Below are 576716 nucleotides of genomic sequence, written 5' to 3'. Positions count from 1 at the left end.
AAGGCCACTAAAGTCATTTTAAACACTGACAGCATAAAGTAATTTTATCCTGATAAGTGAGCAATTTAACAAAGTATTTTAAGAAGAAATAGAATTTATGGTTCACTCTATCTACACATATATGTATATACGTACATTAAATTGTTTTAACTTTCCAGAGTCACTGTAAATAAATCATAGAAAGTAATAGAAATATTAAAATTTATTCCAAATTTCCGAATAGTCATTATGACTAATTCACTGAGATTAATAGAAATCTTCATTCACAGAAACTGTAATAAGAGGACTAGATAGAGTAGAATATGTTAACTGTTGGTTTAAGTTTAGACCTGCTCAACAACTAAAAGTCAATTATTTAGTGGGTAGGTAACCATGTAAGTATTAGGTGGGCAAAGAATAAATTAATGACTAAAACAAATAACTGGTAAGCATAAAAACTGTCTTAAATTTCTCTTTTACTTCTTTCTATGTAATCCCAAACCACTTAAATTTATTGTCATGGAAACTATTAATACAACTTGGTACAACCAGATTTCAAGTCCACTGTCTTAGTCATCTTTGTAATGCCTAATTCATACTTGTTGTATACACAGTATGTACCCAATAAATATTTATTGAGTAAGCAAATGAATTATACACAGTGGGGAATAGTGCTTTCCAAGTTTTGTTTTTTGTTTTCTGTAGCTGACAATCTACTATCTTAGGTAAGATACCTGCGACAGCCTTTCTGGACCCTGTGCTAAGCTCTGGACTAGTCAATGCAAAAATCCATGTTCACCATCTACACTACAGATTTTTCTTCCAAATATTTTGATATTTAATGATTCCTAAAGTGAATGGTATTTCTTCATGCAATATTGCTTTTTCTTAATCAGTGATTAAGAATTGGCAGTTTATGTTCATCTTTATGGTAAAAGAATAAGACTATTGGAAATAAAATTGACACCTTTAGGCATTTATACTTATATATTTATTTCATCATACATGTATCTATATATGTGTGTATGCATGTGCATTTTCTCAGTATCTCCATCTATCATCATATATCTAATCGCCTTAATGGGGAAGGGTCCCTGCAGTAGATGAGCTGCCCCAGCCCAGCCCTACACCCTGGTTGTTATACTCCTTCTTCAAACTCTTTACAAGAAAATTCAATATAGAAAACAGATTAAAAAGGAATTGCTTTAACTGGAGTGGTTCAAAGCCAGAGGTGAACAAAAAAGATCTTTCATGGGAACAGAAAAAATTAAGAAGGAATTCTAGACCTAGTTCTGACATTAACTGCATGTGCAACATTGAGGACATTTAGCAACCTCCCTGGCCTCAATGTTAACACCTATAAAACAAAATGTTTTCTAAAATCCCTTAAACCACTAAAAATGTTCCGTGATAGAAATAAATCAATCTTACTTAAAAATTTTTAGTTTTAAAAATCATAACTATTTTCAACTTAACTTTTAATGTCTGTTTTGGGTTAACTTATGTTTCAAAAAAAGATATGTTGAAGTCTTAACTCCCAGCACCTCAGAAATGGCAATATTTCAAAATAGGATCATTTGCAGATACAATTAGTTAAGATGAGATCATACTTCAATAGGGTAGGCCCTTTATCCAATATGACTGGTATCTTTATAAGGAGAGGAGAAGAAAGAAAGAGACAGAGACACACAGGGAAAATTCCAAGTGATGACAGGGGTAGAGATTGGAGTGATGTATCTACAAGCCAAACAATCCCAAGGATTATCAGCAAGGACCAGAAGCTTGAAAGAGGCAAGAAATAGATTTTTAAGAATTCCCAGAAGGAACCAGCTGAGCAGACACATTGATTCTAGACTTCTAGCCTCCAGAACTGTGAGAGAATAAATTTGTGTTCTAGAACATTCAGTCGTGGCACTTTGTTATAGCAGCCCTAGGAAACTAATATAAATATTAGTAAAGAAATATAATGCTTTGCATATGAATTGTATTTTTAGCCTTATGTATTATATGTATGATATGGCTGGTTAAATAAGCATTTACAACAAGGCATGACCCATTCTCAATTATTTTTTCTTAAATCACATTTTATTCTAATTCATTACAGATGCATTGCGTAACTAATTCAAGTTTTATTTTATTTTATTTTATTTTATTTTTGAGACAGAGTCTCACTTTGTTGCCCAGGCTAGAGTGAGTGCCTTGGCGTCAGCCTAGCTCACAGCAACCTCAAACTCCTAGGCTCAAGCAATCCTCCTGCCTCAGCCTCCCGAGTAGCTGGACCTACAGGCAAGTGCCACCATCCCCGGCTAATTTTTTCTATATATATTAGTTGGCCAATTAATTTCTTTCTATTTATAGTAGAGACGGGGTCTCGCTCTTGCTCAGGCTGTTTTCAAACTCCTGACCTCAAGCAATCCACCCACCTTGGCCTCCCTGAGAGCTAGGATTACAGGCGTGAGCCACTGCGCCCGGCCAAGTTTTAGAAGTCTGAAAATATCTTCAGAAAAAATATCAATCTCGATAATAAGCATTTTTTTATAAAATGTATCTGCCTTGAAATGAAACACAGCTGCTGAAATAGTCCCATTTTCTCTTGCCTCTAGTCTTTAGAGGCAGTAAAGGGTAAGGGTTTGCCTTAATAGATCAGGGTATAACCCTATCAAATACTGATTCTACTACTTCCTAGCTGGGACCTTGGATGAGTTATTAGCTCTCTCACCTCAGTCCCCTGAATAACCAAAGCGTTGATCTCACAGTTGTTGGGTTAATTAAAAGAATTAATATATGTCAAGGTCTCAGATGGTGATTGGCACATAAAGAATGCTATGATCAGAATGTTGGTGTTCTTCCAAAATTCATAAGTTGAAATCCTAACTCCTTAGGTGATATTACTAAGAGTTAGGGCTTTGGGTAGGTGATTAGGTTATGAAGTCAGGGCCCTCATGATTGAAATTGTAAAAGAGAAGGCAGAATGCCACCTAGCTCTTTCTACTATGTGAGGGCTCAGCAAGAAGACCCCTTCTATGAACCAGGAAAGGGGCCCTCCCCAGACAGTCAATCTACTGGCACCTTGATTTTGGACTTTCCAGAATCCAGAACTGGAATATATTTCCACTCTATTTAAACTATCCAGTTTATGGTATTTTATTAAAGCAGCCTGAATGGACTGAGGTATTCTACATACTACATGTTAGTTTCTTCTCTTTTAGTGCTTCTAACCCACTGGCATAAATTGATCTCATAAAGCAACTATGACAGTAAAATTTATCTGGCTGATAAAGCCACTTGCCTCCAAAACATTATGTGGTCCTCCACTGCATCCATGAAAATGTTAAACACCATCCAAATGCCATCCCCATCTGACTTTCTGTTTTTTTCTACCCTATTTTGTAGCTATTGATATTGCACCCTCCTTTAAAACCCAGCTCATATTTTATGTTCTACTGATAAGTTTTCCCAGATCACCTACATCAGATTTATTCTCTCTCCCTCCCCCCATCTTCCCATAGCACAGGATGGAGCTCTTAAACACAGCAGGCCTAAGAGTTATTTGTGCATGCTATGTCCCATTTGATAGATTATGACCTCCAGGAGGGCAGGGCTTGTATCTTTTCAACTTGTATCCCCCATAATACCCAGAAGAGAGTTTTACACTTAGTAGATACTCAATAAATGGTTGTTAAACTTGGTTGAACCCACATAATTTTTTTTTCTTTGTGGCAGATGCCCTAAGAAAAACATAAAATAAATGAATTACTTTTCTTCTTCCCATTGCAATATATATGCCCTGGGCTAGTGGGTATTTGCAAGCCTGGTTTAGAATTTAGGGAAGTTATCAATCTAAAAAAGGAGAGGAAATGCATTTTAAATCACAAGAGCAATATAGCCTTATATAAGGCCTTCTAGCAAAACAATTATCGATGGCTCAATAACCCAGGTGCTAGTGTTATTATGAACAAAAGTCTCAGGTTGAAAGAAAATGAGTGATCTTAACTTTTATATTCCATAGGTATGCAATTCAATGAAACATGTACAGATGGAAGTTTAGATCTGAGAATCATATGTGGATATCATAATGCAAATAATTGGTTTTCTTTCTAAAGAACATCTGTTGAAACATCTGAAAGCAGTTGTTTATACTGCTGCCAAAATGCTGAAAAATATAATAATTCTCCAATGAGGTTAGAAATATCCGGAGGAAGAAAAATACTTTTATGTAGCTCTGCTTTTATTAAATCTTGTTGTTTCTCTAATAAGGCACATAGGAGATGCTCAATAATACTTCTTGAATGAATAGCAGAAACTCATTAAACAGTTGTTGAATGAATCATTTCTTCTTTGTTCAGACTTATAAGATGCATTTTCAGAAAGTAGTATGCCTGAGTTTTACCACATCAAATACTGTTTTTATTTGGCATAAATTCAGGTAATGCTACTCTTTCTCTGAACATTTTAAGATATAATTGGCATGTATATCTTTAAGAAAAAATAGCCCTAGAGAAAATATGAGTAAATTTAGATATATGATTGCAATGTTTTAATATCTTGATATGTTACTTTTATTTATTATTATGAAACACTTGAAATTTCAATTGTGGGCATGCATAATCATGTTTGCTTCAACAAACAAAATTTGAAAATACTGTTAATGTCTATAGTGGATAGTTGTCGTACCTCTAAGAAGATTCTAATTTGGGATTTAAAAGCACCACAATATTCTGGGGTGGGAAGATGACTGCAGAAGATGAAGAAGCCATTTCTCCCCATACCTCCTTTCTTGAATTTCCAGCAACTCTCTCTTCTTTCTATACTCCTGGGTAAGTGAGGCGACTGGGATCCCCAAAGGCTGCCCAAATTTTACTCTGCCAAGTTTCAGTACAGAAAGAGCATGTTAAATAATAAATGTGAATTTGAGTGTAACTAATAAAATTGGAATGTTAAATAGCAGCATGCTTTTGAAAACCAGCCTCCTTGTGAGGATGCTCCCTGTGCAAGTCCATGGGAAATAATTCTAAAGGGAGTGATATTAATTAGTAATATAATTTATCTTCTGGAAGCCCTCTCCTTTGATGACCGCTGTGGTATGGTTTATATGCCTTCAAATAAGTGCTCAAAGAAAATGGTTCAAACCACAATTTCAGCTTTGTTTTCCATCCTTGAACAGATAAAAGAGATTTATTTCAGTATATCTAAATTTTATATATGCATCTGGATGATGGAGGATTATGGAGTTATAAAAATGAATTTATAAAATGTTTTCAATGAAATGGTAAAATACCTGTGATGTAATAAGAAGAAAAAAAGAGCAGAATCCAAAATTAAATTCGTGTCTTCAGATCCCAGAATTCTTGGTTTCAGTTCTCACTGCCATATACAAGGTATGCAATCTTGGCAAGATACCTAATTGTTCCGTGCCTCAGTTTCCTCAATGACACTATGAAAATAATAATTAAAAAATCATCTCAAAAGGATATAAAGTGTTTAGAATAGTGCTTGGCACCAGCAAATAATAAATTATTATTTATTCACAATAATTTCAAGTTTATAAAGGAATAATGAAAGGTGAAAAGGACTACCTGGAAGGCAATAGCTAAAATGTTAATATTTGCTTCTAAATGATATGCTTATGGGGAGTTCTTTTCTATTTTGTATACTTTTCAGTATGCATTCTTTTATAATAAAGTTGAAAAACTAAGTTTGATGAATACTTGGGTAGAAGGAAATTAAAGGTGGAAATCTGGAATAGGTTAAAATTTATAACTGATTATACTAAAGCATTAATGAAATATTAATTAAGCCTATTGTGCTATGACAGAATTTACATTTACCTTATTTTACTTAATTCTAAATCCAGTTTAACTAGAAATTACTTTTTAAAGTTTAACCAATGTCAATTTTACATTCAGAAATAAAGACAAATTTTATTATAATGTCAACATTTCGACCTTCTAAAACTAAAAATATTTTAATTTTTGATTTAAAAAATCCCACACAAAAGTCCCAAAGGTGCCTTTCATGTTTAAGCTTTAATTAGCAACCACTTTGGTCTATGACACATATTGCGCAGATATTGAAGTGTTAATATTACTGCAGCTTGATTACAAAAGGCAATGATTAATTTTAAAGCAGACAAAAAAGATATGCCCTGATTACAAAGGAATGATTAAGGCGGAATGTCAGACATTGCACATTTATAGCAGCCTTTGCCATCGTCAAAGGATACGACTTCGCAAAAGTTTATATTTAGAATTCTGAGTGCTTTGTACTTTACAATGCCAAAGGATTTGTGCCTTGCACACTGAGCACCCCAATCCTGATAGGGCCTAAGACCTTGGGGGGGTGGGGGAGGGATGAGTCACGTGGCTCACAGGAAACCACCCTGACCACCCGAAGGGCCCAGCCAGCCGCCATAGTGTAATTCTCACAAGGCAAGGCCGACCTGAGTTTCTGGCTATAGCCTTAGGAAAAGTTTCTCTGGAGAGGTATTGTTAGCAAGTACCCTTTTGCTGAGAGAGCACTTTGAAGACCTTCTCCCTAAAATGAGAGGGGACTGGGATTAAAAGCCTGCTGGGAAATGGCTGCTGCCTAGACCCTTAGCCAAGATCCTGAGCCTCCATTTTTATTTGCCCTCAGAGCAAAAGACAAACCCACAGAGAGGCGAGGCCGAGGCCGGGGGAGCTGCGTTCCCCTACGAGAAACGCAGAGCCTGAATCTGTCTCAGGGCGTGAGAGAGAAAAGCCGGGTTTTGTAAATTGGACCTGGGAAACAAGGGCCAAGGGCACGCGCGTCCCTTTGACGCGGGGCTTTGACCGGGTCCGGCTCCGTCCTCGCTGTGGAGAGGCGACAGGGACAAAGACTGGTCCATCTGGGAGTAGTCCTTGAACAATCCTTCTTCTTTATTGTGCTTTCCAGTGTACTCAGGCTTGGTTATAAAATATTTAACCACGAGAGAAGGATCCGCAGGAGCCCAGGGCCTGAGATGAGCTTAGAGTCCTTATTTCAGCACATCATCTTCACGGAGCATCGGGCTGAGGAGAGTCGCCGTTTGATGCGAGAAGGTCGGGGCGCTTCTGTCCTTTGCCTGGGGGGCCTTTTGTCTTCTGGAGCTGGGTGCTTGGAGCAGAGGGAAATCCCAGAGGTAGTAGTCAGAGCAGTTAGGGCAGCTTGCTTGCCCTTTGGAGGGAAAGACAGATGAAAGGTATCTTATCAAATGCTACCGAAATCTGGACGTTAGAAAGATTAATGTGTTTAAAGATTGAATTTGTATTACAGTAAGATCCGAAATAAATAGATGTCGTGAAAAAATTAAGAAAGCAACAGAGAAGCTGAATGAAGAGAAAATGGAGTTGGAATCTCAGGTATTGACATGTAGAGCATGCTGATTATCACTTGGAAAAAAAATCTGTCTTAACTTTTTGGGGATATTTCACTACTTCACCAGTTGTCCTTATAGTAAGAAGCACACTACTACTATGCTGGCTAGCATAGTTCCATGTTACCTGATCATATTTAAAGTTCTGAATCCAGTGACACCTTCAGTTCTAATATGAATTTTCTCTAGAGAAACTAGTTGAATAATGAAGAATTCATCATCCATTCTGTGAGATGGTTAAGGTTTTAAAAGAGTAAAGTTGTCATTGGAGGAAGAATTATTTAATAAGTAGTTGATACAGTATATAAATTTTGAATAATAATGTAAGTGTGCTATGTTGATGTAACAATTGAATGAAATTTTCAAATGAATTTGTGCCTTTTGTTTTTCAGTTGTCTGCCACATTTTGGACATGTCTTTCATCTAAAATTATACCTTTTCCGCTAGCGTTTCTCTCTTTTTTGCAGCATTTGTAAAGTTCTGTGTTTTAGATAGAAGCAGGAGAGTCTGATGGCTTCTTGAAGAAGGATTTTGAAGGGTGGGTAGAATTTTGGAGAGGCAAAGAGAAGTGGTAGGAGGAAAGCATTCCAGAGAGAGGGAGAGGAATCTAGTCAAAATAAAGGGCTGATATCTGGGAATAGGAGGAAACCATTGTGGGTTTTCGATCTGGGAGCAGTGTGATAAAAATGGTTTTAGGTAGCCATGTGCTTTTAGTCCCAGCTACTCTGGTGGCTGAAGTGGAAGCATGACTTGAGATCTGGAGTTTGAGGCCAGCCTGAGCAACATAGGAAGACACTGTCTCTACCAAAAAAAAAAAAGAAAAGTGGTTTGAGAAGATCATTCTGACTGCTCATGGGTAGGATGGGAACAGACAGGAAGCTAAGAACGTCATTTAAATGTGTCACAATTAAAGCCTTGCTATTATGGGTAACATAAATGGGTAGTTTTAAAAAATATTTATTCAACACCAAACAACGTACTAAACAAGCAACGTGTAATGGGAATTCTGTTTGAGGAAGTCTGTTTGCTTCAGATATGTCTATTTGAATTTAACACTATGAGGAATTTCCATTTTTTTTTGTTTGTGAATAAATTAATCATAGAACCCTTCTCCACCTGGTGAGCTTCAGCTCTTCTTTCCAAGTCTTAATCAAACATCACTCATAAAGCCCTCCCATGGACATCTTGGTGAAATTTTTAAATTAAACAACAAATACATACTTGTGCTTTTGTTTGTATCCCCCACTATTTTGTGAGCAACATGTCTGGAATTTGTTTCTGACCATCTTTTATTCTCACTGCCTGTATCCAATACCTAGCATATAGTATACATTAGTGGATTGAATGAATTGAATACTAATAGTGTGATAGATAAAAGAGAGAGTGTTTTATACTAGAATTTGGAACTATTATTCGGCAAGGCCCTAGCTCCTATTTTGCCTGTGAATAGCAGATAAACTAGTTGCTACCAGCAATGCTAAAAGGTGGTAGGATGGGCAAAGCAATAAGAATGTCATGACTTAGCTTTCTTTTTCTTGAAAAAGAGTTAAGATACTTTCAGTCTTGGTAACTAGAAGCTAATAGAAGTAATATGTAAAATATGAGCCCTTAGTATATGCTGGACACAGTTGTAAATACTTCACTTATATTAACTCCTTTGGTCCTAAGAGGCATCTTATGATGAGACACCATCATTCTCCCTTCATTATAGGGGAGGAAACTGAGAGGTTAAATGACTTGTCCATGACATATAATTGAAAAACAATCAAACTATCATAGTGAAAGTAGCAATCAAGTAATGGCAGCATATTTTATTAAAGCCGAGTTCTTGAGCTTATCTTAAACTTTTTTGTTTATGACATTCACGTATAATAATAATATGAAGCTTTGCCTCTAGTTTAGGGCAATATTTTTAAAAGATCACTTAGTAAGTTTTTGCACAAAATATATTTTTCTTGGATTGGTGAAGATATTGACCTGACAGATAATAAATTTTTGAAAAAATGTTTACTCTTTGTAATATTTTTTTCTGTTTTGCCTGAAAATGGAAAAGTAAATTGTTGACATATACACATATTTAAAAAAAGAATGTTGATTCAGTTGTTGTACTAGAGAGAAGACAGAGCAAGTCCGTAACATTGTTTAGAAACATTTGCTGAAATTACTAATTAATATAGGCTCATAAATGTGCATTGCTTTTTAATCAGCTCATATACATGGGTAATAATACATTTGTATCTTACTAATAAAATTAACATATGAGGTTCACAGTTCACACAATACTAATTTGTAGTTGAAGTAATTTGATTTATAATTATAGTCAAGATGTGTGTGTGTATAAAGATTTTAAAAGTGGAACAACAATTATAATGTAAATGACTAATGGGAAGAACTAAAGAAGTAATCATAAATTGATTTCTTGTTTCTTTTATTCTCAGAGTTAATTATATGTCTGCCAATAACAATGAAAATATATTTACTTGAATATTTGACTTGGCATTTATTGACCAATTTATCAAGTATAAGCAGCATCAGGAGAAAGAAGAACATAATTTGAATGGAGCAGTGCTTGAATTATTGTACAATGATACATTCAGAAAATATTTTGGACATTTATTTTGGTCAAAAATGTATTTAGGAAGTAAAGTATTCATTTATTTATTTATTTATTTTTTCTGTTCTGTAAAACCCAGGTAGCATGTAATTAGAACTTGAATGATAGCATTTGCCTTTCAGGGCTCGATGAGTCCTTTAAAATATATGGTTGCAGAAGTCTCAGATTATACAGTAACAGTACTTTCTGAATTGGACAGCTACAGTATGCCTGGTTAGGTTTGGTAATATGAAAACAGAAAGAGGAGAACATGCCCTGGATTTGCATTACTGCTTAACAATATACCGAAAGCTTCTGATAGTCACAGAAAGGTTTTGTAATATTGATGACAGAGCAAGCCAAAAGTAAGTACTCACAAAGCAATTGTAGTTTCTTTTAAGCATCTAAAAGAGTTTCTTCTATTTAAAAAAATGGCATATAATTAAAATTTGGGCATTTAATTTTTATAAACATATTACATAAAATCCAATATAATGTCATAGTCCCTTAGGAAGGCGTAAATCAAGGAAAATTGGAAGCTATTTTGTGAATATTTTGTTTATTTTTTCTTTTTTCAATTTTAACTTATTGCATAAACATTATAACAATAATAAAAGAATATTTCATGAATTTTTAAAGGAAAGTTATATTGAAATAACAAAGTAATGTAATGGCTCCATTTATTTCTTTACTTCAAAATCTACGTGTTCCTTTTTTTAATTGGTAAAAGTTCAGAACCCTCCCAGAACAGCAGGCAAAGTCATATCCTTTTGCACTGCATTACACAATTAGAGAAAGGATAAAACCACAAATTATTATCATTTATAATATTGAAATGGAGTTTTGTAATCAAGGTGTATCCTTTTGTTTATATTTAACCAAAGAAAAATTTAAATCCTGCCTAAATTTAATCTTATTGTTGATTAAAAGTGACTTAAAAACATGGATAAAAGAAAGGCATTATTTCTCTACTCTAATTAACACTTGTTTAAATAGCATGTGAATTATTTAATCTTAATTTTAGAAAATAAAGTGGAAATTCTGTTCCCCAAAATTTAATACATACCTATATTTCCATTAATTTTGACTAAGCCAATTTTGGGGGTAGTTACACTTTGTTGCTTATAATCTCTATGTCTTTACATGAAATTCCTTCAAGCCATTTGTTTTAAAATGTTGTAAGTCCCTGTGGAAGTAGAAGGGGGGTGGGATCCAGAGGTAAGGTAAAAATTAGCCTTAGACAAGAGAAAGGATACCTCTTGTGCTGTACACTACAAATAATAGGTAACATTTAGTAAAGAATTACTATATATTATACATGTGCTTAGCATTTTACAAACATTATCTCTGTTAATTCTGACAAGAACCCTCTGAGGTTTGTATTGTTTACCTCCATTATGCATTTGAGCAAAATTGAGGCTCAAAGAAATTAAGTAACTTGCATGAGGCCACATAAATGGTGGTAAATAATAGATCTAAGATTTGAATCTGTATCGGTAGACTAGAAAGCCCTCACTCTTAACCACTCTAAACCACTCTACTATAGTGTAAAAGGAAGGAAGAAGGAAAGGGTGAAAGCAGTAGATATACCTACATTTGAAGATTTGGTGACAGGAAGTTGAAGGCATGATATGCTAAAAGTAGTTTCTTAGCTTTATCATGTCAATGAATTTGGTCAGTATGTGTCATGTATGTTTAAAGAAGAGTAAGAATGTGTCATTTCTTATTTCCTCTGATTTATCAGTTGAGTAACCTTATGCAAGTGAGATAACACTGTTAGTTTGGAAAGATTTCTCTATAATTGTGGTTACTTGTTATTAAAGATTCATAAGAATTAGGCAGCAGGTTATGATGAATAATACATGGTCCTTGCCCTTTAGGGACTTAAGCCATAGATATTACCCCTTCCTTAGGAAGGAAACTCCATCAGCTTACGGTGCTTGCCCTTGGTTGCAAGAAATAGAAATTCAGTTCAAAATGGCTTACCAGCAGTCCCCAACCTTTTTGGCACCAGGGACAATTTTCATGAAAGACAATTTTTCCACGGATCGGAGAGAGGGGGGATAATTTTGGGATGATTCAAGCACATTACATATATTGTGGACCTTATTTCTATTATTATTACATTGTAATATATAATGAAATAATTATACAACTCACCATAGGTTGGGGGACCCAGGCTTAAACAATATAGGGAAATCATTGACTTATGTAATTGAAAACCCAGCATTTGATTCTGACAGTTTTATCAGTTTGAATTGCATTAGGTTGCTTATAACAAAAATATGCATGGTGGCTGTTCCAAATAAGAGTTCATTTTTTCTCATGTAATATGAAGTCTGAAGGTGGTCAATCCAGAGCTATTTATTAAAGCTGCTCTAGGAAATCCTGAAAAGCCCCAGCACATTCTATCTTTCGTTCCACTATTGTTAGCATGTGTCTTTCATCCTCATAGTCACAGGTACTATTCCATCCCCAGGCATCATATCTGAATTCCTACTTGAAAAACAGGAAAGCATGGAATACCAAAAGGCTTCTCTTCACATGTTATTTTAGGGAAAGAAAAGTCCTCTTCAAGGACTTAGGCTTGCATCTCAAGGATTAGAATTTTGTCATATGATCAACATTGGCAGAGGAGTCTGGGGTTATGAGTATTTTTAACTGAGTATGTTATTGCTTGGATCAAAATTGGAATTCTATTAGTAAAGTAGAATGGTGTAATGGCCTATTGCTCTTGTGTCCCTAAATAATTACTAACAACTTGTATGGTCATATGCTTGCTTGTTCAAAATCAGAAAGAGAGAGAAGGGTGTTTCCAGACACTTACTCTGAAAAGCAGAGAAATTTCTTTCCTAGAACCTCGTTAGATAATTTCCTCCATCTCATTTCCAAGAATTGTAGCATGTGACTATCTCTGAATCGATAACTGTTGTCAAGGGGTAGCGACTTCTCCCATATTCAGTGGGCTGTCTGGATATGTTTTAGGATTCTAAAAAATATTAACTAGTTACCAACGAAAAAGGAAATGCATATTAAAGAAGCAACCACAAGGTCTACAAGAAGAGTTTTAGTGGTTAAAACTAGAATGGCCATGTAGGGGAGTCCCTATAGTTGGTTTAAATATTGCAGGTTAATTATTGATTAGGCTTATCATTTATTCTTAGTATGATTTACCATATATGACAATATAATGCAAGGTTTTCCCCTCTAAATTATCCTCAGTTAAGTAGGAGTTGTTTTATGTTGGAGTCCTTACCTTAAAAAGCCTGTCATATTATAAAATGCATTTTAAATTCCTTCATTTTGAACAAGACTCAATGATGGTTTGGGATGCTTAGAGAAATCTTCTGATTAAATTGATTAAAAAAAGGAAGCGAAGACATTTCATAGACTTAGTTATTATTCTTGGGAGTGTGACCTCATAATTCCAAGTGCTAGATGTCATTGTAAAAAAGCCACTTAATGATAACTTACAAATAATTAATAAATTTCTAAAACAATATGATTTAAAAAGCAACCTATAGAAGTTACATGATACCATTTAAAAATATGTAAAACAAAAATATGCCTTGTGAGTGATATATAAATATATAGAAAAGTTTAATGACATGCATGGGGATGATAAATAGCACATCAAGATAGTGATTATCTCTGATAGAAGTAGAAGATAACTAATCAGGGAAGGGTATACAGGGAACTTAAGCTACATGTAATGCTTTACTTCTTAAACTGGTGGTGGGGACACAGCTGTTAGGTCACTTTAAAAAATAAAAATACATTTAAAAAGTTACAAAGCAGTGATTTTTAGTCTTTAAAAGGTTGCGCAACCGTCACAATCTAATTCCAGAATATTTTCATCACCTCCAAAAGAAACCCTACATGCATTATCAGTTACCTTCCCATTTTCCCCAAAGTCTACCAGCCTAAGGTCACAACTAATCCACATTTTGTCTCTGGATATTTTATATAAATAGAATAAAAAATATTTAGCCTTTTATGACTGGCTTCTTCCAACTAGCATGTTTTCAAGGTTCATGTTGTAGCATGGATGAACATGAATACTTTATTCCTTTTTATTGCTAAAATTCCAGTGTATGTATCACATGTTGTGTATCCCTTTAAGTCAGTCATCTATGTGATTTCCACTTTTTAGCTATTATGAATAATGCTACTATGAACATTTGTGTATAAGTGTTTGGATGAGCAATATGTTTTCAAGTCTCTTGGGTATTCCACTAGGAGTGGAATTGCTGGGTCACATAACTCTAGGTTTAACTTTTTGAGGAAATGCCAGTCTGTTTCCATAGTGGCTATGCCATTTTTTATGTATGAGGGTTCCAATGCCTCTGTGGCTTTGCTAACACTTGTTATTTTCTGTTTTCTGAGGTTTTTTTAAAAAGCCATCTTAGTGGGCGTGAAGCCATCTTATTGTGGTTTTTATTTGCAGTCCATAAAGACATTGATATTGAACATCTTTTCAGATACTTATTGGCCATTTGGCACATATATTCTTAACATGAGCTCCTTGACTAATGGTCATATTTCTGTTTACAATTATTTTGTGGGGATACCTAGTCTCTGAGAAGTAGTGATCTCTCTTCATATTAATAGAACTAAAATGATTACATTTCTAAATGAAATGAAATTATTATTAAATATATATAGCATTTATTAGATTCTTTTTTCTCAACTTAGTTTTCATGATTTTAAGGAAGTCTGGAGAATGTTTCATAGTAATATCAGTTTAGAGCAAACTCTGCAATAATATACCAGATAGCCTTTCTGTTTTCTAGTATTTATACATCACAAAAGTTGCATATTTCCTGGCTTGGATCAACAAAGTGGAAAATCTACTACACTGGTTCTAATTTTAAAATCTACCATTGCCTCCATTCCTTTTATTTTCTTTTAAGTGCTATTCTAAATAAATAGTTAGCCTGAAATGTTAAGAAATGTTTTGAACAGAAAAAACAAAAATGCTTCCTTTCCAGGAACTGAGAGAACAGTCCTCTAATTAAAAAAGAGTAAATTTATGGTTCAGTATGCAGATAGCATGAGATTAAAATTTAGTTTTCTAGCCTTATGAAACTATACAGCACAAAAGAATCTCTTTTTAAAAGTTTACTCTTTGATTTAGGATTTCTCAGAAAATCAGCTGAGTTCCTCACTTCCCCTGAATATCTCCAGTTACACGTTGGATAATCACTCAACAAACATTCATTGAGCAACTTCTAAATTACACCATGAATAATTGGCAAATAAATTAAATAATACCTTTCTTCCTTAGAGGATTGACATCAACTTTGATTGTATAAACCTAACTGTAAACTCAAAATTTTTAATGTCCTCATTTTAAAATAGTTTGTAATTGGTTTTAATTGTCTCTGTGTAACTCTTTGGAGAAAGCCTTATCACATTTGTCATGAATAATTTTCCAAAACTTGGAAATAGGCAATAGGAATCACTGAGTGTCCATTGAGTATTGAGTTGGACATTCTCCAGTAGCTAAACTACCTGGGGACAAACAAATTTTCTAGGGGTGTGTGCCTTTGTAATGGGTCTTTTGTTCTGGAATATACTAACCATTCTTTGACTTTAGGACCTTTGCACTTGCTGTTTCCTCTGCCTGAAATGCTTCTTCTCTAGGCTATTATTCTGTCATGCATGCTCACTTCATTTATGTCTCTCCCTATAGGGTGACTAATTATCCTCCTGGGATGCAGGACTTTCAGTGCTAATACCAGGACAGTCTCATGCAAATCTCAATAGTTGGTTACCTTAGCTCTCTGAGGCTCAGTTGTCACCTTAGACCATTGATTTTTGAGTATAATCTATGGATTCATAGGAGTCCCCAAGACACTTTAAAGGAGTCTGTAAGGTCATACTATTTTCATAATAATACAGGAGTACCATTTGTTGTTTTCACTATACTAACATGCACATTGACGGTACAAAAGGTGTATGAAGTAAAACTGTTAACATAAATCATGGCAGTGGCACCAAACTGTACTCATAGTCGTATTTTTCCCTGCCATGCACTCACAATAAGAAAACAAACACTACTGGTTTACATGCTCTTGATTAAAGTGTAAAAAATATTAGTTTTATTGAAACTGACCATTGAGTATATGCATTTTCAATACTGTGTGTGATGTAATGGAAGTTCACCTAAAATACTTATTCCAAAGTATAGTGATTGCCTCCAGGGACAGCATGTGTGCAATTGTTTGAGTTGCAATATGAAGTAGCTATTCTTTTTCTTTTTCTAGAACATCATTTTTACTTGGATAATTGACAGTCAAAATTATAGTTATTTAGACTTGGGTATTTGGCAAAATTTTTTCAAAAATAAACACATTGAGCCTATCATGTCAAAGCAAATATCTGACATCATTAATTTTTTTATTTTGCCAATAATAAATTCAAGCTTTCAAACAAAAATTAGAATTTTGGAAGACTCATATCTGTCACTATATGTTTGACAGCTTACCAATACTTAAAGATATTTCTGATGAGTTTGTAAGTATTAATGAATATGAATGTTATTTTTGATATCATATTATGAAATGTATCAACATTTGGAGGATCTGCATAATTCAATGAAACAATATTTTCCAAATAACTACTTTTGTAACTATTGTTACAAAACTGTGCATGGATAAAAGATAAAAAGTGCAAGATAAACCAATGAATTTTATTACAACAGAGAATGAAAAGTTCATTGACATAGATTCAGAATCCACATTGCAACTAACCTTTAAGGAACTACCACTTGTGGAATTTTGGTATAGTATCAAAAAAGAATATGCACAATCATTTGAAAACAGTATTAAAATACTCCTCTCATTTCCAACTCTAATACATATCTGTTCACTTCACATACTCCAACCAAAATACATATTGGAAAAGATTGAATAGAAGCAGATATGAGTACAGCTATCTTCTATTAAGCCAAACATTAAAGAGATTTGTAAAAAATGTATATGGAGCTCTTCTTTCTAATTTTTTTGTCTTAGAAATATTTTTCATCAAAATATGGTATTTATTTTAGCAGGTAATGAGATTACTGATATTCTTAAATGATTAAGTGTTTTAAAATTTTCCCAGCTTTAATATTTAATGCAGAAAATACTACTAGACATAACTCACAAAAACAATAAAACGAAAAGAAATACAAAATATTCCTATATACTCAATGTCATAAGACAAAAAAGTTTGAGAAGAGCTTCTGTAGAGGCCCCTCTCTGCCCTTTCTATATAAAATAGCATTAACTCATCCCATATGTCTCTGTCTCTGTCCTTTATTCTATGTTATTTTTCTTTGTAGCACTTAGTACCTCTTGGCATAGTTCATATTGATCTCTTTATTATTTGTCTCCCCCAGTGGAATGTAAGCACCATGAAGGATAGAAATTTATCTATTTTGTTCACTGCTATTGTTTCCAGCATCCAAAACAGTGCCTGAATCACAGTACTTGTTAAACAAATATTTATTGAGTGAATAATTTAAAATTTTTCTCATAGAATTCTCTGTTCTCTGTTTTCCTCGTCTATGAATTCTGCTTGTTTCTCCTTTCTTACTTGGTGGTAGATTTTCTTATGAATTTTAAGATTTTTTATTGTGAACTTATTTTTAGCAGAGCTTATCTTTCCTGGCAGTTCTACACATTCCCTTGATAGAACAATGTCCCCAAGAAGCAGTCTCACCCCTGCTGCTGGGGCCTTGCAGGTTTCCCCTGTTTAGGACCAGTTTTTACGTGAAATTTCTGTACTCAGGATTTCTGCACTGAATGGAATAAGAAATATTTGTCACATCTATGAATAGTTCAGGCTTGGGGTTCAAGTTTATGGAGTATGACTCTTCTTCAATACGTGGTTCAGTGGGATGCAACTCATTTAAATGCTTCATATCCAAGCCAATGGGTGGAGTTTTGTTACTTTTCTTTTGTAGCTGGCATACTTTTCAATTCCTGACTGTACAGTGAGCCTAGTTCTGGCTCCCTTTGGCCTTGACCTTTGATCTTATGTGGACATTTAAAACCCTAGCCCCTAAGGCCCATATCCATTGAATTTTAGCACACCATTCTTACCCTGTTTCTGGCATGATTTCCCTCTCTTCCATTTGACTTACGTATGTAAGTAATGTATATTCTAAATGTAGTTATATTTTATCTGGCATTTGTCTGCATTTGGAATAGAAAGGGGGTACTTTCCACTTTTGCTTATTCTGACATATTAACCAGAATTCTCCACCCTAAAATTCTTGAATGACTCAAATTCTTCATTCTTGAGTGCTTATTTTTTTTGATGAGTTTGTGTAATTGTTTAAGTAATTGCGCAGGAGGAATATGTGAGTGACAAATTTTCTAAGCTATTAATTTCTAAAATTTCTTTTTGTTGTCTTCATACTTGTATGACAACTTGTCTGTGTACAGAATTCTTGACTAAAACTGTTTTCAGAAAATTTTATAAATCTGGCACTATCATCTTCTGAAATTTATTAATACAGAAGAGGAATATTGAAATCAGTCTGGTTTAGGTAACCTGCTTTGCTGCATTTTTCTTTCCTGTTTCCTTTTAGAATTTTTTTTTACCTTTATAATTCCAAATTTGTGTACAGATGTATCTATCAATTTTGTCCGGAACAAGGGTGAGCCTTCCATTTTAATCTCAGCTATTATGTTCTAGGTTCTTTTTTAATATTCCTATTTCTTATAGTTTAAATCTTTGTTCTTTGTTCTCTGACACTACTATCCAGCAGTTTGGGAGAACTTTTTATACTTTGCATCACTGATTCCATCTTTTGCAGTGTTAGTTTAGTTAGTTATTTCATGCTCTCTGCTAATTTAAATTCAGTGTTGCTTCTCTTTTTTTTCACATTTCTTTAATTTTCTGCCTTTTTATCTCAGCTTGTTATATTTTTAATTTATTCTCCTATGTCCTTGCTTGCTATTGTGTTTTAGTGGACATATCTTTGTTTTCATCCTCTTGAGGACATCAAGTAATTGATTAACAATTTTTTTTTTTTTGCATCCTGTAGTAAAATATTATGGAGGTGTACTGTGCTTTTCTCTGTAATCTTTCAAATAATTCTTTTTCTCTTCTGTTAATAGTATTTTTCAGAGGGTTCATATTTTCATTCTGTGAAGTCTGTTCACACCTGTACTTTGCCAACAGATACAATATATAAATTGTTCTTTGTCCTTTTTCTGTGTTCTTGAGTTCTTGAAGAATCAACTATCTTAGAGCTAAAACCTGTTGCCAATTGATATGAGTATACCCAACCCAATTTCTATTGGTCATAGTTTTACTTGACTGACGTATGATCATTTCTTGCTCATGTGCCAAGTTTTCTTATTATGAGGAAGAAAATGTATGTTTTAAAGAATCAGTGACATTTTATAGTTCTTCCATTAAAAGCAGTAAGTGAAAAACCACTACCTCAGCATTCCATTGTTTTATATCCTGACAGAATAGGAAGATATGGTGATAGGTAAGGTAAAGTACTGCCACCTGAGTTGTCAAGTAACACTGAAGTCTCCTATTTCAAAGTATCTCCCCAGGAACCATCTTTTAGATTAAGAAGTATCATTATAAAATGTTTGGGACCTATCAGTTTCTGTGTTTTATTGCTCTTTCCCTAATCAGATTAATATCTAGATCAGCAGCTTTTGGGGAATGGGAATTTTATTTGAGAAGAAGGAGAAGAATAATTTTGTTGTGCAGGAGTTATTTTGAAAAGAGTAGATTTAGGTTGGCTATGGCCTTTGGAACAGCAGGTAAGTTCAGAAAAGGTGAGTGGAAGGGATCAAAGGCAAACTGGCTGCTTACAGCTGTGCCTGTGATCCTGCTGCTGCTGAAAAGAATTCTCATACAGGCATTGGTGCTTATATGGTCTTATGAATTGTTATTGCCTGGATTAATATTTCAGGATAAGTTGAAAGTCTGCATACCTCAGCTTCTTTGATTCAGATTAGTTCCATGGCTTCAAATATAGTCCATTTTCTCCTAGTTAAAATTCTAATCAATTCTTCCCAAGAGAAGAGAGAAACGAGGAAAGAAAGGGAAATATGTGACTACTGCAGTGGGAAAACAGATTGGATTTTTATTCTAAAATGCTCTTGTTATTATAAGTTCCTGCTCGTCTCTGTCTTTAATAGAACTGTTTGCATATGTCCCCACTGGAAGAGTGGGTGATAGTCCCAGGAAATTCTGAGGGCCTTCTATATTATATTTGGTGAACATGCTGTAGATTTTTTGAAAAAATTAAAACAGCTTTATTGTTCCAGCTATTTACAAAAGTAATACATATTTATTGCAAATTATTTCAAAACTAGAGTTAGGCAAAAAGCAGAATGAAAATCACCCATTATTCTACTACACAGTTAATATTTTCATAGGTTTTCTTTCAAAATTGTTTAAATGCAGGTATATTTTTTCTTAAATAATTTGCTTTTTTCTATTTACTATATCCTGGACATCTCAGTAAACATATATCTAAATAAGCAATTTTAATGGCTATATAGTATTCCATTAAATACTACACCATATTTTATTTAATTTCTTATGACAAATATTTACTATTACTGTAAGTTAGCTATCATTAACATCATTGTGATGACAATATTATACATATAACTTTGTGTACTATTTTAAGATAAGGTTTTAGAAATCAAATTGTTATGTGGTTGGGTATATAATTTTTAGGACTTTTCATAATTCCTAAATTGTCCCCCAGAAAAGTTGTTCTAGGTTGTATTCTCACAATTTCATCACTCATACTCTAGAAGTTATCGATATTTTTCGACTGTAAGAAAAATGGCATCTTTTATAATTTTACTTTGAATTCTTATTAACATAACTTTTTTATTTATGTTTATTTTGTGATTTACCTGTTCATATAATTTGTCCTGTCTTACTGTCCTCTAGCTTTTTATGTATTATAGATATTACTCTTTGTCATTTGCTGCAAGCTTTATTATTTGTGTCTTAGGTTTTTATGTTATGTTTTTCTAATCAAAGTTTAGAATTTTTGTGTTGCTAGAATTTTTAATCCTTTTATTTGTTTTTTTCTGAATTTATTCCAGGCTTGGGAAAGCCTGCTCCACTTAAGATTTTAATCAGTGTCTTTTTCTAGTACTTTTACAGTGTTTTTTGTCTTTAATATTTTAAAGAAAACATGAGTATCATTCCTATGTAAATGTCACATGTTACCCATTGATTGGAAGCACCAGCTTTATAGTAATGTGTGTGTGTTGATGTATATGTGTGTGTGTATGTATGTGTGTGTATATATATTTGTGCCTGTTTTTAGATATTCTGTACCATTCTACTATTAATCTTTTTTGGCACCAATATATTGGCTTAAGTTTATTAGCTTTAAAAATATAACATTTTTGACTCTCTGGAAGAGTCATTTCTTTTTCAGAATTTTCCTGATTATTTTCACAGTTTGTTTTTTTAGATAAATTTGAAAATAATTTTATAAAATTTAAAAAGCTATTAATAAATCATTGGGATTTTAATTATGATTATATTAATTTCATGTGGTAATTTGGGAAGAATTGATCTACTTACAACTCTGAATCATATTCAAGAATACAGCATATTTTTCAGTTTATTTGGATCTTCTTTTATGGTCCCCAGAAGAGAGTTTTTAATATAATTCTCAGATATTTCTTATGAAATTTATTTGTGTATTTTGTTTGATTTTGCTGTCATGGAATATTTCCCCTACTTATTTCTATTTATTGTTGGTAACTAGAATAGATTTTGGTATTTACTTTGTTACTAGCCTCTTTACTAAACTCCTTTTTATTTCTAACAGTTTCTCAGTAGATTTTCTTGGATTTTTTATGTATGTAATGATGGCATTTGCCCCAAACAAACAAGAGAAAGAATTGTGTGTCAGCATTTTTAACAATTATATCTTTTATTCCTTTTTGTTGTTGTTGTTTTGGCCATATTACATTAACAAGAACTTCTAGATCAAACTTAAATAGTCGTGATTCTCATCCTGATAACCCATAATGAAAAGGGAACACTTGACTGAGCTGAGGAAACAAACCATGAGGAATCTGGGTAAAGAGATTTCCAGGCAGAGAAAACAGAGAAGGTACAAAGGCCTTAAAGAAAGAGTGTGCCTAATGTGTCCCAGGAACAACGAGGAGGCCCTGTCTGTGGGGATGGAAGGTCAAGTGAGGCAGAGACTGGTTGGAGATGGGAATGAGAGGGTGCAGATCCTAGAAAACCGTAGGAACCATTGTAATGCAAGTGTTTCCTAATATTGAAACTTCCTTGCTTACCATATTAGGATTACTATGTCAAAGTCAGTTATTCTTTAAGCATTTCATCTGTGGTTTAGAAAAGTATTTATAAAAATAGATCTATTTTTAAAAAATCTTAACATCTCTTATCAATCAATACAGTATTCACTGGCATACTCCAGTGTTTAAAATGTCTTTTTATCATAATTGTAACAACCACATTATTTTCCCTGATTGTTATGATTTTAGGATGGTGAACATAACTCTTTGTTTTTTTATGTAAAGTTGCCTATTATGCTATTGGGCAGAGCATTTAATCAGCAAAATGTCAGTTCCTCAAGGCTGAGGTTATTTTTAACAGCAGCAACCATAACAAAGAGTAGCTAGCTCTGTACTTTGTGTACTTGGACCCAAACATTAATTTAAAATCCTCAGTCATTTTCAGTTTTTAAGTTCTTCTGGTAGAAAAATACCTAAAGGCACCCAGGCAGCAAGAGTAGTGAAAAGTCACAAATCATGCCTTTGCTGAAAACTGACCTAGTTGACCAGATAAGTCAGCTCACTGGGAAAAGTATAAGCTCCATTAAAAAAATCAAATATCCCAGGAGGAATAAAACAGGGAAAGGAAAAAACAATCTTTATTGCTGAGAGAAGCAGAATTAACCAGGGAGTTGGCACTACTATAAATTAAAATTTTCCAAAGCAGCAATATTTTCTGACAAAGCTTGGCTATTTGATTCTAGAATTCTACTTTTAAGGATATATGCAAATATATTTTTTCTTTGTTTCTAGTCAGAGGACAGGGAGAGATGAGAAAGAAAAATTTGTATTACTGCCATTAGGGACTTCCCACCCTTTTCTTTATATTGTTCATAGCCTCTTGGGATCTTTGAATAACTCAGGAGACAGAGTTAATAGTTTTTAAAGTTTTTATTTATCATAAAGTAAATAATTCAAGCTACCATGGATATAAGATAGAACCTCAATTCAAACCTGGTGAGAGAGATGTTTAGAAATATTTTTTATGTCATGATTTCATATCTCATGTAGTATCTTCCCAACTCTGATTCCCACTCATCACCTTTGTAACAGAAGAGAGATGAGAGAGATTTCTGATGATTATTCATCTTTCAATCTCATCAGTATGTTCAAGGTTATATTTGGAATATTTACTTAAATTTTACACAGTAGTAGGTCTGGTTTTCAAACCACAGGAGCAGAAAAATAACTTAAGAAATTAGTTGGGACAACAGAAAGAACAAAAGGAACAACCCAAAGCATTCTATATATAGTTAGCTATGAAAGCTATTCTGTTTCTGAAGAGCTAATAACTTAACACTTGGCAGAAAGGAACTGGACAAATCCAAAAGTTTTTATCCCTTTAGTTCCATCAAAATATGAAGATTCTATATTAGTAATACTAGGCCTCATTTACCTTCTACAATCTTAATCTACTGATGTCTTCAACAATGTGATGAATCAGCAGATTCTAGGCATCTATTCTTGTTCTCCCTGACTATAGCTTTCCCAAACTCCTGTCCTTTTCTCTATCATGCTATTTTCCCCTACATGCCAAGGCTTTCTTGTATTACATTTTTTTTTATCATAGATCCTAAGTAAATTTGAAAATTAGTGTATAACTATAACTTTCTGCAGTTGTTGACTCTCTGGGACTTTTTAGATCTTGATTAAAAGAGGAAAGTACGGACCAGGTTTCATGGCTGATGTCTGTTAATATTAGCATTTGAGAGGCTGAGGCAGGAGAATCAATTGCTTGAGACCAGGAATTAGATAGATAGACACCAGCCTGAGCAACATAGTGAGAACCTGATCTCTATGAACATAAGAAAAAAAATTAGCCAGGTGTAGTGGCATTCACCTGTAGTCCCTGCTAGTAGGAAGGCCAAAGGAAGGTGGATCACTTGAGCCCAGGAGTTTGAGGTTACAGTGAGCTATGATGATGCCACTGTACTCTAGCCTGGGCAACAGAGCTAGACTTTGTCTCAAAAAAAAAAAAAAAAAAAGGAAAATATGGAAATATAAGATATAAAGCCAAAAGATAAGGTAGGAAATGAGAATTGAAGAAGAGAGAGTCAAAATAATAAAAATAAGCAGAGAAGACCTCAAAATGGATAATTTGCATGGAATTTTACAAAGAGGCAGATTATAGATATACTCTTTTTATAAATCTTTAGAACAGCTGTCTACTTTTTAGTTTTTGGTATATAGTTTTCAATTTTTAGGTTATGGTAAAATATTCCAGTTAAGTGCCAATATGTCACATAGCTCTTTTTAATATTTGTTATTCTCCCATTTAAGAAAAAGGACATGGCTCAGTGGTAATTTCAGCCCTTAGATTTTGTTAGCTGAGACAGAGAACCTTAATTTCTGAGTCCTTAACATAAAACTTTTCTGAATTTGAATAATAAATTTGCTTAAGGCTAATTTAAACCTTTCTTAGTTTGATAAGTAATATTATCTTCACTTTTGGGTTTTGACTTGGATCTTTTTACAACAGATAAATGGTAGAAACAGAATTCAGGAATTCTGATTCTGATGGGCATAGTACTTGAAACATCTTCACAGATTAAACCAGAGTTTATGCAGCCCAATATTTGGTCTCTAGAGCATTTTTGTTAGTATTCCTGATTACTGTCCATAGTAGCAACTCTCAGAATTAGGTATTTACTACAAGCAACCTTCTCAGTAAGCTGTGATGGATCCAGTATATGATAATTTTTCCAAATGTGTTTTAAATTTATATGCTTTCCACTTACACTATTATCAGAGACTGAAGTCCCTTTTTAGCTCCAGAATTACCTTTTCATTACTTTGAAATAGTTCTGATATTTCCAGGGTAACATCATGATTTAAAAGAAAGGAAGTCAGAAGAACCAGGTTTTAGTCCTGGGGTTGCTCCTATTATATTAATAGTTATATAACTTTTGTTAAGCTATTTGACTTCTATGGACTTCATTTTATTCTTATTAATACAAGCAATACTGAATAGCCCTGAAGTATTTTCTTATTCTAAATAACTGCGGCATAATTCATGATCATACTCTTGTTTGCCCTTGTTATCAATTTCTATATGATTTTATAGATTTGGGCATATGTTTTCTAATTTCTGACTTCTCGGACAGTAAAATACTAACTTCCCTATTCTTCCTTTCCCCAACTTTTAAAAATTATTTCAATTCCTTTGGTCATGTAAATTGTACCTCTCTGATCTTTCTCTATTGTTGTCTTTCTTAAAACAGGGTTAATGAGAACAGCATCAAGTACTAACTAAAGGTGTGGGTAGATAGTCCATGATCTTATAAAAATGTAAGATCACATTTTCTGTTTTATTTTAGCTACTTTTTTTTAATGCCAATATTTCTAGGACTTTTTAGCTATAATATTTCAAACTGTCTTTTAAGGCAACCCTTTGCCTCTGGACTAGACTATATCTAAACTCTTTACTATTCAATATCTTCTGGGACAGAAATTTCACAACCTGTCTCTCACCTTGAGGAAGTTTCTTATAACTAACATAAATCTTGCTTTCTGCAATTTAACTTGAATTTATATCCTTTTTCTTTTCTCTGCAGAGATGGGAACAGCCCCAAACTGGAAGTGATGCTTTCTTATGATCTCCAATACTAAACACAGTAGAAAGATTACAGTATTTCCAGTCCAGCATCATTTTTAGTTTGTATATATTAAGCTTTCTGACTTTTGTTTCAATATTCATGTCTCAGGAGATGCTATTCTTTAAGATCCAAATGAAATAACAGTTACATGTCTAATATTAATGTTTATTATATATTTTGCTATTTAGAACCAAATAAGGTACAAAATTTAAAAAAAATGAATTCTCAAACCCCATCTCAGTTTTATTTGATATAAGTGTAGTCATGGGACTAGGGTTTTGCCTATACTTTGTAGATTTTGTCTCATTATTTTATTAGTCACATTGTGTACACGATTTATTCATCCATATTCTCCTTATAAGTTGTGAGAATAGAAACTTATTCTTTAAAACAAGCTGTCTTGAAGCAGATTTCAGTGGATGTACTCTATAAGTGTTAGTACCTAAGCTAAGAACTGTGCTAAGTATGGAGAGGTAAGAAGAAAACACATTCTCTGCCCTTGAGGAAGCTGTAGTCTTACTTGGGGAGGAGCTTATAAAATTATAATTTTAAAGTACTTATAAGGTAGTACATATAAAATAAGATATTTAATGTGAATTTTGCATTTTAAAGACTAATACAGAAAATGTTTTATACTGTACAAATCTCTCCTATTAACTACGGCAGCCTAAAATGCCTAATTAATTGTTTCATTCTGATTTCTGATGGTTTTTTTACTTTGAAGGTTCAGCAGTTTTCTGAAAAATCCTTCTTCTTAAACCTTTTGAAAACTCATGAAAATGCTTTAGAAAGACAATTCAGTGAAATTACAAATGAAAGGAATATGCTTCTCCAAACCTTTGTAAGTCTCCAGTCACTTAGAAAAATCTATTTTATTAACTGTGTCAAAAGTATTCAGATATACTTAGGTGTACTTTTAGAAAATTAACCATATGCATATTGGCAGATAGTACTTTTCAGATACAGAAAAGTAATACGTGCTATTTAAAACCAATTGGTAGAATAATATAGTTTGAAAGAATTCTACTGGCAGGGATGCAATATAGAAATTATTTGCAATTGTAATAAGCACAAAAGAAATAGTGAAACTGACTTGAATTGCTCAGACTTTAAGACCTTGATTTTAATGTTTCTGAAAGGAAGAGAGGTTCACACTTTAGGCATATTTATGGATGTGAGTAAAAGCATGGATTTTGTTTACCTTTTTATCTTAGTCAGAGCCAACAGTCTGAGCAATAGTTTTGAATGACAGGGCCAGTTTAGAAATATTAATTGACATTTTAAAGAAAATACATTTAAAGATATTGAAATACATATCAAAAGTCAGAATCAACAGATTGGGTGATTTTGAATGACATGGCCAGTTTCAAAATATGGCTCAAAATTCATTGACATCTCTTAGAAAAAATAGAAACATACAATAATATTTAGGTTCAAGCATTGTCCATAGTTTTGGAAATTCTTATTCCATGTCATGTTGATATTTCATAAAATGTAAACTGTCACTCAGAACTGATTTTGAAATGCATATATAATTTTACCTTCATTGTCTATATTTTAAAAGGTCTTCTTAGATATCCTTATTTGTTTGTTTGTTTCCTGTAAAGTGGTAATTCCTTTGAGTGTAGATTTTAGTTTTTAAGTTTGGCCTCTTAATTATTTTACCATCTAATTTTATATTGTAATGACAAAATGGCATATATGATTATGAAGTTTAATATACAAATAAACATAGATATAATGATGATTGGTAGGATTTCTAGCTCAATAATTCTCCCAAAGCTTTAAGGATATATCTTACATCTGAAGATAGTTGCTTGTTAATATATAATAGCTTCAGGGTTTTTTCATATTACTAGAAGAAAAAAGCATTTTTCCAGTAATATCAGGAAGTATAATTTTATACTTTCATTGTTAATAATTCCAAATGGTTATATTTTGAATCATTAAAGAAAAATATTATTGCAACTAACACCTATATTTCATCTTTTCTGTTTTTCAGGAGGCTACAAAGAAAAAAGTAATGGAGGAGGAGGAAAAATTTATGAAAGAAATTACAGACTTCAATAATGAGTATGAAATAACAAAGAAAAGAGAACTTTTGATGAAAGAAAATGTCAAGATTGAAATATCTAACTTAGAAAACCAGGCAAACATTTTGAAAATGGGTATGAGTACATAGTAACACCTCATTTGTCTTGCATTAATGAAATAACTTATTTTGAATGAATCAGTTTTTTAGAAATTTAACTTTTTCATAAGCAAACTGGATTATTATATATCTATCCATTTACTTTTATCTTATTTATCCTAATGGATATGTATCTTTTATTGCGAGCAGTCTTAAATGCGTTAGAAGTACATGTGGAATGAGCATTTGGTCATTCATTCAGTAAACAAATACCTGTCATGTGATGGCCACTGGTCTAGGTCCTGGGGATATAAAAGTAAAAAGTGGAGGAATTAAATCTGTAAGCAGATATTTATAGTACAATGTGATGGAAACTACAATATGTGTTAGGACTGGTGCTAGAATCCTCATTTTACCATCAATCCAATATAAGCTAGGACATAAGGTTACACAGTGAGATGGTGAGAGTTTTATTTCAGAAACACTAGTAGGTGGATTATTGTAATCTATGATAAGATTCTGAATTAAAGCAGTTGCCAAAGAGAGGAGGGGGTGAATTAAAGAGATGTTTAGGAAGAATGATAGGACTTTGCTGCTATTTAATGTGGACAGAAATAGGAAAGTCAAGGATAAATCAGTTTTCAAACTTCAGAGATTCTATTATAGCATTAGCTTAAAATTCAGTATATTTTCACCTAAATCAGGTTCAGTTGCAAATGACATTCCTTAATTGTAGTTCCTTATGTAACTCCTTCAGTACCATTCCTCTTTTTTTTTTTTTTTTGAGACAGAGTCTCCCTTTGTTGCCCAGGCTAGAGTGAGTGCCTTGGCGTCAGCCTAGCTCACAGCAACCTCAAACTCCTGGGCTCAAGCGATCCTACTGCCTCAGCCTCCCGAGTAGTTGGGACTACAGGCAAGTGCCACCATCCCCAGCTAATTTTTTCTATATATATTAGTTGGCCAATTAATTTCTTTCTATTTATAGTAGAGATGGGGGTCTCGCTTTTGCTCAGGCTGGTTTCGAACTCCTGACCTGGAGCAATCCGCCCGCCTCAGCCTCCCAGAGTGCTAAGATTACCGGCCACGCCCCGCCAGTAACATTCCTCTTTATCTGAAGGCCTCAGATTCAAGAAACTAGCTATTTGCCCCTCACATGCCCAGCGTACTGTGGTGAGATAAGCATAAGATAATCACTAGAGACACTTCTGTTCAGAAAGCAGAAACACAGGAGTCATTGTTCAATAGCAATTCTGAAATTGAGCCAGCCAGATATTGGGAATTCCTTGATAAGACTCAGTCATCCTCCTTGTTGGGAATGATGATCCATTGTTCTTGGTTCTACCCTCTGTGCTTTTGTTTTCCTTCTCTGAGTCATTCCTTTTTTGTAAAAGCTAGCTTGTGTTCACGGGTGCTGGTTTTCTCAGCCTCATTTCATCCTCTAAAAGTTTGAGTATTTGGGGGCTCATTTTTTAGTTTTTTCCTGTTTCTGTCCATTTCAGTCCAAGCTCACTGAGTTTATGCAAATATAATTCTCTTAAAAAATGTGTAGGTCTCACATGAATCTTATTGAGGTTCATTCTGTTAAGGAAAAACCTACAACTACAAAGCCCTTTGAGATAAACCATTTTATTCTTTGGGCTGCTTCTAAAACTACTGAGAGACAGTATCTTTAAGATTCTTAATGGCCCTGTGGTTTGACTGAGTGGTTCTCTTAGGCATCACCTTGGATTTTTTTAAGGTCTTTGAAAAGGGTTTTAAATTTACATTCTAGATTTTATATTTAGACTTTGACTTCTTAAGAATATTGGATTTTATCTTTGCCCTCACACTATTTCTTAGTGCTGAGAATCAGGGGGAGGGCATCTTGTAGAAAAACTACCAAAAATATTTATTTTAATTCCTAGAACAACCATTAAGGAAAAAAAGCAAAGATGAATAGCTAAAAGGACAATATAGAAATTGAAAAGAAATCCTAAAAAATATTTACATAATCTGAAAAAAAGGAGGGGAGGAACAGAGGAGCAAAAACAGACAGAAAACAAATAATAAAATGGTAGACCTAAATCCATCTACAGTCACATGTCGCTTAACTACAGGGATACATCCTAGAAATACATTGTTAGATGATTTCATCATTGTGCAAACTTCATAGAGTGCATTTACACAAACCTAGATGTTGTAGCCCACTACACACCTAGGCTATATGGAAGAGCCTATTGTTCCCAGGCTACAGACTGATACAGCATGTCACTGTACTGAATACTGTAGGCAATTAGAATACAATGGTAAGTATCCATCTCTCTAAACATATCCAAACATAGAAAAGACACAGTTAAAAAAAAATACAGCATAAAAGATAAAAAATGGTACACCCATTAAGGCACTTACCATGAATGGAGCTTACAGGACTGGAAATTGCTCTGGGTGAGTCAGTGAGTGAGTGGTCAGTGAATATGAAGGCCTAGGACATGACTGCACTAATGTAGACTTTATAAACACTGTACACTTAGGCTACACTAACTTTATAAAAAATATTTTTCTTTCCTCAACAATAAATTAACCTTATTAAGTTAAGCTTGCTGTAACTTTTTACTTCATAAACTTTTTAATTTTTTAAAACTTTTTGATTTTTTTAAATAATAAAACACAAATGTTGTACAGCTATACAAAGATACTTTTTCTTTATGTCCTTATTCTGTAAGCTATAAGGTTTTCTGTATTTTTAAGTTTATTTATTTTACTTTTTAAACTTTTTTGTTAAAAACCAAGTCATAAACATATACATTATCCTAGGCCTACCCAGAGTCAGCATCATGAATATCACTGTCATCCACCTCCACGTTTTATCCTACTGGAAGGTCTTAGGGTTAGTAACACACTTGGAACTGTCATCTGTGATAACAATGCCTTCTTATATGGAAATGCAAATGACTTAGAATAGCCAAAACAATTTTTAAAAGAAAAAATTTAAAGGTTTATACTCCTTGATTTCAAAATTTACTAAAAAGCTATAGTAATCAGGATAATGCATCACTGACTTTAAAAATAGGTACATAGATCGCTGGAACAGTAAAGAGTACAGACAGAAATGCATGCAGTCAACTGTATTCAACAAAGATGGTGAGGCAGTTCAGTGGGGAAAGGAATGGCTTTTCAACAAATGGTGCTGAGACAGTGAGACATTCATTGCAAAACAATGATTCTTAAGCCCTACTTCACACCATATTAAAAACAACTCAAAATAGACATATACCTAAACATGAAATCTGTAATTATGAATCTTCCAGAAGAAAACATAGTAGAAAATCTTTGCCATCTTAGATTAGGCAATGATTTCTTAGATGGAACACAAGAAACATGAACTGTGAAAGACAAGGGACACTGGATCTAAAATAAATTGAAAAGACACTCAAGACAAACCGTAGCTTGGAGAAAATATTTATAATAAATATATCTTCTGATGGACTGTTATCCAGAATGTAATAAACTCTAAAAACTTAAAAAGGGAACGAAGCTAATTATAAAAGGGAGAAAATATTTGGACTTCATATGAGAGTACTAATGATCAATGACATGTGAAAAGATATTCAATGTCATTAGTCATTAGAAAAATGAAAATTAAAGCAACAGTGAAATTTCACTGTGTATTTATTTATTTAAAGTTAAAAATACTGACCATACCAAGTATTGCCAAGAATATGGGGCATCTGAAACTCACATGTAGTGATGGGAATTTGAAATGAATGGTATAATCACTTTAAAAAATTGTTTTGCAGTTTTTTAAAAAACTAAACATAAATTTACCATATAACCCAGGCACTCCACAACTGGTTACTCCAGAGAAATCAAACCCAACCCATGCTTTAAATTTTTGGCAGTTTTATTCACAATACCAAAACCTAAACATAAATGTCTATTAAGAGGAGAATGGATAAACAAAATTGATATGTCCATGCAGTAGAATACTCAGCAATAGAAATGACAGATCTGCTGCCACAGCATGGATGAATCTCTGATACGGTGAGTGAAAGAAGCTAGACACAATGCAAACCAATTGTGGTGACAAGAAGCAGAGCAATGGTTGCTCGGGTCAAAGTGGAGGAACTGTGAAGGGTTCACAAGGAATCTTTGGGGATTGATGGAAATACATGGATTAATGCTTGTGGTGGTAGTTTCACAGATGTAAATGACTGGCAAAACTCATAGAATTGTATGCTCTAGATGGATATACTTCACATAAATTTTTCCTCTATAAATCTGGTAAAGGAAAAAAGTTCCTGATATCACAGATACTATAGGAACCCTCTACTTTGTGTCCCCTTTTCCAGAAATATGGGTTTATTTTAATAGCTTTGCTTCCAGGGAATCTGGTACTGTTGGTTCTTCATACTTTCAGAAAGTCTGTCTCTGTCTCTAAAATTTCATAATATTTCCATACAAAACTTTAGTCTCCATAATGGAAGAGACTTGTTTTGCTTAATGTTCCATCCCCAACAGTGTAAATGAAATAATAATAAGTTGATGACTGCTTCACAAGGAGAAGCACAAGATGATATGAGAACATGTAATAAGTGGACCTAACCTGGACTAGATAGTTAAGGAAGATTTCCCTGAGCAAGTGAGATCTGAAGTATGTTAGCCAGATGAGAGATTTGAGTATAGATGTCAGTTAGGTAATTGCATATTTTTTTTTTTTTTTTGAGACAGAGTCTCACTTTGTTGCCTAGGCTAGAGTGAGGGCCGTGGCGTCAGCCTAGCTCTCAGCAACCTCAGACTCCTGGGCTCAAGCGATCCTTCTGTCTCAGCCTCCCAAGTAGCTGGGACTACAGGCATGCGCCACCATGCCCGGCTAATTTTTTCTATATATATTAGTTGGCCAATTAGTTTCTTTCTATTTATAGTAGAGACGGGGTCTCGCTCTTGCTCAGGCTGGTTTTGAACTCCCGACCTCGAGCAATCTGCCCGCCTCGGCCTCCCAGAGAGCTAGGATTACAGGCGTGAGCCACCGCGCCCGGCCGATAATTGCATATTTAAGTTAGGAGCTCAGAGAGAGGTCTGGTATGGAGCTCTCCAGGATAAGGACTAAGAAGCAGCAATTGGAAGTCACTGGTGACCTTTAGGAAAAGCAGGAGATTGAGGTAATAAGAAAAGGGCAGAAGACAAGTTGTAATGAGTTGAACAGTAGAAAGAGCAGAAATGGCAACCATGAGCATAGACAAGTCTTTTAAGAACTTTCTCCATGGATAAAATAGAAAGTCCAGTAAAAAGAAGGGATGTGACGTCAGGGGAGGGTTTTTAATCGGGAAGTGAGATCATTCTTTTTTCATTTTTCTTTTTGAGATGGGAGATATTTGAAAATTTTAATGCTGGTAGATTGGAGCCAGTAGAGGGGAAAAGTTGCAGATAAAAGAGAGAAGCAAAGTTCCCAGAGAAGATAGGAAATGGTGTACAGGTGGCAGGTCTAGTAGTGGTGTTTAGGGAAGAAGAAAACAAAACAAAGTAAAAATAAAAATCAAGAAACAACCTACATGACCATCAATAGGGGACTCTAACTATTTTGAGTTTATATCTCATTATACTTTTGTGAATATATTTGTGTGATAAAAATCTAATGAAACTGCTAAGTCAGAGGAAAATATTTTTGAGACTTAATGCCAAATTATGCTCCTTAAAGCATTGAATCACTTATTTTTTCTATCAGCTGTGTAGGACAGTGCTTGTTGTTTTCCTATATTATTATCCCTTACCATTACTGATCTGGGCATTATCAATAATTTTAATCTTTGCCATATGACAAGTAAATATATTCTTATTGTTGATTTAATTAGCATTTCTTTAATTTTGCCTGAAGTTTAATTTCTCTAATAGTTCTCTTATATTTCTTTTTCTGTGAACAGAAAGAATCTGTTCGTATTCTTTGTTCATCTATTTATATTTTTGCTGATTTATAAGAGCTTTTGTAGATTTAGGAAGTTTGCCCTCTGTCATGTGTATTATAAATATTACTTTCTAGTTTATTGTTTACCTTTGACTTATTGTGTTTGTGTGCCTGAATGCCTGAAATTTAAAATTTTTGCAGTCATCTTAATCATTCTTTTCCTCTATGACTTCTGGATTTTTTTTCAAGCTTAGAAAGGCTTTCTCTATGTAACATTAATTTAAAAAAAGGTTTCATTTTTCCTATGTATATTTTACATCCATCTAGAATTTATTTTGGTGCAAGGGATTAGGGATTCAGCCTTTTTTCTTTTCCAAATGGCTGATCAGTTATTTAACACAGTATTTATCTGTTTCCAACCAATTTGAAATTATACATTTATCATATATTAAATTCATATTATTTGTGTGTATGCACACATGCATATGTGTCTTTCTGTACTCAACCTTTTCTATTTTTTTTTAATTATTTATTTTCATAGTATGATTTAATAGCTAGCAGGACAGTCTTCTCTCCTTACTCTTCTTTATTGATTCTCCTGTGTGTATTTTCCTAGATAAAATTGTCTCATTGCTCAAGTTCAAAGGATATCATATTTTAATTAGAATTTCATCAAATTTATTAATGAATTTAGAGAGAACTGATACCTTCACAATCTTGAGTTCTGTTATCCAAAAACAAGGTATTTCATTTAAGTCTTTGCCTTTTTTTTCTCAATATTTCTGTATTACTAACTTAGAGAATGTAAATAGATTATTTTCCTCCATTATATTTTCTTATTGGTTATTGATTATTTACAGGTAAATTACCTTTCTTGACATACTCTTTCTAACAAACCACTTTACTGAATCTCTTATTATTGATAATTTTGTCTTTATTTTCCAATATTTACTGTGTTTTAAAATATAATTTATTGGTTTATACTTTTAGTGTACTGTTAAATAATAGTGACAATATTGGATACCCTCCCTTATTACTAACTTTTATGGAAATACTTCTAGTTTTACTATTAATCATGATGCCAGATTGAAGGTCTCTATTTCTCTCCTCCATCTCCCTCTTCCTCCCCTGCACCCTTCTTTCCTCCCTCTCTCCTTCCCAGAACCTACTCCCTTCAAGATGATCATTTGCTTTTCCTAGTTTAGTCTATTAACATAGTGAATTTTATTATTAGACATCCTATCATTAACTTTCCTTAGTTATGGCCTCAGTCTTCTAATGTATTACTGAAGTCTATATGATAACATTTTCTTTAGGATTTTTGCATCAATGTATAAGTAAGATTAGTCTTTTGTTGTGTGGTGTATATTGATTTCACAAAAAGAATGCAAAAGCTTTTTTCTTTCCCTAGTTGGAAAAATGCAAATACTAGAATTATCTGCTCCTTCAAGGTTCAAGTTCACCTGTGAAACTATTTCTGGTGACCTTTTCTCCTTGGTGTGTGGTGGTGGTGGTGGAGAAAGAAGTTGTTCAAATTTTAAGCAGATATTGGAGTCATTTTCTTCCCAAAATATTTTAGTTTCCATTTGTCTTCTTGCCTGTCAGTGTTTGCTCTTCCATTCCATCTTCTAATTCGTGCCACCACATGTTATTTCCTGACACTTGATTTTTCTCCTTTTTCTTCCTTCTTTCTTCTAACCTTGCCTGCTAAGATTTTAGTCCATAACTATTAGTTAGCCAGTTTCACTGGGCTTGGAATAATTTCCATCTTTAACTCTTCATAGCTATTTTTATTATTTTCCTACTATTCAGTGGAGTTTTTTTCCACCACAAAACATCTTTGATCTATTATTTTTCAACCCCAGAGTTGGATTCTTTTCACCCTCCTTGAGGTTGCCAAAGAAGTAACATCCATATATTTTAAAAATATATTATTAGTACTGTATTATTCTATTGTGCTTCTTAATCGATATGTTCTATTTAAAAATATCACGATAAACATAGCAAACCAGGCTTCTCAGCATGTTTTGCCATCCATGCGCAACCCAGTTCCTCTCCAGCAGCTTCTTTGTGCTAATGGCCTACTAGCCTCTTTGTTTCCTAGATTGTGCCATGCTTCCTCCTGCCTCAGGACCTTTGAAAATGTTCTATTTGGAATACTTTTCTTATCCTTTATCTAGTCAACTCAGTCATTATTCTGATCTCAGCTCAAATGTCTTTCTTAGGAAATCCTTCTCTGATCCTCCACCCTCCCAATCTCATATTAAGTCAGTTCCTCTGGTTATACTCTCTCATTGCTCTCTACTTTTTCTTCAAATCATTGTGATTACATGCTTCTATTATTATTTTATTTATGTCTCTCTCCCCACTAAAGTATAAACTTTCACAGAGACAGGAAGTATATTTTGCTCATAAATATATTTCAGAAATGTTCTTAGTACATTCTTTTACTCATTTATTTAATAACACTTATTGTGTACTTTTTTGTGTCAGGCATTGTTATAGGTATTGGTGTACTGTAGTGACCAGAAAAAGAAGAAAAAAAAACCCTGCCCTTATGGAGCCTACATTACAGTAAGGGAGACATAAAGGAAGGAAGGAGGGAAGGGAGGAAGGAAAGGAAGGAAGAAAAGAAAATGGAAGGAAGGAAGCAAGGAAAGAATGAAAAAAGAAAGGAAAAAGGAGAAAGGAAGAAATGAAGGATAGATGAGGGGTAGGGTTGGAAGTTAGGCAAACAATTTCATGATGGACTAGATATGGGGTATAAGAGAGAGAGGTGTTAAGGTTGACTTTGACCTAAGCAATTAAAAGTATATAATAATTAGTATTCATTATATATTTGTGAAGAAGTAGAACATGGTAGGTTTTAGGCAGTTGAAGAAATTAAAGTGATCACCACATCAATTATACCTCAATAAAGCAGTAAATAAAAATAATAATAAAATAAAAAGACAATAGTAAAGTGGGGGAAAGTTATTACCATGAAATATTGATTCTATTATATAAGCTTAATAGGGAATTGACACATTGTTTTATTTTTTCTTCAAAGAATGAATCTTCAGTATGTCTTTCCCACTTATCCTAAAGGATCAGGACTAAGAAAAATAATATACTTCAGAAATATTAAAATCCAAAACTTCTCCATTATTCATGCCTAAATTTTATAATGATATTTTATCATAGAATGTCTGATAAATTAATTAATAATGAATAAAATATTGTATGTATTTTAATCTCTTAAAGATTATGTTATGGTATCCTGGAATATCTCTCTTAATTATTGGCATGTAGTTATATTTATATTTTAAAATTTCATTTATTTAAGGAGCAGAAGCACAAATGTGAGCCTATTAATTTTCTTTTTAGAATTGTCCACTTTTAACTACCTACAGTAGTGGACAAAGACATTGTGAATAACAAAAAATACTTAAAGCCAATTATATAAATTATTTTTACTCAGGTCAACACATTTTCTTGAGTAATTACAATGTGCTCTGTATATATTATGCCAGGCACTACAAGAATTGGAATTTAATGATGAATGAGGCATAGTTCCTGTTTTCAATGAGCTTATAGTCTAACGTGGAAGAGGAACATGTAGTAAAAGGATAATTTAAATATTATGTGGAAAACTTCCTCTTATGATCATGAGTAGTAATTTTATGAAATTCACCCCCTATCACAAACAACTAGAAGACTGGAGAAAACAATATGAAAAATTACTTTTGGATATTGAGGGCAAGAATTAGTGCAGAACTGTGATCCCTGAGAGAAGGGAAACAAATGAGGTCAGCCCTGATTGCTGCAGCTTTACTACCTGGATGCAGTTTTTGGACAGTAGCACTGGGAGTAGGAACTTAAGCAATGCAAAGTAGTCTGACTAAGTTGAGGACACAATGATTAGAGTCCAGGGAGACCAAGTCAACTAGAATATTCAGGATAATGTACTTGAGAGGACAGATCTACATATAGAAAAAGCTCTAGGAATTTGTATAAAGGTCCTCTTGAGCCTTTGGATGTATATTAACCTGTACATACTAAGGAGAAACTCCACTGGGCTGAGCAAAGAAAAACTACTGGAGACCAACAAATGAACAATTTTAAGAGCTCCTGTGGGACTGGGAGACATTCATGTTCCATCGCATCATAACAGAAATATTTCATTAAGTAGAAGAGTCCTACCTTAATAGTAAGATTAAATTAGCTTTAGAGTAAATGCTCTTCTAGATGCACCCTAAAGAAAATTTTATAAACAAGACTTGAACCTAATCCATAAGTAACTTAACTGCCTGCTAAAACAAACATCAACATGCTTTAGGGGAAAATAGCAAATTCATTCAACAAAATAGTAATAACAATATCTTGTAGCCAATCAAAAATCACTAGAAATGTAAAGAAGCAGCAAATTATAACTCACAGAAAGGAGGAAATTGGCTCAGTAGAAACCCCAGAAATAATAGAGATGATACAAATAGAAGAAAAAGAATTTTTTAATTCTTATAATAAATATATTCAAGAACATGGACATAATGAGGAGCTAAATGGAAGACATAAAAAATAATCAAAGACACAGAAAAAGAATTTGACAAGATCCAACACCCTTTCATGAGAAAAACATTCAATAAACTAGGGATAAAAGGACTTCAATTTGATAAAATACTTAGGAATGCATACAACAAAAGTGCAAAACTGCAAAAATACCAAAAACTACAAAAAACATTGTTGAAGGAAATTAAGGAACTAAGTAAATGGGAAGACATCTGTGCTTATGATTCGGAAAACTTAATATAGTTAAAATGGCAATACTCTCAAAAGTGATCTATAGATTCAATGCAGTTCCCATCAAAATCCCAGCTGGATTTTTAAAAAATAGACATACTGACGCTAAAATTCATTTTGAAATGCAAAGGACCCACAATAGCCAAAACAATCTTGAAAAAAGAAGCATTGAAGGACTAACACTTTAATTTCAAACCTACTACAAAACTATAGTAGTCTAGATAGTATGATACTGGCATAAGGATAAGCATATAGATCAATGGAATATAATTAAGAGTCCAGAACACATACATCTATGGTCACAAGGATGCCAAGAAAATTCAATGGGAAAAGAAGGGTCCTTTTAAATAATGATGCAAAGATAACTGGATATCCACATGCAAAAGAATGAATATGAACATCTACCTCATACCACACACAAAAATTACTAAAACAAATCAAAGACCTACATGTAAGAACTAAACATTTTCCCAAAAAAGATAAATAGCCACATAAAAAGACACTCAGGATCTTTAGTCATCAGGGAAATGTAAATCAAGATCACAATGAGATACCACTAATGTGGCTGTAATAAAGGTGGATAATAATAGTGTTGGCAAGGTTATGAAGCCTAGGCTAATGTGTGTCTTTGTGTCTTAATTTTGAACAAAAAATATTAAAAAGTAAAAAAATAAATGAATAATTTTAAAAATATAGAAATGCTTATAGACTAAGGATATAAAGAAAAAATATTTTTGTATAGGTGTACAACATGTTTTGTGTTTTAAGCTGGGTATTATTAAAAAAAGTTAAAAAGTTAAAAAAATTAAAAGCTTATAATTAAAAAACTTATGGTAAGCTAAAGTTTATTTATATTGAAGAAAGAAAAATATTTCTTATAAATTTAGTGTAGTCTAAGTGTACAATGTTTTATATAAAGTCTATAGTAATGGACAGTAATGTTCTAGGCCTTCATATTCACTCACCACTCACTGACTCACGCAGAGCAACATCCTGTCTTACCAGCTCCATTCATGGTTAAGTACCCTATATAGCTGTACCATTTTTTATCTTTTATACTGTATTTTTCTGTACCTTTTCTATGTCTAGATATGTGTAGAAATACAAATATTTACCATTGTGTTCAAATTGTCTACAGTATTCAGCATAGTAACATGCCATACAAGTTTGTAGCCTAGGAGCAATAGGCTATTGGTGGTGTGGTAAGCTATACCATTTAGGTTTGTGTAAGTATACTCTTTGATGTTCACACAATGACAAAATCACCTGAGGACACGTTTCTCAGAATGTATCCCTATTGTTAAATGACGCATGACTTGCATGAATATTTATAGCAGCATTATTCCTAGTAGCCAAAAAGTGGAAACAACTGAAATGTCTATCAACTGATGTATACAAAAATGAAATATAACATATCTATACAATGGCATTTTATTTAGAAATAAAAAGAATGAAATACCAATACATGCTACAACAAGGGTAGTCCTTGCAATTATTATGCTAAGTGAAAAAAGTCAGACAAAAGACCACATATTATTCAATTCAGTTTTTGTGAAATGTCCAGAATAGGCAAATCCATATATTCAGAAGGTAGATTTGTGTTTGTCTAGGTCTGGGGGAACTGGAGGAAATTGGGAGTGACTACTAATGGGTATGGAGTTTTGTTTTGGGGTGATAAGATGTTCCAAAATTATATAGTGGTAATGGATGCACACATCTGTGACTATACTAAAGCCCACTGAATTTTATCCTTTAAAAGGGTGAATTATATAGTATGTGAATTATATTTCAATTAAAATTGTTTTGTAAAAAGAACCAAAGGAACTCTAGAGACTAGAAAATACAATATCTGATATGAACAATTCCCTGGAAGGGATTAACAGCAGATCAGAGACTACAGGAAAAAAGGTCAGTGAACTTGAAGAGATAGCTTTAAAAACTGAAACACAGAGGGAAATAAAAGACTTCAGAAAACCAAAGAGCTCCTCAGGGACATGTGGAATAGCATCAAGCAGTTTAATAAATGTGTAATTGGGGTTCCAGAAGGTAGGGCAGAAGAGAAAAAATATTTGAAAATTTAGAAGATGAGTCTTAAGGGATGAATAGGAATTCGTTGTGGGAATAAAGGGAGGAAGGATATTTTAGTTGAAGAGCAGTATTAGCAATATTGTGAAAGCCTGTAGCCATATAGTTAGTACTATGCAATGTTATTTTAAATACGCTTTTGTTACAAAGGAGAGAGTTTTATTATTATCTCACAAGGAAGTTTATTTTACTTAGTGATATTACATATTTTGAATTTTCTTTTGGTTGCCTAACCATCAACTAACTTATCTTTTTCCATCTTATTAATCAGTGGTAATTAATAAGTGCTGGTCAATTTTTTAAAAATAATTCTTAGGTGGCCAAGGGAAGCCAGTTGGGGCTTAAAATTGACCATAAGCTGCTTAAATTTTTACTACATAAGGAAAAGTTAATAATTGCTGACATATTTAAGGCAGACTCTAAATACTTAAAATATAGTTTTTTGTTTGTTTATTTTTTTCTAGATTTTTTAGGTGTGGTTTTTTTTCTATTTCGGTTATGAATACCATTGGAATTTTGATGGGGATTGTGTTGAATCTGTATATTGTTTTGGGTAGTATGGACATTTTAACAATATTGATTCTTCAATCCATAACATGGATATCTTTCCATTTATTTGTGTTGTCTTCAAATCTTTCATCAGTGTTTTGTAGTTTTCAGTGTACATATCTTTTACATCCTTGATTAAATTTATTCCTATTAATAATTATTTTATTTTTTATGCTATTTGTTTCTAGAAATGAAGTCAATGGAACGTGACAGTGACCCATTAAATGAACTCCAAAAACAAAAGAGTGAATTGCTACAAGAATTATTTACTCTCCAGAGAAAACTTAAAGGTATTACCTTCATGAGTTAGTTTATTTTGCCAATAAATATAGTTATATACAGATAATAGGGTCATATCATTATTTTAAAATGTATTAACCTGTTGGAATATAATGCTATTATTGGTATAAGAAATAGATAAAACATATATCAGTGTTAAAGCTTGTATTTTTAATGTCACAAATTTTGTTAAGATCTTTTGTGTTCCTTTAGTTGCTATGTTAAAGTAGAAAATAAAAATCATTATTATGTACATTTTACATGCAGGCACCAAAAATTTGAGTATTGTTCTTATGAGTGAATAAGAAAACATTTATGTTTGATTTTTAAAAGATTGTAAGAATTTTTTAACTGTTTAGCTTTTGAAGATGAAGAAAAGGAATCCATTTGTACTACCAAATACCTAGAGGCAGAAAAAATAAAAATCAATAAAAAGCCTCAAAATGATGCAGAATGCTTAAGGTAAGAGCTGCCTATTATATTATACTTTGGTATAAAATCTGGTAATTTTTCAAGTTAAATAGATTTTAGGGTAAAGCTGAGTGCATAGATTTTTTTATTTTATTTCAGAGTGTTACAGGGGTACAAACACTGGTTACATAAATTGCCTTTGCATCACCTAACAAGCATGCCCATCCCTCAGACAAGCTGCAAGCATGCCCATACCCCAGACAGCATGCACTGCATCCATTAGGTGTGGATTTACCCATCCCCTCCTCCCCCCTCCCACCTGCCCGACACCTGATGAATGTTAACTACTATTATGCATTTAAATGTTGGTCAGTTAAGTCAGTTAATAGCAATTTAATGGTGAGTACATATGGTACTTCTTTTTCCATTCTTGGGATACTTAGAATGGGCTCCAGCTCTATCCAGGATAATACAAGAGGTGCTAGATCACCATTGTTTTTGGTGGCTGAATAGAACTCCATGGTACATATATACCACATTTTATTAATCCACACACGTACTATGGGCACTTGGGTTGTTTCCACATCTTTGCAATTGTGAATTGTGCTGCTATACACATTCTGGTGCAGATGTCTTTTTTATAGAATGTCTTCCTTTTTATAGAATGTGTTCCTTTGGGTAGATGCCCAGTAAGGGGATTGCTGGGTCAAATGGTAGTTCTTGTAGCTCTTTGGGGTATCTTCATATTACTTTCCACAGAGGTACTAGTTTGCAGTCCCACCAACAGTGTATGAGTGTTCCTATCTCTCCTCATCCATGTCAACATTGTTTTGGGACTTTTTGATAAAGGCCATTCTCAGTGAAGATAAGTGATATCTCATTGTGGTTTGACTTGCATTCCCCTGATGATTAGAGATGTTGAGCACTTTTTCATATGTTTGTTGGCCATTAGTCTATCTTCTTTTGAAAAGTTCCTGTTCATATCCTTTGCCCACTTTTTGGTAGGGTTGATTTTTTCTTGCTGATTTTCCTATGTTCTATGTAGATGCTAGGTATCAGCCCTTTATAGAATGTGTAGCATATGAATATTTTCTCTCATTCTGTAGGTTGTCTGATTGCTCTTGTGATAGTTTCCTTGGCTGTGCAGAAGCTTTTTAATTTGATTAGGTCCCTTTTCTTATACCTCATGGCCTCAGTGTTATTCACATCCCAGTAGACAAGACGACTTTCCTTTCTGTTATTCCTAAATTTAATTTTGGGGGTGGTAAATAATTGAGATTATTTTTAATCTTTTAGATTCCAGGGGAAAATAAATCACAATCTTTTTTACTTGAAATTTGTTATGCTGATTTTACTCCTGAAAAATGAAAATGTAATTTCTATATGGAATATTTAGATGCTTTTTATACATTTGGAAAATGAAATAATGGCTGATGTTTGAAATTATAATAGTCATAAACACAAGGAGTGGTGACCTCAAGGTTTTAAATTTGACTATTAATTTATTAATAATTCAGTGTTATATTTGCTGGCTTAATTTTAAAGAAGTTTCTATACTTTCTAGGCTTCATATAAGAAAAGGAACCCAATTACTGAATCTTTGACAAAGTAAATGAAGCCTTCTTTCACATAAATCACATAGGAAATATGTCCACTAGAGCTGAACAAATGCTTCATATTAGCAATGTATTGCTTTAGGCCATAATTTTAGTAGATTGTGAGAAAATATTTGCAATTTATTTTTATGTTAAGTTTTACAAGAATAAAATATCAATCTCTTGGGTGATATGTGTGATGCAAAATGAGTTTCTGTAATGACAATCTGCTCATTGATTTTTTTTTACACTTTTAACAATGGTGATGCCCACTGGTATCATTATAGTTAATAGCGTAAGGGCTTCCCATACCAACTCCAGTTTTGAGGGTTTATCATTCAGTTATAAAAATTTGCCCTGGGTTAAAATTAAACACACAAAGTCTATTAGTGCTTTTTGCTTCACAAATGGTGATAGAATAAGTTTGGATAGAAAGAAACATCAGTCCATGTGCGTAGTCCATTCATTGCATATTAACAGTTATTAAATGATATGTCAGTATTTATCGATTTCCACTTTTAATTCATTGATACATGTACTTAATTCTCCTATTACTGTGTTTCATAAGAGTTTTCCCATGTGTAAAGAACAAAATCAAAGTACTGGGTGTAAAGATTTTAGGAAAGAGGACTATATCAGTCTTACGATTAGTGCAATAACATAAAGCTAATCATGGCAAGAAATTATATGGTATTTATTCAACTTCATCATAAAGGCCAAAATTAAGTTGATTTTATCCTTAAATTTTGGAGAGTAGTCTTTTTCATCTCTGTGTTCAAATGCATACTAAATTCTATAATAGTTGCATTTTTCTTGAAATTTCAGGTTTGATCTTTACTAGAGTGGATGTTAGTTTTATACCAGAATTTCTCAAACTTGGCATTGTTGACATTTTAGGTCAGATTATTCTTTGTGGTGAGGGGGCTGTCCTCTGCATTGCAAGATGTTTAGTAGCATCCTGGTTTCTACCCACTAGATGCCAGTAGCACCCCACCCACTTCCTAGTTGTGACAACAAAAATGTCTCCAAACATTGCCAAATATCACCTGGGGCTGAGGAAGGGGGATTAAAATAGAGTCCAGTTTAATACCAGTTTTATTTTAAGGTTGTTATCATTTACTTCTACTTTTATTAAACTTTAACCATTAAGAAAGCAATTATAAAAGAAAACTTTAATATTGGTTCATCTTTATGTGCTTATTTTTTCTACTTTTAGTAATTGGACAATTTTAATACATTTTATTTTGTTTGTATTTTGAAATTCTTTTATAATGATTATGGTTGTTTTTTTTTAAAAAAATTAGTCTTCAGGGCTCAGATTATTTGTTGGACTCTATCTTGATGTTATACATTAATGTAGAGAACCAGTGGTTCACAGTGGTTTAATGGTCTCTGCTTTAAGTAATCCTTACATATTTATAAATATGTTGTTTATTTAAAAGATTCTGTTTTGAAGAGTGTGAGATTATTAACTACTACACAGTAAAGCAGTTAATTTGTAAAATGTTGCTATGATTAACACTTAATCCAGAGGTCTGATTAAATTCATCAGAAGTCACCTGAAGTTTTGTGTAACTATGACTAAGCTGATTTTTTCATACAGTCTAGGAAGGACAGAAATAATTAAGATCAGAATTTTTAGAGGCAATAAGCATAATGATTAAAATTATAAACCCTTCTGAATCCTAGCTCTGTATCTTATTATTTTTAGTGGGCACAGACAAGCATTGAACTTGTCTTTGCCTCAGTCTCTACATCCATAAAATGAGGTTAATAATAGTACCTACCTCACAAGATTATGGTAAAATACAAATTATTTAATATATATGTTGTGGTTTGGATATGGTTTGTTTGTCCCCATAAAATCACATGTTGAAATTTGATCCCCAATGTGGCAGTGTTGGGAGGTGAAGCCTAGTGATGGTGTTTGAATCACAGAGATGAACCTTCATGAAGGTTGGTGCTTTTCTTGTGGTAGTGGGTGAGTTCTCCCTCTTGTGAGACTGGATTGGTAATTGGCCAAATGAATTAGTTCCTGTGTGAGTGGGTTGTTATAAAGCCAGGACACCCATCAGGTTTGGTCCTTCTTCACATGAGCCTGCACAAAAGCCCTCACCAGAAGCGGAGCAGATGCTGACACCATACTTCTTGTACAGCACGCATAACCATGAGCTAAATAAAACTCTTTGCTTTGTAAATTACCCAGTATTTCTTTATAGCAACACAAAATGGACTAAGACAATATAAAGTCCTTAGAGCAGTGCTTTGCACACAGCAAATGCTCTATAATTATTAGCTGTAACTACTTATGATTTCATTTTTATTTCATACTGTCCATGAGGATTCTGTGCCTTTTGAGCTGCTTTCTCATTTCTCCTTCTGCCTGTTCTTTAAGTGCCAAGACTCCCTAAAGGTTAATCACTGATTTGATTGTCTTCTTACTTTCTACTTTCCGTGAGCTATATCACCTTGTTCAATGGTTTTGATCATCACCTCTAGACGATTTGTCCCTAATCCCTCTTCCTTAATCTCCCATCCTGAATTCCCAACAGTCTAATATAAAAATAGATCTGAAATGATGATGCTCTGATTAAGTAAACAAATAAAAACAAAAACCCTTATCACATGTTCAAGGGCCTTCAGGATCTGTGCCTAGCCACTGTCTTCCTGGGTACCCTATACTACTAGTCCATCAAAGTATGATTTGTGATATTCCAAATACGCAACAGGCCTTTATACCTGTGTCTTTCTTCATCAGCTAAAATTTAACATAGTCTTCAAGGCCCAGCTCACATGTCATTTTTTCTGGGTTGTTATTTAAGTCTGAAATGTAGCAGGCATTTTTGACATATTCACCAATCTCACCATCCTCACCCTATCCCAATCCACCACCAAGTTTTGTTGCTTTTACCTCCAAAATATTTATTGAACCTTTCTACTTCTCTATGTCCATTGCTTCTACCCAAGTTCTAGCCACCACCCTCTCTCATCTAGATCTCAGTAAGAGTCTCTTTTTTGCCCCCCTCCCACTCTTACACCCTCCAATCCATTGTGAATTGAATCATGTCATTCCCCTTGCTAAAGTCATCCAGTGGCTTCATAATGAACATAATTGAACCTTAAGTCCTTAATGTGGCCTACATGATTCTTCACAGTATGACCTCTGACCACCTCTCTGATGTTATCTTCAACCATGATCTCCTCCCCACTCTTATCCTACAAACACTCCAAGCTTTCTTCCACCTAAAGACCTTCATACCTGCCTTGACTTCTCTTGAAATTATGTTTGCCACTCTGCCTATCTCCTACATGGTGGGACATACACCGTCCTTAGGTCTCATTGAAATAATTCTTCAGAGAAGTCCCCCTACCTTCCTTCCCTGTGATCTAAATTGTATAACCTCTATTGATCACAGTGGTTACAGAAAATAAATAAATAAATAAATAAAGTAACCTCTGGTATTTTCCTTAACAGCACCCTCTATTTTTTCCTTTATAGCACATATTCCATTTTTTAATTACATATTTAGGTATTTATTTTGTTAATGCCCCTCTCCACCGTATGCTCAATAAGAGGAAGGATTTTGTCTATTTTGCTCACCGTTGTATACTTATGGTCTAATACTTATGTACAGAGCTTGTCATACAATAGATGTTAAATAAATAAATAGAGGAATAAATGAATACAATAAATTGTGAACACTTTACTGTTCAGTTTTCTATGTTTATAGAGAATGTATTTAAATATGCTATATCATTAATCACATTCTATGAGAGCTATGTGTATCAGTCTATCCCACCAGACTGGGAACCCCTACACTTCTTATTCATCTTTCAGTCTCTGCATCTAGTACAGTCAAGGGTATATTGTGTTCAGTAAGTATTTGCTCCAGTAATTTATCTACATATAATTGAATTTTCACTACCAAAATGATAAAAGTTCTATATTTATTTTCAGTGTTACCTGCAAAGACATGGTATATTCTAACCACTGAGATAGTCCCACTTTGAAATGGAATTACTTTCACTACTGATTTTTTCTTCAATATGGAAAAAGCTTTGCTAGTTTAACCATTCTGGCCTCCCCTAAGCCCCTGACCCCCTTATCCTGAAGTGAGGAGGAGTAACTCAGCCCAGTTAGGGAGTGTGAGAGGGTAAACTGGGCCATGTGGGGCCCAGCCCCTTCTGTTTCCCCATCTCTTGGGAACCTGGCCTGCCTCAGTTTGTTCCATTCTGCTCATCTATCCCTTAAGTTTTATAGTGGCAGGATTCCATGAGAGAAAGCTTTCAGGCTCCACTACTACCTTTAATGGTGTGAGTTAAGTTAGTCTAATTCTGGAGTTCAATACTAGAAAACCTTTGCCTGCAGATATAAGCCATAGTTTCAGTATCTCCTGTATCAGTAGTAAATGAGATATTTTTGCCTCCCTTCTGCCTCCCTTATTTTTTAATTGATCATATTTCGGACAGGAAAGAAGAGTGTTATATATTGGGCGCCCTTAAGCTCCCTAAATCTATTTTTTTATTATTATTACCCAACCCCAGGGTTACCAAAATACAGTTCTTGATCATGATTTTTTATTTCCTCCAGATAGTAACATAATAGAGAACTTTAAACATTTCAAGCATTTTCTTTAGTCACAAAACTTCTTTCTGGCATGGTTATACATCTTGTATAACCAATATTTGTGCTTGTATAGTGCAACAGGAAGCTTGTTTCAGAAATAAATCTGCAAAGTCAACAAAATGAGATTTTCATTCTGAGCACTTAAAGATAGTTTGGTTTTGTGAAGAGCATATTTGCAATGTAAACTGCACAAAAGTTAATATATACCTGCTGCTGAGATACTTTAAATGCATTAATGTGAAGTAGTAAAGCAGTGCAGTGGCCTCTTCAGTGAAAAAGTCATTCAGTTAAGTTGGTCATAGAGGGCACTTTGATGGTCCTTAGATTTATATGAAGGCATAAATGCATTGTGGTATTAAAACACTTTCAACCTCTTTAAAAGATACACACAAACACATTTTTAATTTTACCGAATATGTATATATATTTAGAGGATGACAGTAGGCTATATTGATGGAATAAAAACTTCAAACACTACAAAGATATAAAATGCCAAATTCTCCCTTCTCATCAGCTTGGTTTGAGGCCCCCTAGGTGGGACCATTGTTCAGTTTGGTGTGTAACCAGTCAGGGTTTATCTGTTTCTCTGTGTCTGTATTTGTGCATGTATACATACATGCATGTGTGTGTCTGTGTGTTTAGCAAAAATGGGGTCATAGGATCACACTTACTGGTCTGCAGTTTGCTTTATTGCTTAGCAAAATATAGATACTTCCCACATTAATTTTTACTGATCAACTTAATTCTTCTTAATGCCATTGTATGGAGATGCCACATTTATGTAATGGTTCTTCCATTAATGGATGTATGAGACAGTTTCTAAATATTCACAATTAGACAGTTTTATAAATGTATCCTTAAATGATTTCATAAGTGTTTCTGTAACATTATTTATTAACAGAATGAGCATCATTTAGTAGAGTAATAGGAATTGTTAGACGTTTAGAAAGTAGTCTATATTTACTTCAATCTTTGTTTTCAACAAGAATTAACTCAAAGTGGACAGGTATAACAAAATCTCAGTTCTAAAGTTTCTGTAAAATACTAGTCAAATAATTATATATCTATACCAAATCCATATTATCTCTTTTAACATTTATGAAATATGAAAATCTCCATTTAATTCCAGGATCATTCTTAACAATGTATTTTGTTGGATATTTCTGTTGACTCTGCATCTTTTCTGGGAAAACCTCATCATTTATTCACTAACAGAAGTGTCTCTACAGCATTGATTATGTAGCCTCCAAGCTAATAGAGATCCCCTATTTTGTGAATTCTTGGCACATACCATAGTTATTAAAGCTTGTAAGTAAATACAGGGGAAATTTTGATGGTAGACTCAATCGATTATTTTAAAAGTTATATTCTGATATAAATGTACCCTAGATTTGTCCCCTAGATTTTGAAATAATTTTGTTTATTATACAAGCCCTCTACAGCATTACAGTGACTATTTTCTAAATTCATTGGTGTCATTGATGTAATAATACAAATTAAATGACCATAGTCAAAATTGGCAAGGGTGTGGTAAAGAGATGATACATACACTGCTTGTAGCAGTAGATATTGCATATACATGTTTGGAATATATTTTAACGTATATAAATTATTGAAAGCATCTTAAAAAATGTTTATGTCATTTGACCCAATAAATCCACTCATGAGCTCTACCTTAAGGAAAACAATTCTAAGTACAGAAGAAGCTTTATGTACAAAGGTATTCATAGTAATATCGTTTATGGTGAAAAAAATGGGAACAGCCAAAATGCTCTACCATAAATGAATGATTAAGTCAACTGTGGTTAACCATTTGGACTACTACATATTTACCTTAAATGGAATTAATTGGCATGCATAGTTAGCTGGGGGAAATGTATATAGCATTAAAAAAAATAAAAACTCGGAAGCAAAATTATATAATCACTATTAAATGGAAACTAAAGACTGCAATGAAATATACCTAAATTTTAATAGCATTTGAGTTTGAGTACTAAGACTTTGGGTGAAATTTGTCCTTTCAACTGAAATAGTAGCTGTGTACAGTTCTACAGCTAAAAAGAGTATGCTGTTAGTTAAGGTTTTTTATGCCTCTGAGAGGTAACTGCAAAAATAAATTAGAATGGTGTAGGAAATCATAAAAATACATGGAACATAAGTTTTGTTTAAACTAAGTAGCAATGTTGGCTCATCCTGGTCATTATTTGATGATTCAGAGAAAGGTGACAATAACCAATGCAAACTGCCCTTAGTTATTGTGCAGTGGGTGAGGGAAGTCCTTCTTGACTCCTGTGGGCAATCAGTCTATGCACTGAAGCGTGAGATCTGCTTACCATTATATTGCTTTGGCTAGCTGCAAATGTATTAATATTCATATCATTATCATCTAGCCTTTTAAAGCTAGCAACAGCAATCTTTTCTTTAAGTGCAGATCTAAATTCTACAGTTTGATTATATGCTGAATAGAAAAATACTTCCTATAATTTGCTCTGAATGCCCTCCTTAATTTCAGTAGTCATTCATTCTTATTATTAGGTAAATAAAAGGGAGAGTGGTCACCACCCAGTTCTGATGGAAATGAAAGATCTTACAGAATCTGTAGTCCATCTGAACTGAAGAGGAACATGGGCAAGTGGTGGGAAGAAAGATCTCTATTATTTTATTTGAAAAATATAAATATATTAAAATGAAGTCTTATGTACTTTTTAATAGCAGCATACACAGTATATTGCAACTCTGCACTTAACCTTCCACTTACTCTTTAAAAATATTTATTAAAAGATTTTTTATGCATATATAAACATCTAAGGCTCAAAATTAATAGCTTGTTCTCTCTCCTAATTAGGCATTTCTTTAGAATTCCTACTTACTATTAAATTCCTAAAAGTTCAGAACACAATGAACTTCACATTTACAGGTATGCACTATATAATGACATTTCAGTCAATAGTGGACCTCATAGATGACCATGGTCCATAAGATTATAATACCATACTCTTACTCTACCTTTTCTATGTTTAGATACACAAATACTTACCATTGTGTTATCATTGCCTATAGTATTCAGTACAGGTAACACACTGTACAGGTTTGTAACCTGGGAGCAATACCATATACCTACTAAACACCTAGGTGTTTAGTAGGCTACATCATCTAGGTTTGTGTGAGTACACTTTATGTTTGCACAATGATGAAATCGCCTAATGATGCATTTCTCAGAATGTATCCCTGTTGTTAAGTGGGACATGACTGTATAGGATATTGCTGCCCCATCCATCCTTATTATCAGTATTATATTTTTCTTTCCTAGTTGATCTTAAAATAATATATGTAAACCCTATGTACTTTCTGAAGTACAATGAGCACCTGGAACTAAACTAGAATATGACCAATAGCTTACATTAGCTATGGCTCCTCTTTTATCCCATGCTCCCTTCCTTACCTCAGTTGTCATTAATGTCCTTTGTTATATTTCTTCTTCTTGTACATGTGTGTTACATAACTTATTTGATTCATTTTTTGACTAACATGTAATTTTCTTTACTGCATTATATAATTATTTTAATTTATGCCATATATTTATATATTAATATAATCTATCATATATATGTATGCTCGAACAATCTATTGGTTATTTTTTATTGTTTTTGAATTTTGTAAATGGTATCATACTGTCTGGGACTTATTTTTTATTCAACGTTGTTTCTAAGATTTGCCTATGTTGGTGAGTGTAGATATGTGAATATACCACAATTTTTTCTCTTTTTAATGGACATTTGGGTTGTTTCCAGCCTTTTGCTATCACAGGCAGTGCTAATGTCCACAGGTTGGTGCACATGTGCAAGAGTTTCACTAGGATATATGCCTGTTGGAATTGCTGAGTGTAGGGTATGTTAATGTTAAACTTCACAAGATAACAACAGACTATTTTCCAGAACGATTAAACCAATTTATACTCCCATTAGCACATTCCTAAATCCTAAAAATATCACAAAATAATTTTAGAATTACTAGCTTTATGCCTCCACTAATAACAAACCTACTTTGTAATTCTTATTGTCTTACTACATATCCCACTGAAGGTGTATAGACTACTGTGTTCAAATATTACTCAAATTAATTACTTTTTATTTTTCTCTGTGATTATAAATTTGAAATGTGGTTAGGTTTATTTGTTTCTCTTTAGCTCAAGTATTCTTTTGTGTCAAATTTTAGGATTCTTTTCCTCAGCTTCATTGATTAAATCTTATTTGATGAATATGTAAGACATCAGCATAATCAAAAGTATATAAAAAACACACCCAGGGGATTTTCATTCTATTTTGTATCTATTCCACTGCATTTTCACTCACTGCTATAAGTAACCATTTTCACTAGTTTCTGGTCTCTCCTTCCTATGTTTCTTATTACATAAATAAATGGATAAACATATTTCTTTTTCCTTTTTTTTTTTTTTAAGATAGGGTCTCCCTTTGTTACTTAGACTGGAGTGCAATGGCCTGATCATAGCTCACTGGAGCCTGGAACTCTTGGGCCCAAGCAATCCTCCTGTCACCATGACTGGCTAAGTTTTTAAAAAAATTTTTGTGCAGAAAAGGTCTCACTATATTGCTGAGGCTGATCTCAAACTCCTACCCTCAAGTGATCCTCCCACCTTGGTCTCCCAAAGTGCTGGGATTGCAGGTGTGAGCCACCATGCCTGGCCAAAAATAATGAAATAATAATGAAATACTCTAAAGCACAAATACAAGAAGCTCAGAGAGCCCCAAGCAGCATTAAAAAAGAAAAGAAAAGAAAAAAAGCAAACATGTATACACATCATATTTGAACTTCTGAAAAACAAAGATAAAGATAAAATCATGAACGAAGGCATAGAAAGAAAGGATATAAAGACACATTACACACAAAGGATTGAAGATAAGAATTATAGTAGTTTTCAGGTGAGAATCAAAGAAGCTAAATGTTTTACCCAAGTTTATTCAGCTTATTAATAGCCAGGACTAAAACAGAGGTCTTTAGACATATTAATAGTGCTATTGTTTTTTCCCAGGAACCCATGTTGCTCTTTTAATTTTCATATATTATTAAGTGTCTATTATTTATTCGGTATACCTTATTTTTCCTTATGAAAGATTTCTTTCTCAAAATTTTATATAAGCCGGGCGCGGTGGCTCACGCCTGTAATCCTAGCTCTCTGGGAGGCTGAGGCGGGTGGATTGCTCGAGGTCGGGAGTTCGAAACCAGCCTGAGCAAGAGCGAGACCCCGTCTCTACTATAAATAGAAAGAAACTAATTGGCCAACTAATATATATAAAAAAAAAATTAGCCGGGCATGGTGGCGAATGCCTGTAGTCCCAGCTACTTGGGAGGCTGAGGCAGTAGGATCGCTTGAGCCCAGGAGTTTGAGGTTGCTGTGAGCTAGGCTGACGCCATGGCACTCACTCTAGCCTAGGCAACAAAGCGAGACTCTGTCTCAAGAAAAAAAAAAAAAAAAAAAATTTTATATAGTGTTTATTGAATTTTAGATAATTGAAATTTCCAAATTCTTTGGTTTTAACTTGAAATTCTGATTATAGAAGCTACAAACCTGCCACTCTCTATGCAATAAAAATTTATAAAACAATGTATTATTGAACTAATAGGGTGAATTTTTACTTTTAAAATAGACTTAAAAAAGAATTAGAACTTTATAAGGAAGATGACTTGGAAAGTGTTTATGAAGCTCTCCAAACAGAAATAGAATTTTTGGAATTGGTAAGCCATCGTTGATTATTTTATTATTATTATTTTATTAGTATTATTTTATCTACTGGTAACAATGATTTTACTGGTATTCATATCATTGAACTAGTGCTTTGTCCCTCTGCAAAAAACAAAAATTAATAATAAACAAAACTAAAGTCAGGATATAAATCCATGAAGTGTTTTCAGTTCCTGAGGAGTTGGTACTACATAAAACAAATTATATTCAAAGAGAATATGTACAATTTCAAACTAAGTTAAAAAAAATCAGATCTGACCTTGCAACATTTCCTTCACTGAAACTGTTATTAGAGAATTAATGCACTGAAGGAGTTTAAGTATCATAATGCTTAAAAGCTTTTTGTTTTTGATAGGCATAAATTATACTTTTATTATATTTGATTCTAAAACTTTCTTATTACATATTTTTATGATCTGAAAAACCTTGGATTCAATTATTAGAAACTTATTTTCTAATTGTGTAGGAGCACTTTAAATTGCTTTAACCTCTTACTTTGGTTGTTTATAAAATGAACACAGTATTTTCCATGATCTAATTTAATAGAAGACATACATAGCTTTAAAGTATGTTAAAATATACTTTTAAATTTTAATTTGATACATTTTATTTCATGTTTATTTTCAGTAAATTTTTTTTGCTCAAAATGTTCTAATAGGTGATATTTGAATTTATATTTTTAATAAAACATTTCAAAAATATAATTCAGAAATGCCCAGAGTTACTATTCTGCTAAATTTAGGTAAATTTTATGTAATTCTTTCATTAAGAATTTAATTTTCCTTATAAATATAAGGAAATATAAATATTAATATTAAATATTAAGATAAATAATTATTGTATGTTTTCTTTTCAGACATTAGCACAGAAAGATCTTCAGAAAAACAAATAACAGACAGAATTGATCAACCATCTGAGATCTGATCAAAGCATCTTAAAATCCAATCTTCGTGCTAGATGCATAAATGGTACCCATTACAACAGATTCTTGTGGTTCAGAGTATTCAAAGTTGTTGATATCTAGAATTTATTAGCACTTTAAAATAATAACATTTTTGTCTTGTTGCTCACTAGAACTTGAAGGGTTCTTATGTGGTTTGATTTTGTTTCTAAGGGGAATGGAGAAGTAGTAGATATTGTGTTCCCAGGCTTCTTGTATACCCCTGATCCTTAAGTGGATCTATCCTTTCTGATCCACACTTTTCATTCTTTGTTGTAGCTTACCATAGGTCCAAACACATATAGGAAGAAATGCTCAGATTATTGACCCAATTGTGTTGGTGCCATTTCTACCAGCAGAAGTACCTACTAACAAAGGTGCTTACTTTCATTTTAATCCTTCTGTAATTATAAGATGTCTGTTGACAGAGGTCCTCTGAGGCCTTTCATCTGCAAAAGCCAGTTTTCTCTACTTTTCGCTATGTGTCTATAAAGTCTGGGGCACCTGCAGCCATTTTCCAGGAGTTTGTGCCTGCCAGTTTTCTTCCTAATGGCAGTGTTGGTTAGAATGAAATAAGTTATCTCCTGGGGAGGTACATAATTTCCTTATAGCCATCAGGATTCATTTTCTCTGATGGCCTAAAACACTGTAACTGTAAACAGCATATTTATGGTTGGATCAAACTTGGTATTGCTACCAGATTTCCAGCATTACTTATCTTTTTGCTGTTACCACTCCTGACTAGATAGAAAGTCTGTTGTCTAAAATTTAGTATATTGAAATGGTTTAACAAGGCCCTAGATTGGCATAGGTCAGGGAGGAAAACAAAACTTACTTGGGGATATATTTCAAAATACTGAGTGCTAAAGTTAAAACCATGTTTTTTGAGTGTGTTTGTAGCTGAATTATTGTCAAATATGAAATGTTTACAAATGCCTTATATCTACTGATGTTAAGGTACAGTAGTTAGGTATATCTAAGTTTCAGAGCAGAGCCTGTACAAGCCTTATTTCAGAGCAAATCTTATTTTGACATAGCTTTTTTGTATAAGTTGTTTTATACTCTTATTTTTTAAAAATTAGCAAAGTTAAAACCCTCCTTTGGGATGTGTAGCAATTGCTGTCTGTTTAAATAATTTGCATTTTCAGAAGTAATTTCTATTTTTATTTTTTAAATATTTAAATTAATAATAAATTATTTTTGCTTAAGAAGAAAAGATTAATGGTGCCAAGGAATTGCAACTTATTTTATATGCAAATATAGAGTGGGAAATGGTTATTATTGGGATTAGTCATGACTTCAATTCTGTCTAAGACTTATGAATCTCTATTATATCTATATATTGTTAATATGCAGATTGAGTTTTCACATAAAATGTTCTTCACTTACCAGTAATTTTTGTTCATTATTGGTTTTGTAGCTAAAATATTAATGTGAACTAGAGATCTGCCACCTATTTGTATAACTACCACACAATGGCATATATATAGAATAAACTATTACTCATACAACTGTTCTTTTACATGTGTGTCATATAGATTATCTGGATTAAATATTCAGTAATAGAATCAGGATTCATATGAATTGAATTTGAGAAAAAACTGAGGGTTCAGTATTTTCATTATTTCAAAATCCTTAAAATGCATAGTTTAAGATTTAAACTAAGTTTCATATAATCAAATGAATGATTATTTTAGCATTGCATGTAGAGTAATACAAAGCATTATCCATGTGATACTTATCAAAATAACTGGAATTATTAGAATCAGTGTAATCAAAGGGTCAACTTCCTGAAGCCAAGTAAATACAGCAATCAGTAGAAATAGGTGTATGAAGCTAAAGTGTGTCATTAATATAAAATATCCATAGTGGATTGTCTGTTTTTATTTTGTTAGGAATTAGTCACAACACTCAAGTAGGAAAATTAAGTAAAATTATCTAGGTAAAAATATGTCTCAGATTGAATTTAACTACTCTGGAAGTAAGACTTAAGCTATACAGAAAGAGAGTTTTTAAATGAATACCCATTCATTAAGTAAATTCATTAAATTTGCCATATGCTTAGTTATAACCAAAACACGAACTAACGCAAAGTAACACCAATACTGCTCTGAGATTTGTGGCATGCCACCATAGTTCTTTAATGTAACAGAAGTTCTTTCAGAAGCAACTTTCTAATTCACAGTTATCCATTGGGAATAATATTAGAATGTATAGATAGTTTGCTGCATATTTTTCCTGCTGATTAATGGAGCTATTTGGCTAGAGGAAAAACAGCAACAAAATGATAAGATGTGGAACATGACCACTGGACTAGAAATTCCTTTCTTCCTTCCCTGGCCTAATTATTGAAATGGGAGGAAAAAGCAAAGAAAAGGAAGAGCTTTAAGGTATATACAATCTGAAAGATTTCTATGCCATCATTATTTTTTAATAGTTGTGTTTTCTTCTGTAAAAAAAAAAAAAAAAACACGAAAATTAAGGAGTACTTTGCCTGCCTACCTTTTTTTTTTTCTTGGAACTTGAAAAATCATCATGAGATTCTGAAAAGTCTAAGATAAGGTGAAGTCATTGTACTGTAATGGATTGGAATCTAGAAATGTCTTAAAACAGAGTCAATTGAGATTCATAATTTCTTGTAGAGTGGAAATTATGCTGTGAAAAATCCATTGAGTCTCTTACCAGAAGGGCAAGCAGTAATTGAGCCGGCTAGCTGTAGATGGACAGACAGCACGCACTGGACAGCCCCTGTTCTAAGCTTTTGCTGAGGACAAAGTCTCTTTCTATTTTATACCAATCAATCATACAGGACTGTGTCACACTATTATGAATAAATCATTCATTTGCAGCCCAGAAAACAGTAGCAGTTCAGTGATATGATTAGAAATAAATATGAGACCATTTTAATTCTTGATATACCAGGATAAGGTGTTATGTCATTCAAATATTTATGTATAGTATAAAATTTGAAGTTTGAAGTTGCTCAATGTACTAAAAAGTGTTCTAACATTTGAAGCTGATCTATTTTAGGATAACTTTTTTATTTCTTTTTTGACCCCTTCTTCTCTCTTCTCTCCTTTGTCATCCTGAAAAACTTAAGTGAAGAAAATGTATTTGCCTCTCAGAATCTAGTTCAGAACATTGTCCACCAAGGGAATTTTTTCAGGATGTGAACTAAAAATGAAAAATATTTTTTTGTCATTAGCCTGAAGCAGAGATTAAGTCTTGGATTTTTGTGGCTCTTTTATCTTAAAACAACAGATTTTCTTTTTAGTGTAAGAATGGAAAGAATGAAGTTATCTTTGAAAATGTTTGAGGTAGAAATATATAGTCAGCTGTATTAGTGCTTTCTGAACGTTATATTTCCAAGTTAAGATTTTGTTTGTTTGCTAATGGCAAACGATCATGCCTGAAGAAGCTTTATTTTCTTCTTTATTTTACTGCCATTTGACAAAACAATAACATCGAGACAGCATCAACCACTACGTGAAGGAAATAATGTAATAACTCTCCCCTGCTCTATAAAGAGAATAGGATTTTGTTTGTTGGTTGGTTATTGTATAGAGGGTCACATTTATTAAACATGAGAAAAAAGGTTGTGGGATAATGCTTGTTGCAGAACTTATACTTTGAGTGGAAAAAGAAAGTACAACAGAGAAATACATGACTGATGGTCAGATGCTCTCCCAGCTGCTACTGTGGAAAGTATCAAGAGCAGAGCTGTCAGAAGTGAATGCTTAAACAACTGTTTTTGACACACAGTGACTTTGTCTTTAAAAGAGTTTTATGAAATCAGTAACACCAGAATTTCAATATCTGGGAAAATAAAGAGTAGGTAAAAATGTGAAATTAACAACAATGACTGATATATAAGTAGCTGTTTCAAACAAGGCCCATTGAGTGGGAGAAAATGATTGTATTGTTTTCTTACAACCAGAAGAACTACGTTACTTTAATAATTCTAAGTTAATTATTTTCATACTTGTAATAAATTTTCATTTTAATTAGTTGGTAAATAAGATCTCGTTAAAATAAGATCCTCTTAATCTACATTTAATAGATGCAAATACAATTACTAATGAATATTTCTGGATATGGCTTTGTGATTAGTGAGAGAAAGTATTTGCAATTTCAAGCCAACATTAAATGGCATGGTTGTTGAAACAGTTTTTGTGGACTTTAGACAGAGAAGCTTCTGAAGCAATGGGTGACATAAGGGCAGTCATAGGGTCAGTGTAATGTCAACTCTAAACTCTGGAGCCAATTAAATTTTTGAAATATCAAGGTTATACTTATAAAAATGATTTTATTCAATAAAATCAAATCTCCATAGTTCTTTATTGAGATTCTAGTTGGAGGCCAAGCATATATTCCAGTTTTTACAGAAGGAATTGAGATTTTGATTGATGATCTGATTTGTGTGAGGTCACAGAGAGCAGTGGGCCTCTTTATTTGCAGTTTAATTGGTTGAGTTTCAGTTCTAACATGTCTTAAAAATATATTGCTTTTGAAAATTTGCTTATAATAAAATCTTACACAACCGGTAAATATTCGAAGATAAACGAAATGTGAGAATTATTTAAATAATTCTTTGGCACCAGAAAACATTGATTAATCAGAGTCAGCAAATATGAATCTTTAATTAACTAAGAATACCTTTCCATACTCTTTGAGAAGAAAGAGGCAAATCAGTACAAAACAGATTCAAATCAAGTATTATTGAAAATTCACTTTTTGGATGTCTCTTGAAAATAACATATTCATCCTACTGTATTACACTTTTTACACATGTATTGTTTTCAGTGCTACCCCATGGTCATTTATATTTAAGGTAATAACCTGGGAGATGGTACCTTCTTAAAATATTAAATAATAAATGTTATATTCATTCCTCAGTCCTTGCTAAGGCAGGAATGTGAGCTAATAGAAAACTTCCAGAAAGATCAACACACAAGAGAATCTCTGATTAACCTCAAATTAGCACTCATGCTCATTTTTCTCTTTCTGGTCTTCCTTCTATCCATTCTTTCATCCATCCATCCATCCTGGCTCCTGTCTACCTCTTGGAACTTATGCCATGTTACTCTTCCCCTTACTCTCCCCCATGTTACACTCCTCTCTAGCCACACAGGCCTTCTTTCTGCTCCCCAGATAAGCCCAACTTTTTCTGGCCTTAGGATCATTTCATGAGCTGTGCTCCTTCTGCTTTGGTTGCTCCTTCCCCGATGTCTGTATGGCTGCCTGCTTCTGTCATTGAGGTATCAGGTGAAATGTCACTCAGGGGTGGGCAACTTGTGGCCTCAAGACCAAATGTGGCCTTCTGGATCCTTGGGTGTGGTCTTTTTACTGAATCCAAATTTTGTTCTGTGAAGTTTGGATTCAATTGGGGGGCCACACGTTGCCTTGAAGTCACCACAGTTTCCCCAATCAATCTAAAGTAATCACACTGTCAAACTATCATATACCCTAGTCAAACTCTTTTCATATACTTAGCATTTCTGATATCTTTTTTGTTTGTTTTCTTTTCTGTTTATCACCACTAAAACATAAGTTGCACGAAAGCAGGGATGTGTTTATCTCGCACATCACTTTTCCCTTAGAGCCTAGAACAGTGCCTAGCATAATGGAAATATTCAATAAATGTGTGTTGAAATATGATTCGAATTAACAAGTTCATCTAACCCATAGTTATTAACGATTTGCATTTAAATTATTGATTCTCTAGCTAACAAAACTGGATTTATTTATTGTTCTTTATCTTTCTTTGTGAATTACCCTATCCTCTCATTTTTTTACTCTTTCTGAGCCTGTTTACTTATCTGAACAATGGTAGGAACAATGCTTGCTAATTCAGAACCTATCTATGTAGAACAACCAATAAAATAAACTGAAATAAAATAAAGATCCCACATCCCATCATGGATAAAGTTTATGGGTCTCTCAATGGTCACTTACAGCTTTCTGTTATCAAGCTGTTGATTGGCAGATAATGGTTATAAATGCTTACTTTCCACCAGCTGCTAGAATAAGAAGTGAAAATTGTAAGTTACTTGCAAGCTATGAATGTGCATTAGAGTACCTTAAAAGCATTATTTCTCCATGGTAATAGAAAATTTTGAAATGTATTTGCGTCTGTGATTTATTCAGTCTTTCTGGACTGAAATACAAAGTGTAAGCAATCCTATTAATCCAACACCGTATTTAGAAAAATATGAGTGCCATCTGGTGGATGTCTCTGGTACCACATTGAACAAGAGGATTTAACAAAATTGAAGGGTTTGTTTTTTGTGCTCAAGTTTGGGAATGATGAATCCTTATAAAAGAGCTTTCCTTTTCTCCTCTCCCTCTCTCTCCTCCTCCCCGCTTCCCCTCCCTCCCTCTCCCTATCCCTCTTCCTCCCCCTACCCCTCCTCTCCTCCCCTCCCATACCCTCCCCTTCTCCTCTCCTCTCTCCTCTCTCCTCTCCTCTTCTGCTCTCCTCCTCTCCTCTCCTCCCCTCTCCTCCTCTCCTCTCCCCCTCTTCTCCTCTTCTCTACTCTCTCCTCTCCTTTTCCCTTCCCTTCCCTTCCCTTTCCTTCCTTCCTCCGGACATAAAAATGAAATTTTTCTGATATTACACTAGTTTCCACTTTTGCTAACCTTAAAAGAGCCTAATTGTTTAATCATTACATTTTCTTTATTTTTTAATTACAAATGTAAGTAACAGACTTTCAGTCTGTTTTTCGGTGTTAGTCTTTAGTTTTTAAAGATTCATTTATGAGTTGTTGCTCCAATAAGTGAGGGTACTCTGCTTGGATCTTTGATAATTGACCTGCCAATCAGCTTTGTAACCAGATATTTGTTTCCTTTAAAATTTTATTTAAAAATTCCCCTCTCTTCATCATTTAACATCTGCAGAATTCACATTTTTTATGAGTTAAGTCGCTGAATTATTTTCTAGTGCAATTCTCTTGATGAAGGGAAATTGGGACTCTCTGTTTATTCTAAGAATATCCTGGTAGCTGAATATTGGACAGTACTTCATGCATCCAACCAATCAACAAATCCTATTGTTTCTACTTAAAAATATGTGCAAAATCTGAAACCTCTTCTCATTATGGCATGAGCTACTACCTTGGTGTAGAACCCCTGATACTTCCTGTCTTACTTTTCTGCTTTGTTTTTCTTCTTAGCATTTACACATTTTACTTATTTATCAATTTTGTCTTATTTGCTGTCTGTCTTTCAGACTAGAATGTAAGCTTCATGAGGGCAGGTATTTTTGTCTTTCATTCACTGCTATATCCTCAGTTCCTGGAGCAGTGCCTGATACATTGTATGTACTCAGAAAGTTCATTTTTTGAATGAATGGGTTTGCTTTGAGTGATTTTCCTTTCTCAAATAAAATATTTTCAATTTTATTAGTAGGAACATATTCTTGGTGCTTCTATCAACTCTAAATTATCATGTTCAAATCAGTATAGTCTTTTCATGTGTACACTCAGTTTGACTATAGCTCAACTACATTTTTAAGTGAAAAATGAGCACCTAGTACACAAGCTACCATGATAATTGTGGTTTGAGACCAAAGGTGACTAAGGCATGGTTCTTGTGCTTATGGAACTTAATAATTCTTCTTCATGAGACTGTTAAGGAGTTGTGAGGTGACAGAACAATTCAGACTCAGAGCTACTAGATTTATTCTTCAGTGAAATGGGAGGTAGTTTTTGTTTTGTTGCATTTTGCTTTATTTTCCTACAGGGCATCAGTTAAACCTGGCAATGATTCTTGAGTTCTGTATGTATCCTGACCTATAAACACTGTATAAATATATACATATGTATATATTTTGTGTTAGAGAGTCCAAATTCAGAATTTCATCCTTGATCTCTCATGCTAGGTGCTTTATATTAATCAACTCTGATGTTCACCATTAACCTGAAAGGTGGGAATATTGGTGACTGTTTTATAGTCAAAGAAACAGAAGCTATAAGGCTAAGTAAACTGCCATGATAATATACTATCAATTTCAAAGTAGATTTGAACCCAGGACTGTCTGAACTCAAATACTCACTAATAAATGCTATGTTTCTCAATTCAGAATACCTAAGGACTGGTTTCTCTGGGTTTAGAAATGCAGCAAATAGCCATTTCTTTCACAAATACAGAGAGCAGTTTGCTAGGTGATGTTTAAATTCCATTCTTCCCAAATGGAGGCAACTGCTTACTCCTTCCCATCAAATGTGGAGGTAATTAGAATGAAAATATCCATTCCTTTCCTATTTTACACATGTGTTCCTTCCTCTGCTAAGTGTCTTCTGGTACCAGGAGGCAAATTGAGTATCCCCTCTGTACCACACAGAATTTTTTGTGAATGTGCATTATAGTATTATCCAGCAGTGGTATAATTATTGGTCTCCTCTGAATTGTGAACTGTATGAGGGCAAAAACGTTCACTCATTTATCTTTGCATTTCCAATCCCTACCAAAATGCCTTGATCATAGCAGTTTCCCAATAAATGTGGAAGACTTCATGCATATGATTAACTTACACTTCATGTACTTAATGGGTTAAAAAGGAACCTAATTATTTTCAGTGCCTCTGGTGAGAGGAGGTATATTCAAAGATTTAAATAACCTAATTAATATTAACTTTTGGAGACTAGGGACCTGAATTTATGTCTTTTACAGATGCTTGTTCTGGTTATTTTTCCCTAAAAAACTCAAATTTGCACTCAATACAACAAACTGCCATTTGCCATTCACAATAGCACCTTATAGTATTGAAAGGGAAATTAGGAATACTCACTAGTATGGAAACATTTCAAAAGAAAAGGAAGAAGTGTCTAGAAGGAATAGCTGATGCCAGATTTCCAGAATTAAATAATTAATTTATACATGTAGGTCAGTGGAAGAAGTTCTTCTTAGGAAAAGATGCTTTGATTAACTCCATTTTGTGAATGTGGAAAGAAGCAGACTTGGCTAAAATAACACTGTATTTTGCAATAGTGATGATGTGTCAAATGGGTTATACACTTGTTTGATTCAGTTCTAATTTCTGTTTTCATAAAGCCTCATTAATTCAGTTTAACTGAGAATATACCTATTTGAAATTGAGGGAAACTGAGTTAATTTTTGTTCTAAGGAAAAAATGTGATTTATTTTTACTTGAACACTTAGTTAAATGAGGATCTACTGGCTCGCTTTAAAGAGTAACATGACACTAACAATGAGTTTACATACTTTCTTTTAAAGTCAACTGAATTAGTTTCCTATTGCTGCTGTGACACTACAAACTCAGTGGCTTAAAACAACACATATTTGTTATCTTACATTTCTAGAAGCCAGAAGTCTGACGTGAGTCTCAATGGGCTAAAAGGAAGGTGTCACCAAGGCTGCATTCCTACTGGAAGCAGATAATCCAGGATAATCTCCCCATCTCAGTGTTAGCAACAGTAATTCTATCTACAGCCTTAGTTTTTCATTGCCATGTAATAAAACATATTTATAGGTTTAGGAGAATAAGATGTAGACATCTTTGGATGGGGGTATTATTCCTACCGCATCAATGAAATGTTTGTGTTCTTTAAGCCTGTCTTCCTAAATTCAGTATTACTTATTATTTTACTTTTTATGATTCTGTGGCCCATCTTCTAGCCTGCAATAAAGTAAAAACGTGCTGTAGTTGAGTGATTTCCCTACCTCAGAAAATAGGGTCCTCTTGTTCTCTTATAACAAAGACAAGACATTTCACGGGGAGTTTTAAGTTAGCATTTTTTCTCTCCTGCTGCCTTCTCTTCTTCCTCTTAATTGTTAAAATTTCTCTTTTTCTTGCTGAGCTTCCCCCAAACTCACTTCCATGGATTTTTCCCCCTTATTTTTCACCTCCACTCTTCTGACACTTACCTTGTTTAACTACTTTGCTGGATTACTTCCACTTTTGAGTAGTAAGTAAAGCCGTGTTCCATTTGTTTTGTTTTTTTGTTTTTGTTTCAGATTTTAAAACATTATGATTACTCCCTAACTGAATCTCCCCTTTCTGGTGAATATCTTTATTTGGAAGTCACCCTAAATAACACATTACCTCAGAGTGAGCTATATAAACTAAAGCAAGAATGGGAACCCTCAAAGTATCCTGTAGGAAAACCACCTTGTTGATTCAAATGTTTAGAATCTGTTTTTATTTTAAAAGATAGAGGATATTGCAAAGTAATGTTATGTAACAAGGTCACTATGCCTCTGAAGGGTTTTCTGTGGTGTTGATTTCCTTGGCAGAAATCCATGTAGTGACCTACCATATCTCTCTGTGATAATCTTGAATGAACTTGTTCTTGTGCAATATTCGCAAAGCTATTAAATATATGATAGTTTTTATTGAGTATTTCTCGAAGTTTTGTTCTGGTAGATGCTATATGGGCAACAAAAAATAAGAAGATGTAGTTCAAATCTGTAAAAAGCTTAAATTTAAGTAGTCTATGTTACCTACAAAATCACCTTGAGTTTTGCATTCAAAATCTATGTATTGGCTTTTACCTCACCTTATTCAAAATGGGCATGCGGTGGCTTTAGCATGAGACAGACTTGCAGTTCCATTCTGTCTTTGCCTTTCCTATATTGCCCTGGGCTAGTTACTTAACTCTTTTGGATTTCAGTTTTCTAATTGGTAATAAAAGAATAAAATAACATCCATCTTTTTGGGCCATTGTAAAGATTCTGTGAGACAATGTATGAGCTGTAGCATAATTCTGACACTCAGTATATGCTCAGTGAATCATAGTCATTTTAATTGTTGTCGGGCAGAAGACAGTATAGAGTAAATAGAGTACCTTAGTGTGGTATTAATGTTTTTGGTGTTGCTCTTTATATACTAAATGAGCTTGCTAGTTCATATACCTTGTTGATCTCTTGCTTTCAGCCACCATAATTTCATGTATCCCAAACCCATGATACACTTGGCTGTGGTAGAGGTACAACCTGAAGTTGTGAAACAGATTTTCTTATGCAAACATAATTGGCATCTTTTACCAAGCATGAAACAACTGAACAGACCAGGCTAGAGGAACTTCTGGGGATAGTTCAATTTGCTTTCAAGAAAATCCTATTTATTTTATACTCTGAGATATAATCAGAGTCTGAGACTCTTCTAAATTCCAGCTGAAGATAGCAGAACACTTTACCTCTGTTCCTTCCTCCAAAACCCACTCTGCTAATTTTACTAACATGACAGTACAATTATTTTTTTTAAACATCTAAAGGGCAAAGAGAAGATGATGTTGAGGAGTTGATAGCAATACCATTTTGGAGCTAGGAAGTAGAGACATAGGTGGAGGATGATTTAGCAGATTTGAAAAAGTGGATTCCAGACTGATAAAGGAAAATCATTTGGATTCGTCCCTATAGAACCCTTAACACACACAGGAAGTGGCAGCTGAGTACCTCTGGAAGGGGAGCAGAAGGTGGGACTGAAGACAAAGGGACTGCTGTGAATATGGGTTTAAGGAACACTGAACTGAGATCCTCAAATCCTGTTTCCCACTCCAGCTGGGGAACAGCCTCTCCCCAACTCTGGCAGAAAATTTTAGGTTTATTTTCTGGAGAATATAAAACAGAGGGTCTCTGGATAGAAGGCACCAGGCACTTTTGAGAATAAAGTATCATTACTGAAAACAGAGCCATTAATAAAAATTTACATTCTGAATGTTGTAATTCCCAACCCTTTAAACTCAGTTTTCATTTCGGGCATTCAAATTTATATCATCTAGGCCAGCATTCTCAAAGTGTTGATTAGCAGCATCAGTATCATCTAGGAACTTGATAGAGATGCAAAATTTAGGGCACTATCTCAGACCTACTGAATCAGAAACTCTAGGTGGGTCCCAGCAATATGTGTTTTAAGAAGCCCTCTAGGATCCTTCCTGAAGAATCTCACAAGCTCAAAAGGAAAGACTTATGCAAACATAATGGAAAGTATAGGATGCTATGAATAAGTGAAATTTAAAATATGTTGGTAGAAGTTTAAAAAAAAACAAGAGTTAAAAGAGAAAGTTGAGGAAATCTCCCAGAAAGTATAGCAAAAGGACAAAGAGAGGAAAACTGGGAGAAAAAGATAAGAGAATCGGTTCATTTTGTTCTATATTTGAATAATAGGAGTTTAGAAAGAGAAAGCAGAAAATACAGAATAGAAAATTTTCAAGAACTAAAAGACACTGAGCTTTTAAATTCATAGAACCCATTAAGGGCCTGGTGGAACCAATGTATTAGACCAACTGTCTAAGTGACATCATCACAAAATTTCAGAATATGAAGGACAAAGGTAAGATTCCATAAACTCGTGAAGTGAAAAATAGGTCACCTCTAAAGGATCAGGAGTCACAATAGCTTTGGTCTTCACAACAGTAATACTTCGATGACTAATCCAACAACTGGCTTACCAATTTTCTGGTGTTTGTCGAGAAGAATGACATCAAAATAGTTTAAGGATGAATTCTAATAGCTTAATATAGATGTAATAAGTGAGTCTTGTAATGTTGCCTTAAATATTTTCATTCATGACACAAACAAAATACATACCTTTCTTTGATCAAAACTGGACAAGCCACTCCTTTATTATATAGTGTGATTCTTATGTATGGCAATAAGAGATGAAGAAGGAGCCTTCAGACAGGTGCTTTAAGAGACACCAGAAATCTTACATCTGTAGGCTGCTGAGAGCAGAAATATATAGACTCTTCTCTGTTTTTGAGAAAGGTTTAATTAAGCTGTATAAAACTTAGTTACTTTCTCAGCTTGTGCTGTTTTCTTTCTACCTGTTAACTTTTTATTCATTTTAATAAATATTTATTGAGCACTGAATAAGATGGGACACTTTTATTTGCAAATGATCAAATGTTCAACTCAAACTAGTTTTAAAAACCAAAAAAGAATTGTACTATCTCACTTAACTAGGAAGTCCTAGAATGCATCTTGACCTCAGACACAGCCAGATCCAGGGTCTCAAAGTCTGACAGGTTTCTCCTGCCACTCCTAGGGTGGTTCTTCTGGCTTCTCTGCCCATGTAGTGGCAAAGGTGGCTACTGGTAGCTCCAAGCTTTTCTCATACACATTTAACTATCCCATGGAAAGAGAGTACCTTTCTCCAACAGTTCTAGCAAGTATCTGAACTGGCTTTCATTGGCCTACCTAGGACTAAATACCTATACCTGAACTAATCTCTGTGATTCTGATTGGCAAGGTCAGGCTGAAGGGAGGCAAGGCATAAGATCAGCTTAATGCAAATCTCATTCTGGGAAAGGGGAAGCATATTTCTCCATGAGAAAATGGGAGTGTTATAACCACGAGAAGGAAGAATGAGTGTCAAGCTTTACCAGCGTTTACTACATTCCAACTCTGAATGCCTGTTCTCCAAGGTTTGGTTAAGGTGTCATTTCCTCTACAAAGCTTATTTTTATGTCCTATTCAACTATAGGCAACATTAACCAACATTTAAATTCCCTTTTAACTTTTATGTATATCTACATAAAAGTTATGGCACATCATTTGTGTTTGATTATAATCAATTTTTTGTCTTTGTTTCTTCAGTGTCCTTGAGGGCAGAGACTATTTTATTTTTGTTTTAATCCCATTTATTCATTTATTTAGTCAGCAAATACAGTCCTGTGTCGCTTAACAACAGGGATATTTTCAGAGAAATGCACCATTAGGCAATTTCATTATTGTGCAAACATTGTAGAGAGTATTTACACAAACCTAGATGGTATAGCCTACTACACTCCTAGGCTATATGGTATAGCTTATTGCTTTAAGGCTATAATCCTATATAGCATGTTATTTTACTGAATACAGTAGTCAATGGTAACACAATGGTAAGCATTTTCTATTTCTTTCTTTCTTTTTTTTTTTTTTTGAGACAGAGTCTCACTTTGTTGCCCAGGCTAGAGTGAGTGCCGTGGTATCAGCCTGGCTCACAGCAACCTCAATCTCCGGGGCTTAGCGATCCTACTGCCTCAGCCTCCCGAGTAGCTGGGACTACAGGCATGCGCCACCATGCCCAGCTAATTTTTTGTATATATATTTTTAGTTAGTCAATTAATTTATTTCTATTTTTGGTAGAGATGGGGTCTCACTCAGGCTGGTTTCGAACTCCTGACCTTGAGCAATCCGCCCGCCTCGGCCTCCCAAAGTGCTAGGATTACAGGCGTGATTCTATTTCATTTTGATGAAAAACCTTTTATCCATCTTTTTTCTTTATGGTTGGTACTTTTTGTGCCCTGTCTCAAGTACTCTGTCTGACCCAAATTTGCTAAGATGTTCTCCTATGTTTTCTTTATAAAAGCTTTCAGGTTATGCGTTTTATATATACATCTATAATCCATCTATAATTAATTTTTGTGTATGTAGTGAGAAAGGGGTTCATTTTTTATATGGATATCCAGTTTTTTTAGCAATATTTATTTAAAATGACTTTCCATTCCCCCGTTTGATTGCTTTGGTCAAAAATCAATGATCATCTATAAGTAAGTCTCTTCCTGCCTCTCTATTCTGTTCCTTTGATCTGTATGTTTATCTTTATATCAATACCACAGTATCTTGATTCCTACAGCTTTAAGTAGTAAGTCTCAAAATCATGGAGTGTAGTTCTACCAACTCTGCTTGTTTTTCAAAATTGTTTTGGCTATTCTTCCCAAAAGCCTGCTGGTATTTTGACAGGTATTTCATTGAGTATATAGACTAAGTTGGAGAAAACTGATATCCAATCATACTAATTTATAATCCATGAATATAATATATATCTGCATATATTTAGGTGTTTTGTAATTTATCTCAGTAACAATTCATACTTTTCAATTAGTAATCTTGTATATATTTTTTTGGATATTTATAAGATATTTTTTAAAGTATTTGATGTTTTGGATGCCTTTGTGTTTAGTATCATTTTAAATTTAATTGTATAATTGTTGATTGCTAGTATATAGAAATACAGTTAATTTTAATGTTGACTATTTTTTCCCCTTAGAACAAGAGATATACCGTGTTTCCCTGAAAATAAGACCTACCCATAAAATAAGCCGTAGCAGGATTTCTAAGCATTTGCGCAATATAAATCCTACCCCGAAAATAAGACCTAGTAAAGGGTGTGGCTATGCAGTGTATCTGCACAACCCATGCATTTCGTTGCGGAGCAGTAAAGAAGACAAGCAGCCCTTCTCATCTGCCCCATGAGAGCTATATTGCTTGACATGAGAGATTGGGGTCAATGGTTCTAAAGGAAATAGAGTCGCAAGAAATTCAGGATGGAATTCAGGGTTTGGAGAGTTATGATGATGTTCCAGAAGACGACGACTTAACTGTATTTGAATAAATGTAGATTGTTGTACCGTACTTAAAAAAAAAAATAACACATCCCCTGAAAATAAGCCCTAGGGTGTCTTCTTGAGGAAAAATAAATATAAGACCCTGTCTTATTTTCAGGGAAATACAGGACTTTTTAGCTCTCAAGTAAATTCTGATCTTGCTAAATGTACTTGTTAAATTTACTTTTTAAATTAAATACTTTTTAGCTTTCAAGTATCTTGTGATCTTGCTAAATTTACTTGTTAATTGTATTAGATTTATAAAGATTCCATAGGATTTTTTACTTACCTACTGACATCATTTATAAATAAATGACAGATTTATAACTTCTTTTCCAATTTAGATATCTTTTGTTTCTTCTTCTTGCCTTAATGCACTAGCAAGAACTTCTAGTTTACTAAATACAAATGATAAGAGCAAACATCCTTACCCTGTTTTCAGTCTTAGGGGGAAAGAATTTCAGTTTCACCATTAAGTATTAGCTTGTTTTGTGATGCCCCTTATGAAATTGAGAAAGCTCCTGTCTATTTCTAGTTTAGTGAATGTAAGCATTCTAATAATTTGTATCCTTACATGTTTTATTTCATCTTTAAGCATCCTCATCTAAATTTTTAACAAAAACAAAATGAAACAAAACAAACAAGCAAACAAAAACTGATGCCAAAGCTTTAAAGCTCCCCAAGTCATTCCAATACTCAGCTAAGACTGGGAAGTGCTCTTCACAGTTCTGGTATTATTAAGCTCCTTGGGGAAAAGATCTTGCAGTTGGCCAGTCTGTAGCTGTTGGCCCATCTTCACACTGTACTGTGCATTTCAAAGTTGGATTCCTTGGTACTTGGGGCAAAAAATGACACAGGTCCAATCCAGTATTCTTTCCAAAGTCCAACTTGTTAAAAAAGGGTAGATGCAGGCAAAGAAGCCCTCAGAATTGTCTTGTGAATTCTCTGAGCTTTGGGGGGACAGCTGAAGTAAGGCCGAGGCACCATCCTACTTGTCTTCACTGGACAGACTCTGATTTTTAATATGGGAGACGTGAGGCTATAGAGACAAGAATCCTGGGGAGTCTTGACGGCAGTCTTCTTCAAGGTGATCATCTTTGTTATCTGCATTATCCTTTCAGCTCCACCATTGGCTAGAGGCAACCCTGGGAGCAGTTCAGTTAATCCCTTAGTTCGCAGACTGCTGAATGTCAACTGAGGCAAACATTCTTTCACTCATACACAACATTGGAAATGATAATATTTTATCTAGTGATCTGTCAGTTGCAAATAAGTATAATATAACAATGATTGTACTGTAAAGGTCTGTTTGTTGCTGATGGCTCAGAGCCAAAGATAATTATTTTATTTTCCACACCTTTGGATTGCTATTGTGGAAATTAGAAAGGTATATATGATATTGCTGTATCTCTGTCAGCTGTTTTTTAGTTTCTTTTTTAAATCTCCAGTGCTTAGTTTTCTTGCCTCTTCCTTGTCTCCTTTCTACAGGAGCAGGAGGGAGACACTGGACATTGTCCTAGCATCCAGGCCACTAAGGGATATATCCTTGAACTTAGACATTCTCTTCTGGATCCTTCCTCTCCATTAAGCACTGACATCTGCCTCCACATGAATAAGGCTGAAATTCTCCTTGCCATTCCTGTCAAAAAGTTCAAGTCCTATTTGTCCAATCTCCCTTTTCCTACTCCCCACCAGGCTTGCTACTCACTGTAAACCTTTCTCAATGGCTTCATTCAGTCCACAAGTCCAAAGTGTCCATATCCTTCAGAAAGAAGCTTATAATCAAAGTAAACTGATAGACATAATTGTAGACATGATTCTGGAACTTCTTGACTCTAAGATAGAATAGAGGGCCTTTTTTTGGTTCCATTTAGTAGATGATATTGTCCTTTAAGAATGAGTATTTGCTCTCTCAGCACTCTCTGATTTCTTAAGGTAAAGGAGAAGAAATTATGATTTGTATTTGTAATGTTCTGGCACAAAGTTCAGAACTCAGTACCTGCTTGATATTCCAGAAAGCATCTCTGTGATGGTGAATTTAATATCTTGGAGCAACATTTTTCTAGTGAGCTATAAAATAATTCAGCAGTAGTTCACATTTACTGAAAAAAAATATGGCAAAAACTGAGTAGCCTGTAAGTCCTAAATATGGATGCTTAGGTTCTTATTTGATGGGTCACTAGTGGCCTCTCAAAATGCTCCCGATGTTTTAGGTTTGGGACCTTTTTGAAAGAACTTGTAGCACACTGGGGCTATCCCACTAGCCTAAGCTCCTGTGTTTTCATTATCTTAATTGGTTTTCAGATTTTTCCCCTCATAACAAGAGATATACTTTTTAGCTTTCAAGTAATTTGGGGTAGTGTCTGAATCCAGATGGAATTAGACTGGCTTCTATATGTAAACTCCCAGTTTCTCAGATTTTAGGAAACTTGCCGACAACTTGCTGAGGTCATATTATCATTTATTGAACTTGGATTCTTAATGGTACGAATCACTTCTTTCCCCAGTTTTCTAAGCTCTCCTGCTGCCACAGTTGCTGTAGTTTTCTGCGCTGTTTCTAGCTGCCTCAGCTATGATGCTGATCAAAGCAACAGACTATGTGAGGAAGTACTCACTATTGACTGACTCCCAAGAACTGCAATAGACCTAGCTCAGCCAAGGCCATTTCTAAGGATTATTGCTAATGTTCTCCTGTCCTGAATGAAGCCTATTCATTATCTAAACTCTCTGAGTAAGACACTTTTATAGTCAAGATAACATGAATATTCACATCCAGTCATGAATGTTATAATATTACTAAGTCTTCACTCTAATGGCAGGTTCAAAGTAGCACTTCCCAAGAAAATGTACATACTGCACATTTATTTGGGGATGAAGTATTAGATACTTCACAGCCAGAGCCAGAGTTGGCTCTTCTTGTATTCTGATACGTGAATTTCCTGTGTTCTGCCAACTCTGTGGGCAACAGCTTTCTGTGAGTGTAATATGGACAACATTAGTATTAGAATATGTTTATTTACTTATTGTGATGCTTGGTTGTGTGGTCTCACTGGCTGGGGATTTTACTTGGGCTGAGATCAGTCAGAAAGATTTTATTGGTAACTTCATATTAGATTTTGCCTTATGTCATCTAAGAAATGCATGAAATTGAAAAGTTGAAACAGATATACAGGTCTTTACCATAAGCAACATATTTTTGAAGAGACATTTTCTGAGCAATGTCTGATGTTATGACTCTAATAATCAGTGGTGCTACTCTAAGTGAAGCAATAATGATCTTATTAAAATATATGAACAGGTTCTATAAACTGCTTAGGGACATCAATTTTTTTTTATGCAATGGAAAGTAAGCAAGGAAATCCTGGGACATGTACTGATCAATATCAAACTCATCAATGTGTCCCAAAGTGCTCATTTTAAAACAAAAGATAAACTTGAGTACTAGGATGGAGATCAGGAATATGGAAAATAAGTTTATTTTCTTTCTTTTCTTATTCAGTTTTCTTTTCAATAGAATCCCACCTTTGTCTCTAGAAAATAGATGGAAAATAAGCCTATTCTTCCCTGTAGCCCTTTATTGGAGGAAAACCAATTCTAGCCCCACATTGTTCTAAAATATTGAATATCTGTATATATGACACAGGAATTCAAAAGGAACAACAATTCCAAAAATTGATCAAAATAGTCCTTGATATGCAAATCTTTTTGTTTTTTTCCTGATCTCATGGTATTTCTTTCATCCTATCCTGTAGTCAACCATACACCAACCCAACATTTCAGATCTCAATTGATGGATGCAAATTTTAGGGTGACCTTCATTAATTATCTTCTATATTTAAAATAATTAATAACAATGACTCTTCTTATTTCTTCTTTAGAGGCTACCTACCCTACAGTCCTAGCTAATTAGATGTCTTCATTTCTCTTCTAAAGAGATTTCTGACCATGTCTACAAATATAATCTTAACCATTAGCCTCTCATCCATCCATTCATTCATTCCTTCAACATTTTTACAGAGCTCCTCTTCCTTCTTCTCATTCTCTTGCTCTGTGCAAGGTGCTAGAGGTAAAAAGATGAGTAAAATGAGGCCCTGCCCTTGAAGAACTCACAGTGAAATAGGAGAGTAAGACTTGTGGACAATTTGGTTCCTACCATTTAGGAGCTTATAACCGAGAAGTGACAAGAACACATTATATTGTTATTTAAAAAGAAAAATCAGCTGTGGAAATAATATTACTTTCTAGAGTAATAGAGTTGGGGGAAATCTGTTCACTGTTAGATCCACACTTGATTTTGTAGAGCCAGAGAAAGAAAATCGGTAGAAATTATTACAGTTCAGTATTTTTAAAATGATAGAATATTAATATATTTTCATCTTGTATTTCTTTAATGATGGAATCACCTTTCCTTAGCATTTGGTATTTGGGCTTTTTCATTTGCATATTTCATAAATGAACATAAATGCAAAATTGGATAGAATAACTGGATGGTATTATCTATAAGCCCAAATTTCATTTTTGAGAATTTATAGTTTGAAACATACATAAACATTTAAATCAATTTACATTCTAATCACTTACATATAAATTAAAGCATTTATTTTTTTAAAAATCTCTATACATTTTTGGTTTTATGTAGGTAGGACAGAAACTAAGGTAGAGAAAGAGAAGCCAATAGATTATATGATACAATATTCCTTTTCAAGAAAAATAAAATACAAAAAAAGCTTAGCAACAGTAGCTAAGCAACACATTAAAGAGCACATTGATTTTGAGGAAAGAGACCTGTTCATTGTTGTATTCATACAACATACAAGATTTAAAAATTTTAGAATACTATTATTTAAGATTGTGTATTATGTATTGATGATACATTGCTGTTTTAATTATTTGGTACTTACTTTAACTAAAGGTCTAAGTTTATCCTCTAGGTTAATGAAAGAGAAAAACAATCCCATTAGAATAAAATGTTATTTTAAGCAATGTTCAGAAATATCCATGTTTCTCTAGAGCAAAACATCTAAAAAGTATAAATTTTCATATTTTTTCAGCTTAGATTGACTAATTAGTTTGTCTTTACACAATGAAAATTTAGATGTCATTATTTTTCATTTTCATGCATTAACAGTTTGATATTAGTTGATTATGAAATTATAAATTAGGAAAAAATATCCTGGCTGTAGTTGATTTCTTTCCCCTAGAAAGCCTTTGAACTAGTTTATTTTTATTTTAAGATGAAAAATTTCATTACTGTGATTACTTTTAAAACAAATTCGGATTATTTTGTTAAGCAAGCTAATTCCTAATACACATTGATCATTATAAAAGCTACTAAAAGCTTCATTAATAATGTTATACTTTTTTAGGAATTTAAAAACCTATGTACCCTACATATTCACTATTTCATGTGATACTTTAAAAAATGTGTAGTTCGTTCAATAGGTAATATTTTCTCCATTTTATGTGTGAAAAAAGGAGCAGTTAAGTGAGTTGCCTGAGACTACCCATTGAGAACATCAATCATAAAACTGGATGGTTGGCCACCCAACTTACAGGGTAGAACTTGTGCTTTTGAATGCAGTAGTCCCCCCCTTATCTGCAGGGACACGTTCTAAGATCCCCACTGGATGCCTGAAATCTCCAGTAGTACTGAGTCCTTTACCTACAGTGGTTTTTTTATACATACATATTTATGATGAAGTTTAATTTATAAATTAGTCACAGTACTCTGTGGTTTGTGACCATTATTAAGTAAAATAAAGGTTAGTTGAACACTAATCTATCAGGACAGTAGACCCAGATAGCAACTAAGTAACTAACAGGCAGGTAGCATTTACAGTGTGGGTCTGCTGGACAAAGTTATGATACACATCCCGGCTGGGACAGAGTGGAGCAATGGTAGATTTCATCATGCTACTCAGAATGGCATACAATTTAAAAGTTATGAATTGTTTATTTCTGGTATTTTCCATTTAATATTTTCAGACTGTGGTTGACCACAGGTAACTTAAACTGCAGAAAGTGATGCCATGGATAAACAGGGTCCACTACTGTACCTTGATTGGTTTTAGTATGCAAGTTTGGAAGTAGAAATTGTGAAAAAAGAGAAAAGCAATCTGCATGATAAAAGGAGAAAAAGTTGGGGTTTCCTGGACAATTCCTGAGGGAGGTTGTGAAGAGATGAGAGAGGGACAAAGAAGGAGCCAGAGAAATAGGTAGTAGCTTCACACTTCTTCAGGATCCTTAAAACTGTAACAGTTTCTACTAAATTTCCAAAATGCTTGGTGTGATTGTATTTTGGGGGAAAATTGAATTTTCCATAATCTTGATTTTCTTGAGTGTTCATTTATTCATTCAGTAATTAATTAGTGATAATCTATTGTATGCAAGGCATTGTCCTTTGGTGCTGGGAAGCAATGACAAATGAGACTCATGCCTTCCTGTATGGAGAAGATAATCTATGCGGTGAGGAAACTACAACCCACAGGCCAAATATGTCTCACAAGCTAAGAATGATTTTTAAGTGGTTAAAAAAAATCAAAAGAATAATAATATTTTATGACATGTGAAAATTATAGAACATTCAGATGTTAATGCCATTAATAAAATTTTGTTATAATATGGCCACACTTATTTGTTTACATATTGCCTATGGCTGATTCTGTGCTATAATGGCAGGGTTGAGTTAGTTCCAACAGAATCCATCTGGCCCACAAAGTCTAAAATATTTACTATCTACCCCTTTACAGAAAAAGTTTTCCAAATTTAATTGGTAAAATTGATGTTAAATAAGAAATTACAAGAAGGCATAGGAAATCACAGTGGAAGAATATTCAGGATTATATGGGACCATATAGCTTATCAAACAAGACAGGCATGATGGGTAATATTAGTTATCTATAGTAGCCAGATAGAGTCAGGCCCCTTTGCATGTTACAGAAACCCACCAGCTCAAGCCAAAAAGAGAATATATTGGTGTATATAACTACGAAGACCAAGGAAACTTCTGGCTTTAGAAATCACTGGATTCTGCAGTTTAGATGATATCATGACCAATTTGTCTCTTTTCATCTGGTTTTTCACTCTGCTGTCTTCCTCCATATTGGCATCACTTTGAGGTAGATTCTTCCCGTGTGTTACCAAAATGATCATAAACAATTCTAGACTTCTTGTACTTTTAAGCAGTGAGCTTCAAGAGAAAAGAGTATCTCTCAATTGTTTAAACAAAAACCTGAGGAGGATTCTGACTGGCCTGGTTGGGTCAGGTGCCCATCCATAAAATGCAGATGTATGTCTAGGCTACATCCACATGACATTATTTCTGTGATAGTAGACGCAGGGCTATGCAACTGACATCTCTACCAATAGAGAAAACCTATTTGGATAACAAAAATAAGAGACTCACACTATACCATATATAAAATTTTTTGCAGACATTTGAGGTATTAGGAAAGATAAAGCTTTCCATTCAAGGTGATTGGTATAGTTTCAGAAAAGTAAAATTCTATTAATATGAAAATATGGTATAGTTTAATACAGAGATTGCTACTGATTGTCTACAAGGCTAATCTATCTTGCTGATCTATTCTGCCTGGACTATTAACTTATAGTGCTTTTTTTTTTAATTGAACCAATCATTTTTCAGCTTATGTTTTAAAAAGTCAATCTGACAATAGTGGAACTATATTCGTACATAGAAATAATCACCCATCTCTTTTATATGGAGCATCAGCAGCCATTCCCTTAGACAGCATTTGCTCTCTCATTAGCCACAAGTGCCATCACTCCCTATTGTCTCTAATACTGAGGCTGATTTCATTTGTCATTTGCATTTGTTTCTCCTATAATAGAATAGAGAATTGCTTCTGTATACCCATATCTGGAAGAAAGAAGCTTGATTCAGGCACAGGGGAAGAGATCATTTTTCCTTGATGAAGTGAAGAATATTCCTCCATGTGTAATATTCAAATAAAAGATGAATGTATGAAAAGAACCACAGTTTTAGAGGCCATTATGAAATAAACCACAATAATATCTATGGCTGGTATATCAAAAAGATCAGAAATGAAGACTTCAGACTGAAAAAATGACTAAAATTTCAGCAAGCAATTGTTTTTAAATAATAAAATTTTAATTGGATAAAATATCTAACACTACTATAAATGAAGTTATATATTAAGTGAAAATATTGCCCAGACATCAAAGCTTTTGAAGATGGCAAGTTTATAAAAGAGCATCACAGAAGGCAGCAGAAATTGTGTGTTCTGCATTGAGACAAGCATTTGTAAATTTAAGTCTTACTGGAAATACTGTTGACCAGTATATTGATGTTATATCTGAGCACTTGCAGAAAAGTTGTTTGAAAACAATTTGGTTGTAGCATTTTTATTGCAAATGATGAGATCACAGACATAAATAAATATCACCTAGTTAGTTGTATTTAGTTGGTGATATTGACAAGAATTTTTCTATGTAAAAGATGATAGGCCCTGATTGAAACTCAGCAAATGACTTATCTTCATTGGTAAGAACATATTGCAAAATGTAATATAGTTGGTTAAAATTAATCAATGTGACTCACCTCCTGCAATGGACAATGTTAATGTGAAAACTTAAATTCAAGAAGCGTACATTTTCCCAAAGACATAGAATTTAGTCTCCTAATTACATCATTTGCCAGGAATTGCTTTATGCCAAAGAAGTTAAAATGTCGTATACCATGAATATGTAGTAATTGACAATATGTACAGGGTAAAATCCCATGGCTGAAATCCAGATGCTTCAGGGCTTCTTTTTATGAATGAGATGTATGGTAGCTTGTTGGAGTACATGAATTGTTGGGCTGAGTGCTGACAGCTATTTCTGGACACTTGATGTCATTCAAGAGAAAATCCCTACTCAATCCCTAACAATTAAGAGTGGATCAAAGTCTTGGTCTTTTTAGTTGATATTACATCCTCTAGACTTTGCATATTTCCCTGCAAAGGCATTTACAAACAGCTACACAAATGAATGATTCAATTTGCTCATTTTAAGTAAAATTATGCCTTTGAGAAACTAATTTGACAAGGAATAATCAGGCCCATTAGCCTATACTGCAATTCATTTTCCTGAAATGAATGTCACAGCCTGAACTACATTACCAAAACTATAGAGTTAAAGATGAAATTCCAAAAAGGTTCCCTGATTTTAAGCTTTATGAAAACAGCTGAGCATGGTGCCTCACACCTATTATCCCAGCATTTTGGGAGGCTGAGGCAGGAGGATTACTTGAGCCTAGGAGTTTTCAGGTTACAGTTAACTATGATTGGACCACTGCACTCCAGCCTGGATGACAGAGCAAGGTCCTGTCTCAAAAAACAAAAACAAAAAAAATTTATGCAAATAAACTAACATTGCTTAAATTTACTTTTCTAGTTTAATATTGATAATATGAACAAAGGGCTAAAAAATGAAATTTTTTAACTGCAAAGAAATAAGTGACTGAAAACTAAATACAATGACGTTGGAATGCCAGAACTGAACACTCATCTCTGGATATTAACTGTTGTATAAAGAGAGTCTATACAAGGTAAGTAGCACCAATGTTTGTAAACTCCATTTGGCATATGAAACTGAGTAAATCAAATTGTTGTTCCAAGTTGAAGTATTTGTGGTTTAGGTTTTATGGCCTGATAGTGATATATCAGATTACAATGACAAATCAATGAGTAACAAATTATGAAAAAAAACCCTTAGTAATGAAATATTTCTATTTTTTCAATGTTTATTTTAAAATTTCAAATATCTCTAATGTTATACACGCCTGTTTATACTATGCTACATGCTTGTATCACTGTTCAAGAAATATACAGTAATTTTCGTTGTTTTTCTGGCACTTGAGTAGACTGGCATCTAGTCTGCTCCACTTATTTATGTGACCAGCTGGCCCCTGTAGGCATCTGAATGAATGACCTCTGCCTAGACCTAAGCCTCTATATGGTGCTCTATCATCCTTTGACAAAAGACTGCATTAAAGAGAATAGTCCATATGATGTTTACAAATAGTCTAAAGAGCAGGAATTTGTCCATGTGTCTCTAGCACTGTCTAGGGGAAAAATGTACCCAGACCAGTGGCTTCAAGGATATTGTTACTGTGGAGATAGATGCATTGTCTTTTTCTAGATTGATAACAGTGGTCATAAATCTCATTTAACTAGTTGTCCTTGATCAAATGTGACACTCACCAAGTAACAGGAACAATATTAATCTGGCCTGGGGAAGAGACCATAATTATGGGCACGAGAGTAACTTTTCTCCTCAGAAGTGAATTTTTTCCTTATACATTGATATATTTGCTTTCTGGTTTATATAGCAGCCTCTTGTCAGTTTGGGTAGCTAAATTAGTCATGAAAACCTAATCCCACTGCATCCTGATAAAGTATCTCAACCTGTAAACAATGGTCCAGATCCTGCTACTTGTTTATTTATGTTAATAACACAGTGTTCTAAAAATGGTTAGACCACACCATTACAGTTCTACTGAACTGATGTACGAGTATTTGGGAATAATATTGATATAATATTGATAAAATAATTTAGGTACAAAATTACTATTACTTTTACTTTGAAAGCTCACATGAAATGGATGAACTTAGGTATTGGTGAATACTTTTGGAGAAATTTTGGGACTATTCAAAGTGCTAATCAAAGTTGCTAGTAGTAGTTCAAGGAAAAGACATTTCTACTGATTCATTTTTAAATTTTATTTTAAGCTAATCCAGTGGCATTTCATCTTGAAAAATTTACCCAGTAGACTAGTTGAATATGAGTTTACTGTGAACAGGAGCCTGCATTGAAGCAGAGTAGGCTGAGGCTACAGTGCTCATGCTCTCAACCTCAGCCTATAGCTGCTGGCACTTTGCTAGGTAAAGCAAAGGCAAAGTGGTTAATGGCCCTGATAGGATTTTCCACAATAAATTCATTAATGTGGGTTTACATTCTTCTCAGAGGTGAATATGCATTCTCTGACATGCCCCCATTAATATAAGTTATGAGACAAATTATTTTAATTATATATCATGCCACATAAGACTTTATAACTTGTACCAAGTCCGTCAATATTGAAGTCAATAAAAGTTGAGTGACTGTGAAATAAGATTCTGAACAATTAATCTTAAAACTAAAATAGTATGAAGAGCGAATGGAAATTATAGATGTATGTAAGTTTATTATATTAGTCCCATTTTTCTGGTTCATATTATAAAAAATAATTAAGTTTTCCTTTAAAAAATACATCATGATTATATTGAAAAAAATGTTTGTATTTGCCTTTTATAAATAGTTTTAAATATGCTCTATTGGCTTTTTCTAACTGATTGAATTCTTAGACATGTTTTAAGTAAATTAATTAAGAATGTTTGTTCTAAGAACTCATGTTTGAAAATGAGTATATAATAGAGGTACACTTCTGCAGAAGACAACATCTAACTGAGATGTGAGTGGAATAGAAAGTCAGACAGTCCTTTTTTTAAAAAAATCCTTCCTATAGTGATAGTCTTAATAAAACCGCAAGGCATTTCTTAGAAAGAACAAATCTTGAAGGTCATGTCATTTTACTTCCTACCCAATGTATAAATCTCTCTTACACCACCTCAAATAGTCATGCAGCCTCTCCTTGAACATTGCCAATGACATTGGATTTATTACCTTTCTACTCAGTTCATAAATTTTACCTTCTATCTGGTTTTAAAGTTCTTTATGTATGTGCCATACAACTTCTACTAGACTGTAGTCTCCTTGAAGGTAGAATCAATATTTAAATCCCTAAAGCACTGTTTATAACCAGAGTCTTCCCCGTAATAATATTCTCAAATATATCATTGAAGTAATCAATTCATAAGTTCCAACTTAGGAACATTCTACCTATGGGAAGATTCCTTTTTAAATTGAGCCCTTTATCTTTTGTCAGCTGATCCAATCTCTTTCTTAGGAGTCTCCCAGCCCAAGGGTGGGCCTTCATCCTTTAAGGTGAAGCTGAAAGGTCTTTAGCTCCTCATAATGGCTTTCAGTACCCCCTTCCACAGTGGGGAAAAAGGCTGATCTCAGTTTCTGGTGTTTCAAAATAGCAGTAGTATTCATTGCACTGCAAGGTCTCAGGTTTGATTGGACATAAATCAATGCCTTCACTTGTCAAGACACACTGATTCTTTGGTTAATTTAGTTACAATTCAAGTCACTCTCCATTCCTAAAATTATTTAATAATATACTACTTCAAGAGAGAAGCTTCTGGGTGGTACCAAGAGTTACCACCTGAGTATGATAAACATGGAGGCAGCATAGGTGGCAAGAAATAATTGCACTTTAGGATGTTTTATGGTTATACACCAGCATTGCTGTGAGATAGAAAGCCAAACTGGTCAATTTTTTTTCTCTCAGAAGAGCTTACTCAAGTATCTATGAAAGCAATCCTTAAAATCCACTGTTTTAGAGCCACAAAAAGACCTTAAATCACCATGTTCAACTTTCTTATTTTATAAACAAGGGAGTCAAGACTCAGAAAAAATGTATTGGACCGTGGCTACCTGGTCAAGTACTGTAAGTAGAGACAAAGACCCTTTATTTCTATTTCTATCTGCAGAGATCTCTCTCTTTCACTACTCTCTTCAGATGTCAAATCAGGTTGTCTTTTCTATATCAGGTCCTGTTATGTAAAATTTAAATATAAAATCTCCTGGAGGGAAATAAGTGCTTTTGTTAAAAAGGGTTTTGTGATTTATCATGTAGCAAGCTAAGGGATACATATTCAATAAACCTCAACTAGTAGCATGCCATTCTGTCTATAGCAGCCCAAGTACCGGCTGTCTTGTAAAAAGAGAAAACTCCTTCAAGTTACTCCCAAGTCATCTTTTCTTCAGAAAATTTAAATTCATTAAATTGAATATGCCATTATAGAAATATGGAAGCATAAATAATATTGAACTAGTTGATGAAATGGTCCAGTATTTGACCTGATTAGAGGTAAATGTTCATCAATTCCAATGTTGAATTCTTGACATTATTTGTTATGGTAACATATATTTATTACATTGGAATACATGTACCTATTTTAGTGTAGCAAAGAGAACAATACATAATAATCTTTGTACTTCAGATAAAAGGAACCAGGCATGAAGTCAATTTTTAAAAAAAAAATCTGTCTAGATGTACTAGAAACATGAAGAATGAAATGAATAAACTTATAGGGTTGCTTCCTTTCCTTTGAATCACTAAGGGTTATAATTATGGAAATTTGGTCCCATAGACAAGAATTTTTATGTTTTGATATGTTTAGCCAAATCAAGATGAGTCTGTTTATTATTTACTTAGGTCTCTCTTTCTTTCTTTCCTTCCTTCTCTCTCTCTCTCTCTCTGTCTCTCTCTCTCTCTTTCTCTCTTTTTCATTAATTCACTAAAATATTTGTTCAATAAGTACTGAGTGTCACCAAGTGAAGGCCCCTTACCTGGTACAGGGAAACATAAAGATGACTCAGTCATCTAGGAGGCATTGATTTCCTTAATCTCAAGGAGGTGGTCTGGTACAGTCCAACATGTGACTGATTCTAATGTAAGCACATCAGTTAGAGATATGTCTAAAGTGTGAGGGAGCCCAGAGTAAGTGATAATTTCCAGTTTAGGGGCTGGGGATGATTTTACAGAGTGAGTGATACTTGAGCTGGATATCTTACCATAGAGGAGGGGGAGGGAAAGGTGTTGTAGAAATAGCACAAATGAAAGCCCAGAGGCATAGGTACAACTAACTTGTTTGCAGTGTTCTGAGTGGTTCTGCTTAAAGGGCACTTAAAGTGAGGAGTGGTAGGAGAAGCACAAGCATGTGGGGGCGATTTGGAAAAGGCCATGCATAAAGGCTGATGAGTTTGGATTTTACCTCATAGACACGATCAGATCTGTGTTTTGGAAAAAGCCTGTAATAAACAGGTATTATAACAAGCATACAAATACATACTCTTGGCCTTTAAGCTTACAATTTAGTAACAGAGGTGAAAAAATAAGCAATATAAGATTTTTTAAAGATATAAAAAAATTAAAAATAATACAAGATCTAGTGCATAGTTAGAAACTGCAGAAATCTTATAGTACTGATAGTAATCAGAAAAAACTATTTATGAAAGAGATTATCACATTTGAACTGAGCCTTGAATTTATGAGGGTTGTTCAAAGACTACTTTCAGGGATTATTTTTATAGTTCATTATAAGGGGGATTCAGGTATATAGAGAAGGGTAGGGAAGGACTGTCAAAGTAGAAGAAACAGCATGCTCAAAAAACTCAGGACTTTACAGCTCAGATGATAGACTGAGGAGAAGAGAAGGAAATCCTTGATTTAAGTTAAATCGTTTGTTTCATTGAATAGAGACGTTTGAGGAGAGTGTGATTAAAGACGTGATTCCAGATGGTTTATCTGTAGATAATGTCTAGGATGCATGATTGGGGACACAAAAACCTGGGACAGCAGCAGTATTTCAGGAAAGAGATGAAGTTCTGAGTAGAGATTGTAACAATGAGTCTGACATGAGGAAATGAGCAAAGGGGGACACCATTGAGGGAGGATCAACAGTGGCACAACTCACTGAATGGGAGGTAGGGACCTTAAGAATGTCAAAGATGATGTGGACATTTGCTCATGACTCAGTGAATGGCAGTTGCAATAACAGGAACAGAAAAGGCATAAGGAGCAAGCAGCTCTTTGGAGATAAAATAGTTTCTTAAGACTCAGATATGCTGACTTTATGATTCAGTTAAAACACCCAAAAGGCGCAGAAGACATTGGCAATGCTGGGCTAAAAGCTTTGAAAAGAGGATAGATTTTGTGATGAACTTTTGAAATCTATCATTAACTCCTCTATGTGACATTTTTCAGGCAGAACTGCCACGATTTCAGCAAGCATCTATGGATTCATTGCTATCTGATCCTCATTAAATACAATTGTTAAAGTATAAGTCTTCATCTCTTAGAAAGATAATCTCTCTAGAGGAAGAATTTCCTTGGATGATGTAAGATCAATGAAATATAATGCCACTCTTTTTTCTTTCAAAAAATACTGATCAAGTGTCTATTATGATAGACCTATTGCCAGGTGTTGGGGGCCCAGAGATGAACAAAATCCAGTCCTTGTCCCAAAATGGCTCAGAGTAGGGAAGGAGATTAATAGGCAAATGCCTAACAATTCTATAATATGCTAAGTGCTATAGTAGATTCATTAAAAATTGCTGTAAAAAACATACAAGATGGGGTGATTTTAAAAAAGTCCTGTATTATCCTTGTATTGTAGATCTTTGTACTTTTTAAATTTAAAAATGTTTACTAAGCCAAGTGAGGCAAAAACAGCAGAGATGTCCAAGATGTATACCCAAAGAGTGGTTAAAATTGACCATGAGATTTAAACTTAGTGAGAAGGGAATTGAGGAAAGAGCTGGCTGCCTAATAAAATGTATTTTTAACAAAATATAGTTATATAAAATTTCGATAAAACCCACATTTTTACAACACACATATGTCCATTACACAGCTGCCATAAATTAAATATCAAATGTGATAATTAAATATATCACATTTGTATTATTACCTATATCTCATCTATTAGATTTATAACAGAGTCCATTTGCACTCAATCTTCTGGTACCTAACATGTATGCTAGTAACTTCCAAATTCAGTACCTCCAGCTGAACTCTCTTGAATTCCAGGATCATATCTGCAACTGCCTCTGTAACATCTCCACTTAGGTATCTAATTCATATGGTATCTATCTATCCAAAACTTTATTCTCAACATCTACCCCCAAATTTATTCCTCCCAAAGTTTTCCCCATCCCAACTAATGGCAACTCCAGTCTTCTAGGTGGTCTATCCAAAAACCTTAACCTCATTCTAACTTTTCTTTCTGTCACACCTCACTGTCAATTTGTCAGAGAGTCCTTTTGAATCTTCCTTCAAAATATATCAAGAACCTGAGCACTTGTAACTACCTCCCCAGCTACCACCCTAGCCTTAGCCACCATGGTCTTTTATATAGTTTGTTAGAACAGCCTCCTGGCTGGCCTTCCTGCCTCTATCCTTGCCCAGCTTCAATCTAGTCTCCACCCAGAAGCCACCCTCAGTCAGTCCATGTCACTTGTCTGCTCAGAGCCCTCCATGGCTTCTCATCTCATTTCAGGGTAAAAGCCAAAGTCCTTCCAGGGCTCTACAAGGCACTTTAGCCCTGTTCCCTCTCCAGCGTAATTCCCTGCTACTTGTTCTTCATACCTTATTCAAATTCCTTGAGGCCAGATAAATTTCAAAATTAAGATTTCTTTTTGGATTTTAGAAAAGTACTATGGTAAATATACTATATATCACCCCCAGAAGGATCTTGGGTAGCACTCCTCTTATAACCACATGAATATTTCTGTCGTAAAATTTATAACTATTCCCAATAAATGGGATGAATGCAATAATAGTCTCAGGTCAGTTTTTGCTGCCAAATGAATTACTGCAAACTAGAAAACAAATGAACAAAGTAATCAAAAACCAACTTTTTTCCCCAGAGATTTTGATATTGTGGCATAAGGTATTGACTCTTTCTCTTCTGCCTTTCCTCATTCCCTGGACCCCAATCAGGGTGGCCTCCTCATAATTCCTCAGTCATAATAGGCTACTTACAGCCTTGCAGAGTCTTGTGCTTTTCTTCCCTCTGCCTGGACTACTGTTCCCCCCAGATATCCACATGGTTTTCTCCTCACCCCTCAGGTCTTGATTCAAAAGCCGCATTCTCAATGAGGTCTTCCCTGGTTATCCTGTTTGAATTGCAGACCCCTCCTCACCTAAAGGCACACATATCCCTTCATCCCTTCTGTGCTTTATGTTTCTCCCAGCACCATCGCTATTTAACACAAACCACATGTTATTTATTTATTCCTATTTATTGTCTGTCCCTACATCCCCTGCTAGACTATGCACTCCGGGAGGACTAGGACTATTTTTTCCACTGCTGAATTCCAGTGCTAACAGTATCTGGCAAATAATAGGCACTCAAACAAATAAATATTTCTCAAATAAATTATTGAATCTATTTCCCAGCATTTCTGTGTCACTGGAAAAGGCTGCTCACAGTAAGATAGAGAAATGACTCCTCTAGAAAGTAGAAATTAGGAAAACATGAACTAATATGTCAATTTACATGATTTCTTAACCAATTAAAACTAGCTTTATGTAATGTGCTATATATCAAATGTTTCTTTAAAGTACTCTTAGGCCAAAGAGGAAATAAAACATTTCAACTGCAGAATGTATTAAAATATGATAACTCAAGAACTGAAGAAACTAGAAAAAGAGCAAGTAAGGTCAAAGGAAAAATTTAATTAATAAAGATAAAAATAGAAGTTAATGAATTAGGAAAACAGAAAAAAAAATTGAGTTGGTAAATCTCAACTGTGGCAGTTGCTTAATAAAACTAATAAAATAGAAAACAATGATGGCAAATTTAAATAAAGTAAACTAAACTCAGATATGGAGAAAGTCAAAATGACTATATTTTGCATAAATTTATGTTAAGAGAATTAACATTCTAGATGCAAATCTTATGCCTTACACCAAAATAAATCCCCTAGGGGTAAACATTTAAAAGTAAACAGTGAAACAATAGAAGTAAGAAAGAAAAGAGTGAAATTATTAATAATCTTGGAATGAGGAAGGCTTTTCTAAAGAAGATAAAACCACTAAGCTATTAAGAAAAATTGATAATTTTGATTGAATAAAATGTAAAACCTCTTTAGGGCAAAAGTGAAATAAAACAAATATATAAACAACAAATGAGCAAATTTGCCAGATATTGGACTGAAAGGAAACAAATTCCTCCACTATTCGAAGAATATTTACAAATAAATAAGAAAAAGCAAACTTTAGAAAAATACACACAGGACACAAAGATCTCATCCACAGAAGATATACAAATGGCCAGAAATGTACAAAGGTATATTCAAAGCTTCTGGTAATTAAATAAATGCAAATTGAAATAACAAAAGCATTTCATTCTGGTGGAGTATATAAGGTTTTCATTTTGGTGGTACTTATAAAAACTGAAAGCTGCATACCCTTTCATAGTAGATTGCATTATTTTTCCCCATTATTTACTCTCCTTCCCTTTAAGATCATTATACATGCTCACCCTTGACCACATGACATTTAAAAGAGTATGTCAAGTTTGGACACCTCTAAGAGCCTTTGCATGGTTCAACTGTTACATCCTTTTCCTCTGCCCCAAAGATAACATGTACAGAACAGAGCCTACTCCTTTAGCTTGGATTCTGCAATGAAGAAGACTGGTAAATCACAGCCAGAGCCAGCCTAAAGCTGCTGTAGCCAAAATATAACGTTAGCAAGAAATAAACTTTAATTTTTGTACGACTATGAGATGTGGGGGCTATTTGTTACCACAACATAACCTACAAAAAGATAAGATAGTATACCTCCCAGTTCAACTTAGTAATAGAATAACCTGCTTGATGGTTCACTTGTTTTTCCTGCCACTTAATAGCAATGCAACCTTTCACTTACATCATCAGTTTTGCTAAGTTTTCATTTCTTATATATGACACATAGGGATCAATCTGTTTTTGGTATTTTATTAGTATTAATAAGAAAAAGAAACCAGACTGGGCATCATTTGGTAAAGAAGCACTCTTTTTTTCCTTTTGTGACTTTTTTATTATTATAAAAATAGTTTGTATTCATTATTGAAAATTTGAGAACAGAGATAAATATAAAGAAGAAAATAACTACTGTGATATCACTATTATTAATATTTCAGTACAGTTTCTTTGAATTTTATTTTTTCCCCATTACAAATATCATTACAAATTCTCTATAAACATTTTTGATGGCTGCCCAGTATTTGTCAATGCCATAGTTTTAAAACTATATCCGTTATTATTAGCCGCTTAAGTTACTGGCCCCATTTTAATTTTATAGCAAATGTTATTTTTAGAGAACTATTAATCTTTTAATTTTCTCTTAAGTAGCTTTAATATCTTATGATGTTGCTCAGTCTGCTTTATCACATCTAGTTTCTTCAAACTTCATGTTTTTTCTGTGAGTATTTTCTTATTGAAAAGAGCACAGTGGCAAATGCCTCTGGTAAATTATAAACATAGAAAATAGGGAATAGTTATAAAAATATTCATTTCAAAATCAAAACTTTCTTCCATAGACTGAATAATGTAGTTGATATCTTGGAGGGAGGAAAAAAAGCCATAGAATGGAAAAAATAAAGGTACCTGGATGTTCTAGGAAAAACAGAAGGTTGTATTAGGAAGCTATGATCCAAATAAGAAATCATTGATTCAAATTAGAACAGGATCAGAATGGATTCCAGGCAGGAGCAATGTTAAGAAGCTGCAATATACTGGATATACTGAAGAAGGCACATATTTATCCTTTTGACAAGAGAAAAAAAAGCAACTAGAGAATCCAAGAAAACAAAAACAGCACACTAAAGACATGATCCAAATATGAAGTAAACTAAAATGACACTGATCTTGAGTAATTCAAGTATTAGAAGAAAGAATTCATTTGAATAGTCTCCTTTGAAGGGAAGGGGGTGTCTGAACAATGGAGTTGCTGAGAAGGAAATATTTAATATAATTACAGCATGCTAGTTGGCTGAAGGCAAAAATATTTATCTAGTCCTAATAATATAAATTCTGTTTATTGATTTTCAACTTTTTAGAGCCAGCATACAGACAAAGCATGGAAGACTTAATTATGATTATAGAACAAAGTCTGAATATTATCCATCTTGACAGCACAAAAGTGAAACTGCAGCTGACAGACCTTGGAAAATGGAAAGGAGGAAGAGGAGAGGCGGGTTCACTAAAAACTTCCTCTTGCAAAGGTAGGGAGTCAAGTTATGAGGAAGGAATATGAGGTATGGATCAAAAATAGAAGATTATTTAAATTTACAATTGAAGCCAATAAATGAGCTAAAAACAGAGTAATTGACTATATTGGAGGAAAAGGTGAGACAAAGTGGAGAGCAGGCCATGCTGGGTTATGGAGTTGTTGTCTCTCACCTTCAAGCCGCCCTTCTAGCTGGGCTCTGCAGGGGCTGGGATACAGTCAATGCCATCCTAACAATTGTGGGTTTTTTGGTTTCTTTTTTCTTTTTCTTTATTCTCTGCCAAGACTCAGAAAACGCATTGTGGTTTTGATTTGCATTTCCATGATGATTAGTGATGTTGAGCACCTGTTGGCCTGAAAAACATCTATTCAGTTTCTTTGCCTGTTTTTTAATTTGGTTATTTGCTTTTTTGCTATTAAGTTGTATGAGTTTCCTGTGTGCTCTTCTCACAGATATAGAAAAAACAATCCTAAAATTCATATGGAATCACAAAGGATCCCAAATAACCAACAAAGCAATCTTGAAAAAGAACAAAGCTGGAGGCTGTACACTTCCTGATTTAAAACTGTATTACAGAGCCATAGTAATAAAGACAGTATAGTACTGGCATAAAAACAGATACATAAACCAGAACAAAATAGAGAGCCCAGAAACACACTCATGCATATATGGTCAACTCATCTTTGACAAGGGTGCCAAGAATATACAGGGGGAAAGGATAGTCTCTTCAATAAATAATGTTAGGAAAACTAAACATCCACATGCAAAAGAATGGAATTGGACCCTTATGTTATACACAAAAATTAACTTGAAATGAATTAAAGACTTAAGTGTAAGACCTGAAGCCATAAAACTCCTAAAAAACGATAGAAAAAATTCCTTGACACAGGTCTTAGCAACGATTTTTTGGATATGACACCAAAAGCACAGGCAACAAAGGACTACATTAAACTAAAAGCACAGCAGGGAAAATAATCAACAAAATGAAAAGGCAAACAACAGAACAGGAGAAAATATCTGCAAGTAATATATCTTATTAATGTCCAAAATTAAAGACTAATTTAACTCTCATAGTGGAAAAGACAGCCTCTCTCGGGGCCTGCTTCCTGTATTACTGACACTATGTCTTTTTACTACAGGAAAAGAAGTTTGCTGTGAAAGGGTAGGGTGTTTTAAGCATGATTTACCATGGACTGGGATTTTGTCAACAAAGTTGGGAGATTTACCCTGGTCTCCAGAGAAGATAAACACTAGCTTTCTCCTCTACAGTATATATAATCCCAAAACCTATCGGGTAAGCAAACTTGCTGCCTTCACACATATATTATTCTATGACACAAGATGTAGTAGCTATAGATACAGAAAACAGATACAGTAACCTATTCTGGCATAAACTATTGATTTAAAGGCAAATAATTCTTTTTATCATTATAATCAAGAATTTTTCCCATATTATTCATCTTAGTATTTAAATGTAAAGATTGCTTTGAATATGTTGCTTTATATGAGATGAATTTGATATTATGTTTAGTTAATATACTGATTGAAATTTTCATGGGTAAGATTGTAAATAAGCAACAGCACCTATTATATATTGAATTGAATAAACAAGACAATGTCTTAAATTTATTGTGTTAGGGGAAATAGGTTATACAAACAAATACCTTTATTGCAACATGAATTATGATCTATGGTATAAGATGCAAATAAAAGACTTTGGGAACAAAGTGAAGAAGAACTTGCCTTCACCTTGGGGCTAGTGTTGGGACCAGGCTTGGAAGAGGACACATATTTGAGGTGTATCCTGAAGGATGGGGCAAGAGTTTCACAAGCAGAGACAAGCAGGGACATGGCAAAGGAAATGGCATGAACACAAAGGTGAGGAACTGCAGGGCCTGTCTGATGAATGACAATAGTCTGGGTTTGAGACAGGGAGGAAGGCCTTAAAAGTAAAGTTAGAGAAGTAGTTTAAGGATAAATTGTATAATTCCTTCCTGTGGATTTTGTACTTCATCCTGTGAGCCATAAGGCACCACTGAGAGCTCTTAAGAGATGCTTTAGGGTATTTACTCTGGCTGTAATGTACTCTCTTGCCCAGAGCTGGAAGAGAGTAAAAGTGACTCCAAGACCATATAAAACTGTGATGTCCAACACAGTAGCCACTAGGTACATGTGACTATCAAAATTACAATAAAATTTAAAATTCAGTTGATCAGCCACACCACTCATATTTCAGATGCTCAATAGCCACATGTGGCTAGTGGCTACAATATTGGACAGTGTCAGTATAGACTATTTTCATCATCACAGAAAGTACTATTTGATAATGTTAAATATAAAGCTGTAGTGCAGTTTGGATCAGACATGGGGAACCAGCCTAAACTAGAAGAATGAAGGTGGGTATGATAACATTATATAAAATTGACATGATGAACATCATAAACTATCCTGAGATTTTATGTATGAATAATTGGAAGAATGATGACCCTCTTATCAAAAAACTGGGGATGTAAGAGAATTAGTTAAATTTTGGACAGATGAGGTTTGAGCAGGCTATTGGAGATATTAGTCTTACAGCTAAGTGGGCAGTCAGAGCTGGGGAAAGATTGAAAAGTCTTTTGCCTAGAGTTGAAAGCTGAAAACCAAAGAGTTCCTGAAATTTAAAGAGCAGAGAAACAAATATAAGACTCAGCTTGGGTGGAAAATCTATATATAGGTAGCAGGAGAGAAAGCAGGCCAGAGAAGATCATTTCCAGTCCTTACCTGAATCCATAACCTTGCTTATAGATTGCTTTCCTCAGACCCTTCACCTGCCACTGGGCCTCCCCAACCAAAACAGTCTTCTGCTCAGCCTCCACACCATGCAAACATAGTCTGATTTGTACCTGGCTGTTCACCAGACACAATACGTATGTAAAAACAACTCTTTACTGTTTTTTGACAACTAAGATATAGGATGAGTCAAGATGTATACTAGAACCAGGATTTCGAGAATTAATCAATATGGCGGACGAGAAACACCACCAGAGTGTCTCTGCAGAAAAGAAAGATGCTAGGAGAAATTAGAAGAAAGAAGCAAGGAGATGAGCATATATCAGACGAGGGTTGGAAGGAGGGGTGCCTGAGACCACAGGAGACTCCACGGGAGGAGGTTGTGGAGGAGAACTGGAAGGAGAGACCTCTGGAGCAGCCTGGAGACCAGTGGCAAGGATAGGTGGAGGAGTTAACTTTCCCCTCCCTTGCATCTCGGACTGCTGGTGGGCTCCACAGCAGGTGGAGAGACCTGTGGACACCAGCCCAGAGATGGCCACCACCAGCAAGCAGTAAGCCTATAGTGGGTGCGGCACCAGGCTCCCAACTCCCGCGGGCACCTCCCTTTGCACAGACCCAAGATGAATGGCAGGTGCCATATTGCCTCCTTCTCCCCTCTCCCGTACCTATCCATGGCTGCCGAGAGAGACAATATAGCCACCAGCCGGCCTGCCTCCAGGGAATGGGACCTTCCCTTTTGGGGCCCTACAGCTGACTGAGGGGAACTCAGACGGTGAGCTCCCTATCCCCCAGCCCTCCCAGGTGCTGCTGGCCCGGTGATCCCTGGAGAACGGGGCAGTCCCTGAGGCTGAAAGGCATAGACCCAGCTTGGGCTCCCCGTGGGTGAATTGAGACTGGCACTCCTCTCCCTGGTGGGGTTAGGGATTGCACTCTGGGGCCAGAGGTCAGACCTGCAGACCAGATCCCATGCACCCAGGTCTCGCCTTGCCTGGGGCACAGAAGGGATATACGTGAACAGCCTACTGACGTGTGTGTGCCTTCAGAGGCAGATCAGCATCTTAGAGGGCAACCCTCCTCCCAAAGGGAGGCCGTGCACCCAGCCCAGGCGGTGTTCCTGCGAAGGGAACCTCCCGGCCGGCATCACAGCCAGAGGAGGCCCAGTGGCCTCAGGTCTGGCCTGCTGGCAGAGGCCCAGGAGTAGCCGTGGAGTTGGGGAGGATGGAAAGGAGCGAGGCCCGCTCCAGACTGCAGGTGTCAGACAGCCCCACCCCCACACGCAGACCTTCTGACTGAGCGGGGCCATTCCAGCTCCTCACTGACAACTTTTCCTGGAAGCAAAGAACAGAACTTTGACCCCTTCTAATGGCATTTGTGGTACCTGAGGGCAGGCTTACCCAACCCAGCTCCACCCAGACTCACTCCCAGACCAGCCCTCACTGAGGGGGAGAAAAGGGCTAACCTGGAAGTCCTAGGGCCCCACCAGCCACCTGAGGCACTAGAGTGCCTCTCTAGAGGAACAAGAGCTGGTTACAGGACACAAAAACAACAGCATAGCCTGTTCCCCCAGGCAAGTGCCACCAACTGACAAGGAGGACACCCTGCACACCCTTTTCACAGCACCTACTGGCTCATCATAGAGGGTGTGGTCGACTCTCACCCACAAACACCACCTACCAGCTCAGAGACTAAACAAGGTGTGTCAATACCCAAACGAAAACCTAAAGGAAAGAAGTAACAACTGACTGAGATGAGAAGAAATCATGAAGGAACTCCAGAAATATGAAGAACCAAATGGAAACCACACCCCCAAAGAGGAGCACCAGCCCCTTAAAAATGGACACTCACCAAAATTAGGCAACCAAAATGACAGAAGAGGAATTTCGAATGTGGATCATAAGAAAATTCAACAACCTCCAAGAGCAACTGGATAACCAACACAAAGAAAACACAAAAAGATTCCAGGACCTGGAACACAAATTCACTAAAGGAATTGATACAATGAAGAAAAGTTTAACTGAACTCCTAGAAATGAAGAATCAATTCAAGGAACTACAAAATACAGTGGAAAGCCTCAAGAACAGGGTAGATCAAACAGAATAAAGAATCTCAGAGATTGAAGATAACACCTTCCAATTAAATAAATCAGTCACAGAGATAGAGCAGACAAACAAGAGAAAAGAGCAAAGCCTACAAGAGATGTGGGATTATGTGAAGAAACCTAATGTGAGGATTATAGGGTTACCAGAAAGGGAAGAAGAAAACACCCAAGGGTTGGACAAGCTATATGAAGATATAATAAAGGAAAATTTCCCAGGCCTTGCTAAAAAATCTCAATATACAAGTTCAAGAAGCTCAGAGGACCCCTGGAAGATTCAGTGCAAATAAGAAGACTTCATGACATGCATGAAGTCTGACTGACCAAAATATCAACTAAAGAGGCCCTTCTAAGAGCTGTAAGATGAAAGAAGCAAGTAACATACAAGGAAAAGCCTATTCAAATAACACCAGACTTCTCTACTGAGACTCTACAAGCAAGGAGAGACTGGGGCCCCATTCTCACTCTTCTGAAACAGAACAATGCCCAGCCTAGAATCTTATTCCCTGCAAAACTAAGTTTTGTATATGAAGGAGAAATCAAGACATTCTCAGATAAGCAAAGACTGAGGGAATTCACCAAGACAAGACCAGCCCTTCAAGAAGTACTCAAAACAGTGTTACCCACGGATCAGCCCAATAAACACGAATGTAAATCTACTCAAAGCTAAAGATCAAAGCCCAGATACCACAATGGCTCAAGAGAGAAAACAAAGCAACAAAATTCAACCCAACATAATGAACAGAAATCTGCCCCACCTATCAGTTATCTCAGTAAATGTGAATGCCTTGAACTCCCCACTCAAGAAATATAGGCTGGCCGAATGGATAAAAAAACACAAGCCAAGTATCTGCTGCCTTCAGGAAACACATCTAACCTGCAAGGATGCATATAGACTAAAGGTAAAGGGGTGGAGAACAATATTTCAAGCAAACGGAAGCCAAAAGAAAGCTGGCGTGGTGGTGCTGATTACAGATAACTTAGCTTTTAAATCAACAAAAGTAATAAAAGACAAAGAAGGTCACTATATAATAGTGAAGGGTACAGTTCAACAAGAAGACATAACAATTCTAAATATATATGCATCCAACCTTGGCACCCAGATTCATAAATCAAACTCTACTGGATCTAAACAAATGGATAAACACCAATGCCATAATAGTTGTAGACCTTAACGCCCCACTGACAGCACAGGACAGATCCTCCAAACAGAAAATCAACAAAGAAATAATGGACTTAAACAAAACTCTAGAACAAATGGGCCTGACTGACATTACAGGACATTCTACCCCAAAACCACTGAATATACATTCTCATCAGCTCATGGGTCATTCTCTAAGATTGACCATATGCTAGGACAAAAAGCACGTCTCAAACAATTTTAAAAAAATAGAAATTATACCATGTATCTTTTCAGACTACAATGGTATAAATATAGGAATCAATCCTAACAGGAGTTCTCATTTCTACACAAAGTCATGGAAACTAAACAACCTTCTGCTGAATGATCACTTCATAAATGAGGAAATCAAGATGGAAATCAAAAGATTCTTTGAACTAAATGACAAGGTGACACAAGTTACCAAAACCTGTGGGACACAGCTAAAGCAGTCCTGAGAGGACAGTTTATCTCCATAAATGCCTATATCCAAAAGTCGAAAAGATCACAAATAGACAACCTAATGAATTATCTCAAAGAGCTAGAAAAAGAACAGACCAACCCCAAACCCAGCAGAAGAAGTGAAATCATTAACATCAAATCAGAACTAAACGAAATTGACAATAGGGAAACTATATGGAAGATTAATAAAACAAAAAGTTGGTTCTTTGAAAAATTAACCAAATTGACACACCATTGGCTAGACTAACAAAAAGCAGAAAAGAAAAATCTCTAATAAGCTCCATCAAGAACAATAAAGGAGAAATTACAACTAATGCCACAGAGATACAAGATATAATTTATGAATACTACAAAAACCTCTATGCACACAAACTAGAAAATGTGGAGGAAATGGACAATTTCTTAGAGACGCAAAGCCTCCCTAGGCTCAACCAGGAAGAAATAGAATTCCTGAACAGACTGATATCAAGTACTGAAAATGAAACAGTAATAAAAAACCTTCCTAAAAAGAAAAGTCCTGGACCAGATGGTTTCAAACCCGAATTTTACCACACCAACAAAGAAGAACTGGTGCCTATCCTACAGAAATTATTCCACAACATTGAAAAGGATGGAATCCTCCCCAACACATTTTATGAAGCAAACATAACCCTAATACCAAAACCTGGAAAGGATGCAACAAAAAAAGAAAACTACAGACCAATATCCCTTATGAATATAGATGCAAAAATTCTCAACAAAATCCTAGCCAATCGCATCCAGGTGTTTGTCAAGAAAATAATTCATCACAACCAAGTGGGCTTCATCCCAGGGATGCAGGGATGGTTCAACATACGCAAATCTATAAATGTAATTCACCATATAAACAGAAGCAAAAACAAAGACCATATGATCCTCTCAATAGACTCAGAGAAAGCATTTGACAAAATTCAACACCCATTTATGATAAGAATGCTCAACAAAATAGGTATAGATGGGGCTTACCTAAAAGTGATACAAGCCATATATGAAAAATCCACAGCCAATATCATACTGAATGGGGAAAAAAATGAAAGCATTCCCACTTAGAACTGGAACAAGACAAGGTTGCCCACTATCTCCACTTCTGTTCAACATAGTGCTGGAAGTTCTCGCTACAGCAATCAGACAAGTGAGTGGAATTAAGGGCATCCTAATGGGAGCAAAAGAGATCAAACTCTCACTCTTTGCTGATGACATGATATCATACCTAGAATTTGGTAAAGTCTCAGGATACAAAATCAATACACAGAAATCAGAGGCATTCATATACGCCAACAACAGTCAAAGTGAGAACCAAATCAAAGACTCAACTCCCTTCAAAATAGCAACAAAGAAAATAAAGTACCTTGGAATATATTTAACTAAGGAGGTAAAAGACCTCTACAGGGAGAACTATGAAACACTGAAGAAGGAAATAGCAGAGAACGTAAACAGATGGAAGAATATACCATACTCATGGGTCAGCAGAATCAACATTGTTGAAATGTCTATACTACCCAAAGTGGCCTACAGAGTCAATGCAATCCCTATCAAATACCATCATCATTTTTCACAGATATAGAAAAAATAATTTTACTCTTCGTATGGAACCAGAGAAAACCTCGTATAGCAAAAGCAATCCTAGGCAATAAAAACAAAATAGGAGGTATCAATTTACCAAACTTCAAACTATACTACAAGGCTATAGTAATTAAAACAGCTTGTGATTGGCACAAGAACAGGGACATTGACCGGTGGAACAGAACAGAGAACCCAAATATAAAACCATCCTAATTTAGCCAACTAATCTTCAACAAAGCAGACAAAAACAAACACTGGGGAAAAGAATCCTTATTCAACAAATGGTGATGGGAAAACTGGATAGCCACATGTAGAAGACTGAAACAAGGCCCACACCTTTCACCTCTCACAAAAATCAACTCACGCTGGGTAACAGACTTGAACCTTAGGTGTGAAACTATTAGAATTCTAGAGGAAAATGTTGGAAATACTCTTCTAGACATTGGCCTAGGCAAAGAATTTATGAAGGAGACCCCAAAGGCAATCACAGCAGCAACAAAAATAAATAAATGGGACCTGATCAAATTAAAAAGCTTCTGCACAGCCAAAGAAACTGTCAAGAGAGCAAATAGACAATCCACAGAATGGGAGAAAATTTTCACAAGCTACACATCTGATAAAGGGCTGATAACTAGAATCTATTTAGAACTCAGGAAAATCAGCAAGAAAAAAATCAAAAAACCCTATCAAAAAATGGGCAAAGGACATGAACGGAAACTTCTCAAAAGAAGACAGAATAATGGCCAAAAAACATATGAAGAAAATGTTCAACATCTCTAGTCATCAGGGAAATGCAAATCAAAACCACAATGAGATATCGCTTAACTCCAGTGAGAATGGCCTGTATCAAAAAGTCCCCAAACAATAAATGCTGGCATGGATGCAGAGAGAGAGGAACACTTCTGGGACTGCAAACTAGTTCAACCTCTATGGAAAGCAATATGGAGATACCTCAAAGCGATACAAATAGATCTACCATTTGATCCAGCAATTCCACTACTGGGCATCTACCCAAAAGATCAAAAGTCACTTTATGAAAAACACACCTGCACTCCAATGCTTATAGCAGCACAATTCACAATTGCAAAGCTGTGGAAACAACCCAAGTGCCCACCAATTCATGAGTGGATTAATAAAACGTGGTATATGTATACCATGGAGTACTACTCAGCTTTAAGAAACAATGGTGATATAGCACCTCTTGTATATTCCTGGATAGAGCTGGAACCCATTCTACTACGTGAAGTATCTCAAGAATGGAAAAACAAGCACCACATGTACTCACCATCAAATTGGTATTAACGGATCAACACCTAAGTGGACATATAGGAGTAACATTTATAGGGGGTCGTGAAGGTGGGAGGGGGGAGAAGGGGATGGTTATATACAACCAAACGAGTAAGATGTGCAACATTTGGGGGATGGACACACTTGAAGCTCTTACTCAAGGGGAGAGAGGGGCATGGGCAATATATGTAACCTTAATACTTGTACCCTCATGATACACTAAAATAAAAATAAATAAATTAAAAAGAAAGAAATGTAAAATATGAAATAAACAAAAAAATAAATAAATAAAACCAGGATTTCCCCAGGCCTGACCCATATGCTGCATGAATATGACTGTCTTTATTTATAAGAAATCAGATGTAAACTCTATGCAATGTACATACTTTTTTCTCCAAAGGAGGAATCATCAAAGGTAAACATGGTGTGGTGCAATGAACTTGGTGTTGTGCAGGTCATAGTCATTACAGTTACCTTTCTGTGAGAATAAAACCAACCCACTTCCCCCTTGAATCCATGACTCCTTACCTAGAGTGACATGTATCAATAGTCGCTGGTGGTAATGCACAAATTGCACACTTCTGGTAATTTCTGTATCTGCAGCTTTAGTCAAGGCCTAAACTGGTGACTAATTCTGACTTACTAGAGATGAGATTGCCTGGAGTGTAACCATCAGAATTGGTTGATCAACCATTAATTAGGTTCCATGTCTAGTCAGTTAAAGGATATTAAAAGAAAAGGCCCAGCTACACCTTGATACTTTAATTAATCCTTCCTCTGAGTGACCTATTTTGTATGATATTGACATCATTTTTGTTTTCTATCCTTGTGGCAGCAGAGGCCAAGCTGTCTTCTTTTGATCCCATGATGCTGTATGGATTTCCCATGTTTCGTTGGTAAACTACTCTAGAAGTGTGTGCCAGAGTGAATGTGAAATGAACCAAAATATTTTTTCTACCTTTCTTACTTTATTAAACTCCTCAGTGGCTTTTGTGACAATGGAGGATGCTTGGATTCCACAATACTTGTCTGATTCCCACTTTGAGGATTGAGCAAGGTCTCACTTCTTCAAACTATTCTCATTATGAGGAAAGAATAAACAGACTTTTTCTACTAAATTCCCTCTAATAGGTTTTTCTCATGTTGAAACAGTACTATAGTAGGTGTATGAGGGGCTCCAGCTAGGTCTAAAAGAGTTGGAATGAGTGAGCATCTGGATTCTTTTAGATACATAGATAGAATGATGTTTTTGCACTTGGGTTGTGTTATTTAGCAGAGAAGTACTTCCTAAAAGGCCTGCATACAATTGATGTTATTGCCTGCCTCAGCAAATCCCACATGTGGGTTGGGTCCTATCAGTAGAGAATGCTATGAGCAGAGCGCAATCTGAGAACCCAGTGGTTAAGTACATCACTTCAAAAACTACATGGGTTTGAACCTGGGCTTCAGAACTCAGCTATCGTACATTTGGATGAGTACTTGACCTCTCAGTTTCCCTCTTTCCTAATTTGTAAAATTAATACCCACATCATAGTGTTGTGAGGGTTAAATGAGCTACTTGATAAAGTGCTTACAACAATGGCCAGCAAACAGGTAGGAGTTTTAGCTATTATAATTACTGTGTGAGCCAACTTATGATTCTCATAGTCATCAGCTTACAGTTTTGGAGATACTTTACTAGCCAAGCAAGTTTTAAGATTAATTATATTACTATCATACACAGGTAGCTAGTAATAGACTTTTCATTTGAATTTTGTAAATATTTAAATATTTTGCTTCCTATTATAGTTAAAAGATTCACAATTGTCAAACTTGCTATTTGTTGATTATTTCCTTTTCCCCAATGGAATGGCTTATGCTTGTGCCTTTTAATTTTTTTATAACAAAATCATTTAAATTCATAGTATTCTGATGTCTTTGAGAGTTTGGTTATAAAAGCAATCCAACAAAATAAAAGAAGTATAGCAAAGGATATTTGACATAATCATATAAAAAACTTATTTTTATATGATTATATGATATAATCAAATAAGATAATGTGCATGAATCACATTGAAAACTGGGGAGTACTGTACAAAAGTAAGAATTTCTGAAATTCTGATGTAAGCTTCCCCATATTTTCTTGTAAACATTACTTTAAAAATCAAAGATTTTTCCTTATGATTAAATTTGTATATTACATTTATAGTGAATTAATAATTTTTGGTACTTTTATAAAACGTAGCTGTAACTATTTCTTTAGTAAAATTGTATTAAAGATGGTTGTTAAATTTAGCAAAAGACTTTTGAGCACCTTTAGAATAAGCCCACTAAATATTAAATTCTTTTTAGTTATTATTTTACCTTAATCTCTTTCCACTTGAAATAGGAGATTGGTGCAGTTAATTGGTTAACCATCCAAGCCTCACATTTTGGAACAGACAAGATCACCTGTATCAATGTACCTGAATGGAGAACAAGTGGCAAATGGCAGAGAAACATATATAATGTATGATATGAATAAATTCTTCTTTACACTAGCATGAAAGCTTTGTGTCTAACATGAATGTACTTTGCAAGGTATTAATGCATATTTATAGAAATCCTCCATTTAGTTATCTACATTATCTGTGTTCTAAGGCCTCAAATGAGTTATCCATTTTCCATTTATTTTTATTTATTATGAATTGCATAGATTATAATGGGAGCAGATTCTCACAATCATTCTTGTGTAAATTCTTCCCTTACAGAAGATTAAATGGTATGATCAATTTCTCATTTAACTTAAGAAGTCCCAAGTTAATTCCATGAAATTAATCTTTCTCCCTTATACTCAAGATTAATAGATTGCTAATATCATAAGCAATTAATTGTTTATAAGACCATATGGTGAAAACAACTTATCTATCTCATTGAGTAAGGATTAAATAAGTTAATATATATAAAAGGGTTAGGACACAGCCTAACATATAGTAGATTCTCAATTAATACTTATTAATATTATTTCTTATTATAGAATCAAGTCTTGAGACACTTTGGTTTTCTTTAACACTTATTTCTTTAGTATTCATAATAAATCTTTGTACCAGTCACTGCTACAAGTAGAAGATATAAACTGCATTAATTTAGACTGGATTAATGTTTCACTGGAATAAATCTATGCTATAAACAATCTACACATTATTGGTGGTGAGGTGGCTTATTTTATTGATGTTCTCATGGTAAGAAGAATTATTTTATTTAATTGGTTTTGGATCATAACACCCAGAATTCCAGACAATTTTCTGTCCTTTTTATTTGCTTAAGCAACTACTGAACATATGAAATAATAAGCATTTGTGCACAGTAGTCAGAAAAGGAGAGTTTCTGCTTAGGAAAAGAAGACCCTGTGGTTATATGAAGGAGCACTTGGTGGCAGAGTATCTACACAGACTCATCACCGAAAAGTCCCTTCAAGGTCATTGCTTTGGTCAGCACATTGGACCATGTTGGTTAGTTTTCATCACATTGTAAATCTATCCTTAATGATTATAAACTGTTTCTATCTTATGAATGCTGTTTAGAGCATAAAATGCATTTTTCCACAAAAAAAGGGTACTATGGCAATGAGTTAGTTAGGTCTATAAGCCAGTCCAGATATAACTATTTAACCTACATATTTTCTAAAAGAATAAAATAGACCTTGCTATTTATGAGGCCTATACTGTGAGACATTTATTAATCTCCAAATGCTTTGCCATGGAGAATGTAATTTCCCACCCTAAAATGCAGTGAAATAAAATCTAAAGATGTGTGATCTTTTCAGATTTTAAAGGAGGATTCATTCAAGTATAGAATAAAATATTAAATATTATTAAATATATTTTAATTAAATAATATTAAATATTTTATTCTACCCTTGCTGTGGGCTGGACACTATTCCAGCCACTGAAGATAATGACTTGTGAGCAAGACAGTGTTTCTTCTATGACTCTAGTAGGCAATGGAAGCAATCTATAAATAAATGAACAAGAAAATGCCAGGTGGGGGCAAGTGCCATGTAGAAAATGCAACAGGATGTAGAGTGGCAGGAACAGAAGCAAAGTGGGTGAGCAGCCAGTGGAGCTGATATTTGAACCTTGACCACAGTTAGTAAATAGCCTGAAGAAGGAATCAGGGAGTCAAATATTCACTTGTGGCCACATACTTCTCTATCTTCTCTTCTCTTTCTGTCAGGAAGACTAGAGTACAAGGAAGTCCTTAGAGTACAAGAAATTTTTTTGCATACAAAGGATGAAATCAGATTCATTTCCTCTTTGGAGAAAAACCAACTGTAAGCTTTTGGGAATTTCTTCATTGATCCTAGGGCCTAAGTCGTGGGCTTTTATAAGTGCAGTAAATAAACAGTAGTGACTTATAGGAAGCTGGCAGGAGATGTGTGCAGAAATGAAGGGAAGTGTTTGCTGAATTAAATATTCACTGAATTGAACAGGCCACCTTGGAGGCTAAAAGTGAAGAAGGGGAGAGGGTTTAGAGTGAGGAGGGTCTGGAATGCCCTGAGAATAATTCATGAGTCAAGCTTAAAGAAGGAGCAGCTAAAGAAACAGATGAGTCTCTTCTCTACCTCTCTATCATCTCATCAGAGGTAACTAGGTCACCACACTTCCCCACCTGCACTGGTTCTGGGCCACACAGGTGCTTGGGAACAAGATATTAATTAGGTTGATGGGGAAGAAGGAGAAAAAGAATGAAGGGGAGGAGGGCTGAGAGCTGATCTCTGATACCAGCCTGTACAGGGAGACAGGAAAGAAAATAGAGATGTAAAATAGTGGGAGTAGTGATGGAAGTGATGCCTTAATGACCATGTGTCACTCACTGGCATCCATTCACCTACATAAGTGACACAGAAAAATACTCTTTGTAAAGGGACATATATATTACATATGGTAGAAAACATAACTGGTAGAAAAATAGAACATTTGATCAAATGACAAATGTTTGCAAGTGCAATCAACTGCTTGATTTTCACCATAATCATGAAAACCTGAAACTTAGATGAAACTGTTAATAAAAATGCTTGCTCAGGAGTGATGTCATCAAGATAGCAAATTAGAAAGCCCTGGGCCTTTTCTTTCCCCACAAACAATAATACACAGAAAAATTCTTTTTGTGAGAAGTCCCAAAACTAGTTGAGAGGCTCCTACACCCTGGGTAAGTATAAGACCAGCTTCATTGAAGCCAGTAGGATAATTTGAGACACCTTTTTGCCATTACTTTTGTTCCTGGCACAGAGTCATATGATCTGAAGGAAACTCCTAGCTTCCAGCTTCACCTTGGAGATGGAAAAAGCTGAACTCAATGTTCAATATTCCAAATTTTCTGGGGGCTGCTTGAGGAATTCACTTCAATCTTGCATGTCTCGGACCACTGATGAGACCCAGCATCTTTTGAACCCTGAGAGCCAATGAGAACAAAAATGGCAGAATGAACTAGCATGCAAGCAATTTCCATAGTCCCTTCCCCTGAAGTGCAGAGTGAATGGGCAGAAAATCCTAGATTCCATGTTCTCCTTGGGATGGAAAGAGTTTGACTACAAATCAAAATTTCTAATTTTTCCATGGGCTGCCTAAGGGACTAGATTCTGTCTCATCTGTCTTGAACCACTTACATCACCCAACTTACTCTATATACCTGGGGGCTACTAAGAACAAAGACAGTGGTTTACATTAGCACAAAGGTTTGAGAGGTCTCCCACGACCCCCCACCCCCAGTATCTCTGACTAGGCTGATTCATGAGAGTATTCTCCTATATAGGACAATCCATGAACACTGAGAGAGATGGTCGTTTTTCTAATGTGCAGATATCAACATCATGAGTCAAGGAAAATGAAGAAACAGGAAATATATCCCAAATAAGGGAACAGATTTATCTTCAGAAACTGACCCTAATGAAACAGAGATATATAATTTGTCTGACAGGTAATTCAAAATAACCATGATAAAGTTGCTTAATGAGATCAGGAGAATATTACATGAAAAAAGTGAGAATTTCAACAAAGAGACAGAAAATATAAAAAGAATCAAACAGAAATCTTGGACCAGAAGAATATTTTCAGTTCAGAAATGAACTGAAAATTCACTAGAGGGTTTCAATAGCAGACTAGATCAAACAGAAAGAAGGATGAGAGAACTTGAAAATATATCATTGGAGAGTATCCAGTCAGAGGAGCAAAAAAAACCAAAACAAAACAAAACAAAAAACCTAGAAAGCCTAAGGGACTCATGGGACACCAACCAGGTGGACCAATAAATACACTATGGGAGTCTAAGAAGGAAAAGGGAGAGGATAAAGGGGAAGAAAGTTTAAATAAGGAAATTATGTCAAAAAAAATTCCCAAATCTGGAGAGTAAGATTGACATCCAGATCCAGGAACCCTAACAGATCACAAATAAGATGGATGCAAAGAAATCCACTTTGAAACACATCATGATCAAATTATCAAGAGCCAAAGTCAAAGAATTTTGAAAACAACAAGAGAAAAGCAATTTGTCACATATAAGGGAACCTCCATAAGACTATCAGTGGATTTCTCAAGGAAAGTGAAGAAAGAGAAAAACACTGCCAATCAAGAATGCTGCACCTGTCAAAACTGTCCTTCAAAAATGAAGAAGAGATAAAATTTTCCCAAACAATAGCTAAGGGAATTCATCTCCATTAGACATGTTTATAAGAGATGCTCAAGGGAGTTCCTCAAATTGAAATAAAAAGGACACAAAACAGTATTATGAAAGCATATGAAAGTATAAAATTCTCTGGCAAAGGTAAACATACAGACAAATACAAAATACAATGATACTGTAACCATTGTAGGTAAATCACTTTAAATTCTAGCATAAAAGTTAAAAGATAAAAGTATTAAAAATAACTATAACTGTACAAATATGTTAATGTTTATACACAATATAAAAAGATGTAAATTGTGACAATAGTAACATGAAGTGTTGGATATGAAGAAGTAAAAGTGTAGATTTTTGTATGTAATTGAAGTTAAGCTGTTATGAACCTAAAATATACTATTATAACTATAAGATGTTTTATGTAACTCTATGGTAGCCACAAAAAAAGTACCTATAAAAGATACACAAAGGAGAAGAAAGAAAGAAATCAAAGCATATCAATACAAAAAAAAAAATCAACAAAACACAAAGGAAGACAGCAAGAGAGGAAAAGGGGCAAAAGAACAATAAAAAATAAATTTTTTAAATGAGAACAGGAAAAAAATGAAATAAAATAAAATAAAATGACAATAGTATGTCCCTCCCCATCAGTAATTAGTTTAAATGTAAATGGATTAAATTCTCTAAACAAAAGATATAGAGTGGTTGAATGGATTAAAAAGTGATCCAACAATATGCTGTTTATGAAAGATTCACTTTAAATTTAGGGACACACATAGGCTTAAAGTGAAAAACAGAAAAAGATAATCATGCAAATGGTAACCATGAGAGAGCAATTCTTACATCAGACAAAGTAGCTATTCTTACATCAGACAAAGTAGACTTTAAGTCAAAAAAGTTATCACAGGAGTCAAAGAAGGTCATTATAGAATAAGAAGGTCAATTCCTCAGGAAGATATAACAATTATATATGCACTCAACATCAGAGCATCTAAATATACAAAGCAAACACTGACAGAACTAAAGGGAGAAATAGACAGCAATGCAATAATAGTAGGAGCTTTCAATAATCTTCTTTCAATAATGGATAGATCACCCAGACAGAAAATTGATAAGGAAATAGCAGAATTAAACAGCCAAATGGACCTAACAGACATTTACAGGATATTCCACCCAACAACCACAAATTACACATTCTTCTCAATTGCACACATGATATTCTCAAGGATAGATCATATGTTACGTCACAAGTCTTAGCAAACTTAAGAAGACTGAAATCATACGAAGTGTATTTCCTAACCACAATGGAATAAAACTAGAAATCAGTAGCAGAAGGAATTGAAATCAGGATCTTGAAGTGATATCTCCATTCCCTTGTTCATTCACAATGGCCAAGACATGGAAACAACCTAAATGTCCATCGACAGATGAATGAATGATGAAGAAAATGTGGTATATACATACAATGGAATATCATTCAGCCTTTAAAAAGAAGGAAATACTGTCATATGCAACAACGTGGATGAACGTGTAGGACATTATGCTAAGTGAAATAAGCCAGTCACAGGACAAATACTGCATGATTCTACTCACATGAGGTATGTAAAATAGTCAAACTTATAGAGAATAGAATGGTGGTTTCCAGGAGCTGGGAGGAAGAGGAAAGTAATGGGAAGTTGCTATTCAATGTGTATAAAGTTTAAATTATGCAAGATGAATAAGTTCTAAAGATTTTCTGTACAACATCATGCCTATAATTAACAATACTGTAGTGTACAATTAAAATTTTGTTGAGTATAGTTCTCATGTTAAATGTCCTTACCACAATTAAAATATATATACATAGTCTGATATTAACTATTAAAAAATTCTTGCTCCTTTTTTTGTTATTACATTGGTTTTTTGTTTCTTTGCTAAACTTTAGGCATATAATCTATTTGTGTGTATTATTTTTTATTTAAATTTTTGTTTTTAATTGACAATTATATATATTTATAGGGTACAATGTGAGGTTTTAATATATGTATACATTGTGGAATTATATCAAGCTAATTAACATATCCATCACTTCATATACTATCAATATTTTGTAATGAGAACATTTCAAATCTATTCTTTTAGCAATTTTGAAATATATAATACATTATTATTAACTATGGTTATCATGCTATGCAATAGATCTCAAAAACTTATCCCTCCTGTCTACCTGAAATTTTGTACCCTTTGATCAGTATCTTCCCACCCTACCCCTCAGCCTCTGGTAACCACCATTCTACTCTCTACTTATATAAGTTTGACTTTTTAAAATTCTACATATAAGTGGGATCACACAGTATTTGTCTTTCTGTGCCTGGGTTATTTCACTTGGCATAATGTCCTCTAGGTTCATCCATGTTGTCACAAATGACAACTTTTCTAAGTCTGAATAGTATTTCATTGCGTATGTATACTCCATCTTCTTTATCCAATCATCTGTTGATGGACACTTAGGTTGATTCAGTATCTTGGCTATTATGAATAATGTTGCAATTAATATAAGAGTGCAGATATCTTTTCAACATAGTGATTCCAATCACTTTATATATATTTCCAGAAGTGGTTCACATAGTAGTTCTATTTTTAATTTTGTTTTTTTAAGAAACAAGGTCTCACTCTGTCACTCAGGCTGGAGTGCAATGACATGATCATAGTTCACTGCAGCCTCAAACTCCTGGCCTCTACTAATCCTTCTGCCTCAGCCTCCCAAGTAAGCTGGGACTACAGGAGCATACCACCACACCCAGGTAAATGTTTTTTTTAGAAACTGGGTCTTGCTGTGTTGCCCAGATTGGTCTTGAAATCCTGGCTTTCAACAATCCTCCCACCTCAGCCTTCCAAAGTGCTGGGATTACAGGCATGAGCCACTATGCCCAGCTATTTTTAATTTTTTGAGGACTATCTCCACACTGTCCTTCATAATGGCTGTACTAATTGACATTCCTTCCAATAGTATACAAGGGTTCCCTTTTTCCACATCCTTGCCAACATATATCATCTTTTTTCTTTTGATGATATGTTCTGATATATGTATACATTGTGGAATGATTATATCAAACTAATTAACATAACAGATATAAGGTGATGTCTCATTGTGGTTTAATTTGCATTTCCCTGACAATTAGTGATATTCATCATTTTTTCATAGACCTGTTGATAATTTGTATGTCTTTTGAGAAATATTTTTTTCAAGTCCTTTGCTCATTTTTTAATGATGTTATTTGTTTTCTTGCTATTGCATTGTCTGAGTTTGTGAATATTCTTAAAAGTTCCTTCTACTGTTGCCTTACCTTGAAGGAGACAGACACAAGCAAAGTGGATAACAGTGTAGGCATGAGCTAGCTGCTTTTGACCCATGTTAGCGATGTGCTGAAAGGGTTTGGCCTCAGGAGGGATAGGCATGGATCTGGAAGCCACAAATATAGCTGCTGGGGCTGTACTCTTATTCCCAAAGACTAGGAGGCCAGCTCCTTAACACAAGAAGAGCTCCAATAGAGGGCATTCTTCCAGGCCTCTGATTCTGCCCCTTGATCAGATAAAGATGTAGGTGCCCAGAGGTATCACTTTGTCAGTTTACCAGTCTCCATCTTATGTGCAAGAGAGAGAACAATGTTGCTTCTGGCTTTTTCTTTTCTAAAGCATATTTAAGCCATCCTACATATTCTGTTTTCCTTTAAAACAATCCTTTCAGAAAAAATGTGGATATTCCCCTTCCAAAGCGCACTTGAATGGCCACAGCTTAGGAGCACATTTGGCTGGGGAAGCTGGGTCCAGGATACCAGGCCTTGGAAGAATGACCAGTAAGGAAGGATGCCCTGGAGTTGGGCTTTATGTTTGTTTACACACAATATCAAGTATCTGAACACCAAATAAAGTAGCAGAAGCAAGTGTAAGATACTACTAAATGTGACTCATCTAAAATAAAACATGAACTATTTTCAAAGTGTGAGTATGTAGATACACATTCAAGGGTGTCACTGCAGCATTGTTTGTGGTGGCAAAGTAATGGAAACTATGTGATCTGCCACTTGTAGAGGAATGGTTTAAAAAATGCAACTGGTGAATCTACAGGTACTCAAATAAGAATTAAAATCAATTTCACCTAGTAGAGATAAGCAAAATTCATTCAAAAAAAGCCTATTATAAAACTTATTTCTCTCATTTTTCATATTGTGGCCTTAAATCCTTTCAATTAGGATAAAATACAGATCAAAAGACTTCTTCATATAACTATATTAAGTGTTATACACAGATCATATGAAATTCTGTAAAGGATTAATTTAAGTAAAACATACATTTATCATAAGCTACCATTTTGAAACATTATGAGATTTCCTACAATTTTATTAGATTAAAAGTACATTTATCCTTCACATTAAGTCTTCAGATGAGTTTTAAGACTTCAAGATATCCTATTTTAAATTATATTTATTACTAAGGAACCATTACTTTGAAAATTAATAGTTCACTATATTCTAACGAACTGTCTTGTCTAGATCACAATTAATTGTGAATATAAATCTGTAGATTTACAGAAACCTAATGTAAGAGAAATCCTTGTTTTAAAAAAGGATGATGCCAATTATTGATCTCTGCTGACTATATTACATTTCTGAAATTATGCTGTCTCAGTTATCTATTGCATCACAAACCATAGTTTCTTACAAGAGCAATTATTTTTTTGCCCAGGGTTCTGAGGGGTCAAGATTCAGAGTTCTGGTGAGACTCTGCTTTGTGTGGAGTCAGCTGGGTAATTCAAAAGTTATATCCAGCTAGGGGCTGGGCTGGGCTAAGTTGGATGGGAAAGTCCAAGATGACCTTTCATGTCTGGGGCCTTGGGACTGGTTTTCCTCTGTTAAGTGGTCTATTATCCTCCAGGGCTTCTCTCCCCAGCCAGTGAGCCTGGATTTCTTAACATGGCAAGTGGGTTCCAAGAGAGCAAGAAGGGTGCTGAAAGGCCTCTTAAGACTGAGGCCCTAGACTTGCACAATGTCAGTTCTTTCACATTCTATTAGTCAAAGCAAATCACAAGATCAGCCCATAATCCGGGGGGGGGGGGGGGTGAAAAAATAGGCTCCATTTCTTGGGAGGAGGAATGATAACATGTCATTGCATAGGGATGAGGACCTAGGAAAGAGTTATAGGTTTCAGGCCATTGTTATAGAATAATGATCTGCTGCATACACTAAAACCAAAATCTAGTTTCTCAAAGATCAACTAAGCTGGGTAGGAGTTGGAAGAATATAGTCTATGCCATTCAGTAAAAATGTTGTTATGCAAGATAAAGAAAGCATAAATGACCAGAATGCTATGAAAACTTCAGAGTGTGCAGATGTATTTAGAGTTCTTATTATTGCAATGATCCTAACTATTGAGGGCAGTAATGTCATGCTTGACAATAAAAAACTAATTTGTCTTTAACATTTTGTATAATACCTTCCATCTGTCACCCTTCTAAGTCAGTTCTAGTTAACATTGCTTGCTGTTTTGTGGTTGAATAGGAGGAAGTTCAGTCCCTCCTGCAGAAACAGAGAAACAGAGACTTGGTCTAAGGTGGAGAAACTGTGTGCACAGGGACACTATGTCAGAGATCCCAGGAAGTGTTCGGGGATATTGGTGTCAAAGGCCATCTCCGTTTACTTTTGTTTATTTACCCTGCTGGAATGTCCCTTTTGAGTCAGACAAAAAAATCAAAGAAAATGAAAGAAATTGTCATTTAAAGTTACTCTTTCTAAAAAATGGTTCATGCTACCGGTTATCAATTAAGTGCTATCAGTTAATTGGCAATTGTTTTCACAGAAGTAGCTTCCTTCTATGAATGTAGCCATGCCCAAAATCATTGCTTTTATGGCAAAAGCATTCTCAATCCAAAACATTTCATTGCTTATCCTTATAGATCCTATAAATCTTTTAAAGCAGTAATTAAGCATTTTACTTAGAATTTAATTAGAAGTAATTTTTTGAAACATGATCAACTAGCTAAATATTAGGGCTTTGAGTAGATAGCAAAAAATGCACCTGCCATTTGGGAAATAATGGCTTGTTTCTCTGCTGAGTACTGCACAGTAGCTAGAATTGCTGTAGGGTTGAAGTAACTAAATCAATGATTTGTATTCTGGTTGTTTCGGGTCTTTTGAAGATTATATCCAATTTTGCTTCTTCGGCCATTTGTTATGCAGTAATTAGATGCTACTGTGTAACAGGCATAAGTCCAGGGCAACAATTTTTGTGTATATGTATATTTAAATGTCATCTTCAAAGATGCCCTGAGAAGGTTGAACCAATCAATAGCTACAAGCAAACATATTACTATTTACTAGGAACATGAAAATTATTTTATTAAAATTTAATTATTTATACAGAGTGGAACTAAGGCATAGCCAGCACACAGGAGTTCCACACAGATCAATACGTGACAAAATATCAAATCTGATTTTGCTTGCATCATAAAGCATGCCGTGCTTTATTTTTCATTCGGTTATCACTATGAAAAGGAGAAAGAAAATCTATTTTGTAGTGGGAAGTAGAAAAGATTTTTATCCTTGTGCTTTAGAGATCTAACCCTTATTTTATCAGCTGGGCTTTCCAGTTTGAAGTGTACTGTACATAATAGCACTTTGGGAATATGAGTGGCGTTGGGAGCGGAATAAGCATTTCCCTCCTGCTGCAGAGCGTGTGGGTGCGCTCAGGCCATCCTCTGGGTTTCATACTGTTCTCAGAAAGCCTGACAGCAGAACACTGGAGCTATCCATACAACCTCCTTCTTCTCAGCCTTTCCCTTCTTCCTGCCATGGATGTTGTTCTGAGTGGCTAAGGGATACTGGCATTTACTTTTAGGGGAACAGGCCCTCAGAGTCATTGTATATTCAGAAATAATGGGGTTAATCTGCAGGACTGGAGAGCCTTTAGGAGATGGCTCATGCCACTTGGATGCTAATTTTGGTTACACACTAGAGAGCGAGTCAATTTCCTTGACATGTTTTATTGTATTTTACCCAGATAGTAATACAATTAAATTAAATTAAATTAGATTGGGCATAGTCCTCTACACCTATAGTCTCAGCCACTCAGGAGGCTGAGACAGGTGGATCCCTTGAGCCCAGGAGTTGAAGGCTGTAGCCTACAGTGATCATGCCTGTGAACAGCCACCGCACTCCAGCCTGGGCAATATAATGAGACCCTGTCTCTTAAAAAAAATTTTTTTAAATTAAATTAGGAGGGGTTCTAGTGCCAAGCCACTCATGTTCACATTCTTGCTGCAACACTTACTAGATAAGCAACATTGGAGAAACTGACTTCTGTGTGCCACAGTTCCCTCATCTGTAAAACTGGGAGAATAAAAGCATAATGAGGGAGTTTGTGATTACTGAGTTAAATGCAGACAAAATTCTTAGAACAGTGTCTGGTACATAGTAAGCACTCAATAAATATCAGCTCTTACTATTTGATTAGAATTTCCCTTCATTAAAAATGGAGTTTTAAATGGGGTGTGTTACTGTAGTCCTAGCCTAAATGTCTATGGTTTATTAAATTAAAAGTTCAAAGCCTAAAATAGCAAATACTCAAGCATTGCTACCCAAATTTTTTAAAAGTTAACATTTTGTTAGTTTTGCTATAGATTTTAAAACATATAAATAAAATTAAAGAATTGAAGTGCCTTATTTAAAATGCATTTGATGTATATCAAGTAAGTGGTGTTATATTGTAAGTGTCTTTCTGGATTTGCTGTCTTCATTAAATATTAAAATTCAAGATTTACATTGATGTGTATAGATCTAGTGTATTTATTTTTTAGGAATCAGCCACAATTTATTCATTCCCCTACTAATGTGAGTTTGGGTTGCTTCCAGTTTCTGTTATTAAATACAATTGTGCCATACACGTCTCTTTGCATGTCTTCTTATATACTTGAATGAAAGTTTCTTTATGACATATAACAGAAATAAAATTCTCAAGGCTATGTGCATTTCCATCTTTATTAGACATTACCAAATTGCTGTCTAAAATACAAATTGTTAAAAAAAATAAAAATGAAAGCCACAGTTTAGACATAACCCAAGGCAAACTGCCCATAACTACGTAGTTAAAAACTTAAATCATCCTGATTTCTCAGAAATACTGGCTCTAATCATAAGCAAAACACAGAAACATAAACTTTACCTCCTTGTCAGCATGATTCACTGAAATTAAACCAATCAGCTATAGACAAATAATCCTGAACAGCTCTACTTGCCCTAAAAAAAAAAAAAAGAACGTTACTGCATAATAGCCAATCACAAAAATGGTTAAAGCACTTCCTCCTTTACGCTTTATAAACTGTGCTGTTACTGCTACAAAGGAGGCTTCTTAACTACTTTCAGTTCAAGGTCTCCTGGTTCAAGAACTGTTCATTTGGATGTACAATAAACTTTTTTAAAAATCAAAAATTTGATCCGATTTATTTCTGACAGTTTATATTCCCTTCAGAAACCAATGTGAATTCCCCAACTCCATGTACTTGGTATTGACAGTTGTTTTAATTTTTGCAAATCTGGTGAATATGAAATCATGTCTTGTTTTAATTGGCATATCTCTGATAACTAGTAAGACTGATCATCTTCTTGCAAAGTTATTGACTATTTGAGTTTCCTCTTCTGCTGACCGTCTATTCATATTGTCTACCATTTTTCTAATGGGCAGTTTTTCTTTTTCCCTTAATTGCTTTTGTTTTATTTTTGAAGACAGGCATGGTGACCTATTAGGCAATTTAGTAATTTTTTAGTGTATATGCTTTATTTAGATTCCAAAGATTTATTATCATTTAATTACACAGCATGAGATTATTGAAGGGCAGCATTTCTAACTGCGTAAGTAACTACCTCTTATTTTCTGTCACCGGAGAGATTGCTTCCATTGTCCTAAAGAAGGATGCTCAACAATGGGTCATTTCACTGATAGATTTCACCTCAAAAATATGAAGACTAATAGATCATATTATTTTTTAAACACTGGATCTCTTTCCCCATATGCCCATAAGTATTATAGCTAAGTTTTATTGTAATGCTTTAAGGTACTTATCTTTTAAAATTCAACTGTTTTTATTATGTCTACTAATCAACTGGGCACTGGGCCAGACTGGGGATGCAGTGAAGAACAATGCAGTGAGGTCCTTCATTGCACTGAGGCTTTTGGGGAAGACAGCAAATAAAATCTGTTTCAATCCCAAGTAATAAACTATCTGTCAGGACACATTCAAGGTGCATGCAGAGCAGAAAAGTCAGTGGAACTTTTTGAGGGAAAGTGATTTCTAGGCTGACTCCTGAAGAATGAGTAAGGGGGAGCAGTAAATGGGAGTGTTTTAGGCAGGAGGAACTGCATCTGTAAATGCCTGGAAGGAAGAGAGAGCAGAAACTGAAAGAGGAGGCCCTCTGCCAGGATTGTAGAGACCAGGAGGACAGAAACAGGAGATAAGGTGGGAGAGACAAATTGGGTCAGATAATGAAGGGAGAGCCTTGTGTTTCATGTGGACAATTTGGGCTTTATCTTTGGGTGAATGGAGAGCCATTGAAGGGTATTAAGGATTACTAATTGGTTTTTTAAGAAAAATCATTGTAGCCTCTGCATGGATTAGAGGAGCAAGATGGAGGCCGAGTGCCTGTTAGACAGTTGTTGCAACAATTCAGGCAGAAAAATAAAGAGAAGTGGAGTGATTGCAGAGGTGGCTAGAAGATAGAAGCAAAATGGAACTGGATGAATGGATTTGAAGGATGCAGAAAAACCGGGGGTCAAGGACGATTCTTGCTGTGGATCATGCACCATTTGCTGAGCTTGGTCACAGAAAGAGATTAGTTTGGAATAAGATGATGGACTCAGTTTCTAATGGGTTTGAGGTATCTTTAGGGCTTGGGCGTGTGCTTCCCCCACTAGGCAGCTGGAGATATGGGTCTTAGTCTCTGGAGATGGATGTGGTCTACAGATAGAGATTGGGAGTCACTTGAACTGTAATCAGATGTGAAAGCAGATGATAGGATTACCTGAGAAGAGCAAGATGAGAAGGAAAAAGAGCCAAGAAAGTGGCCCCTGCAAAGAGCTTGAGGAATGGGCAGAGAGAGAAAGAAAATCGTTTGTGGGGTTTTGGTTAAAAAAAGAGGCAGGGAGGAGGCATTCACTGTATCAGATACACTCAGAGGTCAAATGAGACAGGAGCCAAAGAGGCTCATTAAATGGAGAAACAGCTCAACCACTGGTACATGTTGTGTGGGTGGTTTCAATGGGGAGGTGACAGTGGGAGCCACATTCCAATGAACTGGGTTGTGGAGGGAAAGAGAATTCTTTGGCAATGATTAACTTATGAATTCAAAATACTCTCTGATAGGTTCTTTCCCCTTTTCAAATTCTTTTCAAATAATTTTATGAAGAATTGCATTTTTTCAATGTATTATTAAGCATATAATAATTTTGGAATTCAAGACAAAAGATCGGTTTAGTTCCTAATTTTTTTAAAGTTATAGTTGACCATTTGCAAGGGAATTATCCCTTTGGCAGATATCATATTGGCCTATATCTATACAAACTGGACATTCTTAGCACATATCCCTGCAGGAAAGAAAGGATGATTTACTTTGCCTCTAAGTAATTATAACACCTTCTTACTTTCTAAATTTTTTTCTGAACTAGTTGTCAAACTATGGCAAATAAAAACTTGGCTGTAGAAAGTACACATGCAAAGGAAATAGACAAGAGAAGACATATAACTTCCATTTTTTAAAGTCATAAAAAATGCCTGGACAACTAAAGAATTTTCTTTTTAAAATGTCATTTAACTATTTGACTCTGAAAATTAAAATTTGAACCTTAATAGTATTTTTGAATGTAGTTTTCCACCAAATTCACAGAAACTAAACTTGCATTTTTTCATGAATATGTGCAGCACTGTCCAAATACAACCCTGAAAATTGTATTTACAACAAAGGACCCAGGATGTCATGCTCTTGGTTTTTTTAACCCTTTCTCTTCCTATCTTTTCTTGTTTCCTTCATTTCTAGGTTGGAGACACAAATTGTCTGTAAAACTCAGTGGAAGTAAAATCACTCAAGGGACCGAATTTCTCTGTGTAGGCAGGACAATTGGGAGATAATTTCTAAGTAGTATCCACAGACACAGGACATGTGTTAGAACAGTCAAACGTCAGAATAACTAGTACAGATGTTCACTGTGTATCTTTTGCTAGAGTCTCCTTTTATCTTGAGTTTTCCTTAATCTTGTATTTGATCAGCCTTAGTTAGTATTTCTATATGACATATTACACTTCCATTGTTTAATTCTGTCATTTATTTCAGAATTAACATTATACATACTAATTAGTTGCTACTTTTTTGCAAACAGATGAATGGATTTGGTGTTTTAGTCTATGATTTCCATTATCTTCAAATACTGGGCACAGGCACGAAAAGCAAAGATTTTGTGGTTATTTTTTCAGTTAAGATGTATCAGTTGAATCACTGGCAGAGTTTTTGTACATCATCTTGCCTGAGTGCAGCTGCCAATGAGCGTAAGTTCAGTCAGTGATCATCTGGATCCTGGGGTGCCCAGGCACCCACCAACCTCTCTAGCCACGTTTCCCACCACTTAGCTTTGTTCACCTCCAGTTCAATGGGGTTACACTGTTTACACTCCCCAACATTGAATAGATCCCACCCTCTCCTCTCTTCTGGACTTCACCGATGCTGTTCCTTTTTCTAAACACTTTTCCCTGTCTGAGCATATTTCATTTCTACCCATTCTTCATGGCTCTGGTAAGCATCTGTCTGTGAACAGTTCAACACAACAGTGTCCCTGTGGCTCTGAGGCTCACAGGACAGTGGGAAAGTCTGTGTGGTTTGTGCCCTGCACAAAGGCACCTGGCCGAGGGCAAGTGATGATGAATATGCAGTTTGTGCCTCTTTTAAGATTTGTGGGAGTGTTTCCGCATTTCTGTTTTTCTTTTGATAACATCTAAAGAAACTGTGTGTAATGTTGTTGTTGCATAGTTGCCCAATCCTCTTTTTAGCAAATTTCTCATCTTGAAATGAAGTCAGCTAGATGAATTTGTATGCTAGTCTATTCTTATTTTTGTCCAGTTTCACCATAGGTTATAGCTTAGTTAATTGGGCTTCTAAGGACACTTTCAGGAAGGGCTGCATTGTATGGGTGCTGAGTAAAGGCAGTTCATGCAATGACAGGAAGATTACTTTTAAGAAGTTGGGAGAAAAGTTGCCCTCTGGTAATTAAGTGAATTAATTCTACTTGTAATAGACTAAGACAGATCCTAGGAGCAACAACATTCATTTGTTCATTCAACAAACATGTAAGTGCCTATGCTATGCCAGGAACTGTTCTACTTGCTGGGGATACAGATACAGGTCCTTCTTTCACAGAGCTTATATTGCAGTTAGAGGAGACAAATAATTCATTAATAAAAGAACAGTGATAAGTTTGGGAGAAAGTAAGGCAAGATGATATAGTAGGGAACAACAGTGGGATAAGTTTAGATTGGACTGCAGCTTAATCAGTTACTAACTGTAACTTAATTTATGTTACTGACACAACCAAATAAGGGACTGTATCATCAGAAAGTGAATAGGTATCAACGGACGTAGAAAACGGGAGTCAGGTAACCTTTACAGGGGTAAGATATATTGGTTTGGGTGCCAGTAGCAATCTGAACCACAGAAAAGAGTTTTTGCATTGTGGGGAAGAAATATTTTATAAAGTTTCATTTTGGCTTGTATGGAATATGCATTATGCCTAAATATAATCCCACATCTCTGTTCTGTTGCCATGATCACCAAAACATCTTTCGATCACTAGTTTGATTACCCAATTCCTTTTCTATAGATAAAGAAGGAACCAGGGAAAGGGTAGGGGAGCATTCTGGTTAACAAAAATGAAGAATTTCTCCATTGTGAATTGATAAACAGGATTCTGGCTCATAGATCAGTCTTGTGTAAATTTAGTCCTAAATTGACAGTTTCTTGATTTTCCAATGTCAGTATAATAATCTTGTTTCTGAAACTACAAAGATCTTTCACTATGGAGAACTCATCATGATAATGCCTCTCTAAGCATCCCCTGAAAATCAGCTCGCCACGCTTTCCGTTTACCTCACGTTTCTTTCAAATTTCAGAACCATGCTCTTCTGGGATACTGATCAATGTGAATGGAAAGAATAAATCTACAAGCAAATTCCAGAAAATATGTTTTTCTTCCACAGTACTCACACAGGTGTGTTTTCTTTCATTCAGCATTGTGAATACCCAGTGCAAGCTTATTAGTCTTATTTTTGTTTACAGTGGAAAACTTGAAACAGTCATGACTTACACAAAATTAATTGATACAGACGTTAACATTGGAAACATTACAGGTATTGAATTCATTTGGAAAAAACATTTGTTTGGATATTCTTAGAATAACTTGGGAGCAGAAATGGTGATAGATATATCTAGAAAATATGGATGTAAGTGTTCCTTTTCCCATTTCATTTCCAAGCATAGTTTAAATTTTATAAATGATGTTTAAATCCATATATAATTTGAAATTTGCAACTAGTATAAAAATTTACACATCTTGAAATTTTGCAGTTAAAGAAAGTGAAATTATTTAAGAATCAATGTTATATTTGCAAAAGTGTTTAGAAAATAATAACTACTCATTAAATTGGAAGATCTGCCAATGTCTTTTTCCTCCCTGTAATCACATTAAAATTGGTTTTTTTTTTTCCCCTTTAAAATTTTCAGATCTATCTTCTGTAGCCAGGACATTATAGGACCTAATATTGCCCAGATCCTGAAACCATGTTAATCCCAGACACAGTCCTATTGGGTTTATTTAATGGGAGCAGTGAAGAATAGAGTTGCCTCCCATCAGGTATCCAGACCAAACTTGGCCCTTAAATGAGACAGAAAAGTACAGGTTTGTTGGGAGACTTTTTTCTGTATACGATGTTCATCTCATTGATAAATGTGCATGTGTGCCCTAATAACGGACTGAGCCCTGGGACTGAAAATAATCCCATGACTTGCAGGAATCTGGATACAAGTGGCAAAATAGAGGAATATTGGAATTTCCTGAATAAGATGAGGTAATGCAGAAGTATGGTGGTCTAAACTCACCGGGAAAAAGTGAGCCTATGGCTGGCTGACTTTTTGAAGTACATTTAGAGTATTTCCAGGTAGAATAATCATTGCTCTAAAATGATGTAAAGAATATTTAGAATATTGTTAAAATCTTGCTGAGATAAATTATGACTATAGTGCATGATACATAGATTATAACCTTGTGGTTTGATGCATCTTTCTATTAATAAAGAAAACTAATGAGAGTACACTAGTATTAGTATTTCCAAGGTGTTCTTTGGTCTTTGGGGGTATGTGAGGTAAGAGCAATTTGGGAGCTTATCTACTTTGTGTACATCAATTAACAAGGGGCCCCTAGGATCATCAGCCCACGATGTGGCCCTTCCTATAAAAGTCCTCGGCCACAGGGGAATTACTCCTCTTCCTGGGTGTTGAAGGCTCTACTGAAAATGTGTATTTAGCCTACAGGCAGCATTTCATTTGTAATGCACTTGAATAGCCCTTTTGTGTTTGCAATAACAATACGATACTATTTAAATGTGTCAATTGTATTTTTTCTTTCTTTTTCCTCATTTCTTCTAATTCAGTTGTCCTTGTCCATTGACAGGGAAAGATTTATGTTTTTATTTGCTCTGTTTTTTAATCACTAGGCTCAGTGTTTAGCTTACAGTACTGTTATAAATATTGTTGAAAATAAATGATGACAAATACTCTGCAGAGGGTTTCTTGATTTTCCTTGGTGCCTCACTGCCAACTGAACCTTCAGAAGAGACCAATGGATGTACATAAATAAACCTGAGTTGTGGCAGAAAGTAGAGAAGCAAGTGGGGAGACTCTCTCATTGTGCAAGTAGAGGATAGAAGATTGATTGGAACACAAGGCAGACTGGAGGAGAAAAGGAGATGCGGGCACATTTTGCATGAGTGTGGCCGGGCACATTTAGACCTAGGACTAGGTCAGCCCAGGAACAGGGTGGTTGTGAGCAGGCTGGGTAAGAGGGACTGAGCCATACTGTAACTGTGTCACAGTCCCAGCATTCATTAGCAATGTGCTGGTGGAGTCAGGCCATGACTCCAGTGGAGGGAAGGCATGCTGGGACTGCAGGTGTCCTAAGCCTCTGCCCGCCAGCTAGCGAGAGGAAGAGTTATGGAGCAGGTCGTGGCATTAGGCTCTGTGAGTCCTGGCCTGCCTCTTGTCCCAGAGGTCTCCAGGCTGGCTCTTTCTAGGCTTGAAAAGACAAATGAAAGTCAATTAACTTCTGAGAACCCTATTTTAATAAAGTATAGACTTTCTGTCCCATAGTTCTTCATATCTGTCCCCTTTTTGCATTGTAAGAATGTTGTGAGGATGAAAAATAGTGCATGAGCTATCTGGGCAAAGGAATTCCAAAAGTTCAAGGTGACACCATTATTTTCTGGGTGTGTTGTTCCCTAGGAAAGCTCTAAAAAATGATTCTTTCTCTCTGAGTGTCCTGCATTATTATAGTGTAGTAATTTTGGTCTATGACTATTGGGCAAAGACTTCAGCTTCTTGATGGAATGCTGAAAATGACTTCCAATCCAATTATCCATTTGCTTCCTCTACTCTCTGCTGCCGTTGACTCACACTCATACCTTGTCATCACATCACCCACAAATGCCCATCTCCTCCCTCTCTGACTACAGCTGCCTCCCCTTGAAGCTTACTGCGGTACATTCTCAGACCTTACAACTTCTGACCCATTACTCTTTTACATTCTTGAAATCTCCCAAGCAACCAACCCATTTCCTTTCTTACACAGCTTAGGTAGCATGATAATTTAGTTCAGTAATACTCCTATCAATATCCTAAACTCCCTTTGTTTTGTTTTGTTTTGTACTCTGTTAGGTGAAACTTCAACCTAAAACACTCCCAGATTTCCTCTTTCTCTGGGCCAGCATCTGAGCAGCTCAGTGCTGCTGGAGCAGTCACACCACAGAGGGGACTGATATCACTATAAATTGCAATCAACACTGTGCTGAAATTCTACCTTTTATTTTTTTACACCACCTGTAAGAACTCTGCTCCTACTTTATAGAGAACACAGAAGCCATCATCAGGTTGCAACTCTCTCCTCTTTTGATCCAAACATATCGACTTCCTATGTCTGCATCCACTCTATCCTTTCTCTGATAAGGAAGCCGCCTTTTCTCCTCTTCCAGACCAATCCCTGCTTCTGTACATTGGATCTCACTCTTCCTTGCTTTCCTGGGAACTCTACCCTATTGGTTACTTTTTCTTCCTTTTGTATATTCAACTCCTCATTGCATCAGTTTTGTTTTTTTGTTTGTTTGTTTGTTTTTGAGATAGGGTCTGGCTCTATTGCCTAGGTTAGAATGCAATGGCATCATCATCACTCACTGTAACCTCAAATGCCTGAGTGCAAGTGATCCTCCTGCCTTAGCCTCCTAAAGTACTAGGATTATAGGTATGAGCCACCACATCCAGCCACATCAGATTTTTAAAATTTGAAGTCTCTCCCATTAGGAAAAAAAACTCTTCAACTCTAAATTCCCCTCTACTCCCACCTGACCTTAGAACAGCTCTCCAAGATGTCCAGTGACCACGTCACTAAGTCAAGTGGGAAATCTCACTGATTTACTGTTTTACCCTCAGTTGCTGTCAGCTGCCTCCCACTCTCTCTCGTTTTAAAATTAAAAACATTTTTCTTTCTATTTTTTATTTGTAGGAAATTTCAAATGTTCACCACAGCAGAGAAAGTAGTAAAATAGCACCCCCAGGTGACTGTAAACCAGTTTAACAATTTTCAAATGTTGCCAATCCTACTTTATGAGTGTGCACATAAGCACCAACTTCCTGTTTTTGTTTTGTTTGTTTTTGCTGGAGTGTTTTAAACCAAATCCTAGATATAATACTATTTCTCCTATTTATATTTCACTATATATCTGTAAACAATGAACCTGCTTAACATAACTACAAAATCAACTTTATAAAAATTAAAAGTTATCATTTTAAAATGAATTTAACGTTAATTATAAAATCAACAGTGAAATTTGACAATTAATGATATTAACTTAAAAATTAATATCATTTTATACTCAGGTTGTACATAAATTCTCAGATTGTTTCAAAATGTCTTTTGGCAGTAGTTTGTTTAAACTGAAACTGGAGCAAGGTCCACACACTGCATTTGGTTGACATGTCCCTAAGCCTCTTTTAATGTGTGACAGTTCCCCTTCTCCCTTCTTCCACACCAGTTTGTTATTATTAATAATAAACAAAGCAGGTCACTTTTCCTATGAAAGTGCTCACATTCAACTGATAGAATCCGCTTGGTGTCATTTAGCATATTTCTCTATCTTGCGTATTTACTGTCACTAATATTTAGGTTGAGAGACTTGATGAAATTCAGGTTCCTCCTCACTAGGTGGGGGGGAAGGGGGACTGGCCACATCCATGGTAGCCTACAGAGGGGCAATTTCCACACCTTGCTTACTGCTCTCAAGTTAACTGCTAATCATTTTTTTTCTTAAAATATTATGTATGGAATAGCACTGTATAAATTTGAGAGGGCTGTACCAATTAGAGTTGTAGGTAAAATAGAATATCAGATGACTCAGAATCCAGTTGTTCAATGGCAAGCTGAGAGGAGAAAGATGCCAGGGAGAAAGTTTCCCAGGGTTTGTGGTTGGGAGGACTGGAGGAAAGGGGCAAATGGTTGTATAAAGGTCCAATTATGGGAGAAGCATTGGCCTGTGCCTGTGCCTGTGCCTGTGCCTAGGGCTGCGGTTGGTAAAGAATAATCTCTCCCAAGAAGCTAAAGGAAAATTCCAACACTTGATAGAATTGCCCAACTCCTTCCCCAGGCTCCTCAGATGAGAGTGGATAATAGAAATTCCCCTCAGGTTTTGTTGACTCTGCACCTCTCCAGAACAAGCAGGGGACCGCAGGAACAGAAGAATAATTTATGCCAAATTATTGTTTCCCAGCCTTTTAAAACCTAAGCTCATGTTAGATAAACATAAAAATTCCATGTCCCTCCTGGGGTCTTTACTCTTCCATTTGGGAAAATCAATCTTTTTTCATAGACCTTCTGGCCAAGAAGATTTTGTAAATCTTTACTTTCTGAAAATGGTATAATAAAAATGATAGTTGTGGTTTGCATTATGTTGTGTTTTGTTTCCCCCCGAAAAATACATACTTATAAAACCAGATGGGCTTCTTTATTTTAAGCATGCTTTTCTAGGAGTTCTGCTTTTAATGACTTAAGTGTTATACTCAGGAGAGTGGAGTCTTTCTACTAGATTTTATTCCAATAAGGGAGACTGAATGTCTTCTGTATAGGCTGGGCCAAAGATTTTTGGCAAATGTTTTCTTCCTTATACAACCTATTTGCTTTGTTTGAATTTTGCAAACATTTAGGCTTCACATAGTCGTATATTTTTCTTTTCTATTATAGTCTTATTTTTCCATTCATTTACTTAAGGAACATTTATTGAGTTATACTTTTGTGCCAAGTATTGTGCTAAGTAATGAAGTCATATGTAAAATAAGATAAAGTCCTTGCTTTCAAAGTATGCACAGCATTGAAGATGACACCAGAAAGGAAATCGCTGATTATAACACAGCATGACAAGAATTGTAACAGAAGCAGGCTCAGGGCTGAGAGGAGTGTAGAAAGAACCAGCTTACTTGACTACTCCTAAGACCTCCACCTTCCACTCATTGATCTCCTATGGAAGCAATAACTACAGAGAGAGAAAATAGTAGGTTTTCATTTCTGAATTCTGTGGTTACCACAAATATATTTTCATAAGCAATCCATTTTGGAATTCAGTGTATTTTATTTTTCCAGTAGCTATGATTCTGGAGAATAGAACTGACATTTCACTCACCCATATGCACATACATCTATCCATCAAGGATGCATTGACTGTCAACTGTGGCTAAAGGAGCAATAATTTCCTCAAGGGTCTTAGACCAAGGGATCAAAGGCCATGCCTAATAGATTTAGGACAAAATCAACCACAGCATGACTAATCCACTCATCTTGGGCTCCTCTCTGACACAGTCCACTGGCCCTAACCAGTCAATTGCAGAACAGTACTCATTGATCATGAAGACAGATGCAATTACCAAATTTCAATCCATCAATTAAGAATAACTACAACAAACCTAACATTTAAAATAATTTAAAGCTAGAGATGTATGTGGAGGAAAAAAACTGCCATTTAAGAACAGAAAAAACACTATCATTTCCTCTCTCTTAGCTCAAAGAGCTTGTGGGCAGTGGGGAACGCTTCTGGACACTGTTCATTTATGTGAAACAAGACTCTCAAGCTTTTTAAGTAAGAACTCAATCCAAGTCACTATCCTGCCTACAAGTATGAGAACATGGAAGCATTAGTGATTCCCTTCTTGCTTAAAAATGAAAATGTATGCATATTTGTGGCTTCTGGAGAGCAGAAAGGAATTTAAACTTTATTTCCAAAGCAAAACATTAAGTCGAACAATTAGAATTAGACCTCTTATAGGCTGAGGGTTACTTTTATAGAATATAACATCAATATCTAAAGTCCAGGTATTTTACCAAACTCCTTTTAGCATTTAGAAATAGCATTTACAGCAACATTTTTATAATACATGATGCCATTTGCTTTTTCTCTGAAGCTGCAGGGAAAATATGCAATGTTTTCTTCATCTTATTTACAGAGGTTTCTTTCACAAACACTTATAAAGGTCCATGGATTTTCAAGGCCAAAAGCTGTATTTCATTAGTTATCAAAGAGAGAAAGACACAGGTCCAAGATGTCCAAACAACTAACCTTGGAAAAAGAAAAATATAGAATACAAATGGAACATGGAGCACATACTATTTTATACCAACAATACAGGTGGCACTTCTGAAATCTCAGAAACAGAAGTTTGTTTCTTTTTTAATTTCCACAATATCTTAAAATTGAATGTAGTAAATAGAGCATGGAATTGTGAATTAGAGAATCTGGGGTCTAGTTACCAATTAATGAAGAAGACTTGGACAAATCTATTCTTCCCTTTGAGCCTCCATGTGTTCATCTATAAAAGGAAGATAGTATTCACGATTTCTGGGGTTAGTATCTCATGCTGAAATCCTCTGGGGAATCAGATGAGGGCGTGTGTACATGAATGAGTGGATAGATGGATGAATGGATGAATCAATCAATCAATCAACACAAAATTAACTTTGGATTTTCTTGTGTGGTCATAATTCTCCCCAACCATATACAGCTCAAATGAGGTATTTCTGTGTCTTTATGACATTTATCAAATAAATTTACATATTCCAAAAGTTTGGTTTGTCTTTTTTTATTGTGGAAAGCTTGACTTTCTTGAGTTTAGTACATTTATTAAGGTGCCCTCTAGTGGAAGAATGAGCATTTTGTGACATCCAGTGATGTGACAACCAGCTTTAATAATCAACAAACTACTGCATAATATTCATGTATTTTTAAAGAATTAAACCTCTATACTTTGTGCAGAAAAATTTTTAGTTTTTAATATCTCACTCTGGTTAAAATTCTGGTTTGAAACTAATTTTGAAATTTAACAATAACAACATGTATAAAGGTAGAATATCATTAAAAAAAAAAAGACCTTCCTGATTACTAATTGTTGCTCTTGGCATAACAGTATATATTGGGTTATATAAAACATGAAGGACATCCCATCGAGTTCTCCAAAACCATGATTACAACCAGTAAGGAAAGAAGATTCTGGGATACTGAACTCTTTGCTGTTTTACTGTATATTTCCCCAGCACATGTGTCAGCTAGGGCAGGGACAGTACCTGTGGAATGGAAAAGGGAGCAGTTACTATGATAGAGATGCTCCAACCTTACAAAGTATCCAGCATAAGGGAGCATGAGTGGCTCGTGTTGGGGTGTCCTTCAGATGTCTCTCATCAAGTTATATAAGAACTTACCATCTCACTCACCAGCCTCTGTTTCAGTGTAATTGCTATTGGTATAGTAATCAATAAAGACATTTCTCTCCAGAAATTGAACTTTCCCCTTGGGTGACCAGCAACTGAAAGCATGTGAGAGCAATGTTTAAGCCATGTCTACAAACCAATTTAACACAATTAACTGGTCAGTTTTGTTGTAAATGAGTGACAAAGGCATTTTAGTCAAGAAACAAAGTCAATTTTTTTTGGAACAGAATTTCTCCAGTTATTGATTTGTATTTTAATATATCCATATATCAATTCATCCAAACTATCACATTGGTTGTGTGTACAGAGAGTGTCATGAAGTAAATAGAAAGCTAGAAAGATATGTGGCAACTTGAATGTCATGGGGTTAAATAGTTACTTTGATTAGTACTTTATAGGACAACATTTGATGTGGTAAGTTTCTATAACAACTCTTCATATTAAGTTTAGATCACTCCTCATAGCAAAAGAACAATAAAAATTTCTATGGAACTGATTTAAAAGTTAGATGCATTTCTATTTTTTAATGTAACTATGGGAAAATTCCATGAGTAATGAATTTTGGGGGTACTGATACTTCTTGCAATGAATGGGGAAAAATCCTGCCATCTCTCTGCAGCTTTTGTCATCTGATTAACTCTGTTTCCAGAGGTTCTCTACATCTTTAATCCTGACACTTCATGTCCTCTTGTTCTGTTCACACCGTTGACAACAGGCCGGGCCCCCACACCACTGAGGAGGTTAAAAGGAGGATAAATAGGGCCAGTAGGTAAATCACAGGTCAGTGAAAACAATAAGATGTGGAAAATGTACTGTACCAGCTTACACAGTGTAACCCAGGCCACTTTATAGGAAGAAAGCCCCTAGAAGAGGGCCTGGCACAGTTTTGTTTAATTTAAACTTATTTTTATTAAAGTGTAATATACATATGAGAAAGTGCACAAATCATTAGTGTATAGCTCATTGAATTTTTTAAAAGTGAACACACTCATGTAAATTTTAAAAAAAGAAGAAGGGCATTAATGGCATCCTAGAAGTCTCCTTTGTGCCCCTTCTCAATCATTACTCACCCAAGGGTAACCATTATTCTGATTTCTAGCATCACAGGTTAGTTTTGCTTGTTTTTTAACTTGACATAAATGGAATCACACAGTATTCATTCATTGTTAGTTTATTCAACATTAAGTCTATAAGGTTGTTGCAGATAATATTAATTTGATCTTTTCCACTGCTGTATAGAATTCTTTTGCAGGACAATTTCTTTATCCATTCTACACTTCATTGACACTTAGGTTATTTCTAGTTGGGGGCTACAACAAATAATTCTTCTATAAACATCTTTGTATATATGAACATTTTTGAACATATATTTTGTATGCATTTATTCTGAGCATAAACCTAGGGATAGAATTGCAGATTCATGGACTATGCACATACTCAGCTTTAACAGGTACTACCAAGAAACTGTACAGGGGGGTGTATGATTTATAATACATCAGCAGTGCTGAGTGTTTTTTTTTTCCCCCCACATCCTCACCACACTTGATATTGTCAATTTTAATTTTACCCATTCTCATATGTTTGTAATTATATCTCATTTTGGTTTTAATTTTAATTTCTTTGATGACAAATGATATAGACAGCATCTTTTCATATCCTTAATGGACATTTAGATACCCTTCTTGGTAAAGTAATGTTTTTTATTTCAAAGTTTTATGTGGGTACAAATGTTTTTGATTACAAGGATCACTGTTGTAATGCTTGAATTAGGGTTATAAATATGCCTGTCACCCAGATAGTGTTTGTTGTACCCACCTCTCCTACCCTCTCCCTTCGATTGATTTCCATTGAGTTATACTTCCCTATATGCACATGTGTGCTCATCATTTAGTTCCAATTTAATAGCAAGTACATGTAGTGTTTGATTTTCCATTCTTTAGATAATTCACTTAGGATAATGGTCTCCAGTTCCATCCATATTGTTGGAAAAGGCATTAAGTCATCCTTCTTCATGGCTAAGTAATATTCTATGGTATACATATAGCACATTTTTTTAATACACTCATGAATTGGTGGGCATTTGGGTTGATTCCACATCTTTGCAATTGTGAATTGTGCTGAAGTTAACATTTGAGTACAGGTGTCTCTTTGATAAAATGATTTCTTTTCCTTTGCATGAATACCCAGGAGTGGGCTTGCTAGATCAACTGGTAGGTCTACTTTTAGTTCTTTGAGGAATCTCCATACTGTTTTCCATAGAGTGGTACTAATTTGCAGTCCCACTAATAAGTGTTCCTTTCTTTCTGGATCCACATCAGCATCTACTGGTTTTGGACTTTTTAATAAAAACCATTCTAAGTGTGGTAAGATGATGTCTCATTGTGCTTTTAATTTGCATTTCCTTGGCAGTTAGTGATGTTGAACATTTTTAATATGTTTACTGGCCATTTGTCTATCTTTCTTTGAAAAGCTTCTGTTCATGTTTTTTACCACTTCTTAATGGAGATGTTTGATTTTTTTTCTTGCTGATTTGCTTGAGTTCTTTGCAGATTCTGATTATTAGCCCTTTATTGGATGTATGGCTTGTGAATATTTTCTCCCATTCTGTAGGTTGTCTATTTGCTCTGTTGATTATTTCCTTGGCTGTGCAGAAGTTATTAACTTGATCAAATGCCATTTATATATTTTTGTTGTTGTTGTGATTGCCATTGGGATCTTCTTCATTAAATTCTTTGCCTAAGCTGATATCTAGGAGAGTTTTTCCAACAGTTTCTTCTAGAGTTCTTATGGTTCTATACCTTACATTTAAGTCTTTTATGCACTTTTATTCATGCAGATATTTTCTCATGTTATCTTATAAAAGCTTCAGTGTTTTATTTTTAGAACCAAGGAATTAATGTTTGTGTATAGTGTCAGGTAGGATGAAGACTCATTTCACTATGAGTATCTGGTGGATCCACTTATTGAAAAGATCATCCTTTTCCCTACTAAATTGCATTGGTACCTTTATCATAAATAAAATGGTTTGTATATTTGTGGATCTGTCTCTGGACTCATTGATCTTTTGGTCTATCTTTTTGCCAAACCCATACTATTTTAATTACTGTATCTTTATAATTTATATTGATATCTGACAGTACAAGTCCTTCCAATTTTTAAAACAACTTTCAAGGTTATCATTATTCTTCTTTTCTCTTTCTCATTTTCATATATCAATAGCTTGTTTGGGACAAATTAACATGTTCACAATATCAATCCTTCCAGTCCATTATCATGGTATATCCCTTTACTTCATTGTCTTTAATTCCTTTCATAATGTTCATATAGCTTCTTGACCTGTGCCTTAATGTTTTTCATCAGTTTTGAAAAATTCTCAGCTAGTACATTTTGAAATATTGTTTTTACTTCATTCTTTCTCTTTTCTCCTTCTGAGACATCAAACACATACATATTAGAGTTTGTCTTTATGTCCCATATGTTGTTTATTCTCTTTTCTATATTTGCCAGCTTTTAGTCTCTCTGCTCTTTTAATCTGGATACTTTTTATTGAATCATCTTCCCGTGTGTTAATCTCTTTTAACTGTCTCTGATCTGCTATTTAACCCATATATTGAACTCTTAATTTCAGTTATTCAATTTTTTGTTCTAAATTTTTCTGCTTGGTTCATCTTTATAAAGTCCAGTTTTCTGATCAAATGCTTTATCTCTTCATCTACTTTCTTAAACACTCTAATCATAATTACTTTAAAGTCCTTATCTAATCACTCAATGTACTCAAAATATGTTTTTATATGAGTATTTTTATACGAGAGTTATGCAAACTTCTCTTTTAAATGAAATTAACTTGAAAACTGCTTTGTCTGAAATTCTGTATATAAATCTACATGATTTGAGACAAAATTGTGGTATCTATACAGATGATAAATATAATTGCCTTATATTTAGTGTAGAACCTATAAATATTGAAAATGAAATATTATTCACATGTCACTTATTTTTAAATGTTTATTAAACTCAAGTTTGGCAATATATCCATTAAATAAATCAATAGATTATTTGTCAAGTAGGTGATATTGATCAGATTAATTGCATTGGAGGAGGGAAAATTATTAGGCTTGGGTTAATAAAAGTAAAATAAATCTCTTTAGGAAATTTAAGAAAGATTATGCAGGTTTATATGACCTCATATAGAAAAAAATTAAATCAGGGTGAAGACAAAATAATATTTTAAAAACCCTGAAATCCACTGTACATACACTGTATGCCAGCTACAATTCTTTTTTTTTTCATATTATGGGGGTACAAATATTGTTAGGGTTACATATATTGCCCCGGCCATTCCTCCCCTGCCAGCTACAATTCTGAGAGATCTGCACATTTTATGATTCAGTTTTCACAGCAACCCTATGAGTTTTATACAGATAATGCATCTGAGACACAGGAGTCTCTCAGTAACTAGCCAAAGATCACATAGCTGGTCAATGGCAGAAACAGAGTGTAGACCCAGGCAGTTTAGCTCCAGAGTCAGAGGTACTGCAAAAGAGTTAATGCTTTACACATTTTGGACCAGAAGAGTGTTGGAAACCAAGAATACATTTGGAATTTGACCAAATAGAGCATAGGGTCCTACTTAACCTAAAATGAGGGTTCACCATTTCCAGTTGCCCTGGCAAAGAACTGCTTTAATGATGACACAGGCAAAATAAGGAGCTAAAATGATGTGGAAATGAAGTAAGTAGTAATAAGGCAAAGAAATGGGGGAGTGGAAAAATCCACTTGGCAGGAAGGTGTGTGGAGGCATTTAGGAAAGAATGTGCAGCCAGCATAGCATGGCAGCATTATAGAGAATTATCTGGATCCTAAACAATAGAGCTAAAAAGAACTGTGAGACTCCAAAGCATATATCTATTGTCTCTCTCACTGATTTGGTCAACACAGAGTCAATAAACCAAAGAGCAAAAATCCACCTTGTTTCTTGTTTTCTTTTTTCTTTTTATTTCGGCATATTATGGGGGTACAGATTTTAAGGTTTCAATAAATGCCCATTCCTCCCTCCCCCCACAAGTCTGAGTCTCCAGCATGACCATCCCCCAGATGGTGCACATCTCACTCATTATGTATGTATATACCCACCTTCCTCCCCCTCCCACGTGCCCAATACCCTATTACTGTAGTACCTATGTGTCCACTTAGGTCCTGCTCAGTTAATACCAGTTTGCTGGTGAGTATATGTGGTGCTTGTTTTTCCATTCTTGGGAAACTTCACTTAGTAGTATGGGTTCCAGCTCTAACCAGGAAAATATAAGATGTGCTATATCACCATTGTTTCTTAGAGCTGTATTTCTTGTTTTCTACCTCACATCTTATATCTGGAAGGGATAACTGCAGAATTCATTCTCCAGGTGCCCTATGCAAATTGGCCTTGTTTTTTGTTTTTGTTTTTGTTTTTTTGAGACAGGGTCCTGCTCTGTTGCCCAGGCTAGAGTGCAGTGGTGTCATCATAGGTCACTGCTACTTAAAACTCCTGGGCTCAAGTGATCCTCCTACCTCAGCCTCCTGAGTAGCTAGGACCACAGGCGCACACCATCATGCATGGCTAATTTGCTTATTTTTTGTAGAGACAAGGTCTCGCTATGTTGCTTAGGCTGGTCTCAAACTTCTAGCCTCAAACAATCCTCTTGTTTCAGCCTCCCAAAGTGCTAGGATTACAGGCACGAGATACCACATTCAGCCCAAATTGGCTTTGTGTATGGCTCTCCTTGCAATGTCACTGTGTGCCTATGCTGTCAAATGGCAAAGTTGCTGAAAAAAATTATATAGACACATATATATGTAATATAGCCAAAAGAATATGCATTTTATATTTTCAATTTGTGGGTTAATTTTTATAAAACATATTAATAATAAAAGGGCATAAAATATATACATCTATTTAACTATTTAAAAAATGAAAGGATAAATTTTTAATTTTTTTTTTAATGATTACCAATGGCAAGGAGGGAAAGGACAGAGGCAAAGCTTGACTTTTCTGAATGTACTTTGTTTGGTAGATTTGACATGTAGACATTTTACATGAGTATATAACAAAAGAAACTAATATAAATAAATATATAAATATATATTATATATATAAATAAATATAAAAACAATCCCTAAATACTGAACTCCAGTGTGTATCCAGCTGATTTGCCTAACCATATAAAGATAAACTACTATAAGTAATTTTAGAACCGCTTTTTGACTTATATCCCCAGTGGGATAACCCTTAGGATAAAAAGAACTCGTTAGGGTGGGAGGAACACATAAAGTGTTTTCAATATTCATATTATTATTGTTAGTATTGATGTTGCTATTTTGAGACTGATATGTGTATTGTTATTTTTGAGACCATTTGGGGATAAAACAAATGAAAAAGTCAATGTCATTGAGAGCTTGTACTTTTGGCATGAGAGAAAGGATATACAGATGGAGGATTAATGAGATTAAGTAATTCTTTTAGTACTGAATTTGAATGGAAGCTCCAGTGTGAACTCATAATCTATTTTATATTTTTAAAGTGATTTTATTTACTTACTTATTTATTTATTCATTTATTTATTGTAGAGATGGGGTCTTGCTACCTTGTTCAGGTTGGTCTTGAATTCCTGACCTCAGCCTCCCAAAGAGCTAGCATTACAGGTGTGAGTCAACACTCCTGGCCTTTTAAGCCATTTTTTAAAAGTCCTAGACACAATAGCCAGTCCAGTAGTAATGAACACCATAGCACTCAAGACTGCGACCTCTAAATGCCATTTACCACTAAAAATAACCAAAGCTCCTTGGAGACATGGCTGATTCCAGGTAAAAGATGAGGCTGGCACCACATCTTGTCAAATCTGACTGCAAAGAAACTATCAAGGATTACTAGGGTCGTGTCAAAATACTAAGTCACTCACTTAAGGAGGCTCCTACTGATTGTAGGTGGGACACTAAGAGGATCAATAGGCAGTAGTTAGGTGGCAATGGATTGAAACATTTTAAATGTTTTTTATTCATGAATTCAAATTGATACCAAAAAAACAAAACAAAAACCTCATGATCACCTTTGAAGGATGTTAAACTCATTACTTTGAAAATTGACAAATGGTAAGTCAATGATTGATCCTGCCTTTCCTATATGAATTGTAACTCAAGGTAATTAGTTATTAAAGGGGGAAATAATAGTAATTACAGAGGCAAATATCTGTTTATAGAAATATCCTAGCTAATAAATGAAAAAGAAGTGATATAATTAGAATATCATTATTTTCAAACCCTAAAGAATTAAAGGACCTAGGCAATGATTATCAATGGCTGCTAACATCACAAAAAACACAGACAACCAGATATCTGGACATCGGAGATGTCTGGGAATACACCAGGAAGCATTGTGTAGAATCCCTAAGGAGCAGCTTTGGCAAACAGCTTCCTAGTCATCCTCTGAGAAAGATTCAGATTTCAGTTCTCCCCAGTAGATTTTTATCACTGTTTTCCAAACTTACATGTGCCTGTGAGTCATCAAAAATTATTAAAAAAAAAATACTGAATCCAAAATACTGCCCCTCAGCATATGATCCAATAGGTCTCAACTGAGGAATTGATTTTGTAAAATTTCACAGGTATTTCTGATGCACAGCCAGGTAAGGAAACTATTGACTTGTCTCTTATTGTCCCCAGAGCCTCAGCTAGTACCCTATATGGAGCAGGCTGTAAACAGGTAAAGCTTTGGGATTTTTGGAGAATCCATCAAAAGGCTGGTGTTACATTTTCCATCACTCCTCCACCTTATTGCTGGCACCTTCAAATCTGTTTAGCTTTTACTGTCAAAATAACGCACTAAAGATAAGAACACAAAATGCATAGCCAATGTAATACCATTTTTCACTCCCAACCCATAGCCCCACTACTAATTGATCAACATCCTCTTTCCCATTGAAATCAAATGTGACCTCAGAATCCTTCTCACTCCAGTGCTCCAAGCAGTCACTACCAGTTAATTATTGTTGACACACAATAAAAATAGATTTGTCATCCTTGGCTCGGGCATTACTGTTATCCCTTGTGCGCTCTGAGTAGGCAGAAAAATATGATGTGTTTGCATCTACTTTTTAACATGCAGTAGGGACCTAAGAGTGGAAGATGATGATAAAGTAAGAGAAATCAAGAACACTTCATGTATCTGAGGCTCACCCTGGGGGGGGGGGGGTGCTCATTCCTTCAGTAAGTATCTATAGAGCTGCTCATGTGAAAGTCCCAGGCTGGGCAGCAGGGTTTAAAAGGAGAACATAGGCATGGTCCCCAGCCACATGGGGGCTCCTGTCCCACACTTCTCAGCAGGGATCTGTCAAGGGGTGAACATGTACTTTGGCAGTTTTGGAGGAATAAAGGGATGAAGCAATGTTATTCACATGTATTTGACAAACATGAAACAAAACATGTAGTATGATTTGCATGGATCTCTTTTTTCATTCTTAACAATGGTAGCAGGTGCTGTGAGGATGGAATTCATCCTTTGGCCTTGGTAAGCATTTTACTTAGGAGCAATCCTCAGCTAATATATTCTCACACCATTTGTGGGTTTATTCTTCACAATTTTGCATGATTTGTTGTGACTCTTGTGTTTGTTACCTCCTCAACTTCACTTAAAAGGCTCAGTGGCTCCAAAGTTGCACATTGAGATGGGAAATCATAGATGCCAATAGCAACGTAAATCCCTTAGCACAGAATAATGTGATAAACCTAAAACCAGCCTTGAGTCAAATGAATCTGAAACTTTGAGAGAAATAAATTGAACAGCAAAACTTTCTCCATCTTCCTTCAGGTCCCTGGTGTATAAACATTTCTCCAAGGCCGGGCGCTGTGGCTCACGCCTGTAATCCTAGCTCTTGGGAGGCCGAGGCAGGCGGATTGCTCAAGGTCAGGAGTTCAAAACCAGCCTGAGCAAGAGCGAGACCCCGTCTCTGCTATAAATAGAAAGAAATTAATTGGCCAACTGATATATATAAAAAATTAGCCGGGCATGGTGGCGCATGCCTGTAGTCCCAGCTACTCGGGAGGCTGAGGCAGGAGGATCGCTTGAGCCCAGGAGTTTGAGGTTGCTGTGAGCTAGGCTAACGCCACGGCACTCACTCTAGCCTGGACAACAAAGTGAGACTCTGTCTCAAAAAAAAAAAAAAAAAAAACATTTCTCCAGATGTGGCATAAAATTTTTGACATGTTCATGACACTTCAAGCAAAACGTAGTCACCTCTGTAAGTATATTGAGTATTTTTTAAGACAAGCAGGAAATAATACCGTCCAGTATGAGGTTTGTTAATATGAGATGAGCTCAAGAGCACATAGGCATCATTTAGTGTTGTGTTCCTTGTAGCAAAAACAGGTGCAAGTCTCAATATCACAGAGGAGCTTGTAAAAACAGTCTCAAAGTCAGTGACAAATATTTTTGAGCAATCATAGAATAAGCTATCAAATTCCTTGACCAGATAAAATTGTTGGATGTTGCATCATATCACTAGTACACTATGTGGAATTACTATCACCTGTGCCTGCCAAGAAGTTTATATGGTTGTATAAAACCATGGATATGTAAAGTGGTTAGAGGAAGAAGTATGTGGTGATCTTTTGTCTTCTTGGTCACTGAAAGCCCATGCAAAGAGTAGCAAAGATTTCCATCCAGCAAAATGATTGGCTTGTGAGCTGTAGATAAACTAGGAAAGGTGCACTGGGATCCACACAGACAAGACCAGCTGTGTCTGCAGCAAAGCAGCAGTGAGGACACAACTGAAAAATGTGGCATCAGAGTGCCAGTTAAGGCATGGCTGAATGCACAAAGAACAGTTGGTCCACAAAATGCCTTCTGATCCTGACATGGTGTTGAGAGTACTGTGAAATTTTAAATATGACAGTATCATGCCCACTGTATACGTGTGTAGCATGCTGTATGAAGAAAAGAGCTCTATTGCTGAGGGGAAGTGTGTTCATGGTGAAGGAGACGAAAGCATTTTCAATACCCCTGATACTCTATGTTCTGTGTTTTCCAGTGAAGTACCTCAGCAATATATTTATTTTCTTGAATAGACTGAACCTCTCACTTTTTGGATAAAATATCCCAATTTTTAATGCTGAAGAAAAAAATTAGAATTTCTAAGAGCAAACTGTAGTGAAAAATTGCTTGATGTCCAAGACTATATTCTTTCCTATCACTCACTAATTCTCCCCTCCACTTCCTACACCCCTTACCCTGCTGCCAAATAGGCACATTTTTAAGAATAAAGAAGAAACCTGCTTAACATCCCCAATTTAGGATGTTAAGAATGACTGGATTCTCAGATACTCTTCACTCTCTTTGTAAAACATACTAACAGGTGTCCACAGCACAGTGGCTCAACTGTGACTCAGTATGATTGTTCTCAATTATACTTCAATATAGGCATATAATCTAATCAATTGTACTTTAATATAGGTATGTAATCTAACCAAACATTACACCACCTGATGATATAAAGTTATACACCAGATTCTCTTGGGGAGCTTTAAAACTACCAATGTCCAGGCCACCCTCCAGCCCAGTCACATCAGCATCACTGGGGATCAATCCCAGGTAGCAGAATTTTCTTCAATGATCTTTAAGTGATTCTAGTGTGCAGCCAAGCTTGAGAAACAGAGATTGATCATAAAGCTACCTTATGTACCCAACAAAAGAAACAATTTGGCACAAATTATTACTTTAGACTTTTTTTTAGCATAGCTCACAACCTATCTTCATTGATTCTCAGGAATTTTACCTCTTTCCTTTTTGGTCCTTTTTACTATGTAGTGCCATTTAAGAAGTCTGATTTTTTTGAGATATTGTGAAAGAAGGCCCCTTCTCTCTGTCCCCCACCCTCCACCAAACACACACAACATCCTGACTGGATAGGCAGATTCAGATCACCTCTTAGCCTTTTGGCTAAGATCAAGTGCAGACACCTTGATACCCCACTAAACAGACACAGACTACTTAAAAGAAGGTTGAAACCAGGCACAGTGATGTGCACCTGTAGTTCCAGCTACTTGGGAGGCTGAGGAAGGAGGATCACTTGAGCCCAGGGTTCAAGACCAGCCTGGGCAACATAAGGAGACCCCTTCTCAAAAAAAAAAATTAATAAAAAGAAGGTTGATTAAAAATAGCACAATGGGGCTGAGCTGAAGAGCAGCAACAAAGGGTAAGATTTTGTGCCCAGAAGGGAATGGCTTCACTGATAGATGATACCCACTGAAGCCCAGTGTGGCTGAGTGGGCCATGGGAGAGGGAGGCTCCCCAGTGTTGCCAGGTATGGGGGAATGGGGGCAGGATGTAGGGGCTGGGGCAGGCCAGGACATAATGTTCTTACTTGAGCAAGAGGAAGGTGAGAGGAGAGCTGAGAGACTGTCTGCCCTGAGTGCCCCATGCCCTTGGGAATTCCACTGCTCTGCTGAACATCACGCTTGAAATGTCCTCACTGCAACCTCTCTGGCGGCCAGAGGGAAACACACAAGAACAATTGTTTCTCTGCAGGTCCTTGTTTCTCAGACTTTCAAACTCATGCTCATCTATTCATTCAGCAAATATTTACCTGAGGTAGGAGCCTCCTGGGCATCTTTGAAAAACAGCCAGTGTGGATGGAGCCAGAATGCAAGGCAGAAAATAAGAGGAAATGACGTCAGGTAGCAAAATGACCAGGCAGCAGTGTGAGTGTGATGAGGAAGTTGGAATACATTCCAAGGAAGTTGGGAAAACAGTGGAAGATTTTAAGCACTTCCTGTAAGTTAACTCCCTAAGAGGAAAAATTTTATCCTGAATTTTTAATGTTCCCCAAAGATGTGTACCCATTTTTAAGAATATAATCACCATTAAAAGACTAATGTAAACCCGATGGTAATTTTATATGTTTTTTCTTTGAAATACCTGTTGGATGTTTTATTTAATGGACCAGTTTTTCTAAAGAATGACTTTCTTGTAATTTCTTTGCAAGGAGATTCTTTTCTCTCCTAAATGCTTTTGTTTCTGAGTCTTGTTTTCCCACAACCCACAGGCAGGATCTCTGGGCTCAGAAAGGAGAACAGATTTATGAGACCTGCCTTCCCTGCTGTTGGCAACTGTGACTATTAGGGACCTGGCAGGGAAGGAGGGATCATAGTTGGGCTGTCTTGAGGTGTGATGTGTGTGGTAGAGATTGGAGGAGACTTAGTCTTGGTGGCGGGTTCAAGCAGCTCACCTGTGAGATGTGAATGTCTCTGTGTACTGGCCCATTGGGCAACTTCAATCTCACATATTTGGTGTCTGGGACCCACACAGCACTGGGTAAATCTATGCTGGGATTTTGAGTTTCACTCAGGCTGCGTAGAAATCACAATTCCCATCGGGATGATAAATAACTGTTCACCCAGGCAGCACTAGGTATATCTATGCTGGGATTTGGGGTTTCACTTGACCTCAGGCTGCCTGGAAATCACAATTTCCACAGGTATAATATATAACAATGGTTATATTCAAGAACCTTACCAAATCATGAATTTTAGATATTAATAATTTAGGGATAGCAAATTAAAAAGGATTTTTAAAAAATATTTAACAATATAGAAAAGCTCTTTCATATTAGGGTTATGCCAAAATATTATTTCTTCAGAAATATTCATAAGTACTGCCCAAGTCATTGAGGATGTTTGCAGACCAGATTTTTTTCACTTGAACTTTTAGTGGACTTTAGAGGGAAATCAGAGACTAATGAAATACTGAAATCCAGCTACTTTTCTACTGGGAAATAAATGGCACCCTGGAGGCCTAAATAAATCATTACAGCTACTAAAATTTCCTGGTATTGCCTCTAGTAAATTTGTACTAGGAATATTGAATTTGTACAGATTTATATAGTCAAACAAGGTCAGTCTATGTAAAGGAGAGCTGTTTATCCAGCATTTGGGCAACATAAATTTAGACTATTCACTATGTAACCACACCTGCAGTGGGTGCCCTTTGTAGCTTTCCTATGAGATTGGAGATGAGAAGGCTTACATTGCCATTAATATTTATGAGTGCTAATGAGAGAGGTCACTGCACAATTTGTTCTCAGGCTATTTGACTCAAAAGTCTGTGTCTTCAATCATTGAAGGATTTTGGTTTTATTTCTTGCCAAAATGATATCTCATTTTAATTTGCATTTTTCATTGCTATAATTAATTATATTTTATGTGTAATTTCCATTTTTCATTATCATATATTTCTTTTTTAATTTCTGAATTTCCTGTTTGTGTGATTTGCCTATTGTACCTGGATGGTTTGTCTTTTCCTTATTGATTTGTAAAAACTTTTTGTATATAAGGGATTTTTTTTTTTTGTCTGACGTATATATTACAAATATTTTTCCGAGGTTGCAGTTTGTATTTTGTCTTTGTTTTTATGCTAGGGAGATGTTTTTAATTTTTATGCACTCATTGGTGTAAGAAATTAGTTAGGATTATCTTTACTTTTAAAAAAAAATCACTGTCTAAAATCCATCATTTTCCACTGATTTATTGGCATCTTTATATTTAGATTATATTTCTATAGATACTTAGGTCTAATGCTAGATTCTCTATATTATTCTGTTCATTTGTCTATTTTAGTTTCTCAACCTTGGCACTAATAACATTTTGGGGTGGGATAATTCTTCATTGTTGGGTTGGGAGAGGAGGGCTGTCCTGTACATTATAGAATGTTTAGCAGCATGCCTGGCCTCTGCCCACTAGATGCCAGTAGCACATCATCCCTCAGTTGCAAACCAAAAAAAAAAAAAAAAAAGATGTCTCCAGCCATTGCCAAATGTCTTTGAGGGGTAAAATTGACCCCAGTTAACCTTGCTCTATATCTACCCCGATACCTCATTATTTTAATAACTATGGCTTTCTAGTATATTTTAATATCAGCTAGGGCAAATACCTTTTTTTTGAATTTCCATGATTAGAATTCAGAACTCAAGAATCATTTGGTGAATTAAGGAAAAAAATCATGATGCAAATTATATCTCAGTAAAGTGGTTATATTTTTTAAAATCCTGTCAGGATTTTATTGGATATCATTTAATTTAAATATAATTTGATAAGAACTGATATCCTTCATGATAGCAACCACCCTGTTCAAGACATATCTCCAGAAAGTTACATGTTTTTATGATCTGTTAGTGGAGTTCTATAGTGTTCTTTGTAAAAATGGAGTGGCAGTCTCCAGCCATAAAGACCACAAACTTTGGTTCAAATCCTGACTCTGCTGTGTTCTGTAAATAACTTTGAAAGGCTACTGAACCTTTCGGAAGCTCTGTTTTCTCAATTACAAAATGGTTGTGATAATGCCAATCCAGAGCTCACTTTGAGGATTGAGTGACAATGTAAAAAAGTCCTTAGATTATTGTTATTAGCTACTATTACAATTTCTATTTATGTTGCATCTTGTTGTTTTTGTGAGGAGAACTTCCTCTTTCATGATGGTCATTGTTTCCATAGAATGAAATCTGTTGATTTTTGCATATAAATTTTACAACTAATCACCTTATAGAATTCTCTTATTGTTTTCAATGATTTTTCATAAATATAGGGATAGCATCTGGAAATAAGAGAATATTGCCTCTTCCCTTCCAGCTGCTATACCGCTTAGTATTGAATTGTTGCATTATTTAACTATTTCAGAACAATTTAAATTATAACAAATGATGAGCATCCTGGTTTTATCTGGTGTAAATGAAAATGTTTCTAGCCTTTCACCATTAAACATTGGTTTCTGAGAATCATTTTTATATTGAATAAGTAGCTTTCTATTCTTACTTTCTAAGGTTTTGTTTGTTTTTTAATTAAAAATAAATATCAACAGAGAGTAGAATGGTGGTTACCATTTTAGTATGGCAAATGGAGAGCTGCTAATCAGTGGGCATTAAGTTTCAGTTATGGAAGATAAATTCTAGAAATCTGTTGTATGACATCATGCCTACAGATAACAGTACTGTATTGGACACTTAAAAATCTGCGGAAAAAACAATAGATCTCATATTAAACATTCTTGCCACAATAAAATAAATGTATAGAAAAAATATTGAGTAAACAAATAGGGAAAGAGACCAATGAAATAAAGGCAAGACACAGACCCATACAAATATATAAATAACACATGGAATTGGCAGATGCAGATCGATGGGGACAGATTGGACTTTTCAACAAATAGTTCATGGAAAACTGGTTACACACATGAAGCTAGACCCCCTACATTAGTCTGTACATAAAGAAATCAATTCTAGTCAAATTTGAGATTTAAATGTAAAGAGAAGAACTATAAAACAATTTGAAGATAGTATCAAATATCTTCATAATTTCTGAACTGAAAAGTATTTCTTTTAAAAGATACAAAAATACATACCATAAAGGGAAAAAATAATATATTCAATTACACTAGCAGTAAGAACATCTGTTCATGAAAAGAAAACATAATGAAAGTGAAAATCCAATCCTATAACTAGGAGGATATATTGCAACACATACAATTGGCAAAATTAATATCTGTATCCAGAGTATGTAAGGGATGCTTACAAATTAATTTTTTAAAAAAAGAAGAAACACAATAAAAAGGGTAAGTGGCTCTTACAGAGGAAAGGAGTCCAAGTGGCCAAAGGAAAAAGGCTCAATGTCATTGGCAATTGAGGAAACACTAATCAAAACAACCAGGCTGTTTTACTGCCAATAGATTAGCAAAAATTTTAAAAGTCTGATAACATAAAGTTATTGTAAGGAAGTGGAGCACTAAAACAGTTACAAAGTTCTTATAGGAATGTAAACTGGAACAACCTCTTTGGAAATAATTTGACACTATCCAGTAAAGACTAAGGTTAACCTATCAAGATCCTATAACCTATCAAGTCCACTCCTAGATATGTAATCAGAAAAAAACTTACACAATTGCACAGGGTCATGTATAAGAATATTCATAGCAACCATTGTGCCAAAAACTAGACACTATCCAAATGTCCACATACACCCTGGAAAAAGAATAAATTAATTGTGGCATAATCATACAACCTTATGCTGTATAGTGGTAAACACTGAATCAAAGCCATGTTATACAACATGGATGAATTTCATAAACAAAATGTTGAATGAAAAACATCACAGAAGAATGCAGATAGTATGATTCCATTTATAAAAAGTCAAAAATATGCAAAACTAAACAGTATATTTTTAGAAATACAAACACATATTGTGTATGAAACACACAAAGTATAAAGAAAGCAGGATAGATATAACCATGTTTGAATTTGTGGCCACCTCTGATGGGGGAGGAAAGTAGATGAAATAGAAGAAGGTCACACAAGGAATCTGCCCTGATCCTTCAATGCAGTTGGTAGGGTTATGGGTGTTTGATCAGATATGCAGTCAACAAGTATTTACTCAAAGCATCTCCTGTATCAGGAGAGATAATAGATGCCCTGCCCACTGGAGATGACCTCTGAGCTGAGAGGTAGTCAACAAATATGACTAATGAATAATATATGTTCTATAATGATAAATGCTAATGATTTTTTAAAATGAAGCCTGGAAGGAGGAGAGGAAGTCTTGGCTGGGGGTGAATTTCTCCCCAGGAAAGGGCTCATAGTTGAGATGGCATTTGGGGTAAAGCCCTGAAGGAAGGGAGGCTCAGCCCTGGAGCTGTGTGGAGAAGAGAGCTACAAGCAGAGAGAGGTCCAGGGCAAAGGCCAGAGACAGGGCAGCTGGCTCTGCTTGAAGAATAGCAAGGTGTTTTATAAGCATTTTTATAAGTATTTGCTATGGTCTGAATGTTCATGTCCCAGAAAAATTCATATATTAAAATCCTAACATCCAATGTGATGGTTTTAGGAAGAGAGATTATGGGGAGGCCATTAGGTTGGGGGGTGGAACCCCTATAAATGTGATTAGTGCCTTTATAAAAAAGGCCCAAGAGAGACCCCTCACCCCTTCTGCTATGTGAGAACACAGCAAGAAGATACCACCTATGTGCCAGAAACCAGTCCTTCACCAGACATGGAATCTGCTGTCACCTTGCTCTTGGACTTTCCAGCCTCAGAATTGTGAGAAATCAATTTCTATTGTTTATAAGCCACCCAATTTATGATATGTTGCTATGGCAGCCCAAATGGACTAAGACAGTATTCTTTTCTGACAATGCAACATTAATTTTTCTCTTTTCTTTTTCCCCTCCAAATCTCATGCTGAAATTTGAGGGTTTTTTAAAAAGCTATTTAAAGACTAAAGTGGATTTCTCTCCCACTCCCACTCCATGTGTTACTCTGACGCATTTACAGAAGAGGAAGTAGGTGAATTTACAATTCCAGTGTTTCAATTAGTAAATAAGTTTATATCATGACAATAAATAGCAAAGGTTGCAGTACTTAAGGATTCGATTTTGTGTTTCTTAAATAGCAGCCAGGAGCTGCTGTTCAGACTTAGTCTCTGGCTGTGGCCTAAGGGTTAACTTGACATTTACATGAGCAAATATCTTGAAGAATTAGGACTCTGGTTTTTAGAAGTTTCTGTTCTCTGATGTTTCAACACAGTTTTGATATAATGAGAGCTCATGAAAAATCCCAGTGTAATATTTTACCGCAGCTGATTTGACGAGGAACACTGGACAAGATAATTTGCTCTTCCATATCCATAACTAATCTGGTTTTTATCTGAACTAGTTCTTTCCTCCATATTGTGTCATCACAAGCACATCACTCAGCAGACCTCTTGATCAGTCATACACAAAGGTCTCTGCCCTTTTATGTATCTTGCTTTCTTTTTTTGCACCCATCTCATCTGAGCACTGAATATCTCTTTTAGGGACACACAGGCAGGCCTCAATGGCACTGCACTGACCTTTTTTCTTCACACTGTACCACAAAGCCCTGCTCCTGGCCTCATGGAATTTACAAACTGGTGGACAAGACAGACCCTGTACATGTCATCTTCAGTTCTCAAGAAGATCTTTTCGGACTCTTTTTTTTTTTTTCCTAGAAGGAATTTTCCAAGTTGGATCTTAGCTTACTCTCTTTCTCATAGTTTCATCAGGTGGCCTGCAACTTCTTCCTCCCGTAGGCCTTCACCACAGCCACCCTACCCTGTTAGCTCACTTTTTCTTCCACATTAAAGATGAGAGGTAAAAGGGCTGGTCATACTTTATTCTAAGCCAAAATAACACCCATTTTTCTAGAATGATGGAATAATCTTGTTAAGTTAGTGGTGAAGAATTTCTGTTCATTTTCTGTCTCTATCTTTACTGTGGATAAGCTATTCATAGGAAAGCTACGTAGGCAGGTAATTTTTTCATATTCATTTGCCAGGCTTCCTTATTAGGCTCTGTGGTAACAAAGCCCTTTCAGCCACAAGCATGTCTATACCCAGAATTGTGGAATAAAAAATAACCACACTGAAAAAATGACTCATGTAAGCATGATTATCCAGTTTTTAAAGATAAATTTTATGTATGCCCTTATGACCCTCCCTCAGTTGTTATTGCTATAAGTATTTCAATGGTTAAAATTGGAAGGATATCCTCAGAATATTCTCTTTTTTCTCATTCCTTTTCTATGGAATTAAAGGCAAAAGTGAACATTTACTTATGAAAGGGCATTTATACTCTGGCATGATATGTGAAATCTCCTGGAGCTACCTGGTGAGTTGAAAAATGCTCCCTATTTAATTCGATATTACAAATGCTTTTTAAATATATAAAATTTATTTCATACCTATCTGTCTATATTTAAATTTAATTTGATTACAGTTATCCCTTGGTATCCATGGGGAATTGGTTCCAGGCTCCCACCCCAGGGTACCAAAATCCTCAGAGGCTCAAGTCCCTGATATAAATGGTGTAGTATTTGCATGTAGCCTATGTACATCCTCCTGTATATTTTAAATAATCTCTAGGTAACTATGATACCTAAAACAATATCAATTAATTTAAAAATATGTTAAATTTTTAAAAATCTGAATAGCTTTAAACCCTGAGGTTTGTATATTTAGATATCTTTAGAATCAGTGAGTTCAAGTATCATGTTATATAATTTAATTTGCATTGATATATTATGTTGGTATTATTCTTGTTCTTTCATTTAATAAATACATCCCATTATCAATTGTTTTTTTCTATGAAATGGGGATTTTGATAGCATCTGTCTCATCAGATTGTTTTCTAAATCAACTTTGTTATAAACTTTATTATTTAAAATAAACTGCACTCATTTAAAGTGTGTAGTCTGATAGGTCTATAAGCCTGTGAAACTATAATAACACTGTAATCAGATTCACCCCAGAGGTCTCCTTTCACCCCTTTGCAGTCCATTCTTTCGTACCCTGGCTCCAGGCAACCATAAATTTTCTTTTTGTGTGAAAAGATTAATTTTCCTTTTCTAGGATTTTAGATAAATGGAATCAGACAGTATGTGTTCTTATTGTCTGGCTTCTTTCATTCAGCATGATGATTTCAGAGGTTATTGTTGCATTTATCAGTAGGCCATTCCTTTATATTGGTGAATATTATTCTATTGTATGCCACATTTTGTTAATCCATTCACCTGTTGATGGACATTTGGAGAAACATGGAATATAACTCAAGGCCAGAGGTCAGTGGCAGTAGGAGCACAATTCCACCGAACGGTGAAGAAAACAGCAGCGTTACGTATTGCTCAGCCCAAAAGTCAGGTGGCATGGGGACTTTCACTAGGACTCGAGAATCAGAGGTATAACAACTTATTCTAGATAGATAGATAGATAGATAGATAGATAGATAGATAGATAGATAGAAGAAAGAAAGAAAGAAAGAAAGAAAGAAAGAAAGAAAGAAAGAAAGAAAGAAAGAAAGAATATTGGAATATGTCCCAATAGGGAGCAGTGGGAAAAGCCTGGAACTGGGGCTTGGGGCGCCTGACTCTGCCATAACTGGTGCTCTTGCCCTGGGCAAATTATTTCCTCTCCTGAGCCTTGGTTTCTCCATCTGTAAAATTGAGAATGTTTAGGATTATTGCTAAGATTACTACATTAAAAAAATAATATTTTAACTAACGTAAGGGTATTTCTAAATTAATTATTTTGTTATTCTTTTAAATGGTTCATTTAACATTAACACTAAGATTCTAGTTTTTATTTTGCTTCTGACATTATATTCTGATTATGGAACCCATACACCTTATAAAGCTCTAATTGAATACCTTCATGTTTTCCTATGAAATAACTTTCCCTTTATATACAGTAATGGTACAGGTTTAACGTTTTTATTTTTAAAAAATTAATCTTTTCATCATGGAAAAAAAACATCTTTCACGTCCCTGCAATATCTTTAGTTGAGGGGCCCTCTAGTGGAAGAATCTGCATATAGCATGAGAACAGTTGCTGCTTACAGATTGAATAGCTCATATACTACATTACAATAAATATATTACAGTAAAATTCTCAAGATTTGAGTTCTCATTGAGGTTAAACTTCTAGTCTGGATCCATATTAAAATGTATAATGTCTACATATATAGGATTATAAGACTAATTTTTTCTATTGCAATTATTATTCACTGTTAGATTAACCTTACGTTAGAGTCTGAGAGTAGATGTGGATAGTGTTCAAAGATATATGAATATAAAATGTCCCTGGAGATTGTGACAAAGAATTGATGAATTCATTAATTCAATAAGTACTTACAGAGTGTTGACCATGTTCCAGACACTAGTCTAGGTACTGGAGAGCTAAAGATGAAAATATAGAAATGATCCCTATGTTCAAGGAGCTTTTTCTCACAGTTGATATTTCTCAAAATGTGATCAAATAGAAGACAGGTAGTGCTACATAATAAATCACACAAAAACTCAGTGACTAGAAAAAATAAGCATTTATTATGCTTATTGTCAACTGGACAAGTAGCTGCCAGGTTGGCAGAGGGCTGGCTGGTTTGGTTGACTGTCCTCCACATGATCTGCTGTCCATCAGCAGACTAGCCTGTGCTATTGAACTTGGACTCTCAGGGGTCCAAGGAAATGAATATAATCAAAGACGACCTCTTGAGGCCCAGGCTCAGAACTAGCAAAGTGTCATTTTCACCACATTTTCCTGGATAAAGCAAGTCACATGGCAAGCCCAAATTCAATGATTGATAGATTGATTCTACCTCTTCAGGAGAGGACCTAAAAAGTCATATTGCAAATGGAATGTATAGAAAGAGGGGTAAGGAATTGAGACCATTTTTGTAATCAATCTAGGTGGTTTGTTAGTTTTAGTAAAGAAAGGGATAAAACCATTTTGTTCACCTATATTTGATAAATTTGAGTTGTAAAATTAGGAAGTCCACAGAAATCCCTTTCCCTTTTTAATAATTGTTTTAATACGTCGTGCAAGTAGCCCTTGACCTCAGCACCATTTCCTTACCAGAGGACAGTTCTGTGATTAATGTATTTTCACATCATTTGTGTGTAGTTGTTCACTCTCATGTGTGAAATATGCATCTTATATTATTTGTATTTTGTTGAATTATATTCTCATTCTGGGTTTTAAAAAAGGAATAATGGCTTAAAGTGGTTCATTGAAATAAAAAACAATGATGAAAATGGTAACACAAATATAGTATCTCAGAATAATCTCATTATCTAAATTGTGGACAGAACTCCAATGAGAATCCCCCATATGAATCTTTATGTCCATAAACAAGTGGAAAAGTGATGGTGCTAATATAATACACAATAATGATCAGCTAAACTCACATTAGCCTAGGTCCACATTCATTTGTCCTGCCCAATGTCCTGTATACTACCCTCAGTCCGCATTGCTTTCGGTGATGAATATTTGTCCAAAGTGAAGTTGATGATGCTGCTGTCTTCATAATATTCTTGAGTAATAATCAAGTCTGCTCAGATAAATAAATTTAGTCAGCTTTTTTTTCCAGAACAAGCAAACAAGACTGCTTTTCAGGAAAAAGCCAATTTGTTTTCTTCTACATTACCCATTTATTACAAAAGATATTTTAAAGAAGACAAATGAAAAGCCAGATGAAGAGATACACAGGATGAGATTCTGAAGGGTCCTAAGCTCAGTGAAATCAATTAATTTTACAGCTAAAGGTGGAAATCAACCTAAGACAAAACAGGCATTAGTAAAAATTACACTTCTTGTAGTCAAAACAGTTGCAAATCATACTATCCCAGAAGAGCCTATAACACCAGCCAAAATGATAATGACACATATTATTTTTAGAAAGAAAACAGAGAATGAGCTATCAGCCAAATTCCCTTATCAGATGACATTGTTAGATGTTACAAAGCACTGTCAGCATATTATGTGAAATTATTTTCCTGAGTGTGCTAGAGTCGCATTACAGTCAGAGGGCCCCTCTCATGGACAGAGTAGGAATTAGTTTCTGGCACACATGACACAAGAAAGAGTGCTGTACACATTTTTTTTGCTGCTCAATCACAGGATTTTCACAGTTAATGTTTATTTTGTGAGCCATAACCAGAAAAGATGTGCTGGGATGAGTAGGGACAGAACACCAACTGTGTCTGCATCAGGGAAGGGTATGGCTATTAAGCTATTAAAGGTGGCTAATCTCAGAGACCAGCTGGTGGCCAAATAAATGTTTCATGTTCCCAATTGAATGTTGAAAGGCATAATGAAAATTGTAACTACAACAGAAATCTCTCTTGCCCAGCCTCCACCTGGCCAGATCACTGTTTTCACTCATGTTCTCCATTCTTATGGGCAGCTCTCATTCTTACCTCTGAGCCTTTTGGTCATCTCACCTCTTTGAAAAAGTTTCTTCTCTGGGTGTCCTGGATCCCACTTTCTCTTGCTTCTTCTCTATCTTCACTGGCTGCTCCCTTTCAAGTCTTCCCCAGTTCCTTGAGCTTGTAACATTGTAGTGCCTCAGGGCTTAGTACTCAAACGTCTAAGTGATCTCATTTCAACTAATGGCTTTATACAAGATTGATAAACCCCAAGTTTATATTACTTACCTGGATCTCTCCTCTGAACTCTGGAATAACTACCTACTCTCCATCTTCTCCACTTATACTCTAAGAAGACATTTCATTTTCAACTCTAGATTAATTATTAGGTTGTCTCATTTTCAAAGTGTAAGTGTTTTTTTTAAATATTCTGGGTACAAGTCGTTTGTTAATAGTGTATTACAGATATTTTTTCCTAGTCTATATCTTGCCTTTGCATTTTCTTAATAATGTCTTTTGAAGAGTAGGATTTTTAATTTTCTTGATGTCCACTGAACCAGTTCCACTGAAATACAGCCTTCCCCATCTTAAAGCAACTCAAGCTGTCCAGTTGCTCAAACCAAAATTTTGGCATCATCCTTATCTCCATTTCCCATAATCCCATCCAAATGCCATCAGTCTTATCTTCAAAATATATCCAGAATCTGATATGTCTTACCATTTCTACTGTTGGCTTGAAAAGGTTCTAGGTCTTCATTATTCCCAGGGCCGATGATAATAACTATGCAGAAAATAATCACCTGACGAAATGAAAGAATGCTTGAGTGAATGAATGAATTGCCAGGATCAAGATAGAAGAATAATTTAACTGGCAGAATCATCCCCTTGTCAACCATCATTAATAAAATTCAATTTAACAAATAGTTTCTGAGCACATAACATAGGCTAGGCATGTAAATTTTTTCAATGTTATTGAAGTATACTTTGCATACAAGAAAATGCACTCAATTTAAGAGTACAGTTCAATATGTTTTCACACACACACACACATATATATATAAACAATGAAGATATAAAACATGTCCATTGTCTCCAATAAGTAATTCCATAATTAACCCCCAATCCTAGGCAGACACTGATATGTTCTGTCATCAATTAGTTTGCCTGTTCTAGACTTTATGTAAGCATAATAACATAGTATGTGCTTGTTTTCCTTTTGGTCTCATATCTTTGAGATTGTCCATGTTGCTACATGTATGTGTTGTTCATTTCTTTATATAACTGAGTAACATTCCATTGCATACATATATCATAATTTTTTATTCCATGTACTAGTTGATGGACATTTGGGTTGTTTCCATCTTGGGGCGATCATGATTAGAGCTATTATGACCATTCATGTAAAAGTCTTTTTGTGGACATTTGCTTATAACTCTTGGACAAATACCTAGTTGTGGAATTGCTCATTTGTATGTAAGTGATGCAACTTAATAGGAAACTGTCAAACTGTTTTTCAAAGTGCTTGTATACTTGATACTCCCACTGGTGGTTTACAAAAATTTCCAATTGTTCCACACCTTTGGAACTGTCACAGTTTTGCCATTTTACTGAGCAGTAATGGTATTTCTTCGTGATTTTATTATATATTTCTCTGATGGCTAAAAATGTTGGGTATAGTTGTGTATGCTTATTGGCCATTCACACATCTTTTTTGTGAAGTGAATATTTTTCTATTTTTTATTAGGTTTGTCTCATTTTTAAAGTGTAAGAGTTTTTTTTAAATATTCTGGATACAAGTTCTTTGTTAATAGTGTATTGCAGATATTTTTTCCTAGTCTATATCTTGCCTTTGCATTTTCTTAATAATGTCTTTTGAAGAGTAGGATTTTTAATTTTCTTGATGTCCAGTTCATTTATTTTTTATAGAGTTATTTTTTTTTTTTTTTTTTGAGACAGAGTCTCCCTTGTTGCCCAGGCTAGAGTGAGTGCCATGGCGTCAGCCTAGCTCACAGCAACCTCAAACTCCTGGGCTCAAGCAATCCTGCTGCCTCAGCCTCCCGAGTAGCTGGGACTACAGGCATGTGCCACCATGCCCGGCTAATTTTATATATATATTAGTTGGCCAATTAATTTCTTTCTATTTATAGTAGAGACGGGGTCTCGCTCTTGCTCAGGCTGGTTTCGAACTCCTGACCTCGAGCAATCCGCCCGCCTCAGCCTCCCAGAGTGCTAGGATTACAGGCGTGAGCCACCGCGCCCGGCTTATAGAGTTATTTTTATGTGCTAGCTAAGAAATCTTTGCCTACCCTAAGGCAGCAAAAATTTTCACCTATTGTTTTCTACAAGAACATTTTAGGCTTAGCCTTTACATTTAGGTCTGTGATTTTCAGCACTTACAGTAGTACCCTTTATCAATGTTTTCTCTTTCTTCAATTTGAGTTACCTGTGGTCAACCATGGTCCAAAAATACTAAATAGCACATTCCAGAAATAAACAATTCATAAGTTTTATTTTTATTTTTTTAAGAGATGGGGCCTCACTATATTTCCCAGTTTGTTCTCAAACTCCTGGGGATCAAGTGATCTTCCCACCTGGGCCTCCCAAAGTGCTGGGATTTATAGGCATGAGCCACCATGCCCAGCCTAATTTGTAAGTCTTAAAATGCACACTGTTCTGAGTAACATGATCAAATCTCATACTGCTCTACTCCATCCTGCCCAGGATATGAATTACCCTTTTGTCCAGAGTATCCAGGTTGTTTATGCTACATACCTCTTAGGTACTTAATAGTCATCTTGGGGCCGGGCGCTGTGGCTCACGCCTGTAATCCTAGCTCTTGGGAGGCCGAGGCGGGCGGATTGCTCAAGGTCAGGAGTTCAAAACCAGCCTGAGCAAGAGCGAGACCCCGTCTCTACTATAAATAGAAAGAAATTAATTGGCCAACTGATATATATATATAAAAAATTAGCCGGGCATAGTGGCACATGCCTGTAGTCCCAGCTACTCGGGAGGCTGAGGCAGAAGGATCACTCGAGCCCAGGAGTTTGAGGTTGCTGTGAGCTAGGCTGATGCCACGGCACTCACTCTAGCCTGGACAACAAAGTGAGACTCTGTCTCAAAAAAAAAAAAAAAAAAAAAAATAGTCATCTTGGTTATTAGATCAAATGTCATGGTATCCCAGTGCTTTTGCTCAAGTGACATTTATTTTACTTTATGTCCCTAAATCACAAGAGTAATTATACCTATATCATTCATCTCACTTTATTCCCTCAAATAGACATTGTATCATCTCACATCATCACAAGAAGAATTAGTACAATATAAGATATTTTAAGTGAGAGAAAGAAACATTCACATAACTTTTATTACAGTATATTGTTCTATTTTAGTATTATTGTTGTTAATCTCTTACTAGGCCTAATTTATAAATTAAACTTTATCATAGGTATGTATATATAGAGAAAAAACAGTGTGTGTGTGTGTGTGTGTGTGTGTGTGTGTGTGTATGTGTGTGTAAGGGTCAGCACTATCTGCAAGTTCAAACATCCCTTGGTGATCTTGAAATGTCTCCCCTATGGATAATGGGGGACTACTGTAAGCCATTCCATTGTCTTTTAGCTTGCTTATTTCCACTAAAAAGTCTGCAGTTGTTCTTGTCTTTGTTTTCCCTGTATGTGATGTATCTTTTTTCCCGTTTGCCTTTAAGATTTTTTCCTTATCCTTAGGCTTCACAATTTTACTATTTTTTGCCTTTGTGTGATTTACATTGGATTTATATTATTTAGGATTGGTAAGCTTGTTGGATATATGGTCCATTTTTAAGAATCAATATTGGACATTTTCAACCATTATTTCTTAAAATATTTTACTTAGTATTTGCCCATGATTCCAATTATGTGTATGAAACTGCTGATTATTATTAACAAGGTCACCCAAGATTCTATTCAATTTTTCAGCCTTTTTTTCCTCCTCTGTACCTCAGTTTGGATAGTTTCTATTGCCATGTCTTCTGTTTTCTGATCTTTTCTGTAGTGTGTAATCTTCTGTTAAATCTATGCTAAATAGTTTCTATGCCTCTCCTCATTATGTCTGTTTTCCTTTACATCTTGAATATACTTATAATAGCTATTTTAAAGTCTTTGCTAATTTTATCATATCAATTCTGAATCTCTTTCTATTGACTGATGAATCATTTTCCTGCTTTCATGCCTAATAATTTGTTTCTGAGTGCTGAAAACTAATAATTTAACATTATTCAATACATAATTTTCTTCTATTAAATACAGATGTAGAAGAAAAATTTTGATAATGTTGTTGTAGGTAGCAGGCAGTTAATTTACTTCCAGATCAGCTTGATGTTTTGAGGGTTGCATTTACACTTTGTTAAGGCAGGTTGAAATTAGCCTTTACACTAGGGCCATTTTAGTCTTCCTCCTAAAGCATGACCTATTTGAGGTGTCTATTATTAAATGCTCTGATCATTCAATAAAATGTCTATTCTGTTGGACTGAATGTCTCTCCCAATCATGTGTGTAAGCTCCAGATGTTGTTCAGATTACAAGTTCTCTCAGCAATTGTTCTTTCTCAGATAGTTGTTATTTAAGCAGCCTCATGGAATTTTACTCTTTGCATACTTAGTTTTCATTCAAGGACTAAAGGTGGATTCCTGTGCCAATTTCTGGAGCTTTTCATCTTTGTAGCTTCATCCTCTTCAGTACTCTGCCAATTCCAACTACTTTGGCTTCCCTGACCTCTGATCTTTGTCTCCTCAGCTCAGTGAGTCTACCTTGCTCTGCTTAGATTCTTCCTCACTGTATTAGGGCCCAATAAATACCTCCAGGCATATAGTTAGAGCAATTGGAGCTCTCACGTCATTTGTTTTCCTTGTTCATTTATTACAGTCTTGCACTGCCCATTTGTCAATCTTGGAAAACCATTGCTTCATATATTTTGTCTAATATTTTAATTATTTATGGTACAAGAACAAGTCTGACCAGAAGTTGAAATCCCTCAGCTTATAATTTGTGAATAGACTTTGCTACTTACCTTACAAGACTAGTTGTGAAATACACATGCTATGACATTTTCTGGCTTAGCCTGCCCCCTGTTAGGATCTATTGTTTTGAATTGTTTGATTCCCAAAACATCTTAGTGTGGGAAAAAAAAAGTGTTTGATACAAATTATTGGTTTAGTCCAATTTTTTTCTTTTGTTTTAGGATTTCCCTATATTTTTCCACTCTCATTACACCTACCAATACCCATGCTGTGTTAGCCTGGTTTGTTGAATCATGCATAGTGACCTATTTTCTCTCTCTCTTCCTGTTCAGTGGCACCTAGAAAATCTTGTAATTCTGTTCTTCAAGTATCCAATAGCCTCCCATTCCAAAACCCTTGAAAGTTTATATTTTGAAAGGAGTTCAGAGTGGCTAGAAAATGGTCCAAGTGGGTATCCAACAGAGTTCATCAGTATATAAACCTTGGTTAGGCCAATCAGAGCTATAAAGCCTTATTTGTGATCCAAAGACAGCAAACTTGATCTAGAATTGTGCAATCCAATACAGTAGCCACTAGCCCATGTGACCATTAATCATTTGAAGGGTGGCTAGTGTCAAATGTTGAAATAATAATATTTTAGATATATTAGATTACAAAAATTGTTTTAATTAATTTCATTGGTCTCTTTTTACATTTTAAAATGTGGCTTATATTCCTTTTTTTTCTTTTTTGAAAAATTCTTCCACTTTGTCCATATATATTCCTTTTGAACAGTGCTGATCTAGAAAACACAGGGCATGAGAAGGAAGGCTGGGGTTTTAAGGGTAAATAGTATGACCAGTCTATATTTTAGAATGAGCTGTCTGGAAGTGTGTAGAAAACAGACAAAAGAGGAACAGCATGAGGGCAAGAAAAGCAGTTAGAAGACTATTCTGATGGCCCAGGAAAGAAACGATTGTCACATTCAGCATCACAAAAGTATTTCTATTTGATAAAATTGTCATTTACTTCATTAGTGGTAGGAAAGCAAAATACAAATAAAACAACAACAACAACAAAATTAGGGTATCCAAAGTGTATTTGTGTAAATTTGTTTGGAAAGAAAATACCCAGTCTTATAAACATGAGTGCAGACACATCCTAACACCTCCTGCTATGCTTATTCTTCACCATATTTTAGTTCAACACTAGACTAACACAGCCTGTGAGAACATGGCCTTCTATGGATTGACACAAACAAGTCATTTGGGGATGGCAGGAAGAATTTGTCCCTCCGGACTTAGCTCTGCTACTTAACAATGGTGTGTTCCTGGACGGGTTGTTTAAACTCTCTAGGTCTCATTGTCTTCATGAGAAAAATAGCTAATCCTTCAACAGGTCCAATGGGAGATTAAATTCAAAAACTTAAAAAGTCAGAAAATTTGAATAATTGATGCTATAAAATTGCAGGTATTCTTGTTGTTCTGTTCCACAAGTAAACCGTATTCATGCATGACAGGAGTTTTGACTGTGATATCACTCCCTGGGCCTGAGTGAACTCAACCCGCTGACATTTGGCAGGATTCGTTACTCTGGACCATGTGAAGTAATAACACCCAGATCTCCCCAGTATTTTCTGCTCAGGGAATTTGGGGATGCTCAGGACAGCACATCCTCCTTCCCTTTGAGGGCTCTGGCAAGAGGCTAAGCTAGGTAAGTGCAGTCAGGCCAGGCTATCTGAAGGTTAAGTAAATGGGCTAACAGGCTGGTCATCTGGCCACACAGGTGCTCCAGGCCCTTTCTTTTTCTCACCTGGAGTTTGTTATCACAAGGTTGCCAAGATCAGAGCCTAAACTTAGATCAATACTTAACTCCTCTGCCAATATAACTACTTGATTGGAAGCTCACAAGTTTGGCATTGTTATTTCTAAATGTCCAAGGTTTCAGAGTCAAAGTTGAATCAATCTTATGCAATGCTCTGATAAATCCAGGACAGATGGAATTATTTCTCAGTGAGAGCCTATTTTGGCTTTCAATGTCATGAGGTATCTAGCTAGGTGAGGACCGCCAAGGCTCCATCACCATCAAAAAGGCTTATCGTCGAATCTGCAGTCCCGAGATGTGTGGAGCAACAGAAGCTGGTGGAAAGCAGGGCTTGGGTGGTAGCTCCACTCCACCTTTGGTCTTTGAGATTCACCTGTGTACCCAGAACATCGAGCTGCTCCAACTTCACATAAATTGTGTGTGGGGCCCAGGTAACATTGGGTGAATTTTCACTGAACCCTGGGTACCTTACGGCCTCAGATTGCCTGTGGAACAATAGTCACCACCCAGGACTGAACTGAAAAATACCCATTAAAATTAAAATTCTGCCAAAATGAAGTGAAGACTTAAATAGTTGTTATCTATAATATGAGAAGTATTAGGAAAGTGGATTTTATAAACCAAGTATTAGAAAAAAATCTGTCCATGTATTAGTGTTATGCCTAAGTATCATCTAGATGTCATGGTGAAATTTACAGCCCAGCATTTGGTACCCATACTGTTCATGGAAGTAGGAGAAACGGTACAAAATTAATCTCTATTTATTAAGGTAATGCTAACTGCTATACATTCAAGTCAAAGGACTTAAAGTAATAGAAGTTTATTTCTTGTTCATGTACAATTTAAAATGGGAGTTCGTGATTGGTGGGTGGCTTTCCTCTATGAAGGCTCCTTCCATCTTGTGGTTCTGCCAGATTCAACACATGGCCTTCAAGGTTTTGTGCTTGTCTGCATCAAGCCACAGAAGGGAAGGAACATGCAGGACCATGTGTGAGTTTTAATGAACAGGACTGGAACTTGTGCACATCCATGCACTCATATGTCATTGGCCAGAGTTGATCACCTGGCCCCATATCCCTACAATGGAAGTTATGGAATCAAATCCAGTTCTATTTCCTGTATGAAGATGCCAGGAAATCTGATACATACTATGTAAACAGATACTCCTAGATGGCACCTTAGTGGTCTGAATGAACTATATGGTTTATAAAATTTCACAACCCAACTAAAGAGTTCGGTTGAATTGGATTTAGGTGAAGTCATTCATCCAGAGCTGACATGGTAGACTGGTGATTCTATACCATTCCTTTGTTCATTTTTATAAATTTGAGAAATTGAATTAAAATTTGAATATATAATAGTTTACAAAATAATTCCCTATAGACTCTACTCTGTGTTTTATAATATGGTGACTTTTTATGCTAATTCTTTAGACCATATTAAACAAAGGTTGCCCTAATTATGGATTAAATTGTGTACCATCTAAAATGTCGGCTTAGAAATGTGGGAGCTACTTGGTAATTCCCAAAATATATAAATTCCTCCACAGTGAAGACTTGCTTCCATAGAATATGACTCTAAGGTCCATATAACATTACCATGCCTAAATGCTGTAGAAATGCAAGACTTCAGTTCCGAGAAGCTTCCGGATAGTTTTTTTAACTTTCACTAGGATTTTTTTTCTGTTTGTTTGTTTTCTTGTTTTCAGTAAAAGAGGCTTCACAGTTCTTTACTGTGAGATGGTAGAGGCAGTTGTTACTATAGCAGTTATACAAAATATTAACAAATTACATTTCAAGGCCATTCCCTCATCTGTTTGTTCATTCATTCAACAGGGAAGTGTTGAAGGCCTGTTATGTACCAAGCACTGGACTGGATGCTAACATGTGACCCAGAGAATTCCAGCCTTCTCTGAGTCTATGACCCATCAATGATGGTGATGGCTCTCAAGTGAGAGAAGTTCTAATGGAAGACTTTTTTAGAGGCAACTGCAGAACCACCTTAATCAGGGCTGGAGAAGACTCCCAAAGAGAAGCATAGACTGAAATATGAAACATTGGGTGGGAATTTGCCATGGCTCCCATCCATGGAGTTCTTTCCTTGTTATTTCTGCCTTTATTTTAACATTTCCCTTGCCAAAAATTCCTCATATGCAAATAATTTTATTGCTATTTCTGTATACCCATAAACTTTGGTAGGTGGCTGAATTATTTTTGATGATTTTTGACCTACAAAGGTGACAGCTGTATATCATTCAACCTATATCTGTGAAACTGTCTAGCTAAATGGCCCTGCTTTCTTAAAAATATAGTGTCATTGTAGTATTTAAAATTTATTGTAAGAAATCCATCACACACTAAAAACATCCCAGTTTCCTTTAAACACTTTTCTTTCAGATAATTTTTCCCAAGTTAAATCTTATTTTTTATCTTATTCATAATTTCATCTGGTAGTGGGGTCACTAATTTCACCCTTATGCACTACACCAGTACCCCTAATCCTTTTGTTAGCTTGTTTATTCTTTCATCCATGTTATTGTTGAGAAATAAATTAGTTCTATGTACTATCAAAATAAAATATCAGCTGCTTTTTGGGAAAAAAGGCAAGGTTATACAAAAACTTCATGAGTTGGTAATACATTCTTGGTATTTGTTTTCAAGACTGCTCTTACATATCTATGAAAATGTTTCAGCTGCATGCAAGCCCACAGATCTTCACAGGGAATTATAAACTGAAAAAGGGGCAGGAACACTAGAACCTTCACTACAAGAAAATTATGGTAATTCTGAGCATTACATACTCAAATATCTACCCCTTTCTCATCTTCCTACAAGTACTGTGGGAAACTTTACCTACTCTGTCAACTTTGGTTTACCTATGATAAAAATTAGAAATATATCCTTGGAACTTTCTCTCTTTTCATGCTGTTTTTCCATGGTGCTGCTCAAAAAGATAAGGATTGCCTATAAAAGGACCTTTCAGTGCTAGCTGCTTGTGTGCGGAACCTGACGGAACTGCCACGGTGAGTCAGGAACACGATTTCCAGGCCCAATTTATCAGAATCTACCCATTTTCCCCCAGAAATCTAAATGAACTTGAACTATGCCAATCTTTTAAAAAACTTTTTAATCCAAACTCAATCATGTTTCTAACTTTGTGTAGATGCTGCTACTCTGGACACTTCCACTGCTGCTGGGAGCAGTAGCAGGTAAGAAAACAGATTTATGTGGAGCTGGGAGAGATTCACGGTCCAATCCTTTCAAGAAGGACTGCGACAGCTGAATTTAAGCAACTATGGGGATAAAGTGAGGGAGTTGCCTGATAAGGAGCACATGTGCTTGGAGTAGGGTTGCCAGATCAAATCTAAGATACTCAATTAAATTTGAATTTCAGATAAACAACAAATATTTCCCACAATGAATATGTGACATGTTGATGGTTTATCTGAAATTCAAATTGAACTTACATTTTTATTTGGCAAACCTAGCCCCCTAGCTTGGGGTCAAGTTAGGGGTTTGAACCCTGGTTTTACCACCTACAACTGCATCACCCCGAGCAAAATCCTTAACTCCTTGGTGCTTCTGTATCTTTCTCTATGAAATGGGGATAATGATATTATTATTATTATTGTGGAATCTCTCATAGGATTATTATAAGAATTAGGTAAGATAAGTAAACCATCTTTCCCAGCACCTAGCACAGTAAGATTTCAAGAAATGCTGCACCCACAACAGCTACTACTCTTACTCCTACCATTTATATAGTTTATCCTCCTCAAGTAGGAAAGAGAACCCTCCCTTTAGGTTGTTCCCATATGGGGTTGTGTCAAACCCTGGATTTGTTTGTTTCATTGTCTGTGAGCAGCTTTTTCACCCCAGGAATGGCGATGCCTTTCATCACAGCAAAGATAGAAATATACAGTTCTAACCTTTCCAAGAAACTTTAACTCTCCATTCGAAGCCCAAAGCCAGTGGTAGCTACAAGGAATTGAGATCCTCACTCCCTCATCAAGGCCTGGGGATACACAGCTGCTCCTTTCTGGGCACCAATGGCCCAAGGAAAACATCTGAGTTTAGAGGCTAAAATGAGTCCCAGATGGAGACCGGGCAGAGACACAGGGAGAGTGAGGTGATGCTATGTGGCAGAAATGAGGAACAATGGCCTGTCTGTAACAGTGGTGTTGTCTTTTGAAGCTCTTTATAAGTGTGTAGCTAGGAGGTTTTTTCAGAAAAAAAAGAGTAAAATCTCCCATTAAATGCGATTAAATCGTATTTGGCAGAGAGTCTATTAAAAAGAGCTTTCTGGTTTAAACAAATACCCTTAAAACTCTTCTGGGGCATTGCAGGAAAAGAAGTCTGCTACCCAAGACTTGGATGCTTCAGCGATGATTCCCCGTGGGCAGGAATTGTGGAAAGACCCCTCAAAATATTGCCCTGGACTCCAAAAGATGTCAACACCCGCTTCCTCCTATACACTAATGAGAACCCAAACAACTTCCAAGTAAGAATGCTCACTGTTTTCAGGACTCAGTCCTAAATGTTTTATGTAATAAGGATACTGAATACTCAAGTCTTCTAAAGACAACAAGTCAGAATGGAATTTGCATCTTTGTAGACTTTCAGGGCAGAGAGCTTAAGTATCATTTTATGTAAATTGTTTCTAAAAGGTCCATTAACCTCATATTATTATTGTCCTACTACCATGGCACCATTTAATAAATATTCTAAATATGAGGAGATATTTATATATATATATATAATGTATAAACTCTTCCAATATTATATATATGAAATCTCCCAAGATTATATTTATATGTATCTCTAATATAGAGATACATATATGTGTAGATACACACATATACACACACACATACACACAGCCTTCCACTGTGTGAAGACAAGATCTTTACCAACAAGACTACAGCAGACATACAATCCCAATTGAACAACTGCAAATGTGATGACTGGCAAACAGTAATGTGATAAAGATTATGAATAGTGTGGCTGTAACAGAAGTATCCTTATTCACAAGGATCCTAATCTCAGCAATCTTTTCCTACCTACCACCTCCCTCCATGTACACTTGGTTCTGTTGGATACTATAAGAAATAATATGAAACACTTTTTTGTCCAAAATAGGAAATTGTTGCAGATCCATCAATTATCAGTGACTCCAATTTCAACACAGACAGAAAAACCCGCTTTATTATTCATGGATTCATAGACAAGGGAGAAGAAGGCTGGCTGGCCAGTATATGCCAGGTAAGACATGGTAATCTAGAAAGGAAAGGTTGTTTCCAGAGTGACAATTAACAACCTGTAAGGCACTGACCATAACCAATGCAGAAAAATGCTGGTCATTACAGCACTGGAGGATCCTCTGACCCCTGCTGGGCTTGAGGTTCCTAGGGGAGGTCCCAGAGGTGGTGGTGGGATGAGGGGCCCTGGGATGGTCAGGGCAGCTAGGTTAGCAGGCATTTGGTGGTTCCAGGCAGTGGTTATTCAATAACTAATACAGAGATATTTCAAAATGTTAGCAACAGATACTGCCATACCAACACATACCAGCTGGTCATAGGCCTCTGTTTTTTCATTACCTTTTAATTTCCATGTGAAGAGCTAAGCAATCTCATTTTGCCTGAACTCATTCTTTTCCTCTGATTTCCACTTGCTACTCTTTGATCTTCTTTGGTAACAACATCTAGGAAAACTGCAGATTTTCATTTCTGGCTTCTGTTATTTCAACACCAGTGATCCTATTTTCTTTAATTTGCCTTTGGCTAGGTGCCCTTTGATAATGAAGAATTAAAAGACAGAAAATCAAATAGAATAAATTATGCTAGTAACTTCTAGTTATTATTTCATCTATTTGTGTATTTATTCATGTATGCATCGAATTTCTTTCACCGTCTGTGGAACAAAGGAGTAGCCATTTCCTCAGAGGTATCAATAAGAAAGACACAAAGGTCCTCCTAAACCCATTCAATTTTAGGCCCATCTATGGCTCAAACCAACAGCTGAATGAGTCAACTGCAGAGCTTATCCATTAGTCCTGAAGAGAGATATAACACACTAGAGTCCATTCCCTTCACAAGTTTTAATAAACTTGTGCAGTAAAACCACAATTTGTCTTCCAAAATAATTTAAAGCTGATGATTACTGGGGGGAGGGTAATAATAAATTTCTATACAACAGTGAAGAAAAATGTGATTTTTTTCATTCAAAAGGAATATAGCTTTGTTAGATATGTGTATAACATTTGCTCCCAAGATCCTGGAAGCAGTTGTGTTCTTCTTTTACTTGGTTTGGCTTTGACAAAACTGTTGCTTTAAGATGGAGAAACAAGCAGATTAAACTAGAAGGACAAACATCCTAGATTTCAGTCCTGACTTTCTCCTTAGCTAACTATGACATTCATTCACCAACCCTTTCCTTTCTTTGGATTTTTCCTTTGGTAAAATGAAGGAGATGAAGATGATTTCTAAGATTTCTTCATTATTCTCCAATTCTTTCAGGAGAAAGTTGGGGATATGTTTAAACACCCACTCAAACAAACAAAATTTCTACCAGAATTAACATTCATAAAATGCCCATCAAACAGGGTTTCCAGTAGATTACCTGGTACAGTATGTTTTTTATGTGAAATAACTCCTCAGTGATGTACAATACAACATATTCATCCAAAAAGTTTGATTAGTCTTTCTATCACAGAAAAGCTTACTACTTTCAACATATTCATTTAAGTGGTCTTAACATAGTCTTTCCTTCATTTAGCAAATATTATTGTGCACCTGCTATGTTCCACAAACTAGACACTGCTGATATAGCAGTGAATAAGACAGAAAATGTCCTTGGGTGCATCCTAGTAAGGGATGATGTAATTTTATGCCATTTAGGATGACCTAATGAACAATCCATTGTATCACATGGGTTGTAATACATTTTATTTCAAATTAAATGTCTATGTATCTTTTTCAGTAGAAATCCCAAGATTCCAGTTCCCACTACAGCCAAACCTTCAGCTTAGAGCCATATCCATAAGAGACCAGAAGTTTTGTTCATTGCTTTGGGGTTAAAAGTGACATGATATTATGTAGGTCAAGAAGGGAATTGATTTTTGTCCTCAAATGTGTTAATTAATAAAGATCCTATATTATTTACCTATTTATTATGTCTCTTCCATCAGAAACTGTTCCAGGTGGAAAGTGTGAACTGTTTCTGTGTGGACTGGAAAAGTGGCTCCCGAACTGGATACACACAGGCCTCACAGAATATCCGGATTGTGGGTGCAGAAGTGGCTTATTTTGTTGAAGTTCTTCAGGTAACTACCCCTGGATTGCATAAAAAAACCATACCCATTGCTCTTTGGATTCACTTCCAAAACAAAGCTGTAGGTATGATCTTTTATGAAGACATAATTTCACTACAAAGACTTGGCTTTCCCCTGGGTTGAAAAGAAAACCGCAAAAAAAAAAAAAATGTAGTTTGGGGGCATTATTAATAACCCCAGTTATGTCACTAAACTAGTTTTTTTTTAATTAACTTATTCAAGCAACTGAGTAGTTTGTTTCTACTGAATTCAACTACTATTTGTTTCAATTTTACCAGTTATTACTAAGTTGACATGACAATGTCAACCTCGAGATTAAACTAGTTTGTTTTTATTTTTGTTTTTTGAAGAGAAGCACAATGATACTAACCTAAACTGATTTGGTTATCAAAAAACACAGAAAATATTATACTTGAATGGTCTTAAGTAATTGCCTTCATTATTATTTTCTAATGCAAATACTTGCTTCATCATCTCTGGTTAACAACTCCTCATGTCTATCAAGAGTTCTCTCTACATAGTAGAAAAACAAAATAGATCCCCTTCCACTACTTTAACAGTTAAGCTCATTTCCATTTTCCATTATAACTGTGAAAAAACCCATAAAAGTCATTTTCTTTTAAGGATTAGAGTGCCTTTTTAAAGTTAAAGTTTTTAGAGGTTCCCTTTCTCTGCCCATCTTGAATTCTGCAATACAGTCAAGTACCACATAATGATGTTTAGGTCAATGACAGGCTGCATATATGATGGTGGTTCCATAAGACTATAATGGAACTAAAAAATTCCTATGGCCTAGTGACATCACAGCAGTTGTGATGTTGTGGCACAATGTATTACTGACATGTTTATGGTGATACTGGTGTAAAACTTATTCTGCTGCCAGTCATATAAAAATATAGACATTCAATTATGTATAGTACATAGTACTTGATCATGACAATAAATGAGTATGTTACTGGTTTATGTATTTACTAGACTATACTTTTTAATCATTATTTTAGAGTATACTCCTTCTACTTATTTTTTTTAAAAATTAACTGTAAAACAGCCTCAGGCTGGTCCTTCAGGAGATATTACAGAAGAAGGCATTGTTATCATCAATGACAGCTCCATATGTGTTATTGCCTCAGAAGACCTTCCAATGGGACAAGGTGTGGAGGTGGAAGACAGTGATATGTGTATATTTATGTCTTAATTTTTTTTTTTTTCTGAGACAGAGTCTCACTGTGTTGCCCGGTCTAGAGTGTCGGGGCGCCAGCGTAGCTCACAGCAACCTCAAACTCCTGGGCTCAAGGGATCCTACTGCCTCAGTCTCCCAAGTAGCTGGGACTACAGGCATGTGCCACCATACCTGGCTAATTTTTTTCTATATGTTTTTAGTTGGCCAATTAATTTCTTTCTATTTTTAGTAGAGACGGGGTCTCGCTCTTGCTCAGGCTGGTTTCGAACTCCTGAACTTGAGCAATCCTCCCTCCTCGGCCTCCCAGAGTGCTAGGATTACAGGTGTGAGCCAGCCTATGTCTTAGTTTTTAATTAAAAAGTTTGAAAAGTAAAAAAAATATATTTTAACAATAGAAAAAAGCTTATAGATGAAGGATATAAAGAAAATATTTTTGTACAGGTTTACAATGTGTTTGTTTTAAGCTAAGTATTGTTATAAAAAAAGTCAAAAGGTTAAAAAAGTTAAAAATTTCATAAAAGTTATAGTAAGCTAAGGTTAATATTGAGGAAGAAATATTTTTTATAAATTTATTGTAGTCTAAGTGAACAGTGTTTATAAAGTCCACAGTAGTGTACAGTAATGTCCTAGGCCTTCACATTCACTCACCATCACTCACTGACTCACCCAGGGCAACTTCCAGTTCTGCAAGCTCCATTCATGGTAAGTACCACATGCAGGCATACTTTTTTTATCTTTTATATGGTATTTTTACTGTACCTGTTCTATGTTTAGATATGCTTAGACAGACAAATATTTACCATTGTGTTCCAGTTGCCTACTGGAACCATTGGCTGCATCACAGGTTGGTCAAAACAGTGAAAGCTGCCAGGCATGGTGGTGTGCATGTAGTCCCAGCTATTCAGGAAGCTGAGGCAGGAAAAGAATTTGAGCCCAGAAGTTCAAGGCCAGTCTGGGCAATATAATGAGACCCTGCATTCAGTACAGTCACATGCTGCACAGGTTGATAGCCTAGGAGCAATAAGCTATACCATATAGCCTAGGTGTGTAGAAGGCTATAACATCTAGGTTGTGTAAATTCACTTTATGATGTTCACACAACAAAATTGCCTAAGGATGAATTTCCTAGAATGTATCTCTGTCATTAAGTAATGCATAACTGTACTTGAAAACATTCTAAAGAGGTCCTCTTTCCAACAGTCTTCATTTGGATACTCACCTTCCAATGTTCACATCATTGGCCACAGCCTGGGTGCCCACGCTGCTGGTGAGGCCGGAAGGAGGACCAATGGAACCGTTGGACGCATCACAGGTTGGTCAAAACAGTGAAAGCTGCCAGGCATGGAGGTGTGCAAATAGTCCCAGCCACTCAGGAGGCTTAGACAGAAGGATCATTGGAGCCCAGGAGATTGAGGCCAGTCTCTGTGTCCAGGCATAACACATGATTACAGCCAATACTTGCACTCAGGACTGTAACTGTAATGAAGAAAGGAGATTGTGCATGAACACTGACAGATAATTAATGATACATCCTATTTACTTTAGGGTTGGATCCAGCTGAACCTTGCTTTGCGGGCACACCTGAGTTAGTCCGACTGGATCCCAGCGATGCCCAGTTTGTGGATGTAATTCACACAGATGGTGCTCCCATAATCCCCAATCTGGGTAGGTTCCTCAATTGTCCACCTAGAGGGTTTTCATGTCTTAAGTCTAAACATTAACATAAGCCTTCCTTTATTTTAAAAATTCTTCAGGTTTTGGAATGAGCCAAACTGTGGGCCACCTAGATTTCTTTCCGAATGGAGGAATAGACATGCCCGGGTGTCAGAAGAACATTCTCTCTCAGATTGTTGACATAGATGGGATCTGGGAAGGTAAAATTATTATGAGTTCAAAGATATTTTCTTGGGAGAACGTTTGTGTTTGGTTTTACTAAACTTACTAAATACTTTGGAATTACACGGTTCTCAGATTTTATATAACAAAAGACTTTTAATTATATCCCTGAGATGTAGGTTTTCATTGGGAGAAATGGGCATGAGGAGACCATGGGAAAGAAAGCATAGTTGCAGTCAACTTTCCAAGAATCCAATTCAAGGAATACCTTCTTAAGTTACACTTATATCTATGTGGAGCATTCTTTTCCTTCTAAAGTTATTTTTCATTTCATTTAGCTATAATGCTACCTATTCTAGTCTTAAAGAGTCCTTCTGATTGTATCACAAATCATAAATATACTTCATAACTTACTCTGTGACCTGTGAGTTCACACTAATTAGAGAAATCTATTCAACAACTATATTCTGATCATGACATTAACTTGGAAAAATAAAGTCTGTTATTAATGTATAATCATGTCTGATTTCAAAGGAACTCGTGATTTTGTGGCCTGTAATCACCTAAGAAGCTACAAATATTATGCTGACAGCATCGACAATCCTGATGGCTTTGCTGGATTCTCTTGTTCCTCTTACAGTGTTTTCAGTGCAGTAAGTAAACTCCACCTTCCACTTAAAGAATTTCATGACTATCACTTCTCATGACTGGTGTGATTCCTTGTACATAACATCATTCAATGAATGGTTTATACTTTCCTACTTACTATACCTTTAATTGTAGATATGTGTTTTATTAATAATAGTGATAAATTTGAGGACTTTAGAGAAATGGGCTTATAAATAGAAATGTCCCATGTCTGTTTTGTCTCTATCATGTCTGTACACATCAGGTAAGAGTTCAAACTTGTTTTAGAAATAATCCTAAGTAAACAAACAAAAAATAGCCAGTCTATGGAAATCTGAGCTATGTCAATAGGATGCTGATGAATATGGAGAAAATTTCATAAGTGCTGAACTTTTAAACTATATAAGTATGGACATGTGGACATTTTTGTGCAATCTCAAAATTGCCAAGATTTTTTTGAGTTTTCATCTTATTTGGTATCCTCTTGATATTTCAGTTGAGTTCTTACATGTGATTCCAAATATGACATCTATTGTCTATTGTTTTTCTTTTCACCATAAATTATTCAAATCAAAATTTGAAACCAATGCCATTTATTGAAGAAAATTTTCAGTAACAATGTGCCAGGTAAAATCATAACTACCAAGGAGATACACCTTAGTGAGTAAGAGAGAGTACTTGAACCCTGGTTTCACCACTAAATAGCTGAATGATTTTAGGCAAAATACTTCTCTAATGAAGTTTCATCATCTACATAGATAAATAAAAATGGTAGACTCAACATATTTTGTGGGAGGAATTAATGAAAACAGATATGTTAATTGCTTAGCCCAGAGCTAAAAATATACTAATTAGCATTCAAAAATGTGAACTATTATAGGAGAGGAGGTACAAATTTTATTCACACTACTGCTTGCATATAAGTTAAAACAGAAGCCCCCTGCTCTTTCTTTGTTTTAACTTTATTTTTATCTTCTTGCCTGATATCCAACACTAGGGAATGAGGAAAAAAAAATAAAGAAACAAACTAAAAACCTTTAGGTCTCATCCTGTTAAAACTTAGACTGATTCAATAATATACAGTTCTCCTAAGTGATACTCAGCATTTTTATAAGAAAATACAGCTGGGCGCAGTAGCTCATGCCTATAATCCCAGCACTTTGGGAGGCCAAGGCAAGAGGAGTGCTTGAGGCCAGGTTTTCGAGACCAGCCTGGGCAATATAGTGACATCCTAGCTCTATAAGAAAAGAAAAGAAAAAAAAAAAAAGTCTCACTCTTGCAGATTTCTCCACCTTTGGGACTTCTAGCTTCTCTCCAAGCCAGTCCGAGGGCCAGGTGATCTTGCTGATGATGGTCCATGTGTGTTCAGAAGAGGGAAAAACTTGGGGGTGCATTCACCCAGGGTCTGATGGAAGCTCTGGTCTCTGGGCAGTATCAGTTCTGCCTTATTGATGGGCACACTCCTGGCATTTAGAGATGAGGTCTAGGGCTCAGCTACTCTTCTGGTTCCAGCAATGCCCTCAGAGAACTTTGGCCATTTCTTCCTGCCTGGCTCCCCTTGGCTTTTGTTCAGTGCAACCCCTGAGACTGTGCTGAGGCCATGATTGGGTCCACTGACCCAGGAGTGCACCACTTGCCTGGACTGTGGAGTAGCCTCGCCCCTCACAGTGGGAAGTGGGACACTTGTCCTGCCACCTCTGCTCCTCCCTCTCCATCTCTTCTTCCCACAATTCCTTGGTTAAGAAAAAGAGGACATTTTCCTATGTTATATCTGTCTCTTCCAGACATCAGCCTCAAGGTTAAACCACAGGCCACCTGGGGCATTTTCTCTTCATACTGGGAGAATGCTGGGATCTGAATCCGTCAGATCTTAATATGCTAAACGTGAGCTAAAGGAATTATTTTTAAAAGGCTGACATTTGAGCCTATTTTCCTCCTAATAAATCCTATTTTGCATATCACTTTTACTATCAGAACAGAATTGGCCTTAGAATATTTGAATTGCAACGTGCAGGGGGGGAAATGGTGTACTCTTAAAAGACAGGCATCCTCATTCATCATTTATTTGTTTTCACTAGAACAAGTGCTTCCCCTGTCCAAGTGGAGGCTGCCCACAGATGGGCCATTATGCTGATAGATTTCGTGGAAAAACAAATGATGTGGGCCAGAAATTTTATCTAAACACTGGTGATGCCAGTAATTTTGCCCGTAAGTTTCTATTTTCTTTACTTTATATTCTGAATGCTATGCATTTTATCATGTCCACTGAAAACATATGAAATTGCTTTTCTATATAAAAGCTTTAAACACTCCTCTCCAGTGTGGAAAAATACTCAGTGCTAGGCTCAAGGTAATCATGGCTAATCATGGTGGCAGAACAGAGTTTGGAGCCTGAATTCTTAATGACATAAAAATAAAATTAATTATATTTTATTCTGATGCTGAATTCAGAAGTCTTCCTCAGCTCCAGCCTCTTTGTAGTCAGTCAAAAGATTTCACTGGGCAAAATTCTGAGGATTTTTACAAGCAGAAAGTTATGCAGGAGAAAGAAATGACAAAGGTTGTGGAAACAGGAAGAAGTTGGCAGATTCAAGAGCTATTTAGAATTGTAGACTCCATGGGTGATAGGAATTAGAGGATGTAGGAATGGTGAGGGATGGGATAGGCTCTATGTTTCTTTTCTGGGTAATAGAGAAACAAAACTATTGGGATGGAAGTTAATGGGTTAACTGTATAATAAAGCTAAAGACAAATTTCCTCCCCTATTCAATTTGCCCAGATTACCCCTAAATGACAAAAATTGGTAGTTCACTATTGGCTAGTCCCAAGGGAACATTCTTTTGGCTTTCATAAATTAATATATTTCCAATGGGCAAAAAAAAAGTTGAATTATAGAATTTTTAAAATAAACAAAAAGATTGCATTAGTTTAAAATTTGGTCATCTATGAAAATAAACTGAAGAAAATATCACCCACTACTACTTTAACACTATCTTTGAATATAAAGTTCTTGTAACATTCAATAATAAACTATTAGGTTGAAAATTGGAAGCAAAAATGTATTACACTTAGTCCCTTGACTTGAAAAAAATCATCTATTAACTTTGGAAAAATTCTACACAGCCCCCACTACCCAATGTCTATCCCCTGAATATTTAGATAAAGGAATATGGAATATCTATGACTATTTTATTAGAAAAAAATACCAACATAATATATAAATTATTCAAAATTCAGCAATATTGGGATCCAAATGATCCTGCTTTCAGTGTCTCTTCCCTACAAGGTGACATTTTGCAAATTTTGTCCCCTTGCAGGTTGGAGGTATAAAGTAACTGTCACACTGTCTGGAAGAAAAGTTACAGGACATGTGCTGGTTTCCTTGTTTGGAAATAAAGGAAACTCTAAGCAGTATGAAATTTTCAAGTGAGTAATATATCACTCTAAGCTTCTTCAATGTTGGAAAACTGTGTATGTATAACATGTTATCAGCATAAGAGTTTGTTGATTCATTAATATATGGGAGTCAAGTACTGTTATGAATAAAAAGGAAGAAATTTTGTCACACTTGCATCTTAATACTATTCAAAATTCAGTTTCTGATTTTGTTCATGTTATTTTCTGAGAAAACTATTAATGTTTACATTGATGCCTAGCATCTGATTTATAATCAGTAGTTATTCTGCCCACAAAACAGATGGTAAAAGATAATATTATTATCTGTTAAATTGTGGGAGGATTGTGACTTACCATGTTTGAAGTTTGATTAAGGCAAAGGTGACTTTAAAGTAATATAAGTCATTGATGGCAAATGGACTAGCTCTGAGTTAACAACATGTCTGAATTTATTTAATACATTAGAATGACAAATGGAGTACCAATCAACTTAGCTAGAGATGCAACGTAAGCTGATTTTAGAAATATATATGCATATATGAGATTATATGTATGTTTATTTATATGTATGTTTAAATATGCTCATGTATGTTTTTGTTAACTTCTTTACTCCTAAGGGGCTCTCTCAGACCAGAGAGTACTCATTCCAATGAGTTTGACGCAGATGTTGAGGTTGGGGACGTGCAGAAGGTTAAATTTATTTGGTATAACAACGTGATCAACCCAACTCTACCCAGAGTGGGAGCATCTAAGATCACAGTGGAAACAAATGATGGAAAACTGTAAGTAATGAAAATCCAAAGGGATTTATAATTCTGTTGCTACTAAAAGTCTACTTTAAGTTAAACCTCCCACGGTGGCTCATCCAGTCCCCAGTCACAGTTGCTTCCCAGTGCCTTTTGTTCTTTTAGGAGAAAGTGCAGAACTTCAGGAAAACACCTTTTACAGATTTGCAGATAAATGTTGTGCTGTCTGATACAAATTAAGTGTTAGAGTGAGAACCAGCTGCATGATCCTAAGGTGAAAAGAATGTTTCATTTGGCAGCTGGGCCCTGCACTATGTGTATGCTTAATGTGTCCATCTTCCCCAAACTTCTTGAGCTACCAAATTGTCACTTAATTTGTCATGAACACATTTCATTTAGGAAGGAACAGAAATAGGCTGCTCTGTGTCACTGGTTTTCTTTTAGTGACATAGAACACAAAGGTCCAGGAGGTCAATCCTTACTTCTAACCAGGACTAGAGTGTGTGGGAGTCAAAACATGTTTATTATGGGGAACTACCAGAAAAACGAACTAAGGGTAATCATGATAATACCAATATTAACCCAAGCATGTTTGAGTATTAATCCAAGTTCTAAGGCAAGCACTGTGCTGCTTCTGTCATCATGTCATTTGGTTCTTACTTTACATAAAAAACACAAATAAATTTCACAAGATGAAAGAACAGAAAAAGATATACTGTTAGTCATTAGGAAAATGCTAATTAAAACCAGAATGAGATACCACCATAAACCTATTTAAATGGCTAAAATTAAGAAAAATTAAGAAGATTGCCAATATCAAGCATTGTTGAGGATATGAAGAATCTTGAACTCCCATACACTGCTGATGGGAATATAAAATGTTACAACCAGTTTGGAAAGTAGTTTGGCGGTTTCTTAAAAAGCCAGACATACTCACACCTATAATCCCAGCACTTTGGGAGGCTGAGGTGGAAGGACCATTTGAGGCCAAGAGTTAGAGACCAGCCAGGGCAATAGTAAGACCTCATCTCTACAAAAAAATTAGCCAGGTATGATGGCATAGACCTATAGTCCAGTCCTAGCTACCAGGGAGGCTGAGGTAGGAGGATCACCTTGAGCCCAGATGTCAAATGTTTCAGTGAGCTATGGTCATAATTGTACTCCGCCTGGGCAACAGAGCAAGACCCTGTCTCAAAAACTAAAAAAAAAAAACACAACATCAACAAAAAACAGACATACACCTACCTATGATTTGATGCAACCATTTCACTCAGACATTTACCAAAGAGTTAAGAAAGCATATGTGCATATAAAGTTATATACTGAATAGCCATAACAGCTTTTATTTTAATAACCAAGAACTGAAAACAACCCATATGTCTACCAAGAGGGGAATGGATAAACAAACTGTGGTGTATCCACACAATTGAATACTACTCAGCAGCACAAGGAATGACTAGTGATATAAGCAACAACATGGATGAATCTCAAAATAATTATATTGAATATGGAAATTAGACAAAAGACCTTAGATTCTATTCATATAAAACTCTAAACAATTCAAACTACTCAGTAGTGTCATCAGACCAGTGAGTGCCTTGGGGAGAGAAGACTGGAGGGGTGAGAAGAAGGAATTACAAAGACTATAAAGACACAGGAAGAAAATTTAGGGGTGATAGATATGTCTACAGTCTTGATTTTAGTGATGGTTTCAGAGGTGTATGTGTGTTGTGTGTGTGAGAAAAGTTAGCACTTTAAATATGTGCAGTTTATTCTAGGTAAATTAAAGTTCAATAAAGCTGTTAAAATAAAAATATATACCCTATGAGGAAGGTATTTTTATTATCCTGATTTTAAAATAATTAAATGAAGGTACTATGCCAGAAGTTCAATGCAAGGAGTTTTACTCCAGCAAGTTCTTTACTACTACAAAACAAATTCAGTTCAATTTTAATAATATATAGAGTCTGGGTGGCCTTCATTTCTTGGGTCCTAATTTTTAATTTCCTATTTGTGATGCTGCCAGTCATCAGAACACGCAGAGGAAGTGAACACGAAAGGGAAAAAAGCATTTTCTGAGCATGTTTTGTGTTTCAGTTGCTTTATGTATACTAAAATATTTTACTAAAGAAAACTATCTCCAAAGCATTCTAAGTATTATTCAGTCTTAATGAGAAAAACTAGTCAATTATTTTCAAATATTGAATTAAAGTAAGAATGGTTAGCCAGCTTAACACTAGCACCTTGGAATTTTTTACCAGTTTTCATGCTAGTGACCCTAGTTGGTCTTCCTCAGTTGCATTGGTACACATGTGCAAAGTGTTTGGTAACAGCCCTTCCTGTTCTTTGGGGTGTCTATTGACAAACTCCTCTCTCAGCTATTGCACAAGCAGAAAACAAAATTTTAAATGAGAATTCAGCTTTTTAAACAAAAGAGGTCTTCCCTTAGCCATTGTCCAATCTCAGACACAGGGTGTGCCCTTGCTCAGACTGAGGGGAGAGCAGATGCTCTCTTCATGCTCAAGACTCCAGATGTGTGCCAGGAAGAGGTAACGTTTTATTGTTTTTGCTCCACAGGTTCAACTTCTGTAGTCTAGAAACTGTGAGGGAGGAAGTTCTGCTCACTCTCACTCCATGTTAGGAGGCTGCTGTCATTTGACCACTGAGTCTTACTGCTAATAAAATCTAATGGTAATAAAATGCATTCCTTGCTTTTATCATCATTGTCAAATATCCAATAAATCTTTTGTATATGTTGATAAAAATCTAAAATTTGGAGTTGGCCTAGAGAATCACAAATGACTGTTGAATTTTGCTACAAATTTGAGCTTGGAAATATTGTTTACATGACACTGTCATCATGTCCATTATTAATCCTGCTGATGTCATTGTGATCATTTAAGCAGACATCAAGGCCCATGAACAAAGTACCAACAATTACTGCTTTTTCTATCATCTTTAAGTTCTGTATCTGCTCCTAACCAGATATGGCAGGAGAGATGACAAACAAGGAGATGAGGACTGAACAGTTCTGAAGCTTCCAAACTGGTCTTCCTCCTCCCAGTGGGGTCCCCCAGACCTGTCACCTCTCTTCAATCTCCTTGATCTTTCCAAAGTACAAATCAAACAAGCATTCTTCAGTGGTCCCCAAGACAGAATCCACCATCCTTAGTGAGCCTTGCCAGGTCCCACTTGGTCTGGTTGTCTCCTTGGACTCCAGCCTCATCTCTCACCATGCTCCTTCTGGAACTCTACAGTCTGGCCTCTCTCCCAAGAGGGCCCTGATTTCTGATGCTGCTGGATGCTGGCACAAACTCTTCCTCTTCCTGGGATGATATTTTCCCTATCTTCCTGTCTGTGTAACTCCTATTCATTCTTAAATCTCTGTGTAGACATCAATTCTTCCAGGAAGTCTTTCCTCACTCCCATTATCCACACCCCCTAAGACTTGATTTGAGGCTTCCCCACTATTCTCCCACTCACCCAGGACCTTTCCAATCTCAACACTTGCCTCTCCATATGGTAATTGCTGGCTCACTTCTCTATATATTCCATTTGTAAACTCCTTAAGGGGGTTGCATGTCATATGTGCCAGGCACATGCCTGGCATATAGTAAAAGAGCAAATAAATATTTTTTTAACAACCATCACACTACTGGGAACAATGCATGAATACACTAACATCAGGTATTTAACCACTTCAGTACCAGCGTTGACTATAGTCGATAGCCACAGATGAACGCGCACAGCGACTTTAGCCGACAGCCGGGATATGAAGGTGCACGGCCAAGTGTTGACTTTAGCTGACAGCCATGATATGACTTTTCTAATTTTTCATTTATCAAAATAAAATTGTGAACATTTAAAAATAACGTAATGAAATCATATATGTGTATGTTACCTATTCTGATTAACATTACAAGTAAAGCTGCCTGTAAAGTAAAATAAGCTTTCAGTGCTTTAAAGCTTTCCTCATCACATAAGAGCAAAATGGATTTGTTGGTTTTTTTTGAGACAGAGTCTCACTTTGTTGCCCAGGCTAGAGTGAGTGCCGTGGCATCAGCCTAGCTCACAGCAACCTCAAACTCCTGGGCTCAAGCGATCCCCCTGCCTCAGCCTCCCGAGTAGCTGGGACTACAGGCATGTGCCACCATGCCCGGCTAATTTTTTCTATATATATATATTAGTTGGCCAATTAATTTCTTTCTATTTATAGTAGAAATGGGGTCTCGCTCTTGCTCAGGCTGGATTTGAACTCCTGACCTTGAGCAATCTGTCCGCCTCGGCCTCCCAGAGTGCTAGGATTACAGGTGTGAGCCACCACACCTGGCCTGGATTCGTCGGTAATGCACAGCACAAACTATCCTGCAGACTATGAGTGCCGGCTGTGGGCAAGGTTTCTCGGCCAGTGAGCACGGTACCAAAGTGGTTAAAACCAGGCCCTGTCCAAACAATAACATCCTAAAAAAGAAAGGGGTATTTGTGTTAGATCTTAAAAAATAGGTAGGGAATTACCAAGATGACATGGTGAAAAGGACACTCGTGAGAGAAGGAACAACATAGGCAAAGGCACAGGGGTATGAAAACATGAAAAATTAAAAACATTATTCATTCCATGTTTTGCCAAAATATAAGCAAGTTGATCAACACATGAAGACTTGTCCTAAAGACCATCAATCTGCATCAGTTAGGATGCTTTCACTTGCATGAACTAAAATCTCCAACTCAAACTTGCTCAAAGAAGGAAAGGCAGTGGCTCAACATGCTTAGAATGCTTAGAAACGCTCCTCTGTGCCTTACCAGTTTCCCATGAGTTCTACTTTAGACTCTGGTGTTCTTTCCTAGATACTCTATTCAAGATATGATTGTCAATTCAAAATGTTGATTCTTCTTTCTGGAAAAGAGGGATATCTGATGTCTCTAGTCAGCCATCTGGAACTGGAATCTCCCAGTCTGCTGGGAACTGCTGGGAACTATCTAAAGATAGTTATTTAGATAGAACTATCTGACAGGATGCAGAAGACAAAAGAAACAAGGAAAGAGTCTGAGGGTAAAGGCAGCAGTGACAAGACTACTGTGATGGCCTAGGAAAGAAATGATTGTCATATTCAATATGACGAAAGTTGTATTTCTACTGAATAAAATTGCCATTTACTGCATTATTGGTGGGGAAAAAATACAAATAAAACAAAAAATAAACTATCCAAAAAATATTTGTATAAATTTGTTTTGGAAAGCAGATTCTCATTTTTACACACAAAATACAGCCAGCTGTACTCATCCTTGACCATATTTTAGATCAATGCTAGGCTAACACAGCCCAGGAGAACATGGCCTTCTGTAGATGGACACAAGCAAGTCAGGTGTGGCAGGTAGAAAGAACTTGTCCCTCTAGTCTTAGCTCTGCTACTTACCAAATGTGTTTCCCTGAGCAAGTTGCATAAAGTATCTGCATCTCACTGTCTTCATATGAAAAATAGCTAATCCTTCAACAGGCTTACTGGAAGACTAAATGCAAAAACTTAAGAAATGTGGAAAACAATCATTAATTCTACAAAATTTTAGAGATTGCAATGGTTTGGATGCAGTCTGTCTCTGCCAGAACTTATGTTGAAATTTGATTACCACTGTTGCAATGTTGAGAGGTAGGGCCAGGAAGAAAGTGCTTGGATCATCATGGGTGCAGGTCCCTCATGAATAGATGAATGCCTTCTCTCAGATTGAGTTATCCCTTTGGAGGGACTGCATAAGTTGCAATGAGAGTGTGTTGTTTTTCCTCCTTTTTCTTCTTTTACCACATGCCTGTTTCCACTTTCACTTTCAATCATGAGTAGAAGCAGTATGACACCTCACCACATGGGTTGCGTGATCATGGATGTCCCAACCTCCAGAATTGTAAGTCAAATAAATTTCATTTCTTTACAAATTACCCTGTCTCAGATATTCTGTTATAACAACACAAAACAGTCTAAGACAGACAGGTATGCTTGTTATTCAATTCCACAATGTAAATCATCTTCATGTATGACAGAGGCGGGTAGACTATGATTACATGTTTTGGGTCTTGATGAGCTATATCCCCTCACATTTGGCAGGATGGTTTCTCTAGAAGATATGAAGCAATAATAACACCCAGATTTTTACATGATTTTTCTGTTCAGGGAATTTTGGGAAGCTCAGGACAGCACATCCTCCTTCCCTTTGAGGGCTCTGGCAAGAGGCTAAGCTAGGTAAGTGCAGTCAGGCCAGGCTATCTGAAGGTTAAGTAAATGAGACCTTATTTGACTAACAGGCTGGCCATCTGGCCACACAGGTGCTCCAGGCCCTTTCTTTCTCTCACCTGGAATTTGTTATCACAAGGTTGCCAAGATCAGAGCCTAAACTTAAATCAATATTTAATTCTTCTGCCAATATAACTACTTGATTGGAAGCTTACAAATTTGGCATTGTTATTTCTAAATGTCCAAGGTTTCAGAGTCAAAGTTGAATCAATCTTATGCAATGCTCTGATAAATTCAGAAGACATGGAATTATTTCTCAATGAGAGCCTATTTTGGCTTTCAATGTCATGAGGTATCTAGGTGAGGATCGCCAAGCCTCCATCACCATCAAAAAGGCTTATCTTTGAATCTGCAATCCCGGAGATGTGGAGAGCAACAGAAGCTGGTGGAAAGCAGGGCTTGGGTGGTAGCTCCACTCCACCTCTGGTCTTTGAGAGTCACCTGTGTACCCAGAACATCAAGCTGCTCCAACTTCACATAAATTGTGTGTGGGGCCCAGGTAACATTGGGTGAATTTTCACTAAACCCTGGGTATCATATGGCTTCATATTACTTGTGAAACAATGGTCACCACCAGGGACTGAACTGAAAAACATCCATTAAAAATAAAATCCTGCAAAAATGAAGACTTGAACAGTTGTTTTTTAAAATTTGGGAAATGACAGGAAAGAAGTTTTTTAAAACAAAGTGTTAGAAAAAATCTGTCCAAGTATTTGTGTTATGTCTAACTACCATCCAAATTTCATGGTGAAATGCATAGCCCAGCATTTGGTACCCAAACTGTTCATGGAAGTAGGAGAAACAGTATGTAAATAATCTCTATTTGTTAAGGTAATGCTAACTGCTTTATATTCAAATCTTAGGGCTTAAAGTAACAATTTATTTCTTGCTCACATATAACTTAAAATGGGTGTTCATGATTGATGAGTGGCTTTCCTCTATGAAGGCTCCTTCCATCTTGTGGTTCTGCCAGATTCAACACATGGCCTTCAGGGTTTTGTATTTGTCTGCATCAAGCCACAGAAAGAAAGGAACATGCAGGACCATGTGTGGGTTTTTATGAACAGGACTAGAACAGGCGCACATCCATGCACTCACATCTCATTGGCCAGAGGTTGGTCACCTGGCCCCATCTTCCTGCAATGGAAGTTGGGGAATAGAGTCTATGCAATGTCCTGTATATAAACACACTAGCAACTCTGCCACATACAATACAGACATTTCTAGATTGCACATTAGTAGTCTCAATGAAACAATATCATTTATAAAATTTTACAACCCAGCTACACAGTTCAACAAAATTGGATTTAATCATTCATCCAGATCTGACACGATAGTCTGCTGATTATGTACCATTCCCTTGTTAGTTTTTATAAATTGAAGAAATTGAATCTCCCTGAAACATTCTAAACTTTGAACCTATTTTAGTTTACAAAATAACTCCCCAAAGACTCTAGTCTTTTTCAAATTTAGTCACTCTTGGTTCTAATTATATCATCTATATTAAACAGGTCACCTTAATTATGGATTACATTTTTGTGCTATCTACATTCCATCTTATAAATTTTGTGTGGATTGTTCGTTAATTCACAAAATATAAATTACTCCATGGTAAAACCAAAGTGAAGATTGGTTCTCACAGGATATGATCATAGAGTCAATATAGGAATACCATGACTAAATACTACAGAGATACAAGACTTCAGTTCTAAGAAGCTTCTGGATAGCTTTTGTTTTTGTTTTTTGCTTGTTTCAAGTAAAAGAGGCTTCACAGATCTTTACTGTAAGATTGTAGAGGTAGTGGTTACTGTAGCAATTATACAAAATATATTGCTTTTCATATTCATTCCCTCATTTGTTTGTTCATTCATTCTACAGGGAAGTATTGATGGCCTGTTATGTATCAAGCACTGGGCTAGATGCTAAGATGTGACCACAAGACCCAGAGAATTGTAGCCTTCTCTGTGTTTATGACGTGACCCATAAAAGATGGTGATGGGTCTCAAGTGAGGGAAGTTCTAAGAGAACCAACTTAATCAAGGTTGAAAGAGACTCCTTCAGAAGCAGATTCAAGGCTGAGAAATGAAGGATTGGGTGGTAATTCCCCATGTCTTCCACTCAGGGAATTCTTGCCTTGCCCCTTCTGCCTTCTGTCTTTATTTTAACATTTCCCTTACCAAACTTTCTCAGACTTTTTATGTACACAAATAATTTTCTTGCTTTGTTTCTGTACCCGTAGACTTTGCCAGGGGACTGAATTCTTTTTTACCACTTTTGACCTATGAACATGGCAATTGCATATCTTTCAACCTATATCTGTGACACTGTCAGGATAAATGGTTCTGGTTTCTTAAAATTATGGTATCATATTGCAGTCTTTTAAGAATTTATTGTAAGTAATTTATCATAAAAACATCCCAGTTCTTTTCCATCAAACATTTTTCTTTTCAGATTATTTTCCCTAGATTATTTTTTCAAAGCTGAATTGTATTTTTCTGTCATATTCATAATTTCTGTTTTCACTTTTTCACTATTTTTTATTTTTTAATAACAGCTTTATTGAGATATAATTCATATACCATAAAATTATTTTTAGTATATTTGCAGAATTGTTTAGTCACTATCAATTTTAGAAATTTCCATCACCTATCTGGACTCACCCTAGCCCCAGGCAACTGCTAATCTACTTTCTGTTTCTGGATCTGCATGTTCTGCACATTTTATGTAAACAGGGCCATACAGTATATAGTCTTGTGTTTGTCTTCTTTCACCTAGCATAATGATTCCAAGATTCATCTATGTTGTAGCATGCACCAATACTTCATTCCTTTTTGTGGTCAAATAATATTCATTATAGGCATGCAGATATATTTGAGACCAGAATTGTTTTGATTTGGATTTTTTCAGATATTGGAAAATTTGCTTTACCATATAGATATGAAAATATGTGAATATTTTCACCAATATCTTGACACCAGAGAGCAAAAAATAAGCAAAAGGTACAGTGTGTAATGCATGTAGGTCTTGGCCCCTTAATTTCATCTGATAGTGGAGTCACTGATTCCACCTCTATACTCTCTGCAGTATCTCCAATTCCTTTTGTTAGCTTATTTATTCTTTCCTTCATTTTGTCATTGAGAAATAAATTCGTTTTTGGACTATCAAAATAAAATGTCAACTGCTTTGTAGGAAGAAACGAAATATCTTGAAGGCTTGTTTCTGTTTCACTGTATGTTAGAGTAAGGCAAAGTTATACAAAAACTGAGTGAGTTGGTAAGTTCTTGGTATTTATTTTCAAGACTGTTGTCATCAAGTCTGTGAAAACAACCTTAGCTACACATGTCCATGTAAACTAAAAAACGGGCAAGAAGACTAGAACCTTCGATACACAGAAACTATGGTAATTCTGAGCATTACATACTAAAATATCTACCCCTTTCTCGTCTTCACACAAGTACTGTGGGAAACTTTACCTACTCTGTCAACTTTGGTTTACCTATGATAAAAATTAGAAATATATACTTGGAACTTTCTCTCTTTTCATGCTGTTTTTCCATGGTACTGCTTAAAAAGATAAGGTTTGCCTATAAAAGGACCTTTCAGTGCCAGCTGCTTGTGTGTGGAACCTGACGGAACTGCCAAGGTGAGTCAGGAACATGATTTCCAGGCCCAATTTATCAGAATCTATCCATTTTCCCCCAGAGGTCTAAATGAACTTGAATTATGCCAATCTTTTAAAAACGTATGTAGCCAGACTCAATCATGTTTTTAACTCTGCAGATGCTGCAACTCTGGACACTTTCACTGCTGCTGGGAGCAGTGGAAGGTAAGAAAACATATTTATGTGGAGCGGGGAGAGATTCACAGCCCAATCCTTTCAAGAAGAGCTAAGGTGGCTAAATTCAAATCATTATGAGGACAAGGGATAAAGCGAGGGAGCTGCATGATAAGGAGCACAGGTGCTTGGAGTAGGGTGGCCAGATCAAATCTAAGATGCCCAGTTAAATACAAATTTCAGATAAACAACAATATTTCCCACAGACAATGAATATGTGACATATTTATATGAAAACATATTGTTTATCTGAAATTCAAATTGAACTTCTGTTTTTATTTGGCAAGAGAAATGCAAATCAAAACTACAATGAGATATCACCTTACCCCAATTAAAATGGTTTTTATCCAAAAGACAAGCAATTATGAATGCTGGCCAGGATGTGGAGAAAGGGGACACTGGCACACTGTAGGTGGGAATATAAATTAGTGCAACCACTATGGAGAACAGTATAGAAGAGCCTCAAAAAACTAAAAATAGAACTACAATTTAACCCAGCAATCCCACTGCTAAGGTATATATCAAAAAGAAAGGAAATCAAAAGGGTATCTGCTAAAAGACCTCTACAGGGAGAACTATGAAACACTGAAGAAGGAAATAGCAGAGGATGTAAACAGGTGGAAGAATATAAACACGTTCATGGGTTGGCAGAATCAACATTGTTAAAATGTCTATACTACCCAAAGTGACGTACAGAGTCAATGCGATCCCTATCCAAATGCCCCCATCATTTTTCACAGATATAAAAAAAAATAATTTTACACTTCATATGGAACCAGAGAAGACCCCGTATAGCAAAATCAATCCTAGGCAATAAAAATAAAATAGGAGATATCAATTTACCAAACTTCAAACTATACCACAAGGCTATAGTAATTAAAACAGCTTGTGATTGGCACAAGAACAGACACATTAACCAGTGGAACAGAACCAAGAACCTAGATATAAAACCATCCTCATATAGCCAACTAATCTTTGACAAAGCAGACAAAAACATACACTGGGGGAAAGAATCCTTATTCAATACATGGTGCTGGGAAAACTGGATAGCCACAGGTAGAAGACTGAAATGAGACCCACACCTTTCACCTCTCACAAAAATCAACTCACACTGGATAACAGACTTGACCCTTAGGTGTGAAACTATTAGAATTCTAGAGGAAAACGTTGGAAATACTCTTCTAGACATTGGCCTAGGCAAAGAATTTATGAAGGAGACCCCAAAGGCAATCACAGCAGCAACAAAAATAAATAAATGGGACCTGATCAAATTAAAAAGCTTCTGCACAGCCAAAGAAACTGTCAACAAAGCAAACAGACAACCCATAGAATGGGAGAAAATTTTCGCAAGCTACACATCCGATAAAAGGCTGATAACTAGAATCTATTTAGAACTCAGGAAAATCAGCAAGAAAAATCAAACAACCCTATCAAAAAATAGGCAAAGGACATGAACAGAAATTTCTCAAAAGAAGACAGAATAATGGCCAACAAATATATGAAAAAATGCTCAACATCTCTAATCATCAGGGAAATGCAAATCAAAACTGCAATGAGATATTATCAAAAAGTCCCCAAACAACAAATGCTGGCATGGATGCGGAGAGAGAGGAACACTCCTACACTGCTGGTGGGGCTGTAAACTAGTTCAACCTCTGTGGAAAGCAATATGGAGATACCTCAAAGCGATACAAGTAGATCTACCATTTGACCCAGCAATTCCACTACTGGGTATCTACCCAAAAGATCAAAAGTCACTTTATGAAAAAGACACCTGCACTCGAATATTTATAGCAGCACAATTCACAATTGCAATATTGTGGAAACAACCCAACTGCCCATCAATTCATGAGTGGATTAATAAAATGTGGTATATGTATACCATGGAGTACTACTCAGCTTTAAGAAACAATGGTGATACAGCACCTCTTGTATTTTCCTGGATAGAGCTGGAACCCATTCTACTAAGTGAAGTATCTCAAGAATGGAAAAACAAGCACCACATGTACTCACCAGCAAATTGGTATTAATGGATCAACACCCCAGTGGATATATAGGAATAACATTTATGGGGTGTCGGGCAGGTGGGAGGGAGAGGAGGGGATGGGTATATACAAACATAATGAGTGAGATGTGCAACGTTTGGGGAATGGTCACGTCAGAGCTTGAGGCTCTGACTCGACGGGGGACGGGGGGCATGGGCAATATATGTAACCTTAACACTTGTACCCCCATAATACGCTAAAATTTTAAAAAAATAATTTTTTTAAGGTATCTGCAGCACTACTGACAATAGCCATGATATGGAATCAACCTAAGTGCCCATCAACAGATGAATAAAGAAATCGTGGTATATATACATAATAGCCACAAAAAGAACGAAGAACATTAGTGAAACTAATGAAGAACATTAAGTGAAATAAGCCAAGCACAGAAGGACAAATCTCACATGTTCTCACTCACATGTTGGAGCTAACTATTAAAACAATTGATCTCATGGAGACAGAGAGTAGAATGATGATTACCAGAGGCTGGGAAGAATAGTGGGGAGTGGGAGATAAAGTGGGGATAGCTATTGGCTGCAAAAATATAGTTAGATAGTTAGAGAAAATGTTTGATATAGCATAACAATGTGACTATAATCTGCAATAAATTAGGGTATATTTTAAAATAACTAAAAAAGCAGAATTGGAATGTTCCTAACACAAAGAAAGGATAAATGCTTGAGGTGATAGATGCCCCAATTATAATGCGTATTGATGAATACACATTGTTTCACTGTATCAAGACATTAAAGGTACCTTATAAATATGTACAACTATTAATTATTTTTTAATAATTAAAAATTTTAGGCTAGGCATGGTGGCTCACGCCTGTAATCCTAGCACTCTGAGAGGCCGAGGCGGGGAATCGCTCAAGGTCAGGAGTTCAAAACCAGCCTGAGCAAGAGCAAGACTCCGTCTATACTAAAAATAGAAAGAAATTAATTGGCCAACTAAAAATATATAGAAAACATTAGCCGGGCATGGTGGCACATGCCTGTAGTCCCAGCTACTTGGGAGGCTGAGGCAGAAGAATTGCTTGAGTACAGGAGTTGCTGTGAGCTAGGCTGACGCCATGGCACTCTAGCCTAGGCAACAAAGTGAGACTCTGTCTCAAAAAAAAAAAAAAATTTGTTTTTAATTAAAGATAAAGATAAAATAAAGACATTTCAGACATACCAAAACCGAAACAATTCATCACCAGTAAGTTAATCCTACAAGAAATGATAAAGGAAGGCCTTCAGACAAGGGAAAATGATACTAGTTGGAAAAGAATCTACAAAAAGGAATTAAGAGCACAGGAAATAGTAATTACATTGATAAATATATGAGACTTTTAATTCTTATTATTAAAATTTCTTTGAAAATAACTGACTATTTAAAAAATAATTCTGGGAGGCCAAGGCAGGAGGATCACTTGAGCTCAGAAGTACGAGACCAGCCTGAGCAAGAGCAAGACTCTGTCTCTACTAAAAATAAAAACAATTAGCCAGGCTTGGTAGCTGGCGCCTGTAGTGCCAGCTATTTGGGAGGCTGAAGCAGGAGGATTGCTTGAGCCCAGGAGTTTGAGGTTGCTGTGAGCTAGGCTGACGCCACCACAGCACTCCAGCCCAGGCGACAGCGCAAGACTCTGTCTCAAAATAAATAAATAAAAATAAATAAAATAAAATAAGATAATGAAAATATTTGGGGAAGTTTATAATATATGTACTATATAAGTAAAATATATGGTAACAATGTTGTAAAGGGCAGGAGGGAGAAATAGAAATATGTTATTGGAAGATTATGATACCATATGTGAGTTGGTATAATATTACTAAAAGGTAGAATGTGATATGCTAAAAATATGTGCTATAAATTCTAAAGCAACTACTAAAATAATTAACCAAAGGACTAATAATCCAACAGAGCAGGTAAAATTGAACCAAAAAAATCCAAAATAAAACATAAAAAGAGGTCAAAGAGAACAAAGGACTTGGGGGAAAGACAATAACCTTATAACTAGCCACATCAATAATTGTATTAAATGAAAACAGTCTAAATACCACAATTAGAAGGCAGAGATTATAACAATGAATTTTTAAAAATCAATATCCAATTGTATTCTGCCTACACAAAATGCACTATAAATACTAAAAAACACAAAAAGATTTTAAGAAGTGAAAGAATAGAAAAAGGTACACTGTTAGTCATTAGGAAAATGCAAATTTAAACCACAATGAAATACCACCATAAATCTATTTAAATGGCTAAAATTAAAAATTTGACAATACCAAGCATTATTGAGGATATGAAGAATCTTGAAATCCCATACACTGCTGATAGGAATATAAAATGAGAAAAACACTTTGGAAAGCAGTTTGGCAGTTTCTTAAAAAGCCAAGCATACACCTACCTATCATTCAAGCATTTCATTCTTAGGTATTTACCAAAGAGACAAGAAAGTATATGTTTATACAAAGATCTGTACGTGAATATTCATAGCAGCTCTTATTGTAATAGCCCAAAACTGGAAACAACCCAAATGACCACCAACATGAGAATGGATAAACAAACTGTAGTCTGTCCATACAATGGAATACTAATCAGCAGTGACAAAAAATTAACTAGCAACACATGCAACATGGACGGATCTTGAAATAACCACACCGAATGAACGCAGCTAGAGAAAAGAGTGTGTACACATTACATTACATTCATATAAGATTCTAGACAATTCAAACTACTTCACAGTGACAGCAGATCAGTGGTTGCCTGGGGGGAGGGAAGGTGGGATGGGGTGGGTAAAAGGAATTACAAAGAGGTAGGAAGAATATCTGGGGGTGACAGATATGTTTACAGCCTTAATTTTCAGTGGTGGTCTTAGAGGTATGTGTACATTATGTGTGTATATGAAAACTTACCAATTTAAATATGTGCAGTTTATTCTAGGTAAATTAAAGCTTAGTAAAGCTGTTAAAATAAAAATGTATACCCTGTGAAGTAGGTATTATTGTTATCAACACTTTGTAGATTTTACTCCAGCAAGTTTTTAACTACTACAAAACAAATTCAATTCATATATATATATGTATATATATATATATATAGAGAGAGAGAGAGAGAGTGCCCTTCAATTCTTTAGTCCCTTATTAATATTAGATTTTAATCTTTAATTTGCCATTTTTAAGGCTGCCATCCATCAGACCACATAGAAGGAAATAAAGGTGAAGAAAAAAAAGCATTTTCTGAGTACTTTTGATGTGCCAGGTGATTTACACATGCTAATATGCTTTATTAAAGAAAATCATCTTTAAAGTATCCTAAGTATTATTCAATCTTAATGAGAAAAATTAGTCACTTCAATTCAAATATGAAAATAAGAGTGGTTAGCCAGGAGGCGGAGCAAGATGGCGGACGAATAACACCGCCAGACAGAGGGTCTCTGCAGAAAAGACCGATTCTAGCAGAAACTAGAGGAAAGAAGCAAGAAGACGAGCATACAGCGGACAAGGGCCGGAAGGAGGGGTACCTGAGACCCCGGGAGACTCCACGGGAGGAGGCTGCGGAGGAGAACTGGAGGCTGAGACCACCGGAGCAGCCCGGAGACCAGCGGCAAGGGTAGGTGGATCTGCTGTTACCCCTCCCCTGCATTCGGGACTGCTGGTGGGCTCCCCAGCGGGTGGAGAGACCTGCGGACATCAGCCCAGAGACTGCCGCCGCCTGCAAACGGTGAGCCTGTAGCAGACGTGGCACCAGGTTCCCTACTTCCTCCGGGCACCTCCGTGTGCACGGAGAGCCGCGCGGCAGGCGCCATATTGCCTCCTCCCCCCCTCCGCCGACCCTACCCGCGGCTGCCCAGAGAGACAATACAGCCACCAGCCGGAGGCACCTCCAGGGAACGGGACCTTCCCGTTTGGGACCCCGCCCGCCCTCCCAGGTGCTGCTGGCACCGTGTTCCCAGGAAAACGGTGCCGACTCAGAGGCTGAGAGACATAGACCCAGCTTGGGCTCCCTGTGGGTGAATTAGGACCGGAAACCCTCTCCCTGGTGGGAATACAGTTTGAACTCTGGGACCCAGAGGTCGGACCTGCAGACCAGATCCCCTGCACCAAGGGCTAGCATTGCCCGGGGCACAGAGGGATTATACGTGAACAGCCTACTGAGGTCTGTGTGCCTCCAGGGGCGGATCGGCGTCCTAGAGGGCCACCCTCCTCCCAGGAGGAGGCCGTGCGCCCAACCCAGGTGGCATTCCTGTGCAGGGAACCTCCCCGCCGGCATCACAGTCCGGGGAGGCCTGGTGGCTTGTGGTCTGGCCTGCTGGCAGAGGCCCAGGAGTAGCTGCGGAGTTGGGGAGGGTGGAAAGAAGCGAGGCCTGCTGCAGACTGTGGGTCTCAGACAGCCCCACCCCCACACCCAGACTTTCTGGCTGAGCGGGACCATTCCAGCCCCGCCCTGACAGCAGAGAACAGAACTTTGACCCCTGCTAACGGCCTGAGGGCAGGCTTACCCAACCCAGCTCCGCCCAGAACGAGAGCTGATAACAGGACTCAAAATCAACACCATAGCCTGTTCCTCCAAGCAAACGCCACCTACTGACAGGGACGGCATCTTGCACAGCCTTTCCACGGCACCCACTGACTCAATATACAGGGAGTGGTCCAATTTCACCCACAGGCACCACCTAACGCCTCAGAAACTAAACAAGGTGTGTGAATACCCAAACAATAACCTAAGGAAAGAAACAACAACTGATCGACATGGGAAGAAATCAGCGAAAGAACTCAGGAAATATGAAGAACCAAACGGAAAACACACCCCCAAGGAGGAGCACCAGCCCCCTAGAAACGGACACCAACCAAAATCAGGCAACCGATATGACAGAAAAGGAATTTCGTATGTGGATCATAAGAACACTCACCCAGCTGCAACAACAACTCAATAACCAACACCAAGAAAACACAAAAAAACCTCCAAGAAATGGAACAAAGGTTCAACAAAGAGATTGACACAGTGAAGAAAACTTTAACCGAAGTCCTGGAGATGAAGAATCAACTCAGAGAACTACAAAATACTGTGGAAAGTCTCAAGAACAGGGTAGATCAAGCAGAAGAAAGAATCTCAGAGCTTGAAGATAACACCTTCCAATTAAATAAATCAGTCACAGAAATACAGCAGAGAAACAAGAGAAAAGACCAAAGTCTACAAGAGCTGTGGGATTATGTGAAAAAACCTAACGTGAGGGTCATAGGTTTAGCCGAAGGGGAGGAAGACAACACTCAAGGGCTGGACAAGCTTTTTGAAGATATAATAGAGGAAAATTTCCCAGGCCTTGCTCAAAATCTCGATATACAAGTTCAAGAAGCCCAGAGGACCCCTGGGAGATTCAATGCAAACAGGAAGACGTCACGTCATGCAGTCATCAGACTGACCAAAGTATCAACTAAAGAGGACCTTCTAAGAGCTGTAAGACAAAAGAAGCAAGTGACATACAAGGGAAAGCCAATTCGAATAACATCAGACTTCTCTAATGAGACTTTACAAGCAAGGAGAGACTGGGGCCCCGTTCTCACTCTTTTGAAACAAAACAATGCACAGCCTAGAATATTATTCCCTGCAAAACTAAGCTTCATATATGAAGGAGAAATAAAAACATTCGCAGACAAGCAAAGGCTCAGAGAATTCACCAAGACAAGACCAGCCCTACAAGAAGTACTTAAAACAGCGTTATGCACGGAACATCATAATAATAATCCACGGATATAAAAACAACCAAAACCCAAAGATATTAAAGGCCAGATATTACAATGGCTCAAGACAGAAATCATAGCAACAACATCCAACCCAACAGAATGATCAGTAATCTACCTTACCTATCAGTTCTCTCAATAAATGTGAATGGCTTAAACTCTCCACTCAAGAGACATAGGCTGGCTGAATGGATAAGAAAATACAGGCCAAGTATATGCTGTCTTCAGGAAACACATTTAACCTGCAAGGATGCACATAGACTAAAAATAAAAGGGTGGAGATCAATATTCCAAGCAAATAGAAGCCAAAAGAAGGCTGGTGTGGCAGTTCTAATTTCAGACGATTTAGTTTTTAAACCAACAAAAGTAGTAAAAGACAAAGAGGGTCATTATATAATGGTGAAGGGCACAGTCCAACAAGAAGAGATAACAATTTTAAATATATATGCACCCAACTTAGGTGCACCCAGATTCATAAAGCAAACCTTACTGGAGCTAAGCAAATGGATTAATAGCAACTCCATAATCGCCGGGGATTTCAACACCCCACTGACGGCACGAGACAGATCCTCCAAACAGAAAATTAATAAAGAAATAATGGACTTAAACAAAACTCTAGAACAATTGGGTCTGACTGACATCTACAGAACATTCTACCCAAAATCCACTGAATATACGTTCTTCTCATCAGCTCACGGGACATTCTCTAAGATTGACCATATCCTAGGACACAAAGAAAATCTCAAGAAATTTAAAAAAATAGAAATCATACCATGTACCTTCTCAGATCACAGTGGAATAAAACTAGAAATCAACCCTAACAGAAACTCACATTTCTACACAAAAACGTGGAAATTAAACAACCTCCTACTAAATGATTACTTCGTAAATGAAGAAATCAAGACGGAAATAAAAAACTTCTATGAAGAAAACGACAATGGAGAGACAAGTTATCAACTCCTCTGGGACACAGCTAAAGCAGTTCTGAGAGGAAAGTTTATCTCCATAAATGCCTATAACCAAAAGGCAAGAAGATCACAAATAGACAATCTAATGAAACGACTCAAAGAGCTGGAAAAAGAAGAACAGACCAACCCCAAACCCAGCAGAAGAAGTGAAATCAACAAGATCAAATCAGAACTAAACGAAATTGAAAACAGGAAAGCTATTCAGGAGATTAATAAAACAAAAAGTTGGTTCTTTGAAAAAATAAACAAGATTGACACGCCGTTGGCTAAGCTAACGAAAAGCAGAAAAGAGAAATCTCTAATAAGCTCCATCAGGAATAAAAAAGGAGATATCACAACTGATCCCAAAGAGATACAAGATACAATTTATGAATACTACAAAAATCTTTATGCACACAAACTGGAAAATGTGGAGGAAATGGACAAATTTCTAGAAACACACAGCCTCCCTAGGCTCAACCAGGAAGAAATAGATTCCCTGAACAGACCAATCTCAACAGCTGAAAGAGAAACAGCAATTAAAAATCTCCCTAAAAAGAAAAGTCCCGGTCCAGATGGCTTCACACCTGAATTTTACCATACTTACAAAGAAGAACTAGTACCTATCTTGCAGAAACTATTCCACAACATCGAGAAGAACGGAAACCTCCCCGACACCTTTTATGAAGCGAATATTACCCTGATACCAAAACCAGGAAAGGATGCAACAAAAAAAGAAAACTACAGACCAATATCCCTAATGAATATAGATGCAAAAATTTTCAACAAAATCTTAGCTAACCGAATCCAGACACTTATCAAAAAAATAATCCACCACGACCAAGTGGGCTTCATCCCAGGGATGCAGGGATGGTTCAACATACGTAAATCTATAAATGCAATTCACCACATAAACAGAAGCAAAAACAAAGACCACATGATTCTTTCAATAGATGCAGAAAAAGCTTTTGACAAAATTCAACACCCTTTCATGATACGAACACTTAAGAAAATAGGCATAGAAGGGACATACCTAAAAATGATACAAGCCATATATGACAGACCCATAGCCAACATCATACTGAATGGGGAAAGATTGAAATCATTCCCACTTAGAACTGGAACCAGACAAGGCTGCCCACTATCTCCACTTCTGTTTAACATAGTGCTAGAAGTCTTGGCTACAGCAATCAGACAAGAAAATGGAATCAAAGGTATCCAAATAGGGGCAGAAGAGATCAAGCTTTCACTGTTTGCTGATGATATGATATTGTATCTAGAAAACCCCAAGGATTCAACCAAGAAACTCCTGGAACTGATCAATGAATTTAGTAAAGTCTCAGGATACAAAATTAATACACAGAAATCAGAGGCATTCATATACGCCAACAACAATCTAATTGAGAACCAAATCAAAGACTCAATTCCCTTCACAATAGCAACAAAGAAATTAAAGTACCTAGGAATATATTTAACCAAAGAGGTAAAAGACCTCTACAGGGAGAACTATGAAACACTGAGGAAGGAAATAGCAGAGGATGTAAACAGATGGAAATCCATACCATGCTCGTGGATCGGCAGACTCAATATCATCAAAATGTCTATACTACCCAAACTGATCTACAGATTCAATGCAATACCTATTAAAATCCCATCAGCATTCTTCACAGATATAGAAAAAATAATTTTGCGCTTCGTATGGAACCAAAGAAGACCCCGAATATCAAGAGCAATTCTAGGCAACAAAAACAAAATGGGAGGCATTAATATGCCAGATATCAAACTATACTACAAGGCTGTAGTAATTAAAACAATATGGTATTGGCACAAAAACAGGAATATTGACCAGTGGAACAGATGTGAGAATCCTGATATAAAACCATCCTCATATAGCCATCTCATCTTTGACAAAGCAGACAAAAACATACGCTGGGGAAAAGAATCCCTCTTCAATAAATGGTGCTGGGAAAACTGGATAGCCACCTGTAGAAGGCTAAAACAGGACCCACACCTTTCACCTCTCACAAAAACCAACTCACGCTGGATAACAGACTTAAACCTAAGATATGAAACTATTAGAACTCTAGAGGAAAAAGTTGGAAACACTCTCCTAGACATCGGCCTGGGCAAAGAGTTTATGAAGAAGTCCCCAAAGGCAATCACAGCAGCAACAAAAATAAATAAATGGGACATGATCAAACTACAAAGCTTCTGCACAGCCAAAGAAATAGTCATGAAAGTAAACAGACAGCCTACAGAATGGGAGAAAATTTTTGCATCCTATGCATCCGATAAGGGACTGATAACTAGAATATACTTAGAACTCACGAAAATTAGGAAGAAAAAATCAAATAACCCCATTAAAAAGTGGGCAAAGGACTTGAACAGAAATTTTTCTAAAGAAGACAGAAGAATGGCCAACAAACATATGAAGAAATGCTCAACATCTCTAATCATCAGGGAAATGCAAATCAAAACCACAATGAGATATCACTTAACCCCAGTGAGAATGGCCTTTATCAAAAAATCTCCAAACAATAAATGCTGGCGTGGTTGCGGAGAGAGAGGAACACTCCTACACTGCTGGTGGGACTGCAAACTAGTTCAACCTCTGTGGAAAGCAATATGGAGATACCTTAAAGCGATCCAAGTGCATCTACCATTTGATCCAGCAATCCCATTGCTGGGCATCTACCCAAATGATCCAGTGACACTCTACAAAAAAGACACCTGCACTCGAATGTTTATAGCAGCACAATTCATAATTGCAAGGCTGTGGAAACAGCCCAAGTGCCCATCAATCAAAGAATGGATTAATAAAATATGGTATATGTACACCATGGATTACTATTCAGCTCTAAGAAACAATGGTGATATAGCACACCTTATATTTTCCTGGTTAGAGCTGGAACCCATACTACTAAGTGAAGTATCCCAAGAATGGAAAAACAAGCACCAGATATATTCTCCAACAAACTGGTATTAACTGAGTAGCACCTAAGTAGACACATAGGTGCTACAGTAATAGGGTATTGGGCAGGTGGGAGGGGGGAGGGGGGCGGGTATATACATACATAGTGAGTGAGATGTGCACCATCTGGGGGATGGTCATGATGGAGACTCAGACTTTTGGGGGGAGGGGGGGAAATGGGCATTTATTGAAACCTTAAAATCTGTACCCCCATAATATGCCAAAATAAAAAAAAAAAAAAATTGAAAAAAAAAAAAAAAAAAAAAAAAAAAAAAGAGTGGTTAGCCAATGTAACAGTGGGACCTAAGAATTTTTACACTGGGTTGATTTCTTAACATGCTGATGAACCTGATTTTCCTCAGTTGCATTGGTAGATGTACGCTAAGTGTTCAGTAACAGCCCTTCATGTTCTTTGGGGTATCTGTTGACAGATCCTCTCTCAGCTACGGCACAAGCATAAGCAAGATAAAAGGAGAATTAAGTTCTTTATACAGAAGAGGTCTTCCCTCAGCCAATGTCCAGTCTCTGGCATAGGATCTCCTTTCCCAGTGTCAGACTGAGAGAGATAGCAGAGGTGTCCTCAGGCTCAACATGCCAGCTGTGGGCCAGTGACTTTTTGTTGTTTTCTCTCCACAGGTTCAATTTCTGTAGTCTAGACACTGTGAGGGAGGAAGTTCCGTTCGCCCTCACTCCATGTTAGGAGGCTGCTAAACTTTGACCACTAAATCTTATTGTTAATAAAATCTAATGGTAAATGCAATACATTCTTTTGTCATCAATTTCCATTTATTTTCAATGAAATGTTGGTATAAGTTAATTAAAATCAAAATTTGGAGTTGGTCTGGATAATTACAAATGACTGTCGAATTTTGCTACAAATTTGAGCTTGGAAATATTATTTACCTGATACTGTCATCATGTCCATTATTAATATTGCTGATGTCATTCTGATCACTTAAGCAGACTTCCAGGTCCAAAATTATCTCCTCCTGGTAGGCCCATGAACAAAGTACCAATAATTGCTGCTTTTCTATCATCTTTAAGTTCTGTGTCTGCTCCTAACCAGATATCTCAGGAGCGATAACACATAAGAAGATGAGGACTGTATACATCCAAAGCTTCCTAACTGGTGGTCTTCCTGTTCCCAGTGGGATTTTTCCTGATACCATGAGAAATTGAAAAAGTCATTCATTCCATGTTTTAACAAAATATTGATATATGCAAGTTGATCTACACATGAAGACTGGTTCCAAGGACCATCAGTCAGTTATTAATTAGAATATTTTCATTTGTATGAACCAAAAACTCCAACTCAAACTGGTTTAAACAACAAGAAAATGTAGTAGCTCACATGATTGGAAAGTTCTGAGGTGAGGGAGCTTCAGGTTTTATTGATCCTACAACTCTATTATCTCTTCAAGGGCCACCTCCTTTCTGTTTTCAGGCTCAATTATATATGGTGATGGTTTTATACCAAGGCTGGCTCCCCTCCAGTTGAAGGATATCCCTCTGCCACAATTGGGGTTATAGACCTTATCTTGAGTAAGAGAGAGAAAATGTATCAAAAACTTTTGAGATGTAACAAATGTAACAAAACTTTTGAGAGTCACTCTGATTGGCTTGTGGCCAGGGAAGTGGAATGAGCTAATTGGCTTTAACCAGACAGCACACACTCCTGGACAAGGATGAGGCCAGTATCTCCAATGTACATGGACAATGTGAAGGAGGAATGAGTATCTAAATGAAAAAGGAAAGTCAAGTATGACTTCTGGGTCATCCCTGCAACTGGAAGGATGGAGTTACTATTGACTGAAATGGGGAATGGTTTGGGAGGAACTGGCTTAGGAGGAAGATCAGAAGGTCAGTTTTAGTCATGTCAATTTTGAGAGCTTCATCAAACATCCAATTGGCCATGGCAAGCAGGCATTTGGATATATAAGCACGGCATTGAGGACAGAGGTCTTGGTTCAATATATAAACTTTGGCATCTTCGCTATATAGATGAAATTTTTTTAAGCCTTGCATTTCCCTACAAAGAGTAACACAATGCTTACCACATGTAAGTGCTTAAGAAATGTTTAAAATTATAATTACTATGAGGACTTCACGAAACTTTCCTATACCATTAATCAATGAATAAAAGGGTTATGTTCAGGCTGGGCACAGTGCTAGAACTCTGGGAGGCCGAGGGGGGCGGATCGCTCAAGGTCAAGAGTTGGAAACCAGCCTGAGTGAGACCCCATCTCTACATAAAATAGAAAGAAATTAATTGACCAACTAAAAATACATATACAAAAAAATTAGCTGGGCATGGTGGCATATGCCTGTACTCCCAGCTACCCGGGAGGCTGAGGCAGTAGGATCACTTGAGCTCAGGAGATTGAGGTTGCTGTGAGCTAGGCTGACGCCACGGCACTTACTCTAGCCTGGGCAACAAAATGAGACACTTTGTTGTTTTTTTGTCTCAAAAAAAAAAAGGGGGGGTTATGTTCAAACTTACATAAGATGAAACAAAGGAGTTTAAAATAATTTAATTTTTAAAGATACATCTGTTAAAAACCCTTTTGTTACAAAGGAAATTTATGTTAATCATAATGAAGCATTTACAAGTTGGTTTAATTGTTTCAAATGAATGATTTCCTCAAATTATTTTCCTATTTCTGAACTCAATGAAATTTTTGAAGATATTATTTTAGAGCCCTAAATCAAATTTTTTCTCCCCTTAAAGGATGAGATCTATGTCAGCTTGAAAGGACGCCATTGTTGCCCCCACTCCTCTTACCACTCACACACACACATTTCAGCCAATGGAAAGTGGGGAGAAATTTGATAAGGGAACTTCTCAAATGATGGCAAGTAAAAATTTAACATGCTTTTGCCTACTATACATTGTGTCAAAAGACAAAATTACACAAATATAGATTAAAGATTTAATTGGCTTTTATTTGCAATTCTACAATTGAGCAACATCTTATTCTATAAAACAGAGTAAGTTTTCTGATGAGCTAATCAGAGAAGTTTGGCTTTATAGACAGAAAAGCAGTGAAGAAAGTACAAACAAGGTTAGCAAAAAGCATATTGGTCATTTCAAAGATACTTTCTTTACAGGGTTAAAACAGAGGGGACTGGACTTCCTTATTAAGCTAACTCAGGTGACTGGAATCTCCTTGTTTTTTTCTAAAAACTGGTCTGTTTCAAAGTTCATTTTGATTAATGTGGCACTTAGCACAAGTGACTCTATTCTTGTTTGGTCTGGTCTTCTGGGGTCTAGTGCATGAGGCTAGTTCAGAATAAAATGGCCCCCCACAAAATTAGTCTAACAATTCCGCTCTTGAGATCAGGCGACTGCGAGACCAAATTTTGGGCATCAGTACTGCTCTCAGTCAAATCATTTTGGGTTTTTGGTCTCAACACGTCAACCATAGTTTACAGTGCCCTTGTTATCATGTCATCATCCCAGCCAGAGAGAGAGAAACCAGTTTATGTTCAGCAGATGGCTGCATGGAGACACTTAGGCTTTTTGAAAGGATACAGTGCACCAAGGAGACTACTATTACCACTTTCAGGAGGATAGTGCCAAGAGTTTGGGTACACCCCTTACCCAGGATCCCTTCAACCCAAATGAACTAAAACTGAACAGATCAAAGAATGAGCTAGACATGGGATCTACCCATTTTAAACAACCAGACTGTTCTATTTATTTATACGCAACAAAAAGTATTAGCAACTACACAGATTCCTCGAGGTTCAGCCAGGAGGTAGCAATTCTATTATCTGTCATCCCATGATGGGGTTAAATTAAATCAGGAAGTAAGAAAAAGTGGTTCTAGAAGTTTGACTCTATAATAGAGACCACCAGTACAATTTCAACAACAGTAGCACTAGGAATGTTGCTGAAGTCAGCCACTGGGTGGATTAAAGGATCCCTTAGATCATGTAAAGATCTGGTTTAGCATGACACAGCCCACATTCCACAGAAGCTACTGATTTTGAAATTCTAACTATAGCATTATCCTGCCATATAAAATAGGTAGGCATAGGCAAGCAAAAATTAAGAGAGTTAAGAATCTTATTATTATAGGGAGTCTTGTTCTGACAGCTTGGGAAAAGCTGTCCACAGAATGAAGTCAACTTCTTGTTCTGGTTTGTAGTTTAAATGTTTATGGTTATGGCCATAAGAATTTTGGTGAACTGTCTGTGTGTCTCACACATTAAAATTTTCAACAAGTGTCCAGCTTCAGCTTATAGTGCTTCAGGAACAGAGCAATTTTTGTTCTTAGTTGAAGAGCTATAGGCAGATATTGGAGAATCTATATCTATCTATCTATATAGATATAGATATAACATAGATATAGACATCATATAGAATATCTCTAGAAAGACCACAAGGGCCTGGTAAAGGACCATTTTTAACTTTATATTGTATCATATGTATAAAGGCATATATTACCTATATAAAAAGATGAATAAAATCTTAAGAAAGAAAAACTACCTCCAAGTGCCCATGCCCCTACCCTCAAGCATCTGGCGCCCATACTCACTATCACCACCAGACCCAAGTAGCTGCTAAAGACATTAAACCCCCCTTCCCTACTTAGAGGACACCCAAATCGGCTATGACCCCCTTTAGGCAGTTTTGAACACTGAACCCCCATGGGAGGGGCCTTTCCCTCCAGAGTAAGCTTGGAGCCCACAGATGAACCGCAATGAGGTGAGATGAGGAGGAAGACAGACACAGGGGCCTGACCACTGGACAAACTGTGACAGATCATATGATGATTATATTTCTCCCAAATCTAATCTCAGATGTTCATGTTCTTCCTGCTTTTCTGAAGAACATCTCTCTTACCTCCTTAAAACTGTGCTTCCTCATACTTTCCAGGCCTGGAATTCACTGAGAATAAGGGAGAAGTACCTACAAACTCTTTATGTGTACATTCACCCTCTCATCAATTCATAGCCACTTCAGTGCCAGGCTCTAGAGCTGGGGGAATAGCAGTGGACAAAACAGACACACTCTCTACCTTCATGGTATTACATTCTAGATGGGAGAAACACAACTGCAAATAACTAAACAGGTGAATGACTTGTTGTAACTATTGTCAAGTGATCTGAAGGAAGCAAACAAGGTTCTATGGAATTGGGGTCTTGGACTAGGCAGCAGGGCTGACAGTGGGGGTGGGGGTTAAGGGTAGTCAGTAAATGCCTCACTGAAGAGGGGACATTTAAACTAATTGTTGAATGGCAAGGAGCCAACCCAATGGAGGTCCAGCAAAGAGAGCTTTAGGCTGTGGGAATAGTGAGTACAGAGGCCCAGACATGGGAAAGGACTCGGGGTGTTGGATGGAGGCAGGAGTGGCCATGTGCAGAGGGCAAAATGAAAAGTAGCATTCCCTATGCATCCACCATTATATTCTCACAAATCTCCCTGTGTCCAGCATTATAATGTCCAAAAAGAGAAAAAATAAATAAATGCCTGTGACTTCACTACAGGCTTTGTCAATGGCTCTAGCACCTTCCTGGACCCCATTAGCAGACTTCCAAAGATTAAATACCTCATCACCTAAACAGGCCAATCAGATGCTTCAGGCTTGGCAGAGTTTAAGGGAAATGTATTTTCTATTTTGATTTATTCTGTGTAAGTATCTCCCTATTCTGTGTGGTTGACACCCCAACAAAGCTTGCTGATTACTTAACTGAATATTCACCAATTCCTTATTTCACTCTATACAGCCTGGATTCAAATCCTACCTCATCATTAGCTGTGTGGCTTTATAGGCAATTTACTTATCTCTCTGTGCCTTGGTTTCCAGATCTGTAAAGGCAGGCTTATAATAGTACCTAGCTCATGGGGTTGTTTTAAGACTAAATTAGCTAATACATGTCAAGTGCTTTGAACTCTGACTTTACTTGGCAAAGTTTAATAACTGATGGCTGCTATTTTTTACTACTCCACAAGATGAGAAATCCTTTCCATTTTCTTAAAGAGGGCCCTTGGGCCTGTACCACAGTGTTTTGGTTGTTCGAGATTATGAACTTTGACACTGAGACATATTTAACCTGGCAGTGGGGGGCACACACAGTGTTTTCCAAGGGAAGGCTTATCTATCTTGCTGTGTGAACTGGCCAGGCTGCTCACAGATGTGCACGTTTGTGAGTAAATCATGAGAGTCTCACAGGGGCTGAGTCTTATCTGCAGGTGTGCAACCTTCAGAGGATCTGGGGAAACTCAACAGATGAGGAGTGGGCTTTTGGAGCCTCCTGAACACAACTATTGAAATTATAGTGACATAATGCAATAATTGCTGCTGTTTTAAACCATATGTTTTATATTGGGGTTCACTGTATAGTAATAGATAACTGGAACAAACAGTTAATGGGAAGATCTGTCTACAAAGCTCATGTGCCCAGGTATGGCTAGTTTGTCAGAGACAGAGAAAGAGAGAGAGAAGAGGTTTTCTTAATCAGACACTTCCCTTTACTTTCAGCTATTTGAGGGCATTTCCATCTATTGTAAGTGAGAAGTAATGCCCTCCATTATCAGAGTTTGATGCTATGTCCTTATTGAGACCTGTAAACTACTTGGAGATGAAATTGAAAATTGAAAAGTAGGGCCTCTTCAGCTCAAGAGTGCCTACATAGTTACATAAGTACAAAGTTAGTGACTTTTCCCCCCTTTAACCAAGCATTCTTCCATCTTCCTAGACTTGTGAAAAGATTTGACCATTATTATTAATCTTGTTTTGTATATTTGTGCAGATTAAAACATTAAGTGCACACAGCATATGCTATCATCACCTGCTGTTTTCTTGAAGTAGCGTCCAAATGATAAGGCTGGAATATAAAAAAATTAAAAAGGCCTGAGGACTTGATCCAGTGAGAGGGAACACCTGGCACACTGGACAGGGTAAGCCACCTTTGCCACTCCTTTCACCTTCCTGCTGGGAAATAGAGGCAAAGCAAACAGCCTTAGAAGTGCTGAAAGTCTTTACTCATTGCACTGGTAATACCCGGTGAGGCTGAGCATGTTTAAATTTATTACAGATGCTGATCTTCTGGACAATCACGCTTTTCCTGCTGGGAGCCGCCAAAGGTAAGAAAAATCACTCCTGTCCCTTGGGAAGGGCTTAAATCCAAGATCTCATCACTAGCTAGAGGAAGCTTTAGCCACAGCAGGGCTCCCAGCTTCTCCTGGGTTCTGGAGAGAGGCAGGTGGAGCTGACACTCTCTGCCTGGGAGAGTTGGCTGGGCAGTTTGAGGAGGCCCCGTTTAGAGCATCTCCTCACTGGCCTGCCTTCCTGCCCGGGTGCCCATGGCCAACTTTCATAGGTAAAGCATTGAACACTTCCTAGATTAACATATTGACTTATCAATGCCTGTTATCACATTAGTGAAATAAATATATCAGAAGAGCTAAGGTTGAGACTCAGAACTTTTAAGTTTTGAGGGGGGTTCTAAGCAAAGGCACCATTGGTGTCCCTGTGGGATTCAATGGAACTGGTCCCAAGCCAGTGGGTGGGCACTGGGGCCAAGAAGAAAGTGGGAAGGGCAGAGATGGGTGCATTTATTGTCTTCAGACTATCCCGGACAGGAGAGTGACCAGGCCTGGACAGCAGTGACATCCAAGAGCCCAGCCTCAGGGGGCAATCCTTGAGCAGATTCATCCTTTCTCTGTAGGAAAAGAAATTTGCTATGAGGACCTTGGGTGCTTTTCTGACAACGAGCCCTGGGCCGGGACTGCAATCAGGCCCTTGAAAATTCTCCCCTGGAGCCCTGAGAAGATCGGCACCCGCTTCCTGCTCTATACCAACGAAAACCCAAACACCTTTCAAGTGAGACCTCTGTCATTTTAACATCACTGTAACTGGGTGAGGGGCTGTGCCCACCTGGCAGACCACAGGTTCCTTATCTCTGTACCCTCCTCCTCCATCATGGCCTGCCCCACCACATCCCTACAGCTGCCCCCTGGGCTAGCCAGACCTAGTCTAAGTAGGTCTTCAGCAAATGTTGGTTTGAATGAATGAATGGGTCACATTTGCCAGACCTCTAGCTATTATGTGATTCTGGTCTGGGGCAAAGAGCCTACTATTTAACAAGAACCACAGGGACGGTAAGACTGTGAGCCACAGTCCAGACTCAGTGAAGGCAGGGGTTACTGGCCTGGGGAGATGGGGCAGGGAAAGGGAGATCAGAGTGGACTTCATGGAAGACATGGCTTTGTGCTAAGCTTTGAAGAGTCCAGGCACTGGGACAGGCAAAGATGAGGAGGGGTAGAGACAGGCCTGCAGGGCTGGGCTGCAAAAACATGCAGCACTTCTGCGTTTGTCACAGACTCTCCTCCTCTCGGATCCATCAACGATTGAGGCATCCAATTTTCAAACAAACAGGAAGACTCGGTTCATCATCCACGGCTTCATAGACAAGGCAGATGAGAGCTGGGTGACAGACATGTGCCAGGTAGGAGCCCACTCTGATCCCTGCGCCTGTTGCAGCCACAGCTTCCCACTAAAGTCTCCACCTCACTTTACACACTCACAACAATGAGTTTGACAACTGGAAATCCTTACACATTGGGTAACTCTATATAATTAAAATGTCTCTCTTCACAAAATTAAAAATTCCTTTCAATGTTTCTGAACTACATGTGAAAAATACTCCCACTATCTCATTTCTGCTTAAACTATGGCTCAATGTTTTCTGCTTCCATTTTTAGTGAAGGTACTTTGTATTCCCAGAAACAAAGGATTATGTTCCTTTTGTTCAAATCTTTCCCACCTTCCTGACAGTCAGAGATGTGTTCCTATGACCATTTTGGGTGACTAAACAGGCAGAATAGAAAGTGCCCCACCTACCTACATGTAATATTAGTCATAAGGACAGTAACAGAAAAATACATGAGCACACACATGTGCAGAGACATATATGCACAGACCCACACACACACATATGTACACACACAATATACTATCATCCTTTCTGTTTATGAGTACACTGGTTCAATCTATTTTTCTGTCACCTTCAAATTTACCCCAAGAGGCTGCTTTCCACACATATATCAACAATGCCAGTAGGTAATGTCAACAGGAAAAATTACAAACACGGAAAATTAAAGTCATTCTGCTTTTGGACTTGGTTTACCAGGTATTTCACTTGTATTTCACCTTTCCTGTCCTATCATACATAAGCATCTTATTGATACAGTTATAGCCCAAATTCTCCAGGGTTATGAGAGATTCCTTAGGGTTGCTTTGAAAATAAAAGTCCTGAGGAAAAAACTCTCAGTATCTCTGTATATGTGATTATACATATTAGCATCCTATATGTGAAATGACTCCAAGTGGATTTTAAATTCAAAGTACCATTTTAAACTCAAGCTGGTTACATGTACTGCTTAACAGAGCTCCTAAGGATATATCAGCTCCTTTGACATCAGGAAGAAGTTTTCCTTCTCCTTCTCTTTAAATCCCTGCAGTTCTATTTTTCAAATACCTGCAGAGTATGTTTCCTCCATGAAATACTGTACTGTCCTGACTGTGAAAGTAGTGAAGCTTCCTTCCCACTTTGAAGCTTAGTAAATGCCTAGGAGGCTGGGCCATTGCCAAATGGCTGAAAGGACCTCTCACAGTCAAATCTACAAGGTCATTTAGACACTGGACACTGGAGATTTCAATTAAAGCCTTTCCTTTTCAAAGTAGGGCTCTTTTAATGATGCAATTGTTTTCCCCCTCCTAATCAACCTTATTGAATTGGGTTGAAGAAAACCAAAAAGTGGCCAGATTTTAATTAATCTGCAAGCTAGAGAGGGAATTGATTTGCCTTTCTCATAATATTGGCCCTGAAGGACAACTCCTAACTGACAACAGGATTCCCTAACAGAGTCTAATTTATCTCAGTGCCCCAACCAGGAGAATAGAGTAGTAGCCATTTCTGAGCCCTGCTAGATGGGGTTTCCTGTGCCCTCATGATAACACCCTGGTATCTCCCCAACACCAGAACATGTTCAAGGTGGAGGAGGTGAACTGCATCTGTGTGGACTGGAAGAAGGGCTCCCAAACCACCTACACGCAGGCCGCCAACAACGTGCGAGTGGTGGGCGCCCAAGTGGCCCAGATGCTCAAAATCCTCTCGGTGAGTCAGCCAGTGGGGCCACGTGAGGAGGAAAGCAGTGGCCACTGGTCTCTGTTGGGTAAAGATGAAGCTGAGAATTATGGATTAAAGAAGAATTAGAAAGAATTGACATTTCTTTCAGGATCTTACTTCTAAAACTGAAACTTGCCTTAATAATGACACACCAGTAGAAGAAAAAATAATAATTGCTAACACTTAGGAGGTGGGGGCTTTTATTATCATCTTCAATTTATAAATAAAGAAATGGAGGCCCAGGAAGCTTAACTAGTTTGCCAAAAAAATCATAGAGCAGGTGAATAGAAGTGTTGTCTTTTGGGCCCAGACCATCTAGCTTCAGGGGCCACCTATGACACCAGGTGAGCTCTGTTTGAGACAAAACACAGCATTGCCAAGGAAAGACAATTGGAGCCAAAGGGTAGTATATGCAATGGGCATGTACCAACTCTGTTGGCCTGTTGATGTGGGTTCTGTTGATGTTGGGGAATTTCTTCTGCCACAGTGATTTTGATTGTTTTTTTCCTGCTCTGGTCTTTCATTTTAGCTAATTCTTTAAGTCTTTAATTCTTTAAGCCAAGTCAGTAATTCTTTATGACTATTTTCTATACCAGGTAAAGGGCTCAGTCATTTCTATGTTATATTTAAAGGGTCTACAAAAGAACCCACTTCTGTACCCCTGCAGAAATCAAAACCCTTGGTGTTTGTACAAGATGCACTGTAGACCAATACATGAGGTGTCTTTGTGTGAACGTCTCTTGAGAACATTTGCAAACACCTCCTACTTCTATTTGATTTGAGTTTTTGTTTTGTTTTTTGGTATTTTTGGAGCACAGAATCAGGAGTGCATGAGAAGGTAAAGAAGATGAAGGAGGTCCAGCCTCTCAAAGTGTTTGCAGTGAAAATTTGCAATGACAATAGAGTGTGATCTATTGGGGGTTCTGATGGGGAGAGCACAGGCTTTATGGGAACACATAGGGAGCAGCTAATCCAGACTGGTGTGGGAGTGATTAGGGAGGTCTCCACAGGAAGAGACATCTAAATTGAGAGCCAAAGACTAGGCTATGTTGATTGCAGCTGGGCAAGTGTTGGGGGGAATGGACAAACAATGGGAGGAGAAGAATACACCAAGCCCAGAGGGGAAAGACTACAACATATTCAAGGGCCTGATAGTTCAACAAAGAATTTGGTAGGAGAAGAGTCTAGAAATATAAATCATGAGTTAGGAAAGTTCTGAGGACCCTCGCAATGAGTTTGGTTTTGATCCTGAGGGCAGTGGGAGGTATAGAAGATTTCAGCTGAGTGATACTATCAGGTTGGCATGTTAGAAAACCACAGCACAAAAAATTATCCTGAAAATACAATTTCCCCTCTCTAGACAGACTACAGCTACTCACCCTCCAATGTCCACCTCATTGGCCACAGCCTGGGAGCCCACGTGGCTGGAGAGGCAGGGAGCAGGACCCCAGGCTTGGGCAGAATTACTGGTAAGGCCTCAGGGGCAGGGCCCCATGTTTTATCCCCAGTACCCCAGAATGTGGTCTCAAGGATATAGCCCAGTTTAGAGTTGCCCTGAAGGAGACTGTCCCCCTGGGAGGTGGTAGAGCTGGGTAGAGCCTGCACAGAACATTTTAGGATGCCCCCAGGAAGCCCATGAATCACTGTGGCAAGGAAGGAGTGGCTTTGTCCCCCTTTGCTTCTTCCACCTCTGTCCTGGTCTTGCCTCTCTAGGTCCAAGTTTTCTGGTGGTATAGGTCACCCAGCAAGACTGAGTGCCCAGGAAAATGCAGGGTAAGGCTAGTATGAACATGAGCAAAACTTAATGTCACTTCTTTCCTCCCTTCTCTTTGAAATCAAGGGCAGAATTGCCTCTGCTGATAAAAGGAACCCATCCACCATTATGGCCAAAAGCATCCTATTAACTCAAGAAAAGCATTTCAATTATAACAACTAAATATACTAACATAACATAATTATTATAGTAAGTATAGATTAAGTACCTGCTTATCCCCCAAATACTGCAAAAATTGCTTTATGTTTTCTCATTTAATCCTTAGACCTAAAGAAGCAGGCTCAGGGAAGCAAATAACTTGCCCAAGGTCACACAACTAGTCATTGGTGGAACTGAGATTCAGACATGATTTTGCTGATGTTTGGCTTAAGCAACTCTCTCTTTGTAAGAAACCTCCCCTTTATTTTCAGCAGATAACTACATTGATATTCATACTTTTTCAGCTGCTCTGACCAAATCTTCAAAAAACTACTAACAAATCTAGGAGCCCTATAAAGAAGGAAATACAGTCAAAAATATTAATAATATTTTACTTATATGGCCATAACTATATGCCAGGCACTGTGCTAAGTGCTATATACTAACTCATTTAATTTATAATAATCATATAAAACAGATTCCATTATTACCCCATTTTATAAAGTAGGGAAATTGAGGCACAAAAAGATTGAGCAACTTACTCAAGGTCTTGCAACTTGCCCCAAAAGTAGTTTAGTAGGGATTTGAAGCCAGATAACCCAGCCCCAGATTATGTGTTCCTAACTATGATACCATATTGTGCCTCTCCCCTTTTTTCTTCAAACTTGGGAAGAAAAAGATGATGTTGAAGAAGAAAGATATACAAGTAAATGGGAGAATTTGATGTGGAAAAAAACCCTTATTCAAAAAATAATCTCAATTTCTTGGCTTATTTGCCTTCTTCTATCCATGTCACTGGGGCCCTCTTGTAATGAGCTACATTAAGACTCTAGGCCCTCACATTCAGCACCCAGGGCCATTGCACTGCACAACTCCAGCACATGGCACCCCTTGAGTTGGGCATTGCATAGCCTAGGCAACTATACACCCCCATCCTGTTGACATCTATAGTCAGGCCTATTGTTCTACAGTGCTGACCATCTCTTTTAGGGTTGGATCCCGTAGAAGCAAGTTTTGAGGGCACTGCTGAAGAGGTGCGACTTGACCCCTCTGATGCTGCCTTTGTTGATGTGATTCACACGGATTCAGCTGCCCTGATTCCATTCTTGGGTGAGACCCACAGTACTCCAGCTTCAAGCATGTGCAACTGTGTTTTAACCATGATAGCCCTGCATTACAAAAAGCTCATTGCTGGTTCAAACATTTCAGGTTTTGGAACAAACCAACTGGTGGGTCACCTTGACTTCTTCCCCAATGGAGGAGAGAACATGCCAGGATGCAAGAAGAATGCCCTGTCACAGATCGTGGACCTTGATGGCATCTGGACAGGTACAGCTCTGGTGGAGATGAGGGGAGCAGGGAGGGCATCACTTGCCTGGGGTGAGCAGTGCCTTTCCAGAGCAAATCTTAGGAATGATAACATATCTGTCTTTAAAAATATACAGTTCCCCTTCTGAACACTATTTTGGAAAAATGTAGCTACATATCATTTGTTATATCTCAGCTCTACTGATTTTGTACTTGCTTAGAACATTGCTGTTGATGTCCTGGAGTGTACAAAAAACAAAGCATTATAAAACTGTTGCTTAAAGCTACAACTCCAACAATCAGTTGGTAGTGAACTAACAGAAAAAGGAAATACTGGAAGAGTAAACATCCTGAGTATAACTAGGAGAATTTTTCTGCAAATTCTCCCTTAGGAGTCAATGATATGGTTCAAACTTATGTAATTAGATCTAATTCGGTATCCAGAATAAGAATATCCCCAATGGTTTCCATGGCAAAGCCATTTGCACAATGAAGCCATTGCTCACCTATGCTGAGTAGGAATAAGGAACAATCCTAGATAAGGAAGGTTACAGTGGAGTCTGCTATTCCAACTCTTTCTTGTTGATCTAGCACATCTGGGAATAAAGGCAATCCTTCAGATACACCCTGACTCTATATCTAATGAGGTCAAAAGGATTATGGACAGGTGAAATTTTATGCCAAACTTGTCATGTGACACCACACAGGTTAAAATACTTATGGGTTTTTCTAAGGAGTAATGATTTTTATTGAATTTCATCAAAATGGCTTGACAAGTATGGATGCCATCAAAGTAATCATTAAGAATGAGGACAAATGCATTTTGTCTTTCACAGCCTTACGGGGGTTTGCATGGATAGGGTAGCCTAAATTCTCCACCAGTAAAGCAAGTTCAAGCCAGGTCAGGAAGGTGTGCTGTGACATTTGTCACTTGGCAGGAGTTGCCAGGAGCCAGGGAAGATTGCAAGGAAGATCAAGACACTATAAGAGTGATGCTCAGACAAAGTTACCTAAAGTTATTTAGCCCTCCTTTCACTTGCATAAACGCAGCATGAAAATGTCCTTGCACTGGCTTTGTCATATCTGGGAGGTCATGTCACATCTGGTCATGTGTTTGAGGACCTCCAGTCTGGTGTCTACGACACAAGATGGCACAGCGGTTAGAGGGATGGGCTTGGGTTTAATTATCGGCTCTCCCACTTACTAGCTATGATCTCTAAATCTGAGGCTGCAATATGTAGATTTTCCTGTAAAATATGAACTATATGGCAATGAATGGATGTAAATAGGGATGATATGGTACCCACCTCCTAGGAAAGGTGAGGATAACATGGACAATGCATGTAAAGTGATCAAAACATTGCCCAGCACACAGAAAACACCCTCTATATGTTAATTGTCATTACTGTGGCTGGATTTGGGACTTTTCTTAAATTTCTGAAAATATGGTCCCACTTTGGAGACAGAGGCAGAAAAGATATTCTAACTCCTCCCCCCCCCAAAAAAAAAAACCTATGCATGTGTCCTCATTTGTTTCCCCAGGAACCCGGGACTTTGTGGCTTGCAATCACCTAAGAAGCTACAAGTATTACTTAGACAGCATCCTCAACCCAGACGGATTTGCTGCATACCCCTGTGCTTCCTACAAGTCCTTCCAGTCTGTAAGCTGTTGTTCTGACTTAAGTGATGGGCACCACCCCACTGTGGGACAGCTGTCCTACTATGTTTGAGATCTGCAATGCCTTCTCACTATGTGTTTTGCATTGTCTCTCAGAGTTCATGGTCCTGTGGAGTGCAGAAAGAAAAAAAAACTTAAGGCAGGAAGTGGCTAAAATTCTACATTACTTTAGTCATGTGGGAGAGAAAACTCTGGGAAATCAGAGAGAAAAGCAGTTAATTCGATGACGTAGAAAGGCTGCATGAAAAAGGCAACATTTGAATCTGGATTGGAAATGATAGAGTTTAGAAGGAAGAGGAGTGCACATTTCTGACAAGGGCAGAACCAGAACAAAAGAATGTGTGAGAGAAAAGCTCACACACCAGAGAGAAGGCAGGGTGATTCTATGTGCCAGGCTGGCAACAAAGGGAAAGCTGGAAGAAATGACAGGCTGGAGCCTAACTGTTCTGGCTCATAGGAGCCAGCATGAGCATCCCTTCCCCACTCCACATTCAGGGACATCATATTGGTAGTGTGAAATCGGCCACTGTCAGAGGATTTACACCATGGAAATTGGTAAATGCTATGATCAAGGCTTTCTGTCCCAAAGAATGGGCTGCTAATCATTCACCAGCATACTACTCAATAGAAGGTATAACTCATCTAACCTGCATCCTGGGCATCAGTATTTTTAAAGCTCCCCAAATAGTTCTAATGTGTTATGCATAACGGTTGGGAACCCTGCCCTGGATGAAAATAATTTAGAAATTACTTGTTCTAAGTCCCTTTTGGTTACAAACGAGAATGCTCAGGCTATAGGAAAATTGAGTGTGTGCTCCCCCACATGTATTAGTCATAAAAAGACAAATCCACCTTACAGTCTCATCTACCTCTTCTCATTAGAACAAGTGCTTCCCCTGTCCAGATCAAGGGTGCCCACAGATGGGTCACTATGCTGATAAATTTGCTGGCAAGACAAGTGAGGAGCAGCAGAAATTCTTCTTGAACACAGGAGATGCCAGCAATTTTGCTCGTAAGTTGTACTTTGCCTACCTGTCCAGGTAAAGAAAATATAGTTTCTGTTACAAATGAAGGGCTTGCCTCTAACCTGAAATATTTGTGGGTACATCTTGATTATCTTAGAAAAGAACACATCCACCCAAAGTATCTCATTTAAGATGCAACTGAAGATTTAAAAAGAGTCTTCATTTCTTCCATTTTATTTGTATGGCATGAAATGAGCGGAAGCAAATAGTATAATTGATGGGATCATGACAATTTGCATGTCCTTGTGACTAGCTACCCTGAATTTTTGCCACTCCACAGTTTATTGTTCCTTTTATTTTTAAGATTGTGTCAGATACATCTGTTGCTCTATTGACTCAGTAGACATTTATTTAATACCAACTCTTTCCTGGGCTGTGCCCCTTAAGAATCTCAATTCCATTCTCCATTTTCCCTGCTCTGTCTATGCATTCCTGATGTTCAGGGGCTGCCTCTCTGATGGAGTAGGGGTGAGATTCAAGGCAAGGGTGATTTCTCTACAAAACCTGCTGAATGGACTAGTGCATAAGGTAGAGACTGGGCATATTTGGACCACTTTGTACCAAACTGCCCTATGACAGCTCTATAAAATATGGCCCAGTAAAAGCACAGGCTATGTATCTATATGAATATATAACTATAAAATATAATAGATGTCTTATATGGTTTTATGTATCTATATAAATATATAAATGTAAAATATAATACACATCTTATATAGTTTTGAGGCCAAATTTAGTGAGGTATAATTTATAGTCAGCAGAATTCACCCTTTTCAGTGTATAGTTCTATGAGTTTTGACAAATACTTGTGTAACCACCTCCAAATCAAGATACAGAATGTTTCCATCACTACAAATATATATATTTTGTAAGAAGACATCGCATATCAATCCTTCCACTTATGTAGTGATGCATAAAATACTTGCCCATGTTTTAACAACAACAAATTTAACATTCGAAAACAATGTATTCATTCCTCAAACAACATTTATTGATGGGCCACAGACTATGCTAGACACTGGGGATGCAGACACAAACAAGACACTCTACTCATGAAATTTATAATCCAGCAGAGAAGACAGAAACTGAACAGGCAACTATAAGTATGTTAGGTTTGGTGGGCTTCTACCATGGCATTATGGGACAGGGGACCTGGCCCTGACCAGAGAGAGGGTCCAGAGCAATGTCTCTGAGGATACAAAAGATGAATAGGAGTTAGGCAAAGAGTGTATGTGTGTGTATATGTGTAGGTATGTGCATGTATATGTGTATGTTTATGTGTATATCTTTTTGTGTATCTGTGTGTGCATATGCATGTTTATGTATGTGTGTTTGTATGTGGGCATTTATGTGTATGTGAGTGTGTGGTATATGTATATAGGTTTGTAGATGTGTGTGTGTGTTTTTATGCAGTTATATGTGTGTGTGTCCAGGCACTGGGACAGCACTCCAGGTAGAAGTCTAGGTGACAAGTGCCACTGTACCTACTCTGTGCTGGAGACTGTCTAGTGCCCTAGGACTGCAGAAATGAGACACAGCCCTTGCTCTTGAGGTGCTCCTGAGCCACCTTCCCTCGTTCCTTCTCTTTTCACCCTAACTCATAGTACTGCAAGTCTGGAGCAGAGCTGTCCAACAGACTTCCTGCAATGAGGGACATGCTCTGTGCTGTCCAATACAGTAGCCATTCACCTCCTGTGGCAATTTAGCACTTACAATGCAGCTAGTATACCTGAAAAACTAAATATTTAATTTGGATTTAAATATAAGCAGCCACATGTGGCTAAAGACCCCCTTACTGGGCAGTACAAGTTTATAAGGGGCTATGGCTGAATATGTACTTCCCATTAAGGCCTAGTTTGAATTATAGATTAATAAGTAGAATTTCTTATACTTTGATGCCTCAGTGTAAGGGAAGGAGACAGAAGTCTGGGATTTGGTTCACCTATTTTGCATGTGAATAAATTGAACTCTTCTATCCTCTGTGCAGGCTGGAGATATGAGGTTTCCATAACATTGTCTGGAAGAACAGCCACTGGTCGGGTCAAAGTTGCTTTGTATGGAGATAAGGGAAACACTCACCAGTATGAGGTGTTCAGGTAATTTCTTATTTTAGTGTTACATCTCATTTGATGATATGCGTAGCCTTCAAGCCATACACTTAATTTGAATTCTTATCATCTTTTTATATATCAATGGATTTTAAATTATAGCCATGTACCATATAACAACACTTTGGTCAACAAAACAGACCAAATATACAGTGGTTGTGCCATAAGATTATAATACCATATTTTTACTGTATGTTTTCTATGTTTAGATACACAAATATTTACCATTGCATTTCAGTTACCTACAGTATTCAGTACAGTAACATGCTGTACAGGTTTGTAGCCTCAGAGCAGCAGGCATTATACCACACAGGCTTGTGTAAGTACACCCTATGATGCTCACATAACAAAATCACCTGACAATGCATTTCTCAGAAAGTATCCCTGTCCTTAAGCAATACATGACTGTACTTAGTTTATGTACTGAATTGCAAATTTCTGCTAACAATTTTTCTTTTCTCTATTATAAACCCAGGTATTTAGTTCTTTCTCTCAATAGATCAAATTTAAAAAATAAATAAATCTAGACTGGGTGAGGTGGCTCACACCTAATGCTATAATCTTAGCATTTTGGGAGCCCCAGGCTGGAGAATCACTTGGGCCCAGAAATTCAAGACCAGCCTGAGCAACATAGAGAGACCCCATCTCTACAAAAAAATATTTAAAATTAGCCTGGCATAATGATGAACACCTATAGTCCCAGCTACTGGGGAGGCTGAGGCGGGAGGATCACTTGAGCCCAGGAGTTGGAGGTTGCAGTGAGCTATGATAACGCCATACTGCACTCTAGCCTGGTGACAGAGAGAGACCCTGTCTCAAAAGTAAATGAATAAATAAACAAATCTAATATTAACTCAGATATCCTATTTCCTAATTAACATAATAACATATACTTGTTGTGTTAAACTCCGTGGCTCACTTATTTTTGTACAAATAATTCTCCCAGAAACAAATACAAAATAATATGAAGGAATTATATTTTTTTTATAAGAAAGTTTTGAGGAAAAATTAACTAGAGTTTAAAAAACAATAAGTAATAGTTTGAGGCTGCTGGCATATAGTTGGCTTTTCCACTTCTACATCCTTTATTTGAAAATTAATTTGGAAAAATACTCCTGTTTATCTAGAATTTAAAAAAGCAGCATGGCCGTATATGGTCATTAGAACTCATTTCTATAAACATGATTGTTTCTGTTTCTTTCTGTCAAGTGGAATTATCAAACCAGGCACAACCCATACCAGTGAGTTTGATGCACAGCTTGATGTTGGAACAATTGAGAAAGTCAAGTTTCTTTGGAATAACAACGTGGTAAATCCAACCCTCCCCAAAGTGGGTGCAGCCAAGATCACCGTGCAAAAGGGAGAGGAGAAGATAGTGTAAGTATCTTTGCTGGCTTATGCCTAAGGAGTTTGGAGAGATTCAGGTCATAATGGAAACCCACCCCAGAAAGCCCAGATGCTACCAGTTCTCCAGGAACTGGTTGAAGCTACAGCCCTACTGCTCTCCTCATTTCTTTTGAATTGTAAATCAGTAATTACCTTTGCTTAACAACTCAAATCACCGGGGCATTCGCTAAGGATACCCAAACACTTAAAAAGCGCTCATTTCTCTCCGCAGGTACAACTTCTGCAGCGAAAGTACCGTGAGAGAAGACGTGCTGCTCACTCTCACGCCCTGCTAAACTCCAGGCAGGAATGCCTGCTGTGCTCCCATCAATAAAATCCACTGATGCATCAGTCTACTCAACACGTCTATCTCTGGCGTCAGCTGCCGCCTGTGGCGACAAGAGGGACTCGAACATTTAAAAATTTCATGAGCATTTCCGTATACTTATGTTTCTAGCCATTGACTTCTGATCACACACCACTTTTCCCAGCTCCCTTGGTCCCCGTGCCTCCTGTTCTCTCTTTACCTGAGAGGGTGCCAATTGGCAGCAGAACTAGAGCTCTGCCAGCCTTTAGCCCCGCCTCTCATCTTTCAGGGGGAAACTGAGGCACAGTGAGGGGAGGCAGCTGTTCAAACTTGGCGTTCCAGTCAGGACGGAGGGTCTGGCTCCTGACTCACCTTGACCAACTTGAGGGAAAGGTCCAGGGATGCTGAGGCCTCTCTGTGGCGGCAGATTTGGTGGTGATGGGACCACTGGGCGGCCCTGGCCCTGCGTGAGGTATGCAGAGCCTGTGGCGGGCCCCTGTGAAGAGCGCTGACAGGCTTCCAGCCCCGACTGGGCAGGGGGCAGTCTCTGGCCGGCTATACGTCCCGGGAGTAGCAGCCCCTCAGGGCAAGGCTGGCTGAGGAGGGCTGGGAAGGATGGCTTCTAGAAGGAAGTCACCGAGGGGGCCTTTAGTAGGTGGGACTATTCTGTCAGCCAATCGGCTTGGGCCCATGGTGAGCCCCTGGCCAATCAGTCGTCACCACTGATCAGGGGCCCCACCCACATAGACTCTGGGAGACAGGAGCGTTCTTTGAGGTGACCCAGCCTGTCCTGAGGTCATCCGGGAAGGTCACTGCCTCCTCAGAGGGTCTCCTCCTGCGTCACCAGGCCCCACATCCCACCACGGCAGTTCCGGTGCCCGGCCTCTGCTTCTAACCAGCAGTGCCACGTCAAACTTGAATGAGAGTTATCCCTCAAATGCAGTGTTGTGGCGAGGATGGAAGGAGTGACTGTAGGCCTCCCACGACAGGGCACAGGGCGGAGTGCTCGGTTAAACAGTGGTGATGATGAGGGTGATAAAGATGATGGCGGCGACAGGGGACACCTAGCACCGAGCGATAGAGAACAGAGCCCAGGCTGAGGCCCTCTGTCACGGTTTTAGCACACCCCAGGCAAGGCTGGCCGTATTGGCAGAGCTCAATCAATGCAATGTAGATTCTGCAAACATCAAACACCAACTCTGTTCCCACCCCTATGCCAGGCACTGGGGAGAGCAGAAAGCAGAAGACACCAATTCTGGGCCCTCGGGGAGTGCACAGTAGTAGGGGGTGCTGCCCCTCAATAAGCACTACCATGCTGCCTTCTAGGAACAAAAAACAAGGTAAGTCCCAGGACAAGGTGTCCCAGAAGAGGGAAGGAACAAGATGGGAAGGCTCCACAGAGCCAGTGGGTTTAGGCCCAGGTTTGAAGGAAGATGTCTTACAGAGACTGCAGGCTGAGAGGCCAGCAAGGGGAGGTGGCCCCTGCGTATATCCAGGCAAGAGGTGATGAGGACCTCTGAGGGTGGCGAATGGAACCTAGGTATAATGGAGAGGGTGTGGCTGGTTGTCCGTGGGTAAGAGCCCTGCTTCTTGCTCAAGGACAGCCTGTTTCACTGCACTACTCAGGTATAAACGATGATTTGGGGAAAATGATTTTAAAATAAGGAGAAAAGTGAGAAAAACACACAGCCATGAAAGAAGGAAGCCAGTTGGGGAGGCTTCCCAAGGCTCTTAGCTACACTATAAGAACTCAGCTTAGGTACTGCCCTGAGCCTCAGGGTGACCTGGAGTGACCTGGGTCCCAACTGCAGGGGCAGGGGAGGCAATGGATTGAGACCTGAGCTGGAGCAGAGTCAGCTCACTCCTCCCACATCCTTACATTCCTGTCCTGGAACTTGTGTCCTTTTATCAGATATGCAGCTGGAGAAAACTCCCAGGAAGGCAAAGAACAGCAGGTTCTAAGACTGTGGACCTTGACTACCAATCAGTGTGTCACTTCCTGACACCCTGGGGAGTCCACGCTTAACCTCATAGATCCAAAACCCAAACACACTGACTTGGGGAGTTGGGAAGTCTGGGGCTTTCTGGGGAGGGTGTGATCTACTTCTAAAATCATTTTGGTGATCCAATTCCAATCTCTATCCCGACCAATTAAAGAGCAATCATAAGCCACAGACCTTTTTATAAAGCCACCTGGTGATCCCCAGGTGCAGGCAGGTGACCATCTGCCATGATGCAAGTGCATTCAGCTCCCAGGGCTCCCATACACACTCTTCTCTGAGAAATTACAAATTTTTTGTTTTCATTTCAATGATCATCTTTTGTTTTTTTACTAGCAATACAAATAAAACTTTTTCTTTGTTAGGATAGAGGACATTTGTCTCTCGAGTTGGTGCTTAATAAAATGAAATCAATAGAAATATTCCAGGAGGTTTTGAGAATTTTTTAGAAAAAATAGAGTTCATATATTTATCAATGTCTGAGAAATCTTGGGCAGTATGATGTGGAACTGAAAATGTAGAAGAGACATCCAGTGTCACAGGCTTTGAGAGCAGAGGGAGTTTGCCCTGGGACCTGGAATGAAGGAGCAGGGAGAAATGAGCCGGAGAGGAGGGAAGGTTGGGGGGAGATGTGGTGACATTCCTGGCAAAAACTCAGAAGAGGGGAAAAGCAGGCTCCTTCCAGAACTGTGAGCCCTTCAATACAGGCAGTTATCAGCTGGGAAGGCATCAAGGGAGTGGCAGAAATTAAGTCGGGCACAGGCCAGATGGTGGCTGTTAGTTTACTGGGGCTGCCATAAGAAAGTTCCATAAGCCAAGGGGCCTAAACAACAGAAATCTATTGTCTCAGAGTTCTGGGGGCCAGAAGTCTGAGATGAAGGTGTCAGCAGAGTTGCTTCTTTCTGAGGGTTGTGAGGGACAATCTCTTCCAGACCTTACTCCTAGCTTCTAATGATTTGCTGGCAATCTTTGACATTCTTTGGCCATCTTTGCCTTTATATTCACAAGGCATTCTCCCATGTGTGTGTGTCTGTATCCAAATTTCTCCTTTTTATAAGGACGCAAATCATATTGGATTAGGGCCCACCCTAATAACCTCATCTTACTTGATTACCTCTGTAAAGACCCTACCTCCAAATAAGGTCTTGTTCTCAGGTATTGGGGGTTAGAACTCCAAAATATCTTTCTGGAGGAACACAATTCAACCACAGCAGTGTCCAGCTACTATGGTCTGAATGTTTGGGTCCCTTCAAAGGTCATGTCAAAACTTAATCCCCATTGTGGTGGTATTGAGAGGTGGGGCCTTTGAGGAGGTGATTAAATCATGAACATGCTCCATTTTCACGAATGGGATCAAGGCCCTTATAAAAGAGGCTTCAGAGAGCTTCCTGGCCTTTCCATCTCTTCTGTCCCATGAAGATGTGTTTGTTGTTTGTCCCCTTTCACTACGTGAGGACACAGCAAGAAGGCACCATCATGGAAGCCAAGAGCAGCTCTCACCAGACATCAAGTCCTTGATCTTGGACTTCCCAGCCCCCAGAACTGTGAGAAATCAATTCCTGTTTTTTATAAATTACCCACCCTCGGCTATTTCATTATAGCAGCACAAACAGACTAAAACACCACCCTCACATGCCCAGCTTAGGCACTTGGACTCCACATAAATTCTGACCCCTCTCCACAGAGTTATTCTCTTTAGACATAGCCCAAATTATGTGGTAGCCCATATATAAGTCCTCCTCACATGTTTTTTTCTTCTTTGTGCTTTTGATCATTTGTAATTATGTATTTGTAGGTAATCACTGCCTGTGCCCCATGGGACCATCAGTCGCAGGAAGGCAGGGAAGGAGCATGTTCTGTTCACTGCTATACTCTCAAAGCTGGAAGAGTGTCCAGCACATTGTAGCCACATAAAAATGAATGTGAATAAGTGAACCAGCATGTGAATCATGTATCTCTCAGCAATGAGGAGCCAACTACAGAACTAAGCTTGGAGGGACTTTGGGAAGTGGAAAGAGGCTGAGCTGGAGGGGGAGATGCAGTGGCCTAGAAAGAGGTGATGCCACCCACAGGAGGGCAAGAGCAGGGAGAATGAGGGGAAGGGACAGATGCAGGAAGTGTTAAGGGGCAAAGGTACAAGCAAAGGAAGACCCAAGCCACCCCCATCCCCTGGGTAGCTGCTGTGCCAGCTGGCAAGGCTTGCCCAGGCCTTGGCCCTGCCACCTGCCACCTGCCAACCATGTGGTCAGCAGATGAGTTTTCCCACAGGTGCTGTCCTTCACTTTCTTCCCACATCAGACAGTTGGCAGAGCCTCGGGCCTTCTGGATGCCCCAGACAGGAGAGAGAAGCTGAGCTAGTTTTGCATGGGCAGGTAAGTGGAAGTGAATGAGTGCCCCTGGGGGCCCAGCTGACTTGCTTTGGGCCACCCTGTGGAAGAGACCAGGCAGGCTCTGGACTGCTTGGGAGCACCCAGTGTGTCTTCCTCATCTTCCCCCAATCCCCAACTACCAGTAAATATAACAGGGTTGTCCAGCCCTCTCTGGGGGGCAGCTTGGTGCAGGGACAATTTTCCTAGATCAGCCTAGATTCCATCCATTTCACAGATCAACAAACTGAGACCTGGCAGAGGACAGACAATAGCACCACAGTAGGAAGTAGAGGCCTGAGATCAAGGCCCTACTCTTCCATTTGCCCCTATACTAAGCCCTTTAACCTTTCTGGTCCTCTGTTGTCTCAGCTATAAAATGGGAATTAAACAAGACTATTTCTTGAGTGTCTTATAAATCTAAGAGCTTGGATTTGATCATTGCCATTTATTCAAGGATACCTTTTGAACAACTGCTACCTAATTCCTTTCCCATACTCAGCTGTTTCCCATGGCCCTTAATACCTGTCCTTGATATTGTGTTCCCCAGATGTGTTTGTTCAGCTTATGTCTTATCACTTTTAGCATCGTTACCTCTTATGTTATTTCTTACTCTCTTTAAAAGTGTGTTTAAATGATGGACTCCTTCAGGATGACTCTTAATTGAATAGAAGACAGCATCTGGTCTCCAGGTTGTAGTTCCCAAAATTTCTTATAGTATCCCAGATTTGAAAATGACCTTGGCAGTAGATCACCTTACCTGATGCTTGACTTCTGTCTACCTCTTCACAAGTTTCAATGTCATTCAAGGGAGGCAGAGAGCTAACTTCCCACTAACTCCCACTAACTCACTTCCCACTAACAAAACCCTGTTCTACTTTCCACTGAATTGAGCCTTTGGAAAGTTTCCCTTATATTGAGCAAATCTGCCTCAGTGACCCCCTTGAGGACAAGCATGACCATGGCCTGCCTTGGCATTTATTATAGAACAGAGCCTTGTGACCTGGAAATAATAAGAATTACTTCTTGTCTAAAGGAACTATAACCTCCTTCCCCTTCTTTCTAGCTCTGGGATGGATGTTGACCAGATAGATGAAACACCACTGGCCACTCAGGTAAGAAGTTTTCCCCAGATTCATTAGCTAATCTGTGGCTGGAACAGGTGAGTGTGGATAGTAAGAACCTGCCAGACTACCTGAAAGTACCTTAGCTAAACCTCACCAAAGGCTACAATCAAATCACAGAATGGGTTAGCTGCTATATGGGTGGCAAAACCAAAAATCAAAGAACTACATGATCTGAAACCCTCTCCTAATAAAGACAGAAATCTTCATTAGGAATATAGAGTTGGAAAAGGAAGATACAAAATGGACCACAGGCCACAACTGTGATCATTCTCTCTTAGGGAGAGTCCAGGGGTCAGCTGCACCTGTCAGGGCCTGGGGAATAAATAATCCTCCTCCCCCACTCTGATCTTCTGCTGGTGCCTCCCATTGGCTGAACGCAACCAAAAGGCCAAGGGCCAAGCAGCTCTGTGAGGCAGTCTACAGAGGCAGTCTCAGGGCACAGGGCAGGAGGAGGAGGCAGGAGACTGAATCTGGAGAGGCAATGGGTGTTATCCAGCTCACCAACCCAATGAGTCATTAACTTCTAATTCCTCATTCTTACATCTGGAAAATGTTTACTAATCATCTCCCACTGCTAGGTGCTAGGCCCTGGCGACAGGGAAATGGCTATACAGACCTTGACCCTTCTATCAATGCAAGATCTAAACAAATAATCATGGAAATATAATCATCAATTGGGATTTTTTCTATGAAAGGAAAGAGAAAGAACATAAGAGATATTAAGGAAGGTCTAGTTTCAGTGTGAGGGTTGAAAAAGACTTCTTTGTAAGCTGAGCCCTGAGGGATGACTCTGACTTAGGCAAGGAAAAGGGAGAGTGTGTGAGGAAGAGGAAACAGAATATGCAAAGCCCCTGAGATGGACACTTTCCAGAGACACCTGGAGTTTAGTGAGTGAGGGAGAGACACAGGTGAGGCCAGGGAGGGAAGGAAGGTCCAGATAACACAAACCCTAAAGGCCACAGTAAGGAGTTCAGATGTTTTCCCAAGAGCTACAGGCAGCCATTGGTCCCATGTCATGGGCCTAGGGCTTCATTCAGCCTAATACTGTCATTCTCGCATCCTCACTGGGGTCCTTTATGAGCATGAGAGTCAAGCCTTAGATCAGGTCTTATTCCTCAGCTGCTGAACACCTGCAATTTCCTAAGGGTTTCAAGTGTAGAAAAATAGCAGGGTTTTTTTTGTGAAACTCCCTTCTGAGAATTCTGAGGCTGGAGGTGAACAGTGTGGCACTGAGGGAAGCCAGGGAATGAACTTCCCTATCTCAAATGGGCTTAAGTAAAGTGAAGGTTTATGGAACTGGTAAAGTAATGATGAAGATTGAATAGGGTCACCGATGTCTCACAGAATCCCAAGCTTGATGTTAGCACCTGCTGCTCCTGGAAGTGTTCAGCAGCTGACGGATGAGACCTGATCTAAGGCTTGACTCTCATGTACTCATGTACTCTCATGTAGCTTTCATGATAGCCCCAAACTGGAAAGAACTCACATGTCCACCAACAGAAGAATGGATAAACAAATTGTGATATATTCTCACAGAAATATACCAATACTAAACAGCAATAAAAAAAAAAAAGAACCAACTAGTGATATACATAACAACATGGATGAATCTCAAAAACATCTTGTGTGAAAAAAGCAAGATAGTAAAGAGTACATACTGTTTCATTTATATGACATTCTAGGACAGACAAAGCTATGTCTGTCATCTATGGTGACAGAAATCAGAGTATGGTTAGAAGGATGGTAGAAGGATCTGTCTGCTGAAAATATTTTACATCTTGATCTGGGGCATATACATAGGAATATGTATTTATCAAAACTCATTAAACTATATTTATGTTTTAAACTTCTGATCTATGCACTTTGGTGTATCTAAACTATATGCCAATTTAAAACAAGGAAAGAGGTCACCTGGCTATTCTCCCAGGTTCTCTTCTTGCAATGAACGAAAGAAAACACCTCTACTTCTTATCTCTAGGTCAAGGTACAGCCGGTGCAGCTCAGAAATGATTTTAAAATAAAGTATATTATTTCTAAACAAAGTTGTCTGCAAACCGTGTTCATTTTCCTTTTGAGCTTTTCCGTCTGTGAAGTTACCTTTAATTTTGTCCTCTGTCTAGGTTCACTGGGTGGGGAGGGGACTACTCTCCCCCAATCCCAGCCCCAAGATGAAGAAGGCATATATCTTCACAAACTCTCACTTCCACTGAGCAGCAAGTCTTCAAACTTCCCCTCTCTGCACCGTCTGTCAAGAGCAACAGGCAGTATGATGGGTTTGGGGTTCATGTGTCCAAAGGGATTTTGATCCAAAAGTGCTATGTACAGCTTGCTGTTTCCCAGTTATCACCTTGGGAACACAATCTTTTGGCAACAGAACCTGTAAACTCAGATTAACAGAGCCCTTTCCCATCCTCAAAGTCGGTTTTGCTTTCCATGAATCTTACTTTATAAACAGTCCTGCTCCCTGGGTTGAGGCAGCTTTATGTGTTTATGATAACTTAGGTTCAAAGTACCCACATGCAGTGCCCTATCTAACCTGCCCCAGCCTCTCCTCTAAGGAGTCCAAAGGATAAAGCCAGGTTATAAAAGGCCAAAGCCAAACTGCTGGGCCTAGAGTGGAAGCTCTGGTGCAGCACAGTAAGTCACAGCCCCATGTGGGGAGGGGACTTGGCAGGGCTAGGCAGCCCTGGCTGCCAGAGGGACATGGCCCAGAGAAGAGAAATTCCTGCAGTGGAAGCCCCTGAGCCTGGGGTTCAAGTATGCTGCTGTATAACTCTGTGTGTTGGGAGGCCTCAGCCTCAGGGTCCCCACCTCAAGGGAGACACCTGTGGGGCCCAGGCCACTGGGCGTCTCTTCCACTCACTCTCCCTTGTGTGCCCCAGGCCTCCTGCCCTGGGTGGGTCCTGCCACAGCCAGCCTCACACTGTGCACATGGGTGTCTGAGTGTGTCTGTTTTTATCCATGCAGATGCTGCTGTATTGGGCAATTGGCTTTCTCCTCCTGGCCACAGTCAGAGGTGAGTATGCTGCCACCAGACTTAGTCGTGGTTATTTGGGTCATAAATTGCATGCATTGAGCCCCTACTACATACAGTGTGGTACACAAACAAATCATTCCTGTTCTTAAGAAATTGACCTCTTCAAAGAGCAACTGGGAAAATCTGAAATGGCAGAGAATAATTTGAAAAAAATGTGCATAAAAGAATGACACGTGAATGGGACAAACACCAGTGAATGGCTACTCTGTGCATGGCCTGTGCTGGATGCAATGGAGATTTCAAGATGAATCAAGTAGCGTCTCTGTACTATAGTGTTCATAGGCACTTGTTAAATACTTGATATTGGATGAGTATATGTAAAGGGCCAGCTGGGACCTTCCTGAAAGAGGCCATGGTTTAAGGCAGCAGGTTGTAGATCAGGGATTCCCCAAGTTGCCTGATGATAAGGGGCATTTATTAAATATGTGTTTCTGGGGCCCTGACCCAGACCCTCAGAATCTCGGAAAGAGGGAACTAGGAATGTGTATATGCAGTGTACATGCTCACTCCACCCCTGGGTGATTCTTATCACCGCAGAAGTTTGATGAACCAAGAAAGACCAGCATTGGCCTTAGCCAGAGCTGGGCTTGGTCCTGCACAGTCTTCCTGTATAGATATGGCATTGCTCCTTTCTAGAACCTCACAAATGTCCTGTTTGTGGCTTTTTCTGCCTTAGGGAAAGAGATCTGCTACCAACCTTTCGGCTGCTTTTCTGATGAGAAACCATGGGCGGGAATCACTCAGCGACCTTTCAAGTTATTTCCCTGGGCCCCCGAGGACATTGACACCCGCTTTCTTCTGTACACAAATGAAAATCCAAACAACTTCCAAGTAAGAGTGGGCATGTAATGACTGCATGGGGGTATATTTGGGCCCCCACACTGGAGTTTTCACTTGGCTGTCAAGGGCATAAGTCACTGCCTTGGAACTTTCCAGATAGTGCTCTCTCACCAATGTTAGACCTAAAGCTATCTTAGTTTTGGGGGTCAAAAACCCTTAAGTATCTGATGAAATCTGTGAATGTCTCACCTAGAAATATACATTCACACACACTGGGGCATAGAACTCCAGGGAGTTCCCCAGCAAAAGCTCCTTGTCCCCTGGGAGGAGGCTGGTGGGCACAGCATTTATGGGAAAACCCAGACCCAGGGTATCCCCAACAAAGTCTATCTCCTTTCTACACCCAGAAGTGGAGGGAGAGAAGCCCCACTCAGGAATTGAGACCAAGGGGATATAAATCCTTTTTGAGGAACTAGAAAACAGGTGGGGGAGAGGGGACATTTAACCACAAACGAGAAAAGGTGAGACCTCTTGGAGCACCCTTCAGTTCCCAGAAGGCCTGCCAGGTGGCAGCTTGCTCCAGGGGGTCAGAAGTAACCGGGAGACAGTTTCAAGGAAGATCTTGCTAAGAATTCAAGCAGCTCATAGCTCTGGTCCCTGACAGTATAGAGAGTCAGGTATCTGTTTCTAGGTCCCTGAGGTCACCCACTGTGGGGTTTTACATGACACATTTCCATTTAGTGCCTGTAGCCTGGAATCTGCTTGGACATGGTTACTGTGCTATTTCTATTTTGTGATCTTCCTTTTGGTATGTTGTCCATGGGGTCTGTGGAAGGGGCAGGCCTGTGGGCATTTAGGAATGTGTTCTAAAGTTGCACAGCTCCACTGAGCTGAATTTGCCCTCAGGCCTAATGCTCTAGCCCAGAGGTTCTTTACCTTTTCTGTGCCAGAGACCTCTCTGGCCACCTGGAGAAGCCTATAGGCCCTTCGCAGGGCAATGTTTTTAAATGCATAAAATAAAATATATTGGATTACAAAAGAACCCCATTATATTGAAAAACAGTTATCAAAACATTTAAAAATATAAATATGTGATATATTATTAGTACTATTTGTGCTGCTTTATTATCTCACTAACAAGATCCAGGAGTTGGTCTAATAACTACTGTAATTTAAAATAGTGATGAGTATAAATGATATTTTGAGATATCTTCAATAAGTATAATGTGACCTAAAAAATGTCTATGACTGCTACTGGGACAGAGTCACAGGTGTTGCTAATACCACAGTGGGTTGTTGCTTAATTTCATAATTAACAGAGATGCTAGATTTCGGTTAGGAGTTAATGAAAATAGAAGTCCATGAACTTGGACTTTCTGAATTCTATCCACAACCCCAGGTCAGGAGCTCCTTCTAGTCTGACTCAACTTCATGGGAGTTGAACCTGTAATCTCAGGTCCATGGCTCGGAAAGGCCAACATTCAAAATCATCTTTTTTAATTAAACCAGCTAATCACTGCCACCGACCCAGACACCATCGAGGCTTCAAACTTCCGAATGGACCGCAAGACACGCTTCATCATCCATGGCTTCACAGACAAGGGGGAGCAGAGCTGGCTGTTAGACATGTGCCAGGTAGGAGCCCCTCTCCTCACCTGGCCACTCGCTCATGAGACCAGCACCCAACACACAGATTCCAAAACAGCACCCCCAACACCCCAGAGCCCAGGAAAGGAAATTCTCCAGGGAGGGCTGGATCCTTCCTAAAGCCACCAAGGAATGCCTGGTTCTCAAGGGCATCCATTGCCGAGTTCTCCCTACCTACCAATTCCTAGCCCACCATGTCCTCTGAGGCTGGAGAGACCCAGAGTCCAGTCAGAAAGTCTGGAGACTACAGCAAACTTGCTGGCAATTGGGACTGATGGTTTATATAAAACCCCTGCATGACATAAAAAAAGAAAACTTAAATTTTACCCTCTAAAGCACCACTATCTGTTAGAACGTTTTGCAATGATGAAAATGTCTTATATCTGCGCTGTCTAAATCAGCAGCCACTAGTTGCATATGGTTATTGAAATGTGGCTGGTGCCACAGAGGAGCTGAATTTGACATTTTGTTGGGTAGTAGTTTGTTCGCAGATCTATTAGGTGGTCTGTTTGACCTGCCTGTGTCAATAACCACCTGCAAGACCTCAAACAAATCACTCATCATTTCCAGGTCTGTTTTCAGTTTCCACATCGATTAAGCAGGTGTTAGTATAGCCCGTTCATAGCGTTGCAGAAGGATGAAGTTATAATAGGTGTAAGGAATATTAAAGCTCTGACACAAGCCAGTTGCCTGATGGATGTGAATTCCTATCTCTGTTTATAAATTGGTTTCCGTCCCCTTTTTGTCTTCCCCAGAAAATGTTTAAAGTGGAGAAGGTGAACTGTGTCTGTGTCGACTGGAGACGCGGGGCCCGCACAACATATTACCAGGCGGTGCAGAACACTCGGGTCGTGGGAGCGGAGATCGCTTACTTAACACAAATTCTGTCGGTAAAACCCTGCCTGGGGCCGGGGACAGAGAGAGGGGGAGGGAAGCAGCGTTGCACCCAGAAGCAGCCTGGGGACCGGTGGGAAGGGCAGGGCTGGCAGCAAGGAGTCCGGGTTCTAACCAAGAAATGTCCTTTCTAAGATGAAGCTGCGACCTTCCTCCCCTTGCCTATGGCCCTGAAGACACCGCGCCACATCATTTCCTAGCGCTGGGGCCTGGGATAAAATAGCCCCTGAGCCTCAGTTTCCCCTTTCGAAGTGAGGCCTTCCTCCCAGGCTGTTAGGGTTATTAGAGCACAGGTGGGGCTGCCCAGCAGGTCTCAGCCAGCCGGTAAGGGGAGGCCCTTTCCACGGTCTCGGGGAAGCCCAGGCCGGGGCCACTATCCACGCTCTCCCTGCCAGGGAGAAGGGAAGGGAGGAGGCGGCAGAGTGAAGGTGGCCGCCTGCAGTTGGCGCGGTGGCCGCTGGTCAGCACTGTTGCCGCGCGCATTACCCGGCTCTGGGACGTGCAGACCGCAGCCCCGTGGCCTGTCGCGCCGTCCTAGGCTGAGTCCCCAAGCCGGCGGTTGTTCCTCCCGAGTTTCGAGCCCGGTTCCTGCCCCCATCCCTGACAGGGGCGGGCGCCCCCTCCCCGACCAGCAGGTCCCCACGCAATGCGCTGGGATCTGATGTGCCGTCCCTCCGCAGACCGAGCTGGGGTACAGCCCCGAGGACGTGCACCTCATCGGCCACAGTCTGGGCGCGCACGCGGCTGCGGAGGCGGGCAGGAGGCTGGGGGGCCACGTGGGCAGAATCACAGGTAGGGGGCGCAGGGGCCGGGTTGGGGTCCCAAGACCCAGGGTGCACGCAGCTGAAGCCTCAGCCCGTGCACTTCCGGGACGAAGGGCGCCCCTACTGGTCCTCCGGGAGCGGATTTTAACTGATGCTGTACTTAAATTTAAAAATAATTAATGTGTATTATTAATAGAAAATGCATGGTTATAAATAAAAACACATTAATTTTTAAAAAGAAAGATTTAACTAGCACATTAAATCCATGACTTAAGGGTTATTATTGCTAGGCAAAGTTTTAAAAAAAGTAAGATGATAAAAAATTCATCAGTTTCACAAAATTTATTGAATGTCTTCGCTGCGCCAGGAGAAAGCAGAAAATGAAAGTGGCTAGCTGAGACCTTCCACATAGAAGGCACTCAGTAAATAATGAATGAATGAATGAATCACTAGGCAGAATTAATGTATACAAGACAAAGACACAGACAACTATTTTGTACAGCCAAATCAGTATATAACTTTAGCAAACAATTCAAAATCCCTTTGCTCAAGGCACTAGGTGAAGGATGGGGGATAACAGTTGATATTTAAGTAGAATTTTGCAGTTTTCCAAGTGCTTTCTCTTACATCTTTTCATGGGGGTTTCACAATGACCCTGTAAGGTGGGCTGTTGTCTTTATTCCTACTTTCCGGATAAGGATGCTGTTGCTCAGAGAGGAGAGACATTTGGCCTGGAGCAGAAGCAGAGCAAGAATACAGATCACTGTGTGGCCCACTCTTGGGCACAGATGACCTGGGCACAGCCCCTGCTTCAAGAAACCCACAGTCTAGTCCAGGAGGCAGACAATGGAGTAGGCAAATAAAATCCACAGCAGAATTAACAAATGCAAAATAATGCAATGTGGATGGAATGGGCCGAGAAAGGAGTGGGGTTAGATTTTCCACTTAACCATGCTGAGATGGTGTTTGCGCTGGGTCTGGGAGGAAAAAGATTTAGATAAAGGAAGAATGTGGGGAAGGGCACAGCAGGCTGGAGAACAGCATGAGCTCAGACACAAAGGAATAGAAGTGTGCAGGACCTGGGGACTGGGGAGTAGTTGGGGAAGGCCAGGGCGCTTTGGGTCTCTCAGAGCAATGGCCAATGGTAACATGTGAGGACAGAAAGAAAAATGGACATGTGGGTAGGAGGCAAGGGTGTTCCCCCATCCTCCACAAGCCAGGCACTAGGGATTTCCAAATGTTCTTCCACAGGCAACAACCCCACTCCTGGCCTTTCCTGTCCCAGCTTCTCTCTCCCGAGCAGACCGGGAGCTACAGACCCAACCCCTTAAACCATAGCTGCTGGAGTATGGGGCCCTTTGCCCAGGAATCCTTCCTGTTCAGTTTGCGGGTACGGGGTTTAGATCCCAGTTTTTCTTAGAGTGCAGCTTGTCCACTCCTCCCTTTCAGGGCTGGATCCGGCGGAGCCATGCTTCCAGGGCACACCCGAGGAGGTTCGGCTGGACCCATCCGATGCTGTGTTTGTGGATGTGATTCACACGGATTCTGCTCCTATAATCCCTTCGCTAGGTGAGTTCCTCAATCCCGTCTCCTGATGACCAGGGCTAGAATTGATGACATTAGGTCCACGTCCACCTCCACACATATACACACAAACTTTGGTTAGCTATCCAAAATGGTTAATTACAGGAAAGGCTTGGGCACCGACCATTCAAAATGGGTACCAGCCTCAAATAAGTAACTAGTACAGTGTCAGTGGTATCAGCCTGCAACCTCAGATTAGACAAAAAACAATTTTATAGTGTATGGTAGGTTTTCACTCAATCCTTAACCCCTATATACTTCCCCAGCCTACAAATACCTAAAGTGGCAGATGTATAATTTTTGATGCTTGACCAGTACTTGCAAAATACAAAGTTAACTTTTGCATTTTTTTTCTTCTTTTGTCAAAGCTTTGGTTACAATTTGTTTTGTTAGAAACTAAATCTATTATTTATTTAGTTATTCCAAAATTGATGTTATTTTTTCAATATTTTCTTATATAACTACTCATGAAACTTGCCAATAAAGGGTATGTTTTTGATGAGGATGGTGATAATGATGTTATCACTTACTGTTTACCATGTGCTGCTCTCAACATTTTGCACGCATCAGCTCATTAATCTGGTAACATCCTAAAAAGTGAGTATATTGTCACCATTTCATAACTGAGAACTGAGGCTCAATGAGGTTAAGTAATTGCCCAAGATCACTAAATCTGTAAGTAGAACGAGAGTTTGATCACAGACCTGTGGGCCTCACAGCCAAAGCTCCTAGCTGTTATGCTATGGCTTTCAACATAACAATGTAATATAGAAATCAGAATTTTAAAATGAATGAAGTCATAAAAGTTGCACTATATCCTGATAGGTTTCTACTGGTGCATAATAGTATCAGGGCATATCAGTATTGTCCAGGGCTTTCCCAAGACAGATAGACATACATACTAATATATGTGTGTACACTCACCCAGAGCCCAGCTTCCCCATCTCACTTCCTCTGTTCTCTTTCCTGTCCTCATCTTGCCAAGTAGCCATCTCTGAGAACTTTCTGCAGAGCTGGAGGTGGTGGTGGCTGTGCTGAGGGGAGACTCTGCCAAGAAGGTTCTTTCTGATTGGAACAAGTTGAACATCTTGTTATGGCCACGACCTAACTTGGGACCACTTAGCTTCCTGCTCACGTCTGCTTCAAATATTTCAGGTTTTGGAATGAGCCAAAAGGTGGGCCACCTGGATTTCTTTCCAAATGGAGGAAAGGAAATGCCTGGATGTCAGAAAAATATCCTTTCAACCATCATTGATATAAATGGAATATGGGAAGGTATGTAAATTCAAGAGACGGCAATTGCTCTATTTGGGGAGGAAGTAGAATGCATGATCCGGCCTTCCTAATACTGAATTTGATACCACTTCTGGGGACTTATTCTGTACCAGGCATTTTCACAACAATGCTATGTGATGGTTACTATCAGAAAAATTACACAGTTTGTCTAAGGCTACACTATATTGAAGCCCAATTTCTGACTATAAAGCCTTGATCTCATGTCCCAGCCTGTGCCATCTCCTTAAATTGAATCCATGGCCTTGTGTGGGATTTTAATATTCCATGTGCTTGATGTCAAAGAGCATAGTTGATAATGCAACACCAGCTTCCACTGACAAGTAAACAGAGCTCTTGACCTCTCAGCTCCGTACCAGGTAACTTCTGGGAAGATGTGGCTGTTCCCTGCTCCCTGTAAGAACATCAGTGTCACAGTAATAGCTGCCCCCTCCCACAAATGACAAGCAAGGCGCACATAATAGGAACAAGCCCAGGTTTAATTAGAGAGGCAATTTAGAGCGAACAAGCCCATGAACACTGGAGTGTGTTTCTATTGTGTTGAGCTCTGAGTCACCCAGGCGCTGGGCACTGAGGAACAATTAAATACACTTTCTCCCCTATTATGGGGTCCCTGGGCAGCAATTTTGGATGAAAGAAACAATTAAGTTTGAAATAGGTTCTGTTTTCTGGTGAAGAGCGCCAGCATGGGACACACAGAACTCGGCTTTGGCCGGAAGCCGTGGAGAGCGGATCCACCCGGCACCAGAGAGGGTGCTCCTTCCACAGTAGGCGGGAGATGCAGCCCACCCAACCTCCAGGAGTGGCCCAGCTGTGTCCGAGGTCACTGTGAATGACTCCATAGGAAGTTTTGTACCAAGTAGCCAGAATGAAAAAACAATTTTCCAAACAAGAGGGCATGAGTTGAAAGGGGATTAATGCAGTGAAGTGGTGACTAATGCACTGAAGGAGTAGCCGGTGGCCACGGCGACCTCACTGTGCACTCCTGGTGCCTTGTGCCTGGCATAGCAAAGAGGACGGATTTCTCAGCCTGAGGCTGAGGCACAGAAGAGGCTGGGTCTGTCCTGATGGTCTGCAGTCCTCACACGTGTATAGAGTGCGATCCACAGCAGCGCTGCATGGGCCTGCACAGCCACTATTATGAAAACGGGGATGCACTGCTACCACTGGAGCATGGGAAGATTTTCATGTAGAAGTTGAGATTCTCATGAAAAATTAGAAGACCAAGCAATTTGGGCCTTTAACATGCAACAACTGGCTGAGCTGTGTAGGATCCCTTTTAAAAGCTGTTTCTCTCTCTTCTCTTAGTCTCTCTGACTCTCTCTCTCCCCCTCACCATGATCCAGATCCCCAGCCCTCCTCATTCATTTACGACACATTCCTGGCCCCTAAAGGAGTGAGTGGATCAACATGCTTGTTAGAACTTGTCAACAGTTGAACAGTTCTAACAGCTTGTTAGAACCTCAACAGTTGCCTGGCCCTGACTAAGTCCTCTTTGGCCAATCCCCCAGCGTGTTCAGAAGTGCTGACACCCATCAGTGAATGTGGAGGTGTTTCCTCACTTGGTCAGAATGGCTTACACTTCAAAGGTGAAAGGCTTCCTTTGAACTCCTTTGGCCTTTGCTGTTTCAGGGACCAGCAACTTTATAGCTTGCAATCACCTGCGAAGCCTCAAGTATTATTTGAGCAGTATCCTCAACCCCGATGGCTTTCTGGGCTACCCCTGTGCCTCCTACAATGAGTTTCAGGAGGTAGGTCACACCAGGGAGGCTGGGGAAGATATTGGTGGCCCTGTTGTCCACGTTTTTGTCACTTTGGCTTACAGCAGAACATACAGGGGTAACTCTGCAACTAATGGGGAGATACTGGAAATGCTCACAAAGACTTCTTCTTCCAGGAATGGGGGGTGGGAAGGGAGAGGCACACACCGTGCTGGACCCTCCCTGGGTTCCCCAGCTCTTCCTTTAGAAAAATTTCCAATCTACACAGAAGCTGAAAGAAGGGCCTAGCACGGTTCTGTGGACAATTCTGGGAATGGATGCATGGATGCATATGTAGACAAATAATTGCATGTATGGAGTAGTGGGTGGGTGGGAGAATGGATGGATGAATGGAAGGATGGGTGAGTAGTAGATGAGAGGCTGGATGGAGAATGGATGGGTAAATGGATAGATGGTTAGACAGATAGATAGATAAATGCATTGATTGAGTTAATCAAAGGCCTACCACTAACGAAAAAAATTATGTTTTTTCCACTAGAATGGCTGTTTCCCTTGTCCACCTGAAGGATGCCCCAAAATGGGCCACTATGCTGACCAATTTAAGGGGAATACCAGTGCTGTGGGGCAAACATTTTTCCTGAACACAGGAGAAAGTGGTAACTTTACTCGTAAGTTTTCACTTTACTCACTTAAAATGCTTGCAAATATTAAGAATTTAAAAAGGTGTGCCAGCCATATTAGGCAGGACCCTTGGTAGCAACTAACAGAAACTCAACTACAACCAGTAAGCTGTAATGTAAGGACAGTAGAATGGAATTTGTCTTGGGTCTCATGTTTACCCCTTTACTCAATAATCCTGATTAGGAGAGTAAAATGTCCACCCACCCCTGTTGCAGGAAGGATGCATCTACTAACAGAACAAGAGGGTAACATGAGGCAAAGTCATTGTAAGTCAAGAAGTCACTGCAGTTATGATTATCTGTCATAGTAGACCCACTACACACCCACACACATATACATACACACACACACATCTTGTGTTGTGTTGTGTTGTGTTGTGTTGTGCTGGCAGAAGGAGAGCAAGACAGCTCTCTGGGGTCCCTTTTATAAGGGCACTGATCCCATTCGTGAGGGCTCTACCCACACAACCTAATTATCTCCCAAAGGCCCCACCTCCTAATACCATCACTCTTGGGCTTAGGATTTCAACATATGAATGTTGGGAGGACACAGACATCGGTCTACTGCACCATGTATCGGTCAGGACACACGTGTGCAGTAACCGGCTGCCCTTCATTTGTCCAAGGGCACATGCCTTGCTGTGTTGGTAAGGGGTTGTGCTTAACCACAATATTTACTGCTGCCTGAGTCCCTCACCCCCACCTAGAATCTGAATTCTGGGTCCCAGGAATTCAATTAAGTCACATCCCTCCTTACCTCCCACCCATGGGGGATTCAGAGCTTTGAACAATAATGCTTCCATTGGGTCACTTTTTTCAATAAGATGAGTTCATTGACTGATTGTATTTCTTTGGACAGGCTGGAGATATAAGGTATCAGTCACACTGTCTGGAAAAAAGAAAGTGAGCGGGTACATCAGGATTGCTTTGTATGGGAGCAATGGAAACTCAAAACAGTATCAGATTTTCAAGTAAGTTCAATAATCATACTTTCTATAATAGATTATTCATAAAATATTGGGTATAAACTCCTTATAATCTAGGCATTTATTATACAGAACAATTAAATCTTAGAATGTCTGAACTGGAAGGAAGTCTTAGCATCTAAGAGTTCAATTATCCCATTTTACACATGAGAAGAGTGAGGCCCAGAGAGAGGGAACTCACTATTTAAAATGAGTCATGTGCTAACTCCTTTTGGAATGTCAATCACCTGACCTGGCTTTTATGAACATCAAACTCTCCTTAGGCAATGCACATGTATATGGCACATTTCCAACACATTGTTCATCCTCACACACAGGTACACATGAAACCTGGGGCCATCTTCTCCTTGCTGTGTGGCCTAAGCACTTGGCTTTGCTGGGCATGTGGAGGTGCTTGGTAAATATGTGTTGGACAAATACATAACCTGTGTGGTAAAATTAGATTCTGGTTTTGCATTAACTTTGCATAATAATTTTCATGTTGAGGTAAATTTCTCTGACAACTTTCTGTGCTACATATGAGATGCTAACAGATGGCATTGGCTGAACCACATGCCATCTTTACCTAAGACATTACATCAATTGGTCCTGTAACAAGAATTTATAGGGTTAATATGCCACCCCAAATATTTGACTTTTCCTTAGGGACAAAGTAGAATAGTGGAAATCTGGGATACAATATTTTTAAAAGGTGTGTTATGCACAAATACTCTTGTGTTTGGGCAGTTCCTGGATGCATATGAAGTCATTTGAGGTATTTGTAGAAAACCAACAACAGCAGTGTTTGGAGAAACAATGGATTACTATCATCTTATGTATTCATATACCCAGCTGATATAACATTTATGTTATATTTTCAGAGGCTCCCTCAAACCAGATGCAAGTCACATACGTGACATTGATGTGGATCTGAATGTTGGAAAAATCCAGAAGGTTAAGTTCCTCTGGAACAACCATGTGATAAATTTCTTTTCACCCAAACTGGGGGCTTCCCAGATCACAGTGCAAAGTGGTGAAGATGGGACTAAGTACGTATCTTTTATTCCATCTAGGTCTGATTATTTATATTTATGTATCAATATATCCATCTGTCTATCCATCCAATCACCCACCTACCCATCTATGTGTCCATTTACCCATCCATTCATCCACCCATCTGTCCATTCTTCTATCTTTTTCTGTGCATCCACTGAACTACTTACCTACCCACTCATCTATCCACCCTCCCACCTAGACATCTGTCTCTCATCCTTCTGGACATCCAGCCATCCTTTCATCTTCCCATTCATCCCACCAACTGTTCATCTCAACTCTCCTTCTATACATCTGATTTACTTTGAAAAAATCAAACATTTTCCTTAGACAAGATTCAACTTGACAGAGGCAAGGCAGTGGCTATAGGCATAGATTCAAGAAACAGTCAACTGTGACAGTGTTTTATCTCAAACAGTAAGGACAACACCTAGGAAGTACATGAGGAAACCTCTGAGTTGATTTCAGTTAATGTGCAGATATTAGTGTAAATTGGTTTGTATGGCATAAGAGGGGTATAGACTGTTTTGGGAATCACAATGGCAAGCTCTTCTCATTCTGAGGGAATAGAATCTCATGTTGGGTTAGAAGAGAACATAACTGTTTTAAAATATGCAAAGAAAGAAGGACACTTTAAAAGAGGGTAGTTGGGAAATGGGATGTTAGAAAATGAAGGAAATGTCACCTCTCAACTGCTCTTATTTAAGATGAGGAAAGTGAGAGTTGGAGCGTTGAATAACTTGTCTAAGATCACACAGGAAAGCTAAAGGGAAAAAATATTGGGCTTCAAAATGTTTTCAAAACACACACTAAGATTTTATTGAGCTGCATGCCTTAATTTTACTGGCTGTAAAAGCAATAATACTCCAATTCCTCAGCGTATTGTTGGAATGATCAGATGACATAGTCGCTGTGCCATTACTTCGTACACCGTAGTTCTCCCCTAACCACAAGTGATATGTTCCAGGACCCCCATCCAGCGGAGGCCTGAAAGTGCAGCTAGTACTGAACCCTATATATATACTAAGTTTTTTCTATACATACACACTGTACAGTGTGCATATGCTAGACAAAGGCATGATTCACGTCCCAGGTGGGACAGAGTGGATAGTGTGAGATTTCATCATGCTATTCAGAATGATGTGCAATTTAAGACTTATGAATAACTTGTTTCTGGAATTTTCCATTTAATATTTTTGGACTATGGTTGACCACAGGTAACCGAAAGCAAAGATGGTGAGGGGCTGGGGTGCTACTGTACTCAAGCACATTACACGGTGTGAGGCACAACAAGGACGGGACCTGGGTTTTCTGATGTCCCGTCCGTGCTCTTTCCACAGTGCCCACTGGCTCACCCAGCCGGATGGGGAGCTGAGGATTCTAAGAGATCTGGCAGTGAAATGCACTGTGGAAGTGTCTGGATTTCACGTTATTTAGGATTAGGGGTGTAGTTCTTATTTTTAAGTATAATATAGAACACACTCTATATATCCCAAACACCAGAGTCCCCATGCCACATAAAGCCTCCCTCATCAAGGAGCTACATTGTGAAGCTAAGCCCTGAGGGAGGGCTGGCGCGGCCACACTGTCCCCCTGGAGCTGAGACACCTGCAAGCCAAGGCAGAGACCAGAAGTGCCCTGAATCACTGATAACCCTCCATGATCTTATTCATTTTTAAACAATTTGAGATATAATTCTCATACCGTACACTTCATCCATTTAAAGTATATATTAAATGGCTTTTAGTATATTCATGAAGTTGTGCAACCATCACCACAATCAATTTTAGAACATTTTCATCACCTGAGAAAGGAACCCCCTGCCCATTAGCTATCATCCCCCAATCCACACATCCCATTTCCCCAGCCCTGGACATCCACTAATCTACTTTCTGTCTCTATAGGTTTTCCTATTCTGAACATTTCATATAAATAGAATAATACTACACACACACACACACACACACACACACACACACACACATACACACCCCTTTGTGACTGGCTTTGTTCACTTAGCATGTTTTCAAAGGTCATTCATATAGTGTTTGACAGTACTGGATTCTTTTTTATTGCCAAATAATATTCTACTGGATGGATATACCACATTTTGTTTATCGGTTTATCAGTCAATGGTCATTTGGGGTTGTCTCCACTTTGGGGCTGTTATGAATAATGCTGCTATGAACATTCATGTACAAGATTTTGTTTTCATTCTCTTGGGTATGTACCTAGGAGTAGAATTGCTTGGGCCATGGGATAACTCTAACCTTTAGAGGAACTGCTAGACTGTTTCCAAGTGGCTGCCACATTTTATTCCCAGAAGCTGTGTATGAGGGTTCCTTGGTGATCTTAACTCCACAGGGAAAGTCCCCTCTGGGCCATCTGGGGTACCTCGACCCCTGAAACTCATTGCTGGGCCAGAAGCCACAGACCCACTGGAAGACCCCTCAGTTTTGTAAAGCTTTAGTTTGACATGGCTCATTCACTTTTAACCCACTAAGAGCCCACAAGGAGAAGAGGATGTTCTTTAAGCAGGCTGACTTAGTAAAAAGTCACTTGGACCCTGCCTGGTGTAGCAGAGCTTTTCAGTCAAAGGATGCTGGATCCAGGGGGTTGGCTAAATGCTGTTTACTCACCTGATGTCATATTTTCACAAGCTAAAGAGCCTCATGCTAAAATGTTTTCTTCCACAGGTACAATTTTTGTAGCAGCGACACTGTGCAAGAAGATGTTTTACAATCTCTTTACCCTTGTTAAAAATGTGGCACAACTCTTGTCTCTTTGTTGTAATAAATTTTTTAATGCACTTGGTTTGAGGTTGAGGTGTTAGTTTGACATTCTGCATGTTCTGGGGTCACATTTCAGAGATGATTATTGACACTGGAGCCAAATTTGCCACAGGTAATGCCTGGAACTTCCCATCCACCCACTTCTACCGCTATCTCTGTCTTTCTGGGCACTTTGTGTGGCCTGTTCTAATGTATTTTATTTCCTTAGAAAATTAAGTTCTGTCCTATTTGAAAAGGTCATTGCTGCTCCCATGTGCCGCCCTCCCAGCTTTTAACATCCTAGGGTAATAGGGCAGAAACCACATAAGAGCAGTTCATGGCATGTGTAACTCCAAACTATTAAGGGTTAGGTTAAAATCCACCTGTGGCATGGAGGAAGAAGGGCTTAAAAAAATTAATACATGCATGTGGTACAAAATTCAAATGATACAGTAGTGTATACTTATAAAATGTGAATCTCTTTCTACTGTTGCCTTCAAGTCTTTCAGTCCTTCCCAGAGACAACTTGGATTTTTTTTCTAGAAATATTCTACATATATATGTATGTATCTATCTCACGCACCTCAGCCCAACCACACCCTTTGTCTCTAAGCACAGATGGCAGTATACTATATGCACTGTTCTGCATCTTGCTTTTTTCCCTAACAGTAAATTGCATATTAGTCTCTAATGGTACAGAAAGAACTTCTTCATTCATCATATGGCTTCATAGATTCCACTAAAAGAGGTACATGGTATGTATGGTTAGACCTATTTTCCTATTACAAATATTCATGCAATTAATGCCCTTTTATGATATTTTATATGTTATATATATTTAACCAATAACTATTTGGAATAGGTTTATTTTTATCAATATTGCCAAATTGCCCCCTATAGTAATCATACAGATTTACAATTCAATAAACAATAGGTTGAGCCGTATGAAATTGCCACTTTTGCAGGTCAGAAAAGTCAAATATTGGCAATTTCATATAAGAGCACTTCACCCTCTCACCAGTGTGGTATATTGTCAAACCTTTTGCCAATTTGATAGGTAAGAGGGCATTTCCTTGTATTGTAATTTGCATAGATTTTATTATGCATGAGGGTAAACATCTTTTCTGAGTTTAATGGCTCTTTGTATTTCTTTCTCTGAATTGTCCAAATTCTTTGCCAATTTTAGGCATCTTTTTAACATAATTTTCACTTTAAAGAACTCTTTAATATTAAGAAAATTAGAATATTCTGTCATATGCAAATATTTTACTCAATTTATCACTCACCCTGGGAGGGAATGGAAAATCAGTTTGGAGGGCCTGGAGCAGCTGCTCACAGGGCCTGTACCTGGCTGGCCTATGCCCAGCTCATCATACTTAGAGGGTTCTGGGGGTACCTATGACCCCAGTGGCTTCCCCAAGGGCTCTAACCACCTGAACTCATACCTGGTCAGGGCCAGGTGAGACAGCCAGGACCAGGTTTCCAGCTTTCCTTTCTGAGCCTGATATTCCAGCCTGCATATCTTTTGTCAAGGCTGTGCCCAGCATTGGGGCTTGGTGCCTCCTTAGCACAGAGCTGCTGGGGCCCGTGCAGAGTGTGGACGTGCCAGCCTGGGCTCCTGCCCACCCCACCACAGCCTCCCAGGTGTCCCCAGCAGAGCCACCCAGTCATTCCTGGGGCCTCTGGTGGGTAAATGGGCAGGTGCCAGGTAGAGGATGTCATTTTCAAGGCCCGAGGCAGGGTGGAGTAGCAGGGTGCACCTGTTGGACCACTATGGGGTTATTCAGTGTTTGATTCTTAGAATACAAAAATGGCTTCGTCTAACAGATAGAGGGAGTGGCATCGTGACAGCAGTGGCTGGTGCTTGCAGGTGATTTGTCCACTGAGATTCAGAGATGGGGGTAAAGGAGCTCTCGCTTCCCTTTACAGAGAGGCTTCTAATCCTCCCTCTAATCCTCCCTCTAATCCTCCTTCCTCTCTCTAATCCAGGCGTCCTCAAACTACGGCCCATGGGCCACATGCAGGTGTTTTTGCCCGTTTGTTTTTTTACTTCAAAATAAGATGTGTGCAGTGTGCATAGGAATTTGTTCATAGTTTTTTTTAAACTATAATCTGGCCCTCCAATGGTCTAAGGGACAGTGAATTGGCCCCTTGTTTAAAAAGTTTGAGGACCCCTGCTCTAATCCATAATGAAACCAAAGTGCTTGAGCTCAGTATATTGGGATTTTTGTTGCATTCTCCTTTTTCCCTTTTCTTTCCATTTATTTCTAAATTCTTTTTCTTAAAGCCCTATTTAATATGTAAAATCTTAGACTTGTACAATGAAATAGCTCCTTGTCTGAAACCTGAGATATTCTAGATCTCAATAAAACCACAAACTATAGGACAGAAGTTCTCAGTCCTGGCTACATGCTAGAGTCACTGTGGAGCTTTAGAAGAAAATACCAGGTCTAGGCTGTATCCAATTATGATTTCTGGGTTAGGACACCAGTACTTTTAAAGCTCCTTAAAGCTCTTCAGGAGATTTATACCCAAGGTCGAGAACCACCACATATGTTTCCCTCCAAGAGATGATAATGACACTTTCTATCTTTATTTGTACAAAATCCCATAGGGTGATATAGGGCCTAAGTGCTCAACTCCACTGTGAGGCCAAGCTGGACTTGAATCCCAGCTTCGTCTGCTTCTACCCGTACTACAGTGCTTGGCACATAACAAACAGTCACTAAATGAGCAGGAAAGGCTAGCTGACTCGAGTTATTCTTTAAGAGTAACAGAGACATCAAAGCCAAAAAGATAAGACAAGACTCAGCTTCAGGAAGCTATTAGATGTAGATGCAACAAAGGATTAGTATTCAGAATTCATAAAGAAAAACATAACCCAATAGGAAAATGGACAAAGAACATGAGCAGGCAAGCTACACAGAGGAAAACTAAATAACAAATGTCTCAAGATTCAACCTCACTGGTAATCAGGGGAATACAAATGAAACCAGCAAAATAACATACATCAGTCAGATTACCCAAAATAGAAGTTTAGCAATGAAAAAGAATAAACTAGGATCCATTTGTATCAACAAAGGTAGATTCCCCAAAATGTCCTACTGAGGAGAAAAGCAAGTGTCAGGCAGGTATCATTTCGATACAGAAATTACTACTTGTATCCATTTTTATTTACAAAACACTAATACTCACCACATGCGTCATACAAAATATCAAAACATGGCTTAGAAGACCATTTAGAACCCCTGGTTACCAGAAATGTCATATTTATTTTTCATTACAAAAAGATTTGAAGTAAACATGATAAAAGGTTCATCTTTGGTAATTCCAGGTGCTAATAGCTGGAATATTATTTTATTTTATTTGCACTGTAATTTTTTATCTAAATTTAAGCGGAGGAGGAGGAGAGAGATTGATTGATTGATTCTAGGGAAGCTGAGAGGGCTGCCCAGGAGCCCAGATGGACAAGGTTTGCAATGTTTCGGAGTTCACGATCTGCAGCTGGTGAAAGATGACTGAGTGGGTTTCTACGGCTGACTCCCTCCAAGAGTGCCCCATGTCTGTATTTAGATTCAAATCCTGACTTACCTGCCACTATTCCCAAAAAACACAAGAGCCTCCCTCCTCTTTCTCTCCATCGTCAGTTTCTGACATTCTTGCCACATGTCCCTAATGTCATATTGTCATCCCTGCACCAAATAGCACTACTATTGAGGACCAAACCTGGGACCTAGGCGGTAGTAGACCTGTGGAAGCCAGCCAAGACCACAAGTGTGTAGACATCTTTATTTTATAGCATTAACCTGCCCAGGCACAAACTGCATAATTCCACAAAGTTCTTACTGAATCAAGATGTTAACAGCAACAAAGGAGTGATAAAAAGCCCTCTGTTGAGAATCAGGCATCCTCATCCTGTCTTCTCAGCCTCCATAGGGGGAAAAAAATGAATACTTTACAAAGCTATTTCATGAAATGTTATGTTAAATGAACAACAAATTACTTTTTCTTTTACTAGCTTTTAATGCTAATAGTGCCATTTATTTCTGACCTTCAGAAATATGAGATATTTTAAATGACAACATAAAAAGAGTTCTTGTTTGAAAACCCAAGCTACTTTAGACTGCATATTATTACTCATAAGTATAGCATGTGCCAGCATCACTCATTTCAGCATCCCATTTATATCTAACTGGTGTATATTTCAGTTGACATTTATTGTTCTCCCGCATACGTGTCAAATTCCTTAATGCTGACTCTGACAAAGGCGTAGCGCTTGGTATATATAAATTACCTTTACTACCATATAATCAGTGTTATCTATTAGAATGCTATTTGTGACAAAATCATGTTCAAAATAAAAATTGAATTGATTTTTCCGTTATTTTAATATTGTGCCGCTCACAGCAAGCCTTTGATTGAATCTTAAACACTTTAATGCTCTATTTTTGTTTGAGGCAGATCAGAAATGGAGTTTGTACTATTCACAAAGCTAAAACAATTTGTAAAACAACAAAATCAAATTTCAAAAAACATCTTTATTTTCAAGCCAAGGGAATAAATTTAGTAAAGCTATCATTACTGTGTATACAACTTAGCGACGAAAGCCACGCACGCACATTTAATTTCTATGCATCCATTTTGGTCTAAATTAGATTTTAACTTTAATGCAGAGTATGAAAAGCCTCTATAAGGCCTTTGTTTCTACCTTTTCTCTCAAGCAATTGCAGGCTTTTTCCTGGCTAATACAAGCTCCAAATCATACTTTGCCCACCTCCCTCTCACCTGTGGATTTGGGCTGTATTCTCTGTGTTCTGTACGGGAGATTCTGGTTCTAGATCGTGCAAGGGGGTGTCTCTCAACAGGTTGACCCATGCTGCTTACAAAATAAATCACTTATAACTAGATACTGGCCAGCTCCATCCTCTTGTGTTAATTGATGGTTTAGAGCAAGGGTGGGTGAATTAGAGCCAATGGGCCACCTGTTTTGTATGATCAGCTAAGAATGGTTTTCACATTTTTAAATGGTTTAACAATTCAAGAGATAATATTTTTTGATACATGAAAACTGTATGAAATCAAAATGTCTATGAAGTTTTATTGGAACGCCGCCACCCATTGTTTACATATTGTCTATAGCTGCTTTCCTGCTTACACGGTAGAACTGAATAGTGTGACAATAGGGACCTTATGGCCCATGAAGCCTGAAGTATTTACTCTCTGGCTCTTTATGGACAGAATTGTCAACCTCTGGCTTAGAAAGAAGGGTCTTAGTAATTTATGTCCTATTAAAGGGGTTGGTACCTTCTAGGCAAGGGGCTGAGGTAGTACTCTAATAAAATACTGCATTCATGACAATAAATCTAATAGAAAGGTTTTGTGGACATATTAGTTAAAAGATCCTCAAAATGTTCATAAATGGATAAAATGAGGGGACAAAAGAACAATGAAGGGAAATAAAACAACCACAACCTTCACAAAGCTGCAGATTTGATAAATGTATTCATAAATTATAAAATTGTCAGAAATGCCCTTAGGCAAATAGGTTGAAAATACTTTAAATGCTCACAAAAATTGGGTTGAGTTTAAGCAAATGGAAGTGATTTCAGGCAAACTGTCATTGGGCGAGGGGTCTGTTGTAGCTGACAGATCCCAAACCCTGGAGACAAGGTCTGGGATTACAGAGAGCAGAAGCATCCATAGCCAGGCAGAGAGGCCTGGGCCCTTCCGCCTTCTTGTGACCTTCAGGAGAACACCCATCAGAAGCAAGATCTGAAGGACGTTGGGCTGGGTGCCCAGTTCCTCCAGGCCATGGAGTACCTGGTACCCCTTTCGGATGGTGCCCCAGGCTGGTCAGGAGAGGTGAGATGTATGCTCCTTCTCAGCCTTTGGAGTATCCAAGCAAATCCTATTTGAATCCAAGTATGGACGGAGGCTGGTGTAACCCCCTCCCTGCCCACCCCCACCCATACCTGCTCCATCAGCTGGAAACTAGAGGCTGCCAAGGAGAGGGCAGAGGGATGGGGGCTCTGCCTGCGTGACAACCTCACCTAAGGACAGCTCACACTCGTGGGTGGCTCACCCTAGGCCAGGCACCAAGGGAACGTTGAATGTTTTCAGGAGAGGTCATTTACTTAAGGAACATGGGGACCTTCAGGAAAGGAGGCAAGACCCCAACTCTTGAAACTCTTGGGTGGGACAGGGAGCTGATGAGCAAGGCCTCAGAGCAGAGCAAGGACATGAGGGTGTCCAGTCTCCATCCTTAATTGAACCTTTCAACCTTTAACTTTCAAGAAAGAGGAAACAAGAGGCCTGCAAGTTGTATGCCTGCGCAATGCCATGCCAAGCCCTTTGTGCTCAGTACTTCATTTAATCCTGCAGAATAACCTCACAAAGAAGACATCGTTACCATTTCATAACTGAGAAAAAATGGGGGCTTGGAGCACTTAGGTTTCTTGCTCAAGGTCACCCAGCAGTTATATGGCACAAACAGGTTCAAGGACCCCAAAGCCCAGCCCAGAACACCTTTAACCCTGGCACACTGGCTCTGCCACGTTTGTTATGCTTTTGTGTTCCTCCCGTTTCTCCCTCATCTGATTTCTTTCTGAATTGATTCAGTGTTGGAACCATGACTCATTCAGAAGTAGCGCATGCTGCTGTGACAGTGGCCACCGAGAAGACCCATGGAACATGGCAGCATGGCATGAAGATTAAATGTGCATTCCCTGGCCTCAGACTGCCTAGGTACAATTTCTGGCTCCACCACTTATTGTCTGTGTGACCATGAGCAAACTGCTTAACCTGTGTGCCTCAGCTTCCCCACCTGCAAAATGAGAATTATTTATACTAATTAAATAATCTATTCCAGGTAAGGGCTTAGAGTCTAGATAAGCAAGCACTCTATCCTCATTAGCTGCTGCTGTTGCTGTTTTCATTGTTGACTGATCATACCTGTTCTGTCTGCCTCACAGGATAGAATCCCAAGGGGAAAATGCTATGTTAAATAGAGCACTTCTTTAGGGGCCAGGAGCTCCGGGTTCTGAAGCCTGTGCTGCCAGTAACTCACTGTGTGGACTCAGAGACATCACCTCCCTACCGCTAACAGGTATTACCTATAGCCAGTGTTCCAGGTCCCTTTATCCCAATGGTAAACGTAATTGATAATATTTACTGGGCACACGTGGGCCACATTTACTTGCCTAATCTCTTAATCTTTATACTCACACTACTGGGTAGATGCTTTTATTATCTTCATTTCACAAAGTAGGAATTTGAAGTTCAGAGAGGTTAAGGAAGGTGTCTAGAGACATGCAGCCATAAAAAAGCCAAGCTGAGATACGAACTCAAGGAGTCTAACTCCTGCCCATGCACTTTACAGCTGTGCTTGAGCAGCATTAACTTAAAGCCGTGATTGAGATCCTATTAAGAGTCTGCTGGTCACACCACTCTGGGTCAGGGAGCAGGATCAGAGAACCTTGGCAATGCCTCCCAACACCAACCTCAGGGAGAACTGTCAACTCTTGCACAGAAAGAGAAAAAAGTGGCCCTAAAGGAGCACTTTATTGCCATGGAGTCAAACTATCCCAACAAAAGGCCCAGTGAATTTTGTCTATCAGGTAACAAAATTGATTTTAGTGGCAAGAATGAGCTCATTACGGATGCAGCTTGTGCTAATAATGATAATTTACTGAGCAGTAAAATCACCTCTCTACCTCCCCCGCCAACAGACAACGCTCTAGAAATTATAGGCTAGGGAGAAACAGAAAGGATAAAGATTAAGGAAAAGAATTACAGTGCAGAACTGCTTAAACAAAAGAGTTACAGATTTGCACATGGAACTTGGTAATCTTAATCATAAAGTTGTAAAAGAATTAGATACTATTAAAGAATTTTTATAATTGTCTTTATTTAATTTTGTTACTGCTGTCACTAGGTGGTTGTTTCTTGTTTTTGTTTCACTTTTATAGCTCAGGCCATTTTTTAGAAGTTGGTGCAAAAGGAATTGTAAATGACTTAAATATTGATGCACGATATGATCCCATAGATGAGAGTAAGATCAGCACAGTTGCAAGGAATCATTGCAGTCTGGCACACCCCCCTTAATTTCATGGGCAAAGATCCCAATAATCTTGAGCCGCAAGCAGCCATTTGCTAACTCTGTGGGTTAGGGAGAGGGGGCCAGGCAGACACGAATTCCATGTGGCTCATTCAGAGATGCAGCAGGCTGGGCCACTTGGCCCACAGGTGAGAGATCTAGCTGGTTTCCTTCTTGGGATTGTGGATCACTCTTGCAGGGTTTTAAGAATGCTGGAAGAAACCCTGACTTTTCTGTGAGTTTTACCCCAGCCTTTTGAAGAGAATGCCAGCTAGCTTCTATTAAGATGTGACTTTTGTCTTTAAATACATAATCTCTAAAATACTAAAATATCTTTTAGCCAATTCAAATAAGGATTTTGTAAATGACACTTTTTTCTGATTACGAAAACAATGCCTATTGGCTGTGGAAAATTGGAAAATGCACAAATAAGAAAATAAAAATGACCAATAGCACCAACATCCAGGGGGTTAGCACTCCCTGCTTTGTTTAACAAAAAACAGGATTATTGTGTGTGTGAGAGAGAGAGAGAGAGAGAGAGAGAGAGAGTGAGAGATACACATAGGTTACTATTGTATAGTTTTTAGGACCTTTTCCACATACTGTATCCTAATATTTTTTCACAAAAGTATTCTTCCATCACATAACTTTTTTTTTTTTTTTTTTTTTAAGACAGTCTCGCTTTGTTGCCCAGGCTAGAGTGAGTGCCATGTCATCAGCCCAGCTCACAGCAAGCTCTAACTCCTGGGCTCAAGCAATCCTTCTGCCTCAGCCTCCCGAGTAGCTGGGACTACAGGTATGCGCTACCATGCCCGGCTAATTTTTTTATATATATTAGTTAATCAATTAATTTCTTTCTATTTAAAGTAGAGACAGGGTCTCACTCTTGCTCAGGTTGGTTTCGAACTCCTGACCTCAAGCAATCCGCCCACCTCGGCCTCCCAGAGTGCTAGGATTACAGGTGTGAGCCATCGTGCCTGGCCCACATTATTTTTTAATCATGAGATTTGCTGTAATCTCAAATCCAGTAGGGATGGGGTCATTGTTTTGTTTTGTATGACAATCACCTTTACATACATCCTCGATTGTTTCTCTGGACAAGGGTTCTCAACCAATTCTATGCTAGGAACCCTCTGGCTATCTGGTGAAACCTGTGGACCTCTTCTCAAAATGTTTTCAAACATATAAAGTAAAATAGAGAAGATTACAAACAAAACTACATTAAAATATTATCAAAATATTATAAAGACCAAATTTATAAAATAACCATTTGTTTCTTTATTCATATATTGAATAACAATGTTAGAGAGTAGTTATAGTAGCCCTAATAACTACTATGATTGTAAAGTAGTGATGAGCTTTAACATTGTTTTAAGCTGTTTGAAACAACTGTCACATGATATGAAAAGATCTGCGATGACTATCGGGCTGAGTGACAGGTGATGCTGTAGTCTGTTGCTTACATTCATAAATGAAGGAAATACTAAATTCCACTTGGAGGTTAATGAAAACAAAGATGTAACTTTTTTCTCATCAAAGTTCTCCCATCTCCTGGTTTCTACCCTTGGGAGCCCAGGTAAAATTCTTGCCTTGGGAAAAAATCGCAGGAGGAGCTTGCTGCATCTTTCAGCTGGGCACATCTTTGAGCTTCCTGATGCCAACAGCCTGGTTGTCCCAGGAACGGCTTTTGATTTCTTCTGGGAGCTGATGGCTGCCCAGGGAGGTCAGAGTGCCTGTCAGTGGCAAGAGGATGTTATCCAGCATCGTGGGCTCAACTGTGTCCCTCAAAAGAGATACATTAAAGTTCTAGTCCCCAGTAGCTCAGAATGTGATATATTTCGAAATAGGGTTATTACAGGTGTCACTAGCTAAGATGAGGTGACTGGATTAGGGTGACTCCTAATCCACTGCCACTATTGTCTTTGTAAGAAGATGGCCACGTGAAGGCAGAGAGACTCACAGGGAGATTAAAGCTATGCAGCAAGAAATGCCGAAGTTGCCGAAAACCATCATAGGCTAAGAAGGGGCGAGGAAGGATTCCCCTACAGGCTTCCGAGAGGCGTGGCCCTGCAAACACCCAATTTTGGATTTCCAGTCTCCACAACTGTGAAACGATAAATTGCTATTGTCTTAAGCCACCCTGTTTGTGGTACTTCATTAAAGCAGCCCTGGCAAATTAATGCAGCTGGTATCTGCCAGCCACCTCCCCCCAAACCCCACAGACTGGGATTTGAAAAAATCAGGGCTGGGGAAGGCATGGCATCTGTGCCAGTGTTGGGGACATGCCACGCCAGGACCCAGGACTACCTAGTTAGAGGGCTGAACTAGGTCTTCAATGAAAAGAACAGATGCGCCCCCTCCCCAACACCCTGGCTCAAAGTCAATATAACCTAGAAAAATACTGCTCAAAAACCTGTAGCATGCTGGGAAGTAGCTTCTGTATTCCACATGATAATAAAAGGTCTTTGTCATTAATGACATGCTATTGCCAACAGCTCAGGATACAGGCAGTAGTTAAAAAATTCTTTTTTTTTTTTTTTTTTTTTTTTTTTGAGAGAGAGAGAGTGTCTCACTTTGTTGCCCAGGTTAGAGTGAGTGCCCTGGCGTCAGCCTAGCTCACAGCAACCTCAAACTCCTGGGCTCAAGCAATCCTTCTGCCTCAGCCTCCCAAGTAGCTGGGACTACAGGCATGCACCACCATGCCCGGCTAATTTTTTCTATATATATTAGTTGGCCGATTAATTTTTCTATTTATAGTAGAGATGGGGTCTCGCTCTTGCTCAGGTTGGTTTTGAACTCCTGCGCTCAAACGATCCGCCCACCTTGGCCTCCCAGAGAGCTAGGATTACAGGCATGAGCCATCACGCCCAGCCTAAAGAATTCTTGTTATTAAATTTCCTTATTGCCCTTTGGGGTGGGGGTGAGGGACTGATTTGGATGCAAGAATGGCAGGTTTTTTAACCTCCCCTTAAGGTTCACCTCTCCTTGGGAGATTCTGGGTTTCTAGCCTCTGCATGCTTTGCTGAACAGAGTGGCTCTAGATAAATCTTCCTGTAGGATGGCAAATTTGGCCTCTGAGTACAGCCACACATCGTCAGAGATCTGGGGTCCTCTCCTAGGGGTCTTTCAAGACCAGGGCAGCTTCCATCTGAAATAGAAACCATCCACTTAAGTCATAGGCAAGCAGCACCACTAAGCAGAGAGGCCATCACAAACATCTCATCCCTTTTTAAAAAAACAGTAAGAAGGAAAGAAAGAATCCTTCCTTACCTGGAACAGAGAAATCTGGATATACTGGCAGCAGCTCTTCATGTGGCAAAACTCTTGGAGAAGGAGCAGAAGGTTGTGTGGAGGTAACTCCATATGTTCTAAATTAAGAACAGAAGTCATACAGTTACTCCTTTTATTGAGAATAAATATAAGAATTTATATAATATATGCAGGTGAACATGGCTATGCTTATTTCTGTGTGAACATGGCTATGCTTATTTCTAATCCTTACAATTTATCCTGAAGGTAAAGATCATCATCCCCATTTTGCAGAATAGAAAACTGAGGCCACAAGAGCCATCCTACGCAGTGCCCTGGTGTCCCCTGCCTTCTCACCCACTTAGCACCCTCGGGCATCAGGCTGCTGCCAGGATGGGGAGCCCTGCGGGTGTTTACTCCCAACCCTCCCTGCAAACCCGCAGAGACCCCAAGCAGGGCTACTGGGCAATGCTGAGCACAGGTGGGGCGTGGAGGGTGGCTGCCTCCGGGGAAGGCCCTGCAACTACACCTCAGGCACTTTCTCTACGACAAATCAAACACAGAAACAGTCACAGTACTGGGATGGGGACATCTGGTAAAGCCCTGCCCAGGTCTGCTTTTCTCCCTTGATCTTGTGCCCGGGATTAGGACCCAAGCCAGACTTACTCCTCATATGGTTTCAGACGCGCTCTCTCAGCCCGCTCTATGAGGTCCAGGAAGTCCTTGTAGCAGTTTTTGGCCATGACCGTATACCTTGTGGCACAGCCAAGTTCAGTGACCCTGGCTCTCGGCAGGTAGCCCCCCCAGCCAGGGATCGGGGGCTCCTGGAGAGGTTTCTTTAAGTATTTGCATTCTGTGAAAAAGACATCATGCTTCCTGAAGGCTTTGGAAAGCCACACAGTGGGCAGGGCTCTTGAATTAGATGGCACCTCAACACTTAACCTAGGGTGAGCCCTCGGCCTGTGGACGTACTAAGGGCAGCCACCACTCACCGGTTGATTCTCCGTGCCAAGCACCTTGGTAGGGGCTTTGCAGGCAGTATCTCATTTAATTCTCTCACAAACCCTAAGAGGTTGGAACCCTTATGACCTCCACTGTATGAAGGAGGAGGCTAAGACCTTGAAGAAGTCACATAGCCAGGAAGGGGCAGGGCCAGTATTCAAACCTGCCTCTGTCTGATCCCCAGGTCCTTGGTCTTAAACAGATCCTGCTTATTTCCCAGGTTAATGACAAAGCTTCAGATATCCCTCTGTGAGTCACAGAGTCCGAATCTGTGACAGTTTACGTAAGGGAGGAAATCAAGAGATGCATCCAGGTTTGGAGAAAGCATATCAGACTCAGCACAGGAACTGACCTCCCAGTCCTGGCTCTGACTCTGGCTGGGGCTTCACTGCCCCAGATGCCACCTCCACTTGTGTAAGAGCCTAATTAGGCCACTGAGTCCCAGACCTTCAGAGCCGGAAAGCATCTAGGAAGCACCTAGTCCATCCTTCCCTGCCATAGATGAAGAAACTGGAACCCAGAGAGGTGAAGCAAGCTGCCCTAGATCCACAGCAGTAGTCACAGGGCTGGGCTATATCCGAACTCTTTGGCAAACATCCTTGCTATTGCTTGGAGTAACGCTTGGAAAATCTTAAAGCACAGCAAACATGTTAATTATCATGCATTCTTGAAAAGCCCCCAAACAATAATAATGATAGTAATAACAATAAAGGCATTCAATCTGTCACTTTTCCTACAAGCCTTTAGACCCTTATAAATGATATAGGTCAAATCATTGTTGTGATTATTATCATTATATAATCATGTCATCAATTGTTATTCAATAGGACACCCCTTCCCACCCAGCTAGCACCTGGAAGAGCTGGATTCAAACCCAGGTCTGACTTCAGAGTCCGTACTCGGACCTCAGCCAGGTGACACTACCTCTGGAAGCCTCACTCCCTCGAGATGGGAGTAACAGTCTTGAGCCCATAGGGTTATTGTGAGTGGTTAGTAAAATGATGGTGCCTGGCACAGAGAAAGCAACCAAATTATGGTAATTATTTGTTACTGATGCCTGAAAACTAACTGTGACTTGCCTAGGGTCTCTTAGTTCTCAGATCAGCACCCTTCTTCCCTGACCAGGACAGGGCCCCTGTCCCCGGGAAATGGATCTTTCTCATTTTGAAAAATGGAGCCTTTCCATTTCATGCTGACTCCTGGGGATTTGGAACTGTGCTGGATTCTAAGGGCTCTGTGGCAGCTCAGCTGGCCTGGGAGGATCTGCACTTGGGGTGAGAGGTGAGGGGAAGAGGGTTTAGGCAGCCGGTACCCAGGACCATGGGGTGGTACTGCCGGTAGTACTGGTGCAGCGCCCGCAGGACCGTGTTCTCGGAGTTGACAGGCTTCAGTTTCGGGGCGGTGGCCACAGAGCAGCGAAATTCCTCCAGCTGGTCTTTATAGCGCTGGGTGTTCTCCTGGAAGGTTTTCAGACAGTGGCCCATGTCATCTTCCTTGGCGGTTCCCTGGCAGCTAAGGAACGGCACAAAGCCTGCAAGAGCCGATGGGATCGCAGCCTTCAGCAAGGCAGCCAGCAAGGAATTTAGAGCCTGCCTAGACTGCCCAGAATTTCAGCCCACCACTTGGCCCCTCTTCCTCAGCCAGCAGCACTGCCATTTCTCCAAAGGCCATTAATACAAGCAGCGCCATTGTTTCCATTGTGGCTGGGCCCTCCCAGGGCCACAAAAAATGACCTTGGAACTGTGGAGGGAAGGCCCATTTCAATAAAGGCGATGACAGTAATATTCTTTGATGGCAAAGCCCCTGACGTCAGCCCGAACGGCAAACGGGGAAAGCATTTAATGGGACAAAATGATAGTCTGAGGAGTAATTGAAATTATTCATCTTTTTAGAGAGAAAGCTTATTTTCCTCAACACTTCCCAAATGCAATTTGGGATCTTTCTTGCTGGACCATCAGGAAATTGCAGGCTTATTAAAAGCAGAGACCTATTACACAAAAAGGTAAATTCATTATCTGCAAGACCCACCCCCAGAACAATTTTTCACCATTTCCCACAAAATAACATATAATCATTACAATTAGTGTGGGTAAAACACACAGCTATTTATTTAAACTGGATGCTGAATCCTAAGTACTATAATATTGTCACAATAAAACCATTTTTTTGAAGAACAAATGAGCAAAACTGGTTAAGAACTTGGTTTTAAACTGCAAATAAATAAGTGGCTCTCATTATTGAAGCCCAACATTTTTGACTTTGCCCCTAGGAAAACAAAACTTGGCTACAAAGTTGAAAAAAGCAACCCCAATCCCCCTACCCTACAATAAGCTACCTCTGGAAGAATCTGATTACTAGACTGATCTTGACAGCGCCGGAAGTCCTCCACGAACCAGCAAGTCTCCCCTAATGTCATGGTGAGACCACAGAATCCCAGGGTTCCTGCCATAGTGGTTTCCCTGCCATCAGGGCCTGCTTTGATCTGCACAGATTTTATCTCAGTGTATATATACCTGCGCACATAGGAATTGGGAATACAAGTGTCTTGCTAAGGACTAAGGCATTTAAACTAGGTTATGTGTGCTAGCTCCTTTAATCCTCACAACAATCTTTTGATATCCCATGTAGTGATTGAACTATATCCCCAAACAGAGATCTTCAAATCCTAACCCGATACCTGGGAATGTGCTCTTATCTAGAAATGGGGTCTTTGCAGATGTAATTAAGTAAAGGATCTAGAAATGAGATCGTCCTGGATTTAGGATGGGTCCTAAATCCAATGACTGGTGTCCTTATAAGTGAAAGAAGAGGTGGATTGGAGTCATAGAGCCACAGGAGAAAAGGCATGTGAAGATGGAGACAGCAACTGGAGAGATGCTGCCACAAGCCAAGAACACTGGGGCCTCCAGAAACTGGAAGAGGTAAAGGTAGGATCCTCCCCTAGAACCTTCAAGACACCTTGATTTCAGCCTTCCAGCCTCCAGTACATTTCTGTTGTCTTTAAACCACCCAGTTTGTGGTAACTTACTACAGCAGTCCTAGAAATTAACATATCCATTTTATCAAACTTTTATTTACTATAGAGAGGTAAGTCACTTACAGGTGGTAGTCAAGCAGATTTGAATCTCAGTTTGAACCCAAAGCCTGTTCTCTTAACCAGCCAGTAGGACCAGGGTGAGGCTGGGCAGCCTTGGCATATTCCCCAAGCACCACCCCTCCTGAGAATAGCTGTGTGGGACAGCTGAGGGCCTAAGAGGACCTCTGAGTTTGTCACCCACAGGGATGTGACTTAGTAAGTTCTCGGTTGCCCAGAAGCCTAAGTAGAAAGAGTCTCTAGGTAGGGCAACTAGTTGTCCTGGCTTGCCAAGGACTGAGGGGTTTCCTGGATGCAGAACTTTCAGTGCTAAAACCAAGACAGCACCTGGCAAACCAGGGCAGTGGGCCACCCTCCCTTTAGGAGACACAAGAAGGAATGGGAGCATAAGAATGACCTTTTTGGGAGACTTGAGAAAGCCCAACTTGGGAAAGACAGGGCCCCCCTCATTCATGTATCTGTCCTCATTGCACTGTCTATCCTAGTCCAAATTCATTCAATAGGCATTAAGTGCTTCCTGCATACTAGGCCATGTCCTGGGAGATCTGGCCTAAGTTCTCTCTCTCCATTTATAGAACCTGACTATCAGCCATCTTCAGGAATAGAGTGCTCTCAATGTGTGTCTTAAAAGCTAGAACTGCCAAGAGCAATGGCTCATGCCTGTAATTCCTACACTTTGGGAGGCCAAGGAAGGAGGACTGCTTGAGGCCAGGAGTTTGAGACCAGCCTAGGAAACACAGCAAGATGCTGTCTCTACAAAAACTTTTTAAAAATCAGTGGGTTCTGGTGGTGCATGCCTATAGTCCCAGCTACTACAGAGGCTGAGGCAGGGAGAATCAAGATCTTGAGTCTATGAGTTCAAGCTGCAGTGAGCTATGATTGTGCCACTGCACTCTAGCCTAGGCAACAGAGCAAGAACCTGTCTCTTAAAAAAAAGAAAACAAAAAAAGCTAGAGCACCTATACTGTCCCAGTGGGCCAGATAGTGACCCAAGGTAGGGACAGAGACCAAGACCAGGGTTTTCCTGCCAGGCATGGCTATACATGCCATCCATACTTACCACTGTAGCCTGGTGTGACTGGCAGCTTTCTCATGAAGGTCTTGGAAGATTCCATGGTTCCTCTCTCTGTTAATGAAGGGAAGGAGGAATGAAATGTTATCATCAAAAGTCCCTACCTTGGCCGAGCGTGGTGGCTCACGCCTGTAATCCTAGCTCTTGGGAGGCCGAGGCGGGCGGATTGCTCAAGGTCAGGAGTTCAAAACCAGCCTGAGCAAGAGCGAGACCCCGTCTCTACTATAAATAGAAAGAAATTAATTGGCCAACTGATATATATATGTAAAAAATTAGCTGGGCATGGTGGCGCATGCCTGTAGTCCCAGCTACTCGGGAGGCTGAGGCAGAAGGATCGCTGGAGCCCAGGAGTTTGAGGTTGCTGTGAGCTAGGCTGACGCCATGGCACTCACTCTAGCCTGGGCAACAAAGCAAGACTCTGTCTCAAAAAAAAAAAAAAAAGTCCCTGCCTCAAGTACTTACTACATGTGTGTGCAAGCCCTGGGAAGTGGAAGAATGACTTGTCAGGGGTTGGGACAGAGGCAGCACCACCATCTTACCCAAAGCCAGTGGATGTGGCTGGCTTCAGTTATGAATCAATAATCTGGTTCCACCAGTGTCTACCTTCCCATGGAGACCCTCTCCCCTCCATCCAACCTTCCATCCATCCATCCATCCATCCATCCTTCCATCCAACAATTATGAACTATACACATACTATGGCCATGGAATGTAACAGAGGTTGGCAATATAAAGATGCACAAGGCCCAGGAGCCCCCATGTAAGGACAATGAATCTTGGGGCAGGGGAGAGACAAGGCACTCACACCTCCGGAGCCCTTTCTTTGCCCAGGTGATTTTTGCCAGTCCCCAATCTCACCCCTGGAATATCTGGAGACATTTTTGATTGTCACATCTGGGGAATGGGATGCTACTGGTGTCTAGTGGCCAGGATGCTGGTAAATATCCAAGAAGGCACTGCACAACAAAGAATTAAATTCTGCTTGAAGGGGTCAGGAAGTCCCAAAAGACTAACATAGAGTCCTAGGTGAGTGAGCAGAGTGTGTGTGTGTGGGGGGGGGCGTCCACTGAAGCGTGAGTTTATGTAGATGCTGTTTCTGGAGCAAAACCCCTTCCCTCTTTGGGCATCACCGGTAGTCCCCCCAAATGGGCCATGGCCTTGCCACTTCCTACCCTGCCAAGCTAGTTCATCTCCTTAAAGTGATGCCCTGGAGGCCAGGAGAAGGAAATTCAGGGTGGAGGGGAGGGCCACAGTCATGGGTTAGTCAGTAATGATGTGAATTGTTAAGACAGTTCAGCCCCCATCAGGCTGACAGCGGTGAGGACTGCACCATGTCTAGGCCACTGATCTCGGACCCTGATCTCAGGTGCCTGGCTCCTGAGAGCAGACGCTGGTCCTGCAGTCACAGACCTGGCTCTGAATCCACATCCAACACATCCAGACCACCTGCTTCCCAAGAATTGTTCTGAAAGCTTTACATGTATGTGTTAACTTATTTAATCCTCTCAACAGCCCCATGACAAAAATGCTATTATTATACCCATTTCCAGAAGAGGATTAAAAAAGGCAACAGGTATTTATAGAACACTGGCTGTGCCCACATGGCTGAAGCAGAACGGTTCTTGTTTAATCCCCACAGCTTCCCTAAGAGTTAGTTTCTACTGGAGTCCCCATTGCATAGATGAGGAAAAATAAGGCCAAGACGGTTCTAGAGTAAAAGGGGATATGAACAAATGACCTCTAAAATCTTCCTGGAGGAGGTGTCCTGAGGGAGGGACCAGGAGGGGGCTAGAAAGCCAGAACAGGACCCCTTCCCGCTCCCTAGCGCTCACCTGGGCCGGCCTGGATCATGCCTGGTGGGGCCTCCTGCCCACCCCAGCCTCTGTGCCAGCCTCCCGGCCTCCACCTCCTGCCAGGCCTTTGTGCGCTCACCCCGCGGGGGAGGGAGCGGGAACGCCCCACCCCGTTCCTTCCCTGCCCCCCACCGGGAACGGGGAGCGGTGGGTGAACAGGGTGAGTTCGCGCACGTACCCCAGCTCAGCCCGGCCCCCGATGTGAAAATGGGCATTTGGCCTCGAAGCTGCCCCCCGTGCCCTGCCGTGTCCCCGCAGCGGGGCTCAGGGGCTCGCAAAGCGCTGGGCCGAAGCCGCCATCTTGCCGGTGTAGACTGGGGCGTCGGGGCCTGGCCGCCGCCTGGAAGCCGGAGGCCTTGGGGGGAAACGGGGGCGTCTGAGCAGGGCCAAAAGTCAGGGCTGTGGGAGGCCGGGCGGCCGCGGGAAATGGCCCGGGGAGGAGGCGAGGCCCTGCTGCCCGCCGTGGTGGTCTCCGGACCTGGCAACCCCCGTCCCTCTTTCCATCTCCCATGATTAGAGGCCGGATTTTCAGGTGGCCGGGGCAGGGCACCAAACTGAAGGGCTGCCTGGGGAAGGCGAGTCTTAACGCCTTTCTCATCATCCTTAAACCAGGTGGAGAACTCAAGTTTGCCTTTACAAACGGCTGGCCCGGGCACAGCTTCCCAGCGGACGTGTGGTTTGCTGCACCTCCCAGCCTTTCCTACCTCTGCTGTCCTAGAAATTGAACTTCTGATAAAGCCTGGTGGAGCAACCATCATTTATACCCCTCTTAAGAGCCCTAGGACTCCACTTCAGGCCCGCTTATAGAGCCAACTTTGGGGAGTGACCCTTGTGTGGGGCCTGGAATTAACCCAAGGCTCTGGACACAGCTAGTGTTTGGTGCCTGCTAGGATGCCCAGGGGCACACACTTGTCCCAGGCCTTCGGCATGTTTTCAATGACTTTCATTAGGGGCCAGCAGAGTTGTCAGTGGCCACCCAGCTTAGCTTGTTTCTCTCTGGCTGCACTGCTTTCTTCTAGCTTAGAGGGAAAGGGGCTCTGTGGACACCAATGGAGCCTTGGTTCCTGGCAAACAGAGAGGCTAGTCTTGTTGGAATGACTGTTAATAAAACTTAACAACACTTGGTAAAGGACCCGAAAATCAGTCTCCACCTGAGATGGGGTGGAAGGGGAGGTCAGTAATCACCTGTCCATAATTCCATTTGCAAACCCAGAATGGGGAAAAAAATGTCTGGGCCACATGAGATCCAGAGTTTTGCTTTATTTGACATCCGTGAAGACAGTTTGCAGATACAATCCTGTCAAGTTGTGAACTGCTGCAAAGTTCTGTGAAATTTGAATTTATCTTGTAGTGAACAAGACCCCAATAGCTGTTTATTTTAGAATTCAAGCAGATGAGAGGTGTGACATTATGGCCAACAACTTTTATACTAGTCACCCACTTAAGCCATTTCCTAGCATACATATGCAGCTTAATCACAGCTATTACATCTCTACTATGTGAAATTCGATCTTCAACTAATAATGCATTTTGACTCCTGTATATATTGGTGCATGCGATTCTTTGCTACCCTGGCAATTAACCAGACCTGGTCTCTAAAAGCTAAACTTGGTCTAAATAACATTCTAAAGGTAGGGCAGCCTTTGTAATCTGGACTCATCTCAGCCATTACTTTGCAAAATCACTTGTGTGGCTCCTTTTTTCCCTTATCCTGTCTGTAACTTGTCTGTTATTCAGCATTTATTAATAATGCCTACTGTGTACAGAAAAGGTAGTTACAAAGGAAATCCTTGGCAGTCTGCTTCCAAGAAACGTGGATATTAGATAATATGCCCAGGGGCGATTGAGTAATGGGTCAAAACATTTTGAAAAATTTCCTAAGATTAGAAAATGTGAACAAGTGTACTTATCCAGTGCTTTCATTCTAGAATACTTTAGCAGGGGGTGGGGGGCGTAACAGATGGATTTGGGGGTTTCTTTTAAGGAATTTGACTACTAGGGCTGCATATCTGTAGCCAGAAGAAAGTCCAGTAAGATTATCCCCCTCTCTGTCTATCTGCTAACACTGCAGATTCCTATCAGCTTATTTAAGAGAATAGTAGACAAGGAGACATCCTTAATTCAAGGTGGGAAAGGCTTTATGTTAGCAAAAAAAAAAAAAAAGCGGGGGCTTACCTATATTGCTCAGACTTACATTTAACCCAGGAGAAAAGCTGGGTATACGTACCACTTGGTTCCTTTCCAGCATAAAAACATCACACATAGTGAACCACACTTTGCCTTCAGAGTAACTGCTTTGCCCCAGAAGAGAGGCTGATGACAGGACGCAGAGCTTTCTAAAGTCGTTCTGCACAGTCATATTGCTTACAGAACCAGAATGTTCAGCTCTCAAAGTCTGTACAGGAGAACTGATAAAATATGCTCCTTTAAATATAATCTGTGAATCTTTGGGAAGGGTGTACATGTAGAAGGTTCTAATGAAGTTGTTGATCCAGGTGGTCTGTGTGTTCAGAGTGTTCTGACCCTAGGCACCTCTGTCTATTGCTCAGTCTTGCAAACATAGTCCATAGCTTGGTATCGGCACAAATGGATGCTTAGTGAGCACAATTAAAAAATGAAACTGTGGAAAATTAAGGACAGCAATTAAAGAGCATTTCCTCTTTTTTAAAACAAGAAAAGCACATCGTAGAAATAAAGATTCTGTACAATATTCTAACATTATATATACACAAAATTATATTACTCATAACAACATTGAAAAGTCTCATTTGTAGAACATAGCTGGCAACATCAAAGAAAGATCCATAACATACAGCTTTTGAAGCAGCACGGGTAGCGGGAGAACACTAGCAAACACACCTTTGTGCCTGGATAACAAAATCCTGCAACCAAGTTATGTGACCAGCGTTCTCTAGTTCTGTGGTTTGCTTGTGTTTTACATTCTAGTAAGGAATTCTGCAGCAGGCAATGTAAAAAGATGTGAAAATGAAATTGAAAAAGCTATTTAAAATCTGCATATCTGCCATGATATGGGGTTTGTGAATCCAACTTGCATTCGAAGTTCATTTGCTCATTCTCTATTCATTCATTATGCATGCCTCCAGTGATTTAAAATTGGAACGGCTTCCAGCAGGTGGAGAAGACAGCTTTGAACAGGTCAGATGGGCTGTGAGTCAGATTCTTGATTCTTTTTCCTCAATTGGCTCTGGAATGTTGGAGAAAATCGGTTTTGTACAGTGGGGAAGGAGAGAAGGCAGACCAGACCCTCTAGCTGGTTCATCAGTCAGCCCTGTTCTTAGGGTTCCTTTCTAGCATTCTTTTACCCCCTTAGGCCCTTCCTATGAGGGCTAAAAGGGCCATTCCCATGCCAGGTGGAGCCTCAACCCCACTGACGAAGGGGCAAGATGCAGGATCACCTTCACATGCAAATCCTCTTCTAAGGTGACGTAAGGGGAAGATCAAAGGGGGCTGTGGTCTGTGCTTCAGCTTCGGCAGAACCTGAAGTTAGCATTTGCCAGATTTCAGTTGAACCTGGTCCCCTCTCCAAGAGTGACTGCAGTTAAAAAGGGACAGGATCCAGGAACCTGTTTTTAACAAGCACCCAGGCAATTCTGATGCAGGTGAGCACAGAACTGCTTTGAAAAAAAAATGGCTTAATTCATCAAGTACAGGTCTACATGTTATTTGTAGACAGGCTTTAAAATCTGAAGATACGAATGACACATTTCATAGAACAGATGCTCTGCTCATATTTCACCAAGTATTCCTTTCAAAACGTGGGAATAAATGGCCAAAACCCTTAGGGGGATGAAGGTGAGCGGGAAGGAGGGGGTTAATTTAAAAGCTAGATGCTTTTCAGGGTGGGGGCTGCCCTGGCCTTCTGTGAACAAGGCATATGGCAACCTCATTTTCTCACACAGAATCTCTACTAAGATTAACTAGAATTACTTATGAACTTAGAAAGCAGGACTTGGCATTCTGGGAATTATATCACAGCATATAATTTGGGATCTGTCAGTAACTCTTTAATATCCATTTCCATCAGAGCAACTTTTTACTTGCTGAAAAGGTGAGATATCAGCTCTCCTACTCATGAAAATCAGAGTGGATTAGCCAAACTACGGTTGTTCCCCCCAGAACCTCCTCGTTATTTAAATGATATGAGAACCTAAAACAGCACCCACCCGGTGTAGGCAGTCTTCTATCACCAGCTAAAAACATTCCAAGTTCCCACTGAATCACCACTTTCAATCACATAATGATGAAAAGAAATTAAATGCAGATGGGTGGTATTTTATACTGACTGCCATCCAAAAAAATTTAAAAGTCTCAGATGAAGATCTCCTCCTGGCTCAAAGATCTCATTTTAAATCTAGAAAGATAGCAAGAGGGCATCGTAAATCCTACTTAACAGAGATCTATTCCAAGCAGGCTCAACCACTGCTGCAGAAATGTACTGATTCCCTTGTCGGTGGCTATTTTACCACGTTTGTACCTATGAAAACTAGCTGCTCTTCTAGGATCCTTTAATTTCCTATGTCCAAACTGTATTCCTAATTTCTGGCAGTTTTTCTGACTCCAATGTGCCCGCAAAAATCCCTAATTGTTTCTAGCCTTGATTGTTCTCATCTTCCCTGCTGAAATTCAGGTGGGCAGTGGCATGGGTCAAGGTCAGGGAAAGAACAGTCAAGGTTGAGGTCAGCAGATGCAGGTAAGTCGAGTCGAGGGGGCAGGCGGCAGGGGGGAGTGGTTAGTAATTTAAGAAGTCGATCCCGACTTTGACACTCTTGGAGGTGGCTATATCAACGGCTGTGGCCTTGATCTCAGTGTCCCCGAACTGCATAAGGGTCTGGATCTCCCTCCGGGCGGGCACTGCCACACCACTGGTCCCCGTCAGATCCAGGCGGAGCGTGCCGCACTTCTTCACCCCGGGGTCGGTGATGAAGCTGACGTTGTCGTGCTCAGAGCTGTAGATGTTGATGACGATGACCAGCTGCGAGGGCTTGGCTGGGGTATAGCTGCGCTTGACCAGCTCACCCAGGGCCACCGACTGGTCGGCAGAGATGAACTTGTCGAAGACGTCGGTGCACCAGCGAGTGCCGTCTTTCACCAGCAGCTTCTCGGGAGGGTGCTTGCCCTCCACGTAGCGGTTCAGCACGCCCACCCCATAGGTGAGTGGGGACCGGCGCACCTTGATGACGGCGGGGTCCAGGCCAAAGAGGACAGCACCCTTGAGGATGGTGAGGCCCACATCCTGGGGGATGATGATCCGGCACTTGTCCCCGAAGGCAGCCTGCACTGCCTGCTGCAGGAGGGGTGCCTCGGCAAAGCCGCCCACCAGGAAGAGGAACTTGACAGTGGACACCTCGGGCTTCTGAAACAGGTCCCCTGAAAGGGAAGGGGAAGGGAGAACATCCTGTCACCAAGAGTCAGCAAGCAGGGGGGAACAGGGCTGCCCAAGTCTGTGGAGGGTAGACAAAACCACTTGGGCCAACGAGGAGGACAGGCTTAATCTGAGCTTCTTGAACAGAATTTTTAGAAAGCTGATCTTTTAAAGAAAGGGAGTTTGCACACCAATATGTTCAGGAATAAGAGCCAGAGCTGCTACTTAGTAGAAACCCATCTGAACAGATAAATGGTAGTAATTTTAAATAGAATTTGTTATGCATAAATGAATATTCCTAAAGCTCTCCAAATGTGGTTCTGTTGAGTAAGTCAAGGCAGGCTGTTATAAATAGAATTCTTGGATTTTCATAAAAATCCCATCTGATTTGGTAGGTGAGGGGTGGGAAGTGGATTGGGGGTGGGGGTTGGGGTGCTTGGATACTGCGAAAGGTCCCTGGTGAGTCTGCTATGCGTCCCTAGGAGAGTGCCACCAACAGAGCAGGACAAAGGCATTGCCCTCTTGCACACTTTCCTTTGTTTATACAACAGTTCCTTCTCCTCTAGCAGGGTAAGGATTCCCAGTTTGTCCTGATAAAGCAAGGAATGTGCATTTCCTAGGGCCTGTAACTTTCAGATAATAATATTGCTCTAGAGCTTCCAGCTCTCTGACTTTTAAGGGCAAACAGAAAGCCCGGGTGAGACAGGCTCTCAGTGGCTTTCTGTGCCCAGCAGCCTCCCTCGTACATGCTTGAGCCCTGTCCAGTCCCAGCCCTGGGTCCCCTGCCGGCCTGGCTTCACAAGCACTCACTGGTGATGCAAGAAAAGTCGCTCCCGGTCCTCAGCTCTGTGTCACCGAAGGGGCCAAGCCCTGGCAGATACTTACGCAGATGCTCAATGATGCTGTCGATGGTCGGCTTAAAAAGGGCATTCATGGCGTCCGGACTCATCCTCAGCATCCCCTGCGAGGACCACTTCACGAAATCCACACTGTGGGAGGGTGGCAGAGAGGAACAGGCAGTGAGTATCTACACGATACCCAGACTTCTCTGCAGAGACAGGTGCCCTGGCAGGATATCTGTCACACCTCAGGGGCATAAAGGGGTTGAAAGTCAAAGGCACCCTTGGGAACCCCCTAAATTGTCATGGCCTGGAACCTGAGGAGCTTAAAAGCTAAATGTAACCTCCTCTGTGTATCTTAGCATTTGGCTGTGGCTGACTTGCCCTGAAATAGGGGAGGCCAAAGCCTAGCACAAAAGACAAGGCGATAAAGGGCTCTCTCTCTCTCATGGAGCACCACACTGTGAGTCAACAATATTTGGGTTCGAGCATGACATGTTCCTTGTCCTGCTATGTAAAGCTACAAACATCTGTGCTCAAATGCATGTCCTCAGCGCTCCAGGCACCTGTCACAAAACAGGGATAAGCCTGATTCCTACTGGATGGCCCTCATGGTGTCTCTGTCAAAGGGGCAGCGTGTCCAGAAGTGGTGGCGTGGGGCAGGAAGAGCCTGGACAGAAAGCCAGGATTGAGGGTGCCGGGACTGTGGGGCTCTGGTGTGGCCACCACCACTGAGGAGCTGTGGGACCTTAGGCAGGTTGGCCTCCCTTTTCTCTGAGCCCCATCTTCACATCTGGAAGTCAAGGATAATAGCACTTGCTTTACCTCCCTCGCAAGGGTTGTTGTGAAGATCAAGTTAAATACCACATCTGTGAAAACACTTTGGAAACTTTCTGACACTCAATGAAAGCCAGGGACTGTTTCTTATCCAAACGCACAGTGAGTACCCCACCTGTTCTAAAGTTCAAAAGGGCAAAGCAAATGGTGTCTCTGTCCCCGACACAAAGCACACACCAGCTGCTGCCCAGCAATGCGTTCTAGATGCTGCCAGGTCTCCCAGAGCGGGAATTCTTTCCACAGCATTGGCCACAGGACAACATGGTGCGGTGTGGAATGACCCCATGGTTGGCCATGGCTATTTTCCTTAGTAGGAGGGTTGACTGGCCCCAGAACTGTGCAGATGCCCTCAATGGGGCAGAGAGAACACAAACTCAGAAGAGGGTCTGGGTTGGCCCTGCTCCAAGGGCAAGAAGACCTGGAATCAAATCTACTTTGTTTCCCACTAAAAGGAACCAAAGGCCAACTCCAGGTCTGGGGTAAGGAATGTACAAAATGGGCCAGGAGTGTCTTCATGTATCAGAAGGCAAAGACACTGTCAAAGACCATTAATGTCATTGTCAAAAGGACTCAGAGCCAACCTGAAGAAGCTCCTACTGGCCAAGATGGGATAATTTGAGTGTCAATAAGAATATAATTTGGTTTCAAGTACACCAAATATGCTTAAATCCATGAATTCTCAATGATACTGCCTTTGTACCCTTGTAAAACAACAACAAAAAAAATCCATTAGCCACTTTGGAGGATGTTGAGAAATAACTTTTTGGTTTTTTTTAACTTATAAATGGATAGGAAAAAACAACCATTTATCCTGTCTTTCCTATATGAACTGCACTCCAGGGCAACCAAACCACAGAGGAGAAAAGTTTCTCTCTGTTGAAGTAGTCTAGCTAAAATAAATGAACAATAGACTAAGACGATAACCATGTGGCCACGCTAATGAACCTAATGAATTCATGGACCTAGGCAATGGTCATCGATGACTGCTAACATCACACAAGGAGAGAGAAGCAGACATACTATGTCCCCTGATATGCCTCAATAGGAAAGACCATGAAGTGGATTTGCCAAAAATTCAAACTTGAATCTGATTAAACCTCTAAGTTAACCTGCCAATTTGCAAAAAAACAAAACAAAACAAAACAAAAAGGGATAGAATGTGCTATGTAACACTGTAAAACCCACAGTGTAGGAAACTATAGAACTATAGGATAAACTACCAGTTTGAATATCTAGTAAATTGTGAAGGAGAAAAACAGGAGAGGGACCTATACACTAAGTAGGACCTGAGAGGCATATCCTTTAGTTGCTGTGTATAGCCCTCATTTGGATGCTGACTCAAACTGAAAAAAAAAAGTATGAGACAATTGGGAAAATGCTGATGTTAATTGGATATTTGATGACACTGAAGAACTAATTTTTAAGTGTGATAATGGTATTATGGTTATGATTTTAAATTTAAGGCTATTAGAACAAGGTATAATAATTATGGAAAGTTAATAGATATGTAAATGTGTTTATAGTAATCATTTCACTATGGATATGTATCAAACACATTTTTAAGGTTATTAGAAATCTATGATTTTTATCTAATATTTTAAAATTCAGCTTTAAAATGTTTATTTTGCAAGAAGCTAAAAAATAAACTCTTGCCTGCAGCCAACAGACCCACTAGGAAACCTAGACTCCCACGGGATTCATTCAACAATTAGTTACAGAACACCTACTATATACCAGGTTCCCTTCTAGACACTGTGCATGCAAAAGTGGCCAAAACTCAACTTCCTTGTTTCCATAAAGCTTATATTATTAGTGACTCTTAACCAACACATGGATAATTCTTGCCAGGTCCCATGCACTGTGCTAAGCACCTAATGTGTATGAATTCATTCTATCCTCACAACAATCCTCTGCGGTAAGTGGAATTATTATCCCCATTTTCCAGATTTAAAAAAACTGTGGAATAGAGAAGTTGAGTCCCTTGCCCAAGGTCACACCGTGAGTGTAGGATTGGAACCCAGAGTCCACACCCCCTTCCTCTCTCCCACCAACACAATCCACCCGAGACTGCCCTGAGTCAAAGGTAAACCCAACTCACTTGCTTTTCCTAAGCGCGTGCTCCACGCTGTGCCCACGGAACTTCTTGTAGTAGTCAATGAAGGAGAAGGGCAGGGTGATGTTCAGGGGGTTAGTTCTGTCTGGGGCAGCTGCTCTTTTGCGAGATTCAAACGCAATCATTAAGTCAACCCAGGCAGCAGGCCGTTTGATTTTGAATTGTTCGATGAAATCCTCTCCAAAGATTTTACACAGAAGTTTTTCAAATTCATAATCTACTCCTAAGGATCCATAGGGTCCGCCTGAGTGGAGAACAAAGTGGGAACCCACGATGTTAAAAACCATCTGAAGCTGAATCCAACCTCTGAGAAACAGGCCTACCCATTGTCCATCTCTGAAGCACAGAGTGAGGCAAACTTGGACCCACTGAGCAAGCAGACTACAGCTCTAAGTTTTCACTTACACTTCAAAACCCTTAGTTTCTTGTCATTCCATATGGAGAAACTTTTTCCTACAGAAATTTCTCTTCAACCATCTGTTGTAAATCAATTACATTTTAAGTAAAGTAAACATTTTTGTCTAATGAGGAGCATTATGGTATTCCCACCCAAGAAATCCAGGGGCAGGGTCTGGAAAATCAGCCTCATCTAGCCCCTGTGTGATCCACTAATCAGCCCCCTCCCCAAAGAGAAAGAGCATGTTCTTTGGGTTGGAGATCTTCATGCAAGACAAGATATCCTGAGACCTCCCTAGAAAGCTGACCTTAGCACTATGTCATAGGCAACATTGAATTACAATCACGTCCTTCCAGAACTTTCAGAAAGCAGGCTTGCTTTATGCCAAAACCCAAGTCGTGGTGGTTTGTGTTGTAAAGAACATCTAATTGCATTTTGCTTTCCAGTTTCAAACAGGCGTTGGTATCCTCTCCCGCCTACGATCCCACATGCTAGTGGCATTGAGAAGGGAACTCTGAGAGAGACCGGAAACAAGTGAAACAGAACTGCCAGGAAATGGCTCAGGTATGAAGAAATTAGCCAACAGCTCACCTGTTGCTTTATACAGTTCCTTAAGGTGTCCCTCCGGTAACCGTATCTGATGGACTGTCAGGTCTACGGTGCCACCGCCACTGTCCACAACCACATACTTGTCACCTGGCACAAAAACAGCCATCTTTTACACAGACTGTGGGTCAACCCCATTTGAAACAAGCTGGTAGGTGATGATTAGGTATGCCCAGCTAAGTGACTAGTACAACGGTTTTGCAGCACGGGGAGTCATTCACGACTACAGAGAATGCAGTCGTATCTGCCCAGGAGGGCGGGTTAGGCATGGATGAGGGAGAACCCAGATGAGGGAATCTTTAGGAGTCACACAGTGCTGCGTACCCGGCACATACTATTGGGCAACTTCCTGCCATGTGAACAGCGCCCTGGAATTACCTGCTGTTTAACACAAGACTTATTCTGGAACTGGTGAGTTCCAAGTCCTACCTTTCTTCCAAAGAGTCCACGTGGTTTTACAACATGCAAAATTATAGCTCCCCAAACAGCTCTCCCTGTGTGAGTGGTCTTTAAAACCCACTGGTTCTGAACGTTTTCCAAAAGTGCAAAAGGGACAAATGGGAATGCTTTTTTGCCAGCAGCACAAAAAGATCCAGCAAGAGCAAAGGACATTGAAGGACGCTACCTTCCTCCAGCTCGGACCAGATTTCTCCTATGACATTCTCCACCAAAAAGGTCCGACTCTGCCGATTACGCCGTATGTGTTCCTTAGCTAGTGGCCGACAGAAAGAAAATGACGACGGGTAAGAAAGCATGAAAAAGCGGACAGTCATCTGCAGTCAGTGGAGGCAATAGCATGAGGAGATTTAGGGATGGAACATTAGTGACACTTGACCAAAATGAGTAAATAAATACAATGTCAGGAAATCACAGAGCCAGATCTTCTGGGAGGAAGTAGCTATTTCCACCGGCCTTCATCTATTCATCCCCTCGGCAGCTTTGGCCTGTGCCCGCCACAAAGCCCACCCTGACAGGAATTCCCTCCTCCCAGTGACATTTTTTGGGGAACAGGTTAATAAAATCGGCCGGTTTCCCAGCTCTGCTGCCCCAGGGAGGAAGCTATCTGCCAAGCTGCCTGCAGTGTGCTCTGGTTTAACAATTTCACATCAAGGAGCCTTGTCTGATTCAAGGAATGCGGGGTATGTTTTCCTAATGTGGATCCCAGATAAGGGCTTGGGGGCCATTTCCTGACCCTGTTGAGGCCGATACGCGCGTCCGCCACAAGGTGGCGCGTCGCCACAAGCTCCGCACTCTGCAAAGCCCGCCCCGCTCTCTGCACGAACACGGAGGGACAACCTCTGCTTCCGTCCACAGCTCCGGCCCCGGCGTGGGGTACTGAGTGGCCGGGACGCCTGGGAGGCGGACAGGGCACAAATCACTGTCCTTCTGTTCAGGAGGAAACCAGGTCAGGCGAGGTTAAGGGACTTGCAGTTCCCACGACTCTTGCCTCCTAGCCTGAAATCAACCCTAGGACCACAGACCCTCAGGCCTCTGAGATTTAACAGGTCACAGGGAGGTACGACAGAGCAGCATTGTGGAATGTTTAGACGTGAGAAAGGTGCTGCGAGGGGTACCTGGGGAGGAGCAGGACACAGCCACGGTGGGAGTTCTGGCAAATCACTTAACCCCTCTGGGCCTGTTTCCTCACCCATAAGACAGAACAATAATAGTTGGCCTAAGTCCCTGGCGGGCAGAGCAGGGACTGGTTCTCCAATGTTTCCCCAGGGTGACAGCCAGCACATAGTGGGTGAGAACGCAGACAAAGCACCCAATAGGAGGCCTGACAGATGAGACTACTGTGAGTGACAGAGCAGCCCTGATGCTACAGGGGTAGGCCCTGCTGTCCCTGCGCCCTGCCCTCCCCTACCTCACACCTTGCTCCCGTTTTGGTCCCTAAGCTGGTGCTGCTGATTTTGAATTGCCCTACAAACCCCTCTGTTGCTGACTGTCCAATAAAGCACCTTTGACCTGCTAGTCTCATGCAGCAAAGAACGCAGTGTTTACAAAACATTCTTCTCTGGGAATTGGAATGGCAAACAGCCACCAGCTCTGAGTTCTTCAGGGCCTGGTTCACAGTGAAGAGGGAGGTGTCTCCCAATTAAAGAGTTCCTGCAGGCCTGGGAGGCCTCCCCCAAATTCTGGGCCTCTCTTCTGTTCTCAGCACTGGCACCAAATGAACTTGGGACAGACCTCATAATGGGCATTTGGTTTTCTAAAACCATCTGGATGGCTAACGAAAAAATGGCATTCATAAAACACGGTGGCGAGAGGCTAATAAAATTTGTACTGAGCTCTCAACAAATGAGCCCATGTTTCAGGCAAATTAAGCCCAAGATTGTGAAAAATGTATCCTTTATTGATCACATTCAACCCTTTAGAAGTAAAATAATCGTGATGGCAAAACTTGTGCTGGCACCAGCTCCATCGCTCCCCAGCGGCGTCCTCTGGGCCTTGATAACAAAGGCCCATCCGAGCCACCTCAGGTGCTCCTGATTAAGTGCTCTGCCAGGCTCGCCCCAGACAGCCCCCGCCTCCTGATGGGAGGGATGTTCTCGTTGTGAAGTGAGGCTGACACCAGAGCCCCTGCCTCTCTGCCCCTCGGAGGCATGGTGGCCAACAGTTCGAGGATTTCAAAATCCGAAAAGACCCTCTGAGCACACGGAGACAGCAGCAAATTCCACGAGTCACAGGACACAGACACAGAGCAGTGTAGGGGCAGATATGATGTGTCACAGGAAAGGACACCAAACACTGAGCTCTCAGGGAAGGCAATCATTCGAAAACAGATCCCCCTCCCCTCCAAATGTGAGCGGTGTATCTGCAAACAGTTGAAAAGAGCTATGCTAGAATTAGCTGATTCTGACATGAACTTCTGTTTATGAACAACTAAGAATCAGTACGTAAGGTAGAAACCCAATCATTCCTCTTTTTCCCAATGGAAACAGTGAAGACAGAAATTTAAATAAATATCATGCTGAGTATTTAAAACATCAGTGCCTCTGTTAGCAGTGAGGCTAGCTTGGGGAGGACGAGCATGGGTAGAAAAGGGCTAATCAAGCCCTCAGATTTCAAGGGAAACCTGGTTTCATTCATTCCAGGTAAATCTGATCTAAGGCACTAACAGCCACTGGCAGGCAGAGGCAGCCGCCAGGTGACAAGGGAATCTTTTCTAGCCCCACTGCCTGGGGGCTAAGGTTCACAGACTCCTAAATCTTAGGATTAAAATGCAGAGAGGTGACCTCTGGGGCAGAGTGGCCCCTGTGAAAAGGAGGAGGAGAAACCTGCCTGGAGGAGACGGCCCGGTACCCTCTGGGCAAGGATGTACACCTGCTCAGGGTGAGCCTGGCCCAGTGCCTCGCCAGTGCAGAGACAGGCTCTGGGCATGAGGACCAAAGAAAACTTTCGGAACAAACTGTGGCAGGGACAACTTGGCAACAGTTTTCACTGATGTCTTCCCTCTCTTCTTCCTAGGCCTGCCTTCCAGGGGGCCATGGGTGACAGGTGGGTGTTTACCCTCAGGGCCTCCACCTGGGAACAGAACGTGGAGCACAGACAGCACCCAGGGCTGCGGTGCCCGGCGCCACCCGGACAGCACTCCCATCCGCGCCCATGCCCACGTGGGTGCTTTGACCCTGACCTACTGTGTCTGTAAACCCTATAGCCCTGGACAGACCCACAGAGCCCTGGATACTGGGGAACCAAGTTCTGTGACCAAGACTGTGATGAGCTTGCATGCAGGTAACTACTTAAGAGGAAAAGCTCTTTAAAGTCCTCATCCTGGGTCTCCCTACACAGTGCCCCTCCCACAGCTAAATGAGCATCACCCGGGTCAGGAAAAGTCAGCCCGGTTCATCTGCATTTTCAGCTCTCAGCTAAAACACACAATGAGCTCATCACACATGAAGTGGCCCCAATGAGTGAGTCAGCAATAAATCAACAGTCTTAATGGAAGAATTAATAACAGGCGAATGGGATTAGATTAAGAATCAGTTAATAGACAGGAAAGATTAAGAGCCTAGTAAAATTCAAGGCTAAGAACTGCTCTCAGGCTACCCCCTCAGGTCCTTGGAGAGAAGTCTCCTGAAGGCCGTTCCCCCCACCCCCAGGCACTTGGTGGGTGATGAACCAGGGTAACATTGCTTAGTTTATGGGTCCCCTGGGGGCCAGGCATGGGGGCTGAGCACAGAGGTGCTGAAAGCCAACCTCTTCCTGCAGTATCTTGACTCTTCATTACAGCACCAATTGCCTTTCAAGTCATCAGAGGCGGAGAGACACCCAGGGGTCAGGTGGGGGAGGGAGCAGGAGCGGAGAGAGAGAGCAGAGGTACCCTGTGCAAACCCAGCTCCTACTGTGTCCCTGCCGCTGTACCCATTGACGGCCGTCTTGCCACTCAGCTCGATCATCTGGTGCAGCCGCAGCTTCCGGCAGTAGATGGAGGCCGCCTCGGGCTCCAAGGCAATGATGAGCTGGTCCGAGTTCTCCGGGGAGGCCAGGCCTGCCTGGAAGACAAAAGCAGAGGCTGGGACCCGGGGCTCCCGGGCAGGTCTGCTCAGAGGACACCCACGCCTGGACTACCATCCATAAGGAGGGGCACACGCAGGCTCTGCTTTGGTGGGACATTCCCTACACAGTCCTCAGCAGAACTTGACGTCAGGGATGCTTGGGCCCCAAGCCAGGAACCCAAACATCTCAGGGTGGCCAAAGAAAATGTACAAGGACCCTTGGGAAATGCCAGGCTCTCCGGCCATGGGGCCTCTTGCACTTGGGGCTTGCTTGGCCCAGAACTGAGAGGCATGAGGGGGCAAGGAGAACATGGACTGTGGGGTCCAGATGGGGTTCAACACTTGAGTGGTGGAGGGACAGAGTTGCAAAGGCCCCAAAACTTTCCATTACAGGATGGAAGGCAGATGATCTGTCCCCAGTTACAATGGGCCACACACGGCCTGACCAAGTCGGAGCCAACCCCAATCTCTTGTGGCCTTGGAAACAAATGGGTGCCCGCCGGAGCTCAGCTAGACAGCATTTGATTTTGCTGTATGGGAATCTGACCTGCTCTCTCCAGAGCTCTAAGAGGGCTATCTGCCTGCTGGGAGTGATGTATGAACAGCAACTCCAGGAGGAAGCCACTCGTGGAATCCCATGTAGTCCCTTTTCTACAGTGTGGGTTGAAATTCAGCCAGGAGGTATCTTATTCAAAGCCTTTACCCTTTAATAGTTTCTAGTATACATGTTCTATCACATATAATAATAAATATCCCTTTAACAATCCAGTCCCCAAGTGCCCATCTCTGGCTTCCATCTACAAACATTTGGGACCTTGACCTGCAGCAGGCAGAATGCTCTGTGACATCTGATGTGTCCCAGGCACAGCCCATCTGGGCCTGGAGAAGGGTCAGCCCAGGAGGCCCAGGGACCACCTTCTGAGGATGCTCAGCTAAACAAGCTTGACCTGGCTTGACCTCTAACCAGGCCCTGCCCTCCTCCCATGCTCTTGAGCTGGAGCAGGTCTCATGTCTCACTTGCTTCTGGGAGCTACGCAGGTGCACGGGGTTTCCTTGGTCACCAGCACAAGGGAAGACAGAAGCACACTTCACTCCTGCCACCAGTGTGCTTGCTGGGGTTTTTTTGCCACTTCTTGGAGAATCTTGGGATGCTGCCTTCGTGCCCCTTCTTTGGGAGGAGTCCCCCATCCAAGTTCTATACCAGACCCTTGATGTTCAGTGATTCTTCCTGTAGACCAGGTACAGAAGGTCTTCTAATGTCACATACACACAACCTCTCACCGAAGGAGCCAGCCTAGAGTCCTAGGCAGAGGGGCTTAGGAGGCCTGATCATTGGGCAAGGAGGGGAGAGGGATTCAGTCTGGCATATTAGGAATGGAAAGGACCCTCAGGGCCCTTTGTCTCACTCCTTCACTTTATGTAGGAAGACACCAAGGCCCAGAGAGGTAGGGTGACCCACTGTCCCGGTTTGCCCAGGATAGAGGGATTTCCTGGGATGTAAGCCATTCAGTGCCAAAACCAGCACAGTCTTGTTCAAGGTACCCAACCACTATGGGGCAAAGCTCAGGTCTCTCTCATTCACTCCCGGCTCTCCTGCTCTTAGCAACTCCAGTCGCTGGGGCTGGGCCCAGGCTGTGGCAAACAAGTTTCATCGCTCCTCTACCCACATCTTCCCTGAAGCTCTGAGCGGGAACTCTGACATACACGGGGAATCTTTACATGGAAAATCCAATCAAGAAGTCCAGGGGAGTGGAGAGCCTTGAGTAAAATTCTGTGACTCGCGGGTGTCCAAGTGCCTGGTGTGTGACTGCCAATCCAGCAAAACAGTCACACACACACACCCCGCCGGGCGCTCCCACATCCTGAGCTGGCTGTGTAAGAAACACTCAAGCTGACCAGAGTCTGCCCCCGACAGCTTCGTCTGTCCCTCCCCAGCTGGGCTGGCCTGGCCCGAAGCCAAAGCTTTACTGTTTCTAATTTCCATAGGAGGTTCCCGCTGTCCCAGGAGAGGATGCAAGTGAGGAGTGGGGGTGAGGAGGGCCCCACTCCAGAGGGGAGGAGAAGGCAAAGTCAGAGAGGGGCCCGGCAGTGTCTGGGAGGCCCGGGACAAAGCACCAGCAAGAGCGCAGGGCCGTGTCCCACCAGCAAACTCCCACGGAGCCCACAGAGCAGAGCTGACCTCCCGAAGAGAAGTCCCAGAGCTGCTGTGGACTCCAAGAAAAGGAGGAAATGCTAAAAAGTGGCCCAGACTCCCCAAACCCAGACGTCTCTATGCCTTGGCTGGAGGACCCGGTGCCCGGAAGTGCCGCCTTTGCTTCTGCATGAACACTTGCGGTCACCCTCGACAGGAGCCCTCTGCCTGGCAGCCGTCAGGAGACCCGTGGGGCCATTTGCCTGGGATCAGGCCAGAGGCAACTGGAGCAGAAGAACATTCTCTCCGCCTTTACTACTTCTGCCTTCGGAGCTGGCACCTCACAGCTCCTATTCCGATGTGAGCTCTCCCTCCTCTGGGCCCCTGCGGGGCACCTAACATGTTCTGTCTCCAACTTCACAGACAGTGCAGACATGTGTGGCCTCCCCTTGCAAGACGGTATGTTTTCTAGGTGCAGCCATTGGGCCTCTTTGCCCCTAGCACGTAGGAGGTGCTCGGGAGACAGCGGCTGAGCGAGCGAGCCCGGCATTCCTCCGGCGGCCTTATCCTGCAGTTTCCTGGCCCGTGTCCCTGCTGAACTGAACGCTAGCATTCCGCAGATGTGGCCTGGGAATTCTACAAAGAGAGAGTGTCTGAACCACGAGCATGCTACCCTATTTGACACACACGCACACACAAGAATCTGAGCAGCAGGAGAACCATCGTAGTAGCTTTTTGGAGCCTTCCTCTGTGATCGCAGCTCCAGGCAGGAGAAGCAGGTGAGAAAACCACACTCAGGGAGCCCGAGGAAGTGAGGAAGTGGTGTTTACCCGACTGCTCTGCTCCTTAGCCCTGCAGCCAGCCAGGAAGATCTGCCAAGGGACTGTGTCCACAGCTGAGAACAAATGGCCAGGCCAGTTAAGTGCTCTGCTGGCCGGGCGTCAGCCTGCAAAGGGGCCACAGCTGCGCCACTTCTGGGGTTGTGCAGCGTTTCCTGGTGGTCATTTTTCACTGCAGCTTGTTCGGAAAGGGAGGCAAATGCTAGCTGCGTCTCCATGTGAGATGAGATCATCATACATATGGGAGCATCATGGATTTAACAGGTTTCTGGAACCTACCAGAGTTGCACATTTTAGGCAAAATGCCTTTAGAAATAAACTGCACTATGTCCTTCCTACCCACGATTCCCCCACCCCAGACTCAGTGGAACTATCTTCCAGTGCTAGGACTTCTCTGAAGACCTTAGAAGAGGGATCAGGTGTTCTTTCTGCTACCATCTTTCCACTGAACGCTCTTAAAGGGCCTGAAGGTGCCCTGAGTCTGTGAATTGTAAAAGATAGAGATTTAACCCCTTTCTTCAACAGCACTTGGCACAAGATGAGTTTGGGGAGTTTCACAGGGGAAACTGTCTACCCTGTCTATCCTTCTGTCTACCCTGCTTTGCAGCCCTTGTGGTCAGCGAGTCATAGACTGTCTGAGCGGAGGCCCCAGAACTCCAGACCCGCTCCTCATGACGGAAGATGCCACCCAGAGCATCAGCTCCCAGCCCGGCTTCCAAGCCTCTTTCACCTCCACCTGGCAGGTGGGAGGCTGAATGTCAGCCCCCACGTGACTATGCCACAAACTTGTGCTCAGGAGGCCTCTGCTAAGCCTGGGAGGAGGGCTCAGTTTTTCCCATGCAAACAGAGTGGATGTGACCAGTTTCTCAACTGCCCCGATGATGTAAGACCACCCATTCTACCTCATTCTTCCCGCTCTTCTCCCTGAAGTCAGCCAATGGGACGCACTTTGGGTGGCAGGGTCGGTGGGCAGCCACCACCTTGTAGAAGCAAACAAATACCCACCTGATCAAACGCCTTTTACACAGATGGATGCCTGGTGAGCATGCTCAGAGCTACTGGGCTGAGAGCTATATTTTGTGGTCAGGTACTGTATTGGTCAGGGTTCCCCAAGAAACAGAACCAATAGAGATCTCTCCCTTCCTCTTTCTTTCTTTCTTTCTTTCTTTCTTTCTTTCTTTCTTTCTTTCTTTCTTTCTTTTCTTTTCTTTTCTTTTCTTACCCTCCCTCCCTCCCTCCCCCACCTCTCTCTCTGTCTCTCTCTCTATTATAAGGACTTGGCTTGTGCAATGATGGAGACTGACAAATCCCAAGATCTGCAGTCAGCAGGCTGGAGACTCAGGAGACCTGATGGTACAATTCCTGTCAAAAGCAGGCAGGCTGCAGACCCAGGAAGAGCCAATGTTGTTCGAGTCTGAAGGCAGGAGAAAAATAACAATGTCCCATCTCAAAGGCAGTCTATAGGGAGAATTCCCTTTTTCAGGGGAAGATCAGCCTTTTGCTCTATTCGGGCTTCAACCGATGGGTTCAGGCCCACCCTTGTCAGGGAGGGCAATCTGCTGTACCCAATCTATCTACTTAAATGTTCAACTCATCCAAAAATACCCTCACAGGAACACCTAGAATAATGTTTGACCATATATCTGGGTACTCGATGGCCCAGTCAAGTTGACATGTAAAATTAACCATCACAGGTACATATCTTTTTTATTCAGTGTAATAATAAGGGGTGGGGAGGGAGAGTGGAGAGATGTTAATTTGGGCCACAGAGTCACAAGCTTCATTTCAACTCCATCCTAGGACTCTTCTAGAAGACAGGCTGAAGAGACTACAGAGAAGTCCACAAAGCAACTGTGCCACTAATATACCCCTGTCCCTAACCCAGAAGTATGAAAGGCTTCAGTGAACCACCCCCTCAGCTGTGAGCAGCCCAAGAGCGGGGCCCTGCCTTGGTCAGGTATAGAACCCACTGCCTACTACAGTCCTGGCACACAGAAAGCCGCCAGTATAGGTTTGTTCAATGAATGAATGAATGAACAAAGGATAGCTGAATGGTTGCTGCCATTTTTAAATCCAATTACTGTTTTTTTCTTTGTGTTTTTTTTTGTTTTGAGACAGAGTCTCACTTTTTTGGCTAGGCTAGAGTGAGTGCCGTGGGCGTCAGCCTAGCTCACAGCAACCTCAATCTCCTGGGCTCAAGTGATCCTACTGCCTCAGCCTCCCAAGTAGCTAGGACTACAGACATGCACCACCATGCCTGGCTAATTTTTTCTATATATCTTTAGTTGGCCAATTAATTTCTTTCTATTTTAGTAGAGATGGGGTCCTGCTCTTGCTCAGGCTGGTTTTGAACTCCTGACCTTGAGCGATCTGCTCACCTCGGCCTCCCAGAGTGCTAGAACTATAGGCCTGAGCCACTGCACCTGGCCAAAATCCACTCACTCACTGTTAATGTAACACAAGTGTCAAATCAGAATTACAAAGCATCAAAAGTTAAGCTGCAGAAACACTGTACCCAAGTTACCCAGCATGAAAAAGACAGTCCCTGTCTGCAGTGTTGTCTGTGGGCTTCGGAAGGCAAATTCCCCACGTCCATACCTCCTCTGCCTGGTTCCCTGCTCAGACCGCCTAGTGTGAGGGGCCCACCCCTCCTATCCCACCGGCTCAGGGAGACAGTCCTTGCAGGAGCCAGCCTGGGGCTCCAACAGCCTTGACAAATGTACTAGTCTCTGCACCTCTTTCCTTTTCAGGCTAAAAATAAGAATTGACCCTTCTACAGGTCACGCCTTTGTTGCTGAGGTCTTCCTGTGGGCGGGGAAAGGAAAGTCCAAACCATGAACCTTGAATATCCTCCCTGGGAAACACGCAGGACGCTGGGCAGCGTCTCCTGGGCAGCCCTGTCCCGTCTGTGGACACGGCCTGGAGGCTGACGCTACAGAAAGGCTCCGCGATGCCCAGGGCTTCCGTGAACGGCTACGCTGCATTTTCTTTCCTTCCTTTTTAAAAGAACTTGCCTCTTTCTGGAACTTCCACCCTCTTCCTTCGTCCTCACAAAAACAAATCTATTTTTGGCAGATGCATCCACTGAGCTGGATTCTCACGCTGCGCAGAGGAAGGGGAGAGCAGGGGAAACTGCCCGGGAAGGGGAGAATGGGGGGAGGGGACACCCCACCCTTGACCGTGCGCCGGCTGCACTCTGTGGGCAGCGAGGAGTCAGGCCCGAGTGAGCGCGGAATAAATTCACGACATGAAGTTTCCCGGGGCCATTTTACTATACTCTGGAGCTCAAGGCTGTTTCCATGGGTGTTTGGCTCACACATGTAACCACACACTCAACATCGGAGCGGTGCCCCTGGGAAAGGTGGACAGGACGCCTCCTGAGAGGGGTGGCAGGGACAAGGGGACAGCTATTACCTTGGTGACTTGCCACAGCCCAGCCTCAGGTGAAAACTCAGAAAACTGACTCTCAACACACGGGGGGTGGGGGGGACCCAGGCCCCAGGGGTGGGTTTTCATAAACCCAGGGCTTTAAGCACAGCAGGAGCCAGCTCTGGCCTGGGGACCAGAACAGCAGTGAGCACGGCCAGCCCTTCCTGCCTTGAAGTTAGGCCTTCACGGAAGCCCGTGCTGGCACAAGTGGTCTGCAAACAGCACGTGAGAGCTGGAGGCCCTGAGGGTGTGTGGAGAGATGTCATTTTGGGCAACAGAGTCCACAGTGGAAACATGACCTGGAAGCGTACAAAGCCAGGAAGAGAACCGAGCCCAGCTCTGTCGTTTGCTGGACTGGGCCCTGTTTCTCCCCCAGGAGGAAGCTGAGGGATGAGAAGGATCCTTGGCCCCCAGCCCCTCCTCGCTGCCTCCTGAGGCGGCCTGTGAATGCTGGGAGGTACCTAAGCTGGGCTCAGTCCCCACCGAGAGTGTCCTTGTCCTCTGGCCCATGCCTGCCCTGCCCCCTGCCCTCACCTGGTAGGCAGCTTGTCTCATGAACTGCTTGGCGGGCTGTTTCCAGATGGCAGGCACCGTGATCACCCATCTGACATCAGAGTTCTCGAACTCCGAACCTGCCTGGTCACTCAGCTCCTGAAGCCAAAGAAAATAAACAACGAGGTCAAGTGGCACCACCATTTGCGAGGGCCTGCCTCCTGTGGCTTCGCCAAGAACCCAGGCTTCCTGCTGCAAGTTCCTGGGGTGTCTGTTCCCCAGCCTCCTGAACTTACCAGCGTCAGGGAGCAAGAATCTGCTTTCTGAAAATTTAGCAAGCAGGGAGATCTAGCTCCTTTCACTCACTAACTAACCGTGGGCAGGAGAGAGGCAAATCAGAGGCAAATCCCTTCAGCCACTTCCTACTCATGTGACTTTGAACAAGTGATGACATCTCAGGCCTCAGTTTCCATATCTATACAATGGGAATAATAATACCTAGCTCATGAGGTTGTTGAGAGGGTTGCTAATTTACTGAGAGCTTGTGTGTTGACCACCTTATTAAGTACTTTGTTTACCCTGTCTCTATGAACCCATTGAAGAATCCTGTTAGGAAGGGATCATAATCCTGCCCATTTTCTACAGATGGGAATACTGAGACTTAGATATCTCTTTTGACCGTCATGCAGCTAGAGAGTGGCAGAGCCAAAATTTACACTCACACTCAGGTCTATCTTGACTCTAAAGGCCAAAGTCTTAACTAAACTGTTACTTGTGGTCTCATATCTAGAACAGTGCCTAGCCCACAGTAATGCTTAACAACTGGTGGCAGTTGTAGCCATAGTTGTCATCAGAGTCATCTACCTTATGCAAGCCCAGCATATGGGGGGGGGGAGGTTCTGCCAGAAAGGGAAGAATATGGACATGAACTAACCAAGAACCATGCTGCCCTTAATTTTGGGTTAATGTTAAACCACATCGGTAGAACCCATGTGGAAAATGGGATGGGCAGGAGCATCAGAGGTTTCTACTGGATCCATGTAGACAAAATTATGTTGCTGGACTAGTTCTCGGACTCAGTGTTCCTATCTGTAAAATGGGGACAATAAAACTAGCATTATTGGCAAGATTAAATGAAAATGCACGAGGAATGTCTGGCCCAAAGATCTCTGGGCTTTCTAGCGCAGGTGAGCGGGGTAAAGGGAAGGCTCCTAAGCGCAATGCCAATTACCAGGCAACCGACTGTAAACTCTTTAAAAGGAAACAGGCTCAAAACATGAAGGACAAATGACGGGCTTCCCTGGGCTGTCCGGAGGGTTTGGAGAAGCTGTCTGTCCCCCAGTGTGTAGGGAACAGCTTGGAAGGGAAAGGCGCTGACACTATCTGTCTCGTGTATCCGGCACTTTCACTGACTGTCCTTCACTAATGGCTGGGCCACTTCATTTCCGTGACTGCTCAGACGTTCCACTCGAGTGGACGTTCTGCCTGTGCCTATTCTTGTCAAATGCGCAGTAACCTCCACCCTCTGAACCTGCTGGCCCCTCAACTACCAGCCAGCACCCCGTGAAGTGCTAGTTCCCACCCGTTGCCTCACATAGCTCTTTCTCCTGGAATTTATTCGTGGCATGTGCCCTGCTGGGAGGAGCTGGAAGGTGCTAGAAGGTTACCTGGAGCCTCTCTGGCTGAGCTGAGCTCACAAACAATCACCCATGCCCCTGCTTGACCTTTGGGGCCATTCCCTCCACCTCCCCCCTCCCCTTCTGCACTCCTTTCCTGCTGGCAAACTTGAAACACACGCCAATGTCATGGACTCTCTCCAGTCCTCAATGTTCCCGAGTGCCCATGGCTCCTCCACACTCTCATGTGGCCTCCTGGGCCCCCAGGTACTGGCCCTGACCCTCTGTGACATTTGATCTTTGGTCCTCGGCTGACATAGGCCCACCTCAGCGTGCTCCTCCTCTTCTGCTTCTCCACCGCCTGGATGACGGGCCCAACCCTCCCCAGCTCCCGGCGCGCCTCCCAGGGCTCGTGCCTTCAGCTGGTGCCACCTTCCCGAACACATGCCAGCCCTGCTCTGCCCCTAGGACCCTCTCCTTCCCCTTTCTGGGGGCACGATGCTCTCCAGAACCCACTTCTTCCCATCCCAGCCACTCTTTCTCCTTGGTAGTCGTGATCCTTGTTCATGTTCCCCGAATGACCCCCTGGCCCTCCGAGGCTCAGGGCCCCCCTTTCGCCCTTCAGACACAGCCTCAGGATCCGAGTCTGGTGGCTCCACGTGGCTCTCCCCCACCCTGCAGGCTCTCGGGACCGCTGGGGTCTCCCGCTCTGCACTCCGGTCTGAATTCAGGTGTTGGAAACACTCCCCTGAGCAACAGTGTCGGGAGGCGTTTAGGTCATGAACGCCCTGCCCTGGTAAACGGATTGACGCTGCTCTGAAAAGGGCTGACAGGCGTGAGCTCGCTCTCTTTCATTCCTCTCCCATGTGCGGAACAGCGCTCCTCCCCCCCCACCTCCCAGAGGACTCGGCGTTCAAGGCTCCATCTTGGAAGCAAAGACCAGGCCCTCAACAGACACCAAACCTGCTGGCACCTTGATCTTGGACTTCCCAGCCTCCAGAACGGTGAGACATAAATTTCTGTTCTTTATCTATAAAGATACCCAGGCTGTGGTATTCCATGACAGCAGCACAAACGGACTATGACACTCCAATACTGCCCCAGTAGCCACGTCATTCCCCCACCAGAAATCCTTTGATGGCCCCCATTCCCCAAGAAGAAGTGCCTATGCGTGGCATCCGTGGCTCTGTATGGTCCTGTCCTGAGCTCGGTGTTCTGGCTCTACCCGCAGCCTTGCCCTTCTTCCACCCACACTTTCTCCCCACAGCTGTTTGCTGTGCCCTCTTTCCCCGGAGCTGATCTTGTGCCATTCTGTTCCACCAGCTTGAAACGCCCGCCCTTCTAGCTGCTGCCTGGGGGCCCCCCACCCCCATCCGCTCCTCCAGGGAGCCTCCCCTGATGCGCCCCACGGGACAGAATCTCTGCCTCCACCGACACCCACAGTCCCCTCGCCCGGACCCTGACCTCGCACTCCTGCAGACCGCGTTGAATTCTACACGGCCGAGCTCATTTAGGACCTGGCACATCAAAGATACTCAAAAAAAAAAACAAAACAAAAAAAGGTACTCGAATGGACGAAAGTAGTCTGGCTCTATTTCTAGAATTCACTACATTCCTCCCAGTAGTCACATAATACCAAATGCTTCTGAAGTGCCCAGTTCTTCCTGGATAGAGCTCCACGCGTCACCCGATTCCCACCCACTCGTCCCCATGCCTGTGGGCGGCCGCACAGAGTGGACAGCTGGATCCCACTTTGAGATCAGCAGTTTTCGGTGCTCTGGGCGGTCATGATCACAAAGCTTTGCAAGGACCATCCACGGGGGCTCCCACCACCAGCCTCTCCCATGGGGTCTGCTGGGGCACAGAGGAGGAGGAAGAGGAGGAGGAGAAACCGCAGCCGCCATTTCCCAAGCGGTTACCTGGTGAGGGAGGCACTGCGTGTCCAGTACTTCACTTAATAGCCAAGGACCCACAAGGTGCAGTTCCCCACCCTACTCTTCATGTTAGGAAAGTGGCCATGGCAGAGATTAAGTATCCTGCCCGAGATTGTAAAGCTGTGAAGTATGTTTCCTGGTTTTTTGGTTTTTTTTACTGTGTTATAACTCACATACCATCAAATTCACCCTTTAAAGTGTACAGTTCAGTGGGTTTTAGTATATTCACAAGGTCGTGCGACCAACCCCACTAATTTCTTCATCCCCAGAAGAAGCCCATACCTGTCAGCAGCCAACTCTCATCCTCACTCCCGAAGCCCCTGGCACTGCTGCCCTGCTTTCTGTCTCTAGGGGTTTGCCTGGTCTGGACATTTCACACAAATAGAACCTATAAAATGTAGCTTGTTATGTCTGGCTTGTTCCTTCATGTGGCATTTTCACGGTTTAGCCATGGGGTGGTATGCATCAGTACTTGTAGCTGAATAATAAATATTGCTCTGCATGGATAGACCATGGTTGTTTTTTAGCTTTTTGGTTTTTTTTTTTTTTTTTTTTTTTTTTTTTTTTTTTGAGACAGAGTCTCACCCTGTTTCCTGGGCTAGAGTCAGCCTAGCTCACAGCAACTTCAAACTCCTGGGCTCAAGCGATCCTCCTGCCTCAGCCTCCCGAGTGGCCGGGACTACAGGCATGCGCCACCATGCCCAGCTAAGTTTTTCTCTATACTTTTAGTTGTCCAGCTAATTTCTTTCTGTTTTTAGTAGAGATGGGGCCTCACGCTTGCTCAGTGTGGTGTCGAGCTCCTGAGCTCAAGGGATCCTCCTGCCTCGGCCTCTCAGAGTGTTAGGATTACAGGCGTGAGCCACTGCGCCCGGCCTAGACCACGTTTTGTTTATCCATTCCTCCGAGGATAGACATGTGGGTTGTTTCCACTTTTTGTCGTGATGAATAATGTTGCTATGCACACTGCATGTGTTTGTGTGGAGGTGTTTTCATTCCATGTGGGCATATACCTAGCAGTGGAATTACTGGGTCATATGGTAACTCTGTGCTTAACTTTTTGAGAAATTGCCAAACTGTTTTCCAAAGCAGCGACGCCCTTTTGCATTCCCACCAGCAGCACGTGAGGGCCCACCCTGCCGTTCTGACTGCAAGCCCACGCTTTCCCCCGCTCTCCCCCTCCCGGCTGCAGCTCCCACCCTCATAGGCAGGTGGAGCACCCCAGGGATGGAGCTGGCACGGGTGCCACCGCCTAACACAGCTGCCTGGCCTCTGTCATCGGTCCTACCTTCAGCGCCTGCTCCTTAAAGTACTGCAGGGCATAAGCAAAGATTTCAAGAGCTTTGACTTTCTTGCTGTTTGCTGCCGTCAGGTCTGTATCCATGGTGAGGTCCTGGCAGGGGGAAGAGGAACAAGACGGTAAGACGGCGACACAGGAGAAACATGTCTTCTGACTCTGGGGACTGCTTACTTGGAGATGTGGAGAATCAGTGAGCCATGTCTGTGTCTCCCGTGCTTGAGGAGGCAGGCTAGGATGGAGTGTGCCCCAGAAGGGGGCCTGGCAGCACTGTCCCTTTACTGTGTAGGAGGCCCTGGCTGTTCCCCCCAGGCCCCATCTGTACCGCTCCCTCCTCCCTTCCCCCCTCTCTCTTCTGGATCCTCTGTGAGCAGAGGTTTCGGGGCGGCACAGGTCAGGAACAGAAAACAGGCGGCAGGCACCACTCCCGATGCGATTTACACGCCATTTCCACATTTGGACACACGCGGTCACACTCAGGAGCCCCCCTGGTAGAGAGAGGCCTAGATTGTGCCAGCTCACCGGCAGGCATGATGCTAAACAGACATGAAGCTTTCACTCCCTGATAAGCTGCCAACCAAGTCACCAAAATAGAAGAGCTCCTATTTTAAGGCCTGCCCTGTCTAATCCGCTGGGAGCCCGGCATCGCTGCCTTCCTTCCTCCGCCAGAAGCTAAAGCAGACGCTCAGTGTGGTCCTCGGGCAGAGGATGCTCTGCAGAGCCCGGAGGCTGGGTGGACAGAGGTCATTAACAAATGATGAGAAAAGTCCCTCTGGAGTAGGGGCAGCGATGGGCAGAGAGCAAAACTCAGAAGGAAGCCCCCAAGTCTCTGAGCCACAAGCTCTTACTGCCAGGGGAAAAAAAAAATCAGCGTGGCCCCCAGATTGATTCAGGCTGGGTAATTATGCCTTTGGAGGAAGAAGGGGCGTTGAGTCACTAACCCGGCCACGTGGAGCCTGTGGATGGTGTCCTGACCTATCTGCGCTTGCTCGCCCCTCCCAGCCAGCCACCTCCTGCTCCCGATGCTCAGCAAAGACACCGCAGCTCTGGGGCGGCGGCCCCCAGGCTCGGAAATGTGACCGAGCACCAGAAAGCCATGACTCTGAATTTAAAAAATTAAATTGAAAAAATTCCTGTGGGTCCATGAGCCATCCTGATACTGAGCACTGAATCCCATCAGGTGACACGGGAACAGACCACACCCCCCAGAGGTTGCGCTGCATCACAGAAAGACAACCACAGCAATAGACGAGCCTTGGAGAGCAGGGCGCTGGCCGCTGAGTTTCCCATTAACATTTGTTTTGTCATCTGCAAACGCTTAGATGACAAATGACAGCAATTATAATAGGAGCGAGCGCTTGACTAGAACTTACTAGGCACCAGGCGTGGCTCTGAGACCTTTGTGTATCTTGATTCCTTTAATCCTTAGTATCCCCATGAAGAAGGCACTGTCTTTGTCTCCATTTTACAGAGATGATAAAGCAAGGCACAGAGGGGTTAAGTAACTTGGACTAACCATCTGGCTTCAGAGTCTGTGGTCTTAAATGTTATCACCATCCTGCCTTTCTAAGTACTGAGAGTTAAGGAAAAATTTCTGAGATAAAATGCTTACATGGAAAAAATTCTATCCTATTCCCCAACCTTTTCTATGAACTTCAGGGAGGGGGATGTCGATTTGACTTACAGGACGCCGGCTTGCTGGGAGCCGAACTGAGGCCACCACTCCGGGAGTTGGACCTCCACTTACTGAGCCCTTGATGTCCTGAGCTCCCCATCCCCACGGCTGTGACTTCCAAAGTGGTTTGTTAACAGCCACTGCCCTGAGCCCCCCAGATGCCCTGAGCCCCCACATGGCTCCTTCACGATGGCCGGATCTCCCAACAACCTGGCGACTGAAGCAGCAACTCCTGGCCCGGCAGAGGCCCCAGCACCCTATGCCCCTGCCCCAGTGAGGGCCCACTCTGATTGGTCAGTTTCCAAGACAAACAAGTCATTAAATATTCTGAACCTCTGTCTCCCTGCCCACATGTACATCAGAACGCAGTGCATAGTCCCAAAAAGGGTTATGTTTTCCAGGATGTTTCTAAAATCAAGGTAAGTGGAATTCATCTCTGCTTGGGAGAAATCTGAGGGCCCCTTGGGTGGGAAAGACACCCCTCCCCACCCAAGGCTGGGGGGACCCTGGCTCTACAATGCGGAGGACTTGGGGCCAGGGCAGAGGCTCACTCACCCCCGTAGTGTGCAGCTTCATCTTGAACTTCTCCAGGTACAGCCACTGCTTGGCCTCGTTGGGATCCAGGTCGTGGTAGAAGTCCCTGGCGGCATACCCGAAGCTGTGGAACTTCCTCTCGGGGGTCAACAAGATGGTGGTCGGAGTCTTCTGGTTGGACACACCAGGGTCACCTCCCTCCCATCGCCTGCCACCAAGGGAGGGCAGAGGTTATAGGGCCTTCTCCCAGTTCAGGCAGCACGGATTTGAGTACCTACTGTATGCATGAGTGTCAGCGATGTGGGTGCTCAGACGCACCCTGGTCTAGTTGATTGAGTAGTGACCAGAGACACAACTTTAGTTAAAAAAAAAAAGGGCAAGTGCCAAGGTCTTGCTTGATAACAAGTCTGCCTTTATCTTTTCATTCAGTGTTTACTGAGCATCTACTGTGTGCTGGGTGCTAGTGACACAGACATGAAACTTACGTTTCTGCCTTCAAATAACTCATGATCTGGTAGGTAATGTATTATTTTGGTTTTTTAATCTGCAAGCACTCAATAGCAGAAATACAGCTGGGTCAAATGCTTTTGCAAACAAGTTAGGCATAAACAAATACATAAATACTTGCCTTATTAGAGAGAAATGAAGCGCCCAGGGTCAGAGAAGGCAAGGTGCCAGTTGGTCAGGCAAAGAAAGTGCAGGGCACAGGGGAGACTTGAAGTAGCGACAGACAACTGGATCTCAAAGGAGGGAAGGACACTCCAGGCTGCTCAGAAGTGGGCAGGCACGGGGCATGCGTGGGGAATGCTAAGTGGCTGTGTTGGCTGGAGAAAGAGTGTGTAAATGAGAAGAGTGATTGTGTAAATGGGAAGAGTGATTGTGTAAATGGGAAGAGTGAGAAATGAAATTCAGAAAGTGATTAGAATTGGGCTGAAGACAACCCTGGGGACTCAGAGATTTAATCTGTGAGTAATGGAGAGCCACTGAAGGTCTTAGAAAGAGGCAAGACAGAATCAGAGCTGCCGATCATGAGAGCAAACTGAACTAAAGGGAAGGAGTGGAAAGGGAGGCCAGGGGCCTGATGAGGAGGTCCAGTCCTACCCTGGAAGCAGAGGTGAGGGTGCCATAGGCAGAGAGAGCTGGGGACAGAGAGGTACCCTCCTCTCCAGGGGCAGAAAAGCAAATGGACTGGGAAGGGCAGGGGACTCAACACTTTTCCTTTCCTTTGAGGCCACTGCAGAAAGCCCAGGCTACCAAGAGGCCAAGCTGTTCCCTCCCCAACCAGGCCCTGGCTCCGAGTCTGGCTCCTGGCCTGCTGCCGGCCACGTGACTCCCGTGCGTGGCCTCAGGTGGAGCCGCAGTGCGCCAGGGGAGATGAGCTGTTCCAGCCCGCTCCCGACACCACAGCAGTAAGCAGCAGTGGGGCCATCGGGTCCAGATGGAGCTCCAGCCTCCCCGGGGACCTGCTGCTCAGACGGGTGTAGAATCATCCCTGGCAGCTTCTCCCCCAGGAGCCAAAGTCCCCGAGATGACCACACTGAGTCACAGGGACGGCCCCTATGCTGAGTAGCAGCTCCACCCACTGCCCTTCACAAACGCGCTTGTCATTACTATGCACTGCGACGTATTCACTAGATGACCCCATGAGCTTGTTCCCTTCTAATGTTTATTCCTTCATTCCTCTTTAAATAGAAAAAATTAAACTTTCTCATTCATAACTTTGTCAGTCTGTGTCATTATTATGTTAAAATGTTCTGACTGAAATAAACTTCAGTAGAACCAACCTCCCTCTAAAATCTCTACCAGGACTAAGATAACACCTCTAGGCACCCTAAACTGTGGGTATTCCTCCCAGTCAAGTTCAAAGTTATTTCACTCTCTTTTCTATTCACATTACATGACTACCCTGTGGAAATAACATTTCTTAGAACAACAACGTAGAATCTGCCCAACACTGAGACTAGGTTTGAATGGCAAGTTCTCTTCCACCCGGGCTTTCCATCTCGGGGGTCTGTGACGGTCGCACAGACCCTCACAGCATCTGTCTGGCTAACTGGAGGCAGCATCCTGGTGGCAATGAACCCTAGGGGCTACGCTGACATCAGGGTTCGCTGACACAGTACTGGCTTTTCATTATTTCCTGAGGAGACATCAGCCAGGGGTCTCTGGACCCTGTTACGACAGATGTGGCCTCAGGCTGAGCCACATCTGGTTTTCAAGGGAAAAAGTGGGGCCTAAACCATGACTGGAGTGGGAGTCACTTTTATCATGACTTGTGTCTTACATAGCACTTCATAAAAATGCCTGAAATCTTACTGTGGAGCAATACTAAATTCCCTGATTACTCAGTGGAAGGAGTTGCAAAGCCAATGACAACATATCTTCAAAGTCATCCTTTGCAGTTGGAAAACTGGGGTGATAGATCCCAGGCTTCTAAAGCTTTGAGGGGCCACGGACTTTGCAGGAAGGTCATGACTTGAGATAGCTGACATCAGAGCCAGGACAGACCAGAGTCCTCATGGACACTGGATCCCATGGGAGGGTGGGGGTGAGGGCCTGCTCTGTGCATGGGAGGGAAGGGAAGGTCTAGCACAGAGGGACTTCCGGAAGGCCCAGGGCAACTCTGCCTGTAGGGTCACTCGGCTGAGATTCACCCCATACTGCTTTCTGCTCTGCCTACCATTACCCCATGACTTCTCTTCACCAGAAAGAATGGGCACCTTCCCTGCTTACACTCCACTATGCACTAAGCACTTGACAGGCATCTCATTTGCTCTGCACACACACTATCCGTCAGGTACTGTTATTATCCCCATTTCGCAGGTGAGGAAACTGAGATTTAGCAGGTTCAGCAATTGCCTAAGATCACGCAGGAAGTGACTGAGCTAGCACCTGGGTCACCTCCATTACAGATACCCCATGGGTCTACGCCTTTCACCTCGGTCAGGCTTCAAACATGCTGCATGGGCCCCTCCCCACACCACCCAAATCAGAACTAAACCAACGCTTTTATAGACCAGGAACCCACAGGCCAGAAATGGCCTGCCCCCAGTGGCACAGTGGGTTTGGGCCCAGCTAGGCTGGAGTCCTGGGTCCTCCCCCTCAGCGCCATTCCCGGGCTCACTGCCTAATCCCGCCCCTGAGTCCCCACAGGTGCAGTGACTGGCGCCGGCAACGTGCTCCTCCCTCCCACAGCACTCGCCTCATCACGTGGATGCATTCTGGCTCCTTGGTGAAGCTGTAGGCGTAGCCACTGGACGTGGTCCCAAAGTCGATGGCCACCACTACGAGAAACGACTGCTGTTCCGAGACGTCGGGGTCGGCGTCGTTCTGCGGATATACAGAGAAGCACTGGGGGTGGGGACCGGGCCTGGCTCTCAGGAGGACACCCTGGGTGGTTCCACCCTGCCCAGCTGTGTACCCACTGCAGACAGAAGGACACTCCACGTCCCAGCTCGAGTCTGCCATCTGGAGAGCCCTGGGAGAGGGCAGGCCAGCCTCAGCCCCCACCCGAGAGGCACAGGGAGGAATGGAGGCGCCGAGCGGAAAGCGGGGGCACCTGCCTGCAGTGAGCATTTGCACTTCCCTCAGTCAACCTGTACGTACATAGGACTGCAGAAACTCTGCCGTCAGGGCGGGCGCCCAGTACTTCCCTGAGCAGACACACTCCCCCCCAGCGCCCACCCTGCCCCAGTCTCCTTGCAGACCTCCCATCACCGCCTAAGCACTTTGCCAGCTGTGTCCCTTGTACCTGCCAGATGACCACTCCACCAGGGCCAGCATTTCGTGCCCGTGAGTGAGCAGTAACTGCAGACCCCTTGAGTCCTTCCCCTCGGGGCCCAGGGCCTTTCCTCATCTGTCAAGTCACTTGGTCAGGCCATGCCACATTTCCAAACCTTTTTTTTTTGAAGCAGTGTAGATTTTTTTCTTTTCAATTCCCACAGAACTCTGAATTATAGAACCAACAAACTTTGAAGTTGTCCTGTTTTAGTTAAAGTGGGGGTGAGAACGCCACCTGTCTGGCCTCTCCTCCCACTATCCTCCCTCCCCACACACCCTGAGGCTCTCACAGGGTACCCTCAGGGTGCAGAGTTTGAAAACCACAGGACCTGGCCCAAGGGGACGAACCCTCCCAGTGTGTCCAGGACTGAGGGAGTCCCCAGGATGCAGGACTCTTGGTGTAAAGCAGGACAGTTCCAAGAAGCCAGGATGAGATGGCACCCCTACCTAGTGGAGCTCCCAAGCCCTCAGCAGGGTCTTCTTCGTGACTCTGGGGAGCTCATGCAAAGCTGCTCTCTCCTCCAGGTACAAACTCGGTGGGCCACGTGTGCACCCCTTGGGACACCTCCCACAACACCCGTCTCCTCTCATGGCGCAGGGAGTGGTGGGAGCAACGGCCTCCTCCCCAGGCCCCTACATGGGGCAATTACACGGCCACACGCTTCTGGACAGGGCAGTTAGGTGCAGTCTTGATGGCTGCTTCCTTCCAAGGGGATGCCGCGCAGCCCTGAGCCCTGTGCCATTAAGGGCTGCTCCTCCCTGCCCAACCATAGCTCCAGAAGCACCAGCCGCAGCACGGAAGCCTTTTCAGGCCCAAAGTCAGGAAGGGGCATGGCAGGGCTCAAGTGGCTCATCCCAGGTCAATTTATCTCCACCAGCAAAGGGGAGGGGCTGCCCAGCAGCCTCGACTGTGAGATCAGACCCAGAATGGACAGTTAGCGCGCATGCACACACACACACACACACACACACACACACACACACACACACACACACACACGCTTCTTACCACGATATGGGAAGGGGACAGAGGCGTTATTCCTGTGTCTCCAAGACTCCTCGCTGGAGACGAATATGCAGATGTGGGAGCCGTTTCTGAAATGAAAGACAAAGTCCACACCTTAGAAGTAGCAGAAATGAGGGCAGCTTGGCCTTGTCCCTACTGGCACTGTGGCCTCTGGAGAGCCACCTCACCGATGGGCAACGCCCCATCCCAGCCAGGATGGTGGGGACATCCCTTCCAGCACCCCCTTGTATTTGATATTTAGAACTTGACCAAATGAGATACTCATTTTCTCCCAGCAACCACCCGGCCTCTCTGTGCCACCTGCCCCTGCTAAGCGGGAGATGCTGCTCGGTCCCCAAAAGCCCCTCGCTCCTGGCTTCGTCCGTCTTCTGGGGAGCCAGCTCTTAACCTGGACTCCATGATGGACTTGAAGAACCTGCGGCCACCTGAGATGGTGTGTAATTTTTGTGTGCATTTTCTTGGAAGAGTATCCGCAGCTCTCGGGTTCCCCAAGGGGTGTAGGACACTCTCCCCAAAGATTAACAACCCCTATCCTAGGAACATAGGGTAGGAGTACAACTTCTGGAAAGAGTGTCCTTCCCTAGTGGATGGCAGAGCATGGTGAACTCACCTCTCTTCAGTGATACCGAAAGTTTTGGACATGGAGTAAGAAAAACCCCAGCAAAAAGGCAGGTGGATTAGCATTCCCGGCCCCTGCAGACGTGGCCCGACAACAGGCACGAGGTCAAATGGGAGAAGGGCCAACTGCTCAGCAGCAGGACATCGTTCTGCCCACTGTCCTGTTGCTCTCACCATTATTCAGGCATAGCACCTGTTCTGAAGCCTTCCCAGTGCCCAGGGGTCTTCCCCCTCCCGGGAGTGGGACCCCAAGGAAGTCTCGCTCTCCCTGATCAGTGCTGGAATGCTCCTCAGTGCTCTCCCTGCCCGCTGCCCATCACAGTGGGTACCAAACAGGCCGAGGGAACGAAATGAGTCACGCCAGAGAGGATGTGAACTTTGTATCTGCACTGTCGCTTCCCTCTCTGCAGGCTCGCGGCCTCGCTCCTCCTGGGGAGGCTCAGTTCCAACCTCGGGGACAGAGATGCAACAGGCACAAAATCAGCTCACTGAGCAAAGGACTCCAATAGACATTTCCCCAGAGAAGATACACAAATGGTCAGTAAGCACATGAAAAGATGTTCCACATCATTGGTCTTTAGAGAAATGCAAACCAAGACCACAATGAGATACCACTTCACACCCACTGAGATGGCTGTAGTTTTTTAAAAAGGAAAATAACAAGAGTTGGCAAAGATTTGAAGAAATTGGAACCCTTGTGCATTGCTAGTGGGAATGTAAAATGGGGCAGCTGCTATGGAAAACAGTTTGGCTGTTCCTCAAAAAGTCAAGTATAGAATTACCACACAACCCAGCAATTCCACTCCTGGGTCTCCATCCCAAAGAACTGAAAACATAAAATCAAAGAGATACTTGTATGTGAATGTTCATTGCAGCATTATTCACAAAAACCAAAAGGTAGAAACTATCCAAGTGTCTATCAACAAATGAATGGATAACAAAACCATACCATGGAATAGTATTCAGTCATATAAAGGAATGACATTCTTATACACACTGCAGCCAAGGTGAACCTAGAAACCATTTCGCAAAGTGAAATAGCTGGACACAAAAGGACAAATATTGTATGAAATACCCAGAATAGGCAAATAAATAGAGGCAGAAAGTAGATTGGAGGTTACCATGGGCTGGAGAAAGGGAGGAATTGGAGAGTTTTTGCTTAATGGGTACAGCATTTCTGTTAGGGGTAATAAAAAGTTTCAGAAATAGATAGTGGTGATTGTTGCACAACACTGGGAATATAATTCATGCCACTGAATTGTACACTTAATAGTTAAAGTGGCAAATTTTATGTTATACATACCATGATAAAGAAAAAAAAACTTATTAAAAAAAAATCAACTTGCTCATCTGGGAGGGGAAGTGATTTCTGATTCCTATTAGCACCCAAGGCCCAGTGCTCTTGAAAAGAGAATGGAGAAGTAGCTCAGTTCCTGACCAGCATGCTAAATGCCACCATCTTTGCTAATCTCCCAGCACAAAGCCACAAAGGCAGGGGGAACTCTGCCTCTCCACTAGGGGGTCCAGCAAGATGGTCCTTCCACCTGTTGACAGAGATCCTCGCTGCCCACGGCTCTTGGGCAGCCTGCAGAGACATGCACCAGGAGCCACCCTCTCCACCTGCTACCTGGAAGGCCTGAGGCCATGTGTCCACATTTGCACAGACGGTCTTGGAAGAAATCAAGTGTCTAATTGCCCAGAAAATCTGGTGTTGGCAATTAGCAAACAAGCTATTATCTGCAGACAAACTATCCACCCCGCTGCTGTTTGGTTCTAATTATCCCATCACTCAGCCCTTCTCGGAGCATGTCCCAGGCCGTCCCACTGATTTGCAAACTAGCACGGGTCAGGCCACACATTGAACACATGCCTTGGGCCCTCAGGGGACTCCAGGATACTCTGAAGGCAAGAACCAAGGATTTTTTTGGTTCTCTCTGAACTTCCCTCCCCCACCACAACTGGGACAGTTTATACAAATCATTTGACTTGCTGATCACTCAGCCAGGCCTAGAAGCAGCTGATCTCCACGCACTTTCTCCACCAGAAATTACAATGTAGCTACATTATGTGATGACTTAAAATTGATCTGCATAGAAGGTATGGAAGAGGAACCTTTTCATAGATACTTTCACATCACGCCCACCAACATCTATATATCTACATATTCCAGATCAAAGATAATTTACCAGTTAATGTCCAGCAGCCCAGCACAGGAAATTGCAAAACCTGTATAGCCACACTAACAAATTTTTACTTCACTACTTAATTTATGATGTCAAAGTAGTGCTCAAAAATTCTCCAGGAAAAGAATACAGAAAAGCCTACCTTACCTATCACCCGAGGGGTGCAAATGAGGAGCTTAATTCTGGCTTGCAAATAGTCCCAACAAGGCTTGAGATCTTTCATTGAACAGGTAAATGATTGGGAATAGACACAAAAGGGCCAGTGGAATATTGTCTATTCATTTATGGATATTGGACAGACATAAGCTAACAGACAACGGGAGAGAGTTGATACATGGGGAATGTCTCTATGTACAAGGCATATGCTGCGTGTCCTGCTGTCACTTATACGGAGGCCGTCATCCACAGCAAGCAATACCGAATGCCATTTACTGTGGCTCTGCCTGGGCTCCTTCTGGAAAGCCCCTGCAACATCTCCCCTGGGGTGACTTCCACCCACGGGATGGCCCGGTTCAGCACCCACAGGATGACTTCGGCACGCTAGGAACAGAAGAGAAAGGCTAAGCCAACACCTGGAGGCAAAGAGAGGCTTGGAAGAAAGGAAGGAAGCCGGACAAGAGAAAACTCAGACCCTTTTGTGGAGGCAGGGAAGGTAGAGTGCCGAGAGATTAAAGGAAAATGCTTTACCGGGAAATGTGACCAAGGGCAGCGCTGGAGGAGCTGGGAGTTTTAAGAACTACCAACTGCACTGTTCCAGCCAGATTAAATAAAGACCACTCAAAGCGTCTTCCACTTCAACACTAAGTGACCCCGAAGTCCTGTAACCCAGGGGGATTCGACAATGTCACATCACAGAATCAGGAAAACTGTGACCATTTCACGAATGCAAGCTGCCAGCCACAAAACCGAGGTTCAACTGAGCGGAAAGACACTCGGGGGCTTTCTAGTGAACAAACAAAAATCAGTCACCAGGTCTCCTTAGTTACGGATAATTTAACGTCACTTAGGTCTTGTATGGTTAGTGTGCAGATGACCTTTTTGTTTAGTGAATATAAAAATAAATTGACAAGGGTGGATACAGGTTCATTCATAAACTGGAACCCTCCCACCCCAACACATTAAAGCATTTTTGCCCCAAAAGGGGGGTATGTAAATAAATGAAAATATTTTTGCAGCAACGTAGAGAACAGATACATAAATCATTTGACCAACAACTCTCCTGCAACAGGACTTTTTTAGAACCCCAAAGCAGATAGTTGAGGAAGAACTAGTTTAACTTGTTAATTTAATCCTCATCCCTTGCCTTAGTAGTATAAGAATCAAAATACAGGCTTCATCTGGGTTCCTGCTATAAAATGCAACACACATAAAATTCAGACACATTTTTTATTTGCTCCCAGCTCTAATGGCCTTAATCAAAGCAGACGTTCTTAAAATAAAAAATAGTCTTGGAAGAGAACCTCAAGGAGACCCATAATTCATGAACTTGCTTGTTGCTCTTCTCTGCTGGAGACATTAGTCAGCAAATGGCCGTGAGCAGAATCGTAGGCATTCTCGGACACAGAAAATCAATCCTGCTCCATAAATACAACATTTTTAAAGACAAAGACAGAAGCATAAGGCTGCCTTTATTCCACAAGGTCCCAGGCTCACGTAACATGTGACAGGTGGCCTCAACAATAGTGACATGCTAACTTCTCCAAATAGTCCTTGTTGCTAGCGTTTGGATTTATGTATCTATCAAATAAATGCCCAATTTCAAAAGGATTTTCAAGGTCTTTTCCTTATGATTTAAAGGATGCAATATATATGTTTCTTTTTGTTTTTATTTCTTTTTCTCCCACTGGCTGTGAGACAACAGGTCTTTGCTGACAACTGCCTAAAATCAGGTTATTTGATAAAAAGCTCTCTTTCTTTGTGTCCTTATACACCCTCCCTGCAGCGTCATCTTTGAAAATTGATGAGATCAAGGTCATGTGTAGGTTACTGGCAAATATCTTTTAAGAAGGAAAATAAAAAATATTTTATTACCCTATAACAGGCTTCATGGCTAGCTGAACTAATGCATTATTACCATAAGCTGAACTTCCATTTCAGTAAATAATTTATGGGCTTTTTTTTTTTTAATCACCGTGGTTGATGTCCAGAGTAAATGGAAATTTTATTGGCATGAACCGAGAGACCCTCTCACTACAAAGAACACTGAGTGTAAAATAACCACTCTCCAAATGCTAAATAATAATTATGGAAATGAGCATTTACTGTGGCAGAGACACAGCACCAAGCCCAGGCTGAATAGAGGGGCTGCCCCAGGCCCATCCTGACACTGGCAGCATCTTCCCATGACCAGTCCTGTTTCCCTGAATGGTCCAGGACAGGAGATACCCCAGTGAGAAGTGAGAAAGACTGGGGCAGCTGGGTTTCCCCAGAGGAAAAGAAATCCCCAAGTCCCTGCAACCCCAGACGGTCAGTGGGGGCGGTCCACATTCTCTCTCCTAACGGCAGGTTCACGTGCTGGTTCGTGGGCCTCCAACTTGTGTCTGTGTGTGTCCAGGCAACTGCTGAAAGAGGTGAGGAAATACTTTCCAAACCAAAAGTTTTCCTAATTTTCATGAATTACTCTCAGCAACCTGGCAGCATATGGAGGGCTCCACCAGATCAGATACTGACATGCTTCTGTTCACCTGGGGCAGGACCGTGTCTGCCACCATCTCTGACTACTCAGCTCCTGATATGTCACAGACACTCAAAAAATGTTAGATGATGGATGGATGGTGGGTGGGTGGATGGATGAGTGGATGTTTCCATGTGTGCCCAAAAGTGGACTCAGTGACCATCCACGGGCTTGGAGAGCCCGTAAGGTCTTTCCCAACTGAGGCATCGACTCCTCCAAGCTGGGATATTGGTAACACACATGCTGAGTTGCCTCCAACGATGTGGGATTAGCTCTCAAATCACCCAGATCTGCCTCTCTCCTCAGACACCCCTGTCACCAGTGGCAGCACCATTGGCCCCAGGTGGGAGATTTCCTAGACATTCTCCCTTCTCATTCCATCTGCAAGCCCTGTCACTCCTACTTCCTAGCATCTCTCACAAGCATTCTCTCCTCTGCAAAGTCACCACCACAGCCTTGGTTCAGATCCTTCTGACCTGTTAGTCTCCCTGTCCCAGGCCTGTCCTCTCCAAGCCACACTCACGCTGTAGTCAGAGCCATCTGGTCAACAATGAGGTCTGTGTGCATTACCCAACTCAACCTGGTCAGGGTCTTCCCCTGCCCACTGTCCGCAGGACAAAGTCCCACACACTGCAGCACCTGTGCCCTTCCAAGTCCACCCGCCTCCTTGTGCAGCCTCTTCTCGATCCATTGCCCCCATCCCTGGCCATACCAAACCTTTCTGTCTGTGGAGCACCTGTGCTTGATCCAGCCTCCCAGCCTTTGCACATGCTGTTCCCCTGCCTAGAGTGCGCCCCGTTTCTGCAGCAGGCCAACTCTGCATCATCCCTGGGGACTCACACCTCTAAGAGTCAGACCCCTCTATTTGAGAGAGGAGAGCCTTCTCAGCTCCCTTGGTGCAGGGGCCAGAAGACTTGTTAATGGGCATGTGGTGGTCAACTGGCAAGATGGGGGGCATGGCTACAAGATAATAGCAGGTTTCTCCAATAAATAATCACATGGAAAATAGGCAGGAAAGGAGGGGAAACCTATAGACCAGAGGTTCTCAAACTCTGATGCCCATCAGAATCCTCTGGGGGCTTGTTACCACACAATCACTGGCCCCACGCCTAGAGCTTCCAATCCAGTAGGTCTGAGGCTGGCGGAGAATTTCCATTTGTAATGAGTTCCGGGGCCAACCAGGCTCTGCCCCAGACCAACTGCTATACCTTACGAGACTTAAAACACACATCAACTCTGGTAACTGCAACATGTGGACCTTTATCGGGTCCTCATTCAAATAATCGAAAACTGTTACATATATGAGGCAATTAGAAACGTAAATATTGATCCCAATATTGATAGTGTTAAGCAATTATTATTAATAGTGTAGTTATAAAATTTTTAAAAGAGCCCTTGTCTTATAGGGATACATTCTGAAATGTTTACAGATGAAACCCATATGATTCCTGAGATTTAAATCAAAATAATGAGAGGATAGGGGCAGAGATTAAATAAGTTTAGCTACAAGTTGATAATGATTGAAATTAGTGGCAGATTCATAGGGATTCAATACATTATTTGCTCTGCTTTTCTACGTTTTAAATTTTCCATGATAAAAAGAGCTGTGATTTTAATGTGCCAGTTCCATGGCAGCTGCAGGAGGGCAAAACAGTGTTTTTCTTACGCTCTCTCAATCAGAGCACCTGGCCCATAGGTATTTGTCAAATGAATGAGTGAACCAGTAAGAAAGAGTTCATTTGAACCTATACACATGGACTTGGAAGACTTGGGAAGGTTTTGGGTCTCGGGGTGGCTGAGGGGTACACATCCAGCTGGCTTCTCTGGAGCTGAGGCTGTTGGGCCAAACAGACCAAGACAATCCAAAGGAGTCTGAATTTCAGCAGGTCCCACCCGACCCCCTTGCAGATGACAACACAGATGTCCAGCCACCAGCTGAGCAGCTCCCGCTCCGGGACAGGCTCCAGCCAGGCCTCAGATACAGGGGCCTCCTGGTAATCAGCTGACAGCTCCTAGACTTTGGAACCTCTCTGTAAACCTGGGACCTCAGAGGAGGCAGGGGGTTGTCCACCACTCACTGCTGGGCCCCTCCACATCTGAGAAACAGGGGAGCTACCCCTGCAGAATGGCAGTATCACTTAAAGGACCATGACATGCCCATTTTGCTTTGTCCTTCAGACTTGCTAAGATCCCAATGTCACAAGGAAAGGACAAGGAGTCTCAGTCTCAGTGGAGACTGAGTCTCAGTCTCTTGGCATCTTCCTGTGGTTTGTACTCCAGAGAGGAATGGTGAGCTGAAATACTGATGTCACATGTAGTACTACAAGCGCAAGCTCTGAGTCCTCCCAAAAGGTGGGGGGTTGGGGAGGTATTCCTGTGGCGGCCAAGGGTGCAGGCAGAGCATACTCCATGCTCAGGCCCCAGGTTGGCCTTGGCTTTGGGGCAAGCAGAGGGGTCAGGCCAGGTAGCCAGCTTGGGCTGCAGGGCCAAGGGTGTGTCTCCTGAGACCCAGGAAGGCCCTGGAACAGGAGCAAAGCCAGAGTTGGCTCTTTGTGCATCTCATGAAATCCTGCTTGGTGAGTAAGGTTGCTGTGAAGCGCTGTCACTATTTCCATCCTATGGACAAGAAGACGAAGTCTAAAGGTTAAGAAAGAAGCCCACACCGTCAGTCAGCAGCCCCCCAGCTGGAGTCAGAGCCCTGTGCTGAACACAGCGCCGTTTCTCATGGCAGACGCAACCATGAGATAGATGAAAATCCACATTTCACACAGGAGCAAATGATGTGGCGGAAGTCAGGAGGTCACGATCACAGGGCATTCCCAAGTCCCAGCCTGCTGTCTCTACCTCCAGGCCCATGAGGCTCTATGGCTCATTCTTCCCTGGGCTGCACAGCTGAACAGCTGTCTCCATTTTGAAAGCCATAATTCTTCAGCTCCAAAGATCAAGGCAGGGCAGGCACATATTGACAGCACAGAGGTGAGAGATACAAGTGCAGAGTCAGGGAAGCCTGATCTCAAATCCCAGCATGGCCACTTCCCAGATGCACACCATTGGGAGCTACTTAACTTCTCGGAGCCTCAGTTTTCTCACCAGGAAAATGAGAGGAGAAGAGGGAGGATGATATGCTTTTTAGGAGTGCTCTGAAGAATAAAGGAAATAATACCTATAAAACCTGGTGTGTGGCAAGCACCCAATAAATCATAGGTGTTATTTTGTTATTTATTATTATCATCATTATAAAATTAGTCCAAATGCTGCTGAGAAAAGAGTAGTGAAAAATTAAAGAGCGTTAGAGGAAGTAGAAATGGAGAGTGATTGCTAATGGGTATGGGTTGCTTTTCAGGGTGATAAAAATGTTCTGGAACTTGATAGTGGTGATGGTTGCACAATCTCGTGAACACTAAAAACCACTGAATTGTGTACTATAATGTGGTGAACTGTATGATATGTGAATTATATCTCAATAAAAAAAATCAAGCCAGGCATGGTGGCTCATGCTTCCATAATCTCAGCTACTGGGGAGGCTGAGGCAGGAGGATTGCTTGAGCTCAGGAGTTCAAGGCCAGCCTGCACAACATAGCGAGACTCTGTCTCTAGAAGAAAAATATTAAATAAATAAATAAAATCAAAGAACTGGTAGAATCAGCCTTGTAAGGAAAACTGCCACCATCCCACCTGCCTTCAGGAGCACAGTGGGAATGGACATAGCCACCCCCACCCATCCTGGGCTCTGCTCCTTCCTTCCCTGCCTCCAGAGGGGACCAACCTCCCTGCTTGGCAGAGCTGGCAACAGCTCTCACAGGACTTGTTCAGTGGTGAGTCTAGCTGCTGACTTCAGACTGTCTGACCAGGGCTGGGGCAACAGCTGGCACTGCCATCTCCTAGTCACCCTGTTCTTGGCAACATAAGAACCCAGGCACAGAGCGTGAACGGCACCCTAGTTACTGTCACTTTTCCCCTAGACACTTTTGCTCTAGACACTCTAAAGCTGGCTGGCCAGAGTGAAACAGCCCGGCTACTCCCAAGGGCCAGGCGTGTCATCCTGATGGGGCACTGTGGACTGAGGATGTGCAGGTGCTCTTCCCGCAACAGGTAAGCAGTTCAAGGTATCCTGGAATAAATGCTAGGCAAAGGTGCCTAAAAACCTGCAGCCATAACTGGCCCTCCGCAGGAGTCCCGCCCCTGCCTGTGTCAGGAGGGCAAACTACACCAGCATTAAAACATTCTGCAGTGTGACCGTCTGCATGTGCCAGCTGCGGCTAGCCAGGGGCCTGGGGCTAGGAGGTGTTCAGGAACCTGCCTGACAAAATGCTGCTTCCAGAAGACAAAGGAAAAGAGAAGGCCAATGCCAGAAGAGGCTCCAAAGAGCCCTTGGGGGGCACACGCCAGGACTGCCCCCTGAAGCCTGGAGGAAAGCATCGTAGGAGCTGCCAGCATGTGGGGACACCCCCAGGGGCCAGTGCCCACTCAGAGCACACAGCCCGGGCACTGCACACAGCACATTCCCGGCGTGGTAAGCAAAGACTTCCACGTTAGGAGAAAAGAGAGCAAGTAAGTCCTTTCAGAGATTTTTTAAGACCTTGTAAGTTTAAAATCCCTAATAACTTCTTAATTTAGTAATACAAAATCTTCAAAGATGGACTTCTATTCTTACAAGAAGGAATTAAAGTGGATTAAGTTATTGATTAACCTTAGACTTTGCTAAGTTAAGTACGCATGGAAAAATTTCAAAAGCAACTGCTCGCGAAAGGAGATGAGATAGAACATCTAACTTCCAGAGCAGGAAAAGGAGATCAAGACAAAGAACACTGAATGGATAATTCCTACTGAAGACTGAATTTGCTCAGTCGTTTCCCAAGGAATCTCTGGGCCGTGGAAAGTCACTCCCCAGGCTCTTCCACAGAGCGGGGGAGAAACTCCAAGCCAAGGGACCCAGAGGGGCACCCAGAGCAGCCCATAGCCCACCCAAGGCCAAGCACAGCACCCCTCGCCCTTTTCACAATGTACCCAGCACAGCTCCTGGCCCAGAAAGGCAAACACTCACCACCCAATTTTCATAAGCTTTTAAATTTGAACTTAAATCAACCTCACTAAAAACAAAACAAAAACCCTGGTGTGAATGACTATGGCAGGATAAGAGCAAACAAGCTACAGACTCCTCCTAATCACCACTCCCTCCTCTCCCGCCACCACAATGAAAGGCAACAATGAGTCCCTTCAAATCCTTTCCTGAGCTGAGGTGGGGACGGCAGACCTCAAACCCACGTGAACTCCAGGAAATAACAAACGCATCATGTTTAGGGGGCACGGAGAAGCCATACAGATGGCCCCAGTTGCCAAAATATTCAGACTCACCATGGTTGCTCGCATACCCTGGTGTGTACATGTTATGCACACAGGAGGGGCTTGAGGACACGTGGCCTCCCAGGACCCCTTGTTCCAGCCGACATTCCAGTCCCTGCAGTGCTCGGGTCCAGAGAAGGGGACTTTGCACCCTCACCCTGTGCACAGATGGACAACTGCCCAAGCACAGGCCCAGGGAGGTCTCAGCAGGGTGGTCTGTCTCTGGCCTTTCACTGCTGCTGTCCCACAGGCCTGTCCCTCCTGGGGTGCAGGCCAGCCCACTACATTAGGCCTGATGGCATTCAAGGACAGCTTCTCTGACATCATTGTTATCTTTAACAGCTCCGTCTGGAACTCAGTCCATCAGCGGCCATCTCCTCTGCAGAGAGGAATGCTCCAGACAGTCACAGAGTGACCAGCCTGACCCCCTCCAGGCACACCCCCATGGAGCCAGGAATGTCTGTGCCCGGGGTGCTGACCGCATGCTGGGAGGTGTCCACAGGAATGCTTCAGGCTTGGGAAAGTGGGGGCTGGTCCCAGGGACACCTGCGCAGGCCCACTCCCCCAGCCTGGTGCCCTGCCTCTCGCTCTCTCCACAGACACAGTCTGGGAGGGTCCTGAAGGGCGTGGACACAACACTGAGGACATTCTGGGACATAGAATAGTGGACAAGAAGCTAAACATGCAACAGGACACAGGCAGCATTACCCGGAGGCTAAACAGCGGGAACAACCAGGGCCGACGGGAAATATCCCGTCTCTCACATGCCCTGTGTGACTGTCCCATGTCCCCCTAGGCCCATCTCCGCTGGGCTGCAGTCAGTGGACATGCATCACATGCGTACTTAATTCATGAGAATCTGAATATGAGTTTTCAGGCCAAAACAAGTGATTATTATTTAAAACAATTTAACTATTAACTTGAATATTATCAGTATTGTAATTAAAATCACTGCGAAATTCTATTTTGCACATGGACTCTTCATTAGGCACTGCGATGATAAGGGGTGTTAGGACACACTGATGCCACTGAAGGGCGGGAGGTGGAAGCAGCCCCAGGCAGGTGATGCTTGACTGGCTTCTGGAAGGGCAGGTTTGCCGAGTGAACAAGGGTGGGGGAAGGGAACACCAGGTCAAGGGAACAGCAGGCAGAGTGGCGTGAAGACCTTCCCAGAGGCCTTACACCCTCCCAGCTGGTTTCGCTGCCTTCAGGCTGGCCCCCTGGATCACGTCACAACCACACATTTCATCGTGTCACTCCTAGCCTCAAGCATCTGCTGTAGCTCTCTATTGCCCTTCACGGCAGATCCAGCTCTTTAACCAATCAGACACCTCCACTGGCCCTAACCATTGCCCCCTCATCATTACTGCCCCCATGCAACCCCCTGCACCATCTGGGCTGTCTTCTCTGCCATCTGGGAAGCCATCTGCCACCCCTGGGCCTGTCCTGGGTACCGTCTACAGGGAGAAAGACCCCACTGTCCTTCACATGGGAGGAATTGACCCTCTGAGCGCCTTCCAAACAGGCACAGCCCCAAGCTGCTCTTCCAGGGTGGGGGGTGGGTTTGAGGACCCAGAGTTAGGGTACCAGGGTGACACCCAGTTCTGCCCTCCCCAGCCCTGTCACCCACACGACTCTGCCCCAGATGTCAGTTCTACAACTACAAGTCCTCACCAGTCACCGAATTCGCCAGCACCTTAATCTCAGACTTCTGGGCTGTGCACGGCAGGTAAGTGGGACGACTGTATGGCCCCCAGCAGGCTCCGGCCCTGGGAGGAGGGGGAGGCGGGCAGGGGAGGACACCGTGAACCATACACACATTCACTGATGGAAAGGAGCTTACACGTTCTCTCCCAGGAAGAAACCAGTTAGGAGCACGGGGCTGGGGAGAGGGGTGGCAATGGTGACAAGACAGGAGCTCGGCTGGGAGGAGGAGGTGGGGGCTGCTATCTGGGGACACAAAACCCTGACTACTCCCCAGGGAGACTTGGGGTGAGCAGGCCACCCCGCTGCCACAGTAAGTGTATTTTTTTACTTCTGCCCTTGTATTTTGCAGTTTGTTTCAGCCTCACTGCCAATATTTCAACAGAAAGTGGCTCCTCCCTTCCGCATTGCCCCACACTAAGATTTTGGGATAGAGAGAAACTGAAAAGGACCCCCGCTGCATTCTTCTGCGCATTTGTGTGCTGTCTTAAGGCCTTATTCTGTGAGAAGACGACTCCATTTTCATAATGCAACTCAGTGACAAAGTCTGGTTTTCAAGCTAAGTATTCATTCAACATACAAGTTCTAGATATAAAAAATAAGCAAAGTAGGACCCAGTGAACTCTGATATTCCTACGGGTCCTTACTAAAGGCCATCCCCACACTGGCCTTCTTCCCCAAGAACCTCAGGCTCTGTCCGCTGACATGCAGCACTCTGGGATCTTATTAATGGATGTTCGTTGATGGCCCCAGGAGTGCGGTGTTGAAGCAGAATTAGCATCCATGACCAGCCATGTCCTTGTGGGTACTTGTGAATAAACTGTACAAACCCCACGGGAAGGTCTACCAGAAGCTTCTAACACCTCTCAGCCTCTTCCTTCCTCTGTCTCTCTTCCTCCTTTCCTCCATCTCGGTTGCTCATTCTCCCTCTCTCCCCACACACGCGTGCACATGAGTAGTTACTTGTGCACGGGTAAACACACACAGATGCACACTCCCAGCGCTCTCCCCTGAGCCTGGCCTGGCAGGGACCCATCAGCCCCAGCAGTGTGAGGTCCTTGCTGGGTCTTTGGTACCACTGTCCACCACCCTCCTTGTGAGTGCCCCCAAAAAGGCTGGTGCCCCTGGGCAGACAATCCCCTACTACCCACAGTCCCCTCAAGCCACCAGGTCCACACTGGGTGCTACCACCCAGTGTTCCTGTCCTCAGCCCCTGCCCATCCCCATTCTCCCACCCAGACAGAGTCTTAGCTGGCTCTGGGAAGCAGCACGGGCCCTTGTTAACAGGTGTACCCTTAGGCTCACTGTCACTTTCTAGGATTCTGTTTCTTCATCTGGAAAATCAAGAGGTTGGCTTACGGAACAGTGAAAGCCCTCACCTCCCCCCTTCTGCTTTAACCATTTCTCTCTCTGATAATCTAAGTCTCACTAACTAACGTGCTTAAGACGGGTAAGACCCAAGGCCACACGGCAACTGCTCCCTTGGAATGTGGTGGCTCCAAGATGCCTCTGTTTACCAAGCAGTAAAATCCACCCCCTCCACCCAAAAACTTGTGGACCTGAAAAAGTGTTACCACATTTTTATTTTGCCAAAAACTGACATTAAAACTTTTTTTTTATTAAACCTGTCATCTGTCACTATATTTAATTCATAAAAGAATGGGAAATAGGATATCATTATCCATTAACATTTTAAAAAATGTCTTTAACTCCAAAATTTAGTGGCTTAAAAGAACAATCATTTATTTGCACAGAATTTTGCAGTTTGGGATTTTCCAGGCTAGGGTCAACTCATGCGGCAAACGTCATCCGAAAGCCTGCCAGGCGCTGGACAGTCCCAACAGCCCACTCGTGTCTGATGCTCAAGAGGCGCCCTGCAGGCTCCTCCCTCCCCTCTCCAGGCTGAGGAGGTCACTGCAGCCCACGCCCACCCCTGGCTGGTGAGAGCTCCAGGGGACAGGCTGAGATCCTATCAGTGAGTGGACCCCTGAGGTCCCTGCCTCGTGAGGCATGCATGGTCCAGATCTAGGGGTTCCCCACCACCGGACGTCCTTCACAAACCAGAAGGATCCTGCATGCAAAATTCTCTGACAAAATCCTCGAAGTTTATAGTCTATTGTATTGATGTGGTGGTTACATGACTATATATTTGTCAAAACTCACAGTACTGTGCACCTAAAAAGTGTGAGTTTTATTTTATGCAACTTAGACCTCAATAAACTTATCTTTAAAAAAATCTCCCCAGCAGGGAGCCCCACCTACTTAGCCACCTCCACCCCCTGATCTGACCTTTCTGAGCACCTCCTGCGTGCCCAGCGGGTGCTTAGAATAATAAAGATAACGCCTAACACGGACTACACGTGTTTTGTGTACAGGGCAAGTTCTTTATATACTTGACCTCATGGAATTCTCAGGATCATTCTATAAGGTGCTATTCCCTACACTTTTCAGATGAAGTCACAGGGGTTCAGAGAGGCTGAGGAACTTGCTCAGGTCAAGGTCAAGTGTAGGAGCCAGGACGCAAGCCAGGACTTTCTAAGTGAGCTATGCCCATTTCACTCTACCAAGCGCCCATCCAACACCAGCTGCCAGGCACTGGTATTGATTAATTTTTACACTTAATTAAGGCCCAGAGAGGCTTGCCTGAGGCCACACAGCTTGTAAGAGGTGACACCAAGATTTGAAGCAAGCACTGTCTGGTTCCAAAGCCCACTCTGCTGCCCACAAAGGTGGCCTATTGTCCCTCACACCCCATACCATCTGCTAGACCCTGTCCTCAGGTACTTCCTGGCCCTGGGGGACTCCCCTTCCCACCCCTGCCCACCCATCACCTGTCCTAGCAAGTGTCCTGGCCAACACTACCAGAGGCTAACCCCAAGGGACAGACTGTCACTAATACCTTCAAAGATCTCTTGCCTCGGCTGGTCTAAGACAAGAAGATCCAGGCTGTGGGCTAAGGGACTTTCAAAGGCATCTGTGTAGCTCCATGAACCTGGCCATGAAGGAACTTGGCCCACCCAGTATCCCCAGGCCTGGACAAACACGACTCCTACCCTCCCAGCACATCCTGGGGCAAAAGCTGAGGAGCTGGGGCTGGGAGGAAACAGTGCTCCCAAGGTGTGGCCCGGCTCTTCCGAGCAGCCCTGTTCCCATGGTCTGCTCCAGTGTCCCGCTATGTGGACCTTGGTAGACTCAACCAATGATACATCCTCAACAAGCCCTCCCACTGGCCATTCGGGCCTTCCCTGGAGGGCCCTTGAGTCAGTCCTTGTGCTTAGACATAACTGGTGCTGAAGCAAATGTATTGGATGATGAACTTGGCATGGTCCCTTCTGCTGCTCTAACTACTCACCCAGAGAAACCACCACCTGGCCCATGTTCCCTTCAAATGGGGCCAGTGGCCACGTGGACTGACCACAGCCCAGCATGCAACAGGGGAACATGCCATGGGTCTGTCCTTATTCTCACAGGAGGGACCCAGTGGTCTATTACCCCATGCAGCATGAAATACTCATACGAGAGGAAGTAATTGTCTCCAAGAAAGAACAAAAGAGCAAAATTTCCAACAGGTTGTCCATTTCTTCTCCATGCATGTACATCCCTCACCAAGAAAGCACTTACTGCTCAGAGCTCACCTGGTTACCAGCACTGTATTTGTAGGAGACAATTATTCTCTGACCACCAGATGATGCGCCCCCCCCCCAACTCCCTGCTCCCAGCAAGGTAACACTTCCTCTGACCAGGGGTGACTATTTCAGGGTCAGGTCCTAATCACACCTGAACCTAGGGATCTCCTCTGGGAATCTGGCTTTGGGAGAGAAAAACAGAGAAACAGACAGACAGCAGACCTTTTGTGTAACCAGAACTTATCACTTCAGTGTGTGTGTGTGGGGGGGCGCATTGCTAGTAGCCACATTTGCCCTAAAGATGGGGAGCACATAAAATGGGCCTGCAAGGAGGAAGGGTGGGTGGCAATCAGGGCAAAGCAGAGCGAGGGACAGGGGAAAGAGAACTGCCAGGCTCCTGACATTTTCCCCTCCTAGGCGTGGCAGCAGGTTTTGTTCTGGGAGCCACCCCAGGATCCCCTAGCTACAGAAGGTTTAGTTACCTGCCACCAAAAGCCCTAATTCATGCCCTTTCAAAAATAGGCATTCTTCCAAGAGCCAAGGCTCAGGGAGATGGGCAAGTGCTAATGTCAAGTGCGGGAGCGTGCGAGGACCTGGGAGTGAAAGCTGGGCCTGGGGTCCAGCTGCGGCAGAGTCTTTCATTCACAGCAGTTTGATCTGGCACTTGGTTCCTTTGCATTAAGGCATTCTTTAAACACTTTCTTAAAATGTAACTCCTGCAGGGAGGGACAAGTCATTCATTTACTAATGATCCTGGTGCCATTTCTGACTGGTTGGGAGTGGCTGGCTGGACCGCCGTGTGGAGAAGGGTTCTGAGGCCATCTCTGAGCTCATTGGAAGGTGTGCAGCAGGGGTCAGCAGACCTGGGTTCTTATCCTGGCTGTGCCAGGGCAGTCTCCTCCCCATCCTGGCCTCAGTTTGCTCAGCTATAAAACAAGAGGGTGGGCCCAGCCCAGATATTTGCAACCTGGGTCCCATTTGGCTGTAGGTGCCACCCCATGAGCTGTTTTCTGACAATGACTTTCATCTGCCTGATGTTTGTGCTATAGACAGTTTCCTATCTAAACCTTCAGAGAAGGCCCCTCAAGGACAATGAGAAAAGAAAAAGAAAGGAAGGAAATGACCAGAGGGATTTAGCCTTTGGCCCAAGGAAACCTGGGGGACAAACAAAGGGAGGCCAGCCTGAGGCCTTAGTCAGCAGGCTTGAGCCCAAATACTTGCACCTTCCACATTCCAAACAGAACCAGGAGCCTGGGTACAGGACCCATTGCCCCTAGTCACAGAGAAACCAACAAGACCACAGGGTCTGGTTCGCAAAAAATAGGAGGCAATAAGGGACATCATTTAATTGCCAGTTTACAGGAGGCTAAGGACCCTGGCAAAACCCACTTCCCTCTACAATTTCAGAGTGCTAACAGGAACTCCATCCTGTAGAAATTACTACCCTCGGCCGGGCACAGTGGCTCACGCCTGTAATCCTAGCACTCTGGGAGGCCAAGACAGCCGGAGGATTGCTCAAGGTCAGGAGTTTGAAACCAGCCTGAGCAAGAGCAAGACCCATCTCTACTATAAATAGAAAGAAATTAATTGGCCAACTAATATATATATAGAAAAAATTAGCCGGGCATGGTGGTGCATGCCTGTAGTCCCAGCTACTCGGGAGGCTGAGGCAGGAGGATCACTTGAGCCCAGAAGTTTGAGGTTGCTGTGAGCTAGGCTGACGTCATGGCACTCACTCTAGCCTGAGCAACAAAGCAAGACTCTATCTCAAAAAAATCCAAGAAATTACTACCCTCTTGGAGCCTCAGTTTTCTGACATTAAAATTGGAACATAGTAAAAAAAAGCCTATCCAATGAGTATGCAAACACCTAGAAGTAAAGCAGTCTCAGAAGCTCAGTTAATGTACTCAGAAAAGAGGCAAAGATGAGAGAAGTGACCAGAGGCTCTTCCTGTTGGCTGAGTCATTTGAGGCTCCACACCCCCAATATCAGAGGAAATAGTTTTAAATGGACACTCACCCCATATCAAATATAAACACAGATAGTCCTTGACTTAGGATGGTTCAACTTAGGATAATTTCAGCTTTACAACAGACATAGCTCTATTGCAAGTCAAGGAGCATCTGCACAAGCATTTCTGCTGTAAGCAGTAAATTTTCCTGAAAATCTTTGCATTCTGCAAAGCCACGCCCTAAAAATAACAGGATTCATGGGAAAAACAGAGTTGGTGCATATCATTCAACACCTGTGGAACCTTGTTGCCAGAAGTTTTCCAAAAACAGTAACAGGGGCACTCACTTCTTAGGAGACCATTCTCATCAAAATTCAAAACACATGCAGGGTGTCACCTGCACCTATTGTCTTCTTACAGGACAATGCCCTTGCAGCTCCTTCATCTGCACTCTCAGCTGCCCCTAGACTTGCACTAAGGAAGTTGCATCTGTAGCTTTTTTTTTTTTTCTGGTTCTTCATATATTACTCTTTAATCATGAGAAAGTGCATCCTGATCTATCAAAATACAAACATACTGGGAAAAATTGCAAATGAGCCAACACAACTTTTCCATATACCAACATCATTCCTCTGTTTATCACTTACAGAGATAAATGTTACAGCACAACAAATGAATAATATGAAGCATAAGACAATCATTATGTGCTCACAGAAAGTCTTAAGAGGTCAGAAGATCTAACTTACAAGTAGTTTTAAAACATAAGATAGTTTTTCAAAGTTTGTACTTTTAACATTTGAGTCAAGCTCATTCTATTAATTAAAAATAGTCACACATTCTTTACAGCTCCTCTCATTAAGAAGTGGAATTGATTTCTCCAGCCCTCATATCTACGCTGGCCTTGAGACTTGCCTTGACCACCAGGATGCAGCAGAAGTGATGTTAGATGGCTTCCCGGGAAGGCCTCAAGAGACCCTGCAGCTCCCCTCTCACCCCCTTGCTGCCTGGAGATCACCACATAAGGAGGCCCAAGTTGGCCTCCTGGGGGGTAAAGGACCACGCGGAGAGAGAAACCCAGCTGACAGCCAGCACCAAGAACTGGACTGGTGAGTGAAGTCACCTTGGACTTTCCAGAGGGCTGCAGTCACAATGAGTGACCACAGGTAAGACCAGCCAAAAACCACCCAATCATGAGCACATAAAATTACTATCGTTTTAAGCCATTAAATTTGGGGATGGTTTGTTACATAGCAAAAGCAAATATAATGTGACATTTTGTAGACATTTCACTAATTTGTTAACACTCTGATAGTTTTCCCAGCTTGGGAGCCAATAAACCTTTTATGTAGGTCTTAATGACTCTATGGGCCCCAGAGAAGGGGCGAAACCAGCCCTGAAAGTGGCAATGTCTCCAAGGACCCCACTGGGATGGAATTAGTCAGGGACTGATGAATAATCCAAACTCTGGGGAAGGCAACATGTAGCAGCATGTACATCATAAGACTATCGTCCGATATGTAAGACCAAGGAACTATTCCTAACATTCAAGCATCTCTTGAGGGAGACAGAAGGCTCTCTAACACTCCTAAACCTAGGCAAACCCGGGTCTTTCTGGCTATGGTAGACTCAATAATAGTCCCCTGGGACCTATGAATATGTTATGTTACCTTCCATGACAAAAGGGAGTTTGCAAAGATGATTAAATTGAGGATCTTGAGATGTGGAGATTATCCTGGAATATCCAGGCAGGCCTTATAAGAAGTCCTTCTACAAGGATCCTTACAAGGTGGAGGCAGGAGAGGAAGGGACAGTGTCAGAAACAAAATGTGATGGTGGAAGCAGAGGCTGGAATGAGGGGATCTTAAGATGGAGGAAGGGCCATAGCCAAGGAACGCAGGTGACCTTGAGAAGTTGAAAAAGGTAAAGACATGGAAGCTATCCTAGAGCTCAGAAAGAGCACAGCTCTGCCAACACCTTGGTTTTAGCCCAGAGAGACCCATTTTGGACTTATTTCTGACTTCTAGAAATGTAAAATAATAAATTTGTATTGTTTGGGGCCACTACATTTGTGGTCATTTTTATGACAGCAATAGGAAATGAATACACTGGATAATTCCTCCTGCCTATGAGAATGTAATTTGGGATGTTTATTCATAATAACAATAACAGCTAATAATAATAGCTTCAGTGTCTAGTTCATGCCTGACTCTCAGTATTTTTTTAATAAAAACTCATGTAATCCTCACAAAAACCCTATAAAGAAGACACTACTATACTCCATAGTTCACAGATGAGAAAACCGAGCCAGGGGCACACAACAGGTAAATGACACAGCCCATATGTGAACCCAGGCAGTCTGGCCCCAGATCCCACATTTAACTACTACACCTCCCAAATCAACCTAACAATGGGAATAATAAAATGACTGACACTTACTAAGCACCCTCTGTGTGCCAGGCTCATGCTAAGCACTTTACATACACTCTCTCACTCAATTCTCACAGCGCCCCAGTGGAGCAGGGATTATTAATTACCCTTGTTTACAGCAGAAGAAATTGAGATTCAGCAATGTTAAACCCAGATGCTAAGCACATCTGAACCCAGAAGTGTCTGAGCCCCAAACGCAGGTTTAACCACATGCCCTACGGCCTCCCTCGTCCCCCTTGAGGCCCAGATGGCTGAGAAGAAGACAAAGATAACTAGCGCAACCACGTAATTCATCTTCCAAACTGGGATACTTGGAAAGTGAAAGGTGTCACTGTTAATAATTTCACTGGGACAGGAGGTATAAACTAGAACTATTCCAGCAAATCAGGACAGATGGCCACCCTAAAAATAAGGGGACTAAAATCAAGACCCAAACTCTGCAGTTCTAAGTTTCCCAGAAGGGGTGCCATGGAGCAGCTGCCAGCCCCACAGGACATCCCCAGCTGCCAGGTCACGGTCAAGGCTGAAAGAAGAGGGGTGGTCCTGGCAGAGCTCAGAGCAGCATCTGCAAAGCTGCAGGCTGGGAGTCATTTGCAGCAACAGGAATGCAGCAAGGCTCCACAGAACCTCCTTTGGTGGGGCCAGTCTCATTTCTGGGCATTGCCTGCACTTCCTTGGTCATCTCCACTCTCCCTGCTCTCTCGGGGATGCCCAGGCCCTGGCATCCCTGCCACATGCTGCTCATTCATTAAAAGCCCCTGATTCCTCCCTGCCATTCTAATTATGCACAGAAGTAATGAAGAAGCTTTCTCCCTTACCAAAGGGAACTATTTATATGACAAGAGAGCATTTCGCCCCCACAAGATTGAGTCGTCACTCTAATCCGTGTTGGAATCAAAGCTGCATCTCTTCCAAGATTGCCTGAGCTCTGCCCACCTCCCCTCCAGCTTGGCCCACTCCTGAGCATCCATGTTTCTAGAAGCGCCAATCTGGAGTGGGCAGAATGTGGATGCCATTCCCCACTGCTGTGTGCCCTCATGTCTTGCTGACTGATACTCAACAAACAGTTAAGACATGTATTGAACACCTACTGCATGCCCTTACTAAGAATATGGAAATGGAAGACACAGTCCCTGCCCTTCTTGGGAGAAAAGCATTGAGAGAAACAACACAAGGTTTTAGGCTCCATGACTGATTCATATCACAAGTGCAGCATCGACTGGCTGGGCAAGTTCTGGAATTTGTCAAAGCCCTCAATTGTCTCATTGGCCAAACGGGGTAATAAAAATACCAACCTCATAGGGTTGTTGGAAGAGTCAATGCGAAACACACATATAAAGCCGGCATCTAATAGGCACTCAATAAACACTAGTTGCAATCAGCAACAGTTAAGTACCAAAGGCTTTGGGGCCACACTGGCAGATCTTGCCCAGATGGATGAGTCCATGAAGGCTTCCTGAGAAGCAATACTTGAGCTGAGTTTTGAAGGATGAGTAGTAGGAGTTTGCTAGACAAAGGAACAATGTCACGGGCAGAGGGAACTGCATGTGTTGAAGGCCAAAAGCGGTAACAGGGCTCTGGGAAACACAAGACACTGTGCAGGGGCATGCACAGGGGAATTTGGGGACTACCATGGCTGCAGACAAGCTGCAAAGGCAGGTGCTAACTCAGAAGTGGGTCCCATGGCCAGAACCCTAACCAGGATTACCCAGAGCACTGCCTTGACCTTTTCTTGGTTTCTTTAGGGGCCACAGTCAGTGCCCCTCTGCTTCCATCTGTAGGTTGGTGGCCATGGGAAGTGGGGCAGCCACACTCTCCCTGTCAGCCACAGGCTCACGCATTCATTCAACACGATTCCCGAGGGCCCACGATGGGCCAGGCATGTGCTAGGAAAGGCTGCACAGCTCGACCCCTGGGCCCGAGTCCAATAGCCTAGGTCCCAACCCTCATTCAGCCCCTTGCAGCTGAGTGCTGCTAGGACTGGCAGCCGTCTCCTCGCCGAAATGGGGGTAACAGGGCCCCTTCATAGAGTCATCACTCAACAACAAACAAGGTCAGTGCTAAATCAGATAACTCAATATTCCCAGGTTTCAGCATACGCTAAGTCTTCAATAAATGTCAATGTTTAAAATGTTTATTTTTATTAGGATTAACCACCAGCATGGTAAAATATCCCATCACCAAAGCTCGATGCAGAGGCACCCTCAACCCAGGCAAAACTGCATGCCTGCCATCCCTCTCCTCAACCCCCCGCCCTGGAGAAAATGACACAGTTTCCACTGCCCACACTGGTCACTGCACCGACTTGGTCACCAGAGGGGCTACCCCAGTCAGAACCGCTCTGTGCCTCCCCCAGTTGACCTCATCCTTCTAGGGCTCCCATGTCAACCCACTCGGGTCATGGGGGAGGAGCAGGATTGAAGGTCGTCTCAGCCTTTGCTGTCTAACACTCCAGAGACTAAAGGGGATTCACATTTTATAAATTAACTTATTTAAATATCCTATTAAGGAAATTTACACACACACACAAAATAAACCGAATAGTAATTGAACCACCACGTCCCATCACCCAGATTCAACAACTACCAAAATTCTGCCATTCTTATTTCATCCCCGTCTCCACCCACTCACCACCCCTCCCCCACTCAACTTGAGGGGGAAGATCTTATAGCCAGCCTTTCCATTGCACCCCCCTCTCTGGACCCCCACTGCTCGCAAGTCTCAACACAGTCTGATATCTATGCCACATATTCTTCTGCACCAGGAGCACCCTGGAAATCCACCCCTGAAGCACAACCGTTTTTATGTCCCTAATAGGATGGTGACCACTGACCACATCCACAAGGACTGTAAAGGGTGGTGCCCTGGAATCAGATGGCCTGGGTCCCAGTCAACACTTCCTAGATGTGTGACCTTGGGTAGGTCATTCAACCTGTGTTTAGATTTACCACCCAGTCAAAGGGGAATGCTGGGAACAGGTTTGTTGTGAGGTCAGACAAGTGAAATAATGCATGTTCGCTGCCCAGCACAGACCGTGCAATGCGAAGACCTTAGAAATAGAGGTGTTGGGGGAGGGGTGAGCAGACTTTGCTCCTAGTGATACTATTAATATTCCCCATTTCACAGATGGGAGCCAGAGACAAGTTGAGTTGGCAGGGACAGCCTGTTCTTCAGGTTGTTCTGTGTCCGAAGTCTATACACCTGGAATTCTCACCAGCCACCTTGAACTGCAAGTGGAACTTCACTGGAAGTGAAGAAACACACTCTAGAACAGACCCAGGAGAGCAGTGACAGGTGGCCCAGCACACCCAGTATGTGCTTCCTCATCCTGCACGGGCTCTCTCCCAGTACTGAGGAGAGACAACCACACCATGCTCCAGCGTGTGTGTGCGTGTGTGTGTGTGTGTGTGTGTGTGTGTGTGTGGCGCAGGCATGCTGAATTTGATTTTACAAGACAAAACAGTATTGGGGGGTGGGTGCACATCCCTGTTCACTCTTCTAATGTGACAAATCCTATGCTCAACCGTGCATTTGATACAACCACCCACTCTTTATCTCAGCATGAGAGACAAGAAACTGGCTCCCTAACTCTCAAGCTTTAGCAATTCAGACGCCTCTACTTATCCTAATTTCTTTTTTCCAATTTAAAGAAAAAAGTGGGAAAAAATGAGTCAATTCAGTTGCTGAGTGATGTTCAGACAAAGACAGCTGCCAGTCCATCACCGGCGTTTGCCAGCTGAGGAAGGGCAGGGAGGGGGGCAGATTCGGTGCACATTTGGGCAGGGCCTGGGCTCTCGGTCTCCACCGCCTCTCCCAGAGTGAGCCGTGTCAGGATCCCCCAGCCCCCACCCTGCACTCCCCTACCACTGCAGTGCCGCGTGGGGAGGCACCTCCCAGATCCGCAGGAACAATGGGGCTGGGGAGGGGGCAGGTGCGGCTCTGAGCGCAGCAGAGGGTGGGGGCCGCCAGCACCGACAGCAACACAGGGAACGCAGCACGGCTGGTGACAGTAAAGCCGCTAGACTCAGTTTCTCTGGCTTTGGAGTCCCCGCAGAGCCGAGCGCTCCTTTCTTGGCTGGATCCCCCTTCCGTCCAGGCATTTTAATTTCATCCTCCCCAGGCGGGTCGCTCGGGGAAAGCTGCCGGGCCGCGCTCCCCTCCGGCCGCCGCTCCCGCCGAGGCCCTGCAGGTCAGGGACGCGCGGCGCCTCGGTGCGCCCAACTTTCCTCACTTGGGACCCACAGGAAGACCGGAATCCTGGCCAGCCCGTCCCCTCCGTGGACGAAGCTTTGATTTACAGCCCGGGCTCCGAGACCTGCTCCTCCTCTTCCCGCAACCGCCTTCCCTGGTCCTCTCCGGCTCCCCCACCCCTCTGAGCTCTACCACGCTCCCCAAAGAAAGCGGCCCTGGCACCTTTGCAAAATGTGAGTGTCCGTCCTCGCACTGGGCCCCTCCCCTCGCCCTCGGCAAGGAGGGGACAGTGGAGCCCCCGCCGCTTGTCCCTTCCCCGGCCCAGAGAATCCCTGGGGATGGGCGGGGAGGTGGGTGGGATGCCATTTGGCTGCAGCCCCCACTGTTGGCGAGTGTCGGGCCCGGCAGGATGGGATGAGAGGACAGGTCCAAATCTCAGATTTCTTCCAGGCGACCGCTCGCACCTCGCTGAGTCACGAAAATTAGTCGCTAGGTGTACCCGGCCACCCGGCCGCCGGCCCTTTACCGGCAAGCGCTGGCTGGGCGGTTCTCACCCGCACTCGCACCCGGCCCCGCAGGAGGCGCCACCCCGCGGCAGGGACGGCCAGCGTGCCCCAGCTGGGGCTGCGGTCCCCGCTGCAGTGTCCGCACCCCGGGCCAGGAGCGCAGCACGTAACCGGCGGGCCGTCCCCTGACCCCCCAGCCCCGCCGCGCTGTCGTCCCCAGTGTCCCCCCGTGACAGCAAGATGGGGCGGGGGCGCCCACTTTTGCACAGCCCGTGAGGGGGCCGCTGGCGCGGGGCCGAGCGCGCCTCATCCCTCTCCTGCCCCGCCAGCCGCAGCCGCAGGACCCGCACCCTGCACTCACCACGGGGCCCCGCGTCGCTGCCACCAGCCTCCTTGTCCGCCATAGTCGCGCAGCCCGGCCCGCGAGAGGAGCCTCCGGCGCAGCGCCCGTGCCCGTGCGGTCCCTGTCCGCGTCCTCGATGGCGCTCGGGCCGGGTCTGAGCCGCCGGGCAGCCAGAGCACTGCTCTGACGCGGCCGCCGCGGCAGCCCGGGCTCCTCCCCGCGCTCCTCCCCGGCCCGCCCCGCGCCCCGCCCGCCGGGCCCGGGCCGGCTGGGGAAGGCCGGGGAAGGCGGGCGCGGCGAAGGGCCGGGCGAGAGCTCCGCGCCCCGCCCGCCGGGAGCCGCCCCTGCGAGGCCCGGCCCCCTCCTCACACCGGCTGGGGGACCGAGCTCCTGCCCGAGCGTCCGCCGCGGGAGTGGTGGCGCGCCCGGGCCCGCGGCTCGCCCAGCTGGCCGGACGCAGGCGCGGCGGGGGGCCGATTTCAGGCGCTCAGGCCCCCTGCGCGTCCGCTCCTAGGGAGGCGCCGAATGGCTGGGCCTGAGCCCTTCAGCAAGCACCGCACACACGCCGCACTCTCCCGGGGACGCCCGCTCCAGTCCCCAGCAGTTTCTCTCTCTCTCCCCCAGGGGAGCGGTCCAGGGCCCGCGCAAAGGCGCGCTGGGCGGACCGGCGCCAACAGCATCCAGGCCGCAAACCCAGGACCTGCGCGGGGGACCGTGCCCAGGGCATCGCCGCGGGATCCGCCTCCAGGCCGCCTGCGGGATTCCATGGCAACTCCCGACCCAGGGAGGCGCTTGCCTGGGAGGCTGAGTCGCGCCTTCCATATATGGGCTCTAGCCGGGCCCTCCTTAGGAGTCTGAGAATAACGGCATCAATAATGCAAGGCTTTAGCGGTGAATGATTCATAACCCTTGTCCTCCGGCTCCGCCACACACACGCGCCGCTGGCACCTGTTTAGGCTCGGCCAGCCTGTCTTGGTAACGAATAACGACCACCGTTATTGGGTCCTTTCCAAGTGCCTGGCACTATGCCTGGTGCTCCAGTGTTTGATCTCCGTTCCTCCTCATAACTAACCTGTGCAGACGAGGAAACTAAAGGTCGGTAGAGTTAAGCCACCGTCCCAGTATCACACTGCCAGCGAGTGACCCAGCGGGCATTCCCGCCCAGGTGTAACCACCAGCTATCCCGCACTTCCTAAGATGGATGGCATCTCCCAAAGGGCACCGAGGGGAGGCTTCATTGTGCAGCCCCATTATGGATGACAGGGTGGGCAGAGAGCTGCTTGGGAGAGCCCAGGGACCAGTCTCTGCTCAGAAGTGACAAGTTCAAAAGATGAAATTTGTCTTCTGGCTGCCTGCCTTAAAAATCCCAGATACAGCCCCTGACTGTGTGTGAGACCACAGTCAAGTTACTTGACCTTTGTGAGCCTCAATACCCTCATCTGTGAAATGGGTACAACAGGAGAACCCACTTCATAAGACTGAAGAGGATTAGATGAGATGATGCGCATAGCACACTTGGGATCTAGCACACACAGTAAACAGTCGCAGGCATCTTTGTAACAGCGGACAAGGGCCAGTTGTGCAGGGCAGTGGGCAGTGGAGGGTACATGGGAGGGGAGACAATGTGTTCCCACAGAGCATCCTCTCCCCACTAAGGCTGCTTGCTTGCTGAAACGACACTCTGCCATCTCCAAGGAAGGCCCAAGAAATATTTTCAGGGAATGGCCTGGAGGCCAGGAGCATGCGGCCCCAAACACAGACCGGAGGAAGGGTTGACGCCGTTGTCGCAGGCAATAGCCGGGCAGGCTCGGGATGCAGTGGGAAAGGGCTGGTCCAGCCCTTCATTGACCCCACAGCTGCCTTCCCAGTTCTGCTCACATCTTCCCACTGAGTGGAGCTGGCCGGGCTGAAGCCACATGGGTTAGAACAGGAGAGGGCAGGGACAGCCACTGGCGCTCTGTCCACTGAGTAACAGTGTCACATGGACACACTCGAACAGCAATGCCACAAAGAGCTTGTGATTAAACATGGTCACTTGAGTCTCTCTGTGCTCAAAACCACGCTGGGCTTCCCCTGTCTACAGGAAAAAGCCCTAACTCTTTAGTGTGACATGCAACACCTTTGACAATAGTGAGCCCCAGCCTTCCTCTTCCGCAGGCTCTCTCCCAAGAAGCCTTCCTCTGCCGTGGTTACAATCTGCTTCTCTCTCTATGTTTGGCACCCCCTTCACTTCCCTCCTCCACCTGCCCACATCTGGGCATCCTTCAAGGCCCCTGTCCAACGCCACTGGCACAGGAAAACCTTCTAGAATTCCGCCCCCAGTGCCGGGCTCCCATGGTATGCTACGCACCCACACACCTTTGTTTTCTCCTCTCTACACTCTCTGCTGCCAGCTCAGCACGCAGAAGGCTCCTCTGTCTGCCTGTGGGGACGGCCACCTCCACACCCATGCTGCACCTTTCTCCAGGCTTCCAGACCTCCTGGGAGTCTCCTCGGGATGTCCCTCCCCCAAGCCCCTCCCACTCAAGGGAGGCCCAGCCCGTCCTCTCCTGCCCTCCCTCCTGGGGGCCGCATCTCTGTAAAGGCAACGCCACCCACCAGCAGCCGAGCCACCTGCCTGAGCCTCAGCGCAACACTCCTCCGTCCGGGGTCCAACCAGGTTCGGTCAGTCTCCAAGTCAAGCGTTGCCCAGCGGGCCTCTCCTCTCCCTCCTCTGCATCCTCACTGCCACCCCCATTGTCCAGATGCCTGTCACCGCTCCCTGCCCATGTGTCTGCCCCAGCCTGCTCCCTGCTCCGCTGCCCTCCTGTCCCACCCTTCCGACAGACTTTGTGAATCTGGTCTGCCCTGGCCTTGCTCCAGCTCCAGCTCCCGCACCCTGAATCCTCCCCGCCTCCCCCACACCCCTGCCTCTCTGGGCTGGAATTTCAAAGACATCGAAAGTCACTTGATGCCTGGATCACCCATCCCTCATCCCACCACCCCAACAACCTGGGGTGCACTTCTGCTCCTCAGCATGGACCACCAAGTCCAGGAAGCCTTTCTTGCACCCCCACATGGGGCAGGGCGCCTCTCCTCAGTGTCCTGGTGGCACCGCGTTCCTCCCCATCATGGATCTGACCCCGGGGTTGGCCTGTCAGCCTGTCAGAACCAGCAGGAACCCCACAGCCCCCCGCCCCTCAGCTGCCTGCTGTGCAAAGGCCTTGGGCGCCATCTGCCCCCACGGAGCCCCTCCCCTCAGCTGCTGCGGCATGAGGGCGTGTGAGGATGGGAGATGGCATGCAGTCCCCAGTGCTGGGGACAGAGAGATGAACAGTTGTGATTTTCAGGGGAGCATGAAAGGCAACACACACTGTGCCTCGAGTTTGCCCTCACAGTTTCACCCTTGTCGCACTAATTACCGTGTGCCCTGCTGAGCACTCGTTCCACCAGCAAGGGGCTGTTGTGGTCTCACCTAACTCTCAGGGTGGCCCTTGCCACCTCTTATTCAGACATGCTCTGGCCATCAGCAGCAGGGCTGGGGTTCAAGGCCAGGCCCAGTTCCACGTCACTTTCATCGGGGAAGGGCTCCCGCTTTCCTCCCTGGACCCAACAGCAGCCAGAATGAGATCATGTCACTCTGCTGCTACCAGCTGCTACATGAACTGGCCTCCTGATTCCCAGTGACCTTGGCTCCCTCCACCTCCCATCCCCCCAGCCCAAACACACTCAGGCAGCCCTGATTTGAATGTGCCAAATCAGGTCACACCTCAGGGCCACTGCCTGGGACATATCCCCCAAGACAATCATCACGTGGCTCACTGCCCCCAGACCACCTTATCTGAAACTGCTGCCTCACCCCACTAGGAAGGAGGCCCCCGAGAGCAGGGCTGTGGCCGCAATGCACCTCTGCACAGTGTGTCTAGAACAGCACCCGGCATGTGGCAGGCACTCAGACGCTTGGTGCCCGACTGGCTAAATCAGTCGGTGACACAGGAACACAATGGGCTTTGCCCAGGAGGGAGGACAAAGCCCCCCAAGCGGAATTCTGGCTGACACTAGGGGACTCACATGCCTTTCTGCCACCCCAGCTATCTCAAGGTGTGCCGGACTCGCATGAGGATGCCCTGCACCAAGTTCCCTCAGGATCCCCTCCAAAGACTCCTCTGCCCAGTGCTCTCTGTGGACACACCACAGCACTGTCTGTGCAATGTCCCCTCTACCCTCTGGGCCATCGGGGCCCAGGCTGTGGGCTGTGATGGTGGGTGGTGAGACTGTTACACATCTTGATTAGACACCTGAAACCCAAAAAGTGACCCAGCCCAGAGCCAAGTCACCACCTTCTAGTCCCCTGCATGCTGGTCACTCCAGGCTCGGGGGCCTGCCATCAGGACCCTAAAGAGCCACTGGTTTTGCCAGGTAACCCTATCTCCTCCTACAGGTCTCGGCTTGGATGCCACTTCCTTCAGGACACTACCTGGCCCTCCAGGACAGCATGAGGCCCTTCCTCTGTCCTCTGTGCCCACCCCCTACCTGCCATGCACTCCTATGGTAGCCCTGATCACAACTCTGAGGTCAGCATTATCATTAAGCCCATCGTACAGATGACAAAACTGAGGCACAGAAAGGTCTCTGAGCTAAGAAGCTACAGAGCAGAGACCAAACCTCCGAGATGAGAACTCAGGCCTTTCCAACTTCAGGTTGCCCATCTCCCCCTCTAGCCGCGTTGTCCATGCAGTGCCTAGCACAGAGAGCTAAATATGGAAGGAAAACAGCTCCCTCAGCTGCAGGCTGTCCTCATCCTCTCCGGGACCCTCTCCACCCACTGACCTATACACACTCCCTGCCAGCAGACACCCTCCCTGCAACTCCCACCTCCGTCCTGTCAAGCCATGCGACAGAAGCCAGAGCCCAGAGGCAGGCCCGGCTAACTCCACCAGCCATGACACACTGTCCCCTGTACCAACTGCCAACTGTGGAAGGGGCAGACACACTGGACCCTCTGGGTGGTGGGGGCGGCAGCCGAGTCCTCTGGCTCCCAGCTCAAAAGACACTGAGAAACACTTGCTGGTCAGGAGCAGGTACACGCAAGGTACAGCAGGAGGGAGCAGAGTGGAGGAGAGCATGGGCTCGGCTGCTCCCTGCCCCTCAGGGGACCTGGGGACACACCTCTGTGAGTCTGTTTTGTCACCTGTAAAAAGGGCCCAATAATCATAGATAAGATAATTATGGGAGATAACATATGTTAAACATTCTGTTTAGGGCTGGGCTACATAGGCGGCAATTAATATGACTTACTTAATTTACATATATGGACCACAAAAATTCCTTCTCCTTGTGTGCTATGAATTACAGAATGGATCTAGGTAAAATTGCCTTAGCTGGTGAAGATACATAGAAGACAAAGGAGTGAGTAACTTTTTCTTTTTCATGATAATTTTTAAAAAAATTTTTTAAGTTTAAGAAACACTGATACTAGTTCAAATCTGAACCTCTACAAAGGAAGCATCCTATAAAAGCTGCCTTGCAATTTATGCTGTGCCACCAGAATCCTGCCTATCAACCGCATATCATAAAAGTGAGTCCTTTATAACACGACCAATATTCAACATGTGCTAAAGCAACATAAAAACTAGCAGGGAAAGCCTGGACATAGGTCAGACCCCTTCATCTCCAAACGTCAGTACATTGCAAATATCAAACCTTTCAGCCGGGTCCTGGTGGCCAGTGTATACATCCTCTCCCCGCCTTGGTTTTCCACCCCATCTGGTGTGAATCAGCCTCTCCATTAACATTCCAAAACACACTTCACATATACAACATGTGCCGCCGCGTGACTCTTCCAGGGAAAAATGCAAGGGCCAGAGGAAATTATTTCTCCAAATATCACAATCACTCAGGCCTGCAATGTAAACTTAAGAGATGCCTTCTCAGGTAATGGAGGGTTATCCAAATATTTTTCGTGTTTCTAACAGCAAAAGATTGTCTCTGCTTACTTTGTCAGCAGCATTCTCAGCCTGCTCAAACTCTGGCCCTGTAGACCTCTGGTTCATTAATAAGACAGGACATTCCAGGAGCCACATCTCCAGGAGGACAATGCAAAGGGAGGCAAGGTTCAGAGAAGGAAAACTGAAATGATCGCATGGCCAGGAGAGCTTTCACACGGGCTGCAGCGAACCACAGACTACAAGGGCCAAAGGTTTCATATTATAGAGAAAAACTACTTGCCTATTCTTCAGCCCACAGCCCAGCGCCTGGCTCATAGCGGGTGCTCGTAAATGTCTGTGGAAGAAATGAATGAATATTCCAGTAAAATAATGGAACTGGACTGGAAACCGGGGCCCAGAGAAGCTAAATCTCTTGTTCAAAGTCACATTGTGACAGAGCTAGGGCCAAACTCCAGCTTGACTCTTATTGTCCCTCTCTGCAGAAGGCCAAGTGGGAGATGGCTCGTTCTAGCTGCCATGGATTGGTGATGACTGCTAGGGCCCTGCACAGATAGGGCAGGAGGCCCTTTCCAGCTCCCCGGATGTGAATGTGAGGATGGATTAACAATGCCTGCCCCCAGGAAGGCGTGAGAACTGTGGTATCCAGGGCATGGTCTTGCCCTTCCTGGGACCCCTTGGCCTCTGTGATCCCCCCTCTCTAGTTTTCTAGAATTCCGTAACAGGCGAAGACAGCATGGTGCACCATGCAAAAGTAAATCTGAGTGCATCCGGCCACCTACAGCTTCAATCAAATGCCAGGAAAGGCCTCTGAAAAATCAAATCTCCCTTAATCATGGCACTGACCTGGTCACTTGCAATCCTAGAGCTGCCTATCTAGATGGTTCTATCCCATCCCAGGGGTGTTTGTGCATCCTAGATAGAGGCAGGCTGGTGTGCCTCTGGGGCTGCACAGTTGTGTGCAGTCTTCCTGGTGGTAAGAGCATCGTCACAGGGTTTGCCTGGAAGAGAGATGCAGGCAGCACTCGGCTGAACCTGGAGTGACAGTGTTATCTGGGCCAGAAGGCTGAGAGCTTTGGCAGCATCATCAAAGAGCAATGCTTGAACAAGTCTCCAAAAACAGCAGAGTTAGGAATGTACCAATAAGACACCATCCCATTGCTACACTTCTCAGGGAAACCAGTACTACTGGGGGTGACCCCTGCAAGAATGAGCCCAAATGTTGTCTCTTTGGGGATCACTGGGTCACAGCCCTGTGGAAGCTGGGGCCAGTCACTTGTCCCTGGGCCTCAGTTTCCTCATCTGTTAAAGCAGGTAAGCTCTTCCCTGGCTTACCCTTTGCTGTCGTCTACTTCTACCCTGTATCACCTGATTCACCTTGAAGGGCAACGCCCTGACCCCACCTATGATTTCATGTCATATCATGCCACCCTGTTTGTCCATAGCACTTACATACTTCAAAATCATTTTGCATATTTATATTCTGTGAGCCTTCCCACTAGCACTTTCCACTGTGGGCAGTGGGAAGAATGAACATTTATCAAGTGCCTGCTGTGTGCTAGACATTGCTCTGGGACCCTCACATCTATTGCCCCATTCATTTTCGCAGCAATGTAGATGAAAGAACTATACTGTTGTCCCCATTTTACAGATAAGGAAACTGAGGCCTGGAGATAAAGTACTCAGCCATAGTTATCCAATGAGCAAGTGGAGAGAAAGAATTTATCTGATCTCAGGAGAACCATGTACTGAGCCAACAGATCCATGTCTGTCATGCCTCCATCTGTGAGGGGCCACGTCCCCAGCACCTCACTCGGCACTTAGCACATAACAGGGCCTCAAGAAACGTGCTGAGTGAAAGAATGAATGAGCAAATTGGGAGATAGAATTACAGTTTACAAAGCACCCTCACACCTCTCCTCTTGCTTGAATCATATAACTGCACTGGGAGGGAAGCATCACTACTCCTGACTTTTTTAAGATGAGAAAACTGAGACCTTGAGCAACCTTGCCCTGATGTGGTAATTCTATGGGGCTGCCTTAAGCCATTCAGTTTTTTTCAAATCTTCTGCTTTATTTAAAAGTTGTATATACATTTTATATTCTATTCTACAATATAACTGCGCTTGTTTTCGAAACAAACCTAACATATTATTAATAGATTTCTATTATTTTTTTTAAATGTTTTATTGTGAAAAAAATGTCAAGCATCCACAAAAATAGAGAGAATGTAGCAACAATGAACTCACAGGTACCCATCACTCAAATTACTTAATTTTTAAAAACCAACTATTGAAGTGAAATTGACTCTCCCAGGAAGAAATAACAGTAGCTGTCATTACTTAATTTTCACAGTCCTCCCTAAGAAGTACACACTCACACTGGCATCTGTTTCAGATGGGGATGTGGAGGGAGGTGAGGTCCAGTCACTTGCTTGCAGTCTTGGAGTCCCAAGGGGCAGAGCCAGGAGTCACCCAGGGCTGGTCTGCTTAACCACCAAGTGGCCCTGCTAAGAGCCCTGCAGGTGGGAGTAAGTGCTCTAAAACCAGTCAAGAAAATGGGTCCATTTTTGTCCTCTTTCTTTTAAACCTAAAGTTTGCATTAAAGCCACACAGTTTCCAGAAGCATCTTACTCCTAGTCAGCCAGGACACCAGGTCAGCCCTTCATCCTCTCCCTCATCATTCTCATTCTTTCTCTCCTTCCATGAGACTGTGCAGGCCCCCCACTGTGCTGGGACTTAGAGTCTGACTGGCCCAACCCTCAAGGAGCAGCCTGCCTTGGTGAAAAGGAGAGAAACCAGGAAGATCTCAACAGCGGCCGTCATGTCTGAAATTTACAAGGAAATCGCTTTGGGCCTCACCTACCCTCTGTCCCAGCCATCAGGAAGCAAGGGAAGAAGGCAGGGAGCAGAGTGGTTCAGGATGTGGGCTGGGGAATTAGATTTAATACTTGGGCTTGAATCCCAGCTCCATCCCTCCCCTAGCTGTGTGGCCTTGAGTGAGTCACCAAACCTCTCTGATTCACTTGTAAAAGAGGGTTGGTAAAACTCCCATATACTGGAGCCATTGGAACATTACTTTAGATAATGCTTGGCCCAATTTCTACAGCAAAGTGAGCTCCCTATCAACAACGGCCATCATAATTGGCATTACCCATAACCCAATCTCTAATATTAGAGTCCCGGCTTGCCCGAGTGTGGCAGGAGCTTTGTAAAAGAGTGTACGCATTTTCTAGCCCACTAGGATGGTTCTCTTAACAGGTATTATTACAATATTTCCTTGGAAAGTCTGTAAATATGGTAAATAAAAAAATAAAAATTCTCAGCCTTCCCTGCTCAGCTGGCCGAGGGATGCTGGCCATGTGTGAGAACAATCTGGCAGTCAGTGGAGCAGAGACAAAGACGCCCTGTTGTTTCTCAGGCCAGGGCTGGCACGCTGGCACGAATTCCACGATCCTACAGGGCAAACCCACAGGCAGCACAGCCAGGATGGCTGGAGCAGGGGCTTCGGTCTCGGACAAGGCTGGGTGTCGCCCAGCCTCTCTCCAGGACCTCCTCCCGGAAGGGTGCAGACCAAGAGGACCCCAGACGGACACCAGGCACATAGCAAGCACTTCATGATCAATGATGAGAGACCACACCTGGTCTCAGGATCCCTGGCTCCAAGACCGGGCTCTGTCATTCGCCGTGTGGCCTTGGGTGGGTCACCCCGCCTCTCTGAAGCCCAGTCTCCCCATCTGTACCATGAGGATAAAAATCATCCTTATTTTTCTCGCCTCATCCTGCCTGTCACAGACCTGGCGTGGAATCCCAGCTCTGCCACTTCTTAATTTGTGATCTTAATTATTCTTAGCCTTATTTTCCTCATCTGTGAAATGGGAATAATTATTGTACTGACCTCCTACAGCTGTTATGAAGATTGAATGAGGTAATGTGTGTGAAATGCTTGGTCTGGAGTCTGGCACATAGTAAGTGCTCGATGACAGAGAACAGGCACTCCTTGGTAGAGACTGGCTGTGCCACTTACATTCTAATAACCCTAATAATCAGTTCCCTTCTATGTCTGCTCATTTTCTGCTGGACACTAAGCCAAGCCCTTGCCTACCTCATTTCACCTTCCCAAGAGATCCAGCCTTGCGCCCACGACAGGGAACATCCCTCTTGGGCAATATGGTAAGTCCATGAGCCAGGCCTTCCCTGCCTCCCCCTAGCAGGGGTCAGCTACATGCAATTTTGTCTCCAGTGGCTACATAGCCAGGTAATGGCCCAAAACTGCTCTCCCAAAAGCCTGGACCTGCACCTGAACAGTCTTCACCTGTAAAATGGAGTAAAACATGCCATCCTAACCCCTTAGCTTGCCATGAGGATGGACAGCACTAAGATCTGGACAGAGGTAAGAGGGTTAAATTAAAAAAAAAAATTTTTATTTCATCCCTAAAAAGGTTTGTAATTTTCTCCATTTCCTATTTTGTCTGATATCCTGATAAAGTTCTGATAAAGTATGGAGCAAAAGAAGAATTAGAGAAAAAAAATCAAAATATTAAACTTAAAAAAGTTAAGTTTCTGGTTTTCACAAACTAAAAGAATTGAGGACAAGAAGAAAACTAGACAAAGAAATAGGTTGCATCAATGTGATCTAACAGTTGTGTGTGTGTGTGTGTATGTGAGTGTGTGTGTATGGGCATGTGTCCTTGTGTCTCAAAGTTCAAGAGCTGAATACTCAAGCCACACAGAAATATTCCCAAGAAGAAATAGATAGTTAAATAAACACATGAAAAAAAACGATCAATCTCATGAGTAATTTGTGTGTGCCTATATGGTTAAACACATAGTAATAGTGTTTAACTATAGTGTTAATAAACTATAAAACAATATCTAATGATGAGATAAATGGTGACATTTATACTTCCCATACATACATAGATAGTTCCATCCTAAGCTAAGTGGCTTCATACTTTGGAAAATCATATGATAACATTTAAAATGCTTTGACCAGTTAGTCCTTTTCTTAGAAATTTCTTCTATGTCAAAAGGAAACAACTTTATTTATCTACATATTTTAAAATGTTAACTGATGCAAGAGTACCATTGAATAAAATTACCAAACATAAACATGAAGGTGGCAACATGGGAAAAAAGCAGAAAAAGTATCCGTGCACAATGACTGAAACCACTGAGAGTATGCCTGCATGTGGGCAGATACCGGAAAAATCAAACAGTTGTGCTAAGGTGGAGGGATAAGGAGGGAGGCTTTTGTCTTTTCTGGGTTTCCTTTAAGGCTTTACAATTCTTTTCTATTTTATCTCCCTTTTCCTCTAAAGCTTGTCTGGAGACCCACGTCTCTCACCCCCAGGGAAGGACAGGGAGCTGTGCCCTGCCTCAACCACTGCACTGGCTCTTGCCATCTGATTTGGTTCCTAAATTATGTGGTTGTTTCTTCAAACTGCAGCTCTGAAAATAAACTGGATGGTGTGCTTGTGAGATCAGAGGCAAACAAGCTCAGGCAAATACTTGATTAGAGCAAACACATTAAACTGCGTGCTGGGGCCAAGGAATTTCACATTTGGACACGAAATGTCAGGCCCCACAAAAGGCCTTCTGAGGCCCCAAGAGTGACCTCAGACTGGCTGCCCTTCCCTGAGGTTGCTTGCCTTGGCACATGGACACTCCCTAGGCACTGCCCCTGTGGAGTGGGGCTCATTCTACCCCCATCTCCCAAGGCCTGTGGCCACCACTCAGCCTGTTCTGGGTCTCATGCCCCTTTGGGAATCTGATAAGTGCTCAGACTTTGCAAACCCATTTTGAGGGGTTTATAGATCTACATGGTGAAGGTTCATTCACTATTCACTCATCTGTGCACTAAAACAAGCATGGATTAATGGTCTATTATGGACAAGGCCATAAGGATAAATATTAATACAATGGGAAAACACAGTCCCTGCCCTGAAGGAGGTCACCGTCTCAGGGGAGACAGAAAACAAGAGAATACAACTTCCAATGAATTGAGGTTGGGCTAGTCCTGGTATAAAAGTGTGCCAATATCCAAAGCTAATATTTATTGAGCACTTACTAGATGCCAGGCATGTTTCTAGGCCCTCTCCACAGAGTATGTAACTCATTGTGGATTAAGGTTAATTCACTTAATCTTCCAACAACCTTAGAGATAGGTAGTAGCATTGTGCTCATGTTACAGATTAGGAAACAGAGGCACAGGAAAGGTTCGATAACTTGTTCAAGGCTGATCAGCAAAGGAGTTCGAGACCTGGGACTCTGATCAGACCTGCGCACACTGGCGCACAGCCTGCTAACTGCTTAGCCAGGGCGTGGGGGGAGGGAGCTGACCAGCAAGTGGGAAGAGGCCCCCAGGCCTCCTGGGTTCTCCGTGTCGATCAGCACGTCGGTGTTCTGGGTTGTGCCTGTGTTTCGTGAGCTGAGCAACAGCATGAGTCTCCCAGGGGAAAGCGGCTCTCGTGTGGGCTGACCCTTCCAGGTCTGAGTGACAGGGCTGGGGGTCAGACTCGAGACACCGGAAATTGTTTGCTTACGGCCATGCCGCGTGCACCCCCGTAGACAGCCTCTACCAGGGTCACCTGACCTCCCTCCAAATGCCCCTTCCCTCCAACAGCAAAGGGTGACAGGGAGGCTCTCCAGCGTTGGATTCATCAAGTCCACACACACTGGATGAGGTCAGACAAATGCAGAACCACATTAAGAGACAGATTGTCTGTTAGGCTGAACCAAGAAGAAAGAGACAGTAGAGGTCAGGGTTAAAAGCACTAGCCTAGGTTTGATTTCTTGCTATGTGACTTTGGGCATTTCTTGACCTCAGTTTTTCCTCTGTAAGATGGGATAATAACTGTACCCACTTTATGGGGATGTTACAAAGATTAAGTGAGTTAATACATGTGTGTAGACCAATAGCTGACACATAGTAAATGCCAATGAATGTTAGCTACTATTGATTATAGACTGAATGATCTATTAGCATAGCTATATATTCAGATAAATACAAATGACACCTATTATCTATTCCTCTGTCTACTAATACTTATATATGCATTTAAAAGACTGGAAGGAAATACACTAACATATTAGTAGTAGTAATCTTGGCATAGTAAGATTATGAGTGATTTTTATTTTTTCTTTGTACTTCTCCCCACCCCACCCCAACATTTTCAACAGACCACATGTTTTTCTTTTGTAATGAGAACAGAATCAATAAATGATTCTTTAAAATCAAATCAACAGAAGTGGGAGAGGTGAGTTAGAAACAGAGGATGAGGTCAGAAAGGCATGTTTCAATGCTAGGTGCCTAATACCGTTCTGGGAAGTTACCTCAATGCATGGATTCCAGTCTCTTAGGAAGCCTCCAAATCACCCTTCAAATCAACACTCGCATCTTCTTGCCTTCTGAGAAATGTTGCTGCCTTCACTCACCATTGCCCCTCACTTGGTCCCTTCCACTCTGCACATCTGGGCCCCCTCCAGGCAGTGCCCTGTGACTTCTGGCTGCTATGTATGGACCATCTACTACGTAGCCAGCTCTGGGATAGCTACTTCACTGGGTGACCTCTGAGCTGAGGTCCAGGAAGTCAATGACTTGCCCAGGACCACTCAGTCAGGAGGTGACATGGCTGGAATTCAAACCCAAATCACTTATCACATCAAGTCCAGAGCTCATCTTACAGGACAGCCCAATGACACACAGAAGTCAGGGGTTACAGGCATATGGTCTGAGGCCAAAGGAGATGGTTTCTATTTTCTGGTTAGGATCCTTGCCTGTGGATCATTTGGGGTGCTAACTGTGTGTAAGTGTGTTTGTGTGCACATGCGTATATGTGTGATAGTGTGTGTGAGAGAGAGAGAAAAAAAAAGAGAGAGAATATATTTATAAAATAAAATGTTTTTCACAAACTCTGAGAATAGATAGCAACACATAGAGCTTGCTCGGGTTTTTCGAACAATCAGAGAAACTGAATTTAAAGCCAAGATAATAAAGAAGATGAACTCAGATGAATAGAAAATAGAAAAGTCTGATCCTGTGGGATGCTTTGGGATGGAAGCAGACCTGAGCTGATTCTAGATCCTTGTTATTGGCCATGGAATCCTGGAAGTTCAAGGTCAGAAGGAACTTTGAGGTGATGTTGCTGAATCTTCAGCTCCATGTGGAAACAAACCCCTTCTGTCACACCCCAGCCAGCCAGGGTGTTTCAGTATCTCCCCGAGAGGAACTCAGTACCTGACGAGGTAGCTCATTCTCTCATCTCAGAGTGATGTCAGCAGCTCCTCCTCTCATACGTGCCTTCCCTTTTATCTTAGTTCCATCCTCTGGAGTAATGCAGGATAAATTAGCCCTTCTAGCCAAGAAAGTTTCTGTATCCATTAGGATATCTCCAGCTGCAAGTAATAAATAATCCTGACTCAATAACAAGCAATTTCAGAGGCAGTTCTACCTAGTTCCACTGTTAGCTTGACCTCAGCAGGGCAGCAAGATGGCGGCTGCAGCTCCATGTGTCTTGTGGAGCCAGGAAGCGTCCAGAGGAAGAAGACAATACATCTTCCTGTGGGTCTTTCTTCCCAGAAGCCCCCAGCCGAGCTCACCTCAATGCTCATTGGACAGGACTAGATCACATGACCACTCTAAAGTCTGAACCAATCGTGGGTAAGAAAAATTAGCTTAGGAGGATCTGGTTTTATCTCTGAACTAGGGGCACAGTCACCATCCATGAGGACAAACAAAATCAAGGTTCTTTCAGCAAGGAATAGGGGGAAATGTCGAATAAACAACAGTGACTTTGACAGTGTCCAATTCCTGGTTTACAGAATGGAAGGCATTTCCTGAGGTAGACATTGGTGGTTTGTGTCTACCTACAATCCATTCATTCCCCTTCTGCTGTGGCGGCATCTAGTTTTGCTCTGAGGAAATCACTTCTCCTTGAGACCCTCAGTCCAGGAGCTCTCCAAGGCCTGGTCGATCAATTTCTCTAATGATTGTATAAGCTGCCCCATATCCTTCTAGTACATTCTTCTTTATAGCATCAATAGCCAGACCTCCTCTCTGTTATTTGCAGCCAAAGAACTCTAACCAGCCCATCAGATTCAAGGGCCCCGAGAGCTTCACGGCCCACTCTCCTGGGTTAGTAGCAGCCTATGACAGTGCACAGGGCCCTGGAGTTTAGAACCTAGAATCGAGAGTCAGAATCTGGATTCTCAGCAATTCTCTGACCAGCTGTGTGACCTTGGATAAGTCACTCAACATCTCTGATCAGTCAGTCCCTGGAATCTCCTTGATCTCAGCAGGGATTGGCAATAAAAAAAACACATGAACGTGCCCATCCAAGTCAAGAAATCTCACTGCATTTGGGGGTCTTGATCATAAGCCACAAGTCTACTTGCTCAACAAACTATCAAATTTGAAATCACGTCACCTCTCAACACCTCAGTTCTTTCATAGCATCACCCAGGGTTTTTTTCATAATTACACAGAATTATATTTGTGAAATACTTTCTACTCTGTTAGTGTCACAAAATGCAAGGGATCGATATTCTCAGTATCTGCTGGAAACATTAGCTTATTTACCTACATGATAACTAAATAACTAATATTAAATTATAAACATATGTAGTGGTCCCCTCTCCCTCTTTCCATAAGGATACTTCTGCATGCACACTTGGTGCTTGGGTTTCTGTGATATTTATGGAGATAAAGGATTAAACATATGCAAACACACACAACTGGATAAGCTGGAGACTAGGTGGATATACTGGGGAAAGAGAGCTAACTCTCATAGAAGTTAAAAAAGAAAAAATTAAATAAATTTTAAAAAACAGCCTCCATCTAAAAGGTGAAGGTAGAAGGGAAAAAAGGACAGACACTAAAAAAAAGTTTGCACATATGGAAAGAGGGGAACAAGATGTTGGAGGCGGCTGTCATGAACGTCTCCCTTTGCATTTTCTTAGAGACTGCAGGAAAGTTCTAATTTACTTCCCTTTGTTTTGAGATGTTGTGCTGATCTTTGGAGGCAGCACTGTACTGAGGCTGACTTGAGTGACAGCCCAGTTTTCTACCAGTTACATACAAATATTTCCTGAGCTCCTCCTGCGTGCCAGGCACTGTGCTAGGCTCCAGACACGCCCTGGCTCTTGTCCCCGTGGAGCTCGTGGTGTAGCGTAAGCAGCTTGGCCAGTCCCCTGCCTCACTCTTGCAGCCTGGCAGTTGCCAGACCCTACAGACCCCCAGAACTGCTCCTCTGTAGCCCACAGGCACCTCCTCAGGTCTTAGTTGCACCCTCTGGAGTAATGCAAAATAGAGAAATCAGTTTCTCACCAGGATTACTCTGTCAGTTGGTCTCCCTGCCCCTGGTCCCAACTCCTTACCCCCAATCCATTTTCTACACTGCTGCCATAGTGGTTTTTCTAAAATACCTGATAATAATCTGATCATGACTTGCCCCTATTTTGCATCTTGCTCTCCTCCTCCTCCCTTACAGGGTGAAGTCACAATGCCCTTGCTCTCCAAGAAGCCCGCAGGGCCTAACCCGTGACCCTCCTCCCACATCCTCTGCATCCAATAAGCCTAAATTTCCTTCCGCTGCCTACAAAACCCACCATGGTCCTCTTTTTACCTTAAAACCTCCTCTTGCTCTTTCAAAACTCAGCTGGGCATCCCTCCTCCAAGAAGCCTCCCCTGGGGATCTCTCGCCCTCGCCCCTACCTTAGACAAAGCTCTCCCTGTCCCCTTTAGGGCATTTCTCTCTTTGTACTCGGCAGTGGCTTGTGTCTGTCTGTCCCTGATACTCAGGTGCCACCATCTTAAGGACAGTAGCTGCATCACGGTCACCTCTAGCACAGCTCCAGGCACGTGGTAGATGCACAGAGAAGTTTTGTTGCTGATGGGGACAGAGTTGACGGGATGGAAACACACATCCTGCTGTCGAGTGGGGGTGGGGCTGGCACCACCAACTTAGTATTCAACTTCAGCTCAGGCATGCTGGAAACTTGCTGCTTCTCAATGGACCTATTTTTTTTCTATCTCATGGCACATGTGGGCTCGGAGAAGCCAAATGATCTTTTCTTTTTAGCTGTATTTTAAGATAAAATATTTTCAAACGATACCAGTGAAATATGACCATTTTCAAACAATAATAACAAATGACAATAAATGTAAAGAAGAAATGAAAATGTCTTGTGAACACTGCCTTCCTCCCACCCCCGGTGACATTTTGATGGTGGTCCCTGCAGCCCTCTGTCCCGTGCATCTGTCTGCGTGGTGGGCTACGGTCCAGTCTTCCCATGCCCATGGGGCCCCAGCTTCCCAGAATCTGGGTGGGACCACCCCCAGCAGGGTGGGGCTGGGGGGACCCTCTATTTGGGGCCTTGGCCCTGGGCAAAGACATAGCTGGCCCCGGTCCCAACTAGAGGCCATCTCCAGGCAGACACAAAGAGGTCATTTTTCTTTTTTCCCTCGTGTACAAAATGTGCTCTGGCCTGGGAGTGTTTCTGGGTTATGAGATTCAACTCAATTGGAAAAGATCATCTGAGGTTTTCTAAGAAAGTCAGATTTAAAGACAGCATAGACTGTCTTCAGCATAGACTGAAGCTTTATTTTTGTCCAAAATAATCATGAATTATGAAAGGCATTGGCTAGAAGCTGGGGCACAGCAGGCTTTTGTGGAGAAAGGAAAAGCATGGCTAAGAGGTAGGCATTGATAGGACATGGAATTATGGGAGGGCCCAGCCACCAGCCTCTCAGTTCCCTGCACCCTTCATCAGGGCGTTTGTGCCAGGAAGCCTGTGACTAGAGGCTACAGGTGAGCTAATGTCAGGACTTACCAAGTGCCAGGACTGAGTCTCCTACCAGCAGGCCTGTGTGACGGCTGCCAAGGCAGCAGCGAATGCCTTTCTAACCCACTTCGGGGAAAGCCCATCCACTGGTACTACCCTATGGAAGCCATAACTACATGCGGATTTATACTTTGATCCAACCCCACATCTAGGAATCCACTTACAAATATAAAACAATGCAAAAGGCTATCATTATGAGATTAATTGTAATTGAAAAATATTGAAAGCAACACAAATGGTCATTCACAGACAAGTTGAATATACACTGTAGTACATTGATTTAATGAAATTCTAATGAATGAAGAAAATACCTTTGAATTGAAAAGGAGCAATTTCTGGGATATATGTTATTTTTAAAAAGCAAGCAAAATACAAAAGACCATATTAAAGACAATTTCTACATTTTGTGTAAAAAAATGGGAAAGGTATATCTACATATGTATGCTCAGTTTTGCAAAGAGAAACACAGAAGCAATAAACTAGAAGCTAATAAAATGGGGAGCGGAGCAGAGAGAAGGGGGTAGAGATGAGCGTGAGACATCTATGAAGTAACCTTTCTATATAGTTTTGGCTGGGAGTGTTTACGTATTCAAAAATAAAATTAAGCCCAAAAGATTGTTAAAGCACAAACCCTAGATTTGATATAAATAGAAACAAATAAACCTTAATAAATCTTACTGTCTATCATAAGTGAAAAATATGACAAAACCACACAGAAAATCATTAATTCAAGTAATTTGGATATAGTACTCTAACTGTATAATATTAATATGACATTTTCTAATGATAAAAAAACACAAAGAAATCTTGAACTTAATTTAGGGGGTTTGTTGATGGTAGAAGTCTTGGTGCTGTAATTCTGAAACTATGTTTTTGTGTAGTGAGGGATTGAACAAATGAACAAATATTCCATGTTGGGGACCAGAGTTTTGATTTTGGAGACCCTATGAAAATATAGAATGGGGGAAGGAGAGGGAAAACATGTCTATTGGATATATCAGTGTGTACTCATGGTTTAAAAAAAAAAAAACAAAACAAATTCTGTTCACCGGAAAGACCTGGAAGCCATGACACTCCAGGAGCAAGAAGCACACCCAGCACCCAGATTGTGGTTTCTAAATATCATTCCCCACTAAAAGGAACAAGGTGACATAGCTGATTCTAGCACTGAAGTGGGAAAAGTACAAGTTAAGCCTGAAACATCTTATCGTGGCAGAAAGTAAACATGAGCTCAAAGACCAGAGGTAGTATTAATATTAAGAAGACCCAGGAGCCAAATGACGGAGTTCCCTCGCCAAATTTGGGACAACAGGAGCAACAAGAAAAGGGGTGGGAGGAATAATGACAGTAATTTATTACAACACACTAAATTTTAAAAATAGATCTAGGAGTCCGTAATAATATTAAAGACAAAATATATTTACAGAAAGAAAAAAGAGGGGGAAGGAAAATTTTAAGGATCTGTGAGCATTTATTGTACTATTCTTACAGTTTATCTGTAGGTTTGAGAACTTCCAAGATTAAAAGCAGAAGGAAAAAAGAAACAGGTATGGGGAAGGACACATGGGCTAGATGCTGAGAAACGGGGTGGAGACCCCAGCACTGGTCTTTCTCGATGGTGGTGATGGTGCCCCAAGGGAGGGGTTATGGGGAAATGCCTTTCAGTTCTCCCAGCCAGTGTCACCAGTTTTGCCCTGTCATAGACAAGACATGCATATATTCTTTCCATTTTTTGCCCAACAGGGACACCCTATATGCTGTTCCACATCTTTGTTTTTGTCCTTGCAGCCTGGTACTTGGACTTGGTTCCGTGGCTATGGAACTGTGGCATTCCTTTTTGTAGCTACTTGTCACTCTGGTGCATGGAGACCATAATTCATGTGACAAGGTCCTGTCTGCGGGCATCCCCTCCCTCTCGCTGTGTGGCCATATCCTCCCCCCCAACTACCCTTGTCCACCTGCAGTGCTGGGTGTGATCACATATAGCAGGCCAGGCACTGTAGCGTGAACAACTCGCCCAGCTTTGCTTGAGACTTTTCCACTTTGGCCACTGAAAGTCCTGTGTCCCAGGCCTCTAGTTAGGACAACCAATTCATCCTAGTTTGCTCAGGGCTGTCCTGGTTGAAAAACTGAAGTTCTTGCAGACCAGGAACTCCCTCAGTCCTGGGCCAATAGGGACATTTGGTCATGCTACCTGGGAGCAAAGTGGCTGCTGGCTTGGAGAGGAGACAAAATGTGCTCCTAGGGGACTTCACTCCTCCAGAAAGCTCCTCCAGAGGCCTCAGCCAGGCCCCAGCACCTGGCGGGCGGTGAGACAGGAGCTTCCTGTCCGTCCGCATCCTCGGACGAGGCTGCCCCTCCTCAAAGCATTCAGAAGAAAGTTCATTGCTCCCTCAGTGGTTTTAAATGCCTGGGAATAACATAAAACATTAACCCAGATTGTCATTTCCTCCCCACGATTCAATCAGCTTGGCCTGGCTCATGGGAATGCTGTTCTTTTAATCATGTTTCTCTTCAAAATCACTCCTGCCAGGAACAAGGAATGCCATTCACGTATCTTTGGTTCAAATCATCTCTTACCTACTCTGGCCTCGTAATTTAATAAACTAACAATTTTTTTTTTGTCAAAAGTGCTCTTTGTTAAAGGCACTTTTTTTTAAAGAAAATGCCAGGGACTTCAGAGAAAAAGCTAACATTGGCCCATGCAGGGCCCTCATGGAACTGCTGGGTGTGTATTCACCAGTGTCTCCAGAAAGATCTATCAGGCTGCAGTCAAACCCATCCTGGTAGGGTTGGGGGGAGCGGAGATGCAGTCCCCCCTGCTCCGGGAGACTGGAGAAGACACCGGCTGCAACCCACCCCAATTCATGACCCTGAGATGGGCTAGGCCGGGAGCAGAGGGCTGCAGACCCCCGGGGCTGGACCAGGGCGCCTGATCTGGTTCTAGCAGGTCCTGATGAGGCCTCATCCCAGGGTCTCCATCTCTCCTGATCAGCCTGGAAGGAAAGTTGACCCTGGGGACACAGGCCCTGGGAGGACATAGCAAAGAGGCAACCAGGGGACCAGGCCCTGGGCCACCGAGGCTGGAAGAAGGGAGAGGACCGCATGGAAGAAGGCTGATGCACTGACTCCTCCCCCTCGGACCAGGAGGGGGACCAGCAGCCCAAGTGAGGATGGACAGAAGAGGATGGTCCCCCCTCCAGAGGGGCGGCGGGGCTGGGGAACCCTCCAACACTTCTCCCCTCCCCACCCTTCCCTGTCCCGCCAGCCTCAGCCAGCTGGGCGAGCCCCACATTCCTGCTGGGAACAGCCTGGGGTGGGGCGCAGTAATCATTTTATTTGTCTGCAGAAACCCACAAGGGAGGAGAGGTTGTTAGTGAACTTTATCAGAGAGCTGGCCTCTGCAGAAGAGCCAGGAGTTGGCTCAGAGTCCAGGCCGCAAGAGGGCTCTCCCCAACATCCCAGGCAGAAGACCTCTTAGTTGCTGCTGCCCAGTGCATGGCTTCCCCGAGAGGCCACCAAGCTTCTCCCAGCAGGCATTGCTTCTCCTGTCACCCTCCACCCCCGGGGCTCTGGTTGCAGCCTCAGGCTCAAGTCTCAAGTCTGGGCTATTTCCTCCGGGCTCTGTGAAGTCTCTCCCAATTCCGTGTTCCCTAACTGCACCCTCCTTCAGAGCAAGTAACCACCTCTTCTAACAGATACCCTAAATACCTCACAGGCAGGGCTACAGAAGCAGCCCATGAAAACTGTTTGGCAGTTCCTCAAAAAGTTAGACACAGAATTACCAAATCACTCCACTATGCCACTCCTAGGAATATATCCAAGAGAACTCAAAACCTAATTTTACACAATAACTTGTACACAAGTGTTCACAGCAGCACAATTCACAACAGGTGCATACAACCCAAAGTCCATCAGTGGATGAGTGGATAAACAAAATGTGGCCAAGCCACACAACGGAATATTATTTAGCCATAGAAAGGAATAAAATACTGATATGTGCTACAACATGAATGAATCTTGAAAATATTATGCTAAGTGAAAGAAGCCAGACACAAAAGACCCCATATAAATGATCCTGTTTACATGAGCTGTCCGGAGTAGAAACTGACAGAGGCAGAAAGCGGATTTGCGGTTGGCAGGTACTGCTCCCAGGTATGGAGTTTCTCCCTGGGGTGATGAGAATGTTCTGAAATTAAATAGTGGTGATGGTTACACAACATAATGAATATACAAAACCCCACTGAATTGTACACTTTAAAATGGTGAATTTTATGTTATGTAAATTATGTCCTAATTTTTTTTTTTTTAAATAAAAGACCGCTGGAGCCACCTGGCTGTGACCCTGGCACAGCCCATATCCCCGGCAAGCTCGTTCCTTGAGTTGTCTTTAGCTTTGAGTCCCTGCATTCCCGGCCTCGCCCGCTCTGTGCTGCCCTCTGCTTCCCGTGGGCACGCGCTCTCACGCTCCCGTCCACACTGGCCCGACCCGCAGGACTGGACGTGGAGACTCTTCCCCGCCCCTAATGCCCCCACTGCACGGGGAGCAGACTTTCAGGGCAGGTGTGAGGAGAAGGAGGGGGTGACATCTGACACAGGATAGTGAGACATAAAATCAGACCATTCAACGTCCTTGGAAGTAAGTCCCTTGGAAGTAAGTCCCTTAGCCAGGCTGTCACCAGGGTCTTCTCCTGACCAACTGTCACCTTGGCCTCCCCTCCCTCCAGCCACCAGCCTTCTTGCAGGCAGACCCTCATGCTGGACCTTGAGGGCCCCTTCCTTGCAATCAAACAAGCCTAAAGCGTGGCCTCCGTGGGCACTTCTGAAGGAACGCTTCTCCCACCTCCCTGCCACGTGTCACCACCAGACCCTCATTCCTGCTGGGGAAATGGAGCCTTAGGGGAAGTCAGGCACCCAGCTGTCTCCCACTAGAGCCCTGTGGTCTCCCTTTCCAGGGATCTTGCCCTCGGGGGCCATGTCACCCTGCCGGGCTATTATTATTACTTTTACAGGAATGAGGCCCCCACCCCCACGGCCTTGCCTGCCTGGCCCAGGGCAGCTGCGTGCTCAGCCCCCACATCTACTCGCAGGACGTGAGCACTTTGTGGGTCGGCAGTATGCTAATTAGGTTTGGGCAATAGAGCCCAATAAATTAGAGCAAAAACAGCTACTGATTCGGTTACCCACTCTCCTGGAGATGCACACAGCAGGCTCCACAGACAACAGGGAGAGAAACACACAAAACACTTCAGCAGCGCTTTCCTCTCCAAAGGTTTGGTTCTCATAGTAATTGGGGTTTTTTCCCCTAAAAAGTGTCGGTTGGGGGAGACACCTTAGCAAGTGCAGGCCTCCGGTCCTCAGGCTTAAAATCCATCCCATCCCCCATCTCAGGTGCCTCCCTGGGGGGGGGGGGAGGCTCTCTGGGGAAAGCTGCAAGCGGTGAGGGCCACAGAGCTCCGAGGTCATCTGGGCCATTCCCCCGCCTCGGGTAGAGCTGAGCTCAGACCTCTGCCCACCTCACTGAGAGAGAGGTGAACATGCAGAGAGGTGCCACTGCTTTTACTGTGTCCCCAAGGCCAAGTGCTCAACATGTCCTCGTACCTCAGCTGATCCTCTAAAGACCCTGGTGAGGTTTGATAGGAACCCACAGCATGGATGAGCAAACCAAGGCTCAGAGAGGCTGGCAACTGTCCATGGTCGCACAGCCACCAAAACAGAGCAGGGTCCCTGGCTCTCCAATAAATACCAAGAGTTAGCTTATGAGGAGCCCTGTGAGTGCTCCTGGTGAAGTTCAAAGGCGTCCCGCAGACCCGTCAACACAGGCCGCGGTCCTGGCCAGAGGCCACCCTTGTGTGTGCTTGTGACGTGGTAGATCAGAGGCTTGGCTGACAGCCAGGCCCTGGGTGGCCAGCGTCCGGCTGGACCAGTCAGATGGTTTCCTTGGGTTGCGAGGGTGCGAGATGCTCAGGGGCTCGCAGATGCAGAATGGTGGGGGCGCTGGCTCAGAGCTAGGAGCACATGGGCAGCAGGAGGCAGGCCCCAGGAGGCTGTAAGGCGGGGTGGGTGGGAGGGGGCCAAGGCAAAGTGGGTGGAGGAAGGCGGCAGGGGGAGACGCCAGCCCACGCTGGAACCACAGGGGTCCCATTTTCCTGGAGGCCCACTGGCTACCTGGCTGTCCCCACGATGATCTCTCCTCCTGCCTCCCCCTGTGTGCTCCGCTCGGTGCAGCCCTCGTTCCCACAAACCAGGGGCCCAGCCTCCCTCCCAGCAGCCTTCCCCGACTTGCTTAAACCATAGAATCCTCAAACACCAGGAATCCTTTCCGAGGACATCTTCAAGTTGCTCACGAGTCTCTCTGGGGGGAGATTTTTATTTTTAAAAGGAAGAACTACATTTTGCCACGGGCTGCGTGTGTGCTGGGGAGAGAGGGCCACAGAAAGCAGGGTTGGGGGTTGTTCTCAAGCGTGCTCAAGGGGCCTCAGTGTGCAGTGCTCAAGGGCCTCAGTGTGCAGTACTCAAGGGGCCTCAGTGTGCAGTGCTCAGGGGCCTCAGTGTGCAGTGCTCAGGGGCCTCAGTGTGCAGTGCTCAGGGGCCTCAGTGTGCAGTGCTCAGGGGCCTCAGTGTGCAGTGCTCAAGGGCCTCAGTGTGCAGTGCTCAAGGGGCCTCAGTGTGCAGTGCTCAGGGGCCTCAGTGTGCAGTGCTCAGGGGCCTCAGTGTGCAGTGCTCAAGGGCCTCAGTGTGCAGTGCTCAAGGGGCCTCAGTGTGCAGTGCTCAGGGGCCTCAGTGTGCAGTGCTCAAGGGCCTCAGTGTGCAGTACTCAAGGGGCCTCAGTGTGCAGTGCTCAGGGGCCTCAGTGTGCAGTGCTCAGGGGCCTCAGTGTGCAGTGCTCAAGGACCTCAGTGTGCAGTGCTCAAGGGGCCTCAGTGTGCAGTGCTCAAGGGGCCTCAGTGTGCAGTGCTCAGGGGCCTCAGTGTGCAGTGCTCAAGGGCCTCAGTGTGCAGTGCTCAAGGGGCCTCAGTGTGCAGTGCTCAGGGGCCTCAGTGTGCAGTGCTCAAGGGCCTCAGCATGCAGTGCTCAAGGGCCTCAGCGTGCAGTGCTCAAGGGCCTCAGTGTGCAGTACTCAAGGGGCCTCAGTGTGCAGTGCTCAGGGGCCTCAGTGTGCAGTGCTCAGGGGCCTCAGCGTGCAGTGCTCAAGGGGCCTCAGTGTGCAGTGCTCAGGGGCCTCAGTGTGCAGTGTTCAGGGGCCTCAGTGTGCAGTGCTCAGGGGCCTCAGTGTGCAGTGCTCAGGGGCCTCAGTGTGCAGTGCTCAGGGGCCTCAGGGCTGCGGCTCCCAGGAGGGCGTGAGTAAGGGCACGCAGCAGCCGTGCGTGTGGAGACGCAGACAGAGGCTGCCCAGGCACAGATGACCTAAAGACGGCCCGTGTCCACGGCTCAAAGGCCCCATCCCTGTTGCCCCCACAGAGGGCCTGGGCGGGGTGCCCCACTGACGTGCTCTGAACAGAGACACACTCACAGAGAAAATAAAACAAGGAGCCACCGGCTGGGGAAGCCAAGCAACGGGGTGGGGAGGACAGGGGCCCTGACGGGACACTGGGGACGGAGGCCAAAACTGGAAACCCAGGGCTGAGTCCAGAAGCAAGGATAGCGACAGGCCTGGGAGGGCCTGACCTTCTCTCCAGGAGCTGAAGTGGGAAGTGAGGGAGGAAGAGGAGCCACTAAAATATGCAAGAGGCCAGGGCACAGCCTGGGTCTGAGTCATTTCCAGGGCTGGACAGAGGGGCCCCGGGAGGATGTTTCCAGAATGACTAGATCCAAAAGGATGGGACTGCAATTGCGAAATCCCATCACGGGAAGTCCCAGCCGGCCAGTGTACTTAACAGGGGCTCGTGGAAGCGGGGAGGAGGCGGCAGCTGGCAGTTGCTCTCTCAGTGGAGGGAGGTTTCCCTTCCAATTAAGGAGGACTTGCCTGTCAACCCTTAAGGGGCCCAGTCCAGGGGGCTGCCTCAGAAAGGGATGATGGTGAAGGGGTGCCGCCCCCAAGGAGCCCCGGGTTCCAGAAACAGACATGAGAGGCCCAAAAGTGGGGTTGTCTCTTTGGGCCCACACTGATGCCACCTCCAGCCCAGGCAGGCTGCTCCAGGCACCTTTCAGCCACGGCTGCACCTAAACGTTCCCCACCCCCACACCGTATTTCCCATCTTTCCCATTTCCAGGTGAGCTACACTTGATGAACTTGGTGATGGATAACGTGGGAGACACTGGAGCCAGGATGGAGCTGCTCTTTGGGCAAATGGGTGGATGCCAGGCCGTTCCCAGAGATGAGACACAGGACGGGAGCAGGGTATTGATGAGGACAATGGTAGCCACCTTGGGACACCAAGCTGACTTGGGTGTCTCTGGGCTGTCCAAGTGGAGATATCCAGACAAGGATGGATCACAGGGGTCCAAAGAAAATGGGTGCAGGGGCTGGGGGTGGGGACTCTGAATCTGTTGAGCAGAGGAGCCTATCCTGGACCCCGAGCGCAGAAGAAGAGCAGCAGGCCCAAGACAGAATCCCAGAGCCCTGACACTTACATGGTGGCAAAGAAGAGGCCCTCAGAGTCCACCCCACCTGCCCTGGGGACCAGGACCATGGGGCCAGCAGTCCTGTACCTGTGGTGCCAGATGCCAGGCCCTGGCCTCATGCTTTGTCTACTGAATGAACTTTCAGGGGACATCTGCTACAGTCCTTTTGCAGATGTTAGAACTAAAACCCAAAGAGGCGAAATCACAGCCAGAAGGCAGGAGACCAAACTGGGCCCGAAGCTGTCTCTAGGCCCAACTGTCTCAGTTCTAGGGAGGCCTGCAGTTGTTCAGAGAAGGGACTCACTCCAGCCAGGACCAAGGCCAGACTGGAAGAGTGGGTGGGCCAAGGCTCCCTCAAACACGTCCAGTCCTAGCTGCTCCTGTCAACCCCCGCCCTGGGCCCTCCTTTGTCCCGCTCCTTGTCCTCTGCACAGCAGCCGAGGTCCCAGCAAGGGATGAGCAGGCCACCCTGGGCCCATGCATTTCCCCAGCCCCAGGAGGAGCCCAGGAGGAGCCTCAGGCCTGGCAGGAGGCTCTGCTAACGAGTCAGCTGAGCAGCTCATGATGGTACAAAAGCAAGCCCGGCGCACAAACAACAGAGAGTATCTTCCTTCTCAGAAACCTCAGCTCTGCTCCAGGAGCACCAGGCAGACGGGACAGGAGGCCTGGGAGCTGCGCCTCGCTCAGAGCCGGCATGGAGAGTGAGAACCGCCTTCCTTGCACCCAGGGGTTTTGGAGAAGGGTAGCACTACCAGGGTGCGGTCCCACCTCCCTCTGTCACCTCTGAACCTTGCCTGGCCCACGGCCTCCCCACCTCTACTGATATAAACAGCAAACAGACAAGCTCTTCTCCTCCTTATGCCCTGGCCAAGCTGCCAAGCTCTTGGGGGTGCCTCGGCCATGGGCTGCCAATGCAGCTGAGGAAAGTCCTTCCCACTCACTGGCCCCAGGACGGGACTCCACTCAGCGGACAGTTAAGAAGCCCTGGCTGGTCCCTGTCCCTGGACAAGGGCAAAGCTACAAAACAGCCCCCAGGGAGCTCACAGTATCTGTGATGATGGTGACAATGATGATGATGATGGTCTTTATCACATGAAGGAGTGGAAGACTTGAGCCAGCAGATCTAACTCAAGTTATGACTCTACTACCCTTCAGCTGAGTGACCTTGGGCAGGTTACTTACCCTCTCTGATCATGTGTGTCATTAGCTGTGACATAGAGAAGGAGGAGCATGCTCTGTGGCACATATTTTTTAAATAATTGCCATAGAGCACACTGTGAGGATTCCAGGAGACACTGGACTGAACCCCAAGTCACTGGTTCTCAAAGTGTGGTCTCCGGATCAGCAGCATAAACATCTCTGGGAACTTCACAGAAATGCAAATTCTCAGGCCCCATCGCAGATCTGCTGAACCAGAAACTCGGGGCCCAACTCCACCCTGCAGCTGCGACACCCTCGAGGCCTCTGCAGGCCCTGCCTCACATCCTGCTGCTAGTGTTGGTGGCACTGCCCACAGCACAGGGCCAGCTGCCCTCCCGCCATTCCCGCCTCCCTCCCTCAGGGCCCCAGGCCACCCCAGCCCCAGCCTGCTCCCCAGCAAGACCCTCCACCCCTCCCCCAGACACAGCCCAGCGCTTCTCCCCACCCACTGCCGCACCCAACTGCGCTGCTCCTTGGGAGACCCCACCCCCCTTTGCTCCCTCCCGCACATCCCGTGGCCGTCTCTGCTGATTCACTCTTCGTCAGTGTCCTCCCCAAAGCCTGGCACAGGTCCCCCCAACAGACTGGGCCAGAAGCCAATGACAGCGACTGCTGCCATTTACCCAGTCCTCGCTCTGTGCCAGGAGTATGCGCAGCCCTTACCTCAGCCATGTCCCCATTAGCCATCGCCCCAGTGCACACCTGCAAGGGAGGCCCCGCAAGCCCACTTCACAGATGAATGAACTGAGGCCCAGAGAGGGCTAGTCCCAGGACCGCACAGCCAGCGAGGGGGAGCCTGGGGTCTGAGATCCCGCCTGCAGGGCTCCAAAGCCAGCTCTGTCCGCCTGGGTCTTCTCTGCTACAGAGCCTAGTGGGGGCAGGGAGTGGGCGGGGAGGAGGGGCGGCCAACGGGCAGCCTGAGGAGGGGGGCTCAGCAGCTGGAAAGGGCCAAGATATTTCCTAGAAACGGGAAATCTAACTTGACCAGGAAGTTATTTCCTGCCCTGTTCTGTATTAGTTCACCTTTTCCCCAAGTCTTCAGGACAGGTCTGTCCCTGCTAATGGCCTGTGACACTGGACTTTCAGGGCACCCGACAGAGGAGATGGAGGAAGGGCCTCCCTTCTCTCCCCACAGGACGCCGGGAGAGCCCTGACTGCCCTCGGTGCTCGACGGGGCGGGATGGTGCTGGGGCCACCTCACTTGCTGCTTAAAGGAAAAGCTGAGGCCAGAAGGCCAGAGCACTTGGGGACATCAGGACGCTGAAGTACTAGGGAGATATCAAACCTGTCCCAACCTCTCCCTGAGGCAATAACCTAACCCTGCAGCCCCCGAGGCCTCTCCGGCCACGGCAGCTTGTGTCAGTAACTTCTCAGAAGGGCTCTTGCGCCATGCAGCTGTGACTTCTGCTGTGGTCCTCAGCCTGGGACAGACCCTCTTATGTGCTGACTCTACCAAGGACTAGACTGGGGGCAGCTGAGTGCCACAAATGAAGTTAATGTGGCCTCCGGGTGGTGGCGGGTGAGAGGCTTTGGGTCCACCTGCTGTCCTAAATCCAGCTGAGTGACACATCCCACTCATCTCTGTCCTGCTGAAGTGACTGCCCCTTCCTGGCCCTCACGTCCCCCCATTACCCCAGACAAGTGCCACTGTCCCTGGCTCTCAGGTCCCTGTCCTCAGGGGCCACCTCACCCCCCCGTCCCTATCTCAGTATCTTTATGCCCCACTCCTGAGACTTTTGTAGGACGCAGGCAGGTCTCACGGGGGGACAACTGGCAGCAGTGTCTCAGGCCCGTCTACTTGGACACCTCCCTCTGCCTCAGGATTCCTCTCCAGCTTCTCCCCAGCTTTTGGCCACTTCCGTCTGCAGAACTGATCACCCTGAACCTCTCCCAGGCATGGCAGAATGCCTTCTTCGCCTTCCTGTCTCCTGGGAGACATCGCATCCACTGTAGCCTGAGTTCTTTCCATCCATGGCCCATAGTAAAACTCCACAATCGAACTCAGCTGGGACTGACGCTTCATAGTTAGAGGGAAGCTCTGGAATTTAGAAAACTTTTGATTTCTTAACAAAGACTATTGTTTTGCCAAGGGGACAAAACAAAGTCTAATTTCATTGTCAACACCAAGCAATGAATTTATGCCTCCAGCAGAAACCTGCCGCTTCCCTGCAGTACTTATGCCATTGATTCGATGGAGGCCACAGAGCATGATGATGTGAGGGCCATTAAAAATACATGAGTTTCATTTTTCAAAATTGTTAACTCTATACATGATGCTTAAAAATCTAAAAACTAGTACAGCATGGAATTAATGTAATCTTGTTTAGTGAGAATCATAAACGCTATTTGGGAATGCATCTATTTTATACAGCTATCTCTAAGAGTGTGGTGCAAGTATGATCATTTAGGGATGCGAAGCAGCATAGAAAACGCTTAACGTCTGTGCTAGGAACCTGGACTGGGTTCAAGAACGGGCGATATTGACAACTTGGACTTGGTCCAAGTTTGCTTTTAATTTGATTTACTCCCAAAGCATCAAGGCAGCAATGCAAAGGGCAAACAGGAGCTCGGGAAGCCTCTGGGGGGACCGTCACTCTGTTCATCCCACTGGGCTGCTCTCTGACATCCAAGTGGTGAGAGACGACGCCAAGCTGGAGGGCCATGGAGCTTGGACTGGCTCCCTCTGGTCCCCACCTCCTCACCCCTCGGGGGTTAAGTTCCCGCTGAGTGGCCCTGGGTGCTGCCCCGCATCCAGGCTGCACTGCAGTCCTTCCCACGTATGCCCTCTGGGGCACTGTCCATGAGCAGCTCAGGCACAGCCTGTCATACCGACAAGAAGCCAAAATAATCGAAATAATAAAAGAACTATTAATTAAAAACAGTAACTTTCAGAACAATTATTGTCGTGTGTTTTTTGCAAAATCTGCATTTTCCAAACATTAGGGGTCCTCGGGTGGCCAGAGCCACAGAGCAGCTGCTGGCCTCTCCCTCCCCCTTCCCTCCACGCTTGCACCCGGTTCCCTGTGCCCGAGCCCGTGGCTCAGGCGTCCTCATGCCCAGACCAGACAGGGATATTTGCAGATTTCTGTGGTGCCCATATTCCCAACACAGCAGCCGGCTTTAAGCTAGCAACAAATACGGAGTTGGAAAGAGATACACACCATTACGTAGCATTTCCATCACAGAGCTACAATAGACATTAACAACCTCAAGTGCGTGGATAACAGTCAAATGCACAAAGATAATTAGAAAGTGCTGAGTTTTTGTTATTAACTTTGGTTTGAATATAATTTATTCAATTGTAACATTCTATCATTTAATTTTTAATAATGGCCGCGCTTAACAACTGGCTCACAAAATTCCTGCAAATTTAACAACTGGCTCCTGGGAGCTGCTGCGAGCCAGCTTCCAAACATTCTGGGGCATGCCTTAGTGGGCCACAGCAGGCTGGGAAAGGGAAGATCATGCCCCTGACACTAGCCCCAAGAAAAATAGAGCCTTTAAATATGCACATGCTTTTGCTGAGGGCTTATAGGTTCTCCTTCTCCTCTCCAACCCAATGCACCCAATCTTCCCCAGAGTGGTTAATTTGCAAAAGGTTGACCGGATACTGACTACTCCCACTGCAGCCTCGAGGTGGCGCTCTAACGGTAGACATCACATAGAAGGTCCTATGGAGGAAGTTCTTCAGCGCCCTTAGGAACCCAGTTCAAAGGAGCTGCACTCTGACTGCAGCTTTGCGTGGTCCTATTGACACATGGACAAGAGATTCATCTTTCTTGCCCCATGATTCCCATAGCTCAGGCTTGGGCTTGGGCTTCATCAGAAAGCCCATGGCAGAATGGAAGGGTCCGTCTGCCCTTGGGTCACAAAGACACTTCATTCTGGTGCAGGTCAGTGAACTCCTTTCAAGTGAGGCAACAAAACGTCCTTCTTCAGTTCTCAACCCAACCACCATCACGCGTGGCACGAGGTTCCAAAGCCGTCCCAGGGCCTTCAGCAGCTGTTGCTTCCCTTTGCAACACCACAGGCCACCACCTCATGGATGACCTTCAGGGGCTGGGGGCAGGACGCGTACCAACCGGTAACAGCTGAGTGGCCGCCTGCCGACACTAAAGGTCCAGCACGATTTGGATCTGAAGCCGATCTGGATGCACAAACCAAACACGAGAGTCTGGGGGAGAGAGAGACAAATCTCTACCGGAGACCAGGGCAAAGCAGGTGGCAGCTAAGTCCCCAGGGAGGATGGCATTTCCCAGACAAGCATGGGAAGGTGAGGGCAGGGCACCTGGGGCAATGGTCCCTCCCTCAGAGAGAACCTCATCCCTGCTCCTCTGAACTCACATGTGGCCACGTGGCTCCAGCCCAGTGAGACGCGAGAACAGGTGAAACTCAGTACCTGGTCACCACGTTCTTGCTCCCCTGCTGGAGACTGGAAAGGCCCAGTGCCCGGAGTGAGACGACCTGGGTCAGAGTTGCACCCAGCCCACAACAGACTCTGGGGGTTGTCGGTTCCTAAAGCTTTACTTTGTCTATCCTGACTGATGCCTGGCAGATGGGAGAGGGTGAGCAAAGTTCCAGAAACCAGGTAATGCGGGGCATGCCGGAGAATGGCACAGAGCCCAACGTGGGTGGGACACGGGGCAGGGGCTGTGTGGCCAGGGCAGAGGAGCCAGCAAGGAAAGATGGGATCCGAAGGGCTTTGGGCATCACATTCCCATAGCACCCCCGACGCCCACCCCCTCCGGGTGGGCCCTCAGCACCACCCACTTGGGGAGCTGCCGCACCCCATTCCCCCAGAACATGGACAGGTGCTAGCCTGCCCCCATGGGGCTTAGCTCTACTGAGAGAAGGCAGACACCCAGCCAGACCCTAAGTTAGAGACCACTAATCAGACCAGAGCAAGTTGTTTCAGCACCAACTCGTTCTCACCCACGGTGTGGGGACCCACAGCGTGGGGACCCGAGCCATCCACGGAGAATGCCCAGCACGGACGACTAGAACAGTGGCAATTCCTCGCATACGTTTTCAAGTTGTGATGTGTTTCTTCATTAGTACATTAAATAACATAGATCTAGTACAAGCATACAACCACCATAATTTTGAAGTAGATATTTCAAAATATCTACAACCAAAGTAATGTCATGTAAAAAGACCTGTGATTTCTAGGGGTGACAAGTCACAGGCATTGCTAACGCAGGTTTGTCGCCTACATTTATAATTGAAGGGAATGATAAATTTCAGCTAGAGATTCATGAAAATGAGGACGTAAACGTCTTTCTGTCCAAGTTCACTGACCCTTTGAGTCCTGATCTGTTAAGAACCCGGGCTCTGGGCTGTCCCGTGGCCACCTGTCCACTACCCAGTCAGTCCTCAGTGAGCCCTTCAACGGTTATCACCATCGTTACTATTAATGCCACTTGGTCAGCCCCGAGAGACTTTGCACTGCACATGCTCAGACGCTCTCCTGGGTCTCTGCAGTTTACCCGTGCCAGGGAAGCGCCTCTCAATGTCTGTCTCAATAAAGGCCAAAGTGGAGGAGGAGCGGGAGGGGGAGGGGATGGGATGAGGCAGCACCAGAGTGTGGCGGCCACCGTGGGTCCAAGGTTAGGCCAAGGGCGTCCTCTCCTGCAGCCTGTCTCGGGCTCTCAGGAAGTCTCTTCCTCTGCCCTGTCCATGATGATTGCTTAATTGTTGCTAAAAGGATCAAATTCAAAGCACTCAGCCTCTCTCCCGTCATTCTCTCGCCTCACTCCGATTTTAATGAATCTCCCAGCTGTCGGCCACGCCAGCACCCCAGGGCCGCTGTGGGCTCTGCCTGTCCTGGTGGGCCTAAGCTGCCTGTGCTGCGCCTGCTCAGGGGTCCCCAGGGCCACTTATTGAATCTGACTCAACAAAGAAAGGATTTCTCCAAACATGCAAACCATAGGAGAGAAGACTGATGCATTCTACGATGTTCAAATTAAGAATATAACGTGCATCAAAAGACACCATCAAGATAGGAAAAAGGAAGTGCCAAACTGGGAGAAGATATTTCTTACACTGATAACTGACAAAGGGCTTGTATCCAGGATGAATAAAAACTCCCCTACAAATCAATCTTAAAAAGACAATGCAATTAAAAAAAAAAAAAGAGGAAAAACAGTGGCCAGGTACTTCACAAAAGAGGCCACAGGAAGGGCGAAGAGACGTTTGTGGAGATGTTCAACCTCAGCTGCGAACTGGAAAATGCAAAGTGAGAACATAAAAAGATGTAATTTTGAACCCAATAGATGGGCAAAAATTAAGAAAGGTGACAATTGCAAGGGCTGGGGAAGACATGGGTGAGCACTAGGGATCTTTATGCAGAACCGGTAAGAAGGTTCTGCAGTTGTTTTGGAAAGAAAGTTGGCCATCTCTGAAAAGCTAAAGACATGTGGCCTGTGGCACAGTAATTCTACTCTTAGCGTAGTAGAGTAGTAGTAGTAATTCTACTTGTGCCTGTGAGCCAGGCAGCATGGCATGTACAAGAAAGCTCATAGCAGCACTTTTCAAAACAGCCAAAATCCAGGAAAAAAAAAAAAAAAACAGGATGTCCTTTGATTAGAGAATGCGTTAATAAATTGTGGCACAGTCACCCAGTGGAGTAGTATCTGTCATTGGAAAGGAGTGAGCTACAGGTACACACAGCAACAGGGGTCGTGATGGGCAGCAAAAGGAAAGCAAGTCACAGAAGAATGCACACCACGAGATACCACTCTCAAAAAGCTCAAAACCAGCACAACTAAGTAGATTGTTCAGGTAAGGATCACACAGATGCCATCAACTATCTTTCAAAACCAAAGGAATAAATAACACGCTATTCAGAATAGTGGCTACTTGGTGGGGGATGGGAGGGGATCACCAAGGCTACGCAGGTAGATTCACAGGTGTCGATAATATTCTACATCTTAAGCTGGGTGGTGGACTCATGGTGTGTGTTGCAACAAAATCACTGAGTAGACACTGTGTCCTCTTCCTACAAAGTCCAAGAGGACACAGGGTCACCCTCAAGAAGTCGGTACTGAAAGCATTGGAAGTAACCCCACATAGGCAGATGGGGCTCCAAGATGGATGGGCTGCCCAGAGGATGCCATAACCCTCCCACGTAATCCACACATGCAACATGTGACATACACAGCAATCATGCCCAGTGCACAAATGAGCGAGCTGAGGCTCAGAAGGACTAGGTCATTGCTCAGGAAAGTACTGCTGGGAAGTGCTGAGGCTGAGACACCTCCAACCTAGGTCCCTCTTTCTGCTGCCCCCACAGGGTGCTGTGGGGATCAGGAGAGGCCTTGATGAGCAGGTGGCTTTGGAGACATATCTGGAAGAGCAGGAAGGGTCGGCAGCAGAGGAGCCTGGTGTGGAAGGCGTGGCGTGAGCCCGGCGGAGGCTGCAGCTGTGTGGTTCGGGGAATACTGCTCGGGGAAAGGAGTGGGGTCTGACTCACGCAGCCCAGTGTGTGGCCCAGGGTCTACACAGGGTTACTGACTGCCAAACGCTGCCTGAATGCGCCTGTGGGTGGGCGTGGCCGGAGCACAGGCTGCTCACGGAGAAAGGGCCACGGCCTGTCAAATGTAGCAGCTGCAACAGCCGCCTAACCAGTCTCCTGTCCCACTACCCTCCCTCCCCATCCGTCTTCTCCCACTAGCCAGGGTGAGCTTTGTAAAATATACACTGGAGCATGCTATTTCCCAGATCAAAAACCTCCCATGGTGTCGATGATATATTCTTAAGTGGGGGGGAAAAAAAGCAAGTAACAGATCAATGTGTATGGTATACTACCATTTCTGATTTTAAAATTATATAATTACATATATATTTGCTTATATATTCCTAAGATCCCACTGGAAGGACACATCAGGACCTGATTACAGTGGTGGCCCCATGGGGAACGAGGTGCTGAGTGGGGCAGAGGTTGGTCACGTGTTTGACAACCCACTTCCTCTTCCTGGGCACACAGGAAGTCCACAGTCCCCACCCTCCCGGTGGTCAGGTCGGGGCCATGTGCCCAGCTCCAGTCAATGGACGGTGGCGGAAGTGATGCTTGTCTCTCCAGGCCAGGTCCCTCTTCCCCAGGTGGCCCCTTGTCATTCACGTGGCAGCACGAAGAATCTCTGAGCAGTTGCTACAGTCCACTGCCCTATTTCCTTGTTCCACAGAGCATTTCTCACGCCTTGATATTTTTCATTTATTGGTTTATGGCCGTTCTCTTCCCACTAGAGTGCTTCCCTTCCCACTACAGCAATCACACCATCTGCCTTGTGCGCTAAGCCCAGCACTGACTGTAGTGCCTGGATTCTGTCGGTGCTCAATAAATGTTTGTTGAATGAATGAATGCATTTCTAACAAATAAGATTGTAAAGTCAAGTTTAGCTTGGGGCTGACATTTGTGAAACTGCCTCCCCAGCACTCCTCTAGCAAGAATTCTCCTACGCCTCCTGCCACATGGTTGCCCTCAGTTGCCACTTCTTAAAACAGGCACGTGTGCTTCCGGCCCCAGCTGAAGGGCTGAGGGAGTCCCTTCCTTGGAATCTCTGAATTCAGATGAGATAAGCAGAAATCAACATAGTCTCTCCGTGTGGGCTGAACCTGTGACACTGAACTCAGAGCTGCAGTCCGGGCTGGAGCTGCCAAGCACAGTGTCTACACAGGCAGGGGAAGGGGGCAGCTCCCAGGCAGGAGCCAACGGGAGGGGGGGGGACAGAGAGGCCCTGCTGCCTTGCCTTCCTCTTCACACCATGCCCTAAAAACAAGTCCTCCTTTGCATACACTGACTCAAGATGAGTGCCTGGTAGTCCTAACCCAGACACTCCTAACTAACTGAGGACCGACAGAAGGCCCTGGAACCCAGAATCGAGAGGAGATGTTTTCCGACTTTGGGGAGGGGTGTCCTCATCATGCCCCATCTCTGAGCTGGCTTTGATCCCTTCATTTCCTCTCCTCCCCCATCCTACCCCTGCCATCATTAGAATCTTCAAAGCCTTGGGGAGGGGAGGGGGGCGGTGGAATCTGGAACAGGCAGGGACTGCTGTCCTGCCCAGGCACCATCCAGCCGCACAGCCTAGTGCTGCCATGGGAGGAGGATGAACGGCCCAGGCCCAGACCTGCCAGAGGAGGTGGCAGCAGCACACACAGAGAGAGCCGTGAGCCGGGGGCAGGACTGGCTGCTGGCAGAGCGTGGCACCAGGGCAGAGAGCAGCAGAGAAGGGTTCCTGCAGTCCTGCCTCTCTGCCCTTGGCTCCAGGACTGCTGCCTCCCACCCAGGCGCCTGCCTGCCTCCTTGGTTCTCCCTCTAAGATTCCCCTTCAATGCAGGCGTCAGCAGATGCTCACCCACGAACGACCCGCTGTCTCCCCAGCTGTGGGGAAGTGTGCGCTTGTGTTGTACCGTCCACCCGAGCTCTGCTGTTTATGGTCTCTCTCCCAGACAGACACACACACAAATGTCACATGCCCTCTGAACACTGTCACCCTTCCCACCCCAGTGTATAACCCCCACCATCCACTGGTTGCCCCGGCCAGAAGCCAGGTGCCCACTGGACCTGCCCTTCCCCACTGAGCCCTTCTGAGCCGCACCCCCCACCCCCGCCCGCCTTAATATCGCGAGATTCAGCCTGTCCCTCACCCTCCCCTCTCTTCCCCCCCCCAACCACAGGGTGACCCCACGGCCTGCCCAGACCCTGCCAGAGTGCTCTAACATCCTCCCTTGCTTAGATCTCTTGTGGCCCTGGACACATCCAAACTTATTTGTCTACATCACGGGGCCTTTGCTGATCTAACTCCCAACTGTTTGCCCCAAATCTTTGTAGCACCTTGAGGTTCACCTGCGAGATTGGCATCAGAGAAGCCCCATGTGGAGCCTCTCAGGTTATCCTGCAGGTGACAGAGGGGTTCTGGAGAAGAGACTTCCAGTGGATCTCAGCAGTGGGGGTGCAATGTGGGGGCCAGGGCTGGGCCAGGTCCAGGGGGCTCCAGGGAGAATACCTGAGGCCTGAGGAGCTCGGGTGGGAAAGGGCCAGAACCGCCCTGGGCTCATCCTTAACCTGGGCTTGGGGCTCTGGGGGCAGTCTGAAGAGCAGCTCCTGGGGGCTGTGACTACTTAAATTGAGGCATGTTTGTGTGCACACATTTTTTCTGGAAAAAAGATCCAGTGCTTTTGTCAGAATCTCAAAGGGGTCTATGATCCAAGTAATGTCTCAATCACTATTCTCACAGAAACATGGGAGATGATAGTAATAATTAAAGAAATATAAATTTACATGAATGAGATATTTTTCAGCTGTCTCAATGGTTGTCCACCTGGACCTACCCATCAGACTTTCTGGGGGAAATCTGTTAAACGCCACTGCCCCGTCCCTTGCTGGGGGACACACAGGCGCGCGCGTCAGATTCTGCTGTAATTGGTCCAGGATGTGAAGTATGGCCCAGGAATTGGCATTTTTAGAAAGGTCCCCAGGTAATTCTGACCACAGTCAAGATTGAGAACCAGGTGACCTGTGAGATCGGCAAAAGGCAAAACTTCAATCGCATCTCATGCATGCCGGCTGGGAGTGTAGACTGGTTAAAAAGTTATTTGCGAGCAATCTGGCAATGAAGATCAAAGCTGAAAGTGCCTCTACCCTCCGCCCAGCGATTCTACTTCTAAGAATTTAGCTGGCAGTGTGCTTAAAGCTGTGTATACAAGATGCTCACTGCCCCTAATAAGCATAAGATTGGAAAGAGCCCAACGTCCCCTAATAGGAATGGTTACACCAAGCCGCGGCACATCCACCTCAGCAGAATACTCTGCAGTCAGCAAAAAGCACAGGCAGGCAGCGCCCTGCGAAGCCACGGGGAAGGCTTCCAACATCACGGGTAAGCGCAAGCAAGGAGCCGAGTGCAGGGTGTAGCTTGAACCTGTACACGCACACTTGCGTTTGTATACTCTTCCAGAGCATGTACACGCACGCCTGCGTCTGTACGCTCGTCCAGAGCACGTGCACGCACGCCTGCGTCCGTACGCTCGTCTAGAGCGCGTGCACGCACGTCTGCGTCTGTACGCTAGTCCAGAGCTCATACACGCACACCTGGGTTTGTATACTCGTCCAGAGCGCGTGCATGCACACCTGGATTTGTATACTCGTCCAGAGCGCGTGCACGCACGTCTGCGTCTGTACGCTAGTCCAGAGCTTGTAAACGCACACCTGGGTTTGTATACTCGTCCAGAGCGCGTACATGCACGTCTGCGTCCGTACGCTCGTCCAGAGCACGTACACGCACACCTGGGTTTGTATACGCGTCCAGAGCGCGTGCACGCACGCCTGCGTCCGTACGCTCGTCCAGAGCACGTACACGCACACCTGGGTTTGTATACGCGTCCAGAGCGCGTGCACGCACGCCTGCGTCCGTACGCTAGTCCAGAGCTTGTACACGCACACCTGGGTTTGTATACGCGTCCAGAGTGCGTGCACGCACGCCTGCGTCTGTAAGCTCCTCCAGAGTCTCCAAAGGACACACATTTCTAACACCTCTTAGCAGTGTGGCCTTTGGGGGAGAAGAGGGGAGAAGGCTGAGGTGGGAGGAGGGGAGACTTGTTTGTCACCTGATTCCTCCTTTTTATCATGAATATGTCTTGGTTTTTCACACACACACAAAAAAAAAAGTGGGAGGAGGAGCAGGAGAAGAAAGGAGCACCTGGTCATGGGGCGGGCGGAGCGGGACCTCCCGCAGCTCCAGCCCGGCTTCCGCGAGGGGCGCCCTACACGCCCCAGTCAGGTCAGGCCTGGAGGCCGCGTGGTGGGCGTGGATGGGGGGCAGTGACTTGGCCCCCACATCCACCTGAGGGGGTAGGAGGACTTCGAGGGGCTGCAGGCAAATCCCTCCCTCGAGCCAACCCCACGCCACGCCCGTTAAAGTACATCTTAAGATGCTCCACCAAAATCAGAGGTGGGAACAATACCTGTGTCCGGGTGCAAACTGGAAGTCAGAGCACACACCCCGGCTCCGCCGCCGAGCCTACTGCTGCCCCGCCGCAAAACTCCCGCCCGCCAGCGGCGGAGCGGCCGCGCACAGCGCCCGCGACACCGCCCTCTTGTGGTGCGGGCCGTGAACTGCGCCCAGGTGAACGATCATACCGCTTACGAGGTGAGAACCGGGAGGACAAAGTACTATTTCATTCTGGGGGGAAAACAAGGGCTCAACTTAAAAAGTACAGATCCAAACGCAAAAACTGGCTGCCAACTAACTCTTCTCCCAAAATAAAATAGTTTTGTTTTTTTCCTCCAAAATATATATTCTCATTTTTAAAAATAATTATACTTAAAGCAGTAAGAAGAGACACCCCCGCCCCAGTCACCAGGCTGGGATCCACAGCTCCTGTTAGCATTTGCTGAGCATCACTCCAGACTCTCTATAAATACACACGCACACACACACAGATATGCAAACTTACAGCAACGTGACCGTGCAAACACACACTATTTTGTAGCCTGATTTTTTTTCTCTCAATAATAAATTGTGCACATCTGCACAATAAATACATGACACATCATCCTTTTTAATGTTTTAAATTGCAAAAGTTATAGCTGTGAAAACATGCCCACAGATAAACTCATACAAATGGGAGAAACTATTCATTAATAGTGAACTCACTGAGTCAATTATGATATAGCCACCCAGTGGAACACTATGCAGTTGTTAATATAATGTATTGGTGCAGATCTATCTCAAAGATATATCATGTAATGAATTAGGATTATATTTCAAAATAATATGCACGGAATTGCCCAATTTTAGTTTATAAAATATATGTTTTATATATATTATATATAGAGAGAAATTATATATATGCCTGTATCTTAGGAGAAAAGTTTCTTGAATTCAAGAAACTCTCTTAGGAAATAGGATTGGGAAGGTGAAAGATGAGTACAAATCATACCTTTCACTTTTTCTCCTCTGTATTGCATGATTTTTAAAAATATTATCTTCTTGATATTATTTCCAAAGCCTGAATGGACCATGACTTAATTAAATAATCCCCTGTTGAGGAACACTCGGGCTGTTTACAATTTCTGTGCTAGGAGCACGAGGTTAGAAAGGTCCTCAGGGGCATATGGTGCAGAGCTTCGTGGGCCGTGGGAGGACCTTGGCTTGGCTGAGTGTGAGTCACTGTGCACTTGTCCGATTACCTCCTCTGGGTAAACCCCCAGGCGTGGAATTACCAGGTCAGCTTTTAAAGGTCCATTATCCATGAAATTGACCATCAACATGTCACAGAGTAAATCTGATGCGACTGCTCTCTGTTAACATGGGTGTTTGAAGTGCCTGATGCCTGTTTACAGGTAAGGAGGGCGTCACCTCTGGCCATGCTTTGTATCCCTGGAAGTTCCCTCCAGATATGGGTGAGGTTCACCAGATCTATGCCCAGATGTTGCTCTTAATGACTTCCTTCCACTTATGGCCACACCTCTGCGGCCACTGTCATCCTTGCTCCCCGCGGTCTATTGCCCCCAGAGCAGCCAGCGTGAGCCTTTTCCACCACCCTGCTCACACTCCACCAGCAGCTTCTCTGCACGCTGGAAACCAAGCCAAGGTCCTCCCATGGCCCATGGAACTCTGCACAATATGGTCCCTGATGATCCTTTTTTTTTTTTTTTTTTTTTTTTTGAGACAGAGTCTCGCTTTGTTGCCCAGGCTAGAGTGAGTGCCGTGGCACCAGCCTAGCTCATAGTAACCTCAAACTCCTGGGCTTAAGCAATCCTGCTGCCTCAGCCTCCCGAGTAGCCGGGACTACAGGCATGCGCCACCATGCCCGGCTAATTTTTTTCTATATATTTTTAGTTGGCCAATTAATTTCTTTCTATTTATAGTAGAGACAGGGTCTCACTCTTGCTCAGGCTGGTCTTGAACTCCTGACCTCGAGCCATCCGCCCACCTCGGCCTCCCAGAGTGCTAGGATTACAGGCGTGAGCCACCGCGCCCAGCCCCTGATGATCCTTTCAAGCTCACGTCTTCCTCCTCTTCCTGCCCTCAGCCCACTCAGGCCTCACACTGGCCAGCTTGCTGTGCCCGACATGCCAAACACACTGCAGCCCCAGGGCCTTTGCATGTGCCGTTCCCTCTGCCTGGAATACCAGTCCTCTAGCCATGAGCCTCCTTCCCTCAATTCACTCATATTTCAGCTCACATGTTTCCTCCTCAGAGAAGTCTTCCTGACCACCCTGCCTTACAGGGCACTTTCCCTTCCCTGAGGCACTCTCTCATTGTCCTGTTTTCCTTTTTCTTTACAGCCCTGAGACTGTATTCGACATCTAAGTGTTTATTTGCCTTTGATGTTCTTCCCTCACTAAGCTATGATAAAAGCTCCACAAGAGCAGGAGACTGTCTTGCTTGCGCTGTGTCCCCAGCACCCAGGACAGGGCCTGGCACGTGCAGGCCCTCACAAGTGTGTGTGTGCGGCTTGAGCGAACGAGAAGCTAAAACAGGGACATCTGATGCTTGAATAGCCCAGATAGGCTGTTTCTCGCAACTGCTCCGGATTGAGGTCAGTTGTGTTTAAATCATCTTTTCCATGGATGGAGCTTTATCAAGAAAATCTGACAGCACCTTTTTAATGCAACAATTTGGGAGAAAAAATTGCAAATAGGTTATTATGCAGGAAAAATGCCTTCCCTCCAAACCGGAGCAGCACATCTCCCCAACACACTAGCTCCTTTAGAGAAAAGCAGAAAGGCTAATATCGCCCCGTCAGAGTAAACGAGCCAATTAGTGCAACTGCAATTCAGAAGAAGAATAGAGGTTAATTGCTTGGAGTCCACATGTCTCAAATGCCTAATGCTATATCATTATTTTTTAGCTACATATTATTCATTTCATACACTTAAGTATTCCACCTTATTACTAATTAGTAATTCCTTATCCTTAAATTTTACCCAATTCAGGTTGTCATCATAGGGCCCTCTCCAGCTCCCATTTTCCCCAAGATGTAACAAAATTGTTAAGAAAAGGTTGGCATCTCCTATTCACTACCTCCCACCTCCAGCCCCCACCCGCACCCCCTGGGTTCACCTTTCCTCTCCCTTAAGCATGTGGCCTCCCTGCCTGTAGGATCTTCTGTCTCAGCAAACAGACTTTGCTCCCACCCCAGGGGTTGCTAAGTAAATACCACATCCCAGGCACGTTTCTAAGCTTATCTGTTAATTGGGCAAAAAGACACGAATTCTTCCTGCTCTCTTGAAAAGGTATCCCTGTTCTCTTGAAAAGATCCACACACTTGGCACCTAGGAAATGTTAATTCAACATATCAGGATTTCCTGGGAATGTATAATATTGTAATAATAATATTAACAAGAAGAAGAATGATGGCCCTAAATACTTTTTGAACAACGTTAGGTCTCAGGCACCATGCTAATGAATTTTACATGATTTTGATCTATAGGAAGCCATGTACATGCCTGTACGTTGATGATCTAAGCACGTGAGTGGGGCAACCCCAAACCCAGCCTCTGGTCTCCAACTACCCAGCGTGGCAAAGTCATTCTCTCATTCAGGTTCCTCTTCCATCGTGTGGGTTGTCTGAGCCTGTTTCCTAAGGCTCCTGTCCTCTCTCTCATCTTCAGAGGCTCCTAGGTGGCTAGTACGTCTTCGGAGCACCCCTCCTCTTTTCAGCTGCTCTGTCTGAGAGTGAAACCATGTGCTTCCTTCTCATCATACAGACATAGGTGGGAATAAATGCAAAAGAAGCCAGAATCCCAGCCCCACCTTGAACTTGCTGCATGGCAGAGATTCTGTCCTAGAAGGACGCCCTTTTCAGGGTTGTCTGTGGAGGCAGGGCAGCAGGACCGGGTACCTGATGTGGAGGCCTGTGTTTCTTCTCCTCTTCATGGGGTAAAGATGCTGCTGGTAAAAGGAATTCGGGAAAGGTCCCTCCTTTTCTGGAATTAACAGTCATAGATAATAAATCAATTATAGCTACTAAAAGACAAGCTTGGAAATAGATGTAGGAGACAACAAACTATAAAGAAAGACCAAGATTCAAAAAAAAAAATAGAATGTCCAGAACTGAAAGATATAATCATCAAGGTTAAGATCCCTTGAATAAGAGAATCAGTAAGTGGAAAATAGATCTGAATAAATTATCTATCAAGGAACAAGAATTCAAGAACGGGAAAATATGAAAGAAGGTTAAGAGACAAAGAGTATAGAGTGAAAGGCTCTAGAAGGAAAGGACAGTGGGTAAAGCAGAGGTGATATAAGAAGAGATAAGAGCTGAGAACCTTCTAGAACTGATAAAAATTATCAACCCCTGGGTTCAAAATCCAATAAATCCAAAGCAAGAAAGATAAAAATAAATCTATGCCTGACACATGAGAGTGAAAATGCTGAATACCAAAGACAAAGGGAAGATTTCAAATGCAATCAGAAGGAAAAGATAGATAACCATCAACAGAACAATACACTGGCCGCTGATTTCTTATCAGCAAGAATGGAAGTTAGAAGAATGGTAGGGCACATCTGATGTACTTACAAAAAAATGACTGTCAACCTAGCATTCTGTGCCCAGTGAATAGATATTTCAAGAACAAGGTGAAACACAGACATTTTCAAACCACAAAAACTAGAATTTCCCACCAGAATACCACAATAAAGGAAACTCTAAAGGATGAATTTCAGGCAGAAGGAAAGTGATCCAACTTTAAAGATCTAAGATGTAAGAAAGAATGAAATGCACAAATTTTAAATAAACATTGACTGCATAAAACAGCAATCCTAATATCATGGAGTTAAAGAAAAACAAAATAGAATTAAAAAACACCACAACAATAGCATGTAAATAAAAAGAAGGAGAATGACATTAAAGTGTTCTGAGGTCCTTATATTGTGCAGAAGGAAAGTAAAGGTGGTGTAGATTTAATAAATTAATATTGTAATTTCTTGGATAACCACTAAAATAATGGGTGACACAGCGAGACCCAGTTTCTAAAAATAAATAAAATGACTAAGAGGATAAAATCCAAAGGAAAATATTAAATAAATAGTAGTATAATATTTATAAATTATTATATAATAAATTCTTATTTATAAAATGGAAATATTATAATAGTTCCTGCTTCATAGCATTTTTATGAAGATTAAGTTATATATAACATAAAATAATACTTCACGAATTAATTATATTATTTGTAAGGCATCTGAACAGTCCCTGGTACTTAACAAGAATTCAGTGTTAGTTGTTAGAGTAATAATAATAACATTACTTGAATGACTAAAATTTGGGAAACACGATTCCAACTAAGGAACCAAAATTCAGCTTTAGACCCATGACAAACCCTGCAGGGCAAAAGCAAAGGCTGGAAAGGCTGGTCTTTGCAGCGCCCCTCTCCGCTTCCACACCCTCCTGCCGGGCCCCACCCATGGGGCTGGCTGCTCCAAGTCTCTGGGTCCCAACCTGTCCCTTCCCCAGGCCTGAGCCTGTCCCCATCCAAACAGAGGTGGCCGGAATGCAAACAAACTCAATCATACCATGGAGCAGTGTGCAGGGCTGGTGGGGCTCAGCATGTTGCCCCTTCCCCAGAACCTTCCTTTAAAAGGGCGAAAGCCTTTAACTCTGAAAGGAAAACGCCCAGCTGTCGCCTCTGCAGCACCCTGGCTGAGCCACAGGGCAGAGATTTGGAGGCCACGTGCCCGTCCTGAGGCATCTCCTGGAGCTGAGACCCTCCACCCAGCCCACCTTCTGCTGGAGAAGACGGAGCCATCCAAGGACAGCCCTGTGCTGAGGGCAACGGGCCTGTCTGATTTGACAAGAGTGGTACTGTGGGTATTTGAGGTCTTTCCACACCGAAAAACTTTCAATCTGTCGTTTTCAAACTCGCACTACATCTTTTCCCCACACTCTTCAAAGATGATTAGCAGAGTTACTTAGGGCCGTCTCCGTTGCAACGTCTTTATTGTCCCTGAACAATTTTTCCTGCCCTTGGGAAGTCTTCCTGAGGTCCTCCAAGTAAAAACCAGAGAAGTGAAACCCACCAGGGCAGGTCCCCGCATTTCCCGTCCCCAGCAGCGGCCCGACAGCGCTGACTCCCTGTGGCCACCAGGGGGAGCTACAGCTTTCTCTTTGGAGCCCCAGAACTCAGCGGCCTCAGGTCCCTTGTCATCTGCTAAGCAGAGGGGCTCCTGGGACTCTAACTGACAGACAATAGGACATGTCTGTGTAAATCCCGCTTACTCCACTGGCTGGTGCACAGGGCTGACAGGGCCTTGCTGAGGGCTGCCTCGGCAAGGCCACCACCCTTGGCCCCAGAGGGCTACGGTCTAAGTTGGGCAGAAGGACACACGGCTCAGGAGTCAGACACTGGGTTCCTTGTCAAATGCGTGCTATGAGTTAGGTGCTCCCGCTCACTCCGGGAGCGTAGCGGGGACGACAGACATGCATGGACCACTTGAAATTAAAAGTGTCACAGGGACACACGCTTACACGGCTAAAGCCCTAAGGAGGGGAACTCCATCAACCCCCTGCAAGGACTGGCATTGGGGAAGGCTTCCCAGAGGACCAGAGGGATGGCTGGCCTTAGCCAGAGCCTCACAGGAGGACGCTCCCAGCAGAGGGCACAGTGTGGGCAAAGACAAGTGGTGGAAACTTCTGAGCAGCTTGCATGTGGGGAAAGTTTGGTGATTTGGGAGGGAGGCATAGCAGAGGCTGGGACCAGATCGAGCAGCGTCTTCTAAGCCGGGCTGGAGGGTTTGGCTCTGATGCTGTGGCGGAGCCATCACGGGCGTGCGTCACTGGGGGAATGACACCATCAGGCTACTAACTGGGCTTCTTGCAATGTGAAGGGTAGGTCAGAAGGCCACTGCAATCTTCTGGAAGCCCTCTAACATTACACAGCCACCAAGGCGACCAACTGTCCAGGTTTGCCAGGGATGAGGTAGGGGGTATCCCAGGACTTGACGCTTTTAGCTTTAAAACCAGGAAAAACCTGGCCAAATTGGTCTCCCTACTGGCCACTAGCATGGCCATGCCCCTCACTTAACCTCTCATAATCTGACTTTTCTCATCTGTGATCACAGCCCAGATCAGCCATGTATGCGTGAGTTTTAGCAGCACAACACCATCTTTAGACAAGATCTTACATGGAAAACTCGGGATAGAAAACACACAAAGGTGGACCGCTAGGATGAGGTAGAGATGGGATGGGGAGTGGGGTAACGACCCTGCTCATGGCCCCCAGGCTCCAACTCTGCAAAACCACAGCATTTGACAGCCACTGACCCAGAGGATCAGAGAGTCCCACCCAGATCTATGACCTCATTCAATTGTTGAACTGAAAACCCAACTGAATTCAAATCAACATTCTGTTTTAACTGCAGGATACACTAAAGAGTAAAACTTAAACCCACTCCAAAACTGGTCCATCTCTTTGAACTGGAACTAAATCCATATTGTTTCTTCAATTATTGTTTTGGAATAAAATCTAATCCCCCTGTGAACTGACCTTGGAGCAAGGGTCATTTCTCTCTGCTTGGGTTCCTGACACTACACTGCCCAGCCTGACCCATCCGGGACAGTTCTCTTCCGCTTGGGTTGTGAGCAAGGGTGGCAGGCAGGGCCGGCTGGCAAGACACCCACCATGCTGCTAACGCTTACTGAGCCCCATGTCACCTTTGGAGGCCTCACTGCCCCCTCCCACAGCCTGTCAAGACGCCTGTGCCAATGACCCACGTTTGAAGGCATCTCCCACTCCTCAGCATGGATATGACCCTCAGACAATTGGCCAGCTCTGACCCTTGACTCATTGCCATCCACCCTCACAGAGCCATGGGCACAGCTCTCAGCAGTCTACAGCTTCCCTGGCCACCTTCCAACCTATTTAGGGCTTTTCCCAGGAAGCAGGGGCTTCTGTCGTTTCATCTACTAGACGGCTTCTCTGGGGCCCAGCTCGTAGATGAAACGTTGCATCTGGAGGCAGGAGACGTGGGTTCACAGTCCAGCTTCCCACCTCTTACTGAGCGACCATGTCTCTCTGTTCTTACAGACCTGATCCAATTTAAAGGGAACTATTAGAAGCTTCTAACAGAGAACATATTAACCTTCTCAGCTTTTGGAAATCTCAAAACATGTCACCCTGCCCTCCAGAGGCGGCCCTGCTGCGCCCACACCTGCACTGCGACTCTCCTGCAGTGATGACCATTGCTGGGCGTCTCTCCTCAACAGCGAGTTTGCATGACTGTCCCCAAGTGCCTGACCTGGAGCAGGTGCTCAGCGAGTGTCTCGCTCCCCTTCATCCACAAAGATTTAGTGAGAGTTTAGTATGGCCCAGGCACTGTCTCAGGTGCCAGAAATATAGCAGTGACCAGAATAGACAAAAATCTCCCCACGTGGTGCTTATATTCTAGTGGGTGAATGGATAAGAGGTGGGCGAAGGGTTCTTGTTGCAGTTGGTTTAGTTTTCTCCAGGGTAACCATGAGGAAACCCACTTTCTCCTGCACGCTCTCTCCTTCCTAATGCCCACGATGGAAAAGGATGAACTAGAACCCCACTTCTCCAGAAGATGAAAATAAGACACTGTAAGCGACAGCATCCCTGCTGAGACAGGGTTCCAGGTGGGGGCTCTGGATGGCGCTGGCTTCAGTACTAGCCAGCTTCATTCCCTGAGCAACACGCTGGCCTTGGAGAGGAACAAACGCTTCCTGTGTGGCCCCAGCCTTTCCACCCACTCACCCCCAGCTCTGAAAGCTGACGCCCCCAACCCCAGGTCTGCTTTCCTCTGGGGCAGCTCACAGAGACACGGTGAGGGGCTGTCCCAAGTCACAGGATGCCATCGTGAGACTCGTAGGTTGGGGGCTTCTCCAGTCCTCCCAGTTCCTAGATCCCACTGGGTCCTAAGAGCAGGGGTCTCAGCTGAGGGCGGAACCCTGGTGCCCACTGTGGGAAACTGAGGCAGCCTTCAGAGGGTAGGGAGCCACAAGCTGCCCAGCACCCCCACCCCTCCACTTTGCAACAACCCCTGCAGCCCCACTGGGTGCCCCCACATGTTTCTCAGTCTCTCCTTTTCTCATTCGAGTGCTAGCCGATACCAAGAAACTCAAGGTTGCCTTGTACTCTGCTTCCAGGGCGGATTCATGGCTGGAGGAAATGGGGGAAGTTACAGGGTGCTTGGCACCTCGCCCCACAGCCCAGCGTGCCCCGGGCTCAGCGATGCCCTTCACCTGATAGGTCTCACGTCCCCACCGACACTCTCTCCATTCAAATGCAAGCCCTCACGAAGACCCTGTCTGAACGCAAACAGCAAGAGAGTCATCTAAAGATGCAGCCTTGAAAAATTCTCATTTCCCTTCTAATGCACCAGACCTGCAGCTAGGAGCGAGTGAAGCAGGAGGCGGCAGAGCAGAGGTGCTTCAAAAATCACATCTCCTTGCCAGGAACTCTGCCTGCCTGCAATTTGCTCCGACTCTCTGTCTTTCTGTCTGTCACAGAAGGATATGAATCACAGTTAAATTCTCCCAAATAAACAAGCCATGTTTTAAAGTTTTGTAAAACCTACAATTTTAGAAAGGCTTGATGTGGTTGACACTAAATTGATTTCAACACATCCTATTTCCAGTCTAATGCTGGGTTCCTTTCATCAAGAACAAACATACTCATAATGGCTTGATTCTAAGTGGATGGACTCAGTATAAATACATAGGAAGCACAGGCACTCACGTTAATTTTCTTCCTTTTTTAAATAAAAAGAGATGATGTGTTTTACTCCTCAAAGATTCATTTCCTGTAAAGTTTTCACGGCACGCCCCTGGGAGGTTTTCAGGTGTAAGCAGTCAACCACATTGCAAACCGAAATCTCACTTTGGGGTTTTCATTTTAATCAGCAGCAGAAAACTGATACTTGTCAAGGTTAGGAGATTGGTCCCAGGTGTCAGAGCCCCCATCCCTAGGGTGCTCCAAGGAAAGGTAGAGAAAGGGAATCTCCAGCAGCTGGTCACCCCACACGGAAAAACCAGACAGCCTGTCTTGCGCTAGATCTAGCACCAAGCATTTCCACCATCCCAATAGCTCAGAAGTGGGAGGGAGGCAACTGCCACAAAACCAATTGCACAGTGAAAAAAGTGTATTCCCTATAAACAAACCTAATGTGTGTTAAGTTTAAAAGCTTTGTGGCAAATTTATACATGGGATAAAATATCATAGAACTGGCCGGGCGCGGTGGCTCACGCCTGTAATCCTAGCACTCTGGGAGGCTGAGGCAGGAGGATTGCTCAAGGTCAGGAGTTCGAAACCAGCCTGAGCAAGAGCGAGACCTCATCTCTACCATAAATAGAAAGAAATTAATTGGCCAACAAATATATATATAGAAAAAATTAGCCGGGCATGGTGGCGCATGCCTGTAGTCCCAGCTACTGGGGAGGCTGAGGCAGGAAGATTGCTTGAGCCCAGGAGTTGGAGGTTGCTGTGAGCTAGGCTGACGCCACGGCACTCACTCTAGCCTGGGCAACAAAATGAGACTGGGTCTCAAAAAAAAAAAAAAAAATCATAGAACTATTCGCCAAAAGAAAAAACAAGGAGTGCATATAAAAACCAGCAAAAATCCCAATAAGGTTTAGTTAATAATATTGCACACAGCCAAGTTCCCGGCTTAGACCTTTGCACCGTGCTGATGTAAGAAGCTGTCTTTGGGGGACACTGGGTGAAGGGTACAGTGATTATCCCACTTTCTGCGTACAAAAAGTGTACCACCACTGCTTATGCTAGGTTTGCAACTTCTATGTGAGCTTAAAATTATTTCAAAATGGCAAGTTTAAAAAAACGTGTGGGCTGACTAAAACAGAAAAAGGCATGAAAGCCACCCTGGGGAGGGCATCAACTGTTTCGGGAGAACAATCTGACAGTATCCAGCGAAATGTAACATGTACTCACCCAGCAGTTCCACTTCCAGGAATCCAGCTTACAAAACTACCCGTATACATGCATACAGAATGTTCTTTGCGGCATTGTGGTCATAGGAAAAAACTGGAAACAAATTAAACCTCCAGGAGTCGGGCAACGAGTCAGTGCCGGATGCCACCCCAGGGGACACTGCACTCTCGGAAGGAGTAAGGCGGCACCACGTGGAGACACACTGCTAAGCACAGACGTGGCCACAAAATAGCGTGTATGTGGGTAGGAAGATCCCATTTCCTTAAGATCTTGTGTCTACACAGGCCGTATGTGGTTCTGTGAGCGTGGAAATACTGAAATGGCACACCCTCAGAAGGTCACGGTGATTGTTTTCTGTGATGGAACGTTCTTAGTGGGGATGACAAAGGGTCACTTTCACTCCGTTTAAAAGACTAACAGTGGGGATGTGTTACTTTTTCAATTAGAGCAATAACCACAGGAGCAGAAAAGACAACGGCGGTGTGGCGGGAGACCCCCAGAGGAGTGCGAGGACCGACCTGGGCATCCAGGAAAGTCCACCGGGCCGCAGGAAGGGGGCCACTTGGCAGGAGTGGGGACAGGCTGCCCCATCCCAGCCGGCTCGCCCCTCCCCGTGAGAGGCTACAAGGACAGGCAGCGCCTTCCCAGGGAGGAACACCCTTGCGCCCACTGTCAGGCGCGGCGGATGAGATCCGCCCGGTCTGAGCAGAGGTCGGAACAGCCGTCCCGTGGGGCCACCAGCTCTGTGGCCCTTCTCCCTTTGCATGTCCCCGACAGGGGTTACCCCTTCAGCCTGGGTCTCAGAATGGAGGACACACGTGGGGCCACAGCACACTGGCAGCCACCACATAACAAGGGCAGGTGTCAAGCATGGCCAGAAATCAAGCCGCTTGAGGGCGGGATGTTTGTCGCTGCAGCCTCACCCCACGGAGCTGAGACGGGCACCATGAGGTGCGCACATGCACACACACACTCACGCACACACGCATACACATACACACACGCACCATGCTCGGGCGCTGATGAGGAGCTGGTATTTTTGAGGGTATACCGTTAGAAGAGCATACATACACTCGCGGTAGGGGCCGAGGAATGTGCAGAAAGAATGTAAGAAGCAGACAACCGACTCCTTGGAGATCAGCACTCACACACATACACACACTCACACACACACTCACACACACATATACTCACACACACACACATATATACACTCACACACACATACACACACATATACTCACACACAAACACACTCACACACATATACTCTCACACACACACTCACACACATACACACACTCACACACACTCACACACATACACACACACACACTCACATATACTCACACACACATATATACACTCACACACACACATACACACACATATACTCACACACAAACACACTCACACACATATACTCACACACAAACACACACACATATACTCACACACACACACATATACTCACACACTCACACACACACTCACACACATATACACACACACATATACTCACACACACACACACACTCACACACATATACTCACACACATACACACTCACACACATATATTCACACACACACACATACACTCACACACACATATACTCATACACCCCCACACACATACACTCACATACATACACACACGCGCGCACGCACACACACACACACTTGCACTGAGCTCACAGGGGCGATGCCCTGTGCTGAGAAAAGCGGGGCGTGGGGCAGGAAAGGGACGGCTGGGGATAAAGACCCCCCAGGCCGAGGCCAGGTACGCGCCCCTGCGCCCGCTGAATCGGGGCTTTCTCATGAAGCCCCAAACAACCCCCACAGTGTGGTCCCGCTCCCTCTAAACCACACGTTCCAGGAAAACACCGGCTGCCTGGCGGTTCCTCGTGGCCTTTGTTCCCGGGAGAGGCCCTCTCCCCACCACACCCCAGCCCTCCCTGGGCGACGTGTTCTGTGTCTCATGGACATGATCGCAGCGTGAACTGTGTTCCAGAAACCAGCTGTTTCTCTTTTGAATGAGGCACAGCTTTGTGCAAAATGCGTTCTCGTGAAGGGGACAAAGGACGTGAGCTCGATGAAGGGTGTGAATGCCAAGTCTTCCCTCCCCTCCTTCCACTGGGCTACCCGGGTTCCTTCATAATCTGTGTCACACAAACAGACCACTTGTGATTTTCTCCTCCAAATCTGGACATTTCTGTTGAAAATCCCCCCTACCACCACCCCTTTTCAGAAATGACACAAGTAAGCCATTATTAGGCCCCTTGGTAAAAGATTCAACCCCTAAGTACCTGGAGCAAGGTGTGAAGCCCTCACCCCTCTCTCGCAGGGCGCTCTGGGGTTCCCTGCCGTGGAGAGGGCGTGTGCATGCATTTATACCCTTTCCCTTCCCCCCTCTCCTTCCCTCCCTCCCTTCCTTCTTCCCTCCAGAAAGGAGATGCCTGTGTTTCTCTTTCCTGTTGTCTCCTCCTAGCCATTTCTAGGACTGATTTCCTGAAGTATTTGCATTCTCGGGTGCTGTTTTGGGGATTGTAAATGCTAGATTCATAAAAATGCCCCATCGTGTTGAGTTCTGCCAGGGAGACCAACAGGAAGGAGAACGGAGGTTTTGCCATGAGGTCATTAAAGTCTGCCTTGGGCAGAGGTGGCACCTAACTGTAGCACCTTAAGATTTGAGGGTAGGCCCTTGGAAAAGCAAAGCCCACGGTGTCCTATGGGTCCCACGTTTCCAGAAGGGGCTGGAGAACCTTCATTCTGTACCAGGTGTGCCCACCCTCAGCCCTGGGCTTGCCTGCCAACTCTGCCGTGGCCTCCCTACCCTCCCCTGCACCCCTCTGCCTCCCACCCCTCCCTCCCCCGGGCTTGCTGCCCCTGCCCCGGCCCCAGCAAGCTCTCTGGGCATCAGGAGGGTCTGTGGGAAGAAATGTTCCCGAGTGTTCCCATGCAACGAAGTCAAGTGTATGTGTAGGTGTTCTGTGTTTTTACAAACTCGCCTCTTTGGTTGTTATAAGATTAAAACAATTTTCCCCCTCAGTAAATGCTTCCCTCGGAAGCACGGGAAGCATGTAATCTGCTAGACCATTTGCGGCTCCTATTTTCTTGGGGCTGGGAGGAAATCATGATTGTGAGGCCTGTTTCCTTGAGAGAGGCCAGAGTTGAACGAGTGATGGGCAAGAAGTAATGTTTCAGTGACAGCGCTGATCAATGTTTCATTTATTTTGAAGTTCAAAAAAGATAGGTGAGCATCGCAGGTCCTTCGGGAAGACACAGATCGTGGGTTTTGGCGTAAATTACTCTCTTATCCTCAGTAAATTTAATGGACACTTTCATTAAAACTGCAGGGAATTTTAAGGTCATTCTATTCCTATTTTAAATCGAGAGTCCAGGGTTTATTTTTTGTTTTCTTAAATTCGTGGATCATTTTTGCTGCTGAGAAATCTAAACATTTTAGCCATGTGGCACGCTTTATTAATATTTTCTTTCACAATGACAGGAAATTCATACACACCTGAGGACACAGAAACACTACTTAAAATCACAAAAGATTTCAAGGAAAAATGTATACAAAAGGAGAAAATGACAAAGCTGGCCTGGCTGACGTTGGGGGGGGGTGGTACCAACTTGTGTTTGTCCTTGAAAAAAAAATAAATTCACCTGTCACTTATCAACGCCGCCAGCTTGCCACAATGCCACCGCAAAAGCATCCCTGCTGACTGCAAACGGCTCTGTATATGCGCCTGTTTACATAATTACACAGCGAAACATTGCAATCCTTCCGATTTAATACATGTTTTAACAAGCCCTTCAACCACAGTGTAGGCTTCTACAATCACATCAAGTCTTTTCAATTAAAACACAATTAGAAAAGGTGTCGTGGTGTCTCTTTGCCACATGAAAGGATTCAAGAATCGCTTGGCTGGAAATCTGAGCTAAGCCAGGACGCCTGAGGGTAAAGACCACGTCAGACCCCCCCGGGAGGCCACGGGGGGGGGGGGGGGGGGCTCTGGTCCTACATGACAGATGCAGACCGTTGTCCTTGCGCCATCTCTTTGTGATCGACAGAAGGCAGAAGAAGAAACCTCAAGGCAGCCCAGAGAGCCTGAAGGTGCCTGTGGCTCAGAGCCTGACCTCCCGGTGCTGGCACGTGTGTCGGGGCTAGGAGGGCGGGCACAAAGACACCGGAGAGCTGTTGACTGCACCCTGGCATGACTTACGACGGCACAATGGGATTCTAGAGGTTAGAAGCTATGGTAGGCATCACTTGATCTCACTGCCTCATCTTCAAAATGTGAAACAGAGCTCCCAGAAGGTACAGAAGTTGCTACAGGCCACAATGTTAATCATTTTTTGAAACAAAGCAAAATGTGCACCCCTCTTTGCTTCTCCCAACTGAAAGCACAGAATCTTTTTAGAGCAGATGGACAAAGGAACTCAAGCTCACAGCGCTAGGGGAGGCCCTTGTTCCAAGAGGCCTGAAGGAGACAGAAGGTTCTTTCTGTTCCATCTCAGCACGTCAGCAACAAAGGGCAGATGTGGAAGGTTGAGCAATGCCCCCCAAGTCCCTGGAACCTGTGAATGGTATCGCATTTGGATGTAATTTAAGGATATTGAGATAAGGAGATCATCCTGGATTAGCTGCTTATAAGTCCAACACAAGCATCTGTACACAAGACTCCTATAGGAGAAACACACAGGTATGGAGGAGCAGGTGATTTGCAGATGGCGGTGGAGACTGCAGTGGTGCAGACATAGGCCAAGGAATGCCTGGAGCCCCCAGAGGTACTGTGGCGCTGCCAACACCGTGATTTTGAACTTCTGGCCAACAGAATTATGAGCGAATGAATGCATTGCCGTTGTTTTAAGGCACCAGTTTGTGGTAATTTGTTATGGCAGCCACAGGAAACTAACGCAGTTGGCAAAGTGCAATGGCCTTGTGCCTGCCCTGCTCTCTGTCCAGGGAGCTGCATCAATGGGCCCCTTTGGTGCTGGCTGGGCCACTACAGGGCTCAGAGGGAAGGAGGAGAGAAGCCAGACATGAAATCTCCAGCTCCCTTCCAACGGGTCGCCATGAGCTGGCTGTAGCCCTCAACTGGAAAGCCACAGCCCGTGCTGAGGCAGCCCTCTCCACGGGACCCTCAGCTCTGGGTCCCAAAACTGGCTCCCTCCTCTCACCCCTGCAGAGTGGAGGTGCTACTAGCTAGCCCGTGTCCTCCCCAGTACCTGCCCACACATTTGTAAACATGCTCTGTATCAAAACAACCTCAAGGTAACTTGAGCTGAGCCTGCCATGTGTATCCTGCCAAGAGCCTGACAAACGTGCTCTGCTGAATCGGTGATACTTCTGTCTTGTGGCACATTTGTTCTATTTCATGGCAAAGCTACTCCTTCAGGATGTTTTGTTCCCAGTAGGTCTGAGGAATTCTGATTTCTCTATGAAATAGGGGTGGTGGGGGCATCTGTGCCGCTTGGCCAATGAGGGAAGTGAGGCTCGCAGGGGTGAACTGCGCTTGTGACTGTCACACTGCACGTTCGGAGCAAGGATCGCAATGCACACACTTCACTCCCGATCTTTCCCAGCGTGGCTCTCTAGGAGGCCAGAGTGCCCTCCCCTCTGCAACCTCTCAGGCTTTCCTGCACACCCCCTGGCCGTCCGCTCCACCTGCTTCTCCAGGCCATGATGCCCCAAGGACACTAGTCCTCTGGGTTCCAAGACAATGCCGTCTTTTTCTTTGGAGAGACCCTGCAGGTTTAGGGGTTAGCTGAGGGCCCCCAGTGCTCATGAAGGAGTACTTAAAGCTTGGCTAAGGAGCCTTCAGTTTTACTGAGGAGGAACCCAAGCTGAGGGTGGTCGTGGAGGGAATGGGGGGGGGCAGAGGTGGACAGCCAGGGAACTTAAAGAGGATTTTTAAGAAGTTTAGATGCAAGCTGGGTGATGTAATTTCCTTGTCTGTAGATCCCCCTAGAAACCTTCAGTAAAAATCCACATCACTGCGATTCTTTCACAGTCTGGTGTGTGTGGGTGTGTGTAACATCATACAAGGCTGACGTCCAACGTGAGCATTTCAATTTCCCCATGAGCACATTAGAGCCTCTAAAAAGTCCTTGGTCAAGAGACCTGCTGGACTTCAACACAGCATTTCCCTAAACCTGTTTATTTCCAGAACCGGTTGTCCATGGTTTAATCTATTAATGTCCAGTGAGCATCCTGTTTCCCAGAACACCCTGGCATAATTATGACAAGATCCACAATTTCACTGCCACCTTCCTGTATGCAAACCATGGTTCAAGGGTCCCTGCTTTGAAGGACAGAGGGCAGTGGTCCTTGACTCCTGCACATCTGGAGTTCTGCAACTCACACACCTGTCCAGTATGTATTCGTGGCTGGCCCCGCACCGCCCTTCCTGAGTCAGGTTCAAAATTCCCTGCGGCAGCCCAGGGCTTGGGCACGGTGGTGCCACCCACCAGGCAACAACTTAGTATCATTCCCCCCTGCCCAGGGGGGAGGTGGGAGGCTGATGAGGAGGGACTTCCTTCCAGAGGCTTCTCTTCCTCAGCTCCCTCTTCTAGAGGGCTGTCCCCTAGCTCCAGCAGCAGCCCGGCAGGGCTCCTGCTTGATGGGAAGCCACCATCTCTAGAGGCAGGAAGGAGTGAGGGTGAGGCGCAGCAAAAGGCTTGGGTGGGGACGCAGGGAGGCACCTTGCACCCTCAGTACAGCAAAATCTCTGGAGTCAGACACACCTGGATTCAAAGCCAGATCTGCCTCTTTCTAGCTTGGGCTTGGTCAGCTTCCTAAATTTCTTGAAGGCTTAGTGTCCTCATTTCTAAAAGTAGGGCTGAAAATGGCATGTGTGCTCTCAGTGTGAGAAGAAGATTCAATGGAAGAGTCCAGTAAAGTGAACAGCTCCTTGCCTGGCACATAGGAAGTGCCCAACTGATGTTGGCAATGCTGCCGTTGCCGCTGCCGCTGCTGCTGATGATTATGATGATGTTTTAGCAACACATTTCAGCAATGCAGGGAACTGTCTGCAGAAGAACCGCTGGATGCCGGGACCTGGCAGGATCAGGTGGTTTAACTACTTGCTGTGCTGAGGCTTGACCTGAGTTTTGCTCTCTGGCGCCTCTCCAGGCCTGCCCCTGCTACTGCACCCGCTCTGGAGGACCCGCGCCCCTGAACAGACAGGTGCAAAGATGCTCCTGTAACTGCTGCTTCCTCTTGGTTATAAACAGAACTTAGAAAGCACTAGAAAAATCGAGACCTTCGGAGCGAAAATGGACAGCTACCTAAAACCTTTCACGGCAGGAACCTTAGAGCCTTCCAAGGCCCTCCATTTGCAGAGGGGTCCTTAGGGAGGGACGGAGGGAAGCACACTGGTTGGCTTGTGGAAGGCGGTGTGCACCAGAGACGTGGAAAGCAACTGAAGCCCACCGAGGGAAAACTCCAAAGAATGTGGACCCTGAGCAGCGCTTAACAAACAAAACACCCAGCCAAGTCACGAGGTGTTCTAGGGTCACAAGTGTTTCTTCTTTTGTTTTCCTCCTGGTTTGGCCTCCACACATCCCTTATTAATTGTGATTCTCTGGTTTTACCCTCCAAGGTGGAGAGTAAATGCTGAGCTGGCGGGAAGCGCTCTCGAAACCTCCCGGCTGCAGCCGCCGCTTCATTTTCAAGCATTGTTCCCAGAGGCCGGCTCAACCCCTCGCCCTGGTCCTCCGGCTCTTGCATTTAACTGACCTTTTGCCATTATAAACCCCGTCAGTAGGTGTTAATCCCTCCTGATTTGGAGCAGGGTTTTTTCTTTCCTTTCCTTCCACCACTCTCCCCAGCCTTTTTCTTTTTGAAGGTAAAGTTATGTTTCAAACATCGCTTGCGTTTATATATATAGTTTTTATAAGTGCATTACTTTTATACGCATTGTGCCAATTATTGGAAAATTAGAGACGTGTGCCTGAGCGCACCTGCAGATGGTCTAACCCAGTGGTTCTCAAAGTGTGGCCCCCGGACTGGCAGCATCAAAATAACCTGGAAACTCGTTAGAAATGCAAAATTTCTGGCCCCCTCCAAATGAACTCAACCAGAAACTCTGAGGGTGGGGCCAGAGCTCTGTTTTGGAAGCCCTCCAGGTGATTCGTGTGCATGCTCAAGTTGAAGAACCACTGTGCTAATCAAATTGCCCCTATAGTTCCTCCTCATTTGTCAGATTAGACAACTGAGACCCATGGTAATGTGGTCAAGGTCATTCATTCATTCATCATTCATTCAACAATATCCCTATGCAACACCATGCTAGGGATTAGGGATACATTAATGAAAAAGAAAAACGTGGGCCTGCCCCCATGGAATTCACTTTCCACAAAAAAAAAAAAAAAAAAAGACAATGAAACAAAGAAGATAATCCCAGGTTGGAGTTAGTGCCACTAGAGAAACAAACATGGGGATAAGACTGAGATGAACTAGGGAAGAGTTACCTGGGATGAGGTGGTCAGGGAAGACTTCGTGGAGGAGGTAACATTTCAGTTGCAGCTAATGGACGAGCAGGAGTTGGCCAGGTGAACAAGCAGCCACAGCTTGGGCAAAGGCCTTGGAGTGAGAAAACACTTGGCCTCTTCCAGAAAGAGAAACTCTGGTGTGGCTGGAGCTTGGGGAGTGAGGAGGAGAGTGAGGCTACGTGGGGCCTCTGAGGCCTCACACCCAATTCCCGTAAGAGTTATGCGAGGATTCTCCACCCTCCGCACGCCTCTGCCGTCCACGCTCATCCAGCCTCTTAGACCCTCCCGGAGCAGGGAGCTCACTCCCTCCCTCTCACCAAAGGCAAGACACCTGGTCCAGCTCCAGACAGTTCTAACTGGTCTGACTCGGATTCCTCCTTCCCTTTGGTAAAGAAATGATCAGCCTCACCGTCCCCAGCCCTCATCCCCTCTTTGTCAGGCTAAGCATCCTCACATCTACTACTGGCTGGGGTGGAGGCATGGTGGCGAGGCTGAGTTCTGGAATCAGGCTGCCTGCACTCAGCGCAGCTCTGGCCATGACCTCTGCATATGTCTACTAGTCATACTATTAATAGGAATAACCCCTACTGAGTGGGTTTATTGTGAGGTTTCGATGTCTTAAAACACGTGAAGGAATCCAGTAGGCATTCAGGGAGGGTCACTCATTATTGTGGCACCCCCCGGGCTGGCTTTCCATTCGCTGCACCACCTGTTGTCTCTCCCAAGATGGGCACCACTGTCCCCATGCGACCACAGTGACCAGAATTCAGTGGGATTATTCCCTCCCAGTTGGGCCATTTGCCTTCCGGAATAAAATCAGAGTCTGCATGGGAGAGGCAGAGGTTTGTCACTATATTTACCTGGCAAAAGTGGCCCTTTTTGTTATGCCTCCCACCTGTGACATAAGCACACTTTGTATGTTTGCCCCTTGCCTTAGCAAAAAAATAGGTCCCTACCACCATCGGGAAACTGACATTGTCTCTCTTATCCAATGGAGTGGCTTGTGGCAGACCATGGCTCTCACTGAGACCAGCAAGAAAAAATGAGATCAAATACAAAAAACCTTTGTATAAAGGCACTAGAGAGCTGCCGAGGTAACCAGGACATAAGGGGACAAAAGTCTCAGAGGAGAGGCAAGTGGATGGGAGGTGCGCTGACACTCTGCTGCCACATTTTAGTGCAAGGAATTTGCTAATTCTGGATGTGAAGCCAGAGGCTGAGGATCTGGCAGAGGACCTAGGCCGGTGGCTGCCACAAAGGAACAAAGGAACGAGCAGAGCTTCTGGCAGTCTCATGGGGATAGAGGGACAAAAATTAGGGGTTTGTGGCCTAGGATCCCCCCGAAAAGAAGGGGCAAGTGAGTCAGCGCAACATGTGCCCACTTTCCGCCATGAGTCATTTGTCAATTTCTGAAACTATACAGGGCAAGAGGAGGCTAAGAAGCTAACTGGGAAGCTTTCGAAAAATGAAGAGGAGTTTCCAGCCATCTTGGGAAGCTACAGCAATAAGGATTAAAGTCTGGGACTTGCCAGAAAGGAGTGGCCTGGTGAACACTCTGGGCTCAGTTGGAGCACCTAGAACGCTATGACCTTCCAACAGGCGAAGCTAAAAGTGGACAGAGCTAAGTCCCCGAGGGGAGTAGAGTGACCAGCTCATATTTTACCTGCCACAAAGGAAAGGGACCATCCAGAGCTTCTTCACATTTTTATGCATAATGTCTTGCATTGAATTAAAAATTCTAGATATGTCTAATAATAGAATAGACAGACAAATAAAACTAAATGACCAAAATCGCAAAGAAAAAAAAACCAGATTATAGAAACCAGACTCTTAGGTAACCCAGACTCTGGAATTAGCAGAGAAGGACTTTTTAAATAGCTATGATAGGAATGTTCAAGAACACAGGGGAAAAGATGGAGGAAACAGATTAAAAGATGGAGAATTTCACCAGAGAATTAGAATCTATTTTTTAAAAGAATTAAATGGAAATTCTAGAACTCAAAAGTATAATAACTAACACTAAGAAGTCAGTAGGTGGTTTTCAGAGCAGATTAGACACAGCAGAAGAGAAGATTAGTGAATCTGAAGACATGTCAATAGAAAATATTCAGACAGAAGCACAGAGGGAAAAAATACAGGAAAAGACAGAAAAGATTATACAGTAACACGTGAAAGTTCTAACATGTAAGTGGAGTTCCCCAAAGAGAAAAAAGATATCTGTCAATGAGGGTTCATATGGGGACACACGCCCCCTTTTGCTTCCTACCCATTCACTTATCTTTGCTTACCTGTGATAGAGCTCAGCAAGTAAAAAGCCACATTTGCTGTCTACATTCACCTGCAACCAAAAATGAGTTTTTTTCCCCCCACTCAACTTTGTACTGAATTCCAGCCAATACTGTTTCCAAATTTTTGCTAAACCATAAAAGTTAGAGTTTCTCTGCTGGCAGAGTCATTCCTCCCGACCCCAAACCTGAGGACCCCTTTCCACATCGCCCCCTCACCTTGCAGTTATGCAATCGACTTTTGAACCTAAGTACAGGACTTTAAATTTATCCCTTTTTAATATTTTTTTTTTTTTTTTGAGACAGAGTCTCACTTTGTTGCCCAGGCTAGAGTGAGTGCCGTGGCGTCAGCCTGGCTCACAGCAACCTCAATCTCTGGGGCTCAGCGATCCTCCTGCCTCAGCCTCCCGAGTAGCTGGGACTACAGGCATGCGCCACCATGCCCGGCTAATTTTTTGTATATATATTTTTAGTTGGTCAATTAATTTATTTCTATTTTTGGTAGAGATGGGGTCTCGCTCAGGCTGGTTTCGAACTCCTGACCTTGAGCAATCCGCCCGCCTCGGCCTCCCAAAGTGCTAGGATTACAGGCGTGAGCCACCACGCCCGGCTTAATATTTTTTTTATTAGCATCAGCTCTTTGCAGAATTTTGGGATCTCTGCGAACCCCAATCCATCATCCATCCTCTCCCAACTTTGGGTCACCTGTAAATCTGGACAGAATAGTAGATTTCCTCTGCCTCAGATCCAAAAGATAAAATAAATAAAAACCCTGGGAAGGAACTAAGAGGCACTTGGTGCCCTGTTTTACAGAAGGCGAGTGGACTTTCTGGGACAGCGTTGGCAGGGCCAGTATTCTGCCACGTTCCTTTGGATGGCTCACTCCGACTCCCACTAATGCTGCCAGCCACAGTCTCTTCTCTGCAGCACGTTCCGCCTGTGGCTCGACATCTGCTGTTGACCAGGCTCAGAAACAGAAGGCTTGTTGTCGGGAGGGCTGTATTCCTAAGCAATGCATCTGTCAGACGAAACATGTGTCTCCGGAGGACTCTTGGTCCTGCTCTGGCTCCCAGCTTCCACACCCTGAGAGGAAGGTGTTGGGCTACCGATGTGAACACACACTCATTGAGCATTCACCGTGGGCCACTGTGCCGAGCTCTTTACATGTGGCGTCTCCATCCAGCCTCTCACACACCTCTCAGGTGGAAATCATTACCTCGTCTTACGACAGAGGAAACCGAGGCTCAGAGAAGTGAAGTAACTTGCATGCTGTTGGTCGCAGAGTTAGTGAGTGGCGTATCCAAAACTTGAGTCTCAGCCATCAGCCTGCACTGCCCTCATGCATAAAGCCGCTGGTTCGCCCTGCCTGAATGGTCCCGGAAGCTCCTTCCAGCTCCACATCATCTATTCTTTCTGCCACATTTGCATCATCTGGCCGCTGACAGAGAAGTGACTGTATAAATGCCCCAAACCATCGTTCTCCCCACTCGGCTGCCATCTTGGCCGGGTCTCCAGCACCCGCACCCAGTGGAGAAGGCTGGCCCTGTGCCAGGCCAACGGCGCTCCAAACTATGGTTGGATCAATGCACTCTCGACCTCTTGTCAGCGGCCCGCAGTTTGCAATAGCTCCAACCCCTGACTTCACGGCGCCTAGACCAGTTCCCTGAAGGAGCCAGTGGAGAGAGAAGGCACTTTGTGGCTCACGCTCCTGACTCACTAACCCAAAGCCAGCGTGCCAGGTAGCTGGTGAAAGCAGAAGAGGGGCCACCTTGCCCGAGTGACGCAGTTCTGATGTCTGACTCCAATGGCCTGAGCTGCCGTGGTCTCTCCCAAAGTCTGCCACGCATGATATTTTTTAAATGTGGGTTTTCCTTCTTTTCAGGGTGATGTAAACCTTCCTAATGAGAAATGCCAGAAGGTTAAAATTGCCTGGAATCCTCAACAGAGTTTTTGGTACTCTGGTTTAAAAGACTTCTTTTCATGCTCTGGGTTACAAAACTGCTTCCAATGACAAATTTGCTCAGCTATTGTATTGAGACTGGGATTTGTTTTTCTGATGGGGAAATCCATCCCTGGGCTGTGTTAAAACAATCCCCTAACTGGCCAAGGAAGGGTGGACATCCAGTCACCTGAAGAAAACAGAGTCCAAACACTATTTCAGCAACTTAAGCCATGACATCCATGTTTGGTATCTTTCCTAATATATATATATATAAGCTATTCTGTTGAGTGTTGAAAAAATGAAATCTACAGTTTGTCAGAATCATTTGGATTGTTAATTCTAAACTGTATTCCTTAGGCAGAAATAAAGAATTATTGCAGCCTACTCCCCTTTCCCCATGCAGATTTATTTCATTCCTTTTTTTTCCCCCCCACAATTCACAAAAGGAGAAACTCCATCTTCCATTTTTTCCTGGGGATCTAGAATTGAAACTTCTGTTTGCAATTCCTCCCAACTCTCTAGAAGCTTCTGTGATCTAATTTTTTTTTTCTAACAAAGGCTTTGTCTGTAGTGAATGAACCCTGGCTACAAAGTCAGCTTGCTTAAAACAATGGAGTTCCTGAGATAATAGGGAACAAGGTGCCGGCTTAACGTGCTGGGCACTAACCCCCAACACGGCCATCTGCAATGACCTTAGCTGAGCTGCTCCTGATGCCACCAAGTTCAGGGACAGGCTGGCCATCTATTCAGTCCTTCCACAGCCCCGGCAGGGGAGATCCAGTGGAGGTACAGCATTCTCACACCTACACATACGCATCCTCTCTTTGAGATATCTCTGTGCTCCAGCTACCCCAGCAATATAGCCAGGGAGATGCAGAATCACGACTATTGTTAGACTATTTCAGGCTCGTTGCCCCCACCCCACCCTCTCAAAAATAACCTCCAGCCTCAAGAACCTGGGTCATTCAAGACAACTTGCAAACCATGAAGACAATGCAAGCCTGTCTCGCTGCTTTCCATGCGCAGGCTGAGAGCAGCAGTGGTGTGGCCACCCAGGTCACCCCCCTGGCAGGCATCCTGGATCCACACCACATCCAATTGGGCACCGATCCCTGCTGCCTGACCTCACAACGACACTCTCATCACCAGCTTCCTCTTCCTCTCCAGGGTCTCTGCCCTGGGTGAATGCATCAGCCTCCTGCCCGGCCTCCCTGCCTCCCACCTTCCCTCGGCCACACACTGCCAGTGGGTCTCTCCAAACAGGAACATACCTGATCACACTGTCCTCTTCTTAAGAACTTGATGGTTCTCCTGGAGCGACAGAATAAAGTCTAAACTCCTCATCCTGGTATATGAACTCCGTCACCTGAGTCTGCCCTCAAGCCAGCCCCGGCCCTTGAGGGCAGCCCAGGTCATCCCCCGGGTCTTGTCCCTACTCTGCTCAGCTGCTCAGTGCCAACCATAATGGCAGTGATGTGGGGGAGAGGGGACACAGATGCGTCTCCACACACCATCCTCACCAAAACAAATGCCACAGCATGTCCCTAAATCAACACAATGGCTTGGTGTCCCCGAGGGAAAAACGTAACTGTCAGAGATAAGAAATATTAGAACAAGGGATGGGAAGTACGTGATCTATAAATCATGGTTCTCTGTTCAATCAGTGAGTGTCAAATTCAAAATCTGTCTTGTTGAGATAGAAACTAAAAACAAAGGGGAATAATGGATGCCAACTGGTGACGAGATCTGTCTCCACCACATCCCACCGTGCCTCCAGAGTGGCCCTGGTACGGCTGCTTCCTGGCTTGTACCTTGCCCTGGTGTATTAACCCCTCGCAGCCCTAGCTGCTCTCTCAGGCTCACTTCCTGTCTCTAGGCCTCTCTCGTGCTCTCAACAGACTGGTTACATTGGTCCCAATCTCCCTGGGACAGAGGTACCAGGAAGGAAACCCCTAACTTTTCCTCTTCTTCACAAGTAGCTCCCCCTTGGGCAGCCTGAGCCTTGTGTCCCATGAGTCCATATTCCAGTCTCCCTGGTTGGTCACTGGTCCCAAACCCACTTGCACTTTCCCAGCCCCAAGATTGTGCTTTTGCCTTCCTTTCCTCCCCAGATGCTCCTCATCCACCTGGTGCACCCTCACACCCCTTGTATCTGTATGGCTCCATTGAGATCTCCTGGGTCCCCCACCCTCTACCCCAACAGACAGGGAAGAATAGATTCCCTTACACAAGATTGCATTATGGTCTGAATATTTGTGTCCCTCTAAAATTCACGTGCTGAAATCTAACCCCTAATGTGTTGGTATTAAGAGGTGGGGCCTTTGGGAGGTGACTAGGTTATATGGGTGGCATCCTCTCGAATGGGGTTGCCACCCTTACAGAAGAGGTCTGAGGGAGCTTGTTTATCTTCTCTGCCATGTGAAGACACGTAGAAGGTGCTATCATGAGGAATGAGCCCTCACCAGGCACCAAAATAGCCGGCGCCTTGGTCTTGGACTTCCCAGCCTTCAGAACCATGCACAATAAATTTCTGTTGTTATCAATTACCCACTCTAAGACATTTTTTACAGCAGCTCCAACAGACTAAGATACATGGGCAAGAATGATCCAGAGAACAATGATAATAACAGGAAATCAATGTATCAAATGACATATGTATTGGAAATGCAGCTTGTGAGAGAATCTATATGTGACCATACATGTCTGGAAATAATTTATGTACTTTTAATTGGAACAAATCGGTTGTATTTATCAGCAAAATATAAACAAATCAAGGAAAAACAAGAGACAATATTTTCTGCACTTTGACGAACATCCTGGACAGCACGGTGCTTGTTAACACGAGGATATCAAATAGGAAGAGACTCATTTTGCTGCTGCAGGGACCAGGGTGGAGGTGTGAGTCTGTGCAGGAGACAGTCCCTACGATGGTCTGGACAGGCCTGTGGGAGGGGCTCGGGAGGGCCACCTGCCTTTCACTCCTGCCCCTAGTGTGGCCACAAAGACCACAAGTACACGTCAATCCTCAGTCCTCCTCAGACGTGGCCAGTCAGCACCACGCGACACAGCAGACATGGAAATACCTTCTTCCTGTGCCTTCCAGGACACCACGGTCTCCTGGCTGTCTTCTTCCTCCACAGCACCGAGCGCGTCTCACACTTTTTCCGCATCTCTGTGAGCTCTGAATGTGACAGTGCTCCAGGCTTTAGCCCAAGACAGCTCACTCCACCTACGTTCTGCTCGGGGATCTCTGCTGGTTCTTGGTTCTCAGTGCCGTCTACATGCCCACGAGGCCCACGCCGACATGCCTAGCTGGAGCCCAGCGCAGCGCCACCTGCAGGTCTAACAGCTGACCCTAATAACAGGCCCCAAACCAAACACCTGCTCTCCTTTCACCCTCAACCTTGCCTTCATCGCACCTCCACCTGTCGTGACATGTGTATTGAATCACTGGAGGACAGTCTGAGAGCCTCACTAACTTACCAGCACCATCAAGGGACCCGCTGGCTTTCACTATTGTCCCCCCAGAACTTATCACTGTGCCCGGCAGAAAGGAGGTGCTTAATCAGTATTTGTTGGATGAATGGATGAGTGAAGCATAAAGGCCAGAAACTCCAAGCAGAGTCTCTAAGGAAAAACCTCCTGAGAGTCCCAGCTGTCTACAGAGCGGCAGCCGGGCCGTGTGGGCACCGCCGCACCTGTCCGCGTGGGACTTCCTCGGCACACGGAGGACAGAGGTGTCGCGGAGCCGAACAAAGCACCAAGGGAAGTGCAAACGGGATTGTTTCCCCTTCTGTTTTAAAATCTCACAAACAGTTCACGTACATGGAAAAAAAAATCTTAAAAAGCAGATAAGTAATCAAATCAAATCACCTACAATCTCTTCCCCACGTGACAGCCACGGTTAACACGGCACAGGCTTCAGGACTTTGGCTGTGCACGTTCCCTGTGTGGACAAGTGATACTTTGGTTCATGGGGGCTTGTGTCACTCTGTACATCTCCTCACATTTATTGGATGCTTAATTCGTGCCAGGCACTGTGCTAAACCCTTCACGTGCACTCAATCCTCCTGAGACCCAATGGGGCAGACACTTATTCGCATTGCGTATTACAGACGGGGAACTGGAGTATAGAGAAATCACATAACTTGCTCAAGATCATAGACTAGTAAGTGACAGAGCCAGATTTAGATCCCAGCAATCCGACTCCAGAAGCCAGCAGGGCTCCCACAGATGTTTGCCGAATGAACCACTGAATGAATGAATGACATGTGCTCAGCTGCCTGCACTAGGGACAAGCCGAGCTTCTCCTTGCCAGCTGGTTGCCTGCTATCTTACGAATGCTCTCAATCTCACGTCACTCCTGTCTTCATGGGTCACCATATCCTAAGGCTAAAAATAGGGACATTATAACATAAATGCATAAAGTGCATGTCTTTGGCTCCAATTTCCTGCGACCATTGGGAAGTCTTCCTCAGGGGGAGCCTCAAACACCTCCTGGGATGGGATTTTCCAGGCGTCTCTCGTGTCCAGGCTTCCGTCACCCACAGAGCCATTGGCAGGGCCCCTGCTGGGCCACTTCTGGCCACTTGCCTCCCACACTCGCCGAAGCCCATCGAGCCCTGCAGCCACTGTGATGCCACCACATCCACTTTGAAGGTGCCGGTGCCACCTCTCCTGCTGGGACAGGTGCTACTAGTGCTGGTGCCACCGCCACTGCCAGTGCTGGTGCCACTGCCACCACGCGAGTGTCACCAACACTGCCAGCACCGGGCTCACCGCCGCCACCACTGCTGCCATGTCGCTGGAGCCACCGCCTCACGCAACGCTGCAGAGGACCAGCGCAGGTGCACGGAGGGGTGAAGAGCAGTATGTGTCATCTGCTGAAGTCCTACTCAGTTTGTAGGCAGAGGAGGGACAGGCTGGGCAACGACATTGTCAAGTGCTCAAAGTGACCCCTCTCCTCCAAGTAAAGCTTCACCCTGGGCTATCCTGGGATTTCCAAAAGAAACATGACGTGGTCCCTCAGGCAAACAGATTTCTGGAAAGCCCCACCATACTCCCAGGACACTCTAATCCTCCACCGGGGCCACTGGAAGGCAAGCCGGGGCCTGCCTCCTGCCCCCGCCCTCGTCCTGCTGCGCACCCGGCACTGACCCCCGGTCCGTCTTTGTTCTGCTACCAGGCAGCTTGGGGACATGCCGTAGCCCATCTTTTAAAATTCAACCAGACCTCATGTTACGTACTCGTGAACTAACCCTGCCCTTAACTTTGCCCTAGTTTCCCTTCAGTCCTGTCTCTCAAAGGTACCATTCTTATCATTTTATTTTATGTCTGCTGAAAGTCCCCTTCTGGAATACGACATGGGGTTATAAGAGTGAAGGGAAATAAAATGACAAGCTAGAACAGGAACTTACAGATACACATCTTTAAAAAGAAAACTCCATTTTCAAACTTGGTGTGTTTCACCGGGGATTTTTTTCCGTAGACTTCAAACAAGTGGAAAATCTTCACCAAAGGGCTTGGTGAAGTCTCTCTCAAGCAGCTTCACTGCACGTGAATTACGGAATGACCGTTCCCCTCCTCGCTTTGGCAGACTCGAAGACCACCACGAGGCAGGGCTGATCCTCAGCAAGGCTGGCGTCCAGGTCCCCAACCCTTCCTGCCCCACCGGCTCCTTCAGCCCAGACTCCTCTCTTAAAGAGCACCCAGCCTCCCGTGCTGCCCTGGGTGGGCCATGACAGACGACGCCACGTTAAGCTTTAAAACCGTTAAGTCCATGCCTCACAGTTGGGGGCGGGGGGGTGTTGCATAGCCCCAAAGGCAGGACCACTGACATGATCTGCTGGGCCCAGAGTGAAATGATCATGCAGGACCCCTCGCTCAAGGTATTAAGAATTTCAAGATGGCGACAGCAAGGCATTAAACCATGCACAGGGCCTCGCGTGACTGCACGGGTCACAATCCCTGCACCAAGGACACACAAAGGCACTCTCTAGAAAATCTTTTTTATGTATAACCACAAACTCCAATTTTTATGGAAGAACATTAAATATCTGTGGATATTAAAAAAAAATAAAACAGAAAATATCAAAGACATTCCACTCCTGCAGAAGCACCAGTTGACTCGGCTCTGCAATTTGTACTACTTTGATGCAAAAGCGTGAGAAACAACATCAGGATTTTTACCACGTTGCCATCCAAGCCTCCACGCGCTGCCAGAGTTCTGCATCTTAAGGCAGAGGTTTGAATGGGTAATAAGACTGTATGTGCCACAGCAAACTAGGAAGGGGTAAGGTCACATAAGGGCTTCTGGAAGGGTGGGTAGGATTCGGCAAGGCCGAGAGGAAGGGGCCCAGGAAGGGGAGCACAGGGGTGGAGAGAGGAGCAGGGGGATCAGGACAGGAGGCATTCAGTGCCACTGAATGACTTTGGAAAAACAGAGAAGAACCCAACAGCTTTTAAAGTTCTAGGATCTGATTTTAAAACAGGGATTTTATGCTCATACAGGGTAAAATAAATGTGACCCACTCAACGTCAAATAGGCACTTGCACATAAATGACACATGAACTTCTTCCCTCTACAAGCGACAGCATGAGAATACAATCCAAAGGGTAAACACGAGGGTTGGCTGTCCTGGAATTGGCTACTACTGAGCCTTTGCCCAACCTTCCAGATCTCACGGCTGCCTCTGAGCTCCAGCGGGTTTGTGCGAGGGCTGTCCTCAGCGCTGGGGCGTGAGTGAGGCCCGACCTGAACCCCCTGCACAGCGCATCGCGGGAGGGCGCCGCACGTGCTCCTGGCAGAGCAGGAAACCCGTGTTCACCACCATTGACCAGCTCAGGCTCAAGGGACTGAACGGGGAGGAATAGTGCATGGACAAACGAGGACTGTCGCTATGCCTGAGATGACGCAGGGGGAAAAAGTTCAAGCACACTCTTCTAGCCAGGCATCCTCCCCCTCAAATGAGCTCTCTGACCTCAAGGTACCATGGCACGCCCTGGCAGGACTTGGAGAGCTTAGAGCTCTGTCTTTAGGAACACGTAGGCCAAGGTGCATGCTGTCTCACCCACACTACAAGGAAACTGGATTTGATGCAGAATTCAAAGTGAAAGACACCATGTAACAGATGCCTATTCCTTCAGACTGTAAGTGATTCTCTCTCTCTGTCTGCTTTTCTTGCTTTCTTTATAGATATAGAAAATATATGTTAATTTATATATATCTATATACATATGTGAATTTATGTGCATATATCTATATATGTATATGCATATTTATATGTTTATATATGCACATATAAAAAGATCAAGAGAGGTGGGGAGAGAATGTATACACATTTACATACATATAAATGTTATAGTACAGTACAAGTCAATGCCATTTTATTAAATTCAGTCAACATTTAGAGTCTCTGCCATGTGCTAGCCCAATGTCAGACACCAGAACACAAGGTCGTAAGACTGCCACCAACCTCAAGGAGCTCCCCACCTAGAGAAGATGAACTGAAAACCAAAACGCTCTCTCTACCATGGTGGCTGTTGACAATGGGAGGCAGCGGGGTTTGGTGCTTCTACATTGAGGGTGGTCAGTTGTGTGTACTCGAGCCATGCTGGCTGGGACTTCAGCTGCAGGGTCCTCGTTGGTAAAATAAATACAGTCAGATGCTATATAACAACGTTTTGACAATGGTGGTCCCATAAGATTGTAATACCATATTTTCACTGTACCTTTCCTATGTTTAGATATGTTTAGATACACAAATACTCACCATTCTGTTACAACTGCCTACAGTATTCAGTAGTCGCAGGCTGTACAGGTTTGTAACCTGGGAGCAACAGGCTGTACCATACAGCCCTGGCGTGTAGTAGGCTATGCCACCCAGGCTTGCGTAAGTACACTCAGCGATGTTCATACAAAGACAAAATCGCCTAACAATGCATTTTTCAGAACATATCCCTGTCATTCAGTGGCTCAGGACTGTACCTACAGTAGTTAGTGCCTTCTTCATAGGGGGACAAGGCGTAAATGAAAGTGAAAACACTTACTGGCACCGAGAAGGCACTTGATGGAAAGTCATTGCCATTATTATTATTTTTATTGCTGAGAAGAACATAAGGTTCTATGGGGGGATACAAAAGAGAAAAAGGTCAAACCAACTTGGGAGGTGTCAGGAGAAGCTTTGTGGAGGAGGTGGTATGGAGTTGAGAATCTGTCCTAGTAGCAGTTATTTGTCCTAAGAACAAGAGGGAGAAAAGACAACTCATTCCAGGATAAGACAAAGTCTGTTCAAAGGCCCTGAGACATGAAACATCCTAGCATGTCCAGAGAACTGCTAGCAGATCAGCACAACCACAGTAAGGTTCAAGGTCAGAAAGAAGCCAGAGCCAGATCTGGAAGGGCCACCAAAAAGCTCTAAATAAGGGAATAACAAAATCAGATTTGTCTTTTAAAAGGTTTAGGTAATATTTGATTGAATAATTTCACCTTTCCAGGGTCACCATTGTACAAATGTTATGACAAATACCACCAGTGTGTACTAATGCCACAAAACAGAGGACTTGTAATTCACATGTTCTTTCCTCTGTTCATAAGTCTTCAAAAGGTTTGTGTTTTAGTAACTAATTGGCTTCTTTTTCCATGCTGGTTGAGTTGTTGAGGAAGGTTTTCTTTACCACTAATCCATTCTAGAATGATTTTTAAATACTCATCTTCCTGACCACAAGGAGAGTCTTAAGTGGCCACTTTTTAGCACTCAGAAAAGACACATGACAATCGTACCCGCCTAAGTGCACAGACAGCAATCGAAGCTTTGCGGGTCAGGACTCGGACACAGAGGTGGGTGGGGAGGCAGAGCCGAGACAGGGGTTGGAAAAGGAACTGGAAAAGAAATGAGACCCCAAAATAAAAGCATCATGAGTAAACAACAGGCAACAGGAGCAGCAAGAAAGACAAAGCTCACCAAAGAAGAGGAAAAAGAATGTATACTGTGGCCTGAAAGGGACAGAGAAAAAGCAGATAGGATAAAAATGCAAAGTAGATCTTTTAAGAGAAGTTAGTAACAGAAGGGATCCCTGGGATGGAAGTTTGAGACAGTCCACTAAACTGTTTGAATATGTCTAGATCAATTTTCCCCCCTACCATTCATGAGGTCAGCCTATTAGTCAATTCTATTAATTCTCTGTTCAAATATGTCCTGGGAAACTTCCATGCCGGGCACTGAAGAATCAGAGCCCATCAGTCTCTAGTCTCTGACTTCACTCAGCAGCTCACCTGCTACCAGACTGGGAAATAACACCACAGAACAGCACACGGTCTCCAACCATGAAGGACTCATGGCAGCAGGGAGAGAATTCACCACTACTAAACACCTGTTCTGTGCCAGGTATTGTCCTAGGTGTGCTTATATACTCTGTCTCATTTCATCTTCATAACGCTCCTTTGATAAAATCAACAGGCACGAACAATAGATTTATTTTTCTGGCCCCAATTTTGCCTGTCCCATACTAGAGAAAACAGAGGCAGCAGGTGGGAAAGAGGTCATCAGACTAGGACAGGAAAGTGCAAAAGCAAAGTTTCATTTTGGACACCTCATTTCCACAACTGTAACCTTTGGATCTGGTCTTAGATTTTCATAAAACAAATATTATTTTTTTAGCTCACTTTTCCCCTTCATTATAACACAACATCGCCCCCAAATGCCCATGTGTTAATCCCTGCATTCCTTGTCTAGCAGACCTACCATGCTCTGTCCACGCACGCATGTGCACTTGTGTGTGCCTGAGTGCTGGCGTGTTCAAATTCAGGCACAACCAGGGAGTGCCATCATTCCCATAGGACTTGCCTGTTGGTCAAATCCAAATTCGGGACACGGATGTCCTACCACGGCCATGGGACTACCTCTTTGTGTGGCAGCTGCCACAGCCTGGACGTGCCAAGCATTAGTGGTATTTTGCTTGTTTTAAGTTGTCAAAAACAAAATGAAACAAAAACCAAGATAACCATATCAATCCATAAACGCGGGACTTCAACTTAGCATGTACTTTATGGTCAACTGAGAATTTCAAAAAGTGTTATAGAATAGTTAAAGCAAGCACGAAAAATAGCAGGATTTCTAGTAACCACTCTTTGTTTCTCAGACAATAATTTTCCTCCTGAAAAATCAAATCAAACAATAAATTACTTATTGAGCATCTAGTATATGACAAGTACTATGTATCCCATAGAACATTATAGGATTTCATTATCATCTTTTCTTCTTTAAAATATTTAAAGCGTTGATCAGGTTGCTTTAGCTGTTTTCTCTTTAAGCAATTTTATTATTATGAATATCTTCAGTAGTTTAACACTTTGATGGCTACTCAGTTTTCTGGTTTTTTTGTTTTGTTTTGTTTTCTTCCTACTATCCTTTTTTTCACCTAAAGCATTCCCTTTCCTTTCCTACTCTGATTTTTAGGGAGAAAAACAAATCTAGCATCTGGGGTCCAAGACCACTTGAAATGTCTGGGCTGGGGATTGCTAATGACCTCCCAGAGATAACCCAAACTGCTGATTTAGCAAAGCTCATTCTTGACCTTGACACAAGACAGGACAGGCAAAGGGGAAGGACTTGGAAGGAGCAGAGAAAGAAAAAGGATCACAGAAGCGCTCAGATCTCGCCAAGCCCCTCCCCCATTCAGCAAACACCTGGCTGAGTTGGAAACCATGACCAGCCCAACCTTCCTATTGGCACCAATTGAAGCTGTCAGCTCTAGGCTTGTCACCAGTTGCACTGGGAGGCCCCCGGGCAGCCACAAGAGCCCTAATTAGGCAGAAATGACACTTCTACAACTGACCTGCCAGGACCTTTGGCAAACCATTTAACATCATTAGTTAACATTTTTTAAAAGTGTGAATGTAAATGAACAGCCAGTGGCTTTCAATGGAGTTTGTCGGTGGCATCTCCCCCTCCCTTTCTCACTCTTTCTCTTTTTACATGAATAGTCCGCTTGTTTTCTCCAGAATTGGAGGGAGGAGCTGAGGAAGGAGGAGGAAGAGGACCAGTCCTCTGAGAGGAGAGACACAGTAAAGCAAAAACAAGCTCAGGAGAGCGAGAGACCATCTCTTCCTGCCTTTGTATGGGCCTGCACAGAGACAATCTCCCAGGGCCACCAGAGCAGGGCAGGAAACAGCGTGAGCCCCGCAGGCTAGACTGAGGCTAGGTCTATACTTGTGAGCATGGCCTGCAGGATTTCAGGCTTTGGGTAGGTGGGAAACGATTTTGTCCCCTGACTTGAGGGTGCCTCAGAGATACTCTTTCTCTCAAACCTCTTACCCCTTGTTGGCATTCTGAACAAGCAGATGTCGCAGCAGCAGTCTGGCAAATATCTTATGTGCACAGAAGCTTAAATGTCCCAGCTTTAAGCATATCTAGTCCCTCTCCAAAGGAATGAAGTTCTAGGGGTAAGTAATTATTTCAGATGCCAGTTTGATACTTACACACATTGGTTCATTTCCTACCTGAAGCGCTTATTTCCCACTTTGAATCACACTTCATTTTGTTCTTTGCTTTACACCCACAGAATCCGTACACGCCAACACTCTCCATCTGTAGGAGGGGGGAAAAGAGTTTTACTGTGAAAATGTAGCTGTGTCTGTGTCCACGTTGCTTAAGTTCTTAAGTTGCACGCTCAAGCATGCTCGTTGACAGTTTGAAGAGACAGTGCCAGGTAGAGAAAGGGAAGAAAGGGTTAGGTGGGCGCAGGGGAGCTGGGTCCCTGGCAGGCCTTTGCACTTACCACCTACTTGTTGTGTGGCCTTGGGCAAGGTGCTTAGCCCTGAGTCTCAGATGCTTTCGTCTGCAAGACAGAGATAATGCCTTACTATGTCGGTTCAAGTGAGAAAAGAGTAGATGGGAATACCATGAAAATTGGAAAGTGTCCTTTAAATGTAAGGACTCATGGACAGGAAAGAGCTGCCAAAATTGAGGAACAGGGTCAGGTTCTCTCTGTCATTTATCATAGAGAGAAGACATTGAGAGTTTGCCCTCTTGTTTCCCAAGGCATGCTCGAACGACAAAGCCATGACACCTCCAGCACATCCCAGGGCCCTCCCTGTCCTCCCTCTCTTCTCCTGTTTATTCTCAAAAGGGCCGTAAATATCGCAAAGACAAGTGCATGGGTGCGAAACCAATTCCTGAAACCCACAGTTACGTTAGCTATCTAGTCTCTCCACTGGATCCTAACCAGTGCGACGGGGAGAAACACGTCTTGTCCATCTCTGGATTTCTGGAAGCCCTGTGAGCGGCAGTGCGTACACAGTAGATGCACAATAAATGTTTACTGAGCTGAAATGCAAGGATTCAGCTTTCAGGCATGTGCTTAAAGCAATCAGAATGTGAGCTTTACAGAGGCAGCACTGATCCTAAATTTGGAGAGCTTTACTAGTCCCTGAATGAAAGATGAGTAAAATCAAGCCGGCGGCGTGTGGTGGGGAATGCCTGCAACTAGGCACAGAAAGAAGCAAAAGAAAACAATCTTAGTTTGGGGCAGAAAGAGAGTGAAAATACTGGGAAATGTCCTTAATGACAGTAAATGGGAACAGGGAAAACTGCTCATCATGATGGAGCATTTAGTGCTTTTAAGCTAAATACCTCAGCATATTAAGCAAATAGAGAAAAGCCAGCTAGAAGATGTCAGCAAATTGAACCGAACAGTGCTCAGAAAGCCGATAGGAGGTGTGTGTTTTTGACCCCCTTCCCTGTCACATGCCTGGGCCCAGCCCGTTGTTTAGTGTGGCCTCTCCTCTCCAGCTGTGGAGCTTATTGAAAAGCTCTTGCTCCCCGCCTGGTTTTGGCACATTTTCTGCAGGTGCCTCCTACTGTGGCCACAATGGGCTGCTAGGGAGGTTTAGACCTGTCAACAGCTACAGGGAGGGGGTGGCGATGGCGGAGGGAGCACAGTCATTGTCTTAAAGGGCCAATGACATTGTGTGCTGCCAACGAGCCTGCAGCACTGGCACCTGCTAATGAGATGAACCCTTTCTCCCACTCTCTTTCTCTCTTTAATGATTTAACTTGATTGCTTTGGTTCCTTTCTGGAAGGGGAATTGCTCCATTGATCATATAAAGTAATTGCCTGTAAAACATTGCTCCGCAACAACTACTACTTCCCGGCTGAAAATGTCACTGCAATTGAAAAGCTCTTAGCCCCGTTCAAGAATGAGGTTGCTAAAGAGAACAGTCTTTGCATACATCCCCAAGTACTTGTGTGTTCCTGGACTTACAAGTTTTTGGCGCGGCTGGTGAATTTTTAGGACAGAGACTTTCTTTCCTGTAGTATGTAGGGTATGATTTGGGGGTCAGATTGTAGAAAACTAACCAAACATGTTTAAAAAAAAACTCCCTGAACCCTAAAATTAGACATATTCGTTCAGAGAGAAAAAAATTATTTTCTTAGCCACCCATGCAATTCTTTCCTCAGAAGCCATGAATTTGGAGGGACACCCACAGAGGTTCGAGGTGATTTAGGAGACAGTCTTCGTTTCTCCTCACAGAAGAAGACAATATCCTTGTCTAGGAGGTAGCAGGGTTTTGGCAAGAGGAATTGATGCTTTGATTGTTTAGGATTTGCTGGTTTTTCAGACCTGTCACTTGGCGGCGGCAGTGACACACTGTGGGAACGTGGACCACACACTTACCGGAGTTTTCATAAACAGCTTTATTAAATAGTCACTGCCACACCAATGTGAGGGAGTAATTCACCTGGGGGGAAAAATCACTTTGTCGTAGGCATGAACCTGCCAATAAAATAAAAAGCCGTTAGGGACGGTTTCATTTTCCTCTGACAGGTGAAGGCCTAAGTTTGTATCTAAATATGAGACTTTTTCAATTTCATTTGTGGGAAGCGCCACTAGCAACATGCCGTGCGGCCGCGAAGCCAAGCTGGGAACAGAACTCAGGTGAAGCACCTTCCATCGGGATGCGCCCTGGATATTTTTTTGTAGCTCATGAAGTAAAGGCAGTAGATGTGCCTGTTACTGCACTTTTTTTTTAAAGGCAAAAACACCTGCCTGCTTATTAACAAACAAATAGTATAGAGAATAAACAGAAGTAGAAAAAAAAAGACCATTTACAATTATAATCCTGAAAACACCCTAGAACTTGTTACATCTAAACCCTCTGGAAGGTCATGGTACAAGTTTCATAACTGTACACAGGCATAGCATTTTTTTCTTGGAATTTACAGATTTGGGACTTTAGATTTTAAAATCTTTTAATACTATCAGAATATACATGATATTCGGTCAGGCCACTTACACATCCGACACCAAAATACATTGTCTATGATAAAAGGGATTTTTCCTTTATCGACCTATTTAGAACACAAAAAGAGTTCTTTAAATGTAATCCCATTAAAAAAAACTGATTCCTGGATATGAAGAATTATGTTGACAGCCTTTTAACCAGCAACTTAAATGTTTTTCTATTTGATTACATTGGAAACTCTTTTTGTCTATAAAATGAGACATATAATTACATATATAATTAGATAATTGATATAGAACTAAATAAAAATATGGAATTAAATAACCTAAAAGTTCTACCTGGCTCTGAGGCCCTTATCTAAAAAGCAGATTCATAAACCGTCACAGGAACGGATGAATGAACGGTAAATACAAAAACACTGCGATTTCTAACAGCTTTGCCTACTAGAGAGGCCGTCAAGACAGAGCAAAGTGGATTGAGTTAAGCCGCTGCAGCCAAGAATAGGAGAGCCTGGACTATAGTGGCTAGAAAGAGAAACCCCATTCGTAAAGAACAGCCGGGAAGCCAGGTTCTGGGGGACGGCCTGGGAGGTGGCATTCTGTGTGGCAGGGAGCCGGGAGGTGGCTCGCCTGCTGCAGGTCCTCAGGCCGGGTGTCCTCTCCATGAACTCCCAGAGTGAGAGTGTGCGTGGACAGTTTTAACACCGTTTCACCATGTTTCTGGAGGGGGGGAAAAAAAGAACGTTTGAAGAGGAGAGAAACAAGCCAAACAAGCACATCACCCGCGGAATGAATGTCCAATGTGACAGCAGCCACAGGACTAGTTTCACTTTTGCATCCCCTCTTTGGTTTATTTGCACATGATGCAAGAGGTCTAACTAGAATCCCCAAGTTCAGAGACAACAAAATCATGCTGCACATCTTATTACCCATGTGGATCTCCACAGCACATTTTAAACCACCTGACTTCACAAGGTATACATTAACCTTTACTTAAGTTTGTTTGAACTTCATACTAAACAGGATTTCTAAAAATGTTGGATGTGCTTTTAAAAGTAAAAGAAGCATTTTTTTAAAGTGTTGCATTATTCCTATATCCATGCACAGCTGAATCAGTATACACAGAGTGATGGGCATTATAACCTGGGCTAGTATGTGATTGTTCTGAGTGGTAACGGCTAACATTCTTCATAATTCAGATTTGTAAATCTACTTGTGTAGTGAGAAACATACTTCAACCTGACCGCTTTATTTACTTAGTTAAATCCATGTGTTTACATTTGTTACCAATGTGTATCTCATCCACTAAAAGTTAACACACAGAAATGTTAAGATCCCTTATACTTAAATAAAAAGCTAACATCAGGCTGAGGAGTAACAGGACCTGTTGAAATGTTTGTATTCAATCTATAATACTTAGTGTACATACTTAGCAGTTAGAAAATGGTGTCAATCTGAATTTTATCTTATAGCTCCTGAATTAATATAAAACCACTGGCTAAGGGAAGAAACAGATTTTTATTATTTTATGTCTTTTCAGAATCCACAAGATCATTATAAGTGAACATTTCAATCGCAGTGTTTATGTTCAAATTAGACATTACATACAGAAACTATACGAGCACAGACTTCACTTCCCTCCCCCATGAAGAGCTTTGCTCTACTTTTTTTGTTTCCTACAATTTTCTTGGAATTACATGTTGTAAAGTCTCCTTTCTTTTAAAAGTTGGAAAGCATTAACTAGCCAAAGGAGTTTTCCCATACCCTGTTTTTCTCAGTTTGATACAGATCACAGCCCCTTTCCTCCATATCCTTCCAAAGTTACAGCTTATTTTAAAACTGAAATAGATGTACTTTAGCAATCAACACAAGTATGACTGATTCCAAAGGACTAGTTGTAGATGCCCACTGTAAACAAAACCTAAAAATCTTACCGACACATTTTGTCGAAAGTAGAAGAGATAAGATGGCATGAGGTGTATAATTCTAAAGTCTCAATTTGGAGAGCAAGGTGAGTCTTTCATAAACATGGTAATGGTACAATCACAAACACAGTAATTGTAGGGACTGATTCCGATGTGACAGCTGAGCCTTAACCCCAGAGGGTACAGGCATGTGTGTGACATGTCTGATGCAACCAACAGCCAGTGTTTAGTCCTGTGGCAAGAAGGACAGTGCTCTCTTTCTTAGCATAAGGGCTTGAAAAAGAGTGTGAAAAGTTCAAGGCATGCCCCTAGTGAGTTAGAGTCAAACCCAGAGAGCACGCATACAGACGGGAAAAAGTTATTTGTAGTTAAGAAAAAAAAAAAAAAAAAACCACACAGTGATTCTTTTTGTTGTCATATAATGAATAACATTTGGAGATGGAGTCTATTGTAAATATAAATTAAAAGAGTTTTTATAATTTTGAATTCTTTATTTTGATTGCATCTCCTACCTTTGAAGATATATATTATCTCCCCCTAAAAAGCCAACTAATTATCCCAACATTACCTTTATAAGAAGCATACAAAAATTATTGAGCGGATAATATTTTTCTTGCAAATATTAGTTACTTAGTTAAGAATTTAAAATGGCTGTATTTTCTAGAGGGTAATAAATGATGACACATAGGACAATTTTCACTCCAAAACTTATAAATTGATAAATGCACATTTTATTTTTTTCAAATATCATACTTTAAAAGTTATGATTATAACCCTTAAAGATTCTTACCCTAGAAAACACAGTCTTTGATTTTATACTCTCAAAATCGGCATAGGAACTTTATTTTTCCTGTCAGCTTGGCTATAAAGAAAAGAAAGCATTTATGATTAGGCAGCCACACTTCAGGTCAGATCTACAAGTTAATGTAAATCCCAACAAGTGTTGGCTCAGAATAATTATACATCAAAAAGAAACTTGGTACTAGTTCTCTCAAACTGGAACTCTACTTTTAAAATTTAGAGGTAGAAAAATTCTTTAGGAGGTATAGAGATCTAAGGTTAACTGAGATGGCTCTTTTCTCTGAAATTCCCTGAATTTTCCTGAGTTTATTTCACAATCTTCTCTAGATTCAAATCCCCACAAAGTTTCTAAGACTAGAGTGCAAATATCTGGTCTTCCCACTTTGGGAAGAATGATTACCTAGGATTGCTGAGGGGTATTTTAAATCAATCAGTTGTTCATAAATCAACTCTGATTTTTACAACCATCCAACAGCTGTTGAGCAAGTACAGCTCCTTCAGGGAGCTTTGCTAGATCTGCGAGGGCGGTGGGAGAGAGTGAACCCCGGATTACTCATGCTGCTTCCGTGGCCGGATCTCTATGCGCACAAAAAGAAACGGGGGTCAGGGCAGGCACCCAGATACTTCTATTCAAAACCTCACTTTTGCCTCAATTATTTATCTCAAGTGAAAGTACCTTCACTCAAAATTATCCTAATACACATCGGCTCTTTATTCCACTCTCAGTACAACTGTATATGAGATTCTCTTGCATTTTCCTCTTCTGTCCGATCCCAAACTGTAGCAGTGAACATACAGTTGCTGACTATAGCCCAGGCCAAAGGTTAGCATCAGAAATGACATATTCAAAGCAATTTCCACTTTAGAAATAATATTTCAGTCTTTTATCCTTACTAAAGGATACCTTTTATCCTTCAAGTATTGATGGAAACATTATTTTTTTCTAAGAAATTGATTCCAATCAGTAGTAGTTTTATTTCTATAACATCCACCTAAGGTGTTGAATGCACAATCACAAAATACAATAATTGTATTATTTAATTAAAAACAGGATCAACCATGCATTATCCCTTGTTAGCATACAACATAATTCAGTGTATTTTTAAAACTTGTTACAGAAATTTAATCTAACACATTAGAGACTAACTGACATATGTCACCTTAAATAATTTTGGAGGTACATAGTGCTCCAATGATGCTTGGATGATTGTCATATATGAAACAGATGCAGTTAAATAAAATCAATATTGAGAAATATGCTCTAAATGATTTTTATTCACTAAAAATGTCCTGGGAATTTACTCCCCCCAATAATAATTCCTCAAAAAATAATTCTCATTCTGCATTTGTGACTAGTGTTTAGTTTTTTTAAAAAAAATGCCCAAAGAACTAGAATTCTCAAACTTCTTAAACTGGACAAAATAGCAATTCTGAAAGGCAAATCAAGGCAGAAAAAGAGAAAATAGACAACTACAAAAAGAGAAAATAGACAACTACAAAAAACAACCACCATCCTCCACTTTGCCAATAACTAAAGAGTCAAGTCCAAAATTTTTGACAATTTAATTTTTTAAATCCCCCAAATAATTTTTTTGAAGGTTTAACATCACCATAAGATTCATGGCCAGGCCTACAGAAACCATCAGGCCTACGGGCAGAGATCGTCTTCTGAATTTGCTAATAAGAAACAGATAATTCCTCTTAAGCAGATTAACTTAAAGTACATTTTCAAGAAAGTTAAAAATCCCCTTCAATCGGGTTCTTAAGTTTAATTACAAAAGTCAAACAATTTATTAACTCTCATTGAAGTGCAACAACAAAATAGGCACAGAACTCTCAGGGCCAGCAGACAAGCCAAATCGATATTTGCAACAGCAACAGAGAAAAACATGTGTAGCCATAACTTCATAAAACATCTAACTGGTCCTCTTAACTAGGATTCTTCCTCTCTTCTTTGCTGCCCCCTATGTGGGAAATGCATTTAACATTTTGATCACTCACAATGAATGCAATTCCAATATCTATATTGCTACTTTTATAGTAAGAAAAGAAGTACAAATTAGAAAAGCTGGCTTTTGCAGGACATTTTATATGTATTCCTTTTGCTTCATTAGCCCCATAATTATGCTACAAAAATACCTTTTAAGTTGTATCTACTGCTATAAAGTTAAAAAAATTATCTATTTAAAAATGCCAAAATAGCTTGCTTAAAGAGTTTCTTTTGCCTGATCTTTTCCTTTTCTCTTTACTGTCTGAACTCACTGGATAATTGCCCTACTTCCAGTTTCATTCTGCCCATATAGATATTGTGTGTCTATTCCCGGAAAAATACCAATTAAACTGCCAGCGGTAGCATCTCCAACAGTATCTTTTGGTCTTCAGTGTCAAAGGCCTTTGAACAAATGACCGGAAGGCTGAATCTAAAACAGCCTTTGACAGGATGCCAGCTTTGAACACTCACATTATGCCTACGGCTCCAGCTTTCTGCTTTATTTGGGAAGCAAGAGAGAAATAACACATCAACTTTATAATTTGGCACAAATGCTAAAGGTTAAAATAAAAGTGATAGGTTACCAGGGGGCTTAATCACCTCAAAAGGTCACTGATATTGTTTTTAAAAGAGGGCTCCATTTTATTCAAGTCAGACTGGATTCCTGTACAAAGCTAAATAAAGGTCTTCAGACAAATACTGCAAAACTGCTAAAATGCTACATTTTCCTTCGTCTTCATTTCTTTGGTTACAATAACATCATTTACTATGTGTTACAGTAGAAAAAACATTTACATGGATTTTTAAATTTAATCTCATAATAATCCTGTGAAATCGGAAATATTCATCAGTGAGGAAATAGGCTCAGAGAGGTTAAGTAATTTGTACAAGGTCACACAGCTGGGAACTAGAAGAACCCATGCCCTCTGATTCCAAGACCCAATACCCCTAAACCTGGGTGAGGCCTTAGTCATTCTCTTTCTGACTTGATCCATGAGAAATCTTTTAAAGTAGTGATTCACAACCTTGGCTGTACATTGATAGCACGGATTTTAAAAATATCTATGTGTGGGCTCCACCAATGGAGATTCCCATTTAATAGGTCTGGGGCGGGGCCCGAGCATCGGTATTTTTCAGTACTATAGCAATGAATAATATAGACAATATGTCTCTTCATGGTACATAAATGCTAATAGTGCTTAGATTCTAGTAACATCTGCAGGTGATTCCGATGTGCAGCTCAGACTGAGAACCCGTGATCAAGAGATTAACACACTTACTCAGAGGCCTTTCTCCAAGACCTCAGTGTGAGCAACTCAACTGGCTCCTCCAGAAAGGGTGGACAAGAGTCTAGCAGCAGCTGACAGGAGAGAGCAGAATCTAAGACAGTTCTAGCTTTCAGAGGCAGCAGTGCGCAAAGGGAAATTCACGGGCAGTGGAGTCAGCGAGACCTGGGTTCAAATTCCATCTCTGCTATTTATCAACTGTGTGACCTTGGGCCAATCACTTACCTTTTGTGGCTGTTTTGCAGATTTAATGGGATGATGTAAGTAAAGCTCCAGGCATATAAAAGTGTTCAAAGTAGTTGATGCTGTGGTTTTGGTTGGTTTTGTTGTTGTTGTTATTACTACTAAAGTGGCAATGATTATTGCTGGGAGATATCAGTAAAGGAAAAAAAAAAAACAAATTAAAAAAAAACTCTGTTTTTTATTAGTCATATTATTTCTACTTTTATTACTTAGCATTTAATTTACAGGTATTTATATTTGCAATTAGCTTGGCAGTCATATTTCTCATTCACGACAACTGGGTGAGGATGGTTAACATTATTATTCCCATTTTCTAGATGAGGAAAAGGCAACATTTTCCATCTATCCTGTCTCCAGCTTATGATTAAAGGCACCTGCAATCATGCTCATTAGTTCCCTATGAAAAATGATATTCAACACAGGTGTCAAATGCAGGAAAGGAGAATTAACAAGCACTTGATAGCAACCCCAAAATAACATCTAAATAATCACTTCTGAACATCAAAGTCATGGCAAACAAGTTCCAATTTAAATAAAGGTGTTGGATAGGATTAAGGAAAAATGAACGAATACATTTTCTTTATCTGCGTTCATTTAGGAAATGTCTGACATAGCTTAGAAATTCTTTTTGAAAATGCAGAGACTGCAGAATGGTTAATTTCCTCTATGAAGAGTCTTCAATTAGCAGGATGGAATAGACTAATGTGTCCTGACATTTTATCTTGAATCAGAGCTACAGAGTAAGAGCGATTTAAAATGAAAAGACCTGGTTCAGGGTTTCTCGACAAAGTTTACCAGGAAGCCTGCCGACTCTGCACAAGGGGCCCACCACGCCAAACACACACCTAGCACTGAATAACGGCTTGCTCCTGAATGCATTCCTTTTCATATGCACAGAATTTCCATGAACAAAATACAAATGCCTTTAAAAAGTACTAGTGAATTTACAGTCATTATATATAACTACTATTACCTGGAGAGGGGGCCTCAATTGCTTTTGTTGTTAAAAGGAGTCTTCACACTCAAAAAGCTTAGGAAACAGTGATCTAGTCCAAACTTCTCTTTTTACTGATAAAGTAAAGATCTTGGGGACAACTGAGATTCTAACCTAGGTTTCCTCATGGCCCTTGTCTCACATCATACACACCTTCTAGCGCAGTCACGGATTCAGGGGGCATTAGCAGTCATGGCTATCTTCTCTCTCTAATATCACTTCCTCTTTCTAAAGGAGGGCACAGTCCTACCCTTTCTCTGTGGACATGTTCCTGGAACTTTCTACATCTCCTGAGGCCCTTCTGAGCCTCTCCTTTCCCCTTCCTTCCCTCCCATCCTCAACACCCCAGTTTGGTACCTTTGGTTAGCAACACACTCAACCCCTCTCAAGTTCTGATGCTCTGGAAGTGCCTTTGGGCATTCATTCTCAATATGAAATGGAAATATAGTCACCAAGTTATGTATTTTAAAGTTATGTATAAAATCTGCATATATGCAAGTGCCTCTTACAGCTAAAACCCCAGTGTTCCTAATATCTATAGAAAATAAGAAAGTGGAATATTCATGAATAATCATTTTATCTACTCTGGATCTGTCAACACCAATAGGCTATTAAACCCCTAGCACACTAACTTTTCAAAATGCTTTCACGTCTATGATTTCAGTTTATTGTCCTGATGACTCACTCAGATGTAAGTACTACTGCAGTGCCGTTGGAAACTAAGAGATATGAGGAGAAGGAATGTCAGCTATATTATTCACTGCTCTTTCTCCGGCACCTAGAACAGTGCCTGGCACATGGCGGGCAGTCACTGAATATGTGTTGATTGCGTGAGTGACAGAAGTAGACTGGGATGGTAGTTTTATTTCTTGCCTTCACACAGTTCTGAGAAGATGAAATGAGTTCCTAATAACCTCTTCTCAGTCTTCAACCCTCCTATAACCTTTGACTTAACATCCTTCCCTCAAATATTTTTAATGTAATTTTTCAAAGTTATATAAGTAATATATTCATTTTAGGAGAATCAGATACTACCAACATATAAAAAAGGAGAAAATAAATGCCCCTTATGACCCTATCACCCCAGGACAACACAACATGCTGATGTACATCTTTTCAGACTTCATTCTATACACACACACATACCCCTGACACCCCTAGACTTTGTGATCTGGATTTCTTTTTCCTTTTCATTTGTTTCCTGTTGCAGCTCACTGCTCTCCTCCTTTGTCTGAAATATATTCCTTTCCCAATATTTAGGTCCTTACTTCAAGACTTTCCCCCTTTCTCCCTTTAGAGAATGTGTCTGTTCTTCCTTCGATGTTAAACTCTATGTGGATGTCTTCTACCTGTATCTTCAGTCCTCCCTCTTCTCTGGGATATCAGTGCTCCTCAAGCTCTATGAGTCTAAAACCCAATGCCTCACGTTCCCTCCACAATTGGATGACTCACTGATCCCACTTCTGTCAACGATAACAGGTTACCCTCAGAGGTCACCTTTGCTTCCCCAGTCCCATACATAGCCAATCACTTAAAGCCTTCTCCATCACGCCTTCCAATTCTCTCTCCATCTCTTCCCTTTGCTGCCATTAGTGTTCAGGCCTTACACGTACGCTACTTTCACCTCTCCCATCGTGCCCTTCCTCTATTCAGAAATCTGTGGTTGCTTCCCTCTTTCAGAATGGGATTCCAGTCCCTTCACAGACTCACCTCAGACTACTTTTCCATCCTTAGTTCTCATTATTCCTGAAAACAAACCCTTTGCTCCAGCCAGGCTGGTGTACTCATTATTCACCCAACTCCAAAACATCTGATTTTAAGTATTAAACACTTATTATGTATAAAACTCATTCATTCGACAAATATTTACTGAGCATCTATTTTGTCAGGTAACATACTGATGCTGCAGATACCACAGTGAACAAAGCAGACCAAGTCCCTGTTCTCATGGAACTTAGAGGCCAATGGGTTACACGGGAGATTCTGAGAAATTGTGATCCCAGCCCAGGATAATTTCAACCTTCCATTAAAGTGTCAAATGAATCAAGACATCCCTGAGGGCTGATGCAACCCCGGCCACAAGTAGGGAAGAACTTCAGAAATGAAGGGCTGCCCAGAGAGAGCTGGACTGTGGAGCATGGCTTCTCTGAAGATGTGGGACTCAATCCGGGCATGCAAGGATATGCGTTCAAAAAGTGGGTGTCTCCCCTCCAGGGGGATATGAGGAAAGGCACAAGGGTGGAATGGAAACAACAGCAATATTTTGTATTAATATAAAGGTTCACTCAACACCTATTCAGCAGAGCACACACCTGGCCCCTACACGGGCCTTGGCTCTGCAGTGGACGTGGGGATGATTCTGACTCAGCTCCTACTGTCAAGGGATTTCCATTTAGCAAGGAGGGTAAGGCAGGCCTGTGATGATCTATCACACACTCACTGAGAGACATTCAAACACAGGCTGAAGGAATTCCTGGTGCCTCCACAGCTCATGAAGGATACCCTGAGTTCTTGCATTTCTCCCCTGTCTGAATGGGCCTGCCTGGCACGGGCCGCCCTCGCAACCCGGAGGAGCTCACTAATCGTGAAGAAGGAGGGGATGGGTGGGGACGGCCAGAGGGCCCGAGCCCTGGGGTCAAGGGGAACGCAGCAAAGCTCCCACGCACTTCAGGAGATCGCTAATTGTTTCCCCATCTGGAGAATCATCGCGGGAAAGTGGTGAAAAACTAAGCTGGGAGAGCGCAAGTCTCGGGAGCCTGGGGGCCCAACCCCTGCACCGAATGCGTCGGGGAGGGAGGGAGGGAGGGGGGCGCAGGGGCCATTCGCAGCTTCGGGAACAGGGGGCTGCTTCTGTAGCAGGAAGAACCTAGGGCTGGAAACTCGCGAGATCTAGGGTCTGGATCTCGTTGCGTTGCCTAGCGACAGGGAGGACGCTCGCAGGCCCCCAGGCTAAACCCCTCAGTAGCCTTAAATCTCCTACCATGGGGGAAGAAGGTCGCGGCTGCAGCAGTGAGACCACTAGGGAGCTGCAGAAGCTGAAGCAGCAGGCGATGAAGTACTACCGGGAGAACGACGTTCCGCGCAGGCTGGAAGAGCTGCTCAACTCCACCTTCTACCTCCAGCCTGCCGACGTCTACGGGCACCTGGTAGGGACCTGGGACCAGCACCCTCCTCCCTCCAGCCCCTCTGCCCCCGCCCTGCGCTGCGGCAACGCCGTGCGCCTGCGCCGCAGAGCCGCGCCTGCGCGCCACGGGCCGGGCCCTGGCCCAGGTTGTGAGGAGGGGCGACTCCTGAAGGGAAGAAGCGGACAGGGAACCTGGGGGCGAAGGAATCTCGAGGGAGGAAGTGGCAGGAAGGAAGCAGCTAGAGGGAAGAGGCCTCAAGGCGGATTTGGAGCTGTGGCGACAGCTCAGGGCCTGCCTGTCCATGGCTGCCAGCTGTCCTCTAAACACAGACCTTAACACCCCCTAGCTCGGCTTTCCAACCTTCAGCAGCCCCCTTTTGACCACTGGATGAACGCCTTGGCATTTGCTACAGCTTGGCCTCAGCCTGCCCTGGGGCCTCGTGTGACTGCCTTTCCCTGCATCCAAGTGTCACTCCGGTTTCACGCTGTGGGCCCCCTCCTCTGCCTGGATGCCTGTTCCCACCTGAACAGCCCCTCCCCAAACTTCAAAATTCTGACCAAAGCCTTGCCCACTTCACCCTGGACTAATCGTCCTATGTTCCTATGGCTTTTCCTACGTGTATTGGGATCCTCTGAGGCAGCCTCTCTAGGCAGCTTGTGAGCTTCTGTTGAGGGCAGGGGCCTTTTCTTACCACCTGAGCCCCTGTGCCCAGTCCTGAGAGCTGGCACATACCTTAGCCTTAAGCAATGAGCAATTGAAACAAAGGCGAGAGTTTTCTCGCTTCCAGATCCTTAAACACTGACCATGTGGAAGGCTGCGGGATCGGGGCTGGTATGGGTTTGGCTGTGCGCAGGGAAAGCATGCAGGCAATATGACCGCACCAAGCAGAATGGTAAGTGCTGTGAAGAAGCACAATGTGCTGTAAGGGTTCAAAACCACATCTTGTGTTGCGGCAGTTGATATAGAGGATGCTGCAGGAGTGTTTTTTCCCCTCAGTCATGGCCTATCAAAGGTGGAGGGCGTGGTGTTTACTGAGCCCCTCGTGCTGTGTGTTTTATCTCACTCCTCAGAACCACTGCGGGGTAAAAATTACGACTCCCATTTTACAAATAACCTGTGGACCCGTTAAATTTAAATGATTTTCCCAAGGCACACAGTAACAGAAGAAAACAAATCAAACCATGTCTGTGTCCCTGCAGAGTGCATGGTACACAGGACACTCAAGAACTATTTGTGGGATGAATGAGTGAATGCTTGGCTCTGATTTCATTCTCTTTCTGCTGTCTCTTGCTAGAGGAATTCTTGGATGCTGTCTAGTCTAACTTCCTCATTTTACAAAAACACTAAACGATTGTCTCACAGGCTACTTAGTGCACAAGACTAAAAACGTGGACTCTTGTTTTCAAGGGTAATGTTCTTCCTAGTCTGTTAGGCAGCCAGGACATTGATTTGCAAAGCTCTCTGGGAGCTTATAGCTTACTTAGGGACAAAAGCCACTGATACATAAAATCATTAAAACAAAAGATAAGGTGACTGTGTGTTAGATCGAGGGAGACATCACTATATATGCCTATTAAAGGAATTCAGGGATGGAGGAGATCCCTGTAGGCTATAGTATGCAGGAAAGCTTTGGCTTGGAGTTTGAAAGATGCATTAGCAAAAAGGCAATCTCTTTTTCATTTTCTGTGTCATTGCCCTAGTTTTGGCCATCCTGTTCTCACCTGGTCTCTCCCTCTATTGAGTCCATCCTGCAGAGTGCTGCCAGAGCAATGTCCTAATACTCAAGTCTGACCATAATTCTCGTCCTCAGAAACCTCCAGTAGCTGATCCTTGCTTGCTGGCCTTCATGTGCATGGTTTGTAGTGCTCACAGCCCTACCTCTGGTGACAGCCTCATCTCTCACTTCCCACTTTGCTCCTCCGCACTGGATCACTGACTACCCCCTAAAGCCAGAAACTTACCACTTCCCTCCCTTTGCTTATCCTATTCCTTCTACCCTAGGTATCTGCTCTCTATTCCTCCATCCTTATCTGCCTGTTAAAGTTACACCTTCTCCAGTGTTCAGCTCAAATGCTGTTTCTTCTATACTTGTGTTATATAATAGAGGAATTCAGGCTGTAAGGTATTTCAGTGGCGGCGAAAAGACAGAGAGAGAGAAAGAGTGGGACCAAACAACGTGGCTTTATTTAGTGCTCCCGGATGAGGTTCTGGGGCACCAAGAGGGGGGGGGCCCAAGAGAAGGGGGGCCCCAGAAGTCACCTCCGTTTGAAGGGGGTGCAGCCTTTTATACTGTTTGGGTGGGCTAGGGACTTTTGGCAGGAAGAACTGGGGCTACCTTTGGTGGTCATTGAGAAATAAGAGGGGCTGGTGGTATTTGCAGAATCCAGAAGCCGAAACGTTCTTATCTGGGTGGACATCTGGGTGTGGTTTTTCTCAGCGGGGTCTGACAGTTTGTCCTTTATGGGTCTGGTCTGGTGAGTCTTTTTGATCTAGGGAGAGGAAGGGGGGGGGCGCCACCAGCCTTACGCAGGCAAGGGGATGATCCTTGTAGGCAGTAACAATACTATTTATTCCTTCATCATAAAACTTACTATTGAAAGAGTTTTGGATTGGAATCGGGCAGAAGTGGGTTTGATTCTTAGCTCTGCCACTTAACTAGCTGTCCCTCAATGAACCACACCTCCAGCGAACGCTCTTATGTAAGTCCCTCCCACGTCGACTCTGGACTTGGCCCTGTAACTTCCTTTGATCAATAGGACCTTGGCAAGCGTGACACAAACAGAGGCATGATGAGTGCTGGCGTATTGAGGCTTGTCTTCGTGGAAGCTAGTCATCATGCTGTGAGGATGTCTCAATTACCCTGCTGGAGAGAGACAGCATGTAGAGAGAGGCTCCAGCAGATGCAAGGCCCCCAGGATATCCTGTGAGAAAGACAGAGGCCCAGCCAGCCCAGCTGAGGCACTGGACTTGTGGGTGAAAACACCATGGATATTCTGGCCCTAGTCAAGCCTCCAGATGACCACATCTACATAAGAGACCCCAGGCAAGACCAGCAAAAGAATTTCCCAGTTGAGCCCTGCCCATACTGTAGAATCATTAGCAAATTAATGGCTTAAGCCACTGTGTTTGGGGGTGGTCTGTTACAAAGCATAGATAATTTAAAAATTGGCTATGTAATCTTGGACAGTTAATTTCTCTGGAATTCAGTTTGTTCATCTGTGGAATAGATGATGGTATCACCTACTTTAGAGGGTTGTGTTGAGAATTTAATGGCATGATGTATACAAAGTTCCCAAGGATGGGTGTGACATTCATTTATACAAGATTTAATTTAGGGAATCCTAAATATGCCAGGCACAGTGGGATGTGCTACAGTGATAAGGCATAGTCACTCCTTCAAAGTTCATATTAAACACTTAAAAAATGTTAGTTTCCTTCCCCTTCTAACACAATATGTTACACATGGTAGGTGTTCAGTGCTTGTTAAATTGAACTCACTATAACACACAAAGTAAAAGCTAAATAACATTTTTCTTCCCCAATTCTATCAAATTCATTTAGGCACTTACCCTGTAACATCCAAACCATTGTTCTTAAAATGCACAGATGGCTTGAAAATTGGCTTTTGCTTTCATTCTGCTCGGGCCTTACCTCTGAGCTGGCACATTGTGTTAGATGATCTGTTGTTTAAGTTGAAGTCACTAGATTTTGAACTGAAAGATCAGAAACCTGGTCTGCTAAATGAAAGCAAGGAACCCAATACTATAATACAATATCCAATACTAGTAATAAAGAGAGCAAGGAGGGTGCGCCTTCACTTTTCCTTCTTGGAGATCCTCCTAACTCCTGCTCCTCTGCATAGAAACACCAGACTCCTTGGTGGCCTTTCTACCTCAGCTTCATTCTGTTTCTTCAGTGTCTTTATTAGATTACCTCCAAATGGCTTCTGCTTTTCTATGTCAATGAAACTGCTATTACTGAGGTTCCCCAAAAGCTTCTCTGAACAGACAGGACTATGCATGAGTTGATGGTGAGTGAGATACAGCCACTGCATAAGTCTTCACCATTAGAATATCAGATGCCTTGCTGGGAGGAATGAAAATGGGTCCACTTTAGGTTTCTTAAATTTGAATGCATCACAGCATTATAGAGAACAATTGACTTCTGCATCTTGAAAAGAGGGTTAGTTTAGGGAATTGAGTTGACTATAAGGCCTCCAAAACAGTTACACAGGGCCTTTAAATTAAGAAACGTATGCAAGTTTCTGCTTAAGAGACCACAAATCGCCCCATGTAGCAGAGACTCAGCATCAGGCTGAATTCAGATCTCAGTAGGTGAGGGCAGGGCAGTTCCACAGAGCTGCTGCTAGTCTAATCCCAGCACCAGGAAGTATACCCACAGAGAAGTTTAGTAGAGACTAGGATAACTGGGAATGACCTTTTGAAGATAAATTAGATGTGGTTTTTGATTTTTGCTTTTTTTGTGTATGTTGAAGGCAAACCACTTTTCTAAATTGGCAAAGCCCCCTACCATTTACAAAATAGTGGGGAAAAACGTACTGGATGGACTGGGGCTTCCAACCCTACAAGTGGAAACATTCTGCACCATTCAAAACTTTCCCAAGGTATGAGGCAGTTTAAATGTGTTCTTTAATATGTCCTGGCCACAGTGCACTTGTTAGCAATTCTTGTATGAACTACAGAAAATTAATGTTTTGAAATTCCGTGTTTGTGAAATGTATACATACATATACATACACACTATTCATAGGTAGTCATGTAAGCATGAATCAGGTAATCAATCACGATGGCTTATGTTTCAGTGTAATTTTGGTACAGATATGACATATTAACCCCAAGATGATCCAACAGTGAGAAAGAAAATGACGCCAAAATAGTTTTAAAACTCTGACATTGGCCGGGCGCGGTGGCTCACGCCTGTAATCCTAGCGCTCTGGGAGGCCGAGGCGGGCGGATTGCTCAACGTCAGGAGTTCAAAACCAGCCTGAGCAAGAGCGAGACCTCGTCTCTACTATAAATAGAAAGAAACTAATTGGCCAACTGATATATATATAAAAAAAAAAATTAGCCGGGCATGGTGGCGCATGCCTGTAGTTCCAGCTACTCGGGAGGCTGAGACAGAAGGATCGCTCGAGCCCAGGAGTTTGAGGTTGCTGTGAGCTAGGCTGACGCCACAGCACTCACTCTAGCCTGGGCAACAAAGCGAGACTCTGTCTCAAAAAAAAAAAAAAAAAAAAAAAAAAAAAAAAAAAAACTCTGACATTACAAATGTGATGAGTTCTATAAATCTATATAGAGGTTTATAGATTCATATATTTACATATGGATTTATAATATGTAGATTGATCTAAATAAAGAAAATAATTCATTTTAATAGTTCTAACAATTCATTTTAATTTACTTTAATTGCTACATATTTGTTAGAAGTGATTTTGCTGCAGTCTCTGGGAAGAGAATAAATTATGATTGAATCTATTTGTATTCTTATATTTATTAGAGAGGTAATGATAAAAAAATGAAGTTCAATGTAGGGTTTTTATAAGGATATTTTAAGGAAGTAATAATTTTAAATGTTCCACGAAGTTGGGTTCCACAGTGTTTCAACAGCTATAAAAAAGATCTCAAAGAAAATTATATATTCTCGTTTTCCCTTTGAAATTGGTGAGAAAATATCATACACATTAAAAGCTGGATTAATTCAACATCTTATTTTCTGTGAGAGGTAGAGAAAATGTAGAAGATATTTATATAATTTTCAGAACATATGTTCTGTGGTGATCTCGACTCACTTCGAAGTCCACGAGGGCGCTGCGCCTGAGCTGGCTGACGTGGAGGAGGCAGAGAGGGCCAGCGCGGTCAGCACAGCTGTGCACTGGGTCAACGGCCCCATCTTCCAGGAGCTTCAGGGCCTCGTCCCCACCAACCAAGCAGCAGTGGATCACCTGCTCAGGTACAGCTTCCACTGTGAAATATAAACATCGGGTACAAACATGCATCCGTTGTCTTTCTATTCACCCGCCCAAAAAGCATGTCTGTCAAATCAGTAGAGTTGGGAAGTCAGTTTAAGAAGCATACGTGAAATCAGCCACATTTAGCAAAAAATACTGTTTTTCTCCTGAAAATCCTGTTATTAAAATCTTACTACGTAAGGCTACATAGGGCCTTTTGTTATCTTTTCATGCATAGAGCTCTCCTAAGATTTAGTAAAAAGTTTCTTAGAAAAAGAAATCAAGGCCGGGCGCGGTGGCTCACGCCTATAATCCTATCACTTTGGGAAGCCGAGGCAAGCGGATCGCCGCCCAAGGTCAGGAATTCCAAACCAGCATGAGCAAGAGGGAGACCCTGTCTCTACTATAAATAGAAAGAAATTAATTGGCCAATTAAAAAAATATAGAGAAAAAATTAGCTGGGCATGGTGGCGCATGCCTGTAGTCCCAGCTACTTGGGAGGCTGAGACAGAAGGATTGCTTGAGCCCAGGAGTTTGAGGTTGCTGTGAGCTAGGCTGATGCCATGGCACTCTAGCCTGGGCAACACAATAAGACTCTGTCTCAAAAAAAAGAAAAGATAAAAAGAAATCAAGTTACGAATCCAGAGGATGTCCGTTACCTCTCCCCATGCCCTCATTTGCCACCTGTGAGCTTCTCATGTCCTGTAATGTAGTCACAACAGCTGACGCTTATATTCTGTCTTCCAGCCACAACCAAGTCTTCCATGCTTTGCCCGTAGGTTGACTCTAACATTTGAAAGTCAGGGAAGCATTTATTAGGGCTATGTAAGTATTGTTCAATACCTGACCAAGTAATGGGTTAGAAATCCCTTCTTCTTTGTACAGGTCCAATGCCACAACTCCCTTAGCCAAACAAAGGTCAACTGGATTCTCTTTCCTTAAGCTTTATCACTTGCTTAATTGTGCATAATATCACATTTTAGTTTGCTTCTGAGTTGGATGGTGACCTTTGTAAAAAATGCTTTTTTGAATAGTTTTTCAGTTTGTGGTTTTCCTGGAGTTGCTCAATGCTATCTCTCTCTCTCTCTCTCTCTCTCTCTCTCTCTCTCTCTATGTATATATATATATATATATATATATAGGCCTTATCTGCTAATTATCATCTACTTAGTTTTTTTCTCAAGATCTCTGTTATACCTTCTATTTTATTATATTCCTTTCTTCCTGGAGTTTTCCCTCCCCAAACCTCCCATCTGGAATGGTTTCTCTCTAGACCTACTATGAGATGCCATAAAGACTTCATTATTCTCTTGTTTCTGGATCTCATATTCTCCTCTTTCTTCATTTGCTGGATTATATTCTTTAAAAAACAAGGATGAAAAAGAGTATGTAGGATGTAAAATTTTAGAGTTCTTAGATGTGTAGGAATGTCTGTACTTTGCCCTTGTGTTTGATAGTTTAGCTGAGTATATAATTCTCTATTGAAATCAACTTCCCTCATACTTTAAAAACATTGCCCCACTAGCATTTGGATTATTAATAAATATGATGCAGATCTGATTCTCAAGTCTTGTTTTTTGTTTGCTCATTTTTTTGTCTACAGAAGTTTTTAGCCTCTTCTTTTTATCTTAGGGGGCTGACATTTTATGTAAATGTACCTAAGGGGGCTTTCCCAAAAGTTTTTTTAAAAGCATTTATTTTAAGCACCCTCCTCCCAAAAAAAAAGGAAAAAAAGAAAGGAAGTCTTCCACATAATGCTGTATTTCACTGTTTTTTCTTGATGCACTTGTTTTCTGATGATCATTTATACAAAAAGAAAATCTAGTAGCCCTTAAATTATGTATTAAAATTTTACTTTAAAAATACAAACAAGCTTAAATAATTTTAAAAATTAGCACCTGAAATCTTTAAACATTTATTTCCAGGACAAAATAAATTTCAGTTCTTAAACATAGTTTTATAACAGCATCATTATTTTCTGGCCTTGGAAATTGAATCTTATTTGTTCTTAAGTAGCTAAAAATCAGAGTTATTTATTGAACTATATTGGGGTCAGCTCTAACATGACCAGAATTACAGAGCACTATACTTCAATATCCCATTGTAAAGCCGTGTATTATTGCCATTAAGGATATTCTTTGCAAATAAAGTACAAGAAGATAAGGAGAGAAAAGAATTGGAAATGAGCCTGGAAGACTCAACAGGGCCTACGCCTTTACCTCCAATACCACCACCCCCTCCTCCTCCTCCTACAAAAAGAAAAGGACAAAAGCAAGGTGAGTGGCTTAGTATCTTGCAGCACCCTTAGTAACAAATGTGTGAGGAAGAAAGGCTGAAGCTGGACTGCCTTTCTGGGTCTCTTTGCTGCAGACCGAGGTTGGGAACCCAGCTGAGAGCTGTGTGTCCTCCATGCTACTTCCTCACTGAAAGCTGCTGTGTGGGTGGGCAGGGTTGCACCCCACCCCACCCTCCATTTTTATTTGTAAGATAAAACGATTTCTCACCCAGAGGTGAGTACTTATTAAATAAAGTGCACTGAGCAGTGGCAATATCGTGGGTGGGGTGGAGGTGGGATGGCATGGGGAACCTTTCTACTCCCTTGAATTTCCATTGGCTAATCAAAAAGCCACTCCATACTTTAAAGAGTTTAAAGTACTCTTTGATATGGACAACCAACACTGCCTCAGTCCTAAGCAACATAAATAAACATTTTTTTCAGAAAACTTTATTATTTTAAAGCAAGTAATTGAAGTTATCACTTTACTTTGCCAGTTGCTCCATGCCTTCCAACAGATTGCTAACCTCAGCCCCTAGAGTATGTTAATTCTGGAGCTACTTCTAGTATTGTATCAGTGTTTTACATGTCTACTGAACATGTTTTTTGAGGGCATGAACCATGTGTCATTCAACTTCCCATTGCCCATGTCGAGCATGATGCCAGGGACAAACCAAACACCCAATAAATGTGAGTTCCATTGAGTAAGAAAGCACCAGAAACAGGAAGAGACCAGAGAGTCCATGGAGAAAAGGACCTTTATTTCGTAGATTCGGATCCTGAGGCCCATGTTAGGTGTGCATAGGAGAGCAGAAGAGAGGAGAAGAGAATTGCCCAAGGCAAAAGAATTATATTATATTTGACCAATCTTACCCTGGGAGGGTGGATGACCACTACTGAGTTATAGGTAGAGACCAGCAATGGATGTTCATTTGGTGGTTGCTTTTGAGTGATAGAACCTGGAACTGAAGGAGTTCAAGCTTACACGGCTATAGCTGCTGCTCAGCCGAGGAGTGACAGGAAACCAGGCTCTCCTGTGCATACCTAGAACAATACCTACTCCCTGCAACAGGCTGCTGTGAAACCAAGATGTAAGTGGACTGCATTTCCCACAGGTTCTTGCCCATGCTGCTGGCCTGGAAGATCCCCCACCCTCTCTGGTCACAGGCCCAAGGTGCCATTTTGAGACTGTAACTCTGTGTTGTGTCCCACTCTCAGGCCGAGTTCAAGGTGATGCAGCTGCAGCCACTACTGGACTGAGGAGGCACAGGGGAGCCCAAACTCTCTGATGCATACCTAACATTATACCCACTGCCCTGCTGTGGACCACTGGGCGACTGAGACTCACATGGACCGCACTCCCCACAGTTTCTTGCCCATGTTCCTTGCCTGAAAGGGGCCCTGCTCTCTCTGATGGCAGGGCCACAGAAAGTGCCATTTTGAGAGTTTAACAGTGGGCTGAGTCCACCTGTGGGCTAAGTTTCAGGTAACTCAGCTACAGTGGTCACCAACATGGACTGCTTGGGTCCCAGCAGGTGGCTCCACCACTGCACTGCCCCCACCCCCATCACACCAGCTTTCCAAGAGCCTGAGAACTTATCCACACACCTGGCCCTCTGCTCCCACTATTAGCTTCTGAACAAGCCATGTGGAGGCCCAAGAATTGGCCCTCTAGGACCCACTAACACCAGTGCCAGCATAAGCTGCCCTGGGGCCTAAAAACAGGTATACTTTGTCTACTGCTTCCACCACTGGGGCCCAAAGACTGGTTCAGCTGCTGTTCTGCTCCCCAGCAAAACTTCACCACAACTTCAACTAATAACCATATCCTAAGCCACCATGGAAATCATAGATATCACTTACCCCATGTACTGCCAAAGAAATACAAAGATCACACTACTGCAGGAACCCAAAATCAAAGTAAAAGTGTCCTACTCAATCAACAACATATGTACATCTTCAGTAAAAAATTCTTCCCTACAAAAGCAATTTCAATTCAACAAGCCATGATTTTTAGATTAAAAAAAAGCAATTTCAAAAATGTGGAATAAGTACTATACCAGATGCACAGGTATCAACAGAAGGACACAGTAAATGTGAAAGGGCAAAGAAATATGATACCTCCAAAGGATGACAATTGTCCAGCAATGGATCCAAGTCAAAAAGAATTCCTCAAAATGCCAGATAAAGAATTCAAAATATTGATTTTAAAAATGCTCAATGAGATGCAAGAGAAATGTGAAAACCAATACAAAGAAATGAGAAAACCAATTAAGTATATGAGTGAAAAATTTACCAAGGAGATATCTTACAAAACAGAAATTCTGAAGCTGAAAAATTCATTGAAGGAAATATAAAATACATTTGAAATCTTCAAGCAGAAGAAAGATTCTCAGAACTTGAAAGGTCTTTTGAAATAATCCAGTCAGACAAAAATAAGGAAAAAAATAAAAAGAAAAAAGAATGATCAAAGGCTTCCAGGTATCTGGGACTATATAAAACTTATGAATTATCAGTATTCTTGAGAGGGAAGAGAGATAAAAATGTTTAGAAAACCTTCTCAATGAAATAGTGTATGAAAACTCAAGTCTAAGAAGAGAGTTAGACATCTAGATACAGGAGGCTCAGTGATCCCCAGGCAAATACATTGTGGAAAGGACTTCACTACAGCATATCATAATCAGAATGTCTAAAGTCAAAGTGAAAGAAAGAATTTTAATCCCTTTTCAATAAATGGTGCTGGGAAAACTGGATAGCCACTTGTAGAAGGCTAAAGCAGGACCCACACCTTTCACCTCTCACAAAAATCAACTCACGCTAGATAACAGACTTAAACCTAAGGTATGAAACTATTAGAATTCTAGAGGAAAATGTTGGAAATACTCTACTAGACATCGGCCTAGGCAAAGAGTTTATGAAGAAGTCCCCAAAGGCAATCACAGCAGCAACAAAAATAAATGAATGGGACATGATCAAACTAAAAAGCTTCTGCACAGCCAAAGAAACAATCATGAAAGTAGACAGACAACCTAGAGAATGGGAGAAAATTTTTGCATCCTATGCATCCAATAAGGGGCTGATAACTAGAATATATCTAGAACTCATGAAAATCAGCAAGAAAAAATCAAATAACCCCATTAAAAAGTGGGCAAAGGACTTGAACAGAAATTTTTCTAAAGAAGACAGAAGAATGGCCAACAAACATGAAAAAATGCTCAACATCTCTAATCATCAGGGAAATGCAAATCAAAACCACAATGAGATATCACTTAACTCCAGTGAGAATGGCCTTTATCAAAAAGTCTCCAAATAATAAATGCTGGCATGGATGCAGAGAGAGAGGAACACTCCTACACTGCTGGTGGGACTGCAAACTAGTTCAACCTCTGTGGAAAGCAATATGGAGATACCTTAAAGCGATACAAGTGGATCTACCATTTGATCCAGCAATCCTATTACTGGGCATCTACCCAAAAGATCCAATGACACTCTACAAAAAAGACACCTGCACTCGAATGTTTATAGCAGCACAATTCATAATTGCAAGGCTGTGGAAACAGCCCAAGTGCCCATCAATCCAAGAATGGATTAATAAAATGTGGTATATGTATACCATGGAGTACTATTCAGCTCTAAGAAACAACAGTGATATAGCACATCTTATATTTTCCTGGTTAGAGCTGGAACCCATACTACTAAGTGAAGTATCCCAAGAATGGAAAAACAAGCACCACATATACTCACCAGCAAACTGGTATTAACTGAGCAGCACCTAAGTGGACACATAGGTACTACAGTAATAAGGTATTGGGCGGGTGGGAGGGGGGAAGGGAGTGGGTATATACATACATAATGACTGAGATGTGCACCATCTATGGGATGGTCATGCTGGAGACTCAGATTTGTGGGGGGAGGGGGGAAAGGACATTTATTGAAACCTTAAAATTTGTACCCCCATAATATGCTGAAATAATTAAAACAAAAATTTGAAAAAAAATAGCAGGAGAAAAGTGACTAGTCATCTATAAAGGAAACCCCACCAGACTAATAGTGGACTTCTCAGCAGAAACTTTACAGGCCAGAAGAGAATGGGATGGCATTTTCAAAGGACTGAAAGAAAAAAACCAAACTGTCAGCCAAGAATTTAACATCTTGCTAGAATAAATTTTATAAATGAAGGAGAAATAAAGTCTTTTTCAGACAAGCAAATGCTGAGAGAAATCATCACCATTAGACTGGCCCTACAGGAAATGCTCAAAGGGTCTTAACCACTTTGTGACCAGCCTATAGACTATAGGCTATATAGTCGATATAGTCGATATAGCCTATATAGACTATAGGCTATCGACTATAGTCAATAGCCACAGATGAACCAAGTGTCGACTTTAGCCGACAGCCATGATATGACTTTTCTAATTTTTCATTTATCAAAATAAAATTGTGAACATTTAAAAATAATGCAATAAAACATATATGTATATGTTACCTATTCTTATTTACATTACAAGTAAAGCTGCCTGTAAAGTAAAACAAACTTTCAGTGTTTTAAAGCTTTCCTCATCACACAAGAGCAAACCGGATTCGTCGTCAATGCACAGCACAAACTATCATGCAGACTATGAGTGCCGGCTGTGGGCAAGGTTTCGTAGCCGGTGAGTGCCGTACAAAAGTGGTTAAACATAGAAATGAAAGGTCAATATTCACCATCATGAAAACATACAAACATATAAAACTCACAAGTCTTATAAAACAATCACACAAAGGGGGAAGAAAAAAGAATTAAATGGCAATGTGATAGAATTTCACCAAACCATGAAGACAAAAAGAGAAAAAGAAAGTATAAAACAATTAGGTAACAATTAACAATATTACAAGGAATAAAGCCTCACATATCAATATTAACTTTGAATGTAAATGGATTAAGTGATCCACTTAAATATAGATTGGCAGAATGGATTAAAAATACATGATCCAATTATATATTGCTTATAAGAAACTCACCTTATCCATAAAGACACATATAGACTGAAAGAAAAGGGGTGGAAAAAGATATTCCACACAAATGGAAACCAAAAGCAAGCAGAAGTAGCTATACGAATATCAGATAAAACAGACTTTAAATCAAAGAGTAGAAAAAGACAAAGAAAGCCATTATATAATGACAAAGGAGTCAATTCAGCAAGAGGATATAACAATCCTAAATATATATGCACCCAACATTGAAGCATCCAGATTCACAAAACAAATATTACTACGCCTGAAGAGATAGACAGCAACACAATAATTGTGGGGATGTCAACACCCCACTCACAACACTAGACAGATCATTGAGACAGAAAATTAACAAAGAAACAGTGGGCTTAAATTGGACTTTAGACCAAATGGACTTAATAGACATTTAGTGAAATTTCTACCTAACAACTATAGAATATACATTCTTTTCATCAGCACATGGGATATTCTCCAAGATAGACCACATGTTAGGCCACAAAAGAAGTCTTAATGAATTTTTAAAAATCGAAATCATATCAGGTATCTTCTCAGACCCCAGTGGAATAAAGCTAGAAATCAATACCAAGAGGAACTTCAGAAACTACATAAATACACGGAAATTAAACTACATGCTCCTGAAAGATCAGTGGGTCAACAAGGAAATTAAGACAAAAATTTTAAAACTTTTTGAAACAAATGAAAATGAAAACACAACATACCAAAACCTGTTGGATATAGGAAAAGCAGTATTAACCAGGAAGTCTATAGCATTAAATGTCTACACCAAAAAAGTAGGAAGATCACAAATTAACAACCTAACATCAAACCTCAAGGAACTAGAAAAGCAAGAACAAAGCGAACCCAAAGTTAGCAGAAGAAATAACAAAGATCAGAACAAAACTAAAAGAGATAGAACCTGAAAAAACAATATAAAAGATCAACAAAACTAAAAGTTGGTTATTCAAAAAGATAATCAAAATTGATAAATCACTAGCTAGACTAACCGAGAAGAGAGAAGATCCAAATAAATAAAATCAGAAATGAAAAAGGATACAGTACAACTTATACCACAGAAATACAAAAGATGATTTGAGAATATTATGAACAGTACACTCACAAACTAGAAAACCTAGAGGAAATAGAGAAATTCCTGGAAACATACAACCTCCTGAGATTGAATCCTGAAGAAACAGAACTCCTAAACAGACCAATAATGAGTAGTAAGATTGAATCAGTAATAAAAGTCTCCCAACAACAACAAAAAAAGCCTGGGACCAGATGGATTCACAGCCGAATTCTACCAGACCTACAAAGAAGAGCTAATACCAATTGTCCAAAACAGAACTCCTAAACAGACCAATAATGAGTAGCAAGATTGAATCAGTAATAAAAAGTCTCCCAACACACAAAAAAGCCTGGAACCAGATGGATTCACAGCCGAATTCTACCAGATCTACAAAGAAGGGCTAATACCAATTGTCCTGAAACTATTTTTAAAAATTGAGGAGGAGGGAATTTTCTCTCATTCTGCAAGGATAGTATCACCCAGACAAGAACACAACAAGAAAAAAATGCAAACCAGTATCCCTGCTGAACATAAATGCAAAAATCCTCAATGAAATACTTGCAAGTTGAATCCAATAGCACATCAAAAGAATAATACACCATGATCAAATGGGTTTTATACTAAGGATGCAAGGATAGTTCAACATATACAAATCAATAAATGTGATATATCACATCAACAAAATTAAGGACAAAAACCATATGATCATCTCAATAGATGCAGAAAAAGCTCTTGATAAAATTTAGCATCCATTCATGACAAAAATTCTCAACAAACTAGGCATAGAAGGAACATCAAAATAATAAAGGGCATATGTGACAAACCTACAGCCAACATCATACTTAATGGGGAAAAGTTGAAGGCATTTCCCCTAAGAACTGGAATAAGACAAGGATGCCCACTTTCACTACTTTTACTCAGCATAGTATTGGAAGTGCTCACGAGAGCAATCAGGGAAGAGAAGAAAGTAACAGGCATCCAAATTGGAAAAGAAGAAGTCAAATTATTCCTGTTTGGTGATGATATGATCTTATATCTAGAAAACCCTAAAGACTCCAACAAAAAACTCTCAGATTTGATAAATGAATGCAGTAACATTTCAGGATACAAAATCAATGCATAGAAATTAGTAGCATCTCTATACACCAATAACAATCTAGCTGGGAACCAAATCAAGAAAACAGTGCCATTTATCATAGCTACAAAATAAAATAAAATACCAAGGAATATATTTAACCAAGGAGGTGAAAGATCTCTACAAGGAAAATTACAAAACACTGATGAAATTGTAAATGACACAAACAAATGTAAGAACATACCATGCTCATTGATCAGAAGAATTAATATCATTAAAATTATCATACTGCCCAAAGCAATCTCTAGGTTCAATGCAATCCCTATCAAAATACCAACATCATTTTTTTGCAGAATTAGAAAAAAACCAATTCTGAAGTTCATACAATACCAAACAAGAGCTCAAATGGCCAAAGGAATTTTGAGGGGTGGGGGTGGGGATGGGGGTGGCGGAGGAGGGTGGGGGTGGTGCTGGGAGGTTGCCTGGTGGGTACAATGTGTGTTGCTACAGGGATAAATGCACTAAAGGCTATTACTTTACTACAGTGCAATATATCATTGTAGTAAAATTGCACTTGTTCCCCATGAATGTATACAAATAAAAAATTCTTTTAAAAACCCTGGAACTTGGTCAGTTGTGGTGGCTCAAGCCTGTAATCCTAGCACTCTGGGAGGCCAAGGTGGGTGGATTGCTCAAGGTCAGGAGTTCGAGACCAGCCTGAGCAAGAGCGAGACCCTGTCTCTACTATAAGTAGAAAGAAATTAATTGGCTAACTAAAAATATATATATATATAAATTAGCCAGGCATGGTGGTACATGTCTGTAGTCCCAGCTACTCGGGAGGCTGAGGCAGAAGGATCTCTTGAGCCCAAGAATTTGAGGTTGCTGTGAGCTAGGCTGATGCCACGGCACTCTAGCCTGGGCAACAGAAGTGAGACTCTGTCTCAAACAAAACAAAACAAAACAAAAAAACCCTGGAACTTAAGGGAAGAAGTAGGAGGGGATAGGTTTTTGCTGAAAGCACTTCTTATGTGCTTACATACCTTATCTCCACTGCGGACCGACCATATCAGCAGCTGTGGGGGAAAGGACAAGAGGAATACTAGAGATTTATGGTGGACTCTGTGGTACCTGATCAAACAGGGTGGCTGAGAAAAATGTTAGAGTGAAAGATGGGTAAGTATGCTGTATGGATGGTTGATCTGGAAGGCATTTCTAAAGATCATAAACAATATAGAACAAGGCATTGGTTTGAGGTTAGTGAGAAAGACAGTAAGTTATTAATAGATATATGCATGAAGAGAAACTTGGCAGCAGCTATGGTGAAATATAGAAAAACCAGGGATTTGGAGTCCACAGATGCTTCAAATCCTCCCTTTATCCACTTTGTGCTACATATAGGGGAAGTCTCTTAACCTCTCTTAGCCATAGTTTACTTATACGTGAATAAAGGGTAAGAATATCTACCTCATGATTGCTGGAGGAGTTAATATTGAATGGCCTAGAATTTCTTAGAGAGGCAAAATCCACGGTTAAGGATTATTTGAGCATCACAGGTGAAATCAAACAGAAAACTTCTTGGAGGTTGAAGGGGAGAATATGTTCTCCCCAGCCTCAGCTTTCATTCCCCACCCCTTTTTTTTTGTGGGCCTCCCCATTTGTAAATAAAACATTTAAAAACACAGTCTTATTCTCAATATTTTTCCCTCCAGGAAGGAACGATGCTGTTTCAGAGAAACCTATTCCACCTGCAGAACCTGTTGAACCTGTACTCTGTGGCAGTATGGCCATAGGGGCCGTGTCACTAGCTGTGGCCAAAACCAGTGCCATACTGGGCAATAATCCTCTATACATAAACATTGCATTACTGAAGCACAACCAGGTTAGTACCTATGATGTTCCAGTACAGGGAGGCATGAGGTTCTCAATGCGAGTGAGCCCTATTTCTCATTTGCCCTTGCTTTCCCCCTATTTCAGGAACAGCCATCGACGCTGACTGTACCTTTGCTGATGGTAACCCTGGTCAGCTGTGGGAAGTCATCACCTGGGAAGCTAAATTTAATGAAAGAACTGATTTGTATACCCCATCCTGAACTAACCACCAAACAAGTACCTTATATTATCTCAAATAACTTTTGCTAAAAAAAAAAAAACTCCATCATTGGGTTTTTAGTGCAGCACCCTTGTGACACGAAGGGAAAGGGAATTAAAGATAAAATGGGAAAACAATATTTTAGGAAATCGGGGAAGTGGAAAGAAAGCAAGTCCTCAAGCAAAAGGGAAGACATTTAGAGCACCTTAGATGTCTGGTTCATTGCGGGAGTGACTCACGCTATGACTCACAGAGAAGCCATGGGAGAGTCACTGCAGGGCTTGACAGTGCCGGAAAGTTGTTATTTTAGGGAGTCCAGACCTCTTTATTTACTCTGCACTAGGCACTGTGGCAGCAGCCCACTCTATTAAGGAAGAACTCCAGGCCTAGCAGATTGCCCAGCACATAAGTGACATTTAGTGCATATTTATAGAATGAAGTGGCATCTTCACCACTCAGACGTGTGGTAGTGTCTTTATTGTCATCAGTGGCCTGAAAGAGTCAATATGCCTCTTTAAATCTTCATGAAATACTCTATGTACTACTTAGGTGTTAGGGAGAACTAAAGATTCAAGTTCTATAGTGGATGATTTCCAAAAAAGTACAAGAAGTTTTTCCCCCCTCTCCCTCCAGTAATAAATTGAGTGATATTTTATCTTAGTGGAAATCAGTAAAAATTTTTTCAAGATGATTTATCATAAAGAATTCTTTTTAAATAATTTTACCTCACAATTTATCAGTTGCAGAAGATTAGGATTTATATGTGGCTTACTATCTGTCAGATCATATTCAGAGCCTGGTGTTGGGAACTTTCCTTTAGTTAATGTCTGTTGAGTTCTTTGGGTACCAGAGCACTTGGGCACAAAGAATGGGCTTGCCATTCTTTGTCTTTGCATGCAGATATTCTCATCAGAACACATTTCTTTACTTTTTAAGTGACAGTGGATTTATACTGATTCAGCCACTCTGATCAGTGCCTTAGTGACCTGTGACATGTATATTGCAAGAAGGCTGTCCAGGTTGGTCAAGAGACCATTAAAGAGAGTGAAGTTGACTTGACGCAGCCAGTGAAACCAATCAGTTCTACACAATGAAGAGAGGCTACTGAGGGAGAAGAGCCTGCCATTCGCAGGCAACCTAGTGACGCTGAGGATTAACATTTCCTCTTCTGATTTGTAGATCACGTCATCCACTGACCAGGGTGACTTGTCAGGGACTCTATAAATATTCTGAATTAGAAATAGCCACATGTGGTACACAGTTTTATATATTTAAAATTTCTAGACTGTAATTATGTAAGACCATGGTCATTCTACTTACAGGGTGTGGAGATGCTTATGGAAATTCAGAAAAATATTATCAAAATCATTGAAACGGTATGTAAAGAGATGCTGTGGTATCTGGTCACTGACACTTGTACACCATCTAGCATTGTAGTTCATTTGGAATTAAATCAATATTGTATGAAATGTATTTCTTTGCTTTGGGGTTCCCATGTGAACCAAGTGTATACATCTCCCCATTGGCTATGGATCCAGTTTCTAATGATACTTAATCTCATTTCAGTTTCTGAGGCAGCTGGCTCTGTGCTAAGATCATCCCTTTGGGTATACAAAGAAAGAAAGGATTTGACCCCTAGGATGTGAGCAGCAGTTTGGCGAAGTGAAGGCACAGACTCTCGTGCCTGCATTAGGATCCCGGTGTTGGGCAAACAAGGACCTTTCGGCGAGCAGCCCTCTCAGGGGAAGTCACAGAGCAGGGTGCATGAGTCACCAATTGTCCCATCATATTCTAGCAGAGTAGTACACAGCCCTCTAGCAGGGCTGGGGCCAGGAGAGGGACCCAATCCTTGTCTGTGGGGCTTTTCATATATATATATATATATATATATATATATATATATAAAATCTTTTATTTTGGACTATTGCATTTATAGAAATGTTATAAAGATACATAAAGAGTTCCTGAATACCCCTCACCCAGTCCCCCCCCCAATGTTAATGATACATTGATACATTACATGGTACATTTGTCAAAACTAAGAAACCAAAATGGTACTTTACTAATAACTAACTCCAGACTTTATTCAAATTTCACTAGTTTTTCCACTAATGTCCTTTTTCTGTTCTAGGATCCAATCCAGAATCCCACATTGCATTTAGCCAGGGGCTTTTAAGCAGCATGATTAGGAAGCAGTAGCATGGGGGCCCAGAAGGAAGGGGCCAGGACACAATAGCAGTAGGACATGGAGGAACTTTGGTTCTAACTCTCTTGCCAGCACCCAGTGTGACCGCAGGCAGGGGCACCAGCACCTCCCCTGCTGTGATGAGAAGGGGAGTGGCTGTGGCCCCAGCCTTGCAGTTGATGGGAACTGCTTTAAGCACCAGGCTGGAGCTGCTTTTCATGGCCCTTTTCAGGAGGCCAACTTCCTTCCTGGGAAACCAGCCTGGAGAGACTCAAACTTGGACAAGTTAACTCTGCTTTTTCACTTCCAACTCTGTGACGTTAGGCCAATTACATAACCTCTCTGCATCAGGTTCCTGATCTATAAATTGGAGATGATAGGTACCCATGTCATGAGGGTGACTGTGGGGAGTAAATGAGTTTACGATATGGAACATGCTGCCAACGGAGTTGGTGCAACATTAAGCCATACTTTATGGTAGTCGGAGCAGGTGGAGGAAATCCAGTTTAAAATACTAGGGAATTAAGGATATTGGAGCATTCTGCAATTCATCCTGACTTTAAAATTTTTTGTTTGTTTTTTGAGACAGGGTCTCACTCTGTTTCCTGGGCTGGAGTGCAGTGGCACCATCATAGCTCACTGCAAACTCAAACTCCAGGGCTCAAGTGATCCTCCTGCCTCAGCCTCCTGAGTAGCTGGGACTATGCGCATGCACCACCGCCACATCTGGCTAATTTTTAAATTTTTTTGTAGAGATGGGGTCTGGCTGTTGTCCAGGTTTTTCTCAAATTCCTGGCCTCCAGCAATCCTCCCACCTCGGCTTCCCAAATTACTAGGATTACAGGTGTGAGCTACCATGCCCGGTCCTGACTTTTAAATGTTTTATTTATTTTTTGTTTATATAAATAGCTCTTGAATGTTCTTGTGAAAATTCAAATACTGGTAAAACCAGCAACCCCTTACCGATTACCACCCTCAATACCAGCCCTTTTTCTGGAGATACCCACTGTTAAAAATTCAGTGTGGCCTTCCAGCCTTTTTTTTTTTTTTAATATACACAAAGAGCACTATGTTTAAAAAATATAAAAATTCTGTACAAATCATCTGCAAATTGCTTTATTTCTTTGCCCTTTTTATTGAGGTGTTTATCTTTTATTGGCATCTAAGGAATTCTTTATATAAGGAGACTTAATCCTTTATATGTTTTAGACTTTTTCCTCTATCATGTTGCTTGCCTTTTAACTATATTTTATGGAGTCATACAGATTTTTTTTTGATATAGTAAAATGTATCAATCTGTTCTTTTTTTTTTTTTTTTTTTTTTTTTGAGACAGAGTCTCGCTTTGTTGCCTAGGCTAGAGTGAGTGCCGTGGTGTCAGCCTAGCTCACAGCAACCTCAAACTCCTGGGCTCGAGCGATCCTTCTGTCTCAGCCTCCCAAGTAGCTGGGACTACAGGCATGAGCCACCATGCCCGGCTAATTTTTTCTATATATATTAGTTGGCCAATTAGTTTCTTTCTATTTATAGTAGAGACGGGGGTCTCGCTCTTGCTCAGGCTGGTTTCGAACTCCCGACCTCGAGCGATCCGCCCGCCTCGGCCTCCCAGAGAGCTAGGATTACAGGCGTGAGCCACCGCGCCCGGCCTTCAATCTGTTCTTTTAAGGCAGTTATTCTCAACCAGGGGTGATTTTTCCCAGGACACATTTGGCAAGTCTAGAGATATTTTGAGTTGTCTCAACTTGGAGGGAGGGGTTTTAACAGCATCTAGTAAGCAAGGATCAGAGATGCTGCTGAACATCCTGCAATGCACACGCCAGCCCCCCCCCCCACAACAAAGAATTATCCAGCCCAAAGTGTCAATAGTGCCAAGGTTGAGGAAGCCTGGTCTAAGGCTTTTGCTTTGTGTTTCTTGTTTAATAAGGCACTACCTATAATACTAATAATCCACAAGTATTTTTTGAGTTTACTAGGCATTAGCCTGAGCGCTCTTTTAACTCATTCAATCCTCATAGTTCTACAAGTAGTTACTATTATTATCCCTATTATACAAATTAGGAAACTCAGGGCCCAGCACAGTTAATTAACTTAACCAAACCCAGGAAGTCTGGCCCTAGAGTCCATGATCTTGATCATATGCTAAATCGACCCCAAATCATGGAATACATTGTCCTAACATTTTTATAGTTTCAGAGATTTATTTATATCTCAAATTCATCTGGCATTTATATCAATAGTGTGAACCAGGGATCATATTCCCATATTCATTCCTGGTTGACTTTTCACATAATGTTACATGTTTAAAAGCTACAGTGGGATCCTTAGTAATAGCTCCCACTAGCTCAATCTTATTTGAAGAAAAAGTAATAAAGCCTTTTACAGAAGTTCAGACATCAAAAACTACCACTACTCTGTCAAAGTCCCAAAGTTCTATGAGAAAGTTTTAGTTGCTAAAGATAATCTGGTGTAGTATAAAAGCAAAGAGATTTGGTTTCAGTTTTGGCTCTGCACTTATTAGCCACCACTGTGAGCATCTTATATACCCTGCTGATGCACTGGTTTCCTCATGTGTATGATTGACAAAAGCCTACCTTGGAAGGGCTGGAAGTAACGTGTGGGAAGAACCCTGAATTGCTGGGCTCCCAATAAATGGTGCCTATTTATAGAATACTAATCAAACATAGGAAGATGTTTAATCCTTCCCAGTAATTACAGTGATAACAGATCATTCCCAACATTACACCAGTCCTTCTACTAAATCTACATTTTAAATACATTTTGAGGAAAAAAATACTGAAGAAATGCTATGTTTTCTCATGCAGGAGCCAACCCAAAGCATGTCTGTAGATAACCTTAGCTAAAGCCATGGTCTTTAGTTTCAAAATAGGATATGCTAAGAGCGGAACCTGGTTTGTTGCAATCACCATGCTTTGTTTTAGTGATAAAGTGATAGTTCATGATGACATTATTTGGCTGATGGCATAGATTAGCAAGTCACCTCCTGCCAGATTTATTTTAGCATAACTGACTTTCCCTAGGAACTCCTGAGTAGGCTAATTCTTACTAAAGAAAAGTTGCATTTGTTTGTTTGGGTTTTCCGCCATTTTTAAACCCACGGAGACTGAGAACAGCCATTCTAGAACACACTGCATCTTGTATGATTAAAAAGCCTGGAGATTTTGGCTCTTTACCTTTATTGAACAGCTTCTCCTTAAGTTAGAGAGAAAGACGTTAGGGCTGTTTTTCCCTGGTGATTTTTTGTTGTTTCAAGGCCCCTGCTAGGTGCAATGGAGGATAAAAACATAGTTCCTGCCTTCAGGCAGTTTAAACTCCTGATTGGGAAGGCATAGAAAGCACATGAGACATTCAATAATAATGCAAACCAAGAATATTCTTCAACATTTGCTATTCTGAATTGGTGCCATTGATCATGCAGATCTTCACCTGGTCACATCACATGACTCACCTTTGCCCTTCTGTTCGGGACCATTGCATTTGCATAGAACTTCAGTGAGAATCACACCTATGCCTGACCAACATGCCCCACCTTATGGAGCCAGTACATGCTGAGCACTGAAGTGCTCAGACTAGAGCTTTAGCAAAGACTAGAACTTTACTATGATACTCATTCAATACTCCATCTCTTTGGGAATTATCTTTGCTTTTAACCTCAAATGATACTCCACCCATGAGATTTACCAGATTTAATGACATTGGCTGTTTCAAATCAAAGTCAAATCCACCCTGCAGGAATAAGAGAAAATGTTAGTACCCTGAGAATATTCTAAACTGTATGTTGGGCCTATAAAAAGGCAAATCTCACAGTGGTGTTATTTCTGGTATCCTCCTGCATAAAAGGATGCCTGTATGCAGCAGGAGTTCATGACATGATATGTGAATAATACTTTATTAATGAGTAGAAATGCACAAATCTGTATATACACACTCCATATATTGACTGGGGGTAGAGGGTAAGGATGAATTAAAGGGAATATGTGTCTGAATTTGAGAAATAATTTGGGGTATATAAAAGCAAGGATTAGCATAGTTCATGATCAAGCTGCTTTATGTTTTGCTTTTAATAAAAATATAATCTAGTGTTAATAGCCAAATTCTTTAATTTGCTCCAAGAAATAAAAACTCAAAGAAATTAAAATTAGATTAGCAGTTTGCAATTAATTTCAAAACTAAACCCTGTCCATTTTCCTATGTTAATAAAAACTTTATCTTTTTCTAAAAAAAGAAAAAAAAGTAAGGAGTGGCTGGAATCATTGCTGTGTGTGTGTATGAGAGAGAAAGCTAGAGAGAGAGATTCAGTATCAGGCCCTGAGCAGTGAACAGGCCAGAGGACCTGGAGCTCTGCTTGCTGCCACAGATGTGCTGAAATGCCCAACTGATGTTTTATCTTCTATCCCACAGCAACCTCCTCCAAAACCAGAGACCAAAAAAGGGCATGATGGAGGCAAAAGAGGTCAAGTAAGTAGATGCATGTTTCCCATACTTCTATACGAAACTGGGTAGTCTCTGCCCCTTTCTCTCTCCAATAGTCATTTTGCTCCAAGACCAGAACTAAAGCAAAATGGAAAACATACAGTGCTATTGCGCCAAGAGCACTGACCCATGTAAGCCCCAGAGGTGGAATATAATTCTGCCCCTGCCTTCTGGCAATAAGCTGCCTGGCCATCACTGCCAGCAGTTGTCCGGCCGGCTGAAATCTCAGAGGTCTTGGATGCATTTATGAGTAACAGGATTACATTGGACCTTATAGGTAAGTGTTTAGGAAGTTGAATCTCTCTGATAACTAGCTGAAAGACATATAGGATGTTTTAGGTTTTAAATTTACTTACTACTAAAGAGAGAAAGAAAAGGCACAAAAAGGTGACCATTCCTTCCACCTGGTCTCCAAAAGCACCACATCAGACAAAACATTGCAGAAACTCAGATTTTGCCGGGAGAGTCAGGCAAACAGTCCTCCTTGTGAAAACCGGCCACGCTGGCTTCAAGAGTCCTGGGAGACCAGCTGAACTTGATCAGTCAACCACTTTGGTGATTGTAATTGCTCTGATGGGTATGCTACTGTGTGCCTAAACATTCAGCAAGATAAATAGGGCAGCCAGGAAGAACTCTGGAGATCATGCAAATGGCTGAAGGTTGCCCACATCAGCAATATTCACGCTGTGAGCTAGAAATCCAAGCCCTACCCTGATGTCAGGGACTTGAGAGTCTGATGAAGTCAAAAGAAGAGGGGTTAGTAAAAAAAAAAAAAAAAAAAAAAAAAAAACTTGGTAAAGATAAGAAATTAAGTTTCTCCTCAAGATTGGGAGAAGAGAAATGTGAATAAACACACGGTAAGTAAAACGTGTTGTGCTTGTTGGAATGAGCACAGCACTCTAACATTAGGCCTTTCAGGAGAGGTGGGCGCGTGACAAAGCAGCCAGTTCTCAGTGCCATTCCCTTCGTTCCAGCAGGTGGGCTTATGTGTTCTGAGAAGCTTAGACCAAGATCAGCTCTTGCCATTATCAATTTACTACTATTACTATTTTTTTCCTGTTAGAAACAGGTTCGGTATAGATCCCAGAGAGACAGCCACACCAGAATTATGGGCACAGACTCTGGGGCTAAACTGCCTGGATTAAAATCTGCTCCAGGTTACTTAACTCTGTAAAATGGAGATCATAATTGTACCTGTTTCGTGGTGTTGATGTAAGGAGTAAATGTATTTACTTTATGTAACATGCTTAGAACAGTACCTGGCATTTAGTAAGCACCAAATAAGTGATGCTTTCACAGTTTAGAAGACTCCATAATAAAACGTAATTGACAGGCAAAAATTTCCCCAATTATTGCTTTGTTTGCTAAATAAAAGTTTCCTCTCATTGAAATTAAAAATGTTGGATGGTCCTTATAATTAACTAGCACTATCACCAGTAGAAACAGAATATTTATTCCTGGGTTCATGTTCGCTCTTGAGTTTGGTAAACACACACACACCCTTAGCCCTTAGAATCACTGATATTGCATCAATTTATAATTGCATAGTAGCAATTTATGGTGAGGGCACACCATGACTTGACTTTGTAAGAGCTGCCTTTCCCTGGGGTCATTTGGTCCTAAAATCTGCTAAAATCCATCCTCAGTTCTGCATCCTTTTATTGGAAGTGTTTGATCCTTTTAAAAATAACACTTTTCCTGAAGGAGGATTATATTTTTAACAGTTATCTTCATCTAGAGGTAAACATAACATAGGAAAGAACAGGTTTGGAGGAAGAGGACTGACACAGTTAGGGACAGCTTAGCTGGACATTTACAGGGAGAGCCTGGAGATTCACCAACCCAGTGGCTGTGGCTCAGGTTAGCCCATGTGCCATGAATGGCAGAGCTGATAAAGCAATAACATACACACACTAAAGAGAGAAGAGTGTGCTCCCAGGTCAAACTCAGAAAACTCAGAAGAAAATCACTCTCAGATACTGCAAGAGAACCATATGCCCAAAGTCATGTGAAGAGGATCTAGAAAGAAGTAGGTTTAATAGAGAATCAAAGAATCTGTCTTTGGAGAACTGTATCTGGTTACAAACTGTGCCTGTCACAGGAAGTTCCAAGGACTTTGATATGCTCTGTTGACATACATCATTTTCTTTTGATCTTGCAGCAGCCGATCACTGGCAAGATGTCCCATTTTGGCTGTTTAACCATTAACTATGACACCATAGATCAGCCACTGCTTCTACTACAGGGGATCTGTGCGAACTTAGGGCTGGAACTGGGAACAAATCTGCATCTAGCCATCAACTGTGCTGGACACGAGTTGATGGACTATGTAAGTTTCCACATCAGAACATTCACTTCGTGTTGAGGTCCATGATTTTAAAATTAGAACTCAAAAGAAGCGCTTATCTGAATATTTTCCACACAGAACCTATTGTTCTTTTTCATTCCTATTGTATGAGGGGTCCAAGTATAAATGGAGTTAAGAAAGCCAAATTAGCCAATGACACCACAGAATAACATGACTTTTTAACAACTGATAGCACAAAATGTTATAATTACATGTAGACATTCCATAATAAAATGAATTACTTACATTGTAATTATGAAAGCTATTGAAAAGTAATTTAACAAACTGGTGTGACAGTCATTTGGTTGGTAAATGCTGAATTTATCAAGCCTGAAAAGTGGATCAGTGGTAACTATCACTTGACAGGACCTTCTAGACATGTGTTTCTTAGAATTTATGCTGTGACTCACTTTTTAAATATAAAAATATTTCCAAGTTACTTAAGTTTATGAAGAATATGTTTTTGCCCAATAAAACACATCACAGTGTGATCCACAGCCTAGATTAGGAGGACAGAGCCTCAGTGATGGAACTTCACCTGAGGACCACCCACCTGAAAAGAGATATTTAAAAAAAAATAATGGACAACAGGTTCATTAAAAAATGTCCAAGTCCTCACTTGCTCAGGGTAATACAACAACAATTTACTCTTAAACTTGGAAAACTGGTATGTTAGGAAAGTCATTAGAAATTTTCTGTCTAACACATATACATGTATTTTCCTTCTTTTTTTTTTTTCTTTCTAATTTTATGAGACAGAATCTCACTATGTTGCCTGGACTGGTCTTGAACTCCTGAGCTCAAGTAATCTTGCCGCCTCAGCCTCCCAAGTAGCTGACTTCCCATTTTCAAATACACAAATGCTGAGTCTAAGTTTTATAAAATGCCTGGCATGTTGACATGCATTTATGGTGACTTGGTAATTAATGTCAAATTCAGGGGGCATGACCAAATAGGATTCTGCTTTAACTGTGATTCTAACTTTAACTACAAAAGAAATTTTGAACAGTATATAAGAACCCTAAATTTCAGCTGACTTCTAAAGTTCTTTTACTTTTATAAAGAAACTAAGTGCATAATGGAATGTTTAAAGTAATTTTCTATTCACATAATGATTGGTTCCCAGGCATACCATTAAGAAAAATAATTGCATGTTTTCATCAGCAACATATACCAGAAACTATGAATATACTGACTGTTGGTGCTAACTAAAATGGGTGTTTATTACTTATATTCAGTAAAATGTATTAGAGCTTGATATATAACTTTTACAATAATGTTAGTTCAAAGTCATTAGCATTTTCTCACTGACAAGATAGGATTTTTAAGCTTTGCATTATATAAGCTAAAAAATTCTTGCTTTTTAATGTGAAAACGTATAAAATCCCTTCAATTATAAACTTCTTAGGAACCTGCTTAATTCCAGTGGAATCTATTCTATTACCAGCAGCAGCAGGAAGGCGTTACAAACCAAACAACCCCTCTGTTCCATTCCTCCTCCTTCCCTGTACCTAAATATCCCAGGTGCCATCCCTGAACACAGACTTGAAAGTAAGGGTGCTTTGTTCTGCAAAAAGATTGCACCAGATGCTTCAGCCCTGTTTACTTCTATACTTAATGACTTGGGGAATTTCCAGACTTCAAATGAATGGTGGTTGCACTAGAATTCTACTTTCAGGACAATATTGTTACTACTAGAAGTTACATGCTACCTGAGAAATGCCTTCACCTAAGTCACTTTACATTTCATACTGCTTGTATCTCAAATGCCTAGCCCTGCTATTAAATTTTAGAATAAGTTACAGTAAAGGAAACAAGTTAACTTGTCCATTGTGAGTTGAAAGATGGTGGGGTCCAGTGGGCAGGCTTGCATTGCTGTTTTGTTTGTTATTTTATGCATTTATGCTATGGTCCATCTACCCAGGCAGCCAGGTGTCTGGCACCACATGGAAAACTTACATAACAAACTATTCCCCTCCTGCAATCTTTCCCCATTTGTTTTCTGTGCGAAAAGCTTCCTCTGAAGTCTATGGAAACAGCCCTATGGGGCATCAAGAGGAATGCTGACTTGACTTTCCCAGGTTAATATTTAACAGGTATTTAAAGTAGAATGCATAGATTTCCCAGGTGAATGTGGCCTGAAAAGAATCTGTTTACAATCTCTTATATGAAATGAATGAAAAGGAATTTGAATCACATCTTTAACATTTTAAGAATTCATTATTTATCCTTTATTTTAATATTTCCCGTACACATACCAGAGTAAAGGAAAGTATGAAGTGATGGTGGGCACATATAAAAGTGCAGCTGAGATGGTTGACCTGTATGTGGATCTGATCAATAAGTACCCTTCAATCATTGCCTTCATTGATCCTTTCAGGAAGGAGGTAAGCAGGACACATCTTTTATATAACATATATTTTGTGTAAGATAGGCAGGATTCACTTTTCATATTTTATAACAAAACACAAAATAAAATCTCATTCTTTTGGATCTCTGTCATTCTAAATGTGTTGTAATTTGGGCTGGGGCTGAGTCGCTTTATTTTGGCATTTATGAGAAAAGGCACTTACTAAGCAAATGAATAGCAGAAACACAATTACCTAGGAGTATGCCTGTCTAGAGAATGAAACAGCTATTCGCAAGCCCTTCAGGAGTACCTGTGTATTTACAAGCAACCTAACTGATGGCAGCCGCCCCCACTGTGCTAGCTGGAGCTTCAATAGGTTAATCATATACCATTTTCATGTGCTCAGGGAAACAGGACTTCTGCAAGGCCAAATATTTTTTTAACTTAAATCCAGTCACTACATATGCACAAAAGCAACAAAGCCATATTTTTAAAAGGTTTGAGACATTGAGGTTTTGTGAGCTAGTCAAACTAATGCATTTGACAAGGTTTTTACATACAATCTCTCCTCCTAATCCACTTAAAACTAACATCAAAATTTAAGTTCTTGATTGTATGAATTTGAGAATCATTGGATAGGCTGAACAGATATACCCAACAGATGACCTCTTTGAGATAACTATTTAGACTTTGGGGACAATATGAATGTTGGATCTCACCTGGAGCCCACAGGGTCTCTCAGTCCCATCCTCCCTTTTACCGCCCATGCTCCACGCCAGCACTCACCGAAGGCACCCGCTGAGCTCAGCTCTTCAGTCCCACCAGAACAGCCTTGCGAGGATTGCTCTGAGGCTCTGACCACAGCTTTGTGAACAGGAAAGGATGCACCTGTGTGGTCTGTTCTAATGGGACAGGCTGAAATCTGGTACAATGGCTGGGATGACTTATGTATATATACATGCACACAAATAAACAAACATACACACATAATTTTAAAATATGCATTTCATTTCATATGGTCATCTCACCAATAAAAATGATACTGAGAAAGGGCCTAAAATTCTTGCAGGCTCTTTTCTTTTTCAGTTTATCAGAAATAACAACAAAAAAAATCTATCTAGCCAGTCTTTAGCAACATTATGGATAATACAGTGCAGGAGAATAGCCTCTGCAATCAATGTGGGAAATATCATTTAGTGTATTCACATTTTACTCACAAAATCTTTAAGCTCAAATTTAATCATTAGGTTTCTGTTCCACGAAGGTTGTTAATTTGTGTGGATGTGGTACAGGGACCATTCAGGCGCAGAGGTAGAAGAAAGCTGTTTTGTGTATCTCAGGAAGAGCATATGACTTTGATTATGTGCTGTATTAGTCATATTGTTTTGTGATTATGTTCAATACATTATAATGATCAATTCTTAAATATTTACCCAGGACTCTGAACAGTGGGACAGCATCTATAATGCACTTGGTTCCAGGTGTTACATAATTGCAGGAACTGCATCCAAAAGCATTTCTAAACTTCTAGAGCATGGAAACATCAACATCCCCAAATCTAATGGGCTGATCATAAGACATACAAATGAAACTACGATGTCTGACTTGGTGGAAATAACCAATCTTGCTGACAGTGAGTAACAGTACAGATCTGAAGGACTCATCTAATGAGTCAGTTATACAAGGTGGCAAAAATATGCAGTATACCAAAGTTAATAAAAAGCATGGAAGAAATCTTGGAAGAAAAGAAAACCCAACAACTTGTTAGAGATTTAGGGCTGGAAAACAAAATTCAACTTACTGACCCTCTTCACAGTGTTCCACTAGCAGCCCAAGTCCATGAGGTCATCCCCTTTACAGAGGGCTACCACAGAGGTAGGGCCAAGGCCACTGCCCTGTCCGCTTCACAGTGGGGGGGGGGGCTTTCTGCCCCCAACAGGAGCTCTGAGCATGACTTCTTCTGAAAGGGCATATTCTTCAGCATATTTATCAATTTGCTTTTGGTTCTGAGCTTCAGCTACAGAAAAGTTTTAAATTTAGAGAAACCCAGAGGGATACCCCAGCCCTTACTGCCATAGAACTCCTGGTTTCCCATCTGCCCTGGCCAGGTTTCCAGACACAATGTAGTGTGCAAGCTAAGGAAAACAGTTTACCATGCACAAAGGCAATGTGTCAAGCACAGCCAAGGGGCAGCAGGGACAGATATGTTGAGCCTACATCACATGGCTGCAGTATTGTAAACTCCCTCCTATTATTTACTATCACTTTATGCACAGATTCGCCTCCTCAGCATCTTAACAGGGACCACAGCTCTTTCTAACACATAGGCACAGCCTAAGCACATGGTAAGGGTATAGCAATTACTTGACTGAAAATAAACTTAGCTACTTGTAACATACCCAGACACCAGGGTCTATTTTAATTTGCACCAACTTGGGAAAGTCTAGGAGGGATCAGAATTTGGAACTAGATCACCCACTGCAGGGAAAGGGTCTATCTACTTCAGCAGTTAAGGAAAGAGGCAACAAGAAGATCCAATCAGAAAAAGCAGGCAATTTTGTCGGTGCAGAGACCTGAGGTAGGGGTAGGTTCACTACTAATAGGAAGCACTAGGAAGCTACCAAGCAGATCGGCAAGGCAGTGGAGCATCACGGAAGCTTCTGGAAAGCAGGGCCTTACCACTGAGCTGGGATTTAGAGGCAGGATCCCAGCATCAGGGATTAGGGGATGATGACAGGTGAAAAGCAGGGCTTCAGTGCTGGCGGGTCCAGGATGCCAGAGGAAAGTAGCTTTATTTGGTACCATGGGGTAAGGCATTTGAGAATTGGACTTACTCCTTACAGCAACCCTATGAAGCAGACACTGTCATTTCCACTTTACTGAAGAGAAAACGAGGCTTGGAGAGTTTAGGTAACTTTCCCACAACACTATAGTGATCCCACTTGCCCACGCTAGCTTTTTTAATTCCTTAAGCTTCAAACTCTTGACTACCTTACAGCCCTTGAACATGTTCTTCCTTTGGCCTAGCATGCTTTGCCCTGTGCCACTTACTTAGCTAACTACTCCTCACCCTTCAGGTCTTGACTCAAATGAAATGTCTTCAGGTACACATGTATCCCCTGCCCTGAACCTTCCTCACAGCATCCTATATTTTTTCTTTGTAGCACTGGCCACAATGACTCACACAGTTATTTAATGGCTGGTGTCCCTGAGGACACTGTAAATTCTCTTGAATTCGTGGGCATCTTGTACACTATACACAGTGCTGGAAATCTAAACACCAGGAATGGGTTTCAGGAAGTAAGCAAGAGGAGAGTCTCAGACATGCAGCAGGACTCAGAGCCAGACTGGCATCCAGGGGCCTGGGCTGGTGCCAGAGGATGGAAGGAAATGCCCAGGTTTGTGGTGGATGGTAGGCCCCAGTCTGGCCTTTCCTCCTGGGCCTACCACTCGGCAGCCATTCCATCCTTCAATTCGGTGCACTGCTGTAGATCCTTAAAACATGAACACTGTCACTATAGGAAAAGCTCGGGCTGGCACTCTTCGTAGCCTGGCAAATTTCAAAGAATTTTGAGACCCTCAAATGATTAAATACTACCAACACTGCTATTCTAATAAACATGCAGAATGACAGAGTCCTTTGAATAAAATTCTACACGATGAAGCGAGAAAACCGTTATGTAGGTAGGCATATCAACTCCACATATGTTGCTGTTACCATATTTCATTGACTCAGAGATGCACATTTTTCTACATTGAATAGCACCAAAATTGAATCGTGTCTTATAGTTGTGGTCTTAGAAATAAATCAGTCTAATTTGAGCCTTTCTGCCTTTTTAGTGGCAATAAAATAGTGGCACATCTTACAAATAAGGTATCTTATACTTGATGAAACATGGTCTTTGTTTAGTACTTCTAGCATCCAAGCTGCTGGGAAGAGAGGTACACAGATAAAATCAGGACAATAAAAATGCAAATGTTAAAATTCATGATAATTGAATAATTGACTCTTCACAGGAAAAATTTTAAATTTCTGGCAAATTTTTAATTTTGATTCAAGAGCTCATATATAAATGCTAATTGCTTCTACACCATCTAAAACGGGAAGGAATTCCTCTTACAGGTAAGAAGCACATCATCTTTGGAAGTGCAGAAGGAGAAGCGTCTGATGACAGCCTTGTCGATTTGGTAAGTGCTGGACGCTGGTCAACTGCAGAATTGCCAAAACACTGCTTTTATCATGAATTGGTATTTCAGAGAAATGCAGTCTTTGGTGGAGAAAGTCATGTAACCTTTTATGAAATAGATTTGCTTCCTACCAGACAGCTACCTTTTGCAAAGAGCTAATCTTTGAACTTTTAAAAAGAAGAAAAATTGAAGTCCAGAGAAAATGATGAGCACACTTAAATGACTGGGGTGTTCACTTGCAATCTTCCCTCCTAAAATGAAGTGAGAAAGGCCAGAATGTTCTTAGATGAAATCAGCATGCCTATAGGACTAGTAAAGCGCCTGATGGATAGTCAGTCACACCATCTGTTTGCCTTTCAACACTCTCAGCTTGTGAGCGGGCCACTTTGCTTACCTAAAGATAAAATACTAAGTTAGAAGAGAAAAATTCCAACAGCACACCCTGACAGTTTCCTTTCTCCTTAATGAACTGTGTAGTTCAGCAAGACATGACTCCCCCATTTAAAACAAGTTGTTTTCCCCTTTTCAGGCTGTTGGGCTTGGTGTCCGGTTTATCAAGTTGGGGGGTCTTTCTCGTGGTGAACGGGTGACTAAATACAACCGCCTTCTTACTATAGAGGAAGAACTTGTCCAGAGTGGAACACTGGGTATGCACAGTTTCTTGCTTTGTTTTCACTTAGCCATGAATAAGAGAACAAAGACTGGAGGAGGGGGAATAGAAGTCCCTCCGCAGGAGGGCAAGGGAATCCAAAGACCATAAATAAGTGCTGACAAAACTAGGATGGCACTTGCCACAATGTATATTGTTGTCCTAATGGATTATCTATTTACCTGAATGTTTTAAACTCTCGCCCTTTTTCTTGCTGAATAGGCTGCGTGATGCTTTTCAATAGAATTAATTGATCGGAATCTCCAAGCCTCGCTTTTGTTATGGTCCAAATTATACTTAAGGTTTCTCTGCACAGCTCATGAAAGTTAAAGGCAGATGTTTTCCTGATGGTTCTTGGAAACAACTTGTTTTATTTAAAACAAGTAGGCAGCATGTTAACATTGTACCTTGGAAAAGCTAAGGTCTCAAGAGAAATGAACCAATCATTGATGAAATCAAACCTTTATAAATTTGTATGGTTAGAAGTACTGAGTAACTGGAGAAAAACGCCCCAAATGTGCAATTTTTTATATTACTGAATTAATGGCCAAAAGGAGGCACATAGCATGGCATGTAGAGACATTTAAAGAGACAATTATAAACTTGTCATGTTTAACATACGTAAGGATCTTGAAATGCACCCTAAGGTTCATAGAAAATGAAGATGGGAGACTATTTCTGAGTCATGTAAGTAAGAGCTATCAAAAAAGTTAGTATTGTTTACATTGTTCCACATGCCATCTGATTATTTTTTATATCATCCTGACTTGTAGAGGCCTTAGATTCCTTAAATGACCTATCACATTTCCAGCCAGACTTTACCACAAGGGAAGCAGCTGCTTCGGGGCATCAAAAAGGACTCTGGTGACCGGAGGCCCAGCCCTCTCTGGTGATAGCACAGCTGCCTCAGTATTCCAGAATGGATTAACAGGATAATGAGAATTCCTCTGACATTGGCAGTGGTGAATAAATGTTAAGGGAACCAAAAACTGGAAAGACAAATCCCTTCACTTTTCACTTTTGAGCAGGAAATCTTGGCAAAAGCTCAGCCACTAAAATACCATCATTATTTACATGGACCTGCCTGGAACAGGCAAGTGTGCCATCGTTTACCATGGAGCAGTTACTTGGCAACGGTTTGTGTTCATGTGCAGGACTGGCTTTTCTTCTAGTTCATCTTCTTCTTATCCTTTTCTGCTAAACTTCTGCCCAAAGTCCGCTGTACATCAAACATTCCAAAATATTTAGAGTACAATGCAAACTGAACAGAACAAACATATTGCATAATTTATGCATAACCAAAGACAGGCCCAGTTTTAAATGGTTCTGGAATCCTTTCTGGTGGTGAGGTGACACATCTGCACAGTTCTGAGGATGATCTCGTTCAAATCATGTAATAAACAAAAACTGGCACCATTGGATTAGACAGTAAACTTTATTGTTGCTTTTTCTAAATACAGGTTTCAACGAAGAACACACTTTTTTGTACTTTAATGAGGAAGCTGAAAAGGCTGCCGAGGCACCTGAAGTGCTTGAGCCCCTGGAGCCCACCTTCCCCACCGAAGTCGTAAAGGAACCTCACAAAACACAAGCGTCTTTTGCATAGGGCTGGTCCACACCCCGGTCCGCAGCCACACCGTTGTTGGTATTATCGGACCAGCAGGTTTGGAGTGTGTCTCCACAGTGGGTTTGCTCTTAAATGTCACTAACTCATGTGTTCTTTTTCTTCTTTGAATTTCACTGTTTGGTAAATACATATGTGGTGTTTTTGCCAGAAATTGTATATGTGAACTTTGTTTCCCAACCATCACATTTCCATGGGGATTTTATTTGTGTGCTTAGCCCTACTGTCCATCTTTCAGGGTCACGGTCCAGTAAAAGAGGTCAGTATTTTTGCTACCAACTCCACACTCAAACACCTTATCCTTTATAAATCAGAACACCTCTGAAAGCAGAAGCCTAATGACACCAGAAGCACTCTGTGCCAGGAACAGGTGTACATCGTCTGTGTTTATTGTATACATATGTGCTGGAAAGCACAGGCACATTTTTATAGTCAAGCTTATGCAGAAGTATGAGAGCCTCACTATTTTTTGTAACATTCCAACAACTTCATCTCACTTTCCTGCCCTTAATTCCCTTTTCCCTGATTCCCTCCCTCTTTTTAAGTTTTAGTTTTTCTTGCATTATTATCTTTGTGAGTCTCCTCAGATCCTTTCTGGAACAAGAATGGGTATAAATGAATAAGCACATCAGTGAATGAATAAATATTCTCAAGGTTATTAAATGCCCATTTATACTGCATTTAAAAAGTGATCAGCAAGTGATTAAAAACAATGTGACATACATGCTAACTGAACTGCCTCTTTTGTAAGCCAGTTATAGCAGCAGTACCAGAAATAAACATATTCAAACACATACATACATAGACATAATAATGTTCCAAGAGCTTTATATGACTTAAGGTCTCTGTTAAAAGTGTTACCATTTGTCTTTCCTAAAAATTATATAAATTGCTATGTAATGACCTGCAGGAGAGTGGCTAAGTTTAGACTTCTGGTATATTCTATTTACTAAGCACACTGAGGACCTCTCCTTTTGAAGAGTATTAAGAGGGAAACTTAATGTCCTCGTGATAGGGCCAACTCCTTACTCTCAAAGCTATGATTTGAAATGGGTTCAGTGGCTGACTCTCTCAGACCATGGGGCAGGAGAACTGGTATCACTCTAAGTTGGGAGAACTGTGTCCCAGTTTATGGTTGCCACTGCCTCTCCTGATGCTTGGCAGCAAACAATGGGGCAGAAGAAACTGGAAGGAAAAATCATTTTAAAGGCAGGACAAACATAGCTGGGTGTTCACATAGCCTTTGCAAATGTCCTGACTCTCTCTCTCTCTCTCTCTCTCTCTCTCTCTCTCACACACACACACACACACACACATGAATCATGAGGGTACACCCTAGAACTATGATATAAATCATAATTAAATTAATGAAACCAGAACAAAAATGTGCAGTAACAAAATAACTAAATTAAATTAACCAAAGAAATGATTTATTGCCTTAACCAGGTCAGCACTTTAATCTCAACGTACAGTACGGTCTACTCACCTATCCTCACTTGAGGACCAGGCTCACCAATGGATAGGCAGCATTTTATCTATTTTTTAGAGATGGGGTCTCGCTCTGTCATCCAGGCTGGTGTGCAGTGGTGTGATTATAGCTCACTGCTTGAACTCCTGGACTCAGCCTCCCGAGTAGCTGGGACTACAAGTGCATGCTACCACACCTGGCTAATTTTTAATTTTTTTGTAGAGACAGGGTCTCTCTATGTGCCTAGGCTGTCTTGAACTCCTAGGCTCAATCGATCCTCCTGCCTCAGCATCCCAAAGTGTTGGGATTATGGGCTTGAGGCACTATACCTAGCATTTTAATGCTAGGTATAATTTTAATTTAAAATTAAAATTATAGAATTTTAATTTAAAGTTCTTAGCAGGCTAGGCACTATTTCTATTTATATTTTCTCTCTCTCTGTTATATATGATAAAAAGCACATTTATAGGACAATAATAATTATCTGTAAAATAAATGATAGGAACCAGTCATACTCGATATTAAGATAATTAACAATAATTTTTACCTTTACTACTCCATTTCCAACAAACATTTTACTGTGAACAAAGAAAGGAAGGAAGGAGGAATTACTGGTGAGTAGTCAAAGCCAAAACATCCATTCCTTTCACTGAGGCCAAACAAGGCTGGGTGCTACCGGCCCTGCTGGCCTCTGCTAGCCAGAACTTCCACGGGACTGTTCAACTCCGAGACGACTGCAGGTGAGTTTACGTGAGATGCGCTCGGATGCAAAAGGGTGCAAGAATTTTAATTAAATTCTCATTTTTTTAGAAAAGCAGGAGGCCTTTTTTTTTTTTTCTTTAACAGCAACAGCATGAAGTACTCTATCCTTTTGCTTCACCCTGGCTATAAAATGCATTAACCTTAGTTAAAAAAAAAAACTCTGCAGCAGAAAAGACTTCATTTATATTTCCAAAATGGAAGGAAGAATAAATAACCTTTTAGAAAAAACAAAAACATAAAGATGCAGTCCTTAGGACTTTAAATAGGATGTATATAATTTTGTGTGCAAACAGCTAAGAACGTACCTTGAAGATACAAGCACTCCTATGTCTTCCTCTCCGGGATCAACCATTTTTGTTGACGTCACCCCAGCAGGGGCAAAACCTCCTCAAAACTGAGGTTAAGAGGAAATATTGTAGGGAGAAAAAGGTGTGTAAATATCCTGCATCAAATACCTTTATGTCAAATTAATTTAAAATGCTTTGTAATTGCGGGGAAGGAAAGTAAGCAGCTTTAAAAAGGCAACGGCACTTTCAAAATACCAGATACTAATTGTTGCCTGGTCCAGCTAACACATCTCACCAAACGCGTAACTTCTTACTCTGGAAATGAGAGTGTTCTGATAACCATTTTATTCTGCGATGTGTGTGATGAAATACAGAAAGATGCCGTACATCTTTTTATATTCCTAAATGTATGTGAGATGCACACCAGCAGACAGATGGCAGATGCAGGAAGGAAAACAGCATGAAGAATAAAATTCCTCAAAATAAACCATCTTGGGGACTATTCAAAATTACTCAAGTTATCAACACTCATAATTTTCCTATTAAAGAATGTCAAGCTTGAGGAAGTAAACCAAAAACATCAATAACCACAATTGACCCTTAATGTGAAACTGTTGGTGCTTTTTTAATAGGTTGTGGTGAGGAGAGTTCAAATCACAGCATAACAGAACTTGTTTAAGTGAATTAATGCAGTCTGTAGCTAGTATATCATATAGCGGTATTATCCAGTTAAGGAAAAATACAGGTTGAAAAACATTACATTTTAATTCCCCATGAGTCAACCGTAAAATCATCACCGGGAGAACATGGAAATAGTTAAGCATAACGAACCTACAGAAAGATAATTACCTCCAAATTTAGGAAGTACATTTACCTGCCTACCAACCTCTTCAAGCCTATGCTTAGCACACGTGCAAAAAAATACAATACAACTACTGCAATTATTACTATCATTTTCTTTTGCCCTTAGGTGAGAAACACCTGACAGCTACATGCTGAGCCATGCTAACAAAACTAAACCTTTCACTTTCTTTAATAGTAAAATTACCATTACTGAATCATTGTCATAAAAAGTGCATTCAAGTACATTACCACTTATTTTAAATAAACACCAATTTTGAAACAATCAACTTGGAAAAGCTGCATAAGTTTTTTTTTTTAATCCCTGATTACATTTCTATTTATTCACTGTGGTGGCCTGAAACACTGTATTTTTAGAGACTAACTACCACTTAATTTCTTAAAAAAAAAAACAAAAAAAAACACACATACACACAAACAAACCTGTGTAATATAGAACAGCAGTGAAGCAAGAAAAATGTGTGCTTGTCACTTATCTTCACTGTACATAAGAACTGTGATAAAATATGGTACTTGTGCCTCATTAGTACATGGGAAAACACAATTAACTCATAGCATAGAGCACATGGTTTACCAAGATATTACTGTCAAATTCAAGGTTTGTACTTTCACCTCAATTCTGTATTCAGGCCATCGGAGCATCCCCACTGAGGTCTTTGGGAGGCTTTGGACACAATCAATAGCATATATTTTTCATCCAATAGTTAACAATCTGCGTAATTAATATTGACTATAGAACTACCAGTTTGATGCCAGCTCCTGAGTTTGAAGCTTATCCCAGTCTCCCCTAGAAAATAACTTGTATGCCACAGTACCCAACAATTTCCATGCTGCTGCAGTTTCTTCATCAAAAGAGGATCAGACTCAAAACAGAAGCTTCTTTGGGGGCTTTTAAAATCACATTAGGTTGGGCAGTTTTGTTTATCCAATTATTCACAAGCACTTCAAACTTTCAGCATTCCATATGATGAGTGGTATGCACATTTCCTAAAAAGACATCAATTATCTGAATTTTGTATAACCTTCTAAAAGAAGTCATACTTAATACGGTAACTAGGAACAATCTTACCCCTATAAAGATCGGAAAACAAAACTACTTAGAATGTGTATTTTGCTAAACAGCTTATTTACGTTTATAGTTGCTACTTACAAAAGTGACACCAGAAAAGAATCTGTATTCTGAATGCAGTGACCAGAACAGAACGTCTGTAGCCCTTGCCAATACACCAAAACTAATCACGTGCTTATTGAAAAGGATTTCCAAACTGTCAGCCTTCTGGTTTACAGATCAGCAGTTGGAGCTGTCTGTCTCTCTCATTTTTTCAACGCTGTCTTCTTTGTGTTCTGGTTTAATTTCGCCTTCATCTTCCTTGTGTTGAGTTGGATCTTTTTCAATGACCTGGTCTTTGGTTTGGGGTTCATGTGTGGAAACAGGATCTAAAACTACAACTGGTTGAGCTTGTTCTTCACCGCCAATGTATTTTCTCCTGTATCCAATGCTACTGGGAGGCCTATGGGATGAAGAGTTAAACAAAAAAGTAAAAAGCAGAGAGAAAACAGTTGTCTTTCACATTCCTGGATTCAGACCAATAAAAAACCCCAAATGTGCTAAGTCTAACCAACATGCACACAGTAGTCTCTGAGATGCCAGCCATTTAAAAGAAAAATGAAGCTATTAGATTACATAATAGGAGCACAAGGCCAGAAGAAAGAAGGCGGAGAAGTCAGAGCAATTAACTACAAAAGTATTAAAAGCCGAATGCACCTACCTGCTTAATTGCATTTCTTCTGAGGAAGTGCAAAGCTCACAGACACACTGTGCATTCGTCCGCACTGTCTGCAGCCCAGCCCGTCCTGCCCTAGTTTACACCCTCACTCCCTCATGTCCCTGCGTACAGCTGGTTGCAGGTCTGCCCTAAGGAGTCTGCACAGACTAGGGGAAGTAAATCACCCCTGGTCACTGAAGGACGGTGAGAGCTGTGCCAGCTGCTGCCATTACTGACCGGCAGAGACCTGGTCAGACCTGAGGAGGAGCGGGAGAGGAGCAAGGGCGGATGGGAGAGTCACAGAATAAGCTTAAATGCTAAGTTACCATAAACTCTTCTAAGAAGGAGAATCGGGTTTCTTGAGAAATTTCTTAATTGAATTTTAGAGGCAGTTTCTTTTTCCACAGAAGCTTCCTTTCTTCTCTTCTGATGCAAGAAGCCATTGCTTCGCAGGCTGAATGAGTGACAATTTCATTGTGGAAACGGATACTCCCAAAACATTTTCTCTTGCCATGTGCTAGGCAATGAGGCTGTCCGCACCCAGTCCTCTCAGCGGCCGTGGTCAGAACCCCCCCTCCGAAAGTGCTGGGCTGCTGACTTGCTGCCTGAGGGCTGAGGCAGCTGCAGTGGGCAAGAGTGGAGCTCTTGGGCTTTTCTAGTCTTCCCGGCTAATGCTAGGATCAGGCCTCTTTGTCCCAGAGAAGTGACGGCTACCCATGACCCAGCACACTGCCACCCCACCTCTGGATGTTCCAAGCAGTGCTGGGGGCTGCTGGCCAGCGTGTGCCCAGTGCTCTGCCAGCCTCTCCCCAGGAGCTAGCTTCCGCTATTCCCGGACCCCCTCAAGCAGGCCAGATGGCGGGTAGACACCCTCACCACCACGCACTCTCCCTTGTTGGACTCGCCACAGTCAACTAGTTGTTTCGTCTCTGCTTTTTCCAATACCATGTACACATCCACGAGGCAGGGACTGTTTAGCTTTGTTCATAAATCTGTCCCCAGCACCTAGCGCCAATTTGTTTATGGAGCAAACAAATGAGCAAATACTAACAAGCTGTGAAAGGGTCAGAATGAATGGGGAGAAACCAAAGTTTTGGTGTGAACAGGTTTAGAGGCTTCTCTCGTACAACCAAAACAATGAACTACTGGAAGAACACGGCCTGCATGACCCAGTCACAGGCACAAAACACTCAAACCCAATGACCACACCATTATTTCATTACATGATTAGTAGAAGATTTGTCCAAATGCTTGAAAACCACTCCCTCTGGCTATCAGGTTAACCTGTGTGACTTGGTCGTCATCGTAAGTGACTAACACATACCTCTGTCTTCCTTAGGGGTGCTAAAGATAATGAGGAGCCTGGGGAGGACAGATTCCTTTATTTTTGCCTGAACATGGCAATGCCCAACTCATTTGAAACCACGACACTGTCCATATACGCTGGCCAGACTTTTCAAGACATCTGTTCCAATGCTTTGGGAATCTGTATGGGATGTATTAATGATTTCCCCAGTGGTACCTCTTTTGACTTTCTCTGACTCAGGCAACATCTAAAAGCCTGTGATCGGGGAAACAGAACCACTATGAGTGATATAAAGGATTTATCATGGAAATTAGAACTTAGGCGATGGAGGGCGCTAGTCGGGCATCTACATAAGTCTGCTGCCTCTGCATCTAACGTTGGGCCTGCAGTCAGTTTTCCTGGCAGCTGGGAGGGAAGATGGCCGTAAAGCAGCAGAAATCCAGGACACACTAGAGCTCTGTCTGTCTCTCACAAGCAATCCTGATGACACAGAAACCCTGCAGAATACGCTAAAGCCTTCCACATGGAGCTGCGCATGCACCTGGCCCAGAATTTGGAGAAGCGGGAGGAGGAGTTTAGGGGAGTGGAGACACTGTGGGTCAGCCACTGCCACTGCCACATGCCAATTAGGTGAGTCAGCACATCAGCAATATCGTGCATGAGCTGTAACAGAGCCTTCCCCACATGGACCTTCAGAGGGTTAAAAAAAAATTTTTTTTAAGTCTACTACTTCACTTCTGCCTTCTAAATTTCATGTAAATTTTTCTTGTGGTCAACCAGAAACTGGAAACAAATGGGTAAGGGAATTTTAGGAAATGAAGTTGCAGCACAGCTGAGGTAGCAGGGAAAGCCCTAACAGAGCATGCAGGTTAAGGCACAGGTCTGACTTTACATCTTGGGCCTGAGCCCGCTGCTTTATAAGCTAGCCCATCTGCTCTGAGCATGCAAAGGAAGTATTTATCTCACTCTAGGTGAGCAACTTCCATCAACCCATACTAACCTTCATCATTTCTGGAGAACTGCCATGGATGTTCCCATGCCCATGTATGTCTGCAGGTGAAGGGGAGGTGAACACATCCTAGAAAAGCTTCCTTCATCAGCTGGGGGCTAAAAACTTCCAGGAGTGTTCTCTGGGCTCCACAGGGCAATAAATGGATGTTGATTGAACTGGAAACTCAGAAACCTTGTATTGTCAGGCTGAAATTTTCCTGGAATTCTCAGTCCAAAGAACTTTTCGTCTGTCCTGAAGTAAGCTTCTCAACTGCAGATTAATCTATTATTAAGTCACTGGTAGGCTACAATTTGAGAACTCCTTTATTGATTATCACTGAACTAGGCACAGTGGGCAATTTCTCTGAATCTGTGCATTGAGGGAGAGAAATTGGTTTCTCAAGGATAATGACCACTGTCTTGGCATCCCAAAGGGAAGGCGGAAAGGGACTACGGCAATCATTTCGTCTGACCTGTCCTTTCATGGAGGAGGACGATGGGGCATGGAGAGAAGAGCCTGGCCTAAAACCACACAGCTCATCAGTGGCAGAATGGGAACAAGAGCTGGGAGCTCCTGTGCCCCTGTTCCTGCTTTTTCCACGGCACCAAGCTATTTCCCAAAGGCATCTTCACCTAGAAACGTGAAAATGATACAACAGGCTAATTTTGGCATGTTGACTGATTTCTTTTTGAATCCTCGATCCCATTTGCATCCTCCAAATCTGTAAATATAAAGTTCATCCCTTCAAGCTATCCCTTGTTTTTTATTTTCCCCCTCTGTGGTTTGTAGCTCCTCTTGGTTTGGTATCACTAGATCTGTTCCAGGCTCCCATGGGGAGCTGCACAAGGCTCCTTCTGGAATGAAAGCCTTTCTCCTAGGCCTCATTCTATCTCCACTCCCATCCTACGGGAAGAGCCAGAGAGCCCTATCAGTGATGTGCTCTCCTCCCATGGTGGCAGCTTCTAGAGGGTTAAATCTGAAGCATCTCCCCAAGGTAGAAATCCCAGAAACTCCAATGCAACAATTCAATAGGAATTGTAATATACTATTATTCTGTTCAATTTTTCTACTTTAATGCAACATCTAAGGACAATGACCACAAATAATTTAAAGTCAGCACTTATAAAAAGTAATAGCAACCTTTCTCCTGCATACTACAAAATCTGCAAGTAAAACCTAAATTTTAAGGTGATAAGACGACTAAAATCATGGGATGTTCAGGCTGAGAGGAATCACTGGCGTGAGCTAGTCTAACCTCTTCATTTGTCAGATGAGGAGTGAGGTTAAATGATTTGTCCACCAGCACATACTTAATAATAGCAGATACAGGACTAAAATTCTGGAATCTTGATTTCCTGTCCAATATTATTTTCTTACCACAACATACTAGTAGTCATTTATGATCCAGTCAAAGAGATATTTTTCATGGGTCATTTAAGACCATATGCTCAAAGGCTATTTCAAGACAAAAACAACAAGCAAAATAAAAGCTAGGAGAAATATACCAATCTACACCTCTCTACAAAAGTTGATGCCCAAGTACAATTTGTGCATCCTTTTAGAAACCAGCTACTGTTCCCCAACTGCAGGAGAGCCTAAATGTGGGGCCTGGGCAGGTGGGGCCACTTACTGGTAAAAGGAAAGACCTGACTCCAAATCGCACTGGTACAAGAAGAATCAGAACAATTGCAAATGGCTATGCCAAAGCCAAACTTTATAAAGGGACTCAGTGATTTCTCAGACTATGTTATGAGAGATGAAAGCTCCAGCATTTTAATTTTTAAAAAGCACATCATTGTTTGCATTCAATGAAATTCCTTTCAAAATCAACTTTCCACGTTCCAATTATATTCAACAACATCCTAGCTAACATTTCAGCTGCAATTCAAATTAACTAATGCCCCAAAGAGCCCTAATCGAAGTGGTTCTGAGCTCAATTGAATACAATCAAAGCTCATGAAATGAAGGGGGAAATGCTTATTTCATGCAAATTCTGCATATCACTCAAGCTTAATTTTACTGATAATATAAAGGTGGGACATTTTGAACATTACAGTGAATGAAACTTTTAAGCGGTGAGAGTTATTTTATAAAATGCTACCTCTGAAAAGCTGATTGCCAAACAGTATAAAAATGGTTTGAGGCATAAATGCCAAGTTCATTTCTATTTCACTTCAGAGGTAACTATCTTTCAAATCGCAACAGCTGGACTATTTAACACAATCTGGTGAATCAAAGTATAGTTCTTCTCTGGTCTCCCAGTGGGACGTCTGCATTAGTCTGTGGCAGCCATCCAACAAATGACGCACAGCCGGACGGTCTGAACTCTGTTTCATTTACAATAAAAATGGATAAAACCACAATCGTATTTACCACCTTCAAGGACAGAAAACGGAAAGATTTAAATTTGTCTTTATAAAGTAGTTTCCTGGGAAAACTCCAAAGAGGAGGTTGGTTTTATATTTTCTCTAGTGTAAAAATAAGAAGTCTTACTTTTTTTTTAAGCCCTTTACACAGTTGCTACAGCAGTGAACAGTAGTGGCATTACAGCAGAGGTAGTTTTTATTGTTTCTTTTGGAAACACTGTTTTTTCAAGAGCTTTTAATTTACTTGTCCAAAACTTCACAAAATAAAGTTTCAAACACAGGTGAAACTTTCTATATTATTACCAATTCTAATACTCCTCTTAAATATAACGAAGGTAGAGCAAAGCTCAATTCTTTAGGCTTTGTGTAATTTTTTTTTTTTTTGAACTCCATTTTAGCTCTAAGAATATATTAGTTTGTCTTTGGGGTCTGCTTTCTATTTGAGGAAAAAAACAAATTTAATTTTTAACTATAAAAAATAACATTGGTAAACAAGAGAATACCACCATGCTTGAAAATCTGACATCAGCCTTCTAGATGCTGATTTTTCCTCAAGATTAATAAGAATTCCTTTTTAACACAGGTTAACAATGCCTGAGCAAAGACCTCTGTGTCCACGCTCAGCAATACTCTCTCTGGTTGAGTAACTGCAGCGCGGGCATCCAGCACACAGCTTACCCCCCAGATCACAACGCCACGCTGCGAAGCCTCCAGTGTATGATGGACCGGGACGTTTACAGATTCCAAAATCCACCGACACAAGGAGGCTCGGAAACTGGACCATTCTCGCCGGCAAAAGCAATGCCGATAATGCGTGAACTACAGCTGATTTTAGCTCGGCCAAAGATTCCGAAATGTGTGTGACACTTTTCTTGGGCTACTTTTTTTTTTTTTTAGCATTTTGTAATTCTGCACAAACATTAAGTCACCATAGAAAATCCATTCAGATCCCAGCTATTAAAAGCTGAGTGTTACTTACAAGAAATATTTTGAGAGAAAGTCTTCCACAAAATTCACCATATATAACACTAGCTCCTTAAAAAAAAAAAAGCTGCCATGCACGAAATACTTGCATTTCCATTCTAAGTTTTGAGAGTAATATTTTTAAAAATCTTTCGAGTTTTTCTGTTAATTTACTATATGATATTCTTTAAAAATGTTATTTTAAGATGGGAAGTCACAAAAAATCCATTTGCTACTCTTCATATAGTTATGATATAATAAAGTATATTTCAAATGAAATGCATTTATCAGGTTTCAGAAGTTAGGTCAGTTATTAATAGATCTGAAATTGAATTTAAATTTTAGTCAGCTACTTCTATTTGAATAAATTAAAAAACTCTCCTCTACTCCACTATACATAAATAAAAGGAAACATAAACACTATAGAGACTACTGAAAAAATGGTTTTTAAAAAAACCCTACAAGATACCAAAAGCAACTTGGTTCTCTATGTAGAAATAATATATTTTATACAAAATCTCTTAAAATCGTAGGTGCTTGCAACCCAAGGCAAATGTTAGAAGGAAATTAATTCTTTGAAGAATTGAGAATTACTCAGCAGCATTTTAACAGTCATTTTTACACTAGGTGTAATACATCCTCAACAATTAATCTGGAAGAAGTAGCTGTCTGCACAGCTACTTGGGACACTAGTAAGACAATACTGATAGGCTGATCTTTTGGGCGGTTCTCACAGGATAACTCCTGGGGGGTGGGTGTTGGGGGGGACTAAGTGAGGGGATCTCAACTTCCAGAACATCTAGCTGTTCTGCTAATTTTGTTGTTAAAACTTAATTGTCCATGTACAGGCGCACATGGAGAACCTTTGTAGTAGTGCTTTGCCAAACAGAGCTGTTTCCTGCAGTGTCAGTACACAATTCAGCAGTACTAAGATTACAGGTGAGTGCAGAGCAAATCCTTTAATTGTATAAGAGCATCAGATTAAGCAGTAACGTCCAAGCAGTTCATTCTGTTAGCTAGTAGTCTCTTCTCAGAAACAAATGTTTACAAAGTACAGGGAAGGTGCCCTCTCAACCCCCTTCCCCCTCCCCACCGGGCTCGGAGAACACACACACACAGGAGAAAAAGGGAGGAGGTGATAAGGAAATGGTGGGGGGCGGGAATAACAGGAAGAAAACCCACTCCTTTCCATCAAAGGGGCTAAAAGAACTTCCCTAGTCTCTACCTGAACAAAATGTTGACCCAAAACCTCTGTTAAAAAATGACTATATGGCCAATCAAATTAATTTCTAGCCAAAATCAATGTTTGAGAGAATAATTTTATGACAAGTTTTCCTAAAAGCAAGTTAAGAATTTCACATTTCTATTTGTTAACATATTTCAAAAGCTCAGATTCTCCACTTCTAATCAAAAAAAGCAGTACTTTTCAATTTAATTTTCCTACATTAGTTTCACATTGGAAATAATGAATAAAACTGAAGACACCAGTTAGAGGTCAAATAATGATAAAAATCAATCTTACTTTTAGTTCGAAACCATGAAAAGCAATTAAATTTTTTTCTTTGATGGGAATGTTTGCCTGGTCATATCAACCAAGAGACATCTAAAATGTATCTTTTATCAAGTACACTTTGGTATTCAGATAATGACCCAAACAAGATGAACTCTTACGAAAATAAATCTGTATGGGGCCAAAAGTCACATATATTTATAGACACCCTAGATGCAGAAATTAAATGCAAATTAAAATAAAAATGGTTTCACTGGAAATGAACATTTTTCTATTGAAAATGAAGTCCTATAATTACTACATGGGTTTTTGTTTTTTAAATTCTTCTAGGGCAGAATGTGACCTGTTTTGACTCTCCAAACAAAAAAGCAAGCCAACTGCCTGTCTGGTGGTTAAAAAGGAAATTTAAAAGAGGTTGATAAAACTTACAGTTTTTGAGGGGGTTGTGGGGTGAAAAGAAGCATGATGAGCTAGAGAAATGTTAACAAGAAGAGTCTCTGGGCAATTGTGGCTTACGAGGATCTTTGAGAAACCAAGAGATGAGGAGGGGGCTATGAAATCACTGTAAAACACATTGCAATGGAACCTGAGTTTCCTATCAAATGGGTTCTCCCTTTTGAAGTAAGGTTTTATAAAAGCAATTAGATAAAATGAAAAATCATCTCTGAGGTTGATTACCTTATTTTAGCTGTAACTGTTAGAAGGATCTTCACCTTCTTCAAAGTAATTAATTAATAGAAAAAGTGAATATGGATGAACAAAGGTTAATTCAGACAAGCAGGGCCACTTCCAGCCAGATGAGACTGAGGGACGAAAAGCAAGATGGCAAGAACACAAGATACTCTTGAGCCTCTGCCTGACTGTGATGCAGACATTTTAAGATCTGTTCACCTCTTTCTCCATACCAGAGGCCCACTTGTTCTGCCTCTTTATAACAGAGATGTCCTAAAACATGATGACCAATGGACAAATTCAAAGGGGCTAACTGGACCTCTCTCAAAAAAAGTAGATACAATAATAAAAACTATTTTGGGCTTTAGAATGTATGTTTTTAAAATAACTAGATTCACAGACAGTGATTCACCTTTATATTATCATATTACATTATTTACTAAAGCACCTTTCTAATCCAAAGATTAGGGTCAGATATTTTCAAGGTATTTGACTTCTGGGAATAAACTACTCTTCAGCATGTTTGAAATGTTCAACAAAATAAAAAAATGTGCAAATGAAACTTATGCTGTAGTCTAAACTAGTTGAAGCTGATAGGCTAATTTCCAAAGTTTATCTTGCAACATGGCCCTTTGTTGTATATTTGGCATGAAAAATATTAAAATAATTATTCTTTAAGACTTTTTGCTAATGCTGATTGGCTCTCCTTTTCAGAACTTTTAGTTTTACTGGGTAACATTTTCTTTCCTTGACAGGAGACCTTTTAATTGCTTAGATTAGCCTTAGAAAGAGGATGAGAAAAGGAAGAGATTACACTACCTAGCAGTATGCAGGGTCAGAGGAGCAGGATGTGAGTATCGCCAATGAAGCAATTTACTGCAGAATCCTTGCTTGCTATAGAAGCAATCCTATGGTCATTCTTTTTTCTCCCCTTCTTTAAGTTCTTAAGAAACTAAACACAGTGTGCTATGTCTCAAAAAGCATGGTCTTTGGAGACAGACTTTAAAGGTTCAAACACAATCTGACCCAACTATCAATTAGAAGTATAATTTGGGGCAAGTTGTTTATCTCACTGAGCCTCAGTTTTGTCATGTATAAAATGGGGATGATGTCCAATCTATAGATTTGGGAAAATTAAAATAATATACTACAAGTACCTGGCTTAATAAATGTTAGTGTAGAAATACAGTCACAACAATAAAACATCACAGAAGCAAATTCCAAAATTCTCAATCCTTAAACCGGAAACTAGTTCAATACCTATAGTTTCCACCTATAATCAAGATATACATCCTGTCTACCATTTCAGCACATTTCCTCTTAGATGGGTATTATGGCTATATATTGATGAAGAGTAATAGAAAATATTACCTTAAAAAAAACCCACACACAAAATGGAATGTTGTAGGCTTTTTCCTCCCAAACATTTTTCTAATTTATTGTACCTGTATCAATCAATAATATCAGACTTATGCATTCTATTGATAACAGAGTTAACATGCTTCAGGTACCTCAAATAGGATTAAAATGGAAGACAAGTTCATCCACATAGAAGTATACTGGGTTTTCTTATTTATTGTTCAGCTTATGTTTCTGTTTGTGAAATATTAATTTCCTAGTTATTCATTCCTCAGTGCCCCAGAATGTATAAATGTGAGACCAGTCAACCTAGCTGGAGTGAAAGAAAAAGGGTCAGGCACCAACCAACTGTAGCTCGACTCTACTGCATGGCACTCTTCTGCTCATGTGGTTGGGAGCAAGTATTTATGTCACATTAAAAAATACATACATCTGCAGTGGTGGCAAACTGACAGCTATTTCCAAAAATTGAATCTACTTTCAAAAGCCGAAGTCACTTGGAATATATGTTCAACGTATATTAATAGTAGTGATTAAAGTGAGCCGCATCATCTTTTGATCAAAATAAATACTAACACTAATTCTCCTATAGGACCAACAGAGTTGGCTCTGAAGCAGTCTTTACTTCACATTCACTTTCTCTGTCCCAAGATAAACAGATAAAAATAAAAGATGGCCCAATTTATTTGCTCTGTGATCAGATATTTCTAACTCAAATAGGTCTAAAAGCCTTTGGGGCTACAGTGACAGGGTTGAAATGAGTATGCTGACTCCCAAGAGTACTGCTCTGAAAGACAACACTCATCTTGATTTGGACTTGTAAGTTCTGATGGTATATTTTAAAAATTAATTATTTTACAATTCTGATTTTGTGTGTGTCTTACTATAAATCTATACTGAGAGACATGTTGTAGGTAGAAAATATGTACTTATTTCTTGTTTTTTATTCTAACTATGATCATCTTTACCAAGAGACCACATTTGTTAGGAATTACTGGTGTTTTAGAGCTGCAAGGGACTCGAGAGTGCCTCATCGAATGGCCTCAATTTTAGAGTAGAAGAAACATAATAAAAACATAACCAATAAAACACAATAAATAAAAACATAACTAAATACAGAGAGGTTAAATGACTTATTCATGGTCGTCTGGCCCAGTCACTAACCCAGATGGACCAGTATCTTAGCTTTTGTCCTTGATGGTCCATTATCCCAGCACTATAATTCTAATGTAAGATTAAAAAGGAATATATTGAAATACTTTTCAATATGAAAAGTATATGAAAAGTATTTCAATACATGTATTGGCATGTATTGCCTTAATGTACATGACAACCCTACAACATAGGTGTTACTACCCTCAATTTACACATGAGAACACTAAGTCATAGATTAAATAACTTTCCCAAGGCCAACTGACTGTGGAACTCAAGCCCTGGAAATAACTGGACGTTGCTTGCCACCCTGTTAGTACGCAGGAAGGCACTGATTTTAGGCTTTGTTGTGTGATTATAGATCATTTTATAGCTCACTATAACCTCGAACTCCTGGGCCCAAGCGATCCTCCTGCCTCAGCCTCCTGAACAGGCAGGACTACAGGTCCAGCTAATTTTTACATTTTTTTTGTAGAGACGGGGTCTCGCTGTATTACCTAGGCCCATCTCAAACTCCTGGGCTCAAGCGATCCTCTCGCCTCAGCCCCCCAAAGTGCTGGGATTACAGACATGAGACACGACACCTAGTCTACAGGATCTTATTGATGCAAATGTAAATCATTTTTATTTTTCTGACCCTGCGCAACGCTTGATTAGCCTATTTCCAGTTACTACAGCTGTCTGAAAGTGGTAACGGTTTCTTTGAAAAATTCTATAATTCTAGAGTTTCCTCTTTTTTATATGGACCATCCCACTCATTGATTAGTCTGAATCAATAAGTCTTACTATATTTTAACATTATCAGATTAATGTAGATCAACAGAAAGAACACAAAAGCAAAAATCAGGTTTACGCTGTTCACGTGCTAGGCCAGCTCCTTATACGTCATGACAAAAAGGGTGATTTCGAGCATAATTCCTAGCTGAATTATAATCAGAATAAAATTCAAATTCACTGTGAGATTTAAGATATTATGACTAGACAGTATATACTTATTAGAAATAATTAACAGGATACAAATGTTTTCAAAGCTATTATTAAAATAGAAACAATACATTAGGCTTCCCTAAGCCCTGATTATCCTTTCTTTTTTTTTCCCCTTAAAAAATACCCTTGCTTTGTTTATGCTAATGACAAGAACATTAATGTTAATTAATCCTTATAATTAGGTATTAAAATTATTTCTTGCTTTTTCATAGGTCCCTAGGAAATAAATCAGTACATCTCTGACTTTATAATTTACCAGACAGGAGTTACTTAATTATTTGGAATAGATGCATATGCTGATTTTAGGAATTTATTAAAAATAACTTTTCTAGGGATAGCTTGATGCTATTTAATTTTCTGGTGAAGATCTCATGCAGAAAACATCTTTATTTCTACCTTTACATTTAAAACCTTTCTTAGTAGATTAGCAAACATTTCTGTCCATTTGAGGCCAATCAAGTTAGCCTAGCTAAATATTTCTTTTCCAACTGAGTATTCTATTGTCTCCAATAACTTTATCTGGAGTAGGTATAAAGGTGAAGAAGATATGCAAGTTTGAGCTGCATGTAAATGATTCATGACATGTAAGAAATGTTTTTAAAAACCAAATGATCCAATAAAACAACCAACAAACAAAAACCTCTAATATCTAGCTTACGTGTGTAGGAGACTGTTCAATAATGGGAGAATGCTGGTTAGTTGAACATTCTAATTAATTGAGGGAGTAAGCCATGAAGCTACTAGGGGATACCGGCGTACAAGGTAGAGGGTTGGCAAAAGCCAAGGGCCTAGGTGGAACAGTACCGGGCCAGCAAGGTCAAAGTGGAGGGAAGAGGGGAAGGCAGAATGGTAGGGTCCGGGGTGGAAGGGGGGGGTGTTGGGGCAATAATGTACACATTAGAGGCTACTGTGATTGGCATCCTCCCTTGACCTTCATTCCTGTCAAGAGCCAGTAGTGCCGCTCACCTGAAACACTATGGTGGTGTTGCCACAGATCAAAGTAAAGGCATGACTACGAGAGTACAAAGACAGTTTTAAAAAGCAAAAGAAACATTTCACTTTTTAATTGCTGACCTGACTTCAAAGTGCTTTGAGGTAAGACAATGTGATTGCTTCTACCTTATGATTAGTATAATAGAGTGAACTTATTAGTCAAAGCCAGCCAGAAACAGCCCTGAAAATAACCCTTCTTGTTCCTGGCAGCTAGGCTAAGAAGTTTAACTTCATGTAGTTATATATAAGCTTGTAAGTTCTAAGTTTTCACTTTTAAAGCTTACATGTAACTACATTAAGTTAAACTTCTTTTAGTTATTAAAAGGTTTAAACACAAATGAATGAAGTGTGCCTGTCTGGGAAGCAAATAATTACCCTGCACATACACAAAATTCTCAGATTCATGTGGATAGTCTAATTGTACTTAAGAAACAGATTTTTCAGAAAGGCACTCTTATTTGCTAAATGGCTGTCAATATGAAAATACATGGCATTAGTTATTTTAGCTAAAGAATGTCAAGAACTGAATAATCAAGCATTAGGTTACAAAATTTAAAAGTTAATACAGCAGCACACAGTATCTGTATTAGTACTTTAAGTAGATAAATTAAATTGAAATGTGTCTCTTAAGCAGTCATTGAACAAGCAAGATGAGAAATAAATTGAGCTTCACATCGGCCTTTATGGCATCTAACAACTGTGTCTGTCAACACATGGATCCTTTTCACTGTCAATTCAACACACATTTTGCAGACCTTGGGCCTGCAATTATTTCATTTCCTTTCTTGGAAATGTAATTTCCACTTACTTTTGGAGAATAAAAGGCAGACAAAGGGAGGAAAGAGTTGCAGTATTTTCTGATTAAGACTATCTGTGTAAAATGGTAAAGGCAAAAAATCTATACACACACACTGAAGCATTTATCAGAAACTAACTTGTCTCAGCCAAATTGCTTTTGTGTCTGGATATTGGTTCAAATGTAGCCAGATTGTTGATGTCAAATTAGGTGTTAAACAAATTTAATAGAAAAGATGAAGAATGAATATAGATCATCTTTCTGTAAGAACTGTTCAAATGACTCTAGTCAAAAGAAAGGAAGCACATGACCACAGGAGAAAATGTACTTTTAAACACAATGAAATTAGATAAAACTGTAAATCAGCAAAGAGGGCCATTCATTCCAAAAGAGAGGAAAAAAAGTTAATAGTACCAATGAGAGAAATGCAAGAGAGGAAGAAAATACCAGTTGGCAAAAATAGATCCAAATTGAATTTCAACTTCATTTGTCCACCTTTTAAGCTAAGACAGCTAGAACTACAAAAAAGGGGTTCTTTCTTTCTTGATAGAACAGGAAATCAGAGGTTTAATTAACCATGATTACAATATTCGGCTGATCTGATTTGTCTCACCTCTTCCTTTTCTCTAAGTGACAAACTAGCTGACATCCTGGCAAGAGAACTAAAGCAAAACCGTAGACTAATTTCAAAAAGAGCTTGCCATTGTTATAAAACAAATTGATCCTCTACTAGGTCTGTCTGAAACACATTCAACAGCAGGATTAACTCTTTGACAATCAAAGTGCCACTTTGAAGTAAGACTATATAGATAACTCCTTAAATAGTATGTTTTCATTCTCGAGATAGAGCAATATTAGGCTCATCTTTAGCTGAGGACCAGAAAATAAGGTTGTAAAAAGGTACCCTGCAAAGTAGCCTCTGAAAAATCTAGTATCTTCTTCAGCTGTTCATGAACCATTAAGAGGGATGATCGAAGCATTTAATCTTGAAAGACTGACTGTTTCCTGATGCAGATTAAGTATCATCTAGGTCAAGTCTTTGTGTAGAAGAAGAACCTGATTACCAAACCAGTTTAGGGGAAGGAATTAATTCTCTTCATACATGGTATTTGCTTTGGATCCGAATTGAGAACTCTAAGCTATTATAGGAGCGTTGAATCAAAAGCTGGTTCATCAAATCGAAGAAGAATATTTATTGGCTAGCTAAATGAAAATCTCTCTAAAGAGAAACAAACCAAAGAAACACACAGTCATTACAGATTCTTCTACACACTACTTAGTAAAGAGCATCGTTACTTACTGAAATGTAACCTTGGAACTTGTGCATCCTTCCAATTTACGGGACCCTTCACCTGGCTCAGGTGTTGGGGGGGACGGGCTGTTGAATTCTGCCTCCAGAGTTTTCTTGTTCAAGGCTGTTTTTGTTACACTGGATACAGAACCCAACACTGGCATGGATTTGGACTCTGAGGTGGCTAATATCCCGGTTGGACCTTAAAACCAAACACATACCTCAAGTTTAATAATTCCATATAATGCTTATTAATATGGTTTTGAAAAACAGATTAGCTGAAAATCCTTCAAGAAGTGAAAGGGCCAAGTTTGGTAAAAATTTCAAGAGCATGCTGGAAAATGTCCCTATTGGAAATATGCTCTGTTTTGGGTGGTGCTACTGCTTTTTAATGCAGCAGAGGACCACGCTGAGAAATTGTGTACAGACATTTAAGAAACCACAAAATCCTGGGCCATACTTCCCTCACTGACCAGAGTCCTCAGTAATACTGGAATTGTGAAAACTCTTTTCTTCTCACAGAGTGTGGCTTTCTGACAGCCCTACTTGAACCATTTTGTCTCTCAAGAGTTAATTCTTCCCCAAAACTCAGCCCTGCATTTTAAACAGAAAATGGAACAATGTCAAAAGGCTCTTTCTAAAAGGCTCATGAAGCCTTCTCAAGCATTAAACAGCTTTTATGAACATTTTCATTTTAATATGAATGAGAAGTAAGTGGATTTATTTCCTCTTAAAATACAGACACAGGATCATAAAAATTAAGTGGAAAAGAGTTTGGCTATTTACCTATCGGACTTTTCTGTTCTTTGGGACAGGATTTTAAAACCATAACAGTGCTTGTTACTGAAATTATTGGCATATGAATCTAAAAATTCTGGGCAGTGACGTTAAGCCCTATCATGACTTTTTTCCTGACTCTAGGTAGAAAGAGTCTATCATAGGCAGTTTTTTTCTCAAAGTAAGATTCTAGTATGTCTTTCTTAAAACTTCAGAAGGTATGCCTTTAAAATAGAGATTTATAAAATAACTCACAAATATGCAAATTAAATAATTTCTAAGAATGAAGCTTGAGGACAACCTGGAAAGGTGTCACTCAGAAAAGCACAACATTGGGAGTTTCCTTATTCCTAAGAAATGTCAGATCATCTCCCAAGATGGAAAGTGCTAGTGGGTACAATCCAAAATGCTATCTAATCCCTGACCATTAATATTAAGCTTTGGAACATTATTTTTGCATTTGGATATGATGTGTCTGATGTAATACAATAGCACAACATAACAACTCTATAAATGAAGGTCTATTTGAAAAACCTACCTAAAAGAGAGACTGAAAAACTGTTCAGCCATTCTGTTGGATACCTCCTTTAGCCTCACTCTATGTGGGAGACACAGAACCCCTCTGATCCGGTGGAAGAAAGCATTAGTGTCTGCCTTCCTTATTTATTTCATCTATCCTATCTGGGCAGACAAGTTGGCAACATTATTGATTATTCTAGTTTTAAGGGTGTTTTCCTCCTTGCTATGTTAAGTCTCATGTTTTATGGGGATGTGGGAGTAAAGAGAAAGGCAGAAAGATCAAGAAATAAAGTTTCTGAAAATATGAATATGAAGTTGAATTCAAGATTTGCTACAGATCAGCTCTATTTTGTCCTTGGATAATTGTTGACTACAACACTAGACAGCTTTAAACAATCTGTCCTTGTAAAAAAGCAACTTGTTCTTGCAACTGACACCAACTTAAAAAAAGGGTGAGTAGTGAGCTGAGCCAGAGCTCTTATTTTTCTCTTATACAAAGAGGAATTTTGAAAAATCCACAGTGTTTAGGATTATTATTACTGCATCCTATTTAAGCCACCCAAAGTTCTCTAAGCAGCAGCACTGGCTGATCTTTGAAATGCCAGTTGGGTAGGCCACAAGGCCAGATAAAACAAGGGAACATCAGCTAGATTCATAAGAAAAATTCTAAGGAAAAGGAATGGTTCGTGCCTTGCTCCTGGAGGAAATACCCACTAACCTGGTAATTGTGTTCTGCAAACCTCAGGCTGCCTCTCTTATGATACTTCCTGTCCCCATTTGTGACCTCACGTCTGCTTTCCCATAAGCCCTTGTGTGCAGAAGAAAACCACCTCAGAGAATCAAGTACCTGAGGCACCAACCTGTCCAACTCCTCATCTCTGTCATTATACTCCTGCCATGCAGCTGTGCTGTTTTAACTTCTTAATTTTTCCCTTGGAATTTTCAGATCCATGAACTTTATATTAATAAAAAGATTCACATGGTAAATGCCTCTTCTAGTTTGATGCTAGAAAAATGTTTGTAACAACTAAAAAATAGTGTGCTTTCTTTTTTAGATGATGAGCGTCTATAAGTTTGTTTCCTCTCCTGCCTCACCCCCTTTTTTTGCCTTGGCTATTAGGAAGCTCAAAGAAAATTTCTGCTCAATTATAAGGCTCTCCTTCAGTATGTGTTTCCTCTCTACATCACCAATGTCAGTTCTTATTTCTCCATGCATTTACTAATGGTTCTGTTGAATATATATCTTTTATTCTAACTCCCTTCAATATCAAATTGAGTATATTGGTGAAATACAATAAATAAAATGAAAGATCCTCACCATGCCTATAAAATGTGTGCCTTGCTCTGCTCTTTGAAATATCCAAATTTCCATATTGACTAAAATGAAAATGTTTCCTTATTTCTTTCATCAAAACTCTGAAACAATGAGTGTTGCAAATGTTTGACCAAATTCATGAGTGAAGTAAGAGTGTTTCTGAAGAAACTAAAAGGTCAGTGACAAAACACAAAATGTAAATGACAGAACACTAAAATGGCACTGACAAAGCCCTAAAACATGAAACAATGGAAAGGATGATACAAGCACAAAATGAGTAACAATTCACATGGAGGCTGTGTAATGCTCACAGAGCAATCCTAAGAAAAAAATATCTTGTGGCACACCCTTGATTTTCCAAGAGGTGGTTATTTTGCATGGTAGGGAATCCTCCCAGGATTTTAATGGTAGAATCTCCAGACCAAACTAAAAACTGAATGGTTGAATTTTTTACAAGAAGAAAACAAAGGTTTTACCTTTTTATAATAAAAGTTTGGCTGGTATTATGCTGCTTTGGGTTCAAGGAATCAATTTACTCAATTATTTGGGTAAATGTACATATGAAAACTAGAGTTGGATTATCAAAAATCCATCTTTAATATTCTAGCAACTTAAATGTGGTCAACATTACTCAATATTTTCCAGATTTCAACTGTTATGATGGACTATTTGGAGCTGACTGAGCTGAGTCTAGAAGATTCAGCCCATTAGCTATGGCTGCTGACTTATTTTACTTTACAGTAGGTTTTTTTTGTTGTTGTTTTTTTTTTTGAGACAGAGTCTCACTTTGTTGCCCAGGCTAGAGTGAGTGCCATGGTGTCAGCCTCGCTCACAGCAACCTCAATCTCCTGGGCTCAAGCGATCCTCCTGCCTCAGCCTCCCGAGTAGCTGGGACTACAGGCATGTGCCACCATGCCCGGCCAATTTTTTGTATATATATTTTTAGTTGGTCAATTAATATCTTTCTATTTTTGGTAGAGACGGGGTCTCGCTCAGGCTGGTTTCGAACTCCTGACCTTGAGCAATCCGCCCGCCTCGGCCTCCCAAAGTGCTAGGATTACAGGCGTGAGCCACCGGGCCCGGCCTTTACAGTAGGTTTTTAAAGTCAGCCTCCTACCTGGCCACAAGGGAAAAAAAAAAACCTCATAAAGGTTTCTGTTAATTCCTTATGACCAAGCTGATGAAAACAATTGAGGACATACACAGTTAGTTCTGGAACAGATCTTGAGGCCTAATACATGCTTAACATGACAAATACAAACTGTGAGCTCAAGGCTTGTTCAGATGGTATATTATACTTGGTAACAGAGCTGTAATGTCTCACTTGCTTTACAGGCAGGGACGATAAGCTAAACAGATACAAAGAGTAAAGATGACTTCCCTGAGTCTGTAACTGATGTGTAATTACTAGTACCACTACTAATTACTGTGTGCTCACTTCTTGCCAGACACAGTGCTAAGCATTTTTCATATAGTGACTGACTTACTCTCTAGAATAATTCTATGAAATAGTGCTTTTATTATCCTCATTTTATAGATGAAGAAATTGAGGCATAGAGAGGTTGAGTAATTTGCCTAAGGGCAACCAGCTAATATACCACAGAACTAGGATTCAAACTCACATGGGTCTGGTCCCAGGGCCTGTACTTGATGCTGTATTGTTGCCAAAACCCACCCTGAATGTCTTTACACAGGGTACCTTGCATTAAACAATCAGATCTATAAACATCTGATTATCTTCAAATAAACAAATAAACATACCAATAAATAAAAATGCATAAGAGTTCTTATGAGATATCCATATATACCTTTGCCTATCCAATACTTCTCACTCACATTAAAAATGAATATTTTAATGATTTTTAAAAGATCATTTCATATTAAAAAAGGGACTTAAAGGAAGATGTTTCAGAGATGAAGAGTAGGACCATGGAGAATTCAAACCGGCTTACTACTGCTATCTGCTTCTGCTGTCACCTTTCTGCGACGCAAAATCCTTTCTAACTCAGTTTCACTGTTTTCAGGGTCAAGGGATTTTAAGCTTCTTGAACTAGTGGATTTGTTAAGTGTCCCCTAAAGTGAAAACAAAACAAAAACAAAAAGGTTAATGTCTTAATACAATATACAAAAGAATATAAAAATCAAACCAACAAAACATTACCAGAATTTAAATGGAATTAAGAAATAAAACAAATTTTATATATATATATATTTTTTAGTGTGTAATCTTCAACAACACAGAGTGCTGAATCATTTAGAAGATGCTACTGATGGTGCAGATGCTAGCTTTCGCATCGGAAGAGCAGTGAAAGAACAACTCTTGATGAGCTCACTACATGAAATTCAGCGGTGGGAAGGTACCTGCATAACGATGATTAAGATTCTGATGTGTGTTGACCGGGTGGGGAAGAGAATGGACATAATAAACTCACCTTAGAAGGAAATCTTGATATGCCATACACGAGCCACTAAACCCAAATCCTTGTGGCACTGAAAAATGTGTGGCTGATTCTTCAGAGAAAGTGAGCCTGCTGGCTGCAGGCCTGATGTCAGGGGTGTCATGGCTGCCAAAGGAGGCACGTGATGCTCTCCGGTGGCCTAGCCAAAGGGCTGCACTGAGCACACCTTGATTTCAGTGTGAAAGAGGAAAGTTATAATCATACACAGAGGCAAACAAGGGTCGGGCCTCTTAATTGCAGATTCCTAACAGAGGAGGCAGTGAATATATTTTCCAGGGCCCAGAAGACACTGAAGGAGACAAGAGATGCTATGAAGCCGTGCTCGTGCTGAAACTGACACTGGCTTTCAAGAAGACAGAAAGACCCCTGCGGTGGTTCCCTGCCCTGGCTCCTCTGAGAAGTATGTTACAGAGGGAGAGCTGTGGTTTTCCACCTCTGTTACTAGGCAAGTGTTGGAACAGAACACTGAATGATGTGCTTTTTCTCAATTATATGTAAGAATTTAATACATATATTAAATTCATACACAGACTCAACATTACAAGGTTTTTTTTACCCCCATAAGAAATGCTCACTATTTCTTTGAAACGGTCCTCTTCAACTGTGCCACAGGCTTGGGTAGTGGTTGAAGGGGAAGCCAGGAGAACTATAATCTTTTGATCGGAGGAAATAGGAACCTCAAGTCTGGTATAACTCGCCAGACTTCATGCCAGAGTCAGAAGGCGGCTTTTGTCCACCAAGGCTAATGACCTGCCAGCCTTTGTGATGGCCAAACTCACTGAGGGCTTGTCTTACTCCTGCTCCCTCCACCCTGCCAACTTCCTGAAGGATTCTAAGAATTCTACTGGCTATAAATGGTAACCCATGTTTCTTCTTTAGTCTATAAAATAAAAAAAGTTACTTACAAAATCAGATGGTTACAAATCTCACATGGTATACCTTAGGTTGTTTTGTTTAGAAAAGCTCCCCTCCCCCAATGCTTAAAGTTATAGAAAAGCAGCCGGTTGTCATGGGGGGATATTGACTAACAAGATTAGGAGATTATATTATTTTGCTTCAGATAAGGCTCATATTTCAATCAGGCAGATGATATTTTTTCCCCTGGACGTATCTCTTTTTGCTTTTCATTCAGTGCAAAAATCCATAAAATATAGTAAGAGAAATATCGCATCACAGGTAACACTTTAAACAGGTTATTTTACAATTAAAAAATGAGATGATTTGGTTTCTTTGACATTGAAGATCTGTATCTGCTCATGGAGGAGTCACAAAGTAAATTATGGTTGACACTGATGACTTCTTCAACTATTAACATGAGTTGTAAAACTATTACATTGCTTAAATGTCAAGGACACTCTGTTCTTTTCCAACGGCTGGAATTAATTCAAGGAAAAAGAATAGGTGTGTAGGGTACACACACACATAAATATACCTTCCAAGAATATCCTTTTTTTGATGAATTTATCTTTCACAATATTCTCTAGTTTTACACTTGGATAACAACATTATTTCCCCCAAATCCCTGGCTGTAGTAAACTACCCACCCATACCTGATACTAAAGGAATCCATTTTCCAAGTTCTAAACTTTGAATCTCAAATTTCTTTCTCTATTTACCGACAGAAGTGGTTGATTCAGCTAATATATGAGTAAACTTTAAATTTACAGGGGAAATAATGGAGGGAAAAAGAATTCTGCATGACTCTCACCTGAAATGATGAAGAGCATGACTCTCAAAGAAAGATTTCTGCATGACTCTCAACTAACAGAATACCAAGATTATCTTATTTACCTATTTACGGGCCAGAGAATTCAAACTCAGCAATCCTCAGCCTCTGGGTCAGGTCCCACAATAAATCAGTGATGAGGCTGGACCTAGAACTTACATCTTCCAACAATCTTAGCCTCCACGCTAATTAAATGTTCATAATACTGATTAATCTAATTCTCAGATGGCAAAATTATTCAACAATTTCTAGGTACTTTAAAAACTGAGAATGTTTGAAAAGACCCATAAGAGAATTTCTAAAACCTGTTTTTCTTTTCTTTGATTTATAGCCAATTGAAATTGAGAAGGGATTTTTGGCTTAATTTGTACCAATTTATTATTGAGAAATCACCATTACCACTTAGAGTGGCTTTTCTTTCTTTCTTTTAGAGACAGGGTCTTGATCTGTCTCCCAACCTGGAGTGCAGTAGCGTGATCATAGCTTACTGTAACCTCAAACTCTTGGTCTCAAGCAATCCTCCCACAGTGCAGGGATTCACAGGCATGAGCTACTGCATCCAGCCTACAGTGGCTTTTAAATGACTGGGGTGACTCAAGAGGTTTCATTTCCTATGCCTCAAAACCTTGTGTGACTATGAAAAATGGACTATATATATATATATATATATATATATATATATATATATTATCTGCAAAATATACAGCTTTAAAAATTAAGTGTAAGTAGGTTTGGAAAAATGAATTCTGTTAACACTGAAACTTTAAAAATTGGCTTGAAAATTGTACAGCTCAAAAAATAGAATAGGGTTTTCCAACCCTTCCAAACCAGAGACTGGTTTTCTACATGTGCACTAACTCAGCAGAAGGCCAAATTTCTAAGTCTTACAACTTGGGTCACATTTCATTTCAGCAAAAATACCTGAGCTTCTTTCCTGGTCTCTGTTCTACAAAAGAACTAAACATAGTGTTTCCTGGCATCTCCTGGCACAGGTGCTGGCTTTCCACTTCAGCACACAACTGTAGGCTTTCCATGTTCTTTCATATTTGTTTTTCACATGTCATGATTGTGAGGTTGGCATCATGTGCTTTTCTGGGTACTAACTTTGATAATCCAAATAATCTAAACTTTAGCAAGAAGCACCAATAAAGATCCATCTGTTAGCCAAACTGAGCTGGGGGCTGTTGCTTTCTCCCTTCCCTCCCCTCCACCCTCCCCTAGAAGAATAGGTAAGATTTCTTGGCCTCAGGTGATTTTCCTGTTACAAATGGTCCATTTTCCCACAAAGAAACAGCTGCCATTTGGCAAAGAAAGAGTAGGAGAGAGGATCATGAGTTTCACTTTTTAAAAAAACTTAATGCAAAGAAATAATATTGTCAGAATAACTGTTGGTGATATATTAATGCCAGACAAGATTCAGGGAAAGAAGGATGGGGGCAATTTGCAGAAAAAAAAATGATATTTTAAAAATGTTTATAATTTGTAAATTAGTTCAAATTTCTCTCCTCGAAGTGGGACAAAATTATGGTGAATATGATATTTATGCTGTAATTTACTAAACTTGCTACCATCCAATGCACTTGCTAATTTATCAACTTGCATTACCAGGGAATGGGATATCTTGAACAATCACATAATATCATATGCATTTCATATAGATGTCTGATTTTTTAAATAAACCTAATTTTTAAAAAGTCAAAGTCAGTGTGGTTTACTGTTTCATGGATGATCAGAACAGTGCCACAGAGAACATCTTTATGGACATTAATTAGCATCATAATGCAGACACAACAAAGGTGCTCTCATAGGAAGTTCTCCACAGGGGAACACTGAATAACAAAATTTTCCCATCAAAGAATCCATTGGATAATAACCACATATTTTTTCAATGATTTTAGTACTTTATTCTGTAGGTAGACCACCACTGCTAACCAGTGATATACCTCTCTTCAGTGCTAATCCCACTCACTTAAAACTGCAGCAAACTAATTGAGCCATTCTGAGTTAAGTCTACTGTTTAAAGACATGCTTGATGAAAATAATCTTGTTTACCACAATTATGTGCATGTCTACATGCAATGCATAATTAGCCCAGTAACAACAGACATGGGAGTATTTAGTCCTATACCTCCGCCCCTCTGTTTGTTGACTTACTGTGCATAATAACTGGGACCGTAACAAGATCTGAAAATAGAGCTCTTAGTATCTGAAACATTTTCAAAGTGGCGCGTTTGTTTCTGACAGCAACTGTTGGAGAGGGTAGTAGCCATGTATTCTGTTGGCAAAAGCTCACACTTTGGAAAGAAGTACGACTAGGGAGGGACATGAAGCATCCTTGCCAACAGATATGAATTGCCTTTAGAAAATGAAATTAGTAATATATAGAAAGGGCCTCTTATTTTATTCTCCAATTTATCATCAAATAATTGTTTCAACTGTGAGCAAAGGCAGATTGGGATCCTGAGACTAACATATTTGGGTAGGAGCTCAGATTTACGTTTAGGTGTCAAGAACTCCACTTTCATGCCTCAAAGTAAAGCACTACCCATCTATCATATTTCTGTTATTCATAAACATGTACAGATTCTTGCACGTGGCCAGACACTTGATCTTTAAGCTGTAATGCCAGGATTGAAGGACAAGAACAGGAAACAATGACTTTGGTGAAAGTGTAATGACTCTTTTAGAATAGAAATAGCAAAGTGTTATTTGATACATTATTAACACAAAAAGTACAATCAAATAAACTGACAAAAGACATGAGGCTAATTGTAAATGGGAATAAAACATACCAAAAATAATTATTCATAATTACACACATTTTAAATATATTCGCCTTTCATTTCCCCATTAACTAAACAATAAACTGAGATCTATTCTTACCAGTATTCCTTTTAGTTCATCCACTGCACTTTCAGAGGCTTTTGAAGTTTCTGGCTACAATTTTAAAAAGAAAACAATTACTAATTCAGTTTTAAAATACCAATGATGTTTACATGGCAAAGTATTGGTAGCTTATACTGGTGATATGTATGACTATATATTTTTAAATTTTTATTTATCTATTTTTTGAGACAGAGTCTTGCTTTGTTGCCTGAGCTGGAATGCAGTGATATCATCATAGCCCACTGCAACTTCAAACTCCTGGGCTCAAGTAATCCTCCTGCCTCAGGCTCCCAAGTAGCTGGGAATACAGGTGCACACCACCACACCCAGCTAATTTTTCTTTTCTTTTTTTGTAGAGATGGTGTCTTGCACTTGTTCAGGCTGGTCTCGAACTCCTGACCTCAAGTGATCCTCCCATCTTGGCCTCCCAGAGTGCTAGGATTACAGGCGTGAGCCATGGCACCTGGCCATATATAGATTTTTTAAATTAGGTCATGTCTTAAGGTTAGGAAAAAATATTAGCCATGTTAGTGCTCCCAAGTGGCAGTTAAATAGAAAATTAGAAGTATATATTCGAAGCAAAAGGAAGCATGCTACATCTTCTAAATATCATTTTATTGCCTCTTGGTTATCACCATAGATAGAAAAGATTTGGTAAACACTAGATCTCAAAGATCTGATTCCAAATTATTCAGAGCTCTTTATAAGGAACTGTTTCCACTTGCAATGCTGGATTCTACCAGCAAGCAAGGACTAGGGAGAAGGCAGCAGAGAGTGCAAGCAAGCGACAGGGCAGCAAACCTCTCTCAGCTCTACCAGCTCCAGGTGTAGGTCAGCCTCCAGGGGCCTGGCACCCTGGCACGTCTTGTTTGATGAATTCCACAACAGGACCAGAGGCAGGAGACCTGGGACCAGCCAAGAACCTGGCTTGCGGGAGAATGCTGCATAGCTGGCTGGCACAGCAGGAGAGGGCTCAGAGGGGGCGTAGTCCAATCACTAAGTCACCTTAGCAGGAGACTTAGAAAGCAGCATTTGAGTCAGGTGTCTCGAGTACAAGCCCAGTTCTCTTCCGGCCATACCATGAACAAAATAATCTGCAATAAAATTCTGGGTAAGATTCGCCTGTCCCACAGTATCTAATAATCTAGTGGATCCCTCAACTGATTCCCAATTTAATGGAGAGAAAATTCAGCATGAGGCCCTCATGAAAAAGAAGTTCAGGAAAGACTTCTGATCTCCCCGGCCCCACCTCCTTCCACAAGAATGGAGACGGACAGAAAACTTGTAAGACACAGTGAAAGGAGCTCCTAGGGCCTCTCACTCCTGCAAAAGAGGTAAGGCTATACATTCTCTCTCACCAAAAAATGGGAGTTGATCAGTAGGTTGATAACAGCCTATCATCCTTGCTTCTCAAAAGAGAATACAAGAATAAGATCTCATTTCAATTTTTAAAAACGGAAGCAGAGAAGTGAGAGAGGTCTGCTGCTCGTGTACAAATCTGACTGTGGCACTCAGCTTTCATAGCCCGGGTTTCCCGTGTAATACGCATGCCAGTCAGAAGCTCTAAGACACTAATTTCAACCACGCTGGCACCAATGCCACCACTAAGGAATTTAGAAAATATGCAGTTAAATTAGTATTCTCAAAGCAAGCTTAACTTCTGCAGGTCAGCTGTTCAGGTGATAAGCTGTGATATTTGAGCAAATACCCAAAATGCTGCCATGCCACTCAGGCTGCCCTCTGACTGCACACGCCTTTTGAAGCCTGTACGGCACATTCTCATTAACTGGTGACATTTCAGGAAAGCCATGTTGGTCCTGGGGGAAGACGTGTGCCCTCAAGCATGCAGTGGCCATATGCCTTAAAGGTTACTGACCAGGTCATTCAGCACTACGTCTACCCAGCTTAATGATTACCAGCGAAAAACTCAGCTGTCCACTGATCCTTGTTCAGTTGCATCCCAGATTTTGAATTGACATTAAATAATGTGTAACTGTTGGAAGAGTCATGAGAAGAAAGAAAAAGCACATAGTGATACTCTGAAGATGAAAGTTCGTACTGAACACTGATTGCTTATGCTTTAAGAAGTATTCAACATCTTTCTTTCTAAACTAACTTTTTCTTTATGGCATTGCATTTTCTTCCAGTAATAGTTTGGTTTTGCTTATTCTTTCCATAATCGTGGTGATATGAAAGTCATAAAAATGTATTGTTTCTCAAAGATGGCACTCAGACCTTGCATTTTATTTATTTATTTTTGTTGAGACAGAGTCTCACTTTGTTGCCCAGGCTAGAGTGAGTGCTGTGGCGTCAGCCTAGCTCACAGCAACCTCAATCTCCTGAGCTCAAGCGATCCTACTGCCTCAGCCTCCTGAGTAGCAGGGACTATAGGTGTGCGCCACCATGCACGGCTAATTTTTTGTATGTATATATTTTTTTAGTTGGTCAATTAATTTCTTTTCTATTTTTAGTAGAGACGGGATCTGGCTCTTGCTCAGGCTGGTTTCGAACTCCTGACCTCGAGCAATCCGCCTGCCTCGGCCTCCCAGAGTGTTAGGATTACAAGTGTGAGCCACCACGCCCAGCCAGACCTTGCATTTTAAAGTGTTTTCATACTTTATTCCAATGTATCCTGACAACAACCCCATGGGTCAGGTGGCAGGTGCTATCCCATTTTGAAGAGAAAAACGTACAGGGAAGCTGGGTGACAGTGCCAGGGCCTGACTCCAACAACAGTGCTCTTCCCTCACTTGCCAGACACCAGCCCTGGAACAGCTGTACCAGATCATTCTACACACCCAGCTTCTCCTTCAGTTTTACGTTCTGTCCTTTACTTCGAAAACTGCTTTCTGATCATTGGCACAAGATGGAACTATTTTACACAGCTGGCCGAAGCTTCTGTTGCACCAGATGTAAATCTACCCTCAGAGATGAGTATCGTGTCTCTCTTTCCAACTCACTTTCCACTCACAGTCCACGCCAGGGCCCCTCCTGCCGTGCCCGGGACAGACAAAGTGGCAACTTCAGAAAGCCCATCGGAATCTGTACTCAATAGTCATAAAACCAGGGGACATTTAAGCTGCTGAAGAGGGGAATTCTTGAGAGGAAGAAAAGTTTGGTAAAAAAGGAAGAGGAGGGGGAGAATGAAAAGGTGGAGGAAGAGGAAGATGAGGAGAAGGAGAGGGAGAACCAATCTGTTCACACCTAATTAAAGAAAGAAACAATATTCCTCAAGGAAAATGTCAAAAACGATTATGTAAATGTAATAGATAAACAAAGGGACTTATGTAAATGTAATAGATACACAAAGGGAGGGGAGGAATACTGAAATAGACTCTAAGTGCCTCAACAGATCCTGGAGGTATATATGTGCTGATGGTATATACAAAATTTTCTCCTTGAAGTGACCTGGAATACGTTTGTGAAATTTATAAAAAACAATCATATAGGTCGCACTACTTTTCAAAAGTTGTCTTAGTTCTTCTGTTCTGCTGTTATTATGTGCGGTCCCCCCCATTAAATAGAAGCTTCAGGAAGGCAAGGGTTTTTGTCTATTGCTTTATCCCCAGTGCCTAAAATAGCATCTGGCACATAAAACATAATAGAACTACACAAAAGAGTCAGGAATCAAAGAAAAGAAAGAGTGTAACAATTGTTATTTGTTGGTACAACAGTTAATATCAATGTCTCTCTCATAGAGACCACAACACCCTGCAAATAACATGGCTTACTTCCTATACTGATATAGGTTCACCATGGGTCAGAGTCTTCCTAAAACAGGCTTATATGGAAGTAAAAGCTTTTATGACACATTAGCCTTATCCTAAGATTTGATAGTCAGTCCTGATGTACCTTTCAGCAAACTTCCAATTTTTACATTGACAAAAGGGAATATCAAGGAAGCAGAAAAATGGTTAGCCACTCTGTACCTTTGCCTTCGGTCTGGCTGTCTGATTAACTGGTCTGAGATGAACTCCCTTTTTAATTCTATCCATCATCTCTTCAACTGCTTGCCTCTTTAGATCTGTGACTTCTTCAGCTGTTCAAAGAACACATAAATAAATCACCTTATGTTACAAGAAAACAGCTACTTCCTATTTTGGGTGACTTGGAAAGACCATACTATGTGATTAATCACGGTTACTTTTCAGACAGAGTTGTGGAACACCAATAATTTACTAAGGTTAACAGCTACCACGTAGCAACATATTTTTAAAAAATAAAGGATATGATAAAAAAATGAAAGTATAAAAATTTGTAGGATGGAAGTCAATACAGTCTCACCTATGTAAAACAAAGTAGATTTTGTTCATTTGTCAACATGAATTTCTCCAGGTCTTTAAAAACTCAACCTGGTACCTAATCCCAAATATTCATTCATCTTTGATCTCAAAAATGTTTTTATAACTTACAGTACATCTTTTGTTAAATCAGTCCAAAGAAGAAATAACTACCAAAAACTCATTTGCGAAAAATCAAAGAGATGTTTTCATTTTTGGAATAAATCCATAGTCTAAAGAGGAGCAGCAAATAAATAGAATCTATTTTTAAATTGCCATCTTTTGTGTAGGAATCATGCAGAAAGGAAACATTGAAGCAAATCTTTTTCAAGTCTCTTAAAATTGTCAATGTTACAAGAAAACACACATCTAGAAGTAATTGCAATTAAGTAATTAAATTTGACTTAAAAATCTCAACTATCTATTGCCTAACCTTTGCACTATTTTGCTGCAAAATAAATAAAGCTGTTGAGATGTGTACCAATTAGATAAATGCATCTGAGGTGAACGTAAACATATTGATCAAAATAGTGAAATTTGTCTCTCTTGCAGAATAGCTTGACCAAAGCACAGAACCATTTTGGAACATTTATCACCATAAGTGCAGTTCTAGATCTTGTGTTTACCTCCATCTAACTGCAGCTGATTTATTTACATTAAATATCTCATAAGGACCACCCAATTAGTATCTCTAATAGTGTCTACATTACCTGGCATATGGTGGGCACTCATCCAGTATCCACTGACTGACTTGTGTACTTGTGGCTTTAAATGGCTATTAATATTTTTACTATTTGAGTAAAAATTACTAAACCCCAAAAGGCTGACTTCTAAAGGGAGGCCATCACAACTGTATCCCCAAGCTAAATTTAGCTCTAGTGTCAGGCTTTACGCTAAGGAGGTCTAAATCATGGCTTTTTTTTCCCCCTCCTACATAACCAGACTCCACTTTAACCCTGGGTAGCCATTCCTCTTGTGCAAGTGCCAAAGAGAGTCCAGAAGTTTCCATTATCCTCACATCTACAGCTCCACAGTGATGGACGCTGCTACATTCACTGCACAACCTGGGTTTTCTGATACAGTCCTAACTTCAAATAGAGTTCTCTCATCCTCAGAAGCCACTGAAATGCTGGGAATTCACATTTCTCAACATCCAAACGTTTTTCAGATCCACAAGTTACATAAATATCTTTTGCCAGGCAATATGGGAAAGAAACATGGCCACCAAAGTTAGAACTCATCCACCAGTAAATGAAAGATGACAAAACTGTGGGTTGATCAACCATGTGCTCTCAAGTGGCATTTTCTTAGAAAGCTTCTACTAATGGCTCACAAACATCAAGGAGGGGACAAATCAATTACCATGGGTAGAAATCCATTCATTCATTCACTCACTCACTAGATACATGAATATCTATCTACTGTGCGCTACACGGTGCTTTTGCTCACCCTATTCAAAGGCAGAGGAGATAAAACCCAGATCTTACATTCAATACCTGGTATGGTTGTGGGATTTATTGCTGGGAATTTAGAAAACACGTTAAAAAAACATTTGATTATTCAGAAAGGCTGCCATTTTGAGACCAGGAAGAGCTGCGTGGCAGTAGGAACACCGCCTACAAACGGATTAGCACTCTGTAAGGAATGACTGAAACCCAATTAAATGCACCATACAAAAACTAATTAAGGCAGACAGATGGAGAATTATGGTCAACACCATTCAAATCTGCTACAGCATCTAACATAGCAGGAATTTAAAGTAGTTTCTTATATTTGCTTGCCAGAATCATAGTGATAATTCAGAGAAGTGCCACTATCTGTATTGTACACAGATTATAAACCAGGCTTTAATTTCTCAGTCTTTTTCAAATGTAAAGCCTTAATTGGTTTTAAGGAAAAGAAATCACTCTTATCAGATTCCCTACTCAGGCGCAATACAAGGGCAACGCTAGGTTAGCTACACAAGCTTTCTCTCTCACCAACCCTGTTTTTGAACCAGCAAAAAGCAATCTATACGAACTTCTAAACTATTAAGCAGTTCTAATAAATCTGCAAGAATCACCTACAGAGAGCTCATGGTATGTTTTGTAATTCTTTCTGCAATCACACAGTTGGTAATTGTCTCACAAAAGCATGTAATCAGGGGGACAATGGAAATATGCAGGATACTGGAGATTACAGAGAAGGGACAAATGAAGACAACAGGTCTAATGTTATTGAACTGCCACAGGAAAATAAAATCAAATGTTCTTTGAGTTAGTGCTTCAAGGTCAGTCTTGGATCAGAAAGCTACATGTAATTAATTGGGGCTTAAATTTTAAGACCCACTTGAAAAATAAGTTAGTTCCTCAAAAAAAAAGAGACCCACAGACAAAACCATCACCTTATTACTCAATAAAACCTTCTGTTATTACCTAGAAAAACTAAAATGAATTTCTAAATTCCACAGGATTACTCTTCCCTTTCACTAACTTTTTTTATAAAGGCATTTTAAAAAATCTTATGCCACCACAATGTACAAAATTTCTAAAGAATACATTATGGTTGAACAAGTTCAAATTTGACACAAGGTCATAAAGTTAAGGAAATTTCCTTAACTACAATAATTGTAAGAACCTTCTGAATAAAGATGCCCTTTGTCCCTCCAAAAGGGTGGCTGCCACCTTGTCCATTTTTTTTTTTTTTAGCTAACCCATTTTGAGCATTTTCTGTGCTGGACACTACTCTAAACACTTTTTATGTTGTAAGACTCATTAATTCTCACAATAACCCCATGAAATAGGAACTACTATTACCCACATTCTACAGATTAGCAAACTGAGGCACAGAGAGGTAAGAAAATATAAACAAACTAATGACCTAAATATTTGATTAAACAGCAGGCATACCTTTGAAATCTTAGATCTGGTCCGATAAATACATTTTTGTCAAAATCAGAGTTATTAACTTCAAAGGTTGTAATGACTTCTTACAATCGTATTGTAAGAAAATAATAAAATATTCCATAGACCTTCCTTATAATTAAGCTATTTATGAGCCAAAAGTTAGGAATCAAAGTTTTCCCCATTTTAAAACTCTGTGAAAACCTTACCAACCATAGGTTAAATGCCCTCATAAGATGCCAAAAGAAAACACAGTGACAGGGAGACTAGTCCCTGTGTTATAAACGCAAACATAGATGATCCCAATGTTTGATGTTCTACATTAATTCATCATGCATTTTATCATTGTGGATTTATTCACTCAATAATTTTTAATTTTTAATTTAAGGGTGATATCGAGGTTGACAAGTTGATGGTGTGATCTACTTTAAAGGGAAAATTATTTTATTTGGACTTCCCCCAGCCCTCTAGGATATACCAATTGTTCCCCTCCAAAAAAATCAAAATAAAATTGAAATTACAGTGTCAGAAAAAGCTAATAGCCAGTAATCCAGGAGCAGGGCTGCCCAGCAGATCACCAAAGGAAGGACTGCTTCAGAATCCTGCAATGCCTTGTGCAAAACAGAATTTGCCTTTCAGCCCCACTAATGTACATAGGAATAGATTCCAAAGGGTTACAAGAGGTGGGCACAGAAAGCCAATTCACAGAGATGAAATTGGCTTCCATTTGTAATGGTGCTGGCAAGGTTCCTGCTAAAAAAGAGAAGACTAAGTCCAAACTTCAATTCATTCAACATTCAGGAAAGCTACGGGAGGCTGTGCAGAAGAGCAAACCCTCATAGAGCTTGCAATCTGCTCAGGGCCAGAGAGGTAGAAATAACTCAAACACCAGAGCCCTCTACAGTCTGTCCTCTGTGACCACTACAGCCAGAGTGTTTGTTTAAAAAAAAAAAAAAAAGAAAAAGACAAATCTTATCACATTACACCCCTACTTAAGACTTCTACTGCTCTTAGGAGAAATTCTAGAACCTTCACCTTGGCCTCCAGAATGTGGCTCCCCTTACCTATCAGACCACCTCTCTCGCACCTCATGTTCTAGCCATATCAACTTTCTTTTAGTTTTCTAATATACCAAGCTTCTTCTCCATTTTGGACCTTTGAATCTGCTGGTCCTCTGTCCGAACTGATTTTACCCTAAACACCCCCACCCAATGTTCTAAATGCACAACTATTGAGCTTGAACATCGCTTTCTAACTCCCGCAGTCCCTTTCTATAATCTCTCAGAAAGGTGTACTCCTCCTTAATTGTACTTAAGTAATTATACATTTGCTTGCATGGTCATTTGTTTACTTCATATCTGGCTACGCTAGAATGTAACTTGTATATCTTGCATCTCCAGTACACCAGACTGGAGCAGTACATAGAAAGTACTTGATAAAGTCTCAGCTCACTTGCTATCGACTCTAAGAAGTCTTTTCTTAAATCCCTCATTTGGACTTACTCCTCTCTTTCCTTTGCACCCCAAAGTGACCTGTCCCTAAATGAAAACATATTTCCTAGCATATCTCTCATGACAGCAACATGTGTACATTTTTATCCCCTCTAGACAATAAATTATAGGAAGAAAACAACGATTATATGGTCCATTCTTACAGCTATTAAGTTCTTCACACTTCTCTCCTGACAATCTGTTCACAGTCAAAGAACTTAACAAACGTGAATTGCTGAAAAACTGCACAGCATTAACCACTTAAAGCAAACTGAATGGAAGCAATGCTTACTTGTTTCTGGTTGAGCTGCCTTTTCTTTCTTAGCACCACTGCCACTGGGGTGGGATCGTTTCCGGATCATGGACATGAGGGATCTTTGGGAGAAAAAGAAAAAAAAGATCAACAGGAGATTACTGGATGCCTTATGATCCAACAAATAAAATGTATAGATTCTAAATAATCAGTAGAAATCCAACTCTTCTGTACGTGCATGAATATATAACTAGAATTTAAATAACCTACTTTCCATTTTTAATAATGTCAAACTTTTCCTAACCTTACAAAGAAAAAAAAACAACATGTCTCATCTCTTTCTGTGTAAAACCAAACTAATTACTACTGGAGGGAGGGCACTGCTATAATTACTAATACAATGCATACATATTTACAAAGGAAAATAGATACAGAAAAAATTTCAATATCCACTCATAAAATTCAGAAACCGCTATCTATGTAATACATTTGAAGGAGAGGTGAGGATGAAAAGAATTAGAGAATGCTTCATATAAAAAAACTATTGTATATTATCAGTAAATATCTACTTATGAAATATGGGCACAAAAACATCTGAACCTGCATGGTATAGACCAAATAAGCTCTAGTCCATTTTTTTAAACCTATGTAAAATAAAATGATAAATTTTGCCACATTAACATTTTAAAACCCCAGTATATTAAAAGATCCTATAGAGAATGAAAAGTTATAGAATACATAAATTATATAAATCATGAAAAAAAGCAGATAATCCAATACAAAAATGGACAAAAACACTGAAACTCCATAAAAGAGGGTGTCCAAATTTCCAATACACACACAAAAAAAGGTGCTTGACTTCATTAGTTATTAAGAAAACACAAATTAAACTACTCTGAGGTATCACTACATAGTCATCAGATAAGAAAAATTATGTAAGCAAAAAATTATGTAAGTCTGATGATATCAAGTGTTGGGCTTGTGAAGTAACAGGAATTCTCAAACTGAAGAGAGTACATAAATTGGTAGTACCACCCTGAAAAATTGTAATTATCTAGTAGGACTAAAGATACACATATCCTATGAGCCAGGGATTCTACTGCTATATATCTTAAAGAAATGCAAACACTTGTACACCAGGATACATGCACAAGAATGTTCATGTAGAATTACCATAATTTCTCAGAACTGGTAATAATTCAAATGTCCATCAGCACCACAATGAATAAGTACCTTTTGAGATGCTCATAAGATGAATAATACACTAATGAATATGAATGAAATTCAGCCACATAAAATAACATGAATCTTACAAAACAATACAGAGTAAAAACAGCAAGACACAATGATATACGAAAATTCCAATTACATAAAGTTTGAAACCAGGCTCTATAGATAGATATTTATGATAATTTAGAGATACATAGGTAGGCAGGAAAATTTTTCTTCAAAAAAGGCAAGGAAATGATTCCATAAAAGTCAGGATAGTGATTAGGGAGGGACGGGTTATGTTTGGGAAAGGATAAAAAGAAAGGATTCTAGGGTACATTGTTCTATTCCTTGATTTGGAGGTGATGACATGGATGTTCATTTTATATTATTTTAAAACTGTACATAAGTTTGTGTGCATTTCTGCACATGTTATCATTTCCCCCATAAAAAGTTTACAAAAAACAAATGAATCAAGAATTTTTGAATTCTTTCAACTAGATTGTAAATGTCTTCAGTGTGGTAAACTATATATGACAAAATACAGTCCTGAGGAAGCCAAGCTGGGAAGCCAGCAATGGAAAAAAAATACTTGGAGGAAAGGAGAGGGATAATGTGGCCCTTAGCAAAAGGGACAAATGGACCTACGGAGTAATATTTGCTCAGAAGGTGGAACAACCCAATGTTTCTTAATCACTGTAATTTTTAGATTTTTTTTACTTTTCACTTCAACTTTCAGTTATATTACTAATCCGCTAATTGTCTTTTCTTCAAATTCCCAAACACACTGGACAATCTCCAACAAAGCACAGTAAGAAGAAAAAAACCGTATCCTGCTCTATGTAGGCTATCTAGCCTTCCCAATTGGAAAACAATCAATCACTGTACTTTTGACTTCATCTAGTTTATCTTCTTTGGGCTCACAATGGTCCAAAATGGAATTAAACTATTTACACAAAAGTTAGAAACCATAATTTGAAATAAACAAATTTTATTACAAAAGTTGTAAGGAATGAAATAACGTAAATTTTATTTGTTCATTTTTCCACCCTGTCAACTGAATAACAAGAGTATTCAATATGTCCTTGTCACTGCTCCGTGGCAGGGTGGGCTTGAGCATTCTCGTTACTCAGAAGCCCCTCCTCACCCTCTCCCCATACGCTGTAATGACCCCACCTTTGGTTTTGAGAGGAAATGTTGAGAATGTGCATTACTGTACATAAAAATCACAAAGCAGAAATTTATTTGTACTGCTCAGAGTATTTACAAATATTTACGCATTTGAAGAATTCATATTCGTCAGTATAAACTACCAGTAGATGACAGAAAATGTTAGCTTAAAATGTACTGAGTTGAAGCATTAAGTTGAAGACATATGGTACCAAAGAAAAATCATCTGTAATGAAAAAAAAAAAAATTAAAAAAAATCCCAGTCAAGATGGAGCTTAGATTATAAAAAAACAGACTGGGTAGGAGTCATGGGACAGACAAAAAGTAGGACAAGACATCTGGGACCCATAATCCAAACCTCTGGCTATCATCGCCACATTTCGCTGCCATTTCAATTGAATGGTTAAAAGATTCAAGCAAGTGTTACCCCAAGGTAGAACACCTGAGTGGAGAATTTTCACCTTGAAGTTAAGATGTGTTCTTGGCCACTGTGATGGTTGTTCTGTGTGTCAACTTGATTTGGCCATGGAGAGTCCAGATATTTGATCAGATATTACTCTGGGTGCTTCCGTGAGGGTGTTTTGGATAACATCAACATTCAAGTCAGACTGAGTAAAGCAGACTGCCCTCCCTGATGTAAGTGGCCCTCATTTGAAGGCCTGAATAGAACAAAAAGGCTGACCCCTCCCCCAAATAAGAGAATTCCTCCTGCCTAAATGCCTTCAAACTAGGATATTTGCTTTTTCTTGCTTTTAAACTTGAACTGAAACATCACCACTTTCTGTGTCTTGAGCCTGCCAGCCTTTGGAATGGAACTATACTGCAGGCCTTTGGATTCAGACTCGCACAATGCCATCAGCTCTTTTACGGGGCCAGCTGGCTGGCCCTACAGACCTTGGGACTTGTCAGCCTCCATAATTGCATGAGCCAATTGCTTATAATAAATGTATATTTATATCTATCTATATCTGTATCCACATACACACACATCCTATTGGTTCTGTTTCTCTAAAGAATCCTAACTACTACCTAACTTCTCCCCATGAACCATATCTGCCCGGGACCTGTCTTATTTTTACTACCGCTAGTACAAAAATTACCGAGGTATGCCTTCTTCCTCTCCTTCCTCTCTCCTACCTATTCTCTAGGTCAAATGACAGGAAGAGGAAGGAAAAGCATTAAGGCCACTTACAGAAGCCATGGCCCTAATCTTTCTTCCCCCTACTTTCATTTCTAACCATGATCTATATGAAGGTCAAACAAATGGCTCAGGAACAAAGTTGGGAAACTTTAATTGGTGGATTCAAAATCCACTGAAACTCGATACGTATGCAAATGTATTTCTCTGACAAGAAAGCACTTTTCATCCAAAAAAAAAAAACCTTTTCTGAAAAATTATGTCCCATACTATTAAATTCATCTTAAAATAAAAGTCATTCATATTATTTAATAAAAATTTTCTTTAAAGAGCCTTATAAACGAGTTCATACTTGAGATATACGTAGTCCTAAACCCCACATTCATTTGTTAGTATAACTGTGAAGTGCTCTTTAGGAAAAAATTCTATTTAGGTTATACTTTAAATTCTAGGGCCTCTCAACATTTCTCTGAATACAAATTAAAGGCCAACAGCAAGATTGTAATTGCTTTTTAATAGTTCTCCCTCTTCATACACAGAAGTGACCTTTCTTATCAGCTCAAAATTCTAGACCTTAGAGAAAGATCAAAGTGATGAATTTCCAATTTTAAATGTCAAATCCAGAATATCTCCTACAGATTTAGCTACCCAGGAAAGAAAGAATTTAAAATACCTGAAATTCTTTCAATTGACTCTTGGATCTATCATGTGTAAAAATTATTTTGCCTTAACTAACTTCAATGGCGTAAAGTAGATTATGTCATATCCTACCCAGTAAGGAAAACTAATGAGAATCTTTTTAAAAAGCAAAGTCCCATTTTCATAGTTGCGTGGGAGGAACATGCTACACATTCAATTCAGATGGATCAGCAAAGGTACAAAGTACGGATAAATGGCCTCTCTGTGTGAAAGGATTAAAGATTAAACAAATCACATGAGTTAATGAAAGGTAAAGAACCTAGCAAAAGTTTTTAAATGCCATTTATTCAAGAATAAATTATACAAAAGCAGCTACTAACATCATGACGCGAGGAGGTAAGTTGTCACCACAGCAAGACGGTTGTATTATGTAATTCTGGGTGGTGGCATATAGAACCACAAAGAAGGCAAAATTTGACTCTAGATCTCCTAGTGTGTATTGTGCTTAAGTCAGCTACTCAATACCATTCGAGTCACCTTAAGCTTCAGAAAAAGTGAATTCCTGTCTGCATATGATTTCCTGTCACAAGAAATCAAACATAATTCATTTTTCTTATGGAAGTTTCCTCTCTCAGCCTTATAAAAGGCTTACAGATAAGGTTAGTGATAAAAAATTAGTCATTTTAATTTAATTACTAGTTTTTAACAATATGTTTAAGTTTTAGTTTAGCACTTTTATTTTAAAAATAATTGAACAAACCAGAGCGTTTCAAATTCGAATTAGTGAGAGAAAAAGATAAACGCATTCCAGAGCAGCCCAAAATTCCTTTGTCTTACAGGTAAAGGAAATCTTAAGGGTATGGAATAAAAATTTAACACTAGAGTATCTAAGATGAAAAAATGTTTAGCTCCTTGGGTTGGAACATCTATGTGGAATGTCAACATCTACAACAGAAGAACACTTGTAGGCCACAAGAATTTATTCGACAGATGTTTTCTAAGCCCCCCTAAAAGAAGGCAATAATAATATACTGGCCTTTAGAAAATTTTCCAAGAGAATTGCCATATTTTCCATGGCCCGTCTAATGATGCAAAATTATTAAACAACAATAACAAAAAAGGATACCACTGACTTGTTAACATATGTCTGACGCAGAGCCCTCTTCCTTGGTGCGCTTACCGGATGGGATTGGGAGGTGGAGGGGGCAGTGGTGGAGGAGGAGGAGGAGGTGGAGGCACTGAATTCTCAGACTGGTTCACTCGTTTCTGGAGTTCATCGACTGCACAGAAAGCAAGCATTCAGAAGAGAGCTGAAATAAGCAACTACACACCGTTTATACATGTAAAAGAAAAAGCAAGCTCTTTTTATTAAGGCCAACTTGGAAATGTCCTTATGAAACTGCAGCACTTTTTAAACACTTTATTATCTAGTCTCTCACTAATGCAAGAGAGGCCTCCCATCTGTTAGAATATTACCATCTTTTTGCTGTCTATACAACTTCAGAAAAGAAAAAAAAAATGCAGAACAATGGCCGACAGTGGGAAGCAAGCACTGAGTGGGTTGAAGAAATATTTGTTAACAATGGGGTATGCTACTCAAAAACACTAAGAAATTGTTAATACTTGACTTTAGAAGTGCAGAATTAATTTTAAAGGTGACATTTAGTAATGAATTTTAATAGCTGCATACTTCTCTCCTCTGCCTAATTTCCTTCAAAAACTAGAAAATGCTAGAGTCCTTGATTTTAACCAAACTCAGATTCCTAAATGTAACTCAAGAAAACTTTTTGCTCTTTTGATGCATATTCTGGAAATAAAAGAGGTACTGAGTACTGTCTGCATTCAGAGGTGGCTCTCTCTGTCCACAGCCACTCCACTTTCCATGACTGACTGTACCCTCAGTGACTCATCCACTTGTTTTTACTCTCAACACTTAAACAGGCAGCGTGGACTACGTTCTCCAACACCAAGAATCCTCCAGTCATGTCATGTGCACGTGTCTGTCTCTACAATGGGAATTTGAGTTCTCTGAAGACAAAAGGCCTGGTCTCTTATCTTCTCTATTTCTTACTTATCCTAGGGTACAGCTGGGTACACACACAGCAGACACTAAATAAAACACATTCAAAACTGAATCTCAAATATCTCTAGTGTCTGCCTCCTTCATTCATATTAAAGAGGGCTTTGGCCACAGGATACCCTGATATTCACTAAAAAGAATGGAATAAAATTTCTTAACTTTGAATCAATTTTTAAAAAATTATAATCAGTTTTCATTGTGGATTAGAAAGCACTGAGTGTTTTTATAAGGAAAGAAGCCTACATGGTTCTTCTGCACAGATTTCAAAATTCTAGTATAAAATTAACCAAAAATATCTGAAGTGAATATTGAAGCTGTTATAAAGGAAATGTACCTGCCTCCTTAAATTACCTACTTTCCAACAGAGACTTATGCATGTGTAGTAATCTAACTCACACATTCCTGTTAAGCCTTCTAGAACTGAATGAATAAATCTTTTGATGTAAGTATTCCCTGGTGTTTTAAAAGTTTTTCCATTTAATGTATATATTGTTGCCTGTTTCATTGTTCAGTGTGATATAGAAAGTATTATTTCATGTGTATAATTAGACAGCAAAGATGAAGGTAGTGTGAACACCAAAGATGATGGCAGTATTTAAAAAGTTTAATATTTTAACAAAAGCACTCTAAAATGAACAAAATAAAATACTCAACACATACTCATCTCTGAAGCTCTAAGAAATGCTAAAATGTTTGGTCTTCCCATGCTAATGGTATCTCTGTCATAATTCTGTATGTTATGCTCACAAAGATGCTAGGTTCAAAAAAGAGGTTGAAAATACTGGTGAATCATTTGATCACAGCAGCTGTCTAACTGAATTGCAATTGTTAGAGATGGAGGAATTTAAAACCAAATCTTGATATTTTTCTATAGCATTTAGTAAGTGTTCTTAACTAACTATATGCTAGATTTTATACTGGGCATCAGTAATTTACAGATTAATAAGAAGACACAGTAGCCTACTCCGTGCTTTTACCTGAGTGCTTTAAATTTCTGGCTTTCTCCTCAGAATTCTGGTATTTCAATTCCAATTCCTTTTTATCTTCTTCTAGAAGCTCCAGTTGCTGTTTGAGGCTGTGCATCTCTTTGTGGAGTGTTTCATTTTCTAGTTGCTCTTCTAATTCTTTGACCTATAAGTTATAAACAATATCTTATGGGGTGATAGTTTTCCCTTTGTCAAAGAAAAGGGAAAAAATAAATACATATTGCCCTTTGACTCTGTACTTCACTGCAAAAAGATTCCATCTTTAAAACCACACAAATTCTGGATAAAAATAATACTTAAAATCATGATCAGCTCTTTGATTTAATATAAATTTACTGGGGAGTTATGTACCAGACATCTTAATCTTTACATCTTTTTATACAAAAGTAAAATAATTAAAATTCATTTAAAACAGATTAATGCTTTTGTACCCATTTTTTTTTTTTAGGGAAAAATTCAGGTAGGGAATTTTTTCACCTGCAAAGGTGAAAACACCTCTGCAGGCACAATTTGGTAATTGGTATCAAAAACCTTCCCAAGAACAGAAGAAGGAAAGGCCCTTAATTCAGTAATACCACTTTTAGGAATTTGTTTTTAAAAATATTCAGATACGGGCCAGGAGTGGTGGCTCACGCCAGTAATCCCAACACTTTGGGAGGCTAAGGCAGAAGGGTCATTAGAGGTCAGCAGGTCAAGACCATCCTGGGCAACATAGTGAGACTCTATCTCTACAAAAAATTTTAAAACATTAGCCAGGTGTGGTGGCATACATCTGTGGTCCCAGCTACTGGGGAGGCTGAAGCAGGAGGATCACTTGAGGCCAGGAATTGGAGGTTGCAGTGCGCTATGATCCTACCACTGCACTCCAGCCTGGATGACAGTGTGAGACCCTGTCTCTAAATAAATAGAATATTCAGGCAAGTGTGTAAATATATTCATTAAAGTGCTCTTTATGACAATGAAAAGCTGGAAATAACCTAAATGTCCACCAATATTATTGATTCAATAAATTATGGCATGTTCATTAAATGAAATACTATGTAACCATTTAAAATCACATAGCTTACCATAAAGTGACATGGGAATATATATTACCAATTGAAAAAAAATCAAAAAAAAAAAAGAAAAAAAGAAAAAAATCAGATTACACGATAGTATGTGTGGTATGATTCCATTTAAACAAACAATATATATGCTTGTAAAATTATATATTTACATAAAGTTTAGATATGCACCAAAATATGGGATTAACTTTCCCTATATTTATAAAATTGTTTATTATAAGGAACATAAGTTATTTTTATAACTGCAAAAATAATATGCTGTGCTTAAAAGATTGCTGAATCTACAAGGAATTTACAGACAGGGAAGAAATATTTTAAGCCACATACAGATGGTCTGGTCCCCGACTTATGATGGTTTGACTTACAATTACTTGAGTGTACAATGGCACAAAAACAATACACATTCAGATATCATACGTCGAATTATGAATTGTGATCTTTTCCGAGGCTAGCAATATGTGGTATACTATCTTACGAGGCTGGGCGGCTGCGGCCAGCTGCCACTCCCAGGCGGCCTGTGATCACCAGAGCAAACAACCAATACTCCGCAGTGTTCTATGCTGCCAGATGATTTTGCCCAACTGTAGGCTAATGTAAGTGTTTGAGTATGTTTAAGGCAGGCTAGGCTAAGCTATGATATTCAGGAGGTTAGGTGTATTAAATGCATTTTCAATGTACAATATTTTCAACTTATGATGAGTTTATTAGGTCATAATCCCATTGTAAATCAAGGAGCATCTGCACATGAAAGATAATCCAGAACAACTATATAGAGAGCATAACAAATCAAAGTAATTATTGCTGTAATTTCATTCATGACTTTTACCTAATCTTTAGTATCTCTATCCCTATCCAACAAGGTATGCGTACAATAATTTATTCCTATAGCTCAGTTCAATTCGGTACATTCTAGGCATGTATTATTTACTAAATGACTCAACTGCAAGTAGTTGGACTTTCCAGAACCAAAAGTTAAATTCTAGAATAAGCTAAAAAAAAAAACAAAAAAAAAAAAACATTTTTTCACCTTTATTTGAAAAGGTAATTCCTGCACTTGGGAACAAAAAAGAAAGAAATTCTTTCCCTCTTACTCTGTTTCTCAGTCTTCTTTCCCAGGGACGATCACCACCTATCTGTCCAGAGGCACTCTACACATATACCAACAGACACGTCTTCCTGAGGAAACATAAAATCAACTCAACCTCACCACTGATTTCATAAAAACTTCAGAACTTCCAAGGATTAAATGTCAGTGCTGCTGCTCACAGAGACTTTGACAGGTGACAACAAACAGCAGCTAACAGCCTTTCCTTCCCCAAGTAGGCGCATGGTAAGCAGTACAAATATTGATGTAATTTTTCTTAAGTGGTTTCTTTAGGTTGAAAGTCTTTGTTCTGCCTCTTCACCTCTCCTCTCCCACCTCCTCTCCCCTCCCACGATGACTATCCTTTCTGCCTAGCACACAGAGGTAGGCTGTGTCAGCTGGAATAGCTCCACTCATACAGACTGAAATAACCACTTAGGAAGTCTTTAAACATATACATTTGTACAAGTTTACCAAGTCAGAAATTTTCTCTAAGCAAACAATTACTACTAACATGGACTTTTCTTTTACTCCTTCTTTGAATAAAACCTATGACCTCCAACAAGCTCTCTGAGACTAATATAGCCTCTCAGTGTACAGTCTCCTAAAAACGCAATGTTTCCAAAAAACGGAAGTCCAGACTCTGCATTATCAAAGCTATTTTTGAGTCATATCTCTTTCCCTTTGCTTCTTATGACCCCTTGGACAGTCTAAAGATCAATGTAAAGTCTACAACAGTGTGCTATAAATTTTAGTTTGGAAATAAATTAAGTTCATTTGGTATTTTTTTCTAAAAGGTCACTGGAAGGACTTAGTAACTAAGGCAAAATATAGAACTACAAATGACTGGCTGACTCCTTTCATTTTAAATATACGTGTGTACATATGTCTGTGTGTACCTAAGACTCCAGAATAAAATCCGTTACCTTTTGCTGATGCTGAATTTTCTCTTCTTCAAGTTGCTGGATGAGTTTTGCATTTTCATCTAAAGCTTTCAAAAGCTGCTGGTCAGGGACAGAGCTCTGTAGCAGAAGGTGACTTTGTCTCTTTAGCTTGTTTTGTTCAATGAACATCTGCAAAAGTTCAGTACAAGAATACATATATACCAATCCATCCCACATATTTCAATGGCAACTTCAGCAAAAGCAAAGTACACAGTTTTTATTAAAATGTTAAAGGCAATTTCTGAACTGCCTAAGAGTTTTAAAAGCAGTGATTGCTATAATTTCATTCCTAATTTTTATACAATCTTCAGTACCCTTACTCCTGCCCCCAACAGGGGTGGAGGTGTGTATAAATAATTTATCCTACACATCCTACAATATTTTACACATCCCACATATTATCCTACAATAATTTTATTATTGCTTGAAAATACATTAATACTAATAGTAATAGCTAATATCAAGAACTTACCTTATATACTCTACTAATTATTTTATATGTATTATTTTCATCTCTTACATCAATCCTATGGTTAAGTGCTTCTACTATGAACAGGTAACATTTACTAAACACTATGTGATAGATATGGTGGTAATCATTTTATATTCATTGTATCATCTTATCCTTACAACAACACTGTCAAGTAGTTTTCTCCCATTTTACTAATAAGGTAACTAAGACCCAAAGGGGTCAAAGCAGCTTTCCCAAGAACATAAGTAGTAAAACCAGATTTAAACCCACATCTGTCTGATTTACATGCCCAGGCTCTTAATTATCTGGCGAATGTCCTCTGCTATTTATTAGATGTAATGTTTTGTGTTAAACCATTTAGTTTTTCACCATTGATGAAAGTAGTCAACAGAAGAGTAAAGGGGAGAAGGGAGACAGTATACTTTTATTGAGTACTTTATTTTAGTATTAGTGACTAATATATGTAAATTGCTTAATAAACAATTCTACACACCTCCTTTTCTAAAAGGTATTTCAAAATGCTCAGTTACCAAATACTAATGAATTTGGTTTTTAACTAGGGTAAGAACTTATCAGTTAGAGTTATGAAATTGGTCTCTTATCAGACAAATCACAGGACAGGTATTAGAATTTCAGAGAAATTTCATAAACCTTTTTGAAGAATAAGAAGAAAATCTTATGTTGTTAATATATAATTCACTCTTTCCAAAATAACACTGAAATATCACCTGAGTTGTTTGGAGAAAAAAAAGAATTGATTATATAATAGTCTCACATTATACTGGGGATAGATGTTGAACAAAGTACCTATAACTTAAAAAAGAAAAGACAAACTATGCTAAATAGCAAGAAAAATATATTCACAAAGTACAAGAAAAGTCTTCATTTAAAAATTTAGTATAGTTATGGAGACAACTGACTATTTTCTTCTTATTGAGGGGGATCATGTTTTGGGTTTTGTTCTTTAAATAGGAATAGGAGGAGTGGGGAAGAAACTTTTAATTTTCACTACACATTTGAGAATTGTTTCTTTTTACAAAATACATATATTCCCTTTGTAATCAAAAATATAAAGCAGATCATATTTAAAATTGATTCCCAAAGCTCTAGACCGTGAGCCCCAAGAGGGCAGGGTTCACATTTGCTTTCTTCACCATTCCATTCCCAATGTCAACACAGTGTCTGGCGCAATAAGATGTTTGCTGAACTCATTGAGGAACAAAATGCCAAAGAGTGGGACCCTCTTGTGAAACTAAGTCATGTGCCTTTCAACAGTAGTTTTCTGTTGAAAACCTAAGAATCTGTAAACCATGTAAAAAGGAAAAATGCTCATTCCAATCTAGCACTACTTAAAAAAATTTTTTTCTTCTCACTATTATGTAGACCGAATCTAGACATTGTAAAATTATTGAGCACCATGGCAAATATTTGTGCTACCAGTAACGTAAGCCTCACTGCTCTTGTTTTCTCTCTTCAAACTTCTACCTCCTCATTCTGTCTGGGTTAACATGTCAGCATCACTGTTTCCACCAACCACCGAGGCTTAAAACCAAGTGGATGGCAGAGTAAATCATTCATTTGTGTCCTCTTACTGCAACCTTGCTTCTTCTGTCTATCTTCTCTGCTACTGCATGGCCTTCAAGTTTTTATCTGAGCTGCTTTTTATTCTAACATCATTGTATTATACAAACAACAGATGGAAAACTGAACATGTCTTGAAATGAGACCCTGGCATGAGGGTCAAAACAGCCAACCTTTTCAGTTTTGCAATAAAGGCAACTTCATATTATCTCAGCCTTCCACTGATTATTTAGTTGCATTATTTATGCTGCTGCAGCTTTTTCCAGAGAGCTCTGACACACTTCAATTCTTTTTTCTTTCTTCCAAGTAATAAGAGAACAATATTTACTCACCTTTCATTAAACTCTCTGAATAAAATGAATCATAATATTTCAAATCAGATCTACTTGGCCTAAACCTTAGGTAGGGTTCATTGCTAGCACAGCAAGGCTTAAGCATAGAAAGACTCCCCCACAAAACCATCATCTGATGTTCAAATGTCATTCCCATAATGCCATGCTTTGTCTTCCTTCTATGTCTTGGGTACTTCTACCTAGGACTGATTTACATTTCCTTAGCTGCTCTACTTTCCTTCAACCCGCAGTTTGCATACAAATTCAAAATACTTATACAGGATGCATATCTCTGCAGATCAGCTCCATTCCCCTGGAAACCAGCCCCAGAGCCATGAAATAGCCAATGACTGCATGTCAATAGGTAAACTAGAATAGGAGAAGCTCAAAGCTTATCTCTAACATTGAGAGGAAAATCATCACACTGGTGAAAGGCTGAGATAATAGATGTACAACATGGCAATGTTCCACAGCTAGTGGAAGAATCAACTTGCATAATGAGAGCACAGTACAATGGCTAAAGAGAAATACTGATACCACCATACTGTTATCTGAGATGGCATATGGAGATCAGATTTTAAGGCTACATGAAGCATATAGACATCCTGTACTCATCCTAGATTTTCCGTCACAAGTTTGGGTATCTCTGAATGCAATTTCTTGCCCATTTTATAGTTTACAGAATATTTTCTTAAAATTGTGCCCTTTGATTCTAAAATATACTTTGTTAGGTTGGTATCATCACCCATTTTACAGATGATAAGAGGAAAGCCTCTAGGGAAGCCTAGAGGCTAAGAGACAGCTCTGAGGTCATACAACTAGTAACTGACATGCCCAAAACTTGAACACAGATCTTCAGATATCAAGTTCCGTGAACTTGATACTATTCCCTATCTACCTCCTTAACCAGATGACCCTTATTTCAAACTGGTAAGAGCTCTCATTCAACCTCAAAAATTTTGTTCATATGTCATCTGCAAGGTCCCTTAAAAAAACAAAAATAAAAAACTAGGTCTCTACAAGATACCCACCTCTTGTGCAAATGACTCTGCTTTCTTTCGGAGGTCCTTCTCCAGCTCCAGGTTTACTTGCATCTCCTCATACTCTTCCACAGCTAATATGGACACTTAAGATGAGGAAAAGAAAACAGACAATATGCCACACAAATGATCAGGAATATGAATGAAAAACGGTGTTGAAGATTCTTCATACAGGCACTGTCAACCATGTCTCACTGGCACTATAAACTGATAAGCCCCTTTTGGAGGGCAACTTGGCAATGTAAATCAAGAATGTAAAACTATCCATACCCTTTGACTCAACGACTCCACTTCAAGGAATGTATATTCTAAGAGATAAATCAGGAGCACATACAGAGATCGGGTTGTAAGGATGCTTTCTGCATCATTGATGAAAACAATGAAATAACCTAGATCAGGGGTCCCCAACCTTTCTGGCACCAGGGACTGGTTTCATGGAAGACGATTCTTCCATAGACGGGGGTTGGTGGAGGGGGACAAGGAATGGTTTTGGGATGATATAAGCACATTACATTTATTGTGCAGTCAAACCTCTCTGCTAATGATAATCTGTATTTGCAGCTACTCCCCAGAACTAGCCTCAGATTATCGGGCATCAGATTCTCATACGGAGGGTGCAACCTAGACCCCTCACATGCAGTTTACAGCAGGGTTCATGCTCCTATGAGGATCTAATGCCACACTGATCTGAAAGGAGGCAGAGCTCAGGCAGCGATGGGAGCAATGGGGTGCCACTGTAAATACAGATGAAGCTTCACCCGCTTGCTCACCTGTCACTCATCTCCTATTGTGCGGCCCAGTTCCTAACAGGCCATAGACCAGTACCAGGCCCAGGGGTTGGGGACCACAGACCCAGACGGTCTAACATTGAAGGATCAGTAAATTGTGGTGCAAGAAATATTATTCTGTCATCAAAATTATACTGCATAAGCATATTTAGTGAATGGAAAGATAGTCATGAAACTTTTTTTTTAAATAAACAAGTTATAAAAATTAGTGCAAAATGAATTCATTTTTATTCTTTAAAAGTCACAGATAGAACACATCAATAGGCATTTCATGGAACAGGTAACATATGAAAGGTCAATAAATGTGGAAAAATGCTCATCTTCACTAGAAATCACAGAAATGCACAGTAAAAACACCTTTCCACACCCACCCAAGAGACAATTGGTAAAAATTAAAAAGGACAGCTATATTAAGTTTGAAAAAGACACAGAACAATGGGAGCAAATGTACTGTTAATAGGACTGTAAACTGACAGATCTACTCAAAAAGTAATTTGGTACTTTGTGGTGAAATTGAAGATAAAGTTTTACATTTGGCATTTATCTTAGTGAAACTGTAGGACATGTGCACCAGGAAACACATACAATAATTTTAATAACATAATTTTCATGACTCACAATAGCAAAAAACTGGAAACAACTCAAAAATTTCCACCTATTGGATACTGGATAAATTAATTTTGGTGTAGTCATTGAATGGAATATTATACTGCAGTGAAAACAAACATAACACAACTATGTTCTCACTAACACAAAAGCTGCAGAAGGTTATATGCAAAATGCTTTCATTTATATAAAGTTCAAAAACACACAAAATTAAATAATGTGCCTTTTAGGGATACATACATACTTGGAAAAACTATAAATAAAAGAAGGGAAGTGATAAAAACTCAAGGGAAGGACAGGAGCTGAGATGGCTGTTCATGGGTTTGTAAGGTACCACTAGGCACAGAGACATTTCTTTTATTGGTCTTCTTTTTGTCTCTTTGTTATAAACATATTTAACAAAAACTATATATATGTATATATATACATATATAGCTTTTTAAGATTAGAAAAATATACACTAAAATGTTAATAGTGCTTACCTCTGGATTATAAAGGTTGAGATTTTTCTTTCCCTACATGAATCTAAATTTTCCACCATAAAAAGAAAAAAATATATATATATACACATATGTAAGTTATTTTTAAGCATTCTCCATGTTTACAAAGGAGAGAAACAACCTTAGATCCATTCAGGCCCAAAGAATCAAAGCTTTGTACTAAAGAATTACTTTAGTAGGACAGAAACCTTCAAAAGGAGGGTCCTGTCAAATAAAAGCAACGTGAATTCTTTGCTACTTTTGACAGTTAGTGGTCTATTTTGTTTAACAGTGATACTGACAGGACCGAGGGGGTGATGACGCTACTGAAATTAGGCACAACATAACTTCTTTCAGAATCCGAGTCAAAAAGGCCAGGATATGCGAAAATTCGCTTTTTATTACAGTGTTCCGGATGCAGAAAAGAGTCCATTATCTGGCCAGGGCTTTGGATACTCATAGTCTTCTTTGTCATAGTCTTCCTCTCCGAGGCATTGGTGGCCTCACCGGACACACACCCTCCGTCTGCCTCTGATGAGGCACCTCGATCCTGAGCTGAGTCATCTCAATAAAGTCTTTAAAAAGGCTCACTTAATGGCTGCTTTCACATGCTGTTCCGCCAGAACACTTCAAGCCTAACTGACTAAGGACGGGTTTGCTGGGTAATGACATAGAATTTCAGACTCTGTACTCTGTAAATCTACTGCCTCCTCAGAAGAAAGTCTAATAGTCTTACTCAAGCAAAGCAATGTAAGTGGTGATTTGTGGTGGGAATTATAGGTCCCCGATAGCTAAAGGATTTTCAAACCTATTTTAAAAAGAAATTTCATGAGGAAAACAAAGAAGACTATGACTATCCAAAGCCCTGGCAAGATAATTGCCTCTCTTTTCTGTGTCCAGAACACTGTAATAAAAAGTGAATTTTCACATATCCTGGCCCTTCTGACTCGGATTCCGAAAGAAATCAGGTTGGTCCTCGTCATGTATTTATTACCGAATCTCTCTTCCTAGAAAGGGGGCTCTCTGAAGGCAAGAGCCATGTGATTAACCTTTGCAGACCCCTCTGTTGCTAGCACAGTGCGGCAAGACTGAAAATTCTTCTACGTCATTTTTATCTTTAAATACATAAAGACCTGAAGAGATGTTACAATCTAGTGCCCCTCCCACACTTCACTACAAGGTCCTTCATATACTCAAAAATCCAAGCTGACGAATGAAGAAAAGATTGAGAGCTACCACCAAGAACAATGTGGAAGGCTCTGGGTCAGAAGTTTTTTCTGATTAGTGCTGCAGCTTCTGAACTAGGAAAGACAGTGGCTGAGGGGAAAAGGGAGAACAAGCAGCACATTAAGTCCTCTCTCTTAGAATTACTTTTGTAGAACCAAACTTTGTCATCACTTCCTTGTCCTAAAGTGGGGACCATAAGAAACAGGCCCCCATGAGACGTGATGCTATGTTTTACAAGGATGATAAGGTCACTGTTGACAAAAACACACAGTTTCCTCTGGAAATAGCCATTGGCGACATTTTCCACTTATCAGGAGACTAGGTCTGCTTTTCCTAATCATTAGGTTTATTTTCATGTGATTCATTTAAATGATCAAGAATCTCTTATTGCACTGGCTGCTAGACAGCTTAGAGTCAGATTTCAGACACACAGGCAGGAAATGTGCAAGACTTCAGAGCAAGTATGCACGTTGTGTATCAGTGGAATTCCACTTTCCCTTTGCCCCTTTTTCCACATCTTCTTTATTTATTTATTTTATTATTATTATTTTTTTTTGAGACAGAGTCTCGCTTTGTTGCCCAGGCTAGAGTGAGTGCCATGGCATCAGCCTAGCTCACAGCAACCTCAAACTCCTGGGCTCAAGCAATCCTTCTGCCTCAGCCTCCCGAGTAGCTGGGACTACAGGCATGCGCCACCATGCCTGGCTAATTTTTTCTATATATATTAGTTGGCCAATTAATTTCTTTCTATTTATAGTAGAGACTGGGGTCTCGCTCTTGCTCAGGCTGGTTTTGAACTCCTGACCTCGAGCAATCCGCCCGCCTCGGCCTCCCAGAGTGCTAGGATTACAGGCGTGAGCCACCCCGCCCAGCCCACATCTTCTTAATTTAAAATTTTATTCCATTATGTTGCATGTTTTATATAGCTATACTAATCTCACCTGGATTGAGATTTTCTATTAATAACCTATAAAATATACAAATATGGAGGGGATAGCCAAAATGGCAACAGTCCCAGGATATATGTAGAACAGAAGCAGTATTTAGATTTGAAGTTTCAAAATGAGTTGGGTTCCTAGTTTCTCAACTGAAATCACTTTTAGATGTCACCAGACTCTAATTTGGGTTATAAAATAATAAGAATGAGAGAAACCTGCTATTAGGAAAGCACAGTATAGGAGAAGTTTTGTGTATAAGAATCTTTAGGATAGGCACAGGTATAAAATGACACAAAACAAATCACACAAATTACGAATGTATTTGAGAAAAAAGACTAGAAAGACATACCTCTATTGCATTTTTCTAAGACTTTTCTCTGTTCAAGAACTTCTGAATTTAAAACAGCATTTTCTTGTTTAACTTTATTTACCTAAAAATGTGAGATTTTGAGGGAAGAAAATACCCAAAATTGTAAAATAAGACATATGGCAATGTGTGATACTCGAATTGCTGTTCAACTTTCAACATAAAATTACAATTTAAAGCTGAAATTGGCTTCACTGTGTTAAGGCTTTTATTAAAGCTCTTCTTTAAAGTTTCAAAGATAGCTATTTAAGTTAGGATGAACACTTAGTATAGAACTTATTTACATATTCCAATTGGCATTGGTCCCTAAACATAACAGTATTCTAGCCATGCAATGTAAATGATTCATATTCTTAATGCAAAAATCCAACTAGAGATCAGTCACAAAATATACAAATCATTTAGTCAAAGATCCAGTACTCAATTTGTTATTCATTCTAAATTCTGATGACTTTTGGCTTAAATAAAACACACATTAACTTTTAAAACAAAAAATATTTTGAACTTTGATGATTTTTGGCTTAAATAAAATACATATGAAAACATTTGCACAAAAACTTAAATTTTTGAAATAACTTTTGATATCGATCAACAGGGAAGAAGAATACCATAGAGCAGTTAAGAAAGAATATAAGGCTACACATATCAAGATGGATAAATCTAAAATATATTACATTGAATTAAAAAAACAGGTACATTTATAGTTTAAAAATATTCAAAATACTACATATTGTGGTACACATATAAATACATGAATTGGAATGATAAACACCAAGTTCAAAACAGTGGTTCTTTAGTAAAACTGGGCAGAGAGTAAGGAAAATGCAATTGAGAAGGGGTATACCCAGGTTTTTAATCTCTATGCTAATGATCTATGTCACATAGTAAGTATATGAATGTTTGTTATTTTGTTCTTTATATCTTTTTTTAGATATCAAAAAGTCACAATAAAAATAATTTCTGCATTGTCTTCCAATAACACCTCTAAGTAGGAGAGGAGAAAATCATCCATCAATTATCACAACTGAGGAGCACAGCACATCAGAATGTGTTCCCTGTCTCCCTCCTACAGCCATACTCAAAAAACAAACTAAAGGAACGGTCCCGAAACTGGCTCCGAATCCATCAGTACCTCAAGATAATCTGTGAACTGGTTTTCATAGTATAAGCCTTATTTTTGATTTTGGTTTAAATTAATAACTGGTACACACCATCCAACAATAAAGTCCCTTCCAAAATACCATCTCATCCTTCTGCCCATCATAACAATGTTTTGTCACAATAAGCAAAAGCAGCTGGGACTGGGAACCTTTATTACACCTTTATTACACCTTCAAGAAGATGACAATATATGTATGGGAAATGCAGTCATCGGCTCACTGCAGGGATCAGTACCTTGGCATACGTGTAAGCCACACAAGGGTTATTAGTGCTGTAGCACATCAGCTGTGAAGCTCTGAGGGATAGAATCTAAGACTACAGACACGAGTTAAATCAAGATTGTGAAGGCAGATCCTTGAAGCCTCAAGCAAATAAAAGGCAATTTTGTGGTCCTGTTCTTAAGACAGTTCAAAAGGAAAAGGAAAGATTCTCTAAATAGCCTCTTGCATGCATTCTACCACTTGTGCACATTCTACTATCTATCATATACACCTGTGCTGGAGGTCCACAGAGGGACCGTCCTTCCCAACTGAGCCAACTACCCACTGAAGAAGCAAAACACTCTTCTTCCTTCCTCACCACTAGCAGTAAGGTGTAAGACCTGAAACTGTAACTACCATTCTTACAAATTTGCCTCATGCAGTAAAAAGTGGGGGACAACAGGGAATACATCCATGCCATTTTAGTGTTTCATTTATTAAGCTAGGTAGTAGACACATTGATGTGCATGATCTTACTTTCTCTATCTTTTTATATGTCTGAGAAGAGGAGATTAAAATTGATGCATGGTTCTCATGTCAGAAATTAGCTTCTAACAGCAAATTTTTAACTTAGCCAGTCCCCAAACACCTTGAACACTAAAGGCCTTGCCTAAGATACATACTTCTTCGATGACTTCTGCAAGTTTGCTCTTGAGATTTTCCAGTTCAATGGCTAATGTCTTCTTTTCCTCCTGAACAGATACAATTTGATCTCGAAGTTCTATATTTTTAAGGAAAAAATTTAGAAAAAATAGAATAAACTTATTTTTAAAAGAAGAAATCTATCTGTTCAAAAGAATTAAAAATGCCATACTATATGCAGCTTATGGTCAAAGCTATTTAACAATTAAAAGGAAAATAAAGAACCAAAGGACAATGGGAATCTCCTTTATGTAGGTGGCCCCTACACAGCCAGGCTATTAGTAATTTTCTATCAGGCAACCTCAATACATTAAATGTACCAGATCATGTTTCTTTTGCATTCTATCAAACCTACAACCCCAAAAGCTACCTGGCATTTGAGAAGCAAAAATTTTTAAGCTTTCAGCAAAGCAAATTAAGGCATTGTACTAATTTCTTTTTTATTCCATTATGGCCATGGGCTCTTGTCACAATACAATATAAACAAACAATTGGGCAGTTAATAATTTAGAGATTTTGATTTGAAGAAAAAGATCCTGACATGCTGCCAATTTATAGCCCTTAAACATTATTTGAACTTACTCAAAATATAACTATTTGAAAGAAGGGTTAATTCTAGTAATTTTCTCTCCAGAGTTGTGGGTGTTTTGTTTTTAATTTATTTCATATTTTTTATTATTGGAATTAAATAAAAAATGTGTGACTAGAATGAAAATATCAGCAACTAGCCCAGGCATGGTGGCTCACATCTGTACCATGTTTCCCCGAAAATAAGATAGGGTCTTATATTTATTTTTTCTCAAGAAGACACCTTAGGGCTTATTTTCAGGGGATGTGTTATTTTTTTTTAAGTACAGTACAACAATCTACATTTATTCAAATATAGTTAAGTCGTCTTCTTCTGGAACATCATCATAACTCTCCAAACCCCGAATTCTATCCTGAATTTCTTGTGACTCTATTTCCTTTAGAACCATTGACCCCAATCTCTCACATTGAGCAACAGAGCTCTCATGGGGCAGATGAGAAGGGCTGCTTGTCTTCACTGCTTGGCGATGAAATGCATGGGTTGTGCAGATATGCTGCATAGCCAAGCCCATCACTAGGTCTTATTTTCAGGGTAGGGCTTATATTGTGCAACTGCTTAGAAATCCTGCTGGGGCTTATTTTATGGGTAGGTCTTATTTTGGGGGATACACAGTAATCCCAGAACTGTGGGAGACTGAGGTGGAAGGATCACTTGAGGCCAGGAGGTCAAGACCAGCCTGCTCAACAAAGCAATACCCCATCTGTACCAAAAAACAAACAAACAAAAAAAAAAACTAAAATTAGCCAGGCGTAGTGGTGCATGCCTGTGGTCCCAGTTACTTGGGAGGCTGAGCCAGGAGGATCACTTGAGCCCAGGAGTTTGAGGTTCCAGAGAGCTATGATGATGTCACTGCACTCCAGCCTGGGGGACAGACTGAGACTCTGTCTCAAAAAATAAAAAAGAAAAAGAGGCAGGGCAAGGTGGCTCACGCCTATAATCCTAGCACTCTGGGAGGCTGAGGTGGGTGGATCGCTCAAGGTCAGGAGTTTGAAACCAGCCTGAGCAAGAGTGAGACCCCCATCTCAACTACAAATAGAAAGAAATTAATTGGCCAACTAAAACTACATAGAAAAAATTAGCCAGGTACGGTGGCGCATGCCTGTAGTCCCAGCTACTCGGGAGGCTGAGGCAGAAGGATTGCTTGAGCCCAGGAGTTTGAGGTTGCTGTGAGCCAGGCTGATGCCACGGCACTCTAGCCTGGGCAACAGAGTGAGACTCTGTCTCAAAAAAAAAAAAAAAAAAAAAAAAGAAAACAAAAGAAAAGAAAAAAAGAAAGAAAGAAGAGAAAAGAATACAATAGCAACTGTAAGTACAAAGGCTTCTGGTGTTAAAGTTACTTCTACAACTCAAATGTTTAAAAATATACATGATTTCCCATAGACTAATTAAATTTATACCCAAGCCTACCGTTTTGCCTTTAGTTTTTAACTGCTTTTTTCTTACCTTTTCCCAAAGGCAATGAGAAACTTGCTATGCAGTTATTTGTAAGGTAAGTCAAACTTTATATACGAATGCAGCCTGAAGAAGTTCTCAAAGACTTATTTCTAAATCCCTTTCTCTACTAGCTGGCTAATCCAAAAGGAAGAACATGAGACCATATTGTTCAAGACCTAACAGAAACTTCCTCTCTCCCTCTACCAACATAATTCTACATGGAGGGACTGAAGAGTCCAGTAAAGACAGTGCCTGTTACATCCTTTCTTTTTTATGCTTCCAACTGAAATTTTATCTACCAAACAAACTGATGAGTATTGCTTTGGACATATGCACTAAATTAAAATAGTCTGATAGTTATTGAGCCCAAAACTGCTTTCCTACATCTTCAACATAAACATGTGTATGAATAAAATTAATGTGCGTTTGACAGGTGTACCATGTGATCTAGCCTTATAGCACTGCTTGCTGACCAACACGGTTGTTCTGAATATCTGAATGTTGCTTAGAGCTCACTGCCAGAATCAGATGGGAAGTTCTTGGAGGGCAGAACCTAAGGAATTTGGGGAAAATCTTTTCCAAAGATTTCAAGACAGAACCAAACAAAAAGGGAGTGTTGGCTAAATATATTTTTATCCATTCTTTCTTTCATTTAACAAGAATATCTTGACACAGAGTCCATATTCTTAAGTTTATAGTATAACTAGCTATTTCTGTTGAGCTAACACTTTCAAAAGTGCCAATTCCAAAGCATCACCTTCTTTAGGTAATGTGTTTATGTACATAAATCACAAATGTTATAACCTATTGTGATTCTCAACCAGGCTACACCCTTTTTAAATCAGAATTTGGGGGAGGTAAGACGCAGGCAATAGTATTTTCAAAAGTTGCCAACTGGTTTGATGTGCAGTCAGGGTTGAGAAGTGCTGTCAGAAACATGCCCAGTAATGAAGCAAAGAGTTCCACCTTTGATTTGCTTCTGACACTGTACTGAGACACAAGTCTCGGTGGCACCGTCCGTGTCTGTAGTTGAATCCTCATCATCAATGTTTATCTCTTCAGTTATTACATCTGGTCCCAGCTTGGCCATGTATAACATGCTGATTCTTTTCAATGTTTTATTTTCTTTATTTAGCTAAGACAAAATATAAAAACGGTTATTTTAACAGCAGTCAAATGAGCATCTTGGATTTTAAAACAATAGACAAACTGACTGTATTTTTGTCTTACATATTCATCAACATTCACAGCAAAACATAACAATTAGCAGATTCATTAGATAAGGTTTTTTTTTTTAATTTCAGCATATTATAGTGTTACAAATGCTTAGGTTACGTGTGTTGCCTTCCCCCCTATTAGATAAGGTTTTATTCATACTTTTTAATATTAAATGTATTACTTTAAAAGCAAGACCTGCTACCTGGATTACAGCTAGCAACAAGTGGAAATGCTAGTTATAACTGACAAATATAAGGAATTAAGATAGTGGTAGAGATTAAATAAAATTTTGATTTATTTATAGCCTTTAATAATCTTAATTAAGGCACTTTATTTTAAGCAAACTTTCTGTTTGATGTCATGCTGTGAACACTTTTCCATGTCTGTTTGCCTAGCATCCCCTCTTTCCAGAACACTGCCATTCTTCTTCATTGTTCCACATGACTTCTGCAGGAAGAGCCCTGGTCCCTCGGAGCACACCCATCCCTCTGGCCACAGTGAATTAGTCCAGGGATTAGGCACCCCAGGTTAGTGCCTGATCAAGATTTCTTCTGTAGAAATTTGTAAGTTGGAACAGAGAGAAAAGTTTCTTTCCATGTGTCTGGAGCTGTTGGCAACCATACTCCACTACTAAATCGAGGAACAGAGAAAGGTAGCCTATAGCAAAGCCAAAAATGAAGCTCCTATATAGAGGAAACCAATGGAGAAAGGGTTTCCCAGACTCCAGTCTATTCTTAAACTGTTTCTTGCTCACAGACTCTATGGGATTCTCCAATATTCCTCTCTAACAAATTCCTACAGTTTTTCTTTTCTTGATTAAACTAGTTCAAGATGTGTTTTTACTACTTAAACATAGAGTACTAACAAGACACAACAGAAGTTCAAGATATGTTTCTACTACCTCTATAAAAAAGAGTTCTAATTCATAACAGAAAAACAGATTCCTAATTTGTTAATGCATGCGTTGTTCCCTGATGTAGAAATAAGAGAAACGAGCTGGTTTTTAGATTTACTCAACCATCATCACCTTCTTTAGCTAATGTGTTTATGTACATAAAAATGTTAGTAACAAAGTACACACAAACACTAAGCTTGGTCCCATCTCTACAGAAGGAAGATATGGCTTTGCTTATGTTTCCTCTTCTCAAGACTAAAAACTCAAAGGTCTTTTTAAATTTGAGCACATGAAAGTAGTTAATAGATTATTTCCTCCAGAATAAAATGTAAGCTATAGAAATGCAAACACATTCCTTTATTAGAGCCACTGGCCACCAAGATTTAATAATTGATATTAGAAATAAATCAACATAACTCATTGGAAAGCTAACTACCCTTCCCCACTGTACCTGAAACCAGAATAAGATGTTTGGTATGGTATTAGTCTGGCTTTACCTCTACTGTGGATTCTTTGCTTTGCCAAAATGTGTAGGTTAAACTGATGTATGTAGACCAATTATTTAAACTGTACAATCTAAAGCCATTAAATTTGCTTGTTTTGTACCTTTAAATATTTATGATCTGTATTTGTGATCATAATCTGGGCTCCTCCAAGCTTCTCACAAGGAAGCCCAGCCCACATCAATCTAGGAGATCTGATTCTTACGTCAGTAATATATAGCCAAAATGTTTACCCCAGATGGCATGGTCTGGAGAACAAGAGGTCTCCCTGCCCTCTCTGGGGAATCATGAAGAATCTCTTAGAAATGGCTATCAACCCTTCCACAGGTTCTTCCTGGGAAGAAGACTGATGAGTTCTATTTGGGAAATCAGACACAGCCCTTTATCCCTTGTTCCCAGTCTACAGCGGCAGCTTCTATCTCCCCACATTAGAGGATCAGGGATGAGAGACGAGCCCCATAATTTCCCAACCCCTCTTCTTTAGGATGGAAAATCCAAGAAAGCACTGTGTGGTTTCTTTAAATCATGAATGCCACAGCATGGCACTAGAAGCTCAAGGACCCTTCTTGCCAATTCTCAAACTATCCCATATTTCCTGAATGTTAGAAGAAAATACCAATTCAAGAAAAAAGTGAAAAATCTAAAGACTTAACACATTGCCACACTAGCAAAAATAATTGTTTTCCTTGGGACCACGGTGTTTTATTACAAAAACAGAATAAAAACTTCAAAAACAAAATACTCCTTTCTAATTTAATGAAAAACAAAATTTACTGACTCCTATTCATTTAATACACATTTTTAGAATTAATTTGCCAATATTAGTTGTAACAATAAGAACATCAACAAGTAAGATTTTCACGAACCAACTGCAGGGTTTTGTCCAGGTTTTGCTGCATGAAGCTTCAGGCTCAAAACTAGCATGAGTTAAATACAACTTGCATGGCAGTTAACGTGTTAATTTATAATTCTGTCTCCTAATGTTTACACTAATGGTCCTCAATTCTGTACATCAGAATCTCTGGAGAGCACTTAAAAAATCCCAATGCTTGGGCCCTACACCATACCAGAATCTCTGGCAGTGGGACCCCACATAGTTTTCAGAGCTTCCCAGGTGACTGCAATGTACATCAATCTAAGAATCACTGATGTAGTAATGCAAGGCTTTATTTAGTATACAACCTAGCTCTGCAATAAACTTCTGCCTCTGCCTCTACAATTAACCTAATCTTTGGGTGTTTCAGTTTTCTCATCGGGAAAGGATAAAAATAGTCTCTATCCCACAATATGAAGATTAAAAGAGACATACAAAGTACTTAATATAGTAACTGACATACAGTAAAACTTCAGTAAGTGTTAGCTATTAATAGGAAGAAGAGAGGTTTGTGTGTTAACCTTTGGAAATCATTTACCAGTTAGTTTTCTTCAACCAAATTATTCATCTATTTTTCTTATTCCTCTAAGATACTCATGAAAATACTAATTTTTTCCATCTAGTGCTTAATATATTACCTCCCAGACCACCATCACAATAATGCTTTATAACCTGATAGTCAAGTTTTGTTTTCAAAGAGCTTAATACCCCTACTAAATAAATCAGGCACCAAAGTTTACCAGCTACTATCTGTCTGTAATACAACTACTCTATTTAACAAAGTTACTAGTTCAAGAAAAGAGGCAACCAGAAAATTTCTTAAGTCTTCTCTAAAACACCATTTTCATATTTTAAAAGAAGAAATAAAAGACTTATACATGACGCCTTGTGTGCATACTACTTGAACATTTTTGAGAATTCTGAATTTGCAAATTTGGGCTAAGCAATTTCACTGCAGTTATTCATCCAAGTTATAAGTTAATGGCATGCTACTTGTTGTTTAGAATCCTTCTATGTTACAAGCCAAAAATAAATCTTTTATAACCCTACAGTAACAGAATCTACTACTATATTCAAATTTAAATAGAATTTTTATATTGAGCACAGTTTAATAAACATTTAAAGGTACAAAACATGCAAGTTTAATGGCTTGGATCATATGACTTAAATAAGTGCCCTACATACATCAGTTTAACCTATACATTTTAGCAAAGTATCTACATTTGCTTTTAAGAAATTATGAGATCAAACTGCATCATAAGAATTAGACATTCCATTTGTCATTAATTTGATGGAAAAGATTTAGAAAAATAAGAATTACAGAAATTTTGCTGCTCAGAAAATGAAGCCTACTTTCAAAAAATGTATATAAGTATAAACAAAATGTATACTTAAATCAGAATATGTTATCATTTATTGATCACACATATAAACAAAGCTTTCAAATTCTGCATCAAGTAATATCATTGGCTAGGCATGGTGGCTCATGCTTACAATTCCAGTACTTTAAGAAGCTGAAATTGGAGGATTGCTTTAGACCAGGAGTTCAAGACCAGCCTGGGCAACACAGTAAGACCTGATCTCTCCAAAAAATTTTAAAAATTAGCTGGGCATGGTAGCATACACCTGTAGTCCTAGCTACTGGAGTGGCTGAGACAGAGGATCCACTGTGCCCAGAAATTTGAGATTACAGTGAGCTATGATCATACTGCTACACTCCAACCTAGGCAACAGAGCAAGACCCTGTCACAAAAAACAAACAATCTTTCACATCCAATGAGCACATAGATAGTGTCTGACTGAATTCTCATTTTTTGGTTTGTTCTTTATTCCAGGCCCAATGAGTGCATAAAATAAACAATATGTCCATTTTTTTAAAAGGCTTCTTTAAGAATAGGCAACAAACAGCATAAATTAAAGAGCCTATTGCTACGACTAAATTGTAAAAATGGCCTTAGAGATTAGGTAACACAGTGGTTCATAACCAGGAGTTAACAATCACTTGGCAGCTTTTCTACATATACATGCTTGGGTCATATACCCCAAGAGCCAGTGGGTCTGGGGTGTTCTCAAGAAACCAACCACGGCCCATCCTGGCATTTAGGGCAAGACAATCAAACCTCAAAGAGATGAATTCTCTTGCCCAAAGTCACCTATTCAATAAAAGGGGAGGGAGGAAAGAGTAATTTTTTTAAAGGGTGTCATAAAGACCAATGATTAACTCTAGTCCAGCCTGCCATTTAAGATGAGACACTGCAGTCCGGAGAACAGAACAAGCTTGTCCAAAGTCACATATGCCAAAAATGACATAACCAGGAACAAAATCTGGATATACTGTCCCCGAATAAACTCTGCCAATTGGGAGAGGTAAGCAGTGTCCCTACTCTGGATGTACTAATGCAACAGGAATACTTAAAAATAACAAGAGAACATATAGAGAGTATCCTTAGACGCCAGAAGATTCAACGCAGCTAGTATTTTTTTCCCTACTTGTTCCAAAAGAAGTAAGAGAAATGAAAAGAATTCACACAACATTATGGACCAGCAAACTCTATCATATGTAGCAGAGTAAACATGATGCAAGAGTAACCATGTTATTATTGTTTTTAAAGCAATGGCCTATATTGCTATGAATTCTTTAGACTGGGTAACAGGAGAGAAGTTACATACACAGATTTATATTCTTAGGTTCAGACTGAATATCTTATGAATTCTAATGTAGTGTCATTATGCAAACAATTAAGCAAATACCTCTAGCAAGCACGCTGCTGATGCATACTAATTAAATTTATTTACTTATTTATTTGTGGGTAGTGGGATTTCAGTCACATCCAAAGAAATACTTTGGAAGTAGGTGATGGGGGGGAGGGAAAAGAAATACAACCAGCATTACTAATGAAATTTGGTTGAAAATTGCTGTAATCCATTTTCTGATGAAGTGGTTCAGATGCATTTTACCCAACCCAAAATACATAAGACAGATAAAAACATTCTTTAATAATAATGTACTTCTGATGAGACAGAATATAGAAAATTACACACTTGGTAAATTCATCAGCTAGAAGCAATCAGCGGAGCACTGGAGGTCACCTTTAGCATGCCCTCACTTTGCTTTCACAAATAATCACCTGAAATGTACGGCTTCAGAATGACTTTTTCATCTGATTCAAATATGAAACATGCATTGGTCTTTTATGTCACACCAGGTTAGTTTTAAACTCAGTTCGCATTTTAACTAAATGCATAGACATTTGGAAAGTTCATTTTAACTGACTACCCTGAGACTATTTTTCACAGGCAAAAAAACACAAATGCTGAAATACACATACACAAATGCTCCTTTTACGACGGAAATAACCTTTTCATTAAGGCGAATATTTACATAATCATATTCCAGGATTCTGAGACCTTACCACACTTCCCTCCCTCATCAGACTAGATAACTGATTGGAGAACTAGGAACACCACCGAAGGACAGAAGCCACTGTTTAGGAAAGCAAGTGGAAATAAAAAAGCTCAGGTAAAATTCCTTCATGTGAACAGGCTCACCTTTGTTGCCAGAGCTTCAGCACTTTCCCGACAAGTCTTTTCTATTTCAAGATGGTTCTGCATGAAATTAACTTCCTCTATAACCATGTGAGAAACTAGGAATGAGAGGAAAAAAATGTCTCAGCATTCAGAGATTAGTCAGCTATTCCAGAAGCCCACGCATTGTTCCATGATTAAGAATACTTCAATTCTTTAGTTGGCCAAACCTTTAGCTATCATTGAAAAAAGTTTTTGAGAAGCAGCCCTGGTTGAATCTTTGCTAATATTTGAATGTAGAAAGAAAGGAAAAGAACACAATGAAGAATGCCTCACTGCTATTATAGATATTTTAAGGAAGCTATTTAGGAGACTTTTTTAATTTTTATTTATTTTTTTTTAATTCTAGAATTTCAAGAGCATAGGAGACTTTTTTAAAGCATCTATTTTCTATGCAGCTATATACATATCCATAGACATATCTGCTATTTAAACAAAAGATCTCTCATAAATAAAGAAGATGGCAACATGACTGCCTTTTCTTAGCATGATACAATATATGGATCTAAGAAGGAAAATCAGCTAATGATAATAAAAGAAAAATAAATCTTAAATTGATCTTATGACTGGAATAACAATGTGGCAGCTTAATTAAGTATTGTACATTAGTATTTATTAGTTACAAAGTAGTTACTGTTATTCCATAAACTCTAGGGCAGAAAAGTGTAGCAACAGGATTTATGTATCATTCAATGATGAAAGCAGATACTAATAAATTACTTCTTGCATCACAGACTGCCAGGAGGTACAGAAGTAAAATTTTTCTTGATATTGTACCAACACTTGAAAAACAGTAATTTTTAGATTTTTTGAGAGCTGGCTCATGTAAATTGAGATTTAAAGGTATAAAGTAGTTTAGAACTTGAATTATATTTTGAAGACCAACTAAGAAAAATGCTAATTCCTTCTGCCCATATTTCTAGTTAGAAGAAAATTCCTAGAATCTCAGAACTTAAGTGTAGACATGTTACTTATTGACATGTGTTTGGCTTAAAAAAAAAAAAAAAATTAAAGGACACCCAAATGTGAAACCCAACAAAGTTAGGCAAAAAGCACTGGGCTCACATAACACAAAGAGAGATTACTTTTGATTCATTTAAGCTTAATTAACCTGCAATTATGATTAAACTCAGGGGAAAAAAATTTCTCTCCAAATTAAATACAAAAATGTATTACTTCCTAAGTCTGTCCAAAGTTCTTATTATGTTAATATTCAAATTCATAAAGCAGCACTAAATGGCCAGAAACATCCCTAACCTTGACATTTTTTCAGGGGTAATAATAATCTGCAGCAAATGCAGGCCAACCAAAAACCACTTAACTAATTAGTAGTTGCAGTCACCGAGAAAAACATGAATCAACACTGTTATTACAAGTGGCACATTTGAGTGGCATCTAATTATGACTTGATGAGCACGATACTTGCATTATCAACATTACTACTGCATCCCATCAGGGCCTAAAAGCTGCTGATGGCATTGACTTCGAGAAACTCCCACTCAATGGTACAGCAGCACCCAATAATCGGCTTGGCAGGGGCCCCCCTCACTAAATGACACGTTAAGCGTAATTACTGGTAGACATTGTAAATAAACAGGATTGGAAGTGAAAATTGTACCAAGTGCATAAGACACAATCTGACACATTGGAAGTGGCAGCCTTAATTGAGAGTTTCTTTGACTGCTCAAGATCATTTCAACTGCATTTCTCAGAGGACAGTGATTATAACTGTGGAGACAGACGGCATAATGGTATCAGCACTGCTGACAGAGCAGTGAATTAAATTGTATCTGCTCTTGTGTGAAAGCCTTGATGAGAGGTACAGATGCCTTAGTGGTCTTATCATTATAACACAATGGTCATGTTGTCATCAACCTTTCTGGCTCCAATTGAAAAGAAATGATTGTGTGTTGAAGCTCCCCCCCCTTTCCACACCACCCCCCTTCTTCTCTTCTATCTCTTGTTCTGAATAGAACCAATTTTCAGAGAGCTATGAAATCACGCAATAGGTCCTAAAATGCAGCTGCTTGGCATACAAACGGGTTCCCATTAAACTGGAATCACACACAATATGTGTTTATGCCAGAAGAACAAATAGAAGCTGAACACAGGCCAAGTTTATTCACACACACAAAGCCCATGTAGCTCTTCATCAATATAATTGCCTTTTATATTGTAGTTTAAATAATAGGCTCTATTATTTCCTTAAAATCCTAATATTCCTGGCATTTTATCACTATGTTTACAAGGTAGGTTCTTCAAAAATGTGAAGGAAAGAGAAAAGAAACCTATACAATTTTTACAACATCAAATATTACTTTGAATTTTTAGCCTTAACTACTTGACATCTTCTGCCACAATCTGGTATTTCCACTATCATAACAAAAACATAAACACTCTGCATTTTTCATAGGAATCTGACTTTTTATTCAATAATGTTCTTGCTTGGGAAAGAATAAGAAAAATCATTCCACAGTAGTGAGGTTTAGGCCTAGCAAATAGGAGAGGGAAAAAAACCACATTTATTTTCTAAACATTTTGTAAAAAGCTGCCCTGTGATTTAACTTGATAAACTTGGCTGGGTAGTACTTGCCCACATTTTCTCCCACTCTGATATGGTATATTCCATCAGCTGGGGTTGTTTATTTCTTCTTCAAAGAGGGAACAGTAGAATTTAAAATTGTACTTTAACTTTTAGTTTAAGAAATTATCCCAATGCTAAATTGGTAGCATAGAAACCTACTAATCAACTTTCCAGGTTCAGAAAAGAAGAATATATTTCCCATGGCAGTTATATCTTTAAAAAGCATGACCCCATTTTCAAAACCAAAGTCAGATCACATGATGTAAAACAGAAATTTTTTTTTTATTTCGGCATATTATGGGGGTACAGATTTTAAGGTTTCAATCAATGCCCTTCCCCCCCTCCCCCCACAAAGAAATATTTTTGATATATAAATTTATTTGTATCTTTCAAAGAATAAAAGTTTTTAAAAACTTCAGCTGTTTATTTTATGATTTGCCTCATGGTCTTGAATTTCAGTTTGTCTCATAGTATCCACAATCCACGGCCACTACACCTATATTTTTGGATGACATAAGGTTTAAAGATGAGCTTTTATTAAAGTGACCCTAGTATTGCAGTTATATTAAAAAGGAAAAAATCCTAAGCTTTTAGGATATATACTGAAGTATTTACAGTTAGTAAATATTCAAATGATATTACGAGTAGATGAGTTTCAAAAGGTGAGAGTGAGTACACAGATGAACGAAGATTGGACACAAGTTGATAACCGCTAAAGCAGGATAATTGGTACACTCGGGATCATTATACTATTTTCTCACTTTTGTATAACTTTGAAATTTTTCATAATGAAAAACATTTTAATGACCCGGAGAACTCAGAAGCATAATAACCCTAAAAGTACATCAACGATTGTTTCTAACAGGCTAGTTGAATTAGCAAAGTTTGTCTCTCCACATCTATGACCTTAAAGCACTCTTATATACTTGCCATCATAGTATAGATCACATTGTAGGGTAACTTTTTTTTCTTTTACTTATTTTTGTCTTCTACTATGAGCAGTAGAGCAGGGATTTTATCTTATACACGTCTGATTCTCTTGTACAGCACAATGCTATGTACAAAGTAGGTACTCATGTCTGTGTTTGTTTGAAGGACTGAAAAGATACATCGGGCCTAAGTTCATCTGTGACCATCCTTTTACATGAATGTTCTCTTCTGTATAGAACAGCTTAGGAAACAACTACCATCACCATTTACTCATCACCATTTACTGAGCCTGAGTATGTGTCCAGCCTCGTGCTAAACCCTTTACATGTGTTCCTTCATGAATCCTGACAACAATCCTATAATACAGGTATTAACAAAGCAATTTGATTATATATTTCAGAACTCTAAGGCCCAGAGAAATAACATATTCTGAATCACGGAGTTTAACTGGTAAAACCGAGCCAAATCCATTTCTAGGTGACTCTAGATTTCTATGGTCCTTTCTAACTATGCAAGGTGTCACCACCACTTCTCCAAACTCCCACATCCAGCACTGTTTTAGATGTAGAATATGATTTGAGCATACATGGTGAACATATCGCAAATTCCTTCTTCAGCATCAGATTACTTTAAAAGGTTTTCATGTGGCAAGAAAACAGCCATGAAAGTTGGCATATATGTAGAAAATTGGTGTGTCCTAAAACAGAGCAAAGGATCTAATATTGTGTCCTAAGAGATATGAAAGGACTTTGATTACTTCTCTTTTCACAGGAATCTGTCTTCCTAGGGAAGATGGCTTTGCTATGTGGCGGTGTTCTTTGCGTAGAAAGACTAAGAGAAAGGCAAAGAAAGAGCCAGCAGAGGGCCAAGAATGGCATAGAAATATGGATAAAAACGCATTTATCCTGAGAAAAGCATGCTAACCTAGGGCAAGTAGAGCCCTATGGCCTAACAAAGCTTTTCCTGAGCCTTATTCAGCTGCTCTTCCTACACTTCAAGACCTAGGTCTAGTACATAGGTTACAGGGATTTCAGATTTCAACTCAGCACCAAAAGAAACTTTCCCCCACAGCTGCCCAATTGTGGAGTCTGGTATCCAGGAATTCCCTCCCTAAAGGTAAATGATATGAACTCTTAATACTGAAGGGCAGTCAGGCACTGGATGCTTCAGTAGATGAGGCCGGCAACCAACATTTATTGAGTACTTACTATCTGCCACATACAGTGTTATATACTTTTTACAAAAGATTATCTCATTTTATCCTCAAACAGCCTACAAAGCAGGGTCAATCATCACAATTTTACTAACACAGAAACTTACTCAGGACTACATGGATTCACACCAAATGGTGCTTTGCCCTGGTGATAAATTATGGCCCTTGCCCTGGTGATAAATTATGGCCCCACTTCCTTCCAAATCTGAAATTCTACCCTCTGTTAAAAAGCCATAAATCTCTTATCTCACATATATTTTTTAACAAATAACTAATGTTTTCTTAGTCTACATTTTCTCTTAAGACTGGGTAAAAAAGTTAGCAACTCTGTTTTTCTGCCATCCGAATTTTAAATAAATTAAGCACATTTAGTAAAGGTAAAAACTAAATGAGTAAAACTGAGACTGCTGTTTAATTAATCCTTCCAGACTTTGAGTTGCTCATAAGGAAAAACATAAATTTTTAAAACTATCAAGGTGTTTAGAGGAAGAACCAAGGAAAGGGAAAAGAGAAATGGTAGATAAAAGCAGAGTTTACATGTTATTCTAAAGGCTGATTTGTGGGGAAAGTTGCCTCTGCTTTTGCATAATGCAGGAGGCAAAATCCCTACTACCTACCTGGACCAAAACATCTCATAAGTCCAACCATCAGAAATTTGAACTTTTCCCGCTGTACACAGTATACCAATCCACTATCAATAATTCAAGCACAATAATTGGTAACAATGCCAACGGTATAACTCTTTCAGATGTGACCTCGTGTCAGCACAAGTGTAAGCATATTTCATAAATCTTGCATTAAAGAAGGAGAAAGTGTCACGTGATTATAATTCCTACATTCACAAATATGAGGTAGTTCTACCACAGCATACTGGCCTCCAAGGATAGGTCCTATCAACAAGATTCCCCTTAGACATTCCTTGTTACAGCCAGATGCTAAACTAAACTTTCTATTGAAATTTAACTAGAAGGCTACATTTTTATGACCGTTTTACCTTCAACAGAAATAAAATGTTTTGTTGCATAGTTGCCAAGTCAACACTTTGATATAATCCAATAGCTTGACTGATACAGCATCTGCAGAATGATGGAGAAAGACCTTGGCTCCCCCCAAGGAAGGGGGCCACTTCCTCTGCTATGGTCTGGCCCTTTGCCCATGACATACTTCCATCTGAATCTTCTAGGTCTGATCAGCTATGTTCTATCTCAGGGGATAAAGTAATAACAGATTTATGTCACATACAAATATTACATAGCAAAAATTAAGAAGATCATTATAGCTTTTGTGGGAATTTAACTTCCCTTGAAAAGAGGGCTAGTTCAAACATTCAAACTCTTAAAAACATCTAAGTTCTGTAAACTTGTAATTCTTTTTCTCTGTTTTTAAACCACTTTATTGAGGTACAAGTGGCATGTAAAAAGCTGTACATATTTAAAGTATATAACCAGATGAGTTTGGGGATACACCTGTGATACACCATCAAGGCCACAGACATATCCCAGAATTTCCTTCTGCACTCTTTATTTACTTATTTATTTTTATTTATTTATTTCCACGTTAAGAACACGTAACATAAGATCTACAACACAGTGTTGTTAGCTATAGGCACAATTCTCTATAGCAGATTTCCAGTGTAACTCCTTTGGTATGACTTAACCCAAGAAACTATTCATATTGCTATAAAGATATATGTATAAGAATACTTGCCATGGCATTATTTGTAATAGCTAGAAACCAGGAATAATCTATCAGTGAAGGAATATTTAAATAAATTATGGTACTAACATAATGGAATACTATGGACAAACAATTAAAATTGATGTACATCTCTACTGAAACACAAAGATGACCACAGTACACTGTTTACTGAAAAGAGCAGGCTGCAAAACTGAATACAAAACATGATTGCCTTTTTTGTAGATACACACATTAGACAAACGAAAGACCAGGAAGGATAGGCTATAAAACACTAGCATTGGCTTTTATCAAGGCATCAAGATAACAAGTAATTTTTATTCTCCTTTAATTTTTCTACATAGTAAAATCTTTTGTAACAATTATAAACTTTTATAATACCCTTATAAAACAATAACACTTATTCCATTTCTTTAAAAATTAGTAATGTCAGGGCATGTTTTTAGCAAGTGAGAAGACAATTCTTGCTTTCTTGACTGTATGATCAAGGAATCAGCAACTAACTAGGATGTGTCTAGTCACATAATCCCCACTGATGCATCATCATAATCCCACTGAAATGCTTACGCACTTTTCTGAAATTCCTCCAGTTTTTTAACAGCTTCATCTCGTTCTTGCCTAATTTTGTCACACTGAAAAGAGACAGAAAAGAAATGTTAAATTTTTATCATAAATTTAAAGTTTGGAAAGCAAGCAAGAGTAAACTTATAAACAATACCAACTTTCTGAAAACAAAACAAAATTTAAAACCTTTGAAAAGCCTCAATGGTCACATGGTATTTGTACTGCTCAACCAGGATGATATTATTCCATTTGTATCTGGCCTGTTTTCTTGGACCTTCTAAGATATGAGTCACCTTACTGCTCATTATCTCCTCAGTAACAGACCGATTTAACATCCCTGAGTTAAAATGTATTCATTCTTTACGAGGCTGTTTGTGCCTCTTTTTATGTAGGTTAATGCACTGAACACCCCATTTATCCACAGGTCTGCTTCCCAACAGTTTCAACTACCCAGAGCACTGGTGCACACTTGGTAGTGAATGGAAAGACTACTGAATGAAGGCAAAATGCGGCCACATACCCTGCACTCCACTCCCTAACCCAGGAAAAAATGATCTGTGTGTCCTCAGAATTCTGAATAAAAGAAGGTAGCAAATTAAAAGGTAGCAAATACTTCTCCTTCATATACAAAACTAAAAAAAAAAAAAAAAGGTAGCAAATAAAAATATTCCACAATAAGCATGCATCATTTACATAAACTGATTTTTAATTTTAAAATGTGAGAGAACTCACTGAAAAGACTTTAAGAGGCAAGATCTTTTAAGGCAAAAGTACCTTTTTCCCCCCCAGAGACAGGGTCTCACTCTCGTCACCCAGTGCACCTTCAAACTCCTGAGTTCAAGCAATCCCCCTGCCTCGGCCTCCTGAGTAGCTAGGACTACAAGCGTGCACCATCACACCTGGTTCAAAGTAACTACTGAAGTATGAGGACCTTTTAGGGCATCAGGTATAGAAACAAATGCCTCATGTTTATTAATCAATTTTTTAAAAACTTAAAGTTCATTTATGAGGACTGAGTTCAATTCATCCTGAATTTCATAAAACAAGCAAATAAAACACATTGTAGAGAGCTTCATCAAAAGTACCTAAAACTTTACAAAGTGAATTTTAGCTATTAGAGTAATAATGAAAAATTTAATTTCCTAGGAATACCTTATTCCTTAACAGAATGATAGGAATTAAAGCACAACGTTAAATTACATTTGATTCCTAACATGCCAGACAAATATGTTAGGATTTCATCCCTTTGGATGTTTTTAATTTCAAATTTCAGTGGCTAAAAAATTATGATGCCACTGGTAATTTGAAAAATTCAAATTAAAATGATGAGATATTCTCACCTATCAGACTGGCAAAAACTGAAAAAGTCTGATATCAGGAGTCAGAAGCTCTCACAGACTGCTGGTGAATGTGTAAACTGGTATGATTCAGGCTTTCTACTTCTAGGTGAAGTAGAATATATACCTAAAGAATCTCTCCCAATACATACAAAATGACCCGTACAAAAATGTTCAGCATTTATAATAACAATAAATCATGGTATATTCATATAATACACTACGGAGCAGCCAAAATAAATGAACTAATGCCATATGTATCAACATAAATAAATCTCAAAAAACATGTTAAATAAAAAGAGTTGCAGAATACAAATCAAATACCTTGAGTACACAAAAACATTTCATATGTTTACGTATCTTTCATGATACATATTGCATATATCAAATATAAAAACATGAAAGGAATATAAAAACATGGAAGGAAACATACAAAATTTATGACAATAGTTGTCTCTTAGGAGATAGGGAGGAGAATGAGACTAAGGGTGGGTGACACAGGAGACCTTCAATTGTATCTGCTGTATTATTTTATTTTTGAATTTCAAAAGAAATAACAGCTAATGCTGTTGTTATATTATTTTCTGCCTTTTTCTGTGCTTTTAAAATATTTTTAAAATAAAAAAGAAGCAAGCAGTTCAGTTCTCCCCTTTAATCTCTAAAGAACCACTGAAACATTAAAAACCCATCTTTGTTGGTATGGGTAAATCCATTCTGGCAAAAGAGTATGAAGCAAGGACACAGCACTAAACCAGCAAAGCTGGTTACTAAATCTTGACATAGAAAACTATACTTTCAGGGATCATTTTTATAGTTCATTACTAAATCTTGATTTAGACTCTGCCCAAAATGAGTGAGGCTGGACCAAAGGTTATTTCCTAAAGCAGAAGGTATACTCTTTCATTAAGGTTTCCCTATAGAAATCTACCCTCTGTACAAAAAAAAAAAAAAAAAAAAAAAATCTAATATAGTTTCTATTTTCAATCTACCAGATAAACTACATTTACCATTTTTTGGTGTTTAAAATTCTAAACACTAGAGTTCTGGATTCTCATAAAAGCTTTTCTTAGAACCTTCCATAACCCAAGCGGACCACACCAAACAGTATAATTAACCCTTAATTCTAGGAGACTGCTGGCTGTTTCAGAAATGTTCCTCTTGTTTTCTAGAATTGGCTTCTGTTTATTTTGGACTTCCCCACCACTACTGCTAATCTGCTCGCCCCCCACCTCCAACATGCACAGTATAGTCTAAGCTGTGGTCCCCACCCCCAGGGCTACAGACCGTACAGGCCTGCAGCATGTTAGAGACCAGGCCCCAGGACTCTGCTCCACAGTCCCACTCCCATGGAAAAATTGTGTTCCATGAAACTGAGGAATGGGGGGTGCACAGCCGGAGGTGAGTGGTGCCTCCCCACCTCTCATCCCCATGGAAAAATTGTCTTCCATGAAACTGTCCCCTGGTGCCAAAAAGGTTGGGGACCACAAGAAGGAACAAGTAGAAACCTAATTTCTGACCAGACTCAAATTCCTGAAGTTGTCATTGCCAAATGAAATATACCTAGTGTTTTAATTTCAAATTCATTTCATATTTCTTAATCTGGCATTTCTGAAAAACATGAAATGCCCTGTGAAAAACTGTCTTCACCTAAGAGCTGGTGCTTGAAAGTGCTGCTCCTGAGTTAGTGTCACTTGGGTAGTTCTGTGTCTCTCTCAAAATTTTACCTGAAGGAATTAGAGGTTTATTCAATTCTCACTTACATCAAATAGCCACAGTCTTCACTGAGACTTTGTGTGACAAGAGCATTAAACAGGAACGGTGCTCCATCTAGACAGACCTGAAAAGGGCCACCAGTTGACAACACACACAAACCACCAAGGCACCGACCATTGCAGTTAACTAGCAATTTTAGGTAGGCTTGTACCAGCTGCTCAGAAGGAAGGCTATGTCCATACTCTCTCCTGTTAAGGCCCGGGCAAGACAGGCTCTGGTTAATAACGGGTCTCAATATCAGTTTTACCTTAACATGTAGGTACCCCCATTTCTATAGTTCGGCCATCTACGTTCACCCTAACCCTATAGTTATCATCAGCAGATTCACAAGCTGTCTCCCAACCCCAGCTGTGTTCTATCAGGGGTCTTCACGTTGCTTTGCTTTCTATTTTCTGCAACCACATTATGCTAGAACTGGCAGTCACAGAATTTACCATCTGTTATGCTGAAAAGGGTGTGCGTTGGGGGTGGGGAGAATCTACACACGCTGTAAATGCAGCTCACTTGTTCCAAACCAGAACTGAACAGAATGTGGAGGACGCACCCATTTACTAAGCAAGAATCCAAACACCCACTTATTTCCTCATTTTAGGTGAACCCAGAAAAATATCTTGCAACCTTTCTCTCATTCTGCCAACAGGGAGAAATTATCAAGGATTATGGGCTTTTCAGAAGAATGTTTCATCTTTACACCACACAGAAGCCCCTCACCCATCCCACCCCCTACCCTGCTCATGCAGCTGCACCATTTGTAAAAACTGCCTCTTATTTGTGTGAGAATTGCTCATGAAGACTTTGCAATAGCAACAGATGTTTTGGTGCCCACATCACTTAATTATGATGCCCAGCGATTCCCCGTCTCTCAAAGCTAGGGTAGAACCCAGCAGAGTGAGTGCTGGCTAGTGTGAGCAAGCTGGATAACATTTCATTTACTCTAGAGCCTCTATCGGGGCTCTTTATGAAGTGGTGAACTGACCTCAGGTTGGCCTTGCTGGTTTTGAAAGCCCTTAGCACAAGAAGCCCTGGCTGTTTTCCAGATCTCTTCCTTGAGCCTTATCCAGGCAGATACCTGGCTTCTGAAACTGAACCAGGACTTCATAGCACTGGCAGACTGATTTGCAGGAGAAGGTCTCTGCAGTGTGAACTGGCATCTTCCCTGGACCACTCCCCGCAAAATGGGCAGCCGAATTCTTTCTCCTTCACATATCATGCAACTAACTATTATCAACGCTAAAATGTCTGCTTAAAAGCAGAAATACAGATAACCAATACAGAAACCAACACATCTTTATATTTGTTGTGTGTGTGTTTCATGCAAGAAAAAACAACATTCTAAATGGTGTCTAACTTCCACTATTATGAACATTCATCTTCATCTCCCTGGTGAATATAAGGGAGGATTACCTATAGAAGTACATACATGTGCTGCATTCACACGACTCCAAGAAAGCAGACAATCTATACATAGGCAAGTACCTTACAGATGACTAAATTAGACTCCTAAGCAAGTATCTACTATAATCATCAAATGTCTCTTTCTTTCTTCTGGAAACTGAACAAATTTATACAGGACCCCCATGTGCCAGGCACCGTGCTAAACACTGAGGGAAATACAGGAACATAATAGGCAAGGTGTGCTCACAAAACTCATGGTCTACCAAGAAAGATTAACAATGAAATAAGCAATTTATAAGGACACTTGATATAATGAGAGAAATACTGCACTAAAGGAACACACAGCAGAGGCCATAACATGAAGTCTGAGAGGTTTAACCCCACACCATTTTTCTTGAGGCTTATTTATGTCCAGTTATAATAGTTAAAGATGTAAATATGCACAGCACCAGAATTGTGTATATTTGCCTGTTTTAGAATCCTTGGTGATGCAGCGAAAGTACCATCAAATCATTTTTAATAATCAACAATTCTATTGTTCCACCTATGTAAGTTTGGCTAGGACTCAACTGTGCTTTCCAGATTTCTACACACTTATCCTTTAAGACTACAATACACTAAAATCATTCCCACTAGGACGGAATTCCTTTCACTCTCTCTCTTTTGGTGTTCTTCTTTCTTCCAATTTTCACAGGCAATAAAGAAATAGTAGCTGCCCCCCAAAGCTGTCTTTCAGCATTCTCCAAATTCTAGGTATTGTGTGTTAGATGGAAACACATGTCATCAGAACAGAGATCCTTGCTCTTTGTTTCTGGATAGATTGCTGTTAATAAGAGACTCATTTTCACTTTCAAACTGCTAAGTAATTACTTTTTCTCTGGCACAACCACTTGCCACTCTGTCTCAAAGAAACTGCATGTATGTGGATGTATTATGCATGAACAGTTAGCATAATGGATGCATATTTTGCTCTTTAAAGTGGCTTCTTTATTGATTTTTTTTTTAAAAAAAATAAAATACTTTGGGACCTTCACCTCTGAATATGACACAAGAGTAAGAAACGTTAACAATAGACAACTGAGCCAAGATGCAAACAGTATCATATATCTTGCTTCTTGAAACGTAAGTCTTGGAAAGTGTCTGCCTCGTTCTTTTCATTCATTGTTCCTGGCACGCTGACAGAACCGCCTGATGCACTGTTACAGTAGCTCACCCAAACGCCTTCTAATCAGCCCACTTAAACATTTATGCATTTCAAAACTCGATCTCAGAGCATAATATTAAACATACTTACTATTTAAAGGCAGACATTCTCCTATTATACAGATTTCCTTCTTCTTATGCGCACTCCACACACACACCCTCCACCCCGAGAAATGTGAAAGCCACTCCATTCAAAGCTCAATGAGGCCTTTCCCCCATATAGGAAAAAACCCCAAACGATTATGACAAAGATCCTGAGTGAGTCACAAGAGAATGCCCTTCAATTGTAGAAGCATGACTAATATTTGAATGTGGTGATTGCTACATAAGCAAAGTAAAAAACATTTTATTTGGTTGATCCCAAAATACATCATCTATTTTTCCGTACTCAAAAATGTAGATTGGGAGAGTTGTTCACTTCAATGATAGGCTCCCTTACTTTTTTCACATCCTGTCGATAATTCCATTTAGAAAATGGGTAAAAAATAATGGAAAGTAGCAAGTAGCCCCTTTCCATAATCGCCATTTATCTTGATGTTTAAAAAAACACACACAAAAAAAATCTCAAGTTTTTTACATTTTTATCCAACCCACACTGCTTGTTTATACCCTATTTAATATTTTGACAATAAATTTTGGTTGCTAAATGTGACAAGCACTTAATATGCAGACGTTTTATTACAAAAAAAAGCAATTAATTCTGCCTGTGAGAGAGAGAAGACTCTGAAAAATACAAGTGACATTTAAGCCAAGCATTAAAGGCTAATAAAAGTCACATGGAAAAGAATAGGAAGCTTGTCTTTCTGTTCTTTTCCTATCCCACTCCCAACCTCCAGGCACTCACTTATAGCAGCATAATTGGCTGTAGTTATTTGTCAACTTATTTGTGACCCTCGGTGTGGTTTCACTTAAGAGTAGGACCTTTGCATTTTCTTTATACCCAAATATTCAGAAGGTAATCAACAAAAAGTTTTCTCTTCAAAAAAGCTTTCCTTATAAACTCAAACAGATTCTAGTTCTATCCTCAAAGTCAATGATAAAAAGCACAAAATGGCCAACATTCCATTTTTCCTAAAAAGGGAGAACTGCAAAGGAAAAGATCCATCAAACCATTGGCCCACCCTTTCCCCCAAATCTCCTCCAATTATCCTTGGAATGCATTATGTCAGGATCTACATGTGTATAAATGTATATATGTACACATATGTACATGTACATGGATTTTTCTGACATAAAATTGATTTGACATTTAACTTGCAGTCTTTCAACAAAAACCGACAGACGGTGAAGACAAATGACCCAGGAACGTACTCAGTCTGATAATTTGCTGTGAAAAATTCAAGCGCTAACGATAAAGAATTAATAACAAGGCCGGGCGCTGTGGCTCACGCCTGTAATCCTAGCTCTTGGGAGGCCGAGGCGGGCGGATTGCTCAAGGTCAGGAGTTCAAAACCAGCCTGAGCAAGAGCGAGACCCCGTCTCTACTATAAATAGAAAGAAATTAATTGGCCAACTGATATATATATAAAAAAATTAGCCGGGCATGGTGGCGCATGCCTGTAGTCCCAGCTACTCGGGAGGCTGAGGCAGAAGGATCACTCAAGCCCAGGAGTTTGAGGTTGCTGTGAGCTAGGCTGACGCCACGGCACTCACTCTAGCCTGGACAACAAAGCGAGACTCTGTCTCAAAAAAAAAAAAAAAAAAAAAAAAAAAAAAGAATTAATAACAAAATTAAGACCTTTGTGGAAAAAGAGTCAATAAGCTCCCATGAGTTTACCTGCCTCTAAAAGAACACTGTGGTCAGAAAACCCATGTTTATATTTAGTCTCTGTTACTAACTATTTGTATAATCTCGAAAAACTCACTCAAGCCCTGAGGTCCTGTTCTCTCCTCTGTGAACCGGGGATGGCACAAGGCAGTCTGGAGCATTAGATGAGGGAGACAAGAGAACGTGGATGTCCCATTTCAGCTTCTTAATCAACAGACTCTTTAGCAACCATCTCCCCTGAAGAGCACCAAGTCCAACCACCTGTCTCAACAGAGGTGACTCCAAACAAGGCAGAAAAAGATCCTACACAAAAGAGTCACATCCACTGCCTCCTTCCATTGACAAGGTTCATGCCTTGGCAACAAAGATAGTTAGATTTAACATGGACACGTGGAAAGGAGAAATACCTTGCCATTTATTTTTCCTTTCTCCCCCCATTCGTGCAAAATTTCCCCCACATCAAATTAACCATGGCAAAAAGAGTCCAATTCCTTGAGATTGCTATCCCCGACTGGTTTAACCGAACCCTGGTTTGGGGCCATGCCGGAAGGATGGCCACGTGTCATTTGCTGGTGCTGACGGGACAAAGCTCACCCGGCCAGGCAACGAGAAAGTGCTTTCGCAGAGAAAATGGTGTTCTCCATTTACCACCTCCAGAACTAAAGCTGCTTTTACTCATTCTATGCTCTGTAAAAGGCTTTTATTATATGCTTCCCTCTTTTGTAACACAGCCCCCCTTTTTGGGGAAAAAATCTCCAGTAATAAGCAAGCTAGTCTTCTCACAGAAGATAAACAGAGCGCGGTGAACTTAAAACCACTCTACTTTGTTTTACCCAACCACACAGCATTCCATATTGCTTTCATTTCTTTTCTTCTCGTTTCTGTTAATAGTTATTTTGAAAGAATTGAACAGAAGCAGGTCAATAATGCCTACAGATGTTACAAAAGTATTAGGCCATACTCTGTGTAGGGAAACACGTAAACAGTTAATGGGCTGAGGTACTTTATAATCTTTCTTTTACCAAATGCATTTTACCTATAATGCCACGTGCATAACAGATGGTTCACTTAAAACCTCGCTGCAGAAAGTGGCTCTCACTTAAACAGCCATCATTCCTACCAACAGTAGATGCTTACAGAGCAACTACTACGTATTTTTAGGGCACTGCTACATCTACAAGCAAGGGTGAAAGAAGACTAAACAAAAAATTTGATCTTCTTTCTCTTATGTTATTCTTTTATATCCTTCTCAATCGTATGAAGACACCTGTTTGCTTTCCCTCCTCTTATCGTCTAGGTTAAGTCAAAGAGTTCTCCTGAATTAACCCTCCAACTTGCTTTGTTCTTCCCCTCTTGGGACAGGAGCAGCTGGGAAAGAGACTCAGTGGCTGATAACTTCTCAGCCTCTTTGTCCTCCTAGCACTGGAAGATGGGTGGGTGTCTTAGGGGAAGAGGCTCAAGCTACCTGGCCTACGCATCACCCACTAGATTCTCTTGGAAATTACAGGGCATCAGGGACCCAGGACCTGAGCACAACCTCCCCACATGTTTATATTCTCAAACCATCTATGATCTGGAGTGGTTACGGTGTTAGAAGTAGAAATCTTCTTGTCAAACTATTTTCTGTGACCTTCTTACCATATTATAGATGTATGCATCAGCCACCTTCTACCAGGAATATTTCTATCATCCACACTTACCATTCCCTGAATAACCTGACGAAGGAAGAGAGGAAACTTAAGGTTTCACAGGACACTAAAGATTCCTTGAAAGAGCAAAGGAGCCTTAAAACTAGGTGAAAAATAATGATCTAAAAATATATGATAATCTGCTTTGAACTAGTGTACTTACCATTCATATCACCAACCATACTACAGCTATGTAAGTGGCAAATTAATGCAAGTGAAAAAGTTTAAATAGGATTCTTAAGAGCCCAACAAATAATCCCAAATATGACACAAGTTTTATAAATATTTAGCTCGCTGCAAATTTTTATTACAGCTCTTACTCTGAAATGTTAAAGATGAGGTTTTGTAATTTATAGCAGTGATGACCACCTTCAATAACCACTAAGGATGCGACCTATTAATAATCTACCATGGACATTATGTTTTGAAATATTTGACCCAAAGTAATTTTTAAAGTAAATTTATTGATATCTGAAACCAACAATGAACAGTTCTGCTTCCTCTCTCCTAGTTTTCATTTTCTGTTCAGTCCCTCTGTTTTCAGACTTTAGCCTGCTCTTCTGTTTGTCCTTTCCTTAAATTTACAAGGAAATATATATTAGCAAACATTCACAAATCTTAAACAGACATTTTCAGCAACAAATAGGATACAGTTTGTAAAGGTTAGGTAAAATTTAATCATTTAATAGTTACAGAATAAAACTAACAGAGTCCCTGAAAATATTACTGGACTTCCCCTAGTTCACATGGGTGTTTTTCAACTTCTGCTACATTATTCATATAGATAGAGGAAGTAAACACAGAAAAGGTTTATGGAGGTATTTGGGTTAAACACCAATAACTAATTCCTAAGAGTTCTCTCCAGGATCTAATGTGCTTAGGTCCCAAAGGTACATGTCTCAGGCTTTCAGGACCATCACCAGAATCCCGAAGCTGGCTGTTAGGGGGAAAGTACAATTCTTGGGGACGTGAGTTGCTTGGCCTGGTGCCTTGCTGCACATTTAGTCGTGCAGTTAATCTCCCAGAGCTGCGCCCACTGTGGCAGGCCTGCTATTCTTTACCATCTGGAGCCTGGAGTTGATATTAGCTTGAACCACACATGCAAGAGAAAAGGGGGAGAAAAAAAAACACCCTCATTCACATTTAACTGAAATTGGTGGCTGAACAATGCACTATGCCGCCTAGGCTTTTACACATGTAAGAAAGGGGGGGAAAAAGGGTAAAGTACAAACCTTCTCCTTTGTTTTCTGGTTCTCTGCTCTGAGGTCTTCATATTCGCCTATTGCTAAAAGAAAAAAGGAAAGCAACATTATAACACTACTGAAAGTTTACTGTAGGAAAACCTGGGAACCCAACTAACCTCCCGTTGTCTATTTACTAGGTTGGGGTAGGGTGGAGAAGAGGCCACAGCAGAAGAGCTTCTTATTTTAAGAGTAAGGGGGAAAAAAAGAGATCATGGCAGATGTGAGAGCCCACCAAGATAAATTTCAGTTCTCCCTAGGTCATTAGAAAGACCCTAGAACCAAGACAGGTGACCTAGGAGAAGTCATTTCTCCTCTTTGATGCTCAGCACCTGGTCCTGTGAAAGGATTCAAGTAGGTATTCCCTGAAGTTTCTCCCAGCACTATTAGTAGTTTCTCGTGCTATCATCAGAGGTTTATTTAGAAAAATCAGCCTCTGAAAAATAAAGTAAGTTTGTACATTCAACTTAATGTCACATATCTGATTTATTCACAGAGCAAAAAGTTTATGCCATGAGTGTTCAGCTAAGAACAACTATTTTCAGGCAAGTCTGTCAGTCATCAAGACATGACCAGAAATCAGCCAGGCTCAATTCACTAAAATGGGGATGTATGTAAATTTTTTGAAAATATTTCCAACTATGTCGGAGAAAAAGTTTTCTACCTAAAATCCCTTCTTGCCAGAGAAATAAAATAGCCTAAACCACCACATTCATCTTTCAGTCAGAGCACCATTTTTAGGAACCCTCACTGTTGAGAATATAAAGTTAAGAGCATGTTCAATGGGGGGAAAAAAGAGAATGACCTAAGATCAATGATGGAGCAGAACACTTAAGGTAAGTCTACAGCGGCTGTTCACCCCCAGGGGCCAACACTTCACTGGCACCAGAGAGTCACTAAATCACCAGTCCTTTAAAAGATTTAACTGGGATTTATCCACCAAAATAAACCCTTCATTTTTTCTCAAAAAAAAAAAAAAAAAAAAAAAGACAACGACAATGATGACAAAGAGAGCTTCCTATTTCTACGAATAATCTAAAGACAGATATAAAAAAAATCTGAAACCTGTAGCGTCAAGAACGTCCCAGATAGGCCGAGCGCTGTGGCTCACGCCTGTAATCCTAGCTCTTGGGAGGCCGAGGCGGGCGGATTGCTCAAGGTCAGGAGTTCAAAACCAGCCTGAGCAAGAGCGAGACCCCGTCTCTAAAAAAAAAAAAAAAAAAAAAAAAAACCGTCCCAGATAATCTGGTCATTAATTCTAGAAATGTATGATTCTAACCATTAGGACAGAAATCACCCCAGAAACAGACAATTAGCATGGTAAAGTACGTGTTTTGTTTCCTCCCACAGTGATCCAAAGGGTTCAGAATAGCTACAATGATGGCAGTACTGAAATCTCAAAATGCAGTTCAAATTGACAAATAGTCAAGGGCTTATTCCACCAAGGTCCAGATGTTTTTTATTAGCACCCCATAACCATTTAAATAGAATGAATGGGCAATTTTATTGAAGCCACATTCCAAAAGAATCTTTGAAAATTAGCCCATAAAATAGGTGAAAGTATACATGTAAAGATATTGCCCTTTTGAAAAAAATTATATTTTAAACAGAAAAGACTTAACTGACCCCAGAATGAAAACTTCTGCACAACCAGCTCCTCAGCCCCCACCACACACGCACCAACACCTGAGTATAAACTAAATTGTCTTCAGGTGCAAAAACCCAATAACATGTGCCCTTCTTTTTAACAGAAAGAAACAAGAACTAAGAGATCCCCAAAACATGCACCATTGGGTTGTCTATGGTCATGGTCCCCAATCTTACTACTATATCTAATATTGTTTTAAAACATGTACAAATATTTTATTGAGGGACTTTGATTTAGGTTACTTGACATTTAAAAGTATCTGGAGATGAAGTTGAAAACATAAAAACGGATTTAACACTCTATTATTGGTGACCTACTTTATAGACATACAAACAAACAATAAAAGCTTATAAAACCATGATCTCACATTGACATTGTGAAATTTTTTTCTATTTAAAACATCAGATAATGGCTCTGAAGGCTTTTTAAAAATACTGATACTAATCTTCCATTATACTGCCAATAGAACCCAAATGGAACATCATAGACTCCCAATTACTGGGTCTTTATGAAAACATTAATTAAGAACTCTTGACCTATCATATTTTAATGGAAACCACAGAAAATATGCTTTCTTGTGACTATGCATGACTTTTTAAAAAAACAAAGCAAGGTACAAGAAAAAGAAGGGGAACGTATGGAAACAATTCCACCACTAGGTGAAAGGAAGGGAGCAATGGGGAACAGGCATAAAAGAAAAGAAAAATCTTTACTTGCATTTAAGTTAAAATACCAAACTCACTACCCTAAACAACATTTGTACATACACACACATACATGTGCACACAAATATATACATATATATCACGGTGAATAGATACATAACCCCACCCTCAGTAAAACTGGCAAAAACTGAAGTGACCTGTATTATTCAGCTACTTCTTTTTTGGCAATGTTAGGGGGTCACAGAGAAAGATTTCTTGTTGTTTCAGAACAAGTTCACAGTATGAATATTTTTAAAAGTGAGCTTACACAGCTCAAGTAATTTGATAAGAAATCCTCCAAACCCTGAATTAACCAAAAAAAGAGATGAATCTAACCAATTCTCTGCCATATGAAAGATACCCACAGCTTGAGAAGACACCATCGCTCAGGTTTACAGGTAGAGTATAGTTCACAGTGTACTAGAAGGTCATATAAGACAGTCCTTAAAAAGCGTGGTGGCTCATGCCTATAATCCTAGCACTCTGGGAGGCTGAGGCGGGAGCATCGCTCAAGGTCAAGAGTTCAAAACCAGCCTGAGCAAGAGTGAGATCCTGTCTTTACTAAAAATAGAAAGAAATTAATTGGCCAACTAAAAATATACAGAAAAACTTAGCTGGGCATGGTGGCACATGCCTGTAGTCCTAGCTACTCGGGAGGCTGAGGTAGGATTGCTTGAGCCCAGGAGTTTGAAGTTGCTGTGAGCTAGGTTGATGCCACGGCACTCTAGCCTGGGCAACAGAGTGAGACTCTGTCTCAAAAAAAAAAAAAAAAAAAAAAAAAAGTGCATCCTAATCCCAGCCTGAGCACCTAGGGGACCTTGGGCAAGCTAGTTAATCTGAGTCTCGGGTTCTCATCTGGAAAAGAAATAATAATTATATATCTCTCATAGTGTTGTTATTAAGAGTAAACGAGTTAACATATGTAAGAGTGTTCAGGCACAGTAAATGTTCAAAACATGTTAGCCGTGGTTATTACTAATGATACAGCAAGTACATCAAATCTTGTGTGCATGACAAAAGAAATTAGGCTGATCCCTAATGTTCTCAAGTCTCTGGCTTACTTTTGTCCCACACGTACTGAAAGATGGCAGACCAGAAAGATGTCTGAAATCTTGCTATCCTCCACCAAATACAGGAAGAGAAAGAGGACCAAAGATCAACTGCAAATATTTCCTTGTAGTAAAGAAAGTGGCAAAGAAGTGGAAGCACCTGAGAGCTGTGCCTGTCACTCCCCGCTGCACATCAGCATCACCTGGGGTGCTTTTAAATCACACAGAGGCCTTGCCCCTCCCATCCCAAGACTGATTTAGCTAGTCTGGGGTGGAGCTGGGGCATCCATAAAAATATATATCTATTATTTTTTTTAATTTTAGAAGTGAATGTTCCAGGCTGTACAGCCAAGATGGGGAACCACTACATAGCAGCATAGAATGGAAGAAAAAGGAAGGTGGTGGAGAAAACAAGGAGAGTATCAGGCAGAGCATGTGTTTCAAGAATCATGCTGCTTTTCTATTTCTAACTCCCCAATGCCAAGAAAAGGAGTTTTCTTTTCAAGCTGCAAATCATGACATAGCCAGCAGCCCAGGAAGCAGCTGAGTAGACTCAGCTGTTTCAGAAACGTGGCAACTGAAGTTCTTAACAGCACACCTCTGGCTAGGGTTAACAACAATCATGGTTTACCTGGGATTTTGTATTTTTAGCACTGAAATCCAGCATCCCTGGACACCTCTCAGTCCCAGGCAGGCTAATCACCCTACCTTTAGCACTACCTCCAGACCAGTATTTCCAGCCAATATATTCTAGACCTGCACTGTCCGATATGGTAGCCATAAGCCACAAGTAACTATTTAAATTTTAATTAAAATTAAATAAAATGTAAAATTTGGTTCTTCAGTTCCATTAGTCACATTTCAAGTGCTCAACAGCACCCAGTGGACATAGAACATTTCCAACACAACAGAAAGTTCTACTGGCCAGTACTATACTGGACATCTCTGTCCAGATGCTTTCAAGTATCTCAAACTCAACTTTTGAAAAGTGACTTCAACTTCCCTTCACCCAAACTTCTTATTTTCTTTGTGCATGGTCTCCTTTCACTGGTATCATCATCTATCCTCAAGCTAGTATCCACAGGATCACCCTTGAGTCCCCACTTTCTTCTACCTCCAAAGGATCATGAAACTGCTCAGATCTCTAAAATGTATCTCCTCAATCTGTCCTTCTTCTGTAGCTATTATCTCTACCCTAATTTAGACCCACAATAATGACCAAACCCTCCCATCTAGCTTGAGCTTCCCTCTATCCGAAGTGCACTCTTTACAAGGCAGTTAGTTAGCACTGGCAAAGCAAGCATTTCCTTGCTTAAAAACCTCCAAAGACCTTACCTTCAGAACCTGGAATCCCACTCTACTGCCCACCATTTAGCCTCAGAAGCCACAACCCACTTCATCACACCCAAAGTCCCAATGCCTCCCTGAACCCTCCAAGACTTTTCACATTTAGTTACCTTTGCAAATGTTTTTCCCTCTGCCTGCAAGGTCTTCCCTTCCCCTCCCCTTTTCAACGCAATTAAACTGTTAGTTCTTCTGAGAAGCCCATATGCCTCAGGAAAAATCAGCCTTTATATCTTAATATATCACCAGAGTAAACTGTTTATATGTCTCTATTAGAGCATTTACCTATAACACTATAAATTATCTGTGCACAGATCTATTTTCCTGTCTTTTCTCTCAGTGCACTGCTATATGCCTTATACTCAGCAGAATACCAAGCAGCAAGTTCATGCTTATACTGAATAAATGAATAGTTTGTATAAATCTGTGATGCAAAACAATTAAGTCAAATATTAACATTCCCATTTTACAAATGAAGACACAGATGCATAATGATGTCAAATTCCACAATACGAAGTGGTGGAGACAGAATCAATCTACTGATTCCCAAAGACACTCAAGCAAAAAAAGAAAAAAAAAAAAATTACTGAGCATTACTGCATGCAATGTGCTAAAACTAGATGAGAAACAATCCTCTCGGGTGAAGGCTATGTCTCCATCCATCCAGATGCCCACTGGTAGCACATGCCTGAATACAGTTGCATATGTGATAAATGTGTTAAATTAAGGAAGAATGGATCTCGGTCTTCACATGAGAAAATCATGATACAGCATATATTCTCTTCCCCATAGTAAAAAAGTCTCTTACATCATATGTTATATCAGGATACTTAATAAAAATGAAGCTTTAAATAGCCATCAAATATAACCATAAAAACACTGCCACTGTGAGATCTTCTGATGTAGATTCTCACCCACTGAGTCTACATGGGTCTTTGAGACTGAGGGGGGACTTGAAACACCTCTTACTAACAGGGAATAAGGACATGGGTCATAAAAGACAGTGCTCAACTAGGACATTATTCCTTTTGCACACAGCCCAATGGGTCCTCTTCTTAAAGCCAGAGTAGAAAAAGAAGTCATTTATACCTCACTTGTTAATTAAGCATTATGAGGAAAAATACTGCTGGAAAACCTGATCGAAAAACAAAAGTGACATATTTCACATCTGAAAAGAAATTATGGCAAACCTGAAATTTACTCATTACATGGTAGAACACACAGTCCAGTGTTAATAAGTTAACGATGCTTAAGAAGTACTATCACAAACTGTATTAGTGACTTCAAATTAACCAACAGGAAGGAAGGAAACTGAGTATCTTGTCTGCGTTCTGGTCTGGCATGTAAGGAACTTATAAATGCCTCCTCACAAAAACAAAAAGGCAAAACAAACTGAAAATCAACAATTCTTCTTAGAGCCATCAGAGAATTGAGGTCACAGAGCAAACCACTACCTACCAAAATGGAGACACACAGGAGATGTAGAGAATCACAGTTTATTAAAGCAGAAGTCCAGGAACAGAAGAGCAGAAACCTCCTTGGAAATCAACACTAAGATAGGAAAACCTCAAGTGTATTGGACGAATTGCTGGAGACTAAGTTTGGACAAGTTTGAGAGTTAAGAATGCCAGGGGGGCCCAGTGGTAGGGTGCTCCTAAAACTTTTATGAGTTTTACCTTCAGGAACCCTACTGGGTTCTCACAGTGAAGGTCAGTAGGGGAAATTTTCCTACTACTTCTGGCGGGTGGAGGAGAAAAGCAGCCACTGTGAAATACGCCCAGAGCATTCTGTTCTTAACAAGGCCTCTTCTCAGGAGAAACTATTTTACCAGAGTCTAACAGACTCAGTGGAAGGCAAATACCCAACTCTAGCCTCCTCTAGCCTTCCTATCTCACCTGGGGGGGGGGGGGGAACAAAACAAAATTCAAAAGACCTTGTGAAGGTTACAGCCCAGGGACCCAGGGTAACTAAGACCTAATCATAAAACTATGATCTACTCATAGGACTGCAGAACACTTCCCTTCCTTCCATACCTCAACACCACACAAAGGTTTATAGCAGCAGTTTATAGCATTATTGCCAAAACCTGAGAACAAACAAGTTGTTCTTCAACAGGTGAATGGGTAAACTGTGATATCTCCATACAAGGGAATATTACTCAGTGATAAAAAGAAGTAAATGAGCAATCAAACCACAAAAAAAGAACTGGGAAAAACTTGAACACACATTGCTAAGTGAAAGAAGCCAATCTAAAGAGGCCACATACCATATGATTCCAACTATATGACATTCTGGAAAAGGCTAAACTATGGAGACTAAAGAGATCAGTGTTACCAGCCCAGGAGTAGAAAGGAAGGGATACACAGGTAGAACACAGGGATTTTTACAGCAATAGAACCATTCTGTACAATAACGGCGCACACACGCATCATACATTTGTCCAAAACCCAATGCAAAAAGTAAACCCTAATGTAAACTATGGACTTCAGTTAATAATAGCATATCAATACTGGTTCATCAATTCTAACACATGTACATTAATTAAGGCAAGATGTTAATAATAGTGGGAATGGAGGGAGGAAGGTGAGGAAGTGTGTGAACATTCTCCATACTTTTGGCTCACTTTTTCTGTAAACCTAAAACTTCTCCCAAAAGTCTTATTTATTAAAAAAATAAATACACACACAGAATCACACACAAATTTGTGCCACAGAGGATTTGAAATGGAATCAAGTAACTAAAAGGATCTTGATATATTACTCTTTATGGTACCATACAAAAATTTCAGAATTCATGTTTTAATGTTTAGTTCATAATGCTTAACAAGCATCATGAGCAGAGAAACACAAAAATTGTGTTCCTTCTGTATTTTAAAGCAAAGCTTAACTGTTAACAGCTTTAGAGAATAAAACTGAAGTCCAACAAAGTTTAAAATACACATACTTTTTGGATCCCACAATTCCACTTTCAAGAATTTTTCCTGTACTCCCGAAATATATACAATTATTATTTGTCAATTAAAAATTTTTTGTTAAGAATTTCTCCAAGGGAGAGGAGGAAGGAGGCGAATAAAAAAAAAAAAAAGAATTTCTCCTGCACCTGCACTTACAGATATATGTGTATATAAATGTAAGCAGCATTATTTTTTAAACAATTCAATTTTATAAGTTTTAGATTTACAGAAAAATGGCAAAGGTAGTACACAGTTCCCATATATTCCCCAATTATTAACATCTTATATTAGTATGATATATTTGTTACAATTAATGGACCAATGCTATACACTGTTATGAAGTCAAGTCCATATTTTACTCAGACTTCCTTAGTTTTTACTTAATCTCCTTTTTCTGTTCTGGGATCCCATTTGGGATATCACATTTCATTTAGCTGTTATACGTCCTAAAACAAAAACAGTATTTCTCCCCAAAATATAAAGGATTGTTGAGTTAAAGACAATTAGGATGCAAGGGAGCTTCCTGCCTTTACTCTGGTTGCCTAAAAGCAGGACAGAGAATTAAAAAGACAAAACATCTTCCTATCCTTTCCTCCTTTCCCTCCTGAAAACAAGAGAAATTCTCCTTCATAGCCCTGATCAGCTCAGAGATGGTGCCAAAGGAACATGGGAGTTTTTACCCTATTAGTTACCCCATAAATTTGCCTCCCTACATTTCAAGAGTCTGGGACTACTTTCCTTGGTCCTGTCACTTCTTGGAAATTCACCATTCTTTATGGAGGATGATATATAAGCCAGAGTTTTAAGCCACTGCTTGAATTTACTTTTCTCCCACATCATGTGTGCTGCATGTATTTAAAAAACTTGCTTGTTTTTCTCTTGTTAATCTGTCTTTTGTTACAGGACTTTGTACCAATAACAAACCTATCAGAGTCGAGGGGAAAAGAATTTTTTCTCCCCTTCCTTTTGGCACAGTTGGCAGGATATTCTGAGCCGCTCCACTTGCTCTGGGAGCTGCAGATGAGATTCTGGAGCTGACAGGAAAAGGTAAGAATTCTTACCAATGTCAGATCTCTACCTGTCATACACGGTCAAGGGAAAAAGGAAAAAGATTGTCCTCATTCCTTCCTTTCCAAATTCAGATAGGCAGGAGAAAAACATTAGAAAGAAAAAAAGAAAAAAAAATAGTTCTTTGAATTTGTGACTCTTGTGGATTTGGTTTGGGTACCTATTGGTTATTTATCTTTATTTATCTCCCAGAGATGATCCTTATTTTCCTTGTCTCTGTCTTTTGTGTGGTTTCTCCTAAAAAGGAAAATCATGAGATTCTCCTTTCATCTTTCTCTTGAGAGCTTAGCTTTGTAGTAAGTGAGGTTTTTGTCCGATTTGTGTTAGGCAGCTAGCCAGCCAGCGACAGTCCAAAATGTTGGTTTGTCCTTCTGCATCAGCTCTCAGGGAAAGAAAGTTGTCTTTAATTGTCTTCATTGCCTTCCTAACAATGAGGGTATTTGCCTTTGCTAATGGAATAAAACCAAACTCTAAAATAAAGAGGTTTATTCCAAGACAATTATGAGTGACCACGGCCTGGGGAGCTATACTCGAGAAGCCTTGGGCAAGTGGTCCTGAGGTGGCTGGGTTACAGTTTGGTTTTATACATTTTAGGAAGACAGAAATTGTAGGTAAAATCATAAATCAATACATCGAAGGTATAGATTGGTTTGGCCCAAAAGGTGGGACATCTCAAACCAAGGCTTACAGGTCACAGTGGGGTTCAAAGATTCTTCTATTTGTAATTGGTTAAAAAAATAATAATAAAGCTTTGTGGAAAAGCTTCGAATCAGCAAAAAGGAATGTTTTAGGATAAGAAAGTCTGTTAATCATAGAGCAAGCCACAATATACAAAAAGTGATCTGTTAAGCAAACAGATGGCTTCCAGGCATGATTTAACCTTTGCCTACATGGCCTTGGGTTCAGTTTGCAATTAGTTTGAATTCCAAAAAGGAAGGGTATAAGGCAACGTATCCAACCTCCCTTCCCTTCATGGCCAGGAATTCAGTTTTAAAGTTTTTCTGGAGTCTACTGGCCATGAGGGGGTCCGTTTAGTTGGCAGGTGGCTTAAATGTTATTTCAGTTTATACTTCTTAGGCTATCTTTGGGAGAAACTTTAAATCTTGAGGTGGACTGTACCTTTTTCACCCTCTTTGGAATGTAATTCTTGCATGTTTTCAGCCATAAAAAGGCTTATTGTTACTGATCCTCCCTGCCCCATGGACAGTTTTTGTTTTCCTATTTGTCCTACTGACTGTTGTCTCTTTTTTGACTTTCAATCCTTCAAGAGCACGTGGGTTACCAGAACTTTGTGTGCAGGCAGCCAACCAAAAGGCTGGGAGCCCCTAGAAGATGATCAGATATAATTGTGAGTAATGCACCATTTTCCTCTAGCAAAGCTTTTCTTTTGGCTCTCTTTTGGGAATGGTCTGGATTTTGGAAGGGCTGCATCTTTTGCCCCTCTTTGGGACCTTGGTAAAAGCAATAAAGGTGTTAAATTAACCTCTAAAGATTTCTCCGTACATACCAGTAGTGAACTGTAACCTTATCTTGTGCCAATCACTGACTTTCAGCCAATCAAAGGCGGCCAACTGTTCAACATAAGGCAACTGCTGAGCTTTAACCAATCCAGCTGTTTCTGTACCTCACTTCCATTTTCTGTAGTTACTTTCCTTCTTCTGTCCATAAATCTTCAACCATTCAGCAGCACTAGAGTATCTCTGAACCTATTCTGGTTTGGTGGCTACCCTATCTGTGAATTGTTGTTTGCTCAATTAAATTCTGTTAAATTTAACTTGTCTAAGGGTTTTCTTTTAACAAAGGGCTTCTTGGTTTTGGTCTGTGCAAGACTGTAATTTTGGTCTTGAGTGACTGGTAAGATATACTTTGGGTACAGGACTGTTCTGTCCTTAAGAAAAAGAAGGGAAAGTCTAAATAATAATTAATTCTAGATCTCTAATAGGCAAATAAGCTCTCCAAAACTCTGTCTTGAAGGAAACTTCCCTGTGTCTTTGAGATGTAAATTTCCTAATCAGTCTTACCTAAGAAACCATCCCTTTTAAAACACAAACTTCAGGGAGCTAATTCTCAGGGGACAAAAAAGAGAGAAGGGGAGAAAAAAGCCAAGAATATTTACTGTTTGTCCCAGGGAAAAGCTGATAATGAGATATTTAAAAGAATTTTTTTTAAGAGCACTATGGTCAGAAATCTTAATTAAAAGCCGCTATTCAGGCTATAATTTTTTTGAGAACTCTTTGTTCTATTTGATACAAGTATCATTTGTAAAATAGTTTTATATTTTAAAATAGTCTTTATATTTTGTAAAATAGTTTTAGTTTAGTAAAAATAATTGTCTTCTGGGTTATCAGAAAAAAATAAATATATAATATAGCATTAATATATCACATATAATATATAACTATAACATAAAAATAATACATTATTTATATATATTAACTTTAGAGTTCTTGCTTGGGTGGTAGCTGCCTAACATGCACATGCTATAAAATGACTAGCAAAAATAACTTGAGATGATGGCTAGCTTCGTCTAACATCTCATGAAATTTTCCAAGCATAATTGTTAAAAGCAAGTAAAGTAAATAGATATAAGTAGAATAAGAGTTTATACAGGTACTTTTTAAATAATTATGTTTCGTAATGTTTACTTTAAAAAGTTTCCCAATCTCTTTAGTAACCATACCCTTAGAGTTCTACTAAATTAAATGATGAATATTCCCTGAATATCTAGATCATTTCCAAATAAGATAAAATGTTAAAACATTAATTGCTAAACATAATTTATCTACTTTAGCTTCTTATTACAAAAAAACTAAAGATACCTGGGTCTGCTTAAAAAATTATACTTTAGGAAACATATATTTTTAAGAATTCAAAAAATAGTGTTAGCCTACAGAATAGTGGTTCACAATTGCTTATGATTACAATTCTAATTAATATATACAATTAAAACTACCAGAAATAAAAGAAACAATTCTATATGCAAAGTATACTAAGGAAAATAAGATGTGGGGTTTTTTTAGTGAGAAGAGTTGCAAGAAGGATGTAAGAATGTGTTTTTATTGAGGAAAGTAGTGATTGTGCCTAAGTAGAGGTTGTTTCAGAGTAAATGAATGAAGAAATGATATAGAAAGAAAACTAAATGGATATAAAAAGTTAGGAAGAGAAAAAAGAGTGGGAGAAAATTTTGTGGTTAAACTGACCACAGTTGAATGAATTATAAGGTTTTTTAATTGAGCCTTGATATCAAAAGTCTACTGATGCAAAACTAAAATTTGGGTCTTTTAAAAAACAAGATTTTCATGTAATATTGACAAGAGAAAAATAAAAGATTTTGGGTCACTTTTGAGTGAATGGCCAAAAAAGAGAAAGAAAAGAGAAAGAAAGAAGAGAGATTTTGTTTTTATCGAGATAATTCCCCGTGCTTCATGCTGTCTTTATTAGGTCTTTAATTATTTAGACACTTAAAGAGTTACGGTTTTACTACAACTATGTAACTTCGCATATTTCCTTCTGAAGTCTTTATCACTCTAGTTAAATGAATGATTATTATTTCACAATTACCTATTAACCTATTATCCTATTTTGATGTTTTGAAACTTTATTTTTGACAAACTTCCCAGAATCAAATTCTAAATTAAGACTTTTTAGCCTTGAACTAACTTTGGGATTTCCATAGGGCCCCTGAAAGTTTGAAAGAAACCTATTAAATCAATGAGGCTTATTCAATATGATAAATTATACAGGAAGTACTAACAAATAGGAAGTGATGCTAAACCTTCCAGTCATATTTGTATGGATATGTACTTAGATATGTATGTACTTAGATATAATGAAAGTGTTCCAAAAACTGTATAAGATTCCTAGAAATCTAACATTATCTGTCAAAATTCTGGTAATTATGTCAAATTGTTGTCAGCCACAGAAATAACCAAATTTCCTTATTAATTTTGTCATTATCATAATAAACTCTGTCAGATCTTTAACCAGGGCCACTTTAAGTCCTGTTGTCCATAGTTAACTGCTTTATTCTGATGCTTTCTAAAAGCTTTTTACAAGCAATTATAATCCTAAACGGTTGTACCTAAAGGAAGTATAAAGAAAGAATGAAAAGAACTCGAGATCATATCATATCATTGGACTGAGTAAGAACTGAAGAACTCTAATGGAAAAACTAAATTCCCAAAATTGCTAACTCAACACCAAGCGGAACAATAGTTAATTACATCAGACTAAACTGATGAAGGACTATGATTTTTTATGACTTCTTTGATTCTTTAACATTTTGTTTTCCAGATTCTAGGAAACTTTTTTTCTATTAAGCTATCTATAGCTTACAACAATTTGGCATATGCTTTTGTAAAAAGAATTGAAACATTTATTTTTTCTCTCTAATCCCTCCAAAACATAAAAACTATTTGTGAGGGTTTTTTTGTTTTGTTTTGGGTGTTTGTTTGTTTGTTTGTTTGTTTGTTTGTTTAAGAGACAGGGTCTCATTCTGTCACCCAGGCTGCAGTGGTGTAGTGGCACGATCATAGCTCACTGCAACCTCCAACTCCTGGGCTCAAGTGATCCTCCTGCCTTAGCCTCCCAAGAAGCTAGGACTACAGGCACATGTCAACATGCCTAGCTAATTTTTTTTAATTTTTGTAGAGATGGAGTCTCACTATGTTCCTGAGGCTGGCTCGAACTTCTTGCCTCAAATGATCCTCCCACCTTGGCCTCCCAAAGTGCTGAGATTACAAGCACTGGCCACCACAACTGGCTTCATGAGTATCCTTAATGGTTAAGACAATATAGTTATTCCATAGATTCATAAGAATCTGTTCTTATTATAACAAGACACAATTTAAGACACTGGTAGTACTGCCAAGGCGTTGACCGGAATATCATATTTCCAGATATGACCAGACAATTTTAAGCAACTCAGGTTGACTTTAAGTAGCCAATAAAAGCCCCTTAGAAGAGCTGGCCTGGTACCTTGAATACACAGTTTACATGATTGTCTTATAGAATGTCACTTCCTGACAGGCCCAAGGACCTCAGAATATTTTGGGAACCTAGAAGAGAGGGATTCACAGGTCTACAGGTCATTAATAAGCAAAATGTGATGAAGAGTACTTGGCTTGGCTTCTTAGCCTGGAGAGGTTGTTTTTTAAAATTCTAATCGGAGATTCCTTATGAAAAAGTCAGCAAGGCAGACTTTAAAAGAACCTATATGGTCAATCACTATTATTGCTGTATTTACGTAAATAATCAGGCTAAGTATAACAAAATTAAAACTTATTTTACAAATAAATTGGTCTTACTGTGATTATCTTTGGTAGAAATGAGGGTGACTGAAGAGAGAAAAATTATGTTTCAGAAAAAAACTATAGTTCACCCATTATTAGATTCTAGCCCTATTCATTGTTTTTGAGACTTATTATTTACCTGCAGTCCTGACTAGATCCTGAATTCTTTTAGTTTCCTCCAATATCTGGGTCCAAGTTTCCAAACTAATATTTCCAATATTTCTTCTACCCTTCTAATTTGGAATCCTGAAGCTTTGCAAGCTAAAGCTGGGCAACTTCATATAAACTTCAGAGAAAAATCACTTTTTACTTCACACATTTTTTTTCTAAGAGCATGTGTTTATTTTACAATTAAAAAAAAAAAAAGTAAAACTCATCTACCTAATGGAAATATTAAATGAAAGTGAAATTCTGACTAAAAGATGTAGTTCCTCAGCCCATGCTAAGTGCCCATCTCATGGAGTGTTGCCCAAATGGTATCTCTTCAGCAATGGTTCACCAACTTTGGGAGGAAACTGCATTGTTAATAAGTACCTGGTGATTCAGATGGAGTTGGTCCCTGGACCACACTTTGAAAAATACTAGTGTAAAAACAAGTTTGTACTTGAAACCTAGGCAACTATTTATTAATAATTTAGTCCCTTTTGTTCAAAACAATGCTGTAGCTACTTTCTGACCTAGAAGCTGAGGAAACATTAGAAGCATCTTTTTTGGGGGGAGGGACAGAGTCTTGCTGTGTTGCCCAGGCTAGAACGCCTTGGTATCAGCGTAGCTCACAGCAACCTCAAACTCCTGGCCTCAGCCTCCCAAGTAGCTGGGACTATAGGCATGTGCCACCACACAGGCTAATTTTTTCTATTTTTAGTAGAGACAGGGTCTCACTGTTGCTCAGGATGGTCTCAAACTCCTGAGCTCAAGAGATCCTCACCTCGGTCTGCCAGAGTGCTAGGATTACAGGCGTGAGCCACCAGCTCAGCCTGGGCATCTTTTAATTAATTTAATAATTTGCTCTAAGAATAAGCTTGACTAGATTTCCATTTGAACCTAAAGCCCCATCTCAATAATCTTAGGGGAAATAGTATTAACTCTAAAGATAAAAGGGGGTTTAAAATGCTTTAAAACCAATTTTTCTTACCATAGGAAATTCATTTTAAATAGTGTTAGCCCAAGAATAGCTCATAACTTTTGGATCATTGTGATTGTTTTGGTCTTACATCCTTATTACTAAGTAGCAATCACTCTCTTCAACACTTCATCAATAAATTCAAAATGGCTTGACATGACTATGTTGACCAGTTTAGTAAGCATGTGTTGTTTGTGTCCCCCCCATCTGCATCTTCCCTTCTGGTAGTGGCACCCTATTCCGTTTTGGACAACTACTCCAATCTGTCTTTCTGGGAGCTGCCAAGAAAGCTGTCTTGCCCTCCCCGGGCCTAGAGATTTGAATCCATGACCCAAACTGGGCCAATGAGGCAGTCTTCCTGGAAGTTACATGCCTGCCACCACCTCCAGACTAGGAACTCCTCACCAGTGGGGGCAAGGTCTTATTTATCTGTCTCTGATGCCTAGCACAGTGCCTAGCTCTGAATATTCATGTGGGTTGAATGAATTACACAGAAAATCACGCACCTTAAACAAATGCTGAACTAAGTCTATCATTTTCTCAACAGAATTCTGGAAGGAGAGCAAATTGTATGATGTTTTGTCAGGGAAATGTCCACTTTAGTAGCTAGGAAATATGCATCGGAAATAGTATCCGAAGTTGCCATTTCTCCATGCATTAAAGATGTCAATCAGTCCAATAAAATAAAGCCCCAAAAAAGACAAAAGGAGAATTACCTCATTACCTCAACATCTGCTTGAACATAAGCAATCACACACTGGCTAATTTTTTTTAAAGGGACATAATATAACTTTCTAGAATGACATAATATAGTTAATTATACCATTCACTAGAAGGGAATATACAATGTTTTGAAGTAATTCAGAAGTGGGTGTGATTTATAAGACATGGAGCTTAGGGAATGGTAAGTATAAATTAGAGACTGTTCATATTATGACAGACTCCGTCATTACATTTCACAACTTTTGTCAAAAGCAACTTTATTCACCACACCACTGAAGGCTTCACATTAGGGAAGGCTGCTGTCAGCTCTGTGGTTTAGAGTAGATAGGAACCTTCTTTCCGAACACCCTCTGGGGAACAGGTTCAAATTGTAGGCTTAAAACTCACTAAGTTGGGGGGAGGATGAAGAGAGGTTGGCTAATGGGGAGAAACATGCAGTTAAACAGAAGGAATAAGTTCTAACTAAGTGACTATAGTTAACAACAATGTATTATATATTTCAAAATAGCTAGAAGAGAAGACCTTGAAATGCTTCCAATACATAGAAATGATAAATACTCCAGATGATGGATACCCCAAATACACTGACTTGACTGTTACACATTCTATGCACGTAAACAAAATATTACACGTACCCCATAAATATGTACAAATATACCAATTTAAAAAACTCACTAAGGAAGGAACCATATGATGAAACCTAAAGGGCCCATAAACATGTAAAAAAATTTCAAACCTCACTAACAACCAGAGCAATACAAATTTTTAAAAGTACCATTTTGCCCATTAGATTGGCAAAAATTCAGAAACTTGTCAGGTTATCAAATTAATAAAGATTGCTATTAGCCAATGTTGACCAGTGCTGGTGGGAATGTGAACTGCAACCGCCTTTTTGGGGGTCAATGTTGCAATGTCCAGCAAAACTTTGTGCATGTGTGCCCTCTATCCTACAATTCAATTTCAAAGAATCTATCCAAGAAAAAAATATGTAATTGTACATTTATTTGTATGATTACTTAATTAACGACTGTCTTTTCCACCCACGAGACAATAAACTTGGTGAGAATAAGAACTGTCTGGTTCACTATCTATCCCCAGTGCCTAGCACATGGACCTTACATATGGTAGGTACTTGGTAGGCATTTGTTAATGGAATGAATAAATATGTTTACTCAGCACTAAAAAAGGAAACTAGGATATTTCATCAATAATAGTTCATCTTGTTCACATCAAATAGGGGGAGTGAAATGATCACTAACAATGTTAACAGATAGTAAAAGGTACTATTTTCAAAAAGAAACCACAAATACTATCAGCTTACAAAATTGATTGCAGTATGCATTATTAAGTGCCCAAAGACCTAGTTGCCTGTCCTCAAATCCCTAGCTTCCCAATTAGTTCATAGGTCAAAAAGCAACTAAATACTCTTGAAATAAGTCGATTGTTTTTACAGTCTATGATCCAATGACAAGCAAATGCCCTGGTTTTGAGATGTGTAAAATCACACTGTGGACTGAAAAAAATCCCAACACCTGTGTAACAAGACTTACTATCCTAAAAAAAAGGAATACCTTTTAAGAAACACAAATTTCAAAATCTGTTATTTTAACCTTTGATATGCCCTCAGTCAAGGAAATATAACCTCTAAAAATACCAATGTCATGAATCTGTTTGTTCTCCAATACAATGCAATAGGAGAAAGAGCCAGAAACTTAAAAATCCTCTCTTTTTTCTCAGGCCTCAAATCCAACATAGAGACAGAGAATGTGTTTCAAAATTAAATATAAACAATTTGTAGATTATCTACATTGTTAATCTACTCTTGAAATTATATACAGAATGAAAGGTGAAATTTTTAAATCATTATTTGGAAACTGACCATCAAAGGATCTGATATCCACTGACAGATATTACCAATAATGAAAACTCCACATATCTAGAATATGAATCAAGAGTCTTTATAGTAAGGGGTGGGGGGAGGGGAAGGTGTTATTAAAAATAACATGCCAACAGAATCCAGTCCCACACTAAAACATTTGAGAAACCAAAGGCACTCTGATAAAGATAAAGGCATTCTATCTGCCCACGAGACTCACTGAGGCTTGTGACTTTATGACCTCAGGCTCATCTAGGATGCGAGGGGAAGGTACTGGAAAGGCAAGAGACTAGCGTCTATCCAGCACTTTTTAGATGCTAGATATCACAGAGGAATGTGTTAACTCCATTTCAGTGAGGTTACAGAGTTTCCCCAAGGTTGCACAGGAAAGGGTGATGTTGAGATCTATTTGCGCGAGTCCTCCTCCAGAGGGATCCAGGCACTCTTATGGATGGCATGTTTGTGGATTGAAGGAACAACAGATAATAGTACTAGATGAGACCTCATTAACATCATCTGGTTTAGCCCTTGCCTTTAATCAAAGAAGGCTTGAGTAACCACAAGATCAGCGAAGGGAAGAGACTCCTCCAAGTTCACAGAGCTAGGGAGCAGAGTCAGGAGAAGTGAAAGAACTGGGACTAGACACCAAGTTCAGCGCTAGAGTAGGGCCCCTTCCATGATATGGCCATGTCAGCAAGTCACTCAAAAAGTACATGTTCCTACACAGTTTTACTTCCTAAATCCGTATGGTTCCTCTCTTTCCTGATCCATATTCTAAGACCACCCTTTGATCAGGGTAATAATTTTTAAAATGTGTTAGGTTAACATGGGGTCACTGATCTGGTGTTGTTCAAAAGTGTGGTCAATGATGGGGAAAAAAAAAGATTGAAACAGATCTTTACCAAGGGATCATCCCCAGTTACCAAGCAGTACAGACATGTGGGCACATGGCCTGGCTTTGCATCCAGCACCAACCCTGTTAATTCAGGAAGCCCCACACTGGCACGGGGTTGACTCACTGACTAATAAACTGCTAAAAATGAGAAGTGATAAGAAACACATCATGGACTGAAAAATCCCAGCTGGATAAGGAAAAAGGAACTAGACTGAACCCAGAAGAAAAGCAGAGAAGGGTGTGAGGCAGCGCTGCAGGCCACCAAGCGCCAACAAATGTGCAAGGGTGGGGCCAAGGCTGGCTGAGCCGCCCAAAGCCGCCAAGATATCCTGCCCCACCCGCTTCTCCAACCAGGAAGGTGGTGCAGAGCGACCTCGTCCGCGCCGAATCCTCGTCCCTCAACCCCCAAGCCCCGTTCGCCAGCTAACGAAACCGGCTGGCAGCCCGTGTCACGCTGCCGGGCCCGGCTCTCGCGCACTTCATCCTCGGCCCGGGCTCTCAGGGCGCGCGGGGCGCGCAGGACCCTTCTCCAGGAGACGGAGCCGCCGGGGCGATCGCGGCGGCCGCAGAGCCTCCCGCCCGGCCGCCGCCCGCCCCGGCTCGGGCGCCCTGGAGCCGTCCCCGCCCACGGGCCGCGGCTGCCCACACCTGGCGCCCGCGTGCCCGCCTACCTTGCTCCTTCAGACTGGTGATGAGCTGCAGCTGCTTCTCCTCGTCCGAGCTGTTCATTTTGGCGGGTGGGGCCGGGAATAAAAGGAAAGGAGGGAGAGGAGAGGGGTCCACGGGGGGAGGAGGAAGAAAAAGCAAGATGCCGGTGGCGTGCGGCTTCACTACCCGGAAGTTGGATTCGCTCCCGCTCCTCCTCCTCCTGGCGCGGAGCGCGCGAGTGAGATCATCCCCACGCACCTACTCGGCGGCGGCGGCCGCTTCACCTGCAGCAGCGCCGGGCGGGGCGGGGACTGCGGACCGACCCGCGGCCCTGGGGCAGCGGGTGTGGGGAGGCGGGGAGGGGACGGAGTGCAGGGGACGGAGGGCCGGGGGTGGGGCCGCAGCCCGTGTCCCAGCTTGCGGCCAGGCTGCCTCCAGGCCGGCGCCGCAGGACGCGCTGGCGGGAGGGCGTGCGGCCCTGCGCGCGGTCTCTCGGGCGGCTCCACCACCCTTTCCTCCGCCTCCACCCGCTGGACACAAGGATGCGCGTCCAGAGAAAGCCGGCCTTGGGTTCGCAGCGTCTGTGGGAACCCCACTTTGGACGCTGCCCCAGGGTCGCTCCCCACGAACTGCGAACATAGGGACGTACTGGGCAATTAGCGACCAGGCTTTTTCGCCAGTCATGCATTGGAACTGTGGGAGTGGGCTTGGAAAATCTAGAGGCCCGCAGGGGCAGGCCCAGGGTCGTACGTTTTGCACCTTGAAAAGCAGACAAGCACCCAAACAAGCCGGTCTGCCCAGTAAGTGCAATTTGCCTAGCTAGTTAAGTTACCCGGCAGTGAATAAAGGAAGGTGTGGAGATTGGATAACAGTGCCCGAGGGCCTGGACTAGCTTTCGCCCATCCAACCAGGACTGAGAGGTGGTCAGAACGTGGGTCCTGCTCAAGTGGTTTGCAGGGCCTGGAGAGCCCTTGCGGATCATCTGGTTGGTGGTGGGATGGCCTTCCCACTAAGGAGACTGCCAGTGCCGTCCGAATGTCCAAGATCACACAGCTACCTGGCAGCAGAGCCTGGTGGAACGAACCACAGTATTTGTCCCACTTCACTGCCCTCTGCTCTGTTGAAACCCAGATCTGGGTTGGACTCTGCCCAGGAGAGAGGTGGCAGGCTATTAGTTGCTGGCTAAACTTTGGTCAAGTCTCCTGTGTCTTTGAACTTCATCTAAAGAATGGGAATAATAATAATACCTGCTCTGCAGAGAGAGTTGTAAGAATTGAACAGGGAGAGGAAAATTAACAAAGCACCATATCCAGAATTTATCAGACAGTAGGTGTTTTGTTGTTGTTTACGATTACTACAGAGCCAAGTGTGGTGGCTCATGCCTGTAATCTCACCGTTATGGGAGGCTGAGGCAGGAGGATCACTTGAGCCCAGGAGTTTGAGAACAACCTAGGCAAGACCCGCCTCTACAAATTTTTTTTTTTTAATTAGCTGGTTGTGGTGGCGTGCACCCATAGTCTTAACTACTCAAGAGGCTGAGGAGGAAGGATAGCTTGAGCCCAGGAGTTGGAGGCTGCAGTAAGCTACCATCGTGCCCTTGCACTCCAGCCTGGGTGACAGACAGAGACCTTGCATTAAAAAAAAAAAAAAATTACACCAGGTCTGTGAAAAAGGAGTTATGACTGGTAATTATAAGCTGAAGCAGGCAAGTTCTTTTACACTGAGCATTAAGCATCCAAAATAAAATCAAAATGAATTGGATTTACGGCATATGTTGACTTTTCTCTCTTCCTCTAAGCTTTTAGTATGGGTATACCACCAACACAGTGCTTCTGCTCATTCTTCACTTGATACTGTATGCAAACTCCATTTGTTGGGTCAATAGCTCCATGACAATTGGGAAGTTGAGGCAGGATATTGGTAAATCCTGTAACTAATATCTTTCTGATACTGGTTACTAAATACTAACTCAAAACAAACTTTGGGGAAAAAATGGTAGCACTGTTTTCTCTTTCTCTGAAATGGCAGTAAAATATTTTAGTATGGGTGATCTAGGGGTAGAATGATCTAACAACATAGTATTTAAATTAAAAGTTTTAAACTTTAAAAATAATTTTGGTATGGGATTTTATCATTCAGTCCTTTCCCCAGTTTTTCATAAAATAGTTAAAGACAGTTGCAGATAGCTGCCATGAAGACCCCCACGGAGATAGCCAAATGGCCTTTGCCCTAGAATTATATCTTAGTCCTCAGAGTTGAAAAAAGGCCCAGGAAACAATCAGATTCAACTACATGAAAATATGAAGATGTGAATATGTGCTGCCAGCAGGTATTTTGTGGGAGGAGAAATAATTTCCTTCCAGAAAAAAAAAAAAAAAAATCCAGGAGATCCGGGTGTCAAATCATGGCCATTTCACTTTTGTACAGCAGCCAGGAAACCTGTTAAACCTGATGAGTCATCCTGACTGCTGAGCAAATGTTGAGAAAGTCCCTTGAAAGCTAAATAAGCAGAAGTATTTTCTCATACTGTACCACCTATAAGCAGAGTGTGCATTACATATTTGGATTAGTTCACAAAGTTTCAGTTTTTTCAATGGCTGATTTAATTGTCTACTACAATTATATAATATTAGATATTTTTGGACTTTAAGAATGACTTGATTGTCAAATCTACATTCAAATTAAGTTTTTTGGTCCCACACTGAATCTGCAACCCTTTGAAATTAATCCCATTTACCCTCCTTAAAATTAAAAAGGCCTCATGAAATAAAATGTGGTATTCCCTTGAGGGCATGGTATGAATTATTAGGATGGCCATTAGAGTCACTTATTGGGATTCAGATCTCCCATTACACTATGGTTTATTTATATGATATGAATATTGATGGAAAGGATAGAAGTGATAGAATTAGTTTTTGTTCTGTTTAATAATACATATAGGGATTTATGTTGCAGGTATCACATTGGCATTATTATTAACCTCCAAATACCTTGTAATTTAAAACCTTTAAAAAATGTGTGCTTACATATACATATACAGATATATATGTAAAGAGAGAGGAGAGACTTTTAAAAAATGAATTAGAAGAAAATGTGCCAAACTCAGGATAATGGCTATCTAGAGGTAGAAAGTAGAGGAATAGCCCCAAGAGGTGGGGGTTGGAGTAGGTGAGTGTAGTGAGCAAAAAGGATTTTCTCTTTAGTGTTTGTTCAATTTTTCAGGTAATTAAAGTGAAATCACATTTATGTAATGTTTTGAGATATGTAGATAAATAAGACTGAATACAGTGGGGAAAAAGGTTTATTCTCTTTGACCCACTAATTGTATATCAGGGAATCCTAAGAGAATTATGTACAGAGCTATTTATTATAATGTTATAATGATATAAAAAGGGCAACATTGGAATATTATTTGAAAATAAAATGAAACAAAATACTGATATATGGCACAACATGGATGAACTTTGAAAACATTATAGTAAATGAAAAAAGCCAGTCAGAAAAGCTCAGATATTATATGATTCCATTTATATAAAATGACCTCAAGAGGCAAATCTATACAGACAGAAAGTTAATAAGTGATTGTCTAGAAGAGGGGATGGGGGCAGAGATTCAGAGAAAATGGGGAATGGTTGCTGAGAGGTGTGCGGTTTTCTTGTTGGGGTAATAACAATTTGATATTGTACCCTGAAATTAGGAACAAGACAAGGATACCTGCTTTCATCACTACTATTCAAGAGTGTACTGGAAGTTCTAGCCAACAAGAAAAATTATACAAGAAAAAGGGGAAAAAAAGCATCCAAGTTGGAAAGGAAGAAGTAAAACTATCTCTAGTAACATATGGCATGATACTATATGAGAAAACCCAAAAAAATCCACAAAAAAGCTACTAGAGCTAATCATTGAATTCAGAAAGTTTCAGGTACACTATCAATACACAAAAATCAGTTGTGTTTCTGCACACCAGCAATGCGATGAATAATCCATAAATGAAATTAATAAATTAATTCCATTTACCATAGTATTTTTTTTTGAGACAGTCTCGCTTTGTTGCCCAGGCTAGAGTGAGTGCCATGGCATTACCCTAGCTCACAGCAACCTCAAATTCCTGGGCTCAAGCAATCCTGCTGCCTCAGCCTTCCAAGTATCTGGGACTACAGGCATGTGTCATCATGCCCGGCTAATTTTTTCTATATATATATTAGTTGGCCAATTAATTTCTTACTATTTTTATAGTAGAGATGGGGTCTCGCTCTTGCTCAGGCTGGCCTTGAAATCCTGACCTCAAGCAATCCGCCCGCCTCAGCCTCTCAGAGTGCTAGAATTACAGGCGAGAGCCACTGCGCCCAGCCCCATTTACCATAGTATTTTAAAAAATTAAATACTTAGAAATAAATCTAATCAAAGACATGAAAGACTTGCATGTTAAAAACTATAAAACATTGCTGAAATAAATTAAAGAAAACCTAAATAAATGGAAAAACATCTTGTATTCAAGGATAGGATTACTTAATGTTGTCAGAAATACCCACATCTATAGAGCCAGTGCAATTCTTATCAAAATTCTAACTGCCTTTTTTGCTGTAATGGAAAGCCTATCCTCAAATTCATATGGAATTGTAAGGGGCCTCAATGGCCAAAACCATCTTGAAGAAAAAGATAAAGTTGTAGGATCACATTTCCTGACTTTGAAACTTAAGGCTAAGGTAATTAAAACAGTATAGTACTAGCATAGGATAGATATATCTACCAATGGAATAAAATAGAAAGCCCCAAAATAAATCCTCACATATATCATCAATTGATTTTCAACAAGGGTGCCAAGATCATTCAATGGGGAAAGGACAACCTTTTCCACATTGATACTAGGAAAAGTCAATATCCACGTGCAAAAGAATGAAGTTGGACCCATCATAATTGAGTTAATATACAAAATTAACTCAAAATGGACCAAAGACCCAAACTTAAGAGCTAAAACTATAAAACACTTAGAATAAAACATTGAGGAAATTTTCATGGCATTGGATTTGGCTACAATTTCATGGCTATGACATCAAAAGCATAGGCAAGAAAAGAAAGGAAATTAGATAAATTTTATTTCATAAATATTAACTTTTGTGCCTCAAAGAGTACTATCAAGTGAGCACAAAGACAGTCTACAAAGAGGGGAAAATATTTGCAAATCATATATCTGACAAAGGATTAATATCCAGAATACACAAAAAACTACGACTCAAGAAAAACCCAATATTTCAAATGGCAAAGAACTTGAATAACATTTCTCCAAAGACATACAAAAGGTCAATAAGCACAAAAAAAGATGCTCAACATCATTAGTCATTAGAGAAATGCAAATCAAAACCACAATGCGATACCACTTCACACCTACTAGGATGGCTAGTATTTAAAATAATAATAATAATAATAAGTTTTGGCAAGGATATAGAGAAATTAGAACCCTTATACATTGCTAGTGGGAATGTAAAATGGTTCAGCAATTGCAGAAAACAGTTTGGCAGCTCCTCAAAAAGTTAAACATTGAATACCATATGACCTAGCAATTCCACTCCTAGGTATATATCCAAAAGAATTGAAAGTGACATTCAAACACACATTTGTATACCCATGCTCCTCGCAGCATTGTTCACAATAGCCAAAAGGTGAAAACAACCCAAGTGTTCATCAATAGATGAATGGATAAATAAAATGTAGTATAAACATACAATAAAATATATTATTCATCCATAAAAAGAAATAAAGTTTGGCATATATTATAATATGAATGGACCTTGAAAACATTATGCTAAGTGAAATAAGCCAGACATAGAAGATATTTAATACCACTGAATTGTTTACTCAGAAATTGTAAAAATGATAAATTGTATACTTAGAAATGGTTAAAATGATAAATATTATGTATATTATACCACCAAAATATCCTCTAGAAAATATTAGCATTGGACCCAGCAATAAATAAAAAGATGATGTATCAAAACCAAACCAAATGACATATAACAACCAAATGCAAAAAGGAATGCAAGACAGGGTTAACATTCAAAAATGAATCATAGTAATGTACCATATTAACAAATATCAAAATCAATATGATCATCTCAATAGATGCAGAAAAGGCACTGAACATCTATTCATGATTGTTTCTTAATTTGCAAACTAGGAACACAAGGGAACTTCTTTAACATAATAAAGATCATCTGCAAAAAAAGTCTATAGTGAACATGATAATTAATGGTGCAAGACTGAATTCTTTTCCCCCTAAAATTGAGAACTAGGTAGGATGTCCCCTAGCATTGGTGTAGCATTGGTGAAAGAATAGACAAATAAGTCAATGAAACAGAATGGATAGCCCAGAAATGGACCCAAATAAACAAGAGTCAACTGGTCTTTGACAAAGCATAAAAGGCAATACAATGGAGAAACATCAGTCTTTCCAATAAGTGGTACTGGAACAAATTGACATTCACATGCAAAATAAAAAATGAATCTTGACAAAAAATCTTACATCCTTCATAAAAATTAACTCAAAGTGGATTATAGACCTTAATGTAAAACACAAAACTGTAAAACTCTTAGAAGATAACATAGGAGAAAATATAGATGAGCCTGGGTTTGATAATGACAAAACCAATACTAAATGCATGCTCCATGAAATAAAGAATTGATAATTGGGACTTCATTAAAAGTAAAAATTTCTGCTCTGTGAAAAACTCTGTCAATAGAAGGAAAAGACAGTCACAGTCTGGGAGAAAATATTTGCAAAAGACCTATCTGATAAAAGGACTGTAATCCAAAATAAGCAAAGAACTCTTAAAACTCAACAAGAAAACAAATAACAAAAGAAGATATACAGATGGCAAATAAGCATATGAAAAGAAGCTCCATACCCTATGTCTTCAGGGAAATGCAAATTAAAACAACAATGAGATACCACTATACACCTGTTAGAATGGGCAAAATCCAGAACACTGACAACACCAAATGCTGGCAAGGATATAGAACAATAGCTGGGACTACAGGTATGTGCCACCATGCCCTGCTCATTTTTTTCAATATATTTTTAGTTGGCCAATTAATTTCTTTCTATTTATAGTAGAGACAGGGTCTCACTCTTGTTCCAGCTGGTTTTGAACTCCTGATCTTGAGCGATCCTTCTACCTCAGCCTCCCAGAGTGCTAGGATTACAGGTGTGAGCCATCATGCCCAGCCAATAGCAGCTTTTTTATAGAAGCAACCAAAATGTCCTCCTTAAACGATAAATAAGCAAACAAACTATAGTATATCCATACAATGGGGCATTATTCCACAATAAAAATAAATGAACTATAAAGCCACTAAAAGACATAGATACATTTTATTTTTTTTTAAGAATTCTTAATTTAATCTTGATATATTTTAATTTAACATTGTTTTCTAGTATTTTTTTTTTTTGCCTTAAAATCTGACTAATGTTAGAATAGCTATATAGTTTTCTTTTGGTTAGTGTTTGTGTTAGCTAGACAGCGTGGGATTCTGGGTTTCCTAGGGACGAAAGTGGGTGCTGTGATTCACCCCCCCATAAGTGGGCTTTCAGAGAGGCTCATGGGACATCTGCATGTGCAGTAAGACTCAGGTCATACAACTCCCAACTGTCCAATCAAAGTGGTTCCACGGTGACATCTGAGACACAGGGAGGTCCCAGTCCAGCACTACAAAACAAGATGCAGACCATAACCAGGGCCTTTGTCCGGCCCCTTCCTTTTGCTCTCCCTTGACTGCAACAGTAGGCCCATCTGTGGTGTATGTACCATGGTCTGTAAACCTGTATCTTGCTCTTGCTCTATAATCTTACCTTTCTCTCCTCAATAAACCTCATTTTTGTGCTTGCCTAACTTTGGTGCATCTGGCCATTCTTCAACCATGAGTGTGCTTGTTGGTTTCACTTTATTTCCAATCTGCATTCTTAGAGTACATGGAGTACTTAGTCCACTCACATATGATGGAATTACCGGTATAGTTTGGTTTATATTTGCCACCTACTATTTGTTTTAATACTATTTTTTAAAAAGACATGACAGCCATTCTTCTGAAAATGTGAGTATTTTGCCTCGACTTCTGAAGAGTCTTCAGTGGGCAGAGTGCCACAGCGGGCTCTTTAGGAGACAGAAGACTGTCTCCCTGCAGTCTTCACACCCAGATGGAGGTGCTGCCCTGTCCTGTGCAGCAACCCGCATACCCTTGTGGCTCTCGGCCTGGCACAGCTCCTGCATTCAGCAAGTGTCTTCCGGGGGTAACGGACGTGTTCAAGGCCTTTTAAATCTTCACTTTGGTCATGCCAGCCCCCCTGAGATGTCTTTCTCACGCTGCCTACCTCTAGCTGGCTCAAAGCCAGCAAATTTGCCAGGAAGAAAAGCAGGAGCTGGTCCTCACCTCACTCCTGAACATTCCTTCCTCTCTGGGAGCTTAGTGCCTGCAGTCCTTGAATCTGTAGCCCACGGGTGCCTTTGATGTGTGATTTTCAGATTAGCTTGGCTTTTCCACCTGCTCTGGAGGACGTGTAACTTTCCACACTGCTCAGAAGGGCGGTATCTGAACTCCGCTGCTTTAACTGCAATCTACACAGAGTTGACGAGGCTCAACTTCACATGACTCGAAAATGTGATAAAAGAAAACTTCTGTGAGAAATAAAAATTAAGTCCTAAGGCCCCCAGTGGAAAAATATGGAATGCTTCACGAATTTGCGTGTCATCCTTGCGCAGGGGCCATGCTAATCTTCTCTGTATCGTTCCAATTTTAGTATATGTGCTGCCGAAGCTAGCACGATACATTTTAAATACATATTGCTCAGTAAAAGAAGACAGTCTGAAAAAGCTACATCCTGTATTATTTCAATTATATGACATTCTGGAAAAGGCAACACTGTAGACACAGTAAAAAGATCAGTGATTGTCAGCAATTCAGCAAGGCAGGGGTTAAATAGCTGAAGGACAGTGGATCTTTTAAAGTGGTGAAACTATTCTATATGATTCTGGAATTGTGGATACATGACATTATGTATCTGTCAAAACTCACTGAACTTTACTTCGCAAAGAATAAACTTCGATGTTTTCAAAATTTAAAAAAAAAATCATTGTGCATGTTGGGAGAATCTCAGGATGGAATGTAAAATGTCACAAAACAATCTTACTGCATTACAAATGTTTAAAACAACCTTATGGAAAGGAGTTGGGGTGGTGGTGGTGGGGGGAGCTGCTGACCTGTAAGAAAACAGCTGTTACATGTCAAGAGTGACACCATCTTGAACAAAATCGCCTACATTTGACTACTGCATACCAAAGTGTTCTGCAGCAAGGCCTTTAAACAATGCCTATAGCATAGATAACCCCTCTTGATTATGTAAAGATGCTTATCTAATCTCCCCAGTGGACACGGGTTTGGGCAAGAAAGTCTGGGATGTGACCAGCCAAACGTGTTTATGCTAGAAGCTTGCTATATAAAGGATACTTTCTGGAGGGCAGGTGCAGGGATCCATCATCTTGCAGCCACCTGAGACATCGCTTCTGTTCTTAAGTCTCTATTAAATATTTACTTTTGAGAAACTGAATTTATGAGCCTCTTTCTTCAGCATCTCAGCTTCCTTGGCCTTGGAGGATAGGTTTGTATATACCTGCTCACCACAGAACATGACGTATATAACCTTTGGAAATCACCGTAAAATTTAAAGTCTGTAAAATTAAAAGCTAAACATACTGTACTTAATCACTATACATGAGTTGATAAAGTTGTTTGCCATAGGGTTATGTATTAACAATTCAGACACTGATATACATGTATTCTGGAATCAAACAATTAAATAAATGAATGCCTGATGGTAGGAGCCAGGTTTCTAACTGTTAGAGTGGGGATTTCCAAATAAGCAAGAGGAAGAGGCTAGGATGGTCCACGTAATAACGGACAAGAGAGAGATACATCAGAATAAACTCATTTAACTTTATATAGATACAGATGGTTACATATTTAAATATGAATAGATATGTGCATGTACACATATACTTTCTAGTCTGTTATCTGAGATGGCCTTTGCCTTTGTAGTCTTCCTCCCAAACATCTATAATCATGAGGAAGGCATCAGATAAATACAAATTAAGAAACATTCTACAAAATATCCACCCAGTACTCTTCAAAATTGTCAAGTGCATCAAAAAAAGGAAAGTCTGAGAATCTGTCACAACCAAGAAGTGCCTAAGGAGACATGATAGCTAAATGTAATGTGGTATCCTAGATTAGATTCAGGAATAAGAAAAAGAATTAAGGTAAGAACTAAGGAAATCTGAATAAAAATATAGACTTTAGCTCATAATAATGTGTCAATATTGGTCTAGTAATTGTTACAAATGTACCATGCTAATTAATATAATATGTTAATAATAGGGCAAATGGTGTAAAAAACATGGGAATGCTCATAAGTTTAAAACTGTTCTTAAAAGCCTAAAAATGTAGTTTATTTAAAAATCTATTTAGAATATGGTTTTTAAAGAGAGAATACTAAGCTTGTGAGTAAAAAAGGATCATTAATAGCATTCATATGCTTTAGGGAAAGAGCTTTCTGATGCTGCTTTAAACTACACAGTTTACTTTTCCTCACTTTTGTGGTGTTTACTATGATCTGAAGAGTTTAATTCACATGAAAACTAAGTTGCCACAATATTTTAAATGTTTTGTATTTCTTATTTCTACAGCAAAGTCATAAGTGCCTTGAAGACAAGGATTGTTTTTGTAAGTGATTTTTTTTTATAATGTTCAGTACTCAGTCTAGCATATTAATACCTAAATATGTCTTCATTAATATATTTTTTCAACTTAAATATACCTATTGAAATGCCAAAGGGAATTCAACAGAAAGTTGTTTTTTAATACAATTCCTCAAATTTAGTAGTTACACATTTTTATTGAAATTGACCTTCAACACTGGATAAAAACTGGAAGAATAAATAAGTGATACTATTGATGAAGCAATATCTGGCATCAGGGAATCCAATACACTATTTTTGGAACTGTTTTCAACCCTCCAACATGTGTTTTCTTTTCTGGTATTCCAGCTGCTATCCAATGACAGACATTGCTTCATATGAAGCTAAATATATGTAAGCCTGGGATTCAAGACAGAAAGGAGTTTCACTGGTTTGATACTCTTAACATTTGTCTTGAAGAGTCAGATTAGTTCATCCCAGTTAGGTGAACATGTAACTTCCCAAAGAACTTGTGATTTTTCTCTTTTCTAGAGAAAAATTACAGTGGCTCTGGTTGTCACATATATATATCACTAGCCCATCACATGAGTAGACATGTATAATCATTACTATTGTTGTACGGATTATACGGATGAGACACTACGTTATTATTTTCAAAGATTCACACACATCAAGTTATTTTGTTCTTTAGAATAACCAGTATGACGAATCATCTACTTAAATTTCCAAATTCCTTTTACTTATAGAACCAACAGAAAGATAATATTGAAAAAACCTAAAACATCATTTGGTCCAACAGTCTTAATTTTACATAAGAGTAAAATAAGATCCACAGAGATTAAATGATATGTTCTCATTCACTTAGCTACTTAATGGCAGAACCCAAACTAAAACCCAAGTTTCCTGCCCTATTCAATTTATTTAAGGCCTTTGAGTGTGTATGCTAGTGGGGAAAAGGGAAGAAATGAAAAAGGAGGAAGTGGGAACAGAAACCAAAACTGCATTTCAAGTTTTTCACAGCATATCTCTGCCATTTTCCTTTGATATGTACAGGCCATCTTTGCCAGGAATGGCAACTCACTTAGCTGCAAAACCAATGAGCCATTTGTTTTTGAAGCCACCCTTCAAAAGTATTACCTCCTATGTAATCAGAGAACTCTCATGCTCAGAAGCAAATATATCCCTGCATTATCTGCTTCAACTTATTTTTTCCAGTTTTTTTTTTATTTCAGCATATTATGGGGGTACAGATTTTAAGGTTTCAATAAATGCCCATTCCTCCACTCCCCCCACAAGTCTGAGTCTCCAGCATGACCATCACCCAGATGGTGCACATCTCACTCATTATGTATGTATATACCCACCTCCCCTCCTCCCTTCCACGTGCCCAATACCCTAATACTGTAGTACTTATGTGTCCACTTAGGTGCTGCTCAGTTAATACCAGTTTGCTGGAGAATATATGTGGTGCTTGTTTTTCCATTCTTGGGATACTTCACTTAGTAGTATGGGTTCCAGCTCTAACCAGGAAAATATAAGATGTGCGATATCACCGTTGTTTCTTAGAGCTGAATAGTACTCCATGGTATACATATACCACATTTTATTAATCCATTCTTGGATTGATGGGCACTTGGGCTGTTTCCACAGCCTTGTAATTATGAATTGTGCTGCTATAAACATTCGAGTGCAGTTGTCTTTTTTGTAGAGTGTCATTGGATCTTTTGAGTAGATGCTCAGCAATGGGATTGCTGGATCAAATGGTAGATTCATTTGTATCACTTTACGGTATCTCCATATTGCTTTCCACAGAGGTTGAACTAGTTTGCAGTCCACGCCAGCATTTATTGTTTGGAGACTTTTTGATAAAGGCCATTCTCACTGGAGTTAAGTGATATCTCATTGTGGTTTTGATTTGCATTTCCCTGATGATTAGAGATGTTGAGCATTTTTTCATATGTTTGTTGGCCATTCTTCTGTCTTCTTTAGAAAAGTTTCTGTTCAAGTCCTTTGCCCACTTTTTAATAGGGTTATTTGATTTTTTCTTGCTGATTTTCATGAGTTCTAAGTATATTCTAGTTATCAGCCCCTTATCAGATGCATAGGATGCAAAAATTTTCTCCCATTCTGTAGGTTGTCTGTCTACTTTCATGACTATTTCTTTGGCTGTGCAGAAGCTTTTTAGTTTGATCATGTCCCGTTTATTTATTTTTGTTGCTGCTGTGATTGCCTTTGGGGACTTCTTCATAAACTCTTTGCCTAGGCCTATGTCTAGGAGAGTGTTTCCAACATTTTCCTCTAGAATTCTAATAGTTTCATACCTTAGGTTTAAGTCTGTTATCCAGCGTGAGTTGATTTTTATGAGAGGTGAAAGGTGTGGGTCCTACTTTAGCCTTCTACAGGTGGCTATCCAGTTTTCCCAGCACCATTTATTGAAAAGGGATTCTTTTCCCCAGTGTATGTTTTTGTCTGCTTTGTCAAAGATTAGATGGCTATATGAGGATGGTTTTATATCAGGATTCTCAGATCTGTTCCACTGGTCAATATTTCTATTTTTGTGCCAATACCAGATTGATTTAATTACTGGAGCTTTGTAGTATAGTTTGATCTGGCATATTAATGCCTCTCATTTTGTTTTTGTTGCCTAGAATTGCTTTTGATATTCGAGGTCTTCTTTGGTTCCATATGAAGCGTAAAATTATTTTTTTTATATCTGTGAAGAATGCTGATGGGATTTTAATAGGCATTGCATTGAATCTGTAGATCAGTTTGGGTAGTATAGACATTTTAATGATATTGAGTCTGCCGATCCATGAGCATGGTATGGATTTCCATATATTTACATCCTCTGCTATTTCCTTCCTCAGTGTTTCATAGTTCTCCCTGTAGAGGTCTTTTACATCCTTGGTTAAGTGTATTCCTAGGAACTTTAATTTCCTTGTTACTATTGTGAAGGGACTTGAGTCTTTGATTTGGTTCTCAATTAGATTGTTGTTGGCGTATATGAATGCCTCTGATTTCTGTGTATTGATTTTGTATCCTGAGACTTTACTAAATTCATTGATCAGTTCCAGGAATTTCTTAGTTGAATCTTTGGGGTTTTCTAGATATAATATCATATCATCAGCAAACAGTGAAAGTTTGATATCTTTTGCCCCTATTTGGATACCTTTAATTCCATTTTCCTGTCTGATTGCTGTAGCCAGGACTTCCAGCACTATGTTGAATAGAAGTGGAGATAGTGGGCAGCCTTGTCTGGTTCCAGTTCTAAGTGGGAATGATTTCAATTTTTCCCCATTCAGTATGATGTTGGCCATGGGTCTGTCATGGGCTTGTATCATTTTTAGGTATGTCCCTTCTATGCCTATTTTCTTAAGTGTTCGTATCATGAAAGGGTGTTGAATTTTGTCAAAAGCTTTTGTTGCATCTATTGAAAGAATCATGTAGTCTTTGTTTTTGCTTCTGTTTATGTGGTGAATTGCATTTATAGATTTACATATGTTGAACCATCCCTGCATCCCTGGGATGAAGCCCACTTGGTCGTGATGGATTTTTTTTTTTTGATAAGCGTCTGGATTCGATTAGCTAAGATTTTGTTGAAAATTTTTGCATCTATATTCATTAGGGATATTGGTCTGTAGTTTTCTTTTTTTGTTGCATCCTTTCTTGGTTTTGGTATCAGAGTAATATTTGCTTCATAAAAGGTGTCGGGGAGGTTTCTGTTCTTCTCGACGTTGTGAAATAATTTCTGCAAGATAGGTACTAGTTCTTCTTTGTAAGTGTGGTAAAATTCGGGTGTGAAACCATCTGGACCGGGACTTTTCTTTTTAGGGAGATTTTTAATTGTTGTTTCTATTTCAGCTGTTGAGATTGGTCTGTTCAGGGAATATATTTCTTCCTGGTTGAGCCTAGGGAGGCTGTGTGTTTCTAGAAATTTGTCCGTTTCCTCCACATTTTCCAGTTTGTGTGCATAAAGATTTTTATAGTATTCATAAATTATATCTTGTATCTCTTTGGGATCAGTTGTGATATCTCCTATTTGTTCGTGATGGAGCTTATTAGAGATTTCTCTTTTCTGCTTTTCATTAGCTTAGCCAATGGCGTGTCAAATTTGTTTATTTTTTCAAAGAACCAACTTTTTGTTTTATTAATCTCCTGAATAGCTTCCCTGTTTACAATTTCATTTAGTTCTGTTTTGATCTTGTTGATTTCACTTCTTCTGCTGGGTTTGGGGTTGGTCTGGTCTTCTTTTTCCAGCTCTTTGAGTCGTTTCGTTAGATTGTCTATTTGTGATCTTTTTGACTTTTGGTTATAGGCATTTATGAAGATAAACTTTCCTCTCAGAACTGCTTTAGCTGTGTCCCAGAGGATTTGATAACTTGTCTCTCCATTGTCATTTTGTTCATAGAATTTTTTTATTTCCATCTTGATTTCTTCATTTATGAAGTAATCATTCAGTAGAAGGTTATTTAATTTCCACGTTTTTGTGTAGAAATGTGAGTTTCTGCTAGGGTTGATTTCTAGTTTTATTCCACTGTGATCTGAGAAGGTACATGGTATGATTTCTATTTTTTTAAATTTCTTGAGATTTACTTTGTGTCCTAGGATATGATCAATCTTAGAGAATGTCCCGTGAGCTGATGAGAAGAACGTATATTCAGTGGATTTTGGGTAGAATGTTCTGTAAATGTCAGTCAGACCCAATTGTTCTAGAGTTTTGTTTAAGTCCATTATTTCTTTATTAATTTTCTGTTTGGAGGATCTGTCTTGTGCCATCAGTAGGGTGTTGAAATCTCCAGTGATTATGGAGTTGCTATTAATCAATTTGCTTAGATCCAGTAAGGTTTGCTTTATGAAACTGGGTGCACCTAAGTTGGGTGCATATATATTTAAAATTGTAATCTCTTCTTGTTGAAATGTGCCCTTCACCATTATATAATGACCCTCTTTGTCTTTCACTACTTTTGTTGGTTTAAAAACTAAATCGTCTGAAATTAGAACTGCTATGCCAGCCTTCTTTTGGCTTCCACTTGCCTGGAATACTGATCTCCACCCTGTTACTTTTAGTCTATATGCATCCTTGAAGGTTAGATGTGTTTCCTGAAGACAGCATATACTTGGCCTGTATTTTATTATCCATTCAGCCAGCCTATGTCTCTTGAGTGGAGAGTTTAAGCCATTCACATTTATTGAGAGAACTGATAGGTAAGGTAGATTATTGTTCATTCTGTTGGGTTGGATGTTGTTGCTTTGATTTCTCTCTTGAGCCATTGTATTACCTGGCCCTTATTCTTTGGGTTTTGGTTGTTTTTATATTCGTGAGTTTTTATTATGGTGTTCCGTGCGTAACACTGTTTTGAGTACTTCTTGTAGGGCTGGTCTTGTCTTGGTGAATTCTCTGAGCCTTTGCTTGTCTGAGAATGTCTTTATTTCTCCTTTATATATGAAGCTTAGTTTTGCAGGGAATAAGATTCTAGGGTGGGCATTGTTTTGTTTCAAAAGAGTGAGAATGGGGCCCCAGTCTTTCCTTACTTGTAAAGTCTCATTAGAGAAGTCTGGTGTTATGCGAATTGGCTTTCCCTTGTATGTTACTTGCTTCTTTCATCTTACAGCTCTTAGAAGGGCCTCTTTAGTTGATATTTTGGTCAGTCTGATGACTGCATGTCGTGATGTCTTCCTGTTCACATTGAATCTCCCTGGGGTCCTCTGAGCTTCTTGAACTTGTATATTGAGATTTTGAGCAAGGCCTGGGAAATTTTCCTCTATTATATCTTCAAATAGCTTGTCCAACCCTTGAATGTTGTCTTCTTCCCCTTCTGGTAACCCTATGGCCCTTACATTAGGTTTCTTCACATAATCCCACATCTCTTGTAGGCTTTGCTCTTTTCTATTGTTTCTCTGCTCTATCTCTGTGACTGTTTTATTTAGTTGGAGGGTGTTATCTTCAATCTCTGAGATTCTTTCTTCTGTTTGATCTAACCTGTTCTTGAGACTTTCCACTGTACTTTGTAGTTCCCTGATCTGATTCTTCATGTCCAGGAGTTCGGTTAAACTTTTCTTCATTGTGTCTATTTCTTTAGTGAACTTTTGTTCTAGGTCCTGGAGGCTTTTTGTGGTTTCTGTGTGTTGGTTATTGAGTTGTTCTTGCAGGTCGGTGAGTTTTCTTATGATCCACATATGAAATTCCTCTTCTGTCATTTTGGTTGCCTGATTTTGGTTGGTGTCTGTTTCTAGGGGGCTGGTGCTCCTCTTTGGGGGTGTGTTTTCCATTAGGTTCTTCATATTTCTGGAGTTCCTTCGCTGATTTCTTCCCATGTCGATCAGTTGTTGTTTCTTTTCTTTAGGTTTTTGTTTGGGTATTCACACGCCTTGTTTAGTTTCTGAACCGGTAGGTGGTGTCTGCGGGTGAGATTTGACCATCCCCTGTATAATGAGTCAGTAAGTGCTGTGAAAAGGGTGTGCAGGATGTCCTCCCTGTCAGTAGATGGCGCTTACTTGGAGGAACATGCTACGCTGTTTTTTTTTGTGTCCTCTTATCAGCTCTTGTTCCTGTAGAGAGGCACTCTAGTGCCTCAGGTGGTCGGTGGGGCTCTGGGATTCCAGGTGTGTCCTTTTCTCCCCTTCAGTGAGGGCTGGTCTCGGAGAGAGTCTGGGCAGAGCTGGTTTGGGTAAGCCTGCCCTCAGGCACCACCAATGCCATTAGCAGGGGTCAAAGTTCTGTTCTCTGCTTGCAGGAAAAGCTGTCAGGGCGGGGCTGGAATGGCCCCACTCAGTCAGAGAGTCTGCATGTGGGGGTGGGGCTGTCTGAGACCCACAGTCTGGAGCGGGCCTCGCTTCTTTCCACCCTCCCCAACTCCGCAGCTACTCCTGGGCCTCTGCCAACAGGCCAGACCACACGCTACCAGGCCTCCCCAGACTGTGATGCCGGCAGGGAGGTTCCCTGGGCAGGAACGCCACCTGGGCTGGGCGCACAGCCTCCTTTTGGGAGGAGGGTTGCCCTCTAGGACACTGATCTGCCCCTGAAGGCACACACACCTCAGTAGGCTGTTCACATATATCCCTTCTGTGCCCCGGGCAATGCGAGACCTCGGTGCACGGGATGTGGTCTACAGGTCTGACCTCTGGGCCCCAGAGTTCAAACTATATTCCCACCAGAGAGAGGAGTGCCAGTCCCAATTCACCCATGAGGACCCAAGCTGGGTCTATGTCTCTCAGCCTCAGGGTCTGCCCCGTTCTCCTGGGATCACCGTGCCAGCAGCACCTGGGAGGGCTGGCGGGTAGGGAGCTCACAGTCTGAGTTCCCCTTAGTCAGCTGTAGGGTCCCAAAAGGGAAGGTCCCGTTCCCTGGAGGTGCCTCCAGCTGGTGGCTATATTGTCTCTCTGGGCAGCCTCGGGTAGGGTTGGCGGAGGGGAGAATGAGGCAATATGGCACCTGCCACGTGGCTCGGGTCTGTGCACACGGAGGTCCCCGAGGGAGTTGGGAGCCTGGTGCTGGGTCCGCTACAGGCTTACCGCTCGCTGACAGCTGCCGTCTCTGGGCTGGTGTCCGCAGGTCTCTCCACCCGCTGGGGAGCCCACCAGCAGTCTCAGATGCAGGGGAGGGGAAAGTTGACGGATCAACCTACCCTTCCCGCTGGTCTCTGGGCTCCTCTGGCGGTCTCAGCCTCTAGTTCTCCTCCACAACCTCCTCCTGTGGAGTCTCCCATGGTCTCAGGTACCCCTCCTTCCGGCCCTCATCCGCTGTTTGCTCGTCTTCTTGCTTCTTTTTTCTAATTTCTGCTAGAATCTGTCTTTTTTCTGCAGAGACACTCTGTTTGGCGGTGTTTCTCATCCACCATCTTGATCCAGTGTTCCAACTTATTGAGTGTGTTAGAGCTTAGGTTATTCCACAGAACAGAAGATATATTCCACTGCACTTAAAGTCTGGGGTTCCCTTTATCCTCCTTCTGCTCCCCTCTCTCCTAATACTGAAAGTCCCAGAACAGCATTATTAACTATCTTTCAATAATTATATTTGATAACTATTCAGTCTATTCATCTGAATCACTTCTCTAGGTACTAAGGTAAATGCCCCCTTTTTTTTCATGAAAAGCATCCAATCTAGTGAAACACATACCCAAATATGGCTCTCGTGAGGATGCACTTCCATTATATTCATGATAAGTAGCAACTCTGCAACTTTTCTTTTTTATTCCACTAATTAATGTAGCACTAATAAACACAAACATTTAACCTGTATGGAGTATAAAACTCTCCAGTTAAGAACAGGTAGGTGAAAGCAGTATTTTAAAGTGAAAGACACCATAAGCCTATTCTTATTTTTCCATGTATTTTTTCCAATTTATTTTACATGATTTACAGACAGATTTCCATCTCCTAAAAGTGGACCTTTATTATTTAATGGGTACAGAGTTTCAGTTTAGGACAATAAAAAGTTCTGGAGACCAATGGCGGTGATGGTTGTACTACAATGTGAATATTCTTAATGCCATAGAACTGTATGCTTAAAAAAGGTTAAAATGGCTAGACACAGTGGTTTGCACCTATAATCTCAGTGACTTAAGAGGCTGAGGTGGGAGGATAGCTTGAGGCCAGGACTTCTATGTTACCTAGGTAACATAAGGCCCTATCTCTCTTTTTTAAAAAAGGTTAAAAATGGTGAACTTTTAAAAGTGAAAACAATTCTCTTTTTAAAAAAAAGTTGGTCTATGACTTGATAAAGAAGACAGGGGCTTTTTAGGGTAAAGGAAAACATAAAATGAGAATTGTATATATGGAGAACAATGTGAAATAAAAGGAAATTATATGTTCCAATGTTATAAAAATTAGATGATTCTCTAGGAGACAGCTTAGTTCTAGAATTACTTTATTAATCTGTTGTTCATTTGCCAGGTTAAAAATAGATTTTTAAAACAAATTATGAAAGCAAGATTTGTTCTTTATTATTCAGATATAGTAATAAAGCTAAGTCTTTCCTTCTTACCCCAAGCTCTAAATGCTGTTCAAGGGTAATTATTACTATATTTCATAGATATTCTTCTGGAAATGTTAACATATATTTCTATATACATATTTTATAAATATGGTTCATTTATACTATTCTACAATCTGCTTTTTTACTTAACAATATATCTTGGAGATCTTTCCATGTTGTCACATTGACTTACCCTGTTTATTAAAGCTATACAGTGTTCAACATATGTATGTACATTACCTATCTACTCACCTACGCAAAAGCCTTACAGATATGGAAAAAATGAGACCTTGAAACAGGGTAACTTTGATAACAATGATGCAATTTGTGTCTGAATAAGATAGTCTATGTTAGATTTCTTTCTCAAAACTGCAAACAACAATATGATATGAAACATTCATTCTTAAAATTTGTATATTTTCTATATCAATTTGAAGTCAAAGAAGTAATTTTGTGGGGAGTCTGTTAGTACCCAAATAACAGGGGTAAAAGCAGTATAACTTGGAATATTTTTCTGACCTAACAGTGGAAACATCAGAATTGAAAAATACACATCTGAAAACCTCCTTGAAAAGCTAGGCTCAGGGTGCCAAAACATCTATGTAGAAGTGAAAAGTACAGTCACATTATTTTGATGGTAATGTCTAACAATGAGAAACAATGAAATCTCATTGTTTCCTTATAACATTTTTAATGAAAGTCCCAATTTTGCCATATTAAAATGCTAAAAAGAAAAGATGTTTTGGAACAATTAATGTCATTTAAAAATTTAACTATTAAGTTTCTTAATACTTTAACATAGTTTAATATGTACATATATATGTATATGTGTATATATATGCAGAGAAAGTATTTAGATCATCAAGCAATTAATCTCTTAAATATAATATGATTAGTAGGATATACTAACAAATTACAAAATTTATTAAATCACTTTTTTTTTTTAGAAATATGGTTTCCTTCTTGCCCATGTTGGAGTGCAGTGTTACAACCATAGCTCACTGTAACCTTGAGCTCCTGGGCTCAAGCAATCCTCCTGCCTCAGCTTCCCAAGTAGCTGGGACTACAGGTGCATGCCACCACATCTGGCTAATTTTTAAAATTTTTCATAGAAACAGAGTCTTGCTATGTTGCCCAGGCTGGTCTCAAACTCCTGGCCTCAAGGGATCCTCCCACCTCAGCCTCCCAAAGCACTGGGATTACAGGTGTAAGCCACTGTGCCTGGCCTACAAAATCCATTTTTGATGAGTGTTAGTGCTAACACTTTCTATAAGAAATGGACATTTGTATTATTTGCAAATTATGCAGCATGTTAACAATATTCATCTATTAATAATCATCTGGAGTAACATCAGTAGAAATAAAAGAGTAAAAAACTCTGGAAATCCTCTCCTTAAAAGCAATGAGAACTCTAGCAAAAATTGTCTACATCAACTTTTTCAGAACTCTGGAAAATAAGCAAGCGTGTGTAACAATCTGGTGAGCATTTATTTAAGAAAATTGACTGACTCTGGATAAGAACAATGACTTTTGTGACATTTTAACATACCTCATTCCTATCCCTCCCTCCCTCCAACTGCATAGGAGCCTTAAAAACTGACAGCCCCTCAATCACAGTAAAGATATCAGCTTAGCAGCCTCTGGAGGGGGTAGAATGGGGTTAGAGCTCCTCCTCTGCACCATTCCCAAGTGCTATTATCACTAGATATGCCTGGCAGCTGCCTAGAAAATCCCACTCACAAGGATTATCTTTATTTGATCCAAATCAGAGTTCCCATATTCCAAACAGCCTTTTCCACAGGGGCATTTTTTGATAACAGTCATCAACATCTGAGGCAACAACAGTTGGGGTAACCAAGGGACTGACCAAAACACTTAAAGAAAAAGCTAGGGAATGAAAGGTCCATACAGTACATTAAAAAGCTCTGATATGTTTCTAGGAATCTAGAAGGCCATGGATATTCCCAGGGCTGTGAACAAGAGCAGGAAAGAGAAGGTCCTCTCTCTCCACATCTTACCACCACATCTACATTATTCAGGGCTTCTGTATAATACCAGGCGATTACATCTGAAAGAACCCCATGTCTCAGACTTTATTTAAGAAGAAGTCCTTTGTAAAACCCATAGGCAACAGGGGAGACAAAACCAAGGATACCAGAAGAAATTTTAGCTTCTGACACATACACCTATTGCAGACAGTAAACACAGCCTAATTTCTAGTCAGATTAATCTCATGCTAAGGCCTATTTACCTCAGTTCTTTTTACCTAGTACCTCATGTCCAGCTTTAAACAGAAAATTCCAAAGTATATTAAAAGACAAAAACACACAGCTTGAAGAGATGGAGTAAGCATCACAACCAGACTCAGAGTTTGAAATGATCAGACCAGGAATTTAAAGTAACTATGGGCTGGGCACAGTGACTTCTACCTGTAGTCCATCACTTTGGGAGACTAAGACAGGAGGATTGCTTGAAGCCAGAAGTTTGAGACCAGCCAGAGCAACATAGGAAAATAAGAAAATAATTTTCTGTCTCTACAGAAAATAAGAAAAATTAGCCAGGTGTAGTGGCACACACACCTGTAGTCCCAGCTACTCAGGAGGCTTTGGTGGAAGAATCACTTGAGCCCAGGAGTTTGAGGCTGTGATTGTGCCACTAGCCTGGGCTACAGAGCAAGATCCTGTCTCTCAAGAAAAATAAACAAATAAATAAATAAAGTAACTATGGTAATATGCTAAGGGTTCTAATGAAAAAGGTATACAACATGCAAGAACAGATGGGTAATGTAAGCAGAGAGATAGAAACTCTAAGAAGGTACCAAAAAGAAATGCTAGAAATAAAAAACACTGTGTCAGAAATGAAGAATGCCTTTGATGGGCTCATCAGTAAACTGGAAACAACTGAGGAAAGAATACATGATCCTGATGATGTGTCAACAGAAACTTAATAAACTGAAAAAGAAGAGGAAAAAACAAATGAAAGGAACATAATAATCATGAATTGTGGGACTATTATAAATGATGTAATAGGAAGGTATAACTGGAAAACCAGAAGGAGAAGAAAGACAGAAAGAAACAGAAGAAATATTTGAAGTAATAATGACTGAAGATTTTTGAAAACTAATGACAGAAACCAAACTATAGATCCAGGAAGCTCAGAGAACACCTACTCAGATAAATAGCAAAAAATCTACACCTAGACATATCATATTCAAACTGAAGAAAAACAAAGAAGCTAGGGTTAAAAAATAGCCAATAAACATTAAAAAAAGGTATTTAGGCCGGGCGCGGTGGCTCACGCTTGTAATCCTAGCAGTCTGGGAGGCCGAGACGGGCGGATTGCTCAAGGTCAGGAGTTCAAAACCAGCCTGAGCGAGACCCCGTCTCTACTATAAAAATAGGAAGAAATTAATTGGCCAACTAATATATATATATATATATATATAAATTAGCCAGGCATGGTGGCGCATGCCTGTAGTCCCAGCTACTCCGGAGGCTGAGGCAGGAGGATTGCTTGAGCCCAGGAGTTTGAGGTTGCTGTGAGCTAGGCTGATGCCATGGCACTCACCTAGCCTAGGCAAGAAGGCGAGACTCTGTCTCAAAAAAAAAAAAAAAAAAAAAAAAAAAGGTATTTAACACCATAAGTCATTAGGTAATGCAAATCAAAACCACAATGAGATACCACTTCATACCAACTATCCACAAGACAGACCATAACAGGGGTTGGGGAGAATGTGGAGAAATTGGAAGCATCATACATTGCCAGTAGGAATGTAAAATGGTATAACCATTTGGAAAACAGTTTGGCAGCAACTCAAGAAGTTAAACGTAGAGTTACCATATGACCCAGAAATTTCACTGCTATGTATATACCCAAGAGAACTGAAAATATATAGTTTACACAAAAATTTACACATGAATGTTCATAGTAGTATTATTCATAATAGTCAAAAAGTAAAAACAACACAAATGCTCATCAATTGGTAAGTGAATAGACAAACTATGATATATTCATATAGTGAAATAGTATTTGGCCAGGAATAAAGTACTCATATATTCTACAACATGGATAAAGCTGTAAATATTATGCGAAGAGAGAAGTAGTCACATACTATATGATTGTATTTATATGAAATATCCAGAATAGGAAAATTCATAGAGACAGAAATTAAATTAGTAGTTGCCAGGAGCTGGGGAAAAGAAAAAATTCTTTTTGAGGTGATGAAAATATTCTGAGATTAGATAGTGGTGATACTTGCACAACTTTGTTAATATGTTAGAAACACTTAATTGTATACTTTTAAAGAGTGAATTTACGGTACACAAATTAAGTCTTTAAAAATTATTTTTAAAAGTATACTCTATGTCAGGCATCCTCAAACTACAGCCCGCGGGCCACATGCAGGTGTTTTTGCCTGTTTGTTTTTTTACTTCAAAATAAGATATGTGCAGTGTGCATAGGAATTTGTTCATAGTTTTTTTAAAACTATAGTCCGGCCCTCCAATGGTCTGAGGGACAGTAAACTGGCCCCCTGTTAAAAAGTTTGAGGACCCCTGTTCTACGTCATTCAACACTGAGAAATTATTACGCACTTACCATGCACCAGGCACTATCAGACTTTGGTGATATGAGACATGAATATAATATGGCCCCCATTCAAACAAGCCAATCTCTTGCTGAAAGCAAACATATCAAAAGATAATTGCAATACAGTCTGATGGGGCTGTGATAGTACTAATGCTAGATACAGTAGTGGGATAAAGGAGGCAATGTTTAACTCTCTCTGTTAGAATTAGGGTATGTTTCCTTGAGGAATGGAATTTCAAGCCTGGTCTCAAAGGATAAATAACTGTCTGCAGAGAGTATGTAGGGAAAGAAAACTCCAGACAATGGAAAAGCATATGCAAATACATGAAGGCCATAAAAAAATAAATTAAATTAAAAATCAGCTCAATGATGTAGTTTTAGCCACCTCTCTGAAACTGAACTGAGTTTCTTTCCTTGAATTAGTTGTCATCAGACTAACTGTACACAAATTAGTGAGGATCAGGTTTCTATGAGTGGAGGTGCATTTTGCAACTATAAAAAGGGTATAGTCCACTGAAAGAGGAGCCATACAATCACCACATATATAAACAAACCCTAATAGTAAACACCATAAATAAGAGCATGGCAGTAACTCTTGGAGTATATAATTAACATTATGAATAAGATTAAGTGGGTCTGTGTGCTGAGGTAATGTAAATATCCCCATCAACTCAATCAGATCCAAATAATGACTCCAGCATAACTTATCTGGGTAAATAAAAGCTCTTATTGTTTTCCTATTCCTACAACTAACTAATCAACACTCATTCACAAAGAGAACATAACTATGATTAAATATAAATTCCAGATAGGAAAGATTCATTTTACAACTTGCCCAGCTGATTAGACACATAGGCACAATCTTGTTACCTACCCCCTTCTCTGAGGCAGACTTCATCAATCTGGAAAATGAAGGCAGACCACTGATTGGAGGGCAAACCTGAAAAGAATTAAACACTTAGCATGGCATTCTAAAATACTGTAATTACAGTGCAATTAACCATGCTGCATATTAAACGTGCAACTCTGAAATGTGTTCAGACTCCCCAATTATAACTAGTTATTCTTCAAAGAATTTTGCCGCCCACATTGAATTTCTCTGTGTTTCTTTGTTATAATTCAGGTATGACAGTCACTAATATATCTAAAAGGACAGTTAATAAAAAGTAGACATTCTTTACTGTAAACCTAACACATGCATGCCAGGTAATACCCATCCATTAGCACTAATCATCATGTTTCAGACAGGCAGATCTATTATGCAATTGGACTTTGCCCTCTTTAAAACATATTGAATGGTCAGCTATGAAGAGAAAGTGAGATTGAGGCAAGAGTAAAGACCTAGGTGGGGTCCAGAAATCTGTATCTGTTCTTAATTTTCCCAACTGGACAAGAAACTTAGCCTCTCTAAATCTCAATTTCCTCATCTGTCAACTGGGGCTTATATCTGTCCAGGATTTTGGTAAGGATCAAAAGTCCTGACAGTACTCTAGAATAGCTGATGATTCTACCCAATTGTAAGATGCTTCTCTGTTGTGGGCTCAGATTGTATCCCAAAGGAGCAATCAATGGAAAGGGACAGACAGAGATGTTTGCAGTCGTAGTTCAGGCCAGGCATGATACTCAAAATATCTAACCACAGCCCTAACCAATTAGTAAGAAGTCAGTTTTAAGCAATAAACTGCAAAGCCTGTTGAGTACAGACTGGTTGAAGATCACCCTAGGTTCAAGGTGGCAAAGAGTTTCAAAAATGGGGTAGAAAATGGCAAAACTTGTTGGAAAAAGCCAAAAACTTCATGGAAAAATTTAACCTAGCTCTGTGTTAATGGGAAGTAGAGTTTCTACAATGAGGGAAATAGTGGTCATCCTTGAAATTATTTAATTATTTGTCATCTTTGCCAGATAGAGCCTTAAGGGGAAGGAATATGTCTGCCTTAATCAGCTCTATATTCCTAACCAGCAAAATGCCTGGTGCAGGAACTCAGTAAATGTCTGTTGAATCAGTGAATGGGTGAATGAATGAACAAACAAAGGAATTAACAGACAGTCTACCTCTATTCTGCAATAGCTAGACCAACTGAGAATTTCATGTTCTAGGACACCGAACCATAATTTAAGAGAGGTTGGCATAAAGGAGAGAGGCCACAGTTGGGGAAGCTAGGTGCCAATAGCCTAGGTACTAAAGACTTCATGATGTAATAGGTACCTTAATTTTTTTTATGTATGAAAATACAACATATCAAAATATATGGGACATACCTAAATTAATACTGAGAGGAAATTTTATACTGCTAAATGATTAACATTGGAAAATAGGAAAGGTCTCAAATCAATAATCTAAATAATCATCTCAAGAAAAGGGAAAAAGAAGAACACATAATGCAAGTACTGTATACTGAACTATATACTTGAAAAGGGTTAAGATAATAAACGTCATATTATCACAATTTTTTTTAAAAAAGCATGTTACAAGAAACACCATTTCTAAGGATGTAAATTGGTGTTATACAAAACAAAAAAAGTATTCCAAAGTAAAATACATTTGTGAAACACTGGGCTAAACAAAAAAACAAATAAAATAAAATTGTGAACAAACAAACAAACAATTTAAGTCCAAAGCAAGCAGAAGGAAGGAAATAATTAAGATAAGAGCAGAAATAAGTGTAATTTGAAACATGAAAGAAGGGCCAGGCACAGTGGCTCACACCTCTGTGAGGCCAAGGTGGGAAGGTCACTCAGGGTCAGGAGTTCAAGAGCAGCCTAAGCAAGAGTGAAACCCCATCTCTACCAAAAATAGAAAAAATTAGCCAGGCATGGTGGCACGTGCCTGTAGTCCTAGCTACTCGGGAAGCTGAGGAAGGAAGATTGCTTGAGCCCAGGAGTTTGAAGTCGCAGTGAGCTATGATGATAAGGCCATTGCACTCTAGACTCTAGCTAGGGCAACAGAGTGAGACTATCTCAAAAAAACAAAACAAACAAACAAAAACCATGAAAATATAGAGACTATCAAGACAGGTGCAGTAATGACTCCTGTAGTCCCAGCTACTAGAGCGGCTGAAGCAGAAGTATGGCTTGAGCCCAGGAGTTTGATGCCATCCTGGGTGACATAGTGAGACCTCACCTAGAAAGAACAAAAAGAAAAGAGAAAAAGAAAGAAAAGAAAGAGCAAACAATAAAGAATATCAATGAAAAGAGAAGCTTCTTCATTGAAAAAAAATCAATAAAATTGATAAACCTTTAGCAAAACTGAGAACAATAAAAAGATAAAATACATAAATCATCAATATCAGAAATAATATAGAGGATATCCCTATAGCCTTAAAAATATAATCAGGTCAAAGAAGAAATCACAAGAGTAACTGAAAACACTTTGAGATGAATGGAAAATAAAAATACAACATATAAAAACACATAGGACACAGTGAAAACAGTGCTCAAAGGAAAATTTATAGCTGATGATGCCTGCATTTGGAAAAAAAAAATCTTAAATCAATAACTTAGTTGTATGTCTTAATGAACTAGAAAAAGAAGAGCAAACTAAACCTGAAGCTAGCACAAGGAAGGAAATAATAAATATTATAGTAGAGATAAATGAAATAGACATTAGAAAAACAATAGAGAAAATCAATGAAACCAAAAGTTAATTCTTTGAAAAGATAGACAAAATTAACAAACTTTGACTAGAATGGCTGAGGAAAAAGAAAGAAGACTCAATTAATAAAATAAAAAATTAAAGTAGGAACATTATTACTGAACTTATAGAAATAAAAAGGATTATAAGAAAATATAATAAACTATATGCCAAAAAATTAGATATCCAGGATGAAATGAACAAATTCCTAGAAAAACACAAACTACCAAAATTGACTCGAGAAGAAATAGAAACTCCCAATAGACCTATGATAAGTAAAAAGAGTGAATTAGTAATCACAAATTACCCAAGAAATAAAAGCCAAAGATTGGAAATAACTTCACTGATGAATTCTACCAAACATTCAAAGAAGAATTAACACGAATCTTTCTCAAACTCTTAAAAAACAGAAGAGGAGAAAACACATCCTGACTCATTCCATGAGTTCAGCATTACCTTGAAACCAAGCCAGACAAAGACAACACAAGACCAATATCTCTTATGAATACAGAACCAAAAAATCATGAATACAATACTAGCATACCAAATCCAGAAACATATTAAAAGGATTATACACCATGGTGAAGTAGATTTAGCCCAGAAATGCATGAGTAGTTCAACATATGAAAAAAATCAATATCATATACCACATTAATAAAATAAAGAGTAGAAAAACCATGATTTTAATTGATGTAGAAAAAAACTTTGACAAAAATCCATGAGTCCCTTTCAGGATAACAACACTTAATATGCTAGTAATAAAAGGGACTTCCTCAATAGGTTAAAGGACACTTATGAAAAACCTACAACTAATATCATACTCAATGGTGAAAGACTGAGAGATTTTCTCCTACAATTAGAATAAGACAAAGATGACAGCTTTTACTACTCTATTCAACATTGCACTGGAAGTCCTAATTATAGAGTAATTAGGCAAGAAAAAGAAATACAAGTCATTGAAATGGGAAAGGAAAAAGTAAAATTATCTCTATTCTCAGATGGCATGATCATATATATAGAAAACCCTAAGGAATCCACAAAGAAAACTACTAGCGCTAATAAAAAAGTTTATCAAAATTGAATGATTCAAAATCAGCATGTGAAAATCCATTGAATTACTGTAAACTAGCAATAAATAATCTAAGAAGAAATAAAGAAAAAATTCCTTTTATAATATTATCAAGAGGAATAAAATACTTAGGAATAAATTTACCCAAGGAGACACAAGACCTTTACATTGAAAATGACAAAACATTGCTAAAAGAAATTTAAAAGACCTAAATAAATGAGAAGACATTCCATGTTCATGTATTAGAAGACTTACTAATGTTAAGATGGCAATATTCCCCAAAGCTATCTACATATTCAATGCAATCACTATCAAAACCCCAAGGGCTTTTTTTGCAGAAATATAGAAACCTATCCTGAAATTCATATAAAATTGCATGGGACCCCAAATAGCTAAAACAATCTTGAATAAGAAAAATTTGGAGGACTCACACTTGCTGATTTCCTAACTTACACCAAAACTATAGTAATTTTTAAAAAGTATGGAACTGGCATAAGGATAGATATATTAAAAGAATAGAATTCAGAGCCCAGATATAAAACCATACATCTATAGTCAACTGATTTTCAGCAAGAGTTCTAAGACCATTCAATGGGGAAAGAAAAGTCTTGTCAACAAGAGGTGCTGAAACAACTGGTTATTTATATACATAGGAATTAAGTTGGACCCTACATCATCCCTTATACCATACATAAAAATTAACTCAAAATGTATCAAATACCTAACTGCAAGAGCTAAAACTATAAAACTCATAGAAAAAAAGAATAGTGATAATCTTTATACTCATGGGATTAGAAATTGTTTCATAGATGTAACAACAAAAGTGCAAGCAACAAATGAAAAAAATAGATAAACTGGATTTAGTCAAAATAAAAATGTTTTGTGCTTCAAAGGATACCATCAAGAGAGTGAAAAGATAACTCACAGAATGGAGGAAAATATTTACAAATCATATATCTGATAAGTATCCAGTAACTGGGATATATCATATTCTTGTAACTAAACAACAAAAAGACAAACAACTCAATTTTAAAATGGAGAAAGGACTTGAACAGACATTTCTCCAAAGATATATGAATGGCCAACAAACATATGAAAAGATGCTCAACATCATTAGTCATCAGGGAAATTCAAATCAAAACCAGAAGGTACCACTTCATTCACTAGGATGGCTATTATAAAAATAAATGGAAAGTGTTGGCCAGGATACAGAGAAATCAGAACCCTTACACATTTTTAGTGAGAACAGAAAATGGTGCAGATGCTGTGGAAAACAGTTTGGTAGTTCCTCAAAAAATCAAACATAGAATTGCCATATGACCTAGCAATTCTACTCCTAAATATATAACCAAAAAAGTAAAAACAGGTGTTCAAACAAAATTTGTACAAGAATAGCAACACTAGTCACAATAGTCAAAAGGCAGACACAACCCAAATGTCCACCAACAAATGAGTGGATAAATAAAATGTGATATACATACAATAGAATATTATTCATCCACAAAAAGGAATGGAATGTGATACATGCTACAACATGGATGAATCTTGAAAATATTATGCTGAGTGAAAGTAGCTAGACACAAAAGGCATCATAGCATATGATTTCATATGAAAAATCATAGCATATGATTTCATTTCTATGAAATATCCAGAGTGGGAAATTCACACAGACAGCAGATTAGTGATTGCTAGGGTCTAAGAGGAGGAGGAAATGGGGAGGACCTGCTTAAGGGGTATGGGGTTTGCTTTTGGGGTGATGAAAATGTTCTGGAACTAGATAATGGTGATGGTTACACAGTATTGTGAATGTACTAAACGCTAGTGAATTGTACACTTAAAAATGGTTAAAATGGTAAATTGCATGCTATGTGTATTTTACTATAATATTTTAATGCCAAAGAAGATAATAAGAGATTACTGTGAACAACTTTATGTCTGTAAATTCAATACTTAGAAGAAATGAACTAATTCCTCAAATATGCAAACTACCAAAACTTAACTGCAATGAAATAGACAGCCTGAATAGTCCTATAATCACCAAAGAAATTGCATTTGTAGTTACAAACCTTCTGAAAAATAAATCTGTAGGCTTGGATAGTTTCACTAAAAAATTCTACAAAACATATAAGAATTAACACAAATTTAACATGGTAACTTCCAGGAAGTATTATACAAGAGGAAGGAATACTTACCAACTTATTTTATGAGGCTAGTATTACCCTGATACCAAAACAGTCAAAAATAATACAAAAAAAAGAAAATTGCAGGCAAAATGACTATAGATATAACAATACTCAGCAAAATATTAGCAGATTGAATGAAGCAATATATAAAAAGAATTATACACCATGGCCAAGTAGAATTATTTTAGGTATGCAAGGCTAGTTCAACATTCAAAAATCGATGTAATAGTCCATCTCCATCTTGCCTCACTGTATTTACACATGTGGTACCTTCTACCTGAAACAGTCTTCCTTGTACCATTCACCTGGCAGTTTTTATTCATCCTTCAGGTCTCTGCTTGAAAGTCACTTTCTCAACAGGTCTTTATTGAAATCCCCAAATACAATTTAAATTATTTCTTCTAAACAAGGACTAAACTAAAATAAAAACTACAATATACTTCTCACCATACTCTGCAAAAGAAATAATTAACAGCAAAAGGGTCCCTTCCAGAATAAAGAACAGTCCTTTAAATTGAACATATTTAATGTCATGAACAATTCTCTGGTGTGCTCATTTTCTCCTTTTCAGCTAGTCTCACTGAGTGCTGGTATTAAGGAAACTGAAACTAGAAGCTGAAGAGTCATATATTCTTATCCAATTTTCACCGAACTAAATAAAACAAATGTTTCAATTCAAGGCTGGCCTCAAAAGTAAATGCTCCAGCTGTGAGTTTATGGTGGCTACCAAACAGGTGCTGTGATATTAAGACCATGCTTGGACTCTATTCACAGGGGTTAAGGGAAAGGTAGTTTAATCCGAATCTTCATACCCACTCTCAGAGACACTGGCTTTACCTTGCTTCTGAGAACAGAGCTTCTGCCCTCTCCCTGCAAATGTACTTTCCCATCTCACTGCCTTCCTACCCCTCGCTCAGTGACAATCATTATCATCCAAAACCCCACACAACTGCAGTGTTGAGGAGAAAGCCAGCAATCTATGTTTAACCTCACTGACTGTTCTTTGAGGTAGGTAAATCAGTTAGTCTCATAATGAGCTTCTGCAAACAGGGTTTCTGAAGCTGAAGTAGGCAAACTGTTGCCTCTCTTTTTTGTTAAAGGTTTCTTTCAAAAGTTCCCCTGATTACTTTTCTTACTCATTTACACCTCTCCCAGAGCTTGCTTCTCCTTGGGTTCCGCTAATATTAGCACATGCTTATCACCTCACTTAAGCAATGCTAACGGACAGCATCCCTCAAACAGCTCTCCACATCCTTTTAGGAAAAGGAAAAATAGGAATAGCACAGAAAAAGATTACACACAAGACTGTATGTCCAACTAATAACAGGACCTACAGAGGCTTTGTTTACTTTTGAAAAACATTACTCCTTGGAAAATAGGCTTGGGATTTGCCCTCACCAGTTCTGGAAATGTTTCACCTCAATTTCTATTTCTATAGCAGGCATTCATTGATTCATCTTTCCTTTAATTCAACAAATATTTACAGAGTACCTATTATACAGCAATGAACAGCATAGACAAAGTCTCTTGTCCCTCTTGGGGAGACAGAGAGAAAGACAAATGAACCAAGAAACAGTAGGTGCTTTGCAGAGAATTAAAATTGGGACATGTGATAGCAACTATGTGACTACATTAGACTGTGTGGTCAGAAAACACCTTTCTGAGGATGTTATTTTCACTTAAGTCTAAATGACAAGGAGCCAACTAGGTAAAGATGCAGGACAATATTCTAAGGACAATGAATAGTTATTACAAAAGCCCTAAGACAGGAATAAGCTTATAATCTTTATACTTCTTTATTTTCATGTTTCAACTATTAATGATTTCTGGAAATCCAACTGAATTTCCTAAGGCCTGGATGCCAGAGCAAATGCCTATCACATAGCAATACTTACAACACTAACAAACAGAGTGGTATGCTGGAAAGAACATGGGACTTAGAAGACTTCATTCGTTCAACTAACATTTATTATGTGTCTCATGTCAGACACTATTCTTGATGCTAAGACTACAGTCATTAATAAGACAGAAGATAGCAAACAAAAAGGCAATTACAAATCTGTGAAATAAATTCTACAAATGGAGACAGAACCAGATACCTCCAGGTACCCTAGTCACCCAGAGAATAGGCACCTCACTCAGCCTTGGGGAGTAACAGAAGACTTCCTTAAAGTGTTGTTTAAGCAAATATATAAAAACAAGTAGGGCTTAAATCAATTAGGAAAGGGTTGGGAGAGGAAATAAAAGAGCATTCTGAGTAGGAACAGCAGCATATGCATACACGCAATGTAGGAAAGAACGTGGAACAATTAGGGGAACATATGTTTGGAGCAGAGAAGCAGGAGAAAACCAGAAGAGGGTGACGTCCCAAAAGCCAAGGGGAAAATTCATTGTAAGAAGGTAGGGATACACAATAATGTCAAATAGGTGAGAGAAATCAAGTAAAAAAAGAAAAGTGTTCATTGTACTTAACAGCCAGAGGGTTGCAATTAACTTTACTGGATCCGTCCAATACAAGTAGACACCAACCTCAGATTCCAGTGGGCTGAAGAGCGAGTGGGAAGTGAGGGAGTGGGGAAAGATGTACAGGCCACTCTCAAGCAGCTTATCTCTGAAAGGGAGGAAAGTGTTGTAACTAAGAGGGAATGTGGGACTGAGAAACAGAAACAGGTTCTTAAGATGGAAAGCACCTGAGCCCGATTAAAGGAAAGGAGAGGCGGCCTATGTTGCTTACTAATCACGAACTTGTGTAGGTCACATTTGTAACCCTTCAGGAACCAAACCAGATAGCATAAGTGAAGGTCCTCAGTAAACTGTCAAGAGTTATGTTACTATTTTTAAGTAGGTAAATCACTACTATTAAATTTATGAAGTCTAAGTACCCTTACCACTCTGCTTGTTTCCTCTCTGTAACCAAAGAACATTATATCTTGACTAGTGTAGAAGAAAAGAGAGAGATCAGAGCAAAATAGCTATTGAGCATAATCAGGAGATAATATATGCTATTTTTCTGTTGGGCATGGACAAGGTAATGATTTATTCTACAAGGCAAATGAATCACCGAACATATTTTATTAATGGTAAACAGGGAAAGTATTTAAAGCCTAGTTATATGTAGCCAACAGATTGTACATATTACAAAGGCAGATGTAATAAATAAAGTAGAGTTCTATAAAAATAAAATAATGAAAATGGAATTCAGAAACCCATTAGCAAGGAACCATGATGATAGAAAAAGTAGCACTTTTAATGTAAGCAAAGACCTTTGCTTTTAAAATCCCTAATGAAGATGAATCCAAAAAAAAAGTACTAAAAGCTATGGGAAAGTCTTGAAAATCAAACTGTCAAAAAAAAAAAAAAAATCTAGCCTGCTGCCTTGATGCCCATAATGGACCCTGAAGTCAATATCAAGCATGTTAGTTAAATAGCTGCAAACCACCACTAAGTGGATATAGGAGGTATATTTTGTATCTCTTTGTGTGTGTGTGTGTGTGTGTGTGTGTGTGTGTGTGTGTGTGTGTGTGTGCGTGCGTGTGCAGGGGGCTCCTTTTAAAATCATAGTCTAATTCTAGAACTAAGAAATTTCAAAATTCCAGATTCTAGTTTAAAACCATAGCCAGTGGAGATTTTCTTTTGAGCTCCCCTTGACTCCTGCGCCCTCTCCTCCTCCTCCCTCTGCCTCTCTCTTCACATTCTATGTTCTTTTTGTCCCTCACCTTCCTCATGCCTAGCAAAGTTACTGCCAAGGATATAAATAATTTCAGTCATTTAACTTTTATCATGGGATTTAGTTCCCTACCCCAAGAGGCATTTGCATTTTTCAAAGGGATCTCTAACAACAAAAAAGAAGTATCCATATTTTGGTAAGCAGGTGGAGACAGATTCTATTTTGAGGAAGGAACAGGCTCTGCCTGGCTGCAGCACCGTTGGTAGACGAAAGAGATCCGTTTGGAAGTTAAGCTTCCTCTTGGCTCTCAGTTCACTAACCCATATTTACTGGAATTGAGCGTCAGATCCTTTCTTTTCCTTTTCCTAAGAGCAGGCTTAAGTGGGGACAAAGTGGAGGAAGAATACCATTCAGGGGGCATTCAGCTCACAGGTGGAGGGCCCTGTAGCAGTTCCATAGCTGTTGATTTAATAAGGATCCAAAATAGGCTTGGAGATTTTTTTTCTTCAAATCAGGTTTGGAGACATCAGAACTAAACTATAATTTTGCTTTATTTTTATTTTGTCAATATTTTATTTATATTTTCCTACTTTCTTTAACAATAAAACATTTATCTTACATGAATAAAAATATAATTTAACAAAATGGCATTTTATTAGATTTAAGCAAAATGAATAATTATCTTTTTAAAACAACTTGCTGTGCTCTCTATCAATTATTACGATGTTCTTCATGTTTGACATTTTGCATTGGTGAAACATTTTGTTATTTTATCAGGTTTGAAAGTGTATGTTCATTATCTCCTTTACAACTATATTGTCAAAACAAGATCAAAGCAAGAAATACTCTGTTTCCTGGCCCCGTAAATAGTGATTAAATAGTGAAGGGAATGAAATCTGTATTCCAAGAACTATGCTAGCATTTCTAATAGCACTACTCCATAATCCAGCCCATTGGATAACATTATTCTCATCATATAAATGAGAAAACTGCAGCAAAGTGAAATTAAGAAATTAGCTCCAGATTGTTAGGTCAAAAGGAGGACAAATAGCGGCAAGGAAGTGGCTAAGGGTGGAGAGCAAGAACCCGGTTGTAGCTGGGAACC

General features: G+C 40.8%; 9 protein-coding genes and 1 non-coding gene across 17 annotated transcripts; 6 read left to right on the top strand and 4 right to left on the bottom strand.

The window, feature by feature from the left end:
• The first annotated feature begins 6895 nt into the window (after nt 1-6895).
• Nucleotides 6896-55135, top strand: CCDC172 (coiled-coil domain containing 172). Its single transcript, XM_012774727.2, has 8 exons — nt 6896-7037; nt 7252-7337; nt 26570-26686; nt 27848-28013; nt 41456-41557; nt 41906-42008; nt 53846-53933; nt 54797-55135. The coding sequence occupies exons 1-8, from the start codon at nt 6959-6961 to the stop codon at nt 54830-54832; spliced, it is 777 nt and encodes a 258-aa protein (XP_012630181.1). The 5' UTR covers nt 6896-6958; the 3' UTR covers nt 54833-55135.
• A 34836-nt stretch (nt 55136-89971) lies between these two features.
• Nucleotides 89972-110351, top strand: LOC142875375 (pancreatic lipase-related protein 3-like). The gene is given in 6 exon segments (XM_076009649.1): nt 89972-90116; nt 91262-91416; nt 101847-101966; nt 102547-102678; nt 109842-109950; nt 110347-110351. Coding segments are annotated over 6 exon segments (666 nt in total).
• A 49296-nt stretch (nt 110352-159647) lies between these two features.
• Nucleotides 159648-174616, top strand: LOC105876942 (pancreatic triacylglycerol lipase). Its single transcript, XM_076010373.1, has 13 exons — nt 159648-159734; nt 159875-159920; nt 161058-161212; nt 161851-161973; nt 163898-164032; nt 166422-166533; nt 166767-166886; nt 166976-167095; nt 167592-167710; nt 169763-169892; nt 171002-171110; nt 171698-171862; nt 174404-174616. The coding sequence occupies exons 2-13, from the start codon at nt 159875-159877 to the stop codon at nt 174465-174467; spliced, it is 1398 nt and encodes a 465-aa protein (XP_075866488.1). The 5' UTR covers nt 159648-159734; the 3' UTR covers nt 174468-174616.
• Nucleotides 174617-200501: 25885 nt separating this feature from the next.
• Nucleotides 200502-213539, top strand: LOC105876817 (inactive pancreatic lipase-related protein 1). The gene is made up of 13 exons (XM_012774704.2): nt 200502-200538; nt 200676-200724; nt 201309-201463; nt 201963-202088; nt 203625-203759; nt 205132-205240; nt 206674-206793; nt 206893-207012; nt 208534-208652; nt 209552-209681; nt 211682-211790; nt 213012-213179; nt 213421-213539. Exons 2-13 carry the CDS (start codon nt 200676-200678, stop codon nt 213482-213484), a joined length of 1404 nt encoding a protein of 467 aa, XP_012630158.1. The 5' UTR covers nt 200502-200538; the 3' UTR covers nt 213485-213539.
• Nucleotides 213540-221554: 8015 nt separating this feature from the next.
• LOC105876813 (pancreatic lipase-related protein 2) lies at nt 221555-236220 on the top strand. Its single transcript, XM_012774691.3, has 13 exons — nt 221555-221625; nt 221956-222004; nt 222702-222856; nt 224315-224440; nt 225208-225342; nt 226027-226138; nt 227560-227679; nt 228850-228969; nt 230620-230738; nt 231247-231376; nt 232248-232359; nt 233235-233402; nt 236103-236220. The coding sequence occupies exons 2-13, from the start codon at nt 221956-221958 to the stop codon at nt 236164-236166; spliced, it is 1410 nt and encodes a 469-aa protein (XP_012630145.2). The 5' UTR covers nt 221555-221625; the 3' UTR covers nt 236167-236220.
• Nucleotides 236221-245526: 9306 nt separating this feature from the next.
• Nucleotides 245527-254603, bottom strand: SPMIP5 (sperm microtubule inner protein 5). The gene is made up of 7 exons (XM_012774879.3): nt 254522-254603; nt 252678-252743; nt 249836-250054; nt 248188-248374; nt 247543-247640; nt 247252-247420; nt 245527-246005 (listed from the first exon to the last, which is right to left on the bottom strand). The coding sequence occupies exons 1-7, from the start codon at nt 254538-254540 to the stop codon at nt 245831-245833; spliced, it is 933 nt and encodes a 310-aa protein (XP_012630333.1). The 5' UTR covers nt 254541-254603; the 3' UTR covers nt 245527-245830.
• Nucleotides 254604-255782: 1179 nt separating this feature from the next.
• On the bottom strand, nt 255783-401305 carry HSPA12A (heat shock protein family A (Hsp70) member 12A). Of its 5 annotated transcripts, XM_012774787.2 has the most exons (15): nt 401176-401304; nt 390390-390488; nt 388490-388549; nt 388212-388299; nt 287953-288038; nt 286366-286493; nt 283185-283371; nt 280946-281050; nt 276153-276269; nt 269045-269216; nt 265343-265429; nt 264703-264807; nt 263700-263958; nt 260811-260914; nt 255783-259930 (listed from the first exon to the last, which is right to left on the bottom strand). In XM_012774787.2, exons 4-15 carry the CDS (start codon nt 388297-388299, stop codon nt 259293-259295), a joined length of 2076 nt encoding a protein of 691 aa, XP_012630241.1. In that variant the 5' UTR covers nt 388490-388549; nt 390390-390488; nt 401176-401304; the 3' UTR covers nt 255783-259292. The 5 variants fall into 5 exon arrangements, with proteins under 5 accessions (XP_012630241.1, XP_012630231.1, XP_012630222.1 ...); XM_012774777.2 differs by lacking the exon at nt 390390-390488 and having other exon boundaries at nt 401176-401261; XM_012774768.2 differs by lacking the exons at nt 388490-388549; nt 390390-390488 and having other exon boundaries at nt 401176-401305.
• On the top strand, nt 401109-437510 carry ENO4 (enolase 4). 2 transcript variants are annotated; one of them, XM_012774830.3, is made up of 14 exons: nt 401109-401341; nt 405816-405944; nt 407100-407290; nt 409419-409564; nt 418409-418578; nt 418674-418805; nt 420111-420164; nt 425391-425447; nt 427624-427791; nt 430071-430196; nt 431597-431792; nt 434283-434347; nt 434877-434994; nt 436457-437510. In XM_012774830.3, the coding sequence occupies exons 1-14, from the start codon at nt 401177-401179 to the stop codon at nt 436600-436602; spliced, it is 1863 nt and encodes a 620-aa protein (XP_012630284.1). In that variant the 5' UTR covers nt 401109-401176; the 3' UTR covers nt 436603-437510. The 2 variants fall into 2 exon arrangements, with proteins under 2 accessions (XP_012630284.1, XP_012630301.1); XM_012774847.3 differs by lacking the exon at nt 405816-405944 and having other exon boundaries at nt 401135-401341; nt 436457-436907.
• Nucleotides 437511-439743: 2233 nt separating this feature from the next.
• Nucleotides 439744-566002, bottom strand: SHTN1 (shootin 1). Of its 3 annotated transcripts, none has more exons than XM_076009761.1 (17): nt 565936-566002; nt 521425-521477; nt 511036-511096; nt 504007-504101; nt 497934-498102; nt 494926-495023; nt 492864-492945; nt 488468-488562; nt 485034-485180; nt 481951-482104; nt 480074-480173; nt 474777-474859; nt 469762-469871; nt 465830-465883; nt 460714-460834; nt 456160-456352; nt 439744-441509 (listed from the first exon to the last, which is right to left on the bottom strand). In XM_076009761.1, exons 4-17 carry the CDS (start codon nt 504091-504093, stop codon nt 441287-441289), a joined length of 1716 nt encoding a protein of 571 aa, XP_075865876.1. In that variant the 5' UTR covers nt 504094-504101; nt 511036-511096; nt 521425-521477; nt 565936-566002; the 3' UTR covers nt 439744-441286. The 3 variants fall into 3 exon arrangements, with proteins under 3 accessions (XP_075865876.1, XP_012630388.1, XP_012630413.1); XM_012774934.2 differs by lacking the exon at nt 565936-566002 and adding an exon at nt 540779-541080; XM_012774959.2 differs by lacking the exons at nt 456160-456352; nt 460714-460834; nt 565936-566002 and adding an exon at nt 540779-541079 and having other exon boundaries at nt 441360-441509.
• Nucleotides 549464-549570, bottom strand: LOC142875744 (U6 spliceosomal RNA). Its single transcript, XR_012923039.1, has one exon. It is a non-coding gene; the product is annotated as a U6 spliceosomal RNA (small nuclear RNA).
• Nucleotides 566003-576716: the final 10714 nt, after the last annotated feature.

This window comes from Microcebus murinus, chromosome 14, assembly GCF_040939455.1.
Source record: "Microcebus murinus isolate Inina chromosome 14, M.murinus_Inina_mat1.0, whole genome shotgun sequence".
NCBI lineage: Eukaryota > Metazoa > Chordata > Mammalia > Primates > Cheirogaleidae > Microcebus > Microcebus murinus.
The sequence above is the reverse complement of the archived record's forward strand: the minus strand, read 5'-3'. Positions and strand labels throughout refer to the sequence as shown.

Excerpts from the sequence above, each read along its gene's own strand:
- CCDC172 (XM_012774727.2), top strand. The coding sequence starts at position 6,959 with ATGAGCTTAGAGTCCTTATTTCAGCACATCATCTTCACGGAGCATCGG. Across the intron at positions 42,009-53,845 it reads AATGATGCAGAATGCTTAAG|ACTTAAAAAAGAATTAGAAC; the intron begins GTAAGAGCTGCC and ends CTTTTAAAATAG. Across the intron at positions 53,934-54,796 it reads AAATAGAATTTTTGGAATTG|ACATTAGCACAGAAAGATCT; the intron begins GTAAGCCATCGT and ends TTTTCTTTTCAG.
- LOC105876942 (XM_076010373.1), top strand. The coding sequence starts at position 159,875 with ATGCTGCTACTCTGGACACTTCCACTGCTGCTGGGAGCAGTAGCAG. Across the intron at positions 167,096-167,591 it reads CATAGATGGGATCTGGGAAG|GAACTCGTGATTTTGTGGCC; the intron begins GTAAAATTATTA and ends CTGATTTCAAAG. Across the intron at positions 169,893-171,001 it reads TGATGCCAGTAATTTTGCCC|GTTGGAGGTATAAAGTAACT; the intron begins GTAAGTTTCTAT and ends GTCCCCTTGCAG.
- LOC105876817 (XM_012774704.2), top strand. The coding sequence starts at position 200,676 with ATGCTGATCTTCTGGACAATCACGCTTTTCCTGCTGGGAGCCGCCAAA. Across the intron at positions 211,791-213,011 it reads CACCAGTATGAGGTGTTCAG|TGGAATTATCAAACCAGGCA; the intron begins GTAATTTCTTAT and ends CTTTCTGTCAAG. Across the intron at positions 213,180-213,420 it reads AAGGGAGAGGAGAAGATAGT|GTACAACTTCTGCAGCGAAA; the intron begins GTAAGTATCTTT and ends TTCTCTCCGCAG.
- LOC105876813 (XM_012774691.3), top strand. The coding sequence starts at position 221,956 with ATGCTGCTGTATTGGGCAATTGGCTTTCTCCTCCTGGCCACAGTCAGA. Across the intron at positions 224,441-225,207 it reads GGCTGTTAGACATGTGCCAG|AAAATGTTTAAAGTGGAGAA; the intron begins GTAGGAGCCCCT and ends TGTCTTCCCCAG. Across the intron at positions 226,139-227,559 it reads CCACGTGGGCAGAATCACAG|GGCTGGATCCGGCGGAGCCA; the intron begins GTAGGGGGCGCA and ends CCTCCCTTTCAG.
- SPMIP5 (XM_012774879.3), bottom strand. Across the intron at positions 250,055-252,677 it reads AGTCACACCAGGCTACAGTG|GCTTTGTGCCGTTCCTTAGC; the intron begins GTAAGTATGGAT and ends CGGCTCTTGCAG. Across the intron at positions 247,421-247,542 it reads TCCAGATTTCTCTGTTCCAG|ATGGAAGCTGCCCTGGTCTT; the intron begins GTAAGGAAGGAT and ends TTTCTATTTCAG.
- ENO4 (XM_012774830.3), top strand. The coding sequence starts at position 401,177 with ATGGGGGAAGAAGGTCGCGGCTGCAGCAGTGAGACCACTAGGGAGCTG. Across the intron at positions 407,291-409,418 it reads GCAGTGGATCACCTGCTCAG|GATATTCTTTGCAAATAAAG; the intron begins GTACAGCTTCCA and ends ATTGCCATTAAG. Across the intron at positions 430,197-431,596 it reads TTGATCCTTTCAGGAAGGAG|GACTCTGAACAGTGGGACAG; the intron begins GTAAGCAGGACA and ends ATATTTACCCAG.
- HSPA12A (XM_012774768.2), bottom strand. Across the intron at positions 288,039-388,211 it reads GTGGGAAATAAGCGCTTCAG|AAACGGCTCCCACATCTGCA; the intron begins GTAGGAAATGAA and ends CTTTCATTTCAG. Across the intron at positions 260,915-263,699 it reads CACGCGCTTAGGAAAAGCAA|TGTGGATTTCGTGAAGTGGT; the intron begins GTGAGTTGGGTT and ends ACCCTCCCACAG.
- SHTN1 (XM_012774934.2), bottom strand. The coding sequence starts at position 540,836 with ATGAACAGCTCGGACGAGGAGAAGCAGCTGCAGCTCATCACCAGTCTG. Across the intron at positions 480,174-481,950 it reads CAGAAATTTAAAGCACTCAG|TCGATGAACTCCAGAAACGA; the intron begins GTAAAAGCACGG and ends CTTTCTGTGCAG. Across the intron at positions 460,835-465,829 it reads ATGAACTAAAAGGAATACTG|GGGACACTTAACAAATCCAC; the intron begins GTAAGAATAGAT and ends TTTTCACTTTAG.